The sequence below is a fragment of the Delphinapterus leucas genome, chromosome 15 (assembly GCF_059928025.1).
Source record: "Delphinapterus leucas isolate spDelLeu-1000000601 "Yukka" chromosome 15, BTC_Dleu_Yukka2, whole genome shotgun sequence".
Taxonomy (NCBI): Eukaryota; Metazoa; Chordata; class Mammalia; order Artiodactyla; family Monodontidae; genus Delphinapterus; species Delphinapterus leucas.
Genome location: NC_143143.1, coordinates 35,194,461 through 35,760,584, shown reverse-complemented (window position 1 = coordinate 35,760,584; position 566,124 = coordinate 35,194,461). Strand labels below are relative to the sequence as shown.

The 566,124-nt window shown below is 46.7% G+C and overlaps 21 protein-coding genes, 1 long non-coding RNA gene, 12 other non-coding genes and 5 pseudogenes across 82 annotated transcripts in view; 23 read left to right on the top strand and 16 right to left on the bottom strand.

Moving 5' to 3' along the window:
• The window catches only part of ZNF205 (zinc finger protein 205), an 11,174-nt gene extending 1,534 nt beyond the window's left edge, over positions 1-9,640 (top strand). For 2 of the 5 annotated variants that reach the window (XM_089896263.1, XM_089896262.1), the window contains 6 exons: positions 2,720-2,858; positions 5,405-5,618; positions 5,882-5,973; positions 6,329-6,449; positions 8,013-8,114; positions 8,375-9,640. In XM_089896263.1, coding sequence (XP_089752389.1) covers positions 2,802-2,858; positions 5,405-5,618; positions 5,882-5,973; positions 6,329-6,449; positions 8,013-8,114; positions 8,375-9,441 — 1,653 coding nt within the window. In that variant the 5' untranslated portion in view covers positions 2,720-2,801 and the 3' untranslated portion in view covers positions 9,442-9,640. The other 3 variants (XM_022594667.3, XM_089896265.1, XM_089896264.1) reach the window with 3 other exon arrangements.
• Positions 9,641-12,675: 3,035 nt separating this feature from the next.
• Positions 12,676-19,761, top strand: ZNF213 (zinc finger protein 213). Of its 4 annotated transcripts, none has more exons than XM_089896278.1 (6): positions 12,676-13,718; positions 15,184-15,683; positions 15,995-16,053; positions 16,440-16,563; positions 17,025-17,148; positions 18,203-19,761. In XM_089896278.1, the coding sequence occupies exons 2-6, from the start codon at positions 15,285-15,287 to the stop codon at positions 18,844-18,846; spliced, it is 1,350 nt and encodes a 449-aa protein (XP_089752404.1). In that variant the 5' UTR covers positions 12,676-13,718; positions 15,184-15,284; the 3' UTR covers positions 18,847-19,761. The 4 variants fall into 4 exon arrangements, with proteins under 4 accessions (XP_089752404.1, XP_089752401.1, XP_089752403.1 ...); XM_089896275.1 differs by lacking the exon at positions 15,995-16,053 and adding an exon at positions 16,756-16,823 and having other exon boundaries at positions 18,203-19,757; XM_089896277.1 differs by lacking the exon at positions 15,995-16,053 and adding an exon at positions 16,756-16,823 and having other exon boundaries at positions 14,217-15,683; positions 18,203-19,757.
• Positions 19,762-21,029: 1,268 nt separating this feature from the next.
• On the top strand, positions 21,030-29,824 carry LOC149747424 (uncharacterized; annotated as a pseudogene). The gene is made up of 11 exons (XR_016387836.1): positions 21,030-21,116; positions 21,191-21,613; positions 21,652-21,661; positions 21,738-21,811; positions 22,735-22,840; positions 23,058-23,226; positions 23,953-24,174; positions 24,517-24,639; positions 25,032-25,104; positions 25,646-25,751; positions 26,327-29,824. The product of XR_016387836.1 is annotated as an uncharacterized LOC149747424 (transcript).
• On the top strand, positions 27,225-27,297 carry TRNAR-CCG (transfer RNA arginine (anticodon CCG)). Its single transcript has one exon. It is a non-coding gene; the product is annotated as a tRNA-Arg (tRNA).
• Positions 29,392-29,852, bottom strand: LOC111185238 (mediator of RNA polymerase II transcription subunit 10 pseudogene; annotated as a pseudogene).
• A 338-nt stretch (positions 29,853-30,190) lies between these two features.
• TRNAR-CCU (transfer RNA arginine (anticodon CCU)) lies at positions 30,191-30,263 on the top strand. Its single transcript has one exon. It is a non-coding gene; the product is annotated as a tRNA-Arg (tRNA).
• A 7,124-nt stretch (positions 30,264-37,387) lies between these two features.
• On the bottom strand, positions 37,388-37,460 carry TRNAK-CUU (transfer RNA lysine (anticodon CUU)). The gene has a single exon. It is a non-coding gene; the product is annotated as a tRNA-Lys (tRNA).
• A 3,687-nt stretch (positions 37,461-41,147) lies between these two features.
• Positions 41,148-41,219, top strand: TRNAP-AGG (transfer RNA proline (anticodon AGG)). The gene has a single exon. It is a non-coding gene; the product is annotated as a tRNA-Pro (tRNA).
• A 4,730-nt stretch (positions 41,220-45,949) lies between these two features.
• Positions 45,950-46,021, bottom strand: TRNAP-AGG (transfer RNA proline (anticodon AGG)). Its single transcript has one exon. It is a non-coding gene; the product is annotated as a tRNA-Pro (tRNA).
• A 2,193-nt stretch (positions 46,022-48,214) lies between these two features.
• Positions 48,215-48,287, top strand: TRNAK-CUU (transfer RNA lysine (anticodon CUU)). The gene has a single exon. It is a non-coding gene; the product is annotated as a tRNA-Lys (tRNA).
• A 1,148-nt stretch (positions 48,288-49,435) lies between these two features.
• On the top strand, positions 49,436-49,508 carry TRNAP-CGG (transfer RNA proline (anticodon CGG)). Its single transcript has one exon. It is a non-coding gene; the product is annotated as a tRNA-Pro (tRNA).
• A 3,529-nt stretch (positions 49,509-53,037) lies between these two features.
• On the bottom strand, positions 53,038-53,110 carry TRNAR-CCU (transfer RNA arginine (anticodon CCU)). Its single transcript has one exon. It is a non-coding gene; the product is annotated as a tRNA-Arg (tRNA).
• Positions 53,111-57,251: 4,141 nt separating this feature from the next.
• Positions 57,252-57,324, top strand: TRNAK-CUU (transfer RNA lysine (anticodon CUU)). Its single transcript has one exon. It is a non-coding gene; the product is annotated as a tRNA-Lys (tRNA).
• An 877-nt stretch (positions 57,325-58,201) lies between these two features.
• Positions 58,202-58,273, top strand: TRNAP-UGG (transfer RNA proline (anticodon UGG)). The gene has a single exon. It is a non-coding gene; the product is annotated as a tRNA-Pro (tRNA).
• A 5,105-nt stretch (positions 58,274-63,378) lies between these two features.
• On the top strand, positions 63,379-63,451 carry TRNAK-CUU (transfer RNA lysine (anticodon CUU)). Its single transcript has one exon. It is a non-coding gene; the product is annotated as a tRNA-Lys (tRNA).
• A 3,631-nt stretch (positions 63,452-67,082) lies between these two features.
• On the top strand, positions 67,083-67,155 carry TRNAR-CCU (transfer RNA arginine (anticodon CCU)). The gene has a single exon. It is a non-coding gene; the product is annotated as a tRNA-Arg (tRNA).
• Positions 67,156-74,863: 7,708 nt separating this feature from the next.
• Positions 74,864-75,876, top strand: OR1F1 (olfactory receptor family 1 subfamily F member 1). Its single transcript, XM_022594697.2, is given in 3 exon segments — positions 74,864-75,171; positions 75,173-75,806; positions 75,809-75,876. Coding segments are annotated over 3 exon segments (930 nt in total). The 5' UTR covers positions 74,864-74,943.
• Positions 75,877-95,130: 19,254 nt separating this feature from the next.
• Positions 95,131-100,468, top strand: LOC149747423 (olfactory receptor 1F1-like; annotated as a pseudogene).
• Positions 100,469-106,364: 5,896 nt separating this feature from the next.
• ZNF200 (zinc finger protein 200) lies at positions 106,365-121,121 on the bottom strand. 2 transcript variants are annotated; one of them, XM_022594682.3, is made up of 5 exons: positions 120,953-121,121; positions 119,940-120,347; positions 119,218-119,309; positions 118,796-118,919; positions 106,365-110,145 (listed from the first exon to the last, which is right to left on the bottom strand). In XM_022594682.3, the coding sequence occupies exons 2-5, from the start codon at positions 120,184-120,186 to the stop codon at positions 109,391-109,393; spliced, it is 1,218 nt and encodes a 405-aa protein (XP_022450390.1). In that variant the 5' UTR covers positions 120,187-120,347; positions 120,953-121,121; the 3' UTR covers positions 106,365-109,390. The 2 variants fall into 2 exon arrangements, with proteins under 2 accessions (XP_022450390.1, XP_022450391.1); XM_022594683.3 differs by having other exon boundaries at positions 119,940-120,266.
• LOC115803756 (uncharacterized) lies at positions 121,032-146,453 on the top strand. Of its 2 annotated transcripts, XR_016387837.1 has the most exons (4): positions 121,032-121,391; positions 137,581-138,633; positions 139,699-140,875; positions 144,085-146,453. It is a non-coding gene; the product is annotated as an uncharacterized LOC115803756 (long non-coding RNA). The 2 variants fall into 2 exon arrangements; XR_004024528.2 differs by having other exon boundaries at positions 121,084-121,391; positions 139,699-146,453.
• LOC149747422 (pyrin pseudogene) lies at positions 130,611-131,254 on the bottom strand (annotated as a pseudogene).
• On the bottom strand, positions 131,243-144,308 carry MEFV (MEFV innate immunity regulator, pyrin). 2 transcript variants are annotated; one of them, XM_022594659.3, is made up of 9 exons: positions 143,610-143,934; positions 140,492-141,310; positions 138,147-138,526; positions 137,626-137,721; positions 134,324-134,554; positions 133,885-133,907; positions 131,905-132,020; positions 131,696-131,728; positions 131,243-131,340 (listed from the first exon to the last, which is right to left on the bottom strand). In XM_022594659.3, exons 1-9 carry the CDS (start codon positions 143,884-143,886, stop codon positions 131,309-131,311), a joined length of 2,007 nt encoding a protein of 668 aa, XP_022450367.2. In that variant the 5' UTR covers positions 143,887-143,934; the 3' UTR covers positions 131,243-131,308. The 2 variants fall into 2 exon arrangements, with proteins under 2 accessions (XP_022450367.2, XP_022450365.1); XM_022594657.3 differs by lacking the exon at positions 131,243-131,340 and having other exon boundaries at positions 131,433-131,728; positions 143,610-144,308.
• Positions 146,454-165,556: 19,103 nt separating the features above from the next.
• ZNF263 (zinc finger protein 263) lies at positions 165,557-176,359 on the top strand. Of its 4 annotated transcripts, XM_089896259.1 has the most exons (7): positions 165,557-165,666; positions 165,970-166,332; positions 167,205-167,385; positions 167,834-167,907; positions 168,172-168,298; positions 169,841-169,957; positions 170,472-176,359. In XM_089896259.1, the coding sequence occupies exons 2-7, from the start codon at positions 166,165-166,167 to the stop codon at positions 171,638-171,640; spliced, it is 1,836 nt and encodes a 611-aa protein (XP_089752385.1). In that variant the 5' UTR covers positions 165,557-165,666; positions 165,970-166,164; the 3' UTR covers positions 171,641-176,359. The 4 variants fall into 4 exon arrangements, with proteins under 4 accessions (XP_089752385.1, XP_022450373.1, XP_022450371.1 ...); XM_022594665.3 differs by lacking the exon at positions 165,557-165,666 and having other exon boundaries at positions 165,674-166,332; positions 167,873-167,907; XM_022594663.3 differs by lacking the exon at positions 165,557-165,666 and having other exon boundaries at positions 165,674-166,332.
• A 1,693-nt stretch (positions 176,360-178,052) lies between these two features.
• On the bottom strand, positions 178,053-185,432 carry TIGD7 (tigger transposable element derived 7). The gene has a single exon (XM_022594675.3). The coding sequence runs from the start codon at positions 180,767-180,769 to the stop codon at positions 179,123-179,125; it is 1,647 nt and encodes a 548-aa protein (XP_022450383.1). The 5' UTR covers positions 180,770-185,432; the 3' UTR covers positions 178,053-179,122.
• On the top strand, positions 185,420-218,186 carry LOC111185225 (zinc finger protein 75D-like). Of its 5 annotated transcripts, none has more exons than XM_089896256.1 (10): positions 185,420-186,648; positions 186,805-186,889; positions 187,319-187,837; positions 189,366-189,561; positions 190,246-190,403; positions 190,681-190,807; positions 192,283-192,374; positions 192,663-192,789; positions 194,498-194,608; positions 194,791-218,186. In XM_089896256.1, the coding sequence occupies exons 2-10, from the start codon at positions 186,827-186,829 to the stop codon at positions 195,468-195,470; spliced, it is 2,073 nt and encodes a 690-aa protein (XP_089752382.1). In that variant the 5' UTR covers positions 185,420-186,648; positions 186,805-186,826; the 3' UTR covers positions 195,471-218,186. The 5 variants fall into 5 exon arrangements, with proteins under 5 accessions (XP_089752382.1, XP_089752383.1, XP_089752381.1 ...); XM_089896255.1 differs by having other exon boundaries at positions 185,421-186,648; positions 194,788-218,186; XM_022594661.3 differs by having other exon boundaries at positions 185,421-186,648; positions 192,223-192,374; positions 194,788-218,186.
• Positions 189,684-189,837, bottom strand: LOC149747421 (U2 spliceosomal RNA; annotated as a pseudogene).
• LOC111185235 (zinc finger protein 75D) lies at positions 217,999-256,416 on the top strand. Of its 9 annotated transcripts, none has more exons than XM_022594692.3 (7): positions 217,999-218,186; positions 220,307-220,404; positions 221,991-222,186; positions 223,258-223,349; positions 223,635-223,761; positions 226,779-226,889; positions 227,067-228,739. In XM_022594692.3, exons 2-7 carry the CDS (start codon positions 220,384-220,386, stop codon positions 227,663-227,665), a joined length of 1,146 nt encoding a protein of 381 aa, XP_022450400.1. In that variant the 5' UTR covers positions 217,999-218,186; positions 220,307-220,383; the 3' UTR covers positions 227,666-228,739. The 9 variants fall into 9 exon arrangements, with proteins under 9 accessions (XP_022450400.1, XP_089752407.1, XP_089752408.1 ...); XM_022594693.2 differs by lacking the exon at positions 217,999-218,186 and adding an exon at positions 218,248-218,436; XM_022594686.2 differs by lacking the exon at positions 217,999-218,186 and adding an exon at positions 218,248-218,436 and having other exon boundaries at positions 220,276-220,404.
• Positions 256,417-259,653: 3,237 nt separating this feature from the next.
• Positions 259,654-293,471, top strand: OR2C1 (olfactory receptor family 2 subfamily C member 1). The gene is given in 3 exon segments (XM_089896283.1): positions 259,654-277,813; positions 280,207-280,525; positions 282,606-293,471. A coding segment is annotated over 1 exon segment (1,122 nt). The 5' UTR covers positions 259,654-264,871; the 3' UTR covers positions 265,994-277,813; positions 280,207-280,525; positions 282,606-293,471.
• Positions 270,382-297,933, bottom strand: ZSCAN32 (zinc finger and SCAN domain containing 32). Its single transcript, XM_022594699.3, is given in 11 exon segments — positions 270,382-285,573; positions 285,575-286,310; positions 287,412-287,566; positions 287,568-287,847; positions 290,574-290,673; positions 291,459-291,485; positions 291,487-291,546; positions 291,865-291,959; positions 294,750-294,915; positions 296,234-296,784; positions 297,391-297,933. Coding segments are annotated over 10 exon segments (2,103 nt in total). The 5' UTR covers positions 296,597-296,784; positions 297,391-297,933; the 3' UTR covers positions 270,382-285,452.
• Positions 293,761-341,206, top strand: ZNF174 (zinc finger protein 174). Of its 5 annotated transcripts, XR_016387832.1 has the most exons (5): positions 293,761-293,842; positions 295,442-298,895; positions 299,889-300,111; positions 302,954-325,809; positions 331,105-331,324. XR_016387832.1 is itself a non-coding variant. In XM_022594677.3 (3 exons), the coding sequence occupies exons 1-3, from the start codon at positions 298,488-298,490 to the stop codon at positions 303,553-303,555; spliced, it is 1,233 nt and encodes a 410-aa protein (XP_022450385.1). In that variant the 5' UTR covers positions 297,529-298,487; the 3' UTR covers positions 303,556-331,098. The 5 variants fall into 5 exon arrangements, 1 of the variants encoding a protein (XP_022450385.1); XR_016387834.1 differs by lacking the exons at positions 293,761-293,842; positions 331,105-331,324 and adding an exon at positions 335,062-341,206 and having other exon boundaries at positions 297,529-298,895; XR_016387833.1 differs by lacking the exons at positions 293,761-293,842; positions 331,105-331,324 and adding an exon at positions 331,952-341,206 and having other exon boundaries at positions 297,529-298,895.
• On the bottom strand, positions 319,644-326,081 carry ZNF597 (zinc finger protein 597). The gene is given in 5 exon segments (XM_089896279.1): positions 319,644-321,753; positions 321,756-322,031; positions 324,034-324,160; positions 325,041-325,123; positions 325,571-326,081. Coding segments are annotated over 5 exon segments (1,311 nt in total). The 5' UTR covers positions 325,578-326,081; the 3' UTR covers positions 319,644-320,935.
• A 141-nt stretch (positions 341,207-341,347) lies between the features above and the next one.
• Positions 341,348-365,485, top strand: NAA60 (N-alpha-acetyltransferase 60, NatF catalytic subunit). Of its 3 annotated transcripts, XM_022594702.2 has the most exons (7): positions 341,357-341,452; positions 357,648-357,828; positions 359,726-359,855; positions 360,934-361,030; positions 362,287-362,521; positions 363,676-364,029; positions 364,849-365,485. In XM_022594702.2, exons 2-6 carry the CDS (start codon positions 357,719-357,721, stop codon positions 363,830-363,832), a joined length of 729 nt encoding a protein of 242 aa, XP_022450410.1. In that variant the 5' UTR covers positions 341,357-341,452; positions 357,648-357,718; the 3' UTR covers positions 363,833-364,029; positions 364,849-365,485. The 3 variants fall into 3 exon arrangements, with proteins under 3 accessions (XP_089752411.1, XP_022450410.1, XP_089752410.1); XM_089896285.1 differs by lacking the exon at positions 364,849-365,485 and having other exon boundaries at positions 341,348-341,452; positions 357,713-357,828; positions 362,287-362,828; positions 363,739-363,818; XM_089896284.1 differs by lacking the exon at positions 364,849-365,485 and having other exon boundaries at positions 362,287-362,828; positions 363,739-363,818.
• Positions 365,486-365,609: 124 nt separating this feature from the next.
• IFT38 (intraflagellar transport 38) lies at positions 365,610-430,246 on the top strand. 8 transcript variants are annotated; one of them, XM_089896269.1, is made up of 16 exons: positions 365,610-365,826; positions 367,552-367,707; positions 370,108-379,514; positions 381,870-381,981; positions 382,886-382,970; positions 385,162-385,341; positions 387,981-388,076; positions 390,254-390,337; positions 394,053-394,186; positions 401,347-401,488; positions 403,553-403,625; positions 404,497-404,574; positions 414,670-414,777; positions 417,244-417,299; positions 417,605-417,661; positions 420,654-430,246. In XM_089896269.1, the coding sequence occupies exons 3-16, from the start codon at positions 379,493-379,495 to the stop codon at positions 420,798-420,800; spliced, it is 1,374 nt and encodes a 457-aa protein (XP_089752395.1). In that variant the 5' UTR covers positions 365,610-365,826; positions 367,552-367,707; positions 370,108-379,492; the 3' UTR covers positions 420,801-430,246. The 8 variants fall into 8 exon arrangements, with proteins under 8 accessions (XP_089752395.1, XP_089752393.1, XP_089752392.1 ...); XM_089896267.1 differs by having other exon boundaries at positions 366,229-367,707; XM_089896266.1 differs by having other exon boundaries at positions 365,610-367,707.
• LOC111184983 (uncharacterized protein C16orf90 homolog) lies at positions 368,124-368,535 on the bottom strand. The gene is given in 3 exon segments (XM_089895404.1): positions 368,124-368,193; positions 368,195-368,343; positions 368,500-368,535. Coding segments are annotated over 3 exon segments (255 nt in total).
• LOC149747420 (uncharacterized protein C16orf90 homolog) lies at positions 368,672-369,496 on the bottom strand. Its single transcript, XM_089895403.1, has 2 exons — positions 369,451-369,496; positions 368,672-369,084 (listed from the first exon to the last, which is right to left on the bottom strand). Exons 1-2 carry the CDS (start codon positions 369,494-369,496, stop codon positions 368,672-368,674), a joined length of 459 nt encoding a protein of 152 aa, XP_089751529.1.
• Positions 420,705-463,316, bottom strand: NLRC3 (NLR family CARD domain containing 3). Of its 7 annotated transcripts, none has more exons than XM_022594718.2 (20): positions 462,994-463,310; positions 446,270-446,362; positions 445,404-445,465; positions 444,946-445,147; positions 443,093-444,845; positions 441,979-442,065; positions 438,623-438,706; positions 438,088-438,171; positions 436,625-436,708; positions 435,187-435,270; positions 434,456-434,539; positions 433,757-433,840; positions 433,144-433,227; positions 432,425-432,508; positions 431,849-431,932; positions 429,475-429,558; positions 428,974-429,057; positions 428,247-428,330; positions 427,770-427,853; positions 420,705-427,452 (listed from the first exon to the last, which is right to left on the bottom strand). In XM_022594718.2, the coding sequence occupies exons 4-20, from the start codon at positions 445,121-445,123 to the stop codon at positions 427,362-427,364; spliced, it is 3,201 nt and encodes a 1,066-aa protein (XP_022450426.2). In that variant the 5' UTR covers positions 445,124-445,147; positions 445,404-445,465; positions 446,270-446,362; positions 462,994-463,310; the 3' UTR covers positions 420,705-427,361. The 7 variants fall into 7 exon arrangements, 5 of the variants coding, with proteins under 5 accessions (XP_022450426.2, XP_022450430.2, XP_022450433.2 ...); XM_022594722.2 differs by having other exon boundaries at positions 443,093-444,842; positions 462,994-463,308; XM_022594725.2 differs by lacking the exon at positions 427,770-427,853 and having other exon boundaries at positions 462,994-463,312.
• A 3,152-nt stretch (positions 463,317-466,468) lies between these two features.
• Positions 466,469-488,277, bottom strand: SLX4 (SLX4 structure-specific endonuclease subunit). The gene is made up of 15 exons (XM_089896250.1): positions 486,125-488,277; positions 485,515-485,908; positions 483,635-483,856; positions 481,619-481,808; positions 479,955-480,167; positions 477,743-477,951; positions 477,313-477,635; positions 476,551-476,791; positions 476,057-476,145; positions 475,032-475,178; positions 474,192-474,361; positions 470,976-473,239; positions 468,866-468,968; positions 467,895-468,311; positions 466,469-467,606 (listed from the first exon to the last, which is right to left on the bottom strand). Exons 2-15 carry the CDS (start codon positions 485,855-485,857, stop codon positions 467,210-467,212), a joined length of 5,328 nt encoding a protein of 1,775 aa, XP_089752376.1. The 5' UTR covers positions 485,858-485,908; positions 486,125-488,277; the 3' UTR covers positions 466,469-467,209.
• A 117-nt stretch (positions 488,278-488,394) lies between these two features.
• DNASE1 (deoxyribonuclease 1) lies at positions 488,395-519,301 on the top strand. Of its 4 annotated transcripts, none has more exons than XM_022594736.3 (12): positions 488,395-488,499; positions 503,349-503,783; positions 505,996-506,148; positions 513,132-513,218; positions 513,680-513,827; positions 514,196-514,284; positions 514,457-514,540; positions 514,839-514,954; positions 515,156-515,268; positions 515,355-515,509; positions 515,945-516,041; positions 516,262-519,301. In XM_022594736.3, exons 5-12 carry the CDS (start codon positions 513,681-513,683, stop codon positions 516,313-516,315), a joined length of 855 nt encoding a protein of 284 aa, XP_022450444.2. In that variant the 5' UTR covers positions 488,395-488,499; positions 503,349-503,783; positions 505,996-506,148; positions 513,132-513,218; position 513,680; the 3' UTR covers positions 516,316-519,301. The 4 variants fall into 4 exon arrangements, with proteins under 4 accessions (XP_022450444.2, XP_022450443.2, XP_022450445.2 ...); XM_022594735.3 differs by having other exon boundaries at positions 488,402-488,619; XM_022594737.3 differs by lacking the exon at positions 488,395-488,499 and having other exon boundaries at positions 499,753-503,783; positions 513,135-513,218.
• Positions 516,554-562,379, bottom strand: TRAP1 (TNF receptor associated protein 1). The gene is made up of 19 exons (XM_022594734.3): positions 562,204-562,379; positions 561,161-561,706; positions 539,726-539,890; positions 538,745-538,827; positions 537,338-537,478; positions 532,999-533,070; positions 532,595-532,755; positions 531,675-531,784; positions 531,041-531,114; positions 530,081-530,236; positions 528,804-528,924; positions 528,284-528,353; positions 524,883-525,030; positions 522,518-522,703; positions 521,915-522,053; positions 521,425-521,510; positions 519,988-520,133; positions 516,942-517,014; positions 516,554-516,797 (listed from the first exon to the last, which is right to left on the bottom strand). Exons 2-19 carry the CDS (start codon positions 561,546-561,548, stop codon positions 516,696-516,698), a joined length of 2,421 nt encoding a protein of 806 aa, XP_022450442.1. The 5' UTR covers positions 561,549-561,706; positions 562,204-562,379; the 3' UTR covers positions 516,554-516,695.
• Between the last annotated feature and the right edge of the window lie 3,745 nt (positions 562,380-566,124).

Below are 566,124 nucleotides of genomic sequence, written 5' to 3'. Positions count from 1 at the left end.
TGTAGCCCCTTTTGTCTGGTAGAGAAACGTTTGCCCACGAATCAGGACACACCCATTCTTTCTGGACTTGGTGCACTCCTGGGACTGCCATGTGTGAGATGGTCCACCTCAGGTTGAGTTCCTTTACTCTGGACACTGGCTTAACACAGTCTGGCTCCCAGACTGCGCATTTCATCTTTTCCAGGGCCCCCTGTGGCTTTTTCTCATTTTATAATTCTCTCTGTTTTAAAAACAGTATTGACTTTTGATACAATTTTGTTCATCTCTCTTTACTTTGAGGATTAAAACACCTGGAAATACTGACCAGAGCCAAACCCTGGGGGTAATTTTTCTTTCATCAAAATGATAGTAGAATCAATAGGAATTCTAGGACTCCTAAAACAAGTTGAACTCCAAAAGCAGAGTTGCAAACTCAAAATGCTGCAAGGGCCAAGTGGAGAACCAAAGGTAGCACCCTGAGATCAGGCCCGGAATGGGAGGAATATGGGTCCAGGGTTGTTCTGGTTGTTCTGGTTTCTCAAGAAAATCAATTTTATGGGAACTCTCCTCACTTTTATTTTTTTATAAATTTATTTACTTATGGTTGCGTTGGGTCTTTGTTGCTGCGCGCAGACTTTCCCTAGTTGTGATGAGTGGGGGCTACCCTTCATTGTGGTGCTCTGACTTCTCACTGCAGTGGCTTCTCTTTGTTGTGGAGCACAGACTGTAGGTGGGCGGGCTTCAGTAGTTGTGGTACACTGGCTCAGTAGTTGTGGCTCATGGGCTGTAAAGCGCAGGCTCAGTAGTTGTGGCGCACGGGCTTAGTTGCTCCGCGGCATGTGGGATCTTCCTGGGCCAGGGCTCTGAACCCATGTCCCCTGCATTGGCAGGCGAATTCTTAACCACTGCGCCACCAGGGAAGTCCTGGAACCCTCCTAATTTTTTAAGCGTTGGGAACTAAGTTTAAAAAAAATTGAACCCTTGTGAGTGCACACAGCACACCGATGGGGTGGTACAAGGGCCAGTGGTGCCTGTCTTCCTGAGTGAAGTGGATGCATCTCAGAGGACTCTGATGGGCCGAAGGCAGGGGGCCTGGGAACGTTTCCAGCAGGAATCTTCCTGGAATCTGACTACAGGGCTGGCCCTCACCCCTTTCCTGACACTCATCTCCTGTGCCCTGTTAAGGAGAAATGGGTGCCTTGCCCCAGGGAGTGAAGCACAGTCTCTGTTCTCCCGTTTTGGGAGCCTTAGTTCTCAGAGTCTGAAGGGAAGACAGAAGCTGAGAGGTGGACTATGAAGCCACCAGGGATGTCTGAGGGTTTGGGACCCCATGCATGGCTGGGTCAGACCCCTTTGTCACCTCTATCCCTAGCCTTGAGAGGGAGCTGGTCGGGGGCGGGGGGAGGGCAGCGCCTGGAAAAATCAGATTGATGCCACATCTTTCCAAAGTGTGAGACGTAGGTATAGGGGTGGGTACTGAGGAGTTCCCAGGTCTCTTCGTTTCCTAAGTTTGCTCTTAGGGAGAGAGAACTCCATGCCAGTCTTGGCGGGAACCCAGAGGAGCTGCTGACTGGTCTGGGAGCCTTAAATGAAATCCAGGGACGTCTCCACGGAGACACCCATAAGACTTTCAGAAGCTCTGTGTACTGAAAAGGACCACCATGTCCCTCCACTCGGCAAAGTGTCCTTCGTCCTGTAACGACAGCTGCAATTTGAAACGTCAAATATCAAAATCCTTACACAAAATATATTTTCCCACTTTGGCGCTCCTGCTTGGCTGGTGTCACGAGTACGTGCCAGGTAAAGCGATCGTGAGCCGGCAACGCGGATCTGGGAGTCACCTCCCGGCCGAGAGCCGGTGCAGCCGGCCTCGGGACCCCAGACCCGGAACCCTCCAAGCTGGGAACGCTGTAGGGCTGCAGCTGCGTGGGGAACGGGATCTGGGAGGGACTTCCTGTTGTCCCTAATCCCAGTCTCCACCCGGCTCCCCGCGCCCGGTGTAGGCTGCGGAGACTCCCTTCCCCGGGGGAGGGGGCTCCGCCGCCCGAGGTGACCCCTCCGCCTCCACCTCGGTGAGAGGGGGGCTGGGAGGGCGCCTGGATCCCGAGACCCGCGCGGGTGGCCAGCTGGCAGGAGGGGACGGGGTCAAAGGTGGAAGGCTACGGGCTGGCAGGGAGAGGAGGCCTGGACCCGGGTTCGGAAAGAGGAAGGACATCATCTGTGCGGGACCGTGAGCAGGATGGACACCCGGCCCGGGCGGGTGGTTGCAGCCGCAGGGAGGGCTGCTGAGAGCGGGCAGCTCAATTTCTGGATCCCAGGCGGGACCGAGTCAGGTCGAGCGCAGGGTGTGTGTGTGTGTGTCCTGTACCCGGGAGACGGCGGGGCCTGTATTCCTCCGCGGAGCTGGCTGTGGTGGGCGGGGCCCCACTCAGCACCTGTTTCGCAGGATCTCTGCAGACCTTTCGGCTCCTGATGACAGGAGATTCAGATTTCAAGTCAACCCGGTTTTCCTTAACCCAGCTGCTGTGAGATTCTTGCTTCAACGATAAACGGGATAATACAAAATAGCATTCTGTCAAAGAGAGGGACCAAAAAACAGCATAGAGAGTGAGACCGTTGGAGGGCGTCTCGGAGGTTTTATTTCTGATTGGGACCAGGGATGGATCTGGTCCGGCGAGGGAATTTGGGGGGCTTCAGGGATGTCCAGGAGACACTGGCTGATTTCCTTCTGCTCCTCTAGGCTCCTGGCCAGAAGCTGGAGGGGACTTGGCCAACAAGACCAAGAAACAACTCGGCTGAGCTTTGTAGCTCTGAGACAGAAAATGTCTGCGGATGGTGGAGGCATCCGTGCTACCCAGGACAAGGAGAGAGCCCAAGAGGTATGGATGGGGTGCTGGGTGAGGGAGGCATGCACTGGAAGGAACTGGAGTGGAAGGGGATTTTCAAGGCAGGGCATTTGGACCAATGGAGGAGTTAGACTCACCGTGGGAGCAGGGCTGGTAGATGCGGTGGGGGGATGTTGAAGAGAAGGTGGTATGATGGGAAATACCTTCCACCTGGGAATCGACTTCTATGGGACTGCTTTGCTTTGCCTCGTGAATTCGGTAGTCAGCAGACCAAAGGCTACACGAGATAGTAAGGGGGCTACACAGGGGTCCTGTGGGTGGGGTTTGCTCTCTGAACAGTGCTCAGAGCATATGGGCAAGCCTCAGTCTACCCTCTACTCCCCTCTGCCTGGGCCCGCACCTCCTCTCTCTCTGGGTCTGAGCACATAGCCCTTCCTGTACCTGTTGCCTGTGTGTGCGTAGTTACGACTTGCGGGGAGACCAGGGTTACCAAGCTTGGGACTGGGGGAACATGAGTCAGCTGCAGCGGGATGTGCGACCTTGGGCAGGTCCCTTGGCCTCTGGGAACCAGGTGTGTCATCTATAAAATGCGGATCATGTGCCTGCCATTCCCACCTGTCTTGCCAGGTGATTGGGAGGCTCAGAGAAGATAATAGGCATGAGAGGCCTCTGTGAGCAGCTCATCAGCCCGTAGGTGCTCATTATTGTAACATATAAAACAACACCACCCACAGCAACTAGAACCTAGGTCAGAGAAACCTGGAAATCCTCAGCTACGGTTTCCAGTGGCTGTAAGTTCAAGTACAAATCAAGTGTCAGTTCTGTTTTCATACCATAGAAGCACAAAGAATTTTTACTGCAGTTCAGTTTCCCTTCCATAATGCCTTTGTAACTCCCAGTGGGCCTCATATGTCCACAACATTCTGTGCTGATGTTGGATTCTGTCAGCTCACACAGTAGAGTAATAATAATAATTACCAGCACTGCTCTTTGTTTATCCAGAACTTTGTGGAGTGGAGAGCTGTTTCTCACGTGTTATCTGTGTGGAGGCAGAGCAGCTGAGTCTCGGAGGCCGCCTGGCCTGTGTGGCTCCCAGGAACTTTGACTCCTGGCCTGAGAGTCTTATATACTGAGGTGGGTGGGGAGGTGGAGAGATAGGCTTGAGTTCCCAGCAGAAGGCTGGCCGGTGCCCAGTGCTATGGGTGGTGATGATGAGGCCTCACCAGGGCCTCCCAGTGCAAGGGAAGTGACTTTCCCAGTGCTCTGCTCTGCTCAGGACTGAAAGGCTGGTAAGCGGTGGTTCTGGATTCCAGCCCCGGTAGCCTGACTCAAAAGCTTGCTCCTCACCTCCCAGAGGGCTGGGGCAGAGGCTGCTATGAAGAGGGGAGGGAGGATCCTGGCAGTCCCATTGTGGGGGACAGTGCTAAAGGGGGTGAGCCTGAGAGGAGTTTCCCTTCCATCAGACTTAGGTGGGTGCAAGGCCTCAGCACAGTTAGAGGTATGCTTGGACTTATTTTTTCCAAATCAGAAACTGCCAACAGCTCTGACTAATTGAGTTAGGACTGAAATGGCCCAAGGCCACATGTCTTCCTGTCACTTTCAAGAAGTTATGGCCCTGGGGGTGACTTGTGAGTCTGATACAGTGAGTTCAAGTCCTGGCCGAGTCACTCCAAGCTGTGTGTGACCTTGGGCCATTGTCTGATCTCAGAGCCTGGAGGTGTGAGTTTTCTGTGTCTGCTGTAACAAAGGACCACAAACTGGTGGCTTAAAACAACCGGCATTTATTCTCTCACACTTTGGAGGCCAGAACCCCAAAATCAAGGGGTCAGCAGGGCCCCCTCCCAAGGCTCTAGGGGAGGATCCTTCCTGTCTCTCAGCTTTTGGTGGCTCCAGGCGTCCCTTGGTTTGTGACAGCATCACTCCAACCTCTGCTTCCATCTTCACATGGCTTCTCCTCTGTTTCTGTGTCCTCTCCTCTTTTTTTTTGGCTGCCGCATGGCTTGTGGGATCCTAGTTCCCTGACCAGGCCCTCGGCAGTGAAAGCGGGAGTCCTAGCCACTGGACTGCCAGGGAAGCCCCTGTGCCCTCTCCTCTTCTACGGACACCAGTCATTGGATTCAGGGCCCAACCTGAATCCAGGATTATTTCATCTCAAGATCCATAACTACATCTGCAAAGACCTTTTTTCCAAATAAGGTCACATTCTGAGGTTCCAAGTGGACATGAATTTTGAGGGTACACTATTCAACCCAGCCAACTACATTCGGTTTCCTCATATATTAAAAGAATAACAATCCACACTCCTGTGGGAGGTGGGAGGCTCAAATTGGGCAGAGGCATCTGCCCTGTGGGCACCCAGCAGGGCCTCGATGAGCCTCCCCTCCTTCCCTCACTGTCCTGCCTCACAGGGGTGAACCACGGATATGCAGGTCTCAGGGACGGAGACGGAAGCAGGGCCAGCCTTGCATCTGGGTGTGCGTTCTGCCACCCTTGGTGTCTGCTTCTGCAGGTCCCCGAGTGTGGAGTTCTGCTGTGTTTCCCATTCTCTGTCCCAGTGCTGATGGGGCTGTTATTTCTAGACTCCACGTCATGGGCATTCTTGTCAAGAAATGCTTTCCGAGTCGGAGGGGACAGTGCCGTTGGGAGCCGCTCAGGAGTCACCCCACATCAAGATGGAGCCGGAAGAGCCGCACCCTGAGGGGGCATCACAGGAGGCCAGAGCTCAAGGAGTACGGGGCTGGGTGCCCCTAAGCCAGGGCTCTAAGGAGAAAGCACATTTCCTGCCTGGCGGAGGTGAGGAGGGGGATGTGGAGAGAGGCACTTTCCCAGGTGGACGCTCAGCCCGGGTGGGGAGACCCTGATGTCTGCCCCACCTGCCCCTTGGAGGCCGCCCCCGCTCACCCTCAGAGCCCACTGACCCTCTTCTTGGATCAGGTCGGGGGTGGAGTTGGAGGCACTGTGGGTCTCCCTGGTGGGCCTGGCATGAGCTCACTGCAGGGAGTAGGAGGGCCAAGCGGGATGAGGTGGCCGCGCTGAGGACCTCTTTCCTCTCTCAGCCCTCCCCTCCCCCCAGATCCCTGTGCTCTCTCACGAGGGGAGGACCAGAGACCGGCGGATGGCCGCGGCGCTCCTCACTGCCTGGTCCCAGGTGAGTGTCCCCATCCACAGCTGGAGCTGAAGGACGTGGAGGGACAGCGTCTCTGAATCATCCTCTGGATCTGAGCGCTGGACCTGCGGGTGGGGACTGGAGATCCTGAGCTTTGGCAGTGGTGCTGAAAAGAAGGATCCTTGTTTTTGTCTCTTGTCTTCTGCTGTACACAAGCGCTTTGTTCTTGCCCCCAAAAGCCTTCCTTGGGCAACTGTCCTGCTTCATCACACCCGAGGGCCAGCCTCACTTGAGTCAGCAGGATGGGAGTCGGGGTCTTGCCCTTGTCCTGGCACCACGATGCCCCTCCACCACATCCTGGCGTGTCCTGGAGAGTGGGCATTTCATGTTGTTTCAGATGCCAGTGACCTTTGAGGATGTGGCTGTGTACCTCTCCCGGGAGGAGTGGGGGCGGCTGGACCACACACAGCAGAGCTTCTACAGGGATATCCTGCAGAAGAGGAATGGGCTGTCCTTGGGTAAGGGCTCACTCGTGCTGGGGTGCTGCTTCCTGAGGCCCTGGGAAGTCAGCGGTGGGGCCTATCTGCCATCACCTCCTCCTCCCTTTCCAGGGCTTGAACCCCCTCTTGTGGTTCATCCAGACCTCATTGTACTATAGAAGCTTCCTAGTGATGGATGTGTTCTGGTCGGTGCTGATATGGTAGCCATGAGCCATATGTGGCTATTGACCCCTAGAAATGCAGCTAGGGCAACTGAGTTTTTTGTTTTATCTCATTTTAATCAGCTCAGATTTGAATTGAAATAACCACATGTGGCTAGCGGCTGCTGTGCTGGACAGTGCCGACCTAGAGACTGTGCTTCTCTCCAGTTCTTCCCTAGCTTATTCCAGTAGTTCCCCCACTTCCAAGCCCAGCTTCAGAGGTATCTGACCAGAAAGCCTGGCTCTGGGCTGGGCTGCTAGCCCAGGGGATGGGGAACAGTGCCAGCTAATCCCTCCAGGCCTTTGACTCTGAGCTGTCACATCCACCCCAGGGCCGTGTCCTCTTCTCAGAGGGGCCTTGGCTCCCTTGGTTTTTCTCATGGTAAGCAGTAAAGTCCCAGGGCTTTGATTCCTCAGTTTCAGGCTCTAGTTTTCATGGCAGACTTTTATGAGGGCTTATGGAAAAATCAGCATTCATTCATTCATTGTCATTCATTCGGTCATTCAGTCTGTTTGTCTGTCAGTGCACATCTGTTGCACACCTGCTAGTCCAGGTGGAGCCAGGGTCTTGGTGATTCCACCCTCTGACTTTGATGGCGGGCCAAGACCCCTGTTGTCCCTGGTGGACCCCGGGGTCACAGCAGCTGCTGTGCTCACACCTTTAATTATCTCTGGTTTGCTCACCACCCATTGTTAGCACTCTCTGGGGCCCAGGCCAGCAGGTCCAGGCAAGTCTTGGGAGATCAGAGGGAACCAGCATCCACTCCACAGCCCCATGGCAGGCCTCACAAATGCCCTAAACCACCCAGTTGGTCCAAACATTCTTTCCCCACCATGGGGCTTGGATCAGGGCATGGAGGCCAGGGCCCCTCTGCTCTCTTCCTGACTTGACCAGAATTCCCAGGCCCTCACCCTGGGGTACTTGGCAAATGGGCCTTTGGTCCTTGACTTCTGGGTGGTCAGTGTCCCTGGCCCTCTTATCGCAGGCCCTCCCACTTGGCCTCTCTTTGCCCACTGCCCCTCCCCCAGGAGCCCTTTTTGCCTGTGATCCTGGGAAGGTGCAGGTGCAGGATAGGAAGACTGCATCTGGTTTCTGACATTGCTGGACTCACTGCTGGGGACAGTGTGACATAGAGGTGGCCAGCAGCTGACCTGGCCCAGCCCTGAGAAGAGTGTGCCTGGAGGTTGCCCCGGAGTGTGCATCCTGAGAGGGCATGGCCATCTGCCCCCAGTGACTGTTGAGCTCACTTGGTTTTGCCCTGTGCAGAGCTGCATCCCCTCTTCTTTTGCTCCATCATCTCTCCGGGGAGGTGGGGGTTGGTTTCTCCTTGCTGTGCAGCCCGAAAGGCCCTGACTGAGCACAGCATCTCTTCCCAAGCAGGGTTTCCCTTCAGCAGGCCTTTCTGGGCCTCTCAAGTGCAGGGCAAGGGCGAGGCCTCGGGATCCTGCCAGCAGATGGGAGATGAGGAGGAGGAGAAGAGAGGTGCGTGCAGAGGTGACAGGTGGGCGGGGCAGCAGGGTCGTGGCTGTCACTCCCAGGTGCCCCATGTCAGTGCGGGCTGTTTTCTGTGGGGTGCAGACACACAGCCCCTCCTGGGGCAGGGCCGCCAGCCCTCCCTCCTGTGTGGAGGGTGGCTCTTGCTTCCAGGGTTCCCAGCAGGTCCTTGCCCTAATTTCTAGCTCCACAATTCCCCCGGGGCCCTCATGAAAGCCTCTGCCTTGCTGGAATCCCTCTTTATCCAGGAGCCGTGGAGGTGGGCAAGGAGGAGCTAGCCCCATCCCTGGGAGCCCTTGGGGATATGAAGTCCTTCAAAAGCAGGGTGGGGAGAGCCCAGGGGGACGCCCCACGGTGTGGGCAGCGAGCAGCCGGCGGCCAGAGCTCAGGGCCAGCCAAGGACGATGTGCAGCCGGGTCCCGCGGTGGAGGCACAGTCGGAACCAGCCCCGCCTGACATCGGCATCCCGAAAGCCCAGGAGGGCCGCTTCCCAGAGCAACCCAGAGAGGGGGAGACGACCGCCCCTGAGAGCAGCGAGGAGGGCCTGGCCCCTGACGGCGACGCCGGCAAGAAGACCTACAAGTGCGAGCAGTGCGGCAAGGCCTTCAGCTGGCACTCGCACTTGGTGACGCACCGGCGCACGCACACGGGCGAGAAGCCCTACGCGTGCACGGACTGCGGCAAGCGCTTCGGCCGCAGCTCACACCTCATCCAGCACCAGATCATCCACACCGGAGAGAAGCCCTACACCTGCCCGTCCTGCTGGAAAAGCTTTAGCCACCACTCGACGCTGATCCAGCACCAGCGCATCCACACGGGTGAGAAGCCCTACGTGTGCGACCGCTGCGCCAAGCGCTTCACCCGCCGCTCGGACTTGGTCACCCACCAGGGCACCCACACGGGCGCCAAGCCGCACAAATGCCCCATCTGCGGCAAGTGCTTCACGCAGAGCTCAGCCCTGGTCACCCACCAGCGCACCCACACCGGGGTCAAACCCTACCCGTGCCCTGAGTGCGGCAAGTGCTTCAGCCAGCGCTCCAACCTCATCGCCCACAACCGCACGCACACCGGCGAGAAGCCCTACCACTGCCTCGACTGTGGCAAGAGCTTCAGCCACAGCTCGCACCTCACTGCCCACCAGCGCACCCACCGTGGTGTCCGGCCCTACTCCTGCCCCCTGTGCGGCAAGAGCTTCAGCCGGCGCTCCAATCTGCACCGGCACGAGAAGATCCACACGGCGGGGCCCAAGGCCCTGGCCATGCTGATGCTGGGGGCAGCCGGGGCTCTGGCGGCACCCCCTCCAGCCCCCACCTAGGAGGCTGAGAGACAGGGGCTGGCCTGGAGACAGGGAAGGAGGGGGATTGTAGCGGGGGCAGCTGCTGCGGGGGTGTGACCTGGGAGGCCCAGGAAGGGAGTTGGGGAGGTGCTGGCATGGGGATGGGGCGCGGCAACACGGGAGGAGCTCGGGTGAGGAGGAGGCATGCTCACTGCAAATTAAAGGCCTTGGAATTCGAGCGACGGCCTATAGCTCTGTCTCGGGCCCTGGAGGCTGACCCCAGACTTGGCGGGGGGAAGTGGGGCCTCCGGAGTCAACCCAGTGTCTCCTCACTCAGCCATCCCTATGTCATCCCTCTGGGGGCTTGGGCACCTTCCTCCCCAGCCTTCATCTGGCTTGGACCCATTCCAGAGCCTATAGCAAAGGCTTCTGAGCACAGAGGTTTCCAAACCTGAAGTCAGCTGGCCACTTCTGAAATTGTGGACCTGGTGAGGTGGTCTGCTGCTGTGGCCACTTGTCCCAGGCATTGCCCACTGGGCTCTGGACCCTCCCTGGGCTCTTCTCTTTGGGAGCCGGGAGGAGGGCCGAGCCAGCATGGGAATTCATGCTCAGTGTCTCCTGCCTTCCCTGTCTCCTGTCTCAGGCACTGGGGCCTGCATTTTGTGACTGGACGTTTTCACCTGCGTCCCTGAGGACCCAGCTGTAATCCAGTGAGGATTTCTCACTTACCAGGGACCCTGCCCCTCCTGGTCCTTTCTGAGGCTGCTGCCAGCTTCCTCTCCTATTTCTCACCTCCTTGGTCTCTCTGCACATGTCCTTTATAATTTGCCCTATCCGCCCCTGCCTGGCTGTTTTACTCTTGGCCTTCTGGTTTTTTAGCTCTGAAGCTTCCCATTCTCTACGTTTTTTTTTCTCCCGCTGGGGAGGGGTGGGCTCAGCTTGCTTATTGTCCTAGGTTTGCAGCTCAGCTCTCACAATTACATTCAGTCTGACACCAAATGACCTTGAGGACGTCTGCATCAGGGAGGCTGTTGGGACCCCACCTGTCTCTGCAGATCACAGGGCCAGCAGGGCAGTCACAGCCCCGGTTAGCTCCCAGCCAATAAGGGATGAAATGTCTTGAACAGGACAGCAGACTGAGAATGGTACTAATAGCTGCCAGTGGCAGCTGCCCTGTCAGGCGTGGGGCCAAGCACCATATATACGTTTCCTCAACGCTCTACAAGTCTGAGCAGTGGGTTTCATCTCGGTTTTATAGAAGAGGAAACGGGCCAAGAAGTCCAATAATTTGTCCAAAGTCATTGAACCAGAGAGCTGGAAGCTGGGGCTCAGGTCCAGGGTTTTTATTTGTTTGTTTATTTATTTACTTGGTTGCACCGGGTCTTAGTTGTGGCTCACTGGCTCCTTAGTTGCAGCACATGGTTTCCTTAGTTGCGGCTGCAGGGCTTCTCAGTTGTGGCTCACTGGCTCCTTAGTTGTGGCATGTGAACTCCCAGTTGCAGCATGCATGTGGGATCTAGTTCCCTGACCAGGGATCGATCCTGGGGCCCCTGCATTGGGAGCACGGAGTCCTATCCACTGTGCCACCAGGGAAGTCCCAAGATATTTAGGGAGTTCTAGACAATGCTATAAGACTAAGAAAATAATGAGTATAAATTCTGGAAATGAATATAAATTTTCTGGAAAGACAATTTTCCCTTTTTACATCATAGAAAAATAAAAAACTATCAGAAGGAAAGTACAATAAGGTGGTCAATTTCAATATAACTATATACAAATTATCATCCATCAGCAATGCCCAATAGAATATATGGTAGGTGTGCTAGTTATTAATTTATTGTCCCTCAAACCCCCAATACACCCTTTTGTCCTGCTTTGTGGTAATGGAGCCGGATCCCATGGACGTTTCTCTTTTGCAAGCCAACTTGTTGTTAATCTTTGTCAGTACAGGGTGAAGAACAATGTAAGGGCACACTGGAAAAAGGGACTTTCAAGTTCCTTCTTCCTTGTGTAGTTTTCCACTGGGGCCAGTAAGGGGAGGAGAGGGAGCCCAGTAGCATCCACTTCAGCGGTCTTCTTAGAACAGCCTGGGCTCATCCCTTCCAGCAAGTAGTTCAAGAAAATGCAGGAAGGTGTACGTAGTAAACATCTACAAATGGAAAAATTGAAACAATCTAAATATCCAAGAGTAGGGGACTTTAAATGGAATATGGAACTTCCATGATTTGGAATACTATGCACCTTGCACAACAGATGGATTTTGATAGACTTTTTTTTTTTTGTAATATTTTGTCTCCACAAGGCATTACTGTTATCTGAGATGAATTTTTTAAAATTTATTTATTTTTGGCTGCATTGGATCTTCGTTGCTGTGCGCGGGGTTCCTCTAGCTGTGTCGAGCACAGGCTGCTCTTCGTTGCGGTGCGGAGGCTTCTCACTGAGGTGGCTTCTCGTTGCGGAGCATGGGCTGTAGGTGCGCGGGCTTCAGTAGTTGTGGCCCGCGGGGTCAGTAGTTGTGGCTCGCGGGCTCTAGAGCGCAGGCTCAGTAGTTGTGGGGCAACGGCTTAGTTGCTTCGCAGCATGTGGGATCTTCCCGGACCAGGGCTCGAACCCGTGTTCCCTGCATTGGCAGGCGGATTCTTAACCACTGCACCACCAGGGAAGTCCTCTTTGATAGACTTGAGCCAACAAAAATTCATTAAATAGAATTATTCCAGATTTACCTTAGAAATAATCATAGATGTAGAACTTAAGACTGAAATATTAATAGTGCTTATTTCTGGATGGCCTTATTAGGGATATTTTTAACTTTCAGTTATTTTAACCATCAGTTTTTCAACAAATACTGTGCCAGGCACAGTATTTAAATTCTGGAAGTAGGGCAGTGAAAACAGTCTGATATCATGAAAATTATAGTCGAGTAGTGGGGGGCAAATATACAAATATGTCAGGTAGTGATAAAAGTTAGGAAGAAAAATAAGGCAGGGCAGAGGCATGGCAGCGGGGGCCAGGTGCTGTTTACATAGGGTTAGGGAAAAACCACTTTGAGGGAGTGCCATGTGAGCCGAGTGAGGAAGTTAGCTTTGTGGATATGGATGCCTTTAAAATTTTCCGTACTTTATTTTCTTTCCTACACTAAGGATGCAATACTTGCATAATCAAACAACAACCACCACAAGAAAGGATTTTCTATTTCAGAAAAAGATCTGGAGCCTCATATCTCCAAGGGGAGTAAGAAGAGGGTGGCAGCAGGTCCAAATGCATAGAGCTTCCCCGACGCGGCCCGCCTGCTTTAGATTCTCCCCAGCCTGGAGAGCCCCGCTGTCCTTCAGTCAAATCTGCTGGTCGGGGTCAGCGTCCCCGACGGCCGCATCCTGCTGAGAGACCCTAGCCGACCCTCGGGAACAGAGGATCGGCGCAGGAGGTTCCCGGCCCCTCACTGGACTGCATTTCCCAGCAAGCTCCGCGCCCTGCTAGAAGCGGCTAAAGACTATTTGGGTGGGTGCGGGACCCTAAAAGCTATAAACGAGTCTCCTAAGGCTGAGTTCCGGCTCCTGGACCACGGCCCCCTCAGCTCTCGACCCACTGTGTAGCGGAAAGAGCAGGGGACGGAAGGAAGAGTCCACGCCCGAGCATCCCTTGCGGCGGAACAGGCGATCCACTCGTAGCTGGGCCCAGAGACATCTCTGCCCAGCAGGCCAGCCTTGGCTTTTCCTTTTCACCCTTCACGGGTCAGAGGAACACAGAAAACTGAAAGACAAGGCGAGAGGGAGAAAGCGCGAATCTAGGGGCAGACCTCAGCCTGGGGGCATGGGTGTTGACCACATGACGTCACTGCCTTCTGATTGGCCATCCCTGGAAATTCTCACCGTTCATTGGTCATCCGTCAGGGAGAAGGCCGGTATAGTAGGCGACCGCCCTCCTGGGGAGAGTAGTTGGGAGTGCTTGTCTCAGCGCATGCGCCATGTTGTTTCCCGGCGAGCCCCGCGCGAATTTCCGGCGCCGAAACCTGGAGGCGGAAACTGGGAACGCCTGGGCGACTGTGGGCGGTGTGAGTCCTGGGGGGCGGGACAGGCGACGCGGCCCGCCTGGCTCCGAGGTCGAGCGCAGGGCTCCGGGAGGCCGGGGCCGGCGCCCCGAGGCAGAGGCCGAAGGGGGCGCGCACCTCAGGGAGGTGCAGGGGAGAAGCCTGGGGCGCCGCACCCGCTGCCCGCCCCTCCGCCTCTCATCTCCGCTCAGGCAAGGCTGCTGGGACCGAGCGCGGAGCTCTGGCCGGGTCCGCGTTCCCGACTGCCGAGTCCTACTGAGCGACCCTGGTGAGTCCCTGGCTCTGTCCGAGCGGAGCCTTCTCCTCGGTCACTGGAGGATGAGCATGGAGAGCTTACCTTTCAGAATACACTAAATAAAGTGCTTAGTGTGTAGTAGTAAAGAATTGGAAACAACCTGAATGCCTCACTCGGGTGGGTATTCATTAAGAAACGAGTATATCCATACCACGGAATCCCCTATAGCGGCTGAGGCAGCATTGTTGGGTAGAAAAGCAAATGACAAAATAGTATTGCGGTAAGACCTGATTTATGTAAAAACACGCACAAAGCACTTTTCTCCCGGTTTCTATGGATATATTTCCAGTAAATGAACAGGGCAAGATTTGGGAGGTCATATGTCAGACTGTTAATGGAGGTGCAGCTGCAGTGTGGAAGGAAGAGTTTCTCTTTTATGTATTACTGTATTGTTTAACCCCCTCCCCCTTTTATTACAATGGTTTGTATCACTTTTTTTGTTGAAACAAAAAGCAATTAAAAATATTCCAGGGCTTCCCTGGTGGCGCAGTGGTTGAGAGTCCGCCTGCCGATGCAGGCGACACGGGTTCGTGCCCCGGTCCGGGAAGATCCCACACGGCGTGGAGCGGCTGGGCCCGTGAGCCATGGCCGCTGAGCCTGCGCGTCCGGAGCCTGTGCTCCGCAACGGGAGAGGCCACAACAGTGAGAGGCCCGTGTACCAAAAAAATATATATATATTTCAAAATACAGACCTTTCAGGACTGTTGTGAAGAGAAGCAGTAACGTATAACTATGTCTCACGTTCATGTGTATCTGGATAAATGGCTCAGGATGGTGTCTGTGGGCCCTTTGCTGATACACTAGGGGCCAAAATTTGAGAAAAATACAAAATTTGAGAAAAATACATATATTGTATATTAAATAACGCCGCCAGCGCAATCTGGTACAACACTCAGTAATCAAAACATTAGTTTAAAAAAAACAGTTTTTTTGGCTGCACTGCACGGCTTGCGAGGTCTTAGTTCCCCACCCAGGGATCGAACCCGGGGTCCCTAGCAGTAAAAGCGCAGAGTCCTAACCACTGGACCTCCAGGAATTCCCAGTTAAAAAGAATTTTTTTTAATTGAAGAATAATATACAGAAATATACATCAGAAGTACAACTTGATAGATTTTTACAAACTGAACAAATACATTAATATTTCTCCCATAGAACCTATGAACATTTACATTAAATGAGATAAATTGAGGTTATAAATATGCTCATCTCATGTCAGTAGACCAGGTGGTGAAAACCTGGGAGTTTTGGATTTTGGAGCTGAGGATAAGGAGCCGTGGATCTGTATTGGTAGGAGAGAGTCATGTGAGCAAGGCTTTATAGGAGAGCCTAAAATAGCCTTCAAGGCCGGGAAGAACAGGAGCTGGAGTCCCTGGATGTCCCTCAAGGCTGGTGATTGCTCATGTACCGCCCCCCTCCTGCTATTCTGCTCTTTCCCCAGGAGTGCCTGTCCAGATGCCAACCCAGCTGCCACTGGGGATCCCTCTGGGAGATTGAAGGCCCAGGTTGAGGCTGACCAGCCCTGAGCCTTAGGCCAGGGGAATGGCAGCCCCCCCAGAGCCTCAGGACCAGGCCCCTGGGGAGGGAGAAGGGCTTCTGATCGTGAAGGTAGAAGATTCCTCCTGGGAGCAGGACGCTGCCCAGCAAGAGGACAGCAGGGATTCAGAGGTGTGCCGCCAGCGCTTTCGGCAGTTCTGCTACGGGGATGCGGGTGGGCCCCACGAGGCCTTCAGCCAGCTCTGGGAGCTCTGCTGCCGCTGGCTGCGGCCCGAGCTGCGCACCAAGGAGCAGATCCTGGAGCTGCTGGTGCTGGAGCAGTTCCTGAGCGTGCTGCCCGTGGGCGTCCAGGGCTGGGTATGCGAACGATGCCCAGGGAGTGGCGAGGAAGCTGTTGCCTTGGTGGAGGACCTGCAGAAGCAGCCAGTGAAAGCTTGGCCACAGGTGAGGGGCCCCTCCCGCATCCAGGGGCACCTGGATAGCACCTGGACTGAGGAGAGGTGGCCATCTCTATAGAGATGAGTCCTCCAGGGGGTGGGGCGGGGGTTGGGGGTGGGAGAGGACATGGAGAGCCAGAGGGAGCGTCCACAGGAGCTTGTCATAATGTGTGGCCTTTCTGAAAGACACTGTCCAAGTGAATCTGGTTTCTTTTTGGTGGCTTTGGAGGGTAGCAGCAGGACCAAAGTGGGCATGCTCCAGGAAGGCAGGTTTTAGCTCCACAGGTTCTGCAAACGTTTATTTGTGTTCTGCTCTAGGCCAGGCCCTGGGGATACAGTGATGTGCATAGTGAGAGCACCAAAGGGGGTGTGAGAAGGTAGAGCTGTCCCTGTGAACCCTGCTGTCTTGTGGGGTGTTGGGTCCTTGACACTGGAAGCGTCTGGGGAGATGCTAATGTGTGGCGGGGGTGTGGGGTTCTGCCCTTGACAGGAAGGTCTCCCCCCACTGCCCCTTGCTAAGTGGCTCTTTGATTCTGGCCTTTGGGGGCTGGTTCTTGCCTCACGCTTGGTTGGGGAGTGTCCCTGGGCACATAGCACTGCCTGGTGTCACATTCTCATCTGGTCTTTCCTGGGGCCCTGTGTTGACCTTCTTCCCCACACCCAGCCTCCTGAGGGATGTGTCCTGTGTCTCCTTCCCAGGGATTAAACTCTGTCTCCCCCATCTGGTCTTGGTGCTGATGAGCATGTTGTGGTTCCTGCACAGGATGTGCCCTCAGAGGGGGCGGAACCTGAGGCTGCAGTCCAGGGATCTCAGGCCCAGGGGCCTCCCCGGAAGGCAGGGACACAAAGCCGGCCACCTGTACCTTGGGAGCAGCACAGCCATGGTGGTGAGTAAACTTGAAGGTGGCAGAGTGGCTGGACAGGGGCCTGGGTCTTTCCTGGACGTTGCCCTAAAGGGAGCAAGAAGGGTATTTCTGTTCTGAGAAGGCAAGGTGTGTACGTGTGTGTGTGAAGGAGAGTTGCGAGATCTCACTCCCGGCCTGGGCTGGCCTCTTTGAGGCTCCATTCTTTCCCTGCAGCCCAGCTTCCGGCTCTTCTTAAAGAGGGGAGCACCAGAGAGACAACAGATACCTGCTTTGCCTCTGGGGTGAGTTACCAGTTCCTTTGTCCCCTCTGATGCTGATGAGTCCCTGTAATGGGTCTTGCCTTCTCACCAAGGCCTCTTCCATCCATCCTTTTCTGGCCTGGACCTGTCCTGTTTCCCATCCCCCTTCATGTCTCTGCCCATGACTGCCTGGGGAGTCCTGAGCAGGGCAGCCCTGAGCTGGGTTTTCTCACCTCATTCCAGGGACCTGTGACATTTGGAGACATTCCCTTCTATTTCTCCCGGGAAGAATGGGGGTCCCTGGACCCTGCTCAGAGAGATCTCTTCTGGGACATAAAAAGGGAGAACTCCCAGAACGTTGCCCTGGGTAAGCAGTGGGCACAGCAAGGGGCCTAGGGGTCCTTGACTTTTGAGCTGGAGGCTCTCGCCTCCTTGGAGTCCCAGCAGCAACGGGTGGGCCCAGTCAGGCCCCACCCCTGCACACCCTGCTGGAATCCTCAGTCTTCCTCCCAAGTCCTGGCTTAGCTGGCTCCAAAGAGGGCTTTCCCTGCGTCTCTTTAAGAGCCCCCGGAGGTTTCGTTTGTGCTGGTGTTCACTTTTCTCTGCCTGTGATGGCATGGGCAACATGCCAGGACTGTGCTGAGCACGGGTACAGGCATTTTCTCATGGGATCCTCACAACCCACCGCATGAAAGCGTGTGCACGTTTATAGACGAGGGACCTGAGACTCAGAGAGGTTGAAGGACACTGAAGGGACGGAGCTGGGACTTCTTGCAAACGTGGTTGTGAGGCCCCCTCAGCCTGCCCAGTGAAGAGGTGCGGAGAGACACCTGCTCACTAGAGGCCGCGCTGCTGGGTTTCTCTCCAGGTCAGGGCCTTCCTAAGCACTGTTTGGGGATCATCTCATTTAATCTGTGCAAGCCAGTGGGACCAGCTAAGATCCCTCCTGATCCACTTCCGTTTGTTCTTGAGCTGAGAGGACAAGAGCTCGTGTAGCGAGAGGAACCATGTTAGCTGAGCCCTGTGGTTCCTTGGTTGCTGATAACAAATGGTGAGGGTTGGGATCATTTATAGATGACCTCAATCTACGCAGTTTTGGCATTTGAATAGGCAGGGCTTGGGGTGGGACGTTGGATCGCAGTGTGGGAAGGGGGCGTAGATTGGTTAGGCCTGTAGTTAGTAAGTGCCTCTGCTGGAGACACCCAGCAAGCCCCTTGCCGCTCACTCTGAACGGTTTCTCTGTCGTCGTTTTCTCGTGTCCCCATTCCATGGAGGAGGAAGCTGAGGCTGGAGTTTGCCGGAGCCCAGGGCTGTCTGAACCTGAGCCCCAGGCGCTGGCCGGGAGCCTCGTTTCTGCCTCCCCTCAACTCTGTCCCTGGAACCGCATGGCACTGAAGAGGCCGCCTCCTCCCCGCTTGCAGGTTTGGGACTCACGAGCCACAGCGAGAGATCCCGGCTGGAGGAGGTGGTGACGGCGCTCCCGGGCCAGGCTGCTGGCGATGTGACCGTGTCCTGGAGGCTGGAGGAGGCTGAGACCCGGCCGGGGGTGCCCCGGGGGCGGGCAGTGGGGGCGCGGCGGGGGCGGCCACCCACGCGCCGGCGGCAGTTCCGGGACCTGGCGGCCGAGAAGCCGCACAGCTGCAGCCAGTGTGGCAAGCGCTTCCGCTGGGGCTCCGACCTGGCGCGCCACCAGCGCACGCACACGGGCGAGAAGCCGCACAAGTGCCAGGAGTGCGACAAGAGCTTCCGCAGCTCCTCGGACCTGGTGCGCCACCAGGGCGTGCACACGGGCCAGAAGCCCTTCTCCTGCTCCGAGTGTGGCAAGAGCTTCAGCCGCAGTGCCTACCTGGCCGACCACCAGCGCATCCACACGGGCGAGAAGCCTTTCGGCTGCAGTGACTGCGGCAAGAGCTTCTCACTGCGCTCCTACCTGCTGGACCACCGGCGCGTGCACACGGGTGAGCGGCCCTTCGGCTGCGGCGAGTGCGACAAGAGCTTCAAGCAGCGCGCCCACCTCATCGCCCACCAGAGCCTGCACGCCAAGATGGCCCAGCCTGTGGGGTGAGGGTCGGAAGGGCAGCCCAGGCAGGGTCCCCACCCGGCCCAGTCCACCATCTCCGCTGCCGGCAGGACTGCAGGGTCCCCCATGTGCAGAACCCATCAGCCCTGCCCGCCTGGGGACCTGGCCAACGCCCACCAGGCATGGAATCCCTTGTGACCTCGTGGCCATGCCCCTAACTGCTCTGGGGTTTTTCTTGCCCCCTGGTTTCCTGGAGCCCCGGCACATTCCAGGCTGGTGGCATGAGCACAGGGGAGAAGCTGGGGCACAGGGACGTATGAGGACTCGAGCAGGCCTGGGGTCTCCATCCCAGAACCCCCTAAGCCTTGCTTGGCCCCGTCGCTCTCTGTTCCCGGCCTTCTTGGCTGGGTCTATGAGCTGGGCCTCCTGTCCTGCCATCCTGTGCCTTCCCACGGGGGTGAAGGCTAAGCCTTAGGGTACTGCTGGGCTCTGGGAGGGTCAGTCAGCCCACACCCATGAGGACCTGGGTCCTGGGTGCAGCCACAGGGGCTTTCTGGCCTCCACCATTTCCGGACCTTGACCGCTCTGTGCTGTCCCAGCAGCATGCAAGCTGCCTGCCTCTGCCCTCAGCCAGCTCGCCCCCAGCTGAGTTCCCAAGAGTCACCCTCTACCTGTCTGGGGAGGGTGGTGTTGGCTCCAGGGACAGAGGCCAACTGTGCAGACCAAGAACAGGGCCAGCGGAGGCCCGCTGCCCCCGCTGCTCCCCAGTCTCCTGGAGTTTCGGGGTTTATGGTACTTAACACTAGCACTCCATCAGCACCTTGTCACTAACTCCTGAGGCGCTGTATTCCCTGCAGAAGGGCATTCACAGGGACAGACCACAGGCCCTCCCAAGGAGCTGGCCCAGCTGGCCTCAAAGGGCAGCAGAAAGGTTGAATAAACATGAAAACTTTCTCCAGGCTATTCTTGTTCTTTAGGTGGCTGCTGGGGGTTGGGGGGGACCTGGAATTCGTACCCCTGGGCCTCCTGGCCTGGTGGTCCTAGTGGCACGTGATGCTGGATGGTCATCAGGTGGAGCCACATTCTTGGCTTCCAGGTCACCTGGGCCCCAAGGGCTGCCATGAGCCTTGGGTCCTTCATCCTGTCAGCTAGTGCCTGTCCTAGTCTGAGGACAGCTCAGGATGGGACAGCTGGTGGCACCCCTCCCTACTCAGCAGGAGAGTGAGGGAGCTGACTGGGAGTGGGGTCTTTACGAGGCCACTCCTTCTCTCCCTTTGATGAAATGAGGAACCAGGCTCAGAGTCCGTGACTGGTCAGGGTGGTGGCTCATGCTGCCCGTAGAGGATCTGGAGCAATAAGCTGGACCCTGTGCTCAAATCCCTTAGGGAGAGAGTGCTGCTGAGTCAAAATGGGCCATGCCCCATCCCCACCCAGCCCTTCACATCTGACCTCCCCCCCGCTCCCGCCATCCCCAGGCTGGGCCCTGTGGAGCTGGTAGGCACGTGCTGAGAGCACCTTCTACCCCACCGAGTCCTTTCTGATTCACCAGGTGGTGGCTTCAGGGGCCACCTGAGAGGCGGTGGGGGCGGGCTGAGACAAGATGTTTTGTCCCGCAGTGTGTGTGTGCCAGCCTCTCTGCGCCCCCATTTAACCCGGGCTTCATCCTGAGGTCACTGGACAGACCCCATTTCCCAGATAAAGCCGCCGGGGTCTCACTGGACAGCTGAGTCCAGCCCGGGGTTTCTACCTCTGGGATGATGCCCTTCACTGCTCCCCATGCCCTCAGGCTGGCAGTTGCTGTGTGTGTGTGTGCGCACGTGCACGTGTGTGGGTGCTCTGAATGAGTGAGTAGGGGTGATGGGTGGCGGGAGCAGTGCACAAATTTTTTTGGTGCTGGTGGCTGTCTCAGAAGGGAGACACTGGGGTGTAACGAGATCAGATAGCAGGTGGGCCAGGAGCTAAGAATAGGATTGGACACAGGCTCCTGGTGCAGGTGGGGGCGTGTTAGTGCCAGCCAGGAAGCAGCCCGCTGGAGCCAGGGAACAGAGCAGGGCCTGGGGTCGTAGGGCCCAGAACGCAGGGTTCCAGGGCAGGGGACAGGGTCCAGCTCAGCTCATAAACAGAGCTGATAGGATGGGACTCAGGGAGAGGCCAAGGGTTGGGACCAAGAGCATTGGCACTGGGCCCGGGAGGTGAACTCTGTGCTCGGAGGAAACCCCCACATAGCCCCATGGCTTTCCTGGTGTCTGGGACCCTGCAGGTGGCCTCGCAGATGGCAGATGCTCGGGACAGCCTGGGAAGAAAGGTAGTCGGAGGCACGCCCTGACCCAGCCCAGCTGGCTCCCAGCTGAGCCCTACCCTGGCCCGACTCTGGCCTTGCCTCCCCAAGGTAAGTACAGTGGGCAGGATCCAAGGGTGACCCTGACACTCAGCAGTCCTGAGGTGTCAGCCTCTACACTCGCTGTCCTGGAGGGTGTGTTCCGGACGCTGGGCTTTGAGAGCTGCAAGAGGTGGGAGGCCTTGGTCCAGGTGAGCCCTCGCCTGCCTCTTCCCACCTCTGCCCCCAGTCCCACCTGGGGCCTCCCTGGACTCAGGCCCAGCACTCGCTCTTGCCCTAGGGTTTCCGTGGGGAACTGGTTAGGTTCCGGGAGCAGCTGGATGCCCACGGGGGCCCTGTGGGCTGTGATCTACTGGCCTTGGTGGCCCCCAGTGAGCAGCTGAGGCAGCCCCAGCAGCTGTCCAGGAGCTGAGCCGCTGTGAGGCTGGTGGGGCTGCCCCAAGTCTTCCTGCTGCTCTCCACTTCCCCCCGGGGGTGAGTGGGCTGGCCAGGGACCCCCAGTTGCGGGGCAGGGCAAAGCGGGTCTGGGGGGTGGGCAGGAGGGCTGAGACCCTCCCTCCAGGCCTATGTGCTGCTTCCCCACCCAGCTACCCCCAAGCCTGGAGCCTTCCTCACTGGCCTGGGCGAGCTCTGTGGCCGTCGTCTTCACTGGTCGCTGCAGCTGCTGACCAGGTGAAGGCCCAGAAGGGGCGTCCAGGAGGGGGGCTGTGGCTCTGCTGTGTTGTCCTGAACCCATTGCCTCCACCCATTCATTCCACAACATAAGGCCGTGTTGCCTGCAATGGGTGTCAGCTTCAAAGCCTCGCCTCCCACCCCCACCCACGCCCGTCCTCACAACCCACTCAGGGTCCCCCACACGTTGCAGTATCTTCTCAGCTCCGTGCCTTTGCCCAGGCTGCTCCCTCTGCTTGGCATCCCTCCCTCTCGACCTAGCCTCACACAGACCCTTCCAGGCGTCAACCATGCCCCTTACAATCCCTGGGTTGACACTTGTATTCCCATCCACCCCTGTTCACACTTACCTGGCAGTGACTGTCTCGTCAGACTGTGGGTCCCTGGGGTCCAGGGTTGGGGATGATTCAGGTCTGGTCCCGAGGCCCAAAGGTCTCAGTGGGCAGTTGGGTTGTCACTGGAGGTGAGAATGGGCCCCAGCTCTGCTCCACAGTTCTCCCCGGCCTCCCCAGGCGGTGCCCACCCTGCGAGCCTTCCCAGACAGGCCCTGACCCGCTCTGGGAGCGCCCCATCTCTGTGCACGCTGATCCCTGGACCCCAGGGAACAGCATGGCTAATGGTGCAGCCAGTGTCTACCTGAGGCCATCCATGTCCTGGGAATCCTGTGATTCAGCCTGAACTAGGACCCCCCTCGGGCCCTCCCTTTCTTTTGTCTGTCTCCTCCTCCCTCCATTCTGGCAGGGTTAGTGTCTGGCAGGGTTAGGGTCTGGTTAGGGTCTCTAACACGCCCCCACCTGCACCAAACTAGTCCTTACCAAAGAAACTGTGGTAGCCAGGAGCCTGGCCAAGCTGTTCCGTGGAGCCAGGGTCCTGCTCCCCCATAACTGCACCCGCACGGAGCGGCTGCCTGAGGCGTCCTCCAGCCCTAACCCCCACCAGGTCTTCTGCTGGACAGCTGAAGAGTCCTCAGGGGCTACCTACTGCCCGGTATTTGGGAGCTCCTTGGGGACGTGGAGCTCTGGGGGCCCGAGATGAGCAGGACAGGGCTGGGGTCCAACCATGTGGCAGCAGTTTCTTTTTTTTTTTTTTTTTTGACATTTATCTTGGTTTATTTTATTTTTTAATACATGTTTGCTTTTCTGTGGCAACAGTTTCGACTGGGAGAGAGGCTCGGGAGACCTGAGGCAGGGAGGCGAGGAGCTGGGAGGTCCTCAGACCACTTTGAATCCACCTTAATCCTGTCTGTAGCCAAAACCCAGCCCCAGCGCTCAGTGTGACCTGTCTGGGGCCAGGGCCGCCCTCTTCCTGGCCGTGACCCAGGACCGGCCTGGGGCCCAGCACGATGTGAAGGCACTGGGGACCTGTGCCAGGCCCTGGGCTTCGAGACCACCCTGAAGACAGACCCTACAGCCCAGGTGAGGGGAAGCCCAGAACTTGTGGTGGTGCTCTGAGGAAGGCACCCCCCACCAGGACCCTGGGTACTCTCTCCTTAGCCTCTTACCAATCGTGGGCAGGAAGTGCACCCCCAAGTTTAGCCTCCATCCTCCCTGCTGCACGCATCCAGAACCCACTTCCCTGACTCTGGAAGCACAGTCTCCAGGGACCCTGAAGCCCCCCACACTGGCCATTTCTCCTCTCCCCTGCTCAAGGCCCTGGCTGGACCCTCAGGCTTTTCCTGGGAGGGTCTCAGGTTCCTTCCCAGACACCTGTCAGCTCACTGCCCTCCCCTCACAGCTCTTAACTTTTTGGTGCAGCTTCTCCAGGGGGACCAGAGAACCAGCTGCAGGAGGCTGGACCCACGTCACCTCCAATGAGGCCATGCAACCAGAAGGTTAGGAAAAGAACTTGTGGGACTTCCCTCGTGGTCCAGTGGTTAAGAATCTGCCTGCTAATACCGGTGGCACAGGTTTGATACCTGGTCGGGGAACTACGATCCCACATGCCACATGGCACCGCCAGAAAATTTTTTTTTAATTTTTTAAAAAAGAAAGAAAGTAAAAGGACTTGCTCCCCGGGCCTGAGGCTGGAAGGAGGTGGGAGGTAGTGTGGTAAGGGGTTAGAGAAACCACCCAGAGAGAGGGCCACCAGATGCTAGGGAGGCCGTGACTGTGGCCCAGGCCTGATCTCATCCCCACCCCCAGACTTTCCAGGAGGAGATGGTCCATTTCTGGGAGTGGCTGGATGCCTGCAGGGGCCCTGTGAGCTGTGCCCTTGTGGCCCTGATGGCCCACGGGGGGGCCTCAGGGGCAGCTACTGGGGGCTGATAGGTAAGAGGTGCAGCCAGAGGCGCTGGTGCAGGAGCTGAGCTGCTGTAGGGCCCTGTGGGGCTGCCCCAAGATCTTCCTGCTTCAGGCTTGCCGTGGGGTGAGCAGGGCCTGGAGCCCGCCCTGGAGGCTTGGCCGGGTCCTTCCCTCCAGCCAGCCTCCTGCAGCCCTGGCTCTCCTCACCCAGCCCTCAGCCTCCCAGGACTTGCTGTCCACCTCCTCCAAGAAGCCTGAGTGAGCCCTGCCCTTTCCCCACCCCCTCTCCCAACCTCTCCTAGGGGTCATGTCCATGAACTTGAGCACTTCACCCTCAGCACCTGTCATTCGGTGCTCTGAATGTTTCCAGCCTGGCAGCCTGCCCAGGAGCTCTGGGGGCTAGAGCCCTGGAAGCACCCCCAGGTATCTCCTGAGTGAAAGGACCTGACTGTTCCCTCCTTCCCCAGGGCACAGGGACGCACACTGGTGTGGGACGCACACTCTCCCCTGGTTGTGGCTCTGGCTGCAGGCACCACCAGCCACCCCCTCCCCCGGCCGATGTCCTCCACATCTATGCTGATGTGCAAGGTGGGTCTACCTACCTCAGGGAGCCTGGGCTTGGGCGGGGCTGGTGGGGGGAGCTGTCTGGAGAGCACTTCCAGGGCTCTGAGCTGGGATCCTGCTGCCACCTCCTTCCTCTCTTCGTCAAGAAGATGGGAAGGAAAACCTTAAATGGCAAAGGCCTTTGAAAATGGAGAGTTTCTTCCCCTACTTGAGCCTGAAACAAGTGAAGGTGAAATAGCTTTTCCGAGGTCACACAGCTGGTAAGAAGCAGCAGGGCTGAGATTTGAAACTTGATCTGGCTTTCCTGCTCTGCACTCTTTCTACTGCCCTGTGTGCCCTTGAGCAAGACTGGAGGAGACCCTTGGGGCTGGTGGAGTCCCAGGACGCTGGGTAAAAGGCATTGGTCCCTCTTGCAGGCAGCTTCTCCGGGGGCCCCACTCCAGGGAGCCCTAACCAAGCAGACATCTTGATGGTCTACGCAGCCACTGAAGGTAAGGGGATGGGTCTCCACAAAGCCCATTACACAGGGCCTAGCCTCCTGGCCAGAGATCTGAAGTGGCTTTAGGGGCATCTGGCGCTTGGCTGTTGGGGTGCAGGGGTACCAGCCTCGTCGCAGTTAAGCCGTCTTCCTTCCATGTATATTATTTATGATAATAGTAACGATGGTGAGCACATATTGAAGGCTGGCTCTGCTAAGCACTGTACCTACATCCTTTCCTCTAGGCTGTAAGTTCCATGAGGGCAGGACAGTTCTGTCTGCCTCAGGGCCCTGGCCAGTGCCTGGCACGTAGTAGGTTCACAGTAAATGTTTCTTCGATATTGAATCCATTGTATATTCACTACACAAACATTGAGCAACAACTTGATCCGGAAGCGAGAAGTTCCTGCTCCCCTGCCCCATTCTCTTGCCTGACTGCTGGGGTCCTGTGTGCTTGCCCCCACCTCCACCAACAATAGGCCCCTGGGGAGGCAATAGGAAGGCAGCTGGCAGGGGCCTGAGTCTGACACTCTGGCCCTGGTGCCCTGGCCTGGGCTGTGTAGCCTTTCGGGATGAGAAGGGCTCAGACTTTATCCAGATGCTGGTGGAGGTCCTCAGAGCTGACCCCAGGGAAGACCTCCTGGAGCTGATGACTGAGGTGAGTTGGGGGTGGGGGGTCTCCTGGGGAGAGGAGCTGGATTCATCCTTCTTCTCAGCCCTGGTGTTCTGGTCACCTCCTATTCACCCCATTGCAGAGGGAGGGATACCCCGCCCTCAATAGTATGAGACGGTTGAACACACAACACCCGGCCCTGGACAGTGAGACGGACAGCAGTTATTAACCACATATACTCACAGCTGGGGGAGGAGGACACCTCAGGCCATTCTGGCCACTCAGTGTTTCCCTGGGAAGTACAGGGAACCAGCAGGGGTTGTAGATGCAGACTTTGTAGTAACGGGGTGGGGTACTAGTTTGAATAATTTCACAGGCTGGCAGGGAACTGGGGTGGAGTGTGGCTGATCTGGCTGGTGGGGGAACTAGCGGGATGGGGGGGCCTTCCCTGCTGGGTCGGGGGGTACAGCTGACAAGAGCAGGGGAAACCAACGGGGCCTGTGAGACCCAAAGATGTGAAGGCAACACTTGAAACTTTAGGCCTTACAATACACTGGATGCCAGGCTGGGCGCTGGGGGACCTGGCAGTCCTGGGCACAGGCTGGGTGTGGTCGGCACAGGTCAGTTGGCAGGTGTGCAAGCTAGACGTGCTGGGTCCCTACTGTGATGAGCACCGCAAGGCCTGTCTGGAGATCCGCAGCTCGTTGAGGTGCTGGCTCTGCCTGCAGGCCTGACTGAGCCCGCGGCTACCAAGGGGATGCTGACTGTGGGTGGCCACACACCAACGCCATCCCTGACCCCATCCGCTCCTCGGTTTCCTCATCTAAAAGCGGCGCGATAGCACGGGAGGCTCAGCCGCCATGGAATAAACATGATGATCGCTGTACACGTGAATAGCGCCTGCACGCAGGGAGCTGTGACACTAAGTGAGATAATGTATGCAGAGTGCCTGGCACTTCAGAGGCTGGGCCCACCGGGTGAGGAGGGGGAGCAGGGGAGGCGCCAGGGCAGCCTCCGGCTCTAAGAAACCCAACATGGGCTAGGCTGAGCTGGATGTCCTGGGAAAGGGCAGCGCGGGGTCCACACCATCCTCCCAGCACGCGCACCCCACCTGCACACCACGCTGGGGCCACGGACAGGGCCTCTGCCTATACAGCAGTCAGAGTCCATTCTGGGGCCATAAGACTGGAACAGAGCATGGCAGGTTTAGCAGTGCTGTGATAGGGGAAGCAAAGGGGCTGGGGGAGCAGAGGGCAACTCCTGACCCACTGCGGGCCGGGGTCACGTGGGAGAAGAGATCAGGAGCCTCTCGGGACAGGAGGGGCTTGGGCAGCCTCACCCAGGCTCGAACCCTCACTTGGGCTGTGCTCAGTAGCGCTCAGTCGCACAGCTTGGAGCCCCGCTCACACCGAGCCCGAGGGGCGGGGCTCCTTGCCAGTGTGAGCATGCGTATTACGGCATATTGAACAGGCGCCTGAGAAAGCTTTATGAGAAAAGCTGCAATAGAAATAACGGCAAGGCCGCGTGGCCTAATGGATAAGGCGTCTGATTCCGGATCAGAAGATTGAGGGTTCGAGTCCCTTCGTGGTCGTTGCAGAGATTGCTTTTTCTACTCCGGGTAAAAAACAAACAAACAAACACTTTTCCCTCTCTCCAGACTGCTCCCTACGCGGGCCTAGGATCCTCGGGCCATGTCCGCCCCTCGGACGTAGCGCTGCACCTGCAGCTGCGTAGCTCGGGACACCTGGGAGGCCCCGAGGGCGCTGGGAGGACCTATAGTGCTCAGATCCAGACGAAATGCTGACTCTGAAGCCCACCGGCCGTGAGTGCCGGGAGCCCACACGGGACTGGCTGCATGAATATAGTTCAGACGACGAGAACTGCGACAGATGAGTGGTTGAATTTTTGCACGGGTAGGTCACCCCCAAGGGGTCAGTGGACAGGGGCATTTAAAAATATAATAGATTATTGTGATGAAGTTTTGGAAATAGATAGTAATGATGCTTGCACAATATTGTAAATGTAACTGATGCCAGTAAATTGTACAGTTAAAAATGGTTAAAATGGCAAATTTAACCTTAAGCGTATATTTTACCACAATAAAAAATGTGAAAAGAAATTAATAGATTATTTCGATTTCTTGCAGTGAGAGTATACCCTTAAATGATTAGTGTGAATGTTTTTTTAAAAATTTAAATGTAAAGAATATGCCCAGGATTCAGTCATCATTTTACCTGGAAAAAACGACTCTACGTGCGGAACCGAGTTCTTACCAAGGGATTCTGGCTAAGCGGAATGAGCAAAGCGATGGGACCTCCTCCCACCAGGGAAAACACTGGGGGAATGGCAGCTGAGCGTGTACCCCTACAGTGGGCGCAGGTGACCTTGGGGTCATGAGGAGTGTCACCATCTCCTTTATCGTTTTTGTGATGTCTCAGTGGTTTACTAAGGGCTTATAAATAAAAAGAGAAACTTCATTAAGATAAACATTTTTATTATTTTCCCTACTTTTATTGAGATATAATTGACATACAGCACTGTATAAGTTTAAGGTGTACAGCATAATGATTTGACTTACATACATCATGAAATGCTTATCACAGGTTTAGTGACCATTCATCAACCTGTGATGAGAACTCATAGGATTTTCTGTCTTAACTCTTAGGATTAACTCTTCTTATAACGTACAGCAATGTTAATTCTCTTTATCACGTTGAATACTACGCCTCTAGTACTTACTTATAACTGGAAGTTTGTACCTTTTGACTACCTTCATCTAATTCCCCCCACGCCTCCCTCCACCCCGCCTCTGGTAGCCACAGTAAGACAAATACTTTAGAGATGGCAAAGAATACCCATCTTCTGGTGGGAAAGTAAACGCTGGGTCCTCTGATACTAGTTTCACTCTCTACCAACTGAGCTGGCCGGGCAGATACAGAGCCATTACGGAGCATCCTTAGGACAAAGACCTAAGGCCATTGGGCTCTGCTAAAAACTGCACAGACTTGGAACCAGGAAACACTTTTGGTCTAAGGGGCAACGTAGGGAGGAGGATGAAGATAGCGACCGACACTTTTCCCAAGCTCCTGGCTGTTGCCTCTCTCCCTTCCGCTCCCACATTTTGCATAACGAACGCCTTCTTTTTTTTTTTTAAGTACTTAAAGACTTTATTTTATTAGACTAACTGAAATCTATGGAAACACAGTTCCATTGAACACATTCTTTATGCACTATACTTAAAAATATAAAATACAAAACGCATTTAAAGTACTTATATTAAACCAAGTTTTCCTTTTGTTTTTTTGTTTAGCTTTCTTTGACACTATAAAAGAAAGAAAAAAAAGAACAGAAAGTATATTAAAAGAAAACTATTAGGTATAATTTTTTTAAACTTTTACTTTACCTATCATATTTAATATTTCCAAGACTATTTGGCCATGGAGAATCATACACATCGCACTCAAAGTTGTGTGATCACCAGTCCCCTGAGAGCTAGAGGACCAAACAGAGCACGTCAGGGAGAGGGGGCAGCTGGTGGCACAGCCCCGCACGCCCTCCAGGCCCTGCCGTCCCCAGAGGCCAACGACGAGGACAAGGTGGCGGGAGGATGGGCCCAGGAAACAGCATTGGTGCCGCTCAGTCAAGGCTGCCTGAAGGTCATGGCCACTCGTGCAGGGCTAGGAGGATCTTCAGACAGACGGAGGAGGGAGTTAGGAAGGAGGATGGTCTTCCCCCCAGATGCTCCAGTACTTAGCCATGTCCTCAGGAAATACTTTAGAAAGTTCTTGAATCAACAGGCTTTTAAATTTCTTCATTGTGTCAATCTTGCCTTTAACTTGTTCATTTTTAGCCAGAGCCCTCTCCAGGCACTCTTTGGTATAGAGTTGGGGATTTCGACCTTGATCTATGTATTCAAAAACTTCTAAAGGGACAGTAATATCATGAAGTTGCTGTCTGCACTTATCGATATCCTGTAAGCCAGTAACAATAAAATTCAGCTTCTGGTTGAGCCCGGCCTGGCTGCTGGGCTGGAAGTCGCTGACGATGATGCCGAGCTGCCGGATGTTCTCCACGAACTTCTCCAGGTGCTCCTCCAGGTGGTCGAACTTCTCGGCCATGGCCCGGCCGTCCGCACCGCCGCGGGCGCGCTCCTGCCCCCTCGAACGCCTTCTTGATGTTAATTATCCCAGGACTCGGATTCTCCTAAAAAGATGGGGAAAGGGCTCCTCCGGGACTTGATCCGCAGACTTCCTATATCCTAAGCGAGGATCGTACCTCAGCTCCATCCGCGTGTGTGCGATCTCTCCCGAGCCCCAGGATGCTCGGGAACCGGCGGGATCTAAGAGGATGCACCCGCCGAATACGGACCTCAAGGGGACCAAGGACCCGCCGAGCTGGAGCCGGCAGGCTGTGCGTAATGTGCAGGAACCGCGGGGAGGTGACAGAAAGACTGGTTTAGGACTGTTGTAAAACGTTTCTCATCAGCCCCGGTGGCCTAATGGATAAGGCATTGGCCTCCTAAGCCAGGGATTGTGGGTTCGAGTCCCACCCGGGGTACAGGAGGTAGTATTTTAAACTTTCTGCCAGAGGAAAAATGAAATGAAGCTAGCTGTCTACTTACCCTAGTGGGAAATTAAGGGGCCCTGGGGTTTAGCTAGATGCCACCCTATAGCGAAGTTGGACAAGGTTTACTTTTCTGATAAAGATGTGCGTGTTTTCAGATTTTGCCCATAATAAAGTTTTCTCTCTTTTTAATCCATGCCTTCATCCTCAAGGTAAAAATCTCCCAAACTGCAGGACATGGTGGAGTAAAATCAGAAGCCTCCTTTACCACATGCCCAAAGAGGAGGTGGCCGCTGAGGCTTTGTCATATATACACATAGTTCTCTTTTATTTTTAAAAACCATGGATGGGACTCTTCTGTTCCTCAAGCTCTGGCCTTACTTCTGCTTTCCCGAGCACCTGAGGTCCCATCATCCCTACTCAAACCAGGGACCTCGTCTCAATGCGGCATCTCCCACCATCATATGTGGCCTGCAGAGAACAGCGACCACAGAGCTATCCAAGGCTGCGGGTGCTTCCCTCACCAACGTTTCTCAATGCCTTGTTGAAGGGAATGTCCCTGGGGCCCTCTCAGTGGGGTGGTGGGTGTGCTTTTCGTGTATGATAGACCCGTTCCAGTATTTCTGTCTCACAGAGTCTTTGGATTCCTTTCTCTACATGATGCCAGGAACATTCTTGAATCTTAATCTCCTTAAACATAGGCCACCATTGAGTTCCATGCTTAGCCAACCAACTAAGAAAACTGGCAGAGCCACATTCAGCTGCACAAGATAACACATTAGATACAGCTTGCTGGGAAGTGCACCCAGAGAAATAATGTCACCAGTTGCAAAAATCCCATCCTCCTTATTCTAACATCCTTGGGTCCATTCCCACACACATTCCCGAGTTCTCTGCTGGCATAAATGAAAAAATTTGCAATTCTTTTGGCATATGAATGATTTCCTCCCAGGCCAGCCTTTGTCCTTCTCCTACAGCATGCTGATCTGATTGTAGTTATAGGGCAACCAGTGTTAGGGGGTAACAAGGCTGGCTGGTGTGGGCTTTGAGGAGAACCGTCATCCCCTGTCTCACCTGCCATGCTCCAGGTGAGATTATTATAGGATATTCAAACACAGGAAGGCTACTCTTCTCAGGTATCAGAGGACAGGCTGCTTTCACTGGCAAGGGAGGCTCCAAATGACTCAGGGGTTCAAGATTCTCAACTAGGTCTGAGCCTACCTAGATGTCCCCAGGCTTCGGCTCCACTCCTTCATAATCAATGCCGTTTCTTCCACATGGAAGATCTCCCAAGTCTATGAACTCAACTTACATTGTCATTCCACAACATACTTCATTCGATTATGTGTTTGATTTTCAGCAATGTCAGCCCTGCAGCTATACGATTATTTTATGGCTGCCAGAAAACGTCCCTGGATCTCTGAACATGACTTAGGCTGAAAATTTAAAGGCCTGATCTTGTCATTTTCTTTCTTTAAGCAAACGGATGCACCCAGGAGAATCCTTTCCATGCCACAGTCCTTGTAGTCACCTTTACTGCCATAAGAGTCAAGTGCAGCAGCCAAGTGGTCTCCCAGGGCACTTGCTTCAGTCGGCACTTCATCATAATCAACCAGGTGATAGGCGGCTTGATAACGATGCCCTTGCATGCCACGAGTCACCAGTATCCCATTTCCCATTGGCAAGGAGCTCAAGCCCAAATTCATTACCAAACCAGGGTCCACGCAGCAGTCAAAAAACCCATCCGTTGGCGGGTGGGGGTAATGGGGAGAGGTTGGTACAAGGATACAAGCTTTTAATTATAAGACGAATAAGTTGTGGGGATCTAATATACAGTATGGTGATTATAGTTAATAATACCGTATTGTTAACTTCAAATTGCTAAGAGTAGATCTTAAGTATTCTCAACACGCACACGCACACACAGAAGGTAACTTTGTGAAGTGATGGATGTGTTAATTAGCTTGATTGTGGTAATCATTTCACGAGGTATAGATATATCAAATCCTCACGTTATACACCTTCAATATATATCATTTTTATTTGTCAATTATACCTCAATAAAGCTGGGGGAGGGTAAGAAAACCTATTTGTTACTGTAAGACTAATGAAAACTGGTAACTATGTAAAAAGCATTGTTAAGGAGGCAGTTGAGAAGGCAGAAGGGAACCGTGAGAAAGCAGCTACCACCCATGGGGCTGGAGGACCACGGGAAGAGGTTGGGATTATTAAAAGTTAGAAGCTTGGAGAGAAATTGTGGAGCTTAAAAACCAATCTCTGGGGCTTCCCTGGTGGCTCAGTGGTTGAGAGTCCGCCTGCCGTTGCAGGGGGCACAGGTTCGAGCCCCGGTCCGGGAAGATCCTACATGCCGCGGAGCGGCTGGGCCCGTGAGCCATGGCCGCTGAGCCTGCGCGTCCGGAGCCTGTGCTCTGCAACAGGAGAGGCCACAACGGTGAGAGGCCCGCGTAACGCAAAAATAAAAACAAAAACAAAAACACACCAATCTCTGGAAAAGAGGAGCAGCTCAGCTGAGCTCAGAGGAGGGTCCCCTGGGACTGGCGTCCCCAGACGCCTGAGGAGGGGGCCTCCGTCAGCTTGCGCAGGTGTCTCTCATGAGCCATGATGAGGGTGGTTCTGTGAGTGCTGAGAAAACAAGCTGGATTCAGCTGCCATTTCTGGAAATAACTACTATTGCAGGAATAAAAAAGTGAGGCTGGGTGGGGTGGGTGGCAGTAGGAACGGGAAGCAAACAGGAAGTAGAGTCCCTTCTTCCTCCGCCAGCCTTTCAGCCTCTCGAGTGCCTTCTATCGGCAAAATATGACACAGATCCTCTGGCAAAGCGCAGTACAGTCAGTCCCCCACATACGAACCTTCAAGCTGCGTACTTTCAAAGATGCGAATGTGTGTTCGCATGTCTAATCACGTAAGTTAGTTCACGTGTCTGGCGTATATTGTCACATGCGTGCATCCTATACAAGTGGTTGTGCTTTTGTGTACTTTACTGTACAGTACTGTATAGAGGACAGTAGCACAGTGTCTTTATTTCAAGCCCAGGATGTCCGGAAGCAAGCATAAAAACAGCAGTGATGTAGCTGGTACTACTGTACTTTTCAAGGTACTGTACTGTAAGATTAAAAATGTTTTCATTTTGTGTTTTTTATGTACTATTTGTGCGAAAAGTATTATAAACCTATTACAGTACAGTACTACATAGCCGATTGTATTAGTTGGGTACCTAGGCTAACTTTGTTGGACTTAGGAACAAATTGGACTTACGAACGTGCTCTCGGAATGGAACTCGTTCGTATGTAGAGGACCTACTGTGTCACTAAGTGGGGTCTACAGGGTGAGTTTGAAGCTGAGGGATAAAAGTTTAAGTACTGGCCCATGGGTCTATCCTGCTTCCCCCGCTTCCTTACAGATGCCTCCTCAGAGTGTTCCCTTCATGGACTGACTACACAAAAATCCCTGGAAACTTGTCCTAAAATAGTTGGAAACAGACTCTAAGAATGAGAATGTTACCGAACCAAACTTGGGTCTGCTCAGCTTTGTGCAATAAAGCCAATCTGCTGACACCGGGTGGTGGTGAAGGAAAGTGCAGCGTTTATTGCAGGCATCGCGCAAGGAGCCCAGTAAGCTAGCGTTCGAAAGGCCTGAACTCCCCAGATGGCTGTCAGGGAAAGGTTTTTAAAGACAAGGTGAGGGATGGGGGTTGTGGAGGTGTGTGATCAGCTCATGGACATTCTTCTGATTGGTTGGTGGTGAGGTAATTGGGAGTCAACATCATCAACCTTCTGGTTCCAACCGGTCTGGGGTCTACATACGTGCTTTTGGGCAATCTACAGTTAACTTCTACCACCTGGTGAGGGTTTCAGGCTCTGCAAAACAGCTCAGAATATTATCTACAGCCCTTGAGGAGGAGCTAAATGTGCCTGACTTTGTTTAATGGCTAAACCACTGTCTTGCTTGACTGTTTTCCTTTCTTTCTGCATTTTCTCACTTCTCTGATTAAATTTATTCTTTGGAACTTGGGGAAGGCCTAGAAGGCTAATGTTTTCTACAGATGAGGGCAGGCGGAGGACATGGGGGGATCTGTCCCTGGAAGGCCCCATAGGGTCCTGCTCGGTTACAAGATTCCAAGGTTGAATCACCTTCTGGCTGCCTGGCACCAAGGAGAACATCACTGGTGGTAGGTAGACTTCTGAGAGACCCGGGTATGCTGGAGCCATGCAATTATTAAGCCTTTTGTCCCCGTTGAACTGGGATGGCTGTATGGGAGGGAGCTCACCCCATGTCTCTGGCATTTTGGAGATACAGTGGAAATGTGATCATTGTAAGCATTGTGGAATTATGTGTTGACGCATTGAAACAAAAATGTTTCAATGTCTTTAATGCATTGAAACCCGAGAATGACAGCCTCCTGTGGACTAATCACCAATTCAAAGCAGTGTGAACATCAGAGGCTGCTCTGGCAGCATTGAAAGCAACCTACATCTTCTACAGCTGAAGGGCCGATAAAGCTGAAGGCCAGGCTCAGGAGCAGGCCTTGAGGCAGACTTGAATTCTCAGTCTCAGCAAATTTCCTGGACCAATGTCAGGGTGCTGATAGGGAAGAAATGGGACCCTCAAACTTGCAATGGGATATCTGAATAGCTGCATTGAGAACCTTGAACGCTCGGGGCCATCAAACTTGGAATGGATATATCTGGGTAGCTGCATTGACAGCCTTGAACTCTCGGGGCCTGCTGTGGGGGCCCAGGCCTCCACCCCCTTGCCTGGAGACTAGGAGGAACCTCAAATGAGGCAGGTATTTTACAAAACATTTGGTCACTTCAGACCTGCTCCAACTTCCCCTCCAGGCCACCATACCAAATACTAGGGTCACATCCCAGCATGACTCAACTGGGAAAGTACTGGGACTGCTTCTGTAGGATCTGGATGATGTGTCAGCGGTGACCTGGAGAGTCTGCCCAGAGTGGATCCTGATGGTCCTGGATCTGGGTGAGGAGAATAAAAAGCTGGAAAAAGGAGAGATTATCATATGGGACACTCTTTCACGACACAGAACTTAACGCCTGGCATGGTCCCTCAAACTGGTTGTGATACTCAGCTGGCATGGCACTTGGAAGGATGGAAAAAGCAATGGCCTACATTAAATGAAGTAGAATTGCCAGAAATGCCATGGCAAACTGTGAAAGAAGGAATCAGAAGGGACAGAGATACTGGCTCGCCAGCATGGCTCTACAGCATGCTGCAATGGAACAGACTATGGATCTTGGCAGTGCCTGCAGGAAATGCTATTCACGGAGGCAATAAGACTTGCATGCTTGAGGAGACGCACCAGCATCTCTGAGAAGCTTGGGAGGTACTGTTTTCTGGTCTGGTGCCTACTGGGACACATCCAAAGTAGAAGGTAAGCTTTTGTACCTTGTCTCTCCTATTATTAAGAAGGAAGCTCAGCACTTTTAAAAAAATTGAAGTATAGTTGATTTACAATGTTGTGTTAGTTTCTGCTGTACAGCAAAGCAATTCAGTTATACATATATATATTCTTTTAAAAATTCTTTTCCATTATGGTTTATCACAGACTATTGAATATAGTTCCCTGTGCTACACAGTAGGACCTTGTTGTTTATCCAGTCTATATATAATAGTTTGCGTTGGCTAACCTCTAACTCCCAATCGATCTCTTCCCTACCCTCCTCCCCCTTGGCAACCACAAGTCTGGAAGGAAGCCCAGCACTTTGACAGGACCCTGTGATGGGTAATTTTGTGTGTGAATTTGGCCAGGCTATGGTGCCCAGATGTTTGGTCAAACACCAGTCTAGATGTTGCTGTGAAGGTATTTTTTAGATGTGACTAACATTTAAATCAGTAGAGTTGAGTAAATCAAATTATCTTCCCATAATGTGGGTGGGCTTCTCCCAATCAATTGAAGGTCTTAAGAGAGAAGACTAAGATTACCCCCAAGAGGACAGAATTTTGCCTTGGACTGCCTTCTGACTCCAGTCTGCAACATGGACTCTTGATGGAATTCCCACCCCGCACATTTCACTTTGGGATCCCCACAATCATGTGAGCCAATTTTTACAATCAATCACAATCTCTCCCTCACTTTCCCCTTCCTCTCGCTCTCTTTCTCTCTCTCTCTGAGTTCTCCAGAAAAATAGACTACAACAGAACTCTGATGAATATAGTCTCTCTCTCTTTTGGACGAGTAGGGTGCCCCAATCCAGGCACCAAGAGGGACACAACCTGGCAGGCACCTCCCCACTGCCAAGCCCTCTCCTGCCCCCCGTTGGCCCCCACCTTGGAAACCTGGATACCCAGACGACCCGACATCATGAGAGCCTCAGGGCCGGTGTTGCTAACCCTTCTGGTTCCCCTACCCCACCCCAAGAAAGGAACTCACATTTCCCTCACTGCTGCCTCTCAAGGAGTGGGACACCCAACCTCTACTTGGAGTAGCCCACGATTTCCAACTTTCTTTCTACTTTCGAAAGGGGAGAGGGGCTGGGACAGGAATAACGGCCAGATGAGGGGCTCCCTTCCCTGCTGTATCTCTGTCTCAGGAGGGAGGAAAACTGAAGCAAATGCACGTGGGGACACACAGGGTTGGGGGAGGCGAGGGTCCTGGGTGGGGAACACCCCCGGATGGAGCATCACGTAGGTCCCTGCTTAGGGCCAGAGTTAGCTGAAAATCCATTTCCAAGTCTCCTGTTGTAGCTCTCGTTCCGGGTGTAGAACTGAGACTGAATGGGTTCAAGTCCTACTTTGGGCGATAATTCTTGGCCTGATAAGCGCTTGCCCCGATTGCGGGAATTTCAAGAAAGTTCTTAGAAAAGGAACCTCTCAGAGGGGCTCCTGACCCACTCTGTGTGCTGTATCTGGAACTGTGGAGTAAGTTTCAACTTTTAAATTCCAAAACGTATATAATAAAATATTAATGAGACAAAAGCAAGTTGCTCCGGTGAGATTCGAGGTTGGTGGCCACATGCCGGCCTCCCTGGACCAGCAACAGATCCTCCTTTGGAAGAGGCTTAGTTTATATGGATCTGGCCACTTCTGTAATATCATCTCTGCTTACCTGTGAAGCCAAGCCCTGAGGGCAAAAGTCATGTCTAACGTGGGGCTCGCACCCACAACCCTGAGATTAAGAGTCTCATGCTGTACCGATTGAGCTAGCCAGGCAAGGTTAGAAAAGGATGCTCCTCACAAACTAGTTGTATTTCTTCAGAACTTTACTGTCCTAAAAATGGTAGGGACAAACCCTGGATCCTGTGCACACTGCATCTCGGGCACTGGAGTGCTGAATTCTCGGGTCCTTTCAGCAGAGGACAAGAGCCCCAACAAGTTCCTGTCTGCTGTCCGGCCGTGGGTCTGTGTAGTCCCAGCAGCTCCAGGGAGCTGGAAAGTCGGGGGCAAGGGCACGTGGTTGGGTATCACTAGAGACTAGTAAGGATCGCGGTGTGATCCTCACTTAGGTTGTGGGAGGTGTCGGGTTCCAATAAGGGATGATTTCTCATCATCAAACTCTCAGCCCTCTTTTCGACGAGTAGCCTGAAGCAAACCAGGAAGGCTCCATGGCCTCGCCTCGGGGACAAGCCAGGGAGGCCTTCCTTTCCAGGTGGATGCTGGACTCCTTGCTAGCGGGGCAGCGCCGTTCAGGAAGAAGCGCGCACCAACGCCAGTTCTGACCCCTACATCAGGGTTCCAGAACTGTGAGGGTTTTCTGGGGCCAAGCTCAGGCCAAGAGGGACCCCGAGATGCTCGAGGCTCACCCGGACTGGCCGGTTGGGAGGTGGCAGAGTCTCATTCTCGAGGTCTTGGATTTGTGTCCCATATTGGGTGAAATTTCTGGCCTGGGAGATTTTCACACTCACCCGGGCCACAGGGACTCCCTCCTCCTCCTGGTCGCCCGTCCCCTCCTCTAGCTGTTGGAGACTGGGTGGCCCTCGTGGCCTGGGGGAGTCTGGCTCTGCGGCTCTAGGGCCCTAGTGTGCGGGAGCCCCCTCTCCGTGAGGTTCCGGCAGCGCTGCAACTCTTCTTCTTCTTCTGGAATCGAAACCGAAACCTCCTCCGGCGCAAGTTCCTGCGGGGCCCGGCCGCCAGAACTCTGCCCAGGATCGGGGGGCGGAGCCGCGGTCTCAGGCTTCCAAAGACAGACGTCAGGAGCGATTCAGGCGCCGGCTGGTTGGTCTGGGGGTATGATTCTCGTTTTGGCGTGCGAGAAGTCGCGGGTTCAAATTCTGGTTGAGCCCCACTTTCTTTTTTTCAGACATCCCCAGTTTTCGGGCTGAAGACTCCGGAGCTCTACGGAGTCCTAAGCGAGAAGATCTTGGTCCCCGCCTTTCGCGATCCGATCGGGCTGCGCCCAGTTCCGTGCTGCCAAGTGGCCATCGCTCCGCTTGGGGCGGGTGTTTCCAGACCGGAGGCTTCGTCCTCGGGGCTCCGGGACTGGCCTGGAGGCCTGGCGCTGGGGGAAGGAGCCCTAACGGGGCGGGGGCAAACACTTCTGTCTCCGCTGGCTGGAGACCAGGTCTGTGTGCCAGACGGTCCCTGGAACTGGAGAACGATGTAACTTGGTCTGGGCATGTATTTTTGCTTTGGGTCATAAATTCAAATTCCGGACAAGCCCACGTTTCAACGTCTTTTTCCTACTTGAGGGGCTGCCAAAGGGCCTTCCACGACCAAGGGAAGGAAGGAAACCGCATCGGAGACTGAGCATGGGGACCGCGAAGGACCTGGGGTCTCCACAGGTGTCCAGAGGGCGGTGCTCTAGACACGGGGTCTCTTCTCCAAGTTGGAAGAACGGCAATGTTTACATAGGTTTTTATTATTATTCTCTGAGGCCAACAGATCCAGCCATTGAGAAGATGGCTTGTTACAGTTTCCAAGAGGAGGGGGCACGCCTCCACGTTGGGGGAGGGGGGCACAGGGGAAGCACCAGAGTCAGTCAGGAGGCGGAAGGAATGAGAAGAAAATGTGGGCAAAAGAGGCTTTATTGTGGTTTCACGAAAGGTGAAACAGGTGAGGCAGGGAAAACAGGTTTAAATGGGTTAGTTTGAATAATTTCACTGGGCTCTGGGGCATAGGTGCTGTCCCTAGTTTTCTGTTTCCCAGCCTTGAGGTGATTCTGGCAGATGGGTTGTGGCCCAGAGTGTAAGAGTCTGATAAAACAGGTATTTGTGGACTCTGGATTGGTTGGTTTGTATCTGAAATGCCTGCTGGCAGAGGAATTGTTTACTATCTCCTAGAATTGGCCAACCTTGGGAGGGGCATTCCCTCCAGAATCAGCAAGGCTCCAGACATCAAAGAATCAGAATACAGAAAAGAAAAGACAAGTGTGACACGGGCAGGGACTGAGGCTTTGGTTGAAATTTCAGGTCCCCCAATCTGGGAAGAGCTTCCTGATCCCAGGCCCAGGGGATTATGGCACAGAGCCCCTGCCAGGTGAGCTGCCGAAGAGCCAGATCTTCCCAGAACATGCAGAGGGGGCAGGGGGCTGGTGGGCCTCTTCTCTGACCTAAACGCTTGGGTTTCTCCAGTTAAGCCCAGGGTCGTGCATGCTGGGTGCCCCTTTCATGCCTCCTGACTCTCAAGTCCCCGAGCAAGTGGGTTTCCTGCACAGAACCCCGGGCCCCACTTGGATGTCCAGGGAGGCCTCTCCCACCCCTGAGGCCTGGTGGGGGTCAACCGGGGTAACCAGGCTCCCTGGCCAGCACTTTCTTCTCCTATAGCCAGAGCCTTTTAAGACTTCCCTTTTCTTGAGGGGAAAGCACTACTGCCTCCACCAGCAGGTTATTTCCTCTGCAAAGTCCTCTTCTGTGTCAGTGGTGTCCCTCCCTCAGGCCTGCCTTAACCCCCTTTGGCTCCCGGCGTCTGCTCCCCTTTACCCATGCCCTCAGTCTAGGGCCTGCCTCCAGTTGGGCATTTGTCCAGTGAACAGGAATTGCGAACTGCAGAGGAAGGTCCCTGTGGACGAGTTCTTACCCTCACTTTGGCTTCAAATCCCCGAGGAGCCCAGTTTGCTTTTTCTGGTCATTTTATGGCAGAAATGGAATCCCTGGCAGAGCTGGTGTGGGGTCAGGGCCTGTGAGGATGGATCATGTGGCAGACCCAGGGGGTGGCGGACCCAGATCCCAGTTGGACTTGAGTGGCCAGATCGGGCCTGGACACTGAAGTCTGGTGTCTGGGTGTGCTCAGCGGACATGGAGGGGCCGTGACCCAGGTCACAGCAGTGGCAACGGCAATGGCAACGCGGGGCGGGGAGTGTCCCCTGAGGGCTCCCTGAGTTTCCTCAACTTCCTCCTTTATCCTTTTGCTCCCTACCTAAACCCCCTCTCCGGGGCACCTTCCCAGCTGCTGTCTGCACTGGGACGCGAGTCTGGGGCTCCGGGAGGCAGTTCTCTGATCTGGACGGGGTGTGAGACTCGGGACCCCGCGGCGGGTCTATCCAGTGAGTGGCGTGGGGGTGGGGGGGGGTGGTCCCGGGGGCGTCCGGGGAGCCCACCACACCAGGGGCGGGGGGCCAAACCCGGCTCTCAGCTTCACTCCGCTGCCCAGCCCTTAGCCCGGTGACGGAAGAGGGACCTGGGGACGTTCTCCTGAGCTGATCGTCTCAGTTTTCCACAGGCGGAGAGGAGAGCAGAGGAGCGGGACCCTCCAAAACCCGCATCGGGACTTGCCGACTTGGGAGTCTCAGAGTGTGGCAATGCTGAACCTTCCCATCCCCCTCCTGTCCATGGAATCAAATCCTTCCCTGACATTCGTGGGGAAAAGGGAAACGATCCATGGATGAGAAAACTGAGACAGTCCAGACCAGTGAGGACAGAGCCACGTTGAACTCAAGAGGAGAACAAATGATCCTCAGGAGGTGGCTCGTTGGTCTAGTGGTATGATTCTCGCTTAGGGTGTGAGAGGTCCCGGGTTCAAGTCCCGGACGAGCCCCTCTTTTAAAGAGTAGTTGGGGGCTTCCCTGGTGGCACAGTGGTTGAGAGCCTGCCTGCCGATGCAGGGGACACGGGTTCGTGCCCCGGTGCGGGAAGATCCCACATGCCACGGAGCGGCTAGGCCCGTGAGCCATGGCTGTTGAGCCTGCGCGTCCGGAGCCTGTGCTCCGCAACGGGAGAGGCCACAACGGTGAGAGGCCCACATACCGCAAAAAAAAAAGAGTAGTTGGGATGTGGGACACACCGCTGTCGCATTCACCAGATATGGACATGCCCACCCTGGTTTTCACCCTCGTCCTTCCTCACAGTGGTCTGGGCTCCTCTGCCCTGTAGGGTCACTCCTGTTTGAGAGACGATTGTGACTTGGAATCCAGTACACCCCTCACTCCCAAAGGAATATCCTAGTATAAGTTAAGCTTTTTACACCATGCTGTCTTGCAGATGCACAGATAATAGTAGCAGCTCGCTCCGTCGACTAAATAAACCAAAGAAGAAACTGGTGGGTGGCTTTTGTCTGGTAGCCAGGTTCAAATCTTTGATGGACCCATTTCTAAGGTTCCTTTGGTTAAAGAAGTTGAGGAATCAAGTGGGTTCGCGGACCCACCGGAAGGAGGAGACTCCAGGCCTGTGAGAGCTTGGGCGGGGTGACTCATTGCAAACTGACAGGCTGCAGATGTGGCAGCGTCTGGACCCTGTTCGTCGGACTAGCCTTTGGTGCATTTTGTACCTAAACCGAATGCCAGGAATTGCTTAGAGATTCTGTCAAAAGAATGCCCAACGTGGGGCTCAAACCAAGGACCCTGAGATTAAGTGTCTCACGCTTTACCAACGAAGCTAGCCGAGCACCCATGCTTGGTAGACTGCGGCCATGTTTGGAAAGTTGACTGGCTGTGGATAACCCAAAATGACTGGGCTGGGTAGGCCCCGGGGTCAGCGGGGACGTGGAGCACCATCGGGCGACCTGCGTGTTGAGAATGCCCGGAATTCGCCGTGTCCCCAGCCGGAGAGCAGCTGGGGGTGGGGAGGGGTAAGGCTTCACACTGACCGACGGACGGAAGGACAGACAGCGGCTCTGCTGCCCCCGGGAGCCCTGAGGCACGGATAGAACTCGGGGCGGGCCAGCCCGAGATGATCCCGCGATGCGCGGACACGCGGCCCGAAATGGGGCAATGATAAGGGACCCACCACTATATATACGCAAACAAGCCCGTGAACACAAAATAATTGTTAGACTTAACTGGATTCCACTTGTTCGCATAACTCCATCTATACTTCCTTTGAATTATCTAAAAGAAATTTATTTTTATTTAAAAATTTATTTTGCCCCAACATTTCTTGGTCCGTCCTTTGGACGATCTTGAGTTGCTGGAACCAGCGACCTGGTGGTGGATTGCTGGAGGGGAATGGAGACCCCGTGGAGCCTGCCGCAACACCTACCCTGCTCACGCCCTCTGCTTTAGGATCCAGCCTCCCAGGATTCAGGGTCAGAAATGAGATGTCACTGGAGGGAGCAAGCGGATCCTTGCATGCCAGGAGTGAGACCCGGGAAGGTCGGGGCTGGGGCAACCCCGCCCCAGCCCCCTCCCAGCTTGGCTCTCCAGAACAGAAAGGAACTTCAGATACATGATGGACTGGGAGTGGGACCTAGGGGTTGTCTGCTCCTTCCCTACCCCAAATTCTGGAGACAGGGCACCTCGGAGAATCTGCTGAGGACTCAATGAGATTTCAGATTCCACCAACCTCGATGTGCGGACCTGGCCTGAATCCTGAATCTAACCAGCCAAATGCGGAGTGGAGGTTAGGAGGCAGCGGGAACCTGCATGCGTACTGAGCACGAGAGAACACTGCAGCATCACCGTTAATGTTGTTGGATGTGCACATGGCATTGCGAGTATTTTAGAACAAAGGACTTTATTTGTAGAGATATTTGGTGAAAAAAAAGGCAAAAAGCTTTTACGGGTGAAGCAATGCTATATGTGCTTTAAAATACGTCAGAAAAAAAGTAGAGGGAGATAGATTTCAAAAATACACGGGAATGGGCCGTGTCTCGCGCGCGCCGCCGTCATGGGAGCGGGCGGCGGGAGCGCGGAGCGGCCGGCGGTCCCTGCTCCTAAGGCGCGGGGCTGCGGCCTCGGGACCTGCCCGCCGCCTACTCCCCGACGGTGGGGACCTTGAGGCCGCGCCCCCAGGCGCCGGGAAGAGCTCAGTCAGGTTGGCCGCTGTCTTACGGGCGGTTCCAGATGAGACCGCGTCCGCCGCCTTCCCGTCGGGGGGTCCCGCCCTCTTGGCCTCGTAGCCCCGCAGGCCTGTCCCCAAGTACCGTCACGGTGGGGTCAGACCTCAACCTAGGGGTTTGGGGCGGACACCAGCGTTCGGCCCGTAACAAGATGGGAGCCACATTTCCCAGAAATTCCTCTGGAAGTTCGAGTTTGCCGAGGAGAAATCCGGAGGCAGCCAGAAGTGTGGCCTTGAATTTCAAGGCTGCTCTCCAGGGAGCCTTCATGAAGCACCTGCTTCCCTGCTGCAGACGAGAGACAGGCGAGGGTTCTCCAGGGCTGGGGATGGCAGTGGACCACCGCGAGCTCCAGACCATCCACCTCGGTGCTTGGGCTGAGGTCGTGGCAACAGTTTCCCTGACTTTCCTCCCCCACCCCATTCGGTGCAAGCCCCTGATTTCCCGTGACCCCAGACACCTATGGTCGCTTTACGTTTTCCTGATGGACCGTTGCTTGACTTGGTTGTGGGTTCTGGAAGGGCGGTAGATTCTATTTTTCCCAGTTATTGGCTTTCTTCCTTGATGTTGAACTTGGCCATGTGACTTCAAAGGCATCTGTAAAGTAATCAGAGCTGACTTTCAGGAAGAAACTTTAAAAGCTGTTGTGAGGGTCACCCCTCCCCTTCCTGCCCACAGTGTGAGAACAGCATGTGCACAATTAGGGCTACTTTTTCACCCTGGACCCTGGAATGAACACACAGCCACAGCCAAGCTACAGCCACTGCAGCTGATAGGTAGCACCAGCATGAAATAAACAGTTGTGATACTGAGAAAAACAACAACAACATGGGAGTGGAGGAGGCTGTGGTGTTTGGGGGCAGGGGGTTATGTAATTCTGCTCGATTTTGTTGTTTTTTGAGAACTCTAACAATAAGGATTATTTTAAAAACTTTATTCTTTCATCAAAGAATGGAGAGGTGTGAGTACACCCTCTCCTAAAGTTTATTTTTTTTAAAAGCCCACTGGAAATTTTCAGCTACTATTTCTTCTAAAACTATTTAGCCCCATTTTTCTCCTCTCTTGGGTCTTCAGTGACTCCAATATTATATACTTTGTTAAAGCCCTACAGATCCTTGAGGCTCTGTTATTTGGTTTATTTTATTTTTTAAGTTTATTTTCTCAGTTCTTCAGATTGGGCAACTTCTATTGTTCTGTCTTCAAGTTTACTGATTCTTCTGTCTTGTTCATTCTGCTGTTGCCCATCAATTAAGCTTTTTGTTTTGGTTATTGTATTTTTCAGTTCTAAGTTTTCCATTTGGCTCTTCTTTATATCTTCCATTTATTTGAGACTTTCACCTTTTAAATTTGTTTCAAGTAGCTTGTAATTGCTACTTGAAGCATTTTTACCACAGCTGCTTCACCCACCTTTACCCTCCTTGGCAGATGGTTCCAACATTTGAGTCGGTGTCTCTTGTCATTTCTCCTTCAAGTTGAAATTGTCCTGGTTCTTAGTTTGACCAGTGATTTTCAATAGCATCTTGGACATTTTCGGTATTACGTTATGAGATTCTAGATCTCATTTAAATCTTCTGGTTTGCAGCCTTCTCTGACTAGATGCCCCTCTGGTAGGGAAAGAGGGGGCTGCCCTGTTGCTGTCTGGTGCGGGCAATTCACACAGGGTGGGACCTCCTCACTGCTGGGCTGGAGTAGGTGTTCGTGGTCTCCATTAGGCCTCGGCTGATGCCCCCTGTCTGGGGGGAGGAGGGGCGCCTCTTACTGCTCCCCATGTGGACAAAGAGAAGGTTGGGGCAACATGGATGTCCATCATTAGAGGCTGGATTAATGCAGCGCGAGGGTGCTGTTACTAGGCTCTGGGCCACCGGCTGAGGTGGCTCTGAGGTTTCTGTTCAGATCCCAGGAAGGGAAAGGGGAAGTGAGAAGAAACTGCGGCCTAAGTTAAGGGGTCCCCTTCGTGAGGTGCACGCTCAGGGCAGTCCTACCCAGCCTCCCAACTCTCCCGTTTCGCCTCGTGGGAGTGGGGGGGGGCGGTCTCTGGAGGCTCCCCGATCCTCCACTGGTCATTAACAACAGAAGCAGTGCAGCCCGGCGGCCAGAGCCTAGCTCACCTGGAACACAGTTGGGGGCTTTCCCGGACCGGGGCCCGAGTGGAAGTTCCCCAATTCCCAGCCCAGCAGCGTCGGCTCGGCGCTCCCTCTGGCGGCCAGAGGGGAAAACCACCTGGGAGTGTTGAGCCTCAGAGGAATGGGCGGAGGGCGAGGTGTCCCAAGCTGAGGCTGTGGCCTCCGGCTGTGCGTGGAGATCTCTCTCCTTACCTCCCACTCCCTAAACTAATATGGAGCCCAAATTCAGGACTCAGATTCAGGGCTTCTGGCCCTTCCGATCAGGCTGGCGGGCTGGATGTGGGCGGTGGAGGTCGATGGGCCCTTAGAGCCATATTTTGTTCCCGCAGGAGTCCCTGGGCTGGGTACCCTGGGATAAAAAGAAAAGAGAATGGGCTCGTCCGGGATTTGAACCCGAGACCTCTCGCACCCTAAGCGAGAATCATACCCCTAGACCAACGAGCCACAGTAGAACTGAACTTCTGACTGCCTATTCCAGCTTATCTTCACACCATTTCCCTGTGCAGCCTCAGGTCCCCGTTTTCCCCATTCCGAGCGGCCCCCGTATTGAGCTCGGATAAGTTCAGCTCTCAGCCCTCAAGAAGAGGATAGCGCAGTGTCGCCGCCCCTGTGAGCACCAGGTCTCGGAGGCTGACGCTCTGCGGGTCCGGGACTCCCTTGTGCCTCTCCTAGTCCTGGGCTCAGCTGGCGTCTCCACGCCCAGAAGACTGATGCCTCCACGGCAGGGAAATTTGAGGGTCCTTTCTTCTCTCTACAGCCCAAGGCTCGGGACAGAGCTAGAGTCATGGTGCCTGGATTCCTCCGTCCTGACGAGCCCACGTGCGACGCAGCTGTCTTTCTCCTCCACTGGAAGCGAATTGGGATTCAGAGAAATGTGCGTCTCGTGAGGCTTAGGGACCAGGCGCACCGGTCACCCCAGAGGACCAGTTAGTGTGGCCGGGGCCTTTCCCGGGGCCCTCCCGTAGGAGCCTCCATTCCTGAGCTGGTGACCTTGTCCACAGCCCCCACCTCTCCCAGCCCCGGAGGATCTGTCCTCTCGAGAGCTCTGCAGAGGGTCCCCAGCCCGCTCTTCCCTGTGCATCCCAGCGCCAGCACTAAAATGTTCAGAGGAGCTCATGCCTAGATCCCGATGGGCTTTCTCACACCTGAGATACTACCCTCGCGTGTCCCTCTTGCTCCTGCGACCTCGGTGACCCTGCTCTCCACCGAGCATTCTGGCTCCATTCTGCATTCATCCCACAAACCCCCTGCGCCGGATCCTTAGCCAGGCCCCGCGCTGAGAACTCTGCAGGGACAAGATTTGTGGGGACCAGCCCCACCCGGAGAGGCCGTGATCTTTGAGCACGGAGAGGCACACACCTGGAAGGGAGGGGTCGCGGGCTGGGGCAGGGAGGCTGGTTCAAGTCCTGACACAGGGGCAGAGTGAGGAGGGGGAGATGGGGGAAGGGCAGAGTGGGTGAGGTTGACTGGAGTGCACGTTGGAAGAGGGGCTGCTGCAGGGTCGGAGGGTGGAAGGAGGGGAACCACACAGCCTTGTTGTGGGGGGAAGGCCCATGGCCAAATGGGGTCTCGCAGGCCTTTTAAGCCAGAGATTGTGAGCCCCAGCTCCACCCGGAGCAGGGACTGCGTGTTGGGTCTTGGAGAAGGTTTCTGTTGCCCGGGTTTGGGGCAAATGGAGCTCCAGCTTTGGACATCGGCATAACTTAGCTCCTCCTACAGATCCCCAAGGCTGGGATGAGGGTGTTCTGGTTACTTTGCTAAGGCTGGGCTGTCATCCTTGGCACTGTGGGGGGCTGGGAGGGGGTAAGAGGCTCCTCATTCAGTCTAGCTCTTCTGACTTTTCAGTAGCGGCAGCTTTTCTAGAGTCTGAGACTTTGTGGGGAAGTAGTGGGAGGTCAGGAACAGAATCCCACGCAGGATCGGTTTTCCTAGCTGAGCAGGAATGGTAAACGATGTGCCCCTGCCCCAGGGACCTTCTGGACAGATGAACCATTGTGGGTGGGACCCAGGAGAGGTTCGGATTTTTCCATTATATTCCCAAGACATTGGTGGTCTTGGGCATGCTGTGGCTTCGTGGAGTCACAGAGGTGAGGACTCTACAACGGGGCAAACAGAACTGGCCAACGAACCCTCCCCTCTGGGACTTCGTGGGCCTCTCTGTGGCCCTGCACATAGATCCGCAGAGGAGTGGGAGGGGGCTGATTCTTTGGGTCATTTTAAAAGAATTGGAGCCATAAATAGGCAGGGGCTCAGTACTGAGTTAGGGTCTGGGTTTATGCAAGCAGAGGGAGTGTCAACCCAGGCTCCCCTGATCCTCGAGAGAGGCTGTTCCTTGCCCCCATCCTCACCCCCCACGGACCACCCTGAATGACCCCGACCCAGGGCTGTGGCTAATGGCCCCACGCCAAAAATTCCACTTTAACACCAGGTGAAAGATTCCCTGTCCGCTGACAGCTGGCTGAGAATGGGGGGCAGGGTGGGGGCGTGGTGCCGGGTTTGGATGTCCAGAGTCCCAGTCAAGGACTGTGTCCAGCCTCCAGAAGGTCGACTCCGGGGGCGGCTGCACCTTTGCCATTTTTTGCAGGACCTGCCTTTGGGACTCTGAGAAGCTGGGCGTCAAGGATCGTTCTTGTCTTCGCCCGGCTAGCTCAGTCGGTAGAGCATGAGACTCTTAATCTTAGGGTTGTGGGTTCGAGCCCCACGCTGAGCCCAGCTTTTGCCAAGCTGGAGTGAGGGAGTTCAGATTCTCTCCTGTAAAGCAAGCATTCACGGAATCCTAGCCAGACCAATCACAAGACCCTTGGACAAATTCCAGGACCTCGACACACCATTGCCTGAGCTAGGGTTACAGACCATCGTGGAGCTCCGGAGAAGGCATGGGACCTTTGCTTGGTAAAGGAAGGATAGACAGGGTGAAGTGGGTGAAGACACCTGTGTGGTCTTTTTTTTTTTAATGATTGTTTGACCTCTTGGAGGGGTCTGCTGGCTAGGAAGAGACTGCCAACCCCAGGGTCAGCTAATTCTAGAGAAAGTAAACAGTTTGCAAACCAACCAATTTCCAGTCCACACCCTGACCCAACTCCTTATCTAACTTTCACACACCAGGCCAATATTTCCCCTTCCCCAAATCACCCAGGGCCAGATATTAGACCCCTAGGGACAGCCCCTACACCCTAAACCCCACTGAATTATTCAAACGAGCCAGCCACTGTTTACCACACTCTGCCTTACTTTTCCCGCGGAAAGGATTTGCCCGAACCGCAGGAGGCTCCCAAGGTGGTCGTCGTCCACCCTGCGGCGCTTTGGGGATCAACAGGGAGAGCCAGAATCCTCTATCATCGGAGCTCTCTTCTCCCCGCCGCAGGCTGGCAGCCCTGGAGCCCGGCGCAAAAAGCGGAACCTTCCCCTCCTTCCCCCCTGTTCCTCCTCCCCTAGAGATTCCAGGGCAGGGGCCCCACCGTAGGACCAGGGCTTACTTGATGCCGGTCCCCTGCCTCCTGCCTGCTCCCCAGCCACAATCCACAGCCCCACGGCTGTCAGCCTGAGGCTCGGGTTCCCCTGGAGAGTAAGGTGCTCTCCGGGTCACCCAAGCCTCCCGTCCCCGCCCTTCCCCCACCCCCACATTTCTGCTCTTCACTCCCCTGGGGCAAGAATCTATCCCCTGTTGTGGTCCAGGAATCGATCTCCTCGGCCCTGTCCGGGCTTAGCGGACCCCTCTTTCTGCCCCTGCCGGTCTGGGTTTCCTGGGTCTCCCCGCTGTGATTCCAGTGCTCCTCCCAGTCCACTTCGGGATAAACCCTAGTCGCGGGGCGATGGGAATAGTTGTGAAGGAAGCACTGGAGGATGATTCTCTAGGGAGGCTCGTTGGTCTAGGGGTATGATTCTCGCTTCGGGTGCGAGAGGTCCCGGGTTCAAATCCCGGACGAGCTCAAGTTGTGTGTTCCGGTTTTTCACTGTTTTAAAGCTCGGGGATGAGAGACCGAGCCTAGAGACTCATCCGACCATGCGTATTGCGCTCTGCTCCAGGCCCACCCCTGCTGACCCGGGCCCCCGCGCCCCCGCGTCCCTCCCCTCCTCTCCAGCCCGGGGAACCTAACCGCAGAGGTCCAGGCAGCCCTTGAACTCCCCAGTCCCCAAAAGCAGCTTCGTTGTGTTCTTCGATCAGGGCAGCTATTCCCCGGCTGGACACTGGTTTCCTCCGGCTGGTCCGACTGAGATTGCTGCTTTAAGTGTAATAATACGCATTGGCTTTTGAAGGCTTTGTTCAAAAAACGTAAGAAGTCTGAGTATGTGTTGAAATGATACTTTGGATATATTGGGTTGATTAAAATACATTACACTTAATTTTACCTTTTTACTTATATTTTTTAAATCTGTGGGAATTCCCTGGCAGTCCAGTGGTTAGGACTCCGCGCTCTCAATGCCGGAGCCCCTGGTTCGATCCCTGATCCGAGAATTAAGATCCTGCAAGCTGTGTGGTGAGGCCAAAGAAATAAAATTAAATTAAATTTAAAGAATTAAAAAAAGATCTGCTGGTGGTTGGGAGTCCGCCTGTGGATGCAGGGGACACGGGTTCATGCCCCGGTCCGGGAGGATCCCACGTGCCGCGGAGCGGCTGGGCCCGTGGGCCGTGGCCGCTAAGCCTGCGCGTCCGGAGCCTGTGCTCCGCAACGGGAGAGACCGCAACGGTGAGAGGCCCGCGTACTGCAAAAAAAAAAAAAAAAAAAGATCTGCTGCTAGATGAGTTTAAATGACAGATGTGGCTCGTTTTTGTGGCCTTCAACAATGGACTGCGCTGGGCTAGAGACATGACTTTTGTTGTTGGGGACAGAGGTCCCAGGTCCAAACGCTGACCGAACCCGTAGTTGTAAAAATATTCCCTTCTGTTTTAGACCCTGTAGCGGGGGGAGGGGGGGTCGCATTCCTCCCAACCCAGGCTCTGGACTCAAGACGTTTAGCCCTGTAGGCCGTAATTTCACCATCTGTTAAAGGGGGACAGTTTTGGTTCAGAGCAATTTATTTAAAAGACCGTCCTTTCCCCCACTGCTTTGTAGTGCAAACTTTCACAAATCAAGAATCTGAGTACGTGTGATTCTAATACTGCGCTGCTTTGTTCCATGATCTGTTTACCCTTGTGACCAAAATAACTTCGGTTCATAATAAATCTTGGTATTCAGGAGTGTAAATCTCCGAAATTTGTTTTTCAAATTTGTTTTTGTTATTGTTGGTCATTTGCACTTTCATATAAGTGTTAGAATCAGCTTGTCAATTTATACAAAAATAGTGATTGGGATTTTGATTGGTCTAACATTGATTCTGTAGGTCAGTTGGGGGTGATTTGATATCATTACAATAATGTCTTTCAACTCATGAACATGATGTATCTCTTCATTTATCAAGGTCTTCTTTAATTGATCATAATAGTGTTTTATATTTTTCTGAAATAGGTCTGGCGCATCTTTCATTAGAATTTTTGCTAGGTATTTGATTTTGTGGATGCTATTGTAAATTATATCACTTTGAATATAATTTTCTATGTTTTGCAGTTACATAAAAATACATTTTTGTATATTAATCTTAGATTCAGTTACATTGTGAAACTCATTATTTTTTTATTATTTTTAATCTGTAGGATTTTCTACCTATTCAGGCATGTTCTTTGTGAATCAAGGCAGTATTGTTTAATTATTTCCAATCCTTACTTATACCTTTTAACTACTTTTCTTGCCTGATTGCACTAAGACCTCTAATAAGATGTTAAATTGAAATGTGATAGGAGGCATTCTTGTTTTGTTCCAGAATTCATAGTGAGAAGCTTTCAAAATTCTTCCATTAAATATGTTTGCCATCTTTTAGTTTAATAGTTATTATTTGTCAGTTATTATTGCTATGTAACACTCTCAAATGTAGTGGCATAAAGCAATATTTTATTATGCTCATTGATTCTGTGGGTCAGGAATTCAACAGGGAAGAGCAGGTATAACTTGTGTCTGTTAAATTTGGGGCCTGGCTGCAAAGACTTGAAGTCTAGAAACATCTGGAGGCTCCTTTAACAACACAGCTGTCATATGAACTGAGATGAATCAAAGACTGAGCTCAGCTGGTGCTATGGAATGGAACATCTGCACATGACCTCTCCATGTGGCTTGGGCTTTCTCACAGCATGGAAGATTCAGGCTAATTGAATTTCTTACCTGGCAACATGGAACCCCATGTATGTGTTCTACTGAACAAGATGGAAGTTGCATCCCCCTTCATGATTCAACCCTGGAGGTTCTACAGTGTAACTTCTGCCATACATTATTGTATGAAGAAGTCACAGCCCACTGAGGCTCAGGGAGAAGAGACACAGATGCCACTTCTCAGTGGAAAGAGTGTCAAATAATTTTGTGGTCATTAAAAAAAATTTTATTCAGACTCACAGATATAGAGTACAAATTAGTGGTTACCGGTGGGGAGAGGGCAGGGGGGAGGGGTATCACAAGTGCAAGGAGTTAGTAGGTAGAAACTATTATGTACAAAATAAGCCACAAGGCTATATTGTACATCACAGGGAATATAGCCAATTTTTATAGTAACTATGAATGGAGTATAACCTTTAAAATTTTTTTTAAATTTATTTTTGGGTCTTTTTTGGGTCTTAGGCTTTCTCTAGTTGCAGCTAGTGGGGGGCTACTCTTTGTTGTGGTGCGCAGGCTTCTCATTGCGGTGGCTTCTCTTGTTGTGGAGCATGGGCTCTAGGTGTGCTGGCTCAGTAGTTGCGGCTCGTGGGCTCTACAGCGCAGGCTCAGTAGTTGTGGCCCACGGGCTTAGTTGCTCTGCGGCATTAAAATTGTGAATCACTATATTGTACACCTGTAACTTATATAATATTGTACATCAATTATACTTCAATTTTTTAAAGTTTTGATACATAATAAATTGTATACATTTAAAGTGCACAATTTTATATGTTTTGACATTTGTGTACACCCAAACCATCACCACAGTCAAGATAATGAACATATTCGTCATCCTCAAAAGTTTTCTCATAGCTCCTCGCTCTCTCTCCTACCCCTCAACATCAGTTTGCTGAGAGTTTTTTTAAAATCAGGAATGGAGGTTGGAGTTATCAAATGCCTTTACTGCATGTATTGAGGTGATCATATGGTCGTTTCTTAGTCTATAAGATGTACATTGATTTTTAAATGTAAACATTCTAGATAGATAGTTTAAAAATACATATCAGAACTTTAAAGGTATTGCACCTCTGTGAGATGCCCCTCACCCCCCAGCTAGCCTCAGTGGGTTCAGCCCCAGGTGGCCCCAGCTCCCTTCTTTCCTCACCTTCAAGGGTGTAAAGAAACACCCGTCCCCTAACCTCGGGGGTCCTAGAAGTTGCAGCTCTCAGAGACGTGGCTGACAACAGTTTTTGCCAACAGAAGCCACCCCAGCATAGCAATGCCAAAATTGTGAGTGAGTACCCCGGGTGGGACTCGAACCCACAATCCCTGGCTTAGGAGGCCAGTGCCTTCTCCATTAGGCCACCGGGGCGCACTACCTGGTAGCTGGCTTCCCGTCCAGGACCCGCCCCCTTCCACTCTTCCGGCGGCCGATGTCTGTTCCAGCATTTTGCTGTGCTGGTTGCTTTATTTAGGGCCCATCTTGGACGCCCCCGGGCCCGGTCCCGTTGGGTCCTGGGGCCTCCCCAGCTCATCGGCCGCTCAAGTCCCCGCCGCGCCTGGTGGGGATGGAGGAGGGAGCCGGGCCGTTGGTGGAAGCCGCCCTGCGTGTGCATCTCCGGGACTGGACCCCGGACCCCAGAACACCGAGCCTAACTTCACCCTCCCTTTGGAGGTATCGGGACCGAAACTTCCCCCAGGTTCCCTCCCCCGGAGCGGAGAATCCCGCCTCTGCCCCAGATGGGGGAGTCAGGGTGACCGAGTACCGGGAGCCCGCATCTTCGTTCTGGCTTTTTGGTTTAAGGGTATGGTGCTAGCCTTGGGGGAGTTTTCAGACCCTGTCTGTTTCAGGTGGGGCAAACCGGGAAGGCTCCGAAGCCCCCTCCAGGAGGAGGAGCTCCACCAGGTCTCCCCTTTTTAGTGCCCAGCACAGGGGAGGCGGTTGCTTCGGACTTTTCCAGCTGGAGTAAGTGTCCCTCACCCTCCGCTCGTCTCACCTGGAGGCGAGGCGAGGGGGGACCGCGGGACCCTGTTGGGAAGGACACTGGGACTTGTGGACAAGGACCGAGGTGGGGGTGCGGGGAGAGCTCGGAACCTCTGCACTCATCCTCGGACCGGCGTGGCACCTTGTCCCACGACGACGCCCTTGAGGCTCGGACCCAGGACCTGGCCCCGGGATCATGCTCAGGAAGAGAGAGGAGGTTGCAGCTCCTCGGATTCCGGGCATACAGACTGTGGACTCAGCGACCTCAGACCTCAAACCACCCCACCGAAGCACGCGACAAAGGGGACCCGGTTTGTCTGCGGCGGAGGCTCCGGTGAGTGGGCCACTGTCCAGGGATGGGACCCCGACATTCCTCTGCGGCGCTGGAACTTGGGCCACGAGTGGGAGTCTGAGTTCCAGGATTTGGCGCCTGTACTCGCCTGCGGGACTTAAAGGATGGGAAGAAAAAGGGTAGGAGTAGCCAGTCACCTGGGCCCCACCTGCACTTGCACTGCCCTCTACTGCTCTACTTGCATCTGCTCCTCTACTGACTGGGGTCTCCCTGCCTCACTCATACCCTTAAGTTGGCTTTGTGTGGGTCGATAGGACCCCCTACATCTTCACATTAAAGGAGGCTCACATTCTACTCCTCTCTATGGGTGGGTGGTAGGGTTGTCTTACCGCAGGGAATGCTCTGAGTGAGGGTGTTGGAGGGGAAAGCATCCAAACCTGGTGATCGGGAGGAAAAGAGGCCAGGTCGACGGGGACACCCACCCAGGAGGCAGGGTCCTAACATCCCATTGCCCTTTGACTGAGGACCTGTGGTCACACTCCTGCTCCTAGCAGAGGAACAGGCTTGGATTTCAAACCACCCTCAGCCTCCTCCACTGCTGCCTCTGTCTCTGCAAGCAAAGGGCCTCAGAGCAGCCCTGACCCCAGAGCCCAAGGAACTCAACCAGTCTGCTCCTCCCGACCACCCTGGGCCAGAGCCTGAAGCCTGGTAGGGACCCACACCTGTATCCTGGTCTCTGGAGGCTCCCAAGGCATGGGAATTAGGTGGAAGGAGCTGAGGATCCTCCCTGGTCTACCTGCCTCCAGGGCACCAGGCTCTGCCTTCCTCTTAAAACACCCCCTTACCCCCCTAATGCTGCTGCCACTGTGGATGCAGGGTGGGTTGCTGAACTGAGGCTCTTATCTCAGGGATGTGGTCTGTACCACACCTTGGACCTGCCTTTTACGGCTCTGGACTTTTGGGTTTAACTGAGGCCTGCACCCAGATACTCTTGGGCTCCCAGCATGAGTAAATATTACTATCTCATTGTGGAGACCAGAACAACCTGGAATCCACAAAATAATATCACCCATAGGACACCCCAAGATGTGGCCTCCTGGCCTTTTCCAGACATGCTCTGTTCAGACCCACAGGAGAGAGCTGGGCCCCCCTGGGGAGCCCTGTGCAACTCCCTGGCCCCTGCACGGGTGGACAGAGGAGGCTGGGAGCCCAGGTGACAGAAAGGATAGTATAGGAATAAGGAATAGACATGTTTAAAATTAAACCTGACCCCAGCATCAGGGGCCAGATTCTCTCTTATTTTAGGGGACAATTTCTACCCTCCCCTCTCAAATGCAGGCAGCCCCACACCTGCTGCACCCACCTTCCCTGCCCCAGCCCTGAGATGCTTCTCTCCAGGGATTCCTCCCAGCATCCAGGAGACCCTGTTGCCATTCACAGTCCTACCGTCACTGGTTCTGTGGGCAAGTTGGTACTCAGTGTATCCCCAGCCTCAGCTCAAGGCCTGGCTCAGCCAATGGTTGTCAGAAGAATGGACAATACAGTCCCCACCTAACAGGGAGCAACACCACTTCCAGGGAAGGAAGAGAGGCAGGGGAAGTAACTGACCTTGATGGATTTCTAGGGGTATATGTCTAGCTTTAGGAGTGAGAAGCCCTGGATTCAAATCCTGGACAAGCCCTTCCCTTGCACTCAGGACACTTTTGTGGTGTGGATGGAATGGTGGGCCCTGATTCTAGGTGCCTTACGTTATGATGGAGAGCAAAAGGGTTGAGACAGGAGAAAGTGAAGAGAGGGGTTTCTGGAGCCGGAGCCCTGCCCTCTCCCCTCGTTGTCCAGGTCTCACTTTGGGATACTGTGGGCTGACCCATGTCCCTGACCCATGCATCCATACTTCCGTGCACAGACTCCATCCCTGAACCTCAGTTTCAGGAGAATTCTGTGCTTCCTGGAGAGATCCTGAACTGGGAAATCTCCACGGCCAAGTGGCTTGTGGTCTGGGGTCTTGCGCCTCCCCATAAGTGTGGAAGGTCAAGGACACAAATCCTGGGCAGTTCTTTTAGGGTTGAGGGAGGGTTGCAGGACCAGGCTCCTCTATTCCTCATCTGGACTTCACAGATCTGGACCCACCAAGCCTGGGCTCTCAAGGGCCTCAGTTTACCCATCTGTAAAGTGGGGATAGTAACAGCTCATGTCTCAAAGATTTGGTTGGGATCTTAAGTTACTTAATGTTTTGGTAAAGCATTTAGAACAGTGCCTCAAGACTCCTGCCTGAGTTTCCGGCCTGTCTGCCCACCCCAGGCCACCCCAGGCCACCCCAGCCACCTCCCTGAGCAGGGCAACTCTGGGCTGGTGGAAGCCCAGGTTTTCTCCCTGAGGCCCCTCCCAGTTCCCGGGGCCCCTCTTGCCTCCCCACCTCACACTCCTCCCCACCCCTTTGGGCAGGAACCTGAACAGTCTTGTCCTAGATTGGCAACCCCTAGCTCTGGATCCTAAGGGCTTGCTCCCATCAGGTGATCCAGCTGGACTCAGAGTCAGGGTCCAGCAAAATATTTCAAGGGCAGGAGGAATCCACGGGTCATGCCTGCTTTCCATCGCTCTGAGGAAGAGGCTGGGTTCCCACATCCCTGGCGCCACCTCAAGCTGGCGCACCCACCTCCCCTGGCCTCAGGATGGTGCGGGGACCCTGGCCTCAACAGGTGGGCCTCAGGTGGTGTCAAGGCCCAGAGAAAGACCGGATTCAACTAGGCGACCGGCACCATCCAGGATCTCAGACTAACTTTTGGGGTTGGGGTTGAGGGCAATGCATGCAGCTGAAAACGTCCATGATCTGGAACAGACCCTGACATCTTCCTGAGCCAAGACGCGACTTTAACCTAGATATTCAGCAGCAGCATCTATGTGGGCCCCTTGTCATTTTCGGGCCGCGGGGCCGCGAGTCCCGGGATCAGCTCGGGCGTGTCAGCCCTGAGTTTTGTCCACGCCGCAGGGCTTCCGGCGGCTGCTGAGCCGCTGGCCGTTCGTCTGTCCGTTGGTCAGTGAGGCGCCTCACCCCCAACCCGGCACAGCTGCTCCTGGCCTGTAGACGCCGAGGATTCCAGGCAGTCTAGACCCACAGAATGCCCTGAGGGGACTCCATGTCCCCGCTGACCCCGGGACCTGCCCCATCCAGTCATTTGGGAATGGTCCACAGCCAGTCAAGTTTGAAAACTTGGCCGTAGTCAACTGGCCACAGTTGCCCGGCTAGCTCAGTTGGTAGAGCATGAGACTCTTAATCTCAGGGTCGTGGGTTCGAGCCCCACGTTGGGCGGGCTTTTTGGCACCTATTGTGGATTCCGGTCCCACGTGGATTGGTTTTCTGCTCCCAGCTGTCCACTCCCGACTAAAATGTGCCCTGTTGGAGGCACAGTGAGCTGAAACACACAAATTCCTGCTCACCGGAGGAATCCGGGCTGGGTCCTGCCCTCGGAGTTGTCTGCTCCTTTGTAGAGGGTGGGGCCTCTCATGGCAGCTTCTAGACTCTCAGAACAAGGCAAGAACCAACGCTCTTTAAGGCCGACAAGGGTTTTCCTCCTCGGGGAAAACTGTCCCCAAGTAAAATACAAGAAAGTGTGAAAACCTGGGCTCCTCCAGGAATTTGACCCTCTTGTACCTAATCGAGAATCATACCCCTGGACCAATGAACCATTCCACCTAACCTCCTCCTCCTCTCGCTCAGAGACACTGCTCTGTTGAGGGAGAATTTGATCCAGGTGTCTATCAGGTAGGTGTCGATCAAGTAGAGGAATATAGGGCTGTTCAGTAGTTCCAGTGTCTGTTTTGCCTCCCTCCCTGACGAGGCCCAGGAGTAGATACCCGCGATTGGTCCCGTGTGGGGCCGCTTGCGGGCGAGCTGTTCACCCTGGAACAGGGCTGCGAGTCTCCTGCCTCCATGTGTAATAGGAAAGCCGTGGTTTTAGGGGCCTCCCGAGAACGGAGAGCCGCAGCTGCGCGGTCTTCCTCTGGCTCCCGCCGCACTTGGAGCAGATAATCTAACCCTCGATCTGAAATCTGACAGCGGCTGCGAACCCGCGAACCCACAGAGTCGGCTTCACAGGTGCGCAAGCTAACAACTGAGCTATCGGGGCGAGCTTCACATAAGTCACCTGTAGAAGGGCTGAGAGAGAAAAGAAGAAGGCTGCCGTGGTGGCTCGTTGGTCTAGGGGTATGATTCTCGCTTTGGGTGCGAGAGGTCCCGGGTTCAAATCCCGGACGAGCCCTACTCGTTTCCCGAGTTCAAATTCTAGCAGCGCCCTCTCTTTTTCTTTTTCCTTTCAGCGTTTTCAGCGGAGGACGGAAGATCGACCAGTGGAGGCGTCAGGGAGATGCAGACGGCTTCCTCTGAGAGTGGGATCGGCGCGCAAAGGAGATGACTCCGGCAAACAGCGAAGGAAAGTGCATTATTGGTTGCTCTAGGGGTACACGTCTTATGGCTCGGGATGGTCGCTGCTCGAGTCGCAGGTGAGCCCTACTCTTACTTAAAGTTGCGTTTTAGTGGTGGGGAGAGGGAGGGAGAGAGAGAGAGACAGACTCCCGGGCTTCCATGGGCAGAACTTCAGTGTTGGGTCCTGCGCTCGGCCCCGGGGCTTCCCAGATGAGAGAGCGAAGAAATGGCGCCACAGATCCAGAGGGGTGGGGAAATGGTTGAACATCTGGGAAGGACATATCGACTGCACAGCGTGCCCCAGAGCCCGACCCCCGACTCCTGGACTCGGCTCTCGCTGTTCTGAGGGCAGCGTCCTCTTGCTGCCCAACAGGACCGGAGGAACCTCCTCCTCCTCCCCTTTGGTGAGCTGGGAGGGGCATCGGGACCCGCCCAGGTGTGGGGTCTGGTTGGTGAGCTAACCCGCCTCCCTCTAGGGGGCCGTGCCCCCCCCCCCCCCCCCCACCAGGCCATCCTAGGACATCCGAGGCCAGGACCGTAGCTGGCCGGCTGATTCAGTCGGTAGAACAAAGCGACTCTCAAAGTCAGCCTCTCAGGTTGGAGGCTCCACGTGCTCGCTTTCTTGGTTTTGATCTCACCGTGGCGGGAGCTGGGAGCGGAGCCGGGAGAAGCGGGAGCAGCGAGGGGAGGCAGAGGCGGTGGTGGCCGTTTCCTCCGTGCACTCCGCAGGGGTTTGGTGAGCAATTACTGGGTGCCAATACTTGGGGGTTCGACTTTTTCCAAAGCGAGCGTCCCGGCGATCGCGGCCCAAGGACCCTTCGCGCGCCCCCGCCGGCTCTTGAGCAGTCCGCCTGCCCCGCGCGGCCAGGAGCTCCTCTCCGGCTTTGGCCTCGCGGGTCCCCAGCGCGCTCGCGGCTGAGAGGAGGCCAGCAAAGGGACCGAAGAGCGGCGCGGGGACTTAAGGCCTGCCACCCTTCCTGGCCGGGGGCTCTTTGTCGTCCGAGCACGGAGGAGAGGCGGCGGGGACCACCGCACTGGGGAGAGGGCAAGGTCTGCTGCCTACTTTGTCGGCACAGGGAGCGCTGGGTTTTCTCCCTGCTCATGGGTCCTGGAACTCTACACTTCCCGGTGGGTCTGAAATTGGAATCTCTTCTTCGAGCCACTTCATTGGCCTTGTCGGTCCCACCCCCGGGGTGTCACAGCGTCATAGGGGAGAGCCAAAGAATGCAGGTTGAGTGGCTCGTTGGTCTAGGGGTATGGTTCTTGCTTAGGGTGCGACAGATTCTGCGTTCAAGTTCTGCACGAGCCCTACTTTTTCCCCAGTTGTGTGTCTCAGCCCCACTCAATGCCACCCACTGTGGTTTAGAAAATTACATTGAGGACCAGTAGCCAAAGCGTCTCCACGAGTCTCGCAACAAGCTACTTTTGTCAGTCCAGGTTCGAGGCACCGAAGACTGGAGAGGTCTTTTCTTCCTCTGTGCATCAGGAGCCCCGTCTTCACCAGCTGGAGGCCTCTGAAACGTCAAGCCTGGGCCCACACTGCCCGGTCAGGAGGCCAAGGCATTAGCCTGGGGAGAAGTGATGGGTTGCTGGCGATTGCAGCCGGCATCCCGAGCCTGCTCCCACCCCAAACCCAGTTGTTCTACCTGGCGTGGCCTGCTGCATCTCTCCTCCTTCCCTGCCTGAGGTCAGGAGGAGTACCGTGGCCCTGGACCCCAGCGCCCGCCAGGAGCCGTGTCTCCTCTGCCCTGTTCTGCAGCTCAGGGGGCTGCCTTCGCGAGGCGCAAGAGGTGGACACCAGGAGCCCAGACACCAAGCACCAGGACCTGCTATCACGGGAAAGTTCAAAATCTAAGCATCTGAAGAACAATAGTGGGTGTGTTGTTGGTCTAAGGCTATTATCCCACGTGGTTACACCCCCACCCCTTGTCCTGCCAGCTCAGTAACGTCAAGCAATGGATTCAGGACAACACACACCTTACCACTATCAGAGAATATCTCAGACCTGTGAGTAAGCCTAACAAAACATGTTCGAGAACTCTACAGGGGTGGACGTCTGTTGTGCAGAACCCTGAGGTGGGGATGGCTCCAGGCTCCAAATTCCTACAAAACAGTTGCTCAGTGGGAAGGCACCTTTCCTCAAAGTACCCGGGAGTGAGAGGAAATCGGGAGGGAGGTTAACTCCTCCAGCCTTTCCCACTTCCCCGGGCACAGTGGCCCAGGAAAAGTCCCCCCCGCCCCACCGTGGGGTCTCAAGTGCTTGCTGGCCGACGCCTTCAGCTTGTGCTGGAAAGAAGAGTGCCATGGGGTGCCAAGAGAATTTGCCTCTCATAGAACCTTAAGGATGGTTACGCTGGAGAGGAGGAAGCAGAGAAATGGGTGGCAGAGGGTCTTCCTTTTTGTTTGGGATGGTGAGGTTTTGTGCCTTGAACCAAGGATCATGAATAATCCAATGCTGGGAACTTGAGGACCAACTGGGGTGAGGGGAAATCAAGTAGAAAATTTAGTTTAAAGTGACCCATGACTGGTAAGTAGTAAACAATTTTCTGTAGAGAAATACACTTTTATTCTAGATCTCACAGGATTCCCCACACAAGGAAAATGGGCTACTCACAATGAAAAATAGCAAGGAAACGAGGCACCATGAGCAACAACCAATGAACAATAGACAATGGAAATAAAACTGGAAAGATTTCAGATGCTAAGATTATCAGACACAGACTATAACGCAACTATCTCTACCATGTATAAAGACATGAAAGACAATAATGAAAATATATTTGAGAACAGGAGCTCTGTAAAATGCTTTAGAAGAATGAAACAGGACTAAATTTTTCTAAAAATAAAAGTATGCAAAAAATGAAACAAAACTCAATAGATGTATTAACAGTTGGTTTAAAAAGATGAGAGAAATGGTAAACTAAAAATAGGTCAAAATAATACAAAAAACCCCTAAAATATCCCATATGTTTACAAATTAAGCAATACACTTCTAAATATTCCATAGGTTAAGGAAGAAATTACAATGGGATTTAGAAAATACTTAGAAATAAATGATGATAAAAATACTACATACCAAAAAAAAAAAAAAATACTACATACCAAAACCTTTAAGACATGGATAATGCAGTAGTTAGAGGGAAATTGATAGCCTTAGATGTGTGTAATAGAGAAGACAGGTTGAAAGCTAATGACAAGAAGTTAGAAAAAGTGCAGCAAAAATAAACTCAGATAAATTAGAACAAGGGAAGAAATGATGAAGAGATGAACGTAATGAAGTTGAAAACAGGCGTACAATAGAGATTAATGACAAATCTTGGAAGGCAGGTCTTGGAAAAAGCTAATGTTATTGATAAAACTCTGCAAAAACTGGTTAAGAAATAATGACAGAAGACACACATAACCTATATCAAGGAATGACTTTACACTTATTGCATAATTTAAGAAGATAATAAAAGCATATTCTAAACAACTTTGTAAAAATTTAGAAAGAAATATATAATTTTTTGAAATATAAAACATGCCTTAATGGAATCAAACTGGAATAAAAAGGTAAATGATCTTAAAACTAATAAAGTGAATCAATAGTCAAGTATTACCCTCCAACGAAAATTCTTGACCCAGATGGCATCAGTGGAGCACGCTAACAAACATTCAAGAAATAAAATTTTAGTCCCACACAAAATGTTGCATAGAAGAGGGAACCTCTGAACACATTTTATGAGGCTAGTGCTATTCTGATAACAAACTAACCATGGACAGCATGAAAAAGACATTTAAAAGCACATAATCTTGCTCATGAAAATAAATATAAAATCTTAAAATATTAGCCAACCAAATCTTACGAGATGTAAAAAGAATAATATGTCACAGCCAAGCTGAATTTATCCTAGGGAATGCAAGGTTGATTTGACATGAGAAAATTGGGAAATGTATTCAATAAATTCAGGGGAAAGTATCTGATACAATCCAACTTTCATTCATGATTTTTAAAATTCTTAGTAAATTAGCCAAAGAAGGAAATACCCATAACTTCTCAAATTATCTACAAAATACTGCAGCAAATTTCATATTTGTGGTGAAACCTTGAAAACATTCTCTTTGAGGTTAGAAATGCAACAAGGATGCTGACACTCTCTACTTCTATTGAACATTTTATTGGAGACAGTGGGTCACCACACATGTGGGGCTTCCCTGGTGGCGCAGTGGTTAAGAATCAGCCTGCCAATGCAAGGGACATAGGTGTGAACCCTGGTCCGGGAAGATCCCACATGCCGCGGAGCAACTAAGCCTATGCGCCACAACTACTGAGCCCGCGTGCCACAACTACTGAAGCCTGCGTGCCTAGAGCCTGTGCTCCGCAACAAAAGAAGCCACCGCAGTAAGAAGCCACGCACCGCAACGAAGAGTAGCCCCCGCTCTCCGCAACTAGAGAAAGCCCGTGCGTAGTAACGAATACCCAACGCAGCAAAAATAAACAAAAAACCTCCTAAACATGTAACTACCATATGACCCAGCAATTTGGGTATTTATCTCAGAAAAATGAAGACTATGTTCACACAAAAACCTGTACACGAGTGTTTATAGCTGTTGTACTTGTAACAGCCAAAAAAACTGGAAATAATCCAGAGGTCCCTCAAGGGGTCAATCGTTAAACTAACTGTGGTACATCTCGCCCTAGGTTTTCACCCTTGGCGCTGCTCCCTCCGTCCCCCTACGCCCAGCTGCTTCTCCCTACACCCGACGTCAGGTGGGCCGGTGGGCATAGGGGCCAAACCGGGTTCCCTAGCTACTGGGTGGTGAGGGAAGTCCTGGACTAGAAGCACCCTTGTTGCATGACCCGCCCCTGGTGCCCTCGTCTAAGTCATTAACTATTCTAGGTCCCATCACCCTCGCGTTACTCCCCATCAACATGTACAACGATAGCACCAGTTCTCGGGTGCCCGGCTAGCTCAGTCGGTAGAGCATGAGACTCTTAATCTCAGGGTCGTGGGTTCGAGCCCCACGTTGGGCGAGCTCTTTTTCTAGTTTGGACCTTTTGTTTGGAGTCCTGAGAAACTCAGCAGGTAGCGACTAGTAACCAGGATACCACACCTGGGGGAGTGGCTTTTCCAAGCAAGGCGTTCCTGTGACCTGCCGTCAAAAGGCACTCAACGCAGGGCAGAAATAGCCACAGATGTAGAGAACAAACGTATGGACACCAAGGGGGGAAAGTGGCCAGGGGTAGGATGAATTGGGAGATTGGGATTGACATATATACACTAATATGTATAAAATAGATAACTAATAAGAACCTGCTGTATAAAAAATAAATAAAATAAAATTTAAATGATTAAAAACTAATTTAAAAAAGGCACTCAATGCTGCCCTGCCGGACCCGGAGTTCCTTGCTGGCTTTTACCCCAGTGCGGCCACAAGCGCGCTCCCGGCTGCAAGGAGTGTTTGCTAAGTGACCTAAGGGCCGGGAGGGGACGCACGGATCGCTGGCCCTTCTGGGCCTGTGGGCTCATTGTTGTCTGAGCGCTGGATCCACCAGATTTGGGTCGGGGGGTAGGGTGCAGGGGCCGCTCCCCTCTTTGTGGGCGTGGGGAGCTCTGGGGTCCTTGCCTCGCTCACTGGTCTTTGAGCTCAACACTTCCCGGCAGATCTGAAATTGGAACCTCCTCCCCACACCAATTCACTGGCTTCCCTGTTCCACATCTGGGACGCCAAGAAGTCTTAGAAGAGAGCTAAAGGGTGTGTTTTGTGTGGCTCGTTGGTCTAGAGGTACGATTCTCGCCTCGGGTGTGAAAGGTCCTGTGTTCAAATCCCGGATGTGCTCACTTCTTTTTACACAAAAACAGTTCCTCTGCAGAGATTTGGGAACTACCTGAGGCCCCAAACCTTGGGCGTCGAACCCAACACTGCAAGAGAGAATTAGAGAAAATATTTCAAAGCCTCAATGTGTCTCCAGGTGCTTTTAAAATTTTAGTAGGCGTCTTGGCGGGGGTCCAGTGGTGCAGACATCCCGGTTCAGGGCGCTGTACCTGGGGCTTCGATTAGGTTAAGGCCGGTAGGGGAGAAAATCCGTGAGAGGCAACAGTCTCCCAAAGTCACATAGCTTTCAGGGTTCAAGTCCAGCAATTACTCCAGTGAGACTCAAACATCCCTGCTAAGTGTCCAGTAACGTATCCGCTGTGACTACCCAGCTGGGAGGATGGATGAGGCACTTAGAGACGGCGCCCCAGGCCTTCCTCCCCTTTCTTTATTCTCTTTTCTTCCTCCTCCTCTTCTCTCTATTTCCTTGTTACCCCTCACCTGGGCGCTCCCAGGTCTGCCCTGGTCCTGCTGTCCCAGATCGGGAAAGGGTTCCTGGAGCCCGAGCGGGGTAGTCCTGGGGTCCACGCCATCAGGACAGGTATCCTGTGCCCCGCTCTGGACGTCAGGCTGTGATAGTCCCCTTTTTTGGCGGCTGGGGGTCCCGGTGGTGTTTGACTTTGACCCTTAAGGAATTCCAATCCCAGAGAGCTGCTTTCCGTAAAGGGCGAAGGTTCCCCACTTTTGGTGCAACCGTGGGCCGGGGTCACCCCTCAGGCCAAATCTCCTCTTTCTTCCAGAGTCTACCGCAGAACTCCAAGGCTGACTCTTGAATTAGATTTCCTGGGTGGGGAGGGCGGGGTGGGGGCGGAACTGGACTTCCCTGGTAGCGCAGTGGTTAAGAATCCGCCTGCCAATTCAGTGCACACGGGTTCGATCCCTGGTCCGGGAAGATCCCACATGCCGGGGAGCAACTAAGCTGTGTGCCACAACTACTGAAGCCCGCGCGCCTAGAGCCCGTGCTCCGCAACAAGAGAAGCCACCGCAATGAGAAGCCCGCAAAGAAGAGTAGCCCCTGCCCGAGGCAACTAGAGTAAGCCCGTGCGCAGCAACGAAGACCCAACGCGACCAAAAATAAATAAAATAAAAACATTTTTTTAAACTTTAATTTATTGGTTAAAAAATTATTAACAGCTTGAAGGAAATTACAAAGAAAAATACTCCAGCAGAGAGTTGAGGTTTCCAGTAACACGAATGTGCGGGGTTTTGGGGACCAATCCTCTCGCTAAAAACAACTGAAAATGTTGGATATTAAAAACAAACAAACTTCAAAGCAGTGAAGAGCTTGTTTTGGGGAAAGTAAAGAAATTCCGGGCCCAGTTTAAATGGATGTGGAAAACCATAGGGATGCTGGAGTCTCAAAGCTGCGGTCGAACCAAGGACACTTGCCAATACCGGCAAACGCGACCGCTTCTAGACCAAGGCAGATTCCTCCTTGAATCTGTCACCCTCAAAGATGAGTATGTACAGAAACACACCCGTCCCGTCCCAACGGGCCGCCAACTGCTTCTGGAAAGCATGTTGCCTGGGGTCTGCTCCTCCTCCCGCCTTCTGCTAGAGTGCAATCGATTTAAGAGGAGAGCCTGTGCCGAGACCTCGCCCACCCAGAAGACGAAGCACACCCCCGGAGTAAGGGGGCCGCGTCTACAGCGTCCTAGCTCCTCTCAGTGAAGGCCGCGTTCCTCCAAATTGGTTCCTGTGCAGTCTTGGGGGTGGCGGCTCCAGCAGCCCTCCCGCCGCTTCATCCGGGTCTGTGCCAGACTGCCAGGACCAGCCGGACAAAGGAGATTAGAAGACTGAATCAAAGTGTGTTCTCTGATTCTGTCCTGGATTTTTTTTTTTTTTTAAGCCATAAAGGATGTTATTGGAGGAAATTCGAAAATGGACTGTGCGTTAGACAATCTTGTTGCTCCAATGATAAAAGATACATTTGGGGTGGGGAGGTGGCGAGAGGAGTCTCTGAGGTACCGGGAGCTCTCCTGGGAGGAGGGCTTTTGCATTTGGATAAATTACAAGCCTTAGTGAATAAAGAAGGGTGGGTTGCGAGGAAAATTGCAGGGGTGTGTCCAGATACCCGGGACTTCGGCTTTGTATAACTCCATGGGGAGGAGTTTGTTCTGGCTCTGGGCCTGGAAGAGCGACGTCCGGTGTGGAACATTCCGCGCGCCCCCAGTCTCCTGTACGTAGGCCAAGCCCTGAGTAACAGCGCCCTGCGCAGGAGGCTGCGGAAGAGGCTCTGACTTCCGCCTGCGGGTGAGCCTCGGAGGGTGTGGAGGGGTCTCCTCCCCTTGCACACGGTGTTGGTCCCGCACCATCTTCCTCCAGCCCTGAGCTCTCCCGGGTCTTCTGTCCAGCCGGGGCCCGGGAGGACCGAACATTTATCACACACACTGCAGTCGGTGGTCCGGCCCAACACACCACTGATCCAGCCAGGGTCCCTCACTGCTCGCTGAATCTGTCATCCGGAGGAGAATCCAGGGCGTTCCGGAGCTTGGGACTCCTTCTGGAGGAACCCGACAAGCCAGACTTGGCGGTGCCAGCGCTGGAGGAGCCACAAAAAGGCAGGAGAGCGCGGCGGGCGGCGAGTGCGCGGTCTGCACAGGAGCTCCGCCAGGATCGGCAGTTTCTGTTTTGTTCACGACTGCGCTCCTGGAGACTTGGATAGAGGTTGGGACGTTGCAGGGATTCAGCCAAATTTTGAGTACTCAAGCCAATTCCTGGAGCATTTTCTAGCCAGTGCTGACGAATTATTCCTTCTTCTCATATTCTCAGGAAATCTTTTAGCAGCCACCCCAGTGGCCTAATGGATAAGGCACTGGCTTCCTAAGCCAGGGGCTGTGGGTTCGAGTCCCACCTGGGGTAGTATGAGGAAGCACTCTATCTTTAGGTGGAGGGGCGAGTTTTGGGTTACAGACACAGAGGAAAATGGGTCTTTATAAAATTCGAAGATACGCCACTGACCATAAGGGAATGTGAGTTAAATTTACAGATGTTGGGCTTCCCTGGTGGCGCAGTGGTTGAGAGTCCGCCTGCCGATGCAGGGGACACGGGTTCGTGCCCCGGTCTGGGAGGATCCCACGTGCCGCGGAACGGCTGGGCCCGTGGGCCATGGCCGCTGAGCCTGCGCGTCCGGGGCCTGTGCTCCGCGGCGGGAGAGGCCACAACAGTGAGAGGCCCGTGTACCGCCAAAAAAAAAAAAAAATTTACAGATGTTTACTTCGAAAAGAAGGGAAGGAGAAAGACTGTGTACCCATACATCTTAATGGAAAAAATGTGTGGTTTCACCCTGTGTTTTGGAAAGCAGTCTGGTATACACACCTCTTTGATCCTCTAATTCCACTTCTGTAACAGACAAAACTACCGACGTAGGAAGTTTTATTGCAGCAGTTTGGTAAACAATAAATAAAAGGCAGAGGGGAATGACCATGGAATATATTTTGCTTCATTAATAGTGTTCAACCTCAGAAAAGAACGTTCAGTCTATCCCGGTTGACTTGGAAGATCCCGCTATGAAAACCGTATATGAGCCAGTTCTTGTAAAACAAACGGTAACTCCCAAACTGCAGTTGTCCCTACATGACTGCCCAAGAAAGAATCGGGTGTGGAAGGGCCGAGGAGGGAAGGGGAGGAAAAAAAGAAGAGAGACTAGCAAAATGCAAAAATATGCCGGTCAAAAGGTAAACAGAATATGTGGAGAGCAGACGTTGCACCTTTGATATGTGAATGTAAGAATTGAATGGGCGCTTATGGAAGAGTTGGAAGTAACGTGGGCCAAAGATAACGTTGACTTTATCTAGGTTAGGACTGTGGGTGATTTTCTGCCTGGATCTCTGTTATTTCAGTATAGCTACTTTTGTGACTTTTTATAGTTCCTCCGGGGTGAGAAAGGGCCCTGTGTCCTCGGAAACATCATGCTTCTTTTCTTTACTTTTCTTTTCTTTTCCTTCCTTCCTTCTTTCCTTCCTTCGTTTCTTCGTTCCATCCTTCGTTCCTTCCTTAATATCTAAAGAGGGCAGGGCAAGTATCCGTAGAAGGGAGACAGAATCGCCCCTAAAAAGACACCTACCGCAGTTCATATTTGTCTGCTCCGTTAAACTGCAGGCGTCGAGCCTGGTGAGGAAGGAAACAAAAATGAAAAGCAGCAACTTCATCTGATCCAGAATCCGGCCCCCTTTCTTCCTCTTTGTTAAAAATCCAATTTGTTAACTGCTGTACCCTTAGTGCCTGGTATACATTAGGCGCTCAATAAACACTTGAGTGAATGGATGACTCTATTAGGCGAGTGGTCTCTGGTATGTTGGGGCGCCTTTGGGCGGGAAGACGGGAAGATGAACGGTCCCAGCTGGAAGGAGCAGCCCGGCCCGGTGGGTTTCATCGACTCCAGGCCCGCGGAGTCCCGGCTCCACCCGCTGACCAGGAGACCTGGGTAAATCCCACTGGGCTGCCGTGAGCTTCTCCTCCCACAGGAGGTGTCAATGGTGTTCCTGCTTCATCCTCAGGGTCATGCCAAGTAGTATGTACATACTCCTCTCTGAAAATATGCATTGCCCTGGTGTATCCGGGTAGCTCAGTTGGTAGAGCATGAGATGAGACTCTTAATCTAAGGGTCGTGGGTTTGAGCTCTACGTTGGGCGTGTGCCTTTTTTCCTTTGCACCGTAGGCGGCAGAGAAGGGTGACAAAGCCAGGATTCCCCTTAAATACATGCCCAGTAGGTGTCTTTGAATGAAAGGTTTTAAGTTTAGCAAGACTTAGAAAGATGATATCTATAATACTATATCAATAAAAAGAAGGACAACCAAGAAAACAACAATAACAGAAAAAAGAATACAAAAGGACAACCAGATAGAATGTGCCTCCTGAGGGGATCCTAGAGGCAGCAAATGTCACATTTGTAATTTAAAAATTTCTAGTAGCCCCATTAAATTTTTAAAATGAAATTAATTTTAATAATACATTTTATTTTAACCAGTTTATTATTTCCCATGTAATAATATACAAATTATCAATGAGGTGTATTATAGTCTCAACCTTAGTACTTTTGAAATCTTGATTCAGATGGTTCTCTTTGGTGGGGGGCTGTCTGTGCACTGCAGGGTGTTTAGCAGCATCCTTGGCCTCTATCTGCTAGATGTCAGTAGCCTCCCCATAGTTGTGACAACCAAAAATGTCTCCATACACCGTCCAAAGTCCTCTGGGAGGTAAATTTGTTTCTGGTTGTGAGCCACTTGTCTAGAGAATTGAGGGCATAAATATTGGTGCAAACAGTTCACATGTGGGATCGACAGGAGGGCTGGCTTGGCACAGGGCCAGGCATCAGGGCCAACTGGAAGCTCATCCTGAGATGGCCAACCCAGAAGGCAGCCTGGTGGGGTCAGGAAATAGGCTACGTACAGTGGACTGCACAAATAAGTTAATATATTGAGATTAATGTGAGCCATATTTCTCACTGGTGGAGCTGGAAAGAGAGAGGGCTTCAATAAATCCTATGGTGTTGTGTGGAATTGGAGGTATTAGTGATGTTATTTGATAACTTTGTAAATGCTGTGTTGCTGGTAAAGATGGTTGGTGGTAGTGACTTTATAAAAGCAGTTCTTATATTGGTATATTTTCCTGCCTGCAATTAGTATTTCCTAGTTGTATAATTTTTCTATATTTCTTAACTGGCATTATTCTGTAAAGAAGAGATTTTCTCCATGAACACATGATGAACTTCAGATCATTTTAAAAAGACAGAGTAAATGCTAAATTCATTCCCTTAATTGTTAATTTTTCACCTTCAGTTATGGCAAATTACCTTTTAAATTCTCTCTTTTAAAGATAGTATTAATATTGACTCACAGATTGTAATATATTTAATATTTTATAATTACTTACAATTATAATTATTATTTTTTTGTTTTGTTTTGTTTTGTTTTTGGCCATGCCACGCAGCTTGTGGGATCTTATTTCCCCAACCAGGGATTGAACCTGCGCCCTTGGCAGTGAAAGCACGGAGTCCTAATCACTGGACCACCAGGGAATTCCCTATTATTCTCTTTGATGCTCACATTATTCCAAATTTAGCCAGTGGGAGAGCCCTTTCAAGCTAGCATCTTTGTTCCTTTTTAAAAATCTGTTTATTCACAAATCTTTAATTTGAAAAATTTCAAGCCTGAAGAAAAGTTGAAAGAATAGTACTTTAAACACCGTATATGGATATGGTGATACATATGAAAGTCATTTGCATGTTCACATTGGACTTTGAGCATTTCCTTATTTTCTGGCACACACATAATGTCCTAGACTCACTTTGGTATTTTTCTGCCCAGATCTGGAATCAGCCCTTTCTCTAAGGAATCCAATTTCCTTTTAGTAGGGAATGGCATTTGGAAACCAAGATCTGGGTGCTAGGTGTGCTCAATGATACTGGGTTGTCATTAATTACAGTTTTTGTTTTTGTTTAGTTCACATTAACTTTTCTTTTTTTTTTTGCGGTACGCGTGCCTCTCACGAGTTCACATTAACTTTTAAAATAGCTTACTAATTTATTCTTGTGTCTTAAGTGTTCCTTCTCCAATCCTTTGCTCAACTCAGGTCAGTTGATGGATTGACTCTGGTGGATCATGGTAACTCGATTTTTTAAAAATTAATTAATTTATTTATTTTTGGCTGCATCGGGTCTTCATTGCTGCGCGCAGGCTTTCTCTAGTTGAGGTGAGCGGGGGCTACTCTTCGTTGCGGTGCGCGGGCTGCTCATTGCGGTGGCTTCTCTTGTTGCGGAGCACGGGCTGTAGGCTCGCGGGCTTCAGTAGTTGTGGTTTGCGGGCTCTAGAGCACAGGCTCAGTAGTTGTGGTGCATGAGCTTAGTGGATCCGCCGCATGTGGGATTTTCCCGGACCAGGGCTCGAACCCAAGTCCCCTGCATTGGCAGGCAGATTCTTAACCACTGCGCCACCAGGGAAGTCCGATAACTCGAATTTTTTAGTTCCAGGGCATTCCTTCCCATTTCCATTTTTTTGGATCTGTTTGGGAAACTCCTCCCATCCTCCACTTAGTCTTCGTGATAAATGTCCATCACTGAATTCCCACATGGAATGGACTGGGGTTATGACCCAGGATAACCAGAATACCCCACTTTCCCATCAGGATTGTTGGTTCCGATTTGGGTATATGATCCAAAAAGGGATGATCACAGTCTTGCCTTACAGCAGTGCCAATAAGCAGTGGTAGAGAGAAGTTCTATGTGCCCTGTGATTGCTAGTCTGAGAGGATGTGAGTTCAGAGATACTGGTGGCTGCCTTCTTGCCACATGGAGAGTCAGTCTGTAGAATGAAGTCGAACAGAAGCAAACAGAGTAGAGAGATAGAGAAATACTGGTCCGGATGTCATTACTTGGGTCCCTGAATCTAGCCCTGCCTGAAACACACAGGCTTTGCATGAAGAACTTTGGACTTTGCAATTACATCAACCAGTAGATTCTATTTCTCCTTAAGCTGATATGAGTTGGTTTTCTATCACTTGCAAACAATGGCTTTACTAATCCAGTCACTATTCTCCCCTTCCTCCCCAGATCTTTGATAATTTTGTGTGTGGAGCGGTTGGCCTATTTTTGGAGATGGAATGGAGAGAACTTGATCTCATAGCACATGTCTGATGGAGACATGAAGTCTCATTACAGCCCTGAGATTCTTATTTTGAGTTACTGGGAGGAGGTTAAAGATATTTATTAAGATGCTATAGTCAGCATGGGGAATATATTGTTTATAAATAACCCAAAGTGGAAGAATTAGCTAGAGGAACACTCTGGTTTCCAGAGGAGATATTTTTTAGGAATTCAATTGCCACTTCTGACCCAGGTGTATGGTTTTTATGAGTAACTCTTTAATATTATCAACTCAGGAAAGTAAACTTTGCAACGCATAAGATCAAGACCTTTATGGGCACCTTAAAGCCAGATCTTGCCTTCAGAACAACTAGAGTGATACATAATGGACTCAGGAATTCTCGGTTCCTCATTGGCACCCATGTTCTACCAGCTTATAACTGAACTCAGCAATGGTTCCTATTTCTACCTCATTTACCCCCAAATTAAAATATAGTATAAAAGACTTGTCAACTGGTCCTTTATAAAAATGACTATTGAGGGCTTCCCTGGTGGCGCAGTGGTTGAGAGTCCGCCTGCCGATGCAGGGGACACGGGTTCGTGCCCCGGTGCGAGAGAATCCCACGTGCCGCGGAGCGGCTGGGCCCGTTAGCCGTGGCCGCTGAGCCTGCGCATCCAGAGTCTGTGTTCCGCAACAGGAGAGGCCACAACAGTGAGAGGCCCACGTACCGAAAAAAAAAAAAAGACTATTGACATATGAAGATAAACATGTGACACTATTTCCAAATTATATTTATGCAGAATACAGATGATTGAGCAGAGAGCAAAGGATATAAATATCACTTAATACCTTTTTAAAGAAAATATTTATTCATTTAGGCTGTGTCGGGTCTTAGTTGCAGCACATGGGATCTTCCTTGCAGCATGCGGGATGTTTTAGTTATGGCATATGAACTTTTAGTTGTGGCATGCATGCAGGATCTAGTTCCCCAACCAGGGATGGAACCCAGGCCCCCTACATTGGGAGCGCAGAGTCTTACCCACTGGACCACCAGGACAGTCCCTCACCTTTAACCTCCACCTAGTGGACATGGTCCTAGCCCAGTGCATTGATGAGGATAGGGGTCATGAGGTATTTAACATAAATTACATATTTAATTTGCACAACTCTACAAGGTGATTATTATTTCTCCTCTCTACAGATGGTGAAGTTTTGTAATTCTGTGAAGATTGATAGCTTTCTCAAGGTCATACCACTGATAATGTGGGTCTGGAATTCAGCACAGATCTGTGTGAATCCAAAATTTAACCCCTATCCAGCTTCATGTGTATTTCCCAACAAGATTGGGTGGGGGATAAAATATAGAATTGTGAGTCCTCTCTAGCAGAAGGGTTGTGGCTAATGATTACCCCCAAGATTGCATCATTTCCAATGTTGCCAAGTCCTGAAGCAGCAATTATGTAACTCTGAAGACAGATCTTTATTATCAATACTGGATCCAAAAAAAGCCCACAGAGGAGAAGGGACAATTACTCTCTGCTTTCTCTAATGAGGCTCTCAGGGAATATAGCCTTAGTGCCCATTGAGGCTCCTGTAAAGAGCTGGCCCTACGATACCCCAAGCATCCTTCCAGCACCGAGGGCTGAGTCTGTGCACCCCAGCCCCTTGTTCATGCAGACTTAGCCTGAAAAACCCAAAGACAAGTCCCTCTCCCTCAGACAAATAATCTCTGGCCAGGTCTAGAAAAGTGAAACAAACCTGGGAATTCTGGGGACCATGAAAGACTGCCATTCTTCTTGGGTAAGAGACGGATCAGTGAGACTCATCAATAAACCCTTGTTAAGGGGTAAATCCTTAAGGGGGCACTCCCCACTACATATTCCTTTTTTTTTTTAACTTTTAATTTTATATTGGAGTATTGTACGGTCCGAAAGGATACATGCACCCCAGCGTTCATTGTAGCACTGTTTACAATAGCCAAGACATGGAAGCAACTACATCTTCCGTTTAAGTGGCACTATAGAAACAGTTCTGAGATCATCAGCAGTTCCTCGAAATTGCCCAGGCATGACCAGTGTGTGTTATCGGTTTATGAGGCCCTGAAGTGTGGGGAAAACAAATTGGCAGGTTTCTGCCCATACTTCTGGGTCACTTCCATTTTAATTTTACAAGTTAGTCTTAAGGAGCTCAGTGGACATAGCCAAGAAGGGCTGGCTCAGAGCTCTGTAAAGTGCTCTGAAAATGTGAGCGCAGGAATCAGCAGCAGCAATTCTATCATTACCCACCTGGGAGCAGTTTTTTTTTTTTTTGCAGTATGTGGGCCTCTCACCGCTGTGGCCTCTCCTGCTGTGGAGCAACAGGCTCCGGACGCGCAGGCCCAGCAGCCATGGCCCACGGGCGCAGCCGCTCCGCGGCATACGGGATCCTCCCAGACCGAGGCACGAACCTGCGTTCCCTGCATCGGCAGGCGGACTCTCAACCACTGCGCCACCAGGGAAGCTCCTGGGAGCAGTTTTTGTTTGATCACTGACATCATCCTCAGAGCAGACATGTTAGGAATGTGTAACAGCTACAGATTAGAGATAAGGGAAATAAAAAATATTCTCAAAGGCAACACCACTGATGATATCAATGGCATCAGTACCCTGTATTAGGGTATATGCTTAGTACGTCAGTCTCTATGGTAACCATTTACACATGTGTTCTCCAGTACTCATAAATATTAAAGTCTCTATTAATATTCCTTTATCTATAGTGTTTTTGATACTTACTTAAAAAAATACATGGTTATGGTAGAAAGTTTAGACATATAAAGGATTTATGGACAAAACCACTGTCACATTCTCTCAGTGTCCTTCTGGAGGTACTGCACATGCATAAGGAAACTGGCCTCATTTTTCTAATAAAGGAGGCACAAAACACACAGGAAGCAAAGTGCTAATGCCTCACCTCTGTCACATGGCCTTTCTCCTTGCAATCTTCTTAATTGCCCCATCTTGACCATCATTTTCCAGGCTTTTGAATTTTTCCTGCTTTGTCTGCCTCTGGACCCAGGCTCCCAGCCCCATGAGAGAGACAAACCAGTCGAGTGTCTCTGAGTTCCTCCTCCTGGGGCTCTCCAGGCAGCTCCAGCAGTAGCAGCTCCTCTTCCTGCTGAGCATGTACCTGGCCACGGTCCTGGGAAACCTGCTCATCCTCCTGGCCATCAGCCTGGATTCCCACCTGCACATCCCCATGTACTTCTTCCTCTGCAGCCTGTCCTTCGTGGATGTCTGCTTCTCCTCCACCTCTGTCCCCCAAGATGATGGCCAACCACATACTCAGGAGTCAGACCATCTCCTTCTCTGGGTGTCTCACACAGATGTATTTTGTTTTCATGTTCGTGGACATGAACAATTTCTTCCTGGCCGTGATGGCCTATGACAGCTTTGTTGCTGTATGCCACCCCTTACACTACTCAGCAAACATGACCCACCAACTCTGTGCCCTGCTGGTCACTGGGTCATGGGTCATTGCCAACTTGAATGTCCTGTTGCATACCCTGCTGATGGCTCAACTCTCATTCTGCGCGGACAATGCCATCCCCCCCTTCTTCTGTTATGTGACCCCCCTCCTGAAACTCTCCTGCTCTGACACACACCTCAATGAGGTGATGATTCTGACTGAGGGTGCCCTGATCATGAGCACCCCATTTGTTTGCATCCTGGTATCATATATCCATATCACCTGTGCTGTCCTGAGAGTCCAGTCCACAAAGGGAAGACGGAAAGCCTTCTCCACCTGTTGCTCCCACCTGGCTGTCGTTTCCTTCTTCTATGGCACCATCATTGCTGTTTATTTTAACCCTTTATCCTCCCACCCATCTGAGAAGGACACCACAGCTACTGTGATGTACACGGTGGTGACCCCCATGCTGAACCCTTTCGTCTATGCCTGAGGAACAGGGACTTGAAAAGGGCTCTTGGAAGAGTGGTTGGCAGAAAAACATTTTCTGTCTGAGGAGAGAATCAAAACTGAGTCTCATCCAAAGCAAATTTATTTTTTATCAGTTGAGTATCAGCTGAGCTGTTTTGTCAAAGACAGTCTGAAAACAAACATATCTATATTGTGCTAGAAGACAGTCACTATTTGTGGACCTAATTCACCTGTAACCTTGTTGCATCTACCAAGTAACGAGACATCTTTTTAATGACTAACTTTTGAATTATTTTACACCCACATCCAGTTTTTCCTTTTTAAGTGGTATGTTTAGAAAGATACATGCTCCACATATTTTTGAATATTAGAATCACCTGCAAGCTATGATCCACTGATGTCCAGGTCTCAGCCCTGACCAAATAGATAAGAATCTCTGGAGGTGGGGCCCCAACACTGAGATTTTTTAAATCTCATGATTCTACTGTGCAGTCAGGATGGAGAATCACTGGTCTATTTCATCTTATGTGTTTTCTGTCACGGTCAGTCATAAAGATTGGGTCACAAAAACGCTCACAAGGTTAGTTTTGAGACTCAGATAAAAGAACAACCAAGTAAAATATGAGGACTAAAGTGGATAGTGATATTTCAGGTGAGACTCAGAGGCCCAGGTGGACTTGTGGCTCAGAGCATCAGAGGTGAAGCAGCACAGAATGGGGGAAACCCTCTGTGAGCATCCTGATCGGTTGTCCGATCTTAGGGGGCGGTGTCAGCCGGGCAAGTTTTGATACCAAGAATACAAATCAACATTTGCTATTCCTTCTGTGGGAACCAATTCTTCCTGCTTTCTTCTCTGGTTAGCAACCCCTTCCCATACATTCAAGAGCCAAGTCAAGTGCCACCTCCTCCTCCATGAGGCCTCCTGATTCTCTCTTCTGGTTCTCAAACTCTATTTTTTCTTTGGTTTATTCTTCCCCTCCACAAGGGTTTTCCACATATTATGAGATCCTCCATACCCAAATTCACATGCTATCCACCTTGTACCCCAGTGTCTGGCACTGCTCTTAGATCAAAGGCAATACTCAAATCTAGCTGAAAGAAAAAAATGGATGAATGAATATTGCCTTAACTTCTAATTTGGACATTCTTGCTTGAGAAGAGGTTTTTAAAACTTTCTCATTAAAAAAAATCACTTTTGTTATTTGACAGGTAATACCTAATTATGGAACATAAAAATCGTAAAGAAGAAAATTAAAACAACCTGTAAATTTGCTGCTCCAAGATAACCACGGTAATACACAAGTTTTAGAAAGGTTGGCTGCAATTTTTCCAAATAACTTTGTGTTCCGATTTTCCACCTCCTTCTTCCCATGTCAATAAAGGTCTTAGACATGTGATTTTAATGGCTGCATAATATTTTATCCATTCATGGGTGCAGTATAATTTACCCATTCCTTGACTCTGGACGATTTCAAGTGTTTCTGTACTATAAATAATGCTGCTGCACACTTCCTGGTGTATAAATCTTTGTGTTCCTTACTGTCATAGGTAGCCTACATGACCTATTTCCCCAGCTTGGAGTAAAAATTAAGGTCATCATTCCTTTATTTCTTCCTTGTTTTTGTCCCACCCCACCTGTTAATACTAGCAGGGGGGTCCAGTGTCACTCTCTTGGTGTCAAAGCATCCCAGAAGCTCATTCAAAGAGTCAGTCCTTCTCGCTTTCCACTGCCAGGTGTAGAGAGAGAACCAGAAGTTGGATCCGCCCACTGGCATGATTGTGTGAGTTGCTAGCACCCAGTGTAGCTCCCAAACCTTGGTCTTGTTTGATCTCTTGAGGCCTGTTTTGCTGCAAAATTGATGCTCGTGGCTCACATCCTTTTCGGACCTGCCTATGGTCTCAGGTCGCAGCTATCGGAGCTCAAGTTTACTTTATCCTCCATTAAATTCTGACTCTGCCCCATGGTGGCTACACGCACCAGGACTTGTAGCTCCACTGTGTCAAACCAGCTCTGCCCATGAACACTCAGCTCAGATTTACCCTCCTACCTTTGAGATTCCTGCTGCATCCTTGAGATATTTTTTATATGGAGTGGACTTCAGGTTTCTTCTATATCATAGCTATATCTGTGAAATAGAACTGAAATAAGTATATATGAAGATTATAATATTTGGATACTTAATGTTTCTTTGATTGATCTGTAAGGTAATGAACATTTCAACTATGTTCTTTCTGTATATTAATAGCTTTTACTTAAAAAAATTTATTTATTTTATTTATTTATTTTTGGCCGTGTTGGGCCTTTGTTGCTGTGTGCAGGCTTTCTCTAGTTGCGGCGAGCAGGGGCTACTCTTCGCTGCGGTGCGTGGGCTTCTCATTGCGGTGGCTTCTTTTGTTGTGGAGCACCGGCTCTAGGCGCGTGGGCTTCAGTAGTTGTGGCACGTGGGCTCTAGAGCATAGGCTCAGTAGTTGTGGCAAACGGGCTTAGTTGCTCCGCGGCATGTAGGATCTTCCTGAACCCGGTTCCCGGCATTGGCAGGTGGATTCTTAACCATTGAGCCACCAGAGAAGCCTAGTTTTACCTTTCGATTTGATTTTGGGTTATGGAGGGAATAGAGGTTCATGAATGCTACACGTTCATTATGGATTGTATCTTTTAGTAACTGAAAGATCTTCATCCTCTTTAATCCTTTCTTCATCTTAAAGCATACTTTAGTTAATATTAATATCACATCTCTACTTCCTTTCAGCTTGTGTTGACTGATTCTCTCAGACTCTCTAAAATAGTTGACTTGGGACTTCCTTGGTGGTGCAGTGGTTAAGAATCTACCTGCTAATTCAGGGGACATGGGTGCGAGACCTGGTCCGGGAAGATCCCACTTGCCAGAGAACAACTAAGCTCATGTGCCACAACTACTGAGCCCACAAGCCACAACTACTGAAGCCTGTGCACCTAGAGCCCGTGCTCCACAACAAGAAAAGCCACCACAGTGAGAAGCCCGAGCACCCCAAAGAAGAGTAGCCCCCGCTTGCCACAAGTAGAGAAAGCCTGCGCACAGCAACGAAGACCCAATGCAGCCAAAAATAAATAAAATTTAAAAATAAATAAAATAGTTGACTTGATGAAGGGTTCTTTTCCTACTGTCAGTATCTTTTTTTTAAAGCTGCCAATACATGAGATAAAAAGAGAGTATAATTCTGTACCTAGAAAGAATAGTCAACAATGAATGCCTCCATCTCCCATACACTGTTAAAAACAAATGAAACTTTATGAGTAGAGAATTAATACATGCTTTGTAAGACACAGTTCTCCATGTGTCTCTTGCTTTTCTGCATATCCTATGAGCATAGACATTCACTTTTTTGTTCTAGACCACTTTTCCAAGGATGTCTATATAATGAACAGCATTGGAAGATAGAATGGTGTGTCTTTCCAGAGCAAAGGGAAGATTTTTCACTGTCCGGTATAATAAATATAATGTATCCTTCTGGGGCAAAGTTCAGGCAGGCTTATTCTCAATGATAAAAGATTTGATTTCCTAAGCTTAGTCTCCTGTAACACATCCCTTGTGTATGCAGGTGATGCTTGGCCTTATTCACATCATCCTGTGAGAATCAGGGCTTAGGGAACTGTTGTAAATGCTGGTACTCTGGCTCCTGCTACTGCTGTGAGTAATACAAGCATACCCTATTTTATTGTGCTTCACAGTTATTACACGTTTTTACAGATTGAAAGTTAGTGGCAACCCTGTGTCAAACAAATCCCTTGGTGCCATCTTCCCAACAGCATTTGCTCACTTTGTGTCTTGTTTTGGTAATTCTTGCAATATTTCAAACTTTTTCATTATTATTATATTTTTAAAGTGACCTGTGATCAGTAATCTTTAATGTTACTATTGCAAAAATATTATGACTCTCTGAAGGCTCAGATAAGGTTAGCAGTTATTAGCAAAAATGTATTTTTAAAGTAAGGTACGCAATTTTTTTTTTTGATTCTTCCAATCCAAGAACATGGTATATCTCTCCATCTCTTGGTATCATCTTTAATTTCTTTCATCAGTGTCTTATAGTTTTCTGCATACAGGACTGTTGTCTCCCTAGGTGGGTTTTTTCCTAGGCATTTTATTCTTTTTGTTGCAGTGGTAAATGGCAGTGTTTCCTTAATTTCTCTTTCAGATTTTTCATCATTTGTGTATAGGAATGCAAGAGATTTCTGTGCATTAATTTTGTATCCTGCAACTTTACCAAATTCATTGATTAGCTCTACTAGTTTTCTGGTGGCATATTTAGGATTCTCTATGTATAGTATCATGTCATCTGGAAACAGTGACAGTTTTACTTCTTCTTTTCCAATTTGTATTCCTGGGCTTCCCTGGTGGCGCAGTGGGTGGGAGTCCGCCTGCCGATGCAGGGGACAAGGGTTCATGCCCCGGTCCGGGAAGATCCCACATGCCGCAGAGCGGCTGGGCCCGTGAGCCATGGCTGCTGAGCCTGCACGTCCAGAGCCTGTGCTCTGCAACGAGAGAGGCCACAACAGTGAGAGGCTCACATACCGCAAAAAAAAAAAAAAAAAAAATTTGTATTCCTTTTATTTCTTTTTCTTCTCTGATTGCCGTGGCTAGGACTTCCAAAACTATGTTGAATAATAGTGGTGAGAGTGGACATCCTTGTCTTGTTCCTGATCTTAGAGGAAATGCTTTCAGTTTTTCACCATTGAGAATGATATTTGCTGTGGGTTTGTCATATATGGCCTTTATTATGTTGAGGTAGGTTCCCTCTATGCCCACTTTCTGGAGAGTTTTTATCATAAATGGGTGTTGAATTTTGTCAAAAGCTTTTTCTGCATCTATTGAGGTGATCATATGGTTTTTATTCTTCAGTTTGTTAATATGGTGTATCACATTGATTGATTTGCATATATTGAAGAATCCTTGCATCCCTGGAATAAATCCTACTTGATCATGGTGTATGATCTTTTAAATGTGTTGTTACATTCTGTTTGCTAGTATTTTGTTGAGGATTTTTGCATCTATATTCATCAGTGATATTGGTCTGTAATTTTCTTTTTTTTGTAGTATCTTTGTCTGGTTTTGGTATCAGGGTGATGGTGGCCTCATAGAATGAGTTTGGGAGTGTTCCTTACTCTGCAATTTTTTGGAGGAGTTGAGAAGGATGGGTGTTAGCTCTTCTCTAAATGTTTGATAGAATTTACCTGTGAAGCCATCTGGTCCTGGACTTTTGTGTGTTGGAAGATTTTAAATCACAGTTTCAATTTCATTACTTGTGATTGGTCTGTTCATATTTTCTATTTCTTCCTGGTTCAGTCTTGGAAGATTACACCTTTCTAAGAATTTGTTCATTTCTTCCAGGTTGTCTATTTTATTGGCACAGAGTTGCTTGTAGTAGTCTCTTAGGATGCTTTGTATTTCTGTGGTGTCTGTTGTAACTTCTCCTTTTTCATATCTAATTTTATTGATTTGAGTCCTCTCCCTCTTTTGCTTTCTTTTTTTTTAATAAATTTATTTTATTTTATTTATTTATTTTTGGCCGCGTTGGGTCTTCATTGCTGCGTGCGGGCTTTCTCTAGCTGCGGCGAGCAGGGGCTACTCTTCGTTGAGGTGCGCGGGCTTCTCATTGCGGTGGCTTCTCTTGTGGCGGAGCACAGGCTCCAGGCACGCGGGCATCAGTAGCCGTGGCACCTGGGCTCAGTAGTTGTGGCTCGTGGGCTCCAGAGCACAGGCTCAGTAGTTGTGGTGCACGGGCTTAGCCGCTCTGCGGCATGTGGGATCTTCCCCGCCCAGGACTCGAACCCGTGTCCCCTGCATCAGCAGGTGGACTCCCAACCACTGCACCACCAGGGAAGTCCCTCCCTCTTTTTCTTGATGAGTCTGGCTAATGGGTTATCAATTTTGTTTATCCTCTCAAAGAACCAGCTTTTAGTTTTATTGATCTTTGCTATTGCTTCCTTTGTTTCTATTTCATTTATTTCTGCTCTGATCTTTATGATTTCTTTCCTTCTGCTAACTTTGGGTTTTGTTGTTGGGTTTTGTTTGTTCTCCTTTCTCTAGTTCCTTTAGGTGTAAGGTTAGATTGTTTATTTGAGATTTTTCTTGTTTCTCGAGGTAGGCTTGTATAGCTATAAACTTCCCTCTTAGAACTGCTTTTGCTGCATCCTATAGGTTTTTTTTTTTTCATCCCATAGGTTTTGATCGTCGTGTTTTCATTGTCATTTGTCTCTAGGTATTTTTTGATTTCCTCTTTGATTTCTTCAGTGATCTCTTGGTTATTTAATAATGTATTGTTCAGCCTCCATGTGTTTGTGTTTTTTACGGTTTTTTCCCTGTAATTGATTTCTAATCTCATAGCATTGTTGTCAGAAAAGATGCTTGATATGATTTCAATTTTCTTAAGTTTACTGAGGCTTGATTTGTGACTCAAGATGTGATCTATCCTGGAGAATGTTCTGTGCGCACTTGAGAAGAAAGTGTAATCTGCTGTTTTTGGATGGAATGTCCTATAAATATCAATTAAATCTATCTGGTCTATTGTGTCATTTAAAGCTTCTTTTCCATATTTATTTTCATTTTGGATGATCTGTCCATTGGTGTAAGTGAGGTGTTAAAGTCCCCCACTATTATTGTGTTACTGTCGATTTCCTCTTTTATAGCTGTTAGTAGTTCCCTTATGTATTGAGGTGCTCCTATGTTGGGTGCATATATATTTATAATTGTTTTATCTTCTTGGATTGATCCCTTGATCATTATGTAGTGTCCTTCCTTGTCTCTTGTAACATTCTTTATTTTAAAGTCTATTTTATCAGATATGAGTATTGCTACTCCAGCTTTCTTTTGATTTCCATTTGCATAGAATATCTTTTTCCATCCCCTCACTTTCAGTCTGTATGTGTCCCTAGGTCTGGAGTGGGTCTCTTGTAGACAGCATATATATGGGTCTTGGTTTTGTATCCATTCATCAAGCCTGTGTCTTTTGGTTGGAGAATTTAATCCATTTACGTTTAAGGTAATTATCGATATGTATGTTCCTATGACCATTTTCTTAATTGTTTTGGTTTGTTTTTGTAGGTCCTTTTCTTCTCTTGTGTTTCCCACTTAGAGAAGTTTCTTTAGCATTTGTTGTAGAGCTGGTTTGGTGGTGCTGAATTCCCTTAGCTTTTGCTTGTCTGTAAAGCTTTTGATTCCTCCATCGAATCTGAATGAGATACTTGCTGGGTAGAGTAATCTTGGTTGTAGGTTCTTCCCTTTCATCACTTTAAGTATATCATGCCATTCCCTTTTGGCTTGTAGAGTTTCTGCTGAGAAATCAGCTGTTAACCTTATGGGAGTTCCATTGTATGTTACTTGTCATTTTTCCCTTGCTGCTTTCAATAATTTTTCTGTGTCTTTAATTTTTGCTAGTTTGATTACTATGTGTCTCGGCATGTTTCTCCTTGGGTTTATCCTGCCTGGGACTCTCTGTGCTTCCTGGATTTGGGTGGCTATTTCCTTTCCCATGTTAGGGAAGTTTTCGACTATAATCTCTTCAAATATTTTCTCAGGTCCTCTCTCTCTATCTTCTCCTTCTGGGACCCCTATAATGCGAATGTTGCTGCGTTTAATGTTGTCCCAGAGGTCTCTTAGGCTGTCTTCATTTCTTTTCATTCTTTTTTCTATATTCTGTTCCGCAGCAGTGAATTCCACCATTCTGTCTTCCAGGTCACTTATCCGTTCTTCTGCCTCAGTTATTCTGCTACTGATTCCTTCTAGGGTAGTTTTCATTTCAGTTATTGTATTGTTCATCTCTGTTTGTTTGTTCTTTAATTCTTCTAGATCTTTGTTAAACATTTCTTGCATCTTCTCGATCTTTGCCTTCATTCTTTTTCTGAGGTCCTGGATCACCTTCACTATCATTATTCTGAGTTCTTTTTCTGGAAGGTTGCCTATCTCCACTTCATTTAGTTGTTTGTTTGGTTGGTTTTTTTGTTTGTTTGTTTGCGGTATGCGGGCCTCTCACTGTTGTGGCCTCTCCCATTGCAGAGCACCGGCTCCGGATGCGCAGGCTCAGTGGCCATGGCTCATGGGCCCAGCCACTCCACGGCATGTGGGATCTTCCCGGACCGGGGCATGAACCCGTGACCCCTGCATCGGCAGGCGGACTCTCAACCAATGCGCCACCAGGGAAGCCCCATTTAGTTGTTTTTCTGGGGTTTTATCTTGTTCCTTCATGTTGTACATAGCCGTCTGCCTTTTTATCTTGTCTATCTTTCTGTGAATGTGGTTTTTGTTCCACAGGCTGCAGGATTGTAGTTCTTCTTGCTTCTGCTCGGTACGTACATTTTTTTAAAGGCATAATACTAGTGCACACAGTAGACTACAGTACAGTGTAAACATAACTTTTATATGCACTGGAAACCAAAATATTCGTGTGACATGCTTTATTTTGATATTTGCCTTATTTTGGTGGTCTGGAACTGAACCGCAATATCTCTGAGTTATGCCTTAAAGTTCTTTGTCTTTGACCTAACAGTCTTATGTCTTCTGCTACCATCCATGAACCTGGAAGACTAGACTAGTTAATAGGGTAAAATCTCAGACCCCTCACAGTTCTCAACAATGCCTATCAAAGAAACTTTTGGAAAAAGCAGAGAGTTATTACGAAGAAAGAAAACTATCTAAAAACCCTGCCTTCTGAATATTTTTCTATCTCACTTTTTCATTTAACATTTTAATTATAATGATATTCTAACAATAAGTACAACTAAGCCATGTTGGCTGACCAAAACACATATGCTTAACTACCAGGCTGGATTGCATTTACTGTATTATAAAATTATACTTTGAAAACATCACGTAGTGTTTTCTTTAAAAAATAATTTTACAAAATATAATTGATGTCATCTACTTCTTTGCTCAATTTATCTGTCTCTTTGGCATTGTTTACCACTAGGTTTGTATGGTAGAATGAATGATGAAACTCAGTCTTTCACTTGCCTATAATACCATTATATATCCATGCCCTCTACATGGCCTTATGGCAGATGGAGTGCCCTTCCCTGACCCTTGACTTGGGTTTTGGCCAATGGGGTGTCAGTGCAGGTGACCTAAGGAGAGGCTTCAAATGGACTTGGGGTTGGGTTTGCCCACCCGCAGTCCACTGCTCCATCAAGAGACCATGCTCTGGGTCGCTGCTGTCCCTCCAGCCTGAGACCCAGGAGGACACAAGAAGAGAGGACGTGAGCCTGGCCCACAGCCTGTTGTCAAGCCCAGATGGCCCACAGTCTGAAGCTGAATTTGACCTTGAGACCAGTGAATAGGAGGTTATTGGTTTTCTATTCCATTGAGGTTGGGGAGTTTTGTCACATACTATTACTATGATAATACATTACTGATATGGTTTTTTTTTTTTTTTTGAAATTTAGCTCTTGGCTTCTGAGACACCACTTCCTTCTTGTACACTGATTGTTTCCTGATTTCTACCTTTACAGATCACATTTGCTGGCCTCTATTTCTGTCACCTCACTATATGTTATTACCCTCATGGGTTTTATTCTTGGATTTTTTTTTCCTTCTCGTGTTACTCCCTTTCTGTGGACAATCACATTCACTCTCATGGCCTCAGATAAACTTATGTGCTGATGACTACTGAACCATGTGAAGCTGGACCCTTGCCTGAGTCACAGGTCCAAAACATCTGACTCTTGGGTCCCTCCACCCAGATGTCCTATCATACAGTATGTGACCTTTTGTGTCTGTCTTCTTTTACTTAGCATAATGATTTTGAGGTTCAAACGGGTTGTAATATGTATCATGACTTCATTCCTTTTTATGGCTGAATAATATCCCATTGTATAAGTGAAATTTATTTATTTATTTATGCAATTAAAATTTTTAAAATTTTATATTGGAGTATAGTTGATCAACAATTATGTATTAGTTGCAGGTGTACAGAAAAGTGATTCCGTTATACCCATACAAGTATCCATTCTTTTCAAATTCTTTTCCCATTTAAGTTATTACAGGATATTTAGCCAAGTTCCCTGTGCTATACTGTAGGTCCTTGTTGGTTATCTATTTAAAATATAGTAATGTGTACCTGTCAATCCCAAACTCCCAATCTATTCCTCCACCCAGCTACAATTTACTTATCCATTCATCCTTTGATGGACTCAATATTTTTTTTAAGTTTTTTTTTAATTTTTAAAATTTTCTGCTCAAATTAGCCATATTGGTTTTTATTATTTGTGACTAAGAACCCTGAGTGAAATATTCTGGAATGTAACCAGTCATCAGGTAAAGACTCGAACCCAGAATTAGAAAACCATGAGGGTTTTCTCCAACTAATATCTTCTCCTCTCTCTGTGTTTGTTCCTTCAGCACTTCTCTGCTCCTCAGTCCATAGGATAGCAATGGGCAGGCAGAAGAGGGTTGGATTTACACATTCCAGCCAAGCCACATAGTGATATGGACTGGCTCTCCCTCAGCCTATTTCCAAATACCCTGGTCTAACCAGCTATGATGAAGAGAGGGATGTGGTATAAATATGATTGCTGGGGCCCCACGGTCACTACTATGTGAATTAGGGGTTCCATTCAGAAAAAAGGTAAACAATGTAAGCTGGACAGACAGCCCAAAAGGTATCTGCCTTGGGGCTTGGAGTTTGTAAATCACAGTATGCTGCGTTCTCCTGGAGACAACTTCCCTTAGAATCAGGTTGTCCTTTAACCCAGGTGTGATCATGAATTAATCTCAGCTCTGTAATGGGTTCTCAATATTCCCATCTGCACAATGGAGACGATTAGGCATCACTTATCTTCTCTGGATATAACCAGACATAAGAAAGCAAGAATTACACAGGAAACTCAAGAATAGCCCCAGGTCTGAACGCAGGAAGTGAGGAGAGCTAGGATTTAATAACTGAATTTCTCCATCTATGGGCACAGGCCCAGATCAGCCAGGTCCCAGGTTTGAGGTCCCAAGGAATTTTGTCTGGGATTTATCTCCATAGCGCTGGCTTCATGTGTAATATCTTCAAGTTTTGACCCAAGAGTTACATCTAAACCTTAAACAATATTCTTTATCGTCATTGTTTGGTACAAAGGGACCAAGAAGTAGGCAAGACAATTATCCTTTTCTCTAATGAGCCTCTCAGGGAATCTGGTCCCAGTGGTTGTGAAGTACTTGTAAACACAAGAGATTGGAGTGAGGCATGCATTTACAAGCATCACCTGGATTGCTGACACTAAGCAACCGTAAATGATCCCAGGTGTTGCTGCAGCTACAGAAGGTAGGAAAGGTTCTCCCTCAGAACCTCCAGAAGAAATCAACTCTGCCAACACCTTGATTTTGGACTTCTAGCCTCCCAAACTGTGAGATAAATTTCTGTTGTTTATAGCCATCTAGTTTGTGGTACTTTGTAGCATTTAAAATTTTTTATTTATTTATTTTTGGCTGCGTTGGGTCTTTGTTGCCGTACACGGGCTTTCTCTAGTTGCAGCGAGTGGGGACTACTCTTCGTTGCAGTGAACAGGCTTCTCCTTGCGGTGGCTTCTCTTTGTTGCGGAGCACGGGCTCTAGGCATGCAGGCTTCAGTAGTTGTGGCTTGCAGGCTCCAGAGTGCAGGCTCAGTAGTTGTGGCGCATGGGCTTAGTTGCTCCCCGGCATGTGGCATCTTCCTGGACCCGGCCTCGAACCCATGTCCCCTACACTGGCAGGCAGATTCTTAACCACAGCACCACCAGGGAAGCCCCTAGTTTGTGCTACTTTGTTATGGCAGCCCTTGGAAATTAAATGTCATCCCAGTAGAATTGCTTGTATTTTCCTGTACAATCTTCTCCTGCAGTTGTTTGCATTCATTCTTGGGTCTTCCATCCTTGCAATAAGAAATGGGTCATTATTCACGTTTGTACACTCAGTGTTGGGCGCTGGATCTGGTTCATGTGAAGTGCGTAATGTTTCATGAAGAATGAGTAAATAGCAGAAATCAATACCCTGAAGAAATTATTTTGTTTTTTGTTTCTCTCCTCATGCCCCCTACCCGGACTAGGCTGTATCTCCATGACTGCAGGAACCCAGTTTTTTCAACAGTACCTGGGATGTAGTGGTTGCTCAACAATTATTATTTGCCTGAGTAAATGATTATATGACTGAATCAGTATGGGGAGAAGAGGAGAAAGTTTCCTGAAGGGGTTGATGGGCTTGTCTCAGCTCTCTGCCACCTTTCAAGCCATATTGAAGCCTATGTGCATGTTTTAATGTATTTTATTTTATTTTTAATAAATTCACTCATTCATTCACTTCCATCTCTGGCTGCGTTGGGTCTTCGCCGCTGCGCGCAGGCCATCTCCAGCTGCCACGAGCGGGGGCCACTCCTCGCCACGGTGCACGGGCCTACCACTAGTTTTGCTGTTGCACCCCAAATTGCAAAAGTTACAGCCATGGAACTTCCCTGGTGGCTCCGTGGTTAAGAATCCGCCTGTCTGGGAAGATCCCACATGCTGTGCAGCCCATGCACAGCTACTGAGCTTGCACTCTAGAGCCCACGAGCCACAACTACTGAGCCCACGTGCCATAACTACTGAAGCCCGCACGCCTAGAGCCCTTGCTCTGTGACAAGCCACCACAGTGAGAAGCCCGCACAACCGCAATGAAGAGCAGCCCCCGCTCGTTGCAACTAGAGGAAGCCTGCACCCATCAACAAAGACCCAACGCAGCCAAAAATAGATGAATAAATAAGTTTATATACATACATATTAGAAATGAATATGCCATTTATAAAAAATATGCTACAGTGTGTAATGAGTGCTTAGTTAAGATGGACGGGCATTACACTTGTATAATAAGTTATTTTGAGAGAGAACCATAACAGATAACATTTATTACAGTATATTGTTATAATTGTTCTATTTTATTATTGTTAATCTCTTATTATGCCTAATTAATAAATTAAACTTTATCATAGGTATGTATGTGTATGAAAAAATAGTATACATAGGGCTCAGTAGATCCATAGTTTCAGGTAGCCACTGGGGGTCTTGGACCCTACCCCCACCAAGGATAAATGGGGGAACTACTGTAATAAAATCGGTTTCACTGTTTTAACTAATGTCTGGCTGGTGTGTATATTTGACACTAGTTTTAGTGGAATCAAACATCAGTAATATATATATATTTTTAAACAAGTTTCTTTCCTTTTTTTAAAATTTAATTAACTAATTAATTAATTTTTGGCTGTGTTGGGTCTTCGTTCCTGTGCGAGGGCTTTCTCTAGTTGCGGCGAGCGGGGGCCACGCTTCATCGCGGTGCGCGGGCCTCTCACTGTCCCGGCCTCTCTTGTTGCGGAGCACAAGCTCCAGACGCGTGGCTCACGGGCCTAGTTGCTCCGCGGCATGTGGGACCTTCCCAGACCAGGGCTCAGAACCCGTGTCCCCTGCATTGGCAGGCAGATTCTCAACCACTGTGCCACCAGGGAAGCCCAAACATCAGTAATATTTTTAAAATCTACTTCTTTGCCCAACTCGGTCTCAACAGAGAGAACTACCATTTTTGACAATTTCTCTCAATCAACCGAAGCTCTTTAAACACTATTAAATTAACTTCCATCTTACTGATCTTGTCTTTAAATTTTTGATATTTTGTTCAAAGATTTCTTGCACTAATTTTGCTTTTAAAATCACTGCATTGAAATATGATTTATCTTGAATATTAAGCTTTTGGGGACCCCTGGAGCTTTGCACCTCCATTTCCAGCCCCTCAGTGTCAGGAGTCTTCCGCACGTAAGAGGACTTCCCTATTCTGGCCCCTCACGCGCAGGCGCAGCGCGGGAGGCGCAGACTCAGCGGACCTCTATCCCCGAAGCGCTGCTTACGCCCTCAACCGACCGGGACCAATCAGAGGCTGCGTTTTATGGCTCTCCTTGCCCCGCCCCTTGCAGACCTTTCTTTAATTATCCAATAATAGCGGACCAGCGCCCCTACCCCCGCACCCCACGTGCTCCTGCCCAATTAGAAAGGAGCGGGCGGGGCCTCAGCTCTGCACAGTCTCTTTGGGAAAGTGCAACTGTCTTTCACCGGAAGTACTGTGGACTGGGATCTCCAGTAAGGAGCGGGTGTTCTGCGTTGCAGTAAGTGGCTCTGACTCTTTACCCCGAAATGGTATAAGGAGAAACTCAGGGGTTGGTGCCCGCCAAACCTGGGCAACTGGCGGGTCCCACGAGCCTTCCACACTTCACCTGATCCCGGTCCTTTTGGTCTCTGCCCTTTCTGTCTGCCCTTCCCGGTTAGGATGGGTCACGAGGTGTTCAAGATTCTTGTCTCTTGCTTCCACAGGCTGGGACTGTCGGAAGTCAAGGTGTGACTTCCAATCCGGAAATCCTTTCAAAAAGCGAGGTTGGCTGGGAAGCCAGTATCGCAAAAACCGGTGTACCCATCTTAGATTAAGGGCTCCTTTTACTCCAGTGCTGAGCCCTTGCTACTACTCAGTGTGATCCGAGGACCAGGCATCATTGCCTGGCTGATTGTTAGAAATGCGTAATCTCAGGCTCCATTCCAGACTTCCTGAGTCAGAATCTTCACTTTAACAACATTGCAGGTGATTTCTGTGCACGTTAATGTTGAGAATCGTTGTTTTAAGCTTCCCAAGATTTCTAGTCTAGGAGGCAATGTTGATGTATGTAATTGGCTGGTTCTGCAGACGTAAAGGAGATGTTAAGATTTGAGCCTTGTGAGTCACACTCGGGATATTTATGACATCCCAGGCATCACCTACTACTTAATCAAGATAATACAGGTAGAAAACCTATGGTGAGCATGGGTATCTTGGAATGTGCAGAAGTATTCAGGAAAGGAAAACCAACCGATGTACACAGGAAGTGCTTAATCAACCTGAGGTTGAAAGACTAATAGGACAGACACAAGAGGGAAGAGATATGGGAACATATGTATATGTATAGCTGATTCACTTTGTTATAAAGCAGAACCTAACACACCATTGTAAAGCAATTATACTGCAATAAAGATGTTAAAAAAAAGACTAATAGGATGTGTGTTAGGGATGAATGGATCTATTCATCAACTTGGCATCCCACCAACATCGTTTCTAACCAAGGAACTCACTTTATAATAAAAGGAATGTGGTAGACAGTTGTCAAGATGGTCCCCAGCGATCCTAGTCTTGTGTAATCCCTTCACACCCTGAATTGGGCTGACTTTGTGTCTTAATCCATTCGGGCTTCTGTAGCAAAATACCATGGACTGGGGGCTTCCCTGGTGGCACAGTGGTTAAGAATCTGCCTGCCAATGCAAGGGACATGGGTTTGAGCCCTGGCCTGGGAAGACCCCACATGCCGCGGAGCAACTAAGCCCATGTGCCACAACTACTGAGCCTGATCTCTAGGGCCTGCAAGACACAACTACTGAGCCCACATGCCACAACTACTGAAGCCTGCACGCCTAGAGCCCGTGCTCCGCAACAAGAGAAGCCATGACAATGAGAAGCCCGCGCACCGCAACGAAGAGTAGGCCCCACTCAGCGCAACTAGAGAAAATCCCTGCACAGCAACGAAGACCCAGCACAGCCAAAACCATGGACTAGGTAGCTTATACATAACAGAAATTTATTTTTCACAGTTCTGGAGGCTGGAAAGTCCAAAATCAAGATGCTGTCACATTTGTTGTCTTGTGAGAGCCCACTTCCTGGTTCATAGATAGCGGTTCCATCTCACATGGTGGAAGGGACAAGGGAGCTTTCTCAGGCCTCTTTTATAAGGGTACTAATCCTGTTGGTGAGGGCTCTCCCCTCATGACCTAATCACTTCCCAAAGGCTTCAACTCCTAATACTATCACCCTGGGGGTTGGGATTTCAACATATGAATTTTGTGGGGACACATTCAATCCGTAGCACTGTGTGAACTATAGGATGTTGTGGAAATGTTGCTGTTTAACTTCTGGAGCTCCCTCATAAAAGATATTGTGGCTTGTATCTTGCTGTCTTGAATCACTTGCTCAGGGGGAAACCAGCTACTCTGTTACAAGGACCTATCAAGTTAGCTTCATGGAGAAGTCCACGAGAGGAACTGAGGCTTCCTGCCAATAGCAATGTGAAGGAGCCATCTTGGACACTCATCCTCCACCCACGGTCAAGCTTTCAGATGACTGAGCCCCTGCAGATAACTTAACTGCAATCTCATGAGAAGCCCTGATCCAGAACCATTCAGCTAAACCATTACCAGATTCCCGACCCATAGGAACTGTGTGAGATAAATGTTTACTGTTTTAAGTTGCAAAGTTTTGGTGTAACTTGTTACTTGACAATAGATAACTAATACAAGGGATAAGGCTGGTGTCCATAGGATTCTTTGGCATTTACTTTCTTTTTTTTAAGGGACTTTGGGGGGAAATTTTAAAAATATATTCATTTGGCTGCACAGGGTCTTAATTGTGGCAGGCAGGGTCTTCGTTGTGGTGTGCGGGATCTTTAGTTGGGGCGTGCTGGATCTTTAGTTGCAGCATGTGGGATATAGTTCCCTGACCAGGGATCAAACCTGGGGCCCCTGCATTGGGAGCACGGAGTCTTAACTGCTGGACCACCAGGAAAGTCCGAGCATTTACTTTTACACCATCACCAGAAGCAGTTGACCTTATGGAACAGAGAAATGGTCTTTTAAAGACTCGATTTTGGTACCTCAATTTTTGAGGTTACCCTGTAAGGTTAGGGTGCTGTTTTACAGGATACAGTATAAGTTTCGTACCAGTGGACAATATATGCTGAACTTTCTCCCAACCAGGAATTTATGGGGCAAGGAAACAAGAGGTAAAAGTGGGCACCTCTTTTTGTAATACCTAATGATCTACTTGCAAAATTTTGCTTTTTATCCCAGCAACACTGGGCTCTGAAGAGACTTCTTGCTGGCCAATTTGGGCTCCTTTTGCTACTTGGATAAACTGACCAAAAGGAGATTCTAATATTGTTATGACTTTGACTATCAGTAGAAAATAGTTTTTCTGCTACACAGTGGTAGCAGAGAGGATAATGGATGGAAAGATCTCCTTGAGAGGATTCTGGAATTGCCATGTCCAGTGATGGCAGTTAATGAAAGACTAGGACAATCTTATATGGGCAAGATCATAAGGATGTCCGATCTCTCCTACATGAGAATTAAAGTCACTATTCAGATTTTTAAAACCTTGCGTAGCTGAGATGCTGGCTAAGGATAAAGGGAACATGAATTAGATTGTAGTTAAGGAACATTATTAATATCAATTAATTGTTCATGACTACCTGTGGAAATGAAGATTACATTATCAGTCATATTTTCCTCCTTCCTTTGTTACCTATATATTTATGTATTTTAGCTACCTAGCTTTCTTCTTTTCTCTCCCTCCCTCCCTCTGTTTTTCATATACATAGGATATGTAGTTATTGGTTAGCTTTCAGGTTTGATTCCGAAGTTATAGAATGTCAGGATGGAATCATGATTGGATCAGGAAAGATCTTGGTTTGGGACCTGGATACAATAACTGATGGGATTTTGAGTTGTTCCCCTGTTGTGAGAAGGATAGTTGTATTATGTTAGACCAGAGAATTGCTATTCTACTGAAGGGTAAGTTGGTAAGAGGGTTGTGTGTTAATGCTATACAACTGGAGGGGTGGATTCTAGTGGGCATTTATCTTGTTTTTTGGCTTCCCAACTTCTGTGACCCCTTCCAAAGTTCAGGTAATACCCTACTTCATCATTCTTGTTGGGAAGAAAAGCCTACTTCTTCCTGTATCACAGGAAACCCTGAATAACTTATCTCACAGCCCCTGTAGCAGCTAAGCTGTGGGCATGTGCCTACCCATTAGCTATCCTGACTCAGCCTTTGACACAAAGAAAGGGAGACACGGAGGAAATTTTTCTAGCAGTGGCAGCCATTGCAGCAAAATGGATCCCTGGGTAACAGTGCTACTGGTGGCACCCTATGTCCAGTGGCTAGCTGTGTCAGAGCCATGAACTGTAAGATTTATGCTTGGAGGCAGCAGGAACATGCTAATCAAACCTGTGCTGTGGTATGATTTGGGCACCGAGTGACCTCCTGAGCCTGCTTCTCCAGTTGCTCTGTGGTTTTGAAGTATGAGCTGTCATTTTCAAGAAATCCTTTTCTGCTTAATCAGCATGACTTTGGTTTTATTATTTTCGTCTAAGAACTACCACAATGTAACCAATCATCAGAAAAGGACTTGAACCCTGAACTGGGCCACCACTAGTACTCTTTCCATCTCATCATTATTTCTCTCTGTGTGTGTGCATTTTTGGCCTTTCTGCATAGACTTTTGCTTCTCCATCTATGGGGCAGTCAGGAGAGAGTTGCAAGCTTCTGGATTTCCACATCCAGGCCAAGTCATACTGAGAATGACCCGCAGGTCCGCACCCTCAGTGCCAGGTTCCCAAATCCAATCGTGAATCCTCACTGGGCAGGAGGTGGTGTACTATAAATTGGGCTGCTGGAGCTCATACCCCTGTGACTCTGTGGATTGGGGACCATCCTCAGAAAAGGGTGATCCATTGTGAGCTGCGAAGACATCTCCAAAGAAGTCTACTCTGGGAGCCTGGAGTTTCTCAATCCTGGTATGCTGTGCTCTCTGATACATCTCTCCCACGAGGCTAATCCTTTATATCAAATGCTTTACAGGATTAAGCACAACTCTGTACTTCCACCCCCACCCAACCCCAGCATCCCCGTCTGCAAAATGCATCACTAGCTCTAATCAGTAAATGACTGGATAGATATTAGGGGTTGACTCAGATAACACTGCAATAACCCCAGTTTCTGAGCTAAGAAAATGAGAAGAAAAATCTTTTAATAACTGAACTTTCAAATACATAAACATAAGCCCAGATCAGCAAGGTGTTGAATTTGGAAATCTCAGGGAGTTTTCTCTGGGACTTCTTTCCACCCAGATTGCTTTATCTCCAAGTTCTGACCCAGGAGTTAGATCATATGCTTTGTCATTCATCATAGTTGGGCTCATGGGGACCAGGAAATAGGTGGGACAATTACTTTCTGCTTGTCTCTAATAAGGCTCTCAGGGAATCTGGTCCCAGTGGCCATGGAGGCTACTGTAAATATCCATCTCTGATACCCCCAAACATCCTGCATGGAGAGCTAAGGCCATGAATCTCCACTCCTCATTTGCTTAGGACCTACCTATATTTCCAAGACTTTCCAAACCTTATAATAAAGAGGAGCACTGGCCAGTTCCTCAAAGGTGAAGAACACTTGATAGCAACAGCACGAACTTCTCCCAGGTAAGATTTGTAACAGTGGGGATGTCAATATTTCTTTACTTATGGGTGAAGTTCTTTTTTTAAAAAAAATTATTTATTTTAGGCTGCGTTGGGTCTTATTTTTTCGCGCGGGCTTTCTCTAGTTGCGGCGAACAGGGGCTACTCTTCATGTGGTGCTTGGGCTTATCATTGCAGTGGCTTCCCTTGGTGCGGAGCACGGGCTCTAGGCACGCGGGCTTCAGTAGTTGTGGCTCACGGGCTGTAGAGCGCAGGCTCAGTAGTTGTGGTGCATGGGCTTAGCTGCTCTAAGGCATGTAGGATCTTTCCGGACCAGGGCTCGAACCCGTGTCCCCTGCATTGGCAGGTGGATTCTTAACCACTGTGCCACTAGGGAAGTCCCCGGTGAAGTTCTCTGAAGAACCTCCTTTGTTAAATCTTCCAGATCCAGGGAGTAGTAGTAAAAGTCCTGAATCCCTCATCTGTTGCTTGTGATAAACCCAGTACCAATGAGCTGTTTCTCTTCTCTCTACGATCTACTAAGTGGGCAAAAGCCTGGGAATGTTCATAGAGATGCACATAATGTCAGGGAAGGACTGTGTATGTGCCTGTGTGTTGTTTTTATGTTGTATTTCATATAATTAAAAAAATTAGTCCAGTGGAACCAGCATCATCTAGGACTGGAGGTCGGAAGTTGAGGGTTTAGGGAGTAGGGGCAGATTCTGACTGAGCAACTCTAATGTAGGTTTTATTAACATGACCATGGCTGGAGCTTGGGTTATAGCACCCAAACCCTTTGCTTCTAGGTTTCTGACTTCTGCTTCTCTTCTCTGCCTCTGAGTCCAGCCCCATGGGAGAGACAAACCAGTCAAGTAACTCTGAGTTCCTCCTCCTGGGGCTCTCCAGGCAGCCCTAGCAGCAGCAGCTCCTTTTCGTGCTCTTCCTGAGCATGTACCTGGCCACAGTCTTGGGAAACCTGCTCATCCTCTTGGCTATCAGCACAGACTCCCACTTGCACATCCCCATGTCCTTCTTCCTCTGCAACCTGTCCTTCATAGATATCTGCTTCTCCTCCACCACTGTCCCCAAGATGCTGGCCAACCACGTACTCAGGAAGCAGACCATCCCCTTCTCTAGGTGTCTCACACAGATGTATTTTGTTTTCATGTTCATGGACATGGACAATTTCCTCTTGGCTGTGATGGCCTATGACCACTTTGTTGCTGTATGCCACCCCTTACACTACTAAGCAAAGATGACCCGCCAGCTCTGTGCCCCGCTGGTTACTGGATCGTGGGTCATTGCCAACCTGGATATGCTGTTGCATACCCTGCTGATGGCTTGACTCTCATTCTGTGCAGACAATGCCATCCCCCACTTCTTCTGTGATGTGACCACACTCCTGAAACTCTCCTGCTCTGATACACACCTCAGTGAGGTGATGATTCTAATTGAAGCACGGCCAGTAATGAGCACCCCATTTGTTTGCATCCTGGTATCATATATCCTTATCAACTGTGCTGTTCTGAGAGTCCAGTCCACAAAGGGAAGATGGAAAGCCTTCTCCACCTGTGGCTCCCACCTGGCTATGGTTTTCCTCTTCTATGGCACCATGATATTTCTGTATTTCAACCCTTTATCCTCCCACTCAGCTGAATAGACATAGCAGCTGCTGTGATGCGATGTCCCTATGGTGACTCCCATGCTGAACCCCTTCATCTACAGCCTGAGAAACCAGGACATAAAAGAGGCTCTTGGAAAAGTGGTTGCTATTAATTTTTTCTACTCAGTAGTGAAATAGACTAAGAAAATCATGGAGGGAACTAATTTATAAGAAAATCATGTTTTTGTTTTTTTGATTATGCAAAAGTTAACGTTTGTCTTTTGTAAGAGAATCATCTACTATCTGTCTTGGGAGTACAAAACTTGATACAGCCTCTTCAGGTTAAAGATGGAAAGAGAGATCCTTGTACCAAATAACTTGACTATTCCAACCGTCAGTGCCCTCCAGCCAAAACCCATTAGGAGCATACCTCTTGTTGAATAAGTTGCGTTTATTACTCATGTAACAAGGGAGTTACACATACCATGGGGGGAATAGTGAGGTATCTTAGTAGGAAGGTGCTCAAAAGGACTTATTAGAAGACTTGGGATTGTATGAGGTGATTTTGGTAAGAATGGGTCTTTGCTCTGGATTCAAAGATGTCACAAAGTGAGGATAATTTTGGTTCACTATCTTAATATATTTTATCTAGAAGGAGGGAAAACTAGACTGAGGCCAAAGCTGTGATTGGCAAAGAAGTAGAAGTCACTCATATCCACCAGCACAGGGGGAGTTCGGTCATTTTTGTGGCTTGGACAGTGTTCATGTTTTAGTGTTCACATGCTTACAGAGTGGTCTTGTTTTGTCTTACTTTGTAACAGTCACAGAATGGCCTTGTGTGACACTGATATTCTGTGCAACTCTCTGTGTTCATCAAAAAAGCACCAAGCAAAGTAGCAGGATACAAAATTAATGCACAGAAATCTCTTGCATTTCTGTACACCAATGATGAAAAATATGAAAGAGAAATTAAGGAAACACTCCCATTTACCATTGCAACAAAAAGAATAAAATACCTAGGAATAAACCTACCTAAGGAGACAAAAGACCTCTATGCAGAAAACTATAAGACACTGATGAAAGAAATTAAAGATGATACAAACAGATGGAGAGATATACCATGTTCTTGGATTGGAAGAATCGACACTGTGAAAATGACTATACTACCCAAAGCAATCTACAGGTTCAGTGCAATCCCTATCAAACTACCAATGGCATTTTTCACAGAACTAGAACAAAAAATTTCACAATTTGTATGTAAACACAAAAGACCCCGAATAGCCAAAGCCATCTTGAGAAAGAAAAACAGAGCTGGAAGAATCAGGCTCCCTGACTTCAGACTATACTACAAAGCTACAGTAATCAAGACAGTATTGTACTGGCACAAAAACAGAAATATAGGTCAATGGAACATGATAGAAAGCCCAGAGATAAACCCATGCACCTATGGTCACCTTATTTTTGATAAAGGAGGCAAGAATATACAATGGAGAAAAGAAAGCCTCTTCAATAAGTGGTGCTGGGAACACTGGACAGCTACATGTAAAAGAATGAAACTAGAACACTCCCTAACACCATACACAAAAATAAACTCAAAATGGATTAAAGACCTAACTGTAAGACCAGACACTATAAAACTCTTAGAGGAAAACATAGGCAGAACATTCTATGACATAAATCACAGCAAGATCCTTTTTGACCCACCTCCTAGAGAAATGGAAATAAAAACCAAAAAATGGGACCTAATGAAACTTAAAAGCTTTTGCACAGAAGAGGAAAACATAAACAAGACGAAAAGACACCCCTCAGAATGGGAGAAAATATTTGCAAATGAAGCAACTGACAAAGGATTAATCTCCAAAATTTATAAGCAGCTCATGCAGCTCAATATCAAAAGAACAAACAACCCAATCCAAAAATGGGCAGAAGACCTAAATAGACATTTCTCCAAAGAAGATATACAGATTGCCAACAAACACATTAAAGGATGCTCAACATCCCTAATCATTAGAGAAATGCAAATCAAAACTACAATGAGGTATCACCTCACTCCAGTCAGAATGGCCCTCATCAAAAAATCTACAAACAGTAAATGCTGGAGAGAGTGTGGAGAAAAGGGAACCCTCTTTCACTGTTGGTGGGAATGTAAATTGATACAGCCACTGTGGAGAACAGTATGGAGGTTCCTTAAAACACTAAAAATAGAACTGCCATATGACCCAGCAATCCCACTACTGGGCATATACTCAGAGAAAACCATAATTCAAAAAGAGTCATGTACCACAATGTTCATTGCAGCTCTATTTACAATAGCCAGGACATGGAAGCAACCTAAGTGTCCATCAACAGATGAATGGATAAAGAAGATTTGGCACATATATACAATGGAATATTACTCAGCCATACAAATTGAGTTATTTGTAGTGAGGTGGATGGACCTAGAGTCTGTCATACCGAGTGAAGTAAGTCAGAAAGAGAAAAACAAATACCGTATGCTAACACATATATATGGAATCTAAAGAAAAAAAAAGAAAGGTTCTGAAGAACCTAGGGACAGGACAGGAATAAAGACGCAGACGTAGGGAATGGACTTGAGGACACGGGGAGGGGGAAGGGTAAGCTGGGACGAAGTGAAAGAGTGGCATGGACATATATACACTACCAAATATAAAATAGCTAGTGGGAAGCAGCTGCATAGCACAGGGAGATCAGCTCAGTGCTTTGTGACCACCTAGAGGGGTGGAATAGGGAGGATGGAAGGGAGACACAAGAGGGAAGGGATATGGGGATATATGTATACATATAGCTGATTCACTTTGTTATACAGCAGACACTAAAACAACATTGTTAAGTAATTATACTCCAATAAAGATGTTAAAAAAAAAAGAAAAAGAAATCACCAAGGGACTTCCCTGGCAGCCCAGTGGTTAAGACTCTGTGCTTCCAGTGCAGGGGGCATGGGTTCAATCCCTGGTCAGGGAACTAAGATCCCACGTGCTGCATGGCACAGCAAAAAAAAATAGAAAGAAAGAAAGAAAGTACCAAGACCTAGCTGTGAGTGCTAGGCTGGTTCCTGGATATCAGGGCTGATTTCTCTTTCTCACAACAGAGACACAGAGATATAGGCACTTGTGATGAGAGGGTCGGACTGGTGTTGGGGCAGGAAGGAGAGGGTTCATTTAAGGGCTCCAGGAAGCCCTAATTCTGCCACACATTCAAGCTAGTTATTTTTTTTTGGAATTTTATTTTATTTATTTATTTTTATACAGCAGGTTCTTATTAGTTATCTGGTTTGCGTAGGCTCAGCGGCCATGGCTCACGGGCCCAGCCACTCCGTGTCATGTGGGATCTTCCCGGACCGGGGCACAAACCCGTGTGCCCTGCATCGGCAGGCGGGCTCTCAACCACTGCGCCACCAGGGGAGCCCTAGTTATCTGTTTTTTACATATTAGTGTATATATGTCAGTCCCAATCTCCCAATTCATCCCACCACCGCCGTCACCACCCCTATCAAGCTAGTTATTTTTTACCTTTGTATCTGAGCTTTATGTATCACGCAACATTATGACAGGAACATGAGTAAGTTAAACAAGGAAAAAATATCCTCCAAAATTCTCAATGCCCAGTCGTGTTAATCAACTGCATTTTTTCCACCTTCTGTTCCATTTATGTCAATGCACTGTGATATTTTACACAGATACTTATTTATATCCTGATTTTCCACTTACAGTTTGTAATAAAACCTTTCTAAATTGCTGGATAGTCTCCACAATTTTATTTTCCAGCCCCTAGTATTTCCTTCAAGTTGTTCTAGCAAAATGTACTCACTAGTAATCCTGTTCTTGAATTAAAACATAAGGGAAATTTACTACTATTTGAAAGTATGACTTTAAATTTATTTTGAAAATGATTGCAGAGAATAAAATATTGACAAATAGATGAAACTGGTTAAAACATCAGTGAGCAGAATGCTCTGGATTTTGAGGAACAAAGACGAAAACAGGGCAGTTCCCCTTAATTTCAGAGAGATAGGTAAGATGATATCTTGTATGAAAATGGACAAAATTCAGAATCAGAGGCCATTTCTGAGTTTCATATGATTTTCTTTTTTATGTTTGCCATAATTGTGTATTGATATTTTTGTCTAAAGGAATAAATGGTAGCATTTTCAATTTTTAGTCTATATTTCCAAGAATTCTTTATAATAAGATGGACAGTACCTGTTCCTTGAAAGTTTGAAAGACACCTCCAGGCTTTGTTTTATGTATTAGATACATGTTATTAGATACATGTGTGTTTATAAATTTTATATAATCTTGTTTTATCCTTTTATCATTATAAGATATCCATCTTTATCTATAGTAACATTTTTTGTTTTAAAGTCTATTTTGTCTGATATTAGTATAGCTACTCCAGCTCTCCTGTGGTTTCTGTTTGCATGACACATCTCTTTCCATCCTTTTACTTTCAATCTAATGTGTCTTTGAATCTAAAGTGTGTACCCTGTAGACAACATATACTTTGATCATGTTTTTTAATCCAGTGTGATGATCTCTGACTTTTGGTTGGATTGTTTAACCCATTCACCTTTAATATTAATGTCTGCCATTTAACTTTGTTTTCTATGTGTCTTGTGTCTTTTTTGTGTCTTTAATGCTCTCTTTTGCATTTATTGTATATTTTCTAATGTAGCATTTTAACCCCAGTAATTTTTTTTTCACTATATTTTTTGGATTTTTTTAGTGGTTGCTCTAGGTTTTACCATATAAATTTTAACTTATCAACATCAGCTTCAGATTTATACTAACTTAATTCGCGTGATATAAAGAAATGCTTCTCGGGACTTCCCTGGTGGTCCAGCGGTTAAAACTCCATGCTCCCAGTGCAGGGGGCCTGGGTTCGATTTCTGGTCGGGGAACTAGATCCCTCATGCTGCCACTAAAATATCCCGCATGCTGCAGCGAAGATCCCACGTGCTGCAACTAAGACCCAGCACAGCCAAATAAAAAAATAATAAGTAAATATTTAAAAAATAAATAAAGAAAAGCTTCTCCTATATAGCCCTATTCCGTTTCCCCATTTTAAGCATTATTTGTGTATTATCAGTTCACATATTATATCAATGTTATAAACTCAACAATACATTCTTAAATTATTACGTTACCATCTGTGGTCATTTCCTTAGCCCATTACAGCTCTACTCACACCCAACTCCTTTGTGCTGTTATTGGCAAATATATTACACATATGTTACATTTCTTTGTGCTATAGACCCAACAATACACTACCTACATATTATTTTATCCAGTTGCTTTCAAAATCACTTAAGAGAGTAAAGGAGAAAAAAAACACACTTATCTTTTATAATTACCTACTTTTATCAGCACTCTTTGTTTGTGTGGATTTTAATTGCCATCTGGGGTCACTTGCTTTCAGCCTGAAGGAATTCCTTTAGTATTTTTTGTAGAGCAGTTCTGCTTTGTTTTTGAAAGCTTTGCTCGATATAGGATCTTTGATTTACATTTTCCTTCCTGGGCATTTTTCACTTAAAAAAAATTTTTTTTTGACTGCGTTGGGTCTTTGTTGCTGTGCGCGGGCTTTCTCTAGTTGCAGTGAGTGGGGGCTACTCTTCCTTGTGAGGCACAGACTTCTCATTGCGGTGGCTTCTCGTTGCGGAGCACGGGCTCTAGGCGCGCAGGCTTCAGTAGTTGTGGCGCACGGGCTCAGTAGTTGTGGTGCACGCGCTTAGTTGCTCCACGGCATGTGGGATCTCCCGGACCAGGGCTTGAACCCGTGTCCCCTGCATTGGCTGGGGGATTCTTAACCACTGAGCCAGGGAAGCCTTAAATCGTTTATTGTTATTTGTGAGATTTCTTTAAATGTTGACTTCATAGCAAATTGTTGAACCATATTTTTTGAGCATGTCAGACACCCTTTCACAAATACTACAACTAGCTTTCCCTAGTTTATACTTTTCAGTTTTGCTTATTTTTGGATATATTTTAATTTCATATAATTATAACCAGAAAGTGCTGCATTTTCTTCCAGTTCTCTTAGGCTTTTCTTCCCCATTCTTTCATTACTTAAATATTTAGCTATATTTTCTTCTAATGGTTTTTGGTTTTTGCAGTTTAAATCGATAAACTGTATTTATGGTTCTAATTTCATTTCTTCATATATTTACGAAATTGCTCCAGTTACTTTTTAATAACCTTTCCATACTTCACTGTTTGTAACACCACTTTTATCATTTGTAAAATGCTGATCATTGTATCTAATATGCATTGGGAACTTAATATGTGCTAGCCAGTTGGCCGAGACTTTTCTCTTCATATCTATTTTAATATTGCAGCCATGGGGTATCATTATCATCCCCATTCAAGGACATCCCTGGGTTTAAGGAGATTAAGTGACTGTCTCAAGGTCCCACAGTTAGGACATGGTGGAATCAGGTTTCTGACATATCCAGCTCCATGACCAAGTCCATCCTCTGAATGCCTCTGTAAATTCATATAGAGATGAATAGATGTAGATATATAAATATAGGTATAGAGAGATATAGATATATTTTTAGATTCTCTGTTCTGATACACTGATATGAGCTTTTATTATTGGGCTAATACCATGCTATTTTAGCTTGAGGCTTTTTAAAAAGTTTGTAATACTTCACAATATCTGGTAGATTATTCTTGCAAAATTATGCCAAGATGCAGGTATAGAAATGTTTATTATTGTAAAACTAAATAGACGTAACACTTGGAAATACCCCAAGTGTCCATCTAAAGGGGAGCAATTCAGTAAATTATGATCCATCCTTATAATGGAATCCAGTACAGCCACTCAAAGACTGTAGTAGATTTGGAAGTTCTGATGTGCAAAGAATTCCCAAGATATAACTTAAGGAGTGTTTTACAAACTCATCTCTTTTGTGTAGATGAAAATAAAGGATTATATTGGCATAAACATTTTAGGAGAGATACCCCAAAACTCTTCATCAGTTCCACCTTTTCATGTTAATACATACGGACTTAACCTTGTTTTTAAAGGAAATGTATACCATTTATTTTTCAAAATAATTGAAATAATTTGAAATATTTTTCAAAATATTTTATCAAAATAATAAAGAACCTCCCCACCAGTCTATTTAGTTGACATATTATTTTATTTAAATAGCTGTGATTGATGAACATTTAGGTTGTCCAGTGTTTTTTAGTTTAGTTTTGTTTTTTTAATTTATTTTTGGCTGCTTTGTGTCTTCGGTGCTGCACACGGGCTTTCTCTAGTTGCAGTGAGCGGGGGCTACTCTTCGTTGCAGTACGCGGGCTTCTCATTGCAGTGGCTTCTCTTGTTGTGGCGCATGGGCTCTAGGTGCGTGGGCTTCAGTAGTCGTGGCATGCGGACTCAGTAGTTGGGGCGCACGGACTTAGTTGCTTTGTGTCATGTGGGATCTTCCAGGACCAGGGCTCGAACCCATGTCCCCTGCATTGGCAGGTGGATTCTTAACCACTGTGCCACCAGAGAAGCCCCTTGTCCAGTGTTTTATCATTACAAATGTGCTGTGTAAGACATCCTTGTGACTGTACCTTTGCTTACATTTGCGAGAATATCCTATCTGACCACACTATCTTCATTTCTGAGTTGTTTATATTTATCCTTTTTACTAGAATGTAATCTCCATGAGGACAAGGATTTTAATCTTTTCTATTATTGTTTGGCAAATATTTAGTCCCCACTCACTTCCCCTTGGGGTAACATATACTTTCCTATTCTGTTGACTTTGAACTTGGCTGTGTGACTTTCCTTAGCAAAATGTGAGTGGTCAAAACATGAGACCTTAAATCTGCTTGTGCAGCTTGGTTTGGCTCTTGCGCTGCCATGATTACCACAAGAAGGACTTCACCAGGTAGCTGCTGCCCCTTTAGTCCAGGTTCCAGAACGTGACACGAGAATCAGACCTCAATCCAACCTGAAGTCTAGGGTGAAGCAGAGCCACCTCAACCAACCTGTAGACCCAGGAGTGAGAAAAACAAATGCTTACTATAATCAACTGAGTTTTGGGATATCTTCCCTAAGTACCACTGCAGCAATAACTGACTAATTCAGTACAGAGATGTGGAGAGTATCATAACAAAAGCCTAAAATATGTGGCATTGGTCTTAGGATCAAAGAAATTGTTTCTTTGGCCACAACGTGCATCTTGTGGGCTCTTATTTCCCTAATCAGGCATTGAACCTGGGTCCTCAGCAGTGAAATCGCGGAGTCCTAACCACTGGACCTCCAGAGAAGTCCTTATTTCCTTGTCCTATTGCATTTGCTAGAACTTCCAGTAGGTGTTGAATAGGAGTGGTGAGAGGGGATATCCTTGTTCCTGATCTTTGTTTCTTATTCCTGATCTTAGTGGGAAGGCGTCTAGTTTCTGACCATTAATTATGATGTTGGCTGTAAGTTTTTATACATGTTCTTTATCAAGTTGAGGAAGTTTCCATTTTTAGTTTGCTGAGGGTTTTTATCACAAAGGGGTGTTGGATTTTGTCAAATGCTTTTTCTACAGCTGATCTGATTATATGATTTTTCTTCTTTTTTTTTTTTTAACGTTCATTGCTTTGAAATGTTGAACCAGACTTGCATACCTGGAATAAATTTCATTTGATCATCATAGATAATTCTTTTTATACACTATTGGATTCAAGTTGATAATATTTTGTTGAGAATTTTGGTGTGAATATCCGTGAGAGATATTAGCTGTAGTTTTCCTTTCTTGTAATGGCTTTGTCTGGTTTTGGTATTTGGGTAATGCTGGACTCACAGAATGAGTTAGGAAGTGTTCCTTTTGCTTGTATTTTCTGGAAGAGATGGTAGAAAATTGGCATAATTTCTTCCTTAAACATTTTATAGCATTCATAATGAAACCATCTGTGCCCAGTGCTGTTTTGGAAGGTTATTATTCAGTTTCTTTAATATGGGCCTATTCTGATTATTTTTTCTTGAGTGAGTTTTGGTAGATTGTGTCCTTCAAGGAATTGGTCCATTTCCTCTAGGTTATCAAATTTATAGGCATAGAGTTATTCATAATATTCCTTTATTATCATTTTCTTGCCCACAGGATTCATAGTGATGGCCCCCTTTTTTCATTTCTGATAATAGTAATTTGTGCCTTCTCTCTTCTTTTGTTAGTTAGCCTGGCTAGGGGTTTATCAATTGTATTGATCTTTTCAAAGAACCAGCTTTTGATTTTGTTGATTTTTCTCTGTTGATCTTGTTGATTTTCTCTATTGATTTCCTACTTTTAATTTCTTTGATTTCTTTTCTAATTTTTATTTTATCTTTTCTTCTGTTTGGATTTAATTTCCTCTTTTGTAGATCATAAGGTAGAAACTTAGATGATTGATTTTAGATATTTATTCTTTTCTAATATATGTATCCAATGCTATAAATTTCCCTCTAAGCATTGCTTTCACTGCATCCCAAAATTTTCATAAGTTTTATTTCCATTTTCATTTAGTTTAAAATATTTTAAATTTTTTCTTGAGACTTCTTCTTTGACCCATTTGTTACTTAGATGTGTGCTGTTAAATCTCCAAATATTTTGGGATTTTTCAGCCAACTTTGTTATTAACTTCTAGTTTAGTTTAATCTCATTGTGATCTGAGAACATATTTTGTGATTTCTATTCTTTTAAATTTGCTGAGGCGTGTTCCATGGCCCAGATGTGGTCTATCTTGGTGATGCTTCATGTGAGTTTGAAAAGAATGTGTATTCTGCTGCTGTTGGGTGAAATATTCTATAAATGTTTAGTGAAGTGTTGGAATTGGAGGTGAAGCTGGAGTGGGCTCGAGAGAGTGGAGAGGATGAGACTCACCCTGATGACTAAGGTTAATGAAAAGCATTATTTTTATTAGCTTTATAATATGCCACCCTATTTATCCAACCATTTAGGTCATTTCTAATTTTTTCAGCATTATGATGTTGTGATACCTCCCCTTGTACATAGAAGATGAATTGCTGGGTCAAGGAGTAATAGTTTTAACATTCTTGTCACAGTAAATGGATGCTGCTATCATCCCTCTTCTGCCAAGCCAAACATTTACACACACACACACACACACACACACAAAACCTGCTCATTTAATGCACCTAAAATGGTATCTTGTTCTTTCAATATATAATTCTTAGATTACTATTAAGGCCAAACGTTCTTTCATATATTTCTTTTAGCCACTCATGTTTATCTGAAGATTATCTGTTCATGTCTTATTACTGGAACATCCCTTCGCTGCTCCCTTCCTCCCCCATCTCATCCTTCTGGTCTCAGTTTAAATGTCACTTCCCCAGAAGTCCTCCCTAGAAAACCCACCGGTATCACTCCTAGCAGCCTTTCCTTCCTAGCACTTGTGTGTAGCTGCATACCTGTTTTTGAGATTTACTGTATTTCTGCCCCCACCGGCACCCCACACCCTGGGAAACTCCATGGGTTTGTTGCTCCCCATTACAACCCAGGGCCTGGTGCCAAGGCTTTAGAGGATGTGTGCTTTAGATTTATAGCTGCTGTAGGAATAGGATCTTTGGTCCTTCATATTTTCTAACTGGACTTTACTGCTCTACTGGAAAACCATTCGTTGTTGTGTTTACTTTTTCTCATTAGCTGTTGTCAGGCTCCTTGTCAAGCACTTACTTGTTGTCTAACAGCTTCTCGGGGTGCCCTCCCAGGGACCTTGACCTTGCACACTTTACTGGCGGGGCACGGAAGGCACTTGCTGGGTGTAGGGAGGGGGTTTGGGTCACGGGAGCATCACCAACCCAAACATCTTGGGGACCTTGTGGCCTGACTGTTGGGCAGGGAACAGGACCATCTTGCCCCCGGGACCTCACCCTCTCCTGTCACTGCCCGGCAGCCATTTAAGTTTTCTGGGTGCATAGGTGGGTCCCTCTGCACAATAACTGGGTGGACCCTGGCCAGACTTGCAAAGGAATAAGAGAATAATGCTGGCAGCCAGTTTTGTCCCTTATTTTAAAGGATACAGTAGGCTTGAAAGACAACATTGATAAAGACTGTTTTAGTGTGGCTTTAAATGTTGGGGTTTCTTTTTCTATCTTTAATTAGGACTCAGGACTGAATTGTATCATAAAATATCCTTTTAGCATGCTCTGTACAACAACAAAGCTTAAGAACCACATATTTTAAAAGAGCAATAGGCATAAAGGAAGAAACAAAACTACTATTTGTAGATGGTATAATTTTTAACCACAAATTTTAACAGAACTGAGAAATTACAAAATTATTGAACATTACATTCAGAGAAGTGGCTAGTTTTGCAAATATATAATTAAAAATAACTTTCCTATGTAAGAGCAATAACCAACTAGAAAAATATAATGAAGAAAACTATTTACAGTAACAACATTGTGTAGAACTTACATGAAGAAAATTAGAAAAACTTAGGAATACTCTAATCAATGGAAAGATATGTTTCTGGATAGGAAACAAAATTTGTAAAGGTAATTTTCCCCCAATAGTACTGATATATAGGATTTTAACCTATTCCAATCAAAATACAATGTAAAACCTTAGGAAATCTAAGAATAGCAAGACTGATCAAGAATCCTTAAAATGACGCACCACAGGATCGGTCCCGTGAAGGCACCGCTGGCCCTGCCTCTGGCAGACAAGTCAGGAGTCTGGGTATCAGGAGGCCAAAGAGAACCAATATCCACTACAATGAGGACACTGGAACCCTGTCTCCTGAGGGGTAATGTGAGCTAGCTATTGAAGACATAATTTCTAAAAGTAAAACACTTTGCTTGTGAGGTAGTGACCACCCATTGCCAAAGGTCTGATGGGAAATACGCATATGGCAAGTTTACTGACCAGCCATGGATCCAAGCCAACGTCCTCCTCCTCCTCTTGCGGTTTCCTTCCTAGCAGGTTTTCTTCTAGACTCAACAGAGGGGCAAGATTCTAAAGAGCTTTTCCAGGAGCGGGGCTGGGTGGCCAGGCCTGAGCGACCCAAACTTCTTTTGGCAAGGGAAAGGCATGAGAGAGCCGTGTGAGCAATTAATTGCGGAACAAAATACAGTGAGAAAAGCAGACACTTTTAAATAATGCTGTGAAAAGGATTTCTGTAAAACAGTCACTTTTCACCACAAACTGCAAATGTTATTGAAATTCGTCATTAGATCGCATACAAATGACAGAGTAAGTCCTTGACATTCACTTGCTGTATTTTCCTAAATTCCAAAGTAAACAACCCCTTTCAACTCTCAGGCTTTAAGGGTATCCTTAGAGGGTTATATGAGTTGCTAGTAGAAGCTGTTGACTTAACAAATCAGTAGTTTGGTTCTTTTAGGGGAACACAGTTCCAGATAAGGACCTTTACATTATTTCTCAAGTGTGAATTCCTATGTGGGGGAAAAGCTGGATATACTTTCAGGACACTCATCACTCTTCACCTTGAAGGTAAGCAGCCCCCAGACTCATATTTCAAAGCATTTTTCAGGGAAGGGGTCTGTGACCTGTACATTGTTATACAAGTTCACAAAAGCTCTAGTCCAAAAAGCCTGGTTGCTAACTGAGGTATAGCCCTTGAGGATGTTTTTGTTTTTTTTTTCTTCCCCCCTGTGAATTTTCTAAAAACTTGAGGTTTCAGCAAACATGGGTATTTATCCAATTTTGGCTATAATGAGGTTTTCTTATCCGTATCTTTTCAGATAGCCTGGGAATTCAGAATTCCTTAAGGAATATTTCAGGTTGAGGCAGGACCATCAGACCTTTCCCGATCCCACTTCTGTTTTCGGGTCTTACATGCTGAATGGGTTTTTTCATGCCGGGTACAGTTTGACAGCCGACCAAACCTCCTCCCACACTTTGTACAACCATATGGCCTCTCAGCCTCGTGACTCTGCAGATGAATCACAAATTCTTTGTTTCCTGGGAAGGTTTTCCCACATTCTGGACACTTAAATATCTTCTCCCTTATATGGATTCCTTCATGGCGACTCCGATGAGAATTCTGACGAAAGTTTTTCCCACACTGAGAACATGAATAAGGTTTCTCTCCTGTATGGATTCGCTCATGTTTATTAAGGTTTGTTTTATGATTGAAGCTTTTCCCACAGTGACTACAGTCATAGGGTTTTTCTCCAGTGTGAGTCCTCTGGTGGGAAATAAGGTAAGAACTTTCATTAAACTGTTTCCCACACAGTGGACAAGTATACCATCTTCTTGTTCTCCGATTTCTGGTAAGTGCGATAACACTGATATCCACATATTTTGAGAGTTCCTCTAGTGGAGTATCATTTTCGATGGTAACTAAAAGATTTCTCATTTTCCTTTCCTTTGGAATGCATGTATTTAGTCCTTCCTCTTTCTGGCAATCTGGAGGTTGCTCAGAGACCACGGAGCAATCAATTTCATCACAATCTGAAGACTTTTCTCTCTGATCTTCATTCTCTACAGGTTCTTTCTGAAGATCTTCACCCTCAGGATTACTGCCACTGACTGTTGAAACAGAGAGAGAATTTAATAACTTTTGAGGGCTATGATACCAGGCAGGAAAAAACAAGTCAGATTTCTCATGAAACAATAACCTTGAAAGTCAGAAATCTGAGGACTGGCTGATAATTGCCATCAACACTTTTCTACCCTTAATGAGGGTGGGATACATGACTGATAAATCTTTCCATACCCCATAATGCAAGCACACAGTCCTCTTTTTACTTTTCTTTAAAAATTGGAATGAGTGGGACTACATTAAAATATTTCATTTGTTTGTTTTCTGAATAAGCACCAACTACTCATTCAACAAGTTCATACTGACCTTATATTCTGTGTAGAGCACTGAGCTAATAAGGACCAGGGGATGAAGGACATAAATACTAAAGGGTACTACTTGTAATCTTTAGGAGGCTAGTAAGTGAATGGTAAGATGAGTTACTTGCAGGTTTTCACTACATTAAATATTAAAATATTATAGTATTAGGTAATATTATAATATCCAATATAGTGAAAAACTGGAAAAGTTCAAATGACCACAACTAAAGAAGATACAGCATATTCACACAATGGATTATTATTTGGACACTAAAGGATTACTACAATTGATAAAATGAAACTATGTTAGAAGTCAATAGTTGTCATTTTGGGGGAGGAAGGAGAGCAGTGACTGAGCAGGGGGCACAGAGGGATTTCTGGGCTGTTAGGAATAGTCAATTTTGGGTGTGGTTAGATAAATGTGTACATTTTGTGAAAATCTGAGCTGTACACTTAGGATCTGTAGACTTTTCTGCATTTGCATTTCCCAAAAAAAGTCTGTGTAAAATAACAAATTATAAAGATTAGGCAACAAAGTGGAAAAAAAAAAAAAGTATGCTCTGAACAGGTGACGTGACAAGGGATTTGTCTAACTCCAGGCAACTTACTGAGATTAAAGTAAAGGATTAAATCAACCACTTAGATAATGTGACTGAACATGAAGCTAGAATATGAATCTCTGCTGGATTTAGCAGTTTCACACCAATAGAATTTTTTCTTTTAAATTATTTCTTTTAATGATTCCCTTAGGATAATGAAAATGCTGGGTCAAAGCACATGCCAATTTTTATCACAGCTCTTGGTATGAACTGTTATACTACTTTCCAAACAAGCTGTACAAATTTCAATACAATCATCAACATGTGGTTATCAATTTTACCTAATCTTGCTGGCAGTAGATATAATTTTCAAATATTTAATAGGTATACAATGGTTTCTCGTTGTAGCTTTACTTTGCACTTTGATTACTGCAAACTACTAATTTATCTATTGGGCTGAGACTTTCATAAATTTAAATAAATTTTATATATTACAAATCTTAATCTCTTTATCAATCACTGCTGATATATTAATGGAAGTCTCCCTCTATAATAACTCCACAACTTAAAACCAGAAAAAAAAATTAGTCTTAAAATCTCGTAAATTTCTATTGTTTCCTGGCCATTTTTATTTTAAAAAGGTATTTTTTAAATTAATTAATTTATTTGGGTGCATTGGGTCTTCGTTGCTGTGCACGGGCTTTCTCTTTTTGTGGCGAGCGGGGGCTACTCTTTGTTGCGGTGCACAGGCTTCTCATGGTGGTGGCTTCTCTTTGTTGTGGAGCACGGGCTCTAGGCGCACAGGCTTAGGAGCTCTGTGGCATGTGAGATATCTTCCTGGACCAGGGATTGAACCTGTGTCCCCTGCATTACCAGGTGGATTCTTAACCACTGTGCACCCAGGGAAGTCCTCTAGCCATTCTTTTATGCCTTATTATTACAGTTAACTCTAATACATTTGGAGTTTAGTGTCACACTGTTTGTTGTTTGTAGCATGTCTAATATTGGTAAAACCAGTCAGAACATCCACTTCTACCTTTTCACAAATTTGACTGAGTGTATTTACAGTATAAATAAATTTGGAGGGCACTGCTATCTTTATTTTACATGATTTTAGTTTTCCAGTTTAGACCTGTTTCTCTCCAATATTTAAGAATCTTTTCTATTTACCAATAAAACATTTCTCTAGTTTACTCCTATCTTACAGTCATTCTGAATGACAGCTCTCATTATTTTGTGTTTATTTAAGAATGCTATTTATTGGGCTTCCCTGGTGGCACAGTGGTTAAGAATCCACCTGCCAGTGCAGGGGACATGGGTTCAAGCCCTGGTCCGGGAAGATCCCACATGCCACGGAGCAACTAAGCCCGTGTGCCACAACTACTGAGGCTGCGCTCTAGAGCCCACAAGCCACAACTACTGAGCCCACGTGCCACCAGACTAGAGCCTGTGCTCCGCAACAAGAGAAGCCACTGCAATGAGAAGCCCGTGCACCGCAAGGAAGAGTAGCCCCCTCTCACCACGACTAGAGAAAGCCCACGCACAGCAATGAAGACCCAACACAGCCAAAAATAAATTAAAAAAAAAAGAATGTTATTTATTGATTGTTAAATACTTATTCCTATCAACCTACTTTAAAACTATTAAATATAATAATGTTTTAGTTGATCCTTTTAGATTTTCTAAGTACAAATCATATTTTGGTTCCCTCTCTTTCCAATATTCATTCTTCTCAACCCCTTTTTCTTATCTTCTTGCTTTAGAAAATTAGTTAATGATATTAATAGTGATAGCAGGTTTATTCTCAGTTTTCAGGAATTACCATCAGCATTTTATAAATGATTATAAACATTAGGTTATATTAAAGAGCTAAATATCTGTTTTCAGAACAATTAGTTGAAACTCATAAGATTTTTCTTATTTTTCTGAAAGGGTCAATGAAAATACAGTTGACTTCAACAACACAGGTTTGAACTGCGAAAGTCCACTTATACGCAGAATGTTTTCAACAATAAGTACTACAGTACTGTGCAATCCAAGGTTGGGTGAATCTGCAGATGCAGAACCATGGATATAGGGGAACAGCGGGTATGGAGGGCTGACTATCAATTATGCATTGATTTTTGACTGCTGGGGGGGTCAGCACCCCTTATCCCTGTGTTGTTCATGGGAAACTGTATTTTACCTTCCTTTACTGTACTAACTTTAAAAATAAAATAATTTTAGTAGCTAATATATTTATATGGCTCAAAAAATCAAAACATGAAAAAGTATACACAGAGAGCATTACTCTCATCCCTCTCCATCCATTCTATTCATTCCCCAGACAGGTAGCAGTTTTTATTAATTTCTTTTTGTTTTCCCATTGTTTCTTTAGGCAATACATTTTCTTTTTCTCCCCATTTCTTACATAAAAGGTAGTACACTATGTATATTTCTGCTACTTGCCTTACTTCAGTCACTATATTCCAGTGCACAGAGATTATCATGGTATGATGTGTGGAAACATACCGTATTCAACCAGCCCCCTGCAGAAACACTTGGATTGTTTTCAACTTTGTTTTTACAAACAATACCACAATGAATAAACCCTGTTTGTACATTATTTTGAATGTGTGCTATTGCTATTATCTGTAATTCAGATTCCCTGAAGTGGGTCTGCTAGATCAAAAGGTAAATGCATCTGTAATATGGGTAATTACAGATTCTCATAAACAGGAACTGTACCATTCTGCATGCCCACCAGCAATATACCCATCTCCCAACAACCTCACCACCAATGTGTTAAGTTTCTGATTTCTATAAATCTGATAGATTTTTTTTAAAAAAGGTAACTCAGTAAAGGTTTTATTTGCATTTCTAATTATGAGAAGGGCTGGACATCTTTCATGTATTTTATTTTTAAAATTTCTTTTATTGATTAATTAATTTATTTTTGGCTGCGTTGGGTCTTCATTGCTGCTTGTGGGCTTTCTCTAGTTGCAATGGGCAGGAGCTACTCTTTGTTGCCATGTGCAGGTTTCTCGTTGCAGTGGCTTCTCTTGTTGCAGAGCATGGGCTCTAGGCGCATGGGCTTCAGTAGTTGTGGCTTGCAGGCTCTAGAACACAGGCTCAGTAGTTGTGGCGCATGGGCTTCGTTGCTCCGCAGCATGTGGGCTCTTCCTGGACCAGGGCTCGAACCCATGTTCCCTGCATTGGCAGGCGGTTTCTTAACCACTGTGCCACCAGGGAAGCCCTCTTTCATGTATTTTAGAGTAATTTGTATTTCTGAGAAAATCTGTTGATCTTTCTGTTCCCAATTTCTAGAAATTCTTAATAATTCTTAACAAATTCCCAATTTCTAGAAATTCTTAATAAATTCTTAATAAATTAGGCTTTTGTCTGATATAAGGTGCAAATATTTACCTCCAATTTACTGCATTTTATTTGCTCAGATATTTTTTATTTTGTCATACAGAAGTTAAAAATTTTTTTTTTTTTTGCGGTGCGCGGGCCTCTCACTGTTGTGGCCTCTCCCGTTGCGGAGCACAGGCTCCAGATGCGCAGGGTCAGCGGCCATGGCTCACGGGCCTAGCTGCTCCGCAGCATGTGGGATCTCCCCAGACCAGGGCACGAACCCGTGTCCCCTGCATCGGCAGGCGGACTCTCAACCACTGTGCCACCAGGGAAGCCCTTAAAATTTTTATGTATTTACTTTATTGATCTTTTCTTTCAAGACTTCTGGATTTTTGAGTCTTAATTAGAAAAGCCTTCCTAGGCCACAGTTATAAAGGAATTCACCCTTTGATCCACTGGGAGTTTTTCTTGGTGTGCAAAGTAAGGTATGATTCACCAAATGGCTACTAAGTTGTCACAACACCTTTTATCAAAAAGTCCCTCTTTACCTTGCTGATTGGAGATTCCAATTTTATCACAAACTAAGTCCTCATGTGTATTTGAACCTATTTCTGCACTTTTTTTTTACTTAATTAATTTTGTTATTAATTAGTTTATTTTTGGCTACGTTGGGTCTTTGATGCTGCGCGTGGGGCTTTCTCGCTGCGCGTGGGGCTTTCTCTAGTTGCAGAGAGCGGGGGCTACTCTTCGTTGCAGTCCGCGGCCTCTTCATTGCAGTGGCTTCTCTTGTTGCAGAGCACGGGCTCTAGGCGCACGGGCTTCAGTAGTTGTGGTGCATGGGCTTAGTTGCTCTGCAGCATGTGGGATCTTCCCCGACCAGGGATCGAACCCATGTTCCCTGCACTGGCAGGCGGATTCTTAACCACTGCGCCACCAGGGAGGTCCCTGGACTTCTTATTCCATCCCATTGGTCTATCTAGTCACATGCCAATACTATATACTGTTTTCATGACAGGCTTTAGAGGCTGCTTTAATACCTGATACGGCTAGAACCCTCCTGCGCCACTGCTCTTCTTTTCAGTTTTCTCTGTTACTTGTAGTTATTTTTCCATTTGAATTTGAGATCGGACTGCCTAGTTCCAGGGGAAAAAATCCTATTGGTTTTGTTAAAGGGATTACATTGAATTCATAAATCAATTTGGGGAGAACTGACCTTTTTTTATGTTAAAATCTTCCCCACCAAGAACATGATACTTCTTTCCATTCATTCAAATCTACTTCTGTGTCCTTTAGAAGTGCTTTAAAGTTTTCCTCACAATTTTTGCGCACTTCTTAAGTTTATTCCTAGGTGTTTAATCTTTTTTGTTCCTACTGTATACCTTCTAAATGACTGTGTTTACATTAATGATTTCGGTATAATAATTTTACATCTCATTGCCTTACTAAATGCTTATTATTTGGAATAAGCTTTCAGACATTCTCTAGGATTTTCCAGCTACACAATTATATTATATGTAAATAGGTGTAGTTTTATCTTTCTCTTAAGTTCTTATAATACGGCTATTTTCCTTCTCATTTAACTGCACTCGGTAATACCTGAAACAAAATATTAGACAGTAGTAGTGGCAGTGGGCTTCACTGTTGTATTCCTAATTCTAGTGGGAATGCCCCCAGTGTTTCCCATTAAAGATGATGCTGGCTGAAAGGATATGTAGCCCATTAAGGAAGTATCCATTAGTCACTAGTTTGTTAAGTGTTCTTATGAAGAAGAGGTTTGTATTTTGTCAAGTATCTTTTCAATAACTATGAAAATGATCATAGGCTATTTCTTTTTATTTTCAGATGGACAGACTTATAACAAATAGACTTTCTATGACTAAATCATTTTTGTATTCCTGGAATAAATCTTACTTGGTCATTGCAATTTTCATCAGATTGTGATATCTTTGTTACACTAATGTCATAAAAAGAACCTGGAAGTTTTCCTTCTTCTTCTATACTCTGAAAGTTCTCACAGAATTTGAAGTGTCAAATTTTTAAAGATTTACAAGAATTTTCTGTGAAACTAAGGCTGGTCCTTTTTCTTGTGTGTGGGACTAGTTTTCTGACAATTTCAGTTTCCTCTATGGAAATTGGTTTATCTATTTGTGTGTAAATCATTCTACTTATTAGTTCCTCTATTTTTTCTATTTTTAACTTATTGATTTCTAAGTTTGTATTTATTAATATTTTGTTCCTGTTTTCCCTTACCTTGTTTTCCTAACTGTAAATCAGAGGCTTAATTAATTTCTGTAAACCAGTATACATTTTTTTCATCCCTGCATATTCTTATGAGTACCACTTTAGATTATACCATAGATTCTGATACAGTGTTATGCAGAAAAATTATGCAATTTAAATTTGTATTACTCCTTTGACCCGAAGTTACTTAATAGTTTTAAACTTTACTGGTAGAAAGAAATTGTTTTCTCTGATTTCATTATTAATTTCTAGTTGTATTGCATTGTGATAGATCCTAATGTATAATTTCTACTCTTTGGACTCTATTGTGTTTTTGTTGCATAGTATGTAGTCAATTTGTATCAATCTTGGAAAGGTATATTCTCTTACCACAGTAGAGGGCAGATACAACCATAAGAACTATCTCACTGAGAATTTAAGTGCTCTATCTTTTTGGTTGTTTTCATGTGGTTTACTTGGACTGAAACACAAATTCTGTCTTCCTCTGTCAAGGGCCTTCCTTTTGATTCCTGTCCCCACGAGGTTCATTCCCTTACACTTTTCCCTTTGCAAACCGACCAAATGTTACTATTTCAACTATCAGCTATATGCTGATGACTCCCAAATCTCTACATCCTTACATCTGAGCTCCAATCCCCAATGTCCAAGTGCCCAGAGGATAACCTCATTTTATTTCCTGCCATGGACTGAATCTCATTTAAAATCAAATCCGTGTTCTTCCAAACTCTGCTCCTGGGTCCAAATCCTGCCTTGACTTATCAAAGCTCTTTACAGCTGTAACTTAGAAGCTCTTAGAGGGTAGAAATGGAGCATTATATATATTTTTAACCTCCTGAATATCAACTCCAAAACCCAACCCTGCCTGAGGGGAAAACAGCATTTATTAAATGTGGTGAATGACTCTGAGCTTAAATCATCAGCTTCAGAGTATGGATAAGGGAGAAGAAAGGAGAGGGTGAGGATTAGGTCTCAGGTCCTCAACGTGCAGGGCCAAAGTGTTCCTGGAGTTGGCAACATGCCCAACAGTCAGTCACCCAAAATAAATGCTAGCTTTGCCTAAGACTCAGGAAAAACTCAGTGTAATAAATCTGATCTGTTTATACAGTGTCCTAAAATAAAATATTACATATAATAATCTATGGGAAATTAACCAGGCCTATTATGTACCACCACCCCAACCATACAGGATAAGACAACTACAGAATTGAGTAATCATTATGTATTTCTGTCACCCTAGGCAACTCACAAAACCTCAGCCTCAGAACCAGTCTTGAAGGCAAGGTAAAAAGTATTAGGCACTCAGCAAAATGATTTTTGAGGGACCCTGGGTAGCAGTATATTTCTAGGGAAAAACTGAAGCATCTCTAAGCAGCTTACAGAGAAGCTGCTGCCAGATGAGTTCCTATGTAGCACCTGTTAGCCACTACTGGGAAATGAGTACAAATGAAGAAGGCTTCATTCACCAACCATATAGGAAATTCACTGATGAAACTAAGAGAAATGCAGCAAGGAGGCAGTACTGTACTGGGCCAAGACTGTGCTCTGGTGTTAGATTCCCTGAGTCCAAATCCCTGCTCTACTACCTACTGCTGTGTGACCTTTAGCAAATTTCTTAACTTTTCTCTGCTTCAGTTCCATCATCTATGAAATAGTAATGATTCCTATACACCACAGTACTATCATAAGAATTACATGAGATAATAAATGCATGCAAAGTAGTCAGAAGTGTCTAGCACATATTGGCACACAAGTGCTTAATAAGTGCCAGATGTTATTTCCATCAAAAGTGGGATATATTTTCTCTTTCACTAGTAGGCTTCACAGCTATTGAACATCAAGAAAAAAAAAAAGACTTAAAAAAATTAGTCATATGTCCAATAAATACACTGATGTAAAATATATCTGTGGGGAGAATACCACTGGGTGCAGAGATTCAGAAACAGTATACTCGCATTTTCTATCTGTTTAGATATTTGATGTGAGTATATCAACCTCAAGTCTTGCTTACCAAGAGAAGTCCCCTCCTTACTGCCCCCAAGATACAGGGAAAATGGCCACTCACAGCTGGAGAAGGCTCTGCCACATGGAATAAATCAAAAATTAAATGTGCATAAACATGTACTTAGCTGGTGTGCACAATGTCTCAAAAAAGTCTGAGATGAAATAGAACATGCTTTTCCCATAGCCTTCAATCTGAACACACAAGGGACTTGATTTCTTACCCAGTAACATCATCTCCCCAATGCTGTTGTCTTGAATCTCTGAGGTGGGCTGCTGAACAGTATCCAAGCTTACACATTCTTCTTGGGAGTGAAATACATTCAAATCCTCAAAGACCACCAGCTCCTGAAAGAGCAACAGGCCCCCTTCCTCTTAGTAACAGAGGTTCCTTGACAGCCCTGCTGTTAAGAAAGACCAAGATCAGGGAAGGGATGGCAAAAGGGATCTAAAAGTCCCATGCAGACAGGAAAGCCTGGCTCAGAGAGGAGCCAGAGGGAAAAAAAAAAGATGACTGTCCAAGGAGGCAGTAAAGAAAGAGCCCCATCTCCCTGCTGACTCCCAAGAGTGGGTTTATATATACGGGAGGGCTGCAAGAGTAGAGAAGGTGATGCACTCAAACAGTGAACAGGAAAACTGAACCCACCTCAGACTCAGCTTTCAAACACAGAGACACTGTCTCCTGTTTCTGCTGGATTCCTTCTCTGGGTAGAAGCTTCACTAAGGGATGAGGTTGCACTGGGGAAAGAGGAAGCTGTAGTTAATAGAAAAGTCAGTGACTCTAATATGGAGACTCTACCCACACCTTGAAGCCAGGCTGTCCTCATTCCTTTGGTAGGTAACTCAAGGCTTTTTCTGTTCCTATGAGCCCAGTCAGAGATCAATCCACAAACCACAGGGTCTTGAACCTATATGGAGTCTCTTCACTATGAAAAGGATATTCCCCTAAGCACCTTTTAAAATTCCCATTACTACTAAGGGGAAGGATGGGGAAAGGTAAAGTCTGAAGATGCCCACAGCAAGCACAAAAGTTAACAAAATTCCACATAAGCGGAAGTCAATTCAATAATTCATCCACATTCCTTTATCCTAAAAAGATACTCCCCCTCCCCCAATGTCTGGGTAAAACTGACACTACAGAAAAGATACACACTGTTTATTCTGTGGCTTTACACACACTTAGCAAACCATTCAAGCTCCAGCTTGAGAAAAAAAATACTCACTCTCCCTGGCACGTTGACTTATTGGAATCAACTCTTTTTTTCCAAAACCCACCAACCTAACTTGAATTCATTACTAACAAGGAAGTCTAGCTCAGCCCCCAGTACCATCCCCTTCTCTTCTAGTAAAACAGTATGTGCTTCTTACCTCTGTTCTGAAGATTTGAGCTCACATCCTTCACAATAACCAAGGTCTCCTTGACTTTCTGACTGGGCTGGACTAGGCTTGGCTTGGGCAAGAAGGTGAGGAAATGCTCCAGAACCAGCTGGTGAATGGTCTTGGGCCCACTAGTAGCATCTCGGAGTAGATCTTGGCCCAGCTTGGAGTTAGGAGGAACTCTCAGTATAAAGGACCTCTTTGGCTTTAGGGGTATAGGAACCACTTTTGCAGCCATCGTGCCTTGAAATCACACACACACTTGTTTCTGCAGAGCTTCAAGAGTCACCTCTTACTGGAGGAAACCTGTCAGTCACGCTGCAGATGAGAGAAACCATGAGTCAGGCTGGAGATGCCTGCACTCCAGTATGTGTCTTGCAAAGTGAGGCCACATGAGATCTAAATCAAAAAGGAAAGATAAACTACGGTAGGGAACTCACAACCGTAAGGAAGAACCCTGACCCGATACTCTTAGCAAGGCCTGAAAGGAACATCCTGAGAATGAAACCATAAGATGTTCAAACCTCAAGGGCCATCCTCATGAGAAAATGAAGTGCAAACTCCACTTGGAAGAAAGGTTTAACTCATGCTGGTAGAAGAAGCAATGGGCCAGAAGACAGGAAATCCGGGGTCCAATACCGAGGGCATCTGTTTACAAGTCAACTTGGCCACCGAATCTGGCCTCACTGCGTCCCTTGGACCGCAAGTCCCTCGGATGCCCTTCCGGGGGTTGCTGATGGTTCAAGGAGCAAACGCAAGGCTGCATGAGGTGTGTACGTGGCCTGCTGACCGACAGGGGACATCCCAGTAGGGCCCACCAGGCCAGGCCCGCTCTGCAGCCTCTCCCAGTGGCCAAGGGGCACCTTCACCGCAAAGCCCAGCTGGTGGCATTGCCTGGGGTGCGCTCCCGGCTACCTATCCGGCCAGGCTCCCCTAGCAACAGACTCTGTTCCGCTCCCCAGAGGCCGCCTCAGCCTGGTTCCCGCCCTCCCGGAGTCCCTCACCTCTTGGGGTTCTGCCGCCCCTGGGCGCTCACTGGGGACAGCCCAGAGACCCAGACTCGGGGAGAGACCGGGAAACTAGGCTCGAGAAGGCAAGCCCACCCCTCGCCCTTCGGAATGTCCTCACAGGCTGCCGGCGACTATTGGCGTGCGCCGCCGTCACTTGGGGAGGACGGCAGGGACGCGGTGCCTTCTGGGAGGCTGGGCGCCTAGGCAGCAGTGACGTCACGCCCGGTGCCCCGTTTCCGGTGCGGAAGCCTGGTCTCCTCGCTTGGAGCGAGAGGTCTGCGCTTGGGAAGGCGAGGCTCGAGGCCGGCCGGCGGAGCTCTCAGGGACGCAGGGAGGTCAGGTTGGCAGCAGCCACTCTCTCTGCGGCTGTACCTGGGAGATGGAAAGCAGAAGGCTGGCTCAAACCCTCCAAGACAGGTTGGCACCACTCCAGGTACGGACGGTTTAGCTGCAAGGGCTGCTGGGAAATGTAGTTCGGTGCTAAACAGCCAATGGGAGATCGCCAGGCGCCGCGGTTGGGGCGGAGCAGGGCCGGGGCTCGACCGGAAGCGGGCCGTCTGATGGACCGGAAGCTCTGTGAGAGGCAGACGCAGTTTCCGCCCCAGCCCCTTGGGTCTATCAAAAAATTGCGGTGGCGGCGAGGTGGTGGTAGCTTGTGGTTTTTGTCGGTTCTAGGGTCCTGTTACAGCCGTCCCTTTCGGCAGGGGCGGCCCTTCGGTCAGAGCCGGGCGAAGCTCCCCTCCCCTATTGGCCAACTTCTACACAGAGGTCTGGAACGGCCATCTTATTTTCTCAGGAATTCTAGCTGTCCATCTCCGTTACCGTCCTCAATTCGTCTTTTCTTTCTGCATTGTTCCCATACTCGGTTCATTTTCCAGTGAGGCAGTGATCAGGAATTGGGGCCACACAAGAGCAGGGATTGCCTTATTCTATGTAAACGCCAGCCTCAGGCAGGATGACTAAAGTGAAAATATGAGTTCTGTTTATTAACGGTAACTATAGGTGACTCACTCAGCTGTGATCTAAAACATGTTATAAAGAGAGTAGTGTCAAAACCGTGTGGCAGGGGCTTCCCTGGTGGCGCAGTGGTTAAGAGTCCACCTACTAATGCAGGGGACACGGATTTGAGCCCTGGTCCGGGAAGATCCCACATGCGGCGGAGCACCTAAGCCTGTGTGCCACAGCTACTGAGCCTGCGTTCTAGAGCCCCTGAGCCACAGCTACTGAAGTCCTCGTGCCTAGAGCCCGTGATCCTCAACAAGAGAAGACAGCGCAATGAGAAGCCCACACACCGCAATGAAGCATAGCCCCTGCTCAGCACAGCTAGAGAAAGCTCTCACGAAGCAACGAAGACCCAACACAGCAATCAATCAATCAATAAAATAAAAAAGAAAGAAAGAAAAAACTGTGTGGCAACAAAACTTAAAAAACAAAACGAATACCTGTCTTTCCAGACATCAAAATTATGGGGGAAAAAAACCTTCTTTAATCAAAGCAGTGTAGTTTGAACTACACGTGAATAAATAGAACAGTATAGCCAAAATTGATCTGAATATATGTCGACCTGTATGCAAGGATAGCATTTAACTTGGTGCTAGCAGAAATGATTCTTCTGGGAAAAAAGGCTCTTGTCTTTACACTACATACAAAAAGATGGAATTTAATAGCCAATGAAAGAACGCTTAAGAGAAGGTTAAGTTTAATATTGAGGCAAAATAGGAAACTGAGGTGCCTTAAAGTAAAATATAAGCTTGTGTGACTGTATTTAAAAAAAAAAACTTTAGAAAACAATATTAATAAAATCAAGCAGTAGGCTGGGACATAATTGTAGAAGATAAACCAGATGAAGACTAAGGCATTCCCAGCATACAAAGAGCTCCTGCTAACTGACCAAAGACTAAGGCAAAAGCTATGAAGTCATTCCAAAGAGGAGGAAAACTAAATGATCATTAACATTTGAAAAGATGCTTAATGGGAATTCCCTGGTGTTTCAGTCGTTAGGAGTCTGTGCTTCCACTGCAGTGGGCATGGGTTCCACCCCTGGTTGGGGAACTAAGATCCTGCATGCCCCTTCATGCAGTGTGGCAGAAAGAAAAAGGGAGGAAGGGAAGGAAGGAAAGAAAAGAAAGAATGAAAAGATGCTTAGCCACTTTGGAAACAGTTTGGCAGTCTTTCAAAATGTTAACATAGAATTACTTACTATAGGATCCAGCAATTCCATTCCTAGGTATAAACCCAAGAGAAGTGAAAACTTGTACCTGAAGAGCAGCATTATTCATAATGGCTGAAAAGTAGAAACAACCTGTCTATTGAACAGATTAACAAGATATAGTATATCCATATAATGGGTTATTAGCAGTAAAAAAGGAACAAAGCAGTGATACATGCTGCAACATGGATGAACTTTGAAACATTGTGCTAAGCCAGAGAACACGGTGACACAAGGCTTTGTGTAATTCTTATGTGAAATGTCCAGAATAGGCAAATCCATAGAGATAAAAAGGTTAGTGGTAGCCAGGGGCCGGGGGCAGAGAGGAATAGCAAGTGAATGCTAAGCAGTGCAGGGTTTGTTTTGGGGGTGATAAAAATGTTCTGGAATTAGTGGTGATGTTTGTACACATTGTGGATATACTAAAAACCACTTAGTTGTGTATTTAAAAGGGTGAATTTTATGCTATGAGAATTATATCTCAATTAAAAAAGACCGCCAGACAGGGAAAATTACATCCTACAAATACAAATGTTTAGTATGTAAAATATTTATGAAGAAGTACTACAGACAGCTAAGTTCAAAATCTAGAGTCCACATGGCAAGTAGTTAAAGGACTTGTACCATTTTTATAGACTTGATGGAAGCAATTTTCACATGTTGAAGTATAGGGAAGTCATTCTGGCTTATATGTGATTTGGCTTGACCTTTATACTAACTAGAACAGGCCTGTCTTATGGCCTGTCAAACATACATTATACATCTGCTTTAACCTTTTTTTTTTTTTTGCGGTACGCGGGCCTCTCACTGTTGTGGCCTCTCCCGTTGCGGAGCACAGGCTCCAGACGCGCAGGCTCAGCGGCCATGGCTCACGGGCCCAGCCGCTCTGCGGCATGTGGGATCTTCCCGGACCGGGGCACGAACCCGTATCCCCTGCATCGGCAGGCGGACTCTCAACCGCTGAGCCACCAGGGAAGCCCTGCTTTAACCATTTGAAAAAAGAAAAAGGAATACAGTTACCAGATTGTTTAGAATTCCACTTTGAAGATAGGGATAAGTGCCCCCCCTTCCCCGCCCCCACGATGCCAGTGCTGGTACTCCTTTGAAGATGAAGTTCTCTTCCCAGACACCAAGGTCATGCTAACTAGCTGTGTGCATGCTAATCTGTCCCTTTTGAAACCTTGAAGGAATGTACCTCTGTCATGTTTGATGTTTCTTCTTTGTTCTGACAAGATATAAAACTGTGGTTCAGGTATCCAAAATACAGCCAGATGGGACTTGTCTGGTGGTCCAGTGGGTAAGACTCCATCCTCCTAGTGCAAGGGGCCTGGGTTTGATCCCTGTTTGGGGAACTAAATCCTGCATGCATGCTGCAACTGAGAAGCGTGCATGCTGCAAGTAAAGATCCAGCGCAGCCAAAATAAATTAAAAAATAAATATTAAAAGAAAAATAGAGCCGGGTGGTGATTGAGATGTAGTTTCAGACATGTGCCTGCATCATTGAGACCCTGAATTTTCTGAACTGTATCAAACTCAAGGATACCACAAGCCATTTTCAAAACAGTATCTGCTAATAGCTGCCAGCTGCAACCTAATGGTCCAACGTTTCCCCTTGTAACTTTGCAACTATTTTGGACCCCAACCAGTCCATACTTAAAAAGCACTCTTACTTCTTGCCAGCTTCAATTGTAGTTCCTTTTTTTAATTTTTTTAATTTTTGGCTGCATTGGGTCTTTTGCTGCACGCGGGCTTTCTCTAGTTTTGGCGAGCGGGGCTACTCTTCGTTGCAGTGCGCGGGCTTCTCATTGCGGTGGCTTCTCTTGTAGAGCATGGGCTCTAGGCACGCGGGCTTCAGTAGTTGTGGTACACGGGCTGTAGAGCACAGGCTCAGTAGTTGTGGTGCACGGGCTTAGTTGCTCCACGGCATGTGGGATCTTCCCGGAGCAGGGCTCAAACCTGTGTCCCCTGCATTGGCAGGCAGATTCTTAACCACTGCGCCACCAGGGAAGTCCTCAATTGTAGTTCTTGACAAACAACATATGTAGCTTTGCAGTTTTTGCCTATACGAGCCTCCCCTATTTTGTAGTCTGATGGAACACAATTAAGGTGCTTCTTAAATCTGTATCTTCCAGGCTGTAGTCCTCAGTTTGGCTTGAATAAAACTCTTTTCTATTACTATTATAATTGTTTATCAAATATGTGTGTTTGGGCTTCCCTGGTGGCGCAGTGGTTGAGAGTCCGCCTGCCGACACAGGGGACGCGGGTTCGTGCCCCGGTCTGGGAAGATCCCACATGCTGCGGAGCGGCTGGGCCCGTGAGCCACAGCTGCTAAGCCTGCGCGTCCGGAGCCTGTGCTCCGCAACAGGAGAGGCCACGGCAATGAGAGGCCCGTGTACCACAAAGAAAAAAAAAAATGTGTGTTGACAGAATGAAGCAAAAAAGTAGAAATACACATGGAAAAATTCATAGCCTCATTAGCAGGTAATGAAATAAATTAAAACAGGTAAGACCTCATTACATCTCTATTATATCAGCAAAAATTTTAAACGACAAACATTGCTTTGGGCGTGAAACATTCTTTCCAAAATATTGTATGGCCAACTACTGCAAGTGTTATCAAATAGCTTACATTCTGGAACAATTTTAGGAATAACAGGAGAAAATATATGTGTATGGGGAGGAGGTGGCAAAAAATGTACGCCAAAAAAAAATATATATATATATATATATACACCAAGCTGTTTATGGAACAATAGCAAGGGAGAATTGGCAACAACAAATCGCCAACCATAGGGAACGGCTAAACAAATAGGGAACATGAGCTGTGCCAGCACGTGGATTATGCATGTAGAACAAAGCTCCATGAAGAAAGCGAAGCGTGTGTTTTGTGCTCTGGTCACAACTATGGAGAACCTAAGTCCAATCTAGGCTTAGTGTGAATATGGGAAGAGAAGTTGGGGTAGGAGGAGTTTGGGGTTCAATCTTCATTTGATCCTCCTTTTTTCTTTCCTTTTTTTTTTGGCCATGCCATGTGGCATGCTGGATCTTAGTTCCCCAACCAGGGATCAAACTCATGCCCCCTGCAGTGGAAGCATGGAGCCCTAGCCACTGGACAGCCAGGGAATTCCCAATTCTCCTTTTCTCTTACATCCCTCTCTATGTCTCTTTATTTTGTGTGTGTGTGTGTGTGATAAGTTTTTTAAATTGAAGTATAGTTGATTTACACTGTTGTGCTAATTTCTGCTGTACAGCAATGTGACTCAGTTATACACATATATATTCTTTTTTTAAATGTTCTTTTCCATTATGGTTTATCCCAGGAGATTGGATATAGTTCCCTGTGCTATACAGTAGGACCTTGTTGTTTATCCATTCTAAATGTAATAGTTTGCATCTACTAACCCCAAACTTCTAGTCCATCCCTCTCCCTCCCCCCTCTCTTTATGTCTCTTTAAATGGAGGATGATAGAGGGACATCTGTGAACTAGAACACCTAATATTCCACAGGCCCACAGATTTGCAGATACAGCTCAGTACAGAATAATGTGACACTTGGGATGTGTGTCAAATGTTTTTCCGTGACAGCAGCCCCATCTTTTTCTTGGTCTCCTGTAGGGAAGTGGGATCTCACAGTAATCAACTGAGTGACAACAAATGCAGTTACAACTGCATTTTCCAATGGACTTATTTATGGGGCCCAGCCAATAATTCTAAGAACCACAGTTCATTAATACAGGTACAAAAGTGTATTATAACAATCCAGTTTGCTTGTTTTTTCCTAAGGCTTCCTAAGTCCTCAAGACAGGGAGGATATCCCATAAATCAACTTGATTTAAACTTCCTCTCTGTCTCCCTTTGCTTCATCTCTCATTCTTTCTCTAATCTTCCTCTCCCCACTGTCTTATCTCCTTTGGACTATTCATAGAACAGATATTTAGTCTGGCCATAAAATTATGTGTTAAGGATATTTTTCCAAGTGATTTGTCTTAGCCATTTAGTATAATATCCCTGAAGTTCTAACAAGGCAGCTCCTCAAAGACTAGCTCACTAGCTAGGTAGTAGCTCTATCAATAGAAACTTCATAGGTGAATTGTATAAAATCCTCAAAACCCTAAAGTGTCTTGTTTCTGTTCCTTTGGGAGGTGAGGATAATCAGAGCAGTTTTTGGAGATGCAGGCAGGTTGACTCTGATTATAGCCTGCCAACAGGAAAATGTTGAAAGACCGGAATTGGATTAACCCAGTGCACTAACCCCCAGTTCCAGAAAAACAGGAGAAACCTGGAGAAAAACTAGGAGCATATAGGAACTTCCCTGGTGGCGCAGTGGTTAAGAATCTGCCTACCAATGCAGGGGACACGGGTTCCAGCCCTGGTCCGGGAAGACTCCACATACCATGAAGCAACTAAGCCCGTGCGCCACAACTACTGAGCGTGCACTCTAGAGCCCACGAGCCAGAACTACGAGCCTGCATGCCACAACTACTGAAGCCCGTGTGCCTAGAGCCCATGCTCCGCAGCAAGAGAAGCCACCGCAATAAGAAGCCTGTGCACCACAACAAACAGTAGCCCCCACTTGCCACAACTAGAGAAAGCCTGTGTGCAGCAACGAAGACCCAATGCAGCCATAAATAAATAAGTGTATTTAAAAAAAAGTTAAAAAAAAAAAACTAGGAGCATATAGTGGTGTCATCCTTCTTCCCTCTAAGCAAACAGAATATTACTGGGCAGTATCCATAATGTGAGTGCACAGAAGGTCACTTTTAAATGCACACACCGGACAGTGTAACATCAAACAGATGAACATTCTACGAAAATTCACAATTCTTCCATCAATTTAATATTCCAGGAAGACAGAATGGATAACTTCTATCGCCTGGGCATTTAACAGTAATGCAATATATGATCAAAACAAATTCTAGTGCTTTAGAGTTCCAGCCTTTGCTGAAATGATTAGTCCTTTAGATCTATAGAAAAAATATACTACAGAAAATACCATCTTATATACCAGACTCTTTGTAACAAAAGGCTTTGTTAGTACCCGCAGGCTTAATCATTGACTCTGTTAAAAATGATTTCTTTTTTAAAGTGTTTTCTTTTTAATTAATTTATTTTTGTCTGTGTAGGGTCTTCGTTGCTGCGTGCGGGCTTTTCTCTAGTTGTGGTGAGTAGGGGCTCCTCTTCTTTGCGGTGCACGGGCTTCTCATTGCGGTGGCTTCTCTTGTTGCGGAGCACGGGCTCTAGGCGCATGGGCTTCAGTAGTTGTGGCTTGCGGGCTCTAGAGCACAGTCTCAGTAGTTGTGGCACACAGGCTTAGTTGCTCCACGGCATGTGGGATCTTCCCGGACCAGGGCTTTAACCTGTGTCCCCTGCATTGGCAGGCGGGTTTTCAACCACTGCGCCACCAGGGAAGCCCTAAAAATTTCTGCTTCTAAGTGATTTTTCATCTTGAGACTTCAAAAGACATTTTTAACAATAAATGAAATAGAAATGCTCAACTAAAGGAAGTCATATTTGTAGCACTTAACTAATGGTCTCATACTGCTTCCTCTTTTCTGAGTATAATTGGTAATTTTCTTACTTAGCCAGACTCAACTGTCTTATAGCTTTCTGATTTCCACTGCAACCTTGGAGAATACAACCAAAACTATAGATCTTATTAATAGTAGTTTAGACACCCACTAGAGAAAACAATACAAGCAAAGTCGTCTTAATCTCACCCTATAAAAGCCCTCCTACCCCTGGCAGAGTCTCAAAATGGTTCATCCCGTCTCCTCGGTGGATGCTAAAATCTTTCACTGTTGCCCTGTAGGCCGACATTCTCTTCCTGCATCCCTGTACCCTAAACTCTGATGCTCTGTGGTGGCTCCAGCATGATATGGACTGACATTGGCATGGTTTTGGTCTATGTAATGACTTACTGAAGGCGTTCATGTGATTTTTTTCAAGGTCTTTTTCTGTCCATAAACGATTTTGTTTCCCTTACCACCTACTTTAATCTAGCTGAGAAGTCTTGATAGTTTAATGGGTTTTGTTACAAATTCACAGAATAATTGCTCAGTTTCCTGAAGTGATAAAGGTATAGTTGTTTTTACTCACTCTTCCAGCTCTCAGGCAAATAGAAACTGCAGACATATATAGGGTTTGGTCAAAGATCAAAGCGTAGTGGCTCAAAATTATTCTTTCCTACTTATAATCAGCAAGTCATTCTAGGCAGAATTCCTCTCTATTCCATAGCTTTATGGTGATGATTAACTAAAATAAAAACATGGAACTAAGCACATAGTAAATGTATAATAAATATTATTATCATATATTATACTCTTATTATAGTCTACTTGTTAATAAGAATAAGAACATTGGATTTCAATCATGACTTGAACTCTACTTCCTGTGAATGATAACAAGCCACTTAACCTCTATTTGGCCGCCCTGAAACACTTTACTAGCTCTCCCTGACAGCACAATGAGGTCCAAATTCCTATGCATAGTGCATAAGGCTCTTGACAATATGAGTCTTGAGTTTCCATTCTCATACCACACTGACATACCATCAAAAACCCATCAAGCACTTTAAATTGTAAATCTCATGCTGCTTCATATTGTGGCACTTCATATGCCATTCTTCACTTAAAATGCCTTTTCACCACTCCTTTTCAAAATAATTCTTAGTCATTAAGACTCACTTAAAGTACTCTGAAATTCTCTCAGAATCCTCTATTCAGTTACTACTTGTAATATGCTCACATATTGTTCCAATATATATTTATATTTTAGTACCTATGTTGCTCTGGGCTTATACATTTACTATTCAGATCCTTACTACAGTTAAGGTTTTCACTAAAAGGCAGAAGTTTTATCTTGCTCTCTCTGTAATCTCAGCAACTGATGCTGCTTTTAGCCCAAAATCAGTCCCCAAACACTGGTAGAAAAAGAAGTAAATGAACAAAATGCATTAATTCCAGGCCTCAGAACTCTCATTTGTAAAATTAAAAAGTTATGGTTAATGATCATCTATGTAAGCTCTATGATGTTATTATTCATAAATAATTTTATTTATAAAAAACAAAAGGGAGGATAGAATGAGGGAACACATCCTTGCCATGGAGTCCTGAGGGAAAACGAGGGTGGGCTCTCTGTCTCAGAAGCATCTTAGGGTGCTAATTCATACAAGGATTTATTAAGCAACAGCTGTGTGCTTCCTTCTCTGAAATCAATGGCATGTCATCAATACATGTGTTCTCTTTACCCTTGGTTTACCAATATTTGTTTACCCAGCTTACTTCTGCTTCTGTTCCATAAGCTCCTTGAGCACAGGGCCTATTCTCTTATTGATTATATTCCCCACAGCAGCTGGAACCTAGTAGGTGTTCAATAATGACTGTTGAATGTATGGATTCAAGATACAGGGCAGGAGCCTGAAGAAAGATGCAAAGTGTTGGATATTCAGTGAGGCCCCTGGCCACCCACTGGACGGATATTCAGAGGATCCATGTTCTCTCCATCATGTGTCCTGGGGCTGAAGATAGGTTGAAGGGGCCCAGAGGAAAAGAAGCCAATGGATGTTGAGATGTGGGATTTGGCTGTCACAGTGTAAAAGGAAATGTCCCCAGTCTTGTAGTTCAGGAAGATGCCCACATGCCTGGGGGGCTCCCTCATCCGGGTGGAGGGAAAGTTGGACGCCTGGCACTCATTTTACTTCATCATCATTTCTACCCAATAACTATTCTCTGGTGAGAGAGCCATATTCTCCTTGCTGCTCGTGGCTGCCTTGCAGACACCCAGGACCCACCCTGTCTTGTCTCCCACCTTCACTTCTCAGTAATGGCAGCTAGAGAGCAAACTGAGAGAGCCCAGGGCAATGATTCAGCTATAGAATCTTTCTGGACTAGCAGGTAGACGGTCCCACTTTTTTTCCAAGTCTCACACTCTTCAAGTCATCAGAGAAGATGAAAGATGAGGTTGGGGTGGGCAGCTTCTGCTTCCAGAATCACATTAACTGCAGAGAGAATTAGAATTCCTAGCTTGAGGTCCATGGGCAACATCCCCACAGGGTTCTCCCCACATCCAAGAAACGTGGACAGGGTCATTCTGGAATGCACCGGGGGACAGCACAGGGACCCAGCAGGCCAAGTCTACTTGCCTCAGGGTGCCTGACCACCAGTCACTTCTGGAACTACAGAGAAAAGGAGATGGGAAAAATCCTGAGCATTTTCATTCAGAGGGCTAAATCTACCCGGGTCCCCACAACAAGGAAAGACAGTGACTCCCTCTCCCTGCTCAGGACTCGGCTTCCTCTGCTTGGATATAACCCCATTCCTCTCTGGTACCCAGGCCTGCCTTGGATACTCTGTACTCTGGTGAGTTGACAGTCAGTGACCCTGGCACAGAGCCTGTGAGCACTTGTCATGACTTTGCTCCCACCTTTGTTACAGGTGTTTTCTCTTTTCTAAATAATTCCCAGAAATCAACAGCACAAGGGAAAATGGCCGTAATCCCTGGCCAACACATACTACCACCACCGGACTCACCGTTGAACATTTCCATCTCTGAACGCAGGGTTTCTAAAAGGAGAAGGAGTTTGAGTTAGGTTCCCAGATAGGGACAGGTGTGGGAGGGGCTGAAGGCAGAGTCAGAAAGGCTGTGGGGGGTGGAGAAGGGACACCAGGGGGCCCCAGGCTACGTGGCTCTCAGGGAGGAGGTGAGCAGGCGCCTCCCATCTTCCCACAAGCCCACCTACCCAAGAAGTGCCTCATGCGCTTCTCCACAAACTCTGATTTCTGGTAGAGCAGGTGGATCTTTTCTTTCACCTCTGGAGGGGTGGCCCACAGCTCAGGGACAGTCACCTTCTTGGCCCTAGAGACAAAAGATTGTTGGCCAAAGAGAACTGGAGTGTGGGGGTAGCCCAGGGTCTCATGAGCTGGAAGGGAGGTGCAGCCTCCACAGGGCACACCCAGTCCAGCCTTGGCTTCTCAAAGAAGGTTCTCCCTGGGCTTCAAGTTCTAAACACTGGTCCTCAACTCTGGCCATGGATTGGCATCACCTGGGGGAGTTTTAAAAACCACTGGTATCAAAATCACAGTGAGTTTTGATAATGGCCATAAAGTGGTACTGATGTTGAAATGCTCAGCCCAGAATTACTTATGTCAAATTAATTACACTTCCCTGAGTCTTTTTCTTTCTATTGAAATAAAAATGATATTAAGTGAGAAAAATAAACACAATGAGATACCACTTCACAGCCATTAGGATGGCTACTATTTAAAAAAAATAAAAAATAACAAGTGTTAGCAAGGATATGGAGAAATTGGAACCCTTGAGCATTGCTGGTGGGAATGTAAAATGGTGCAGACACCACGGGAGATAGTACTCTAGTTCCTCAAAAACCTAAACATAGAATTACTGTATGATACAGCAATTCCACTTCTGGGGATATACCCAAAAGAAGTGAAAGCAGGACTCAAACAAATATAGGTATGCCGATATTCATAGCAGCATCATTCACAGTAGCCAAAAGGTAGAAGCAACCTAGTATCCACTGATGGATGAATAGATAAACAAAATGTATATACACATGATGGAATATTATTCAGCCTTAAAAAGGAATGGAATTCTGGCACATTCTACAACATGAATGAACCTTGAAGACATTATGCTCAGTGAGGTAGGTCAGACACAAAAACACAAATATTGTATGATTCCACTTATATGATGTAGTTAGAGTAGTCAGATTCATATAGACAGAGAGTAGAATGGTCGTTGCCAAGGGTTGGGGGAGGGGAGATTGGGGAGTTGTTTAATGGTATGGAGTTTCCATTTGGGAAGATGAGAAAATTCTGGGGATGGATCATGGTGATGGTTGCACAACAATGCAAATGTACTTAAAGCCACTGAACTGTACTTTTTTTTTTTTTTCTTTTTTGTGGTATGTGGGCCTCTCACTGTTGTGGCCTCTTCCGTTGCGGAGCACAGGCTCTGGACGCGCAGGCTCAGCGGCCATGGCTCACGGGCCTAGCCGCTCTGCGGCATGTGGGATCTTCCTGTTCCGGGGCACGAACCCGTGTCCCCTGCATCGGCAGGCGGACTCTCAACCACTGTGCCACCAGGGAAGCCCTGAACTGTACATTTTTAAATGGTAAATTTTGTTATGTATATTTTACCACCAAAAAAATACTTTAAAAAATTGATGCCTGGGTTGTGCTCCTGAAGATCCAGGTTTAATTTGTCTGCGGGGACCTGGATGTCAGGATTTTGTAAAGCTCCCCCAGGCGATTGGAAGGTCCAGCCTCTTCCCCTCCCCTCCCCTCCCCTCCCCTCCCCTCCCCTCCTCTTCCCTCCCTTCCGCTGCTTGCTGGGCTTAGCAGATCCACTCCTGGAAAGTGCTTCCCTCACTGTGGCCACAAGCAGTCCTGCAGGAACAGTTTTCATAAGGCGAATTGCATGGGACACAGTCTGTTAGGGGGGGTTTCTTACGAAGCCACCACCACACAACAGGCCATGTTCATTTGGTCCAGTCTTTGACCCCATGCTCCCCCTCCTGATTGTGCTCCCATTCTTGCTACACAAGTCCAGAAAGGCCTTCACCTTCGGAAGCTGCAGGAGATGGGAGGACCCAGGGAGGAGCCACAGGCCCCGGGTTGGGATCATCTCCCTCCTAGGTCTGCCTCCCCAAATGCTTCCTGCAGTACACCCAAGGGATCATCAGGGGACCTCTTGGTACCTGTGCAGGGTGACTCTGACGTCCTAGGAGAGAAAAGAGGGAAGTTCTCTATTACCATTCTCATAGGGGCTGTGCTGACTACTTGGCCTCTCCTCCTGGGCTCCCAGCCCCACAGTGTCAGCAAAAATGGGGCACCTCTCCCCAGTTCTAATTCTAATCTGCTGAGGTGGCACCCTGGCTGGGGCCTCCACATAACTGTACCCAAACTCTGCTGGTCTCTTCTGGGAGATGTCACAGGATCCCCTAGATACTGGGCCATCCTGGGCTCCTGAGAATTCATTGAAGGGGCCTGGGCATTGTGGGTCACCAAGACCAAGTCCCGCCCCTGGCCCTAAGGGCCTTACCCACTGGCTTGGGCAGAGCTGATGGCAGTGCTGGGAGCCCATGTCACCCTACTGCACACAGTGGATGGGGGAAGGCCAGGCCCAGCCACACTTACCTTCATAAGCTCCCATTCTGGCTGGCACTGCTTGGCCTCCAGCTCCCCAATCAGCTTGTCGAGAAGGGCGATGTCCCCTGTCACCCGGGTGCCATATGTCTCCCTGACTTGGCCAATGGTCTGGCCCAGCTCCTCCAGACAGGCCACAAAGAGCTGCTCTTGCTGCTCTAAAAACTGGCATAACTGCTCCAACTGGTACTGGATTCTCTGCTTCTGGGTTTCAGCTTGTTTCTGGGGAACAGAAGTCAGGGAGGTGTAGGGGCGTATGTGGTGAGGTAGACGTGTGTGCCCAGGGAACCCGCAGAAGCCCACCTCCTGGAGGTGGGTAAGAGCAGGCTTCCTCAGCCTCTTGGAGGCCTGAATTCCAGAGTAGGAGGCAAAATGGGCTGGAACCTTCCAGAAAAGGTTGGCTTTTGGAAAATGCCCTAAAACCTGGTAAAATGGATTGAATTGTGTCCCCTTCAAAATGTATGTGTTATAAGTCCTAACCCCAGTACCTGAGAATATGATCTTATTTGGAAATAGGGTCATTGAGGATGCAATTAGTTAAGATGAGGTCGTGCTGGAGTGGGGTGGGCCACTGGAGTGGGGAAATTTGGACACAGATACACACACATGGAGAATGCCATGTAAAGAGACACAGGGGGAAGGAGACACCTAAAAGCTAAGGAGAGAGGCCTTGGAGTAGCCTTCCCTCGCGGCCCTCAGAAGGAAGCATTTCTGCCAACACCTTGCCTCCAGAACTGTGGGAGGCACACATTTCTGTGGTTTATGCTGCCCAGTTTATGGTACTTTGCAAGGGCAGCCCCAGAACACTAAGATAACTGGTGTCACCTTCTTCCTTCCTTGAAAAGCAGCGTGAGGATTGCATATGTCTGGAGCCATAAACAGACAAGGTCAGGACCACAAAGTCTCCAGGAGGGAGAGTTCTCTCCACTCCCCGACAGTCTCAGACTGCCCTGAAAGGGGTCAGTCAGTCCATCTATTTGAATGCAAGTGAACTTGACTTCCAATATTCTTGCACACTGGCCAACCATGACCTCTTCTGCCGTCCTCTTTCTCATCATCACTAAAAAGCTTCTGTGGACATGTGAAGTGGCTCTAGGGCATCTTTCCTTCCTCCAAGGAGGGAGAGGGCCCTTCAGATCTACTAGGACTGGACAGAAGAAATCTCATTTTTGGCTCAAAAGGACAGGATTAAGTCTTTAGTTCTTTTGAACCAAAAAAGTTTCTTCACCTTTTGTCGTTGTTATTTTTAATATGGGCACATTCATTTATTAGCTAAACTGATACACACAATTAACAAAAAATACTAGTGGACAGAACTCTCGTGTAAATTCCAGAGAGCCCAGGGCCTCACAGGATGCTTCGTGGATGTTTGCCCGGCTCCTGTTCCTCCGCCCACCATAGTCCCTTAGTTGACACACCAGAGTGGTTCTGATGTTGCTTGGTATTTTCTTGTAATTAAGGAATAAGACTATAACTCGATGTGTGTGGAATCTCACTCCTTCCTCTGTGACATCAGCAACCCTGCTGAATCACGTCCTGGGTTTCGGGTGCAGGAGAGTGTTCTCTCAGTCTTTATAATGGAGCACTGCAGACATGCACCTGTGCATCTGGTCTGCACAAGTCACACTTTCTCCAACACTTTCTAAGTCTAGACAATCAACAAAACAATCAGCCAAGGCTGGGCTGTGGTATTTGCCATTTCTGTGGTGTTGATATTCCCACCGTGGCCAGTTTCAAGTTTCCAATGTGATGTTCCTAAACATAGAGTCTGGAACACTTCTTGTTGTTGTTGACGGCAGTAACGTGGACTTTTTTTTTTAAGAGGACAGGTCAGTTGTCTCATTCAATGGCCTATATTCTAAAATTCTATAATTTTTCTCATGATTAAATTCAGGAGAAACATTTGGGGCAAGAATACAGTAGACCTAATGCCATGCTCTTTCTAGCATACCCCACTGGGAGGCAAAGACTGTCCAGTTTGCCATCATCATTATAATCATACTAGGATTGATGCTTGGTTAAGGAAGCATCTACCAGATATCGCTACTGTAAGTATATATTATTTCCTTTATAATTCCTAAGTAATTTGGGGAGTGGTACTTTGAGAGTGTGTAAATATCCTGTTCTCTAACGATTTTCTCTAAAAATTTTAGTATCTGTTGCTGATCCCTGTTGGTGTCAATTGTATAGTGGAAATTTTCTAATTCAATTATTCTTCTATACTTGTTTTATCTGGGTTTCTGCTGTAAAGAAGAGCTTTCCCAACTCCTTCCCTATGATTAAAAAAATTTCTTTTAATTATTGTAAAAAGGAGGAGGAGAAGGCGAAGACCTGAAAACAGCATCTCCTTTCCACAGAGCCCGTGTCACTGTATCTTAAGGGAAGGCTGAACCCTCTTGTCTCCCTGGGTTTCCCTGATCAGCCCAGGCTCCTGCCTCACCCTCCTTGGGGGGGCACCCCTGACCTCTGCTCCATCCACAAGTTCCAAGCCACCTGGGATTATAGGAAAGGGTTTTCATTTTACTACAACTCAAGAGCTTCCCAAAAGTCAGACACCTGGATCAATGCCACCCTCCTCCCATTCTGCCCTTTGTTATCTTTGCCTGTTTCCCACTGCAGTGTGGTGGGTCCCTGAAGAAGTTTGGAACTCAGAGTGGGAGACAGGATCCAACCAACAGAAATGCACCAGATAAATCAAGCCTCTGGGGGTAGTCTCCTTCACATGCAGGGAAAACAGGAGCAACCTAACGCATCCGAGTCTGGAAACAGCTTAACAGGAAGGCCACTAAGTTGTACTTACTGAGATCTGTGACGTTTCTTTAAAACCACAGTTTTAAAGAAAATGTCTACTTTAAGCATTTGAATTTTAAAAATCAACATGGTTTTTGTATCAAAAAAAAAAGTACAATAGACCACAACAACAATTATAAAAACAATACAGAGGAGTATTTAAAGTTGAATAGTCTCTCCTCCCCTTTCCTCAATCCCATTCCTCAGCTACAGCCACTGGCATTCCTTTCTCTAAACCATTTTGTGGTGAGTCTAAGAAAGCATGACAGGGTCCTGGGAGATGCCACTTCTTGCTGGAGGTGGTTTCCCTCCCCAGGGACAAGCTCATCCTTTGACACCTGTTATTCCCTGCCCCCCAAGAGCAGGTGATTCTAACTATGTGATCGGCTCTGCTTCCCTGTGAACCAATACAGGACATCAGGGACCCCTGCTCACTCTCGGTTCCCTCCCTCCTGCAGGGGTGAATCCAGGCAAAGACTGGCCACAGACCACCCAAGCCTTACCAGGAAGTTTGCTGTCTTCTTATCCCGCTGAGATCTCTGCTCCTCTCCAGATTTTCTCAACTCCTTCAGATGCTCCAGCTGCTTCTGAATTTGTTTCTGGAAAAAAAGAGCACTTGTCAAAGCTTGAACTTGGCTCCTGCCATCTTGGTGCCAACTCTAGATGGGAAAACTTGCTTCAGGGAATAAAGCTGAAGGTGAGGAAGCCAAGAGCACAGGGAGAGGTACCCAGGAAAGAGGAAGAATGAATCCATCACACCAAAGGAAGCAGAGCCAAGAGGCAGTGAGAAAGATTTCTAATGACCTCTTGTGAGCACCTGGGTTCAGCCATACCTAAAGCTAGATTCCCATAGCTACATGAACCAATAAATCCCTCTTTGCTGGCTTACTTTGTATTGTGTTTGCCATTTACAGCCCAAAGATGCTGGCTAATGCACCAACTCCCAGGGTTTTGGGGGAAATGAAGCAAGCCCCGATGTGTTCAAGTGCCCATCAGAGAAGGACCCCAATGCAGGAAGCCCTACCTTGTATTCCAGGGCGGCCTCCTCGATGGGGCGAACCCGGTGGCCTCGGTGCTCCTGACTCAGCCTGCAGATGAGGCAGATGGGTTCCCCGTGGTCCTCGCAGAAGAGCAGCTGGACCTGCTTCATGTGACGCTCACACTGTGGCAGGGACTTGGGGCTCAGGCTGGCCATCTGCAGGCCCTCCTGGCACTCGAGGCTTCCATGGCTCTTCCCCGGGAGCAAGTCCTGGCACCGAGGGCAGCTGGATGAGTAGCCACGTGAGACCTCAGGATCCCTAGAAGCAACGGAGCAGCTGCAGGAAACATGCACGCAGCTGCCACCAACCGGGTCTCCTTCCTGGGCACAGCAAAGGCGACACACAGCCTTGTCCTGCAGTCTCCCTGGGGACATAGCAGTGGAAAAATCTCATGAGTGACAAACCCAAGATGTTACCAAGGAATGCTGCAAATCACAGCGAGAGTCCGTTCCTGGGATACGTACATTCTCGGTTAGACTGAGGCCCCTCCCTAGCTTGTCCTCCCCCGACTTCCCTCCAGTGAAGTAGCAAAGGAGCCACTAGGACTGAAGGCTAAGGGATAGATTTCATACCAGTCCTGAGGATTGGAATTCTTGGGCATTTATCCTAAAGAAAGGCCTTTTGCTACAAATTCTATGCCTTCCTCCTGCACGCACACTGATAACAGGTGATATAAAGACAGTAAGACATTCCCACTGGTGTTTGCCACTTAACCACCACCTAGACTGCTCATAACTTGAGTAGAGCTCCCAAGGGATGGTGACTCGCTCATGGCCAGACCCCCAGCCCCTAGCAGAATCCCTGGCATGTGGTGAGCATTTGGGATGTGCGTGTTGAATGAAGGAATGAATGGGCCACTGCTCACATCCAGATTCAGGAAGCATGAAGTGAAAGTAAAGAAGGGGACTTTACAGGCTGAAGGGTATAGCCCACTATGATGACCTACAGCTATGACCAGCTCTGCCCCAAGACCATAGCACAGCTTCATAAAGCAGAAATGACAGGAGATACAGGAGGAATAGAAACGCACTCAAGCCACGAGTCCCCTCCTGCCTCCTCCTCTTGCAGGGTCCCAGGAATTCATATCACATCTGCAAGTGAGACTGCGAGCTCCCCAGTGACCATTTTCCCCTCCTTCCCTTGTGATAGTATTGATTGCTGTCCATATGGCTGCTCCCCGCCACCACCCAAAAAAAACTACATTTCTTAGCCTCCCTTGCAGTTAGATGTGGTCATGTGACTCCAGACACACCTCACTTCATTGCACTTCACTTTATTGCCCTTAACAGACTCTTTCATTTTTAAGAAAATGAAGGTTTGTGGCAACGCTGTGTTGCCAGATGATGGTGAACATTCTTTAGCAATAAAGTTTTTTTTTTGCAATAAAGTGTATTTAAATTAAGGTAGGTACATTTTTCTTTTTAGACATAGTGCTATTGCACACTTAATATAGATGATAGTATAGTATAAACATATGCACCAGGAAACCAGAAAATTCATGTGACTTGCTTTACTGCAATATTCTCTTTATTGCAGTGGTCTGGAACCAAACCCACGACGTGCCTGTACATTCTGGCTAAGAGGAAGTAAATGGAGGCATCACGAGCAGCATCTAGAAACTTCCGAAAACCTTCCCTAAGTGATACTATTCTCCTTTGTCCCTCCATCCTGCTGCCTGGAATGAGGATGCCACCATCTGAGAACACAACCTTGAGAGCAAACTCCATAGAGCAGAAAAGCAGCAGGAGCTTGGTTTCCTGACCACGGTGTACCACATTTGTCCTGGACCACCTGTGTGTCATTTATGTGAAAGAGGAACAAACGTCTATCTTGTTTCAGTTATGTTATTTTGGCATTTCTGTCATTCACAACCCATCACCATCCTAATTTCCGCCTCTTTAGTAAAAGAGACCTAGGACTTTAGCCAACAGTTCCCTCCCTGCCCAGACAGAGGCAAATAGCAGAATCGCAGCCCCATGACATACTGCCATGAGGTATTGTGAGAAGGTGATATTTGTACCCAGTCTTTCTCAGATGTTCAACCTGGGGTCCATGAAGCCCTTGGGAATTCTAAAGAAGGACTTCTTTAGAGTGTCTAAGAACTAACTAACTGAAATGTATGCAACATTTTTATGAAAATGTGCAGATATGCATTTTTCAGGATTCAGAGCCTACATCAGATTCTCAAAGTGTGGAGGACCTCAAGGGGGACCCAGAGGTCCAGTGAAATGAATACAGTGGGGATAAAAGCAGGTTTGCAGGGGGAAACCTGCAAAGGTCATCATTCCTAAGGATGCCAGGTCTTCTGGATTCTGAGGTCCTTTCTTACCTGAAGATGGAGGGACTTCTGGATTTGAAGGATCATGGAGCACACCACCTACCACCTCCTCCAAGGCCTTAGAGGTCTTTGGAGCCTCAGTTCCACTCTTCTCTGCAGGTACTGTGGACTCTGGATGCTCCCAGATCTTCTTTCCAGCTAACGATACACTGCAAAGTGTATTCCTGAGTGCTACCCCCTCCAGAGTCATGGCGTGTTCTGGATTCCTGGATCCTTTCTCTGCAGCCACAGTAGCCCCTGTGTTCAGAGTGGCTGCTGAGCCTGGATTCTCACTTCTCATTTTCTCTTGAAGCAGAAGAGCTTCTGGGTTGAGAGGTTCTGTCTCTCCTGAAGAAATGGTAAATTCAAGACTTTTGGGTCGCTTCTTTCCTGAAGGTAAATATGCTTCAGATATCTTAAATTCTCTCCTTCCCAGGGACCCAGCAAACGACCCACTGGAGAGTCCTTGGAGCCTTCCTGCAGAGCTGGCGTTCCTGCGCAGCCTGACCCCCTCATTGCTCCCCTTCTCCCCCTGTGGCTTGCTGGGAAAGGGGCTTCTCTTGGAAGACAGAGTTGTGTTCCTGGCCCCTGGCTTGCCCTGCACATCCGGGCGCTCAGAGCCTTTCTGATCTCTCTGTTTGCCCAGAGGCTTCTTCTGGAGCCCCCTTCCAGCCTCGGGCTGGATGGATGGTGGGCAGCCAGCCCCATCACCACTTTGTCGCTGCTTGTCACCTTCCAGGCCATCTGGTATCTTCAGACTCTTGGGCTTAATCTCCCCAGAGGAACCAGACATTGCTGAACTGTCTGTGTCACTTTCTTTTACCTGACACCCTGAAAAGACAATGAGATGGAAAGGCATGAAAATGTCCAGTGCTCAGGTTCAAGGTTTGGGGGAAGGGAGAGAAGACAGAATCCCTTTGGAAATTAGAGAAGCTCAGGACATTCTAGACAACAGCAGTCAATTACCATTAAATAAGAACATACTAATTATCTGCTATCTTATTTCTGAAATAGTGCTTTTCAAACTTTTTAGGCAGGAGAACTTGTTTCCAATATAAAGTCTTACATAGAATTCTTAATATATAAGTGAAAACCCTAATTTATGGGTATACATTTGTGTGCGATTTACAGATCTACAAAACTCACTTATCAGTCAATAAAGATCAGCACAAAAAATTGAAATCGGGGTCATGAAGGACAGTGAAAACTTCAGAAACTAATTTATTTTGGGTTTTTTTTCCCCCTTTGGTTTCATGAAGTGAAGAAAATCCTAACTCACACAGATAAGTATAAATGGTAATTTTTTTTTTTTTTTTTTTTTGCGGTACGCGGGCCTCTCACTGTTGTGGCCTCTACCGTTGAGAAGCACAGGCTCCAGACGCGCAGGCTCAACGGCCATGGCTCACGGTCCCAGCCGCTCCGCAGCATATGGGATCTTCCCGGACCAGGGCACGAACCTGTGTCCCCTGCATCGGCAGGCAGACTCTCAACCACTGCGCCACCAGGGAAGCCCAATGGTAATTTTTTTTAAAAGACAGCTTGCCTGGAAATTTCAGAACAATGTTTAATTAAACAGAAATGACAGGAAGGGCTGAATTCCAGGGTCTCCATAAAAAGGAGTTCAAGCATGAACTGTCACACTGATGGCCTCCAATATTTTAAAATTTGGTTAATCACTCATTTTAATATAAATTTGTTAGTTTTGTAAGTTAGTTAATAAAATTTGAATCAAGTATTTGCTAACATTCTAAAGAATCCCTGAAATGTCTTCCTGGGATACAATTTGAAAACCACTACTTTAATAAAGAAATGAAAATAACCTATAATTAGCACCTTAATTTTTGGTTTGAAAAGCCCTTATTAAAATTAAAGTTGCTTAAAACACTTTGCTATTGGCTTTCTAGGAAAAATATGTTATGAAAACTGGTTCAAGAACTGGTAAGAAACCCTGAAGAGATGAATAACCAGATTTTAAAATACAAAAAATTAATTTTAAAATTCTACTCATCAAATTACACCAGACTCAGATTACAGTTTAGCTTTATCACTCTTTCAAAGAGCAGAGAATTTTTATGTTATGTAAACTCTTCTACCTCATAGAAGCACATGGAAAGCATTCCTAATGTGTTCTTAAAGTCTAGAAATAGAAGAAAATTTCAAACATCGAAAAATAGTTTTTTAAACTGATCACAGATTAGCCCCTCCACCCCAAATGTCCAAAAAAAAGTCTTTAAAAGCAGAAATCAAATAGGCCACAGTCTTTGATCACAATGTAATAAAATCAGAAAGTTACGGCAAAAGAGTAGCAGAAGAAGGATAAGGAAGGAAAAAAGGAAAGAAAGATAAGATAAAAGGAAGGAAGAGGGGCTTCCCTGGTGGTGCAGTGGTTGAGAGTCCGCCTGCCAATGCAGGGGACATGGGTTCGTGCCCCGGTCTGGGAGGATCCCAGATGCCACGGAGCGGCTGGGCCCGTGAGCCATGGCCGCTGAGCCTGCGCGTCCGGAGCCTGTGCTCTGCAACGGGAGAGGCCACAACAGTGAGAGGCCTGTGTACCGCAAAAAAAAATAAAGAAGGAAGAAAGGAAAAGGGGGAGAGAGAAGGAAGGAGAGAAAGAAAGACAAAGAGGAAAGGAAGGAAGGAAAAGAAAAGGAAGGAGAAAGTCCTTTTAGAATTTTAAAATATCTTTGTAACGTGTTAGAGAAGAACTCAAAACTGAAATGAAGTGGATAACAGTGAGATTACCCATCAACCCTCTTGACAGGAGTGGTTAGTTTCTTGCTCACCCAAAGATACTCATCTGTAGGTAAGTGTTAATGACAAATGAAGTGAGGAATTCTCTACCAACAGACATCCAGCTCCTGCCTTTCCTGATTCTGCCCCATAGTCAGAACCTCATGCTTCTGGGTTTTTTAAAAAAAGCCATTGAGAGCCTTAGCTTTACTCCAGCTTCCAAGACCAGAGAGGGGGAAAGGACTTGCTTGGCTAAAGTCACCAGGGTTGTTGCAGACCTCGGACTCCTAACCCCCAAGTCAGGACGCACTGGCCGAACTGGTCCCTCTTGTACCTTCCACCCCACTCTGCAAACAGCCAGCAGTCGCAGTGGGGGAGGAGGGCGCATGGGGCCGCTTACCTGAGCCGATTGCACTGTTGAGATCCTCTGCCAGAAGGTGCTGGTTGATGGCCCTCAGGACCTGCAGGGTCAGCCGCACGGCGTCCTCCTCCCCATAGTGGGTGACCAGCAGAGTGGCCAGCTTCACTGGCTTGGCTGTCTGGAGTTGGCCCCGGGGAATCCGGGAGTGCTCCTTCTCCAGGCTGGTGTTCTGCAGCTTGAACTTGAACTTCTCAAAGTCATAGGGCACCAGCTCTTCCAGGGAGTACAGCAGATGGTCACTACGGGTCTTGGCCATGGCGTTGACCAGGAGAGGCTGGAGGCAACTGTCTGGCTTCTGAGGGGAGAAGCAGCTGTCTGTCCTGGAGCCCAGAGGGAGACTAAGAAGCAGCTTGTGAAATAACGGAAAAGGCACAGGAAATGCTCTGTGTTTTGGTGGGAACTGAGAGTAAGGCTGTGAGTATGTCATTGTTGGTTTGTGTTCTCTTTCTTACAGATTCAGAGGCTTTTCCAGCTGGGAGGACTCAATGCCTTGTCAGACACCTGGTCGTCAGCACCCAGCTCTCACTGACTTGGGCTGGACTGCATAGTGGTGGATGAGTCTTTGAGGAAGGGTCTGGGATTGGATTCCAGATTCTGGATCTTTGGGCAGGCAGTCAGATGCTTCCCTCTCCCCTCCCAGGATACGGGGGTGGGAGTGGGTGGAACAGAGCCCCTGGTCCCATGCTGGAGAGAACCATGATGAGGGTCAGCCCCTCTGGCCAACTGCTCTCCTCCAGACTCTTGGGGTTTTATTGACCCTCTGGAGCCAATGACAGGGGGATGGGGAGCAGCAAATACAGCCCTGCAAGCTCTGCCCCTCCCTGCCCAAGAAGGCAGGTGAGGCCAGAGGGGCACCACCAGGAGACAAGCCCTGGGGTTGCCCCTGTTGATGTAGTTCCAGTTGTCTGGTTCTTCCAGCAACACGAAGGCCTCGAAACACGACGCCTGGGACCACCATCCTGATTTATTTGTCCCAGTGCTAACTCTGCCGTGGCTTCCTGGGAGCAGACTCCGGAGGGAGGGTGTCATGCATGCACGTGTACTGAACACATGTTCTGGACCAGGATGCTGGAGAAACAAGGGTGAAAAAGGCATAGTCGTTCTTAGGGCTTGCAGCCCAGTATGGGGCCCCAGCAGTGGCTCCAAAGCTAATGGAGTTTGTATGGGGGGAGCTGACTGCTTCCTCCGTTAACGGCTGTGTCTTTCTGCTACATTGATTTTTATCCTCAACTTTTTGGTTCAAAAAATTTCAGGGCTTCCCTGGTGGCACAGTGGTTGGGAGTCCGCCTGCCGAGGCAGGGGACGTGGGTTCGTGCCCCGGTCCGGGAGGATCCCACATACTGCGGAGCAGCTGGGCCCGTGAGCCATGGCCACTGGGCCTGCGTGTCCGGAGCCTGTGCCCTGCAGTGGGAGGGGCCGCGACAGTGAGAGGCCCGCGTACCGAAAAAAAAAAAATTTCAAATTCACAGAAAATTTGAGAGCATAGTACAATGAACACTTATATACCCTTTACCTAGGTTCAGCAACCATTTACATTTCATGTTTGGTGATTCTCTCTCTCTCACACATGCACACACTTTTTTGTTTTTTTGAAGCATTTCGTAATAAATTGAAAACATATCAGATATCACTTCAAATACCCTAGCTATCCTAAATACTAAGAATGAGGATACAAGGATATTATTTTATTATTTATTTATTTAAATTTTATTTATTTATTTTTGGCTGCCCCCACTCAGCTTGTCAGATCTTAATTTCCCGACCAGGAATTGAACCCAGGCCCTCTGCAGTGAAAGCGCCGAGTCCTAACCACTGGACCGCCAGGGAATTCCCAAGGATATTATTTTAAATAATCACAGTAGTATTATCACACTCAGGAAATTTAATGTTGTTACAATACTACAAGCTTTCCATAATCAAATTCCTCAATTGTCCTGATAATATCTTTGATAGCTTTTTTTTTGTCCCAATCCAGGATCCAATCAGAGATCCTGCATTGCCTTTAGTTGCCATATCTCTGTAGTCTCCTTTTATCTAGAACACTTTCACATTCCCCTCACCTTTTAAAATTCTTTCAAGACATTAATGTTTTTGAGGGCTTCCCTGGTGGCGTAGTGGTTAAGAATCCTCCTGCCAATGCAGGGGACACGGGTTCGAGCCCTGGCCCGGGAAAATCCCACATGCTGTGGAGCAACTAAGCCCGTGCGCCACAACTACTGAAGCCCGGGCGCCTAGAGCCCCGTACTCCGCAGCAAGGGAAGCCCACGCACCTCGACGAAGAGTAGCCCCCTGCTCGCTGCAACTAGAGAAAGCATGCGTGCAGCAACAAAGACACAACGCAGCCAAAAATAAATAAATAAATATAAAAAATAAAGTGGGGACAGTGGGTGAGGTCTCAGACCTGGAGGCTTGCTTCGTCAAGCCCTCTTATTAAAAAAAAAAAAAATTAATGTTTTTGAACAGTCCATTCCAAGCACAGTGTCTCTCAATGTAGATTCGTGTGATTGTCTCCTCATTAGACTGAGGGTCCATCCACGCCTCCTTGAGATCTCTCCATTGTAAAAGGCCATTTTTTTCTTTGTAATTAATATGGAACCTCGGTGTGTGGAAAGGTCTCGCTCCCTCACAATCTTTCACCCCATGGTGTTAGCCTTCATTGATGATCCTTTCCTAAATCAGTTGCTAGAGTGGTGGTTGCAAAATGGTGGTATTTCTATCACTTAGTTGGCATCATTTGCACATCCTGGATTAAACTTTGTGTGTTTCTCATGAAATGTTTGGCTTACTGATGTTTTGTTGGTAATACAATTACCCTTCAACGATGCTTACTCTGTGCTTTTTTTTTTTTTAAACTCTGTGCTTTATATCCATTATTCCCTAAAATCTCTGCAGTATCCCTTCAGTGCAGGATTCATCATCTCCATTTACAGCCGGGATTAGTGGCTTAGATACTTGCCCAGAGCCAGGGTTCAAACTCACTCTATTAACCACTTTGCAGTATTGTCTCCCTGCATGATGGTACATTGTTATTTTACTATTCACCACTAACTGTAGATGTCACCTTTTCAGCGACCAACGAGGCTCAAAATGGGCCATGCTGACCATTCCCACAGGTCAGTGACAGCATTCTGTTGCCTGGCTGAACAAACAGCCCCTCTGTATGACCAACCTGGGATCACGGCTTCCGATTGGTCCATGGGCTTTATATCTTACAGAGTATTAAGTGTTTGGGGTTTAACAGCTGACAGCATCCAGTTTTCTGGATCGTGGTGAGAAAATAATACCCAAACCCAACAACTTCCCTAAAAAATGAATGAACCCAAATGCACTTTTATGGTGCAAATGTCAGATGTGTGAAATTCTCAGGTTGGGCCAGAAGGGTTTTAACTGGGGTTTCTCTGGGACCAGGACCTGTACAAGATTCCGGAAGGCAGTCTCCCACTGCTGAGACAGAAATGATGAAATCGTGCAATGCCACAAAGCATCCTTCGTGTTCCTGGGATCTCTGACACCATCTTGTCTAGCCAGGAAACTCCTCTAAGCTAAGACTAAGGCAGCTACGACAGAATCGGGTAGGAAGTGGGGCTTTCCAGTCTACAGCAGGATATTTTGCAATTTCAGTGACACTTTTTGCAACAGGGGCAATTCTGAAGCAGGGACTTCTTGAAAGGCAGTGTTTTGTTGCCAATGAAGCCTTTCTAGGTCAAGAGAGGTTCACAGAGCTTCCATTTTTTGAGGTTCCAGTGATTTAAAGTGAAGAAATGTGAAAATAGGATTATAGTCCTTGGGATGCATTTTAAATGTTTGATTTAACAAGTAAAATGGATTGTTGATGAACTCTTCTTTCTTGTACCTCTGTGACTATACCTCTGTAACCTTCAAAGCAGCTTTCAGTCCTGTACCTCTGTGCCTTTATTTGGGGACATGACAAATCTAAAACCAGTGCAACTGCTGCAAAGGGTCCAACTTTTGCTCTCCTCCTAAGTGATGCACAGCTCAGACACCCGGATATTTTCTCCATTCCTGGTCATCAGGGGTATCACTTTCTACCACATTCATTTTTTTTTATCATTTTGGGATTTTAAAATCAATATGTATTTTATAATAAAAAAGATAGTTTTTAAAAAGTATTTTATAATTAGCTTAGCTTCAAAGCTGATTTCAGTCCTGTCCCCGCAACCACGATAAAGGAGGTTTACTGTATTTGAATATAATACATATCTCTAAGAGAATGGAAAGACCTGTTGAGAAGATCGTGGAAGAGTTCCTGTGTTAACCTGGAACTGAAAATAATGGATCCCATGGTGACCCAAACTCTCCCTCACCCACCAGTATATTGAATTTTAAGGGAGAAATCTGAGACTTTGAGAGGCTAACCATTCAAGTTCAAAGTGAATTTCCAGGCAATGAACTCCCTCTGAGAAACAAACTGTAACTGTGGTCTCTGAGGGTGAACCAAATTCAGGGACAACCTCCGACCTCCTGAGCAGAATGGGAAAGCAGGGAGAGGAAGCCAACTTCCCAAAGTAGGTTGCGGTAGGTGGCTTTGACCTGTCCCAGGTGATGCAGTAGTGGTGTCAGAATAGGTCTCCAATCGGCTTACCAAATGAGAGCTTTGTTTGCACTATGGTAACCTTAAGCAAGAGCGTTTATAAGTTATAAAGTGCAGTACACATTCTGATTGTTAAATCTAGATGGAGAGTAAGCGGGTGTTCATTTTACTCTTTAAATTTTCCTATGTATTTAAACTTTTTTTTTTTTTTTTTTTTTTTTGGCCTGTCCACATGGCATGCGGGATCTGGGATCTTAGTTTCCACGACCAGGGATGGAACCTGTACCCCCTGCAGTGGAAGTGGGGTCTTAACCATGGACCACCAGGTAAGTCCCAACATCTTACAATTTAAAAAATTGAAAAAAAAATTTTTTGTTCTACCAGTGTTTATATGGACCCTATTAGGAGGCTCGCCTTGAGCATACAGTCCCTGACAGCCAAAGGCAACTGCTTTCCCTTCCCCGCACCCTTTGAGGTTCGGTTTACATAATCCTGCCCCCACTCCCAACTCCCACCTCCCACCCCTGGCAGAGCTGACCCCTCTTGCCTGGTGCTCCGGTCACTCCTGTTCACCACCTTGCATTGAAACTGTTTATGAGTTTGGAAGCTGCCCGGAGTGGTGAGGAGATATGGGAATCCAAGATCTAGGACCTGTGTGCCCTGGGCAAATTACTCGACCGCTCTCAATTTGTTTTCCTGTCTGTCAAACGGGTCGTTTCTGGAATTCAATGAGATGATTGCAAGCGCGCCTGGCACCGTGGGAGAAGTGCCAGCTTCATTCTTTGGTGTCCAGCGCCTGGCACGTCGTGGGCGGTGTCTACAGAGGTGGACAGGAGATCCCTGCCCCGCACTGCCATCACCTCCAGGACCCCTTCTGCCCAAACCCCGCGCTTGGGGCAGGAGAGGTTTGTCTGCGGGAAGAACGGCCCCAGGATAAAGGGGAAGTGTCTGCGCAGGGCAATGACAGGCGGGCAGGCGCTGGGGTGGAGACCCGCCCGGCACACCATCCCTGCCGGGACCCCGTGGGGCCTGCCGGAGGGAGGGAAAAGTCCGAGATGCGCGACTCACCCCGGGGTCTGTACCCGCGGCGCCAGCGTTTGTGCGATGACTCTCTGAACTACGTCTCCCAGGAGGCTCCGGGAGTATGAAGAGCCAATCGGAGGGGTGGTGGGCGGGCCCTCCGGCACCTACGTCTACTAGGGGGCGCTGGGCTGAGCCGCCGTTGATAAGATTGGCAACCGCAATGGCCTATAGCTGCTTCCCGCCCGAGCGGCCGCACTCCAGGCGCTGAGAAGGAGCGGCCGAAGCTGCTGGTATCCCGGACACAGCGGTGGGAAGTGGAGTCAGCGCGGCACGTGAAGACCCCAGCTCGCGGTATTCGGCGCCACGGGGCTGCACTGGGGCCGTAGATCCCCAGTCTTCCGCCCCTGACAAGCCTATAGATCATTCATGTTTTACGGCGAATATTTACCGAGTGCCTACTGTGGACCTCTTACTGTGCCAGCAGCGGCGAGGGTGGTCACGGCAGGCAGTATCCCTGCCACAAGGCGCTTATCTCCTGGGGAGGAGAGAGGTGGGTAAACGGTAACTTCCAGTCCTGGTAAGAGCTGTGAAATGGATCATTGAACCCAACACCAGCACTGCCGTCTTCTCGGTTTTCAAACGCTACCCCTAGGAACCCTAGAGTGCAGGTTCTTAAACTACTCTGTATCATGATTCTTTTTGAAAAATCTAGTGATATGTTTATGGACCATAAGGGTAGTGTTTTTTGTTTTAGGGGCTTTTGTTTGTTTTTTGGCAGCGCCACGCGTCTTGCGGTATCTTAGTTCCCCTACTAGGGACTGAGCCCAGCCCGGCAGTGAAAGCCCAGAGTTGCCAACCACTGGACCGCCAGGGAATTCCCTTTTGTTTGTTTTTCTTGTGTGTGTGTCCAGAAAAAAGCACATGCATCTACAGTTCTACAGTTTCGTATATCATTTCAGGGGGTTCATGGACTTTCTGAAGTCCACCTGGAGAAATCTAGCAGGGGTCTTTCGCCAGACACTCCTCCCCCCAACCCCCCGCCCACGTCAGCTAGAGCAGCCCCTGCTTTTTATTTTATTTTTAAATTTATGTATTTATTTATTTTTGTCTGCCTTCAGTCTTCGTTGCTGCACACGGGCTTTCTCTAGTTGCATGGAGCGGGGTCTACTCTTCGTTGCGGTGCACGCACTTCTCATTGCAGTGGCTTCTCTTTGTTGCGGAGCATGGGCTCTAGGCGCACGGGCTGCAGTAGTGGCACGCAGGCTCAGTAGTTGTTGCACACGGGCTTAGTTGCTCCGTGGCATGTAGGATCTTCCCAGACCAGGGGTGGAACACGTGTGCCCTGGCATTGGCAGGCAGGTTCTTAACCACTGTGCCACTAGGGAAGTCCAGCCCCTGCTTTTTAACTGTTTTACATATTTCACCCTCAAGAAAGATTTCCTTTGATCTAAAGCTACTGCAAGAGAAAAAGAAAAAGAAGGAATACCCAAATAGATGGTCTAGCTATAATTCTAGTTCCAACATTCTGTTTGTTTAAGTCCTTCCCATCAAGACTGCTTTCTAGTCTCAGGTAAACATAACCAGACTGAATTCACCAGCATGGTGGTGTGAAGGGCACCTTCTCATTCAGATCTTTGTCATTCTTCTGGAACATTCCCCTGCCTACCACACTTACCAATTAGTTTGAAACTGTAAACAATTTTTTTTCTGTTTTGGCTGCCTGGCTTGCGGGATCTTAGTTCCCCCACCAGGGATTGAACCTGGGCTGGGTAGTGAAAGCGACGTGCCCTAACCACTGGACTGACAGGGAATTACCAGAAACTGTAAATAATTTAAATGGCTATCACCTGGGGACTGGCTTAGTAAGTTTTGGTGAATCCATCCTGTGTGCTGCGCTGCATCCGTTGAAAACAGTGCAGTGGATTTCCATGTGTTAATGTGCAAAGATGGTCAATATATATTATTAAATGAGAAGAGCACGTTTACCGTACACTGTGATAGTATAATCCCATGTTTGTAAATAATGGGAAAAATATTTTTTAAATTTAAATATCTGAAGATAGACTCAAGGAATAATGTGGCAACCTCTATAGAGTAGAATTGGAGGTGGGGGTTGTGCTTTTTACTCTATGTCCTCTATACATTTGTGTGGTTTTCAATGAGTAAACATTTTATGACACATGAAACATAGTCTGTGAATTTATTTTCAGTGTAAAATAATAAGGGAAAACAGAAAGTATACCAAGCTCAGTCTTAGAGGAAGACTTTCATGCTTTGCTCATTATTTTTATAATAAAAACTTTCCAAAAATCTCATTAACAGGAATATTTTTCACTGGAATGAAGAGGATTAGGGGGAGAGTGGGAGGGAGGGAGACGCAAGAGGGAAGACATATGGGAACATATGTATATGTATAACTGATTCACTTTGTTATAAAGCAGAAACTAACACACCATTGTAAAGCAATTATACCCCAATAAAGATGTTAAAAAAAAAAAAAAAGAGGATTAGGAATGGTTTTTAAAAAGCAGTCTGTGTTGGGGCTTCCCTGGTGGCGCAGTGGTTGAGAGTCCGCCTGCCGATGCAGGGGACATGGGTTCCTGCCCCGGTGCAGGAAAGATCCCACATGCTGCAGAGCGGCTGGGCCGGTGAGCCATGGCCACTGAGCCTGCATGTCCGGAGCCTGTGCTCCGCAACGGGAGAGGCCACAACAGTGAGAGGCCTGCGTACCGCAAAGAAAAACCCCAAAAAACAAAAAAAACAGCAGTCTGTGTCCATAGAGAAACAAATATGTGAAGTCTTCAAGTAATATGTGAGGTTTGCCAATACTGAAGGAAACACAGAACAGACCTAATTCCAAAGTAAACAGACATACATACAACACTGCAGGCATCAAATTAATGCAGACACAGAGTCTTTAACAAGAGCATAAGGGCTCATGCCTTAACTCCCCTGAAGATATAGAGCAGAAGCTTACATTTTAAAAATATGGTTGAAATAAGCTAAAATGACTGAAAGGATATTTGCTCAGCAAAGCCTTAGTATCTGGACAAGTTCCTTCACGCACAGATTAGTATCAAAACTCAGGTGGCATTTCACCTGCTGTCCTATAGAGGGTGCCCTCGCACATGGTCTCTGGGGCTGCAGCTGGAAGCACAGTAGACACCACCCCATTCCCATCCCTACCCACAGTACAAGCCTCCACCAAAGCCAGCAGCTGGAAACAATTCTTAATGCTGCAGGAAGTAGGAGAAAATGACTATGTGAGTCAAAGCTAAAATTGGACATCAAAGACCACAGAAAAATAACTTCCAAGACTGATGTGATGGTGGAGGTGGGTGGGGGTATCAAAATACCAAAAGTCATGCCTTTGGAACTGCAATGAATGATAACATATATTGAGCACTTTATATATACCAAGTATCATGTGAGTGCTTTATATGCCTTCATAGCACAGGCTCTGGTGTCAGACTGCTTGAGTGAGAATAATGTCCCTACAGTTAAGCAGCTGTGTGACACTAGACAAGTCCTGTACCTACTTACTTAATTCAGCCTTGACAAAGAAGGAAATTGTGTTACATGCTACAGCATGGATAAATCTTGAAAACATTGTGCTAAGTGAAATAAGCCAAAAACAAAGAGACACATATTTCATGATTTCACCTATGTGAGGTACCTAGAATAGTCAAACTCATAGAGACAGAAAATAGAATAGTGATTACCAGGGGCTGGGAGCAGAGGGTAATGGGGGGTTATTAATAGGTAGAGTTTCAGTTTGGGATGATGAAAAAGTTCTGGAGATGGATGGTGGTTATGGTTATACAACAATGTGAATGCATGTAATGCCACTGAATTGTACCCTTAACAATAGTTAAAATGGTAAAATTTATGTTATGTATATTTTACCACCCCCCCAAAAAAGAACTTGAAAAATGCACATACCCTTTGCTTCAGTTATTCCATTTCGAGGATTCTATTCTAAAGAAATTATTGAATGTACACAAAAGTTGCATTATAAGATGTTCATTGCAAAATTGTTCATTAAAGCAAGAATTGGAAACAACCTGAATGTCCATCAACAGAAGAAATAGTAATTATGTTACACCCATACTGTGCCATACTGTGCAGCTGTTAAGAGTAAGAAAGGCCTATTGATCTAGATTCAGAGATTTCAGAGGCACACTGTGAAGTTAAAAAAGTCTGGGAAAATATTATATATGTAGCATGATAAATACATCTAATGAATACATATACATATGTAAACGCATCAGAAGGAGACCGGTAGGATGTACAACCGTTACCTATAAAAAAGGGAGCAGAAGTGAAGCGAGGGGGTGATGGAAAAATTTCCTCATTTTCTTTGTATCTATCTCTATTCTTTGATTCTTGTACCATGACCATTCATGTATTACTGTTGTTCTGGTTATCTTTTGCTGCATAACACCAAAACTTAGTGTAAAAACAATCTTTTTATTATTATAGCTCATGATTTTGTGGTTGGGATTTTGATCAGGGCACAGCAGGGACAACTTATGTCTGCCCCATGACCGGAGCTTCAGCTAGGGTGACTCAGATGTCTGGGGATCACTGGAATGGCTGTAATTGACTGGGGTTGTGTGTCTGAGGCATCAGTACTGGCTGTCTGCAGGTGATTCTTGGGTTCTTCTCCCTGTTGTGTCTGCTGGGACTGGAATATTGAAAATGGCTTCTTCACTCCTGTGTCTGGTGCCTGGGCTAGGATGGCTGGAACAGCTGGAGATGACTAGGCATCTCTCTCCATGCCTCCATAGCTTGGGCTTCCTTGAAGCATGACAGTCTTAAGGTAACCAGACTTTCTAGATGGTGGCTGGTGTTCCCAGAGCTAGCATTCCAAGAGGCCCCAGATGGCAGCTTCAAGACTTCTTATGAAGTCCCAGAAAGTTACTTCCAGTTCATTCTATTGCCTAAGCAAGTCACTACAGCCAGCCTAGATTCGGGGGAAGAGGATTTGACACCCCCTGTCAATAGGAGAAGTAATCATGAAGTTGAAGCCATTTTTTAACTTACTACACTTAGACTCTTAACAGGAAATTCAACCTGACCCATGATTTATAGTAACCTTCATTGAAACAGAGCACACCCACCTCTCACATGTCTTTCATCGGTCATTACAAATGTAGAGCCTCTTTGGAAATCCTCTGCCAGTCCTATTGCTTCCTTCCAAGTTTCCTATTAATTCTTCAAATTAATGTTGAGATCAGTGGTTCTCAATTTTGGCTGCACATTAAATCATCTGGGGAGCTGTAAAGAATCCTGATGTCCAGATGCCAAATACATCAGAATCTCTAGGGGGTGGTACCCAGGTGCTATAGTCTGAATGTTTATGTCTCTTCAAAATTCATATGCTGAAATCCTAATGCTTGATGTGATGGTATTAAGAGGTGGGACCGGGACTTCCCTGGTGGTGCAGTGGTTGAGAGTCCGCCTGCCGATGCTGGGGACGTGGGTTCGTGCCCCGGTCCGGGAAGATCCCACATGCCGCGGAGCGGCTGGTCCCATGAGCCATGGCCGCTGAGCCTGCGCGTCCGGAGCCTGTGCTCCGCAACGAGAGAGGCCACAACAGTGAGAGGCCCATACCGCCAAAAAAAAAAAGAAAGAGGTGGGGCCTTTGGGAGTTGCTGAGGTCATGGGGGTGGAGCCCTCATTAATGAGATTAATCCTCTTATAAAAGAGACCCCACAGAGCTCCCTACCCCTTTCACCATTTGAGGACACAGAGGTTGGCAGTCTGCAACCTGGAAGAGGACACTCCCTTGACCATACCGGCATCCTGATCTTGGACTGCCAGCTTCCAGAATGGTGGGAAATTTCTGTTGTTTCTAAGCTACCAAGGATTGGAAGCTCTAATAGACTTAAGACACACCAGGCATCAGAGAGTTTTTTTAAAGCTTCCCAGGTGATTCCAATGTGCACATGACTGGGAAGCACTGGTCTAGGTTATAACTATTCCAGTACCAGTAGTTTCCAGAAGCAGTGCCTTAGCACGTCAGCCAGTGATCATTGTTGGCAAAGCAGTGGATCGGCTGTGTGGACCTGGTCATGGAATTGCAGGAAGCCTTGAGAAGCCTTGACCGGTGGTAAAAGGCTGGGTCCTCCCTTTCCAGGGATGACTCCTGTTCCCCATGGAGCCCCGCTTTGACTTTACAATTAAGGAGGTGGCATCTTTCACCCCCTTGCTACAGCCAGCTGCAAGGATGAAACAACTTGTGAGCAGGTTCTGCCTGTGCTTGTCTGATTTTTACCGTGTAAGCCCTTTGCTCATGGGCCTTGTTGAACAAAATGGCTCTAAGGACAGAAAACAGCACTTTGGGGAATAACATAAATCCTACAAGCTGCCTGTTTACTTCCCAGGGAAGCTCTACCGCATTGGAGTTGCCTGATACACTGCCAGGGATTTTGGCAAACCCTGAGTTTCTGGGAGAAGAACACAAGTAGAGCCTTTGGGAGGAAGACTCAGGTTAGTGGCTTATTTTTTTGCCAGCAAGTTCTTGAAAAAAAAAATACAAAGGTTCAAGGCATACTCCCAGCATCTCAGAGCATACAGAACCGACAGGAAGACCTGTCAGGGCCAAGGCCCCAGGTCCCTCCCTGCCCCTTGTGTTCTCCTGCACCTTCGCCTTAGCAGAACCTACAACTTTCTTCCTCTCCTTTCTGGCAGAGAGTTTTTCTTGAGGCTGGAGTGCAAGCCCTGCTTCAAACCAACAGCGAGATTGCCTGGGATAACCTTGCTAGTCATGCCATTATGCCTCTTTCCTTGGAGGTGGATATATTTTTAATGAACTAGTTCAAATACACAGAACATAAATACCTATGTAACCACACTCATAATTAATGTTATGATGTCTATTTGCTTGACTTTGTTATTTCTATTTTATAAGAAACAACGCATCTCTGGGCCATCTACTTGTATTGCTGGCAGGGTAGTCAGATGTCTTTCATGGCCTTCTAGAGCGAGTTCTCCTAGCCAACAAGATGGAAGCTGCAAGGCCTTTTACCACCTTGCCTTGGTCATTGTTGGGGGCTCTCTAGCATTTGGAGGACCCTGAGAGGAACATCTTAGAGGAGGGTGAACTGTATTTCTGGGGAGTTAAGGCAATGGAAGTATGCCCCACACCAGACCAACGTGAGGGTCGCTAGTTCTTTGCTGCTGCCCTTCACTCTCCCTCCCCCTTAGGAGGAGCCCCAGTTAATATAAAATGCAAAATAGGGATGGATAGGCCTCTACTGGGGCCACTTGGTATGGTCTCACCTTTATGAAAGGCCTCAAGTTTTAATTTATTTTTTCTTGGCCTCACAGCATGTGGGATTTTAGTTCCCCTACCAGGGATCAAACCTCCACCCTTTGCACTGGAAACGTGGAGTTTTAACCACTGGACCTCCAGGGAAGTCCCAGGGCCTCAAGTTTTAGATTTTTGAAGTTATCTCCAGTAGAACACCCGAGTCGTATTCTTGTGTTGAGTGTTAAAGATGCTAAATGCAAATATGTAAAATATATCACAATTTTAATAATATTTTAATTTTTTAGGAGCCTTAAAAATGTGGGGATAGGCTTTGCTAAACCTCTGGGAGGTCTTGACAACTGGAAAAGACAGGACAGAGGCTAACCTATATCATTCTGGGGAGAATTTCCCTCATTCCAGTTGTTAAAATGCCCAGATTTAGGGGCTGAATAAACTGATTATAAGTGCTAAGGAGAGGCCAATAGCTGAGCTTCCCTTCCCACCCCGTTCTACATCTTTACAGGAGACTTGAGAGGAAGCTGGGAGCCAAGCCTGGAGGCTTAAGTCTGAGCTTTGGGTGTTTCTGAGATTATTCTGCCCAGATCACTAGGCTAGAAATGTCAGAGGATTTCACAGTGGGTACTCATTTCAGAATTAAAGATCATGGGGGACTTCCCTGATGGTCCAGTGGCTAAGGCTCTGTGCTCCCAGTGCAGGGGGCCTGGGTTCAATCCCTGGCCAGGGAACTAGATCCTGCATGCTGCAACTAAGACCCAGCACAGCCAAATAAGTAAATAAATATTTTTTAAAAAAAGAATTAAAGATCATGAAGTTTCCTGGAGGGCCCATAGGATGGTTTTTTGGGAATGTGAAAATGACTAGGTAAGCAGGGCTAAGTGTACTGTATCTCACTCCCTACCATACTGTGAGCCCCTTGGAGGTGGATTCACCAGTCTATTCCTTGACTTCCTTGATTTTAGCCTACACAATATCCTCAATACACTATGAAAGAATTACTGCAGATTCTGGAAAGTCACAATTGAAAAAAAAATCTTAAAGTGGCCCCTGCAGGATTTCTCTAATTTCAAGAGACAAAAAAACATGGCATCCTCAGGAGAGGACTGTCTCAGCTAGAGAAAGGGATGAGCCTCTCCTAGGTCCTTTAGTATCCTATTTTTACTGCCAGCTTTAATAGTTAGGCAGTGATTAACAATTTCTATATAAAATCCATACAGGGAGTTCCCTAGTGGTCCAGTGGTTAGGACTCTGTGCTTTCACTGCTGAGAGCCTGGGTTTGATCCCAGGTCAGGGAACTAAGATCCCACAAACCACATGGCCCATCCAAAAAAAAAAAAGATCCATACAGTAGTTTTTTGTTTGTTGTTTGTTTTTAAAACCTCTTAGCAAGGGAATAGGAAGCCAAAAAACAAAACAAAACAAAAAAACAGAAGGCAGAATTGGGAAGCAACTTAAACTCCTCCATCTCACTTCCCCTTCACACAGCACCAAAGATGCTTCCAAAGATATAAAAATACTTGAGAGGTCCAAGACTATTCTAGATTTTGTCCTATAGATAGAACACTTGTTTTCTAGGGCTTTGGGGGATAATTAACACACTTTATTAAATATAAGTCCACAGGAAAACCGAAATGAACTTTTCAAAGAAGAGATAGAATGAATCTCATTTTCTAATCAATGCGGTAAAAAAAATTTTTTTTAGAGGAGAACTTTCTTGACCAGCTTGACCAGTTGACCAACTCTTGGCTTAAAGAGGAAATAATAAAAACTGCAATGATGGGAATTCCCTGGCAGTCCAGTGGTTGGGGAACTAAGATCCCATGAACTGCATGGGGAAAGAAAGAAAGGAAGGAGGGAGGGAGGGAGGGAGGGAAGGAAGGAAGGAAGGAAGGAAGGAAATATGAAAACTGTAGTGACAAACTATTTTGAAATCATCAATAAGGAGAATATTTTATATAGAAATCATGGGATGTACCTAAAGCTGCACTTAGAGGAAAACTCATAACCTTAAACACTTTTACCATTAACTCTTTTTTTTTTTTTTTTTTGCTGTACGTGGGCCTCTCACTGCTGTGGCCTCTCCCGTTACAGAGCGCAGGCTCCGGACGCACAGGCCCAGCGGCCATGGCTCACGGGCCCAGCCGCTCCGCGGCACATGGGATCCTCCCAGACTGGGGCACGAACCCACGTCCCCAGCATCGGCAGGCGGACTCTCAACCACTGCGCCACCAGGGAAGCCCCCACTTTTACCATTAAACAACAAAGACTAGAAATAAAATACATTGATATTTATTGAAAGTTTATTTTGTATAGAGCCTGCATTTAAATATATTTCATTAACCTTTATAGTACTTATGAGGTGGGCACTGTTTTTTGCCCTTATCTTTTCAAAATGCTCAAAAGTTATAAGGCATATCCATGCAATGTTCCATGTTCTTAATTTCCAAGAGCTATTTTACATCTCTTAATTCAAAGCTACAAACATTTATTAATTAAAGCTTTATTAATTAAAGCTCAGGGTACTGAGTTTTATTAATTAATTAAAGCTCAGGGTAGTGAGCTTTATTATTTAAAGCTTTATTATTTATTAATCAAAGCTACAAACATTTATTAATTAAAGCTTTATTAATTAAAGCTCAGGGTACTTTAAGGGATAAAGAAATGAATTACCGCTGTTCTCGATCTTGTAAAACTCTAGTCATCTGTGTGATGTTGATGTATGTATATTGGAAGGGCAGGGGAGGACACAGGTCATAGTATGATTGCAGTTAATCCTCCCAGTTAAGAAGAACTGTGTTAAGTGCTAAAAATGATCTCTAAACAAAGCACTGAGGGAGCCCAAAAGAAATGTAATTCTGACTTGGAGAGGGGGCAGGAGTCAACTGCAGTACTTGTTGCCACAATTCAGGGCCTGCGCCATGAAGGTTTTTGCAGCCTTGTTGAGGAATCTGTGCTTTATTATCAGGGCAGTGAGGCACCATTGGAGGTTCTGTCTGTGTGGGTGGATGTTTGTGTAAAGACTTTTATTTATTTATTTATATTTTGGCTGCGTTGGGTCTTCGTTGCTGCGCGTGGGCTTTCTCTAGTTGCAGCGAACGGGGGCTACTCTTCGTTGTGGTGCGCGGGCTTCTCATTGCGGTGGCTTCTCTTGTTGCAGAACACAGGATCTAGGCCCTCGGGCTTCAGTAGTTGTGGCTCGCAGGCTCTAGAGCACAGGCTCGGTAGTTGTGGCGCACGGGCTTAGTTGCTCCGCGGCATGTGGGATCTTCCCGGACCAGGGATCGAACCTGTGTCCCCTGCATTGGCAGGCAGATTCATATCCACTGCGCCACCAGGGAGGCCCGTGGACTTTACTTTTATTGCTGCAATTCTGTTTTATTTTGTTTTTTCCCTTCAGAATTGTTTCTCAGATGTGGAACTGATTGATAAAAGAGGAGAACTATTTTAAGATTCTTAAAACACACTGTCAAATTGCTTTTCATAAAGTATAGTGCATTCATGGGGTCTCTCTCCTATGTGGAGACGTCGGTATCTATAAAGGTCTGAATGAAGAAAGCTTCTCTCCCAGCCAGGGCATTTGTGAGGCTCCTCTCCTGAATGAGTCCTCTGGTGCTCAGTAGGTCTAATGTCGAGAGGTTCTTCCACGTTGGAGCTCTTAGGGTTCTCTCTCTATATAGCGGTTATGATGATCTATAAGCTTTGCTAAGTCTGAGGATTTAGCACTGACTTTCCTTTGGATTAACGTTAACCAAACTAACTTGCTAATATTTTTCGGTAATGTTAATATTTAAACATTTTCCTCTGACTTTCTAAATGTTTTTAGTCTTTTTTTTTTTTTTTGTAAAATAGAACCATGGGAAGCATCCCCCTCTAAAGTAACAATGAAGGGATGCAGAGTTCACAGTTTTTTTTTCTGCTTTGAAGAAGCTTCTTCATTTTCTCTTCTGATCTCAAAATCTGAGAGAAGAAACAGAAGTTGAACATGTCACACTATTCCACGGAGAAAGAGTGGGGGAAAGAGTTGTGCTAAACCAGTCATGGGATGATAGAAACTCTTAAGTAGATCCCAAAGCTTTTTGCTCCAATTAAGAAATTTTCTTTCCTTGAAAACTCAACTATCTTGAAGTCAAATCATTGTTTCATTTCTTTGGAAGGATTTCTTTGAAATCCTGCAATTCCTTCACCCGTGACTATTCTCTGTGCTCCACAGGGAAGCTCAGGCCAGCTTTGGTACTGGATATCTTGGCCGTGACAGGAGGCATGTTAGTTTGGGTCACCACTGGTTTTTCTGAATTCAGACTGATTTCTGGGGCAGACAGCCTCTCTATATCTAGTTCTGTTTTCAGTTAGGATTATTTCACCTGGAACTTCTGTCAGGCAGTTTTTCCACATTAGGACAAAACTAAAATGAGGAGAAAGCTCCTTTTGTGGTTAATTAAGGCCATCATCTTCCAGTCTATGGAAGAGCAGTGAATTCTGTGTTAAAGTCAATAAACTAAATTAGCTTTATATTATCTTTTGAATATTTTGATAATAGAATTATCTAAGTTAGGACTAAAATGTAAGTAATTTTCCTAAAATTCTGACTCTTTTAAGGCTGAGAAACATTCTCTTATTGAGTCCCAAGAAAAGAGAGAGAGGTAAAAGTGGGAGTTTTGGAACTATGTCCTGGATTATTTTCAGTTAAGAGATTTTCAAATAAAAATTGGTATCTGAACTGGGTTGGTTGGTGACCAGCAAAAAATGTCTTTATATGTTTCAGCTGAAGTCTAGAAGTGGATTATCTTGAAATTAACCAAAACAACTATCTAACAGTGTTTCTGGCAATCTAAGGACAACTAGTAAAATTTTCTCCAGCTCAATTTCCTGCCATGTCCTACCATTCCTTTTCTCACTGAGAGCAGTTATGGTTTGTACCCTTTTTCTGTGTCCCTTACTCTCCTTCCTCACATCTAACAAACTTTACTGGTCTGAAGTATATTGTGAGTTGATAAATACTGATTTAAGATCCAAATAGAGGAAAATGTTTAAATATTAACGTTACCGAACAACATTAGCAAGTTAGTTTAACGTTAATCTGAAGGATAATTTAAATTCCAGAACATTTTATCAAAATGCCTTATATTTTCATGGAGAAAGGGCAATATATTTCAGATCAATTAAAAAAAAATGTCTTTTGGGACTTCCCTTGTAGTCCAGTGGATAAGACTCCACGCTCCCAGTGCAGGGGGCCAGGGTTCGATCCCTGGTCAGGGAACTAGATCCTACAAGCATGCCACAGCTAAAGATCCCACATGCCATAACTAAGGCCCAGCGCAGCCAAGATAAATAAATAAATAATAAATTTTTAAAAATAAACGGTTCATTCCTTTAAAAAATTGTTTAAAAAAGAAAATGTGTTTCAAGTGAAATGCCACTTAAAGTCACTATTTTGTTTATGTTTGGATTTCAAAGCTAACTGTGGATCAAAGAGTAATGTGTTACAGGTAAAAGCAAACCTGAAGCCATAGATCACAGGAAAACTGTAGTCAAGTAAAGTGGGAAGAAACCAAAACTGGGGAGAGTGGCAAATAGCAAAGGCTTAGGGTGGCAGAAACCTGGAGGCCAAGATATCCTAAGATGAGAGTCAGGAAAAGCATTTCAGAATGACAGGAGCTGCTTATTTGCTCCTACGCCAAAGAGCACAGATGTGAAATTCTTAACGCTGCAGATTTCATCAAATGTCATTTTGAAAACCAGGCACAGACAGCTACACCCCGCCCCTTGAGTGCAAGGGAATCTATAAGACTCAGGTAAGGACTGAAAGTAGCTCTAGAGACAGAATTTAGTACCCATGAGAACTAAGACCAGGAGTAGTAGGGTTTTTTTAATCTGAAATTCAAAATTGTTTTCTCTTCTACATAATAGGGAGCCACCAATAGCTAAGGACAAGAAAATACAGTTGACTTGTACAACATGGGTTTGAACTGCGTGAGTCCACTTACACATGGAAATTTTTCAATAAATACATATTACAGTACTACACAACCCAATGGTGGTTGAATCCGTGGATGCAGAACGACAGATATGGAAGGCCAACTGTAAAGTTACAGATGAATTTTCCAATGTGCAGAGGGTTAGCGCCCCAAACCCCCACTGCATTGTTCAAGGGTCAACTGTATAAGAAAGTGAAATCAACAGTGGTTACTAGAGGGCATACTTACTTCCCTTAACTTACATTTCACCCAGTCTTAAAGTAGTGGGTTTAATCTTTTTCATCATTTAGAGAACTTAATGAAAGCCATGGATCCACTTCCTAGAAAATACATGTACACGTGCAGTTTTGTGTACAATATCAAAAGGTTTTAAAAATCTCCAGATCCACCCATGTGACCCTCTAGAACTGTGTTGATCGTAGCCACTACCTGGTGGGTCTTAGCAACACTAGCTGCATTTTAAGTGCTCAGTAGCCACCATCACAGGAAGTTCTATTGTACTTAGAACTGCTGCTCTAGAATTTCTAGACCCTAGGTTAAGAACTCCTGCCCCAAATGAACCCCTATAGTTCTGCTGGCCTGTAACACCACTCCCAGTCAAATTGGTATTTGACTATAAAATACCATCTGTAAAAGTTATTTTCTCTGCCTGAATATAGATAGGCCTCAAAGAAATGGAGGAATACTATCAGTAATTCTGAATAACTCTGAAAGTCTATCTAGCTTTAAGTACCTGTTAATAACCTAAAATCAAAAGGAACTTAAGATAGCAAATTGGTTTATCCTTCATTCTTACCATCTCAAGGTATGTGTAGTTTTGCAAATATTCCCATGCTCCACATCCTGCAATAATAATCCGAGTGGCTTTTCTGTGAGTTAGGGTAAGCCTTCAGGAATTTGCTGTGCATTAGTAACAGCTAATATTGAGTTCATACTAAATGCCAGGTATGATTCTAAGCATCCTACATATGTTAGACCGGTTAATCCTCACCCAGTGTTATAAGGTGGGTATAGTATTATCCCCTCAAAACAGGTGAAGGAACTGCGGTTTGAGGCTTAGTGAGATTGAATAAATTATCTGCGATGACATAGTAAATGCCAGAGAGGTGGTTATTAGGTTAGAATCTATTTTCTCCTGAAATATGAAGATCTAAAACATAAAAAAAATGGTCTTACAGGACTCTGAGGTCACGTGTCTCAACAAGGCTTTCTGAAATGGACCTGCACCAGCCTGTGCGCTGTGAGGCCTCTCGGTCTGAATTTGCCACAACAGCTGGTGGACCTTTTCTCTGGAGGGTGTCAACTACAAATTAGCATTTTCCATTGGCACTAGCCATCTACCTCTACAAAGATTAAATCGTGCTGCTGCAGCTGCTGACTTTCAACACCCCTTGAAAGGAGTTCAGGGTGGAGAGCTGAAATGAGGCACTCTGTGCTCTGGGAAAAACTGGCAGAACAGGTCTTCAGATAGTTAGATATTTTCAGGAGCCAATTTTAATGAGCCCAATTCTTGTATCTCCTCATATCTAGAAAAGCACTAAAATCCTTCATGGTGACATCTGCTCCTCGTGACTGGCAGTAACCTACACAAGACTAGCAGAAACCTTCTGTAAAAACTATGTGCTTGATTGCATGTACTCCCCCTTCACCAAAATCATTTATATACTGACCTTCCCCCCGCCTCTTTGGAGCAGTTTCTCAGAGCTATCTGGTACGCTGTCTCCTGGGCTGCAGTCCTCATTTTGACCCAAATAAAACTTAACTCACAACTCTCACGTTGTGCATTTCTTTTTTGAAGTAGACAAGTGGAACAAGAAAAAAAATACAGTACTCAGGACTCTCTCCACCCCGTCATTGAAAGTTGACCCTCTCCGTCCCCACATCACCCTTTACCATCATGGCTTTAGCGACAGACTAAAGTGTGATCCTGGGCAAGTGACTTAACTGACAGTCTGTAACATGGGGATGATAATAATAGCGTCTCGTTCCTACAGTTTTGTGTGCTGTGAGGATCCAGTTGCATGTAAGCAGGCGCTCAATAAACGATTACTGTTTGTCATGATTCAACCCCACGACCCTTTTATCTCTTGAGACCACGGGCCTGACCGTCGCTGGCGGCAGTGGAGGAGGTGGGCCGACCTGGGCCGTGTCTCACAGCTGGGAAGCCCTCCCCTCACCAGCACAAAGCCTCGACTGCGCCGGCCAGGGAATCGACCCTCCGGGTTTCCTTCCACTTGCCCCTCACGATGAAATTTCATGACGGATCAAGGAGGGAGATGAACAAGGATCTCGCCCCCTCAGGGCTGGACAATAAAAGGCACGCCCCCGGCAAGTTTAAAATCGGAAGCCGGTGGTGCGGGCTGGGTCCGCAGCGGCCCTGGGGGACGTCCAGCCGCCTGCAGCCGGACCCTGAGCGGACATGAGAGCGCCACGGGCCACAAGCCCACTCTCCCCACTGACGGCCTCCGCACCCGGCCCCGCAGCGCCAGCACCTCAAGGACGCAGGCGCGGGCCGCGCTGCCTACGGCATCTCTCCGCAGGCACTGCGGCGGCGCTGACCCGGCCGGGGCCCACTCTTCTCCGCCTCTTCCAGGCGCCGAGCAGGCGGCCGAGTGGATCCTGGGTCAAATGCCTCGGAGGCTGCCCGGGCGGGTGGACCCTCTCCTGAAGCTCCGCCCAACTGCAGCGGGTGGGGACCACCTTGAAATCCGTTTTGACCCGGACAGCGATTCTCAAATTTGTCTGTGGGGAAAGAATTTTTCCACTTGTCTGTGGAGGAGCTTGTTAACAATTCAGATTTTCGGGCCCCACCCCGACACTCAGAGGCACAGGATCTCGCGTGACTCGGAGATCTGAACTTCAGTAAGCTTTCCGAGGGATTCTGACCCTGGTAGTCCGCCGGTCACACCCGATTTGGGCTTAATTTCCACTAACAAACCTACAGACTCCGGCTCCCAGAGGTTTCTGAGATCCCGGAGCTCGCCCGATGGCCCCGCCTCTCGTCCCCAATTGGCCCTTCGCTCGTCCCGCCCCTGAAGGCAAATCTTTTCTTCTGGTTGCTCAGCGGTGAGTGTGTGGCGAGACCTGACCCAATGGGCGCTAGAGTTCTCGGAACGTGACCGGGAAGTTGGTCCGGAGCAGGCGCCGTTGGTTGTTGACGCCTAACGCGCTCTGAGACTTCCGGCGTGGGAGCCGAGCTTCGAGTCCTGCGTGAGTCCGCTGCAAGGGGGAAAGCGCGGTGCTTAGGTCCTGCCCTGGGGCGGTCCTGGCGGGGACGGGCCAGGGGGTGGTGCGGCGGCGCCCGCAAACTACTGACGCCGAGGCGCCGGAGCCGGCTGCGCCAGCCCTGGAGCCGGGCTCCTCGGCCGGGATTTGGGGCTTCGGGGCCCCCGGCTCTTGTGGACGCCCGCCATCCTTGCGCGGGGCCGGGGGCGCCTTCCTAACTGGGCGCAGCTGGTTTCGGGGCCAAGGCGGTGTGGGGACCTGAAGATGGCGTCGGGTCCGGGCTTCCAGGACCGGGAAGGGCTCCTGATAGTGAAACTGGAGGAGGACTGCGCCTGGAGCCAGGAGGTGCCCCCGACAGACCCAGGACCCAGCCCGGAGGCCTCCCATCAGCGCTTCAGACGGTTCCGCTTCCAAGAGGCCGCTGGGCCCCGGGAAGCCCTCAGTCGGCTCCAGGAGCTTTGCCATGGGTGGCTGCGGCCTGAGATGCGTACCAAGGAGCAGATCCTGGAGGTCTTGGTGCTGGAGCAGTTTCTGACCATCCTGCCCCAGGAGATCCAGAGCAGGGTGCAGGAGCTGCATCCGGAGAGCGGCGAGGAAGCGGTGACTCTGGTGGAGGATATGCAGAAAGAGCTTGGGAGACTGAGGCAACAGGTGAGAGAAAGAGCTGTTTTATTTGCGGTTTGTTTGGCCCTGAGGACTGGGACATCGCGTTGGCCCAGTTACCCCTACGAATTTACTTGGTTGCCCTGAGTAGACCTTAGGTGGGCAAGAAGCCTTTTTGTAGTTTAGCGAGGAACTTTCATTCTCCAGATTTTTCCCAAGTGGACAGAGCGAGCAGTGAAGAGTGCCCTGTTTCCACATGGAGGCAGTGTCTCTGCATTAGTGTGAGCCCAGGAGTTAGCTCGCTAGGTTCAAATGCTCACTCTGCTTCGTACTAGCTTTGGGACTTTGGGCAAGTTACTTAATTTCTTTGAGCCTCAGACTTGGTAAAATAAGAATGGTAAAAGATCTCTCTAGGGTGGCTTTGAGCATTAGAGCAGGATGTAGTTTTGATCACACTACTGGTTTACAGTTAGTGCTTAATAGCTGTTAGCTATTGTTATATTACAGTCAGCAGTCTAATTTCTACAAAGCTGGGTGGCAGTTAATAGTGGACTTAAAAAACTGGCACTGAATCTCTGAGGCCACTTGCCCCAGGGCCACCCAAGTTTAACTTACCCAGTAGTCAGGAACGGACGCATCTTGAAAAGGTGGGGGAAAGCGAGAGGGAGTGAGGTGTGTCAGAAGAGCTGTGTGGGGAAGGTGTGCACTGGAAGTGAACTCCCCCCAGCCCTCACACACATTTTCTCAGGTGTACACGGGGTCAGAAAAGTTTTGTTTTAGTGTAAACCATTCTTCTCTCTTGGTGGGTCCAAAGGGATTGCCAGTGGTTCTCCGTTGAAGGCTTGCCCTCAGAATTCTGTACTAATTTCCCTTCCTCTCGGGCCCTGTTATGATGGTGAGTGATGTGGGTTGGTTCCCAGGTGACAAACCATGGGCGGGGAACAGAAGTGCTTTTGGAGGAGCCTTTGCCTCTGGAAACAGCACGAGAGTCACCGAGCTTCAAGCTGGAGCCATTGGAGACTGAGAGAAGCCCTGGCCGCAGGCTGCAGGAGCTGCTAGGCCCCAGCCCCAAAAGGGATCCCCAGACTGTAAAGGAGAGGGGTGAGGAACAGTTCTCTGGGCAAGTGGGAGGGAGGAGGGGCTTTGGGGTTGCCCCTGACACCAGCAGAATGCAGCATGGCTGCCCAGGAGGGGGCATTTCTGACCTGAGGGTTTGCAGATGTGGCGTGAAAGACCTAGAAGTGGTTTGGATTCCTCTTGGGGTGGGTGGAGGGAGGGAGAATCTCTTAGTAAGCCCTTTTGTATGCAGAACGGAGACATTTAGAGCTCAGTGAATGATTGAGGGCTTTAATGCTTGGGCCAGCAGGGAAGACTGCTGGTACTCTGTTGTTTTGAATATCGCTTTATTATTCCTCGGTTGCCTTCTTTTGTTCAGTGTTCATCCTCAGAGCAGAGACTGGGTGTTGGGGAATGGATACTGTGTTGTGACAATCCTTGGGTTGCCAAGAATTAGGAATGCCGTTCTCATCATAATTTCTGTCACCTTCAGCATTATCTGCTCCCTGGCTTTCTCTCTTTCCTCCCGAAGGAAACATGGAAGACAAGGAGCTGACTGGGCCCCAGGTGATGTGGAAGTTCCCATTGTCTCCCCGAAGTTGCTCTTGTGGGGGTGGGGTCCTTTTGCCACTTGGAGAGGATCCTTTCTACCTCACCACATGCATCTCTCCCACCTTCTTTATTTGTCCTCCACACCTCACTTGTAGGCCTCCCCCTTCTTCCCCATGAAATGTGTCCTCAGCACACCTGGGTTTTGCCCCTTTAACCCATGACTCTGCTTGAATTGTTCTTGGTGCTTCAGGGCCTAAAGGTGATCTTGTGCTGTTTCAGTTGCCTGAGAGCTTAGAGGACGTGGCTATGTACATCTCCCAGGAGGAGTGGGGGCATCAGCATCCTAGTAAGAGGGCCCTCTCCCAGGACACGGTGCAGGAGAGTTATGAGAATGTGGACTCACTGGGTAAGGACTTCTTTTCCAGGGATGAAGGCTGAGCCATTTCTGACCAGGGTCCTGTCCCTTAGGTGCTCACCTCCTGGGTATAAGTTCTGAGTTTAGCCAGACGACCTGCCTTTGTCTAAAGTCCCTTGGACTAAGATCACTTAAATATTTGCCAGGTGCCACAGTTGGCACACTTAAGGGCCCCAGCTGCCAGGGCTGAGGGCGGGGAGTCTGAGCCATAATGAACTTCCTAAGGCAGAACAAGTCAGATCCAATGGTGCCCACCCCATCCCCACTTCCCACCCCTCACACACAGATCACAGGATGCTGTAGGGCTCTAAGTTCTTGATGCCTTGCAAGTTCAAAATGCTTACTTTTCTGACCTCACTTATGTTTTCTATGCTCCATTAGTATTTCTGGGCTCTTCCCCAGAGGCACAAATTTCAGGGGCACTGGCATCAACATTCCAGCTCAGTGGCTGTCCCAGTCCTTAAGAATTCAGGAAGGGGGAAGGCTTTGTGGAAATTTGGAAATGATATATATCTAAAACAGGGTCTAAGTAAGTTAGATATAAATTAAGATGCATCTACGTGTTGAACTATTATGCAGAGATTAAAAATGAGGTCTGTGAAATATGACCAAAAACTGATAGTTGGATTTAGGTGGAGAGTGTGTGGGTATTGTATAATTCCTTCATTTTTTCTGCATGTATGAAAATTCTCATAATAAAAAGTTGGGGGGAGTCTTAAAAAACAACATAAAACAGGATTGTGTATGTTACCATTATGGCTATATTGATGCACACCCGGTAGAAGAGTCACACTGCACTTTGTTTTCATACATGAGGTTTTCGTAAAGAGAAGCACAGCTATCATCTCACTTGCACTAATTTTGCAAGGGGGTCACTGCTGGGTTTGGTTGCCTTCACGGGGGCCTTCTCCAGGTTTTCTGTCACTGTGCTGTGGCTTGGTGCCCTAAGTTGAGCACAGCTGTTTCAGTGAGTGCTAAATAGGAAGAGTTCAGATCACAAGTTCTTGAAACTAAACTTTTTAAAGTCCGTGTTTGCTGGAGTTGGAGTGAGCGTAGCACAGGGTAGCACTTTTGGGTTTTAATCTCAGGGTCCTCTCAGAGTCCCAGGTCCTTTTCTGATTGTCCATCATATTACATTTTCTCCTTCTGGAGTTGCCCAGTCAAACTTAGTTCTATTTTATATGTATCCATAAGAGTCAAGGCTCTTTCACAGTATTAAACTGATTCCTCAAGGAACTGACCACCCTGACCATGTTTGTTTGTTTGATTGTTGTTTTAATTACAAAAGTTTTACATTCTCATTGCAAAAAATCCCAAGTACTACAAAAGTGTAAAAAGAAAAAGCCACAGTTTCCTTCCTCTAATTTCTTTCTCTAGGGGTAACCGGTGGGAAGAGTTTAGTGTATGTTCCAAGTAATTGCTGTCAGATTTCTGTATCCATTCACTGAAGGCAGGGAACAAGACTATCTTTGTTTGCCCTGCCTGGTAGAGGAAAATGGTGACATAGAAATCCTTTTCTTTCATTGTGAACAGAGTCTCAGGTTCCCAGTCAGGAGGCCCTGAGCACCCAGGTGGAACAAGAAGGAAAGCCCTGGGATCCCAGTGTCCAGACTTGCAAGGAAGGCCTGAGCCCCAGGAGCCCAGCTCCCGGTAAGAAACGCAGTTGAGCAGCCTGCGCAGCTAGCCTCCCGCTGTTGGGAATGAGGCATTTGAGGGTCTTGGTGTAAGGCTAGCCCATCACCACTGCCAGGGAGGTACATTCTTCCAGTGTCTCCACTGCCCACTTCCATCCCAGTGATGGCAGGCGAGGTACCCAGGGTGCAAAGTGTAAGGAGGCATTCACTCCTGGGCTCATTTGCCCACCCTAGTCCCAGTCCTGCTCCATCTCACCCATTCCCAAAGGGCAGAAGCCAGAGGCTCAGTTGGAGAGGGAGTTCGGGGCCCCTACAAGGGAATTCAAGACTGGTTTGAGCTCTGATTCCTGAGTGATGGCCCCACCCCTTATGTGGATCCCTGTCTACCGTGCTTTACCTATATGGGGAAGATGGGAAACTGAGGTAGAGCCAGCCCTTCTGGACTTCTGACCTACAGGCAGTAGCACACATGGGATTTCCTTTTCTCTGGTGTAGAAATAACATGGGTTTGGTTTCTCTCGATCTTCCAGGGGAAGAGAAATTTGACAATCTGGAAGAAAGTGCTCAGTCCGTTTGCCCTGAGAGCATCCACCCTCGGGCGCTGCTGCCTGGCCAGGCCGGAGGGGAGGTACCCTGGAGTCCTGAGCAGGGAAGGCCTCGTGACAGGGCAGAAGAGCATTGGGAGCCTCCCCCAGAGGTTCGGATGGAGCAGTCCTTAGTGGGGGCCACAAGTTGCAGAGAACTGGGGCGGCCAAAGGAACTGCAGCCAAAGAAGCTCCATTTATGTCCCTTGTGTGGCAAAAATTTCTCTAACAACTCGAACCTGATTAGGCACCAGAGGATACATGCAGCAGAAAGACTGTGTATGGGTGTGGGGTGCGCTGAAATCTTTGGCGGGAATCCACACTTTTTGTCACTACACAGAGCACACTTGGGAGAGGAGGCCCATAAGTGCCTCGAGTGTGGAAAAAGCTTCAGTCAGAATACCCACCTGACTCGGCATCGGCGTACCCACACAGGTGAGAAGCCCTATCAATGTAACGAGTGTGGAAAGAGCTTCTCTTGCAACTCCAACCTCCACAGGCACCAGAGAACGCACACAGGTGAAAAGCCCTACAAGTGCCCTGAGTGCGGGGAGATCTTTGCTCACAGTTCCAACCTCCTTAGGCACCAGAGAATTCACACAGGAGAGAGACCTTATAAGTGTTCCGAGTGTGGGAAAAGTTTCTCTCGCAGTTCTCACCTTGTCATTCACGAAAGAACTCACGAGAAAGAGAGGCTGTACCCCTTCTCTGAGTGTGGGGAAGCAGTGAGTGACAGCACCCTCTTTCTTGCCAATCATGGGACCCACAAGGCAGAGAAGAAACTCTTTCAGTGTTTAACTTGTGGGAAAAGCTTCCAGCAGGGCATGCACCTCACCAGACACCAGAGAACACACACAGGAGAGAAACCATATAAATGTACCCTCTGTGGGGAAAACTTCTCTCATAGATCCAACTTAATCAGACACCAGAGAATTCACACGGGAGAGAAACCCTATACCTGTCATGAGTGTGGAGACAGTTTCTCTCACAGCTCCAATCGGATTCGTCATCTGAGAACCCATACAGGAGAGAGACCCTATAAATGTTCCGAATGTGGAGAAAGCTTTTCTCGGAGTTCACGCCTTATGAGTCATCAGAGAACTCACACTGGATAGAAACAATGGGATTTCTTTTGGGCCCAGATAAGGTGGCATATTCAGAGGGGCCTCTTGTTAAGAGCTGGTATTCCTTTCCCAGCATGATCTGCATCTTTAACGTAATTACTCCAAAGAGGAACCAGGGGAGGGTCGTTGTGAGGGAGGTGCAGAGGCAGCAAAGGATTAGCGTAAAACTGAAAAGGAATTCTGTTGGAACTAGTGAGGATGGCAAGTCTTTGAAGTGACCCTCTCAGGGTGGAATCCCCTCTGAAGTTCTTCCAGTCTCAGGGCACACCTACCCCCTCAGCATATATAGCCAACTTGAGACTTGGGTGCCTTACTGTGTCCAGTGTGTATCCCAACAACTTTGGGAATCCACAGACTTCCTGGTATTGCTTCCTCACTTGGGACATTCATCAGGAGCTTTTGGGTTCCTGAGGCCCTTGAGACCAAAGAAGAGGGGCCAGGTCTCCTGGGAGACCAGGTGGAGGCACCGAAAGACTGGTGGTGAGTTGCAGCTCTTCTGAAGGCCTGGCTGAGAAGCCACAAGCAATCCCGGGCAGCCACCACAGTGCCCTCAGTGGCCTGACAGTAGGGCTCATTGGCAGGTCATGCATGTGATTGTCACCTCAAACAAAAAGGAACTAGAGACCTACGGGAAATAGTAAGATGGAATTTGCAGGTCAGCCCAGGAATTGGCAGAGGAAACCGGGGTCTTAATTAGCTTACCCTTTGCAGAGATCAAGTCCTCAGAGGGTTCCATGAAAGATGGGTTCCCTGGGAGACTTTGAAAACGTGGATCCTGGGGAAATTAGGAATCATGCCTTTCCCTGTTGAAAATATGTTTGGATGGTAATAAATATCTTCAGGAAACATGAGTGTGTGACTCATCATTGAGGGCCTTTGACTTGGCCTGCAGTGTTGATCGGTCTTCCACCTGCTTTGGGTAGAGAACCTGGCTTTCTCTTTGTGGTCTTACTTGGTTGCTAAGGAGGGTTTTGACAAAGGTGACAACAGACAGGCTGAGGGAGGGAGCATGTGGCCCTGGCTGGCTCCAGGCTGGGACTGCTATGTGGTAACAAAGGGTCAAGTCCAGTGGCTGCTTGGAGTGATGTCAGAAGGGTGTTCTAGAAGGGTTTTTTTTCCTTCTTTGGTGTACAGCTGTGAACATTGTCTTTTTTTAATTTTTAAAAAAATTATTTTTTTTGGCTGCGTTGGATTTTCGTGGCTGTGCACGGGCTTTCTCTAGTTGAGGCGAGCGGGGACTGCTCTTCATTGCAGTGCGCTGGCTTCTCACTGCAGTGGCTTCTCTTGTTGCAGAGCATGGGCTCTAGGCGCGCAGGCTTCAGTAGCTGTGGCACGCAGGCTCTAGAGCGCAGCCTCTGGTTGTGGCACATGGGCTTAGTTGCTCCGCGGCATGTGGGATCTTCCTGGACCAGGACTCGAACCCGTGTCCCCTGCGTTGGCAGCCGATTTCTTAACCACTGAGCCACCAGGGAAGCCCTGAACATTCTTTTGATTGTTTAGAATGTTTACTTTCTTGCAAAGTAGGTAAAGGAAGATCTGGCTCATCAAAGACAAGTTATTTTGGTCAAGCAAATGGTTCCCAGGAAAAGATGGTTTTGATATAACTGCGTTATTGCCCATTAGTGGAGGGAGATATAGGAGAGGGCAAAATTATTAGGGGACAGCATTACATTTCAGAATGGGGGAATCAGGAATAGGAATTCTAGGAGTGTGTTTCTATGGAAAAGAGGTAGAATACCAGGGAGAATTCTAGGAGTAGGAAATTCTGATGCTAGGAAAACATCTCAGGATTTGGCCCTGGAGGAAAATATCTAACTAGCTGTTCTTTGGGAGAAAAAGATGAAACATTCCACTGGCAACAGGCTATTAAATATAGCACCTTTAAGTAAAGGAAATAACCCTGCATGCCCCCCACCCTTGCTTATATCTGTTTCTCATTTCTGTACCATTCTCTTACCCTCAAAAGGGCAGTGGTAGTGCGGGTCTTGGGGGTCAGGGAAGGGAGATGAGGATTTGAAAGAGATTAATGTGGAATGGACAGTGGTAGGAGCAGGACAGGGCTGCTGTGGCTGCCAATACCATGAAGTGGGTGGTGGTGTAAAGTTGACGTTAGTAAGCACTCTGGTTAAGATGGCAACTTATGTGGATTGTAAACCTCATGAGAATAGAAAGCACCCCTCCCCTTCATATCCTTATCCCTCATCCCCCATAATACTATCCATACAGATCTTAGGATGTGGTCTAACTGGCATTGCTCCTACTTGGAGTACTACAGTTTGAGCCAGAGCAAGAGGACCCCCAGGTGTTCACTCCTGGCACTAAGAAGGCTTTCCAATCGTAGACTTCACCCAGTCCCCAGTCTAACTCCCCTTCTAACAAACTTAACATGCAGAGCTCTTCTCGGCCTTGTTTTCATGAGGTGATGTCACAAAATATTGCATGTAAAACACTTAGCACAGAGCCTGGCACATAGAAAATACTCATCTATTTGTGCCACCTGGGGGTAGATAAAACTGGCAAATTGCCTTTTTTTTTTTTTTTGCGGTACGCGGGCCTCTCACTGTTGTGGCCTCTCCCGTTGCAGAGCACAGGCTCCCAATGCGCAGGCTCAGCAGCCATAGCTCACGGCCCCAGCTGCTCCGCAGCATGTGGGATCTTCCTGGACCGGGGCACGAACCCGTGTCCCCTGCATCGGCAGGCGGACTCTCAAGCACTGCGCCACCAGGGAAGCCCGCCTTTTTTTTTTTTTAGTTTTTTGTTTGTTTGTTTTATACTGCAGGTTCTTACTAGTTATCAATTTTATACACATCAGCGTATACATGTCAATCCCAATTGCCCAATTCAGCACACCACCATGCCTTTCTTCTTAAGTACCTGGTAGTAAGAGCAATGTAAGACCACACTGGGGAATTTCCTGGTGGTCCAGTGGTTAGGACTTGGCGCTTTCACTGGCAAGTTGGCCTGGGTTCAGTCCTTGGTTGGGGAACTAAGATCCTACAAGCCATGTGGCACAGCCAAAAAAAAAAAAAGACCACGCTGGCAGGAATTCTGGGGAGCAGTCTACTATTGAGTCAGGATTGATGACTTCATCGTTATAGTCATATTTCAGAAAGCGGGTCAGAGGCCCTTACTAAAGGGTCCCACGAAGGCACTGCAAGGGAGGGCCTAGTATATATACTTTTACACTACACACATATGTTTTACATTATTATTTTTACCCCACTAGTCCTCTTGAAAAAGAAACCAGAACAGATTCCAACAGGCTTTTTCGTCAAAGGGAGACTAATGCTGGGGGCAATAAAGACCCCTGCCCCTTCAGTCCAAATGGGTACAAAGGAGAACTGGGAGATGTGGACTGACCCTGAGCAATAGCCACACACCCTTGTAGCAAAGGTAGCACATGAGACCAGCAGAAAGGCTCCTGGGTGGAGAATCAGTACCACATGTAAGCAGAAGCCTGGCAGAGGCAGACTAAAAGCAGCAGGCCTGACATCAATGGGGACAAAGCCCCTTAACGCCAGAGACCAGAGGAAGTGTTAAAACAGTACCAAGTTGTTTAGTTTTTTCCGGGGAAAGCTATCAGAAATAACTTTTAAGAATTTTTACTGCAGTAATGAAAGAACTTAACAGGTCTCAATAACGCAGTTAGGAGGCAGAAGTAATGGTCTAGGTGAATTCAACAATGACAAAATGGTTAATGAAAAATGGCACAGCCCCCGCCCCATTTCTGACAAACCTTCCAGTTAATGTCCTCAATTCATCACTGAGACACCCTGAATGTCCCAGAAGCTTCTGTTAAGAAATCAAAACTGGTGACTCACCAGGATCCAAAGCTGCTTCAGGGAGATAGTGAGATTTCTTCAGGCAGAAAGGATGGGAAAAGAAAATACTAAGAAGTTTCTGAAATCCTAGGGTGTGTTTTGGACATAACGAGGAATTGTGTTTGCCTCTCCATCCCCACTTTCCCTCTAGGCAGGAAAACGTTCTAAATCCTGGGTGTGGTTCCCCACTCAGAGGGTGAAGCTGCTCTTGAGGGGATTTCTCGTCCTCTTGGCAGGGGGTCCAGGTTAAGTTTGGGAATCCTGCCCCAGCCACTGGTACAAGAGCGAGGTGCCTGGGTTTCTCCGAGCAGCTTTCATCTTCAGGAATGATTTCCAGAACCCAAAACTTCAGTCCTTTCTCAGGCTTGGGCAAAGCCAACGAGTCTGCGCGTCCCTCAGCTTAGCTTCCGGCGGCATCTGGGACAGGGCGCTGCGCCCCTAGAACCGCCCGCGTGCCCCACCGGCTGGTCCCATGGAGGACGGCTCCCAAGCCGGCCCGGGAGGAGCAACGGCTAGGGGTTGGTGGCGCTCGGCAGCCGCCTCGCCCCGGCCGCACGCACCCGCAGCGTCTCCCTTCAAGGCCGCCCTCCGCCCGCAGTCCCGGGGAACCTACGCTCCCACCGCACCCGGGGGCCCGCGGGCACGCGCTCCACGGCTGCGCCGGGGCGCGCCCCCTCCTCAGGCCCCGCCTCCGCGCAGGCCCCGCCCCTCCCCGGCGAGACCTGGTCTTGCGCCGCCTGCGGGCTACGACTCCGGCGGTTGGGCAGGGCGGCGCGGCGAAGGGTTTCCCTCTCCTCCCACCCAGGAGGTTACGAGCGGTTACCAGCGGCGCGACAATACTCCCCGAAACTTCCCTGGTTGCAGGTGCGCGCGCTAACCCGGGGCCGACAGCGGGGCCGGGCGTCTGGGCCCGCCCTAGTGTTCCCTCAGGCGGCGAGCACAGAGCTGGGCGGGGGTGGGCAAGTGGGAAGTGGCGTCTCACGGTCGGGGAAGGGCGGGCCTAGAAGCCCACGAAAGCTCTTAAGCACGCGAGGCACCTCTTCAATTTTGTGTTAGCTCTGTCTGGCTACAGGGCGGGGAACGGATGGGAGAAGACGAGAAAGAGCGGGAGACTAAGGAGACAGGTGCAGAGAGTGATGCCGCCTGGACCAGGAAACGAGCAGTGAGGAGGGAGAAGTGGACACGAGGTGAGACCTTCAGGACGTAGAGCCGACAGGACTTTACGTGGGTGCAGCCCGAAGTCTAAAATCTTAGGATGACCTCCAATGGCACTGAAAATCTGCCCCTTATTTGTCTTTGCTCCTCTTCTCTGCTAGCGGGCCGTACAGCACCCATCCATGGATCTTGCCGCTTCCGAGGGGAGATGCACTCTCACACCGAACAGCCTGTGCAGACGCTCCCCTTTGCCCGGACTGCTCTTCTCCCTCTTTCCCCCCACACTGTAAAGGCCAGCTCAGAAGTCACACTTGCCCGGCTCAGATATGTCCCCTACCACCCAAGCACTCGCAAAGCCCTCTCTGTACTCAGCTCTCACACATCCAACGCTGGTTTGTTCCTCTTCCTTTTCTTTGTAATTCTAAACGCCCAACACCACACTCTGTGCCTAGCAACGTGAAATGTGCAAAATCAATGAATACTTTTTTTTTTTTTTTGCTGTGCCACGAAGCTTGCGGAGTATCAGTTCCCCAACCAGGGATTGAACCCCGGACCGGCAGTGAAAACCTGGAATCCTAACCACTGGGCCACCAGGGAACTCCCTCGATGAATACTTTTGAAAAGGGTGTGACTGCCAGTCATTTATTCTGGGACTTTATGACCATTGGGGGAAAAACAGATGTTTAATGCATTGAAGTAGAGTGCTGTCCAGTATGATCATATGACATTCCCCCTCAACTTCTTCCACAATCCATTCTACGCTAGGCTTGCTCCACAAATGCTTTTTTTTTTTTAAACATCTTTATTGGAGTGTAATTGCTTCCCAATGGTGCTAATTTCTGCTTTATAACAAAGTGAATCAGCTATACATACACATATATCCCCATATTTCCTCCCTTTTATGTCTCCCTCACACCCTCCCTATCCCACCCCTCTAGGTGGTCACAAAGCACGAGCTGATCTCCCTGTGCTATGCAGCTGCTTCCCACTAGCTATCTATTTTACATTTGGTAGTGTATGTATGTCAGTTACTCTCTCACTTCATCCCAGCTTACCCTTCCCACTCCCTGTGTCCTCAAGTCCATCCTCTAAGTCTGTGTCTCTATTCCTGTCCTGCCCCTAGGTTCTTCAGAACCTTTTTTTTTTTTTTTTAGATTCCTTATATATGTGTTAGCATACGGTATTTGTTTTTCTCTTTCTGACTTAACTTCACTCTGTATGACAGCCTCTAGGTCCATCCACCTCACTACAAATAACTCAATTTGTATGGCTGAGTAATATTCCATTGTATATATGTGCCACATCTTCTTTTTTTTTTTTTTTTTTTTTTTTTGCGGTACGCGGGCCTCTCACTGTTGTGGCCTCTCCCGTTGTGGAGCACAGTCTCCGGACGCGCAGGCTCAGCAGCCATGGCTCACGGGCCCAGCCGCTCCGCGGCATGTGGGGTCTTCCCGCACCGGGGCACGAACCCGTGTCCCCTGCATCAGCAGGCGGACTCAACCACTGTGCCACCAGGGAAGTCCCCACATCTTCTTTATCCATTCATCTGTTGATGGACACTTAGGTTGCTTCCATTTCCTGGCTATTGTAAATAGAGCTGCAATGAACATTGTGGTACATGACTCTTTGAATTATGGTTTTCTCAGGGTATATGCCCAGTAGTGGGATTGCTGGGTCGTATGGTAGTTCTATTTTTAGTTTTTTAAGGAACCTTCATACTGTTCTCCATAGTGGCCGTATCAATTTACATTCCCACCAACAGTGCAAAAGGGTTGCCTTTTCTCCACACCTCTCCAGCATTTATTGTTTGTAGATTTTTTGATGATGGCCATTCTGACCAGTGTGAGGTGATACCTCATTGTAGTTCACAAATGCTAATTTTATAAGTAACAAAAATGCTAAGACAATAAGATATAAAATTGTATTTACAATGTAACTTACCTATTTTTTAAAATACATGAAATATACCAAAGTGTTAAGGGAGCCTATCATCAGTTGAGAGAATTTGGGTGCTTTTTATCTTTCTTATAAATCTTTTTTATAATCAGCATATGTCACTTCCACAATAAGAAGAAAACAAACACTAAACAGGTGGTAACTCATTTACAAGAGCAGAGTATGTCATACCATTAAATTGAAAACCAAGTCTGTCCTTATCTTCTTAAATAACTAGTCAGCATATATATAGCTTCTTTGTTATATGCTGTGAATACATTTAGACTTTAATGCTTTCCCCACATCCATTTCACCTTAGATAATCTGGGACAATAGTTCCTCATTATTCAAGTCCTTGTCTAAAATAGAAAAAAATATAGATTAATGAACATATTTATACATCAAAAGCCCCAAATTTATTACCTTCAAATCGTGTATTTTATAAACAGTATAAATGGGCATTGCTGTGCAAAGTGAGGTCAGTTGATAAAAACAATGACAGTTCACAACAAGTCTAATTCATGTATCATTACATAACTGCAGAAATCTTTAAACACAATATCTACTTACTACAACCAGAAGTTGAAGGCATATTGAAGGAATCCTTAATATTATGAGGCCTACATTTCAAAAAGCTACCAATTCTAGAATGGATTCTACTCTGGAACTGCTTCTTGATTATTTCTTGTTGCATCTCTTTCAGTGTAAAATGGAACCTTTGAAACTCAGGTGTTGCATCAACAAAGTCAAGAAGGTAGTCCAAACTCTTTCTTACAGCAGATAACTTAAATTCAGCAGTCTGCTCCTCAGCTCTCGCTTTTTGAACAACTTCCTTTATAATTCCACCTTTTGTTTTCGGGGAGCTGCCCTTTTCTTCATCCCCATTTAACCACACCCTATCGTTATCCAGCTTGGTTTCCAACTCCCCATATTTCTCAAGAATTTCTCTATAATCTCCATCTTCTAAGCCTTGAAGATCATATTCAGGTTCCTTTTTGTAAAGAAGATTTTCCCATGCATTTGCTATGGTTATTTGTTTTACTTCATCCCAACTCTTTGCCCAGTTAAAAATTGCACTTTTTATGTTGTAGATTTTAATCTTGGAAACTCCTTTTTCTCCTTTATCTTGCTCATCATCACTTTCTTCAAAAATTACAAGACTCTCCTCAAGTTGCTTCCACCTGTAAAGTCGTTTGCAGCTCAAGATCACACCCTGATTCATTGGTTGAATCAAGGTTGAAGTGTCATGGGGAAAGAACATGCATTTTATTCGACCATCCTCACTGGTTAGTGATTCAGTGGAATGGTGAACTGGAGAATTGTCCAGAAGTAACAAGGCCCTGACATCCTCCTCATGGAATCTTAGAACATTAACTTGAAAGTGCTTGACCTCAGGAACAAAGTTTTGAAAAAACCATTCTGAAAATGATTCTCTGGTGAACCAAACATCTTTACTAGGTTTGTATATCACAGGTAATGTACATGTGTCCTCTTTTACACTTCTGGGCAGCTTTGATTTTCCAATAATAATTGACTTTAACTTATGAGTACCATCCGCATTTGCACATAAAAGAGCAGACAATTGTTCTTTGTTTATTTTCCTCCCTGGCAGGCAGATATCTTTTCTGCTTGCCTGAGTATTTTCTGGCATTGACTTCCAAAAGAGGTCAGTCTCATCCCCACTGTACAGCTGAGCAAGACACAGTTTCTCCTCTTTAATAAGCATGGACAGTTTTTGTCGAAACGGCTCAACATTTTCTGAAGCTGAACGTAGGACTTGTTCCCCACATACTTTTCGGTTCCCAATTGCATGCCTATTTCGAAATCTAAAAAGCCAACCAGTGCTAGCTTTGAAGTCTGTTCGCCCAAAACACTGTGCAAATCTCTCGGCAGCAGCCTGAAGCTCCACACCTCTCACAGGGATACCAGCTGAGCGTTTCTGTTGGTACCACATGTAGACTGCATCATCCACGTCACCGTATTTGGCTCCTGTTGTTCTCTTTCTCTTCTCAGCCCCTACTAATGGCATGTCCTGCTTCAGTACAAAGTCCAAAATCAATTTCTTGTTCTTTTTAATGTCATAAAATGTTGATTTACTGATTCCAAATTCATCCATTACACTTTTAAGAGATCGTCCTGCTTCAATCCTACTTAGAACCTTCATTTTCTCCTCCAAATTCAGTGTTGTATATTTCCCTCTCTTATTCATACTGAATTTGGTTTCAGGCAATCAACAGGGGTAAAAAGGAAAAAGCATTACTGAATTGGAAAAAAAAATTAAAAACGAAACAACTCCTCATTCCCCCAACTAGCACAACGCCCCCCAGAAGGCATAGGAATTTATACTGAAGGGTAATGGGCTAAAAAGGATAAGGGCTCATGATTGAAATGCTAGTCTAGAGGTAAAGTCTGAACTCAGAAAGTTGCCACTGCAAGGTCCGGTCTAGTTGTTGCTCCTGCAAGACATGGATGGTCAGTCTTCAGAACCCCCCTTCTGAATGCTCTTTCTTCTCTCCCTTGACAGATGCAGCAGCACCAGTCAGGAATAACAGGAATACCTGCATACTCTCCCTAACTGATTACAGGAAAAGACACAAAAGGAAGAGAGGAGGTGAGATGTGCTCACAAGAGGGACAGACTCAGGTAAGATAAATCTCAATAAAAAGTGGTGCTTCACAAAGGAGTGTGAAAGCCTTAAAGGCAAGGACAGAATAATATTGTGTAACAAAGATGCAGTGTGGCTTCTCCTCTTCCAAGACAAGCTGATTTTACCTCACTGCCAGAAAGGAAAATGGTGCTCATATTGCTCTGCATGTAGTGTTCGCTGGGCAGCAGTCCATCCACCTGGATAAATACTCCAAGCTACCCTGACAGTGGGATGTCTAGAGAGTTAGAATTCAGGAACAGTTGTATCTTTCAGTGAAGAAGAAAGTTAGTAGGTTCTGTTGTCCATATGAATGAAATCCAACTTTTACTGCATTCAATACAGCATTCTCAAAGACTAAGCTTTAACTTCAGTGTTTCTTATGTTTACCAAGGTAATCTGTAAGTATATAAATAATGTATTTGTTACTGGCACTTTTCCACTCTCAGATCTTCTTCCTTGTGTACATCTGGTGTATTCTCAAGTGTTATTTTCCACTGAATTGTTCCATATTTGGGATATAATCAAGTTTCAGAATCATGGCAATTCTTAGAGATGAGTCCAAAAGTTTTATAAAAATTTTACAGTAGTTAAAAAAGTATTAAAAAGATCTGTCCTTGTGATTCTTTTCCTAAATTTACACTTAGTCTTAAGTAACATACTTTTTATATTTGAGACTTTACCTGATTTCTCTTCATTATAGATTTTTCTTAATTTGACCTAAGACTCAATTTTTCCATTGCTTGAAGAAATTTTAAAGGTTTCTCTATTGGTGATTCTGATCACTTGTTTCCCATAAGTCCTTCTGTTGGCAAACTCTTCTATAGCTCTGCACCCTTTCAAGTCCTCCTGGTGCCACCCAGTGCCATTCCATGTCTGTAGAAATGTCCTACTCTAGATTAATTTCATGGTTCTTATTCCAGATACACAACCTCATGGGAAGTAACAAAAACTGCCACTTTTATCCATTCCAGGTGCTATGAAGAAAGAAAAGTATGTCAGAGAAATGAGAAAAATGGTATTTCAGTTTATTTTTCCTCTCCTTTAGGGCAGAGCCTGAGTGACTTTCATTCATTTCTCAACTACACAGAATTCTCAAAAGCCTCTCACCTAGAAACCCAGAAGGGTCCAGACCATTAGTTTTCCTCTAACATTTGTTGCAAAAAATGTCAACTGCTTTACAGAGTACTAAGAGGATCATGAAAGTACGATAGTTAATAGGGTATGGAGCCAATGACAGGCTAGGATCAAGCAACCTTCTAAAAGAGGCAGCTCTAACTAAGGCAATTACTATTATAAATGGAAAAAGGAAAAAGAAAGTGTTTATTAGCCAGTAGCAACACCATTAAAGCAGCCAGTCACCCAGCAAAACCATTCAGCCCACTATGGCACTTGTGTGGTATCTCAAAATAAACTGCATGTGTTTGCTTTCATTGCTTTCCAGCTGGACATTCATTATTTCTCAAACTGTGCCCAGGCAGGGAAAGGTGAAATCAAAAGGAAAGACTTGGGGGACTTTTGTGGGCTCCACAGCAAGGGTAAGGAACTATGGCACCAAACTTTAAATGATGACAATCATCAGTGACCCTCATTCACAATTCGCCATTTTGTGCCTTGTTTCCTCTTCTTCCTTTCATAGGGTCTCTTTTCCCACTTTCTTCTCCCCTTGTTCACTAACCAGCTCCCTACCTATGTTATGAATCAGGCCTGCCAATTCAGGGGCACCGCTGGCAGAACTCCATTTATTCAGTTCAAGTTCCAATTATATGCTCAGCCTTGGTCCAGATGATGAGGATCTCAATGCTAAGAGCTTTACTGCCCACTGGTTCTGACTGGAAGCAGTAGTTACTTTTTTTTTTTTTTATCACATATAATTCTTTATTCCTGCATAGTCTAATTTTATTTTATTTTTATTTATTTTTAACATCTTTATTGGAGTATAATTGCTTTACAATGGTGTTTCTGCTTTATAACAAAGTGAATCAGCTATACATATACATATATCCCCATATTTCCTCCCTCTTGTGTCTCTCTCCCACCCTCCCTATCCCACCCCTCTAGGTGATCACAGAGCACCAAGCTGATCTCCCTTCTCCCTGAGCTATGCGCTGCTTCCCAGTAGCTATCTATTTTACATTTTGTAGTTTATATAAGTCCATGCCACTCTCTCACTTCATCCTAGCTTACCCTTCCCCCTCCCCGTGTCCTCAAGTCCATTCTCTACGTCTTTATTACTGTCCTGCCCGTAGGTTCTTCAAAACCACTGCTTTTTTTTTTTTAGATTCCATATATATGTGTTAGCATACAGTATTTATTTTTCTCTTTCTGACTTACTTCACTCTGTATGACAGACTCTAGGTCCATCCACCTCACTACAAATAAATCAATTTCGTTCCTTTTTATGGCTGAGTAATATTCCATCATATACATGTGCCACATCTTCTTTATCCATTCATCTGTCGATGGACACTTAGGTTGTGGAAGCAGTAGTTACTTTTGAAGAAACTAAGTCCCAACCTGAGATTCTAAGAAAATGAACCTGCTTTGAAATATATTCAAGCAACTTAGGCAGATGCTTTTTTTTTTTTTTTTTTGTCTGCGCTGCGCAGCTTGTGGGATCTTAGTTCCCTGGCGGACAGAACCAGTGCCCCCTGAAGTGGAAGCACAGAGCCCTAATCACTGGACCGCCAGGGAATTCCCGTCAGATGCTTATTATTATCACCTCTGCTTAATCCTTTTCTCCCCCTCAAAAAGGATCAAGATCTATGCCTCAGAGGAGTGTAACACCAGTCTACCTAAAAGCAAAAATAGCATAATGACCTTGTAATGGTCTTGCATTTTTGTTCCCACCTTAAACTCAGCTCCAGATGAACTGCCCTGGAAAGAAGCTCCCTCAAAAACCCTCAAATGATGCTCTTTATTTACTTTATTAAATGCAATCTCTTCACTTCTATTCCAAGCGCTCCACAGTAGATCCACAAGAACTTATTTTCTAACTCTCTTTCTCTAAAGGTACCCGAATTACATTTAGTAAAAAAAAATACTACAGATTTTCTCACATGCTCATCTCTGAAGCTTTCAAGGCTTTGCTCTTACCTTACCCTCTGCCTGGAATGTGGCCCCACTCCCTGCTGTGGGCAAATCCCTCAAGGATTTTTATAATTTTCCCCAACCCCCAAATCGACTTTCATTTCCTTGTAATTCCCACGGCGTTCAGCTTATGTCTTACCCTTTCCTACCTTGTGTTGCTGATATTTGTGAAATTGCCTCAGTCCTTTTGCCAGATCCCTTGAATCAAAGGCTCTGTCCTATCGACTCTATAACACTGGCTACACATAGTAGACTTAATAAATAATCCCTTGACTAGTATAGGCTGACACTATGAAAACACTGACAACTGGAAATACTGGAAGCCAACAACCGAAATACTCAGATTCTTATAAATATGATTCAGTAAATATTTATAGAATGCCTACCTTACCCAGGCAACTCTACCAGACACTATAGGACAAGATGAAAAGAAGGTTCCCATGCTCCAGGGAGCACGCTGTGGTGGAAAAAGCAGAAGACAGGACAAAGGGGACCTAAATTCCACTGGAGGACCTGCCACTGGTGAATTATGTGACCTCGATCAAGTCACTCCTTATCTCTCAATTCTCTGTCAAGGAGATCTATAAAAGGAACCTATTTCACAAGTAAAAACCTACCTCACAAGAAAAAACAGAATCGTGTGTGCACGCACGGCCCAGAAATGAGTACACACCCCTCAGGGGCCGTCGATCCTGACCGGGACAAAACGGCCTCGTACTGTAGGAGGCTGCGACAGGGCCCTGGCCGGCAGCTCGGGCACGGCCGGCTGAGCCGCGGTAAGGTCGGGGGCCCAGCGCACGGAAGGGAACGGTGACCCTCAGGGCGGGGCCTGGGTCACCAGGCTCCGCCGGCAGCCCGAACACGACACAGGAACGACCTGGACGCACGCGCCCCACAGAGCTGGGACGCGAGACGGCGACACAAGGGCGCCAAGCCGAGCGCAGGGCCCTCTAGGCTGGGCGGGCCTGGGGACTCGGTGGCCTTAACTCTTTCTTGCCGCCAGGGCTGAACCCGGGAGGAGGCCGGTCACCCAGGTCGGCCTGGAGCAGCAGCGCTCACGGACCCAGCCGGGGCTGAGCGGCTCCTCCCCGGAAGTGCGTCACTTCTGCCTCCGGTTGGAGCGCGGGTAGCTAGTAGCGCAGGGAGGATTTTAGGTCGGGTAGGGGGGAACCAGGTGGGTCTAAATAGTGCGCGGCCTGCGCTCCCAAACCCCGGGGCCTCGGGGGCCCGCCCCTGAGTGGCGCGTGGCGTGGAACTGTCTTCCTTAGAGCGGTGGCCGGGCCGGCGGCAACTTGTGGTAGAGCCCCGGGAAGAGGGAGCGGCCTTCACGAAGCCAAGCCGTCCGAGGTAACCTAGAAGCGGCTTCCGCTTCGGCGCCGGCCCCGGAGCCTCCGAGAGACTGCGGCCGCTGCTTGGGGCCGCTGCACAGCGGCCGGTGGTGTTTCCGAGACGGGCAACAGGACTGTCTGGGGCGAGGCCCGCCGTCAGGCTCGTGAGGCCGCTTTCTCCAACGTTTGTGCGGGTGGCGCCCAGGGCCGCGCGGCGGGAGCCCGCTCGGACACTGCCCGCAGGTACAGTGCTCGCGGGCGCGCCCGGGCGGTCGTGTTCACTTTCCCGCCTCCGCCGGCGTTTCCTTTACTGGCTGATGTTACTGCGGGAGAAACGGGCGGTCCAGCCTCAGTCAGATCAGCTTCCTCTGATGCAAAAGCCTGGGAAGTGTCCCCAGCACCTCAGAGCCGTCGGGAGCCGGCCGTTTGTGAACACCGTGGCTTCCTGGGCAGAATTTCGGTGCCCTTTCTGCTGGATCACCTCAGGGAAAGTGAGCCTCACGAGGCTGTCCTCAGCCTCGCTTAGAGGTGTAAATGAGCCCTGGAGAAATGTAGCAGCTGAATGTAATCATGACCAACTAACATGCTGTCCTTTTTCTTCCAATTGACATTTGGATAAACATTTTGTGAACAAGGATCAGCTGTAATTTTTCCTAGGTCAAGTAACGAGAAATTAAAAATACAGGTATAGGACTTACCTCGTGGCGCAGTGGTTGGGAATCAGCCTGCCAATGCAGGGGACACAGTTCTAGCCCTCGTTCAGGAGGATCCCACGTGCGGCGGAGCAGCTAAGCCCGTGGGCCACAAATGCTGAGCCTGCGCTCTGGGGACCGCGAGCCACAACTGCTGAACCCGCGAGCCACAGCTACTGAAGCCGGAGCGCCTAGAGCCTATGCTCCTCAATGGGGCGTGGCCCCAGTCGTTGCAACTAGAGAAAGCCCATGCGCAGCAGCGAAGACCCAACACAGCCATACATACATACATACATAAATAAGTGAATTTGGAAAGGAAAGGAAAAATACACAGGTATACATCTTCTGCATGGTGCTCTTTATATGTCTTGCAAAGAAATGCCAAGACAAATGTAGAGCAACTAGTTATTTAATTGGGGGTTGCTTTTGAGAAGAATAAGGCTCCATTTTTCTGATTTACTTTTCTTCTACTCTGGTCTCATTGTTTCAGCTCTCCTGCCAGTTTTCATACAATGGAAAGGAGCACCTCAAATGTTCCAGGAAGTGAAGGCTTCCATCTTCCCAAAAGGACAAAGGTCATAGAAGTTGTACCCTCTTACTGAAGACAGACTAGGACGATATGTTGAAGTTTAAGAGAAACTCAGAATATTCTCCTGATCTTTCCTTTACACGGAGAGGATGGCATAGGAAGTGCATCAATTAAATCTTTGGATAATCCCCGAACCCCTTGGAGCCAGTGGGTACTAGTTTTTTCACCCACCAACTATTCCTGATTTTTTTTTTTTTAAGGCAAAGTGGTTTATTGGCATTTGTCTTTAATAAGCTGTGCTGTATTCAGCTGAATAATAGAAAGAAAATGAGAGAAACAAGGGCCTGGCAGTTGATTTGGGTTTTTTTGGCAGTTGATTTTTAAAGTTCATGTTTCTCTCATAATAAGTAACAAGTAGTAAAGTTCATGTGACTTTCTTACTGACATGCACTTTTTTCTGCCCTCAATGCCTTAGGAAGAAGATCCTTTTATTGATTTTGTTCCAGACCAGACTGGGCCTCAGTTTTCAGAGGTAGTGCTGGAGGTGTGTCCAATACAGGAGCAGAATTGTTCCTCGAGAAGAATGATGACCATAGATCTGAAGGTGGCTGAGTACTTGAACCCTCAGATCAGGACTCTGTGGGAGACCAAGGGACCTGTGACAGAGAGCTCCAGTCGGCATAAGAAATATGCCCCCCAAACGGACAGTCCCAGTCCTGAGAGGTCTCACCAGCACTTCCGGAGCTTCCTCTATCATGAAGCAGCTGGACCCCGGGAGGCTGTTGACCAGCTTCTGGAATTATGCCGTCAGTGGTTGAGGCCAGAGATTCATTCAAAAGAGCAGATCTTGGAACTTGTGGTGCTAGAGCAGTTCCTGTCCATTCTGCCCAGGGACACCCAGACCTGCATAAAGAAGCACCATCTACAGAGCATTGAGGAGGCTGTGGTCCTGGTAGAACACTTGCAGAGGGAATCTGGTCAAAAGAGGAATGGGGTGAGAAGAAAGATTCCTGTTGTATACAGTGAAATAGGGTGATGGTGGATGTATTGGGGCAATTAATTGAGAAATAAAGTGAAATAGGTAACTTCTGTTGTCCCTTTAGGACATGTAAAGCAGAATGTAAAAGCACAGATCCACAGCCATAGTCAGTGCATATGATTCAGAGATCCTGAGAGAGGCTTCCCTGGCCTTAGGGAGAGAGTTGCTTTTTGCCCTCTTTGGAGCCAGGGTGTGTTGAGGGTAATGAGCCTAGTCTGGCTTGGCGAAGGAGATGGGCCTCAAGTTCTTAGAAACAAACAAAAGGCAATAAGGAGTTGGAGAGGAAGGGACAGATCCAGAAAAGGAGGAATTCCTAGAGACCAAAGAAGAGTGAAGATAGGAAAGAAGGAGAAACCAAACAACTAGAGGAAGACTGCCCAGGAAGAGAAAAAGTAGAAAGAAAACAGGGAAAGAGATTTGGAAATCCCAACAGAGTAGCTGAGAGAAGAAAGAGCGTGAGGGATAGTGTCCTCTGTACCATAGACAAGGGCCTCCACTGCCTTCCCTCAGTGGTTGTTCCTTGGCTGTGCTGTGAGCGGGGATCCAGGGCATGCCCTTGGGCAGGTGGCAGCATACCAGCTAGCTTCACAGGCCTACTGAGAATACCGGGAGGGCACACGTTTTGTGTCAAAATTACTTGAGGATAGGTTGGAGCCCTGACCCTCTTTTGTTTTTTAATTTACTTTTGGCAGCATCGGGTCTTCGTTGCTGTGTGTGGGCTTTCTCTAGTTGTGGTGAGCGGGAGGTACTCTTCGTTGCGGTGCGCGGGCTTCTCATTGCGGTGGCGTCTCTTGTTGCGGAGCACGGGCTTTAGGTGCGCGGGCTTCAGTAGTTGTGGCTCTTGGGCTCTAGAGCCCAGGCTCAGTAGTTGTGGCGCACAGGCTTTGTTGCTGTCTGGCATGTGGGATCTTCCTGGACCAGGGCTCAAATCCATGTCCCCTGCATTGGCAGGCGGATTCTTAACCACTGCGCCATCAGGGAAGCTCAGAGCCCTGGTTCTTTCCTCCCACATTTTTCTCCGTTTCATCCCAATCCTCTGTGAGACTCTTCCCTGGTGGCCATGTGGAAAATCTGGTTGACAGACAACTTTTAAATTCAATTCCTTTATCTTTTGAGAGAGAAGACAGAAAACCACTAAGGCAAGAATCTAAGTTGGGAGAGAAAGTCTGTCAAGGCAGCATGAGAACAGGTGGCCTGGGCAGCCCTGTTAGTGGTCTGAGCTGAGCTGGATGCAGAGGGTGGGGGCTGCTGTCTTGGAGGGCTGGCAGTAACCACACCTTTTTTCCTCTTCTGCCAATATTCTTATATTTTGTGTATAGTTCTTGTGGAAAACTGGTGGTCTCGTATCTCTTTTAAGTCTTTGTGACATTTCCTTTAGTGTCTCCTTCTTCCCACAGTTTGCACTCTGCTTTTTCCTCCCTCTCCCACCAACTCCCAAACGAAAAGTAAGTTCCATGGTAACAAGGATGGGCATTATTTCTAGGTTGCAGAGCATGAGCTGGGAAAGGACGCAGTGCTCTTGGGAGAAACAGCAGAGGCCCCAGGCTTCAAGCGGAAGCCAGCAGAGGCCCAGCAAGTGGGCATGTCCCAGGATGAAGAATTTTGGGATACACACCAGAGTCTACAAGAGCTGCTGATCAGGAATACCCACAAAGAAATTGAGCCCGTATGTGAGAGGGGTAAGGAGCTTCATGTTACTTTCCTTCTCTTGGGAGCTGCGATAGTAATTTAAGCCAGAACACGTGAGCACTTTCTGGTTGCCCTGCCCTGTGGATCTACTAATGCAGCCACGTTAGCAATTAGAATGCCCCCCAGGTTATGGTAGAGCAGACCAGGTGTGGTTGAAGGTGGGGGTTGGCCTAAGATACAGAAATCTCCAAACCACAGAACCCTGTTAATAACACTGGGAACTCAGTTTTTTACACTTGATCTTAGCCAAAAGGCCGAGAAGCGATTGGAACTCAGTTTTTTAGAAAAGTGGAGAGGGTTGGGCCCACCTTGTCCTCATAAAATACAGAAGGAATTGGAATGAGAAATCTGTTGTCAGTGGCGGAATGTGAAGAAAATTGTGTACCAGGAAAGAAATGATAAATGATTAAAATCTCCTACTGTATACTGGAGTCCCTGAGTATGTCATTTTCAAATATGTTCAAGCTTTGTCTAACTCTGAACAATTTGTGTCATGAGAGGAAAATAAAAAGGGTTTTTCCTTTTGTTAATTTTGCTTATGAAAACTGGCGAATCTGTTTAGAGGCTGGTAGATACTTGGTTCTCATTAACAAGGAGAAGGCCATTTCTGGGCACCATACACTTGTAAAGGTGTCTCATCAATACTGAAAAACTCAAGGTCTTCTGTATTTTAGAAATGAGCCTAGGATATTCAGAAACAGAAGCGAGAGAGATTTCCTGTGGCTCTCCTTCACCCACAGCGGTGTCTGCTCACCGGATCCTAGCCTTTCCTGAGCAGACAAACAGCAAAGACTGGACAGTGGCACCTGAGCTCATCTTGTCTGAGTCCCAGGTGAGCTGTGCTTTCCAGCTTCTTAGGGCTGCCTTTCCCTGCTGCCCTTGACCCGCGCTCCCCAGCAGGTGTTCAGAGCTGTTAGTCCAGATGTTCCCCACGATTTTGGGCACTTGTTAGTTGATCCCTTGCCTCCTTCCTTTCTGCCTTCTCACTTTTTAAAAATCAAATGCTGTTAGTTCCTTTTGTGACTGGCTTACCATGCAGTTGATGGCTCAGAAGGTTGGGCTGCTTTTGAAGTGGCAGGTACTGAGCTAAAGCCCATTTTCTTCTCTAGAGCTTGTTGACATTTGAAGAAGTGGCCATGTATTTTTCCCAAGAAGAATGGGAGTTACTGGATCCTACTCAGAAGGCCCTCTACAATGATGTAATGCAAGAAAACTATAAGACTGTCATCTCTCTAGGTAAAGATTCTTCCCTTCCCTTTGCATAGGAGTGGAGTAATCTGTCCTGTTGTTGGCGTACTGAGAATGCACCCCTGTGAGAGAGTCTCTGTTCTAGTAGCTGACTGGTTCTCAACTAGATGGTGTGGGCAGGGAAAAGGTATATCCAGAACACCAGGGAGCTTTCTCCCAGTGCACATGATCATTCCTTATCCTAAATCTTGATCCTTCCTGCCTTCTTTCCCTCCAGATTGCTCTTCTCTTAACTTTCCCATCTCCACAAAGGACACCACGATTCACCCAATATTTTAACCCAGAAAACTTGGTCATCCTTTACACCGATCTTATCAAACCCCAGTAGTATTACTGCGTCACTAGTCCCCTTGGCTCCACCTTCACCGTGTAGCCTGAGTCCAACCAAGTCTCAGCCTGCTGTGCTTTAGCATCTTGGTGTAAGCCAGTGGCATCTCTAACAAGGTCCACCTCAGTACTTTCTATCTGGCACCCCCCGCCACCATTCCTCCCCTCCTGCAGGCTGTTTTCCACACAGCACAGCCAGAATCTTTTAAAAACTGGATCATATCAGGACACTTCTCTGCATCAAAACCTTACTGTGACTTTTCACACATTCAGAATGAATCCAAACTCCTTGTAGAGGCACCCAGGACCCCCCAAATTCTGGCCCCTCCTCACCTTCCTGCCCTCATCTCCTGCCATTCCTGCCCTGCTCAGTCCTCTTTAGCCACACTGGTCTTCTTTTTTTTTTAATATATAAATTTATTTATTTGTTCGTTTTTGGCTGTGTTGGGTCTTCATTGCTGCATGCGGGCTTTCTCTAGTTGCTGCGAGTGGGGACTACTCTTCACTGCAGTGCGTGGGCTTCTCATTGCTGTGGCTTCTCGTTGCAGAGCCCAGGCTCTAGGCCCGCGGGCTTCAGTAGTTCTGGTGCATGGGCTCAGTAGTTGTGGCTCGCGGGCTCTAGAGCACAGGCTCAGTAGTTGTGGCGCGTGGGCTTAGTTGCTCCATGGCATGTCGGATCTTCCTGTAACAGGGCTCAAACCCATCTCCCCTGCATTGGCAGGCAGATTCTTAACCACTGCGCTACCAGGGAAACCCTTCTTGCTGTTTCTTGAACTCACCAAGCTCATTTCTTCCTTTGCATTTCCTTTACTTGGCACACTGGACTCAGTACTACATTTTCCAACACCTCTAATTTTTGTCCAACTCAGGAGAATTCATGTCATGTAAGGAAAAAAACAAGACTTCCTTTTATTGACTTCACTCATGAAAACTGAAGAGAGTCAACTGGGAAACCCATCTTAGGGGCTAGTAGATGCTTGATTCTTGTTTAAAATGAGATAGCCACTTCTAGGTACCACATAACACTTGTAAAGTGTTCCATTTCTACTGAAAGATCAGGATCTTCTATATTTCAGAACTGAGCCTAGGATGTTCAAAGACAGAAGGGAGAGAAATTCACTCTCACTCTTCTACAGCGGTGCCTGCTCACCAGATCCTAGCCTTTCCTGAGCAGACAAATGCCAAAGACTGGACAGTGGCACCTGAGCTCGTCTTGCCTGAGTCCCAGGTGAGCTGTGCTTTCCAGCTTCTTAGGGCTACCTCTCCCTGCTGCCCTTGACCCACACTGCCCAGCAGGTGCACAGAGGTGTTAACCCACATGATCCCCCTCAGGAACTGGGCACCTCCCAGGCTATTTGCTGATCCCTTGCCTACTTCCTTTCTGCCTTCCCACTTAAAAAAAATTCATGTGCTGTTAGTTCCTTTAGTGACTGGCTTACCATGCAGTTGATGGCTCAGAAGGTTGGGCTACTTCTGTAGTGGCAAGTCCTGAGCTAAAGCCCATTCTCTTCTTTAGAGATTGTTGACATTTGAAGAAGTGGCCATGTATTTTTCCAAGGAAGAATGGGAGTTACTGGATCCCACTCAGAAGGCCCTCTACAATGATGTAATGCAAGAAAACTATGAGACTGTCATCTCTCTAGGTAAAGATTCTCCCCTTCCGTTAACATAGGAGTGGACTAATCTATCCTGTTGTTGGCGTACTGAGAATGCACCCCTGTGAGAGAGTCTCTGTTCTAGTAGCTGACTGGTTCTCAACTAGATGGTGTAGGCAGGGAAAAGATCACCAGGGAGCTTTTTCCAAGTACACATTCCTTACACTATTTGGAATTCTTGATCTCCTCTTCCCTTCAAACTTGCCCTTATATCTTGCCCTTATCATCTCGCCCTTATCATCTCCGTAAAAGGAATACCCACTCATCCACTTGCTCAGAGCAAGAAACATCCAGTCATCCTTTACCTTGATCTTGCCATAATACCCCACTAAGTCTAATACATCACTCTTGGCTCCACCTTCACAGTGTAGCCTGAATCTGATCATGTCTCAGCTTATTGCGTTAGCATCCTGGTCTCAGCCAGCAACATCTCTATCAAGGTCCACCTCAATACTTTCTAACTGGCACCCACTGCCACCACTCCTGCCCTCTCAGTCTGTTTTCTACATGGCAGCCAGAGTCTTTTAAAAACCTGATCAGATCATGACATTTTCTGCTTCAAAACCTTGCAATAACTTCTCGTAAGGTTCAGAATAAATCCAAATTCCTTACCAAGGCTCTCAGGACCCTCCAAAATCTGGCCCCTCCTCACCAGCCTGCTGTCATGTCCTACTACTCGTGCCCTTGCTCTGGCCTCTTTGTTCATACTGCTCATCTTGCTGTTTCATGGACTTGATGTGCTCATTTCTTTCCCCTTCCCTCTGCCTGGCCCACGTTTCTGCCACATGGTAAAATTCTCATTTTAGGGTTCTGCTCAGATATCACTTTCTAAAAGAGGCTTTTCATACAGCCTTATCTAAAATATCTTCACAAGCAGAATCTTAAATGTTCTCTCACCCTGCTTTAGTTTTCTTCAAAACATTTATCACTCCCTGACACTTTATTTGCTTGTTTATTAATGTTAGATTGTCTCACTCTGCACTAGAAGATAAGCTCTGTGAGATCAGGGGGCTTGGCTTATTCACCACTGTATCCTTAGCACATAGAGGGTGTCTGGTGCACCATAGCCACTCAGCACATATGTATTGAATGACTGAGTGATGAATACTTTCCATACTTGGCAATATGATTTAGAGAAAGTCCACTAAGTAATTCTGGTCTGTTTCCTCCACCTGGATGTGAACCAGTGAGCTATGGGAATGTAGAAATCTTTCCTGATCCAGTGTCTAGTACCTGAGATCTAAATTGAAAGTTGCTATAGTATAACAGGAATCACTTGTGTTTATGATACCCAGCCCACTGACCTTCACATTGACTCCCCTAGACCTGGCCTTACCCAGTATGAGTCTTCCTAAAGACTTAATAGGACCAGGTATATTTCCTACAGCCTCTGCAGTTTGGTCCTACCTTAGTAGAATATGGGGTATTCTTAGTAGCAGAAGATGGGGATCATGCACCGGATTCCCATGCCCTATATCCTTTTCATTGGTCCAGCTTAGGTTTATTTCTCACTCTCTACTTTGTATATCCACCCACAAATGAAGTATGTTATGAACCTGATACCAGATATGAGTCTATCCATTTAACCATTTGGTGTTGCAAACTGTTAAAGTATCCTTTGCTCTTCCTGATATAGTCTGGAATTAGTGGACTATTGTTGTTACCAATCCTTGACCTCAGTTTTTCCATTTCACAGCATTATTTGTGCTCCCCAAACCTAAAGTGATCTCCTGTCTAGAGCAGGGGGAAGAGCCGTGGGTTCAAAGATCCCTGGAGTTCAAGGACAATTCTGGAGAGTTGCCTACAGGTAAGTACACCATGGGAAGAAAGGAAATGTGCCTTAATAGGAACTTTTACAAGGGCTTAACATTTTACACTTCTGCTTATCTGTTTTTTTTAAAAATTAGTGTTCATCCAGTTTTTCTCTTCATTACTGTGGCTTTCTTGCTCTGTCATATAGTTAGCTGTTTCTTATGTTTATTCCAGCAGGGCTAAAGCTCAAAAATGACACTGAAAATCTTCAGCCTCTATGTCTTTCTGACTTAGAAATACAAGTACCAGTAGATATAGCATCAAAAAAGGCCAGATTGAAAGTCCCCCAGAAAACAATGGGCAAAGAAAATCATGGTGATATGCATAGGGTGGGGAAATGGCACCGAGATTTTCCAGTGAAGAAAAAAAAGAAACTTTCAACCTGGAAACAAGAGCTGCTGAAACTTATGGATCTTCACAAAAAAGAACGTGCAGGAGAGAAGCCTTTTAAATGCCAGGAATGTGGGAAAAGCTTCAGAGTTAGCTCTGACCTTATTAAGCACCAAAGAATTCACACTGAAGAGAAACCATATAAATGTCAGCAGTGTGATAAGAGGTTTAGGTGGAGTTCAGATCTTAATAAGCACTTAACAACACACCAAGGAATAAAACCATATAAATGCTCGTGGTGTGGGAAAAGCTTCAGTCAAAATACAAATCTCCACACACACCAAAGAACTCACACTGGAGAGAAGCCCTTTACATGTCATGAATGTGGAAAAAAATTCAGTCAAAATTCCCACCTTATTAAACACCGGAGAACTCACACAGGTGAGCAGCCTTATACCTGTAGCACATGCAGGAGAAACTTCAGCAGACGCTCAAGCCTTCTTAGACACCAGAAACTCCACCAGTAAAGGGAAGCTTGTTCAGTGTCCTCAGTCTGAAGAAATCCACCAAGTGGAGCTGGACCTTAAAGTTATGAAAAGTACAAAATTATGAAGCATGAAGAATTTTTCATCAGTGGAATTTTTCATCAGGAAACTTTGGGAAATAAACATGTTTCACAGAAGGAATCAAGGTTGAGTCTGCAGGGAATGTGTTAGTTGTACTACTTGCTGTTTTTACTAAAACTTTCAGGGATTTCCTTAGCAGGAGAGGTGTTCTAAGAACATTCAGAGTAAAGGGAAAAGCTGTTTTGGGACTGTATTTGGCAGAATAGCAAATTCAGCTTCAAATAGTGGATGCAGCCATGAATTCTTCTGTGGTCACAGAGGTGAATATTGTTGGTTTGCATTGATTTCCTCAGCCACTCTTAAACATGCATGTTAGAAACATTTGTAGCATGGTCTTCCAAAACAGAAAGCAATAATATGATGTTTAATTGCATACCATTGTCTTCCAGGTTTACCAATTTCAGTAATCTCATGGGCAGAAATGAATTCTAATGTAAAATTTTTGAAGAACCAAATTGGATTTTCTTAACTGTCCCATCATCGGGTACTGTTCACAAATTTGGACATTGTTTGAGTTCCTTTTTTAACTTTTTAGCAAATTCAGCTCTGGAATACTATTAGTACAGTTTTTACTGTGATGAAATCATATTTACTTCACCAATAGGGAATCTGCCCAGGTGAACTAATCACTATTGTATGCCTCTCTGGTGGTGGATGGAAAAGGGAGAACACCTCTAAGAAGGAGATAATATGGAAACGGGTTGGAATCTTTAGCCATGTAAAGAAGAATTTTCTCGAGTAAAAGAAACTAGACTGTTTACTTATGTCACAATATCAATAGGATAAAACAGCCATAAAAATGAGCACTTTTCCAAGGTCTAAATGGAAATTAATGGCAATTCAGGATCACCTTCTCAGGTTTTTATCTGTTTGCATTTTAACTTGGCTTTTGTATGTCATTAAGAACAAGGAGGGCTTCCCTGGTGGCGCAGTGGATGAGAGTCCGCCTGCCGATGCAGGGGGACACGGGTTCGTGCTCCGGTCCGGGAAGATCTCACATGCCGCAGAGCGGCTGGGCCCGTGAGCCATGGCCGCTGAGCCTGCGTGTCCGGAGCCTGTGCTCCACAACGGGAGAGGCCACAACAGTGAGAGGCCCGCATACCACAAAAAAAAAAAAAGAACAAGGAGAGGGTTATATTTGTCTGGGAACTGGAGTGTTTACTGCACCAGGATCCTATGGGCCACAGGGCATGTTACTCTGGGAATCCAGTGAACAGGAGACCAGTTCCCAAAAGCAAAGATTTGGGAGAGGATGCTGAGTGGTAGGCAAGGACGGACAAATACACATGTGTGTTGGTTGACTTACACTGTAACTGTTAAACAGGAAGGGTCATCCTTCTGTTTTCTCCATCGTATCATGTAACAGCCTTAGTGTACACATTTGATAGATTGCAGAAAATCTCTGTAGGCTGTGGATTTTCTTGTAGCTCCACCTTTTATCTACAACAGTGATGCAGATGTGTTCCTGATAGAGCATCTAGGTGTAATCAGGAAAGGAGTTAAACAAGGAAATAAGAGATCCAGAGGCTTGTTGAGACCCCATAGCTAGTGGGTCTGTTGGCTGTCACTTAGCTGCATCAGTCAGGCCTGAGGGCAGGATTAGCAGGACTGATCTGTATGTTGTCCCTGCCCAGCCAGCCTGGATGACATTGTATTGTGTCTATTTCTATTTCTAGCTTGTAAAACATTCCTGTTTCTTGATTGGTTACTGAAACACTCTTAAATCTCCAGTTTCCATATGAAATAGAGATAACACTCAACTCAGGGTTTTTCTGGAGATTAGAGGGGTTGATGAAGGAAAAGCACCTATCGGCCTGGGAAATAGCAGGGTCTCAGTCAGTGTGCGTGTCCTTCCCTTTCCCCTGGTCCCCAGTGGTATGTTGGGTGGACTGACTACATTAAAGGAGCAGATGCATTTGTGGCTGTTGCAGCTCATTCCAGGAGCTGAGCACTCGTGGTGGTGGTTTGCTCGGTTGATTTGGTCCTTGGCTTCAGTGCTTTATGGTGTAAGTCACCTGAGGTTTTGGTCTGCCGCTTTCAGCAGGATTTCATTTTCTTCTCTAAGATAACTGTACCAGTATACCAGTGTGCTTATTTTTTAAGCTCGCCCAGCTCTGCAGCTCTGGTCTGCATAGATCTTACCCAACAGTCTCAGCCTTACACCCCTGGGACTCTGTTTCTTCTCCCAAGTTATACATATGGATTTCTTGCTGACATTACATTCATTCATTCAATTTAATGAGGGCCTATTATGTACCCAGGTAGTCTTCTAAACTAAGGATATAGTAGTGGACAAGGAGACAAAATGCATATCCTCATGGAGCTTGTATCCTAGTGAACAGTAAGAAGGGAGTGGTTAGACTTTTTTCTCCTTGCAGTTACACAGGATCCTGAGATAGTTTTGAGCAGTAGGTTGTCTGCAGAACTCTCACTTCTCAGCTTAAGCATTTATTTTTTGGTGCAGGACTCTCTAATGCTGTCTTTTCCTGCCTCAGTCATATAAGCACATACAGAGAGAGGGGTCACAAGTCAGAACAGTCTGGAATGCCGAGCCCCCCGCATTGTGGAGGGATATCTGTTCCAGAGAGTCTCCCAGACCTATAATGGACTCTGTAGGAATAAGAAGTAAACTTTTGTTGCGTTAAATCACTGGGATGTTGGTGCTGTGCTTCTCTGCAGCATAACGTGGCCTGTCTTGTTGGAAATGCTAGAACAGATCCAGCACTTGCTGGATGACATATGTAACCCAGCAGATGTTGACAGTCTTCTTGAAATAGGAGAGATGTGAACCTTAGGATGAAACTAACACCATAGAAGGCAGAGCAGAGTGATAAATACTCAGGTTTTAGAGACACCACTGAGCGGTAGGATCAAGAATCACCTGACACCTAGAATTGCCCAGGACTTTTTAGCGACATAAATCTATATGTTTCCTCTTATTGTTTAAACCAGAGTGATTGGGGTTTCTGTTCATTGTAACAGAAATCATTCTAATACATGGAACAATAACTGATTTAAGATAATATATGTAGGAGAGAAACAATGTTCTTATATATGCCTATTTAAAAGCTTTCATTATGGGGCTTCCCTGGTTGCGCAGTGGTTAAGAATCCACCTGCCAACACAGGGCACACGGGTTCAAGCCCTGGTTGGGGAAAATGCAACATGCCGCGGAGCATCTAAGCCTGAGCGCCACAACTACTGAAGCCAGCGTGCCTAGAGCCCATGCTCCACAACAAGAGAAGCTACCGCAATGACAAGCTTGCGCACCACAACAAAGAGTTGCCCCCACTCGCCGCAACTAGAGAAAGCCTGCGAGCAACAATGCAGCCAAAAATTAATGAATTAATTAGTTAAAAAAAAACTCATTACAAAAATTATCAACATATTTAAAATAAAGTAAAATGACAAGCCCCTATATAGGCTTTAACAATTTTGCTAACTTGTCATTTATCCCCTCCAGTTTTTTTTATGCATCTATTGAATTGATCATATGGTTTTTATTCATCAATTTGATAATATGGTGTATCACATTGATTGATTTGCATATATTGAAGAATCCTTGCATCCCTGGGATAAATCCCACTTGATCATGGTGTATGATCCTTTCAATGTGTTGTTGGATTCTGTTTGCTAGTATTTTGTTGAGGATTTTTGCACCTATATTCATCAGTGATATTGGTCTGTAATTTTCTTTTTTTTGTAGTATTTTTGTCTGGTTTTGGTATCAGGGTGATGGTGACCTCATAGAATGAGTTTGGGAGTGTTCCTCTGCAATTTTTTGGAGGAGTTGAGAAGGATGGGTGTTAGCTCTTCTCTAAATGTTTGATAGAATTCACCTGTGAAGCCCTCTGGTCCTGGACTTTTGTGTGTTGGAAGATTTTAAATAACAGTTTCAATTTCATTACTTGTGATTGGTCTGTTCATATTTTCTATTTCTTCCTGGTTCGGTCAAGGAAGGTTATACCTTTCTAAGAATTTGTCCATTTTTTCCAGGTTGTCCATTTTATTGGCATAGAGTTGCTTGTAGTAGTCTCTTAGGATGTTTTGTATTTCTGTGTCTGTTGTAACTTCTTTTTCATTTCTAATTTTATTGATTTGAGTCCTCTCCCTCTTTTTCTTGATGAGTCTGGCTAATGGTTTATCAAGTTTGTTTATCTTCTCAAAGAACCAGCTTTTAGTTTTATTGATCTTTGCTATTGTTTTCTTTGTTTCTATTTCATTTATTTCTGCTCTGATCTTTATGATTTCTTTCCTTCTGCTAACTTTGGGTTTTGTTTGTTCTTCTTTCTCTAGTTCCTTTAGGTGTAAGTTTAGATTGTTTATTTGAGATTTTTCTTGTTTCTTGAAGTAGGCTTGTATAGCTATAAACTTCCCACTTAGAACTGCTTATGCTGCATCCCATAGGTTTTGGATCGTCGTGTTTTCACCGTCATTTGTCTCTAGGTATTTTTCGATTTCCTCTTTGATTTCTTCAGTGATCTCTTGGTTGTTAAGTAACACATTGTTTAGCCTCCATGTGTGTGTTTGTGTTTTTTACGTTTTTTTCCCTGTAATTGATTTCTAATCTCATAGCATAGTGGTCAGAAAAGATGGCTTGATATGATTTCAATTTTCTTAAATTTACTGAGGCTTGATTTGTGACCCAAGATGTGATCTATCCTGGAGAATGTTCCATGCGCATTTGAGAAGAAAGTGTAATCTGCTGTTTTTGGATGGAATGTCCTATAAATATCAATTAAATCTATCTGGTCTATTGTGTCATTTAAAGCTTCTTTTCCATATTTATTTTCATTTTGGATGATCTGTCCATTGGTGTAAGTGAGGTGTTAAAGTCCCCCACTATTATTGTGTTACTGTCGATTTCCTCTTTTATAGCTGTTAGTAGTTGCCTTATGTATTGAGGTGCTCCTATGTTGGGTGCATATATATTTATAATTGTTTTATCTTCTTCTTGGATTGATGTCTTGATCATTATGTCGTGTCCTTCCTTGTCTCTTGTAACATTCTTTATTTTAAAGTCTATTTTATCGGATATGAGTATTGCTACTCCAGCTTTCTTTTGATTTCCATTTGCATGGAATATCTTTTTCCATCCCCTCACTTTCAGTCTGTATGTGCCCCTAGGTCTGAAGTGGGTCGCTTGTAGACAGCATATATATGGGTCTTGATTTTGTATCCATTCAGCAAGCCTGTGTCTTTTGGTTGGAGCATTTAATCCATACATGTTTAAGGTAATTATCAATATGTATGTTACTATGACCATTTTCTTAATTGTTTTGTTTTTGTAAGTCCTTTTCTTTTGTGTTTCCCACTTAGAAAAGTTCCTTTAACATTTGTTATAGCGCTGGTTTAGTAGTGCTGAATTCTCTTAGCTTTTGCTTGTCTCTAAAGGTTTTGATTTCTCCATCGAATCTGAATGAGATCCTTGCCAGGTAGAGTAACCTTGGTTGTAGGTTTTTCCCTTTCATCACTTTAAGTGTATCATGCTACTGCCTTCTGGCTTGTAGAGTTTCTGCTGAGAAATCAGCTGTTAACCTTATGGGAGTTCCCTTGTATGTTGTCATTTTTCCCTTGCTGCTTTCAATAATTTTTCTGTGTCTTTAATTTTTGCCAGTTTGATTACTATGTGTCTCAGCGTGTTTACCCTTGGATTTATCCTGTATGGGACTCTCTGTGCTTCCTGGACTTGGGTGGCTATTTCCTTTCCCATGTTAGGGAGGTTTTCGACTATAGTCTCTTCATATATTTTCTCAGGTCCTTTCTCTCTCTCTTCTCCTTCTGGGACTCCTATAATGTGAGTGCTTCTGCGTTTAATGTTGTCCCAGAGGTCTCTTAGGCTGTCTTCATTTCTTTTCATTCTTTTTTCTTTATTCTGTTCTGCAGCAGTGAATTCCACCATTCTGTCTTCCAGGTCACTTATCCGTTCTTCTGCCTCAGTTATTCTGCTGTTGATTCCTTCTAGTGTAGTTTTCATTTCAGTTATTGTATTGTTCATCTCTGTTTGTTTGTTCTTTAATTCTTCTAGGTCTTTGTTAAACATTTCTTGCATCGTCTCGATCTTTGCCTCCATTCTTTTTCCGAGGTCCTGGATCATCTTCACTATCATTATTCTGAATTCTTTTTCTGGAATGTTGCCTATCTCCACTTCATTTAGTTGTTTTTCTGGGGTTTTATCTTGTTCCTTCATCTGGTACACAGCCCTCTGCCTTTTCATCTTGTCTATCTTTCTGAATGTGGTTTTTGTTCCACAGGCTGCAGGATTGTAGTTCTTCTTGCTTCTGCTGTCTGCCCTCTGGTGGATGAGTCTATCTAAGAGGCTTGCATAAGTTTCCTGATGGGAGGGACTCCAGTTTTTTGTTTTTTATTTTGCTTGGAGAGAGTGAGTTGGTTGTTTTGGAATATTTAAAGCCAATCTCAGACATTATGACATTTCATGCATAAATAGTTTCATTATAAGAGATAAACAATTCTTGACAGTCTCTGCCCTAAACCATATTTGAGAACGAATTCTCAAAGAAGAATTCTCCCTCTTGTGGAGGCCTTCTCTCCACAAGAGGCAAGCTTAATAGAGAACGTGGAAGCTTCCTTTCCCTCCCTCAGAGGGCAACCAGAACTTGACCAACAACTTCTCAAGGTGACTTTGTAAGAGGACCCTTTTGGTCTCCCCACTGGGGTATTCATTTATGAGAACAACAGGCAACCCAAATACTTCATAATGAGGGTGGTCCAGAAGGAATACTAGATGCCTGTAATGATCAGACCAACTTATTAGTAAGCTGAAACTACATGATCAACTGCTAACTTCTAACAAGCATCAGAGTGATTCATGCATTAAGAGTTCAGTGACAGTAGTTAATTGTTGGTTTTCTGGAAGCCACTGAAGAACAAAATAATAATAGTAAGTACTCTCTAACATGTTCATATAGGACGTTTCCCCAGGAGCTCAAAGTGCCCTCATTTACCTACTTTCATTGGTTTTCATCTTTATTTTTCTTGAAATAATGTGTAAATGAATACTAAAAAATTAGAATTTATTGTAATTCACTTCCCTCTAAGCATTCCTGCTTGATCATATTTTTTTCTTAGTATTACCCATCACATTTAACTAACTGCTAAGATGAAAAATGAAGAGGAAATTTAATACTCCTTTTCTATTTCCTTCCTCATTTGGCGCCATACTTCCTCTTCATGAGGAATTTTCTCTTCTTTTTTTTGGTTGGTGTCCACCCCTTACCTTGATCCTCTTCTGGTGTTTTTCTAAGGTAATTATTTTGTGCTTCAATACCCAGTGCTCTAATAGTCTAGAAGTGTGGTATAACCTGCTTTGAAAGATCCCTTTATGGCCAATTTAACTTACCATACTTTTATCATTTATAAATATCGACTTAATCAACAAAGTGTATTTGCAACCAGTATTCTTGGTGCCATAAACTAGTGTTTATCACCTGCAGTTCCCAAATTGACACATTAACCTGCTGCCAAAAACTGGTTCCGTCTTTATCTCTACCTGTGGATATTTGCTTCCTAAAACTTTCGGAGAGATATGCACTGGGAATGTTCATTTATTCATTCAACATTGGGCAAATGTTTATTGGGCGCTTTCTATGTGCCAGGCATTGTTTTACGTGCTGAGATTTTCACTTAGCCTTTTTGCTTCTAAAGAATGCTGGGGTGAGGAGGAGGAACCTTCCCTCATGGTCCAATGGTTAGCATGCCACGCTTCCACTGAAGGAGGGCACAGGGTTCCATCCCTGGTCGGGCATTCCTGCAAACTGTGCAACACATCCAAACATAAATAAATAAATAAAGCTGGACTGAGGATGAAGTGGGCATTCTCTAGGCTTCTGTACATCATTTAAACAATTTGTATATTTTTGTTATTTGTTTAGCGGCTTGGCTTTCCATGGTCAGTTTCCCACTCCATCTTATCTTTTTTTTATATATATAAATTTATTTTATTTTATTTTATCTTAATTTTGGCTGCACTGGGTCTTCGTTGCTGCACACAGGCTTCCTCTGGTGCGGTGAGCGGGGGCTACTCTTCGCTGCTGTGCACGGGCTTCTCATTGGGGTGGCTTCTCTTATTGCGGAGCACAGGCTCTAGGCACGCGGGCTTCAGTAGTTGTGGCATGTGGGCTCAGTAGTTGTGGTTTGCAGGCTCTGTAGCGCAGGCTCAGTAGTTGTGGTGCACGGGCTTAGGTGCTCTGCAGCATGTGGGATCTTCCCAGACCAGAGTTTGAACCAGTGTCCTCTGAATTGGCAGGCGGATTCTTAATCACTGCATCCCCAGGTAAGTCCTAGATACATTCTCAGTAAGATATTGAGACAAAGCAAACTCCTATGAAAATTTAGGCACTTTAGTATGTAAGCAATTATATCCTATTTGCCAAAAGAGTTTTGTTTGTTTGTTGTTTTGGCTGTGTCACATGACATGTGGGATCTTAGTTCCCTGAACAGGGATCAAACCTGTGCCTCCTGCAGTGTACGCATGGAGTCAACCACTGGACCACCATGGAAGTTCCAAAAGGGTTTTTTTTTTTTTTTTTTTTTTTTTGGCTGCCTTGGGTATTCGTTGCTGTGCGTGGGCTTTCTCTAGGTGCAGTGAGCGAGGGGCTACTCTTCATTGCAGTGTACAGGTTTCTCATTGTGATGGCTTCTCTTGTTGCAGAGCATGGGCTCTAGGTGCATGGACTTCAGTAGTTGCAGCACGTGGGCTCTAGAGCTCAGGCTCAGTAGTTTTGAAACACGGGGTTAGTTGTTCCACAGCATGTGGGATCTTCCTGGACCAGGGCTCGACCCCATGTCCTCTGCATTGGCAGGCAGTTTCTTAACCACTGCGCCACCAGGGAAGACCCAGCGTTTTTTTTTTTAAGCCTGTTTTCAAATTTTTATAACCATCAACCCCCAAACAATCAGCAACTTCATTTCAGCATTACTTGGGGACTTCCCTGGTGGCGCAGTGGTTAAGAATCCACCTGCCAATGCAGGGGACATGGGTTGGATCCGTGGTCTGGGAAGATCCCACATGCCATGGATCAACTAAGCCCATGTGCCACGACTACTGAGCCTGTGCTATAGAGCCCGCAAGCCACAACTACTGAGCCCACATGCCACAGCTACTGAAACCCGCGTGCCTATAGCCCGTGCTCTGCAACAAGAGAAGCCTCTGCAATGATAAGCCTGTGAGCTGCAACGAAGAGTAGCCCCTGTGAGCTGCAACTAGCAATAGCCCATGCACAACGAAGACCCAACACAGCCAAAAATTAAAAAAAAAAAACTATTAAAAAGAATTTTTAAAAAAGAAGTATTACTTAACACTACATGAAAGAAACTCAATAGTAGAGAATTTAATATTGAAGGATTTGAATAGACATTTCTCCCAATAAGATATACAAATGGCCAGTCAGCACATAAAAAGGCAATCAACATCATTAGCCATCACAGAAATTCAAATCAAAACCACATTGAGGGAAATGCTCCAAGCAAAAGACACAAGCTCGCTGCATGGATACAAAAACAAGACCCATATATATGCTATCTACAAGAGACCCACTTTAGACCTAGGGACACATACAGACTGAAAGTGAGGGGATGGAAAAAGATATTCCATGCAAATGGAAATCAAAAGAAAGGTGGAGTCACAATACTGATATCAGGTAAAATAAACTTTAAAATAAAGAATGTTACGAGAGACAAGGAAGGACACTACATAATGATCAAGGGATCAATCCAAGAAGATATAAAAATTATATATGCACCCAACATAGGAGCACCTCAATACATAAGGCAAATGCTTACAGCTATAAAAGAGGAAACCTACAGTAACACAATAATAGTGGAGCACTTTAACACCTCATATACACCAATGGACAGATCATCCAGCCAGAAAATTAATAAGGAAACAAGCTTTAAATGACACAATAGACCAGATAGATTTAATTGATATTTATAGGTCATTCCATCCGAAAACAGCAATTACAGTTTCTTAAGTACACACAGAACATTTTCCAGGATAGATCACATCTTGGGTCACAAATCAAGCCTCAGTAAATTTAAGAAAATTGAAATCATATCAAGCAACTTTTCTAACCACAATGCTATGAGATTAGAAATCAATTACAGGGGAAAAAACATAAAACACAAACACGTGGAGGCTAAACAATATGTTACTAAATAACCAAGAGATCACTGAAGAAATGAAAGAGGAAATAAAAAAATACCTAGAGACAAATGACAATGAAAACACAACGATCCCAAACCTATGGGATGCAGCAAAAGCAGTTCTAAGAGGGAAGTTTATAGCAATACAATCTCCTACTTCAAGAAACAAGAAGAATCTCAAACAGTCTAACCGTACACCTAAAGAAACTAGAGCAAGAAAAACAAACAAAACCCAAAGTTAGTAGAAGGAAAGAAAGATCAGAGCAGAAATAAATGAAATAGAAACAAAGAAAACAATAGCAAAGATCAATAAAACTAAAAGCTGGTTCCCTGGTGGTCCAGTGGTTAGGATTCTGTGCTCTCACTGCCGAGGGCCTGGGTTTGATCCCTGGTTGGGAAACTAAGATCCTACAAGCCACCAAGAAAACAAAACAAAAAATCAACCAAACAAAGCACATTGAGATACCATTTATCTCCCCTAGCATGGCTATAATAAAAAAGATAATAACACGTGTTATCAAGGATGTGGAGAAATTAGAACCATCATACACTGCTGATGGGAATTTAAATTGTTCAGTCACTGTAGAATACACTCTGTCAGTAACTGCAAAATTTAAACATTACCATTTGTCCCAACAATTCCACTGCTAAGTATATACCCAAGAGAATAGAAATCTTGTGTCCACAAAAAACCTTACATATGAATGTACATAGCAGCCTTATTCACAATAGCCCCAAAGTAGAAAGAACCCAGATGTCCATCAACTGTTACATGGATGAATAAAAAGTGGTATATCCATACAATGGAATATTATTAGCTATAACAAATGAAATTCTGATATACGCTACAACATGGATGAATGTTGAAACATGCTAAGTGAAAGGAGTTAGACATAAAAGTCACATGTTGTATGAAATATCTAGAACAGACAAATCTATAGAGACAAAGTGGATTAGTGTTTTCCAGGGACTGGAAGCGTCAGCGGGTGGAGGTTGACTGTTAAAGATACAGGGTTTCTTTTGGGGTGATGAAAATGTTCTGGAATTATATACTGATGATGATATGTAAATATACTAATAAACCACTGAATTAAACACTTTAAAAAGGTGAGTTTTATTATATGTGTCTTATATTGTAATTTAAAAATTGGCAGGGACTTAAGCAGGTATTTTATCGTGGTTTTTTGTTTTGTTTGTTTTTTTGTTGTTTTCTATTGTGGTTTTGATTTGCATTTCCCCAATTACAAGTAGGCTTCCAGGGACTTCCATGGTGACACAGTCGTTAAGAACCCGCCAATGCAGGGGACACGGGTTCCATCCTTGGTCGGGGAAGATCCCACATGCCGCAGAGCAACGAAGCCTGTGCACCGCAACTACTGAGCCTGTGCTCTAGAGCCTGCGAGCCACAACTACTGAGCGCACGTGACACAACTACCAAAGCCTACGCGCCTAGAACCCATGCTCCACAAAAATAGAAGCCACCGCAATGAGAAGCCCGTGCACGGGAACGAAGAGTAACCCCTGCTTGCTGCAACTAGAGAAAGCCCGCGGGCGGCAACGAAGACTCAGTGCAGCCAAAAATAAAATATAAATAAATAATAAAATTAAGAAAAAAAACAAGTAGGCTTGCAGGTAACCAATAGTAGCAGGTGGGACAGGGAAGAAGACTGTGGACAAGAAAAAATGAAAGATTACGTAAAAGATTTGAGAAGGAGTAAACTAATTTAGGAAGACTTTTGTGGAGGCAGGGGTTAGGTGGCAGAGTGGAGAACCAGTAATACAGGAAAAGAAAGAAAATGTATAAAGATAGGAAAGGCTCGAGAAAAACTTAGTATTGGGGTTCCAGCTCTGGGTAAGTTGTAGTAAGCATGCTTCACCTTTTCTCTCACATAGAAAACAAGTCTAAAACCTGGGTAGAATGAATGGAGCAGCTATTTGAGAATTTCAAAGCGTCAATAGCAGCAGGTGATTTGGAGAACAACAGTAGAATTCAAAGTACCACTGAACTGATGCTGAGTTTATATAGGATTTTTAAAAAATTAATTTTTGTCTGCATTGGGCCTTTGTTGCTGCACGCGGGCTTTTCTCTAGTTGCGGCGAACGGGGGCTACTCTTTGTTGTAGTGTGTGGGCTTCTCATTGCAGTGGCTTCTCCTGTTGCGGAGTACAGGCTCTAGGCGCACAGGCTTCAGTAGTTCTGGTACACGGGCTTAGTAGTTGTGGCTCGCATAATGGTGAGTTTACAAGTTATATTCTCTGATATTCCTTTACCTCAACTTAGCACAACTAGAAACCTGGAAGTGAGCACTGTAGCGAAGATGGAGACAAAGTACAGCATTTATTTATGACAAAAATTCTAAGAAAACTAGGAGTAGAATGGAACTTCTTCAACCGGTAAAAGAGCACCTGTTCTTTTAAGTTAATTTATTTATTTTTATTTTGGTTGCACTGTGTGGCTTGTGGGATCTCAGTTCCCTGACCAGGGATTGAACCCAGGCCACGGCAGTGAAAGCACCAAATCCTAATCACTAGTTCACCAGGGAACTCCGAAAGAGTATCTATATTTTAAAAACCTATAGTCCATATCACATTTAATTGCAAAGACTGAATGCTTTCCCTCTGAGATAAGGAACAAAACAAGAATACCCACTTCTGCCACTCCTGTTTAGCATTGTACTGTAAGGCTTGGCTAGTCCAATAATGAAAGAAAAGGAAATACAAAACATCCAGATTTGAAAGGAAAAACAAAACTGTCTACTCAGATGACATGATTTTTATTGTGGAAAATCCTAAGATGCTACCAAAATTTCTAGAATAAGTAAATTTAGTAAGATCACAGGATACAAAGTAAGCAAATAAAACAAATTCCATTTCTATACACTGGAAACAATATAATTTACAATAGCTTCAAAAAATGAAATATTTAGTTATAAATCTAACAAAACATGTACAGGATATGTATGCTGAGAACTATAAACCACTGGTGAAATAAGTCCTAAGTAAATGGGAAGACATACCATGTTCATAGTTTGGAAAGACTCAACATAGTAAAGATATCAATTCCCCAGACTGATCAATAGATTTAATGCAATGTGGAAAGATAAACGAATTCGAAGAGCCTAAATAGTTTTGAAAAATTAGAAAAAAATTTGAAGGAATCACAACACTTGATTATAAGACTTTCTCTAAAGCTACATTAATCAAAAGAGTGTGGTCTTGGGGACTTCCCTGGTGTTCTAGTGGCTAAGACTCCACGCTCCCAATGCAGGGGGCCTGGGTTCGATCCCTGGTCAGGAAACTATATCCTGCATGCCTCAGTGAGGATCACATGGCAACGAAAGTCCTGTGTGCCACAACTAAGACCCTGTGCAGCCAAATAAATAAATATTTTTTTTTAAAAAAAGAGTGTGGTCTTGATAAAAGGATAGACCCACAGATCAATGGCATAGAATAAAAAGTCCAGAAGTAGACCACATAAATACAGCAAGTTAATTTTCATATGCAATTTTTTTTTTTTTTTGGCTGCACTGCCCTGCTTGCAGGATCGTAGTTCCCCAAGCATGCATTGAACCTGGGCCCCGGCAGTGAAAGCACAGAGTCCTAACCATTGGACCACCAGGGAATTCCCATCATATGCAATTTATAAACAATTGCATAAAATAAAATTAACCATTTTAAAGTGAACAATTGATAACAGTACATTCACAATGTTGTACACGTCTATCTAGTTCCAAAATATTTTCATCACACCCCTCCCGAAAAACCCCATATCCATTAGGCAGTTACTCCCCATTTCCATTTCCCCACAGTGCCTGGAAAATTACAAACCTGCTTTTTGCCCCTCTGGATTTATCTATTCTGAATATTTAATATAAATGGTATCATACATTTATTACTGGGCCTGAATTTCTTTCACTAGCATAATGCTTTTGAAGTTCATTCACATTATAGCATGTATCAATCAGCACTTCATTCCTTTTTTGGCTGAATAATATTCAATAGTATTGATTTATTACAATTTGTTTATCCATTCATCTGTTGATAGACATCTAAGTTGTTTGTAGTTTTTGGGTATTGTGATATTTCCTCTGTAAACATACATGTACAAGTATTTTCTGGGGTACCTGTTTCCAGCTCTATTGTGTTTATACCCAGAAGTGGAACTGTAGGGTCATGTGGTAATCCTATGTTTAATTTTTGAGGAACAGTCAAACCTTTCTATAGTTGCTGAACTGTTTTACATTCCCACCAGCCTTGTACAGGGTATCCAATAACTCTACATCCTTGACAACACTTGCTATTTTCTGTTTTATTATTATTATTTTTGCCATCTAAATGAGTGTGAAGTGGTATTTTATTGTGGTTTTGATTAGCATTTTCCCAGTGACTAATGATGTTGAGCATCTTTTCAGATTCTTCTTGGCCATTTCTCTTCTTTAGAGACATGCCTATTCAAGTCTTTTGGCCATTTCAAAATTGGGTTGTTTGTCTTTTTGATTTTGAGTTGTAGGAATTCTTTATATATTCTGGATATTAAACCCTTATCCTATGTATGATTTGTAAGTATTCTCCACCCTTTTACACATTTTCTTTTCACTTTTCTGATAATGTCCTTTGATACACAAAATATTTACATTTTGGTGATATCCAATTTATCTATTTTTTTCTTTTGTTGATTTTTGCTTTTGGTGTCATATATAAAAAGCCATTATCGGACTTCCCTGGTGGTGCAGTGGTTAAGAATCTGTCTGCCAATGCCAGGGACATGCGTTCAAGCCCCAGTCTGGGAAGATCCCACATGCCACGGAGCAACTAAGCCCGTGCGCCACAACTACTTAGCCTGTGCTCTAGAGCCCGCAAGCCACAACTGCTGAGCCCACGTGCCACAACTACTGAAGCCCACGTTCCTAGAGCCTGTGCTCCGCAACAAGAGAAGCCACTACAAGGAGAAGCCCGTGCACCGCAACGAAGAGTGGCCCCCACTCACCACAACTAGAGAAAGCCTGCGCACAGCAGTGAAGACCCAACACAGCCAAAATTAAAATAATAAATTTTTAAAAAGCCATTATCAAATCCAATTTCATTAAGATTTTCTCATATATTTTCTTTGGAAATTTTATAGTTTTAGCTCTTATATTTAGGTCCTGGATCCATTTTCATGATATATTTTTTGGCCTTGCCACACAGCATGTGGGATCTTAGTTCCCCAAACAGGGATCGAACCCGTGCCCCGTGCAGTGGAAGCACAGAGCCTTTACCCACTGAACCTCCAAAGAAGTCCCTCATGAATTTTTGTGTTTGGTGTGAGGTAGGGGTCCAACTTGTTTCTTTTGCATATGGCTATCCACTTGTGCCAGCACCATTTGTTGAGACTATTCTTTCCTGCTTGGAATGTTCTTGTAGCCCATATTGAAAATTGTTTGGCCATAGATATATTGGTTTAGTTTTGGAGTTTTAATTCTATTCTGTTTGTCTGTATATCTGTCCTTATGTCAGTGCCACATTATTTTTATTACTATAGATTTGTATTACTTTTTGAAATTGGGTAGTGTTTCTCCTCAAACTTTGTTCTCTTTTTCAAGACAGTTTTGGTTAATCAACGTCCCTTGCAATCCCATATTAATTTATATTGTAAAAGATTATTGAAATTTTGATATGGATTGCATTGAATCTGTAAATCACTTTGGGAGAATTGCAATATTAACAATGTTAAGTCTTCCAATCCTTGAACACGAGGTGTCTTTCCTTTTATATATGTCTTCTTTAATTTATTTTAACAACGTTTTATAGTTTTCAACGTACAAATCTTTCATTCCCTTGGTTAAATTTGTACCCAGGTACTTTATTCTTTTGGATGCTGTTGTAAATGGAATATTTTTCTTTATTTCTCTTTCATATTATTCATTGCTGCTGTACAGAAACACAACTGATTTTCTATATTGATCTTGTCCTGCAACTTACTGAATTTGTTTATTATCTTTTGAGCTTTTATATGAATTGTTTTTTGTTTTGTTTTGTTTTTTTGCCCCACAGCGCAGCATGCAGGATCTTAGTTCCCCCACCAGGGATCACACCCCGACCCTTGACAGTGAGAGTGTGGAGACCTAACCAGTGCATTGCCAGGGAAGTGCCTGGGGTTTTCTATATGTAGGATCATGTCATCTCTGAATAGAGGAAGATTTATTTCTTCCTTTCCTATTTGAAGGCCTTTTATTCTTTTTCTTGTCTACGTACTCTCTATAGAGCCTCCAGTATCAGTGATAACACTGAGCAGTTTTCTCTAAGCACTGGCACATACATTGTCTATCTTGAGCCTTACATTGTTCCTGCCAGCTATTATATTTATTTTATAGATGATGTAACGAAGTACTAGAGAGATCCACTGGCTACCACAGCTGACTATCTGCAGAGTACACCAGAGTGCTCAAGTCTCTAGGGTCCTAGTGTTATGACCATTCTAAGGTATATGACCGTTCTTGCTGCCTCCCTTTTTAGAGGGCAGGTTAACTGGATGGCTACATTGACAGGAAAGAGAGAGAGGAACATAGCAGAGTCTGATTGTGGGAAGAAGCAAAGGAAGAGCAGTGCTTCGTTGACAGTGCTTCGACAGCAGAGTAGCACTGCTGTCGTTGTCACATCTACAAACAGGGTATGAGCCCAGATGGTGCTGGTGCAAAGACCCTTCGAAAAAAGAGAAGCTGAAGCGCCTGTCAAGCAGAACAGCAGTAACCAGTAGGAGGCATCAACAAACGCCCAGATCTAAGACCCCCTGCTCTCGAGCCACTTCAGTGGTCCAGGTTATGACGCAAGGAGGATCCCGTCTTCTCATTGGGGAACACTGCTGTCGATTAGCGGAGGGCGGAACCATGGCGGGGAGGGTTGTCCTGTAGCTCACCGCCTCCGTGTCCGGCGGCGCTGTTTTCCGGCTTAGCCCTTGCGCATGCGTCAGGCCTTCTGGAAGTCCCGGCTCGTCCCGCGGCAGCTTCCGGCCGCACGCGCTGGAAAAGACAGCCTGGCGGGTGAGTGGTGTGTTTGAGGTAGGGTTTTCCCGGGGGGCGGACCCTAACTCCGCGGCCCCCCCCTCTTCTCTGAGGTTCTTGTCTTGTCCTGGGTCCCGTGACGGGAAGTCTCTCAGTGGCTGCGAGCCGGGACCTCCTTCTTTTGTTTGGACAGGCGTAGGGGCGATGTACCTGGTGTTCGGGGCCTGTCGCCCTTCACCCTGTCCGCTCAGTGTCCCCGTGAAGTGTGCTTTCAAAGGCCTTGAGCCTCTTACCTTTGTGTTTTACGCGAATAAAACACTGGTTCACGGAGAGCTTATCGCGTCCTTGTGAGCCCTTGTGCTGGGCGGTGGGGACACGAAGACAGCTCAGACATGCTCCTTGCGCTCATAGAGAGCTCCTAAACTGTGGAGTAGATAAACCCGCAGAAACAAGTTCTGGTGTTAGTTGGGGTAATGTAACTGAGCAAGGGCTGTGTGCCTGCGGCGCAGAAAGCCAAACGCCGATAGCAGGTGTTTGCAGTGTAACGGGCGGCGAGGCGCGCGAGGCCTTAGAGGCCCCGCTCCACCAATGGTCAGCGCCGCAGTGGTCCCCGCGGTGGCAGTCTCCCTAGGTCGCAGTCCCCGGGATGTGGCCAACGTTTGCGCTCTCGCCCCCTTCCGGAGCATTCGTGGCGCCAGGCCTGGCAGAGTGGTGCCAGAGGAGGGGGACTTAAGGGGAAGGCTGCGGCAGAGTCAGGTGCGTGCACACGTTGCAGCTTCTGGCTTTGGGCGAGTCTGGGGTGTTTCTGGCCGGGCAGGAGCACTGACAGGTAGACCTGCAGGCCGGGGAGATGGCGACGCTCTGACTGTGAATTAGGGTGACCCTCCACTGGCATGAAAGGCCACTTGAAGATGCTGTAGCTGGAACCTGTGACCTGACCCACATGGACATTAAGAACAAAGGATTGACACCAAGAAGTTGACAACTAACCACGCCCTTCCCTCACCTTTCTTGTTAAAGGGCTCTGCTGAAAGCCTTTGAGGAGTTGGAGGTTTCTCAAGGCATGAATCACCCGTCTCCTTGCATGACCCTGCAGTAAACCTTCCTTTGCTCCAAACTCCGACATTTTTGAATTGTTTGGCCTCACTAACACTTAACAAATCCCATAAGCAAAGCTAAATCATTACCCCTCATTTTACTTGTTCAAGGTCCCAAGGATCAACTTTTGCTCTCTTAAGTCTAGGCCCTGGCTAAGAGGAGAGGGTCCCTGTGCGGGCCAGTTACCCTGCTGGGGAGCATTCATCCAGCACCCAGCCTGTGTCCTCCCGCCAATGCCCAGGCCCAGCTGAAGAGGCAGATCTCAGCTGGTGGCGCCCTCCAGGCCAGGTCCCCAGACCCTACCCAGCCATCATCACTGAGGGAGCAAGGCACCCAGGACCTAGCTGGCCCTCAGGCTCCTCAGGCCCTGCAAAGAGGGGTCAGGTCCTGTGGACTGCAACCCAGGGAGAGTGCCACCACTGGGACTACCATGATGCTGACCATTAGTATAGCAAGGCCACTAACAGCCTTGCACTAATGGCTGTGCTCCCGCCCCGCCCCACCCCTATTACAAACTGAGGTCAGAGGGTACAAGAAAGGTAATAAAAATTTTGGGTAGAGTGATTAATCATAAACTCAATAGGGAAACTCAGTTTTAGGGGGACTCATTTTCAGTAAGAGAAGGCACTCTGAGAGAGAGTTAAAGACAGGACTGAGGACTTCAAAGTGTTAGGAGCTTCCAAGAAGGTGATAGTGGTGGTGTTACCAGTCCTCATTCTCTGGGTTTCTTGCCTTCTCTGACGGTGCACTCCTTGAAATTTTTTCCTTATTTCCGCATGTCTAATTTCTAAACAAAGTTGCCCTTTCTCCCTTGATTGGAAGGAGTGCAAACTGGTACCGCTAGTGTTCAGTTTCTATGGAAAGGATGAATCAGGCCTTGGGAAAAGGCACTAAGGCTGGAAGGTACAGATTCTGTTCCAGTATGTGGGACCAGTTCACCTGTGCTGGTTTGTAGACTGTGTATAGGAGAGTGTGCAACGAGGCTGGAGGGGTAGGTTGGGCCTTGAATGCTAGGGAGAGCCTTGCGAGTTAGGAGATCTTGGCTTATTTCAGTGGCATTAGGAAGTCTTAAAGGCTTTTGAGCAATTAGATTATTAGAAAGTCAAGAAGTCCAGATCTGCTCTGTACAAAGACCAGGTGAACAGATGGGAGACTCATCTACCAGTCTGGCCTAATGATATGTGCCTAGACCAGGTGTTCTCAATCGGGGCCGATTGCCGCCCAAATACATTTGACAAAGTCTGGAGTCAGTCTTGTCGGGACTGGTGGGTGCTCCTGACATCTAGTGGGTGGAGGCCAGGGGTACAGCTAAACATCCTACAGTGTATAGGATACCCACCCATGCACACAGACAACAAAGACCTGTCCGGCCCCAAATGTCAATAGTTCTGAAGTTCAGAAATCCCACTCTAGAACTACAGGAGTGGAAACGAAGGGGAGACAGATCTCAGAGACATCTAAGCTAGAGACCAGTCTTCGTCTCCTTTCATACTGTTTATAATGCTTAAGTACTGGACACCCAGGCAATTAATGAGGTCTGAAGACCCCAGTCTTCCTTGTCTTTTTTCACCCATTCATTTGCCAAATATTTACTTTAGGACCAGACACTTCTCAAGGAGCTGTGTTTCAACAATAAAACAAATTACCTGCTCTCCAAGAACCTTACATTTTTGTGGGGATGACAGACATTAAACAAATTAATATATGTTAAGTAGTGAGATATGCTTGAAATTCCTGTAAGATGGAGCTTCTCTTACACCACCCCAGACCATTTACTCTGCACCTTCTAAGTGGGAAGCACTGGGCCAGATGCTATACAAATAGCATTTCTAATCTTTTTCTCTTTGCTGCATGGTAGGTATTGTTATGCTCAGATGAGAAAAAGAGGCTAAGAGAGGTTGAATATTTTGCCTCACATCAGTTAGTGTGGAGTTCAGCTGGGACTGGAAACTGGATCCACCTGATGGTCGAAGTCTGTGCAATTTCCATTAGGTAACAGGTAACAACTTCCATTTCCTGTCTCATATACCAGGTTGATTATCCCCACATTGTAGGGATTGAATTTTGGGCCAAAGATCAGCCTCAGTTCGATTTGAATTCCCCTTTATTGCTCACATTCTCTCAGGTGGCTGATAGCAGATTCTGACCTCTCAGAGAGGCTGGCAACTTGGAGATCTCCCACCAGCTCTTCAGACTCTCCCATTATCAGCAACTGCTGAGCCTCACTCACAAGCTTTCAGCCAGCTCTGGGAGCTCTGCTCATGATCATTGCAGCCCAAGCTGCATTCAAGTATAGGATCCTGGAGCTGAAGCAATTCCTGATCATTCTGCACAGGGAGATCCAAGCCTGGGTGAGGGCGCATCATCCAGGAAACATTGAGAAGGCAGTGACCTTGGTGCAGCATTTAGAGTGAGAACCCAGGAGACGAAGGCAATGATGGGAAGGGGAGTATGGAAAGAGAATGGAAATCAGATTGGAGAGGGCCTGGGTAAGGGGACAGGCAGTTGAAACAAGGTGGAGAAACTTGATTTAATTACTGCTTCTTAAGTACATGTTTGTTTTTCTCATTGGTGTCCATGGCAACTTTTAAGAAAACATTTTCTTTCCCCACTGAAGGAAGGAGGGTGGGTAGAGAGTTTTCAGTAGGTCTTGTCTGCCAAGAATAAAGGAAGGGAGGTATTTTTCCCTGTAGAACACAAGATTTCTCCTCTGCATGTTGTAAGTACCTGAGCCAGTTCTGTAAACAAGAATTTTCTGTTTTTTTAATTGAAGTTGATTTACAATGTTGTGCCCATCTGTGCTGCACAGCAAAGTGACTCAGTTATACACATATATACATTCTTTTTTTTAAATATTCTTTTCCATTATGGTTTATCATAGGATATTGAATATAGTTCCCTGTGCTATACAGTAGGACCTTGTTACTTATTCATGTTATATATAATAGTTTATATCTGCTAATTCCAAACTCCCAGTCCTTCCCTCCCCCACCCTGCTTCCCCTTGGCACCCACAAGCCTGTACTCTATGTCTGTGAGTCTGTTTCTGTTTTGTAGATAAGTTAATTTATGCCATATTTTAGATTCTACATATAAGTGATATTATATGGTATTTATCTTTGTTTGACTTCACTTAGTATGATAATGTCTGGTTGTATCCATGTTATTTCATTCTTTTTTATGGTTGAGTAGTATTCCATTGTATATATATAGCACATCTTTATCCATTCATCTGTTGATGGACATTTAGGTTGTTTACATGTGTTGGCTATTGTGAATAGTGCTGCTATGAACAGAGGAGTGCATGTATCTTTTTGAATTATAGTTTTGTCCAGGTATATGTGCAGGAGTGGGATTGCTGGACCATATAGTAATTCTATTTTTAGTTTTCTGAGGAACCTCCACACTGTTTTCCATAGTGGCCGCACCAACTTACATTCCCACCAACAGTGTAGGAGGGTTCTTTTTTCTCCACACCCTCTCCAGTATTTGTTATTTGTAGACTTTTTAATGATGCCCATTCTGACGGTGTGAGGTAGTTTTGATTTGCATTTCTCTAATTTCTCTAATTAGTGAGAATCTTTTGGTTGTTGACACGCCTGTTGTAAGACAGAGGGATTGCCGTGCTCAGCCAGCTGTAGGAACTTTGGTTGCATGTGAGTGTCTGGGTCACACCTATCACAAGCCAGATTAGTTAGACGAAACTGCCTTTGTGAAAATTATAAACGGTACCTCATTTAAAATGGAATCAGAGCTCAAAGGGGTTGATCTCACGCCCAACCACTAGACATCAATTGCATTAGCAACAGGTTACAACTTTACTACCCACCAGGAGGAAGATTTTCTCCTGACCTAGCAACAGGTGAGCCAATGAGAGACTGTCAAAATTCAGCCAGTGACAAGCCACTACACTCCCATTTTCCTCCAGTGGATTCTTGGGTTACAACAGTCGCTCCGAACTCCTCAGGTCTCCTGTGTAGAAGAACCATGTTCTCCAGACTTGCTTATGGTTGCCAGGGTTTGCATATTCCAAATAGCAACTCTTTATTGTCCCCAAATTAACTCATTTTGCTGATAAAATAACTGGCTATTTTATTGTTTTAAGTCAACACCAGGTACCGGAGGAGGCTGTGTGAAGCGGCGGGAGGACAGCTCGGGCACTGGCAGGGGCGGGGACGTCACGCGGTGGGACTCCGGGTTACCGGTCGCCACCCACCCACAACGACGAAGGAAGTAATGGCCGCGAGAGGACAGCCACCGTGCAGGGTCCTCAGGCTCCGCGGGCCTCAGACTCCGTGACATCAATTCTGCCCGCCTGGTAAACGCCAGTTCGTGGCGGTGAGAACACATTGACCTGCGAGGAGCCTCTCCCCGGAAGTACGTCACTTCCCCTTCCGGTTGGAGAGAGTGAGGGGTGGGGGTGGGTTAGTCCGCGGCGCAGGAACTGCTCCGGGCGGGCCGTCCGGGCCAGGCGAACCTAAGTGGTTCCGGGCCTGAGCCTCGGAACCCACCTCTGAGTGGCGCGGGGCGGGGAGCTGTCCTCCTTAGAGCGGTAGCCGGACCGGCGGCGACTTGCGATAGAGCCCCGGGAGGAGGGAGCGGCCTCCACGAAGCCAAGCCATCCGAGGTAACCTAGAAGCGGCTTCCGCTTCGGCGCAGGCTCCGGAGTCCCCGAGAGACGCCGGCCGCTGCAAGGCGGCCGAGGGTATTTCCGAGCCGGGCGGCTGGACTGTCTGGGGCGAGGCCCGCCGTCAGGCTCGTGAGGCCGCTCTCTCCAACGTTTGTGCGGGTGGCGCCCGGGGCCGCGCTGCGGGAGCCCATTCGGACACTGCCCGCAGGCACAGTGCTCGCGGGCTCGCCCGGGCGGTAGTGTCCACTTTCCCGCCTCCGCCGGCGTTTCCTTTACCGGTTGATGTTACTGCGGGAGAAACGGGTGGTCCAGCCTCAGAGAGATCAGCTTCCTCTGATGTGAAAGCCTGGGAAGTGTCCCTGCTCCTCAGAGCCAGGTGGGCATCGGGAGCCGGCCGTTTGTGAACACCGTGGCTTCCTGGGCAGAATTTCGGTGCCCTTTCTGCTGGATCACCTCAGGGAAAGTGAGGCTCACGAGGCACTCCTCCTCAGCCTCGCTTAGAGGTGTAAATGAGCCCTGGAGAAATGTAGCAGCTGAATGTAATCATCACCAACTAACATGCTGTCCTTTTTCCCAACTGACATTTGGATACACATTTTGTGAACAAGGATCAGCTGTAATTTTTCCTAAGTCAAGTAATAAAAATTAAAAATTCAGGCATAAATCTTCTGCATGGTGCTCTTTATATATCTTACAAAGAAATGCCAAGATGAATGTAGAGCAACTAGTTACTTAATTGGGGGATGCTTTTGAGAAGAATAAGGCTCCATTTTTCTGAATTACTGTTCTTCCACTCTGGTCTCATTGTTCCAGCTCTTCTGCCAGTTTTCTTACAATGCAAAGGAGCACCTCAAATGGTCCAGGAAGTGAAGTCTTTCATCTTCCCAAAAGAGCAAAGGTCATAGAAGTTGTATCCTCTTACTGAAGACAGACTAGGACGCTATGTTGAAATTTAAGAGAAACTCAGAATATTCTCCTGATCTTTCCTTTACACGGAGAGGATGGCATAGGAAGTGCGTCAATTAAATCTTTGGATAATCCCCAAACTCCTTGGAGCCAGTGGGTACTAGTTTTTTCACCCACCAACCTCTCCTGATTTAATTAATTGATTTATTTTTTAAAATTATTTATTTATTTATTGGCTGTGTTGGGTCTTCGTTTCTGTGCGAGGGCTTTCTCTAGTTGGGGTGAGCGGGGGCCATTCTTCATCGTGGTGTGCGGGCCCCTCACTGTCGTGGCCTCTCTTTGATTTTTTTTTTGCGGTATGCGGGCCTCTCACTGTGGTGGCCTCTCCCGTTGCGGAGCACAGGCTCCGGACGCACAGGCTCAGCGGCCATGGCTCATGGGCCCAGCTGCTCCGCGGCATGTGGGATCTTCCCGGACTGGGACACGAACCCGTGTCCCCTGCATCGGCAGGCGGACTCTCAACCACTGTACCACCAGGGAAGTCCTGCCGTGGCCTCTCTTGTTGCGGAGCACAGGCTCCAGACACGCAGGCTCAGTAATTGTGGCTCACAGGCCAAATTGCTCTGCGGCATGTGGGATCTTCCCAGACCAGGGCTCGAACCCGTGTCCCCTGCATTGGCAGGCAGATTCTCAACCACTGCGCCACCAGGGAAGCCCTATTTTTTTTTTTAAGGCAAAGTAATTTATTTACATTTGTCTTCAATAAGTCGTGCTGTATTCCGTTGAATAATAGAAAGAAAAGGAGAGAAACAAGGGCTTGGCAGTTGATTTTTAAAGTTCATTTTTCTCTTATAATACGTAACAAGTAGTAAAGTTCTTGTGACTTTTTTATTGACATGCACTCTTTTTTTTCTCACTTTAATGCCTTAGAAAGAAGAACCTTCTATTGGTTTTGTTCCAGATCAGACTGGGCCTCAGTTGTCAAAGATGGTGCTGGTGGTGTGTCCAACACAGGAGCCAAATTGTTCCTAGATCAGAATGATGACAGTAGATCTGAAGGTGGGTAAGTACTTGAACCCTCAGATCAGGACTCTGTGGGAGACCAAGGGACCTGTGACAGAGAGCTCCAGTCAGCATAAGAAATATGCCCCCCAAACGGACAGTCTCAGTCCCAAGAGGCCTCACCAGCACTTCTAGAGCTTCCTCTGTTATGATGCAGCTGGACCCAGGGAGGCTGTTGACCAGCTTCAGAAATTAAGCCCATGTGGCTGAGGCCAGAGATTCAGTCAGAAGTGCAGATCTTGGAACTTGTGGTCCTAGAGTAGTTCCTGACCATTCTGCCCAGGGACACCCAGACTTGCGTAAAGAAGCACCATCTACAGAGCATTGAGGAGGCTGTGGTCCTGGTAGAACACTTGCAGAGTGAATCTGGTCAAATGAGGAATGGGGTGAGAGGAAAGATTCTTCATGTGTGCAGTAAAACAGGGTGAAGGTGGATGTATTGGGGGCAGTTAATTGGGAAATAAGATGAATTAAGTCTCAGTTCTGTTGTTCCTTTAGGACATGTAAAGCAGGACGTGAAAGCACAGACCCATAGCCATAGTCAGTCCACAGGTTTCAGAGATCCTGGCAGACTTCCCTGGCCTTAGGGAGAGTTGCTTTTTGCCCTCTTTGGAGCCAGGGTGTGTTGAGGGTAATGAGCCTAGTCTGGCTTGGAGAAGGAGATGAGCCTCAAGTTCTTAGAAACAAACAAAAGGCAATAAGGAGTTGGAGAGGAAGGGACAGATCCCAAAAAGCAGTAATTCTCAGAGACCAAAGGAGAGTGAAGATAGGAAGGAGAAGGAGAAACCAAACAACTAGAGGAAGACTGCCCAGGAAGAGAAAAAGTAGAAAGAAAACAGGGAAAGAAAGATTTGGAAATCCCAACAGAGTAGCTGAGAGAAGAAAGAGCATGAGGGATAGTGTCCTCTGTACCGTAGACAAGGGCCTCCACTGCCTTCCCTCAGTGGTTGTTCCTTGGCTGTGCTGTGAGCGGGGATCTAGGGCATGCCCTTGGGCAGGTGGCAGCATACCAGCTAGCTTCAAAGGCCTACTGAGAATACCGGGAGGGCACACGTTTTCTGTCAAAATCATTTGGGGATAGGTTGGAGCCTTGACTCTTTCCTCCCACTTTTTTGTCCATTTCATCCCAATCCTCTGTGAGACTCTTCCCTGGCCATGTGGAAAATCTGGTTGACAGGACAACTTTTAAATTCAATTCCTTAATCTTTTGAGAGAGTTAGAGGACAGGAAGCCACTAAGGCAAGAATCTAAGTTGGGAGAGAAAGTCTGTCAAGGCAGCATGAGAACAGGTGGCCTGTGTAGCCCTGTTAGTGGTCTGAGCTGGGCTGGATGCAGAGGGTGGGGGCTGCTGTCTTGGAGGGCTGACAGTAACCACACCTTTTTTCCTCTTCTGCCAATTTTCCTATATTTTGTGTTTAGTTCTTGTGGAAAATTGGTGGTCCCGTATCTCTCTTAAGTCTTTGTGACATTTCCTTTAGTGTCTCCTTCTTCCCACAGTTTGCACTCTGCTTTTTCCTCCCTCTCCCACCAACTCCCAAACGAAAAGTAAGTTCCATGGTAACAAGGATGGGCATTATTTCTAGGTTGCAGACCATGAGCTGGGAAAGGAGGCAGTGCCCTTGGGAGAGACAGCAGAGGCCCGAGGCTTCAAGCTGAAGCCAGCAGAGGCCCAGCAAGTGGGCATGTCCCAGGATGAAGAATTTTGGAATACACACCAGAGTCTACAAGAGCTGCTGATCAGGAATACCCACAAAGAAACTGAGCCTGTATGTGAGAGGGGTAAGGAGCTTCACGTTACTTGCCTTCTCCTGGGAGCTGGGATAGTAATTTGTTAAGCCAGAATGTTGTTACTATTTTCTTGCTTGCCGTGTGGATCTTCTAATGTAGCCACGTTAGCAATTAGGATGCCCCCCAGATTATGGTAGAGCAGACCAGGTGTGGTTGAAGGTTGGGGTTGGCCTAAGATTCAGAAATCTCCAAACCACAGAACCCTGGTAATAACATCAGGAATTCTGTTTTTAGAAAAGCAGAGAGGGTCAGTCTCACCTCATGCTGAAAATATGGAAGGAATTGGGATCAGAATGGATGGTTAGTGGCAGAATGTGAACACTATTTGTACCAGAAAAAAAGTAATAAATGATAAAAAAAAAAAAGAAAAAAACTACATCTCTTACTGTACACTGGATTCCCTGAGTATTTTGTTTTCAATTTATGTCACGAGAGGGTAATAAAAATTTTTTTCGTTTCATTAATTTGCTCATGAAAACTAGGGAACCTGTTTTAGAGGCTGGTAGTTCCATGGTTTTCATTTATAATGAGAGAGGCATTTCTGAACAGCACACACACTTTTTTTTTTAATAAATAAACTTATGTGTTTATTTATTTTTGGCTGTGTTGGGTCTTCGTTGCTGCACGTGGGCTTTCTCTAGTGCGGTGAGCGAGGTGGTGCATGGGCTTCTCATTGAGGTGGCTTCTCATTGTGGTGGCTTCCTTGTGGTGCGCGGGCTTCTCACTGTGGTGGCTTTTCTTGTTGCAGAGCATGGGCTCTAGGTGCGCGGGCTTCAGTAGTTGTGGTTCTTGGGCTCTAGGGCACAGGCTCAGTATCTGGGGTGCACGGGCTTAGTTGCTCCATGGCATGTAGGATCTTCCTGGACCAGGGCTCGAACCCATGTCCCCTGCATTGGCAGGAGGATTCTTAACCACTGCGCCACCAGGGAAGTCCAGCACACGTACTTGTAAAGGTATCTCATCAATACTAAAAAAATCGGGGTCTTCTGTATTTTAGAAAAGAGCCTACCACGTTCAGAAACAGAAGCGAGAGAAATTACCTCTGCTCTCTTTCACCCACAGCGGTGCCTGCTCACCGGATCCTAGCCTTTCCTGAACAGACAAACACCAAAGACTGGCCAGTGGCACCTGAGCTCATCTTGCCTGAGTCCCAGGTGAGCTATGCTTTCCAGCTTCTTAGGGCTGCCTCTCCCTGCTGCCCTTGACCTACACTGCCCAGCACGTGCTTAGAGGCGTGTTAACCCAGATGATCCTGCTGGGGAACTGGACACCTCCCAGACTGTTTGCTGATCCCTTGCCTCTTCCATTTCTGCCTCCTCACTTTAAAAAGTATCATGTGCTGTTCCTTTAGTTCCTGGCCTAACATACAAATTATGGGTCAGATGGTTGGGCTGCTTTTGAAGTGGCAAATACTTAGCTAAAGCGTATTCTCTTTTCAGAGCTTGTTGACATTTGAAGAAGTGGCCATATATTTTTCCCAGGAAGAATGGGAGTTACTGGATCCTACTCAGAAGGCCCTCTACAATGATGTAATGCAAGAAAACTATGAGACTGTCATCTCTCTAGGTAAAGATTCTCCCCTTCCCTTCATTGAATCTTTTTTTTTTTTAATTTTTTAAATTTATCTTTTTGGCTGTGTTGGGTCTTCATTGCTGCACGCGGGCTTTCTCTAGTTGCAGCGAGCAGGGACTACTCTTTGTTGTGGTGCATGGGCTTCTTATTGCAGTGGCTTCTCGTTGCAGAGCACAGGCTCTAGGCGCGTGGGCTTCAGCAGTTGTGGCTTGTGGGCTCTAGAGTGCAGGCTTAGTAGTTGTGGCACATGGGCTTAGTTGCTCCGCGGCATGTGGGATCTTCCCGGACCAGGGCTCAAACTTGTGTCCCCTGCACTGGCAGGCAGATTCTTAACCACTGCGCCACCAGGGAAGTCCTGAATCTTTCTTTAAAAAAAATTATTTATTTGGCTGCGTCAGACCTTAGTTGTGGCATGCGAGATCTTCGATGTGGCATGCAGGATGTTTTGTTGCGGCACGTGGGCTTCTCTCTAGTTGTGGCACACAGGCTCTAGAGTGCGCGGGCTCTGTAGTTGTGGCGTGGGCTTCATTGCCCCACGGCATGTGGGATTTTAGTTCCCTGACCAGGGGTTGAACCCCCGTCTGCTGCATTGGAAGGTGGATTCTTGACCACTAAACCACCAGGGAAGTTCTTTGCCCTTCCCTTTGCATAGGAGTTGAGTAATCTGTCATATTCTTGGCTTTCTCTGTGAGAGAGTCTCTTTTCCAGTTGCTTTTTTTTTTTTTTTTTAATATACACAGATATATTTACCAGTTGCTTTTTGATTCTCAGATAGTGGTTCAGCAGGGAAACGGTGTAACCAGTTTACCTGGGAGCTTTTGCCAAGTTCACATGCTCATTCCTTATCCAGAATTTTTGTTCCCTTCCCTCCAAATTTGCTTTGCTCTTCTCTTTCCTGTCTCCCTAAAGGACACTACCATTCACCCAGTATTTCAGGCCAGAAAACCTATGGATCATTCTTTACTGTGATCTTGCCATCCTACCCCACTACTAGGTCATCGCTAATCAGCTTGGCTCCACCCTCACGGTGTAGCTTGAATCAGATCATGTCTCAGCCTCTTGTGCTATTAGCATCCTCATCTCAGCCACAAGGTTCACCTCAATACTTTCTAACTGCCACCACTCCTGCCCTCCCACAATCAGTTTTCCACACATCAGCTAGAGTCTTTTAAAAACCTAATCATGGGGGGCTTCCCTGGTGGCGCAGTGGTTAAGAATCCACCTGCCAATGCAGGGGACACGAGTTTGAGCCCTGCTCCAGGAAGTTGCCACATGCTGCAGAGCAACTAAGCCCGTGCGCCACAACTACTGAGCCTGCGTACCACAACTACTGAAGCACACTCGTCTAGAGCCTGTGCTCTGCAACAAGGGAAGACATAACAATGCGAAGCCCACACACTGCAACAAAGAGTAGCCCCCACTTGCTCACCGCAACTAGAGAAAGCCTGCGTACAGCAACGAATACCCAACACAGCCAAAAATAAATAAATAAAATAAAGTTATTTAAAAAAAAAAACACCCCTAATCACGGGGAATTCCCTGGTGGTCCAGTGGTTAGGACTCTGCACTTTCAGTGTGAAGGGTGTGGGTTCAATCCCTGGTTGGGGAAGTAAGATCCTGGAAGCTGCAGGGTGTGGCCAAAAAAACCAAACCTAATCAGATGATGACATTTTCTGCTTAAAAACCTTACAGTAACTTCTCATCACATTCAATATAAGAACCAAATTCCTTACCAAGGCTTCCTCCACGATCTGGCCCCTCCTCATCTCCCTGCTGTCGTCTCCTGCCACTTGTGCCCTTGCTCTGGCCTCTTTATTCACACTGCTCATCTTGCTGTTTCATGGGCTTGGTGTGCTCATTTCTTTCTCCTTCCCTGTGCCTGGCACGCTTTTCTGCCATATGACAAAACTCAGTTTAGGGTTCTGCTCAAAATATCACTTTTTTTCCTTTTTTTTTAATATATATTTATGTGGCTGTGCAGGGTCTTAGTTTTGGCACTCTGGATCTTTAGTTGCAGCATGCGGGATTTTTAGTTGCAGCATGCGAACTCTTAGTTGCAGCATCTTAGCTCCCCAACCACGGATCGAACCCGGACCCACTGCATTGGGAGCATGGGTCTTAACCACTGGACCACCAAGGAAGTCCTTCAAATATCACTAAGAGAGGCTTTTCACATAGCCTTATTTAAAATACCTTCACAGAAGCAGAATCTTAAGTGTTCTCTCACCCTGCTTTAGTTTTCTTCAAAACGTTTATCACTTCCTGATATTTTATTTGCATGTTTATTGACGTTAGACTGTCTCATTCTGCACTAGAAGATAAGCTCTCTGAGATCAAGGGGCTTGGCTTATTCACCACTGTATCCCTAGCACATACAGGGTGCCTGGTGCACCATAGCCACTCAGCACATATGTATTGAATGATTGAGTGATGAATGCTTTCCATACTTGGCAATATGATTTAAAGAAAGTCCACTAAGTAATTCTGGTCTGTTTCCTCCACCTGGATGTGAACCAGTGAGCTATAGGAGTAGTAGAAATCTTTCCTGGTCCAGTGTCTGGTACCTGAGAACTCAATTGAAACTTGCTATAATATAACAGGAATCACTTGTATTTATGATACCCAGCCCACTGACCTTCACATTGACTCCCCTAGACCTGGCCTTATCCAGTATGAGTCTTCCTAAAGAGGTAATAGGACCAGCCTGTATTTCCTGTAGCCTCTGGAGTTTGGTTACAGCTTAGTTGAATATGGAGTATTGGTTTCAGAAGATGGGGAACACGCAATGAATTCGCATACCCTTTTCATAGATCTAGCTTAGATTTATTTCCCAGTCTTTACATACCCACTCACAAATGCAGTATAGTGTAAACTTAATATTGGATATGAGACACTCCATTTAACCATTCAGGATAAGAAACTGTTAAAGTATCTTTTGCACTTCCTGAAGTGTCTGGAATTAGTGAACCATTGTTAGTTCCAGTCACTGACTTCAGTTTTTTATTTCACAGCATTATTTGTGCTCCCCAAAACTAAAGTGATCTGCTGCTTAGAGCAAGGGGAAGAGCCATGGGTTCAAAGATCCCCAATATTCAAAGACAGTCCCGGAGAGCTGTTTTCAGGTAAATATACCATGGGAAGAGGAGAAATGTGCCTTGGTAGGAACCTTTACAAGGGCTTAACATTTTAAGATTCTACTTCCCTATTTTTTTAAATCAGTGAATATTGCGTTTTTTTCTATTCCCATGGTTTTCTTGCTCTGACATACAGTTGCCTGATTCTTATGTTTATTCCAACAGAGATAAAGATGAAAAATGACACTGAAAATCATCAACCTATATGTTTTTCTGACTTAGAAATACAAGCACCAGGAGACATAGTATCAAAAAAAGCCAGTGTGAATGTTCATCAGAAAACAATGGGCAAAGAAAATCATGGTGATATGCATAGGGTGGGGAAATGGCACCAAGATTTTCCAGTGAAGGAAGGAATTAAATTTTCAAACTGGTGGGAAGAAGAGCTGCTGAAACTTATCGAGCTTCACGAGAAAGAACGTGCAGGAGAGAAGCCTTTTAAATGTCAGGAATGTGGGAAAAGCTTCAGAGTTAGTTCTGACCTTATTAAGCACCAAAGAATTCACACTGAAGAGAAACCATATAAATGTGAACAGTGTGATAAGAGGTTTAGATGGAGGTCAGATCTCAATAAGCACTTAACAACACACCAAGGAGTAAAGCCATATAAATGCTCATGGTGTGGGAAAAGCTTCAGTCAAAATTCACATCTCCACACACACCAAAGAACTCACACTGGAGAGAAGCCCTTTACATGTCATCAATGTGGAAAAAAATTCAGTCAAAATTCCCACCTTATTAAACACCGGAGAACCCACCTGTAGCACATGCAGGAGAATCTTCAATAAGTGCTCAAGACTTTGACACCAGTGAAGGAAAGCTTGTTCAGTGTCCTCAGCCTACAGACATATACCAAGCGGCACTTGACCCTAAAGTTTATGAAAAAATGCAAAATTAAGAAGCATGAAGAATTTTTCACCAGTGGAAAATTTGGAGATGTAAACACCACGTTTCACAGAAAGAAATCAGGGTTGACTGTGGAGGGGAAACGTTAATCGTTGTACTACTTACTGTTTTTACTTAGAACTTTTACTGAATTCCTTAGCAAAAATAGTGTTCTAAGAATATTCTGAGTAAAGGAAAAAGCTGCTTTGGGATTGTACCTGGCAAAATAGCAAGATCAGCTTCAAAATAGCAGATGCAGTCATGAATCATCAGTCTTCTGTGGTCACAGAATGACCTCCCCAGCCACTCTTAAGCACATATGATAGAAACATTTGTAGCATGGTCTTCCAAAACAGAAAGCAGTAATATACATGTTTCATTGCATACCATTGTCTTCCAGTTAGCAGACTTACGAATTTCAGTAGTCTCATGAGGTAGAAATGAATTCTAATATAAAGTTTTCCAAGAACCAAATTGGATTTTCTTACTCTGTTTTGTCATTGGACAGTGTTCACAAAGTTGACCTGGTTCTGAGTTTCTTCTTGAACATTTTAGCAACTATATCTCTTTAGTCCTGTTAGCACAGTTTTTACTGTGATGAAATCATTTACTTCACTGTTAGAGAATCTGCCAGGTGAACTAATAATGCACTATCATTGCCTCTCATTTGTGGTGTTGGAAAAAAGAATATCTAATGAGATCATGTGGACATGGGTTGGAATTTTTAGCCATTTGGTATGTTTTAGATGAAAAGAAGAATTTTCTGCAATTAACTGGACTCCTTACCTCACAATGCCGATAGGATAAAACAGCCATAAACATGAGCACTTTTCTGAAGCTCATGGAAATTAATGGGAATTCAGGATCAACTTCTTAGGTTTTTGTCTGTTTGTATTTTAACTTGGCTTTTGTTTGTTACTAAGAACAACAAGAAAGTTATGTTTGTCTGGGAACTGGAGTGTATGCAGTAGGGAGGATCCTGTGGGTCACTGGGAATGGTGCTCTGGGAATTCACTGAGCAGGAGACCAAGTTCCCAAAAGGAAAGGTTTGGGAACTGATGTTGAGTGGCAGGCAAGGCTAGGTGAACCTGCATCTGCCTTGGTTGACTTACACTGTAAACTGTTAAACAGGCAGGGTCTTCCAGTTTCTGTTTTCTCCAGCATAGCATAGAATGCCAAAAATCTCCATCACCTACAGCAGTGATTCAGATGTGTTCCTGTTAGAGCTTTCAGGTAGTATTAGGAAAGAGGTTAAATGATCTCTTACAAATCTCTTATAAAAAGGGAAGTTAGGTTCAAAGAGATCCAGAGGTTCAAAGAGATCCAGAGGCTTGTTAAGACCCCATAGCTAGTGGGTCTGTTGGCTGTCACTTAGCTGCATCAGTCAGGCCTGAGGGCAGGATTAGCAGGACTGATCTGTATGTTGTCCCTGCCCAGCCAGCCTGGATGACATTGTATTGTATCTATTTCTATTTCTAGCTTGTAAAACATTCCTGTTTCTTGATTGGTTACTGAAACACTCTTAAATCTCCAGTTTCCATATGAAATAGAGATAACACTCAACTCAGGGTTTTTCTGGGGATTAGAGGGGTTGATGAAGGAAAAGCACCTATCGGCCTGGGAAATAGCAGGGTCTCAGTCAGTGTGCGTGTCCTTCCCTTTCCCCTGGTCCCCAGTGGTATGTTGGGTGGACTGACTACATTAAAGGAGCAGATGCATTTGTGGCTGTTGCAGCTCATTCCAGGAGCTGAGCACTCGTGGTGGTGGTTTGCTCGGTTGATTTGGTCCTTGGCTTCAGTGCTCTATGGTGTAAGTCACCTGAGGTTTTTCTGCCGCTGTCAACAGGATTTCATTTTCTTCTCTTAAGATAACTGTACCAGTATACCAGTGTGCTTATTTCTTAAGCTTGGCCAGCTCTGCAGCTCTGGTCTGCATAGATCTTACCCAACAGTCTCAGCCTTACACCCCTGGGACTCTTGTTTTTTCTCCCAAGATATACATGTGGATTTCTTGCTGACACTGCATTCATTCATTCAATTTGATGAGGGCCTATTATGTACCCAGGTAGTCTTTTAAACTAAGAATATAGTAGTGGACAAGGAGACAAAATGCATATCCTCATGGAGCTTGTATCCTAGTGAACAGTAAGAAGGGAGTGGTTAGACTTTTTTCTCCTTGCAGTTAGTATCCTGAGATAGTTTTGAGCAATGGGTGTGAGCAAAAGTTTCCCTTCTCGGCTGTAGCATTTGTTTGTTGCTGCAGGACTCTCTAGTGGTGTCTTTTCCTGCCTCAGTCATATAAGCACATAGAGAGGAGTCACAAGATCAGAACAGTCTGGAATGCCGAGCCCCCCACATTGGGGAGGGGTATCTGTTCTGGAGAGTCCCCCAGACCTATAATGGACTGTAGGAATGAGAAATAAACTTTTGTTAAGTCATTGGGATGTTGGTGCTATGTGTTTCTGCAGCATAACCTGGCCTGTCAGTAAGACCGTCTTCTGCTAGAGCTCAGGAAACTTCTTTGTCATTCCACCTGGTCTTTGGTCCTTGGAAGAGATCTAGTTTCCTCTAGATGCTCCACTGAGCTGGTGTAACACTGATGGGAACACTTAGGAGCTTATAAGACTATAGGTGATGGGAAAGACAGACTGCTTGCTTGCTTAGCAGGGGCAAATCCTGTAGAGGTCAGTTGTTGAAGTGGATGAGGCAACCATCTGTCCCTCTCTCTGGCCTTATTCCATTTCGTTGTCTTTGTCCGCCCTCTGTTCCACTGCTCCACAGCCCTACATGCACAGGAAGGGCTTCTGTTGATCAGTGGGCTAGGGAGAGGTTAGGGGTTTCTTTCCATTCTAAGTGTAGTAGACTTCAAGGAATGGTTTGGTAAATAGCTCTGTTGTACCTTCTTTGAATTGTGCCTTAGAAAATGGGACGGAGATCACCAAGTTTTCCCAGATTGTTGTAAAGAGGAAGGTGGCTTCTTTTCCTGGACTGAAAGGTAACAGTTGGGAAGAAGCTTGGACAGGAAAACACGAGCAGGGCACTCCAGCTGGGGAATGAGAAACTTCCAGTGGGGAAGTTCTAACTTAGCCACTAATCAGCACAGTGTTTTACTACTGCGTATGTTTTGGAATTTGGGTTGGATGTATTCAGGTTGGAAGAAGGCATTTCTATACCTCATCACAGCGATGAGAGCCGATTAGTAAAACAACAAGGTAAAACTAAAACTGTGAGGCTTCATTTAAAAAATCAGACACAATCCTAGGTTCAGCCTCAAACAGTGTTAAAGTTCTCACTAATATGACCTGCAAAATCAGATGATTTCTAGGACAAACCAGAAGGTGCTTCGTTTTTATGTGTCCATTTAACAGCCTTATAGTGGCTCCAAGGTTGGTTCTGAGAATTGGATCACTGACCTAGCCTCGTCCCCAAATCCTCGACCCCTTCTCTGCATGGGTCCCAGTGGACACGGTCCTGTGACCGTTGTATACCCAGAGTTCTCGCCATTAAGCTGACTGTAACCTCAAGCTCATCTTGAGAATCTCAACTATCTTTTAACTGGAGGGGAAGTACAGGAGGAGAGCTTGGATAAAACAAACTGCTAGGGTTTCGATCAGCTTTTGAAACAGAACTGTTTAATTGTGCTGGAGATTTTTAGAGGAAGAATGCTAAGCAGCCTTTTCTATCCAGCTGGACAGTTGGGATAATAAAAAGCTTTGAACACCATAAAGGATTTTCCAGACATTCGTTGAACCACTCCACAGACAAGTGTTTATCGAGCATCTTGTGCATTTCCTGGCTCGTTCCCACTCATGTGTAATGGATCAAGGCTGCCCATTACTTTTCTCTCAGGAGCTTTCCCTCTAGTGCTTACAGTGGATTATTTGCTGAAGGCCTCCTCATGTTCTTTCTGTGGGTTATCTCCTGTACAGTCTCTGAAGTGCCCTGAGTAGGAAGTGCTGAAGCTTTACCCACATTCTGTTTCTAGGGTTCTTTTCAAACAAGTACAGAAGCAATTTGTTGCTGAATCTATTCCACACTTGTCACTTTTATAGTTTCTTCCTTGTGTGGGTTCAATGGAGAGCAAGGCTGGAGCACTGTTTAAAGCATCTACCGAACCCAATATATGTGTAGGGTTTCTTTGTGTATGAATTCTCCAGTGGACAAGGGTACTGGGCTGTACTGAAGTTCTTTCCGCAGTCAAGAGTCTATAAGGCTTTCCTTCTGTATAAATCATCCATATCTGATAATGCCTGCACTTCACTCAAAGCAGTTCTCCCATCTGGCTCTTGTGAGAGGAATTATGCAAGCAAGCTCTTGTCTTTCACTCAGTTTCAGATTTAGGAAAACTATCAGAATCGCTTTTCATTTCCATCACAGTAGGATTATGAATCTTGAATTGCACAGAGCTAAGCACTAATACAAAAATAAGGTTTATAGTATTTGACTACCCTGAACCTTCAAGGAAAAACTTGGTAAGAAATCTTTCTGTTGAATGTTTTTAACCAATGAATATAATATTTCCAGCATTATGATTTTCACACTAAGCATTTGTCCATGACTTGTACAAACAGAACAGTTTAAAAGCATGTGAAAAAATGAAAAAGTGGAGGATCTTTAATGTTCACAAAGAGAAGAGATATTTTAAGCTTCAGAACAATCTTTTTTAAAATGTTAGTAGCTTAAGGAACAATAGTTTCTCACACAGAGGAGTTATGGAAATGTGTTTTAATGTTTCCTTCTTCCTGTAACTTCCTGTTGAGTAAGCATTACCCAGCATCAAAACTATTCATCATGCTTAAAGGAGGAGCTCATATTTCCAGTCTTACTCTTCTTTAAGAGGTGCTTCTACAGTATTCTCCTCTTGGATCTCTCCACAGCTCCCACAGTTTGAAATCCAAGCTTGCACAAGGGCTCTGTCTTCCCTTGACCTTCACTCTTATACCAGTCAGTCATGTCTGCACTTAACCATTCTGAGTATTGTGTTTATTCCCTTCATAGGAAGTATCACAAGGCAGAGTTACTTGGTTTGGTTGCTTTTGTCTGTCTTAACCCATTAGAATATAAGCATCAGGAGGGCAGGGGTTTTGTCTGTCTTGTGTAGACTTCAGTGTTGGGCACAAAACTGACATAAATACAAGGATGAAAATACAGTTGATTCTTCAACAACGCGCAGGGTAGGTTAGTTGCGCCAACTACACAGTTGAAAATCCATGTGTAACTTTACAGTTGGCCCTCTGCATCTGTGGTTCTGCATCTGCAGCTTCAACCAACCATGGATCATGTGCTGCAGTACCTATTTATTGAAAAAAGTCCACATGTAAGTGGAGCCTTGCAGTTCAAACCCATGTTTTTCAAGGGTCCACTTATATCAAACAGAAAAAAACTGCCACAGCCACCTGAACATTAGCTTTGGTTACTCAGAGCACCCCCTGGCCCAGTGTTCTCCTTTCTTCAGGTATTGAGTGCTTGACAAATGTGTGATGGTCATGAGTCCTGGTCTTGTTCTTTATCAGGAGAGATGGAAGAGAAGAGCATGCAGGCCCTCTGAAGGAACGCACAAAGGATTCCTATGTTGGGGACGTTGGAATGTGTGAGGCTATCATTCTATCTGAATGAATGCTCTAGCTTGGAGCTCAGGGAACTTCACCCTGGAATAAGAAGACTGGATTCCATGTGCACCCCAAGGAAAGCACCTCCACTCGGGTTGCCTGTCCTCTCAGCACCCACCCCCACCATGTCTGCTCTCCAACACTTGCCATTAGTAAGGGCCTGAATACCCACACAGAACTAGGGGTCTTGCAGGCACTCAGCACATCTCTTCCCAAGGACTGTCTCAACACCGAGGTGTATAGAAGGACCTGGAAGGGGCTTTGGAAATCTGTTCTGTCAGTGGGTACCAAAGGTAGGTAGAGAACAATGTGAGATATGCAGAGCTATTCCATGAAAAAAGTATTATGCACCCAAGTAAATCTGGGGACAGTGGGTTAAAGTCAATGTTTTGTTATAGGAGGACTTCTCAGTGCTTATGTTTAAATGTACAATGCAGGGCTTCCCTAGTGGCACAGTGGTTAAGAATCCGCCTGCCAATGCAGGGGACACGTGTTTGAGCCCTGGTCCAAGAAGATCCCACATGCCACCGAGCAACTAAGCCTGTGTGCGACAACTACTGAGCCTGCACTCTAGAGCCCTCGTACTACAACTCCTGAGCCCGCATACCTAGAGCCCGTGCTCCACAGCAGGAGAAGCCACCGCAATGAGAAGCCCGTGCACCGCAAGGAAGAGTAACCCCCGCTCGACACAACTAAAGAAAGCCCAGGCGCAGCAACGAAGACCTAACGCAGCCATAGATAGATAGATAGATAGATAAATTTATTTTAAAAAATTAAATGTACAGTGTAAACTCCGGGTCAAAGGAGAGGAGTATAAGCATGCAGTGATTGCCAGCCTTTTTTGATCGTGGTGGTGGTGGTGGGTGTGTGACATTCACACCTAACATCCATCTCTCAGATAGTTTTGTGGAATACCAGTTTGGGAAACGCTGACCTAGTTAATCCTTTCACCATTATGGAAACTTGAGAGAGTATGTGAATTAGTGGAACAAAATTAGATCCCATGCCACCTGACTAGCAATTAAATGCCCCTTCCTCTACACCACACAGCCTCTTGGGTAGGGGGACAGGCATCACCATTAAACATTAGGAAGGTGAAGCTTCAGGTCCCATGGTTAGATATTGCGGGCAGAGTAGAACTAGTACCCGTGCATTCTCTTTCTAGGAGGGAACTTGGAGACTTCTCTCTTGCAAGGGCCCCAGCCAAAGAATTTGTTTCTCGTAGGTCAATGCAAGCAATTGTGTTTGGCATCTTCTGTATCTAGTAGAAGATCCAAACGTTTTAGCAACAACATTCTCAATTGCTTCTAGCGTCTGCTATGCAACCAGTGTTTTACACGCAAGGGTTTGGAAAATGGCACTTCACTTTTACAAAGCTGACAACCCAGTATAAGATCTTTCAACTTCAAAGCTCATCTACTCCCCAGGAGGGGTGAAGGACAAGGACCATCAGTCCCACTTGAGACATCAGGTATATAAGACAAATTTCAGGAAGTGGTTGCCTTAAGATGTGTTGCAGAAGATGCAGGGAGAGAATTGAGATTTCCTGGTTCCCAGTTTAGATACCACAAGAGTTCTAGGAAGAAAGTAAATTTTTGTCCATGCATGTTGTGGAGCAGGATTTAGGAGTCAGGGCTCCTGACTGATTCCTTATTACACATTCTTCTCCTTAGGTTGTCTGAGACAGCCTGCTAGGGCTCCATTCCACCACCATCCTGACCACTCACATCAGCCCTCACTGTCTTAGAAGGAGGAAAAGGAGAGACCAGGGCACGGACATCTCAGGAAGTATCATCACTCTCAACTAAATCATGATCGCTCACCTGTCTCCACAAGTGACAGGAATCCCTTCTTAAGTATGGTCTCTTTTTCTCAGAAAGAACCCTGTTTTCTCTTTGGCTAGTCCCTTGGAGTTAACCTGGGTGCTATGACCTCCCAAATTACTTCTTGTCCTGTACACCATCTGGGACCTGGAAACAGTCTGTCCTCTAACCATTTGCAGGCACAAAGTGGTCTGGGATTTGCAGAAGAATAACAGGAGAAGCTGTGCCATTTTGCATTCCCATCAGTAGTGAATAAGAGTTTCTGTTTTCCCATATTCTTACGAGTATTTGTAGTTCTCAGTGTTTTTGGATTTTCACCATTCTGATAGTTGTATAGTGGTGTCTCATTGCTTTAATTTACAATTCCCTAATGACATGATATGGAGCATCTTTTCATGTTTTATTACCATCTGTGTACATTGTTTAGTGAAGTGTCTGTTCATATCTTCTGCCCCTTTCTTAATCAAGTTGATCATTTTCTTATTGTTGAATTTTAAGAGTTCTTTGCATAAGTTATATAAAGTTCCTTTATCAGATAAGTATTTTGCAAATGTTTTCTCCCAGTCTGTGGCTTGTCTTATTCTTTTGACAGTGTCTTTGCAGAGCAAAAGTTTTTAATTTTAATGAAGTCCAACTTATCAATCATTTCTTTCCTGGAGCATGCCTTTAGTGTTGTATCTACTGTATAAAGTCATCACCAAACCCAAAGTCATGTAGGTTTTCTCCTATGTTTTATCTTCTGGAGTTTTATTATTTTGGTTTACATTTAGATCTAGAATCCATTTTGAATTATTTTTGTGAGGGGTGTAAAATCTGCATCTAGATTCTTCTCTTTTTTTTTTGCATGTGTATGTCCAGTTGTTCTAGGACCATTTGTTAAAAAGACTGTCTTTCCTCCATTTTATTGCCTTTGCCCTTTTGTCAACAGTCAGCTGTCCATATTTATGTTGGTCTATTTCTGGGCTCTCTATTCTGTTCCATTGATCTATTTGTCTATTCCTTCACCTACACCACACTGTCTTGATTATTGTAGCTTTACAGTAAGTCAGTGTCAAGTAATGTCAGTCCTCTAATTTTTTCTTCTCCTTCAATATCATGGTGGCTATTCTGGGTCTTGTGCCTCTCCATATATATTTAAAGATCAATTTGTCAATATCCAGAAAATAACTCGCTGGGATTTTTTAAAAAATAAATTTATTTTATTTATTTATTTTTGGCTGCATTGGGTCTTCGTTGCTGTGCGCAGGCTTTCTCTAGTTGCAACGAGCAGGGGCTACTCTTCGTTGCAGTGCGCGGGCTTCTCATTGCAGTGACTTCTCTTGTTGCGGAGCATGGGCTGTAGGGCGTGCAGGCTTCAGTAGTTGTGGCTCCTGGGCTCTAGAGCGCAGGCTCAGTAGTTGTGGCACACGGGCTTAGTTGCTCCGCGGCATGTGGGGTCTTCCTAGACCAGTGCTCGAACCCGTGTTCCCTGCATTGGCAGGCGGATTCTTAACCACTGTGCCACCAGGGAAGCCCTTGCTGGGATTTTATTGGGATTCCATTGAATCTGTAGATCAAGTTGGGAAGAATTACCATCTTGACAGTATTGATTTTTATTCTTTAGCCTGTTGATGTGATGGATTACATTAATTTTGTATAAGTTCTTTTTTTTAATTTTTATTTTATTTTTTTGCGCGGTACGTGGGCCTCTCACTGTTGTGGCCTCTTCCGTTGCGCAGCACAGGCTCCGGACGCGCAGGCTCAGTGGCCATGGCTCACGGGCCCAGCCACTCTGCGGCATGTGGGATCTTCCCGGACCGGGGCACGAACCCGTGTCCCCTGCATCGGCAGGCGGACTCTCAACCACTGCGCCACCAGGGAAGCCCTAAGCTCTTAATTAATTACTTTTGGCTTCGTTGGGTCTTCGTTGCTGTGTGCAGGCTTTCTCTAGTTGCGGCTAGCAGGGGCTACTCTTTGTTGCGGTGCGCGTGCTTCTCTTGTTGTAGAGCACAGGCTGTAGGCGCGCGAGCTTTAGTAGTTGTGGCTAGCGGGCTCTAGAGTTCAGGCTCAGTAGTTGTGGCGCACGGGCTCAGTTGCTCTGCGGCATGTGGGATCTTCCCGGACCAGGGTTTGAACCCTCATCCCCTGCACTGGCAGGCGGATTCCTAACCACTGACCCACCAGGGAAGTCCTGACATTAATTAATTTTTGAATATTGAACCAGTCTTGCATTCCTGGAATAAATCCCACTTGTATAACTCTCGTTATATATTGTTGAATTTGATTTGTTAATATTTTCTTGAGTTTGGAATCTATGTTCATGAGAGATATTAGTAATGTCTTTATTTTGGTTTTTGGTATTAGGGTAATGTTTGCTTCATAGAATTCCTCACCACTATTCCCATCCACCCCAGACACTTCGTGTTCTTTCATTAAGGTAACCTTTCATCTTTACGGACTGTCCAGGTCCCTGATCTCTGATTATAGCTTCACAACTATCCGTGTTACAGTTTTAGAAGCTATCATTCAATGTCCTCTATTTTATTACACTGGAAGTTTTACAGGTGGGGCGTGTAGTAGACATTTGTTGGTTGCCTCTTAGCATGCGTTTTTCCTTTCCTCCTTCCTAACAACCCTGATTCAATTTGGAGACCTGTGAGGTTTCTGACCCCGGTTTCTAGGAGTGAGTAGAGAATAATAATGTAATGAACCCTATGTAGGCATCAACAATTATCAACATTTTACCTATTTTGTTTCATTTAACCTCTCCAGTTTTTATTTTGTTTCTTTTGGAGTATTTTAAAGCATATCTCAGACGTTATGGCATTTCATGCATAAATAGTTCCATTTAAAAGAGAAATACATCTTGACAATCATACCCTAATCGGTCTTTGAGAATTACCACTCAACAGAAGCCTTCTCTCCCACAAGAGGCAAGCTTAATTAAGAATGTGGGAGCTGCCTTTCCCTCCCTCAAAGGGCAACCAGAACTTGACCAACAACTTCTCAAGATGACTTTGTAAGAGGATCCTCTTGATCTCCCCACCCCCCCGCCAGGGGGTATTCATTTATAACAGCAGGCAACCGGAATGCTTCATAATGAGGGTGCTCCAAGAAATGAAATTGAGTTATTTGTAGTGAGGTGGATGGACCTAGAGACTGTCATGTCATACAGAGTGAAGTAAGTCAGAAAGAGAAAAACAAATACCGTATGCTAACACATGTATGTGGAATCTTAAAAAAAAAAAAAAAAAAGGTTCTGAAGAACCTAGGGGCAGGACAGGAATAAAGACGCAGACATAGAGAATAGACTTGAGGACACAGGGAGGGGGAAGGGTAAGCTGGGACGAAGTGAGAGAGTGGCATGGACATATATACACTACCAAATGTAAAATGGATAGCTAGTGGGAAGCAGCCGTGTAGCACAGGGAGATCAGCTCGGTGCTTTGTGTCCACCTAGAGGGGTGGGATAGGGAGGGTGGGAGGGAGATGCAAGAGGGAGGAGATATGGGGATATATGTATATCTGATTCACTTTGTTTTACAGCAGAAACTAACACACCATTGTAAAGCAATTATACTCCAATAAAGATGTTAAAAAAATAATAATGAGGGTGCTCCAAAAGGAATACTAGATGCCTGTAATGATCACCAGAGCAACTTATTAGTAAGTTGAAACTGCATGATGGACTGCGAACTTTTAACACGCCCCAGAGTGATTCGCTCATTAAGAGTTCAGTGGCAACAGTTAATTGTTGGTTTCCTGGAAGCCACTAAAGAACAAAATAATAATAGTAATTACTCTCTAACATGTTCATGTAAGACATTTCCCCTGGAGCTCAAAGTGGCCCTCATTTACCTACTTTGTTTTTCTCTCTTTTTTTTTTAATTGAAATTATGTGTAAATGAATACTAAAAACATTAGAATTTGTTATAATTCCCTCTAATCATATGCCTAATCCTGAGCCATCTTCTAACCATTCCTACTTGATGGTATTTCTTTCTTTTTCTTTTAAACAAGTTTATTTTATTTATTTTTATATTTTATTTATTTTTATTATTTCATTTATTTATTTTTGCCTGCGTTGGGTCTTCGTTGCTGCACGCAGGCTTTCTCTAGTTGCAGCGAGCGGGGACTACTCTTCATTGCAGTGCGCGGACTTCTCATTGCGGTGGCTTCTCTTGCTGCCGAGCACGGGTTCTAGGCACGCGGGCTTCAGTAGTTAGTTGTGGCACACAGGCTCGGTAGTTGTGGCTCGCAGGCTGTAGAGCACAGGCTCAGTAGTTGTGGCGCAGGGGCTTAGTTACTCCACGACATGTGGGATCTTCCCGGAGCAGGGCTCGAACCCATGTACCCTGCATTGGCAGGCGGGTTCTTAACCACTGTGACACCAGGGAATTCCTGGTATTTCTTTTTATTAGCATTTACCTGTAGCATTTTGGTAATTGCTAAGATGAAAAATGATGTGGATTTTAATACTCCTTTTCTATTTCCTTCCCCATTTGGCACCATACTTCCTCTTCATGAGGAGTTTTCTTTCCTTTTCCTTGGTTAGTGTCCACTCCTTCCCTTGATTCTCTTTCTGGAGTTATTGTAAAGTAGTTACTCTGTACTTCAACACCCAGTGCTCTGATAGTCAAGAAGTGTGGTGCAAAATGCTTTGAAAGATCATTTTACGGCCAATACTTGCTGTAATTTAACATTTATAAAAATCAACTTAACAAACCAAGTGTTACTTGTAACCAGTATTCTTGGTGCCATAAACTAGTGTTCATCACCTGCAGTTCCCAAATTGACACATTAACCTGCTGCCAAAAACTAGTTCTATTTCTGCCTGCGGATGTTTGCTCCCTAAAACTTTTGGAGCGATATGCACTGTGAATGTTCATGTATTCATTCAACATTGGGCAAATGTTTATTGGGCACTTTCTACATGCCAGGCATTGTTTTAGGTGCTGGGATTTTATGTTCACAAGCATTTTTGGTTTTGTGTTTTTGCTTCTAAAGAATGCTAGGTTGGGGATAAAGTGGGCATTTTCTAGGTTTCTTTACATGGTTTAAACAATTTGTATAATATTTGTATCATTCATTTGTTTGGCAGATTGGCTTTCCATGGTCAGTTTCCCACTCTTCCTTATCTTCAAGACCAACTGCAGCTTCCCTAAAATAGAATAGGAAAAACACAACTCTACTGTCTTACATACCTTAATATTAATTTAAAAAATAGATGTGTTTGAATTGACTTAGGCTCTCTACTTTTTTGAGAGTGGACTTTAGCATTCACATTTGGAGAGTATCTTTGAGATATATATATATATTTTTTTTAATTTAATTTTATTTATTTATTTATTTTTTGCGGTATGCGGACCTCTCACTGTTGTGGCCTCTCCCGTTGTGGAGCACAGGCTCCGGACGCGCAAGCCCAGCGGCCATGGCTCACGGGCCCAGCCGCTCCGTGGCAGGTGGGATCTTCCCGGACCGGGGCATGAACCCGTGTCCCCTGCATTGGCAGGCGGACTCTCAACCACTGTGCCACCAGGGAAGCCTCTATTTTTGATATTTTTATTTTAAGTTTTAAAATTCTTATGAATGACATGATTAGAGCACTAAAGGCTGAGACAAGAAGTCTAGATACCTTCAGACACAAAGAAAACACCTACGAAAATTTAGGCACTTTAGTATATAAGCAATTCTACTTGCTAAAAGGGTTGTTTGTTTTTGTTTTTTGTTTTTTTGGTCTATGTCTCAACTTTTCACAACCATCAACCCCCAAGTGGTCAGAAACTTCACCTCAAGCAGCATTATTTAACACTACATGAAAGAAACTCAGTAGTAGAGAATTTAATATTGAAAAGGGCAAAGGATTTGAATAGACGTTTCTCACAATAAGATATACAAATGGCCAGTCAGTACATAAAAAGGCACTCAACATCATTAGCCATCATGGAAATGGAAATCAAAACCACAATGAGATACTATCCACTAGCATGTGGATAATAGATAAGAACGGGTTATTGAGGATGTGGAAAAATTAGAACCCTCATACACTGCTGGTGGGAATTTAAATTGTTCAGCCACTGTAGAAAACACTTTGGCACTAACTTCAAAAGTTAAACATCGAATTACCATTTGTTCCAGCAATTCCACTGCTACATATAGACCCAAGAGAATAGAAAACTTGTGTCCACAGAAAACTTATATATGAATGTACATAGCAGCATTATTCACAATAGCCCCAAACTAGAAACAACCCAAACGTCCATCAACTAATAAATGGATAAATAAAATGTGGCATATCCATACAATGGAATGTTGTTTAGCAATAAAAGGAAAGGAAATTCTGATATATGCTACAACATAGATGAACATTGAAAACATTCTAAGTGAAAGGAGTCAGACACAAAAGGTCACATGTTGTATGAAATATCCAGAACAGACAAATCTATAGAGACAGAAAGTGGATTAGTGATTTCCAGGGACTGGAAGCTGCAGCGGGTGGAGGTTGACTGCTAAAGATACAGGGTTTCTTTTGGGGTGATGAAAATGTTCTGGAATTAAATAGTGATAATGAAATGTAAGTATGGTAATAAAACTACTGAATTAAATATTTCAAAGTGGTGAATTTTATGATATGTGTCTTATATCTGAATTTTAAAAACCTGACTAAGAAGGGACTAAAGCAGAGGGTGACAAGTTGGCTTCCAGGTAACTAATAGTAGCAGGTGGGACAGGGAAGAAGATTGTGGACAAGAAAAAAGATTAAGTAAAGCCTTTGAAAAGAAGTAAACTAATTTGGGAAGACCTCGGTGGAGGCAGGGATTAGGTATCAGAGTGGAGAACCAGTAATACAGGAAAAGAAAGAAAATGTATAGATGTTGGAAAGGCACAAGGAAAACTAAGTATTGGGGTTCCAGCTCTGGATAAGATGAAGTAAGCATGCTTCACCTTTTCTCTCACATAGAAAACAACTCTAAAACCTGGATAGAATGTATGGAGCAGCTATTCGAGAACGTCAAAGCATTAATAGCAGTTGGTGATTTGGAGAAGAACACCAGAGTTCAAAGTACCACTGAACTGATGGTGAGTTTACAATTTATGTTCTCTGATATCCCTTTACCTCAGCTCAGCACAACTAGAAACCTAGAAGTGAGCACTGTGGTGAAGATGGAGGCAAAATACAACATTTACTTATGACAAAAACTCCCAGGAAACTAGGAATAGAATGGAACTTCTTCAACCTGTAAAAGAGCATCTATTAAAAAAGCTGTATAGGGCTTCCCTGGTGGCGCAGTGGTTGAGAGTCCGCCTGCCGATGCAGGGGACACGGGTTCGTGCCCTGGTCCGGGAAGATCCCACATGCCACGGAGCGGCTAGGCCCATGAGCCATGGCCGCTGAGCCTGCGCGTCCAGAGCCTGTGCACCGCAACAGGAGAAGCCACAACAGTGACAGGCCCGCATACTGAAAAAAAAAAAAAAAAAAAAAAGCTCTATAGCTCATATCATACTTAGTTATCAAAGACTGAATGCTTTCCCTCTGAGATCTCTGAGATAAGCAACAAGACAAGAATACCCAGTCCTGCCACTTGTGTTTAGCGTTGTACTGGAAGGTTTGACCAGTGCAATAACGAAAGAAAGGGAAATAAAAAACATCCAGATTGAAAAGGAAAAACAAAACTGTTCCTGTTCACTGATGACATGATTGTCAATGTAGAAAATTCTAAGACCCTGCCAAAATCTCTAAAATAAGTAAATTTAGTAAGATCACAAGATGCAAGGTCAATAAACAAAACAAATTCTATTTCTGTACATTGGAAACAATGTACTTTACAATAGCTTCAAGAAAAGAAATAGTTATAAATCTAACAAATCATGTAGAGGTTGTGTGTGCTGAGAACTATAAATCACTGGTGAAATAAGTCAAAGATGTCCTAAATAAATGGAAAGACATACCATGTTCATAAATTGGAAAGACTCAAAGTAGTAAAAATGTCAATTCTCCCCTGATTGATCAATAGTTTTAATGCAATGTGGAAAGATAAAAGAACTAGAATAGCCTAAACAGTTTTGAAAAATAAGAAAAAAATTGAAGATATCACATTACTTGATTATAAGACTTTCTCTAAAGCTATGTTAATCAAAAGAGTGTGATATTGGTAGAGGGGTAGACACACAGATCAATGGCATAGAATAAAGAGTCCAGAAATAGACCCACATAAATATGGCAGGTTGATTTTAAATAGGCAAATATTTAATGAGGTTACAATCACGTAAAACAGAATTAACCATTTTAAAGTGAACAATTGAGTGGCATTTAGTATATTCATAATTTTGTGCAACTACTACTTCTCTCTAGTTCCAAAATATTTTCATCACGCCCAAAGAAAGCCCCATATCCACTAGGCAGTTACTCCTCATTCTTGTTTTCCTATAGTGCCTGGCAAATCACAAACCTGCTTTTTGTCCCTCTGGATTGATCTAATCTGAATATTTAATATAAATGGAATCTTACAGTATGTGACATGTTGGGCCTGACTTTCTTTCACTAGTGTAACGCTTTTTAAGTTGACCCACATTGCAGCATGTTTCAATCAGTACTTCATTCCTTTTTTGGCTGAATAATATTCAGTATTATTGATTCATTACAATTTGTTTATACATTCATCTGTTGATGGACATTTAAGTTGTTTCTACTTTTTGGCTATTGTGATAGCCCTGTTGCATACATGCAAGTACAAGTATTTGTTTTTGTACCTGTTTTCAGCTCTGTTGGCATACAGTATACCCAGAAGTGGTACTGTGGGGTCATATGGTAGTTTTATGTTTAATTTTTGAGGAACAGACTTACCTATCGGGCCTGAAATATTTTATAGGCATACCTCATTTTAGTGCACTTTTATTGCCCTTCACAGATAATGTATTTTTACAAATTGAATGTTTGTGGCAACCCTGCATCAGCAAGTCTAGCAGCACCATTATTCTAACAGCATTTTCTCACTTTTTGTCCCTGTGTCACATTTTGATAATTCTCACAATATTTCAAACTTTTCCTTATTATATTTGTTATGGTGATCTGTGATCAGTGATTTTTGATGTTACTATTGTAACAGTTTTGGCATTATGTAGACATAATGCTATTGCATACTTAATAAATTGCAGTATAGTGTAACTATAACTTTTATATGCTCTGGGAAAACAAAATTAAAAAATTGTCACTTTATTGTGACATTTGCTTTTTTTGTTTTTCGGCTGCACTGTGCGCCTTGTGGGATCTTAGTTCCCTGACCAGGAATTGAACCCAGACCCTCAGCAATGAGACCACAGAGTCTTAACCACTGGACTGCCAGGGAATTCCCACAGTGTTTGCTTTGTTGCAGTGGTCTGGAACTGAACCCTCAGTACCTCCAAAGTATGCCTGTGCATTCTCACCAGACGTGTTCAGGGGTTCCTTTTTTCTACCTTCTTGCTAACACTAGCTATTTTTCTATTTGTATTATTATTATAGCCATCTAAATGAGTATAAAGTGGTATTTAATTATGTTTTTGGTCTGCATTTCCCCAATAACTAATGATGTTGAGCATCTTTTCATGTGCTTGTTGACCATTTATCTTCTTTAGAGAAATGTCTCTTTGAGTCCTTTGGCCATTTTACAGTTTGTTTGTTTATTTATTTATTTATGGCTGTGTTGGGTCTTTGTTGCTGCGCGCGGGCTTTCTCTAGTTGTGGCAAGCAGGGGCTACTCTTCCTTGCGGTGCACAGGCTTCTCATTGCGGTGGCTTCTCTTGTTGCAGAGCACGGGCTTTAGGCACGCGGGCTTCAGTAGTTGTGGCACATGGGCTTAGTAGTTGTGGCTTGCAGTCTCCAGAGCGCAGGCCCAGTAGTTGTGATGCATGGGCTTAGTTGCTCTGCGGCATGTGGGATCTTCCTGGACCAGGGCTCAAACCCATGTCCCCTGCACTGGCAGATGGATTCTTAACCACTGCACCACCAGGGAAGCCCCAAAACCTTACTTTTAATAATACATAGAACAGCTAGACAGAAGATCAAAAAAACAAACTGAGTTCTTCAACAACATTATAAACCAGCTAGATATAACAGTTATATATAGAACACCCTGCCCAACAACAGTACACATTCTTCTCAAGTGCACATGGACATTATCCAGGATAGACCATATAGTAGGCAATGAAATAAGGCTTAATAAATTTTAAAAGATTCAAATCATATAAGGTATCTTCTCTGACTGCATGGAATAAAACTAGAAATAACAAAAAGAAAACTGGCAAATTCACAAATATGAGAAATTAATTAACATACTCTTAAATGACCGTAGGTCAAAGAAGACATCATAAGGGAAATTATGAAATATTTTGAGATGAATGAAGACAAAAATACAACATACCGAAACTTAAGGGATGCAGCAATAGTAATACTCAAAGGGAAATTTATGGCTGTAAATACCTATATTAAAAAAGAATAAATATCTCAAAGCAATAACTTTCTGTTTTAAGGGAAGAGCAAACTAAATGCAACAGCAGCCAAAGGAAGGAAATAATTAAGATTAGAATGGAATAGGGAATAGAAATAGAGAAGTGAAATGGAATGAAGTAGAGAATAGAAAAACAATAGAGAATCAAACACACCAAAACTGGTTCTTTGAAAAGATTAAAAATATTGACAAAACTTAACTGAACTGACCAAGAGAGAAAGAGAGAAATCACAAATTACTAAAATCAGAAGTGAAAGTGAGGACATTCCTACTGCTTTTATAGAAATGAAAAGGATTATAAGAGAATACTATGAACAACTGTACACCAACAAATTAGTAACCTAGATGAAATGGAAAAATTCTTAGAAACACAAAACTGTAAAAACTGGCTCAAGAAGAAACAGAAATGTAAATAGACCTATAACATGTAAAAAGAATTAGCCAGTAGTCAAAGACCTCCTAAGAAACAAAAGACCAGGACCCAATGACTTCACTGGTAAATTCTACCAAACAGTTAAAGAAAAATTAACACCAAACCTTCTCAGACTATTCCAAAAATAGAAGAGGAAGAACTGCTTCTGAACTCATTCTATGAGGTCAGCACTCCTGTGATAACAAAGCCAGACAAAGACATCACAAGACTACAGATTAATATGCCATGTGAATGTAGATGTAAAAATCCTCAACAAAATACCAGAAAACTGAATTCAGCAGCTTATTAAAATGATTATACATCATGACCAGTGGTATTTATTCCAGGAAAAAAATAGTGGTTCAGTATATGAAAATCAGTCAATGTAATATAGCACATTAGTGGAATAAAGGACCAAAATCAAATGATCATCTCAATTGATGCAGAAAAAACTTTGACAAAATCTTACATCCTTTCTGATTAAAAAAACTCTCATCAGGCTAGGAGTAGAAAGGTACTTCCTCAACATGGTAAGGGGCATTTATTAAAAAACCCACAGCTAACATCGTGGAAGACTTAATGACTTAATGGTGGAAGACTTAATGACTTAATGATGGAAGACTGAAAGCATTCCCCCTAAGATCAAGAATAAGATGAGAGGATGCTCACTTTGATCACTTCAATTCAACATTTTACTGGAAGTTCTAGACAGAGCAATTAGGCAATAAAAATAAATAAAAGACATGCAAATTGGAAAGGAAGATGAAGAAATATCTCTATTCACAGATGAGATGATCTTATATATAGAAAATCGTAACGAATCAACAAATACCCAAGTATTAGAGTTGATAAATTCACCCAAGTTGCACAGTTCAATATCAAGACATAAAAATCATCTGTGGTTCTATATATTAGCAAGGAACAATTTGAAAAGGAAATTTAAGAAAACAATTTCATTTATAATATTATCAAAAAGAATAAAATATTTAGGAATGAATTTGACCAAGAAGATACAATACTTGTATACAAACAAGTATAAAACATTGCTGAAAGAAATTAAAGAAGACCAAAATGAATAGAAAGACATCCCATGTTCATGGATTGGAAGAGTTTATATTGTTAAGATGGCCATACTTTCCAAAGGGATCTACAGATTCAATGCAATCCCTGTCAAAGTTCCAAATGTGTCCTTTACAGAAATTGAAAAGCTAATACTAAAATTAATATGGAATTGCAAACCCTGAATAGCCAAAACAATATTGAAAAAGAAGAACAAAGTTGGGGAGCTCACATTTCCCAGTTTCAAAAATTCCTACAAAGATATAGTAATCAAAACACAGAGATAGGACTTCCTTGGTGGTCCAGTGAGAAGGAATCCGCATTCCCAATGCAGGAGACCCCGGGTTTGATCCCTGGTCAGGGAACTAGATCCCACATGCATGCCACAACTATGAGTTTGCATGCTAAAACCACGAGTTCGCATGCCCCAACTAAAAGGATCCTGCATGCCTCAGCTAAACATGCCGAAGTGAGGATCCCACGTGCCGCAGCTAGGACTCAGTACAGCCTAAAATAAATAAATAAATAAATAAATAAATAAATAAATAAATAAATAAATAAATAAATAAATAAATGTTTTAAAGCCCCACAGAGATAGATATATAGATCAGCTGAATAGAACTGAGAGTCCAGGAATAAACCCATACATCTATGGTCAATTGATTTTTGACAAGAATGGTAAGACCATTCGATGTGGAAAGAATAGTATTGTCAACAAATGGTACTGAGAAGAATGGGTATGGACATGCAAATAATCAAATTGCAGCCTTACCTCACACTATATACAAAAATTAACTCAACATGAATAAAAGATCTAAATGTAAGAGCTAAAAATATACCTCTTAAAAGAAAACATATGGGTAAATCTTCATGACCTTGGATTTGGCAGTGGATTCTTAGATATGACACCAGAAACAAAAGCAAAAAAGAAAATATAGATAAACTGGACTCATCAAAATAAACAACTGTTGTATTTCAAAGGGCACTATTAAAAAAGTGAAAAGACAATTCAATTGCACATGAAATGATGCTCAACATCACTAGTCATTGGGGAAATATAAATCAAAACCCTAAAGAGAAATACATCTAACCCCCTAGAATTGCTATAATGTTTTTTTAAAAGGGACAACAATAATTGGTAAAGATGTAGAAAAATTGGAACCCTCTACGTTGCTGGTGAGAATATAAAATGATACGGCCTCTGTGGAAAACAGTTTGACAATTCCTCAAAAAGTTAAACATAGAATTACGATATGAACCAATAATTCCACTCCTACGTATATCCTTGAAAGAATTGAAAACATGCTTTCAAACAAAAACTTGCAAGTGAATGTTCATAGGAACACTGTTCACAATAGCCAAAAGGTTTAAACCACCCAAGTGTTCATCAACTGATGAATGGAGGAACAAAATGTAGTATATCCATATAATGGGATATTATCAATTCATAAAAATGAATTTAGTACAATGGGGATGAAGCTTGAAAACATTATGCAAAGTAAAGGAAGTCAGGCCCAAAAGGTCACATATGATTCCATATATATGAAATATCTGGAATAGGAAAATCCACAGAGACAGAAAGGAGGTTAATGGTTGTCAGAGGATGGAGCAAGGGAGAATGGGGAGTAACTACTAAATGGGTAGAGGGTTTTCTTTGGGGATGATGAAAATATTTTGGAAGCAGACAAAGGTAATGATTGAACAACCTTGTGAATATACTATAAACCACAGGATTGAACATTTTAAATGGTTAAAATTATGAATTTTGTTATGTGAATTTTATCTCAATAAAAATTTAAAAGGCACTCAAAACTTTCCCTAATTGATTTTTCTAATTGTAAAGAAATACATTCTTATTGTATTTAGCCAAACAATACAGAAGTCTATTTCAAAAGAAGTTAATCATTCTTCTTGGGGCAGGGACTATTGCTTGGCTGCTCAATACCTCTTCTCCATTTCTTTCTTACTAATATAACACTTGTATTATGGGGGCTGCCTGACATGATGTGATGTGATGTGATATAATAATTGTGACCAGCTAAAAACTACATTTTCCAGCCTCCTATGCAATTAGGTGTAGTTATATAACTGAATCCTCATCCATGAGATGTACGGGGAAGATATTTGGTGGGACTTCTAGGATAGCTTCCCAAACTAGGCGCAAACATCTCCTTCCACCTTCCGTGCACGAATGTGGACATGTGGCTAGAGCACCTACCACCATCTTAGACCACAGGTGGCCTTGAGGATAGACGCCACTGTTAAGAATGGTGGAACAGGGGGAATTCCCTGGTAGTCCAGCGGGTAAGACTCCGTGCTCCTAATGCAGGGGGCCTGGGTTCGATCCCTGATTGGGGAACTAGGTCCCGCATGCATGCCGCAACTGAGAAGTCCACATGCCGCAATTAAAAGATCCCGCATGCTGCAACAAAGATCCCGGTGCTGCAACTAAGACCTGGCGCAGCCGAAAATAAATAATAAATAACTAAATAATAAAAAAATTGAAAAATAATAAGGTAACTTTCTTTTCTTTCTTTTTTTTTTTTTTTTTTCGGTACGTGGACTTCTCACTGTTGTGGCCTCTCCCGCTGCGGAGCACAGGCTCCGGACACGCAGGCTCAGTGGCCATGGCTCACGGGCCCAGCCGCTCTGTGGCATGTGGGATCTTCCTGGACCGGGGCACGAACCCACCTCCCCTGCATCGGCAGGCGGACTCTCAACCTCTGTGCCACCAGGGAAGTTCAAGGCAACTTTCTTAAAAAAAAAAAAAAAGAATGGTGGAACAGGGACTTCCCTGGCAGTCCAGTGGTTAAGACTTCGTCTTCCAATGCAGGGGATGCAGGTTCGATCCCTGGTCAGGGAGCTAAGGTCCCACATGCCTTGTGGCCAAAAAGCCAAAACATAAAGCATAATAAATTCAATGAAGACTTACAAAAAGGTCCACATAGGGCTCCCCTGGTGGCGCAGTGGTTAAGAATCTGCCTGCCAATGCAGGGGACACGGGTTTGAGCCCTGGTCCAGGAAGATCCCACATGCCGAGCGGCAATTGAGCCCATGTGCCACAACTACTGAGTCTGCACTCTAGAGCCTGCGAGCCACAGCTACTGAGCCCGCATGCCACAACTACTGAGGCCCACGCGCCTAGAGCCCGTGCTCTGCAACTAGAGAAGCCACGACAATGAGAAGCCCGCGCACTGCAACGAAGAGTAGCCCCCGCTCGCTGCAACTAGAGAAAGCTCGGGCACAGCAACGAAGACCCAACACAGCCAAAAATAAATAAATTAATTAATTTTTAAAAACTGGTACACATCAAAAAAAAATCTTAAAAAAAAAAAGAATGGTGGAACAAAAAGGCACAAGGAACCTGAATTGGTGATTGTTGAGCTGCTGCCATGCTAGATCTTGATTGTCGATTTCTTATTTATTTATTTATTTATCTATTTGGCTGTGTCAGGTCTTAGTTGCGGCATGCAGGATCTTTGTTGCTGCGCAAGGGCTTCTCTCTAGTTTTTGTGTGCAGGCTGTAGAGTGCTCGGGCTTATCCCTCGGCCTGTGGGATCTTAGTTTCCCGACCAGGGATTGAACCTATGTTCCCTGCATTGGGAGGTGGATTCTTAACCACTGGACCACCAGGGAAGTCCCTGATTGTCTATTTCTGAACTTGCTTTTTGTGAAGGAAAAATAAACCGCCTATTTTCTTATAAAATAATTAATTTGGATCACTACCTCATACCGTATACAATAATGAACTCCAGAGAATTAAAAACTTACATATGAAAGATAAAACTATATGAAGAAATTGAAATGAAATATATTTGTAAATTTGGGATTGGGAAGAAGTTCTTAAAAATCTTAAACGCACAAATCAATTTTAAGGCAGATAATGTATTAATTGGGTTATATAAAAATTTAGGATTTCTGTTCAGAGGTTAGCATAGACTAAACTAGGGGGAAATATTTACAGTGTATATACCTGGCAAAATTTATCTAGAGTATTCTAGGATCTACTGCAAATCAGGAAACCGCAGAAAAACTAAAATAAGAATGGGCAGAGGATATGAAAAGGCAGTTTATAGAAGGAGAAATAAGAATAGCCAACACATTTATTAAAAAATGTCCAATCTCGGGCTTCCCTGGTGGCGCAGTGGTTAAGAATCCACCTGCCAATGCAGAAGATATGGGTTCAAGCCCTGGTCTGGGAAGATCCTACATGCCGCGGAGCAACTAAGCCCATGCAGCACAACTACTGAGCCTGAGCTCTAGAGCGCACAAGCCACAACTACTGAGCCTGCTTGCCACAACTAGTGAAGCCCATGTGCCTAGAGCCCATGCCCCACAACAAGAGAAGCCATCGAAATGAGAAGCCCACGCACTGCAATGAAGAGTAGCCCCTGCTCGCTGCAACTACAGAAAAGACCACACACAGCAACGAAGACCCAATGCAGCCAAAAATAAATAAATAAATTTTAAAAATGTCCAATCTCACTAGTAATCACTTTAAATTAAAATCAAATTAATCTGAGATACCATTTTATACCCATCAGATTAGCGTAAATTAGAAAATTTGATTGTAGTAGGTATTAACTAGGTTGGGGCGGGGGGCGCGGGATCAGAACCCTTCATTTATAGCTGTTGGGAGTGGTATACTGCTACAACCCTCTGAAAGAGTCTGGTAGTGCTTATGTATATATATCCCTGTTCCTCAGCATTCTCAATCATGTGTGTGTGTTTGTGTACACATATGTGCATACAATAGAGACTCATGCAGGTCCATAAAGGGACCTGTACACAAATGTTCACTGCAGCATTGTCTGTGGTTGTGGGAAATTAAGACAAGCTATACATTCATCCCTAGTGGAATGTACAAATAAAAGATGATAGATGCATATTCAGCATTGAAAATACTAAACTAAATATACACATAACAACATGGATATATCTTTTAAAATATAAGTAATAACACTGTGGGAAAAAAGGAGTTAAAGGGCTTCCCTGGTGGTGCAGTGGTTGAGAGTCTGCCTGCCGATGCAGGGGACACGGGTTCGTGCCCTGGTCCGGGAGGATCCCACATGCCGCGGAGTGGCTGGGCCCGTGAGCCATGGCCTCTGAGCCTGCGCGTCCGTAGCCTGTGCTCCGCAGCGGGAGACGCCACAATAGTGAGAGGCCCGCGTACCGCAAAAAAAAGAAACGAAAATAAATAAGCAACAAGCATATATTGTACAGCGTGGGAAATACAGCCAATATTTTATAATAACTTTAAATGGAGTATAATCTATAAAAAATACTGAATCACTATATTGTACACCTGAAACTAACATAATATCAGCTATATGTAAATCAACTGTACTTCAAAATTATATGTAAATCAACTATACTTCAAAAAAATACTAACCTCCTCTACATAGAATGGTCTGTTTATGCCTCGTGAGAAAACGAACACTGTTTAACACTAAGCAAGTCATTTTATTCTCACTTTATTCTTGGTTTACTTGTCTACCAAGTGGGGATAAGGCCACCTGCCATAGAAAGCATTTTAACAACTAAGCTAGATCCTGTGAAAGTACCTTGGAAAGGATAAAATTATATAATTAGTAATTATTTAAGGAATGCAGTTATTCTTATTGCTCTTTCAATTAGTAATCTGTGTTTGGAGATGGAGTTCAGGTGAAAGAACCAGTCGGTTCTTCGGGGACAGCCTTTTTCCTGTGTTCCAGCCATGCTAGTGCTTTGTGCTAATTGCCTGTGGGGGACAGAGATCCCCTCTTGGGCCCTGCAGAATGAGCCAGAGCGAGCCTGGCTTCCAGGTGGCAGAGCCAGCACTCCTCAGAGAGCCAGGACCAACCCCAAGCCTGCGCTCTTAGCTCGAGGGCATGGGAGCAGCCACAGAGCACAGCCACCATCCTAATTCCACACTCTCTCTCCTACTTGATCCACCAAGCACCAGTGACAGTGTGACAGATTCAGGTGGAATCTTGAAGCCAAAGGTATGTTTCCATAGAAAATCTGTAGACATTTATTAGTGGAGAATCCAGGGTATGGGAAAGAGAGGCAAAGAGGAAAAAAGAGAAGGAAAGAGCAGTCATGGGGATCAGAGAAGAGAGAGCGTGTGAAACAGCCTTTTACAGGGGCTGATTTTGGCTTCTTCCTGCCTGGGAAAAGTTGGAGGTGATATGGTATTAGGGCCCCAAGCATATTTGTGACCTTCTCTATCAGCTAAGAGAAGAGATAGGAAGGAAAAATATTTAAGCTGCACAGGGGAATTGTAAAACTACAAATTAAGAACTTTTATTGAATAAAAGTCATCTCTAGAATGTCTAGGAGAGAAGCTGGAAAATTTTTATCCTGACCCCCCCCCGTAAAAAAAGGCCCTTTTGTGTGCACATTCAAGTCCTAGGAACAGAATCCTCCAACAGAAAAGGGTCATAGCAGACTTAGGGAGAGCCCAGTGCCCTTGGTCAGGCAAATCTCTAAACACGAAGTCTCTAATTCCCTTTTCTCTTGCCAAAGAATTTGCCAATATTTTATCATGCCAACATCTCAGAATGTATAATCACAATTTCTCTTGCTTTTAATTTAAGCCTGTTTTTGCTTTTTCTAGGTAAGGAGAGCACCTGCTCTGCAAGCAGGAATCTTTGAAATCCCACCATATAGCAAAGACATTCTTTAATCACTTCTTAAATGAGCTAACATCTTGGCCATTTTCCGTAGAACCTATTTCCTCCTTCTCCCTCTTCTCTGAAAATCTGCACATGCTCCTTGTCTTTTTAAAAATATCTGACAGGAGACTTCCTGGCTGTCCAGTGGTTAAGATTTTGCCTCCCAGTGCAGGGGGTGCGGGTTCGATCCCTGGTCGGGGAGCTAAGATCCTACATGCCTCGGGGCCAAAAAACATAAAACAGAAGGAATATTGTAACAGATTCAATAAAGACTTTTAAAATGGTCCACAACAGCAACAAAAAAAATCTTAAAAAAAATGTAAGACCCTCCAATAAGGAATTTCCTAGGCAAGACAGGGCAGAAAGCTTCCTGGACCTAAAGTAGAGCACACCCCTCTCCGGTTTTCCCTTACAAGACCCGCTGCAAACTGCCCTCAGCTTGCACAGAAATGTACCCTCGATGGAACACCATGCTTATCCAGCCTTTTCCAGTCTGAGTTTTTGGTGGTAAATTTTTATATGTATTTGATGTACTACCATGCATTTAGCCTTCTTTTAATTTTATACAATCCTATGCTCATTAGGATTACCCCCTTAGCCAGCCTGATAGTCCATGCATCCAGCATTCTTTTTCCAACAGTAGCATCAGAAATCAATTTAAGGGAGCTTGGTTGGATTCCCTGACGCAAACATCAAATGTAGAGGCCCCTTCAGACTTCATAGATTCCCTTCATTTCCCTTTATGAATCTTAAATTTTAATATATTTTTTCAACTGTGCTGCTCTTAGGAGTAATAATTCCCATAGATTTACTATGAACTATGTCATTTTTTCTTTTATTGATCCTATGTTTATCTCTTTTAAGATTCAAACTCCCACATCTCTAATTCTTTTTTTTTTTTTTACATCTTTATTGGAGTATAATTGCTATACAATGGTGTGTTAGTTTCGGCTTTATAACAAAGTGAATCAGTTATACATATACATATGTTCCCATATCTCTTCCCTCTTGCGTCTCCCTCCCTTCCACCCTCTCTATCCCACCCCTCTAGGTGGTCACAAAGCACCGAGCTGATCTCCCTGTGCTATGCGGCTGCTTCCCACTAGCTATCTATTTTACGTTTGGTAGTGTATATGTCCATGCCACTCTCTCGCTTCGTCACAGCTTACCCTTCTCCCTCCCATATCCTCAAGTCCATTCTCTAGTAGGTCTTTGTCTTTTTTTTTTTTTTTTTTTTTTTTTTGCAGTACGCGAGCCTCTCACTGTTGTGGCCTCTCCCGTTGCGGAGCACAGGCTCCGGACGCGCAGGCTCAGCGGCCATGGCTCACAAGCCCAGCCGCTCCGCGGCATGTGGGATCCTCCTGGACTGGGGCACGAACCCACGTCCCCTGCATTGGCAGGCGGACTCTCAACCACTGCGCCACCAGGGAAGCCCAGGCCTGTGTCTTCATTCCTGTCTTACGCCTAGGTTCTTCATGACATTTTTTTTTTCTTAGATTCCATATATATATATGTTAGCATACTGTATTTGTCTTTCTCTTTCTGACTTACTTCACTCTGTATGACAGACTCTAAGGCCATCCACCTCCATACTAATAGCTCAATTTCGTTTCTTTTTATGGCTGAGTAATATTCCATTGTATATATGTGCCACATCTTCTTTATCCATTCATCCGATGATGGACACTTAGGTTGTTTCCATCTCCTGGCTGTTGTAAATAGAGCTGCAGTGAGCATTGTGGTACATGACTCTTTTTGAATTATGGTCTTCTCAGGGTATATGCCCAGTAGTGGGATTGCTGGGTCATATGGTAGTTCTATTTGTAGTTTTTTAAGGAACCTCCATACTGTTCTCCATAGTGGCTGTACCAATTCACATTCCCACCAGCAGTGCAAGAGTGTTCCCTTTTCTCCACACCCTCCCCAGCATTTATTGTTTCTAGATTTTTTGATGATGGCCTTTCTGACTGGTATGAGATGATATCTCACTGTAGTTTTGATTTGCATTTCTCTAATGATTAATGATGTTGAGCATTCTTTCATGTGTTTGTTGGCAGTCTGTATATCTTCTTTGGAGAAATGTCTATTTAGGTCTTCTGCCCATTTTTGGATTGGGCTGTTTGTTTTTTTGTTATTGAGCTGCATGAGCTGCTTGTAAATTTTGGAGATTAATCCTTTGTCAGTTGCTTCATTTGCAAATATTTTCTCCCATTCTGAGGGTTGTCTTTTGGTCTTGTTTATGGTTTCCTTTGCTGTGCAAAAGCTTTGAAGTTCATTAGGTCCCATTTGTTTATTTTTGGTTTTATTTCCATTTCTCTAGGAGGTGGGTCAAAAAGGATCTTGCTGTGATTTATGTCATAGAGTGTTCTGCCTTTGTTTTCCTCTAAGAGTTTGATAGTTTCTGGCCTTACATTTAGGTCTTTAATCCATTTTGAGCTTATTTTTGTGTATGGTGTTAGGGAGTGATCTAATCTCATACTTTTACATGTACCTGTCCAGTTTTCCCAGCACCACTTATTGAAGAGGCTGTCCTATCTCCACTGTACATTCCTGCCTCCTTTATCAAAGATAAGGTGACCATAGGTGCGTGGGTTTATCTCTGGGCTTTCTATCCTGTTCCATTGATCTATATTTCTGTTTTTGTGCCAGTACCATACTGTCTTGATTACTGTAGCTTTGTAGTATAGTCTGAAGTCAGGGAGCATGATTCCTCCAGCTCCGTTTTTCTTTCTCAAGATTGCTTTGGCTATTCGGGGTCTTTTGTGTTTCCATACAAATTGTGAAATTTTTTGTTCTAGTTCTGTGATAAAATGCCAGTGGTAGTTTGATAGGGATTGCATTGAATCTGTAGATTGCTTTGGGTAGTAGAGTCATTTTCACAATGTTGATTCTTCCAATCCAAGAACATGGTATATCTCTCCATCTATTTGTATCATCTTTAATTTCTTTCATCAGTGTCTTATAATTTTCTGCATACAGGTCTTTTGTCTCCTTAGGTAAGTTTATTCCTAGATATTTTATTCTTTTTGTTGCAATGGTAAATGGGAGTGTTTTCTTGATTTCACTTTCATATTTTTCATCATTAGTGTATAGGAATGCCAGAGATTTCTGTGCATTAATTTTGTATCCCACTACTTTACCAAATTCATTGATTAGCTCTAGTAGTTTCCTGGTAGCATCTTTAGGATTCTCTATGTATAGTATCATGTCATCTGCAAACAGTGACAGCTTTACTTCTTTTCTGATTTGAATTCCTTTTATTTCCTTTTCTTCTCTGATTGCTGTGGCTAAAACTTCCAAAACTATGTTGAATAAGAGTGGTGAGAGTGGGCAACCTTGTCTTGTTCATGACCTTAGTGGAAATGCTTTCAGTTTTTCACCATTGAGGATGATGTTGGCTGTGGGTTTGTCATATATGGCCTTTATTATGTTGAGCAAATTTCCCTCTATGCCTACTTTTCTGCAGGGTTTTTATCATAAATGAGTGTTGAATTTTGTCAAAAGCTTTCTCTGCATCTATTGAGATGATCATATGGTTTTTCTCCTTCAATTTGTTAATATGGTGTATCACGTTGATTGATTTGCATATATTGAAGAATCCTTGCATTCCTGGAATAAACCCCACTTGATCATGGTGTATGATCCTTTTAATGTGCTGTTGGATTCTGTTTGCTAGTATTTTGTTGAGGATTTTTACATCTATGTTCATCAGTGATATTGGCCTGTAGCTTTCTTTCTTTGTGACATCCTTGTCTGGCTTTGGTATCAGGGTGATGGTGGCCTCATAGAATGAGTTTGGAAGTGTTCCTCCCTCTGCTATATTTTGGAAGAGTTTGAGAAGGATAGGTGTTAGCTCTTCTCTAAATGTTTGATAGAATTCTCCTGTGAAGCCATCTGCTCCCGGGCTTTTGTTTGTTGGAAGATTTTAAATCACAGTTTCAATTTTAGTGCTTGTGATTTGTCTGTTCATATTTTCTATTTCTTCCTGATTCAGTCTTGGCAGGTTGTGCATTTCTAAGAATTTGTCCATTTCTTCCAGGTTCTCCATTTTATTGGCATAGAGTTGCTTGTAGTAATCTCTCATGATCTTTTGTATTTCTGCAGTGTCAGTTGTTACTTCTCCTTTTTCATTTCTAATTCTATTGATTTGAGTCTTCTCCCTTTTTTTCTTGATGAGTCTGGCTAATGGTTTATCAATTTTATTTATCTTCTCAAAGAACCAGCTTTTAGTTTTATTGATCTTTGCTATCGTTTCCTTCATTTCTTTTTCATTTATTTCTGATCTGATTTTTATTATTTCTTTCCTTCTGCTAACTTTGAGGTTTTTTTGTTCTTCTTTCTCTAATTGCTTTAGGTGCAGGGTTAGGTTGTTTATTCGAGATGTTCCCTGTTTCTTAAGGTAGGATTGTATTGCTATAAACTTCCCTCTTAGAACTGCTTTTGGTGCATCCCATAGGTTTTGGGTCGTCGTGTCTCCATTGTCATTTGTTTCTAGGTATTTTTTGATTTCCTCTTTGATGTCTTTAGTGATCACTTTGTTATTAAGTAGTGTATTGTTTAGCCTCCATGTGTTTGTATTTTTTACAGATCTTTTCCTGTAATTGATATCTAGTCTCATAGCGTTGTGGTCGGAAAAGATACTTGATACAATTTCAATTTTCTTAAATTTACCAAGGCTTGATTTGTGACCCAAGATATGATCTATCCTGGAGAATGTTCCATGAGCACTTGAGAAAAATGTGTATTCTGTTGTTTTTGGATGGAATGTCCTATAAATATCAGTTAAGTCCATCTTGTTTAATGTATCATTTAAAGTTTGTGTTTCCTTATTTATTTTCATTTTGGATGATCTGTCCATGGGTGAAAGTGGGGTGTTAAAGTCCCCTATTATGAATGTGTTACTGTTGATTTCCCCTTTTATGGCTGTTAGTATTTGCCTTATGTATTGAGGTGCTCCTATGTTGGGTGCATAAATATTTACAATTGTTATATCTTCTTCTTGGATCGATCCCTTGATCATTATGTAGTGTCCTTCTTTGTCTCTTCTAATAGTGTTTATTTTAAAGTCTATTTTGTCTGATATGAGAATTGCTACTCCAGCTTTCTTTTGGTTTCCATTTGCATGGAATATCTTTTTCCATCCCCTTACTGTCAATCTGTATGTGTCTCTAGGTCTGAAGTGGGTCTCTTGTAGACAGCATATATATGGGTTTTGTTTTTGTATCCATTCAGCCAGTCTGTGTCTTTTGGTGGGAGCATTTAATCCATTTACATTTAAGGTAATTATCAATATGTATGTTCCTATTCCCATTTTCTTAATTGTTTTGGATTTTTTATTGTAGGTCTTTTCCTTCTCTTGTGTTTCTTGCCTAGAGAAGTTCCTTTAGCATTTGTTGTAAAGCTGGTTTGGTGGTGCTGAACTCTCTCAGCTTTTGCTTGTCTGTAAAGGTTTTAATTTCTCCATCAAATCTGAATGAGATCCTTGCTGGGTAGAGTAATGTTGATTGTAGGTTTTTCTCCTTCATCACTTTAAATATGTCCTGCCGTCCCTTCTGGCTTGCAGAGTTTCTGCTGAAATATCAGCTGTTAACCTTATGGGGATTCCCTTGTGTGTTATTTGTTGTTTTTCCCTTGCTGCTTTTAATATGTTTTCTTTGTATTTAATTTTTGACAGTTTGATTAATATGTGTCTTGCTGTGTTTCTCCTTGGATTTATCCTGTATGGACTCTCTGTGCTTTTGGGACTTGATTAACTTTTTCCTTTCCCATATTAGGGAAGTTTTCAACTATAATCTCTTCAAATATTTTCTCAGTCCCTTTCTTTTTCTCTTCTTCTTCTGGAACCCCTATAATTCGAATGTTGGTGTGTTTAATGTTGTCTCAGAGGTCTCTGAGACTGTCCTCAGTTCTTTTCATTCTTTTTTCTTTATTCTGCTCTGCAGTAGTTATTTCCACTATTTTATCTTCCAGGTCACTTATCCATTCTTCTGCCTCAGTTATTCTATTGATCCCATCTAGAGTTTTTTGTGTGTTTTTTTGCGGTACGCGGGCCTCTCACTGTTGTGGCCTCTCCCGTTGCGGAGCACAGGCTCCGGACGTGCAGGCCCAGTGGCCATGGCTCACGGGCCTAGCCGCTCCGCGGCATGTGGGATCTTCCCGGACCGGGGCACGAACCCATGTCCCCTGCATCGGCAGGCGGACTCTCAATCACTGCGCCACCAGGGAAGCCCAAGAAAAAAATTCTTTAAAAAGAAAAAAAAATGGACAGGCAGAACGCTAGGACAAATGATAAAAGCAAAGCTATACAGACAAAATCACACACAGAAGCATACACATACACACTCACAAAGAGAAAAAGGGGGGAAAATATATATATATATCGCTGCTCCCAAAGTCCACCTCCTCAATTTCGGATGATTCGTTGTCTATTCAGGTATTCCACAGATGCAGGGTACATCAAGGTGATTGTGGAGATTTAATCCGCTGCTCCTGAGGCTGCTGGGAGAGATTTCCCTTTCTCTTCTTTGTTTGCACAGCCCCCAGGGCTCAGCTTTGGATTTGGCCCTGCCTCTGCGTGTAGGTCTCTGGAGGGTGTCTGTTCTTCGCTCAGACAGGACGAGGTTAAAGGAGCAGCTGACTCTGGGGCTCTGGCTCACTCAGGCCGAGGGGGGAGGGAGGGGTGCGGATGCGGGGCGAGCCTGCGGCGGCAGAGGCCGGTGTGATGTTGCACCAGCCCGAGGCTCGCCGTGCGTTCTCCCGTTCTCCCGGGGAAGTTGTCCCTGGATCCCGGGACCCTGGCAGTGGCGGGCTGCACAGGCTCCCCGGAAGGGAGGTGTGGAGAGTGACCTGTGCTCGCACACAGGCTTCTTGGTGGCGGCAGCAGCAGCCTTAGCGTCTCATGCCCGTCTCTGGGGTCCGCGCTGTTAGCCGCGGCTCGCGCCCGTCTCTGGAGCTCCTTTAAGCAGCGCTCTTAATCCCCTCTTCTCGCGTACCAGGAAACAAAGAGGGAAGAAAAAGTCTCTTGCCTCTTCTGCAGGTCCAGACCTTTTCCCGGACTCCCTTCCGGCTAGCCGTGGCGCACTAACCCCTTCAGGCTGTGTTCACGCTGCCAGTCCTCTCCCTGCGCTCTGACCGAGGCCTGAGCCTCAGCCCCCAGCCCCGCCCACCCCGGCGGGTGAGCAAACAAGCCTCTCGGGCTGGTGAGCGCTGGTCAGCACCGATCCTCTGTGCGGGAATCTCCCCGTTTTGCCCTCCGCACCCCTGTTGCTGTGCTCTCCTCCGCGGCTCCGATGCTTCCCCCCTCCGCCCCCCGCAGTCTCCGCCCGCGAAGGGGCTTCCTAGTGTGTGGAACCCTTTCCTCCTTCACAGCTCCCTTCCACTGGTGCAGGTCCCGTCCCTTTTCTTTTGTCTCTGTTTATTCTTTTTTCTTTTGCCCTACCCAGGTACGTGGGGAGTTTCTTGCCTTTTGGGAGGTCTGAGGTCTTCTGCCAGCGTTCAGTAGGTGTTCTGTAGGAGTTGTTCCACATGTAGATGTATTTCTGGTGTATCTGTGGGGAGGAAGGTGATCTCCACGTATTACTCTTCCACCGTCTTCCCGATTCCCACATCTCTAATTCTTGAATCCTAAGATTCGGGGGTAGAACTCCTGTTCACCCCATCAAATACCTGAAATCCACCTTAGACTTCAACCTTCTAGACAAATTTTGTTCTGTTATGTGGCTCTTGCCTGCCATGCTGCCACAATGTTTACACTGAAAACCTTATCTCCAGTTCTGACCAAGTCATCATGAAAAGGTTAACTTAGACCTTAGATGCAAGATAGGCACAAACTGAGCTCTCAGGAATATCACTGTCAACTGTCTCCCACATAAATGAAATATTTTAAAATAAAACATATATAAAAACTTCTCTGCCAGGGTCAGGAATTCAGGATTAGGTTTATTTATTTGTTTTTTTTTTATGATTCCCTTTCCTTTTATTACTCAGGCTAATATTAAAGCAAGGCTTGAATTCTGAGAACTTGCACCCACATACGGGGAGTGCTGACAGCTCAGGAGCAGTTTCCATGACAGGAGAAAGCCAACTCCAAATTCTGTATTTGCTGTGGCTAATCCACGAGTGGCCAATTGAGAATTGTGGTAAAATTTAGGGGAGGAATGGACAGAAATCTGGGCGAAGGTGGGTTATTACCACACCCAGGATTATCTTTAAGAAGCAAGTCTTGGCTGCTCTTCTCAATATCCTGAAAGTTCAAAACAAATTTACGGACAGGCCAAGATGGGAACCATCTATGTATACATGAGTGATTCCTAAAAATCTTTCTGTAGCCAAACAAACTCCATCTGGGTGCTCCTAAATTGCACCATACATGGCGCATCCTCTGAGTTCAGTATTGTCCTTTCTAGGCTCCTCTTAAAATGCAAATAGTGCCGGATCAATTTAACATTCCAGATTACAAGAGAGCTAGGAACCAAGTGGAGAGACCTTTTAAGGGTGGAAAACACCCTGAAGAGCAGTCAAGTTGCTGAATTCAAACTTGAAGTTACATTCATGTTTGCTTGGGAGTTTCTGAGTGCCTGGGGTCAACAGCCTCCCACTATATACCCTTTCCTTTTTCTGTGCTGACTGGTATGCATAGAGTGGGGACCGAAAGAGTCCCCAGCTGAGCAGACACAAAGCATCAGCCACCCAGAGACCAGACAACTTATGGAAGAAGATGGGCCATGTCTGTCTGTGTTTCTTTCCCCTAGGGGTACAAGAGGACAGGCACTTCTAGGAGGAGGTAGTGAGATGGATACCAGGAAGAACAGAAATATGAGCTACCAGATTGGTAGGTACCTCAGTTCCGCAGCTCCCTTAAGTCCTAATTGAAAAGAATAAGCAGTCACCTCTTCTTCTTTTTAAATTAATTTATTTATTTTTGGCTGCATTGGGGCTTTATCTAGTTGTGGCGAGCGGGGGCTACTCTTCCATTGTGGCGCGGGCTTCTCATTGCGGTGGCTTCTCTTGTTGCGGAGCACGGGCTCCAGGCGCACAGGCTTCACTAGCTGTGGCTCGCGGGCTCTAGAGTGCAGGCTCAGTAGTTGTGGCGCATGGCCTTCGTTGCTCCGCAGCATGTGGGGTCTTCCCAGACCAGGGCTCGAACCTGTGTTCCCAGCATTGGCAGGTGGATTCTTAACCACTGTGCCACTAGGGAAGCCCTAAGTAGTCACCTCTTCTCAAGGTATTCGATAGAGGTATGAAGGAGGGTTGAAAAGTGCTCTGAAATCTTTATCATCCCTGACTCAAAAGAAGGACTACCTTGTTGACCTAAAGAAACAGACAATTAGAAGAGATTTCCTGCCTGACATCTGGGTGGGATATAGCATTAGGATCTCCAGTATATTTGCTACTTATTGATGAAAAGGACAGTTCTCAGGGTCTTCAGCCAAGAGGTGTAGCCAAGTGGTTCCTGTCTAGAGCACCAGAACCAGATAAGCACACATGCACACTTCCCTTGAGTAGAAACTTCCATCAAGCCTGCTCTTTGGGCGTGGCAGCCAGGGTTCCTGTGGGACATGTCATGATCCAGAGGAAGAGCAGAGCATTTACTCCCAGTCTTCAGCTTCCAGATGAGGACAGCTGACCCAAGACTATTTTTGTTTTCTTCTCAGATCCTTTTATTTATTTATTTATTTATTTTAAAATTCTGACTTCCTTGCAGTTAGGAAGTCAGAATTTCTTTTTTAAAATAATTAATTAATTAGTTAATTAAGAGCTGTGTTGGGTCTTCATTTCTGTGCGAGGGCTTTCTCTAGTTGTGGCAAGCGGGGGCCACTCTTCATCGCGGTGCGCGGGCCTCTCACTATTGCGGCCTCTCTTGCTGCGGAGCACAGGCTCCAGACGCGCAGGCTCAGTAGTTGTGGCTCACGGGCCTAGTTGCTCCGCGGCATGTGGGATCTTCCCAGACCAGGGCTCGAACCCGCGTCCCCTGCATTAGCAGGCAGATTCTCAACCACTGCGCCACCAGGGAAGCCCAGATCCTTTTATTTATTAGCCAAAGAAGGGGGGTGGGCTTTGGTTCGTGATCTTCAGTAAAGCCTAGGTCTTGCCCAATGAAGGGAGATGGTAATTGGCCCATTATTAACAAGAGGTAATTTTTGTTTATGAGATGTTAAGAATTACTCCATGGTTTAGAGGTGGGCATAGTGGTCATATACCTCAAACTTTCGGGGATCCCCTCTGAAATCTTCTATTTTCCTTTTCTAATTATGGGTATCCTGTAACTGATTTAACTCCTTTTGGGGTAGACCCTGTTTCTATCTTTAGCCTGTTCCACCTACATGTACTTGGGCTTACATGAAGTTTTGTTCTGTTCTACATTTACCTCTTTTTAACTCACGTGTTTGTATCTTCTGTATTTGGTGAATATGTCTATATTCATGCTTCCCATTCTTTTCATGATTGTATAGACTCATCACCTTCTCCCTCAAACTTCATCTTTCAGGACCAGGAGTTTTCACTTGGGAGGGGAGGGATATAGAAGAGAAGGGAAGAAATTTATCAGAAACATTTGGGGAATTCTTCCAAATACAGCAGGTCTGCTCACCCCTCCCCTGAGTATACCAAAACCTTGGCTGGGGAAATTAGCATTTTTTGAGAATTTCCACATTTAGTTCCAATGGTCAACTCCCTCTACCCTTTTGAACTGAAGGAGTTCACACTCCTTCATCATGGACAAAGATGATGGATGGACAGGGTGCAAAGATGAATTTCTTGGGTCATCACTGTGTTGAACTGAAGACCCTGATCTTTTTGTTCTTCATGAAGCACTTCCTTCATTTTGTGATAGCTCATGTTGATATTCAGATGGAATAAAGTTTCCATTCATTGTGGGACTGATAGTGTTTGGGGATTGCAATGAAACCTTGCAATCATAAAATTTAAACTGGTACTTAACTACAAAGGTCGGCGACATCAGACCTGCACTGATGCAGATCCACCTAATCCAGTAGCTTCTTCACTTGCTTTACTCCTGGTTGTCCCTGGACAGATTCCTCAAGTGACTGAAGGCAACGAGAGATGGAAAGGGCCAACAGCAGCTCCTTGGAGAGCTTTATTCTGATGGGTGTATCTGACCATCCCCAGCTGGAGATAATCTTTTTTGTAGTCATCCTCTTCTCCTACTTGCTGACCCTTGTTGGGAACTCAACCATGATCCTGCTTTCCAGCCTGGATGCCCGGCTCCACACACCCATGTACTTCTTCCTCAGTAACCTCTCCTCCCTGGATCTTGCTTTTACTACTAGCTCAGTCCCCCAAGTGCTGATCATCTTGTGGGGATCAGACAAGACCATCAGCTATGGTGGCTGTGTGACCCAACTCAATGTTTTCCTCTGGCTAGGGGCTACTGAGTGCATCCTGCTCTTGGTGATGGCATTTGACTACTATGTCGCGGTGTGCTGGCCCCTGCACTACACCACCATCATGAACCCCCGGCTCTGCTGGCTGCTGGCTGCCATTACCTGGTTGGGTGGCTTGGGCAACTCTGTGGTCCAGTCAACCTTCACTCTGCAGCTCCCTTTGTGAGGGCACCAGAGGGTGGACAGCTTCCTGTGTGAGGTGCCCGCCATGATCAAACTAGCCTGTGGAGACACAAGTCTCAATGAGGCTGTGCTCAATGGTGTCTGCACCTTCTTCACCACTGTCCCATTAAGCATCATCCTGACCTCCTACTGCTACATAGCTCAGGCAGTGCTGAAGATCCACTCGGCCAAGGGACAGAGAAAGACCTTTAACACGTGCCCCTCTTATCTGGTGGTGGTACTCCTCTTTTATGGCTCAGCTATCTATGGGTATCTGCTTCCAGCTAAGACCAGCAACCAGGACAAATTCATTTCCCTCTTCTACTCTGTGGTCACACTCATGGTGAACCCTCTCATTTACACTCTGAGGAACAAGGAGGTGAAGGGGGCGCTGAGGAGGCTGCTGGGGAAGTCAGCTGAAGGAAGGGAAAACTATCATTTACCACCTCTTCATCTCTACAAGTTTTTTCTCATTCTCTCTGGCCAGGTGAACATGAGGAGTACTGACCGCAGTACAAGCATGTTCTTGACAGCACTAAGCTGTTGGTACATGGTTAATGTTATTTCTTTTTTTTTGAGGTTAAAGGGATTTTTTTTTAACATCTTTATTGGGGTATAATTGCTTTACAATGGTGTGTTAGTTTCTGCTTTATAACAAAGAAAATCAGTTATACATGTACATATTTCCCATATCTCTTCCCTCTTGCGTCTCCCTCCCTCCCACCCTCCCTATCCCACCCCTCCAAGTGGTCACAAAGCACCGAGCTGATCTCCCTGTGCTATGCGGCTGCTTCCCACTAGCTATCTACCTTACGTTTGGTAGTGTATATATGTCCATGCCTCTCTCTCGCTTTGTCACAGCTCACCCTTCCCCCTCCCCATATCCTCAAGTCCGTTCTCTAGTAGGTTTGTGTCTTTATTTATTTTATTTATTTATTTTTTTGCGGTACGCGGGCCTCTCACCGCTGCGGCCTCTCCCGTTGCGGAGCACAGGCTCCGGACGTGCAGGCTCAGCGGCCATGGTCCACTGGCCCAGCTGCTCCGCGGCACATGGGACCCTCCCGGATCGGGGCACGAACCCGTGCCCCCCGCATCGGCAGGCGGACTCTCAACCACTGCGCCACCAGGGAAGCCCGTTAATGTTATTTCTAATGTTCTACACTTCTTTACCAAATATCCTACTGTGGACCACAGATAACAGGGCAGATGTGTCATCAATGACTCAGAGGTTGTTGACTTAGTACAGACTTAGTTCACTGTCACTGCTGTCCACATTTTATTACGTGTAATAAATATTACATATGTATTATTGTATTTCTAGAGAATTCTGTACTTTTCTAAAGAAAGCACCTCCACTTGGCAGTATCTTATATAATTCCATAAAATCAAGCCAGGTTTTATTAGCCCCAGTTGAAAACCCAAGAATTCATCTTTGCACCCTATCCATCCATCATCTTTGTCCATCTCTCTTTGTCTTTTCTTAATGTTTCAGTCTATCTACCCACACTTCCCAGTCATATGCCCCTCTGTCATCTTGTTTAACCTCTATTTTATGTGTACATTCCATTTTCCCTTTTGCCTTATCCAATGTTGAATGAGAAATGGTAGGAAGGAGATTGGTTCAAGATGACGGAGTAGAAGGACGTGCTCTCACTCCCTCTTGTGAGAGCACTGGAATCACAATCATCAACAGGAAGACACTGGAACTCACCAAAAAAGATACCCCACATCCAAAGACAAAGGAGAAGCCACAATGAGACAGAAGGAGGGGCACAATCACAATAAAATCAAATCCCATAACTGCTGGGTGGTTGACTCACAAACTGGAGAACACTTATACCACAGAAGTCCACTGGAGTGAAGGTTCTGAGCCCCACGTCAGGCTTCCAACCTGGGGGTCCGGCAACAGGAGAAGGAATTCCCAGAGGATCAGACTTTGAAGGCGAGCGAGATTTGACTGTAGGATTTTGACAGGACTGGGAGAAACAGAGACTCCACTCTTGGAGGGCACACACAAAGTAGTGTGCACATCGAGTCCCAGGGGAAGGAGCAGTGACCCCCCATAGGAGACTGAACTAGACCTATTTGCTAGTGTTGGAGGGTCTCCTGCAGAGGCAGAGGGTGGCTGTGTCTCACCATGTGGACAAGGACACTGGCAGCAGAAGTTCTGGGAAGTACTCCTTGGTGTGAGCCCTCCCAGAGTCCGACATTAGCCCCACCAAAGAGCCCAGGTAGGCTCCAGGGTTGGGTCACCTCAGGCCAAACAACCAACAGGGAGGGAACCCAGCCCCACCCATCAGCAGACAAGCGGATTAAAGTTTTACTGAGCTCTGCCACCAGAGCAACAGCCAGTTCTACCCACCACCAGTCACTCCCATCAGGAAAGTTCCACAAGACTCTTAGATAACCTAATCCACCAGAGGGCAGACAGCAGAAGCAAGAAGAACTACAATCCTGCAGCCTGTGGAACAAAAACCACACTCAGAAAGATAGACAAGATGAAAAGGCAGAGGGCTATGTACCAGATGAAGGAACAAGATAAAACCCCAGAAAAACAACTAAATGAAGTGGAGATAGGTAACCTTCCAAAAAAGAATTCAGAATAATGATAGTGAAGATGATCCAGGACCTCCAAAAAGAATGGAGGCAAAGATCGAGAAGATGTAAGAGATGTTTAAAAAAGACCTAGAAGAATTAAAGAACAAACAAACAGAGATGAACAATACAAAAACTGAAATGAAAACTACACTAGAAGGAATCAATAGCAGAATAACTGAGGTAGAAGAACAGATAAGTGACCTGGAAGACAGAAAGGAGGAATTCACCTCTGCGGAACAGAATAAAGAAAAAAGAAATAAAGACAGCCTAAGAGACCTCTGGGACAACATTAAACGCAACAACACTCGCATTATAGGGGCCTCAGAATGAGAAGAGAGAGAGAAAGGACCTGAGAAAATATTTGAAGAGATTATAGTCGAAAACTTCCCTAACATGGGAAAGGAAATAGCCACCCAAGTCCAGGAAGCGCAGAGAGTCCCATAAAGGATAAACCCAAGGAAACACACTGAGACATATAGTAATCAAATTGGCAAAAATTAAAGACACAGAAAAATTATTGAAAGCAGCAAGGGAAAAATGACAAATAATATACAAGGGAACTCCCATAAGGTTAAGAGCTGATTTCTCAGCAGAAACTGTACAAGCCAGAAAGGAGTGGCATGACATATTTAAAGTGATGAAAGGGAAGGACCTACAACCAAGATTACTCTACCCGGCAAGGATCTCATTCAGATTCAATGGAGAAATCAAAAGCTTTACAGACAACCAAAAGCTAAGAGAATTCAGCACCACCAAACCAGCTCTACAACAAATACTAAAGGAACTTCTCTAAGTGGGAAACACAAGAGAAGAAAAGGGCCTACAAAAACAAACCCAAAACAATTAAGAAAGTGGTAATAGGAACATACATATCAATAATTACCTTAAACGTGAATGGATTAAATCCTCCAACCAAAAGACACAGGCTTGCTGAATGGATACAAAAACAAGACCCATATATATGCTGTCTACAAGAGGCCCACTTCAGACCTAGGGACACATACAGACTGAAAGTGAGGGGATGGAAAAAGATATTCCATGCAAATGGAAATCAAAAGAAAGCTGGAGTAGCAATACTCATATCAGATAAAATAGACTTTAAAATACACAATGTTACAAGAGACAAGGAAGGACACTACATAATGATCAAGACATCAATCCAAGAAGAAGATATAACAATTATAAATATATATGCACCCAACATAGGAGCACCTCAATACATAAGGCATCTGCTAACAGCTATAAAACAAGAAATCGACAGGAACACAATAATAGTGGGGGACTTTAACACCTCACTTACACCAATGGACAGATCATCCAAACAGAAAATTAATAAGGAAACCCAAGCTTTAAATGACACAATAGACCAGATAGATTTAATTGATATCTATAGGACATTCCATCCAAAAACAGCAGATTACACTTTCTTTTCAAATGCGCACAGAACATTCTCCAGGATAGATCACATCTTGGGTCACAAATCAAGCCTCAGTAAATTTAAGAAAATTGAAATCATATTAAGTATCTTTTCTGACCATAATGCTATGAGATTAGAAATCAATTACAGGGAAAAAAAGTAAAAAACACAAACACATGGAGGCTAAACAATATTTTACAAAATAACCAAGAGATCACTGAAGAAATCAAAGAGGAAATCAAAAAATACCTAGAGACAAATGACAATGAAAACATGACGATCCAAAACCTATGGGATGCAGCAAAAGCAATTCTAAGAGGGAAGTTTATAGCAATACAATCCTACCTCAACAAACAACAAACATCTCAAATAAATCTAACCTTATACCTAAAGGAACTAGAGAAAGAAGAACAAAATAACCCCAAAGTTAGTAGAAGGAAAGAAATCATAAAGATCAGAGCAGGTATAAATGAAAAAGAAACAAAGAAAACAATAGCAAAGGTCAATAAAACTAAAAGCTGGTTCTTTGAGAAGATAAACAAACTTGATAAACCATTAGCCAGACTCATCAAGAAAAAAAGGGAGAAGACTCAAATCATTAAAATTAGAAATGAAAAAGGACAAGTTACAACAGACACCGCAGAAATACAAAGCATCGTAAGAGACTACTACAAGGAACTCTATGCCAATAAAGTGGACAGCCTGGAAGAAATGGACAAATTCTTAGAAAGGTATAACCTTCCAAGACTGAACCAGGAAGAAATAGAAAATATGAACAGACCAATCACAAGTAATGAAATTGAAACTGTGATTAAAAATCTTCCAACACACAAAAGTCCAGGACCAGATGGCCTCACAGGTGAATTCTATCAAACATTTAGAGAAGAGCTAACACCCATCCTTCTCAAACTCTTCTAAAAAATTGCAGAGGAAGGAACACCCCCAAACTCATTCTATGAGACCACCATCACCCTGATACCAAAACCAGACAAAGATACTACAAAAAGAGAAAATTACAGACCAATATCACTCATGAATATAGATGCAAAAATCCTCAATAAAATACTAGCAAACAGAATCCAACAACACATTAAAAGGATCATACACCATGATCAAGTGGGATTTATCCCAGAGATGCAAGGATTCTTCAATATACACAAATCAATCAATGTGATACACCATATTAACAAATTGAAGAAGAAAAACCATATGATCATCTCAATAGATGCAGAAAAAGCTTTTGACAAAATTCAACACCCATTTATTATAAAAACTCACCAGAAAGTGGGCATAGAGGGAACCTACCTCAACATAAAAAGGGCATATATGACAAACCCACAGCAAACATCATTCTCAATGGTTAAAAATGAAAGCATTTCCACTAAGATCAGGAACAAGACAAGGATGTCCACTCTCACCACTATTATTCAGTATAGTTTTGGAAGTCCTAGCCACAGCAATTAGAGAAGAAAAAGAAATAAAAGGAATACAAATTGGAAAAGAAGAAGTAAAACTGTCACTGTTTCCAGATGACATGATACTATACATAGAAAATCGTAAAAACGCCACCAGAAAACTACTAGAGCTAATCAATGAATATGGTAAAAGTGCAGAATACAAAATTAATGCACAGAAATCTCTTGCATTCCTATACACTAATGATGAAAAATCTGAAAGAGAAATTAAGGAAACACTCCCATTTACCACTGCAACAAAAAGAATAAAATACCTAGGTGTAAACCTACCTAGGGAGACGAAAGACCTGTATGCAGAAAACTATAAGACACTGATGAAAGAAATTAAATATGATACCAACAGATGGAGAGATATACCATGATCTTGGATTGGAAGAATCAATATTGTGAAAATGACTATATTAACCAAAGCAATCTACAGATTCAATGCAATCCCTATCAAATTACCAATGGTATTTTTTACAGAACAAGAAAAAAAAATCTTAAAATTTGTTTGGAGACACAAAAGACCCTGAATAGCCAATGCAGTCTTGAGGGAAAAAATCGGAGTTGGAGGAATCATGCTCCCAGACTTCAGACTATACTACAAAGCTACAGTAATCAAGACAATATGGTACTGGCACAAAAACAGAAATATAGATCAATGGAACAGCATAGAAAGCCCAGAGATAAACCCATGCACATATGGTCAACTAATCTATGACAAAGGAGGCAAGGATATACAATGGAGAAAAGACAGTCTCTTCAATAAGTGATGCTGGGAGAACTGGACAGCTACATGTAAAAGAATGAAATTAGAACACTCCCTAACACCATACACAAAAATAAACTCAAAATGGATTAGAGACCTAAATGTAAGAACGGACACTATAAAACTCTTAGAGGAAAACATAGGAAGAACACTCTTTGACATAAATCACGGCAAGATCTTTTTTGATCAACCTCCTAGAGTGATGGAAATAAAAACAAAAATAAACAAATGGGACCTAATGAAACTTAAAAGTTTTTGCACAGCAAAGGAAACTACAAACAAGATGAAAAGACAACCCTCAGAATGGGAGAAAATATTTGCAAATGAATCAACAGACAAAGGATTAATCTCCAAAATATGTAAACAGCTCATGCAGCTCAACATTAAAAAGCAAACAACTCAGTCCAAAAATGGGCAGAAGACCTAAATAGACATTTCTCCAAAGAAGACACACAGATGGCCAAGAAGCACATGAAAAGCTGCTCAACATCACTAATTATTAGAGAAATGCAAATCAAAACTACTATGAGGTATCACCTCACACCAGTTAGAATGGGCATCATCAGGAAATCTGCAAACAACAAATGCTGGAGAGCGTGTGGAGAAAAGGGAACCTTCTTGCACTGTTGGTGGGAATGTAAATCGATACAGCCACTATGGAGAACAGTGTGGAGGTTCCTTAAAAAACTAAAAATAGAGTTACCATATGACCCAGCAATCCCACCACTGGGTATATACCCAGAGAAAACCATAATTCAAAAAGACACATGCACCCAATATTCACTGCAGCACTATTTACAATAGCCAGGTCATGGAAGCAACCTAAATGCCCATCGACAGATGAATGGATAAAGAAGATGTGGTACATATATACAATGGAATATTAGCCATAAAAGAATGAAATCAGATCATTTGTAGAGATGTGGATAGATCCTGAGACTGTCATACAGAGTGAAATAAGTCAGAAAGAGAAAACAAATATCGTATATTAACGCACATATGTGGAACCTAGAGAAATGGTTCAGATGAACTGGTTTGCAGGGCAGAAATTGAGACACAGATGCAGAGAACAAACATATGGACACCAAGGGGGGAAAGTGGCGTTGGGCGGGGTGTCGTGGTGGTGTGATGAATTGGGAGATTGTGATTGACATGTATACACTAATATGTACCAAATGGATAACTAATAAGAACCTACTGTATAAAAAGCAAACAAAATTAAATTAAAAAAGGAAATGGTAAGAAGACCATTTTTCTTTTCTTTTCTTTTTGGCCGTGCCCTCCAGCTTGTGGGATCTTAGTTTCTCGACCAGGGATCGAACCAGTGCCCCCTGCAGTGGAAGCCTGGAGTCCTAACCACTGAATTGCTGGGGAATTCCCAAGACCATTTTTCTTTCAATTAAATAGTTTTATTTAAATTATTTTCTCACTGGGACTTCCCTGGCTGTCCAGTGGTTGAGACTCCACGCTTCCACTGCAGAGGGTGCAGGTTTGATCCCTGGTCGGGGAACTAAGATCCCGCATGCCACATAGCCAAAAAATTAATTAATTAATTAATTAAATCATTTTCTCACCAAAGTCCCAGCCATCAGATTTGCTACCAGTATTTGGATATGCTGGTATGGTCAGTGGATTATGGAATGCTCTGAGATTCCTTAAGCAAGTTTAAGAGCCCAGGAAAGATCATCCATTTGTAAAGCATCTCCTCTGCCTCATGATCTAGTCTTTCACCCCTAAAGTTTCTAAAATTCAGCAATCAGTCCAGCACACCATGACTTACCAAAGAACTCAGGTATTGGAATTAGAATGCCAGTACGTGATTCTTCACATCACTAGAATTGCCAAGGGAATCCACACCTGCCACTGCAGTTCATATGTTCTTTCCCCAGGGAGAGAAGCTGGGTTGATATGAGAAAGTTACCTGGCAACTACATTACCAGAGAAAAGATGATCAATGATTTTAGGGCTACTTTCTAAAGAGTCTTGTGTCCTTCACAGCACCTAAACACATGCCTAATACATAGTAGATGCTCAATAAATACTTAGTGAGTTGAATTAATTAACAAGCCCCATGAATCTCCCTTTTTCACACTAGGAACTAAAAATGTCAAATGAACCATTTTCATATTTGCCACTTTGGGGTCATCCTGTCACTTGGACAATGCTGAACAAACAATGACGTTTCCCCTCTTTCCACATTTGCATAATGCCTCCCCAAAGACGTCTAGTTATATTGTCCCAGACTGAATTTGTTTTTCTAGTTGTAGATCAGAACCATGACCTATTGTCTCAGTTCCCTACCCAGTAATACTGAAGTATGTCTCCAGGACTAGCCACCTAGCAGCATAATCTTGGTGAGCTCATCAAAGTCCAGAGTCGTGCAGGCTCAAAAGTTTTATTGATCAGCACACTCAGATTAGATGAAGTTCTCAGGAGGTAGAATCACAATGACTAAACTCCTAAGTTGATATACACACCAGAATGCCAGTTGATTAATTTATGAGAATTGTATTTTCCAAGGAGATATCCCCTAGCTAATTCGTTTAAATTGCAAAATTACTTGGGGGAAAATAGGAAGAAAATAGACAGGCGTTCTTCAGACACTTCAGAGTTTTGCAGAGTCTCCCTATGGAAAGTACAGGACGTTTTGAATCTAACTTGCATTTAGGGGCATAGTAAGACACAGAGAATTACAGGGAGGAGAAAAAGCTTGGGACATGAATGCATCATGGGGATCACATACGCCATCATCAAAGTGTACACATATTCATCTTCCATTCTCAGTGGTGTGCTTGAAACAAAGTCAAAAATTGGGAAAAAAGCCATTAAATGTGAGGAAAGCTCCTTGTTATTAAGGACTTTGACGTTCCATTTCTAGGGTTTCAGAAGAAAAAATATGTTTTGTGTCTTATTCAGTTGGATATTCAAAAAAATGCAAAACAAAAGATATACAAAGAACTATAGAAGGTTCACCAGCCTTAGTAAAATATAAATGTAGAGAATTTGAATATGCTAGTGTGGTCATTGGATTTAAATGAATTTAAGAGCCCATCTCTTAGAGCCTTTCACAGAGTCTGTCCAAGTCCCACCTTGCCCTGTATCCTAGCAAAGTGAGTGCAATGACTAAATTTTGAACCTGTCAATGAAGGGTGTCAGTCCTTTTTCCGTCTTCACAGCCTTCAGGTTCAATTACATGGCTGTGGTTAGGAGATGTTGGAATAAAGGAGATGGTGAGAAATAAGAATTGGAAAGTACCTTTGGCTTGGTGAGCTTATGCTCTAGTATGTGAATTCTAAATTACAGGCTAATTTGGACACTCCATTAACGATTGGGTGGAAAAATCCAGTTTATTTGACTATATAGATGGGTTGAGCACATCAACTTTACTGAGTACTTATCCTGGGCTATGCTATGTAACAATCTAAACCCTTTATAGGATCAACTCCTTTAACCCTCACGACAACCTACACCATCCCCATTTTAAGATGAGGACATTGGAGCACAAGAGGAAATGTGCTCCCAGTACACAGTGGTAGGTCTGGGAATCAAACCCAAGTACTCTTGACTCTAAAGCTTGTGCCTTTTCCAAATTTTTTTCTTTTTGTAATAATCACAAACTTACAGAAATGTTGGAAGCATGATATAAAGGACTTTCTCTCCCTGGATCATTTGAGAGTAAGTTGACAGCATGATACTCTGTCTTCCCCAAATATTTTACTGTGTATCTCTAACAAACAAGGACGTTCTCCTACAGGACCACCATGTAGCCATCAAAATTACTAAATGAACATCAATACATTATATTATTTAATCCTGAGACCCCATTCAGCTTTTGCCAGTTGTCCCAACAATGCATTTCATAGCAAAAGGATTCTGTTCAAAATTACACGTTGCATGTAGTTGTCATGTCTCCTTAGTCTCTGTCAGTCTGAAATTGTTCCTCTGTCTTTTCTTGACTTTCGTGACCCTGACATTTTAAAAGATCATCCAGTTATTTAGTAGAACATAGCTCAATTTCAGTTTTTTCCTCATAGTTAGATTCAGGTCATCTTTGTCAGGAATTCCACACATGTGATGTTGCATTCTTCTCATCGTATGCTGTCAGGTGGTGCTATGGACTGAATTTGTACCCCACCTGAAAATTCATATATTGAAACCCTAAACCCCAATGTAATTAATTGTATTTGAACATGGAGCCTTTAGGAGGTAATTAGGGTTAAGTGGTATCATAAGGGTGTGCCCCTCATCTGATGGGATTGGTGACCTTACAAAGAGAAGAAGGAGAGGGAGATCTTTCTCTCTCCACACACAGTCAAAGGAAAGGCCAACTGTAGACAAACCAGCCTTCTGCAAGCCAGGAACGAGCCCTCACCAGAAACTGAATCCTGCCAGAACCTTAATCTTGGGTTTCCAGGCTCCATAATTGTGAGAAAATTAATTCCTATTGTTTAAGTCACTCAATCTATGGTATTTAGTTATGGCAGCCTAAACAGACTAAGACAGGTGGTGTAAATTTCAATGTCTTCAGACTAAGACAGGTGTTGTAAATTTCAATGTCTCCCATTACTAGTGATGCTACTTGGATCACTAAATGAAGGTGGTGTCTGCTAGGCTTTTCCATTATTTCCTGTTTTGTAATTAATAAGCATTTTACAGGGAAATACTTTGAAACTACTTAAATATCCTGATACTAATGAAACTCAATTTAATCTTTTATTTATTTACATCTTACAGAATCAATGTTTCCTATTCTATGGTTTATAACTTCTTAATATCATTATATTTTTGTCCCTTGTTTCATCACTGGGAGTCCATTCAAACTGGCTTTTGTGTTTTTTGACTTGTCCCCATATTCCTTGAGCATTTCCTTGCTTTCCGCCACATCAAGATGTCCCAGGCTTATGTTTTGTTAACCCTCTCTAGCACTCTGTTTCATCATCTGAAATGTGGATATAGTAAATGGCAGGAACAATGTAAGGATCAAAGTAGATAGTGCATGTGCAAGTGCTTAGAGAAAACCGCTCAGTGTTGTACTTAATCAAAGATGGTATACTTACCCTAAGGAGGTTTATCAGTCTATATCACATCCCAGCTCCCTCCATTTATATCCTGATGGAGTACTACTCTCACTGTGCAGCCAGATTGTTTATAAATGATGGATGGATGAAGTGGGGCCAGAATAAAGGCAGAGAGAAGCCTCCACTTTTCTTTCCCACACACTCTTATCCCAACCCATGAGCTCCCTCTTCAGAATATATTCAGAATATCCCAATCCAGAATCACACACACACACACACACACACACACACACACACACACACGAAAATTAGGAAAGTATTTGAATGTCCATCAAAAGGGAAATGATTGAAGATTGAACACATAATGGTGAATGCCAAACACAGGAGTTTAAAAAAAAAAAAGAGGAGGTTGATATATTGAAACAGAAAAACTTGTAAGATATACTAAGTAGACAAAATTACAGATTAAGATCCAGCAAGACATACACACTAATGACAGTTATTTCCTCTGGAGAGGGAGTGTAACTTGGGAGTTAAGGGATGAGAGGCTTCATTTTTAAATGAGAATGTTTTGCGATACTTGTGGAATATGAAAAAATTAAAACAGAGGGAAGAAAAGCATTGGGTTAGAAGCGAGTTCTAGTCCTACTTCTGTGATTAGACAGTCACTTAAACTGTCGCAGTTTTCTCGTCTGGAGGACGGTAATAGTACTGGCTTCATAGGATTGGTGTGAGGATAAGTTACTGTGTACATGTATAAAACTGTGCCAAACATATAGTAAGCGTTACGTATTTTTGATACTGTCATTGTCTCATCTGTAAGTAGGATACGAGTCCGGGTAGGCCTGGTACAAAGACCCTTCCAAGTAAGAGAAGCGGAACCTCCTGTCGAGCAGAACAGCAGCAGTAACCAATAGGAGGGATTAACAAACGTCCAGATCCAGGGCCCCGGGTTTTCGAACAGCGTTATTGGTCCAGGTTATGACGCAAACGAGGAACCTGTCTCCTCATTGGGGAAGACTGCTGTCGATTAGCGGGGGGGCGGGACCATCTGGGGAGGGTTGTGCGTATCCGGCGGCGCTGTTTTCCGTCTTAGCCCTTGCGCATTCGTCAGGCTTTCTGGAAGTCCCGGCCTGCCTCGCGGCAGTTTCAGGCCGCGCGCTCTGGGAAATTTGACCAGGTGGGTGAGTCGCGCGTTTGAGGCTTTTCGCGGCGGGGCGGGCTGGAGCTCCGCGGCTCCGCCCTCTCCCCTGAGGCTCTCATGCTGTCCTGGGTCTTGTGACGGGAAGGCTCTCAGTGGCCGTGACCCGGTGCCGCCTCCCTCTGTTTGGAGAGGCTGGGAACATGGTAGGCTGGTGTACGGGACCTGTCGCTCTTTGGAGGCTCCTGTCCGCTTTCTTTCCCTGTGAAGTGTGCTTTGAAAGGCGCAGAGCCTTTTACCCTTGTGCTTTACGTGAATAAAACACTGGTTCACCGAGGCCCTATCGCGTCCTTGTGCGCCCTTGTGTTGGGCAGTGAGGACATGAACGCAGCTCAGACATGCTCCTTGCACTCAGAGAGCGCCCAAACTGTGGAGTAGATAAACTTGCAGAAACAAGTTCTGGTGTTAGGTGGAGTAAGAGAAGGTTCCCCGAGAAAGAGTTACAGACAGGGCCGAGGAGTTCAGAGCGTCAAGGAAGCGTCAAGAAGGTGGTGATGGTGCTGTTACCAATCCTCTATCAGTGGGTTTTTTGTCTTCTTTGATGGACTCCACTCATGAGAACATAAAATTTACCGTATTTCTAATTTCTAGGCTTAGGTGCCCTTCCTCCCTAGCTTGGGAGGAATGGAGATTGGCAGCCCCTGGTGTTCAGTTTCTCTGGAAAGAATGAAATTAGGTCTTGGGAAAAGGTTAGAGGGCAAAGACACTATGGAAAGCAGAGAGCCTGTTCCACGATGTGGGACCAGTTCACCTGTGCTGGATTGTAGACCATGTGTAGGAGAGTGCGCAGTGAGACTGGAGCAGTAGGTTAGATCTAGAATCCAGGGAGAGCCTTTGCAAGTTAGGAGATCTTGACTTATTTCAGTGGTATTAGGAAGTCTTGAAGGCTTTTGAGCAGAGCAGTTTACACAATTGAATTAGATTTGTAGAAAGTCAAGAGATCCAGATCTGCTCTGTAGGAAGATCAGGTAGATAGATGGAAGACTCTTGTACCAGCCTGGCCTAATGATGTGTCCCTGACCAGGGGTTCTCAGCCAGGGAAGATTTTGACCCCCCAAAGATATTTGGCAAAATCTGGAGTAGTCTTGTCATGACTGACAGGTGCTCCTGACATCTAGTGGGTGGAGACAAGGAGTGCAGCTAAACATCCTACAATGCATAGGACACCCCCCCAACCCCCCACCCCGACCCCCACAGACAACAAAGACCTGTCTGGCCCCAAATGTCAATACTGTCGTGCTGAAGTTCAAGGGAATCCCCTGGAGGTCCAGCAGTTAGGACTCCACACTTCCACTGCAGGGGGCTGGGGTTCGATTCCTGGTCGGTGAACTAAGATCCTGCGTGCCGCGCAGCGTAGCCAAAAAACAAAAACCTGAGCTTTAAAACAACAACAAAAAATAGTGCTGAAGTTCCGAAATGCAACCTTATAGCGATAGAAGTGGAAACGAAGGGGAGACAGATTTCAGAGACGTCTCAGCCAGAGACCAGTCTTCGCCTCCTTTCATATTCTTTACAATGCTTAAGTACTTTAAGCAGTCAATCAGGTCTAAAGACCCAGACTTCCTTGTCTTTTTTCACCCTTTCATTCCTTTGCAAAATATTTATTTTGCATGAGACACTATTCAAGGTGCTGTGATTCAGCAATGAACAAAACAAATTACCTGCTCTCCAAGAACCTTACATTCTTGTAGGGATGACAGACATGAAACCAATAAATATATATCAAGTAGTGAGATATGCTATAAAGAAGTTCCTGTAAGATAGAGCTTCTGTTATTATCACCACAGACCATTTACTCTGCATCTTGTAAGTGCCAAGCACTGGCCAGATGCTTTACAAATAGCATTTCTAATCTTTTTCTGTATGCTGCAGGATTGGTATAGTTATGCTCAGATGAGAAAAAGAAGCTTAGAGAAGTTGAGTATTTTGCCCCACATCAGTTAATGAGGAGTTGAGCTGGCACTGGAAACTGGATCCACCTGACAAAGTCTGTGAGATTTCCATTAGGACACTGTCTGACTTGAATGGGAGCGCAGTGGTTGAGAGTCCGCCTGCCGATGCAGGGGACGCGGATTCGTGCCCAGTCCGGGAAGATCCCACGTGCCGCGGAGCGGCTGGTCCCATGAGCCATGGCCACTGAGCCTGCGCGTCCGGAGCCTGTGCTCCGCAGCTGGAGAGGCCACAACAGTGAGAGGCCCGTGTACTGCAAAAAAAAAAAACTATACCTTCTCACCCAAACTTAGCAAAGTGAAGTAGAAATGAAGTTCTTATTGGAGAGGCCTAGCTGGAAGTGATTCTCCACATTGTAGGAACTGCATTTGAGAACACATGAGCCTCAGTTGAATTTGTCTTCATTACTCACGTTCTCTCAGGTGGCTGATGGCAGGTTCTGACATCTCAGAGAGGTTGGCAACTTGGAGGTCTCCCACCAGCTCTTCAGACTCTCACGATATTGGCAACTGCTGGGCCTCACTCACAAGCTTTCAGCCAGCTCTGGGAGCTGTGCTTATGATGGCTGCAGCCCAAACTACATCAACGAGAAGATCCTGGAGCTGAAGCAATTCCCTACACGTCTTCCTTTCTGCATAGGAAGATCCAAGCCTGGATGAGGGTGCATCATCCAGGAAGCGTTGAGAAGGCAGTGACCTTGGTGCAGCTTTTAGAGTGAGAACCCAGGAGACGAAGGCAGTGGTGAGAAGGGGAGTAAGGAAAGAGAAATGGGATCAGGTTGGAGAGGGCCTGGGTTAGGGGACAAGCAGTTGGAACAAGGTGGAAAAACTTGATTTAGCTGTTGCTTCTCAAGCACTTGTTTGTTTTCCTTATTGGTGTCCATGCCAGCTTTTAAGAGAACAGATTTTCTTTCCCCTTTGAAGGAAGGAGGGTGGGTGGAGAGAGAGTTTGGATCCTCATCAATCACCGAGCTTTCAGTAGGTCTCAGCTGCCAAGAATAAAGGAAGGGAAGTATTTGTCCCTGTAGAACTCAGGCTTTCTCCTCTGCAGGTTATAATGACCTGAGCCAGCTCTGTAAACGAGAGTCTTCTGGTTCTTGACATGCCTGTTGAAGACAGAGGGATTGTAACGCTCAGCTAGCTGTGGGAACTTTGGTTACGTCCTCAGGGTCTGGGTCACACCTCTCACAAAACAGATAAACAGAACCGGATTTCTGGTCAGGAGAGGGCCAGACTGGGACCTGCTGAGGACTGATAGTAGTGCTGCAAGATATAACAGCGCTGTGGGGCCCTGGGCAGGGGCTGCCCCAGACCTCCCAGCACTGCCCTGAGCACACAGGACTCGGAAGCACTCTCTGCTGTTCTGCTCAGCCACACACATCATATTCCGCAATCAAGTTTCTAACTCTGGCTTTGCAGGAATCTCCGTTCCTATACTTTTCCTCCCTGGGCCCATATGATGATCTTTGGCGGGGGAGGTAGGGTGTCCATTGATGGGGTTTATTTCCAGGTGATGGTGTTTGTGCTCCAAGAAGAGCCAGCAACCGGGGTTATGGCGGGGAGGGGGGCAGTTACCAGGCTTCTATTGGAGACCATGAAGCCCATCCTCAGGGGCTTTCCCAAGAAAAGAGGCAGAGCTATGCTCAGACCACTCAGACCCTGGGGCCTTAAAGAACAACCCACCTATTTGAAGAACAGAGTCTCAGGCTGGAAAGGGGAGAGGCAGGAAGAATCCAGGAATGAGAGGTTGTCCGTGCCTGTGCCATCCATCAGAGACGTAACCTTATCGTTCGGTCATGACCACAGTTGGGAGCAGGAAGCTAGTGATTTGGGACGCAGTTGTGGTTTTGAGGCAGCTCAGTTCCATATACAGGCTTTGTCGTTCCCTCTGGTTCTCCCTTCAGAAAACTTCATTCCATGACAGCTCTTAGAAGGGTCATGTATGAATCAGGTCTAGGGGCTTACATGGTGACCTGCTGCCATACAAGGCAGAGGGCCGGATCTTAGTTTAGACCTGTAAGACTCTGCCACTATCAGGTGGCAGGGTCTTGACTCTCTGCCCAGCCACACGTACCGTGCCTCGACGGAAGGGGTACCTTTTTACCATCCTGTATAACAAGTGAGATCTCTGATGGGTCTCCTTTTCTGTCTTTTTAATGGGTCTCTTTTTGCTTTTTCTCACTTTTGGCTGTAAAAGTTTCTTGGGAACCATGTCTAATCTATACTGTGTAATAACTAGCTCTTAATCTTGTGCCAGGCACAACACCATGCCCGGGAGGTAGTTGCTGGTAATGGGTGTGACATGAAACCTCAACTGTACCTTCCTCCTCCCCAGGAGGCTGGGCCTACGGCCCCTGCCACAACAAGGCTGCCCTCGTGGCATGAACATGTAGTATAAGGTCTGTGTTTGGAGGTTTCACAGAAATTGTTAGCCAGAAAGAGTGTTGAGAGTGACAGTGAAAAATTAAAGGTTTTGAAATTGATCTGACCCAGGTTCAAAATCCAGCTCTTTCACTTTAATCACTATGCAAGTCACTTTAAACCTATGATAGCAGGTGTGCATTGGGGCTACCAGGAAACCCAGACTTTACTTGCAAATCTCAGTAAATCCCCAATTTATCAAAAACTCCAGAAGTGCCACTAGAATGGCCAAGTGTACAGGGAATGCCTGAGCAGCTTCAGGACCACAGCTTTCTCCAGATGCCAGAACAGAGTGGCCCAAGTTCAAAATCCTTCAGGCTAACTTCCATATCACAGGGAGTAGCCAGGTTAATTGCTAGTGTCCTGTGACCTGCACTCAGTCCTTCTTTGTCTCTATCCAGAAGCTGAGCCGAGGACGAGCAGCAGGACTGCGAGGAGGCTGGAGCTGATGATGGTGAAAGCGAGGATTCGCCTGTGATGGTGTCAGCGATGACATGGGCACAGTCTCACCCAGGACCCCAGGAGTCCTGGCTGTTCCCAAACTGACCGGTAAGGCAGTCCCTCACAGGAGAGGCAGACAAGAGGTGGCAAGAGGAAAGGAAGTTGGGTAGGAGGCCTGAGGGGCCCAGCTCTGGCTTTGGCTGTGACCACCCATCAGCCACCTTAGGCTGAGGAACCACAGCAGATGTGTGAAAAGGGAATGGTGTGCAGGCTTCGCGCTACTTCTCTGGGTTGTGAGAATATTTATTTGATCCTGTCTGTGGCAAGTGGTTAGCGGTCCTTGGAAAAAAGGCATGCTGTCAATTGAAAAATTGTATCAATGAGTTAAAATGTTTCAGTGAGGAAGGGATGTACAGACACTATATGGAGAGCCCCAGTATTAAACGTACAGGGGAAAACTGGCTTTTCAATGGATATCTGAAGGGCTGAAGCAAACCAGGAGTATAAGTTACACGTCAGAGGAAATGGATAGACTTGGGGGTGTTGCCTTTTGTACAACCTACTTCAAATTTATTCTCAAGTGGTTGGTGCAGTGATCATGCTGATTTGTCAGTGGGACGTAGACACTAAGGTAACAGAGGTGGTAACTGTAGGAAGCAGTGACCACACAGGGAGTAGGGGGAAAGGTTGGGTTTATCAGAACTCAGAAGCAGGTTGGGTTATCAGAACTCGGAACTTAGAAGAGTGGCCCTGCGAGCTGGAACTCAGATCTTGGGGCTTGGGGGCTGGGTGTGCTGCCTGACTTGTGCTGTATTTCTGAGGGGTCCAGTAAGGCTGGTTCTGGAAGGAAGATACAGTGTGTTTCGTTCACTGCTTTGTATTTGGCTTCTGTGTAATACCTGGTACTTTATAGGCAATCAAATGTTTCCTGAATGAATGAATAACTGGATGTATTCTCCAGTTCTTACTGTCTGCTCCAGACCCTCCCAAGAGGCTGACAGGCAAGGGCTGCGTGCTCTAGTACTCTGTGTTCTTTCTCCTGCCCAGCAGACTACAGGATAAAGCAGTTTGGACGGTGGAGACAATCTAAGAATGCAAGGAGTTGTTCAACAGTTGCATCCCAGTTTCCCTGGTTACCGCAGACCCAGGAGTGGGAGGAACCTGCCTGTGAGGCCTGGGTACCTGTGCTTCCTTAGCGATTCCATTGACTTTCACTGGCTTTCCTCACTTATCAAAGCCAGCTTCTTTGAGCTGGTGTACAAAGCCCTTCAGTAGTTGATCCACCCCGGGCTGTCCCCTCTTCCCCACCATGATCTCCAATGAAGTCAGGCTGTCCCCCAATGGGTCACATTCAAGCCCATCTCTTTGCCTTTGCCTGAGCTTTCCTAAGGTATCATTTTTTTCCCACTCTCTGTAGAGCAGAGGTAAGTATGTGACTCTGGGAACTGACCTGCATAGCTTGTCCACTGGGCCATGTTCAAGGACCGTGTATGCAGAGAACTGTGGGATGGGCCAAGCGAGACTCAAGCTGAGGAAACACTGAAGTATATTTTTCTGTCCTGCCTTTGCTTCTCTTTTTCTAAATTAAAAAAAAATTTTTTTGGGCTTTGAGGTAGAGTATACACTCTCCTTTGCTCATCTGTAATTCCTCAAGAAGGCTTAAAGCAGAGACCATGACACTTGCTTTTCAACAAAGCTTAGGCAAGGTACTGACAACTTGCATGCACAGGCCAAGAACCATGGACAACTTACCCATCTTTCACATTTTATCATAGAGATTTCACAAAAGCTTAAACATCCATGCCTTGTTCTGGATCAGTAAGCTTTAATTTTGGCTCTTCATGCTCCTCACACCCAGCCTTCTTTTCACCTGTAGTCAGAGCTGCCTGCAGCCCCTGTGTTTTCCTTACTCCCCAACCCAACTGTATTCCTTCTCTCCCCATTTTCTGCCCCTTATTCCTTCTCTGCATGTCCTACTGTCCCGAAGCAGTTTCTACCCTTGGATCCTCTTGAGGACCGTGCAGGCTTCTGCATGAGAATAAAGTTTCTAATGGAGAAAATTTCAACCAAAGGCCAAAGAAGTAGAGGGAGAAACACCTTTATTGTCAACAGAAGTGGTAATGGTTATAAGCTTGTAGAAAGTGTTAACTATAAGAGACAATAAACCAGGAACTGGGGTGGAGGTGATGGTAAAATGAGGAATCTTACAAAGATTAACCTAGATGTTACCCTTGCTCTGAGATTACGTCACCAAGGGAAACATATTTAATATTGCCCAGTGGCTTAACCTCTCCTTCCTTTCCTTTGTTCTTTCTTTGGTGGTGGCTGGATTACAGAGTAGTGATCTGCTCTGAAGTTAGCAGTAGTACCTAACACTAGGTGTCAGAGGTCAGTTGTTGGTTTAGAATACATCCAGGCTGTTAACTTATAGATGTGCTTCCCATGAGGGTGGAGAATTTCTTCTCTGACATGGCCCAGAAACAGTGCTCAGGCCACTAGCCCCCCCATTCTCTGTTGGGAACAGTCATACCCAGGTTTCCTGGCAGGACTTATGGATCCTGTAGCCTTGTCCCCTTCAAACAGAATTGAAATCGACAATGAGACAGGACCCAGGAGTCCCAGGCAGAGCCAGAAAGAGTTCAGCATTCTTCCCCTGATTCCTATTCCTGGACATGGTTCTTAAGATCCGGTTGTCAATAAACCTGTAGTTAAGCTGGGGATTGCCCAGTAGAATTCTCGACAAGCAGAAGGAAGCGCCAGAAACACGTGTTGACATAAGGAATTGATCCGTCGGGTTTCTTCCACACTCATAGCACATGCCTTCCTTCCTGGGATATGGGAACCTCTTCTGTGTGCACCCCCTGATGGTGGATGAGGGAAGGGTTCTTAGTGAAGATTTTCTCACACTGAGAGCACTGGTAAGGCTTTTCCCGTATGGGTTTTCTGGTGGGCACTCAAGTGGGAGCCATTGTTGAAGCTTTTCCCACACTGCCCACACTTGTGTGGGCTCTCCCCAGTGTGGACTCGCCGGTGAGCGCTGAACTGGGAGCTGTTGTTGAATCTCTTTGCACAGACAGTGCACTGATAAGGCTTCTCCCCCGTGTGGGTCCTCTGGTGGACAATGAGGCTGGAGCTCTGGTTGAAGCTTTTCCCACATTCCCCACACTGGTAGGGTCTCTCCCCTGTGTGAGTTCTTAGGTGGGCAGTGAGGTTGGAGCGCTCGCTGAAGCCTTTCCCACACTCACTGCACTTGTGAGGCTTCTCTCCCGTGTGGATTCTCTGGTGTCGAACAAGATAAGAACTTCGGCTAAAGCTTTTCCCACATTCGTGACATTTAGAAGGTTTTTCCACTTTGGGGACTGGCTGGTGGTGAGAGGTAGAACTCTGAGAGCAGTTTCTCCCACACAGGAAATGTGTACAGGCCTTTTCCCCAGTACGAAGTCTCTGGTGACTCATTCTCTTCTGGGATGGGGGTTTCTCCTCACTCTCCCCTGGAGAACATCTTCGTTGCCTTCTTGACACTGGAGCACCCGCCCAGCCTCTTTTTAGCTCAGAATGCCAGAAGACTTCACTGGACTTTCTCTGAAAAGGCTTGCTAATTTCTGCTTCCTCTGTATCATCCCATTTCCAATTCTCTTTTGTAATCCCGCTCTTGATCTCAATACCTGCAAGAAGAGAAATACATCAGACTGTCGGGACTTCCCTGGTGGCGCAGTGGTTAGGAATCCGCCTGCCAATGCAGGGGACACGGGTTCGAGCCCTGGTCCAGTAAGATCCCACATGCCACGGAACAACTAAGCCTTTGTGCCACAACTACTGAGCCTGCACTCTAGAGCCCACGAGCCACAACTACTGAGCCCGCGTGCCACAACTGCTGAAGCCAACGCACCTAGAGCCTGTGGTCTGCAACAAGAGAAGTACCGCAATGAGAAGCCCGTGCACCACAATGAAGAGTAGCCCCCACTCACCACTAGAGAAAGCCTGTGTGCAGCAACAAAGACCCAACGCAGCCATAAATAAATAAATAAATAAATAAATAAATAATTAAAAAAATACATCAGACTGTGGAGCAGGAAACAATGGAATGAGGAAAGAATTACAACTAAACTACCTTTAAGAAGAAAAACTAATTGGAATTCTCATGTGATTCAGGCTTCTGCTAATTAAAAACCTAAGTTTTATTTTCCAATTGTAATATCTTTAAGCTCCAAATTCTATGATCACAGGTAAATATACCCAAAACTCCATCCACCCACTTTGCTCCTATTGCACCTCTTTTTGGATGTTCTGACACAATGAGTCAAGGAGTCAAGCTGTTTGTCATCTGTCTCAGTTCTTGAATGGCCTGGCTTCTGGGAAGAGTAACAAAAGGGCACCCCGGGTTTAACCATCTCAAACAGGAAGAAGGCAAGTTGCTGGGCATCTGGGAAGCCCAGGCTTAGATTTGAAAGGAGGGTCAGTGCTGGAGAAGGAGAGAGAGTCTGGGCTGGAGACCTGACTGGCCATCTATGGAAGCAAAGTAAGTGCAAATCCATGGGGAAGAATGACACGGACCCTGTGAAAGAGGCCAGCAAAGCAAAATCGGGGCTCTGAAGTGCAAAGGAAATAATCCTTAACCATGAAAACCAAGACTCTCTGGCCTATGTCAGGTCTACATCAAGATGATGACAAGGCCAGGAGCAGAATGGCTCTCTGGTGATGCCAGGCTAACGGCCCTAAGTGGACTTTCCCATGCTTTGACCGAGAGTCAAAGCCAAGAGTCTTACCACGTCTGTTTGGGAACAGGTCTGGCAGGCCAACCCTCCTAACCGCCTGGCCAGGATCCCTGAAATCCTCTTCCTCCCAGTCTTCACCATCCACGGTGGTACCTTCTCCAGCCTATGTGGGCCCCCCATTCTGCTGACTCAGCTCTCTAGCCTCAACTTCCCTCTTGGCCAGGATCAGTACTGCTTGCCATAGTAGGTGCAGAGGCCCAGGGGCTGGAAAGGGCATCAGTTTCCTCGTAAAAGATACAAGGCTCAGGCACATAGCCTCTCCTCATGTTGCGGGAACTCAACTGCAGGCTTTTGCACTTGGTGCGATGCTGCTCTGGGGTCTGCAGAAAGCTTTGCTCCTGGAGTTGTTCCACCAAGGCCCTGGAGATCTGGCTGTTCTGCTGATGGGTCTGGAGTTTTTCATAAAACTGAGAATGGCCAGGAGTGTCTTGGTCTCTTCATAGCCCCAGTGCACACTTGCTGCCAGGAGACAACTCAGTGACCAGAGCAGGGCAGGCTGATACCGCAGTGCAGGGTTTTAGCAGCCCAGGAAGCCACATCCTAGTCTCTCAAATTATGCCATGCTGGCTACTGTTGTTCCTGGGGAGATCTCACTGTGCGCTTGTTCCTAAAGCAACAACTTCCAGTGAAATCCTCTCCAGCTGAGGAGGGGTTGTAGAGTCTTTACCAAAGCTTCTGCTTTTATTTCTCTTTATCCTGAATCCCACTAATTTCCCCTGAGAGATGATTCACGATAAGCCTCGTGCTTGTCTGTCTCCAGGGTGGTGGGAACCTCTGAGGGTGAGTGGCCATATAAGAGGACCTGGTGAACAGGTAAGACTTGGATGGAAGCAAAGATTCACAAGAGGGAAGATAGGATACTTCTGCTAAGCCCCACCTCTGATGTCTGAGTCCCTCCTGATCTGGCTCCTATACATCTGTTTATATCTCTTGTCATCCCTGTGTATGCAAGAAACTGAATTACTGCAGGTAGTGTCCCAAGGTGAGAATAAGTAGTAAAGGTCTGGGAAGAGCAGTTCAGGAAGGCTGGTTACTCAAGAACACTCAGCACAGGCCCCACAGGGGCTGCCCATCTGGGCCGGTGGCTGAGGGCTCATTTGTCTAGAGCCGTCCCAGCAAATGCATTCTGACCACATCTGGTCATGATGCTCTGAAGGGCACGCAGCCTCTTCTCATCACCCTCTAGTCCACTCTTCTCTGAGCCACTGTCTTCTTGTGCCTGGATTACTGCAGTGGCCGCCTACCTGGTCTTGACTCTCCTCTGGACCTCCTACAGTCTCTCTCAATCCAGCTGTCAGAGTGGGCCCCTCCTCTTCATTCAACTCAACTAACCTCTGTGAGTGCCAGCAGGCCAGTTTCTGAGAAATGCAACTGTCATATGACATGGACCCTGCCTTCAAGAAGACCACAGTCCTCCAAAGGTCTCCGTAAGAAAACGGAGACACAAACACGTGTTTAAATAGAGTTAAGTGTCAAATAAATTGAAATTCTCAACATGATCCTTTTAAAACTATTACTCCTCTGCTCAGAATCCTGCAAGGCTACCCCATTTCACACAGAAAAAGCCAGAGTCCTTACTAAGTCCTCTATGTAGGGCCTGAGGCCCTAGGTTAGTGCTTCTCAAAGTATCTGTGAAGAACCAGGTTTTTTTGTTTTTCAAAATACATTGAATATGCAGTTAGATGGTGCAGCAATGTCAGATTGCTATAAAAGTTTCTAAACGCTCGCTCTCAATTTCACTCTCAGTAGTGCTGCCCCACGTGATCTGGTTCTGACCTTGTTTATTACTCTCATCCCCTCTCAATCTGCACCAGGCACACTGGCCTCCTTGCCCAGGCTCCTCCGGCTCAGAGCCTTTGCACTGGTGATCCCCTCCGACTGTTACAGTCTCCCCAGAGAGTCACACAGTTCACCCATTCTCCTTCACATCTCTAATGTCATTTTCTCGGTGAGAACTACCCTGACAACCCAAATTAAAAATGCAACCCACCCTCTGTCCCCACATGCTCCATCACTCTTATCCTGCCCCATTGCCCTGCAGCTACAATGGAACCTGATTCCCAGACTAAGATGACAGCTCTCTGAATCCACACAGCGGCTCCAGCTAGGACATCACCCACCTTCCACAGAGAACACAGTGCTCCTTCTCCAGGCTAACATTAGCTTCGTTCTTTTATGTTCAGTTAACAAAATCTAGATATAACATTTACTCACACAATTTACTTCTTAGGTCACAGAAACAGCCCAGGCTTTGGCTTTACAATTTACAACTCAAAAGAAAATCCCCTGGGTTACCAAGACAACATAATGGTTTAGGTACTGCTTTTCCCTGTGTGTAACCTGCAGGTGGCCGAGTGAATGGCTTTATGTTGGGTGTCCACTAGAGCCTTCATCCCAGCATTTCCCCAGCAGTGAGGGAACAGGAACAGTCCTCAACTTACAGCTGGAAGACAAGGCACAAAGTGGGGGCATGGTTTGCTTATAGGTGACAGTACCAGGACATGTGTGCTGAGAGGCCCTCACCCAGGTGGCTCTGGAGCTGGCTGTAGGTGTGGGGACTCCAGTTTCCTGGACTGGCTGCTTCCTGTCAAATTTGTAGCTGTCTCAGGGCTTCCCTGGTGGCGCAGTGGTTGAGAGTCTGCCTGCCGATGCTGGGGACACGGGTTCGTGCCCCGGTCCGGGAAGATCCCACATGCCACGGAGCGGCTGGGCCCATGAGCCATGGCCGCTGAGCCTGCGCGTCCAGAGCCTGTGCTCCGCAACGGAAGAGGCCACAACAGTGCGAGGCCCGCATACCGCAAAAAAAAAAAAAAAAAATTTGTAGCTGTCTGAGCCCCCCCACTGTGTCCTCGAGCCTCGCCTCTTTGCGCTTCCATGGCCCTTGGCTTGGCCCTTTGGCCTCAACAGCCCTGTCTGCCAAGCTCCTGGGAGAACTGGAGGAGCCCTGTGAGGCCGGCAGAGCTTCCTTCTCCTCCTGAAAGGCACAGGGTGCCTGGCTGCAGCCTCCCCTCCTTCGACAGTCACTGGCCCAGAGGCTTCTGAACTGGTTCATGCTGCTCCAGAGTCTGGTGGAAACCTCGTTCACACAAGAACTCAGCGACTTCCCCACAGAGCTGGCTGCTCTGCTGGTGCTCCTGCAGTTTCTCATAAAACCGAGGCTGCTGAGAACAGACAGGAGAGTCCTGGTGTCCTCGGCCGCCCAGGGTGGGCCAGGCTCTGTCCCATTTGCTGAGTCTGGCTCTTGTGCTTCACCCTTGATTTCTTCTTCCCTGTTTGCTGGTGTCTCATGGGCTTTCACTCTAGTCTCCCTTGTGGAAGTCTTAGGCCTTTTCCTTGCCCTGCAGCCCTGCATATCTGGGGTCCCTGCGTGTTCTCTGATCCAGCCCAGGATGTCCTTCCGACCATGAATGAGCAACCCTGCATGTGGAGATGCAGGGAGGAGACATCAAGGCTGCAGAGCATCTGTCTCTGAATCTGATGGTCGGGGAGGCTGCTTTGAGGAGGAGCAGCCCAGATGGGGCAAAACTGATTTGAAAAAAGGCAAGAGATCGGTCCAGAGACTCTGAAAAAGGGCTCTTGTTGCCTCCTGAAGGGCCTGGGCATAGAAGGAGACTATCACGGTTGGATTCTCTTGTCTTTCAGTCTCCTCTGCTCCCCAGGACCTATCACAGCTGTGTGTGTGAGCACAAGTTCACTCATCTCTCCTCTGTTCCCAGCACAGCCTGTGCCTCCCTAGCTGCTGTCTGTCTTCCCTCTCCACTCATCCTCTGCCTCCCACACGCTCTGTCCCCACTGCCCCTGTCATAAGCCCGTGCTTTCCCTTCCTTCTATCACTCTGTCCCTCTCTGTGTCTTCCTTTCTCTGTGTCTCTTGTCGCCTCTCAGTATGTTCCTGTTCTTTCTTTCCCCCCACCCAACAAGCTCCCCACTGCCTCTCTGTCTCCTTTCCTCTTGGGTTCTCTTGGTCTCTCTGTCTCCAGACAACTGAACACATTCACTCTGGACCTAGAGGGAAACGTGGATCCTTACCCAGCCAGGCCCTGTAGAGGGCCCTCTGTTTGGGGCCCAGGTGTTATCTGCCCTTCCTGACAGAGGGATATGGCTCTGTCCTCACATGTGGCTCGTCCCTGTAACAACACAGGGGTCTGCTGCTACCGATAAAATAGCACCGCTCTAGCTTGGGGTGGGGCAGAGACAGGACCACGGGTATCAGATCAGGGGCAAAGCTAGGCAGGGAAAGGTCAGGCCTCCAAGAGAAGGATCGGGATGGGTAAAAAGCCATATGATGATGTCAGTGGACAGAACAAGGAAACAACCCAAGAGAAACTCAATGGACCACGTAAAAATCTTTCCAGCATCTCTAGAAAATAAGGGACTTTAGGCTGAGAGTGAGCGCAAGATGAAAAGGGAACTTAAAGAGACAAAAGGTATCCACCGTAGCTCACCTGGGCCCCAGCTATGTGGAGCACAGCACCTGTCTCCTGGTCTCCAAGACCCCTCCTCTGAGGAAGGTTCCCGGGAGCCTGCAGAGTAAGCCAGGCTAGGGGAGAAAACAGCCACTGTTAGAGGGCGGTCTCCACGTAACAGCCACAGAGCAGAGGTTGTGAGTGGGGTCCCCAGGCCAGCAGCCTCAGCAGTACCTGGGAGCTCATCAGAGATGCATATTCCTGGGCCCCACTGGTATATAATGAATCAGCAACTGTGGGGGTGAGGCCTGGGAATCTGTTTAACGCCCTCAGGTGAGTCTGATGCATAGTCAAGTTTCAGGACCACTGCCACAGACAATGGCCTGTGTGTTAAGAAGTTCCTTTCATCAGATCTCTCCTGACATAATAGCTTTAAAAAAATTTTTCATTCTAAAGAAATATGTGCATAGTATATATATATTTTTTAATTTATTTATATTATGTATTTATTTTTGGTTGCGTTGGGTGTTCGCTGCTGTGCGCGGGCTTTCTCTAGTTGCAGCGAGCGGGGGTCGCTCCTCGCTGCTGTGCCTGGGCCTCTCAGTGCAGTGGCCTCTCCTGCTGCGGAGCACGGGCTCCAGGCATGCGGGTTCAGTAGTTGTGGCTCACGGGCTCTAGAGCACAGGCTCAGTAGTTGTGACGCACGGGCTCAGTGGCTCCGCGGCACGTGGGATCCTCCCGGACCAGGGCTCGAACCCGTGTCCCCCGCATTGGCAGGCGAACTCTTAACCACCACGCCACCAGGGAAGCCCCATAGTATATTTTTTAAAAATTTTAATAGAATACTTGGGAGCTAGGGGAGGGAATGTCTCATTGCCCAACCACTCAGAGATGACTATAATGCTTTTTTTTTTTTTTTAATTTATTTATCTAGTTTTTGGCTGTGCTGGGTCTTCGTTGCTATGCGCAGGCTTTTCTCTAGTTGCGGCGAGTGGGGGCTACTCTTTGTTGTGGTATGTGGGCTTCTCACTGCAGTGGCTTCTCTTGTTGTAGAGAACAGGCTCTAGGCGCATAGGCTTCAGTAGTTGTGGCACATGGGCTCAGTAGTTGTGGCACACAGGCTTAGTTGCTCTGCGGCATGTGGGATCTTCCTGGACCAGGGCTCAAACCGGTGTCCCTTGCATTGGCAGGCAGATTCCTAACCACTGTGCCACCAGGGAAATCCCCTATAGTGCTCTTAAAAATACCATGGGAATTCGATTCTTTTTTTTTTTCAGACCAAGATAATACATTCTTTTCCAGATCTCCATCTTCAAGAATAGTACAAAGAAAATGGTACATTTTGATGACTTATTAGTGGAACTTGACCCCTGGGGAGGTTTCACCACTTGGGAGCAGCCCGCAGGTACGGTGAGCTGAGGTTGCAGAACGTGGAACACAGTGAGTCCTGCCCCCTTTACTCAGACCCCAAAGTCTCAGAAATCACACACCAAAGAGCACAGATGTTCCCAAGGATTAAAAGTAAATAAATTCTAAATGGCAAAGTTTTCTAACATATTGATAGTGTATTTACTTCACTTAAAAAATACAAAAGCAGGGACTTCCCTGGTGGCGCAGTGGTTGAGAATCTGCCTGCTAATGCAGGGGACACGGGTTCGAGCCCTGGTCTGGGAGGATCCCACATGCCGTGGAGTAACTAGGCCCATGAGCCACAACTACTGAGCCTGCGCGTTTGGAGCCTGTGCTCTGCAACAAGAGAGGCCGCGATAGTGAGAGGCCCCCACACCGCAATGAAGAGTGGCCCCCGCTTGCCACAACTAGAGAAAGCCCTCACACAGAAACGAAGACCCAACACAGCAAAAATAAATAAATTAATTAATAAACTCCTACCCCCCCCCCAAAAAAATACAAAAGCAAATAAACTCTTAAGACTGTTTCTCATTTCATCAACAGAAGCTTGCCTTTTTAAACAGCATGAAGACACAGTGCTTTTCTTTAGGATCTGAGTTAAATAAAGGTAAGGTGGCTTTAAAATAATTACTTAGAAACCTGTAAGGGCAGCTTTGAATTACACAGAAAAGGCAGCAGTGGCCTTTACATAGTCTAGAAATGTATGCAGCCAAAGTGCTTCACAGAAAGAGACTTATAAAGATAGAGCCTTGGTCTGTCTGCGCAATGGAATATTACTCAGCCCCCAAAACAAACCAAGTAGTGATACTTCGTAGGCTGGAAACGTGATAAATGAGAGAGGCTAGAAACAAAAGGTCATATATTGTAGGATTCTATTTCTATGAAATGTTCAGAACAGGCAAATACAAAGAGAGAGAATGAGGAGCAACTGCTTAATGGGCATGGCGTTTATTTTGGGGAGGATGAAACTTTTGGAATGAGACAGAGGTGGTGATAGTACAACATTGTGACTGTACTAGATGCAACTGAATGGTTCACTTGAGATGGCTAATTTTACATTAGGTGATGAATTTGAGATCAATTAAATTTAATTAAATTTTTAATTAACCTTTTTCTAAAAAATTAGGACAATTTTTTAAAAAAGCACTGGAAGAAAGGAAAAAGTAATAGGAGAAATGTATTTTGGAAGAGATTAAGCTGGATGGAAGGGGGTTGTATTCAAGTTCATGAAGAACTGCTCTGTAGAAGGTGAGGTAATTATGCTCACCTTTAGTAACACCTGATTCAGAAGCAATAGAATTAACTTGTGATAAGAGAGAATTAAGCTAACACATAAAGGATCTCCACCCACATTTTAAGTGCTAGTACCATCAATTATAATTTGAAAACTTGATTTTTGGATGTATCTCAAAGGCATGTAATCTGGAACCCAGGGGCCAACTTGAGCTCAGACCTGTATTTCCAAGAGATGACTGTCCCTCACACCTTGGGGGAGGGCAGAGGCTTCTGCTTACCTTCTGACTGTCCCCACGGTCTCTGGGGTGAGCTCCGTGACCCCTTCACAGTCCATTCTTCTGGAAGAACCCCCTGTTTCAGGTGGGATCTCAGTGATTCTCTGGCTGCTCCCAAAGAGGCCGTCTCCTCGATGGGCATTTTCAAGTCCTTCCCAGATTCCGGGACCTGAGAACAGACCCCATCATCTGTCACTACAAATTCCTGTCTAAAGTGACAGAGGAGAGATACTGAGAGGTAGCTGGGTTATCACCTCCCTTACTGCTTCTCACCTCCACTTCCTGCTCTCCCCTTCACCCCCCTGATGGGTTTCAAATAGCCATTTTAACCCTTACATTCCTATACTGTTTTCATTCACATTAAGAGTGTGATCCTGAAATGGTGGTGGACAATAAGGGAGAGATGGTCCACACAGAAATGGCAAGGGGAACCGGGACCAGGATGACTGTTAGCACAGAGGGATTCCCGCTCTGCTTAGGTCCCCTCTCCAAACTCTTAACTTCGTACATGTGCTCCACTGCCCTTCTCCATCCATCCTGGTTATTATTAACAGTCTCCAAACCATGGATATTAAATTAACTTCCCCCATTTCTAATGCATCACCACCATACTGCTCCCCCCTCCAAATTATGTCAAAACCTTTCAATCCTATGAAATTTCACCGACACCCCGTTCACCACTCTTCCTCCTACAGCTGGTGTGCACATCCGCCTCCTCGCTGGGAAACGCAAGCACATCCTGATCCAGCCATGCAGACTCGGGCGCCAGCAGGCTGCTTCCTGCTCTGGCCACAGTCACGTTCAGGCTGGCACTCCTCTGACCCACACTCCTCCGTTATTCGTTGCCTCTCCCAGATTTCTGACCTGGATTTCAGCCGCCTTCTTCCCACAGAATCTCCCACAACTGAAGCCCTCATGTTTCTTTTCCTTCTCCTGTGCCTTTCACACCCTCCTTCTCCCAAAATATACAAAACATTACACTGAGTGGATCTCAGACCGAGTCCTTACCTCTACAAGTAGGTATTTTGTGAAACTCATCACTGTCCCAAACTGACCACTTAATTCAGGCAGCAAGGACCGGCTCTAATATGACTTTGTTTAGTGTACAACACATGACACACTCCTTCAAGGAACCTTCTAGCAAGAGAGATTAGATTTAAATTCAACAACATCTCTAATTTTCCTGACCTGCTGAGTGAAGGATTGTTGTCCTTTTCCTCGCCTTGTTTTGGAGAGTGTTATCTCACTTTTAATTAGTGACTCCAAGGTTTCAGTGAATATATGAATGTCTAAGTTATTTCAGCAAATGAGAAATTCTTCCCATAGACCAAGGACATAGGACCAAGGCAGGATAGCTAATACTTTCTGGGCAGCAGACAGCTTCTGGCATTTCTCAGCTAAGCGCCTCTCCAGTAACTGGATTCTTGAGCTCCTCACACCAACTTCTTCATGACTAAAACCACAAGGTTCTGACTGACTTTTCTCACCTGCTGCCCAGGTGCTCTCTGTACATCCTCAACCAGAGCCACAGCTTCATCACCATTTTCTGGACACTGCTCCCTCACCCAGTTCTGGATCTTTTCTGGCAAGATGGTCAGAAACTGCTCCAAAACCAGCAGCTCCAGGATTTGCTCTTTTGAGTGTGTCTTAGGCCTCAGCCACTGACAACAGAGTTCCCAGAGTTTGCTAAAAGCTTCATGTGGACCAGCTACCTCCTGGTAGCAGAACTGCCGGAAGCGCTGGCGGGAAGCTTCATGGTCAGGGCCGTTGTTGTGCAGGGCTGATTTCTGTCCCTGTGTGGAGTCCTTGCTTGGGGACGGGTGTGCCTGGGAACTCCTTATTGCAGCCATGGTTTGCTTCAACGAACTGGCTTACTGGTTGCCACTTCCATCCTGCAGATCAGATTCCATCTCTTTTCTTATCACTGGGAAGCGGGTCTCCTGGATACCAGTGAAAAGTGTGTCTTTTTGGAATCAGAGACATGAGCATTTCATAGACATGCAGACTCAGACGCACACTTGAAAAAGGCTCAGTGAGGCTGAAAAGAATCAAAAAAGATAGCATGAAACCATCCCATATTCCTCCACTCTAGTTCTTATGTTTTGTTTTTTTTTAATGCAGTACGCGGGCCTCTCACTGTTGTGGCCTCTCCCGTTGCGGAGCACAGGCTCCGGACGCGCAGGCTCAGCGGCCATGGCTCACGGGCCCAGCCGCTCCGCGGCATGTGGGATCTTCCCGGAACAGGGCACGAACCCGTGTTCCCTGCATCGGCAGGCGGACTCTCAACCACTGCGCCACCAGGGAAGCCCAGGCTGATTTCCTTTTCATTCGGCAAGGATTCCCTGAGTACTCCAGTGCACTCGATGCTAGGGTTAGGTCCTGCGGCTGAAATGGACTAGGAAACAAGTCCGCGGGCTCCCGCTCCGGTCTCCCGGGGGTGAGACGGGCAGGGCCACAGGCCGGAGAGAGTCCGCGCTGGGGCACAGGGATCGGGACAGCCCAGGCCAGCTCGGGTGGGCCGGGGCGAGGGGCCGCGTCACAGGAGGGTGACCGCCGAGCGTGCGAGGGGCGCCCTGACCTGGCCCAACTGCCTCAGACAACTGCCAGCAGCAAGCCCCCGGCCGCCAAGAAGCGGAGCACTCACCTGACGCACTCACTCGCGACTCCCCAAACTCGCTCGGCTCCCGGGCCGGAAGTCAGCACCGCGAGCCCCCGCGCGGATCCGCCCACTGCGCTTGCTCGCGAGTCTTGCCAGCGGACTACAACTCCCGGAGTGCACTGCGACGGCGGGGCGCCGTTCTCGCCAGCATCGACAGACCCAGCAGCCGATAGATGAGAGAGGACGCCCCCGAGGAGCCAATCCCTCTGCAGAGAAGGCACGCTCTCCCGTGGCACAGTTTCGCGGCAGCCTGTGGGAGTGTCCGCGGCGAGCGGCTTCTGCCCCGCCCTCAGCCTTGGCTCCTGGGTTCTGGGTCTCCGGTCCCCAGAGAGGTGAGTCGGCTGCAGGTGGGCGTGTGGAGCGGGGCTGTCGGCGGTGCTGCCGTCGCAGGCGCCACCCCCGGCTCGCACCCGGCCACGTAGTTGAGCCGCGCGCCAGAGTGCTGCAGCTTCGCCAAGCCCCGGGCCAGCTGGGGCGCGGAGTCGGAGCCGGGCGCCCTCGGAGGCCGGAGCGGCTGGGCCTCGGAGCCTCGGGGGTGAGCAGCCGCTGCGCCTCCGTGTACCTTGCTCGCTAGCAGGAGGTTTCCGCTAACTCACAACCCCCAGCGTGCGCCGTGGCCTGCCTGGGCTCGCCCTGTAGCGCCCGGCGAGATGCTGGAAGTCGGCCTGTGGAGGATGCGGGGGAGCTGGTGCAGGCTACCTGGATGACAGCCTGAACTTTTCCCAGGGATTCCTGCCAGCCCATTAGGTCACGTTGCGCATTTTCCTCTGAGACCTCTTGTGCTTGCCGCTGAAATAAAAGCGGTATTTCCCCCAGTTTCCTTTTAGGACATTATGACTTTTCTCCTTTGCAAGACAGTTCAAGAAACTGGCAGAAAAACAAACTCTTCCCACTCTCAGGGACTGTGTTGTCTTCAGGAGTTTGGGGTCAAGTTCAGCGAATGAGGAGGCTCTGTTTGCATCCTTTCCTCTCCAGTATTCTCAGAGGAGCTTCGTTTCTAGCATCTTTCTAGCATTCAGGGCCATGATCCCGAAGGCTTGAGCTGTTTACAAGGAGAGAGAAGCTGTCTCCTGAGCCCCAAAATGGCGGCTAAGATGGAGATAACTTTGAGCTCGCAGTCCCACATTCAGGCTTCCTCCAAGCAAGAGAGACATATAATAGCAAAACTAGAAGAAAAACGGGAGCCCGCTCTGCAAAAAGACTGGCCCGATCCTGAGCTCTCCCGCCAGAGTTTTAGACGGTTTTGTTATCAAGAGGTGTCTGGACCCCAAGAGGCGCTCTCCCGTCTCCGGCAGCTCTGCCGTCAGTGGCTGCAGCCTGAGGTGCACACCAAGGAGCAGATTTTGGAGCTGCTGGTGCTGGAGCAGTTTCTGAACATCCTGCCTCCGGAGATCCAGGCTCGGGCCAGGCATCAATGTCCAATGAGCAGCAAGGAGATTGTGACCCTGGTGGAAGATTTTTACAGAGCAGCCAAGGGACCAAAGCAGTGGGTAAGGAGGGTACTTTCTGTGGTCTCCAGGATTTCTTTTTCATCTTTCTTTTTCATCTGGTTAGTGTTTGGTTCCTGGACCCCTCCCTAGATAGAGTCCAGAATTTCAAACGTTGCTTCTGGCCTCTGTTTGGAACCCTCCTCCCCCCACCCTCCTAGGGAGATGTAACAGGTTTTCAGAAAACCCAGCCACAGGCATTCCAGTGAGAAAGTAGAGGATCAAGTAAGGCTCTTGAAACTTTGCTGACAGATCTCCCCTTACGCTTTCTTTTTGAAGTTTTTCTACAGTCAGGATTCATAGCAGGCAGGGTCATTCTACTGGATAGGAATTTGATTTGGGAGGAACTTTATTAGACCTTGTCTGAAGTGTCTTGCATATTGCCTTTGGATCAGGAAACTCCAGCTCAATTGGCTAGTATTCCTTCCAAATCCCACCCCCAAGTCAGACCGCAGTAGGAGCCTAGGGAGGAAGCAAACAATCATGTGCTTTGGTGAACAGAAGCAGTTAGGGAACAGGGGTAGGGCAATCCTCTTACTACTGAGATCTCCTTACCAGGAGAGCCTTGGGCAAAACAATTTATTGGTAAGGGTGGTTTTTAGTGGCCCCCACCCTACTGCTTCCTGATCCTACGGGGCCTGTTTCCTCCAGAAGCAGGGAGGCAAGTGAGCATAGGGTAGGAACCTGCTGGGTGGGTGTCATGGCTGACCCTGATATATTTGTGCCTGCTCTCTGATGACTTTGACTCCAGGCCTTGAGAAAGCCCCAAGCTTTAAGGACAGGAAGTATCGGCTGATTTGAAGCAGCCTCCTTTTGGTCATTCTGCACGTCCTTCCCTTTGCTTCCTTTGAGAGTTTCAGCATTCTCTCTCAAGGTTGACCCCCAGGCCATTATCAGAAATTTCCAGGGAAAAACAGTCATTACAGAGCAGTGAGAGGTCAAGCTGCCCTCAGACAGCCCTTGAGTTGTGCTCTAATGCATGGGGCTTGTTCCTAGGTGGCTGTTTGTATGGAGGGTCAGAAGGTGCTCTTGGAGAAAACTGGATCCCAGCTTGGAGAACAGGAACTGCCAGACTTTCAACTGCAAACTCCTAGCAGATATCCCAGGGAGAGCTCTCTGGAGGAGACGTCCCAGGCAGGATCTCAGGATCAGCGGAGCCCCCGTCATTGGGAAAAATCCCTGCTCCTCCAGGACCCAACCCCCAAATTGGCTGAGACAGGTAAACACTCGGTGCCTCTTCTCTCTCTCTCTCGTCATCCCCTTATCTCCATCAAAGCATTTCATGGTTCTAAAAAGCCATAGACCAGGTATTGGGCTTTTTTTTCAATATTGTATGTGATAGTAGATCTTTATTCTCCAACGAATTTCACGAATTAGAATGGTAGTGTTACTAAAGTGTGCTTTTATCATTTTCTGTTCATGACTATTTGAGAATCCAGTGCACAGGATTATTCTAGTGCCTACTTTTCTGTCCCTTTCAGAGCTACTTATAGTGAAGACAAATCCAAATATGACCACTGATGAACTTCCATTCAAGCTGTGGCTGAGTTTCGTCACTTAAAATGGTCCCATGTTTAGAAGGAACCTAAACAAGATTCTGCTAATTAGAGAAAAAAAACCCTCTCCGTTTTATGTTTTGCCTCTTTCTCCTCCTGTGACATTGTCCGTGTCCATTTCCTTATCTGTCTCTGGTACAATGCCAGTATAATTGCAGGCCCTGCTCCACACAGTCCTGTGGTCTCTCTGACTGAATGAAAGTGACACTTTGGCCAGTCTTGGTGATGTGAATACAGGATATGGTCAACAGGTTAGAGAAGAAGGTTACAAGAAAGCTAGATTCCTTAAGATTTGCTACATTCAGCGAAACACTTTGATTTCATTATTCTCAAAACTCATGAATGGAGAAGACCTAGGGCATCCAGCAGGAAAGCACTGTGGCCCTGGCTGAGGTCCCGCCTCATAACCTACGGCCTTCATGGTCCTAAAGAAAGTGGACCACACGTATTCCCTTCTGCCTCAGCAGAGGCAGCTGGGTGTGCATGCTGTCTCCATTTCCTTTTATTTGATTCCAGAGAGGGTGGAGTCTCATGCTCAAGGTTCATCCATGTTGTAGCATGTGTCAGTACTTCATTCCTTTTTAATGGCTGAATAATATTGCACTCTGTGGACATTTCGTCTGTTTATCAGTTGATGGACACTTGGGTTGTTTCCACCTGTTGGCTATTATGAATAGTGCTGCTGTTAACAGTTGTGTACAAGTTTTCGTGTGGATGTCTGTTTTCATTTCTTTTGGGTGTACACCCAGAAGTGGAAATGCTGGGTCCTATGGCAACTCACTGTTTAACCTTTTGAGGTTGGACTTTTCCAAAGTGGCTGCGCCATTTTACATCCAGCAGTCTATGAGTATTCCAATTTCTCTACATCCCTGTTGACACTTGTTATTTTTTGTCCTTTTTATTGCATCCATCCTATTAGGCATGAAGTGGTATCTCATGGAGCTTTTGAGTTATTTCCCTAATGACTGATGATGTTGAGCATCTTTTCATGTGCCTATTGGCCAATTGTGTATCTTCTTTGTAGAAATGTCTATTCAGATCCTTTGCTCATTTTTTAAAAATTTATTTATTTATTTTTGGCTGCGTTGGGTCTTCATTGCTGTGCATGGGCTTTCTCTAGTTGCAGTGAGCGGGGGTACTCTTTGTTGTAGTGTCCGGGCTTCTCATTGCTGTGGCTTCTCTTGTTGCGGAGCACGGGCTCTAGGCATGCAGGCTTCAGTAGTTGTGGCTTGCGGGCTTAGTTGCTCCGCAGCATGTGGGATCTTCCTGGACCAGGGCTCAAACCCGTGTCGCCTGCATTGGCAGGTGGATTCTTAACCACTGTGCCACCAGGGAAGTCCCCTTTGCTCATTTTTAACTGGGTTGGTCTTTTTATTGTTGTAAGAGTTCTTTGCATAATCTGGATACTAGACCCTTATGTATAATTTGCAAATATTTTCTCCCATTATGTGGGTTATCTTTTCACTTCCTTGATAGTATCCTTTGAAGCACAAATGTTTTGGATGTTGAGGAGGTCCAGTTTATCTTTTTGTTTGCTTGTGCTTTTGGTAACGTACCGAATGTGCTATTGCCTAATCCACCATCACAAAGGTTTACACCTTTGTTCTGTTCAAAGAGAGATAGGTTTAGCTCTTACATTTAGGTCTTTGATCCGTTTTGAGTTAATTTTTGTATGTGTTGTGAGTCGGGGTCCAACTTCATTCTTTTGTATGTAGAAATCCAGTTGTTCAGCACCACTTGTTGAAAAGATTATTCTTTACTCCATTGAATTATCATGACAACCTTGTTGAAGAGCAGTTGACCATAATTGTGTGGGCTGCTTTTTAAATCTGAATTTAAATTAAAGTTAAATAAAATTAAAAATTCAGTTTCTCAGTCACACAAGCCACATTTCAAGTACTCAGTAGCCACGTGTGGCTAGTGGCTGCCATACTGAATAGATCTTCCACATGGCAGGAATCCTGTTGGATAATAGCACTGTTGTGGAGTTTCTGTAATGAGGGTGAATGTCTGGCCCATATCCCAATTTCCAATCACATATGCTGTCTATCAACTTCATAATGGAAGAAAATACCACACTTACTGGATTTACCATTATTTGAAGAGAGTGGTGGTCAGTGTCCATGTAAGTGAGGGTATATTTGCAATGTTGAAATTTCTGATGGGTTTACTTTTCCCTATTTCTCCTTTCTTAAACCTTTCCCCAAAGGTAGGAAGGAGGGAGGGGTTGGAGAACTTGTTTCCTAACTTTAGTATACATCAGAATCACCCCAGCTTCCCCCTGTTAACTGCAGACTTCCAGGTTCCATCCCTCAGAGATTCTAACTCAGCAGCCTTGGGGGAGCAGGGGCAGCCTGCTTGGTGGATAGCTGCCCCAGATGAGTCTAATGCAAGTTGCCAAGTGGAGAACAGCACTTTGAGAAACTTTGCCGTGTATCTCATAGCTCTTTTGCTTGGGTTCTTTCTTCGAAGCCCAGAAATGAAACATATTCTTTATAATTATAGAGGCCTCCAGAATGAAAAGTGACAACAAGGAAAATCCACAGCAGGAGGGGGCTAAAGGAGCAAAGCCAGGCACCTTGTCAGTGGGCAGGCCCAAAGGGAATGGTCTGCAGAGCCCCGAACCCAGAGGGGCGACTGTGAGTGAGCCCCGGTTGTCACGGAGGCAGGTCAGCCCCCCACACGCTCAAAAGCCATTTGCTCACTACCAGAGACATTGCAGGGAACTGGAATACATCAGCGGCCCCCTGAAGAGCCACCCACTGAGAGAGCTGAAGAAAAGCAAGGGAAGCAAAAGAAACCTGAGCAGCCGTTTGCAACGTCTTGGTCACCAGCCGACCCGCTCAGCGAAGAAACCATACAAATGTGATGACTGTGGGAAAAGCTTCACGTGGAATTCAGAGCTGAAAAGACACAAGCGAGTCCACACAGGGGAGAGGCCCTACACATGTGGAGAGTGTGGGAACTGCTTCGGGCGGCAGTCCACCCTGAAGCTGCACCAGAGGATCCACACCGGAGAGAAGCCCTACCAGTGCGGCCAGTGTGGGAAAAGCTTTCGCCAGAGCTCAAACCTTCACCAGCATCACAGACTCCACCATGGGGACTGAAAGCAGGGCTGGGTCCTCTCTGTTCGGAAGAAGGTACTTGCATTTCTCCTCCCCCTCGCTTGCATGTAAATCACAAAGACGATCTGCGTGACTTACAAGGGAGAAAACGAGATCCCTGAGGAGTGATGGTGCCCGTCGGGCTGGTGAGGCATCGGTCGGGAAGAGGCTGACAGGGGACTTGATCGTGCATGGGGTCGTGTACGATGATGGGGGAAGAGATGGAAGGTCTAGGCATTGGGTCAGAGAGCACCGGGGTGTCTGTTGGAGAGCGGGGAGTCACTACTGAGGGAGAATCAGGATGATCCTGCAGATGTGCCCCACACCTTGATGTTAAATCTCCTCCTGCTGCTTTATTTATCCTCTAAATCTGTTCAAGGATAAATCCTATATATAGTTATACATTTGCTGTCATACCAGACAATCTTTATCATTGCACACACTCCTTTAATAAAGATGAGTGATCTGCAAGAATTTCAAGACAGAAGTTCATTGGAATGTAAATCCCCTAATATTCTTCCTGTCATTCCTGGCTGTTCATAACAAAGGAAGCATGAAGTGGGAGTATGGACACGTTTGTGTGAGGCAGGGGTCTCCAAGTATTAGTGCTTTTACCAAATAATTACACATACACACACACTAAAGGTTCTTTTTATATCAAAGCACCTTTGATTTGGTAAAAGAAAAATCACAGCTGCTGCAACCCCCCACCCATAGTGATAAGGAAAAGCTACAAGAAGCAAGACTGCTAAGACAGCAAAGGAAATCCTTCCTACTTTCCTTTCTCACTTAGGCCAGTAGCTTTAAGAATAGCAAAATGCTTGGGGTGATGAAAATATACTAAAACTGAATTATTTCAGAGCAAGTACCCAAAATCATTGAAACATTCATTAATTTTATGATATGTAAGTTATACCTCAAAGAAGTTTCTAAAAATGACAAAATGTATTTATGTAAAATGTTAAAGTCCTAGAACTAGGCCTGAGAGATCATCTAATCCCACCCCTCATTCTCTCAAAATGGAAGTTATAACCCAATCAGTATACAATTCTTAGTCACACTGGGCAAGCCAGTGGATCTCCCAGTTTAGAGAAGACTTTTGGTAGGTGGGTGCAGTATGTCAAGCAGGAAACAGGTGCAGGTAGCGTTCTTCCTAAAGCATCAGTAACCTCAGGTCACTGCTAGCCACCTCAGGGCTGTGGTTGTGCTATTGTGTGTCCCCCCCCCAAGGATCTCAGGTTCCTCTGACCACAGAGGGACAGGTGCTCACATGGGCAGCCCTGTCCCCCAGGTCTTTGCACACACTGTTCCCTTTGCCCTTAGGACCCGCCGCCCCCACTCCCTCTCGCATCTCACAAGAGTTGCCAGCTCTGCAAAGCCTCCTCTGACAAGTTCTAGGCAGAGGTAGACTTCACCAGTGGCGCTCAACCTGGTAGCAGTTTCGCCCCCTAGAGGATATTTGGGAACGTCTGAAAACACCGTTGGTTGTTATGACTTGGGGGAAGGGAGCATAGCTCCTGGCCTCTGGTAGGTACAGACCAAGGACGTAGCTAAACATCCTGCAGTGCACAGGATGGCCCCAAAACAGTTATCTGTTCCAAATGTCAGTAGTACCAAGGTTGGGGAACTGTGCTATATATGTTAAAAGCTCTTTAAGGACAGAACCTCGATTTTCCATCACTTTAGCTTTAGAACTTAGCCCACACCCAGCCAGGAGAAATAGGTGTTCAGTAATTGAAGAGTTGAGGGCCCCTGCTTCACCCTGGGGCCCATTCCTGCCTGAATCAGAGATCCCGGTAGCAATCTTTGAATGCAGTGGACAAAACCTCTCATCTTTTGGGCAGAGAGAGATTTAATGGGAGCCCAGTGGCCTGCTTCCTAGTATTTGGTGGCCCTTCAGAATCTAATCCAAGGTCCCTTTCCCAACAATTATGTTAGATGTTAGAAGAGTTTATCTTTATTGTTAGGCCTGCCTGTTATCTCACTCCTGTCCCCTGCCTCTCACTGGTCAGAGCCTCCTGATTCCTTATTCTGTTACCACCTTTTTTTCTCCAGGCCAGTTTCACTGTTGTTTCTTAGTAACTTCCCTAATTATATTTACATCTGTATTAGTTTCCTCTTGGTGCTGTAACAGATGACCACAAACTTAGTGGCTTAAAACAACACAAATGTCTTCTCTTATAGTTCCTGAGGTCAGAAGTCCGAAATCAGCTTCACTGAGTAGAAGTCAAGGTGTCAGGTGGGCTGGTTCCTTTGGAGGCTCTGAGGGGTGAATCTGTTCCCTCGCCTTTTTCAGCTTCTAGTGGCTGCTGGCATTCCTTGGCCTGTGGCCCCTCCCTCCATCTTCAAAGTGCGCCCCTCCCTCCATCTTCAAAATGCATCCGTCCAGTCTCTGTCATCACGTCACCTTCTCTTCTGACTCTGATCCTCCAGCCTCCCTCTTAGGAGGACCTTTATGATTATATTGGGTCCACCCAGATAATCTGAGGTATCTCCCCATCTCTAGATCCTTAACACACCTGCAAAATCCCTTTTGCCATGTAAGGGAACATTCACAGGTTCCAGGGATTAGGATGTGGACCTCTTTGGCGGGGACTGTGATTCAGCCGACCACATCCATCTAGTGAATCAATTCGGTTAGTCAAAGACGATCTCTCCTAAAAGCAAAGGAACATAGATTTCCACTTTCCTTAGATTTGGGACAGGAAATCTCTCTTAAGATAAGAGCTTTGTTTACTTGGTATGTTTTGAAGAACCCGTGTATGTGTGTTTTCTGTCTTCTGATTATGAAATTAATAATTGCTGAATCTTAATGTCTTTGGGTACCTGTTCAACTGTGGACCTTGAATAAATGTGACAAAATCACCACTCTGAATATCACTCACTCCCAAAAGGTTTTCAAGCCTGTGATGCTGCTGCCTCCCCCAGCCCAGTTTTCCTTTGACAGGTAAGGCTCAGCTCCAGGTGAGGAGTGCCCGTGAGGGTCTGAAGTCCTGGTAGAAGGCCCCTGGGCACTCAGCCACATTTGCTGGTCTGTACTCACTTCTTCAAATGTGGGAGTTCCCATGTGTGGTTCCACCAGAGAGTCTCAGCACAAAACATTGACATGCTGACTTACAATCGACTACCCCATACGAGAAAATAACCTCTCTCCTTTTGTGTGCAGCCTTACCCATGGAGCGGTCTGTTAAGTGTCACCATGTTTTCTGAGTTTGCCCTGTACTCACCCGTGTGGGGGTGGGATGATTCCTACCTTGGTTATTTGGTCCCCGGCTTACCCCAGGAGACAGGGAGAGGGGAAGATTCCATGCATATGTGAGGGATATGGACCTCACAGATTTCTCTGAAAAGCATTTTCCATCTACAGCAGATAAGGACTTGTAAAACCCATCCCATAATACTGTTATCGCTCCCAACAAAATTAACAACTCCCAAATACCATCTGATAGATAGAGTTGAAATTTCCCCCAGATATTTCTAAAACCAAAATGCTATTTTTTACAACTTTATTGAGATATAGTTCACATATAAAATGTATCCATTTAAAGTGTACAGTTTAATAATTAAAGTAGATTCACAGTGTTATACCACCATCACCATAATCTAATTTTAGAACATTTTCAGCAGCCTAAAAAGAAACCTTTGGGACTTCTCTGGCAGTCCAGTGGTTAGGACTCCAGGCTTCCACTGCAGGAGGCACGGGTTCGATCCCTGGTCAGGGAACTAAGATCCCACAAGCTGTACAGTGTAGCCAAAAAAAAAAAAAAAAAGAAAAGAAAGAAACTCTGTCTCATTAGCAGTCACTCCTCACTCCCCATCCCTGGGGCCCCTTGAGCCCCCTTCCTCCTTTCACTCAGCACAATGTCTTCAAGGTTCCTCCATGTGGTAGCACATGTCAGTACTTTATGCTTTTAGTGGCCGAATAATATTTCAGTCTGTGAACAGACCATGTTTTGTGTATCCATTCATCAGTTGATGGACATTTGGGTTGTTTCCACTGATTGGCTATTATGAATAGTGCTGCTATGAACATTCATGTACAAGTTTTCGTGTGAACATATGTTTTCATTTTTCTTGGTTGTATACCTAGGAGTGGAATTGCTGTGTCCTATGGTAACTCTATGTTTAAGAATTTGAGGAACCGCCAGACTGTTTTCCACAGGGTCTGCACCATTTTCCATTCCCACCAGCAGTGTATGAGGGTTCTAATTTCTCCACATCCTTGTCAACACTTGCTATTATCTGTCTTTCTGATCGTAGCCACGCTAGTGGATATGAAGTGGTGTCTCATTGTGATTTTGATTTGCACTTCCCTGTTGGCTAATGATGTTGGCATCTTTCCATGTGTTTACTGGCCATTTGTGTATCTTCTTTGGAGAAACAGCTATTCAAAACCTCTACCCTTTTAAAACTGGGGGTTTTGTCTTTTTATTGTTGAGTTGAAGAGTTCTTTATATATTCTGGATTCAAATCCTTATCAGATAAATGACTTGCAGATATTTTCTCCCATTCTGTTGTAATGTAACTTTTGCACAATTGCAATAACTCTCTTTAAAGCACTGTCTGTCACCTGCCAAAATACAAAACTGACTAATACGGTGACAGTCCTGAATTGCCAGTGAAACAGACGTGTGAGGCAAAATGTCACTCCTGCCTCTAGAAATTCGTCTGGACCAGATAAGGGCAGAGCCAACTAGGGTAGCCCCAGGAACCTACCTTGGTCTACCTACCTGACCTGACTTAGTCAAGTCTGAGGCAGCTCCATAAACAAACCAGAGTGGACTTGGTACCAGGCTAAGACCAAGGATGGTTTTGCTCACAGCTCTGTTGTCCCCCAGCCCCCTGACCTGGATGTGTCACTTAAATTCTTCAAGCCTGTCTCCTCCGCTGGAAATGGGAAGACCCACTCTGCTTACCTCACATGATTGGTGAAGTGAACACATGTGTGTGAAAGTATTTTCTGTAAAGTGTTACATAAAAAGAAAATGAATTATGTGTCAAGTAAAACAGCATCTTGAAATCTCCTTCTGTCAGCTTTTCAGATCCAAATACTTGTGCCTGGAATGAGCAGAGAGGCCACAGGCGTTCGAGGGTGGAGAGGTCCTATTTTCCTGGATTTGGCACTTGCTCACACTGGGGTCGCGGTAGAGAATGTCCTGGAAGGGGAGAAGAATTTCTCCAAAAGTCTGTTTATGAAAAGTTGATGTCCTAGAGGGAGGCACCCCAAAGCAGAGGCACCCGCCCTTTCTTCAATGCCCCTTCATGCTGCTCCTTACTTTTCTTTTTAACATTGACGTTTTAAAAGTTTTTTTATCGTGGTGAAATATACATAACATAAACTTTACCATTCTAACCATTTTTATTGTACGATTCAGTGGCATCACGTACATTCACAATGCTGTGCAGCCATCACCATGATCCATCTCTAGAACTTTTCCATCTTCCCAAACTTAAACTCTGTCCCCATTAAACACTAACTCCCCGTTCCCCCTCTTCTTGCACCTGGCATCCCGCATTCTACTTTCTGTCTCTGCGAAGTTGCCTACTCCACATACCTCGTATAAGTGGAATCATACAGTATTTGTCATTCTGTGACTGGATTATTTCACTTAGCACAATGTTCCTGAGGTTCATTAGAATTTCTTTTCTTTTTATGGCTTAATAGTACACCGTTGTATGGATAGATCACATTTTATTTATTTATTGAAAATCTATCTATCTATTTGTTTATTTATTTTGGCTGTGCCACGTGGCTTGTGGGATCTTAGTTCCCAGACAAGGGATCAAACCTGGGTCCCAGCAGTGAAAGTACTAATTCCTAACCACTAGACTCTCAGGGAATTCCCATGGATAGACTGCATTTTAACCATTTATCTGTCAGTGGACACTGGGGTCGTTTCCACCTTCTGGCCATTATGAATAATGTGCTCCTTACTTTTTGCAAATACATATTTTCAAAAACCCCAATGAAAAATTTGCCAGAAGGCCCCGAGTCTTGTGAGAGTGGCACCGCACATTAGTGTTCCTGGAGCAGCTGCAAGCAGGAATCGGGGCAGAGGTCCAGGGAAGGGCTTGTCCTAGGAGCTGGAGCAGAGGGTTAGGGGCCAGGAGGGAGACAAAGGTGGCAGAGGGAGGCCATCCCGGATGGGAGCAGCTTTAAGGAGGGTGGAACAGCCAAAGATGAAGGTTACAAGTTAGGGCTCACCTGGGTCCCCCTGGGAGATGTGGGGCCATGGATGTGTCCGAGTGTCAGGAGGGGACACCTGCACCGAGGTCTTGGGAGGACAAGAGCAGTGTTTTCAGCAGTGAAAGGGAAGGCCAGAGTCGCAAAATTCTGCAAGTGGCACAGTCTTAGGAAGTGACGCTGCAGAGAGATAGATGGTTCATGTGGAATGGGGGTGTGCAGGCTAAAGACAGTGTCCAGAGGAAGAGTTTTAAGGCATTTATTTTACCTTTTGGAAAACTTTAATAAAGGAGCGTTGGGACATAGTTCAGCATAGCCAAGTGTTTTAGTCTGTTTGGGCTGCTGTAACAAAATCCCACAGGCTGGGTGGCTTACAAACAATACATATTTATTTCTCACAGTTCTGGAGGCTGGAAGTCTGAGATCAAGGCACCAGCACGGTCAGGTTGAATTCTAGTGAGAGCCCTCTTCTTGGTTCATAGATGGGCTGTCTTCTTGCTGTGTCCTTACATGGTGGAAAAGCTGAGGGAACTCTTTGGGGTCTCTTTTATAAGGGCACTAATCCCATTCGTGAGGGCTCCATCCTCATGACCTACCTCCTAATACCATCACACTGGGGGTTAGGATTTTAACATAGGAATTAGGGGGGTGCACAGACGTTCAGACCATAGCACCTGGTGTGCATGAACTTTGGCTTTGGACAGACCTAGCTTCAGTCCTGGCTCTAGTTCCCCTTTCAAACCTGTTTCTTTAACTTTATAAGGTTTAAATGAGAGGATCCGAGTTATTTGCCTCCATTGTGGTGAATGCCCCAGCACTCTAAGGCAAAGGCTCCATGGGCATAAATACTTCGCCCCTCAAGAGGTCTGGTCCCCGTTCTGGGTGGCTCTCATGGGTCTGGTCCAGCCACCACTGGAAGTGTGGACCAGTGGGCAAGGCTGCCCCTGGCAAAGCTGGCCCACAGCAAAACTGGGAGGTGATCAACTGCCCCACACTCCTCTTTACAAACCTCTTCAAAATCACAGCCTATTGCTGGAGGAAAAAGCAAGATTGTCCACACTGCCTGTTATATAGATCCTCCTACCACACCCTGATAAGCTGTCATCCAGGCTCTTGTTAGAAATTCTTGTAGACAGGGGAACTCGCCACTTCACAAGCTGCAACATTTCATTTGGGAGCATCCTAGTTGTTTTAAGTTCTAGGAAGCTGGACTTCCGGCCATGCAGACTTTTTGCCCCTGGAGCCCTGGTTGTTTCTGTGAATACCTTGGATGGGCCGGTGCAGGGATGAGGGGGATCATGTTATAGCCTCTAGAACGCCCCAAATGAAGGCTTCATAAACACCAATCCATCTGAACTCCTTTGAATGCAGGGAAGAAGCCCACCAGTGAGGTATGTTTTCAGAGCACATCAGGGACCCAGACACCTCCAGAGCGCATGTCCCTGTATGTCCACTTCTGAGGCATATGCTGCACTGAGCAGGATGATTTCCTGGAAAACAGGCTCTGTTCTGGAAGAGGATGGTAAGAGTCCTCTCTGATCAAGGATTTTGAGAATCGGAGGTCAAGGATCACACCAGAAGTCAGATACATGCCCTCAGGAGGGAGAAACTGGAGCTAAGGAGAAAGTTCTGATGGAGAAGTTTGCTTCTAAAGAGTAAGGGGTGGGCGGAGGAGCTGAGCGGGAAGCATGCCTCCCCACCAGAGACATGCATCAGCTCCTCTTTTCATCTGGATTTCCTGCTCAGTCCATAGCTTTTCCCCAAACCCCAGTGAAAACTCTCCCACGCTCAGTTATTAGAAACTATGAGACACTCTTTTCCCTTTGCAACAGGTGGGTTCTATGGAAGGAAATCGTGCCTAAACCAGGACACATATCTTTTCAGTATTTTTAAATATCTTTGGGAACTGCATTCCTATATTAACATGCAGTTTATTAGATTTTTATTTTGGTTGCACACTATTGAGAAACTTCTAACGCACACAGATAAGGTTGAAAAATGCTAATGGATCTAACAGTTCATCTTACAAGATATCTTTGCATGGAAAAGGCAAAAGCAGCTTTACTATCAGGTCTGCCCCAAAATAAGTCATGCTGGTAGCATAAATTATTTCATGTCTCTGATGTGTTATTTTGTATATTACATTTAAATATTTTATTGCAGCTTTAAAATACATTTCAACTTTTTTTTTACTTCAAAGGTAATTTTTTTTTTTTTTTTTTGCGGTACGTGGGCCTCTCACTGTTGTGGCCTCTCCCGCTGCAGAGCACAGGCTCCGGATGCGCAGGCCCAGCGGCCATGGCTCACGGGCCCAGTCGCTCTGCGGCATGTGGGATCCTCCCGGACTGGGGCACGAACCCGCGTCCTCTGCATCGGCAGGCGGACTCCCAACCACTGCACCACCAGGGAAGCCCGCCAAAGGTAATTTTTTAAATTGAGATATAATTCATATACCATAAAATTCATCCTTTTAAAGTACAAAGTTCAGTTTTTTTTATTATAGTCACAAAGTTGTACAACCAGACCCATGTCTTTTTGAGAGAGACAGAAGTTACTTCTTCACAAGGAGTTAGCTGATCACACACGTGCCGCTGCACTTGAACCTGACCAGGAGACAGCCTGAGATGGTGGGAAAAGGCCTGGGATGGGGAAAAGGCACTGAAGAGCCAGGTTCCATTTTCAGTGCTGCAGGCAGCCAATTACTGAGCTCTACGATGCCTGCACCTCAGTTTCCTTATCAGTAAAGTGAGGTTTTAGACAAAATACTCTCTAGTTTTCTTTTCAGCTCTACTCCGAGCTGCCCATGAAACCTTGAAAGTTTGGGTCTTTTCTTTGGCCAAAATAAAGGTGACCTTCAGCTCAATGGTGTGGACTCTTGTTGGAGGCCTTGGAAACAGGATCCCTGGGGGAAGAGGAAGCAGGGGTGTAACATATGCTCAGGGTATCCCCCTGTCTACTCTTTCCCAAGGAGAGGAGCTTATCACCCATCCTGTGTTCACTCTCTGAGTCTCCTCTGGCCCTTCTCACCCAGCATCCTGGTTCCTGGGCTCTCTCTGCAAATCCCCCATCAGGTTGCTGTCTCTTGTCACCCTCTGGGTGTGACACTGAACCCAGTGTGGATCCCTCAGACAGGATGGGCCGGAGAGCTCCAGTTCCAGCAGCTCCAGGATCTGCTCCTTGGTGGGCATCTCTTGCTTTAACCACTGATGGCACACTCTCCAGAGGTGGCTAAGAGCCTCTCTGGCGCAGCCACCCTTCCTGGCAGAGGGGCCTAATGCATTGACAGCAGTGTTTCAGGACCAGAATGGTGGGCTTGCAGGTTCGATTCCCACCCTCAGGTGGTATCTTTTATCAGGGGGCTCTCCAGTTCTGGGGGATGGGGAGTTGCAGGGCACCCAACTTTGCAAGCATCTTATGGCTCAGGGGATAGCTTCATACCAGCTGGGACTGAACTGAATCTGGGAATGTCACACCCTGTCTCTCTGTGGGGTGTGGTTGGGCATCTGGGTTCTCCAATTTCTGTTTTTCCCTGGAAACAGACAGTACCAGGTGAGTAGGAAAAGCTTACTATGTGTGGGGTCAGGTGACACATTACCTGAGGCCCTTGTTATGTTCTCTGTTTGGACCCTGTGCCCTTTCCAGAAGCCTCCAACCAATGAAGTCCAGTCGGTGTTTAGCTCTCAGCTCTTCTTTCTGGCCAGGTGCGACCCCTTTCACAGCATAACATACCTCTTCTTGATCACACTGAACACAGCTGCACTGTCACCCTCACTTGTGATGAACACGTCTCCCTAGAAAGTTTAGGAAAACTGTAAACTCATGAGAGGCAAGCAATCTCTCCACAAAGCTACCAACCATCAAGTCACCCAAACCGGAAACTTCCAATCATCTTTGATTCCCTGCTTTCTCACCCCACCAAAGAGTCACCTTTTCCTCCTCAATCTGTCTCGAAGCCCCGCCATCTTCCTCATTCCCGTGACCCCTAGTGAGGGCCCTCATCTCTCACTCGCTTTATTGCAACAGCCTCCTGAGTGTCTGTTGTCTCCAAGCTTGTCCCAGTCTGCAGCGTCTGGCTATGGTCATCCCCACAACGTCAAAACCCTGTCCCTGCCTTGCTGTCAACCCGGGGCAGTGCTGTTGGGTAAGGGTGGAGACAGAAGTCAGCTTTGAGAGAGATTTTTGAGGTAGAATCCACAGGACTTGATGATTGAAAGTTTGAGGAGTAGAGGAGGGAGTGTGTGTTAGTAGCATGAGCAGTTGTGTGGATGTGGCGCCACATACTGGAGGCAGACAGATGAAGGACTTAAGGCATGGGACTTCCCTGGTGGCACAGTGGTTAAGAATCCACCTGCCAATGCAGGGGACGTGGGTTTGAGTCCTGGTCCGGGAAGATCCCACATGCCGCAGAGCAGCTAAGCCTGTGAGCCACAACTACTGAGCCTGTGCTCTAGAGCCTGCGAGCCACAACTACTGAGCCCGCATGCCACAACTAATGAAGTACGCGTGCCTAGAGCCCGTGCTCCGCTACAAAAGAAACCACCACAATGAGAAGCCCGCGCACTGCAACAAAAAGTAGCCCCTACTGGGGCTTCCCTGGTGGCGCAGTGGTTGAGAGTCCGCCTGCCGATGGAGGGGACGCGGGTTCGTGCCCCGGTCCGGGAGGATCCCACATGCCGCGGAGCGGCTGGGCCCGTGAGCCGTGGCCGCTGAGTCTGCGCGTCCAGATCCTGTGCTCTGCAACGGGAGAGGCCACAACAGTGAGAGGCCCGCGTACAGCAAAAAAAAAAAAAAAAAAAAAAAGTAGCCCCTACTCACTTCAACTAGAGAAAGCCCGCGCACAGCAAGACCCAACACAGCCAAAAATAAATTTTTTTTTTAAAAAAAGGACTAAAGGCATGAGTTCGGTTTTGGGCATGTGTTTGTTTTTTGTTTGCTTGTTTGTTTGAATTTTTTTGGAGTATAGTTGATTTACAACATTTTGTTAGTTTCAGCGAAGTGATTCAGTTATACATACACATTTTTCATTCTTTTTTAGATTATTTTCTCATATAGGTTATCACAGAATACTGAATAGAGTTCCCTGTGCTATACACACAGGTCCTTGTCAGTTATCTATCTTATATATAGGAGTGTGTGTATGTTAATCCCAAGCTCCTGATTTATCCCTACCCTCTCCCCACGTTTCCCCTTTGGTAACCGTAAGTTTGTTTTTGATACCTGTGAGTCTGTTTCTGTTTTGTAAATAAGTTCAATTGTATCATTTTTTAAAATTAGAGTCCACATATGAGTGATATCATATATTTGTCTTTCTCTGTCTTACTTCACTTAATATGATAATCTCTAGATCCATCCATGTTGCTGCAAATGGCATTATTTTGTTCTTTTTTATGGCTGAGTAATATTCCATTGGGCATGTGTTTTCATGCCTCAGAGACACCAAAGGAAGATCTCTTGGGGCTTCCCTGGTGGTGCAGTGGTTGAGAGTCCGCCTGCCGATGCAGGGGACACGGGTTCGTGCCCCGGTCCGGGAAGATCCCACATGCCGCGGAGCAGCTGGGCCCGTGAGCCATGGCCGCTGAGCCTGCGCGTCCAGAGCCTGTGCTCCGCAACGGGAGAGACCACAACAGTGAGAGGCCCGCGTACCGCAAAAAAAAAAAAAATCTCTCTTTTACACTTGAATACAGGCATCTAGAGTGCAGGAGAGAAGAAAAATTGGGGCTAGACATAAAGTGAGGTACTTGTAGTCATGGAAGTGGCTAAGCTCGCTTGGGAGTTGGGGCGGGAAAGGGGGAGTGGGGACTATGGATTCAGGTGATCCCAAGATACACTCTGATCAAAAGCATGTTAGAATTTGGCTGTGGAAATCAGGTGAGGAGACTGGCGCTGGTTCCAGAGAGAAGTGTCGACTTTTAAAACAACACACAACTTAAAAGTTGTCAAGTTTATTCATTGTCTTACTGAGGACTACAACTAGGGAGACAGCCTCTCAGATAGCTCTGAGAAACTGTTCTGAAGAAATTAGGAGGGGGATATATGTGATTTTGACGAAGAGGTATGCAGCACGCCCCTAGGTAGAAGGTTACTGCTATTCACAAGGAACAGATATCTCAGTAATGCTTTTAGTGCTTTTCCAAGTATGGGACGATGCAAGAATCTGGGTTCATAAAATTTTCTCCTTAAAATATCTCACTCTCTGAAGGCCTGCTCTGCCAGTTTTCCCTGAGCACAGAGTGCCTCATTGCTGACCTTCGCCCTGAATTCCTTTCGGGTCGTGTTGAAGGTCAGTGACTGCAATGGCTAACGACTCAAGCCTTGCAGAACTGGACAGGCAGCGACACTCTTTAGTTGGCAGAAGACACTCTACCCAGGACAAGTGAGAAGCTCAAAGCGTCCCTTTCAAGTTAAGAGACAAACAGGGCAAGCCCATAGCTTCGCGTTGCCAAAGTAGGGTTAGGGCCCAGGAGGTAGCGCCGGGCTCCTTTTCCCGTCACCAGTGCGAGATTCGGGATGGCCCACCCACGTAACCTTCCCGCTGGTGCGGAGAGAGAGACCAGAGGAGCCGCTCCGCAGACGCTCTCACCCGCTCCGCTCGGGTTCTGCAAAGGCCGCCTCTCGTTGGGTGGTGGAGGTGGGCCGGGAGCCTGGCCGAGCAACACGGCCGCTACAGGGACGCGCAGCTCTGCCGCCGGAATAGGGCGACGGAAGTAGGCGTAGGACTTTCGATTCCCAGCCTTGTGGGCCGCTCTAGCGCGTCTCGTCTCGTTGGTGTCTCCGCCGGCCTGCGCTGCTGGTGGCCGAGCGCCGCAAGGTCTCCCAGGCCTCGCAAAGCCTTCTGGGAGCCTTACTCCACGAGTCCTCAGCTCCAACCCCCGCTCCAGACGGCGGCCCACGCAGGGCTTTGGTGGTCTGCGTGGCCGGAGGTATAGCCGTCGTGGAGCAAAGACTGGAAGGGAAGATGACGTCTAATGCCGTCTCCCGGGAGCTGTGCTGGAGTTTTCTTCTGACTTCCGGCGAGCAAAAGATTTTACCTCCATTATTAAACGGCCGAAGTCACTCATTAACCCCTTCCAAGCCACAATCCGGCCACACAATGTCACATCTCATTGGTATCTCAAACTAGTAAAGTGTAAAAAAAAATTTTAAAGTTCATTGTCATCATCATAAAAAAACATTTATTAGATGCCAAATTGCACATCAGACAGTAATCACTGCCCAGTGAGAGCTTGAACTCTAGAGCTAAGACTGATGAGAATAGACCAAAAACTGTAAAATCCAAACATTAAACAAACAGCACAAGTGCCTCCAACAAACATATTACTTCTAAGGTATCCAAAGGAACTAGAGATTGCAGCATATTCTCAGGTTTATATAACTGTATATTTACATCATATCCCCACACTCCCTAGATTGTTAATACAAGGAAGGCTGTCAAAAAATAAGACAAAACACCTGTAGTCAGACAGGCCGTGAAAAGATGGATAATGGTCATCCTGATATCAGATCAATAGCTCTATCTACAAAACTAAAACAGATGAATATAAACACTTCTAATGAAGATTATTTGGTTACTTTTTAAACAGATGTCCAAGCAAAAACACTTTCCAACGGAAATCCTATAGGCTTAACAAGTTTCATGAACTTTCAAATAGACTCTTTATTCAGATAAACTATAACCTGCTTAGTACACATATGCAGTAAATTGGCAGATTACTTTGAGCAAAATCTGCAGTATCAGATTGTATGACATGCTGCAGTCATCAGAACAATGCCACTTAATTATATGGAATCACAGGAGTCAAAGACTCAGAACAGCATTTGCTGTGAAATGTCACTTGTTTTTAGTTTTAACTCCCTGAATTACTGGGTTAGTCATTTTCTATGTTTAATGCAGAGATGTGAATAGACTATTACCTACTGCAACAACGCTGTAAACAAAACTATTTTGAGTTCAACTCCTTCAAGAATAACAATTAAATTCCACAGTTTCTTTAATTACAAAATGTAAACTGTTAACATCTGCATGCTATTGGAATAATGCTGTTTCATCAATGATGTATGTTAGAGAACCTGATAGTCCAGCAATCACATTAAGGACTTTAATACACATTTTCATCACTGCATCAACAACAAAACCAAAGAAATTTGTTCAACAATTGAATTCTTCAGTACAAAGTTTTCACTCTGCCTGTGTCAACATCCATGCTGCAAAATGTTGTGAACCAACTGTTCCTAGCAATAAACTCCTGCATTTAGTTTTTCATCCCTATATTAACTTTCATCCAAGTATTCATTGAAAGTAACATGGTAGGCTAATGATGTCTCTGAATTAATGACCATCTGTGGAATCTGTCAGTTAACACTGTAAATAGAAGGTGAAAAATCCATCTGCATAAAACCAGCATGGGTCTCACTGATGAATACTGACCGCTTCCTTCAACTTCTTGGGCTCAGAGCAGCTCGAATTACATCCAGCAAATGGATTTAGGTGCAAGTGCACAATAAAGCAACAACTGAAAAGATGCCTCTTTCACAGTAGCTGACACTCAGGGATTTTTTTTTTCCTCCGCATAACGATCATTAACAATATTACACCAAAAAGGCATTTTAATTATACTCATGTATATATTGATGTCTTTGTAAAAGATATTTTTCTAATCTCTTATGGAGGTTTGGCATAATCTTCCAAAATCTAGAAAATAAAAATGTAAAAACTGAAGTTAATTGTGAAGAAAACCTCATCTGGAAAGGTAACTTCCCATGCTGAGTGCAGAACGTCATTTATGGTATGAATTTTCACCTTCCCCTGTACTTTCTTAGGAGCAAAGGAAAGGATGACAGCTTCCATGTTTCAGGTCAGCGCCACTCTGTCCAAATGCCTTCTAAAATAGTCTTCTCTACTTCTTTCTGCAGCAACTATGCTACTAGGGACCTCTTTCCCAATTTCATCCCCGACCCTGCAACTCTTCAGTTAACTGAAATATGGGAGCCCCTACTATGTGCCAATGGTACACTGTGCCAGCTGCTCCCACGGAAGGCAGAAGCAGGAAAGCAGGGAGGCAGTACTTTATGATATTTAGCAAAGGTCTTTATATCCCAGAGCTGGCTGATAAGAAACCTAACTGGAGACCATCTTTCTACACAATTCTAAACACCTCAGACAGAGAGACTTGCTGAAGAACCTATAGGAGACCTCGCTTTTTTATTTGAGACCCCAAAGGCCCAGCAGACTGGTGTCCTGTATCCTAAGAGTGGAGACATCGGAAACAATGAGCCAAGTGTGACCTTGACATACAGAGCACAGGGTCTCAACTGTGGATCTGCAAACAAGAAGCAAAAGAAGAAGGAGGAAAAGGGGGAAAGGAGTGGGTGAGCTGGGTTAGGGCTATCGGTTTCCCTTTTCCTCACCAACAGAATCTTCCTGCCTCTAATCACTGTTAAGAACTTACAGCAGTAGCCAGCACCTTTTTGTACATTCAGTTCTCAATCTGCTGTTTAGTAGAAAGACCCTACCTTCCAGGTACTACTTTCCTCCAATTAGGCCTAAAGAGGTCTATTATTACTCCTGAGATTTCCCAGTGATAATCCCATTTTAGTAAATGCCATACTTTTATACCATTTATATAGAATAAGACCATTCTCACATCCCAATCAAAAACCCCTTTAAATGCTGCTTTGCTGATAGGTATACAATTTTGCTTTAAAGAGAAATTCCCCATGAATGTAACATTTACAAGATCCCCTGGTTCTTTAACATTAATAACCATTCCATTTAACAATATTTTGCTCCAGTATTTACATGTAACAGCAGTATCTAAAGACCTATATATTTTCAAGTATTTTGATTAAGCTCTAACAATTTTCTATATGTATCTTTCTTTGGATATGAGGAAGAAAAACTTTTTTCTTAAACCAAACTCAACTAAAACCTAAACTAAACTAAAACTATACTCTGTAGAGTTTGCAATCTGATTATAGGGATGGAGTTTGAACCTCAAGTCCTGAACAGTCTTTCAGTTGCTTTGTAACCATATACGTAAGTCAGGCTTGGGATGAAGCACTAAGGGAGTGAAGCACGTGCACAGGGTAGCCTCCATGATAACCATCCTCACCCACTGATCTCAGTCCCCCAGCTGCCTGCAGTTTTAACATGTGGTGCAAATGCCAACATATAACGCAGTGTCGCTGAACACATGGCCTCTGACAGCAGAGACCAGAGGTTAAATGCTGGCTTCAGCACGTTGCTACTTTTGTGTCTTGGGCAATGTACTGATTGTACCCTCCATGGGCTCTACTTACTCATCTACGAAACGACGATAGTCCTTTTCTGTCAGATTTATTCTGAAGATTAAATTAAATAATATACCTGAAGTATTGAGCATGCACACTAAACAAGGGTTACTGTTATTCATAGCAAGGCAGGTAATGTGCTTAGGTAGAGACTTGGAGATAAATCCTCTTAGAGAGAAGCAAGTACCTTTCCATTGCTCAAGTCCAGGCACCAGAAAGGGCTGTAGTCAGATTGCTAAAATTCCTTCCAAACACTTGAATCACAAAGGCCAGTGGCATCAGATCTGAGAATGGATACTAACTTCACGGATAATAACAGCCACCTCGACACTAACTAGTCCAACCCATTTGGGAACACTTCACATGGAGGGAAAAAAGCTTCCAAACCCCTCCAGAAATTCATATGTAAAACAATAATCTCATACAAACATTACATTCTGATTGTTACAGCAAAAAAAAAAAAAAAAGTATAAAATATATATAAAGGTACTTACTTTCCTAGATCCTAGATCTGCAGAACTAGCAAACAATAAATAAATTTGCCTTCTAAAACTTAAAAATCATGTAAACAAAATTAAAAGAACTCTAGCAATAACCTTCATTTTAGTGAAAACTGAATTTTTTTTTATAAGTTCTGTATCTTTCTCCGGCTCATACAAATGGAATCTGGATAGTAACTGAGCTGAGTTAGAATTCTGGCTTTGTTCAGTAGCTGTGACACTGACTATACTTCCTCGATTATAAAACAGAAATCATGGTGCCTAAATCAAGGTTGTGGTGAAAATTAAATTCTATATTACATGGAATGTGTGTAAAATGCTTAGCACAGTACCTGGCACATAAAGGGTAATTGTGCCCCAGTTTTCAGTATAAATACTGAGAAGCACAAGCATTAATGAAAACTTGCTATATTTACGTGGTGTTTTGCGCATGGGTTTGCTGATGGACAATGAGATGTGTTTTCAACCTGAAACTTTTCCCACACATGGTACATTTAAAAGGTTCTCCTGTGTGGTTCTTCTGGTGGCATGCAAGCTCTGAGTCCAAAATAAAACATTCTGCACAGGGTTTGCATTTATGGGGCTTTTCCCCTCTGTGAATGCTTTGATGGGAGATAAGCTCAGAGATACGAAGAAAGGTCAGTGAACACTCAGGACGCTTTAAGGGTTCGAATTTTGAGAACGAAAGCAAATTTTCCCCACAGTCGCTGCAGTGTTCAGGGTTGTCCTTGTGGCCCCACTCGGGGAGGGCCAAGTGCGAGGGCTGCCCAAAGCATTTCCTGCTCGGACTGCATGGCTGCTGGCTGGCTGACCTGTGCCTTTTCTCAGGCAAAGCCAGATTTGTTTTCTGACCAAAATATTTACCACAGGCTTTTTTGGCAGTGTGGGTTTTCTGATGCTGTGCCAATCCTGGGAGCCACATGAAACCTCTTCCACATATGCCACAGGTGTAGGGTTTCTCCTTTTCATGGATATTCATGTGCCGAGACAGATGTGAGTGCTGGCGGAAGCTGCCGCCGCACTCGGCACACTTAAACGGTTTCTCGCCAGTGTGGATTCGCTGGTGTGTTCTCAAGTTGGCTCTGTGATTGAAAATCTTCCCCCAGTCACCACATTTATACTTTTTCTCTCCTGAATGCGTTTTCTGATGCAAAACAAGGTATGAGCTATCACTGAAGCTTTGGTCACATTCAGGACACTTGTATGAATTTTTGGCTTCTTCCCAGGAAATTCAAGAATTTCAGAAAGTGCTCTGGTTCCTAAACACTGAGATAGTTCTATCAAAGGGGTGTGGTTTTCAGTGGTAACTAAAAGGCTTATGAAACTTTTCTTGCAAGCAGGAGTTCTACCTGACATTTTCCTTTCAAGGTTTCCAACTCCATGCTCAGAGGATTTTTCTGGGTAATAGACAAGGGGCACAGCAATGGAGTATTTTTCTAGGGCAAGCTCTTCAAGTCCCATAGATTCTAGCCTTAGCTTCTGATTAATCTCAATCTTGCCTTCTCCTCCTGTTGATAAAAACAAAACAAAGCAAAACATAAACACCCTCAAGTAGTACTGGGGAAAGAACAAACTAGTTACACAGAGGACCAGGAAGCTGTAGGATGGCTGACAAAACTCAGGCCTGCCCCAAAGCATTAGTTTTTAATATTTTCCCAAATATTCTTTTTTTTTTTTTTTGCAGTACGCGGGCCTCTCACTGTTGTGGCCTCTCCCGTTGCGGAGCACAGGCTCTGGATGCGCAGGCTCAGCAGCCACGGCTCACGGGCCCAGCCGCTCCGTGGCATGTGGGATCTTCCCGAACCGGGGCACGAACCCATATCCCCTGCATCGGCAGGCGGACTCTCAACCACTGCGCCACCAGGGAAGCCCCCAAATAGTCTTAATTTATAAAGCCAATATATTAATCCAAAAGGGATCTTTCCTTCCAAAGCAACAGCCCTATGACTGCCCCAGCTCACTGCCTGGAAAGGGTTTCTGGGCTGCAGGGCAGTGTGTGGAAATCCAGTCTTCAGTGGTTTTGCTGTTTCGAGGAGACCGAGTTCAGGAATGCCAAGGCTGCTAGAATTTGACAGCAAAATACCAGAGAAGAGGCAGATGCCCAGGCAGAGACCTCTGGGCATCTAGATGGGGTCCCCTTAAGACTCTGGCTGCATATTAATCTGTAAATACATCTAAGGAAACTACCCCAGGTCAGGGAAAGAACCATCAGAAAGGAATAGAAAGAGCAATCTCCAGAATTCACATAATAGTTCATGCTCCCACCAGCCAAAATGGAAAGACTCCCTACCACACAGAGCATCAGGCAGTATGCTTAGAAAGACACTGCCTTAGCAGCAGGCCACATCAGCCCTAGATTAAAGACTGCTCTGAACACACCCTAACAAAGCAAAAAGCAAGCCTTGAAAGGATAATATTGATCCCAAGTAACTTACTGATAAATTAGCACCTTACCCCAAAGTCCAAAAATTGTTTTGAAAATACAGCAACAGCCAGCATACAACAACATAAAACTCACAATGTCCAACATCCAATCAAAAATTACAAGGCATGTAAAGAAGCAGAAAAATATGACCCATAACTAGGAGCAAAATCAATCAACAAAAGTAGACCCAGAAATGACACAGATGATAACTAGTAGAAAGAATGTTTAAAGAGCTATTATAAATATGCTTCACATGTTCAAGAAGGTAGAGGAAAACAACACGATGAAGACAGAAGTAGATAATATAAAATGTGAGTTCTGGGAAAGTTCAAACAGTCAACCCTAGTCAAGGATCCTTGACTAGGATAAAATGACTAATGTTTCTACATTATAGTTCCTCTTAGATGAGAAACGCATACCATCCGCTTAAGATTAAAGCAATTTCCAAATTTAAAAAATTTTTAATTTTTTTTAAAATAAATTTATTTTTGGCTGCGTTGGGTCTTTGCTGCTGCGCACAGGCTTTCTCTAGTTGCAAGAGCGAGGGCTGCTTTTCATTGTGGTGCGCGGGCTTCTCATTGTTGTGGCTTCCCTTCGTTGCGGAGCACGGGCTCTAGGCATGCAGGCTTTAGTAGTTGTGGCTCGTGGGCTCTAGAGCACAAGCTCAGTAGTTGTGGCACACAGGCTTAGTTGCTCTGTGGCATGTGGAATATTCCCAGACCAGGGCTCGAACCCATGTCCCCTGCTTTGGCAGGTGGATTCTTAACCACTGCATCATCAGGGAAATCCCTAAATTTTTTTTGCCCTGCTGCATGGCTTGCATGGGATCTTAGTTCCCTGTCCGGGGCTCCTGGCAGTGAAAGCACCGAGCCCTAACCACTGGACCGTCAGGGACTGGCCAGTTTTTGCCTTTTAAGAATCAACTCACCCTTTGAAAATTGCACTCTCATGCAAGTTCTTGTCATGTCCACATAAATCACTCAGGGATAGGTCCCACTCCCCCATACCAACATGTGGATAAGATATGCAATCCTAATCCTAGAAATGACCAAAGTTCAAAAATGCAGGAAAAACAACTATGTTACCCATCAAGGCCATATCCTCCAAACACCCCTGTGGCATGTCTCTGCTGCGGAACCTCTGGGCAGGGTGCTGACTCACACACTCCTCTTGAGAAAAATATACAGCCAGGTCCTCAAACAGCACTGGCCCCTGAAACAACACGAGAGCCCATCTCAGGACAAGAAGCTGGAAAGCTACCCCCTTACTCAGTCTGGGAAGGCTGAGAAGAGCTAGAAACATCAGAGGCAAGGGAGAAAAGGGCTTGGTGTAAAAGGTCCCTGAGTGCTGCCGAGGGGGTATGAATGGGTTCTGAGGTCTGGAGGTGGGGATTAGGAAGGAGAGAGTAAAAATGCACCACTGGAGATAGTGGTATAAGGACCAAAATGGTAAACTGGGAGAAGTTCTAGAAGAGCCTATTAGAAGAGAAAAGATGAGGGAACAACTCTCAGGGAACCATTAAGGAAACCATTACGTAGGGATGCTCTAAGGGAAAGGAGAAAACTGAGCAGCCCGGGAAGAATCATGACAGGACAGGAGGTCCAGTGTTCTCCCAACATCCTTCTCTTTGCTGGTCCCTCTCCTTCTTGGTCACACTCATGGCTAAGCTCACTGCAGCATCATATTCAGGCCTATTCCTCCTTCCCTAAGTTTACCAAACGTATAAATCAATAGAGCTCTGGTGTGATTAAGAATCACCTGGGGTTTCTGTTTGTTTCTGTTTATTCAACAGGTGTGGAATGAAGCTTAGAAATCTTTAAGTTTGAGCAGCATTCCAGAAAGACACTTTGAGGTACCCTGTAATAGCCTTCTCCAATGGGCCCTGCTCCCAATTGGTGGTTCTAAAAGGAAGGCTCTGATAAGCCATTTCTCCTATATGCCTGGTAGGAACAAAGACAGCTTGGTGAAAGGGCTCTCTGGGGATCAGGACCCCTCGCATCATGGGCATGCCTCACCCTCCTCCAAAAGAGGCCAGGCAGAGGCCAGAAAGGAGCGACCGGAACTTGGACCGAGAGAAGGGACCCGGTCTCACCTGGGCCCCGGTTGTAGAGAGTGTGGATGCCATCTTGAGGAGTGGTAGTGTTTTCAAGTCGCCACAGGGACTTCGGAACAGATCTTGGAAGGGAGAAAATAGTACTTGGAGGGGCCAATTCGGCTGCCAAGCTCCTCCACGCACCCCCTCGCATCCCCACACCCTTTAAGACCTGAGCCTATGACTCCTCTCCCCGGCCCAGCCTCGTAAAGGCCGACTCCCGAGCCGGCCGGGCCCCACTTACGGCTCCGAGCCTAAAGATCTCAGGAAGCCTCCCGCTAACCAGGCTACAGCAACAGAAAGCGACGCCCAGCCGAGACTCGAGACCGAGAGACGCCGCCACCGTTAGGCTCCCACGCTCCCATGCTCCCCTACGCTGGACCTGCCGGGAAAGCCGCCGGATGCGGCCGGCCCCCATGTTTTTACGCAGCTCTGCCTCTGATTGGCTAGCGTGACCTAGGAGGGGGCAGGTCCTTTTAAGTGTTGACCAATCGGGCGCCTTAATGGAGAACCTCCCTCCCCCGGCTCACCCGGCATTCTGGGAGATGTAGTTTTCCCTCAGTTTTTCCAAGCATTTCCGGTTCCGCTGTCTGGGTCTCCCCCGTGAGCTTCGTGGCCACAGACCTGGTGAAGTGGAGCGTTAGGGAGACCACGGAGGGACGTAATGTTTCAGGGAAGAAGGAAAGCAAGTAGACGGAGAGAATCCGGAACCTGAAGAGTGGGTTCGGCCAGCAGTACCCTGTGGGTCCGAAACTTTGGTCCGGCCGAGGTGAGATGCCTGAGTGGCCAGGAATGCGGGCCCTAGTCGTAGCCTGAGTAGTCCGCTGTGTCTTGGGCGGACTGCGGGGCCATGGAATGTAAAGGGGTGTCTTCTGGGTGGACAAAGTTCAGGTCGGCGCAGGCCGGTTGCTCGTCTCCAACGCAGTGTATTCTAGGGGCATTGTGACCGGCGACTGCAGCCCAACCTAGCCATATCAGGCTTGGAGCCACAGCGGACTTCAAGCGGTAGTAGAGCCATCGGATTGCTTCGCGGGACGTTGTAGGCCTCTTAATACCTCCCATTCGACCTGCCCCATTGCCACATATTTTCCACTTTACTGGCATTGGGTGCCGTGGTGTAGGGATTTGGAATTAGAAAATTGAGCTGCTTCCGCAGCTTTGCCACTAATTGCTTGTGTCATTTTGGCCTATATACAACTTTGCTTTCCTCAGCTGCAAAGAGCTCAGAAGCCTCTCCTCAGAGGGTAGTTTCAAAGAAATTGTCAGTTTACAAAGGTGTCTGAAAAAACAAGGGTGATATTTACCTTAATAGACAATTCTGAATACGTCTCAATATATTTTCTTATTCTTGTGCCAGGCATGTTCCTGTACCTAAAAGGTCACTCAAGGAGTGGTTGCATATTAACTGAAACAATATTATCAGAGTTGACAAAATAAGTAACGGGATTTGGTGGAATATCAGATAGGATAGTTTCAGCTGCAAGTAACAGAAAACCCAACAAAATGTTCAAAGGTAGGGCAGTTATAGGTTGATTAATTCAATGGCGTAATGACACCATCATGGTCCCAATACTTCCATATTTCTCCTCTGCCATCCTTAGCATGTTGGGGAAGATGGCAATGGAATCCACGTAATACATGCAGGCAAGCATTGTGTCATGTACCAAACCTAAACGAATCATTATCAAGGGTAAAAAGACTAGCTACTGTATTGGTTTTCACCCATCATGGTTCACCTCCAGGGGACCCAGTCTCTCCTGACCATCTGCCTGCACAAAATCAGGGCTCTGTTGGAAAATAAAAAGAAGGACGAAGAATAGACAGGTTAACTAACAGTATCTGCCACAAGTGACATCTTGACAGGTAGAGCTAGGCCTTGTGGGGATGGGTCACAAAAGAGGTATCTGGGGGTCCCAGGAGGAAGGAAAAAGGTGCTGAAAGGACAGGTGGAAGAATGATAAAGACAAACTTTCCTACAGGCTAGACCAACCCAAAGTGTAAATGTTGAAGAAGAGCTAATGGCCTGGTACATGTTCACCATGTAATCACAGTGCTGTTCAAGTAGTCCTCTTTCCCCTCTTCCTTTGTACTTAATTTTATGGTATTCTTATGTCAGAGATATCTCATTTGGGGCTCAGATCCTCCTGATTTTGATCTGTGGCCCTTTCACCAAGAACAAGTGGCTCTAACGGCCCTTTACTTTGAATCCTGTTCTCATTATTACAAAGAGATAAACCCAGTTTCCAATGACTAGAAGTTAAGCCTGTGGTATTAACTCACTAGGTAACCGGAGAGTTATCTTTGAAACAGGAGAGGAAACAAAATCTTCCCTAGGCCTTCTGACTACCAAAACTAAACAAGTAGATCCAGAAAGAAGAAGCTTCGGGCTTCCCTGGTGGCACAGTGGTTGAGAATCTGCCTGCTAATGCAGGGGACACAGGTTCGAGCCCTGGTCTGGGAGGATCCCACATGCCGCGGAGCAACTAGGCCCGTGAGCCACAACTACTGAGCCTGCGTCTCTGGAGCCTGTGTTCTGCAACAAGAGAGGCCGCGATAGTGAGAGACCCGCGCAACGCGATGAAGAGTGGCCCCCGCTTGCCACAACTAGAGAAAGCCCTCGCACAGAAAGGAAGACCCAACACAGCAAAAATAAATAAATAAATTACTAAACTCCTACCCCCAACATCTAAAAAAAAAAAAGAAGAAGAAGCTTGAAAGCTTGATCTTGCTTAAAGGAAAGAGATGAGATACAAAGTCTATGATAGATCAAGATTGAAAGAATAAGACTGAATTATATACCTAACTTGATTTTTTATTTATTTATTTTTCTAACTTGATTTTTTAAAAATCAGAGGTGCTTGACCATATATCCATTAGAAGTTCAAGTGACAGATTTTAATCATCCAAACTTAAAAATTCTTCTGCCACAACCCTTTGACAAGATTCTTCATTTCAGCCCCTAACATACCAATAATAATAATAATCTGTGTGTATTAAAATTCTTTCCATAGCCAAATATCTGCTTTCTCTCTGAAGATCACATCATCTTTTTTAAAATTAAAAGTAACTTTTTATTATTACAAAACAGTATATGTACATTTTAGAAAGTTAGAAAATACAGATAAAAAAATAGAAGATAAATGCACCACATTCTTATCACCCAGACATTATCACTATTTATTGTTAAGTATATATTTTTTCCTTGGTAATTTTAAACATGACTTCCAGAATGAATTACTCACTACGTTTGGTGTTATTTTGGCCATGCTGCGCAACTTGCGGGATCTTGGTTCCCAGACCAGGGGTCAGACCTGGTCCGCAGCAGTGAAAGTGCTGAGTCCTAACCACTGGGCCGCCAGGGAATTCCCAGGTTTGGTGTTTTTAACGTTCCCAGATGGTACTGCTTTTTAGGGTTTATTACTTAAAAATAAGTATGTCTGTTGTTCTTATAGCAGGAGTCCCCAACCCCCAGGCCGTGGACTGGTACCGGTCTGTGGCCTGTTAGGAACTGGGCCTCACAGCAGGAGGTGAGCAGGGTGCGAGCGAGCGAAGCTTCATCTGCCGCTCCACATTGCTCCCCATCGCTGGCATTATCGCCTGAACCATCCCCCAACACCGCCCCCCCAACCGCTGTTCATGGAAAAATTGTCTTCCATGAAACCGGTGTCTGAGCCCAGAAAGGTTGGGGACCACTGCTTAGAGCCTTTAGTGTATCCTTCATGAGATTTTACTACCAATGGGAAGTTGACAAGGTCTTCTTACAGTGCACCAAAGGAGTCTAGACAAGCAAGAATAATCTTTTTTCCCAACTTCAGCAAGAGGCTTTTCTCATAAGTATCCAAAATGCCTGACTGAGCAGTTAGAAAGCTGAGTTCACTAGTTTGTCTCTAATTGGGGAATGATGGCTGTAGGTCATGCCTGCAGGTTTTACTTTCACCAAGAATAAGAGGCTCTCATGATTTGAAGCTAGGATCACCTCTAGCTGGGCAGGAGTTCCTTCATCAGAAAGAAGTCAGGGCTCTAAAATGTACCCCCAGTACGTTAATCCCATTACCAGAAAGTGGCTTTGCTCCATATCAACTCTAGCAGGATTCTTTTTCAGTCACTGAGGCCAGAGACGCTTCCAAAGAAAGGTTCTAGATCTACTGATACTGATTAATTCTTGCAAATAGAAGCTGCAACCAGAGATTCCTGGAGGGTAATGAGATCTACAGAGAATGCAGGTTAAACACAGTGAGGACGGAGAAGAAACCATGGGTTGGATAGTACGTTAGAGGACTATGTGCTCAGATAATTCATTTTCCCCAAAAAGGCCTATCAGATTGAGAATTCTGAGATCAGACTTGTCTGAGACACTTGGCCTGGGAGTTACAGAGATGGCGTGGCCAGGAGCAAAGTGATGGCCTACCTCTTTCTCCCCTGCAGCATAAGAATGGCTGTACCTGGAGGGACGGGGGACTGAGCCAGCCGGAGTGCAGAGAAGAGTTCCAGGGAGTGAGTCAAAGCCTGCTGTGTCCTACGCAAAAACTAAAAGAATACAGCAACACTAAACCTGCCCTAAAAGAAATAATTGAAAAGTCTTCCTTAAATAGAAAAGAGGCAAGGATCTATAGGAATGGGAAAATCACAATAGGAAAGGCAAATGTATAAAAGGACTGAAGATCACTTAAACAATCCAGTACATAGATTTAAAAAACAATCAAAAAAGTTTTGTAAAAGTGATTGTAACTACAATTAACAGCAAAAGGATAAACAAGATGTAAAAGCCTGCTCTGCCTTGCTGTGGATGATGCCCTCATAGTCAGAGGGAACCTACTGAAATGAAACCCATCTTGCTACTCAACATTTAAAAAATTATTAATACTGAATGATAGAGGGGGTTTAGTGAGACAAAAGCTTTTACTTTGCTGGTTGGTGGGTAAGCAAGTATACTCTTGTAAAGTAATTTGCCCCTATTGTATGCATTGTGCGGTTGAAAACTATTCATACCATTTGACTCTGTAAATTTAATTCTAAAAACATGTTTTAACTGGGCATCTGATTTCATTATACTAAGAAATTCAAAATAACATTGGCTTAAACAAATAGAAATATATTTTTCCCCCACATACAATCCAAGCTGGTCTGATAACTATGCTCTGGAAAGTTGCTGGGGACCCAGGCTTCTTCTGCTTTGTGCTCCACTATCTTAGAGTGCTTCGTATCCTAAGCATGACTCTCACCCAGTATGGCTCAGTACCACACCTGCATTGCAGCCAACAGGAAGGAGAAAGGGAGAGCATGTCCCTTTCTTTTCAGGGTGGAACTTGGGAGGTTGCACCTATCACTTCTGTTCACATTCCATTAGCTAGATCATAGTCACGTGGTCACATAACCACACCTAGCTCAAGGGAGGCTAGGAAGCATAGTATCACTCTGGTAGCCCACACCCAGCTAAAAAGCACAAGTTCTATTACAATGAGACAGAAGGAGGAGGTAGACACTGGGGACAGCTGGCAATAATTGCCATGTTATCCTAAGGAAATATGTTGAATATGGAAAAAGATGAATGGAAATGGATGGGAAAACATGAAGTTCATTGCAGAATTATTTACAGTAGAGAAAAATTGGAGAAAAATGACCTAATTTCTAAGTATTTTTCCTCTCAGGAGGAAAGATTGCAGCCAATTAAGATTATATATATAAGGAGTTTTTGATAACGTGGGGAAATGCTTCCAATGTTTTTTTTTCTTTATAAATTTATTTATTTATTTATTTATTTATTTATTTATCTTTGGCTGCTTTGGTTATTCGTTGCTGAGCACGGCTTTCTCTAGTTGTGGCGAGTGGGAGCTACTCTTCGTTGTGGTGCGTGGGCTTCTCATTGTGGTGGCTTCTCTTGTTGCAGACCACGGGCTCTAGGTGCACAGGCTTCAGTAGTTGTGGCTCGTGGGCTCTAGAGCACAGGCTCAGTAGTTGTGGCACACAGGCTTAGTTGCTCCGTGGCATGTGGGATCTTCCCAGACCAGGGCTCGAACCTGTGTACCCTGCATTGGCAGACAGATTCTTTTTTTTTTTTTTGCAGTACGCGGGCCTCTCAGTGCTGTGGCCTCTCCCGTTAAGGAGCACAGGCTCCGAACGCGCAGGCTCAGCAGCCATGGCTCACGGGCCCAGCTGCTCCGCAGCATGTGGGATCTCCCTGGACCGGGGCACGAACCCGTGTCTCCTGCATCGGCAGGCGGACTCTCAACCACTGCGCCACCAGGGAAGCCCGGCAGACGGATTCTTAACGACTGCACTACCAGGGAAGACCCCAATATAAGTTTTTAAATGGGATACCAAGTTGTACATAAAGTGCCATCATAATTATTGAAAATAGACTGAAAAGAGCAGTAAGGAAACAGTAATGTTGAGTGATTATCTTTGGATGATGAGCAAAGGGTAATTTTTTCTTTTTTATACTTTTTTCTATATTTTTCTTATTTGTTACAGTGAGTATGTATTTCTTCCATAATTAGCAGATTATTTAAGTCAGGGCTCTGGAGTGAGATTGCCTGGGTTGAAATTGCTCCTAACAGTTTAACAGCTATAACATCTTGGGTTAATTATTTAACCTCTCTATGCCTTAGTTTCCATATCTGCAAAATAGGAGTAATGATTGTAACTGCCTCAGGTGATAATTGGGAAGATTAAATGAAAATAGGTTGCATAACACTTGCCATAAAAGAACTGCTCAAAAAGTATAAGCTTTATAATTGAAAAGGTTTCTAAATAAAACTGTTGTGTATTGGCACTTTAGCAATCAGATACATCAATGTAATCCACAGATAGCTTCCTGTAATGAGGCGTTTCCCAAGAACTTGAAAGAGGGGAATAAGGCTGAATTTTGAGAATTAAACAGGGAAAATGAAGATAAAATCATGTTTCTGCAGAAATAAGAAGTAACCTTGGGACGTCCCTGGTGGTCCAGTGGTTAAGACTCTGCGATCCCAATGCAGGGGGCCCCAGTTCGATCCCTGGTCGGAGAATTAAGATACCACATCCTGCAACTAAGCCTGCGTGCCGCAACTACAGAAACCCGTGCGCTGCAACTAGAGAAGCCTGTATGCTGCAACGAAGAGCCTGTGCAGCCAAAATAAAATAAATAAATAAATAAAAAATAACCTTAAGGAAAGCCTGGGAAGTTAAGGCGTGATTTATGGATCTGAAAAGTAGTGTGTTTACAGAGCGGCCTAGTCTGAATGGAGCCAAGAGAAAGAAGAGTCAGCAAGAGTCTGGCAGCCCTCCTGGCACTGCTCAGACACAAGGAACATGGACTTGTGGGGCAAGCATTCCTGACCTTTGAGAAAGGCCTGAGTAAAAGATCTCCCTTAAGGCTCTCTTTTCTTTCCTCTTTGTACGCTGCTCACCAAGAACTTTCTGGTTAGCAGTCTAGTTTCCCAGGAACACTAAGAGAGGAGGAGGTGTCTGGAGCAGGGTTAAGAGCATTCCAGTGACTCTTGACTATAAACAAGTAAACCAGAATTTGGTTTAAGCCTCAGTCTTTTGTGAGCCTGACTGGTAAGCCCAGTCTCAGGGTACGCTGACAATAAAAATGGAGAATCAGACCTTCCCAATATACTGGCCTGACCCTCTGAGTCCAGGCTAAGTGGCCACCTCTGTCTTGGTTTTAATTGCAGCAATCAGTATCATTGTTGGTGATTCAGCTTATACACTTGCATCATTTTACACCCAAAGGGAATTTTTTTGGAAGCAAAATTTTTATTTTGCCTTGTAAAACTATTTTATTTTTTATTTTTATTTTTTGAAATTAGTTTGTATTGGGGTATAGTTGGTTTACAATGTTGTGTTAGATTCTGCTGTACAGCAAAATGAATCAGTTATACATATATCTGCTCTTTTTTAGATTCTGTTCCTAATATAGGTCATTACAGAGTACTGAGTAGACTTCCCTGTGCTATACAGTAGGTTCTTATTAGTTATCTATTTTATATATAGTAGTGTATATATGTCAAACCCAATCTCCCAATTTATCCCTCCCCCCGGAAGCAAAATATTTGGTTACTATTTGTACTGGCTTTGATTCATGCAAATTTTTTCATTGTTTGTTTTACAATACGAATGTGTTATAGCCTTTGCTTCTTTACGCTTAAGTATATCTAGAGAGTTTTTTTTTATATTTGCCCATGTAAATCTACTTTGTGTATTTTTTTTCTTTTCCATTATGGTTTATTACAGACTATTGCATATATTTTCCTCTGGTATACAGTATAGGACCTTGTTGTTTATTTTATATATAGTAGTTTATATCTGCTAATCCCAAACTCCTAATTTATCCCTCCCCGACCCCTTTCCCCTTGGGTAATATATGCCCAGTAGTGGGATTGCTGGATCATATGGCAACTCTATTTTTAGTTTTTTAGTTTCTTGTTTTTTGGTACACGGGCCTCTCACTGCTGTGGCCTCCCCCGCTGCGGAACACAGGCTCCGGATGCGCAGGCTCAGCGGCCATGGCTCACGGGCCTAGCTGCTGCGCGGCACGTGGGATCCTCCCGGACCGGGGCACGAACCCGCGTCCCTTGCATCGGCAGGCGGACTCCCAACCACTGCGTCACCAGGGAAGCCCTATTTTTAGTTTTTTAAGGAACCTCTGTACTGTTTTCCATAGTGGCTGCACCAATTTACCTTCCCACCAACAGTGTAGGAGGGTTCCCTTTTCTCCACACACTCTCCAGCATTTGTTATTTGTAGAGTTTTTAATGATGACCATTCTGATTGGTGTGAGGTGGTACCTCACTGTAGTTTTGATCTGCATTTCTCTCTCTCTCTCTCTCTCTCTCTCTTTCTTTTTTTCGGCCGTGCTGCCCTTGTGGGATCTTAGTTCCCTGACCAGGGATTGAACCTGGGCCTCGGCAGTGAAAGCGCCAAGTCCTAACTACTGGACTGCCAGGGAATTCCCTTGCATTTCTCTAGTAATTAGTGATGTTGAGCATCTTTTCATGTGCCTATTGGCCATCTGTATGTCTTCATTGGAGAAATGTCTATTTAGGTTTTCTGCGCATTTTTTGATTGGGTTTTTGTTGTTGTTGTTATTGAGTTTGTATATTTGTATATTTTTTAAATTAAGCCCTTGTCAGTCACATCATTTGCAGATATTTTCTCCCAGTTCGTAGATTGTCTTCTCATTTTGTTTGTGGATTCCATTTCTTCGCAAACGCTTGTAAATTTGATTAGATTCCATTTGTTTATTTTTGCTTTTATTACTACTGCCTTGGGAGACTGACCTAAGAAAACATTGCTATGATTTATGTCAGAGAATGTTTTGCCTATGTTCTCTTCTAGGAGTTTTATGGTGTCATGTCTTATATTTAAGTCTTTACACCATTTTGAGTTTATATTCATGTATGGTGTGAGGGAGTGTTCTAACTTCATTGATTTACATGCGACTGTCCAGCTTTCCCAACACCACTTGCTTAAGAGACTGTCTTTTCTCCATTGTATATTCTTGCCTCCTTTGTTGAAGATTAATTGACTGTAGGTGTGTGGGTTTATTTCTGGGCTCTCTATTCTGTTCCATTGCTCCGTATGTCTGTTTTTGTGCCAATACCACGCTGTTTTGATTACTGTAGCTTTGTATTGTCTGAGGTCTGGGAGGGTTATGCCTCCAGCTTTGTTCTTTTCCCTCAGGATCCATTTGGCAATTCTGGGTCTTTTATGGTTCCATATAAATTTTAAGATTATTTTTTCTAGTTCTGTGAAAGATATCATGGGTAATTTGATAGGGATCGCATTAAATCTGTAGATTGCTTTGGGTAACGTGGCCATTTTAACAATATTAATTCTTCTAATCCAAGAGCATGGGATATCTTTACACTTCTTTGAATAATCTTCAATTTCCTTTATCAGTGTTTTATACTTCTCAGCATATAAGTCTTTCACCTCCTTGGTCAGGTTTGTTCCTAAGTATTTTATTTTTTTATGCAGTTTCAAAAGGGTTTTTTTGGTTTTTTTTTACTTTCCCTTTTTGATATTTCATTTTTAGTGTAAAGAAATGCAACAGATTTCTTATGATCCATGTAAATATTAATGAACCCATCAGAACCATGAGTCAGAACAATCCACTGCACCTCCAGCCTGTCTCCTGGAACCTTTCTCCTCTCCTGGGAGTGCTCCCAGGGAGGTCCAGAGTCCTCTCAGGCAAAGCAGATGCTAGTCAACAAGCTGACTGTCTACAGGGCTTGCCATGAAGTGGCTTGTTCATGATCTGTTCCTGGGATCCTGGAAAAATGTTTTTGGTGTCTTCCTGGAAAGGCTGATTTTGGTAAGTCACCTGTCCCCCTGGGTGTCAGGAAGGTTGTGATCCAAGAGAACACATCACGTCTTTAAATGAAGAACCAATTTGTTTGTTTCTTGACTTTCATCCTTCATGGTGCCCCTGGGGAGAGAAGTTTCATTCTGCATGCTATAAAGGCCTTGGGTGGGTGTTTCATTGTAAAATGGGACAACAATACTGACTTTTCAGAGTGATTGGGAGAGTAAATGAGGACACTGAGGAAGGACTGTAGGACTGTAACACAGTGTGTAGCACATAGCAGACACTTAGAAACTACATGTTCACTCAGATTACATTCAAAAAGTTCCATTATTCTGTGTAAGTGCTTCTGTTGAAACCCTCATCAAACCGTCTTGTAATCACACATCTTCTCAAAGGCAGAGAACACATCTTAGTCACTACTGGTACCCACAGCTCCCAGCATAGTGCATGGCTATCCTTAATTGAAGGAAGAAGGGAGGACAAGCATCCAGTACCCAAGCTCGGCCCTCATCTCACTCACACTTGCTTTTTATTTATGAAAATATCATATTGTCCGTGTAAATAAGATCTCTGAGAGCATGCAGAGACGCTGGTAACAGTGGAGAACTCTGTTACTCAGAGTCAGAGGGAAGGAAACTTACTTTTCACCGTATATCCTTTCGTTCTGCTTTTAAAATTTTACCATGGGCATGCATACTTCTTTCTTTTTTAAAAAATTTATTTATTTATTTATTTATTTTTTGGCTGCATTGGTTCTTCATTGCTGTGCGCAGGCTTTCTCTAGTTGTGGTGAGCAGGGGCTACTCTTCTTTGTGGTGTGCGGGCTTTGCATTGTGGTGGCTTCTCTTGTTGTGGAGCACGGGCTCTAGGTGCGCAGGCTTCAGTAGTTGTGGCACGTAGGCTCAGTAGTTGTGGCACACGGGTTCAGTTGCTCCGTGGCATGTGGGATCTTCCCGGCCCAGGGCTTGAACCCGTGTCCCCTGCGTTGGCAGGCGGATTCCCAACCACTGTGCCACCAGGGAAGTCCAGGGCATGCATACTTCTAAAAAAATGTTTATGTCATAAAATCCCCCCAAGTTAAACCAAAACCCAAATATGTTGGATACATCTGTAAAAATCATATAAAGATGAAATGTAAATGGTTAATAAAAATAGAAAAAAGTGATCAAACTTACTAAGAAGTACACATTAAAATAATGAGATATTTTTCCCCCTTGTAGAGTGCAGAGAGGTAAGGAGGGATGATATCCCATGTTGGTGAGGATGTATGAGACAGGAGGCAATGTGGCATTTGTTTTCAAATGAAAATGAAATGTTTTCAAATTGAAATCAATTAAAAATAACCAGCATTCGGGACTTCCTTCGTGGTGCAGTGGATAAGACTGTGCCCTCCCAATGCAGGCCTGGGTTCGATCCCTGGTCAGGGAACTAGATCCCACATGCATGCCACAACTAAGAGTTCACATGCTGCAACTAAGGAGCTGGCAAGCCACAACTAAGGAGCGGTGGAGCCACAACTAAGGAGCCTTCCTACCTCAACTAAGGAGTCCATGTGCTACAACTAAGGAGCCCACGTGCTACAACTAAGGAGCTGGCAAGCCGCAACTAAGGAGCCCTGGAGCTGCAACTAAGGAGCCCGCCTGCCTCAACTAAGACCCGGTGCAACCAAATAAATAAATATTTTTAAAAAAGAATATATATTATATATATATTTAAAAAATCAACTTTCTAGGAATTTTCGCTGAGGAAATAATCTGAAATATGTGCAGGTTTCTGTCCAAGGTTTTTAGTGGCAATACTGCTTACAACCTGAATGTCCGGGTGTTGGGAGGGAAACCTTATCCCCAGCCCCTGCTCTCCCCACCTCCCCAACCGCAGTCCATCTATGATAGAGCAGAAAGTAGGGCCCTGGGTGGCTGGGATCACCTAGGGTTGGCAGAAGACAGCAGTACCCGACCTTATTCCTCTATGCACCAGAGAGAGATGAAAATTAATATGCTTAATCTCGCCTTAATTTCTGGAGAGATCTTGGCCTTGGAAGTTTGTGGAACGGCAGAGAAAGTTAATTCCTATTTGTTACAGTGAGCATGTACTACTTCCATAATTAGAGTAGTTCAGCCGGGGCTCTGGAACGGCAGAGCCTGCCCATGGAGATGGTAGCTTGCGGCTCTCCCTGACCCAGCAGAGCCTGATTACCTCCCTATCACCGAAGCTGGGAAAGGGCTCTGCAGCTGAGGAGGCAGGAATTGAGGGTTTCCCTTCAAGAGCTCCACAGAGAACCACTCTTCTTGGCAGCTTGGAGCGTGGCTCGAATGCAGAAGTAGAGACTGATGACGCCTCCCACTGGTAGTGCCTGTAGATATCTCTGTGCTTGACCCATGGCCAGAGGGTAAAAACAGTCATGAGTAGGCAAGAGAAAAATAACAGTACACTTGAAGAGACTTGGCAGCCAGAGGGAGAAGGAGCTGGCAGGACCCTCAGAATAGGCAGCTCTTGAGGAAATAGAACTTATGAAAGAGACAGATGGCAGCTCTACCCAAATACGATGACTGGAGGAGATTGGATTATAGCAAAACTTTCTGGAACTGAAAAGCATGTTTTGTTTTTAAATTTACATTCAGTAGGGACTTCCCTGGCAGTCCAGTGGTTAAGAATCCACGTTTCCACTGCAGGGGGCACAGGTTCGAACCCTGGTTGGGGAACTAAGATCCCGAATGCCGCATGGTGTGGTGTGGCCTAATTAATTAATTAACATTCAGTAGGTAAATTGAAGGAGAGGATGGTCATCATAAAGCCAGTGGTCTTTTAGCTCAAGTGGAAGAAATATCTCAAAACACACCAAAAATAGAGAAAAACCAGGAAGCAAAGAGTTGGAGGAGCAATCAGTATTGAGCTCAGTGCTGATTAGACCTTTCCTGAACCAATTCCTGTGGTCAGGAGATGCCCCTTCCCACTTGCTGGGTTATCTGAGCCAGTCGCTGAGCCAAGGGAGAATGGGTTGAACTTAACGGGTTAGACCAAAGTAGGGACCATTTTGGGGTGGAGTCAATACCACCCACACAATGGGATAGAGTGGAATTTTTTTAAAAAGGACAACTACCTGGAATATCCCTTGTAGTAACACATGGTACCTGACTGAAACCATTGTCCTGAGGATAAATGAGATCCTGTGTAAGTTGCTTACACAGTGCCCAGCACATAGTAAACCCTGGGGGAATAGTTATTATTTTCTCATTTTTTTAGAAAGTGCTTTTAAAGTTTGAATGGATGTAGATGCCCTTCTCAGTTTTGACAATTCATCTTATTAGTGCTCTATGTAGAACCCTGGAAACAACAGAATGGTAACTCTGCTACACTTACAGAGTGCTTCATGCAAATTCTGATTCAGTCTTGTGAGGCTTGAGGTTCTGCATTTTAAACAAGCTCCCTGGTGATGCTCATGCTGCTGGACCACAAGACCACACTTTGAGTAACAAGGACCTGGGAAGGGTTTTGCCTTTCCTGTGTGATTGAAGGGGCCTACCACTGCCCCCATGTTCCATGGATGGGAACATGACGGAAGGTGAGAGAAAGGATGATGAAAACAAGCAATTTTCTTTTTGTAAAACCTCATCCTTTTAATTTAAAATTTTCAAACCTTCTGAGTATTTGAAAGAATAATGCAGTACACACCTATGTACCTTTCACCTAGCTTCACCAATTATTAATATTTAAGCAATTTCCTCTTAAGGGCATGCTTAAGAACTTAAGTTGTCCACATCACTTCCACTCTTGTTCATCGGTAAAAACTTTGGCATATAGCCTCACATTGCTGCAAGGGAGGGTAAGAAGTATAAGCTCAGCTTGACAGCTATTACCTGCTATAGGGGGTGCTGTTCTATTACTACAAGAGGATATGAGAGAGCAGTTGCTTTTTAAAAAGAAGGAAGATGGGACTTCCCTGGTGGTCCAGTGGTAAAGGATCTGTCTTCCAATGCAGGGAATGCAGGTTCAATCCCTGATCGGGGAACTAAGATCCCACATGCTGCAGGGCAACTAAGCCTGCGCCACAACTACTGAGCTTGCAGGCCTCAACGAGAGAGCTCATGTGCCGAAAACTACAGAGCCCACATGCTCTGAAGCCCACACGCCACAACTAGAGAGAGGGAGAGAAGAAAAAAAAACCCGCATGCCATAACTCTAGAGAAGCCCGCCTGCCACAGTGAAGAGCCTGCGTGCCCGCAATGAAAGATCCCACATGCCGCAACTGAGACGCGACACAACCAAAAATAAGAAGAGGGAGGAGGAGGAAGACAGTGGATACTAGGGGACAATTAGCCACCTCTGACACACTGACTCGCTGGATCTCCCAACCAGTTCTCTTCAAAGTGGATTCTGGAAAGACTGAAGCTAAATTTGCAGCCCATCTCTACGAAGTATGTAGGACTTCAAAGTATGCATTTTATACCCGCCTCACTGTTGATTGTTCTATCTTCATTTATATTAAAGCTTTTTTTTCAAGTTTGATTATAATAGTGACACACTAAATATAATTGTATAGAGTGCTTGAAATGCTCTGAGTGGACCCAAACACGTTTACCACAGCATCTTTGCTTACAATAGCATGTTTGCAGGACTTAAAACTGTAACTACCGAGTTGTAAATGATATTGTTTTCATTTGCCTGTGATTTTTCAGCCTTTAAAAAAATAGGAACTTACAGAAACTGTTACAGAAAGGAAATACAAGTTGCTTTACACAAATCAAGATTCCATCAGTCACTAACATCATATTATGTAGACAGTAGAATATCCTGGTTGTTTTACATCCCCTTGTTCCACTACTCTTGATCTATTTATACCAATTGCCTTTAAAACTTCTAATCTCTTTAGGTATATTTTCTTTGTCAAAATGTTAAAGAATATGCATTCAACATTTATGAGATAGTGTGATTTTATTTTATTATTTTAAAAATATATATATATTTATTATTTATTTGTTTTGACTGCGCCGGCTCTTCGTTGGCGGACTTCTTAGTTGCCACATGCATGGGGGGATCTAGTTTTCTGACCGGAGATCAAATCCAGGCCCCCTGCATTGGGAGCCCTGAGTCTTACCCACTGGACCACCAGGGAAGTCCTGATAGTGTGATTTTAGACTGTTATAATCTGTGATAACGTTTATTCATTTGGATGTGAATTAAATCATTTTAGGGTTGATAATTTTAGCCTTCCGATTCCATCCTTTGCCCGTTACCACTGTAAGTTATTTGAAGGCAAAGAATAAATCTCTCCTTTAAAGTTAACATCAGAGTTTGCTCAACACGAGTCCCTTAGCAACAAATTTTGAGTTAGGTTTTGTGATGTAGTACCTCCTCTAACTTGAGGGCAACTGACCCCCTCCAGCCCATTTACACAGCGACAGCCTTAACTGCCTGTCTGCGGAAGCTGGACTCTGGCTGCCGGCCGACGTCCGGCGCTGGGCGCGGTGGCGCTGCTCTCCAGCCGCTGTCGGTCCTCCGATCACGCTTCCCTGGCTTGACAACCCTCCAGCCGCTGGAGATGGAAAAGCTCAAACCCTAAACCCAAACGAGGGGAGTTTTGGCCGGGAACTGGAGGGCTGTGAGCCTCCGCGTCTGCGCGGGGACGCTCAGCTGTGCCCGAAAAACCCGAGCCGGCCGGCTACCAACCGGACCGCGCCCCCGGTGTCCGCACCCGCCAGGCTCGGGCAGTTCAAAGTTCGGCCGGGTCCGGAGGGATCTCGGACCCTCCGCTGGCTCTCAGAGCCTCGCCAGCCGCTAGCAGACGCGCCCCCTGGAGGCGCGCCCCCAGCCCCACCGCCAGCATCCCAGCCTCTACTGTGCGGCTTCGCGCCAGGCCTGCCAGCTCCTAAGATGGCGGCGGCGGCGTCGAGAGGTGGCGCCCCACGTGGGCTCCGGTGGCCAATGGGCTTTGGGCCTGCGCCGCCGGCCCGGAGCGGGAGGCGGAAGTGCTTCGGGCAGCAGCCTCCTTCCAGGCTGCGGCCCCTGCCGGTTACATAACTCGTTGCGGGCTGCGCGCGGCCCCACTTCCTGGCTCCCTGAGAACCGAGGATGCGCTGAGCCCCACAACGCCGTCCGCTGCCGCCGGCTCCCTCCCGAGGTGAGGTATCCCGGGCTCTGGCCTGCAGTGGGGCGCCGGACCCGGCCGGGGGCGGGGGTCGTGAGAGGCAGGGAGCGCAGCTGGGGGGACGGCCGGGGTGCAGGGGGACCGAGGCGGCCCTGGCGGGGCGCGGAACTGCCAGTCCGTTCAAGGGAGGCCGGGGGCGCGGCCCACGCCAGTCGGAGCCCAGATCTTTCCGCGGTGTTTCGGGACGGCCTCAGAGCTCACGCTTCCTGGGGTGAGGAGGGAGCCGCGACCCCAGACTCCAGGGGTGCCGAGAGGCGCGATTCCGACCCTTTTGCCTGGGACGCCACCGTGCGAGGCCCCAGGACGAGTTGGTGGGGAAATTTGGAACCGCAGGGCAGCCTGCCCCTTACTACACCCTAGGTCTCACGGGAGGTGCAGGGCCTGTCCTCTTCACAGTTCAGCGATTCGCCGCTGCCTCGCCCGGCCCTACCTCTGCTTTAGTACTTGTTGCACGGATTGTAGTTATTTGCCGACTTGTTTGCCCTCCCGTGAACTCCTGAAAGCCTGGGACTCTTTCTTGGTCGTCTCCACATCTTACTCCTTCAGCTGTACATTTTGGTTAAGATAACTGATTCCTTACGTTTTTGGTAGTTTACAGACTGGCCATGCAGACCCCTGCACCACCTCTGACCTCTTCTGCCCTATCGGGCACTTCCCAAGGAATAGAGGGAATCTATAGCTTCTGTGGTTTGTGCCCCGGGAAGATTTTCAGGGAGGCTGAGCGCCTTCCCTAGATCACTAACAGCAAAGATCTGTGTGCCCAGCGGGTGACGGAGCCCAGGGCCTGGAGATGAGGAAAGGAGTTACTCTGCAATAACCACGGACACTGCCTGCTTCATTGGTCTGTTTTCATTCTGCCAAATCCTTGAGCCATGCCATTTTCTTACTAATTTGTCCTGAAGGAAAAGGATAGCAGCCCCACAGGGTAGTTCCCTGTGGTACCTGGAGTGGTTGTTAATCAGAGTCAGAACTGGAGAGAACATTGCTGGTTGCAGATATTTACCGGAGCATGGAAGGCAGAAAACTTCCAGTTAATGCTTAACTGACAACCGGGAAAGTCACTGTGACTCCAGGTCATCTATAGAAATACCACATTCCGTGTAGTACTTTGTGATGTGCAGATAAGTCATAGAAGTTCTTTGGCCAGTAGTACTGGATTGCGAGGTGGGGAGAAGGGGAGTCTTGAACAACATTGAATTAAAAGGGGCTGGAGCAAAACAAATACTCTCTTACAAGAATCCCTGAATTGAGTTAAGTTCAGTTAGAGAAGAAGGGATTCCAGACCAGAAGAAACTCAAGGGTGGCTGAAGTATAAACGTCAGTCATTTAACAAATGGACAAAGTCAGTCATGGCTGTGCACATAGGTCTTCATCTCCCTTGTTCCAGGATTTTGTACGTCACAATTAAAGTGCAGACTGGCCCTTTGAGAAAGCAGTGTGCGTGAGCTGCTTCTCCTTTGGGCCACAGTTTGCTGGAGTTCCATCTCACTGGGCTTGCAGACATGCTGGGTTTCTATAAAGATGGTTAAAACCTGTAAGTAACAAAGTCAAGGCATGGTGTCGTGTTCACAAGCCAGAATAAAAAATACAGACACTTTTTTAAAAGGTCTGTGTGTGTCTTATTTTTAGCCTCTCCCGTTGTAACTTACAGTGACTTTATCACCATGTTTATTTTAACCGCACCCACTCTCAGACTTCAGATGTGACTTGTTGAGGTTGCTTGGCAGCTTGGCCTCTGCCTGGGATGGAAGAAAATTCCTGGATGTTAGGAGATTGGAGAGGTAAAAGACACCCAGTAGAACTAAGAAGGTTGGTGCTGTCACTGCTCACCAGGTGCTCCGCCCCACAGACTGTCCCAGCCTCAGTGGACCTGCTAGCAGCAGTTTGTCTTCTGGCAGCCCGAGGTGTGTTTAGACCAGGTGGACACAGCATCCTTACCTGGCAGCAGCCACAGGGAACACAGTGTAGAGAAGAATCCTCAGAGCTCTGAGTGCGGGGCAGTGCATATCTTTGCTCTGCTAAAATGGCCCAGAGGTCTCCTTGTTGGTGACAGCTCTCCTACCTGAGTAGAAGGCTGGCTGCTTGTCAGGCCATGTCTTCTCTTAAATGGTGGCTCCTGCATCTCTACATCTTACTGCCAACACCTCCTTCCCTGACAACTCTTTCTGGAAGGAATCCACAAAGTCCTCATGGCTTTTCCACCTCAGTTCTTCGTTTTCAGAAAGCTAGATTGGGATATAGACTCTGTGTCGAAGCTGGTCCTGCTTCTGTCCATGTGCAGTGCTTTCAAGTAAAATGCTGATTTGTGAAATGATGCTGGAACTCCTGGGTCTCATTCTGGCTAAGTCCAAATGTTGAATTTCATTCAATGAATATTTCTAAGTGTCTTTGATAACTCCAGGAGCAGGCCTCCTTCCCTAAATATCATTCTTTTTAGGGTGACCTCTGATAGAGGCTGGCTGACAGGCTAGGTCAGGGTTATCTGAAGCCCAGATATCTTACACTGCTGATTAAAGAGAGGCCTATGTGTTTGAAAACCCAGTGAGCACATACATAGTAGGGTTGACGTTCCACTCTGAACCTGAAGGTGTTTGCTCAGTGCTTGTGGAGTGATGGGAAGGGGATCTGAGCAGGGAGCCAGGGCTTTCTGCAGGAAGTAGTTTGGGGTCTTCATCAACAGTGGAACCAGTGCTCCATTGAGTGCCCCACTGCAGGGGCTGGCAGACACGTGACAGTCACCTCGAGGTGCCCACAACACTGAGCCTGGATGGTCAGGTGGAGGGGGAGTAACCACACATGAGGGCCAGTCCCTAGTCCCTTCCTGTGGGCATCTCAGACTCCCCATCTCCTCACCTGAGGCCCACTTCCTGCTCAGGCAGGGCCTACATGGCAGGGAGGGGTCCGACACTCTGAATATTGATGGCGAGAACCACCTGTGAGTGTGACAACGTAGAGACTTTAAAATGTCTCTTCAAATTCATAGACTCTTAGTGCCAACGTTTAAGCCCCATACCCTTGGAACAGCACGGCATTTGTTCACTGGTACCAGAAGTAAACATTCTAAACGTTCTAATAAGATGCACAATTGTAAAGAAGCAAAGAGGAGCTGATTGTGGAAAGGGACACAGAACAAATGTTTGTTCCCTTTGCTTCCACAGGAAGACCAAGGAAAAGTATTTTGTCATCTTTAACAGACTACATTCAAAAAAATTCTTCCCAGTTCTATTTCTTGTTGTTACTAGAAAGCAAATTGTGTTCCTCTTTTTTGTTTCCTGCATTCCTGAAATAGGGCAGCAAAGTATTTGGGCAGCAAAGTAATGAAATTTGAGCCCATCTTAAAAATAACTGAGAAGAAAGCAATTTCATTTGATAAAATAGTCTTTGGGTAATTGTCCCTTAGCTACTGAAAATGATTTTTATCTGGAAAATGTTAATACAACAATATTTCCATGGTTTCTGTAGCATTCAGTAGCTGTTTGCTACTTTTTAAAAAAATTTTTTATTTTTAGAAGATGACTCCTGACTAGTTGTAAGCTATTCAGAAGGTCTTGCTGGTCAGATATTTGCTGCTCTTTCTACTCTTACTGTCAAATTACAGTATTGCTTCTCCTCTGGCCTCCCATTTTTTACTTTTTTGTTGAAATATACACACTGCTTGACCAGCGGTCATGGCATGAGCGTACCAGTGCAACCACCACCTCAGAAGACCCCTTGGGCCTCTTACCAGGCAAGCCCTCTCCTATTTAAAAAGTTTATTTTCTTGTAGGAAACACAAGAAACTATTAACCGTCATTTTATTGGGACTGGGGTGAGGAGGGGATTTCAAGTTTTTGCTTCACTTTGTGTATGGATTCCTATTTTACCATGAACATGTGTTCATAGTAAAACATAGTTTTAAACAGCATTTAACAAAAGGAGAATGTTCTGTTTAAACCTTTCTTTTTTAAATGGCTGTCCTGAAACCTATGAATAGTTTTAAAAATTGATTTTTGTATGGCCACTAAATTTTCTTTTTAATAGTTGCACAGGAACTCTTTAAAATATTTTCACAAGTCTATTCGGCATCCTTATCCACAACTACCTCCTCTTTGCTTCATTACAAATGTGGGTCTGTGTTTAGAATGTTTATTTCTGGCATCAGTGCATAAATGCCATGCTGTTCCAAGGGTATGTGGCTTAAATGTTGGCACTAAGAGGGTCTATTTGGGGGCAAAATGGGTAACCATTCTACTTATACTTTGAAGAGACATTGTAAAATTCCCAAGTTGTTACTAATTAAAACAGATTATTTTAATATAAAAGATGTGTTCATAATTTTCACATACCACCTGGAAGTCTTGTTTTTTTCTGTTAATAAAAACAACCCAAGCTCATTGTTTTTTTAAAAAAAAGCTCAAATGATACAGAAGCGAGTGATGTGGACACCAACGTCTGCCTTAATTCCAGAGGCAAATGCTGACAGGAGGTTGAATTACTTTTAAAAATAATTTTTGTTATAAAAGTTAACCTCGTGATCAAGTGTTAATTTATACCGAATTTGACCCACTTTCACATTTAATATCTTTTGGCTTCTGAAGGATCTTAAATGCAAACCCAGAGAAGTAGAGATTAAAATCAAACATCAAACAAAAAAACCCAGCAGAGTGAGATGGGAAAGTGCAGAAAGGCCAGTGGTGGGGCTGGTTTGCTGAAGGGGCAGCGGTGAGGAGCAGGCAGGGTTTCTGAAGCCCGATGCCCCCTTTGCTGTGCTTTTCTCCTTCAAACTGAGCAGCCAGCGGTCCATTTCACCCACTGCCCCAGACAGTGCTGAGGGCACCTGCAGCCGCCTGAGTTTTCTGTGGAAGAACTCACTCACTCTCAGTTGGGTTAGAGCCCTCAAGAGGGTCCAGTCTTGGGTGTCAGTCAAGGACGTGTATTTAATTTTTGGCTGCACCCTGTGGCATGTGGAACTTCTGTGACCAGGGATCGAACCCGTGCCCCCTGAAGTGGAAGTGCAGAGTTTTAACCTGTGGACCGCCAGGGAAGTCCAAGAATGTGTATTTAATACATACATTTTACTACTATTAAATGCATACACTTACCACCATCAGCCCCAACCTAATATTTACAGGTGGTTTTTTTGTTGTTTGTTTTGTTTTTAAATCCAACTGGTTGACCCACTCCCTCGATCTGAACTGGGAATCAGCATTCTTGGCAGCCCTGTCCCAGCTTGGCCAAGATCCCCAATTGAAAAGCCACAGGGCAGCGGCACCTCATGCCCAGCCGTCCTGGTGGCCTGTCCAGCCCAGGCCTGGCTGTCTCCGCTTCGTGCTCTGACCGAGTCCATGGGTGTGAACGTGCGGTGGGCAGCAGAGGTGCACCTGCACTTCGTTTCCGTTCCAGGAATAGGAGACGTGCCCGAAGCTTTCAGGAGAGGGGACCTCAGGGTTTGCTCTTGGCTCCACATCTCTGGCCCCCAGTTCAGTGGCCCTTTTTCTCCCAGGTCACATTCTTGTCTCTGTTTTCCCTCTTTGTCCTTGTCTGTCCCCAAACCCAGGCTGTAGTTCCCCAATTCTGACCAAGTGGGGCCACAAAAGACAAACAGTCCTTTGGCCGCCCGTCGACTGCTGGGATGCTGGTCCTTAGAACAACCACAGGATTCAGCCTCTGGAAGGAGTGGGGGGGGGTGTCGCAGGTGGCATACGTGCACAGTGGTCCGAGGACATGCCCTCCGCATCTGGTCATTTTACCATGGACATGAGGTTAAAAAGCAAAATGATGAAATAAAATTTAAAACAAAATAAGATCTGTCTCATCTTGGGATATGGTGTAAAGTTAAAGGGCAGAGCTCTGAAATGCAGGATGCCCTGAGCTGCGTAGTGCCCTTATCTCTGCCTTCTCATCCTCGAGAATCTGGTGATGGCCCAAGTTTCAACTGCGGGTCCCCAAGTTTGCCGGCCCCTGGCAGAGAACTTGGCACCTGGCTGTCGTGACCACCTTTTGCAGAGGGCTTACATCTCACTGCCTGGCAGGCGTTTTGCACGCTTCCTATGAGGACTTCCATCCCCGCTTTATAGCCCTACCTGCGGCTCATAGCCCGCACATGGCAGGTGGCAGGACAGTGAATTTGAACCCAGATCTGGTGGCCTCAAAGCTTTGCTTAGGCCTGGACTCTGCTGCCTCCTGCTTCACAGGCCCTCTGAGAAATATTGTGAATCAATGATCCTCTTGTTTGTTTGTGTCCCACGCACATGGGACGTTTCGGGCCTCAATATTTTGCCTCCCAGAACTCTTTGATTTGAGGAGGCAGAACAAATAAGAAAAACATGATCTTTTTTTTTTTTGGCTGTGTTAGGCCTTCGTTGCTGCGCGGGCTTTCTCTAGTTGCAGCGAGCCAGGACTACTCTTCATTGAGGTGCGCAGGCTTCTCATTGCAGTGGCTTCTCTTGTCACGGAGCATGGGCTCTAGGCATGTGGGCTTCAGTAGTTGTGGCACGTGGGCTCAGAAGTTGTGGCTCGCGGTCTCTAGAGTGCAGGCTCAGTAGTTGTGGTGCACGGGCTTAGTTGCTCCACGGCATGTGGGGTCTTCCCGGACCAGGGCTCGAACCCGTGTCCCCTGCATTGGCAGGTGGATTCTTAACCACTGTGCCACCAGGGAAGCCCAAGAAAAACATCTTGACTGAGGCAAGGGGATGGATTCCCCACCTTTCCTGTGACTGAGGGAGGAGAGCATCCCTTCCCACAGTTGTGTTAACCCCTCCCAGCCCAGCCTGGTGGACAGCACTTTTCCTGTTCACTGATGTGCAGTTTGCCTCAGAATTCCTCAAGCAAAAGAAGGGGTTTCTGAGAGTATTTAGGTAATAGTGCAGAAAAACACACACCTTCCTTCTCCCCTCAGTAGCTCCCCCAATAATCAGAGATGTCCAGTGATGCTCTTTGCTGTGACCCCAGTGCCTAGAGCAGGCCCTGGGTTTTTAGTACAATTTTGGTAAACAAATGACTGAATGGATTCTCAGTGTGGAATGCGCGGGAGGTGATAGAAGCTTTGGCCCAAAAGAAAGCCAAAATGGGCTGTCCCCGGGACTGCTCCTGGACCACCTGTTGTCTTATTTTTAAATCGGGAAGTGTGCAGATGCACACAGTTGGTGACCCCAAAGGACACGTGGAACGTCACCGCCAGCCCGGTGGGTCACCTTTTGCCCCCTCTCAGTGTCGTCTGACCCCCCCCAGCCACATTCTCATTTCTGTCGCCATCCATTCCTTTAGCCAGTTTTAGAATTTCACACAAATGGAATCCTCCACTGTTATCAGTTCATGTTTGAAGGGATGTGTCTTAAATTGTGTGTGAGGAATACGTGGGCTCCCCTCTGGGCACGATGAGGTGGGTTGTATGAGGGAGGCTCTTTGGAACTGGAGTGCTGGGTGTTTGTTTCTTTTCGCCTGTAAATTATTCATGTTCCTCCTACTCTGAGGCTTTGGAAGGAGCCCAGGCTGCTTTGGAGACGGCTTGCTCCACCACGGGCGGCTGCTCATTTGAACAGACAAGCTGTGCTGAGCGCTCAGTTTCCCTCGCTTGACGCTCTGAGCCCTTCAGCCCATTTTACTGATGCACAGGGCGGTGCCCTGTGTCCATCACTGGCTTATAGTTCCTTTTCTGCGTCATCCATCCTGAAGGCAAGAGCTTGGAGTCCATGGCTGTTGGATTTTTCAAGCTGATAGGCCTGGTGCCTGCAGAATTTCACACTCCCGAGAGGGCCCAGCGGTCTTTCATTCTTGTGCCATGGAGGAGTGTGTGCTAATCTTCCCTGTGCTTCGCTTGAGAAGACACCTGGAGTGCTGGGGACAGACCAGGGCAGTGCTTTGTCACAGGGTGCAGGGAGCTGAGGGCTCAGGAAGGGGATTGACGGAGATGTGAGCTGTAGTGAGTTTAGGGAGGTGACTCCTGAGGGAGGCTGCTGGGTTGCAGCGGGGGAGACTGTCAGTGCGTTGTCACCATGTGCTGGAGCAGAGGCCAGGCCTGAGGGGATCTGGGGCAGGAGTAAAGCAAGAAGTGGCAGCAAATGTGGCAGTGCGGGCAGTTCCATTGAAGGGAGAGAAGGTGGTGGGAGGCTTGTCCAGGAGAGGGTGCGCGGTGTGCACTGGAGGGTATTTGTGCAAAAGAGAAGATTGAAAATGTTGGAGAAGGCGGTGCTTGGGCCAGGGAGGAAGGAGATGTGGAGCTGGGCCAGGGACTGGGGTGTCCCTTAGTGGCCACCTCATTTATCTTCCCAGCGACGGATAGGAGAGCTGAAGCATGCAACAGGACAGAGATGTCCCAGTGGACAGCAGAGCTGGGATTGACCCTGGGCATGGTGACTTCAGCATCCCTGCAGGGTCTGGGAGCATGTGGAGGGCACAGAGTCCAGAGCACAAGTGGAGGGTGGCCTAGCCTCAGCAAGGAGAAAGGACCATTTTGAACCAACAGGAGTAAAAGAAAAGAAGGAAGGGGGCTTCCCTGGTGGCACAGTGGTTGGGGGTCTGCCTGCCAATGCAGGGGACACGGTTTCGAGCACTGGTCTGGGAGGATCCCATATGCCGCAGAGCGACTGGGCCCGTGTGCCACAATTACTGAAGCCCGCGCGCCTGGAGCCCCTGCTCTGCAGCGGGGGAGGCCACCACCGCAGTGAGAAGCTTGCGTGCCGCACCGAAGATCCAACGCAGCCAAAAATGAATAAATAAAATAAATTTAATTTTTAAAAGAAAAGAAAAGAGGGAAGGGAAGGGGCAATGTGGTCATGGCTGGCCTGACCACTGGCAGTCTGCTGAGGTCAAGGTGGAGTCCAGGGCACTTCTCAAGCCATTAAGATGATGGGAGCAGTTTTTAAAAGTTAAGTATGGCCTGTTTGGGACTGAGAAGCAGTGCCTTTGAAGGAGGGAGAGGCCCTGTGGACCTGGGGCATCAGGACACAGTCTGTAGAGGGGAGTGGTCTCCAGGAAACAGGGTTGTGTATGGCTTTCTTCACTGGTTGGGAGTGGAATGCACCGTGGGGATCTTGCTGGTACCAGGAAACCCCTCCAAAAACTGGAACAATCCCATTCCAAGCTCCTAGGTTCTGAATCCCAGCACTTGGCAATGGGAGGGGGATGGAAGATGCTCCTGGGATGTTGGCTTTCACTCTGTCCGTCTGGCTGAGCACTCGGAGGCGCTCGGGAAGTGTGGTCGGGGAGGGGATGCCTAGGTGATCAGGCACCGCCTCCCCCCCAGCCACCACGTGGACTTCAGTACAGGGACCCAAGAGGTCATTTCAGCTCAAAAGGAAGTTGAGGCTTGCAGACAGCCCACAAGGACAAGGTTTGGGGAAGGAGAAAGGATGGACCGAGAGGTGAGCTGGTGGGTCCTTCATTGTCTTGGAGAATCCGGTTTCTGTCCCTCCTGGAATTGTTCCACCCACTGACCCCTAAAGGCCAAGGACAGGATGAAGACCCAGGGTACCTGGGGAGAACTCTCCCTGCAGGCCTGAACTATGCCTTCTCCCGTACAGCATGTCCCTGCTTTCATAGTATCGGTGTGTCTGTGTCTTTGTAGAGAAGCGTACCGAAAGGTGGCCTGTGCGGCTTTGGTGCCCGTCCACCAGCACCCCAGGCCTTAAGACATAGGGCTGACTCGGGGGCTGTGCTCTGGCTTCACCCACCGGCCTCTGTTCTCTAGTGAGTCTTCAGAATCCTTGTCTCTTAAGCCCTTAGGGTGGCCCATAGTGATAGGAGATTAGTTCCGGGCAGACAGGTGGGGTCCCCACAGGTGTCAGATGTCAGTCCCCAGCCTCTCCTGTAGCGGTGGACCAGCCACACCAGCCTCCCACCTGCACCACCGCCACCGCCTTGACCTCGCCCTCCCTGGCACCATTCCTTTCTCTCTGGCACACAGGCGCCAGATTCTCCATTCCCCAAGCCTTCCTGCCCCCTTCTCCACTCCTGTTGGTTAGGCTGGGACAGATTAACACTATGACATGCTGCATTTTCCCTTAGTTAAATGTGACGTGTTTCTATTTTTAAATCAAGGCATCTAAAGAACTGGCCTTTGAAAACACGGAAGTACTTTTAATAGGGATGCAAGAATCCACAAATAGCTGTGTGTCTTAGAGCCCAGTGTTTTTCTTGAAAGTTGAACAGGGAACAAATCCTGCCCCTTTGGTCAAGAGCATTATCCTAAGGGTACTAGGGGGAAAATGTATAAATCCCAGGACATAAGAGATGGTCATTTATTATGAGTCTTTCTCTTTGCTATCAAGCCTCAATTTTTTAAATGTTTTAAAATCAACTTTATTGAAGTTTAATAGACATATGACAAAATGTACCCAATGAGTTTAACGTGTGTATATATGTGTGTGTGTACATATGTGTTTGTGTGTGTAACCACCACCATCAAGATACAAAACATTTCCGTCCCCTCAGGAAGTGCCCACTCAGCCTCCTTGCAATCAGCCCCCTGCCGCAGGTACCAGAGGTCAAGGCCTTGCTTCCTGTGGCTCCGGGTGTCCTGTGTCTGCCTGTGACCACCCAGATCCAGGCTCTGCAGCTGGTTTTGTTGGTTGCCTGCACTTGTCCTGCCAGCTCCGGAGGAGAGACTGGTGAGAGTGAGCCGACGTATCCCGTCCTGTAGCTCCTTTCTGCGGGAGCTCAGAGCACATTTGCTGTTGGTTGAGAGAAGAGTGGGACACAGCCAGTGAGACACCTGGAGCTCTGCCAGGGGTGGTGAGGGTGGGCAGGCGTGTCACCCTGTTTCTCAGGCTGGCTTCAGCCCATCAAACCCCAGACAAACCACCTGGAGCCGGTTTTCCAAGAAGAGGACGATGTGGAGTTTCCTGGTGCAGGTCAGGTATTGGAGCCGAAAGTTGATTTGAAATTCATCCGGTGATTTGTGCTTTGTGTTGACTTCCCAGACTTCTCAGGGGCAAATCTGAGCCTGATCTTTCCTTTCTCAAAATCACCTAAGCAGCTTACCCCGTGAAAACCCGTAGACAACACAGATGCACTTGGTTGAGCCTTGATAACTTTCTTTGGTCACTTCTTACACACTCCAAGCCAAAGACAGATTTTTTTTCTTTGAATATGAAATATTAAAATTGGCCCACATCTGGAGTAAGCTACCAGATCGGCCCTGGTGGGCTGGCGGCTCTTCCTCATCTCTGTGAGTCTGTGCCTCCCTCCAGCCTCTCTGACCTTCAGCCATATCTTCCTCAGAGCACCCCCATCCCCAACCCTGGCGGGCCTGTCTCAGAGGCAGGGGCTGGGGGAGGTGGGGTGTGGACCAGCCCCACTGCAGGAGCCCCTCTCTGGTACCAGCTTGAGCCCCTGCAGTTTGACTTGCAGGCTGGAAAGTTTCTGATTCTTTCTGGAATCTACTGTGACTTCCTTCAGAAAGAATAGTTTTTATCCATTTCACCAAAGAAACGTTTACTCTCAAGATTGGGGCTGGTTTTTGTTTTCTTTTTTTTTTTTTCTTCTCCGTATGCGGGCCCCTCTCACTGTTGTGGCCTCTCCCGTTTCGGAGCACACGCGCTGGACACACAGGCTCAGCAGCCATGGCTCACGGGCCCAGCCGCTCCACGGCATATGGGATCCTCCCGGACCGGGGCACGAACCCGTGTCCCCTGCATCGGCAGGCGGACTCTCAACCACTGTGCCGCCAGGGAAGCCCTTGTTTTCTTTTTAACAGCTATATTGAGGTACAGTCCACCTACCATGAATTCACCCAAAGTGTACCATTCAGTGTTTTCAGTGTATTCACAGAGCTGTGCAGCCATCACCATGTTCAGTGTCAGGACATTTTCACCACTCCCAGAAGAAACCTACACCCTTAGCCATCACCCTCCAAGCCTCTCAACCCCACTCCCCACCGTAGGCAACCACTAATCTGCCTTCTGTCCCTATGGATTTGCCTGTTTTGGACACTTCATGGAAATGGAATCGTAAGGTGCAGTATGTGGCCCGTTATGTCCAGCCTCTCTCACTCAGCATCATGTTTGCCGTGTTCATTCACATCGTAGCACGTGTCAGTGCTAAATATTCACCGCATGGATGCACACATTGTATTGGTTCAGGAATCCATTGACGAACATTTGGGTTGCTTCCACGTTGGGGCTGTTTTTTGGTGAGCTCACAGTGGGCTCTAGCTTACACTCCTTTGCTCAATTTAGAGCAGGGGTTGTGCCCTCACTGGAGTGTTGAGCAGAACGTGTATAGGGCATCCTGTTTGGCCACTCAGATTAGGCAGGTGGTGATGTATTGGGGCTTGTCCTCCAGGATTTTCCCTAAAGGCAGTTGCCACAGGGAGAGGGGGACGCCTGTCTCAGGAGCCTTCTCTGGAAAGACTGCACTGAGGGCCAGGCCTCGGCCTCAGATGGTGCGGGGTTGTCGACCGTCCCAAAGGCTCGAGGTTTTGACTGGGGTTTCCTGCGTTTCCCCACTCTTGGCCGCGAGGGAAGGAGAAGGGATGCCAGCTGGCCCCGTGGTTAAGACTTAGCCCCTCCGGCAGCTTCTAAAGCGGCGCCCTTATCCCCGGGTGTCTACACCTTCCTCTTTAAAACCACGGTGGAGTTTGGGGGTTGTTTAACTTGGGTCCCGGACGGTATTCCTGCCCCCAGAAATCTCCGAACCAGGCACCCAACCCTCCAGGGCTCCCGCGTGTGGCCGGTGGGCAGCTGCGGCCGGCACGGAGTGCGCTGTGCTGTTCCCAGCGAGGGGTGTGCAGAGGTGGGGTGGCCACTGCAAGGTGGCCTCGTGCAGGATGGCAGAGGTACCTCCATCAGTCACCTGGGGAAGCTGCCGTCCATGCCGGAAACTCAGCCTGTGGAGAAGTCTGGCAGGTTGGTGGTTAATTTTAATTAGGAACATTTTCACACATCCATCTGGTGTACCCGTCATCCAGTTCAATGGTTGTGAACATTTTGCCACTTTCGCTCCAGCTAAATTCAGCTCCAGAACATTCTGAATTTCACCCCTATATGTCCAGCGTGCATCTCTTCAGGAATATGGACATTTCCTACACAGCCACACGGCTGTTTTCATGCCAACAAGATTAGCAGCACCTCCGTGGGTGCTTTTAGAGGTTTTTTGTGGACTCTCTCCCTTTGTGGGGGAAAGAGGGTCACGCGTGCAGTGGGTTGTTTAGAAACCTCGCAGGAAGCAGTGCTTTGCTGTGGCAGCTGTGATGTGTTGGGCCTCGTTCTGCTCCTGGAACTGTACAGTCTGGGATGACCGTGAAGCCACGTCCTGGCTGTGACTACCAGGATGTATTCTGGACAGAGCTGACTCATAAAACTCAAGAGTTGCCATTTTTGGTCGACAGTCCATTTCCCAAGAGGTGGCCGGCCTGAGGTCCCTGAGGTCACATTCACCAGAGCGTCCTGGGCACCATTGGTGGTGGGGGGTGCTGCTGAGCAGTGGACCAGCCAAGCTGTTCATGAGAGATGGAGCTGGACAGCATCTTGGTTTCTGAAAGTGTGTCCCAACAACAAGAAAAACATAGGCAATGTGGGAAGGTCAGATTTGCCAAGTCTGGGAGGATTTTTTTGTTGTTTGGTTGGTGTTTTGGTTTTGTTTTGTGTTTGGAGCCGAGAACTCAGCCCAGAAGCTGTGGCTGCCCTTTCTCCAGAAGCCTCTCACGTTAATGTCTGTGATGGCCTGGTCCCTGGTCCTGTCATCTGAAAACAAGGACGTGGGCGGCTGTCTCTGCCCTGCCTGAGTGGGCTCTCAGAGGTCCCCTCTGAGTGACGAGTCTTCTCAAGAAGGGTGCCTGTTGGGATCCACCAGGCCTCAGGCAGGAGCTCACCTGCTTCTTGTCCTGATGAGCTTCCCTGCACGCTGCCAGGGGGTCACAGGAGGGGCCCCACCTGGCAGACCCCACGTGGGCAGTGTGTGCAGCGCACAGGTGCTGGCTGGAAACATGGAGGAGGAAGAGAGAGCAGGTCCCCTCTCATCTCGGCTCTCAAGCCGTGCTGTGCAGAGGGACCTGTCAAGGTGGCATGGACCTTACCCTGCAGGGTCTGGCGAGAGCTGGAAAGACAGAACCCGATGTGGGCGCAGAGCCATGGAGCTCCTGTAGTACCTCCTCTGCCTCCCCGCCCACCCCATGTCTGCTTCAAGGTCACCAAGGTCACCATGTTTCCAGCCCTGTGGACCTGACCTTTAAAGCCCCTGCCCCAGCTAGTCCGTGTCAGACTGGCTGGTGCCATGAAGGGGAAGGGGGACGGCGGCACACCTGTCATTGCCCAGCCTACCCTTGGCCATCCCTCAAAGGAACCCTTCTTGCTGGACAGAGCCTACTGGGGTCATGTCCAAGTCTGAGACTGAGCAGCTGCCCCACTGGCCCTGTGGTCAAGCCTCAGGGTGGATTCGGCCCCTGGCAGGTGGCAGGTTAGGACATGGCCTTCCCGGGGACCCTCATAGAAATGCCTGTGTTTCATGGGAACCAATCAGGAGCAGGGTCAGGACAGCAGGAGGGCACTGCACTTGGGCTCCCTTTGACCTTTGGTCATTGCCTGGACTCTCACGGTGCCCATTCATAGCACTGTGGTTTCTAGATTCAGTTTAGGTAACTTCAGGCTACCCCTTGCCCCAACCCCGATGTTTATTATGAAAAATTTCAAATATGTAGAAAAATTGAATCTGTGAACAGTAAGTTCCTATTTTATATCAACCTGCCACTGAGGTCCAACCGCTAATAGCGGTTTGTCATACTTGCATTCTAAGCAGTTGAAAAATGTTTGAACTGTTTAGTTTTAGACCTCATGATACCTCACTCCAAAGTATTTCAGCAATGCATCTCCTAAGACTTTCTGCATAAGCACTGTACCCTCCACATCTAAGTCAGTTAATTACAGTTTCATGATAATTTCATCATAAATTCATCATCTACTGTCCAGCCAATATTTAAGTTTCTCCAAAATGTTGTTTGACTTTTTATATTTCCCAGGAAGAGTTTACACATCACATTTGGTTGTAGGTCTCCTTGTCTTTTTTAGTCTATTTTTTTTAATGACATTGACTTTTTTTATTAATAAATTTATTTATTTATTTTTTGGCTGCGTTGGGTCTTCATTGCTGGGTGCGGGCTTTCTCTAGTTGCAGCGAGCAGGGGGCTACTATTCGTTGTGGTGCGTGGGCTCTAGAGCGCAGGCCCTAGAGTGCAGGCTCCGTAGTTGTGGCGCACGGGTTTAGTTGCTCCGCGGCATGTGGGATCTTCCCGGACCAGGGATCGAACCTGTGTACCCTGTATTGTCAGGCAGATTTCTTAACCAGTACACCACCAGGGAGGTCCCTAAATGGCATTGACTTTTTGAAGAGACCAGGCCAGTTGTCTTGTAGAATTCTACCCGTTCCGTGTGTGTCAGATGTCATGGTGCCCGGGTGCCAAGTGTTACCTGCAGTTGTGAAGTTAGGCCCTGGAGGTTTGATTGGCTTCAGGCCCAGCATTGTAGGTAGGGCTTTGTGTATTTCACAGGAGGCACTGGGAGGCTGGCCTCCATCCCTGGGGGACGTGGGACTGCAGGATCTCAGGGGTGTGAGGTTAGGCTTTTCCTTGGCGATCGCTGAGTCCTGGGGGTGCAGGTGCTTTGTCAGAGTCCACCCGTGGCCTTCCTGCCTGGACTGAATGTAGCTTCCTGATTTAATCGTTGCAACTCGTGGCCCCTGTCTTGAACTTTTGACATGTCTTGAAGTCCTTCTGTGCGCACATAGAGGAGGAGAAATGGCCCACCCAGCAAGTGCCACTCTAAATCCAGCAGTCTCTGGGGCTGCTGAGCCCTGGGTCGTTTGTTGGCAGCCACTGGCCCAGGCTGGGAGGAGTTGGGGCTGGCAGGGCTGTGTGTCTCCCCAGTGGAAAAACAGCAGGTGTGAGGGAGACGTGAGAACCTCTGGGCAGAAGTAGGGCTGGTGTGGGCGCTCAGCGGGCAGCTCAGAGGGGCCAAGAGAAGAGAGAACACAGACCAGAGTTGGGCTGCCCTCTGTGGGGCTCAGGAGTATCCCATGTGAGCAGCGAGGGGACCCTGGGTCCCCATCCTCCCAGGCCTTCCCGATCCTTGGTTTCCTGCCCTGCAGGGACGGTGGGGGTGGGGGTGTGCCTGTGATGCCTAGTGCATGGAGTGTTGTGAGGGGAGGAACACTCCATCAGGGGGACGGTGCGAGCTTTCCCACCTTGCTTGCCTCACAGGTTATATGAGGAGGAGGAGGCGGCAGCGTGGGTGCGGCTGCCTCCTGACACCTCCCTCCCTGCAGGTGTGAATGACAGAGGTGGTGCCATCCAGCTCCCTCAGCGAGGTCAGCCTGCGTCTCCTCTGCCACGATGACATAGACACCGTGAAGCACCTGTGCGGCGACTGGTTCCCCATCGAGTAAGTTGAGCAGTGTCCCCAGCTGTGGCTTGGGGGATAGGGAATGGCGGGGGGGATGTGCGCAGAGCTGCGGGTGCCAAAGCTGAAAGGCTTGCTGTGAAGGCGCCGTGGTGGCCCAGAGTGACCTCGCCTGTCGGGGCCCCGGGCCCCGCTCCCTGACTACCACCAGGCTCTTTGCACCTCATTGTGTTCCTAGGGATCCCCGAAAGGGCTTGACTGAGAATCTTTAGTTACCAAGATGTTCCATGCAGTGCTACTTACAATATTCAGAAAATTGAGAAGCTACTTAAGTATCTTAACAGAAAGGAATTGGTTACATACATCGGGGTATGTGTATGCAAAAGTATAATGTTATTCTGCCGGGGGAAAAAAAACCTGTCCTAGAGGTATATATGTTGACTAGGAGAGTTTTTTTATGAGATATTAAGTGGAAAAAGCAGACTAGAAAGCAGTATGTACCACAATCCCCCTTTTGTTTAAAAACACATACAAGATAAAAGCTTAGGAGGATATGTACCTCGTAGCAAATGTGTTCGGTAGTTCACGTGGGTGGATGATTAACATCTACAAGTTTGTCTGGTTTTGCTAGTCTGTACTTCCTACATTTTTCTGTAATATGCACATAGAGCTTGTAGTGAGAAAAATAGTGCAGACTTTTAAAAATTAAAAATAAACAAGATCCTGCCAATCATGACATTTCCGTGAGCCTTAGCCTCAGACGTGTTTAACCTGCTGCCGGCAGGAAGGGAGGGATTCCCTTACGTCCCTGATGGGAATGTGAATTGTCACCTTCTGGGGCCACAGGCTAGCGGCGGCTTCATAGGTTAGAAAATAAATGTCATCCCAGCAGTCCCACCGCTGGAAAGTAATCCAGTAATTCCGAGGTTGGACCCCGCTGAGGGTGACCTGGGGCAGGTAGAGCCTCACCAGCCAGAGCCTCTGTGCCTCTGAGGAGCCCGACCTGCTTGCCTCTCCTTGCAGCTTCCTGGGCCTGAGGCCTCAGGTTCCAAAGATGAGGGAGAGAATTTCAGTCCCATCAGACCATGTGGTGGCAGCTCCCCTCCTGGCTGCCGCGCCACCCAGCACTGCTGCGGTCAGAAGGCGGGAGTGTGATGAGGACCAGGAGAGGAGCCTGGGTGATGCTCAGGTTCTATGGAACCTTCCAGTGGGCGGGCAGTGGCCTCTACAGTGCAGACCTGAGTAGAGCACCTCTCTGTGTCGCCAGGAGGGTCTGAGACCCTCCTCCAGCTCTTGGTCTCATGAAAGGCATCCTGGGCTAACCCGCTGTGTCCGTTAGGAAACAAACCCAGACACCCTCCCGACCGAGCCTCCTTGGCTGTGGCTGAGTCTGCCTTTTCATCACTGCATCACTGTTCTTTTCCCTGCTCCCCTCGGACGGCACTTGGTGAGCAGCCCCAGTGACCCTGGATACACCTTGCCCTTGAGGCCCAGTCCCTGAAACTCAAATGCCACTCTGCAGCAAACCTGGCTCTCCCCACACCACTTCCCCCAGTCTTGAAAAAGTCTCACAGAATTCTTGGAAATCACCCAGGTGTCCACGGGCTGCGGGGGTCATCAATCTTAACTCATCCACCTGCCCCCCCCAGGCACTGCTCTCGAGGGGACAGTATCATCAGAGGTTTTCCCCCTCTTGTCTCTGTGTCTTGTAAGATTGTTTTCCTATCAAATTTCCAGTCCTGTCTGGACAGATAACCGCTTTCAGAAGATGATACTCTGAGAGTGATACACTTCGGTGGAGACTGAGCGATGGGCAGACCCCTCGTCAACCCTGAGTGGTGGACAGAGCAGCCTAGGGTCCCCTGTGGCTCAACTCTCTGAAGCACGATGGGGGTTGGACTTGACCTGGCCAGTTCATCTGAGTTTGTCTCCTCTTCAGGTACCCAGACTCATGGTATCGTGATATCACCTCCAACAAGAAGTTCTTTTCCCTCGCCGCAACCTACAGGGGCGCCATCGTGGGAATGATCGTAGCTGAAATAAAAAGTAGGACCAAGATACACAAGGAGGTGAGTGTATGCGGCAATGACTTGGCAGTCCGTGCCTCTGGACAGGACTGTGGGGCCTTGTGACACAGTCACGCTGCCTGCTCTGGTCCTTTCTCTTGGGAGCCCAGACGGCGTGTGAGATTCGTACCTGGTTGGTTTCTTTCTGTGTGTTTGTGACACAGTCGTATATGCATTAAGTAACACGACCACAGGCTTCACAATGACAGCCGTTTTGAAGTAGGGAGGCAGGTAAAAGGTACACTGGCCTTTCTGCAGGCTTCGAGTCACGAGAGCAGGAAGGATGCTTACCTCCCTGAGACCGATGACAAGCCCACCTGTGTCCAGGCTAACTGTGGTGTGGAGGGTGGGGCGGGGAGTGGGGAGCTGACCCACTCCCAGCACGTGGGAGCCACTCAGTGAGCAGTGGACGGGACACAAAGGCCAAGTCGCCAAGTGTCCTTTTCAGTGGGGTAGAGAAAACCATACACATGGCAGATCCTTCTAGTTCTTTGTGAGGTAGAAGAACATAAGAACCGTGTGCTGGTTGGATTCATGACACTCCTGGTCCAAAATTGCATCTCCGGAACCAAGAGACCCACGTGGGGCGGTGTGTCACTTGGCCTGGCCTTGGCAGCGGAGGGTGGTGGAGGGCACCACTGTCCACCCTGCCCCCCGCCTCCCCCTTTACTGCGAGACCACCTGGGGATGTGTAGGATCCCTAGTTAAAACATTCACACTCTCTTGGGCTGTCTTGTCTCTTGGCGGGTGGACTGTCACGTGCTGAGGGCCCGCTGAGCGGTTCCTTCTTCCCGCCATGACTTCACTCATCTGGCATCCCTGACCCTCCTTGTCTGGTCTACCACCCACCCCAAGAGAAGCGATTTTTTTGTGTGCTCTTATATCTGCAGTTTCTCGCAGAAGGGCCCACACCCTCTTGTTTCCATGGGGGTGGAGGTGACCCTCTATTGTCTTCTGTTCTGTCCCCTCTGCCCCAGTGTCCCCCCAGGTGTCATGGCTGGGAAGTTGGCAAGTGAGCTGTGTCCTACAGTGGGACCGGAGCCTCCACTGCTGACACGACTGTTTCTGACTTTCTCTTTAGGATGGAGATATTCTAGCCTCCAGCTTCTCTGTTGACACGCAGGTTGCGTACATCCTAAGCCTGGGAGTAGTGAAGGAATTCAGAAAGCACGGCATAGGTAAGAGTGGCAGAGCTCATAAACCACCACCACCAACTCGCCCCCCCCGCCCCGTTCTGACGATTGTCTCTCATAAATACCCCTCAGTCTCTTCTTCCATCCCTGTCCCTCTGTCTGGGGCCAGACCTTCATCCTTCTCCCCTTCCAACAAGACCCATGACCCCACCCACTCCCTTGGCTTTCAGCCTGTCCTCTTTCCATACAACACCAGGTCTTTCTGCCGTGGCCTCTTTCCCAAATCTGACAAGATCAGATTAATAACCGCTCCCGAATGTCCTCATTTGGGAATGGGCACCCCTTATCGTGCCTCTTACCACACACACAGCTTATGTCTGATCCCAAGATGTATATATTTTTTTAATAACTTTATTGGAGTACGATTGCTTTACAATGTTGTGTTAATTTCTATCGTACAACAAAGTGAATCAGCTGTAAGTATACATATATCCCCATATCCCCTCCTTCTTGAGCCTCCCTCCCACCCTCCCTATCCCACCCCTCTAGGTGGTCACAAAGCATCGAGCTGATCTCCCTGTGCCATGCAGCTGCTTCCCACTAGCCACCCATTTTACATTTGGTAGTGTATATATGTCAGTGCTACTCTCTCACTTCGTCCCAGCTTCCCCTTCCCCCTCCCCGTGTCCTCAAGTCCATTCTCTACGTCTGTGTCTTTATTCCTGCCCTGCCACTAGGTTCATCAGTACCATTTTTCTAGATTCCATATATGTGCTTTAGCATATACAGTATTCGTTTTTCTCTTTCTGACTTACTTCACTCTGTGTGACAGAGACCCAAGGTATTCTTGATTAAGAGTAGAAAACATAATTGAAAAATAGTGCTAGCCACCATTTATCGGGTGCCCGCCACACCTGGGGTGCCGGGCTGCCCGCATGACTCCAAATTCCCATCCCACTCAGCCACACAGCCAGTGAGTGGCAGAGTCTTCATTTGTGTCCGTTCCACATTTTCCTGGGCTCAGGTTTACACTTCATTGTCTAAAAAGATCAGTGAGTCTCTGTTGTGGGTTCAGCCCCTGGGAGGGAACTAGCAGGCTGGCATCCGCGGTTCCGGATGCCTGAGGGCCTCAGGTGACAAGCCCCATCGAGCCATGAGATGTTAGGGACTTCTATAGTGTTGGTTATGGGAGGTCGGTCTTTGGTCCAAAAGCAGAGAGATCTGTAGAGACCTCTGCAAAGATGACTTCCTTGTCTGCCTCATGCTTCCTTCCCACTTGCCCTGCGCCTCTTCCTCCGCAGGTTCCCTATTACTTGAGAGTTTAAAAGATCACATATCAACCACCGCCCAGGACCACTGCAAAGCCATCTACCTGCACGTCCTCACTACCAACAATACGGCTATAAACTTCTACGAAAACAGAGACTTCAAGCAGCATCACTATCTCCCCTATTACTATTCCATCCGAGGGGTCCTCAAAGATGGCTTCACTTATGTCCTCTACATCAACGGTGGCCACCCTCCCTGGACCATCCTATATCCTTTCTCTTTCGGGGGTGAGGTATTGTGGCTTCCTAGCAGGGCCCGTGCGCCAGCTGGAGCTGTGGTTGCCTTCACATGGCATCCACAAGGCCAAGCTCATGGGACCAGATACTGTTGTGGGCAGGTCTGGCTGGCACATCTTGGGAAATGACAGCCTGGGTGTGGACGTTGGGAAAGCAGGCCAGCTCTGGCACTCGGCGCTCACTGGACGTTAGACTGGTGTGAGGGGAGGGTGTTCAGCCTCCTGGCCTAAGATCCATCCATCTATCAAGTATCGAATGAGAGCCTCCTGTTCCCCCAGGTGCGTGGGGGATACAACAGTGAACGAAACAGCCAGAAGCCCCGGCTCTCATGGGGCTGTGTGCTGGTGGGGGAGAAGCCAAGCAAGTGAGGTGAAACGAACTGTTTGCTGGTTTTTGTTTGTTTGTTTGTTTTGTTTGTTTTGGTTTTTTTTTTGTTTCTTTGCTGTTTTTGAACACTTGGGTTCAAACCTTCTTTGCTGGGTGCGTGACCCAGAGGTGTGTCCCTGCCCTGCTCCCTCCTCTTTAACTCTCTCTGGCCCTTGACATGTTCGGTGGAGGCCAGGAGACTTCCTGATAGTCATAGGGTGTGAACCCCAAAGTACTGTGTGTATGTGAGAGAGAGAAGTTAAATTAATGAGTCCAGGATTTATCCATTTCACAGGGAAATAAACAAGAAAGACAAGGACGGCCCAAAAGCCTGCAGGCCTAGCTCCTGTGAAGATGGGTCTCTGTGGGTGTCCACGGGGTCAGGACTGCTGACCCCTCCTCATCACAGGGACAGGGCCCTGCCAGTCTGAGGACTGAGCGTAGGGGAGAACTAGGAACACTTGCTCTTCCAGACCCCTCCCCCAGCACCCAGTCCTGTCCAGCCTTAGTCTGGGTGTCCAGGTGCCTGGGGCCTCACCCAGAAGGTCCCTTGTACCCAGGCTCTGCCCCGCATTATTTTGTGCAGCAGAGCCCCCTCCATCTGATGAGGCTTTCCGGCCCTGCAGAGGCTGAGCAGGCTCTTGGCCTCCTGCAAGAGTGGCGTGCTGTCTGCATGCGGCCCCCATGGTCACCGTGCTGACAGTGCCGCCCTGGGGCAGTTGGGCAGGCGAGTCGGAATCTTCCTTAACAGAGCTGCACGGACTACATCCAGCACCTGGGCTCTGCGCTAGCAAACCTGAGCCCCTGTTCCATCCCGCACAGGATCTACCGCCAGGCCCACAGCCTGCTCTGCAGCTTCCTGCCATGGTCAAGCATCTCCACCAAGGGCGGCATCGAGTACAGCCGGACCATGTGACGCCAGCCGGGCAGTCTCTGCCAGGCCCCACCCCTCGGCACCCTGTGGAAACCACCTTCCCAGCCATCTGACTTCTGCTGTCCTCTGCAGAGGAGCCGGTGGGCACCTGCTGGGCCCGTCAGCGTGCCCCACCTGCAGGCCCGGTGCTACGTGGGCTCGGGAGAAGAGAGTCAAGGGGCGTGCCCGGTCTCCCCCAGGTACACCAGAGCGGGGGTGCAGAAAGGGGAGCAGAGCCCAGTGGGCTGATGGTTGGGGAAATGGAGGCGGTGCTTTCAGCAGTGAAAACAGGAGGCCCTGGATGGGCATCTGCTGCTCAGGGTGCTGGGAAGCATGGCCAGGGGCCGAGATAGTTCCCGAACGTCTCTCAGAAACTTCAGGAGGGAAAGCAGAGCTCTTGACCTGGCCAGAGCTTGGCCTGAACTACCTGAACTACTGAACTACTTTTTAAAAAATAATGCATTCACATGGTTCAAAAATTGAAAAGTTACCAAAAGATCACGCCCCTTCTACTCCTGTCCCCAGACACTCAGCTTCCCCTTCCCAGGGGTTATCAGTGCCGCTGTGTCCCTGGTGGTGCTTCACTGTAGATGGCAGCTTTAACAGCAGCGGCCTTGCCCTGTGGTGGGCACCTAGATGAGAGCTCTGCTTAGACACGGCCGCTTCTGAGCACCGTGGGGAGCTGGTCTCCCAGACCTCAGGGAATGGCGTCATGGGGACTCCAAGGTCTACCCCTTGTGCATGGACACGGCCCAGAGCGGATTGTGATGTGGGCCAAGCCCAGGCGGCAGGGCTCCGTGGCCTCCTGGGCTGGCACCCCCGTCGGTACTGTGGTTTGTGCTGGGACCGAGGAGAGCCAGTGGTCACTGGAAGGGACTCTGGACCTGGAGGAGGGCTCACACTTCAGGAGCGCCAGGGACCCAGCTTTGGGCTCCTAGGCCGGGCCCCTGGGGAGGGGAGGGAAGCAGAGCGTTTCTGCTGAAGCCTTCACCCCTGCTCCCCTCTTGTGTATCCCACAGGCTCCTCCAGCCCTCCTTCCCAATCTGGAAACCTTCACTTCTGCTGAGCCCTGGCCGGGCCCCCGCACGTGCTCTAGCCCCACGGGCACCTAGGGGTGGCAGCGTTCACTGTGGTCTGTTTCTTCTGCTGCCCTGGGAGCAAGGGCATGGGAAAGGGCTTCCTTCCCCACGCCCCTCACCGGCCTCTTCCCCTCCGCTGTGTGATCCTTCCAGCTCCTTCCTGCAAAGTCGGAATAAACTTCTGGGAGGGAGGAACCCAAGTGTTACGGACAGACTTGACCCTAAAGACACAGGAGCCTCTGAACAATGAGGGGTCAAAATAACGGGAAGGCCAGCCCCTGGTCCAGAACCAGCACCCAGAAGCCCGGAGGGGTGGGGAGCAGCTCCGGTCTCTCCACCCAGGGCTGACCCTTGCTGGGCACAGCTGGGGAGGCTTCTCACCCACACACTGAGCTCTGTGGCTTCGCTCCCCACATGTGTGGGCGGATAACGAGACAGGTGCCCACATTCCCCACTAGGAGGCTGAGTCCTCCCACAGCCTCTTCCCATGGGCTGCTTCATTCTGTCCCGAGCGATTGGAACCACCTGTCAGATGGTGGATGTGCCATTCAGCTGAGCTGCTGCAGGGAGCTGGGCTGAGGACAGGCACCACTGAGGGCCTGGGTGTCCTCTCCCCACAGCCCCCCAGCCCCATGAGCAGCAGCTCTGAGGCCTGGCCAGGTGCAGACAGGACAAAGCTGAGCACCGCAATGACCAAGTGAGACCCGGCCTTTGGGGCTGGGGACAGTACGTGCCTTGTGGTCCCTCCACCTCTGGGGCAGAGACAGTGCCTGGAAGTGTGCGCGTGGACGGCACGTGCTCCTGGCACCCCTTCTGCCAGGGCCCCTAGAGCTGCTTGCTGCCTGGCCTGCCCCTCCGGAGCAGAGGGGATGGCGCAGAGTCTCACGCCGGACGAGAGCAGGAGACGGGAAACCCCAGGTGGGGGCTCCGTGACCGTGTCCTTCCCTCCCTCGGAACTTCCTGGCCCGGGGCTCCTGCGGCCTCACTGGTGGATCCTGGGCAGGAAGGGCACTCCATCTCCCCCCACTCCCCACCTCCATGCTGACATTGGTTTCATGCTGAGGCCCAGCTGGGTGTCCTCTCTAATCTGAATCAACGATGATCATGTGATTTTTATTTCTGCCCCTCAGGATAAGGGAAGAGTCTTCCAGAAGGTTCTACTTTGTACATTCGTAATTGAGCTCAGAGGCTTTGCCCTGCCCCTCCCTCCCCCACCTCCTTATCACTGCAGTGTCCAGCCCAGTGTTGAACAGATTATAGTGTTTTGTCTTACTACAAACAAATAAATAGACTTTAATTGGTCACATCCTGTCTTTGCAGGCCCTGCGCCTGTGGACCCGCCCCGTGGCTGAGGGCGGCCCAGGAGCTGCTTGTCCCCTGGCAAGTCCCAAGGACGGCTTCCAGCTCAAAGGGCGATTGTTTTTTATGATCATAATTGTACCTTGCCCTGCCAAGGAATACAGCCCTGGAAGAGGTTCTAGAGCTGGTGAAAGTGCAGTGGTCAGGCAGGGGCCCTGCCCAGGGCACCCCACTGCAGGAGCCTTAGGCAGGGGGCGGGGGGGGGCAGCAGGTCCCAGCCCCTGGCTGGGCCAAGAGGGGGACCAGGTCCTTCTACCAACTTCTTGGAGCCTCTGGCCACCCTGGGGGCAGGAGGTCGTGCCTGTCACCCTCTTAGACAAATGACTGGTTGAGGGGCTGGGAGTAGCTCAAGAGCCACACAGCTGTGAACGTGGGCTTGAGACCCCAGCCCAGGTGTGGACCCCTCCAAAGCGTGGGTGCGCTGCTCCCTGAGGGCTGGGCCTCCCCCTGATGGCCCTCCCTATGGGACAGGGCCTGAGGCTGGTGGCCCGGACTAGGAGCTGCCACCACCCAGGGCCGCATGCACACGTACAACAACCTGAAAAGCACCCAGGGACCAAGGTTTCCAGAATCTGCTGTACCAGGGTACAGGGGAAGGGCAGGGGCCTGAGGGAGCTTTCCCCATGTCTGGAAGGAGCCCAGCTGTACTGGTGTCCAGAATGTCCTTGACACTATCATGTGTGGTCTGACAGAAGCCTGTGAGAGGGGTAGGTCAGCCCTTGCCTGACCCAGGCTGCCAGGACAGGAAATCAGCCAAATGGTGAGGGTCACTGAGGCAAACCCAGGTTCTCCCATCTGTCCCCACAGGCTGAGGCCCAGTGATGTAGAGCAGGGGGTCTCATCCCAAGAGATTCTGCCCCCCAGGGGACCTCAGACTCTCCAGAGATGTTTTTCGTTGCCACACTGGGCGGAGGGCACTACTGGAATCTAGTGAGTGGAGGCCAGGGCACTGCTAAACATCCTGCAACTCACAGAACAGCCCCCGAAACAAAGAATGGCATAGCCCCAAATGTCAACAGGGCTGAGGTTAAGACCTCCTGATACAGAGGAGCCCATGCCTGGTTGCCTGGAGTCTAGCCCAGCTGGGAGAAGGGCTGTGCCCATTCTGCCTGGAGGGTCAGGGCAGCCAGGGGTCCCCAGGGAGGGTGAACTCAACCAAGGCCTCAATGAGGGGCGGCATGGGGTCAGGGCCAATGTCTCTGCCCAGGTTGGGAACTTGCTCTCCTCCCGACACCCTGCCTAAACTTGGCCTAACTTTCTCTGTCCTCTGCCCTCTCCACCCAGAACACCAAGCCCTGCTCTTAGGCCTGCTGAGACCCTGCCCACCCAGGAAGCCTGCCCAGAGTCCCGCCCAGAGGAGGACGGCTCCCTCCTCAACTAAGGGTGGGAGCACCTCGGATTCCCCCAGGATCGACATGGAACTCTGCTCTCAGAACACAGGTGCCGAGGGACCATTTCTGTGGCTGAATTGGCCTGATGACAGACAGACCCAGGGGCAGAAGGTGCAGGCCTTGGCTTTTATTGAGATTAGACCGGTAGGCTCCCTGGCCTCTTGGGAGCCCAACTCTCCACTCCGCCCAGCCTCCCAGGTACAAGTGGCAGACTTGAGTTGGAGCAGGCTGCAAGGGTACGCCCAGGCTTCTTTCTGTCCCTCCAGCAGGACCTCCTCATCCTTCCACCCTCGAGTTTTCCCAAGGCTGGCCTAGGCTCTGGTGCTGGGCAGCTGCCCAGGCATCTCGGTGTGGGGATGCTACTGGTGGGGGCTGAGCCCTTCCGCCTGGACCTGTGTCCTCCTCCTGGGCCATCCTTTCCCCTCCTGTCCTGAGCTGGGAGAACCAGCCCTGGCACTTGGATCCCTATGGCCTCTCTAGAGCCCCAGAGTGAGTTCTCTTGCTCAAGGGACATGTGGATTCCTCTGAGGCCCACCCAGGATCTCTTAGGCCTGAGCCCCAAGCCTTCAGGGGCACCGGGCTGGGAGGGGGCACCCTTGGCTGGGTCCATGCTAGAACTGGAAGCTGAGGAAAGCGGGGGTAGAGGAGTCACTTGGAGGGACCTGGGGGAGGCTGCCAGCCCATCCTATGACCCCCGTGAACCTGGCATCCTTCAAAACCGGAGGGGAGGGGGCAGTTCTCCTTAAAACCTGGGAGGGGAGGAGGAAGAGGGAAACACGTTTCAAACTGAAAGGACCCTTCTCTAACACGAACCCCTCATTTTACAAATGGGGAAACAGACCTGGCCAGCGGGGGAGAGCAGTCCAAGGTCTCTCATCAAATGTAGAGCTGGGACAGGTACCCAGGAGGATTGGGAGTGGAGAGGGGCCACCTGGGTCCATCTGAGTGCCCAGCCCAACCCTGCCCGGGGTCTTCCCCTCCTGTCCTCAGCCCTGCATCACCTGGACAGGTGCTCACCTGTATTTCCCAGGCTGTCGAGCTTCCAGAAGGGCTGAGTGGTGACTGTTACCTGGTCCCAGAGCCCCCTGTGGTAAGTCCAGGGGCAAGACTGTGCCCTCGGGTTGTGGGAGGCAGCCCCCGGCCATGAGCTGGCTCAGCCAATGGCTTTCACACTGGCCGGCAGAATGCATGTGGCTTGGCAGGTAGAGAGCCAGGCCCCGGAGGTGGTGCAAGTTCTTGGGCTTGCTTCCCTGGGCACTGGGGCACTGCTGCTGCTGGGCCCCCAGCCCCCCCACATATATATTGGGTGGCATGTTGGGGTGACTGGTGCGTCCTCGGGCCCAGCTCACTGCATCTGTGGAGGGGAGAGCAGGAGATTGGTGGCTGGTGGGCCACAGCAGCCGTGAGGGGACAGTGTAGTCACATGCTTATGTGATGGGCTCCACCCCTGGCCTGCGGAGCCTCAGCTTACCTGTCTGTCAGATGGGCTCCGCCCCCTGTCTCCCACCTCCCTCACCCAACAAAGCACTCCTTCTCCCTCCCAACCAACAGGGAGGGCTGAGAAGCCTGAGTCTTGGCATCAAGATCTCTTTCAGGACTGCAGGCTCTTTCTGCCACCCCTTTTTGCCCCCTACCCTAGAGAGAGCATTCTGGTGCCCAGGGTCACATGGCCTGGACTGGTGGCCATTCCCCTCTCCCAAGCTTGCATGTCCCTGAGGCCACCCTGGTGGCTTTGGGCCCAGGTCAGGACAGGAGGGCATCTCTCCTGCCACTCCTCCCCACAGCCTGGCACCTTCTCTTATGTGCAGCTGAGAGAACGCACAGACCAAGGCTTCCATGGAGGGCCAGCCAGGTTGGGGAGGGGCAGCCGGGTCTCCTGTGCAGCAGGGCTGTGCTCTCCCCTGCCTAGGGGATGGATCTGCAGGTCTCCCTTGGCAACCAGCTCTGTGATGTCACAGGGAAGACTTCCAGGTTTCCCAGATCCCTGAGTTTGGGAGAGGATGATGCTCAAGGGCAGGGGCAGGGTGGGAGGAGGACAAGGGAAGGGGGAAGAACCTTAGGGGAGGTCCCTGGTCCCTCTGGCTTGGGACAGGCCTGCCAAACATTCAGCTCTTGCAGGCTGAGGAGTCACTCCCAGGGGTGACTGCTTGGGATATCAGTTTCCTAATCCATGGATGGAAAATGAAGGTTTAGGGATGCAGACTTGGTGAGATCTGGGTCAGTGCTTTGAGCATGCTGAGAAGGTGGTATTGGGTGACTGGATAGGTCCCTTAATTTTTCCGTCCATTTTCCCATAAGTAGATGATGGGGTACTGTGGGATCACACCAAGTGTAAGGAAGGATTTGGAGGAACTGGAACTCATATGTTGCTGGGGGAATGTAAAATGGTACCACCAATTTGGGAAACAGTTTCTTAAAAAGTTAAACCTTCAATTCTCTCTATTCACAGATGACATGATCTTATACAGAGAAAAAAATTAATTCACACTAAAAAAAACTATTTGAGCTAATAAAACTGTCGGAGCTAATAAGATTCAGCAAAGTCTCAGGATACAAGATCAACACGCAAAATTAACTGTATTTCTATACAGTAGCAAAGAGCAAAAAAAATAAAACAGGAATAAAATTAACCATGGAGGTACAAGACAACACTGAAAACTAGAAAACATTGCTGGGAAAAAAAAACTTAAATAAATGGAAAAAGATCCTGTTCATGGTTTGAAGACTTAATATTGTTAAGACAACAGTCCTTCCCAAAGTGATCTATAGATTCAATGCAATTCTTATCAAAATCTCAATGGCCTTGTAGGCAGAAACTGATCCTAAAATTCATGTGGAATTACAAGGGAGCCCAAAAGCCAAAAACAATCTTAAAAAGTTTGAGACTCAAGATTTCTGATTTCAAAACTTATTGCATACAATGCTACAGTAACCATAACTGTGGAACTGGTATAAGGCTAGACATCCAGACTAATGGAATAGAATAGAGAGCCCAGAATAATTTCATACATCTCTGGACAATTTATTTTCAACAGATCGCCAAGACTATTCCATAGGGAAAATAATAGTCTCTTCAACAAATGGTGCTGGGACAACTAGATGTTCAAAAGATACAAATGAAGAATGAAGCTGGACCCCTACCTCACACCATATACAAAAATTAACTCAAAGAAAACTCTGAAGAAATCCTCATCACCATGGATTTGGTAATGGATTCTTAGATATGACAACAAAAGCACAAGCAACAAAAGAAAAAATAGGTAAATTGGACTTCATAAAAGTTGAAAACTTTTGTGTTGCAAAAGACAGTGTCAAGAAGTGAAAAGACAGCCTACAGAATGAGGGAAAACATTTGCAAATCATATATCTGATTAGAGTGTAGTATCTAGAACACATAAAGAGCTCTTACAAGTCAACAACAAAAAGACAAACAACCCAATTTAAAAATGGGTGAAGAACTTGAATAGATATTTCCCCAGAGAAGATACACAAAGAGTCAACAAGCACATGAAAACGTGTTCAACGTATTTAGTCATTAGAGAAATGCAAATTTAACCCACAGTGAGGGACTTCCCTGGTGGCGCAGTGGTTAAGAATCTGCCTGCCAATGCAGGGGACACAGGTTCGAGCCCTCGTCCAGGAGGATCCCGCATGCCGTGGAGCAACTAGGGCTGTGCGCCACAACTACTGAGCCTGCACTCTGGAGCCCGCGAACCACAACTGCTGAGCCCAAGTGCCACAACTACTGAGGCCCACCCGCCTAGAGCCTGTGCTGCGTGACAAAGATAAGCCACTGTAATGAGGGGCCCATGCACTACAACAAAGAGCAGCCCCCACTCGCCACAACTAGAGAAAGCCTGTGTGTAGCAACGAAGACCCAATGCAGCCAAAAATAAATAAATATTTTTAAAAATTATAAAAAGTAAACCACAGTGAGACACTACTTCTCACACATGAGGCTGGCTATAATTTAAAAAACCAACCAACCAACCAAACAACCCCCCAGAAGATAAGTGTTAATGAGGATGTAGAGAAATTGAAACCTGCTTATACTGCTGGTGGGAATGGAAAACGGTGCAGCCACTAGGGAGAACAGCTTGGCAGTTCCTCAACAAGTTAAACATAGAACTACCATATGACCTAGCAATTTCACTCCTAGGTATATACCCAAAAGAGTTGAAAACAGGGCTTCCCTGGTGGCGCAGTGGTTGAGAGTCTGCCTGCCGATGCAGGGTACGCGGGTTCGTGCCCCAGTCCAGGAAGATCCCACATGCCGTGGAGCGGCTAGGCCCGTGAGCCATGGCCGCTGAGCCTGCGCGTCTGGAGCCTGTGGTCCGCAACGGGAGAGGCCACAACAGTGAGAGGCCCGCGTACCGCAAAAAAAAAAAAAAAAAAAAAAAAAAAGAGTTGAAAACAGGTATTTAAATAAATACTTGTACACAAATATTTATAACAGCATTATTTATAGTAACCAAAGAGTAGAAACAACCCAGAAGTCCATCAGCTAATGGATGGATAAACAAATTGTAGTCTGTCCATACAGGGAAATATTATTCAGCTGTAAAAATAATGAAGTACTGATACACAGGGCAACATGGATGAACCTCAGAAACATAATGCTCAGTGGTAGAAGCCAGATGCAGAATGCCACATATTTTATGATTCTGTTTATACGAAATATGCAGAATGAATAAATCCAAAGTGACAGAAAGCAGGTTAGTGATTACCAGGGGTTATGGGGAAGGAGAAATGGGGAGAGACTGCTTAGTTGGTGTGACATTTCTTTTGGGGGTGATTAAAATATTTTGGAACTAAATAGAGATGGTGGTTGAACATTCCAAATGTATTTAATGCTACCGAATTGTACACTTATAAGGGCAAAGTTTATGTTATGTATATTTTATCACAATAAAAATAAGTAAATGACCAGCACCACTTAAAACTATCAAGGTCATCAAAAACAAGGAAAGTTTGAGAAACTGTCACAGTCTAGAGAAACCTAAGAAGACATGATGACTAAATGTAATGCTGTGTCCTGAATCAAATCATGGAACAGGAAAAGGACAGTAGCTTAGAAATGAGGAAATCTGAACTTTAGTTAATAATAATGTATCAGTATTGGTTCATCAGGCAAATGCACCATACTAATGTAAGATGTTAACAATGGCGGGGGTGAGGGAGAGATGGAATATACAGGAACTCTGTACTATCTTTGAAACTCCTTTGAAAGTCTAAAACTGTTCTAAAATCAAAAGTCCATTGAAGGGCTTCCCTGGTGGCACAGTGGTTAAGAATCTGCCTGCCAGTGCAGGGGACACGGGTTCGAGCCCTGGTCTGGGAAGATCCCACATGCTGCGGAGCTGCTAAGCCTGTGTGCCACAACTACTGAGCCTGCACCCTAGAGCCCGCAAGCCACAACTACTGAAGCCCACGCGCCTACGGCCTGTCCTCTGCAACAAGAGAAGCCACTGCAATGAGAAGCCCGCGCACCACAACAAAGAGTAGCCCCTACTCGCCGCAACTAGAGAAAACCCGCATGCTGCAATGAAGACCCAACGCAGCCAAAAATAAATAAAATTAATTTATTTTTAAAAAAAATTATCGAAGGGCTTCCCTGGTGGCGCAGTGGTTGAGAGTCCGCCTGCCGATGCAGGGGACACGGGTTCGTGCCCTGGTCCAGGAGGATCCCACATGCCGCGGAGCGGCTGGGCCCGTGAGCCATGGCCGCTGAGCCTGCGCGTCCGGAGCCTGTGCTCCGCAATGGGAGAGGCCACAACAGCGAGAGCCCCGCGTACAGCAAAAAAAAAAAAAAAAAATTATTGAAAAAGAAAAAAAGTTAAACATTCACTTGCCTTATGACTCTATGTAATTCATAGGTATTTATTCAAGGGAAAAGAAAGCATATGTGTCTTTATAAGGATTTCTACATGAATGTTCATACCAGCTTTATTTGTACTAGCCCCAAACTGGAAATGCCCAGAACAGGTGATGTGTAAATAAACTGTGGTGTATCCATACAATGGATCTACAACTCAGCAGTAAAAAGGGACGAATTACCGATACAGGCTACAACCTGGATGAGTCTCAAAATAATTATGCCAAGTAAAAGATGCCAGACAAAAAGGAGAATATGTTGTGTGATCCCATTTATATAAAACCCGAGAAATACACCTGTGTACAGTGACAGAAAGCAGAGGAATGGTTGCCTGGGGTAGAGGGAGTGGCAGGAGGTAGACATTACAAAGGGGTGGGACACAGGAAAACAGGTGGCAGATGTGTTCTCGTCTTGATTGTGGGGATGGTTTCTTGCGTGTATACACCTGTCAAAGCTTATTAAATTGCACACTTTAAATATGTGCATTTTATCTTATGTTAAAAAGCTGTTAAAAAATGTAAAAACTGAGGGAGGAGGCTCGGTGCTCCCTCCATGCCCTGCCAGCTACAGTGGTTGTCAAGTGCTGTCTGCCCATCACAGCCTCCACTGTGTGTGTCAGGCATCACAACCTCCACTGTGACATTGAAGAATCTAAGTCCCCCAGAGGTTGAGTAACTTCCCAAGGTCACAAAGCTGACTGCTTTAGAGACTGCACTAGGTGTCCTGTGCACACCAGTTTGCCCTAACTTACACAAGATCTGGTGGACTTCAGGCAGCCTGTTGTGTCAGCTCTGAACTGGGCATCACAGCCAGCACAGAGCATGGGAGGAGGGCAGGGGACGTGGCCTTTCCTGAAAGACCTTTCACTTCACTGGGGTGAGGCATTGTACTCCGACTCACTCATTCAGTCTCAACATGTATGTTCTGAGAGCCTGTGTAGTGCCAGATACTATTGTAGACTTGGGGAGAGAGTTGAGTAGGACAGAGAAGGTCTCTGTTTCCACGGTGCATACATGTCCAGATCAGAGACACAGAAGAGAAGCAAGCGAGATGTTTCCAGGTCATACTACGAAGAAAATAAAAGAAGGTGATATGACAGGGAGGGGCTGGGAAGGGTCTGCTTTGGTGCAGATGGTCCAAGAGGCCTCTTCACAAAGATCTGAAGAACTTGGGAAGAGCACTCCGGACAGAGCGAACTACTTGTGCAAAGACCAGAAAGCAGGAAGAAGGTGGGCGTGTTCAACAGGAAGCCAGGGAGGGGAGATGGAGGGAAGGGAGCAGAGGAGGCGCAGCTCAGAGGGCTGAGTTTTCTTTGAACAGCGATGGGAAGCCATTGGATAGTTTTGTTTTTTTTTTAAAGCTTTTTTGTTTTTAGTCATGCTTAGTGATATAATATTTTATTTTATTCTATTCTATTCGCCATGCCACACGTCTTGTGGGATCTTAGTTCCCCGACTAGGGATAGAACCTGGGCCCCAGGTTCGACAGGGCAGTGAAAGCGCCCAGTCCTAACCACTGGACCCCCAGGGAATTCCCAAGAGATACAATTTTAGATGTGGTAAAATTAACCCTTTTTAGTGCACAGATCTATGAGTTTTGACAAACAGCTACTGTCATGTAATTACCACCACAATCAAGATATAGAACGGTTTCATCACCCCCCAAATTATTTTGCACCCAACTCTTCCTGGCAATCACTGATTTATGTCTCTATATTTTCATCTCATTCAGATTGTCACATAAATGGAATCGTACAGTATGAAGCCTTTTTTTAAAATAAATTTATTTATCATTTTTGGCTGCGTTGGGCCTTCGTTACTGCGTGCAGGCTTTCTCTAGTTGGGGCGAGTGGGGGCTACTCTTCGTTGCGGTGTGCGGGCTTCTCATTGCGGTGGCTTCTCATTGTGGTGGCTTCTCTTCTTGCGGCGCATGGGCTCTGGGCGCGCGGGCTTCAGTAGTTGTGGCTTGCGGGCTCTAGAGCGCAGGCTCAGTAGCTGTGGCGCACGGGCTTAAGTGCTCCGCGGCATGTGGAATCTTCCCGGACCAGGGCTAGAACCCATGTCCCCTGCATTGGCAGGCGGATTCTTAACCAGTGCACCACCAGGGAAGCCCTTTTTAAATATCTTTATTGGAGTGTAATTGCTTTACAATGTTGTGTTGGTTTCTGCTGTACAGCAAAGTGAATGTATACATATATCGCCATATCCCCTCCCTCTTGAGCCTCCCTCCCACCCTCCCTATCCCACTCCTCTAGGTCGTCACAAAGCATCGAGCTGATCTCTCTGTGGCATGCAGCAGCTTCCCACTAGCCATCCGTTTTACATTTGGTAGTGTGTATATGTCAGTGCTACTCTCTCACTTTGTTCTAGCTTCCCCTCCTCCCACTGTGTCCTCAAGTCCTTGTACAAAGCCTTTTGAGTCTGGCTTCTTCCAGTTAGCATAAGACATTGGAGATTCATCATTGTCCTTGCGTATTTTAGCTCTTTGCTTTTTTAAAATTGCTGAGTGGTAATCCATTGTGTGAAGGTACCACAATGTGTTTATCCATTGATAAGTTGAGGGGCACTTGAGTGGTTTCCAGTTTGGGGCAATTATAAAGCTGCTCTCAACATTTATGTATAAGTTTTGTGTGAACATAAGTTTTTATTTCTCTTGGGCAGATACCTGGGAGAGAGACTGCTGAGCTGTACGTTGTGTATGTTTAACTTTATTAAGAAACTACCAACTGTTTTTTCAAAGTGGATGTACCGTTTCATATTCTCACCAATAGTGTATGAAAGCCCAATTTGCTCCACATCCTTTCAAGTCCTTGGCACTGTCAGGGTTTTTGTGGTTTTTTGTTGTTTTAGCTATTCTAATAATTGTGTAGTGATATCTTGTGGTTTAATATGCATTTCTCTAATGACTAATAATCTTGAGCATCTTTTCCTTTGCTTACTATTTGTAATGAAATAAAATTCATATTTTAAGGCAAGACAAGAAGATTTAAACATAAATTTTTTTCTGCCCATTTGGGCCTCCTCTCTCCCCTGTAGTGTGCATTGTGTATCTGCATTATGCATTAACCAGACCTCCCCAGCAGCAGAAATACCTGCTCAACCATAAAGCTCAATTTTTCTTCTTCTGATGCCAGTTATATAACTCCTTAGAAAACATTCCTTTCTCAATCTTGTCAGGGGTCATGATGCAGATATCTTTGGTGAACTTTGTGTGCAATGCCAGTATAACATTTCCCTTAAAGATAGCGATTGGTGCAGAACACACTGGGTCAGATGATCTGGGGAGATACTGGGCCACACCTAATGGAAGTTCTTAGCTTAAATACCTACTTAGGACCTTATTAATGTTACTTGTATTCTGTCTATTTTGCAAGATTATAGTTTCTTGTATTACTGAATATGTGACTGAGCCTCTGATGAAAATGACTAGGCTACTTGAAACAATTGATCAAATATACAGTTCTATAACACTGAAGATTTTTTTCTTTTTTTGGCCACACCGCGTGGCTTGCAGGATCTTAGTTCCCTAACCAGGGACTGAATCCAGGCCCTTGGCAGTGAAAGCTCAGAGTCCCAACCACCGGACCACTAGGGAAGTTCCAAGATTGATGATATTAATAGTGTAACTCTAGATACGGGAAGAAGCAGTAAGAGAGAAGCATTTCCTGGACCATAAAAGACTAGAAAGACAGGCAAGGTGGTCCAGAGGCTTTTGGCTACTGTTAACAGTCCAATGATAGCACATTGCGTGGCCTATCAATGAAATCCTTGCTTGACCTGGGTATGAGCATTCCTAGAGCCGTGGGACAAACTGGTCATGAAATGCTTCCTAACCCTTGGTAGAAATTAAGATGGAAAAGGAGGAGATTGTAAAACAAAGAATGTTGCTCACCATCCAATTCTACAAGAATTGAGTCATTAGTCACTACAGTCACTGATTTACAACACACCCTGAAAGAAATTAAGACCAATATCAGGATGAGGCATTTTGTGCTCTGGGAAAACTGGCAGAACTAGCTCTCAGATATTGTCGGGAGAAAATTTTATGAACTCAGTTTCTTGCATCTTCCCATACTTAGAAAAGCACTACAACCATTAACTAAGATATCTGCTCCTCGTGAATAGCAGTAACCTTCTACCAAGATGTATGCTTGACTGTACCTACCCGTTAGTCAAAATCACTACATACTAGCCTCCCCCTTTCCTCTTTGGAACATCCTCAGAGCTTTCTGAAAGACTGTCTCCCTGATTATAATCCTCAGGCTGGCCCGAATAAACTATGCATTTCTTAGATTGACTATTGATTAAATTTTTTTGTTGACATTTGCTATATCTTCCCTTGTGAAGTATCTGTTTTAAGTTTTTTGTCTACTTTCTTGTCTTTAATTTTTTTGAAACAATTTTTGACTGGGCCGTGTGGCATGCAGGATCTTAGTTCCTGAACCAGGGATGGAACCCATACTGCCTGCAGTGGAAGCCTGGAGTCTTAACCACTGGACCACCAGGGAAGTTCCTTTTTCTACTTTCTAATTGGATGGTTTTTTTTTACTGAGTTTTGAGCGTTTGTTATGTATTTTGGATAGAAGGCTTTTTATCAGATGTGTTTTGTGAATTTATTTTTCTAGACTCTGGATTATCTTTTCATGTTCTTAGTGTATTGAAGAGCAGTTTTAAATTTTGATGAGGTGCAATTTATCAAAAAACATTTTTTAAGAGGATGATACTTTTGGTATATCTAAGAACTCTTGTTTAACCCAGTCAGAAAGTTTTCCCCATAAGTTTTCTTCTGGAAAAGTTATATTCGGTTGGCCAAAAAGTTCATTCCGGTTTTTATGTGCGATATTAACGAACTTTTTGGCCAACCCAATAGTTTTTAGGTTTTACTCTTAGGCAAGGGTGGAGGTTCATTTACTTGCATTTCCAACTGTTCCAAAACCATTTGCTGAAAGATTATTCTTTCTCCACTAAAGGGCTTTACCATCTTTGTTCTAATGACCATGTATATGTGGGTCTATTTCGGGACTCTCTTTGAGGTCCCGTGCCTTTATGTGTCTGTTACTTCGCCAAAACCAATGCAGGGGCGGAGGGCGTCCCGCGGGTGTAGTCCCTCGTCTTCGCCTACCCTTCTGGGCTCAGCTTACTTCGCCTCCCCAGCCCTTGCTGTCACCTATCCCCAACCGTGGCAGCCCAGTAGAGAAGACTCCCAAGTTAGATCACAGCTCATCTGGCCACATGTTGGGCGCGGTCCTCACCCCGGAGCCGCCCCCTCCCTCCACCAGGAGCAACGACAGCTCCAGCGGCCAGAGTTCACGGTTGCCAGGACAACCGCCGGCGCGCGAAGACCCGGGCCAGTTTCCGGCCTGTTGTGAAGAGTGAGACGGCTGCGCACGCGCAGATGGCTGTCGGGCCTGCTCTCGCCGCCCCGCGGTCAGCCCCTGCCTGCGACTCGCAATCTGTGGCCTCAACTGCTTCACGCTGCAGGCGCTTCTTGCGGGTTTCGGACGCGGGCGCGGCCAGCCATTTTACACATGCCAGAGAGAAGTGTGCTGGGCACAGGACCCAGGCTGGAGACCCGGCTTCGTGATATTATGTACATTCTTTCTAGAGGAGTTTAGGAGGAAATGAGAAGTAGTACGTACGGTGCCTCGCACAGCGTCAGGCACTTAGTAGGTCCTTAGGACGTGTCAGCCAGTGCCAAACGTCTGCAAACTGTGTAAAGTGGGCCCGGCCGCCAGGCGGGGCGGGACCCCACGCCCCCTCCCTCAGCGTCGCGGGACGCCCCCTGCCGGCTGCCCTTTCTCTGGTGCGCATGGAGCATGCGCACACAGCCCGGCCGTTTCGCCTCCAGTCCTGTTTGGCCCCGGCTGCGCGCCGTAGAGGGCTCCGTGCATTGCCATAGAAACCCATGAGCGCTGAGGGGCAAGCGGTGGAGACTCGGGGATCCTGAGGACCGGGGCGCCATGTCTTTCCGGGACCTCCGCAGTAAGGCAACCCTGACCCCTGTGACTTGTGGTCCTCCCGAGACTCGGGGCTCCGGCCCGCCGGGTTCCCTGTCTGAGCCCCGCTGAGGCTCTCGCGCTGGAGCCCCCTCCCGGGCCTCTGCGGCTCGGGGGCGCCCCTGTCCCGCCGCCCCCCAGGCTGAGCGCCCCAGCCCTGTCTCATAGCCCTTTCTGCGATGATGGGAGGTTGTGTATGTGTATGCGGCTAGTGCGGCTGAGGAACCGAAGCTTTAATTTTATTTAACTTTAATTGACTTATGGGTTTGTTCGCTACTGTATTGGAAAACGCAGAGACCGTTTTTGAGTTGGGTTAGCTTAGAGCTGCGGGAAACGAACAACAACCGAGGAGGGGACTGGTGAATAATAATTGAGGTTTCCGTTGTTTAGAGTTTTTATGATCTGCCAGGTAGTTACTGTCTTATGTGTGTGTCTATCGTTTCATTCACTCCTCTGAACAACTGTGCACCTGTGTTTAGAGATGAGGAACTGGGCAGAGAGAGGTCAGGTCAGGGGACACAGGTGGTAAGAGCTGGCGCTGAAGTGTGAAATCAGGTTGTCTAACCTCCAAAGCTTGCATCTTTTCTAAAGGGGCTGGTGAGGAGAAGGGAATCCAAGTGCCTTTGCTAGGAGGGTGGGGTAGTGGAAGAATGGGGAAAAGAGAATTAGTTACTACTACTTTGGGGGACACCTGTTACACACCAAACATTTTACATTCAATATCTTATTTTAGTCCTCACTGTAACAGTAAGGTGGTTCGTATAAGTTTCTGGATGAAATACTTTGAGGCAGAGAGGTAAAGTAGTTTGCTTTAGGTCACACAGCTAGAACTGGGTGGAAACGAGGATCAAAAGGTAGGACTGTGAAGGAATCTCTTGCCTTTTATACGCTTTCATTTTCTGAATCTGAAGCAGTTCAGCCAACTGGCTCCACCTGCATAGGTGTAGCAGGTGATTGCCGATTTGGTGTGATCTGAGGGGCCTCTTTAAGGCCAATTTTCTAACAATTGCTGGTGCCTGAAATTTCCCCATTAAAGATTACACCTTTCAGTTGTGAATTGCTCTCTTTTCTATAATGGAAATACATAGGAAGAGGCATCACATTTTATTGATGCCTATTAGCACTATTGTGTGAATCTGTGCCCTCTGGGAGTTGGAGGTTCTTGGTGACCTTATGTTGTAGAGACAAGTTTCTCCTTCCTCATAGTTGAGGGAGGCCAGCCTTCTGCTAGGGGACGTTGAATGGAGTTGTGTTGGTTAAAGTGTACAAGAAGGGGATTTCTGAGCATTTTGACCTTAAATGAATGCTGTACATTATGCAATTCATGGTAAGATTCTTATTCACATTGTCTCCATTTTAACAGTAATACTGTAGAATTAACAGAACTGCACTGCTACTTAGCGGCAAGAAGTGTTTAGGGCTTACTGTGTGATGGGAAGGCTGCTGCTTTATTTTCCATTGCTCTATTTAAATATCCCCCAAAACAGCAACAGAGGCCCTCTGCTTCTCTTTCCTCTGCTTATACCTTCTCTTCTGTTGTCTTGTGAAATCCAGACTAATCTCCAAGGCCCAAGTAGCTTATTTGTGAATGTCATTGGGACATCTTGAATATCCACCTTCAAGAAGAGTGAAGACAGACATTATTTAGCCAGAAGCACACTGAATACAGGTCTTAGCACATCGTGGGAACTAAAAAGATGTTTTATTTCCAAGTCTTGCTTAAAGCTTAGTGATTGCAGCATCTGGTATCAACACGTATTAGTATTACTGTTTCTTTGTCTCATAATACATCTAAATATTGCTCAATAGTTCAATCATTTTCTTGAAGATTTCTCTAAATACAATGCAACTAATGTTTAAATTTTGTGTTATTAAGGTCCTATATGCTCAGTGGGAAGAAAAAAGTCAACTCAGAAATAACACAAAAAACACAGAAATAACACACAAAACTTCACCCTACCACCATCACACCCCCCCAAAAAAAAACCCACGGTTAACATTTAAACCGTGACCAGGTAATTCTCATTTTGAGTGGTAAAGAGAAAGATATCCAAGAGATAAATGAGGTATCCAAGAGAGAAATTAAATTCACAGCCAATCCCTAAACCCCATTTCAATGTACAGTTTCCTCTTCTCCCATTGAATTTAAATACATGTTTTTCAGGAAGCAGATTAGGTATTTTAACTTTTATCTCTTTTTTTCTTTCCCTCTTAGAGAGTTGATAAATAGTCCATAAAAGTGTCAGTAGGTTGGGAGTAAGAAGAGGAAGCAAAGTGTCTGCATTCATAAGTCGTTGCTGTTTGACGAGGAACTGACTACATTGTGTTTTACCTTGGACAGACTTTACAGAGATGATGAGAGCCTTGGGATACCCTCGACATATTTCTATGGAAAATTTCCGCACACCAAATTTTGGACTTGTATCTGAAGTGCTTCTCTGGCTTGTGAAAAGGTTAGAACTGCACTTTACTGAGGTCTTAAGAATGTATATGAGATGTTGTTCATTAGCTACCTAGAAACAGGATGCTTTTGTGTAGCAAAAGGAAAAGTTCAATAAAATTTGACAGACTTGGTTGTAACCTGTTAAAAATCAGTTGAGTTTGAAGAATGCTGTGGGAGAAGGGAGTGTACCAGGCAGCGGTAAAAGGAGAATGTTTCTCAGTAGGAAGCCGACACAGGGGTGCTGGTCCGCATTCTTCTTCATCCCCTCACCTTCATCAGGGAGTGACAGGACCTCCTCACACATTCTGCTGAGTACCTGGCTTGGAAATAATTTAGATTTCATTTTGTGTGAAAAATCTAATATGATTCAGTGTTGGCAAACTTTTTTACTAAGGAGGTAGTCAATATTTCAGGCATTGCAAGCTACATAAGATCTCTGTCATGTATTCTTCCTTATTTTTTTTATAACCTTTGAAAAATGTAAAAACCCTTTTTAGTTTGCGGGCTGTTCAGGAAGAGGCCAAGGGCTGCCATCTGTTGACCCCAGTGTGTCATCAGTTACTCGAAGAAAGGAACTCCACTGGGTCAAGGGCAGGCAGCCAGAGTAATAGTTCTGATTATTTTAATGGAACTTTACAGTCTGAGATAGATTTAATTTTGTAAGCTGAGACCCGAATTTGATTTTTGAAATTTGTTAAACCTATTTTTAGGTGAAGATTTGTTCTCTTGAATGTTTCGTATTTTGTGTTGCTTCTGAAGCCTTTCTTACTCTTACTGCCTTAGCTGGGGACTCAGAGAGCTTCCTGTTACAGATCCACTGTCCTCTCAGTTGCTTTACCTTCTCTTTTGTGAACTTTATACTTAATTACCTTGTGTCTTCTCTCTCTCTCTCTCTCTCCCTCTCTCTGCAATAGGTATGAACCTCAGACTGACATCCCTTCTGATGTTGAGACTGAACAAGACCGAGTTTTCTTCATTAAGGCAATTGCCCAGTTCATGGTTGGTTCACAGTTTTTTGATGGAGTTGTAAAATTAAATACATTAGAAGGAGATGAAGCCTAGTTAGAGCTGCTTTCAGATTTCTTTTTTAAAAGTATTTTCTCCTTCTCTTTTTTAAAAAATTAATTAATTACTTTTATTTTTGGCTGCGTTGGGTCTTTGTTGCTGCGCAGGCTTTCTCTAGTTGTGGCGAGCGGGGGCTACTGTTTGTTGCAGTGCGCAGGCTTCTCATCGCTGTAGCTTCTCTTGTTGCGGAACACAGGCTCTAGGCGTGCAGGCTTCAGTAGTTGTGGCACACGGGCTCAGTAGTTGTGGCTTGTGGGCTCTAGGGTGCAGGCTCAGTAGTTGTGGTACACGGGCTTAGTTGCTCCGTGGCATGTGGGATCTTCCTGGACCAGGGATCAAACCCATGTCCCCTGCATTGGCGGGCGGATTCTTAACCACTGGGTCACCAGGGAAGTTCCAGATTTCTAAACACACTCCATTACCAGATTTCTGTGGAGCCATTTTACCAACAAAGTTTTCTGGGTTTTTTGTTTTTAATTTATTATTTGTTAAGAAATTTAGAGTCCCATGCCCCAGCGGCCATTGGTCCCTACAGTCAGGCTGTGTTAGCTGGCAGGACCATTTACGTTTCAGGACAGCTAGGCATGGACCCTGCAAATGGACAGCTTGTCCCAGGAGGGGTGGCAGAAGAGTCTAAACAGGTTCTTACAAACATGGGTGAAATTCTGAAAGCAGTAGGCTGTGAGTTCACGAATGTGATAAAAACACCTGTTTTGCTGGCTGACATACTGTCAATGACATCTACAGGCAATATTTCCAGAGTAGTTTTCCTGTGAGAGCTGCTTACCAGGTTGCTGCTTTGCCCAAAGGAGGCCGTGTTGAAATTGAAGCAGTAGCTGTTCCAGGACATCTTGTGACAGCATCACTTTAAGTGGGCCCAGGGTTATTTAGTCTGGAATTTAAAAAATGTTTTAAAATTAACATCTTAATTTTTACAATCTTTGTTGCAAAGTGTAAGGTTGACTGAAATATCTGAAGTTATTATGGAAATACCATATAATAAGGGGAATTGAACATAAATTGAAGATTAATGATGAATCTAGTTATTGACATTACAGATTACGCTTACATAACACTCGTATTACTGGACGTGGGAAAAGATACATGCATAGTTACTCAGATAAATAAAAGTAAAGGGAAGTAACATACAGGAAAGATGAGTTACTATTCCTGAGAAATAATAAAGAGCACACCTAATTAAACCCGATTAGTTTAATGATGTGAAATATTTATTTTTCATGTCAGATATATGATCCTGCTTTTACTTGAGTAAAATTAAAGTATTTAAGTATTCAAACCTAGTAGAGCTAAAGGAGAAGAAACTGGACCAAAATTTTATATAGATAATATTTTTCTAATGGAAATTAAATAGCATGCAGATTTTAAAAAAGAATTTTATTTACTTATTTTTGAATAGGTAATATATTTTATGGTTCAAAAATTTTTTTAAATCATGAAACAATATAGAGTAAAATGACTTTCTGTTCTGTTTGCCATCAGCCCAGTTCCATTCCCAGTGATCACTATTCTTAATATCTTTCAGAGTTTCTTTAGGCATAATTAAGCAAATAGACTGTATATTCCTTTTCCTTCCTCTTACACAAATGGTGGCATACTGCACACCACCGTTTAGAATCTTGTCTTCATATAACAGTACATTTTGGAGAACTTTTCAAGTACACATAGAGTTTCTTTATCCTCTCTTACACCTGAATAGTATTGCTTGCAAGTTTATACTGTAACTTATGTAATTTATACAGGTAGGCATTTAGGTTGTTGGTAACTTTTGTTCTTAGAAGCAATGCTGTAACAAATAACCTATACACATCATTTTGTTTGTGAATATGTATATCCCTAGCATAAGTTCTTAGGATTGGAATTGCTGGGCCAAAGGACATATGCATTTGTAATTAATTTTGTTGTCATTTACCAAATTGCTCTCCATCAAGATTGTATCAGTCAACATACCCACTTGCGATATATGAGTAACTTGAAAGTTTGATTCTTAAAATGATTTGGTTATATCCCTATTGTTGGCAGTGACATTTTCAAATGACCTACATGGAATTTGGTTTAGATTTTACGTGGAATGGGTCTTAAACTTTTTTTTTTAATCTGAAAATAGGCCACTAAGGCACATATAAAACTCAATACTAAGAAGCTTTATCAAGCAGACGGGTATGCAGTGAAAGAACTATTGAAGATCACCTCTGTCCTTTATAATGCTATGAAGACCAAAGGTATGGAGGACTCTAAAATAGGAGAGGAAGATATCAGCAAATTCAAGTTTGACCTTAGCTCAAAGGTAAGGACAATGCAAGGCTTGTAGTGAGGGATGGAATGTTTATTTCTCAAACACTGGAATGGGCTATATCAATACAGCATCACTTCTTTCCTTACTCCTTGACTGAGGGCCATTTGTTAGTTTTGTGCTCATCAGCATTTGGATCAAAGCAGAAGGGACAATAAATTCAACTTTTTATTGAAAGCCTGCTGCTATCTGCCAGGCACTCTTCAAGCACTGGGGATACAGGCGTGAACAACGAGGACAGGAATCCTCTGTTCCCGCGGCTCAGTTGGGGGAGCCAGACTGTAAACCGCAAAGCAGAAGGAGTAACAGGTCAGATGGGCTGCATGTGTGGAGGATAGTAAAGCAGGGAAGGGGCTGGGGTGCCGGGGGAGGTGTCTTAAATAGAGGGCTAGGACAGCCTCAGGGATTGGGTGACGGTTTCAGCAGAGATCTGAAGGAGGGAAGGAGCAAACCATTCAGTGGAAAGGTGTGCTGTGTGTGTTTGAGGAAACACAAGGGGGCCATGTGATGAGAGCTGGGAGGGGAGGCAGCCTCAGGCCTGTGGTCCCTGGAAAGCCACTGTCAAGACTTTGACTCTGAGGTGGAAAATCGTTGAGTTTTGAACAAAGAAGTACATAATTTGAAACTTCATATTAAAAGGATCACTCTGAAAAAAAAAAAAAAAAAAGGATCACTCTGGCTGCTGGATTGAGTCGGACTGAAGGGGGAAAAAAGGTGGAAGCCCAGAGACCTGTTAGAAAGCAGGAGGTGACAGCGCCTTTGAGCAGAGTGGCCGTCAGGTGCTCAGCTGAGCTTGGGGAGAGAGTGAGCTGCCAGGCGTCGGAGGACTCGATTAAAGCAACAAGCCAAACATGAAAGCTGTGTCTTTAATCACTAACTGCAGTGGTATAAGCAAGGGACTAAAGCCAGAGAAGTGTCAACTCCCTGTTTCATAAGACTGCTTTGGAAGTTTTAATGCCCCCTGAGGTGTGGGAGAAGGTGTTTGCCCCACCTTCCCCAATAAGAAAGCCTCAGCAGAGGCACTGAAGAGGACCTGGACCCAAGGCCTCAGATAAAGAGACCTAGGAATGCAGGTCTTTATGAGAACATGACTGGCCAGAGGGCCTGGTTCCTTGACTGCAACTCTTCAGAGACTGCAGGGCACTGGTGTTCGAGCACAGCTTTCCCCAGGAGGCCTGCCAGGTAAAGCCTCCAGGATTGCCTGTGGTCAGGCCTGAAAAACCACACACAGGAGCCAGATCCTCACTGGGAGGAAGTGGTCAGAGGTTAGAGCATATTTTGAACGTAGGTCTTATGGATTGGGTGTAGGTTGGAAGAAAGCAGACAGCACAAGGAAGGTCCTGAAGCAGCTCTGTCTGGTAGCGCTTCCGTGCTGGTGGATGTGTTCTGTGTCTCTGCCATGCGACACGGTAGTCGCTAGGCACGTGTTGCCAGCATAACCAAGGAACTGAGTTTTAAGTTTTATTAAATTTTGAATGGTTTAACATTGAAAATGGCCACATGGGACTAGTGGGCACGATATTAGATATCATGGCTCTAAAGTTTTGGGTGTGAGTTCCTGCAAGGACAAAGTTGCCGTCTACTGAAGTGGAGAAGAGTTTGGAAGGAGCAGGTCTGGCAGGAAAGATGAGTTTGGTTTGGGACATGTTATGTTTGCGATGTCCACGAGGTGTCCAAGTGGAGATGTCAAACCTCAGCTCATGGCTTTAATCTTGGTATCAGAGCTGAGAGCTTGCGGGGAGTGTGTGTGGAAGGGAGGTCCAGGGTTGGGGGTGGTGTGCGGCTGGCCTCTGCTGAACTTCAGTGCTGAGAAGTGGGGCGGATGAGAGGACTCCCAGAGAGGAAGCTGGGAACTCGCTGCTGGTGAGGAAGCAGCTATTCGAGAGGAGTCCTGAGGACTGAGGAAATGGGAAGGAAGTCGCCAGCTGTGAACCAAGAGTGAGAGTTGTCAGTGGTTTGAAAATGAAAGAGGGTGGGAATTCGTTGTTTTGGGGAGAGGGAGAGGGAGCTGAGCTGGGAAATGTTTGGGCTCTTTGGAAGTTTAGTGTATTCATGGAAGAGGGTGTGACGTGTAGATCCTAAGGAAGAAGCTGTGCCCAGGGCCAGATCATCATCATCTTCACAGCAGTGCCTTGTGGGAGCTTGTAAGGCCTTCATGCCGGTGAGCTCATTTGAGCTCACAGCAGCCCGGTGAAGTGCAGCCTGAAGGCAGAGAATGAGGGGACAGGGAGGGTTAAACATAGGGCATCAGGGTTCTGTGGTAGGCATGTGTCCCTCAGGTTGCCCCTCCTTTGCTCACCCCACCACTGCCAGGGTCCCTTATTATAGGAAGCGTGTCAACGTTCGCAACCCCCACACCTCCTTGTTGCAGAGTACATTTGACCTGACATTTGGGTTTTTCAGGTGGCCTGGTATTGGTCTAATTTGTACTTAGATCAGTGTTTCCTAAACTGATGTTTTGGGAACTCTCTTCTCCAGGATGTAAATATGTGTCTTGTGGAAAATGTGTTCTATAGTCAAGTAAGTCAAGTATCCTGACTGGAGGTGGGAACCTATATGAACAGATTGATTCTTTCTGAATGCCTAATAAAAACCTGTCACTGAAGTTTCTGTTTTTGATATTTTCCTTCCAGATTGCAGATTTGAAAGCAGCCAGGCAGCTTGCTTCTGAAATCACTTCCAAGGGAGCATCTCTGTATGACTTGCTGGGCAAGGAGGTGGAGTTGAGGGTAAGCAGTGTTCAGATAACTCAGTTACCTCCTTAGCTAAGCAGATTTCCAAGGTTTCTTTTCAAATTCTGTTTTTCCCTGTTCTTTTGATTTCATTAAACGGTACCTGATTAAATGAGCTACTGTGTGGGAAAGTAATATACGTATGGTGTTTGCTGCTGTTTGTGCTTCTGGGGGGCTCTGGTCTGTTTCTAATACCTTTGACATCTAGTTCAGGAATGGCAAATATGTGCCTGTTGCTGAAACTTTCCTCCTTGTGCCCGTGGCAGACTTTATTGATCATGATGCTTTCCCCCGGTACACTCAGCCTTGGCATTCTTCCCAACAAAATGCTCTTCTGAGCCTGTGGTTCCCAAATCTTGTTGCCCAGTGGAATCACCTGGGGATCTTTACAAACTACTGATGTCTGGCTTCCATGCTGACGTCATTGGTATGAAATGTGACTTGGGCACTGGGAGTTTTAAGTCTCCTGGGTGGTTCTAACGTACAGCAGAGTTTGGGAACCAGTCATTAATCTAGGTAGTCACTACCAATCATTTGAAGTTGATGTTACAGTTGAAACTTATTTGCAGTCCTTATTCTAGCCCATGCCAGTCAAGGAGGATGCTCTGTCCACTGTGTTTAAGGAGCTGTTGAAGAGTGGGTTCGTAAAACACCCTTGGAGCTCCTATAGAGCTTTTTAAATCACCCAGCATCCAGGTCATCCCCCATACCAGTGGATCAAAATGTTTGGGGGTGAGAGCCAGATTTTTAAAGATCTCCAGGTGATTCCAGTGAGCAGCAGAGTTTTGGACCTACTGGTTGGAGAAGAAATGGAGTGCTGTTTAATTCTTACCTGGGAGGATTTATGGCATTTGAAGCATACATGCTCATATCTAATGTTTTTGAATTAAATGCACTTAGTTCATTCCATTCCCATCAGGTGTATCATCCGTGACTGCTCTCTCACTGCCTTGCCTGTGTTCTGGCATTGCTGCTACAGTGTAATGGCATTTTTCACTTCTGCCCTAGGAACAGACTGGAAGCGGGGGACTTGGTGCTAGCTCACCATCCCTGCTCTTGATATATTGCCACCTGGTGAAGTGTAGTTGGCAGAACAAACCTGACATAATGTCTGACAGCTAATTTAGATAAGCAGTGAGGCAGCTCCCGGCTTTCCATGTTTTCTGTTTATAGTGCAATAGTGCACATATCTACACGTGTTCCTCACAGTCCCAGAGACAGGAGCTGGTCACTTGCTATTTGCCAGCAGAGCCCTGGCTTCATTGTGAGGCTCAGCAGGATTCTCCTGGGGGCTCTTTTAGTACTGTCCTGTAATGAATTGATGGAGCAATCAGAGGCCGAACTGTTGCCATGGAAGCCAGGAGACCCTGAATGTAGGACTTCTCAAATTCTGTGTACAGTCATGGTCTGAGGAAGATCCCCTATCCAATATATGTTTTTCATACACTCAACAAAATAATTCATTGAGGACCAACACCAACCACAGGCAAGGAAGGCACTGTGCTCTGTGTCCTTGAGTAAGTCACGGTCCCTGCCCTCAGTAGTTTTCTACTGTGGGGGAGGTAATGTACACTGTGGAATAAAGGAAGCACAAGACAGGATTTGATAAAGTGCTCCAGGAACCCCATAACTGCATCTGCAATGAAGTCCCATGTTTCGGAAATTTCCAATACTGATATGATAGGCACAGATGCCTCCCTTGATGGTTAGTGGTTAGTGCTAGGGGCAGGACCGAGCTGATTCTTCTCGTTAGTTACAGTTGTCAGTAATGGGCAACTTAGAGGGACGTGATCACAAAGAAGATTGTACAGGCTGGCAGTGGGTTCAGACGGCAAGTTGAGCTGCACTTGGTTTGGGGTCACCTGAATGGAATGCAAGTAAAAGAAGCAAATTTTGGAGAAAAGATTCTGGATGGTGAGTTCAGGTTCCTATGGTGTTAGGGTACAGGGGGCCTGTGGCTGGAGAAGGGGACCTTGAGCACTGGAGAGAGGCCAGGCTGGCCGGAGGATTACAGAAGACACTTGGAGGAGGTGATGGCGGGAGTGCTTTTGCATCAGAGACCCACACAGTAATGAAGCTTTTGAGAACCAGTCCATAAGCCATATCTAGACAGGGGAATTGGTCTTGAGAATTCGTCTTCTGAAAAAATAATTTCGCTTCATTGTTTCCAATAGGAACTGAGAACAGAAGCAATTGCCAGACCTCTGGAAATAAATGAGACTGAAAAAGTGATGAGAATTGCAATAAAAGATATTTTGGTAAGATACTTTGCTTTTATTTAATGTTTTTATGCCTGGGACTGGAAAATAGTTCCTGGCTCTACAGGACAGAACAAGCCAGGCCTCATAACAAAGAAGGGACAGGTTAGTGGGGAGGTGAAAAATTTAGAGCACATTCTAGAATAGTTGGTGACTTACTGTTATTTTTCCCCTCATTACAAATATGAACCATTTCTCCTGTTGCTAAAGTTTTGCTAGTTTTATTAATTTAATAATTCGCTTAAATTCTGCAGTAATTTTAGTAAATACTTTATGGACTCTTCATACTTGATTTAACCAGTTCCTCACTGCTGGGCGTTTAAATGATTTCCAGATTTTCTTAACTTTAAACAGCACTGTATAAATAGAACGATCATCATCCTTTACTACTTACCCATGATCAGTTGTTATTTGCTTATCTCACCTATATCACTCATTTGGAAAGCAGAAAGTGAGGGGGACTCAGACTACTTGGGTTTGAATCCCTCTGTGTGATTTTAGGCAAGTTACTTAACTTCTTTGTGCCTCACTTTCCGCATCTATAAAATGGGAGGAATGGCAATGCCCACCACACAGGGTCCTTGTGAGCATTCATTATGACAGTGCGTGGCACATAGTAGGTATTCAGTCGTTATTAGAGATTCATTTTATTCAGTAGACACAGACAGGGGGGCCTTACGTAAATTAAGAATAGTTATAAAACAAGAATTTGCTGTGAGTTGTACAAAACTCTTAAGATTGGTTTTTATAGTACTCTTATCATAAAACAGTAATACTCCCTGCGCAGCCCAGCACAGAGAGTCAGAGCCTCAGCAGGGTGAGATGTGCAGGGTAGCCAAGATGGGAGATGGTTACATACAGGCAGGTTGATCAAATAAGTAAATATATTAAAGATAATGGAAGCCAAGGTTCTCACTGTTGGAGAATGGAGTTACAGATATGAAAAGGGAGAAAATTAGATTGAACCCTGAAATAGGAGATGTTGGTTAAATGCATGCATTTCAATATGTAGATAGATATAGGAATAAATTTTGTTGTGTGTATGTACGTGTAGCATATTTATGTACATACACATGCACACCCACATACACATTCATACACTCCTTAGCTCTGAGCATACCTAGCACCCAGATCTTGGCTTCTAAATGCCATTCTCCACTAAAATGAAGCAGGGCTCTTCAGGAGAGATGGCTGATTCCAAAGCTAGGATAAGAAAGTACAAGATCTTCTTATGCCAGAAAGCAAGGAAGTGCTCAAAGAGTGTCAGAAGGACACAGAAACCAGCTTCCCCTGGCCACACCAGGGACAGGATAAGCATCAAAATGAATGAATTATAGTAATGGATTATAGACCATTGAATGAAATGGGAGATCTTGAGTTCTCACTGATAAATGAATACATTGAAAACTGATGAAGAGCAGGTTTTTCACATAGTTTCAAAGTAGCTCCCTACAAAATACTTATTAATTACAGAGAGGAAAAGAGTAATGTCATAGGAGAAGCCTGACAGAGACCCTCTTAATCCAGTGATCAAAGGAATATCACCAGTGATGGAGCAAACCAGAATTATGCCCACCTGATGGGATGCAGGGTTCAGTGATATCTGTGCTATTCCTGCTAGGGGTGTGTATAATCAGACAAAGGCAAATTGAGGGGCATTCTGTAAATTCCCTGGCCCCTACTCTTCAACAGTGAAAAGTTCATGTTCCTGTCATGAACATCCAGGAGAGGTTGAGGAGCCATTCCAGACTGAAGGAGGCTAAGGAGACCTGATGACTGAATGCCAGCGGTCACTCCCATCTGCTGTTAAGAACTTCATGGGGACAGTGGGTCTGAGGGTTGGGTGGGGGTGGTGCGTCAAGAGTTCATTTCCTATCTTGATGATTGTGTTGTGGTTATTTAGGAGAAAGGCCTTATTTGCAGGAAATACACATTAAAATATTTAGAAGTGATGGAGCATCAGGTCAGCAGCTCATTCTCACCTAGGTTAGGAAAAAATGTTTTGTATTATACTTCAGCTGTTTGTAAGTTCCTGATTGTTTCTAAATTAAAAAAAAAAACTAATGATAATACTTGTGTGCTTGTCAGTGTTCTGGCTGAATCAGGTTAGCATGGCATGAATGTGCCTTTAGCACTAAGTCAGTATTAAAAATGGAACAACCAAATGAGGGCACAGTTCATTTCTTGGTGAACACCTCTTAAGATATCTTTTCGTTGCTGGAAAATATACATGATATTTGATAATTCTAAAAACAAAAGCGAAACAACAACATGGATACTTAAAAAGGGTTATGAAATATAGGCCATTTATTTCAGAAAGCTAGAGAAAATTTTTTGTGTTTGTTACATTTGTCTTTTTTGAGGAACAGAACCTTTTTAAAAATCTTTATTTTTGAGGTCAGATAGATTCACTAGGTTTTAATCTGACTTTGATTCAGAGAAATAGTTGCCATCAACCTGAGTTGTCTGTTCAGAAAGGAGACCCACCTTGTCTTCCTCTGAGAGTGAACTCACATCTCTGCTGTGGTTTTTAAAGTACTTGCAGCAAATCAGTGGTTAGTGATATGATTAATCTTCATGAAAGCATCTTCGAAATGGTTAGTGTACTTAGACAAAAAAAATTAAGCCATAAAGTGTTGATAAAAGTGACTGCTTCCAAATATGCACTGTCTCTGAGATTCGTGGAGCGTGTCTGGGCTCCTTAGCTGATTTCTTTGTGGACCGCATAGTGTTTCAGAGGCCTGCAGGTAAACAGTCAGTAAACCTTCATGGGGCTACACACTTGTAAAGTCCTGGAGGGGAGGACCCCACCTTGGCCATCTGGAACTTAACAGCAGAGTTGGATAGTCCCAGCCTGGGGGCGCGGGGAGCAGTTCTACACTTGGCTGGTTGAGTTGCAGATGTCATTCCTAGGGCAGCAGATTGCAGCTCTGAGCCACAGGCCTTGACCTGGCCCGCTTCCCAGACAACACGAGTGTGAAGACAGTGCATTTACTCAGACTAGCCCTGCCTCAGATGAACTTGCTCTTATGGGAGGATGGGGAGGCCTGTGGTTTTCGCCAGAGATCTCTCTTTCCCTTCACGCTGCCCTCTTGCTCAGGGGCCTGTGCCACACTGCTGCCCAGGCTCCCTTCCCAAGGCTGGGTCACACCGGAGCCACCCAGGGAGCCACTTTCTGCTAATGGAGTGGTTTCTCTGTTTAGTTCAGTCTGCGGTTCAGCTGCCTGGGAAGGGGAGAGGAACCTTCTCTCAGTCCCAGCAGGCAGCGCATTAGAGCTGGGACCAGGCGGCATTTCTTTTTGTTCCCTTCTAAGTAAAGCTAAGATAGAGCTTGTGTGTGCATGTATTCTATAAGTCAGTTATTTGTAGCTGGGGGGTAGCCTGAACTATGTAAATGAAGGCAAACCAACCCTTCAGAGTGAGGTGTAACCATCTAAACAAGTGAGGTGGCAGGAGGTTTTGGGTCCCTCTTTGGAAACACCTTCTCATGGAAAAAAAAAGTAGATGATTCTTTCTAGGCCTATGTGATGTTCCTCCTGGAAATAGTTGGTTAAACGAGTGATGGCTTGGGGGAGGGTTTGCTCTGTTTGCTTCCCCTTGATTCTGTTTAGTGAGGTGTTGCTGGGCTTGAGAGGTTGAGAAGTCCTGCTCTTCCAAGAGTCAGGTCGTGGTCCTTATTGGCACATTTGTCTCCTTCATTTCCTGTTAAATGTAGGTGCAGGTTCAGGAGACGAAAGACCTGCTCAATAATGTAGCCTCTGATGAAGCTAACCTAGAAGCCAAAATTGACAAGAGGAAATTAGAGCTGGAAAGAAATCGGAAGCGACTCCAGACTCTGCAGAGTGTCAGGTAGATATGAACACCTGAAGAGTGAGTAGGACGCTGTCTCTGCAAGTTAAAGCAGACTGAGGGAATATATCGTCAGTGGTATTAACCTTTCAAGCAGTGGGAAAAGCCCGGCATAAAGATGTCTCTGCTGCAGAATGTATGTGTGTTTTTAACAGGCACACTGCTAAACTCATCCTCTTTACTGCTTTCAATATGTCTGGAAAACTGCTTAGTTGTTGAACCTCCCTTCTAGCTTTTATAGCTTCTTGGAACGCAAGGCAAAGTAAGTAAATCCAGATGGCGAAAGTTATACAAGGCCTGGCTCCTCAGACCTGTGACTTGCCATAAATTAGGTGGAAACAGAAACATACTCCCATTTCTTGGTTTGAGTAGATTTTACAGTTTATAATTCCTCACTGGTAATTCATCCTTCCTCTGACTTTCCCTTTCAAGTGTGTGCCTCACATTTTCTTGGAGCCCACACTTGCCCCCACAGCACCTCTTTCTTGTGCCTTCCCTTTTTCTCTCACTTTGTACCCTCCTTCCTTTGCTTTGTTTCTGTGTTGCCCTTCCTCCCTTTTCATTCTCCTGTTATTTTTCTCTCTTTACTCCTTCCTTTCTCCAGCTGCTGTATTCGCTCTGAATGTGTCTTGCTTTTTGGGGACACGTGCCTGGCCCACACTCTGGCTCCTGTCCTGAGATCTGCAGGAAGGCAGCACCTGGGGGCAGCAGACAGTAACCGAGGGAGCATCAAGGCTTCCTCTTTGCCAAGGGCAAGCCCACACCCCTTCTGCCTCTGGATCAGGGCCACCAGATAGATTTATCTCATTAAAAACTTCTGCCTTTCAAGCATAAATTCATTTTTGTTAAGCCTCAGATCTTTTGTTTTTTTAATTTATTTTTATTTTTTTTAATACAGCAGGTTTGATTAGTCATCAGTTTTATACACATCAGTGTATACATGTCAATCCCAATCGCCCAATTCATCACACCACCATCCCCACCCCCCCGCGGCTTTAACCCCTTGGTGTCCATACGTTTGTCCTCTACATCTGTGTCTCAACTTCTGCCCTGCAAACCGGTTCATCTGTACCATTTTTCTAGATTCCACGTACATGCGTTAATATACGATATTTGTTTTTCTCTTTCTGACTTACTTCACTCTGTATGACAGTCTCTAGATCCATCCACATCTCAACAAATGACTGAATTATGTTCCTTTTTATGGCTGAATTCCATTGTATATATGTACCACAACTTCTTTATCCATTCATCTCTTGATGGGCATTTAGGTTGCTTCCATGACCTGGCTATTGTAAATAGTGCTGCAATGAACATTGGGGTGCATTTGTCTTTTTGAATTATGGTTTCTCTGGGAATATGCCCAGTAGTGGGAGTGCTGGATCATATGGTAATTCTATTTTTAGTTTTTTAAGGAACCTCCATACTGTTCTACATAGTGGCTGTATCAATTTACATTCCCACCAACAGTGCAAGAGGGTTCCCTTTTCTCCACACCCTCTCCAGCATTTCTTTGTAGATTTTCTGTTGATGCCCATTATAACTGGTGTGAGGTGATACCTCATTGTAGTTTTGATTTGCATTTCTCGTATAATTAGTGATGTTGAGCAGCTTTTCATGTGCCTATTGGCCATCTGTATGTCTTCTTTGGAGAAATGTCTATTTAGGTCTTCTGCCCATTTTTGGATTGTGTTATTTGTTTCTTTAATATTGAGCTGCATGAACTGTTTATATATTTTGGAGATTAATCCTTTGTCCGTTGATTCATTTGCAAATATTTTGTCCCATTCTGAGGGTTGTCTTTTCATCTTGCTTGTAGTTTCCTTTCCTGTGCAAAAGCTTTTAAGTTTCATTAGGTCCCATTTGTTTATTTTTGTTTTTATTTCCATCACTCTAGGAGGTGGATCAAAAAAGATCTTGTCGTGATTTATGTCAAAGAGTGTTCTTCCTATGTTTTCCTCTAAGAGTTTTATAGTCTCCGGTCTTACATTTAGGTCTCTAATCCTTTTTGAGTTTATTTTTGTGTATGGTGTTAGGGAGTGTTCTAATTTCATTCTTTTACATGTAGCTGTCCAGTTTTCCCAGCACCACTTATTGAAGAGACTGTCTTTTCTCCATTGTATATCCTTGCCTCCTTTGTCATAGATTAGTTGACCATAGGTGTGTGGGTTTATCTCTGGGCTTTCTGTCCAGTTCCATTGATCTATATTTCTGTTTTTGTGCCAGTACCATATTGTCTTGATTACTGTAGCTTTGTAGTATAGTCTAAAGTCAGGGCGTCTGATTCCTCCAGCTCCGTTTTTTCCCCTCAAGACTGCCTTGGCTATTCGGGGTCTATTGTGTCTCCATTACAAATTTTAAGGTATTTTGTTCTAGTTCTGTAAAAAATGCCATTGGTAATTTGATAGGGATTGCATTGAATCTGTAGATTGCTTTGGGTAGTATAGTCATTTTCACAATATTGATTCTTCCAATCCAAGAACATGGTATATCTCTCCATCTGTTGGTATCATCTTTCATCAGTGTCTTACAGTTTTCTGCATACAGGTGTTTTGTCTCCCTAGGTAGGTTTATTCCTAGGTATTTTATTCTTTTTGTTGCAGTGGTAAATAGGAGTGTTTCCTTAATTTCTCTTTCAGATTTTTCATCATTAGTGTATAGGAATGCAAAAGATTTCTGTGTATTAATTTTGTATCCTGCAACTTTACCAAATTCATTGATTAGCTCCAGTAGTTTTCTGGTAGCATCTTTAGGATTCTCTATGTATAGTATCATGTCATCTGGAAACAGTGACAGTTTTACTTCCTCTTTTCCAATTTGTATTCCTTTTATTTCTTTTTCTTCTCTGATTGCTGTGGCTAGGACTTCCAAAACTATGTTGAATAATAGTGGTGAGAGTGGACATCCTTGTCTTCTTGTTCCTGATCTTAGAGGAAATGCTTTCAGTTTTTCACTATTGAAATGATGTTTGCTGTGGGTTTGTTGTATATGGCCTTTATTATGTTGAGGTAGGTTCCCTCTATGCCCACTTTCTGGAGAGTTTTTATCATAAATGGGTGTTGAATTTTGTCAAAAGCTTTTTCTGCATCTATTGAGATGATCATATGGTTTTTCTTCTTCAGTTTGTTAATGTGTATCGCATTGATTGATTTGCATATATTGAAGAATCCTTGCATCCCTGAGATAAATCCCACTTGATCGCGGGGTATGATCCTTTTAATGTGTTGTTGGATTCTGTTTGCTAGTATTTTGTTGAGGATTTTTGCATCTATATTCATGAGTGATACTGGTCTGTAATTTTCTCTTTTTGTAGTATCTTTGTCTGGTTTTGGTATCAGGGTGATGGTTGCCTCAGAGAATGAGTTTGGAAGTGTTCCTTTCTCTGCAATTTTTTGGAAGAGTTTGAGAAAGATGGGTGTTAGCTCTTCTCTAAATGTTTGATAGAATTCACCTGTGAAGCCCTCTGGTCCTGGACTTTTGTTTGTTGGAAGATTTTTAATCACAGGTTCAATTTCGTTACTTGTGATTGGTCTGTTCATATTTTCTATTTCTTCCTGGTTCAGTCTTGGAAGGTTATACCTTTCTAAGAATTTGTCCATTTCTTCCAGGTTGTCCATTTTATTGGCGTGGAGTTGCTTGTAGTAGTCTCTTAGGATGCTTTGTATTTCTGTGGTGTCTGTTGTAACTTCTCCTTTTTCATATCTAATTTTATTGATTTGAGTCCTCTCCCTGTTTTTCTTGATGAGTCTGGCTAATGGTTTATCAATTTTGTTTATCTTCTCAAAGGACCAGCTTTTAGTTTTATTGATCTTTGCTATTGTTTTCTTTGTTTCTTTTTCATTTATACCTGCTCTGATCTTTATGATTTCTTTCCTTCTGCTAACTTTGGGTTTTGTTTGTTCTTCTTTCTCTAGTTCCTTTAGGTGTAAGGTTAGATTGTTTATTTGAGATGTTTGCTGTTTCTTGAGGTAAGGTTGTATAGCTATAAACTTCCCTCTTCGAACTGCTTATGCTGCATCCCATAGGTTTTGAATTGTCGTGTTTTCATTGTCCTTTGTCTCTAGGTATTTTTCGATTTCCTCTTTGATTTCTTCCGTGATCTCTTGGTTATTTAGTAACGTATTGTTTAGCCTCCATGTGTTTGTGTTTTTTACGTTTTCTTCCCTGTAGTTCATTTCTTTTTTTTTTTTTTTCACAGCTGTTCTAAGGTTTTTTTTTTTTTTAATTTATTAATTAATTTATTTTTGGCTATGTTGGGTCTGCGTTTCTGTGCGAGGGCTTTCTCTAGTTGCGGCAAGCGGGGGCCACTCTTCATCGTGGTGTGTGGGCCTCTCACTATCGCGGCCTCTCTTGTTGTGGAGCACACGCTCCAGATGTGCAGTCTCAGTAGTTGTGGCTCATGGGCCCAGTTGCTCCACGGCATGTGGGATCTTCCCAGACCAGGGCTCGAACCCGTGTCCCCTGCATTGGCAGGCAGGCTCAACCACTGCGCCACCAGGGAAGCCCCCTGTAATTCATTTCTAATCTCAGAGCGTTGTGGTCAGAAAAGATTCTTGATATTATTTCAATTTTCTTAAATTTACTGAGGCTTGATCTGTGACCCAAGATGTGATCTATCCTGGATAATGTTCCGTGCACACTTGAGAAGAAAGTGTAATCTGCTGTTTTTGTATGGAATGTCCTATAAATATCAATTAAATCTGTTTGGTCTATTGTGTCATTTAAAGCTTCTGTTTCCTTATGTATTTTCATTTTGGATGATCTGTCCATTGGTGTGAAGTGTTAAAGTCCCCCACTATAATTGTGGTACTGTCAATTTCGTGTTTTATAGCTGTTAGCAGTTGCCTTATGTATTGAGGTGCTCCTATGTTGGGTGCATATATATTTATAATTGTTATATCTTCTTCTTGGATTGATCCCTTGATCATTATGTAGTGTCCTTCCTAGTCTCTTGTAACATTCTTTATTTTAAAGTTTATTTTATCTGATATGAGTATTGCTACTCCAGCTTTCTTTTGATTTCCATTTGCATAGAATATCTTTTTCATCCCCTCACTTTCAATGTGTATGTGTCCCTAGGTCTGAAGTGGGTCTCTTGTAGACAGCTTATATGTGGGTCTTGTTTTTGTATCCATTCAGCAAGCCTGTGTCTTTTGGTTGGAGCATTTAATCCATTCACGTTTAAGGTAATTATTGATATGTATGTTCCTATGGCCATTTTCTTAATTCTTTTGCGTTTGTTTTTGTAGGTCCTTTTCTTCTCTTGTGTTTCCCACTTAGAGAAGTTTCTTTAGCGTTTGTTGTAGAGCTGGTTTGGTGGTGCTGAATTCTCTTAGCTTTTGGTTGTCTGTAAAGTTTTTGATTTCTCCATCGAATCTGAATGAGATCCTTGCCAGATAGAGTAATCTTGGTTGTAGCTTCTTCCCTTTCATCACTTTAAATATGTCATGCCACTCCTTTCTGGCTTGTAGAGTTTCTGCTGAGAAATCAGCTGTTAACCTTATGGGAGTTTTCTTGTATGTTATTTGTCTTTTTTCCCTTGCTGCTTTCAATAATTTTTCTTTGTCTTTAATTTTTGCCAATTTGATTACTGTGTGTCTCAGCGTGTTTCTCCTTAGGTTTGTCCTGTTTGGGACTCGCTGTGCTTCCTGGACTTGGGTGGCTATTTCCTTTCCCATGTTAGGGAAGTTTTCGACTGTAATCTCTTTAAATATTTCCTCTGGTCCTTTCTCTCTCTCTTCTCCTTCTGGGACCCCTGTAATGCAAATGTTGTTGTGTTTAATGTTGTCCCAGAGGTCTCTTAGGCTGTCTTCATTTCTTTTCATTCTTTTTTCTTTATTCTGTTTCATGGCAGTGAATTCCACCATTCTGTGTTCCAGGTCACTTATCCGTTCTTCTGCCTCAGTTGTTCTGCTATTGATTCCTTCTAGTCTAGTTTTCATTTCAGTTATTGTATTGTTCATCTCTGTTTGTTCTTTAATTCTTCTAGGTCTTTGACAAACATTTCTTGCCTCTTCCGATCTTTGCCTCCATTCTTTTTCCGAGGTCCTGGATCATCTTCACTATCATTCTGAATTATTTTTCTGGAAGGTTGCCTATCTCCACTTCATTTAGTTGTTTTTCTGGGGTTTTGTCTTGTTCCTTCATCTGGTACATAGCCCTCTGCCTTTTCATCTTGCCTATCTTTCTGTGAATGTGATTTTTGTTCCACAAGCCTCAGATCTTTTTAATAGAAAAATTTCTCTGTTTTCCTCTAGTCCAAAAGATTATAAATTATTTTCTAGTTTGTCTGTTTATGTTTTTATTTTTAAAATTTTGGGGGCTGTGCCGTGTGGCATGCGGGATCTTAGTTCCCTGACCCGGGATCAAACCCGTGCCCCCTGCATTGGGAGCTCGGAGTCTTAACCACTGGACTGCCTAGGAAGTCCCTATCTGTTTATATTTTTAAAAGAACAAAGTTTTCCCTTTAAGATCTATAATAAGAGAAAAAAATTCAAACCAATTGAAACAGGTTTTTATGCTGTGGTTTTATTTTTAAGTTTTATATTGTTTAAAAACTTAGCTTTAATTTGTAGCAACCTATATTTCTCTTTTTAGGGGACTGATTACATTTTGGAACATTCAGACAGAATATTATGCCCAGCTAAGATAATGCATGTATTTAATTTACTGATTTTTAGAGATGTGTATGATGTATGATTATTCTTTAACTCTGTATTGAAATATATGCCATATTGAGTGAGGAAAAAAGACCTCAGAGCTTCATTTGAGATAATATACTTAATGTTTGTTAAAAAGAAATACATTTCTGTATGTATCTATGCATAGAAAAGTCTGGAAGGATGTATGTCAAATATTAAGTGCTAATACCTAGTGATGGGATTATGAGTAATTTTAATTTTATTCTTAATACTTTCAGGATTATTTCTAGTTTTTACAAAGAGCATGTCTTAATTTTTGATTAAAAGTATCTTCATTTTGTGGGGAGGGAAGAGAAAAGGGGAAATTAGCTTTAGTTACAAGAATGAAGAACCTTCTCTAATTAAAGGCTTTCCAAAGAAAACCAGGACGGAATCTGGAGCTCTGAATACCAATTTCAAACTACTGTATTTTTGTATATTGATTAATCTTTCAGTTTTTATTTCATTTTTTTTTTCTAGGCCAGCCTTTATGGATGAATATGAGAAGACTGAGGATGAATTGCAAAAGCAGTATGACATTTATCTAGAGAAATTTCGAAATCTGGCTTATCTGGAACAGCAACTCGAGGATCATCACAGGATGGAGCAAGAGAGGTTTGAGGTGAGTGCTTAGTCCTTCTGTATGACTGTTTGTTCTGGTGTGTTACTTTGTACTTGTTGACATGCCAGTTTGTAAATATCACTGTGAAAAAAATATCAGGTGAATGTTTTTTCTTCCTGACCAGACTAAGGATTGCTCATGTGATTCTTCTGTTTTTCTGGTTGTGTAGCCTGGGCTCCGAGGTTGTCAAATCTTTGGTAGTAGGTTATCACCAGAGTTTGGTCAGTTAGGACTACAGACAGGGCGGGGACATGACCTGTGCAGTTGGCTACAGCTGCAAGCTTAGAAGGACCTGGGCTTGCTTTAATCCTCTGCTGTCACCGTTTTGAAATTCTTAGTAATTTTTAACTGCATTTTATTTTGCACTGAGTCCCACAAATTATGTAACATGTCTTGTGTACAGATCTTGCTTGGTCAGTTCACTTAAAGATTTTCAAGCTCTGGTTTATTGAATCACCCAGAGTAGCTTTTCAGAAACTACTTTATAAAGAAGAATTGTAGCTTATTGATTATTGTGGGAAATATGTATGACCTATAAACTGACCAGCTGTCTTTCAGGTTCCTTTCATCCCAATGTGTAAGGCCATTTAGGAAAGAGTATTTCAGATCCCAGCATCAGTTGATAAGTATGGAATCAGAGCAAAGGAAGTTGGACAAAGTTGCTGTCATTTTGAATTGCCCTTATCCCCTAGGGATGTTTCTGCTTAACCCTAAAATAGGCATTTGGAATCTATTTTCACAGTGAAACTGGTCTCCAGTCTCCCTTTCTCATGCTGTCCTTGACAGCTTTTGGTATAAAGGTTATCCTAGCCTTATTACAAACCTGGACATTTGAAGTAGGTGATGCTACTTTGTTGCCAAGAGGGCTGGCTGTAACTGACACCTTCAGGTGGACATGTTTATCTGGACGAGGAACCTGTTGCCACTCTTGCTGTAAGGCAGAGGCAGGTCATGGAGGAATGGAGGGTCCAGGACAGGCACGTTTTGAGGGCAATGAAAAGACCCTGGAGTTCTGGACATTCTAAACATTGGGTGTCTGGGAAAGAGCAGTAAAGAGACAGTGAAAATAAGCTGATCATTTTGTACTATTGTCTGGGCCACCCCTGGGCTCAGAGAACGTACCAAAGAACGTGCCTCAGGATGCGAGTGGGTGGCCCAGGTTACTTCTGAGGGGCGCCTTCCTGCCCACCCTCCCTTCAGCAAGTACCTACCCTCTTTTTCTTCTGTGCTCAACAGCTACTCCCCATGCTTCTAATACCTGGTCCCTCAAAATATCTCATGCATGAAACAGTGCTTCCTTTTTAACATTTAGAACAACAGCACATTTTTAAAAGCCAATTTCCTCTCCCATTCTCTCTTTTTCTAACTTTTTTTTTTCGGCCGCACCGCATGGCATGCGGGATCTTAGTTCCCCAATCAGGGATGGGACCCGCGCCCTCTGAAGTGGAAGTGCGGAGTCTTAACCACTGAACCACCACAAGGAAGTCCCTCCCATTCTCTTTTTTGACAATAATCAGGGCCACATTTTGTAACCTAACTCAAGTATTAGCTTTTTTTTATACCCTAGGAATTAAAACTAGTATTTCTTTCTTTCTTTTCCTATCTGATCACTCCTACCATTTAGCCCCTTTCAGGGTTAGAATTGTGCAGGGCAGGAAAATGATAAAATTCGTGCTTTATTTTAAGAGCAAGAGGCCCCGTAGTTGATGCATCTGTTCCTGTGTCCACATCCCACACAGGCACACGTGACGGGCATCTTGTTGTGTTGTCAGTTTTCTTCAGAGGCAGTGAGGTGTAGTGGGAGGAGCCTGGCTTTGGGGATCAGTGAGGCCCATTTTGGGCCAGTGGTGTCACTTCTGGGAGCCCCCCTTTTCATCGGGCTGCCAGAGTGATGACGGAGAGGGGGTGTTGAGTTTCTCACGCAGCGTTAGTTCTCTTCCCCTTCCTGTAGTTTAGTCTTTTTTGCTTCTATATCACAAATTTAACAGTACTTACATGGTAAAGAATAATAAAACAGTCCAGAAAGTGTCATTTCTTCTGGATCTTGTTTTTCCTGCTCCATAGGAAGCTGAAAACACTCTCCGTCTGATGCAGAACAAGCTAAAGGAGGAAGAAAAGCGACTGCTCAAGAGCAGAAGTAAGCCCACACTTTTTAAATGGACGTGCTTACTCTGGACTAGAGTTTTTAGCCTCGGAAAACTTACACACATATTTTATTTATTTTCAAAAGGCAATTTTCTCACAACTTTTATATCAGGTACCATTTTAATTCACTTAGGAGCTCAAGAGAATGTTTTAAATTACATAGCATTTAAAGTACATTTGGTTTTCGTGCCAACTGAAATACTGTTTTCCCCTGTTTAAATGATACAATTAGTTTGAGTTGCATATAATTATACAAGAAAATTTGCTCTTAGAGGTCTTGTAGGGTTCCTTATTTTAGGGCAAACTGAGGGAAAGCAAGTATTGTGATGCAGTACAAGTGTATACTTACTTGAAGGTAGTCCCCCCACTTCACACACACCTGTCATATGTCCCCCAGTAATCCAAAGTCGTTCATCTAGGCTCTCACCTGTAGAGAAATGGGAGTTACCTACTTGTGAGACCTAGATTCTGGGAAGAAATGTTCCCCATGACTGGGTAGCACACTTCATCCATGAACTTCACCAAGGTGTCAAGTCAGCCTTGGGAGCAGTAGCAGCACATGATCTTCATGCGGAATTGATGGCTTTGTCTCACAGAGTTACTTCTCTTGCTTGTTCCTCTTTTCTTGTGATGGTTTTTTCTCTCATGCTTGCGGGAAGTGTGCCTGTCCCAGCAGGTGTGCTCTCTCTCTGTGTTTTCCCTTTGTATCTCTTGCCTGTCATACTTGTTCTATGCCTCTCTCTCCTGAATGTCAGGAAACTCTGGAAGAAGAGTAGGGACTGCTGTGAAATTCTCTAGGGGCAAGTTTAGAAAATTCCAAGGGCCTCTCTAGCAAAAGCAGCCCCTCACCTTTATGGTTCCAGGTCAGCCAGGAGTGCCTGAAGCAGCCCTAAATGATAAGCCTGCATGGAGTTTATCCTCTTCCGAGAGGCCCAGCACAGGTAAGAGCCCGGTTGGTTGGCTGCATCCTGCTCTGCCCTGGACCAGCACATTAAGACCTTTCTCAGTGATCTTGCTTTATTCTTCTGAACTCATACTTTAATTTTGTGATCCATAGGTTTGGGATCTCATGAAGGACAGAGATTCTCATGAGTATGTGTGATTTAGTTTTTTTGGAAAAATAAGTTCCAGTTTAAACCAACTTAATGAAGGAAAGCTCTTAATTTAGTAATTTTTGAGCAAAGAAGTTAGGAAAATATTTACAAAGGACCATTCTCAGTTCTGTTTATCCTAAGCTTCTTAAGATGCCCTGTGCTTCTTTGCTTTTCTGCACATGTGGGAACATTGCCCAGAGTATTGGGATATAAAGGAGGAGAGATATAAAGGAAGACCTTCTGAACTTTTCTCCCATCTGTGAAAGACTCCTCTGAACAGAAAAATCTAATAGTACATAGATGTGAATCAGGGCAAGAATTAGCAAAATCCAAAAGCTGGAAGAGAGCATCTTGTTCAGGCCACTCTGCAGGTAGCTGATTCAACCCAGCAAAGCATTATCGAGTATCTGTTCTGGGTGCTAAGGACATACCAGTGGACAGCAGACAGGGATCCTTGCCTTAAACGATTTGATGTGCTAACGACATGCTGGGGGACAAACAATAAGCAAGCTGTTTGTGGAAGGTGAAAAATGCCATGGGGGAAAACTAGGAGCAGGTAAGGGGCAAAGGGAAGGTGTAATAGAATTGCAGTTTTAAAGAGGAGTCAGGGTAGGCCTCACCGGGAGATGCTGTTTAAACAAAGGCTAAATCAGTAGAGCTGGGGAGAAGGGAGCTATCAGATGGGTAAAGTCCCAGCCTTTCTGTGAGAAACTCAGTGAATTTTGCTGAGTGAGGAAAAGTATGAACACATGGGGCTGGAGCTGAGGCAGATGAGATGAGCTGGAAGGTGGGCCGTGTGCTTGAGGGGTTCACACTTGATGGAGACTGTCTTCTCTGTTAAGCAGGAGGTAAAGTCATCTCAGATTTCGCTTTGGGATTTGGAGTAAGAGGTTTGAGGAAGAGAAAGTTTGAGTAATTAGAGATGGGAGAGTGCCATAGGCCCCAGAGATTAAAAAGGCAAAGTGCTCTGTTGGGATGCCCTGTAATAAAAGTCAAGAGCAACTCTTCATCTTCCCACCATCCTTTTAAACCTCGTTGCTGGGGGTAAATTTATAACTGTATCCTCGGTAGGATTCAAGCACTGTAGCATTAGGAACTTAAAGAATCCTCTGAATTTATAAAATGACCCAGGAATTTCTAGAAAGCAACTGAGTAACCTTGCTGTGGTTCCATTTTTGTGGTGTAGTGGAGAGAAGATGTTCATGCATGTCATGCACATTTACCATGTGCCTACTGTGTGACGGGTGTTGTGCCAGTGCACAGTGATGGCAAAGGCGCTCAGGGATCTCCATGTCTAGAACTGCACCATCGGTACCTGGCCATGAGCTGGTGTTCTTGGAGCACTTGAAACGTGGCTAGTCCAAATCGAGATATGCTGTTTGTGGAGAATATACACCAGATTTTGAAGACTTACTATAAAAGTAGAGTAAAATTACTCATTAATACTTTTCTAAATGGGTTACTTTTTTTTGAATTTTATTTTATTTTTATACAGCAGGTTCTTATTAGCTATCCATTTTATACATATTAGTGTACATATGTCAATCCCAGTATCCCAGTTCATCACACCACCACCCCTCCCACCCGCCACGTTCCCCCCTTGGTGTCCATACGTTCTCTACATCTGTGTCTCAATTTCTGCCCTGCAAACTGGTTCATCTGCACCACTTTTCTAGGTTCCATATATATTCACTCTGTATGACAGTCTCTAGATCCATCCACGTCTCTACAAATGACTCAATTTCGTTCCTTTTCATGGCTGAGTAATATTCCATCGTATATATGTATCACATCTTCTTTAACCATTCGTCTGTCTATGGGCATTTAGGTTGCTTCTATGTCCTGGCTATTGTAAATAGTGCTGCAATGAACATTGGGATGCATGTGTCCTTTTGAATTATGGTTTTCTCTGGGTATATGCCCAGTAGTGGGAATGCTGGGTCATATGCTAATTCCATTTTTAGTTTTTTAAGGAACCCCTCCATACTGTTCTCCATAGTGGCTGTATCAATTTACATTCCCACCAACAGTGCAAGAGGGTTCCCTTTTCTCCACACCCCTTCCAGCATTTGTTGTTTGTAGATTTTCTGATGATGCCCAATCTAACTGGTGTGAGGTGATACCTCATTGTAGTTTTGATTTGCATTTCTCTAATAATTAGTGATGTTGAGCAGCTTTTCACATGCTTCTTGGCCATCTGTATGTCTTCTTTGGAGAAATGTCTATTTAGGCCTTCTGCCCATTTTTGGATTGGGTTGTTTGTTTTTTTAATACTGAGCTGCATGAACTGTTTATATATTTTGGAGATTAATCCTTTGTCCGTTGATTCATTTGCAAATATTTTGTCCCATTCTGAGGGTTGTCTTTTCATCTTGCTTGTAGTTTCCTTTCCTGTGCAAAAGCTTTTAAGTTTCATTAGGTCCCATTTGTTTATTTTTGTTTTTACTTCCATTACTCTAGGAGGTGGATCAAAAAAGATCTTGCCGTGATTTATGTCAAAGAGTGTTCTTCCTATGTTTTCCTCTAAGAGTTTTATAGTCTCCGGTCTTACATTTAGGTCTCTAATCCTTTTTGGGTTTATTTTTGTGTATGGTGTTAGGGAGTGTTCTAATTTCATTCTTTTACATGTAGCTGTCCAGTTTTCCCAGCACCACTTATTGAAGAGACTGTCTTTTCTCCATTGTATTTCCTTGCCTCCTTTGTCATAGATTAGTTGACCATAGGTGTGTGGGTTTATCTCTGGGCTTTCTGTCCAGTTCCATTGATCTATATTTCTGTTTTTGTGCCAGTACCATATTGTCTTGATTACTGTAGCTTTGTAGTATAGTCTGTAGTCAGGGAGTCTGATTCCTCCAGCTCCGTTTTTTCCCCTCAAGACTGCCTTGGCTATTCGGGGTCTATTGTGTCTCCATTACAAATTTTAAGGTATTTTGTTCTAGTTCTGTAAAAAATGCCATTGGTAATTTGATAGGGATTGCATTGAATCTGTAGATTGCTTTGGGTAGTATAGTCATTTTCACAATATTGATTCTTCCAATCCAAGAACATGGTATATCTCTCCATCTGTTGGTATCATCTTTCATCAGTGTCTTACAGTTTTCTGCATACAGGTGTTTCGTCTCCCTAGGTAGGTTTATTCCTAGATATTTTATTCTTCTTGTTGCAGTGGTAAATGGGAGTGTTTCCTTAATTTCTCTTTCAGATTTTTCATCATTAATGTATAGGAATGCAAAAGATTTCTGTGTATTAATTTTGTATCCTGCAACTTTACCAAATTCATTGATTAGCTCCAGTAGTTTTCTGGTAGCATCTTTAGGATTCTCTATGTATAGTATCATGTCATCTGGAAACAGTGACAGTTTTACTTTCTCTTTTCCAATTTGTATTCCTTTTATTTCTTTTTCTTCTCTGATTGCCGTGGCTAGGACTTCCAAAACTATGTTGAATAATAGTGGTGAGAGTGGACATCCTTGTCTTCTTGTTCCTGATCTTAGAGGAAATGCTTTCAGTTTTCACTATTGAAATGATGTTTGCTGTGGGTTTGTTGTATATGGCCTTTATTATGTTGAGGTAGGTTCCCTCTATGCCCACTTTCTGGAGAGTTTTTATCATAAATGGGTGTTGAATTTTGTCAAAAGCTTTTTCTGCATCTATTGAGATGATCATATGGTTTTTCTTCTTCAGTTTGTTAATGTGGTGTATCGCATTGATTGATTTGCATATATTGAAGAATCCTTGCATCCCTGAGATAAATCCCACTTGACCACAGTGTATGATCCTTTTAATGTGTTGTTGGATTCTGTTTGCTAGTATTTTGTTGAGGATTTTTGCATCTATATTCATGAGTGATATTGGTCTGTAATTTTCTTTTTTTGTAGTATCTTTGTCTGGTTTTGGTATCAGGGTGATGGTGGCCTCATAGAATGAGTTTGGGAGTGTTTCTTCCTCTGCAGTTTTTTGGAAGAGTTTGAGAAAGATGGGTGTTAGCTCTTCTCTAAATGTTTGATAGAATTCGCCTGTGAAGCCATCTGGTCCAGGGCTTTTGTTTGTTGGAAGATTTTTAATCACAGGTTCAATTTCGTTACTTGTGATTGGTCTGTTCATATTTTCTATTTCTTCCTGGTTCAGTCTTGGAAGGTTATACCTTTCTAAGAATTTGTCCATTTCTTCCAGGTTGTCCATTTTATTGGCGTGGAGTTGCTTGTAGTAGTCTCTTAGGATGCTTTGTATTTCTGCGGTGTCGTAACTTCTCCTTTTTCATATCTAATTTTATTGATTTGAGTCCTCTCCCTCTTTTTCTTGATGAGTCTGGCTAATGGTTTATCAACTTTGTTTATCTTCTCAAAGAACCAGCTTTTAGTTTTATTGATCTTTGCTATTGTTTTCTTTGTTTCTTTTTCATTTATACCTGCTCTGATCTTTATGATTTCTTTCCTTCTACTAACTTTGGGTTTTGTTTGTTCTTCTTTCTCTAGTTCCTTTAGGTGTAAGGTTAGATTGTTTATTTGAGATGTTTGCTGTTTCTTGAGGTAGGATTGTATTGCTATAAACTTCCCTCTCAGAACTGCTTTTGCTGCATACCATAGGTTTTGGATTGTCGTGTTTTCCTTGTCATTTGTCTCTAGGTATTTTTCAATTTCCTCTTTGATTTCTTCCGTGATCTCTTGGTTATTTAGTAACGTATTGTTTAACCTCCATGTGTTGTGTTCTTTACTTTTTTTCCCTGTGATTCATTTCTAATCTCATAACGTTGTGGTGAGAAAAGATGCTTGATATTATTTCAATTTTCTTAAATTTTCTGAGGCTTGGTTTGTGACCCAAGATATGATCTATCCTGGAGAATGTTCTGTGCACCCTTGAGAAGAAGGTGTAATCTGCTGCTTTTGGATGGAATGTCCTATAAATATCAATTAAATCTATCTGATCTATTGTGTCATTTAAGGCTTGTGTTTCCTTATTAATTTTCTGTCTGGATGATCTGTCCATTGGTGTAAGTGAGATGTTAAAGTCCCCCACTATTATTGTGTTACTCTCAGTTTCGTCTTTTATAGCTGTTAGCAGTTGCCTTATGTATTGAGGTGCTCCTATGTTATGTGCATATATATTTATAATTGTTATATCTTCTTCTTGGATTGATCCCTTGATCATTACGTAGTATCCTTCCTTGTCTCTTGTAACATTCTTTATGTTAAAGTTTATTTTACCTGATATGAGTATTGCTACCCCAGCTTTCTTTTGATATCCATTTGCATGGAATATCTTTTTCCATCCCCTCACTTTCAATCTGTATGTGTCCCTAGGTCTGAAGTGGGTCTTTTGTAGACAGCATATATTTGGGTCTTTTTTTGGTATCCTTTCAGCGAGCTTGTGTCTTTTGGTTGGAGCATTTAATCCATTCACTTTTAAGGTAATATTGATATGTATGTTCCTATGACCATTTTCTTAATTGCTTTGGGTTTGTTTTTGTAGGTCCTTTTCTTCTCTTGTGTTTCCCACTTAGAGAAGTTTCTTTAGCGTTTGTTGTAGAGCTGGTTTGGTGGTGCTGAATTCTCTTAGCTTTTGGTTGTCTGTAAAGCTTTTGATTTCTCCATCGAATCTGAATGAGATCCTTGCCGGGTAGAGTAATCTTGGTTGTAGTTTCTTCCCTTTCATCACTTTAAATATGTCATGCCACTCCTTTCTGGCTTGTAGAGTTTCTGCTGAGAAATCAGCTGTTAACGTTATGGGAGTTCCCCTGTATGTTATTTGTCGTTTTTTCCTCGCTGGTTTCAATAATTTTTCTGTGTCTTTAATTTTTGCCAGTTTGATTACTGTGTGTCTCAGCGTGTTTCTCCTTGGGTTTAAACTGTATGGGAATCTCTTCGCTTCCTAGACTTGGGTGGCTATTTCCTTTCCCATGTTAGGGAAGTTTTCGACTGTAATCTCTTTAAATATTTTCTCTGGTCCTTTCTCTCTCTCTTCTCCTTCTGGGACCCCTGTAATGTGAATATTGTTGCATTTAATATTGTCGCAGAGGTCTCTTAGGCTGTCTTCATTTCAATCTTTTTTCTTTATTCTGTTCCGCAGCAGTGAGTTCCACCATTCTGTCTTCAGGTCACTTATCCGTTCTTCTGCCTCAGTTATTCTGCTATTGATTCCTTCTAGTGTAGTTTTCATTTCAATTATTGTATTTTTCATCTCTGTTTGTTTGTTCTTTATTTCTTCTAGGTCTTTGTTAAACATTTCTTGCATCTTCTCAGTCTTTGCCTCCCTTCTGTTTCCACGGTCCTGGATCATACTGTTATTATTCTGAATTCTTTTTCTGGAAGGTTGCCTATCTCTACTTCATTTAGTTGTTTTTCTGGGGTTTTGTCTTGTTCCTTCATCTGGTACATAGCCCTCTGCCTTTTCATCTTGTCTATATTTCTGTGAATGTGGTTTTTGTTCCACAGGCTGCAGGGCTGTAGTTCTTCTTGCTTCTGCTGTCTGCCCTCTGGTGGATGAGGCTATCTCAGAGGCTTGTGCAAGTTTCCTGATGGGAGAGACTGGTGGTGGGTAGAGCTGGCTGTTGCTCTGGTAGGCAGAGCTCAGTAAAACTTTAATCCACTTGTGTGCTGATGGGTGGGGCTGGGTTCCCTCCCTGTTGGTTGTTTGGCCTGAGGTGACCCAACCCTGGAGCCTACCTGGGCTCTTTGGTGGGGCTAATGTCGGACTCTGGGAGGGCTCACACCAAGGAGTACTTCCCAGAACTTCTGCTGCCAGTGTCCTTGTCCTCACGGAGAGACACAGCCACCCCCCGCCTCTGCAGGAGACCCTCCAACACTAGCAGGTAGGTCTGGTTCAGTCTCCTATGGGGTCACTGCTCCTTTCCCTGGGTCCCGATGTGCACACTACTTTGTGTGTGCCCTCCAAGAGTGGAGTCTCTGTTTCCCCCAGTCCTGTCGAAGTCCTGCAATGAAATCTCGCTTGCCTTCAAAGTCTGATTCTCTGGGAATTCCTCCTCCCGTTGCTGTACTCACAGGTTGGGAAGCCTGACGTGGGGCTCAGAACCTTCACTCCAGTGGGTGGACTTCTGTGGTATCCGTGTTCTCCAGTTTGTGAGTCAACCACCCAGCAATTATGGGATTTGATTTTATTTTGTATATTTATTTTTGGCTCCATTGGGTGTTCGTTGCTGCGCACGGGGTCTCTCTAGTTGCGGTGAGCGGGGAGCTACTCTTCATTGTGGTGCGTGGGTTTCTCATTGCAGTGGCCTCTCTTGTCGCGGAGCACAGGCTCTAGGTGCACGGGCTCAGCATTTGTGGCTCGCGGGCTCTACAGCACAGGCTCAGTAGTTGTGGCGCACGGGCTTAGTTGCTCCGCAGCATGTGGAATCTTCCCGCACCAGGGCTTGAACCCGTGTCCCCTGCCTTGGCAGGTGGGTTCCTAACCACTGTGCCGCCAGGGAAGCCCCTGATTTTATTTTGATTGCATCCCTCCTACCATCTCACTGTGGCTTTTCCTTTGTCTTTGGATGTGGGGTATCTTTTTTGGTGAGTTCCTGTGTCTTCCTGTCGATGATTGTTCAGCAGTTAGTTGTGATTCCAGTGCTCTTGCAGGAGGGAGTGAGAGCACATCCTTCTACTCTGCCAACTTGAACCAGTCTCCTATTGGTTACTTATTAAATGACATTTTAGATATATTGGGTTAAATAAAACATTATTAAAATTAATTCACCTGTTTTTGCTTTAATGTAGTTAGTAGAAAATTTTAAATTGCATCTGGGGCTGGCATATTTCTATTGGACAGTGTTGATCTAAAAGGAGAAACTTACAAAGTTTAAGTTTAAGTGTGTATGAAGTATATTTCATTGTGTTTTTTTTTTTTTTTTTTTGCGGTTCGCGGGCCTCTCCCGTTGCGGAGCACAGGCTCCGGACGCGCAGGCCCAGCGGCCATGGCCCATGGGCCCAGCCGTTCCGCGGCATGTGGGATCCTCCCGGACTGGGGCACGAACCCGTGTCCCCTGCATTGACAGGCGGACTCTCAACCACTGCACCACCAGGGAAGCCCTTCATTGTGGTTTTGATTTGAATTTCTCTGATAGCCGATGAAATGGAGCATCTTTTCATCTGCTTATTGGCTGTCTGTATATCTTCTTTGGAGAGATCTATTCAAGCCCTTTGCAGATTTTTAAATTGGGTTTTCCTTTTATTGTTGACTTATATATTCTAGATACTAGACCGTTGTATATGATTTCTGATTTGCAAATATTTTCTGTCGTTCTCTGGACTGTCTTTTCACTTTCTTGATGCTGTCCTTTGCTGTACAAAGTTTTAATGAAGTACAGTTTATCAATTTTTTTCTTTGTTGCTTGTGCTTTTAGTGTCATATTTAAGAAACTGCTGAATTCAAGGTCACCAAGGTTTACCCCTCTGTTTTCCTTCTAGGAGTTTTATAGTTTTAACTCTTACATTTAAGTCTCTGACCCATTTTGAGTTAATTCTTGTATATTAACTCATTGTTTTGTGTGTGGCTGTCCATTTGTCCCAGCACTACTTTTTGGAAAGTCTATTATTTTCCTGTTGAATCATCCCGGCACCCTAGTTGGCCATCCTCATTTTAACGTGTCACTGACAACTCGGTGATTTCGGTGTCAGCGTGTATTAACTTTAGTTTACATGCTTGGTCCTCAGTCTATTGCTGTGACTTGTCAGAAGAAATCGTACTGAGCCCAAGGTACCTGTATTAATGTTGGTTTAAAATTCATGATATCATTTGCTTTATATTGCATGGGGTGAGGATTTAATGTCATAATTTTCCTGGAGGAAGTAAAAAGTGAACTAATCTGAAGAGTGATTTCACTTTGTGGTCATTAATTTGTGTTAATATCTAGTTAATATCTAATCACATTCTCTGTAACAGCTTTTATAAGGTGGTAGCTGTCAGCTCGATTGTACTGAAGTCCTTACAGGATGCCCTTATTGACACTTTCTCCAGCTCCCAGCTTTGCCCCTTCGTGCTGTAGAGCACAGCTCTTCTCTCCAGGGCTAAAGGAAGCAGGAAACTTTCCCTCAGTGCCCAGCTAGATGCAGCTGCCATTTCATTACTCTCTTACAGCAGGAGTTACGCAAAGCATTTTTGTAGATGAACAATTACTCTACTTCCAAACTGTCTTAAGAGTCAGTGATGAGAACAGCAACTGCATTCTTCCAGTTCCATCCTTCTAAAACCTCTGTCACTCTCTGGGCACAGAGCAGTTGGGCTGGGCAGTGAAAGTTTTTTCTCCCCACTGTGGAAACTCTCCTTTTGTAGGTTTACATTAGGAAATGTTCAACCTGCACAAGACTCCAGAGGAGTATTTAAGAAATTAATGTAAAAGCCTGTTGCACTGAGAATGACCTTTCTTTACCTTTATAATGAGTTTTCTCCAGTAAGGAATATCACGAGCACCAATTTTCGTTGCCAGTCACCAGGTAGCTATCTTTCCCAGGCAGCCCAAACAGGCCCTTCCTGGCCCATCTCCCTCTTGCCTCCAGGCTTGTTCTGGTGCAGTTGCTGACCATTTGAGTGGGCTCCACTTCCCTCGTGTTATCTTCAAGGAGCTTGAGTTCTGGTAACATGGCCTAAGACTGAACAGAGAATGATTTTTTTCCCCCAACTAGCGAAGAACTCCCAGCTACCTTGACAGCTGGCTAGTCAAATTTTTAGTTTTACATACTGGAATAATGTTTCTAACTGATATAACTGACCCACTTTTTTCTTGCTTTGGAAAATTGTTTATAAAAAAAACTAGCCTATGGTTGTTTGCATTAACTCTTCACTAAGTATCTACAGGCAACTCCCAAGAGCCTTGTAAAATCAAATGCATCAAAAGAAAGGCTCAGAAGCACAGATGGCTTTTGACAAGAGCCTTACTGGACAGAAGCTGTTTTAGAGGCAATGACGGAGCTGCCCGTTTGTTTTGCCTACTTGTGTCGCTGCCAGGTAATGATGACTCCGACATTGACATCCAGGAGGACGATGAATCCGACAGTGAACTAGAAGAGAGACGGCTGTCCAAGCCACGGACAGCCATGGAGGCGCTCTTGCAAGGTACCACAGTGGCTCTTGCTTGCCCTCCGCCCCATGCCCTGTCACAGGAAATGGCGGCCGGGATTGGGTCAGGGCTGCTTGGTTTCGAGGCCCGTAAGCACACTGCCCTGTTGTTTATCAGGATTTGGCTCTTAAACTGGTCAGTGGTCATCTTTGCTGCTAATACTCTTACCTTTGGCCCCAAGAATAACCAGTCTTATTTATGGTTTGGTACTTCTCACAGAGGCCACATAACACACTGCCTCTGCTGATCAGCTGAATTCTGCCCGTTTTGGGTCCAAACTGCTCTCAGTGCAGTTACATCCCTTATGGTCAGAGAATTAATGCACAAATAAGGGACTTACATGAGCGTCTGTGCTGTTAAAAAAAAGTTCTTCTGGGAATTCCCTGGCGGTCCAGTAGTTAGGACTGTGTGCTCCCACTGCAGGGGGCACAGGTTTGATCCCTGGCCAAGGAACTAAGATCCCTCATGCTGTGAGGTGTGGCCAAAAAAAGGTTCTTTTAGTTTCTACCTTCTTACTGCAAAAGATTCAAGCAATAACATATGTGGAGCAAATGTGGGTGCTCCCCTGGGGTCTTCCTCATGTCCCACACCCTCACCTACAGGGGTCATGGCCAGTGGCTTGGGGTGTGTCCTTCCAAATTACCTTTCCACACATTTACAAGTGTGCGCTCGTGAGTGCGCGCACACACACACACTCAGATGTGGACACAAAGATCACCCGAAACATTTTTTAACCTAAATGGGACCAGATTGTGTGTGGTTCTGTACTTGCTTTTTAAAATTATTATTAAATATACTGGAACCTTTTCCATGTCAGTAAAATATAAATCTGCTTCATTCTTTCTGACAGCTGCATAGTATTCCATCCTGTGGCTGTACCCATAATTTATTTGGGCATTCCATATTGATATATATTTAAGTATTTCCACTCTTTCCTTTGTATGTACATCTTTCCGCATATGTGCTAGTGTTTTTTTAGGTTGCATCATTAAAAATGGAATTCTTAGGTCAAAGGTTATATAAATTGTTATTTTGATAGATACTAAATTGCCCTGTATTTGCCTATAAAGCATTTCTACTACCTGTTAATTTTTGGAACAAAATTGCATTTTTATGTATATAATACTTTTAAGTCGTAAATCATCTTTATTGTTTTATATTAACTTCTATATTAACTGCTTTCTCTTATAGGCTCAGCTATTTTTATTTATTACATTTCATTTTTTTATAGGATAATTAGATGCTCTGATTCCTTTCTCTTCCTTTTATTTTTTAAGAGCTTCATGATATAAATAGAGGTTAGAGGTTATGACTCCCATTCTGCAGATGGGGGCCAAGGCTCTAAAAAGGTATGGAATTGGCTAATAGAACATAGTAAGGGCACTGGTTTCCTAAATTCTCCTGCTGACCACTCAGCCTGCAGAAGTAAAATCACAGGGTTCGTTTCCAAAAACTACAAATAAGTTCTTCAAACAACACAAGAGTTGCATTTTATCTGACCAAGGGAGCGTGTCCATAAACAGCTCTTGATGGCCATCTCCAGGCCTGCCCTGAATGAGCTCCTCTGAGCTGCCTTCGCTGCCTTTCTTCTGAGGCCTGGCCCTGGCGTCACCGGTGGCCGTTTTTCAGCCTTCGGGTATGTGCAGCTCTCTGCCTTCACCCAGCAAGGATGGCTCTTGAGTTTTTGCAGAAGTCTCATCTAGAAAACATTGACTTCCAGAGGAAGAGGGGAGAATCACTTAGATAATGATGGTGTTTTGAAGGATAAATTAATGTGATACTTAAATTTTTTTTGCTGTTTGGAGCTCAGACATAGATCCAAGTACAAGTGACACTGGCCCATAAAAGGAGAATATATTTCTTTTTTCAACAGAGAGCACATCTATTCTATTGCATGTATACTAATAATGGGATTCAGTGATTTTTACCTAAAATATTTACAGGATGCATATTTATTTTTCTGATTTATGATTTGTGCTTATATTTTAATGCCCTTTTCCTCTTTTTCAAAGTGGAAATGCAGAAAATCTATTACTATCACAGTTCTGATTAGCTGGATGCTACTTAAGTCAGTTTTTTGTTTTTATTTTTTTTTAAGTATTTATTTACTTATTTTATGTATTTGGCTGTGCCGGGTCTTAGTTGCAGCACGTGGGATCATCGTTGCCTCGTATGGGATCTTTATTTGTGGCATGCAGGATCTTTAGTTTTGGCATGCATGTGGGATCTAGTTCCCTGACCAGGGATTGAACCCAGGCCCCCTGCACTGGGAGCGTGGAACCTTAACCACTGGACCACCAGGAAAGTACCTACTTAAGTCCGTTTTTTTTTTTCTTAAGTCAGTTTTTTAATGTGATTCTTCTTTTTCCCAGTTTTCTAAAGGAAAGCAAATCTTGAAGGCCGTTTCCTGTCCTGTATCCTACAAGGTTTTCATACTCTCTTCATGCTTTTGTTCTCCTCAGGACGACCCAGCAAACGCGTCGTGGGCACAATGCAAGGTGGAGACTCGGATGACGATGTGAGTCCCGACCAGCTCCCTGAGCTGTCCTGGTCTTGGCCGTCTTGGGCCAGCCTCGTAGGCTAGTTTGGCCGAGAAGCTAAGTGTATCTGACCAGCTAAGTGTATCTAAGCTAAGTGTATCTGACCACGAGGTGCTGCTTCTCAGCCCGGCCCTTTGCTGGGTTTGTGGCAGAGTTCGACCTCCCAAGGAGCTAGACTCTCTTCTTTGCTAGTTGTTGGCTCATTTCTTTTCTTTTCAAATGAACGTGCTTGCCCTACTTTTTTTTTTCTTCTCATTGTTCTTTCCATTCTCGCTTTCCAAAGATGGAAGCAGCACCAGCTCTCTTAGGTAAATGCAAGACTTCCAGCTCCAAGAAACAGGTTGGTTTTCTTTTTCACCTCCATTTGTGTGTGTGTGAGCCAGTTACGGTCAGCAGAGAGCCTTCCCCAAGAGTGATGCCTTGTGTCTGGGGCAAGAAGCCACTCACATGGGTTCCACAGTGAGTGGTGAAGTTACCTAGAGGTCCCTGTGTTAATGAGGAGGCGGGGTGAACACTGAGCCAAGAGACAAGGAAGGTTATCAGGCCCCTGAACTGTAACCTAGAAGAGAAGGGATTCTGCTGAGGGCTGGGATCAAGACCAGGCTTTTCTTCAGCTCCATTCTGGGGAGGGAACCTGAAAGGCAGGCTCTCTCGAGACCAGGGCCCGGAGTGTGACATCAGGTTGCTGATGCCTTGAGCACTGTTGAGTGGATAACTGACTGGGAAACCAATGGAATGGGGAACCAAGGCATCCTTGCTGGGGTCCAGTTATTGGGGCCGCACTGTCCATCGATCTGGGCGTGCCTTCTTTGTTGAGTCCCTGGCAGGGCTGTGAGGCCCAAGAGGCAAAGGTGACTGGACTGATGGAGATCACAGACTTCCCATCAGGCTGAATGCCATGTGTGTTTGGAGCACGGCCCTAGTGCATGCACATAGCGTGGGCTGATATTCTTGTACAAACAGTTCCATTTATTAGGTACCAATGGTGAATACTTTTAGAGAAATTCACAGGAGGGGAGAGGTCACTCAGATTTGCTGGGCAAGATGCACAGAGAAGATAGGGCCTTGAATTCATAGAAGACAGTCTGTAGAGAAGCAGAGAGACTACCTCCAAAATTTTTTTAACAAAGTAGGGGATGGATGGCTAAATAGCTTCTATCCATCCATTTTACCCATCTGAGACAGAATTAGGGAAAGTCTGGTGTGGAAACTCATGACACTGGCCTCTTATGATTTGCTTGATCATTTGTATAGCTTTCTACTTTTCTGAGTAAATGCCTTATTTGTAGCTTAAAACGTCCTCTGTGCCTGTTGCCCCTTATTTATCTCAAGGAGGCTGTTTCCACACATCCCCCTGGGCATAGGGGCTTGTCCTTCACCTGTTCACTCATTCACTTGCCAGGTCCTTGTTGAGTGCCTGTTACGTACCAGGCACTGTTAGGGGTTAGGGGAATACAGCAGTGAACAGAACAAAGCCCCTGCCTTCTTGAGGCTTACATTCCAACGGTCATCAAGCAGATACATCAGGGGTCATGGTGATAAGAAAAATAAAGCAGGTTCAGGGGACAGAGTGACAGGGATGAGGGAGGAGGTCGATGTCTTCTGATTGGTCAGGGAAGGTCTCTGATTAGGTGACATTGGGCAGGGGGCTGAGTGGCAGGAGGAAGGTGATGCTGCGGTAGGGCAGTGAGGCCTAGGAAACGTGGCTCCTGAATTCGAGGGCCGGAGGCGGCAGCGTGGCTGGGAGTGAGTGAACTGGGGCAGGAGCAGCGGGAGAGGCAGCAGGAGCAGCAGGAGAGGCAGCAGGGGCCACGCACAGCTTTGCAGGATGTGACGAGGGCTTGCGCTCTCTGAGTGCAGCGGGGAGGTGCTGGAGACCCAGGAGAGCTGACCTGAGTTTCAGAGGAACCAGGTGGGGGGCATTTGCAGGGGTCTAGTTCAGAGTGAGGGTGACGGTAGCAGCAGACTGGTGAGAAGTGGTCAGGTTCTGGATGTTTCTAAGGTGAGAACCATTAGGTTTTGTTAATTGGACATGAGGTGTTAGAGAAAGAGAGAAATGCCCTGGTTGTGGCTTAATTGGCTGAAAGCATAGTTTTCATTTCCTGAGGGGGGCAGACCTGAGGAAGGGACTTGAGAGCAGATCAAGAGTCTGGTTTTGGACATTCTCAGTGTGAGCTGCTTGCTAGATGTCCACATGCTGGTGTTGAGGACTTCAAGGGTCAGGTCTGAGCTGGAGATTGAATTTGGGGGAGACACCCAAAGACCACCATGAGGATAGATGTGATTGCTTGGGGAGAGAGAGTAGAAAGGGAAGAGAGGAGGCCCAAGGCCGACCCTGTATTGCAGAGGTCAGGGCGAGGAAGCAGGTCAGGCAAGCTCTACGGAGAAGACAAGGAAGTGAGGTGGGGCGAGCACCTGAGAGGAGGGGGCCTGGAGCACAGGAAGGGGGTTCCGGGGGAGGAGGAGCAGTCCTGTGTCAGATGCAGCCATGGGTCAAACAGGAGGACGGAGAATTACCCATAGGATCTGAGTCCATTGAACGTTTCAGTCTTGGGGGACTTGAGTGGGGGGGTGAGAGCCTGGCTAGTGGGTGCTTAGAGGGCAGCGAGAGGGGAGCCAGCAGGGATAGCGTGAGTGCAAGCTCGTTCTGGGGGTTTGCTGTGAGGCCACAGGAGAACAGGGCAGAGTAGCTGCAGAGGAAGGTGGGGTTACATTTTAGGGTTTTTTATTTTGTGTTTTTAAGAAGAAGGAGATTTCAGCATGTATGTGTGCAGGTGGGAATGGTCTATATAGAGTGACTGACCATCCTGGTTTACTGGGGATACAGGACTTGCAGTATGAAAAAGCTGGTTGAGTTGGTCACCCTGATCTAGATGATGAAAGAGAGAATGTCTTTTATTTTGCTCCTTACACCCATTTCCTGAGTGGCTTTCCATCCAAAAGCCGAAATAAGCAACTCCCACCAAGCCCCTGCCCTTCTTGCTGTCCACAGGTGGGTCTCTGGGCCTCCAGTGAGCTTCCATGCACATCCAGTGGTGCTCCTGAGACAGCGGCGGGAAAGCCACCTTGCAGCTCCAGCCTTGGCTTGCCCGTTGGTGTTTGAGGGTTACTGGTTGGAAGACACATTTATATGTGTATTTCAGCCGGCAATATATAGACACTGGCCCCGTTCTTATGCCCCCACAGCCTGACTGCTACTCTGGCAAGCTCTTCCTTCATGTGGGTGTTGCTGGTTATTGAGCAACTAGTAAAAAAGCAAGGTAGGGTCTCTGCTGACATGATGTCAGTAGCAGGATGGGACTCTCAGCTGTATTTACTGTCTTTTCCTGTAGGAAGACTCAGAGGACAGTGAGATTGACATGGAGGATGATGAAGATGATGACGATTTGGAGGACGAGAGCATTGCTCTCTCACCAGCTAAGCCCAGTCAAAGAGTCCGGAAACCTGAGCCCCTGGATGAGAGTGACAATGACTTCTGACCTTCTTGCCAAGGGACCCAGGCAGACTAAAACCCTCAGATTTGTAGGTAAAGGGGAAATTAAAGGGTCAGAAGGAAATAGGCATTTTGTTGGATAAGCCAGCAGGACTCATTGTTAATGAAGCAAAACCTGTTTCCGCTTTAGCCTCCTGTGTGTTACTCTACACACTCCAAAGCTTAAACAAGAACCAGAGGAAACCCCAAAGATGATTTTTTTTCCCTTATCTATCTCCTAAAACTTGGGAAATGCATGTGTTCTTAGTGATTCACATCCACAGGACAAAACCTTGAGAAATAACAGCCAACGCTGTGTAAGTCTTGCCCGTTATTTTTGTCATACTCTTCCTCTAAAAGTCAGCCGGACCTTCGAGTCCAGACCTGGGGCTAGAACTGGGCACAGGACTCATTTCAGGAGTTGTGGGGGAGTGTCTGACTATTCATCGCATACAGTTCAGAATGTTTATTTTAGATCAGCTTTTGATTCTAGCCTTTATTTTCTTTCTTCTGCATGCTCACGATACCAAGCTTTAAATGTATTTTACTAAAATTGTCTGAAGGAAAGTCAGCTGACTCAGACGAAAACTAGCTTTCCTTGAAAATCAGGCAACAGATCGATGTTCCAGATCATACATACTCCATTTTCTCTCAGAAGGCTGACATTCCTCCTTAGGAAGGAGCAAATTAAGGAAAAAGTTTTGGTACGGATTCATGTTTCTGACCTAAAAAAATAAACCAGAATTGAATTTGATAGAATAGCACTAGAATTTCCTTTCTGTGAAAGGAGAAGTGACAGATAGGTGGAGTTTGGTTTTGTCTTGTTAATATGGAAAGCACAGAGGAGTTTTCATTGATTTCACTTATAAAGTCAGACGACTTGTGAAGTTCTCTCTTAATAAATTTATTTAATACCATATTTTTATATTATTGTTTTATTTGAAAGTATAATTATTTATTTGTACCATAACATATAAATACTTATTTAAGAAGAGTTCATGGGTTATTATATTACATGTGAATTTCAGGAGACTATGTGACAGTTATTTCTATGTTTGCTTTTTTCTCTGTCTTTCCCGCAATTTTACATAAGAGATTACCCCCTTTTTATAAAAAAACATTCAGCATTCAGTTAATTCACCAGTAATTTGAGATGTGCCATCTTTGAAACGATAAGCTAACGGGGAAGAGGTGTATCGGGAGCCACATTACCTCCTCAGGTGCCGTGGCTTTTAAGGCACAAGAGAGTCATTGCATCTCCTTGGATGACATAGCTTTGGTTTACCTGAGTCTGACCTGACTTTTATTTTAAAAAACAAAAATTGTATCTCTGTTTCCCTTATGTGATGCTTTCTTTTAATGGGCGTTAACATGGGAGCCCAACCCAAACCACAGATAACACGTCCACAGGTGGAGGCAAGAGCTGCAGCGGCTAGTCATTGTCTCACCTGCTTCTTGTCATCCCTCATCCCTTGATTAACTGACTTTGTGCAGAGTCTTGCGTGGTCTGATGTTTCCTTACTTGAGCAGCATCTTTCAACAGAGGAGCTTCAAGTATGGATCGTAATTATTAATGTACTTCTGTTGCTCTGACAGATCCGGGAGTCAGATGTGTGCAGGGGCCTTACGATTTGGTGTCATTTGGTTTTGGTCAAGCAGCAGAGCAGACTCAGGCCCCAGAGAAGATTGTGTGATTAGGTCAATGAAAAACTAGCTTTTAGATCATTGCTGACAGCTTTTTTTGTTCTTTTGCTGTGTAATCAAAGGACCTCTTAAAATGCTTTAAAATACATGTATTGGCAGAAAATGTAAAGGAACTTTTTAAGTCCTCAGTTTTTATTGGTGGGGATAACCATCGAGGATGTCCATTGGGAATTCTGAAGGACTGTTTCCCTTTTATCTGGGGCAGGAAGAAGAAATACAAGATCTCTTTCACTAGTATTTTAAACTGTAACATCAGTGTCAAATGTCTGAAAGGAAGGTGTGTCCCTTTAGGTTAGCAGCATACTGCGTAAATATCACAACTGTTAGATTGGCCCAGGGGACTCGTGTGTGCTAGAACACAGGACTGGCTGAATTGGAAGTGAACTAAAAGCTTCTGCCTCCTACCCAGAACAGAAGTCCTTTCTATAAGGATGCGACTGGAGCAGGAAGACAAAGGGCTCAAGAAGTAATGTCATTAGGGGAAAATGGAACTGACAGGATAACCAATATGTCTGTAGGAAACAGTATTCAGATTTTACTTTTCTATTAGATCGTTTGGAAAAATTAAGCAGTAGTGACATAGAAAGTTTAAAATGATGCAACTTTTAATTCTAGAAAGAACAATAAATTGTATAGGAAGAAAATGGCTCAACAGTGATCATCAGTACTAATAAAATCATAAAATAAACACTAAATAATGATTTACCCAAGAATCATGCTGTAACTGTATTGGAAGGATGGAGAAACAAAGTGGGGACATACGGTGATATACGTACAAGTGCCATTTCCCATAATAGAAAGTTAATAGATAATCTCTAAAATGATAAAACAAGAACTAGTGTATGTATGACATTTAGCTTTGGGGTGGAGAGGTATTCAGGAAGGGGAGGAACAGGACAGGAGATTGTTCTTTCCCATTATAAGCCTAGTACTCTGACTTTTTAAACTGTGTATTACTACACGTTTTGTCCTGATGAAAATGAATTTTTTAAAAAGATAAATGTACAGGCAGGAAAGGGGTGAGGGCTGGAGATTCAGGTTTGAGAATCATTTGTGTATAAGATTCCTCAGGGGAGAACACGTGGGATGAGAAGAGAGCTAAGGGTGGAAGCCTGTGTCTAAGGGGAGAGTCCACGAGGAGCCAGGAGAGACTGGGAAAGTATTTTCTAGATTTTCTAAAGTGAATGTATTTTTCCTTTAATAATCAGGAGAAATATGTTTAGTTTTTCAAAGAGTGGTAATGAGAAGGTGGAAGGATTGGAAGATGGTAATGTTATGGAATCCAGGGCAGGGGAGAATTTCCCAAGAAGGGAGAGGTGAACAATGTGAGGTCCTTGCTGTAAGTGAGCTTGAGTCAGAGAAGTCACTGAAATGGACAGTTAGGAAATCTCTGGTGACCTCAACAAGGAAAAGCAAGATAGCAGGTGAGGGTTGAAGAGAGGTTGGGATTTGAAGTGAGTATTGATGACTATTTGGAAGGTGGGTGGTCATAAGTGAAACTGGAAGGCAGAGCCAGGGAAGAGTGGGATCAAAGAACATTTTGGAGGGGCAGAGGGCCTTTTTTTTTTTTTTTTAAGAGGAACATGAACATGGCTTTTTAACTGAAGGGAACTAGCCTGTGGAATGAGAGGGGTTGAGTCTGTGGGAGAGAGAGAGGGAGGAAGTGACTGTGTGTGTAATGATGAAGCAAAGTTTGCATTAGGAGCCATTCTGCTTAAATATGTGTTGTATATTGAAAACATACACACCAGATAACCATTTGGGTTGGTGCTGCTATTTGGGGTAAGAAGGCTAAGGCTGATTTCATGGTCTTTTACACCTGGATTTCTATAGTGTCTATTGTAGATACGGCCCAAAACAGTTCTCTTGACTTGGGCATCAGGTAGAGTACCCAGAATACTGAGACATTGCCTTAGAAGTTGAGTCAAAGTAGCCCTAGACTAAAGGATGGCTGATCCTGACTAGCAAACCTTCAAAGCAAGTTTTGAAAGGATCCAACTGTTTCTAGGTAATTGTGTCCCAGAATAAAGCTCAAGAATATTTTAAGGAATATGAAAATAGTCAATACCCAACCCAGCAAGATAAAATTTTCAATGTCTGGGATCAAATCAAAAATTACCAGGTATAATAAGAAAAGTTAAGAAATGACGCAAAAATGACAGTTGATAGAATTAGTAGAAAGGGACATTCAGACAGTTATAACTGTATTCCATATATTCAGACGGTAGAGGAAAGCATGAGCAGGTTGTGAGATACGGAAGATGGAAAGAAAGTCTCACACAGTACTGCTAGAGATTTAAAAAAATGAGAGGACTGTGCAAGCTGAGATTAAGATCAGATTAGACACTGCAGAAGAAAACATTACTGATCCTGAAGACACAGGGCATGTTTGTCCAAAATGGAATACAAAAAAGACCCCCAAAATCCCATTGTGCTGATTATCAATTTATTGCCTCAGCTCCAAATTCACCTTTTGGCCTGCTCTGTGATAGTGGAGCTATTGGTTGTAAATATCTCTCCTTTGCTAGCCAGCAAGATGTTAAGCCTCGTCAGTAGGGTGCTAGAGAGACTTTGAAGGAGAGAAGAGGGACCTTTACTTCCAATTCCCAGTGTGGCTGCTTTCGAAGTTCCTGGAGAGCACGCTTTTTTCTCCACTGCTTTGGCCCCTGAGTTTTCTCCAGTGCTAGGTTCCTGCAAAGGCACAGCTGTCTCTAGCATTTGGCTACTGCAACTACTGTCTGTCACATTCTCAACTTAGCCAGAAACAGTGCAAACCAGAAGACAGTATAGCAACATCTTGAAAGTGCTGAAAGAAAAAACTGTCACCCTGGAATTCTATACCCAGCAAAAATATCTTTCAAAACCAGTAATCCAGTAAAGACTATAACTAGACCTATGTTCAAATGTCCCCAACTTCCAAATAATGTTCTTTATAGCTGATTTTTTCCCTCTAGTCTAGGATCCAGTCAAAGATCTTAAGTTGTTATGACTCTTCAGTAATATCCTTTCGTTTAAAATAGTCCCCAGCCTTTTGTATTTTTCATGATGTTGACGTTTTTTAAGAGGTCAGGCTAGTTTTTCCTTTTTTTTCCCCAGAATGCCCCTCCATTTGGATTTTGTCTGACTGTTCATTCATGATTAGATTCAAGTAGACATTTTTGGCAAGAATAAAATACATCAGTGATGTGTCCTTTTTTATAAATTTATTTATTTTTGGCTGTGTTGGGTCTTCATTGCTGCGTGCAGGCTTTCTCTAGTTATGGCGAGCAGGGGCTACTCTTTGTTGCGGTGCACGGGCTTCTCATTGCAGTGGCTTCTCTTGTTGCGGAGCACAGGCTCTAGGCATGTGGGCTTCAGTAGTTGTGGCACATGGGCTCAGTAGTTGTGGCTCGCGGGCTCTAGAGCTCAGGCTCGGTAGTTGTGGCACACGGGCTTAGTTGCTCCGCGGCATGTGGGATCTTCCCCGGCCAGGGGAAGGGACACAGGGGAACCTGTGTCCCTTGCATTGGCAGGCAGATTCTTAACCACTGTGCCACCAGGGAAGTCCCAAAATGTCTCCATTTTTAAGGAACCTTTGTAAATACCCCTCTGTGGGGTGATACTTTGAGACTGTGTGATTTTCTTCCCTAATAGGCTTTCATCCATGGTTTTATCATCCAATGATGATTCTTGCCCAAATACTCTTTTTTTTGTTGTTGTTTTTTGCAGTACACGGGCCTCTCACCGTTGTGGCTTCTCCCGTTGCGGAGCACAGGCTCTGGACGCGCAGGCTCAGCGGCCATGGCTCACGGGCCTAGCCACTCCACGGCATGTGGGATCTTCCCGGACCGGGGCACGAACCCCTGTCCCCTGCATCGGCAGGTGGACTCTCAACCACTGCGCCACCAGGGAAGCCCCCAAATACTCATTTTTAAAGGAACATTTGGAACATAGTTCCTATTCAAATTTAAAAGTGATAATTACTTTATAATTTTCATAAGCATTTTCCTTGGTTATTTAGTTGATGAGAGCTGTGATGTCCGTTTGGAATATTTTTCCTTTCAACACGGACAGATGTCTGAGGGAATTTATGCCACATGGTAGCTCGCCTTTGTTGCCCTTACAGGGAAGCTGTAGCCACAGTAGTGCTTTGGGAAGCCTAATATATATTATGGCATTGACATTTAATGTGCCATTGATAACCACTATGCCAAATTCCAAATGACATATAGCAGACAAAATCAGAGATTTCGTAATGGATAAAAGATGGCAAAAACCTTGGAGAACTTTTTTTGTCTGTCTCCAGAATCCTATAATTGAAGCCTTCATTTCTCTTTAAAATTTTTTCATAATTTTTCCATGTGACTCTAAGGATCATACTCCTAAATCCTGTTTTTCGTCTTGAGAAAAGAAAGAGAGGTCCCCTCTGTCACGGATGCCAAATTGATACTCTTCATGGGCTTGAAGATGGCAACTCATTTCAGAGTGAGGGGGATGATTTTAGCCAGGTCAGTGGAAAAGGGCAGTAATGATAAGAAAAAGTAGGGGCACATGAAGACCTCAGGATATAAATGGCTCCAACTGGCTTCTTACTTGCTGAGTTCTGAGGCCTGTCCCTGATCCCCTCGGAGGAAGACCCTCCTTTCCTTGTGCTGTAGCACAGTGTTCATCGCTCCCCTGCCTGGACTGACCCTGGACCAGGAGAGGTGCTTGTGTCCTCCTTTGGCAGCACCACTCCTGCCTCCTTGTAGAAGACCAGCTCTCCTGCAGGTCAGCATCATTCCCAGAACACAGGAAGGCACCTTGGAAAGTGGTCTTTTTGTTGGAAAGCTTCCAGCTGTGTCTCTGCTGTTCTTCTGCCTGGTCCACCAAGAACTTCTTTTGCTCACATTTCAACAGTGCACGAGGAGGCATTTGTCTTGATAGCCTCTGAGATCATCCTGGCACCAGATTCTCCAATGTGATTTCCCTGGAGACTAGAAGAGAAGGATTAGGACAGGGCTTGAGAAATTGACTGAAGGGCTGGAGGCCTGAAGATTCTCATTAGTAAAGCACAGATGGTCACTACATAAAATGCAGAACCCAGTGTGAAACCTTTGTGCTTCCAGGATTCCTCCTGTGGACAAGGCTGAGCATGGCTCCCTCTTATACTGAGTTCCCTTGCAGAGCTGCTAAGGGGCCTGGGAGTCAGCTGGCTCCGAGACTCAGGCGGAAGGCAGGGTCTGCCCTGGGAGCAGTTCTAAGGGTGAGCAAGGATGGCAGGAACGGGCAGATGCTGCCGAGCCCCACTCACTTGATGTGCCGTAGCCCATGGTTTCCAGACAGTGCGGTGGCAACACATATCGCCCCGTCCATTCCCAAGGAATTCTCTTGGAGACTAGGCAGAGAAAAGGTGGAGACACCACAGTGAGCCATTCAGGACAGAAGAACACTCCCCAGGAAGCAGCACTGCACTATCTTGGGACAAGTCTGAGACTGATTTATCCACAGGCGCCATAGCAACAGCAAAGTGGCATTTAACCCTGAGACCTGTGTCTGCAGGCCGCCAGGTTGTCTCGTCCAGGTGCCATGGCGGACATAAGACCAAAAATGCAGAAGTGAACAAACCCATCCACAATATGGACTATAGTAATCAGAATAGTGTCAGCTATTTGTACTCGGAAGGAAGCAGCTACAGAGGAAATCAAGCGCGTCTTATGCCACGGGGGCGGTTCCAGAAGAGAAGAAGTCTGCTGTTTTAAGGCGCATGTAGGTCTATACAACCACTCACTTGAGTCTTCGGAGACTTGAGTTGACCCTCAGAGCATTCGCCAGGGCTTTGGCTCCGGCCACCCCAATGGCATTTCCTCTTAAGCTGTTGGGAAAGATGGGAACCCTAAGGCACAGTGACAGCTGAGAGGTGAACACGGTACCTCTTCAGGTGAGCATGAGTTACTTAGTAACCACAGGCGGGTGGCGGTACAGTAAGTTTGCTCCTTCCTCACTCCTGGGCACAGAACAGAAATTGGCTCTGGGGAGCAGGACGCAGGGAGTGGTGAGGCCAACCCAACCTGGTGGTTTGTTGGAACTCTTATCCTCCGTTTTCATTCCAAAGAAAGAGCTGGGCCCAGACCGGAGCAGCAACCCTCCATCCAGAGGTGCCCGTGTGCTCGGAGCCACAGAACTGCAGGAGCAGGGATGACCCAGACATCCTGAGAGCCCCACAGAGGTTGGGGCCCCAGGTTTGATCTTCTCACAGACCGGGTCAGTGGCCACTGGCCACCCTGGGCCTGGGGACATGTTCAGCCTGGGCAAGGCCAAGGAGAGGACCAACAAGTGACTCCCAGGAAAAGGGGTGACATGGGGTTGGGGAAGCTGAGGCCTGCCCAATCTACGTGAAGATATTTAAATGATTTGGGAGTTTCCGTGTACATTTCCCCCTTCCATATCTGTTCATTTCGAGTCAACATCTTGGTTTCTTTGGGCAAGAGGCTGTAGCCAGAGACTGGAATACTTACTCAAGAATCTCCAAGGTTCTGTTCACAGCCAGGGCCTCCCCGAGTGCCTGGGCCCCAGGGGCAGCAATGGAGGCCACCTGGAGACTGTAAAAGGAGATGCAGTCAACACAGGCAGCCTCTCTGGCCCTCACACCCACCCGGGTCCAACTGCATCCATACTCGCCCTTCATTTCCACTACCTCTTGACTTAGGGCTGAAAGTGGTGAAATAGCACTGAAAGTTGTTGGCCCTGGTCTGTCCAAAGAACGCTGCATCTCCTGTCTGCACTGATGCTAGACAGAGATCTGGATGCTATGGATATAGGAAGTAGAGGTGGTCTCCCGGAGAGTTTGGGGGGTAATACTCCCTGCACCCCTAGTTCTTTCTAGATGTCCGGTGACCCAGTTGCTAATATTAGGAAAATCAAACCCACCTTCCTTGACTAGGAAACAAAAATGACGGTTAATGTGAAAGGATGGTTAAGGGCCAGCTTCCTGGGCTGCTGTGCATATCAGGACTTACTAGAGAGCAGTGAGGGCTGTGTTCGCCTTTAGCGCACTGGCCACTGCAGAAGCACCTTCGTCCCCGATGGCGTTTTCCTGTAAACTGAACATAGAGCCTGAACTCTGGGTGCACGGAACAGGGGCCAACGCTGTGGCAGGACATGCTGAGCATGGACCTTCTAGATTTAAATCAGACCACACACACCATAGCAGACCATCTTCCCAGGGTCACCCTGGGGATCACTGTACCTCCTGTGTGGCCACTGCAGCCCCGTGGCCACCTAATGCATGTGCTCAGGGGTCTGGGGTCTGCATGAGTCTGGACCGTCAGAGCCAAACCAGAAAAGGGACACGTGGACATACTGTCAATAAGAGCTTGGTGTGCTTTGCAAAGCCATCCAGAAAATCAAAGCGCTCAATCCTCGGGCCATTCTTGCTGGTCAGTGTTTTACATCTTTTTTCCCCCCTTTCCTTCCACATTGGAGGAAAGTGGCAGGCCCTGGAGCAATAAATGATTAAGAGTTTAGTTCAAGTGGACGTTGGTATGTTTGAGGGAGCAATTTGCAGTGATAATTTTAACAGACATTTGAGTATATTGGGTGCCAGCAAGCCCAGTTCCAGCTTCTTGGAACTCAGGTGGGGAGACAGATGAGAGTTACCAACTGCAGGGTGCTGGGAGGGCCCTGTGGAGTGTCCTTCCCCAGTGTGGTCACAGAGGCTGCCCAGCAGAAATAGGTCTAAACCAAACCTGCAGGTGAGAGAGGGGGGAGGGCCTGGCACATCTAAGGAAACCAAAGAAATCGAGTTGAGTTGTTGGAGTGTGTAATGAGGCTGAGGGGGTGCAAAGGAAGCAGATCTTTAGGGGCCTTGGAAGCCACGCTAAGGGTTGGACTTCACTCTGCAGGCACCAGGCAGCCATTTAAACATCTTATCTAGGATGGGAACAGATTTACGTTTGGGAAAGATCTTTGGCCAGCAGTATGAGGATGGACGGATGTGGAGGCTGTGGCAGTGATGCAGGTGAGTGCTGCTGGCGGCCTGGACAGCGGCCGTGAGGGTAGAGGGTGGGTGGGTGGAACATTGGGGGAAGAATTGACAGGATTTGGAGGTGGGGTGCAGGTGGGAAATGAGAAGGCGATGTTTCTAGCTTGCACAGTTGGTTGCTGGATCCCCTCACAAGGTGAGGAGCCAAGAAGCAGACTTGTGGGGGAGATAAGTCAGTGGGAAGTGGAGTGGGCAGTGGACACGTGGGTCTGGAGCTCAGGAGAGAGGTCTGAGCTGTAGATGTGGGGGCCACCAGGACTTTGAAGGGAATTGGAGCCCTGGGTTAGGAGGAGCTTCTAGAAAGAGACATCATTCAAGGGAAGATGACCCAGGACAGAACCTTGAGGAGTACCGTATTTAGAGTCAAACGGAACGACCAGCCAGACAAGGAATATCTTGGAAGTTGAGGGAGAAGTATTCGGCATGAAAAGCAGATGAGGCTCAAAGGTTAAACATGGAGTGACCATCTGACCCAGCAGTTCTGCTCCCAGGTGTACACACAAGAGAATTAAAAGCATGTGTCCACACGGAAACTTCTGTATGAATGCTCACGGCAGCATTATTCATAATAGCCAAAAAGTGGAAACAACCCAAGTGTCCATCAGTGGGTGAGTGGATAAACATGTCTATCCATGCAGTGGAATATTATTTACTCATAAAAAGGAATGAAGTACTGATACATGCTGCAATGCAGATGAACCTTGAAAACATACTAAATGAAAGACGTGAGTCACGAAAGACTTCATTTACATGAAATGTCCAAAACAGGTAAATCCATAGAGACAGATTAGGGAACTGGGGGACTTGGTTGGGGGCAGGGGAATGGGGAGTGACTGCTAATGAGTATGAAGTTTCTTTTGGGGTGATTGAAAGGTCCTAAAATGGATTGCAGTGATATTGCACGACTCTGTGAATATACTAGAAACCAGCGACGTGTACACCTTAAATGGGTGTATTATATCTCAACAAAGCTGTTTTGTTTTTTGGGTTTTTTTGCAGTATGCGGGCCTCACTGTTGCGGCCCCTCCCGCTGTGGAGCACAGGCTCCAGACACGCAGGCTCAGCGGCCATGGCTCACGGGCCCAGCCGCTCCGTGGCATGTGGGATCCTCCCAGACCGGGGGCACAAACCCATGTCCCCTGCATCGGCAGGCAGACTCTCAACCACTGCACCACCAGGGAAGCCCTCAACAAAGCTGCTTTTTTTAAAATAGCAGATGAGATGGAAACCTGCCCGCTAGCCTTAGAGCAGAGGAGGCTGTGTGCTGAGGGTGTGAGCCCTGCACCTGGTGGGCACCGAGGTTGCAGATTTTCCTGCCCCCTCTCCCCCCCTGCGGAGGCCCCACTTACTCAAGGCTGGTCAGGCTCGTGTTGAGCTGTAGTGCTTGTCCCAGGGCCTTGGCGGCACCGGCCTGGATAAAGTTCCACTGCAGGCTGGGCAGACACACACACGTGATTGCGTGGCCCAGGGCAGAGCCCAGGAGGTCCTAGGGGCTCCAGAAAGAAGGGGCTTCTCCTGGGAGAGTGACCACAGGGAATGGGGACCCTGAAGGACGAGGTCCTGACCAAGGTGGGCAGAATGCCTGCAGCCCCCCTCAGGCTAGTCCCAAGGGGCCTACGTGCACTCTGGTTAGTGGAGGGCACAGGGACAGGCTCAAATAGACTCCAGGTGGCCCTGCATGAAGCATGTGACAGAAGCACAGCGTGGGCACACACCTCCCACCATTGACCTCTCTCTGTGGAACGGCCCCAGGGAGCAGAGCAGGGGGCAGGGCACAGCCTAAAGGCCCTGAGGCCATGTTGCTGGCGGGGGTGGGGCCAGGGCCCTAAGCCGGACTTGGCCTTCTGCCTCCCCTGGTTTGAGTGGTCCTGCAGCTCTGTGAGCGGACAAATGGACAGGGCAGGGAGGGTGCGTCGAAGACTCACTGAAGGGATGTGAGGGCACAGTTTTCTCTCACTGCCACTGCGATGGCCTGGGCGCCCTGGTCGTGGAGCAGGTTGGCTGTTAGGCTGGGAGGAGGGGAACAGGGGCAAGTGAGTGGAAGCTGGCAGTGCAGCCCCCGTTCTTGCTCACTGGGGGATCCAGACCTCTGCCGTGTTGTCCCCGACCCCCCCACCCCAGGACTTCATCGTGTCTCCTGGGATTGCCTGGCTCACGCTCTTGGGGTACTTGAATGTACCAGGTGCTGTGCCCAGCATGTGTCCTGGACCATTGAACTGCATCCTGGCAAGCCCATGGGGGGTGGGGGGCAGGGGGCAGGGGGCAGGCTCTGCTCAGTGAGCTTCCACGACAGGTCACCTGCCAGGAGGTGGCAGAGCCGCCTGGGGACTCACTCATTCCTGATCCCTGTTCTGGGAGCCCCTCCTACTTGCTCATATATTGTTGCCAGGGAGTGGGGGTCGGGGGGTCAGGGCAGGGAGAGTGTTGCCACTCACTTCATCCTCCTGTAATTTACGACATAGAGCGGGGGACTTGTGTCAGGGTTGCCACTGGGCAGCAGGTCTCCTAGTCCCCCCACCAACCAGGTCCTTCTCGCACAATGGCGGGGGCGCCAAGGGTCTGCCATCGACTCCCAGCTCTGGGTGAGTGAGGCCCTAGGTGGCATAAAGAGCCTTAGGAAGCACAGCCTGCCCCCCTCACATACTCCAGGCTCTTCAGGGTGCTGTTGGTGCGGAGAGCGCGAGCCAGATCCTGGGCTCCCTCCGGGCTGATGGAGTTTTCTCGCAGGCTGAGGAAAGAGAGGACCGTGAACTGGTGACTGACAGGGGAGGCCTGCCAGGTGCTCAGGCTGTGAGAAGCTGAGAGCCCCAGGTGGAACGTGGGCCAAGGTGGGAAAAGCCAGCTCTAGGAAGTCCCCCTCCGACGGCTCACCATCCAGATGTACCCACACCCCCCCAGGACTGTCAGCAGTAGGACAGACAGTCCAGGAGAAAGAGGATAAGATGACAGGACCTCAGAGGTGTGAAGGGAGGGGAAGGCCAGCATGCTTGGGGGCCTACAGGCTTGCCCGTAGGAAGGGAGCTGCAGATACGGCCAGCTGAGGGCCAGAGCTGCCCCTGCCTCCCTAGTGAGCAGGGGGAGCGCAGGCTGCCAGGCTCCAGAACCAAGCTGCCCAACCATAGATCCTCCCCGTCACAGGCCCCTGGGGGTGGGGGTGTGGGCTTCTCAGCACCAGCCTTTCCTTCCACGCCCCAAAGTCCCTTCAGACACCCTGGCCAAAGGGACGCCCTCAGATGGAGAGGGAGGCAGGGACTTACTTGAGGCTGAGGAGCATCTGGTTGGTACAGAGGGCTTCCATCAGCGCTGCCACTCCCAGGTCACTGATGGAATTGCTTTGCAGGCTGCAGACAGAGGACAGGGCGCACTTTGACGTGGCTGTCTCAGGATGTGGAGAGAGTCCAGCCTGGGGCTGCAGGCACTGAGTTCAGCAGGGAGTTGGGGGAGCCCTGTGCTGCCCCCACGGCCCTTCTCATCCCATTCCCCGCATTCCGGCTCCTGCTAGGTCAGGGCAGGTGGGTCTAGCACAACCAGTGCCGAAGTTTACACGCTGCCTTGATTTGAGTGGCTCCACAAGGCTTCTGGGGGGGGGACATGTGTCTGCAGCCCCCAGAGAAAGTGGTGCAGCTGAGTGTCCCCATTACGGGGATAGCACTGAACTCCCCACTCCCCACCAAGGCCCTTGGAGCCAGCCCCCTCTGCAGCCACCTGTGCCAGCTTCTAAAGTACACTCAGTGCTTGTCACTGAAAATTCCAGAACCAGCGCTGACCCTGACTGTCCACTGGGGTGGGCTGGAGGGAGACACTAAGATCACGGTATGCCCAGGGTTGGTGGTTGATTGGGTTCTGACAGGGAACTGGTCCTGACTGACAGCCCTCCTCCAGGACCCACCCACCTGCTGGATGGGGAACCCAGGTGGGGAGTCACCCTCTGCCCACAGCCACCCCTGGAGACTCACTCCAGGCTCTTCAGGCCCTGGTTCACCTTCAGGGTCTCCGCCAGGGCCTTGGCACCTCCATCGCCAATGCTGTTACTGGAGAACCTGCAAGAGATGGGACATGGGTGGAGCAGCCTGGTAGGGCGAAGCTGGGGGATCAGAGTCCAGGAAGCCCTCCAGGGAAGGGCTGTCTCTGTTGTCTCAAGGGTGCCCAGGGCACAGTTTCTTCTGCCTGAGGCTGTTTGGTGGGTAGCAAAGAGATCAAGGTAGCAAAGTCTTTCTTGACTCCTTGACAGGGTTGGCAGGGCCAACTCTTTAGTGAGGGGTATTTGTGATAACTTTATGTGAAGGTGGCTGGGATGGTGTTTTCTTCTACCAGCTGGGAAGGCAGTAAATGTGAGTCTGAGACAGTTGGGGCTCACTCATTCCTGGGAATCTGGATCTCCATTCTCCTGGTCCAGGGCTTTGGAGTCCAAAGCCAGCTATCTTGTGCCCACACATTGATTCACCCATGCACTCACCCACTCACTCACTCATCCATTCATCCATCCATGCACTCACCCGCCCACTCACTCATCCATTCATCCATCCATGCACTCACCCGCCCACTCACTCATCCGTTCATCCATTCATGCACTCACCCGCCCACTCATCTGCCCACTCATCCAACCCCTTGTTCACAAATATTTGTGATGGGCTGGGCATTGTGCCAGGCATGGAGGATACCAGTTTGGCCCTTCTGCATTTCTCACATGAGCTCCTTCAGACTCCTGTTCTGCTTCAGGGCATCTGCCATCTGCTGGGTTCCCACTGGCCCGATGCTGTTCTTCTGCAGGCTGTAGGAGAGGGGTCCTTCAACAAAGCTGGTCACAGCCATTCCCAGGCTAAGGACAGTCTGGTTCAAGGTGAGAGGTCAGAGACTACTCAAGTGCCATCTCTGTTTACCGCAGCATGGGGGGAGGGGTCTCCAGGAAAGGTCTGTGGATTGTTGCCAAAGTGTTGCTAATAGACTGATGTGAAGAGTTGAGGCAAGAACCGTTGGGTCTTCCCTTCAGGGGCCAGAAAGCAGTGACCAGCGGACACTGTTAATATCCAGCAACCTCCAAACTGGAGATTTCCATGTAGAAGTCCCACTGGCCCCTCACCTGACCAGCCTTCTCAACGCTCAGCAGTCTGCCTCCATCCAGACCAGCCAGCAGCCTGCCCTGCAACCCTACAGTCCTCCCAAGGGCAGACCCTCCCTTAGGCGCCTCGTCTTCAAAAGCTTCTTCCTTTTATACTAAATGTGGAGGAGGGAGATGTTACAGGAGAACCCCTGTGCTCATCCTAGAAGGACAGGCAGGGCAGGACCTCTTCTGTGTGAGGCTAAATACACTCTAAACAAAATGGAATTTTCCCTGGTTACAAAGGGAAAAAACCCCTCCCCTCCCCTCCCCTCCCTTAGAGTATTTCCTTGAGAAAACTTGGGATTGTAAATCCTTTCCCTGTCCCTTTGAGAGTGTGTAAATCTTCTTAAGAGCTAGAAGTAAACCTCTTGGCAAGTTTATAGCCTCGGAATATCTTTTGTAAGGGCCTTGGAGCCATCTCTTTGAACTGTGCACATCAAGTAAGAGAGCACCTGCTCCAAGCTGTAAGTACCTGCTGGTCCTAAAGATGTGAGAAGTTTTCTTTTCCTTGGGATAAAGGCAGCTAGCAAACACAGATGGCTACCCCCAAATAACAGGCAAATTTAGTATAAGGTAAGTGTGACAAATGGTTCTGTCCAGTCATCTTATTTGAGGGCAAGTTGTGGTTTTTCTTGAAGACACTTATGTAATGGGTTGTATCTGCTCGACTGTAGGAAAGGGTGAGATTCTTTTCTGTCTTTGCCATCCCATTGGTGGACTGCCTTTGATGCTCATTGCAGGCTAGCTGAATGCTTATTCCAGTAATTAAGCTGTTTCATACTTTTCTACATTTGTGGAGAGGATTTTCTGGGTTGGTAGGAGGCTTTATTTTTAATTATTTCCCCCACACCTGTTCTCTGGAAAAGCAGTGGACATCAGGTTTTCCAGGGGCCATCCAGATGGATCAGAAAGCCTCAGGGCTTTGTCCCATCCATCCCTCCATGCAGAAAACAGACAGGCCCTTGGAGGAGAAGGGAGAAGAGAGAAGAGAAAACGTTCTCTGCCAGCCAGCATGCCCACTCACTGCAGCACGGAGAGGGTCCGGTTGGCAGCCAAGGCCTCAGCCATGGACCTGGCACCGTCATCCCTGATCCTGTTGCTCTGGAGGCTGTGGAAGCAAAGAGGTGCATCACTGATGGAGCATAGGAGGGTGCCTGGCATGCCCTCACCCCCACTACCCAGGAAGTGGGAAAACAACTGGCCCTTCCCACTGCTGCTTTGGCCTTAGGTTTTCCTCTGGGTCTCTAAGTACTTGCCTGCTGACTGGGGACAAGGTGCCCATGGTATGTGGATCCCAATGACAAGGTCATTGATAGTCCCAATTACAGCTAAAAGCCCCCGCACCCAGGTGTTGATGAGGATGTGGAGAAATTGGAACCCTCATCCGCTGCTGGTGGGAATGTCAAATGGTATGGCCTTTGAGGAAAGCAGTCTGACAGTTACTCAAAAGGTTAAATATGGGGTTACCGTGTGACCCAGCAAATTCCACTCCTACGTATATCTACCCAAAAGGATTGAAAAAAAGTCCTCAAATACTTGTACAGAGATGTGTACAGCACAATAGCCACAAGGTGGAAACAACCCAAGTGTCCATCAGCTGATGAATGGATAAACAAATTGTGGTCTGTTCATGTAATGGAATATTATTCAGCCATGAAATGGAATGAAATACTGGCGCATGCTACAACGTGGATGAACCTTGAAAACATTATACTAAGTGAAAGAAGAAAGACACAAAAAGTCTTATTTTTTGATTCCATTTATATGAAATATCCAGAATAGGTAAACATACAGAAAGCAGATTGGTGGTTGCCAGGGGCTGAGGGGAGGGGAGAATGGGAAGTGATTGCTAATGGGTATAGTGTCTCCCTTTAGGGTGATGCAAATATTTTGGAACTAGATAGAGGTGTTGGTTGCACAACTGTGAATACACTAAATGCCATTGAATTGTACACTTTAAAATGATGAATTTTATGTGAATTTCGCTTCAATAAAAATAAATATATAAATGAACAAGACAAAACAAAATGACAGGACACACTCCGGTAAGGATGGATACAACCACTGGCCCTTAAAAGGAGCCCAGCAAACCACACCACACCATAGGAACCATCTGGAAGATGGGATTTCAGTGTTTTGGAAAACACCGCAGGGGATCATTCTGATGCCATGGCCTTGGGGATTTCCTACTCAATGTAAGACAAGAGCTTTCCCTTATAGATTATTTTGTCCTTCAAACCTCCATATACCTCCACCCCTCTTCTCCTCCATCCCCTGTTCAGGCCATAAACACAGGCATAATGACTAGGGAGGAGCTGAACTTAGAAACTTGCTTAGGATACAAGATCCCCTGGCATCCACTGGGTGGGAGCCAGTATCTCATGGTCGCGGTTTTGAATTACCTCCCACTCCATGGGTGGCACCTGATGAGAGGGTTCTCTGGGCCACCTCCTGGGGGCAGAGAGACAGGGAGCGGGTGACACGTACCACAGAGAGGCCAGAGTGCGGTTGATCTTCAGAGCATCTGCCAGTGCCTTGGCCCCTTGAGGTCCAATGGAGTTACTGCGGAGGCTGGCAGAGGAAGAGAGAGGAAGAACCATTCTCTTTTAGCCAATTCCCAGGGAGGGAAGGAGGAACAGAAGTTACATGGACCTTTAAATCCATGCTCCTCGAAAGGAATGCATCAGGGTTTAGGATTTCACGCTCTGTAGAACTGGGGCAGAGATCCTTATTTAGGCAATCGAGGAAGGAGTTCCCCAAGATGGCCCCATGTGATGGGGAGAAGAAAGCAGGATCTGATGGACTAGTGGGCTTGGGCCAAGTGTGAAGAGGAGATGGTAACACCAGGTTCAAGGCCAAAATTCTGGCGCTTCACTGGGTGAGTCCCAGCAGCTGAGCAGGAGTCAAGACTTTGCTTGCTCAGCTGTCCTTCCAACCCATCCTGGGAAGAGTGTGGTCTAGGGGACTTCACAAGATGGCTCAACACTCTCTCCCTGTCCCAGGGGTGAAGGGTCCTACTTACTCCAGAGTGGTCAAACTTCTGTTGACAAGGAGGGATCTGGCCAGAGCTTTTGCCCCTTTGTTACTGATCTGGTTCTCAGCCAAGCTGCCCAAAGAGAGGGAGAGGAGTGGTTAATGAAGGTCTGTAAATCTTGCCACCTATCCTGCAATGTGAGGCCTGGAATCCAAACCCGTCAGCCACCATAACATCATCAGGGCCTGGACTCAGGTGGAGATCAGGTAAGCCAGGCCCAGGAAAGCCTCTGAGATGGGCAAGGTAGGGCCAGAGTGGGTGGACAGACCCTCACACCAGCAGAGGGTCCCAGTGGGAAGTATGACCAGAATCCAGCACAACAGCTTCTACCCCAACAGCGCAGCAGAGGGTACGGGCAATTACTGAAGACTACCATGGGATTCCCAGCCAGGGGTGTGCTGGAAAACCAGCTGTCAGGAAGAAACAAAATACAAAAATCATGATTTGTTGGGTTGGCTAATTTCCATGGTGTAAATACTCCCATCATGGCCAATTTCAAGCACTCTCAGCTTGTAAAAATTCCAAAAATGTAACAATCAGCTCTCATGAACTTGTGGCTGAAGTCGGTTCCAGCACACCCCTGACCCCAGCCCTTTCTCTAATCCAAGAAAGGAAAATGGTAGAGTTATTATAAAATTAACTTTGAAGTAATAAAATGTATGTCTGTATCTGCCTTGAAAGGGCATTCCAGGGAATTCCCCAGTGGTCCAGTGGTTAAGACTCTGTGCTTTCATTGACAAGGGCATGGGTTTGATCCCTGGTCAAGGAACTAAGATCCCACAAGACACGTGGTGTGGCCAAAAAAAGGCATTCCAGGAACACGATGGGGATCCACTTAATGTTCCTTCATACACCCAGTTTCAGAAATGGTATCTGTTGAGGTTCTTTACAGTTTCTTAGGCATTTTAAAATGTGAGACAGCCCCATGGGATGCAATTGCTTTTCAAGCTATGTTTCAACGGACCCTAAGTTTCTTCAGAAAAGCTTCAGGAGGCTGAGGGGAAACCAAGTGCCTAGGCTCTGCCTCCCACTTCTTTGAATCCCAGCAGCCCCCCTTTTGTTTGCCTGTCTAATTGGGATTCTGCCTCATATGCCACTTTTTTATTTATTTGACGGCGTTGGGTCTTCGTTGCTGCGCATGGGCTTTCTCTAGTTGAAGCGAGTGGGGGCTACTCTTCGTTGCAGTGCACGGGTTTCTCATTGCAGTGGCTTCTCATTGTGGAGCTCGGGCTCTAGGCACGCAGGCTTCAGTAGTTGTGGCATGTGGGCTCAGTAGTTGTGGCTTGTGGGCTCTAGAGGGCAGGCCCAGTAGTTGTGGTGCCCGGACTTAGCTTCTCCGCAGCATGTGAGATCTTCCTAGACCAGGGCTTGAACCCGTGTCCCCTGCATTGGCAGGAGGATTCTTAACCACTGTGCCACCAGGGAAGTCCCTCATATGCCACTTTTAAAAAGCGTTCTATCACTTAAAAAAAGTTTGAAGACTGTTCATCCAGACCACCACCTTCCATATAACTGTTCTCAGCTTCTAGAGAGCCTCTGTCCCCATCCCCTACCCCCAGGACTTTTGTAACATTTTATAAACAATATTTCATGAAGGATACCTTGGATGTTTCAAACAGGGTTGTGGCACTGAGGACCAACTATAGAGAGGTGAAGGAGAGAGTGTGGCCAGAGAAGGAGTTTTTGGCTTTGTTCAGAAAAATCTCTCAGTACTGTCTAGATTCCTTTAAGCAAAACACTGAAAGTTGGCTATTTTGCTGAAGGTTCTCATGAAGGAAACTATATTCATAATGAGAAATTGTCATTATTTTGTTTCTTTCAAAGAGATTGCATTTAAATTTCTGGCTAAAAAGAGGATCCTGCTAGTTAACAGCTGGCTCTTACACGGTGCTTCCTCTGTGCCTGTCCTGTCCTGAGCACTTTCCGTGAATTAACTCATGTAGCCTCGTGGCAACCCTAAGAGGCAGTGTGCAGTAAAGGGTTAACCTTGGCCCCTGCTCCTGAGAGGTGACCTCTAAGCCCTTGGAATGTCCTGCCTGGTAGGAATGTCTCTGTTTACCTGGGGGCCTTGGGCCTTGATGGATAGTCTATCTCACAATGGGATTTATGGTCATGCAGTGTCAGCTTGACCTCTGGAGGGGCTGGAGACTAAGGTCAGCATGCGGTGGGCAGGTGTGTCTTCACGACCAACCCCCAGTAATAACCCTGGACACCAAGGCTTGGGTGAGCTTCCCTGGTTGGAATGCTCTGTGTGTGTTGTCACACATGGTCTCTGGGAGTAGGAAGCGCTCTCTGTTCAGCTCCGCTGGGAGAGAGCGGCTGGAAGCTTGGCCTGGTCTCTGGGACCCTGCCCCAAGGGCTGTTCCCTTTGCAGATTTTAATCTGTATCCTTTCAGTGTAATGAACCGTAATTGTGGGTATAGTTGGTTTTCTGAGTTCTGTGAGTTCACTGAACCTGAGAGTAGTCATGGGGACCCCCGAACCCATACCGTTTACCCTTCTTAGGCACAGAGGTGTCTGTTCAAGGTCACATGGAGCTCACCACTACTCTAACCACTATCCTCAAAGACTTACTTTTGCTCTGGACTCATTCTATATTCTTGTCTCCTCAGAAAAAGATTATTTCAAAAGCTGGAGGCTTGTGTGAGGATGAAAAATTACTCTCTGGGTCCTGTTCTCTAAACTCACCTCCCTAGTTCTCCTAAAGCCACCCTCAGGTCATCACATCGATTCAACTACAAATCAGGGTGTTAACTCACACTTGGATGTTATTGGGTTGGCCAAAAAGTTTGTTCGGGTTCTCATAAGATGATGTAGAAAAACACAAACGAATTTTTTGGCCAACCCAATGTAGGAGTGATTTCATTAGCACATAGATCAGTTCTGCAATCAGCATATAAACTCTCATCTAATTATGTCATTAAAGATGCAATGTTTAAATTTTAAATTGTTTTAATTGATATTAATTTAAAAATTTGTGTGTTATTTAAAGATGCAATCCTGTGCTCAAAATACCATTTGAGGGCAAACTTTGTGAGGCATTTAGAGTAAATCCGACTTGGCGGTATGTCCACACAGACAGCATCTGGAGAAATGGTTCTGTATCCACGATAGTATCTGACCCATACCGTATCCTTTCCCTCTTCTTACAGATGAGGTACCTGAGCCTCTGGAACTTTCTGCAATGAGCAGAAACAAGCAGCCTGCATCCTGAGCCACACGCCTCAATGACACTTCACTTTGAAAGCACCCCTGGCCATTTGAGCAGAGAGGAGGATGTGAAAAGAGCCCCGGACACCTAGACAGGTGGGCAGCCTGGGCAGGGTCTCCTGGGTCGGCGTTACCTGATCCTCTGAATGCGACAGTCCTTCCCACTCAGCACACTGCCCAGCAGTTCCATCATGGGGTCCTGGAACTGGTTGGTGTCCAGCCTGGTCAGGAGGAACAGCAATAATGAACAGTCCCACCGCCCATGGGCAGGTGGGATGAGGCCCCTGGCAGAGGGCTGGCATCAGGCAGCGGAGGGGGCGCTACACAGACACCCAGGCTGGGATCCTTTCCCTCCCCCTGCTCTCCATCCCAGTGCAGCCCCCACTGTGAGGTTCAGAGATCCGTGCCAGCACACCCACATGCTCAGAGTTTTCCTACAAGAGTGACTTGGGAGGCTCAGTGGTGTAAACCCTGGGCTTCCTACCCACAGGGATGTCTTCCCAGCAGCCCCGCAGTCTGTATGCGTGTGCAGGACACCAGTTGCTAGCTCTCCTCCTTCTGAGGATGTAGAAGCTACTCTGAGGTCCTGAATGACCCTTGTCCTAAGCCTTCCCTTCCCCCCACCAGGGTCCAGAGAATGGACAGAGGGTGATGGGCTGAGAGTGGAGTGAATGGGTATGGCCTGTCAGCATTGGGATGGTTTACAGGGTGTTGTAGGTTGAATTGTATACCCCTATAAGATATGTTGGTGTCATAACCCCCCCAGTGCCTCAAGAATGTGACCTTATTTGGAAATAGGGTCATTGCAGGGTAATGAGTTAAGATGAGGTGGGGTGGGGTGGTCTGTAACCCAGTGTGACTGGTGTCCTCACAAGAGAGGAGAGCTCTACATGAAGACAGACACGGAGAAGGTGGCCGTGTGACCTCGGAGGGCAGAGACTGTGGTGATGCGTCTACAAGCCAAGTATTGCCAGCAAACACTGAAGGCTGGAGAGACCAAGAATGACCCAAGGATCCTCCCCTACAGGTTTCAGAGGGAACACAGCCCTGCTGACACCTTGATCTTAGACTCTAGCCTCCAGAACTGGGAGAAAATAACATGTCATTTTAAGCCACCCAGGCTGTGGTCCTTTGTTACAGCAGCCCTAGGACATGGACACAGAGGGGCGTGGTGGAGGGGAGGAGCCCTCCAGGTCCCCGCTCTCTCCTCTGCCCACACGCCCCACACAGCCCCACCCTGGCGCCCACCTCAGACTTCGGCAGTAGAGCAGCTGGGGCAGCAGGCTCTGGAGGACCCCCTGGCTGAGGTACAGGGGCAGGTTGGCCTCCTGGGTGCAGACATCGGACACCTGCAGGAGGTAGGCCAGGGCAGCACGGTGTTGGGGGCTGGTCAGCCCGGCCAGGCCCCCGCTTGCCATGGCCTCTTCCACGCTGTGGGCCAGCTCCGTGTGCTGCAGCTCGCGCAGGCAGTGCAGGACGTTGATGGCCCGGGCGCAGACCACCGTGTTGGGGCGCAGGCAGCCCTTCAGGAGCTCGGCCACCTGGGCCCGGTAGCCCTGGTGCTCGCCCTGGGTCAGCAGGGAGCCGGCCAGCAGCACGTTGACCCTCGGAGACAAGAGGCCTGAGAGGAAGCGCAGGAAGACGTCGAGCCGCCCATCCTCGGCCTGCATGGCCCTCTGGGCCGCACTCCTGAAGTGCGTGAGGAAGCCAAGCTGGGGCCAGGACATGCCACCCTCGGTGAAGAGGTCGAAGATGGCCCTCTTGGACGCGCTGTAGTAGTAGGCAGCTGCCACAAACTCCTGCAGGGACAGGTGGGTGAAGTAGTAGGCTGCTGAGGAGGCCAGGGTCTCCTCCCGCTGCAGGAAGCAGCTGCACGGGGCGGTCTGCAGCAGAGCAAGGTCCACGCCGAACACCTTGAGGTCTGGCTCGTAGAACACGTACTTCTTCCTGACCAGCCCATGGAAGGCCAGCCGGCCCAGTGTCCCCACCATCTTGCGGCAGCCGTGGGCCAGCTGCTCAATGCGGGGGCTCACCTTGCCCTTCTCCTGCCCCTCCCTGCTGAGGGCCATTCTGAAGTACCATGAGTAGAGTTCACACAGGGTCCTTGGAGGCCACAGCTCTGCATCCTGGAGCCCTGGCCTGTTGCGGTGCAGGTGGCCCAGCACCGACCCCACCAGCTGGCAGAAGGCTGGGACGGCGCACATCAGATACAGGGGCCTGTCAGCCTGCATCTGGCTCAGGACCCAACCCGAGAGGACCTGGTCCTCAGGGAACATCTGCCCTAGACACATCTTGATCTCCTCCTCGTTGAAGCCCCGGATCTCGGTCATCCGGTCCACCAGGCCCCCCGGGATCTGGCCAGCCGCGCTGGGGCGGGAGGTGACCCAGACAGAAACACCTGGGAAGAGGTTGCCCCGGATGATGTTGGTGATCAGATGGTCCACTTGGATCTCCTTCTTGGGGTCTCTGCAGGCCATGGTGTTGGAGAAGTCCAGGGGCGTCTTACACTCATCCAGGCCGTCCAGGACGAGGAGGACTTTGGTTAGGGTTGCTGATGCCAGGCCAGTCTCCCCCGCGTGTGGGAAGACAGAGCGGACAAGTCTGTCTGCAGACAGCTTCTCATGGGTGTTGAGATCCCGGAAGGTCAAAGGCAGCACCAGTGAGAAGTCCTTGCCCATCTGCCCCCGGGCCCAGAGGTAGACAAAGTTCCTCACCAGGGTGGTCTTGCCCACGCCAGCCACCCCAATGGTGATGGAGATGCGGGGCGGGATGGACACCCGCGACAGAGGCAGGAAAAGCCTGTCCAGGGCGATGGTCCTGTCGGAGCACCAGCCCCCACGTGTGGCCTCCACCTGCGTGAAGTCGTGTTCCCTCAGCTGCAGGTCCATCAGGTCCTCCACCAGCAGGAGGCTGGTCAACCTGGAGGAGGGGCTTCCCAGCTCAGGGCTGCCTCCCATCCTGTTCAGAAGGGCCTCTCGGTGCCTCTGTATCCTCAAATCTGCTGGACAGAAGCCAGAGGGGAGGGATGGGGAGGGTGGGGGAGGGTGGGGGAGGGGTGGGGGAGGGGAAGAGGGCCCAGGGATCCCTATCTGTCTGCTTACCATTGCCATGGGGCCTCAGCAGGGACTCTGGTGTCCTGTCAGGGGGCTGCAGGGTCTGGGAGCCCTGACTGCCCTTCCCAGCCAGCAGGTCCACTAGGGCTTTCACCTGCTCGGCTGGGGAGCCAGCACCGTGGCCCTGGCCAGCCTCCCTGCCCGTGTGCACCTCTTGCTTCCTCATGGACTCTGGGATTGCTGCCAGGAGCTGTGGAGAGAGGGCCTAAATCTGCTTTCTTCTGTCTCCCCATCAGTGGCCTGGGGACAGGTTAAGCAAGCCTCAAGGGATGGGCGGATGGGGACCCACCCTTTCTCCTGCCCTGAACTACGGGTGGCTCTTGATCTGGCCTCCGGGACAGGGTTGGAAGGACTGTTTGTTGCTGGATGGTGACAGTAGTCCCTGCTGCCAGGAGCATTGCTCAGGTGCAGGGGCCCTGGGCTCGAATCTGAGCTCTGTCACTTACTGGCTCTGCAACACTGGACAGGCCACCTGAGTGCTCTGTGCTGTGGTATCCTCATTTGTAACCTGGAAATGGGGATGAGATTGTGAACAGTTCCACTCATGAGAGGGGAAGGATGAAAGAGACCAATCTGGAAAAGCTGCGTGTGGTATGATTCCAATCCTATGGCTTCCTGGAAAAGGCAAAGCTATGGAGACAATAAAAGGATCAGTGTTCGGCTGGGGTTTGGGGCGAGGAGGGAGGATGAACTGGCAGAGCACAGAGGATTTTTAGGGCACTGAAACTACTCTGTATGATACTGCAGTGGTAGATTCATGTCATTGTACATTTGTCCAAACCCATAGAATGTATGGCACCACGAGTGACTCTAATGTCAGCTCTGGACTCTGGGTGATAGTGACGTGTCAGTGTAAGTCAACCGATTGTAACCAATGTGCCCCTCTGGTTGGGGAAGTGTGCGTGTAGGTGTGCTGGGGGTAGAGGGAAATCTCTATATTTCCCACTTGATTTTTCTGTGAACCTAAAACTGCTCTAAAAACTAACGTCTATTAACTTAAGAAGAAGAAAAAAAAGAAAGAAAGGAGGAGCCAAAAGGGAAGAGAGAGCTGGTTCAGCTACTCAGCTACTTTTCTTTTGTGTTCCTGGGGCCTCTGGGAAGCGCAGAGGCTCCTGACCCTCAGGCAGCACTGTTTTCTGCTGGGAACAGTGATGCCGAGGCGCTGAGAGGCAGAGCCCCACCTGCTCACGTTCCTTTCCCTCCCTGGGGACTGGAGTGGATCCTGTTGCCAAGGCTGGCCGCCCCCATGTGTCCCTCCGTCAGCTAAGGTGGACACTTGAGGACCCTGAGCCCGCCCCCAGCCGCTCCTCACCTGCAGCAGGCAGGATGTCCAGCCCTAGGCAGCCCCTCCAGCAGGGCCCCAGGAACTCAGGGGGCGGGGGTCAGCCATCCTTTGTCCACGGGTCTAGGAGAAAACAGGACATGGGGCTGGGCAGAGGTCATGCCTGCTGCTTCAGATGGCAGCAGCTTATTGAAACAGATCGACCCGCACCCCCCAGCCCTAAAGCTCTCTGGGTCCCAATGTGATTCATTTACGAGGGGGCCACTGAATACAGCCCCCAGGATCCAACACACTCGCTGACCTTGGATTCGAATTGGGCTTCCCAGGCATTTTAACTTGAGATGAACCTTTCTACGTGGAAAATGCTAAAAGAAGCTTGGCAACAAGTAAAATAGCATTTTCTAACCATTCAGTTCACGGTGATATTGAAGAGTTAGTGCAATGAATTTGAGGTAGGTGGTGCCCAACCGAGCTGACTAAACTATTCTGGGAACTTCAGAAATAGGCCAGGGTGAGGCCATGCTCCTTACACTTTTTCAGGACCCTTCTGGCTGTTTTATTTTATTTTTCTAAATGTCAAAACCAAGGGGGAAAAAAACTGGATGGGGTGTTGGCTTAAGTCATATTAATGTGCACAGATTAATGGAGGCATTATTGAGGTTTTTCTTTAGATCCTTTGCTAAAACTATATTTTTCCTTATCTAGATCTTGCCAATCTCTTCTTTGTGTCTAAGTATTTTTAAATAGTTCTTGATGTTATTATGAATTTTGTTGGTGTCAAAGAAGGCAATTTTTGTGTATTTTATCTTGTATCCCACCAACATGTTAAGTAGTCACAGTAGTTCTCATTTTTCAGTTAACTGTCTTCAGGCTTTTGAATTACTGCAATGCGAATAATTTCATCTCTTATTTTGAACAATTTCTCTGCATGGTCCAGCCCCACCGCTGCCCCCAGCAATGTGGAAGGACAGTGGTTGTAACAGCCATCGTTTTCTTACTCCTGACTCTCCCAGGAGTGGTTCTAGCCCAAACCATTAGACCTGATGTTTGTGACCGGTTTCTAATTAGTTGTCTTCTCCTCTTGGAAAAGATTCCTTCAATTCCTCCTTTCTTATTGCCATTCAAGTAACATTATATAACCCTTGTTGAAGGCTTACTGTGTTTCAGACATTCTGTTAAGCACTGTACTTACATCATTTCATTTACGCCTTGTAACAACTCTCATTACCATTCCTTCTCGCATTTTATAGATGAGGACACTGAGGCTCAGAGAGTTTAAATGACTTTCTCAAGGATACACGAGTGGGAAGCAGTTGTGTTGGAATAGAAACCAAGGCTTCACTGACAGCAGTACTTGTGCTGTATAATCTACCTGCCTCTTAAGGTATGTTGACACATTTTATAAAAGTTTTAGGCATGTCTGTTAAATGAGCAAATAACTTTTTAGCAATAGCGATATAATCGCATGATTTACTTCCAGTCATTCATCCAGCTAGCAGATATTTATAGGGGCTGCTGTGTGTTCCAGGCACTGGTGATGTAAAGGTGAACAATTAGACAAAGTCCTTACCTTGTGAGTGTGGTGGGGGTGGAGGATAATGATAGTAAAGGAGAAAACAAGTGAATAAGCAAGGCAGTTCTGATGGTGATTAGTGCCTGAATAAAATAAACCATGTGAGTGATGGAGAGGGTCAGGGTCCAGGGGGAGGGGTCCTTTAGTCTCAGTGTCCAGGGAAGGACTCTGTGAGAAAGCTACATATGAGCAGAGATCTGAAAGGTGAGAAGGAGAGAGTCATGCAGAGAGCCAGGGGAACAGCAAGTGTAAATACCCTGCGTGTTAGAGCAGGAGGAAAAGGCCAGAGTTGCTGGAATGCAGTGAATGAGCACGTGGGCTCACAAAGAGGGTTGGGAGGCCACCTCAGAGGGGCTTGAGACCTGGTCACTCCCTTAAGGAGTTTGGATGCGTTTGAGTGTGGTGCGAAGCCACTGGAGGGAGCAACGGGACTGATGTATATCAGATCTTTATTTTATTTTATTCTGTTTTTATTAATTAATTTATTTTGGCTGCGCCGAGTCTTAGTTGTGGCATGTGGGCTTCTTAGTTGAGGCATGCATGCAGGATCTAGTTCCCCAGCCAGAGATCGAACCCAGGCCCCGTGCATTGGGAGCGTGGAGTCCTACCCACTGGACCGCCAGGGAAGTCCCTCAGATCTCTCCTTTAAACCATGAACTACACTGGCACTTCCCTGGCAGTCCAGTGGTTAAGACTCTGTGCTTCCACTGCAAGGAGCACGGGCCTGATCCCTGGTCAGGGAATTTTATGCTGTGTGGCACAGCCAAAAACAAAACAAAACCAAAACTGTGAGCTATGCTAATAGATTTTCTAACATCAAACCAAACTTGCATTCTTGAATATAATCTTCCATTAGTATTAAGCTATGTATAACGGGGTGGGATAGCACAAAAATAGAAACATAAGTCAATAGAACATAATAAAGGGTCCAGGAACAAATATATATTTATATTATTACATATGAAGGAATTTGGTAATATGACAAAAATAACATTTCAAGTCAGTGGTATTGGCCAGCCTATGAAAAAAAATTTTTTTGAACTTTACTTCACATTAAGTGCAAAATTTAACTTCAGTTTGGATTAAATACAAAACCATAAAAGCACAATAAGAAAATACGAGAGAATATTTTAAAATATTCTTTCGGTAAGGGAGGCTTTCTTTTAAGCAAGACATAAAATCCAGGAGTCATAAAGGGGAAGACTAACAGATTTGCCTTAATTGAATATTTCTCAATAATAATAGATGCCACAAATAAAATTGGAGGAAAACCTCAAGCCAAGAGTCAACATTTGCAAATATATGAAAGAACATTAATATCTTTAATGTATAAGGAACTCTTAAAATCAATAAGAAAGAAATAGAAATGAATAGAAATAGAAATGAATAGAAATAGAAATAGAACGATGGACACAGACAGGTAATTGTGGACCCAGACAGAAATAGAAAAAAGGACATAGATAATTCATAGAAGTATAAGTGACCATGATATTGAAAAGATGCTCAATCCTACTAATGATCAAGAAAAAACAAAACAAGGAGCTATCATAATGACATAACAGGCTGCATTGGTGAGAACGTGGGATTAATAGGAATCTTAGTGCATAGCTGGTGGGAGGGTAAATTAGTATGGTTCTGGATCATAATGTATCATTATCTATTGTTATTAAATATCTTTGATCCAGAAGTTCCACTTCTGGGAATTTATGCTAAAGAAATAATTGGGCAAGTGCACAGAGATGTGACTATAAGGATGATCCTGAAACATTGTTTACAACAACAAGAAATTGAAGGGGAAAAAAACTAAATTTCTATCCAAAGAGAATTGGTAAAATTATTTTGGCGCAGTTAAACAGTGGAAACCTGTGTGGCCATAAAAAATAATAAGGTCAAACTGGAAATGTCCACAGTGTACTTTTTTGTCTCTTAATGTTATAAAGGTTTTTTTAAAAAATTCATTTATTTATTATTTATTTATTTTTGGCTGTGTTGGGTCTTTGTTGCTGTGCATGGGCTTTCTCTAGTAGTGGCGAGCAAGGGCTACTCTTCGTTGCGGTGCATGGGCTTCTCTTGTTGTGGAGCACGGGCTCTAGGCGTGCGGGCTTCAGTAGTTGTGGCGCACGGGCTCAGTAGTTGTGGCGCACGGTCTTAGTTACTCCGCAGCATGTGGGATCTTCCTGGACCAGGGCTCGAACCTGTGTCTCCTGCATTGGCAGGCGGATTCTTAAGCACTGCGCCACCAGGGAAGCCCTGGTATAAAGGTTTTAGTCACTTTTCTGAGGTATAATTTTTTTTTAAATGAGAATCCTATATATATATATTTTTTAAATTATTTATTTATTTTATCATTTATTTGGTTGCACCAGGTCTTAGTTGCGGCCGGCAGGTTCCTTAGTTGTGGCATGCGAACTTTTAGTTGCGGCATGCATGTGAGATCTAGTTCCCTGACCAGGGATTGAACCCAGGCTCCCTGCATTGGGAGCATGGAGTCTTAACCACTGTGCCACCAGGGAAGTCCTGAATTATAATTTATATAAAATAAAATGCACGCATTTCAAATAGAGTTATATGAGTTCTGACAAATGTATACACCTCTGTAACATCTACCACAATCAAGTCACTGAACATTTCTTTCTCCCAAAAAGTGATCCCTCATGCCCCTTTGCTGTCTACCGCAACCACACCCCTCTGGCCCTGAGCCATCCATCTGCTTTTTTCACTATAGTTTTACCTTTTCTAGAATTTCAATGTTTTTTTTTCCACTTTTTAAAAATTGTGGTAAAATTCATATAACATAATTACTATCTTAACCATTTTTAAGTGTACAGGTCAGTGGTATTAAATGTATTCACACTGTTGTGCAACCATCACCATGATCATCCCCTTAACTCTCTTTATCTTGTAAAACTGAAACTCTATACCCATTAAACAACAACTCCCTATGCTCCCCTCCTCCCTAGCCCCGGGCAACCACCCCTGTACTTTCTGTCTTTATGATTTTGATGACTCTAAGTACCTCATATAAGTAGAATCATACAATATTGGTCTTTTTGCATCTGGCCTCTTTCACTGAGCATAATGTTTTCCGGGTTCATCCATGTTGCAACATGTATCAGAATTTTGTTCCCTTTTATGGTTGAATAATATTCCATTGTATGTAGGTACCATATTTTGCTTATCCATTCACCTGTCAGTGAGTACGTGGGCTGCTTTTATGTTTTAGCTTCAGTAAATAATGCTGCTACAAACATGGGTGTACAAAGGTGAACTCTTTAAGACCCCGCTTGCAATTCTTTAGGGTTTATACCCAGAAGTGGAATTGCTGGACCATATGGTAACTCTATTTTTAATTTTTTGAGGAGCTGCCACACTGTTTTCCAAAGCAGCTTTAACATCTTACTTTCCCACCAACACTGAGTGCACAGGGTTCCAATTTCTCCACATTCTCACCAGTACTTGTTGTTTTCTGGTTTTTTGATAGCAGCCATCCTAATGGGTGTGGGGTGGTATTTCATTGTAGTCTTGATTTGTGTTTCCCCAATGATTAGTAATGTTGAGCATCTTTTCGTGTGCTTATCGGCCATTTATACGTCTTCTTTGGAGAAATATCTATTCAAATCCTTTGCCCATTTTTCAATCAGGTTGTTTGGGTTTTTTGTTGTTGTTGAGTTTTAGGAGTTCTCTATATATTCTGGATATTAAATCCTTATCAGATACATGATTTGCGAATATTTTCTTCCATCCTGTTTTTTGTACTCTGTGTCTTTCGATGTACAAAATTGTTTAATTTTCATGAAGTCCAATTTGTCTAATTTTTCTTTTGTTACCTGTGCTTTTGGTGTCATATCCAAGAAATAATTGACAAATCCAATGTTGTGAAGCTTTGTCCTCTGTTTTCTTCTAAGAGTTTTATTGGTTTAGGTCTTACATTTATCCATTGTGAGTTAATTTTTGTGTATGGTATTAGGTAAGGATCCAACTTTATTCTGTTGTATGTGGATATCCAGTTTTCATAGCACCATTTGTTGAAAAGACTGTCCTTTTCTCATTGAATGGTCATGGCACCCTTGTCAAAAATCATTTTACCACATACATGAGGGTTTATTTCTGGGCTCTCTATTCTATTCCATTGGTTTACATGTCTGTCTTTATGCTAATACCATACTCTTTTGATTACTGCCACTTTGTGGTAAATTTTGAAATTAAGAAATGTGGGTCCTCGGGGCTTCCCTGGTGGTGCAGTGGTTGAGAATCTGCCTGCCGATGCAGGGGACACAGGTTCGTGCCCCGGTCCAGGAAGATCCCACATGCCGCGGAGCAGCTAGGCCCGTGAGCCATGGCTGCTGAGCCTGCATGTCCGGAGCCTGTGCTCCACAACGGGAGAGGCCACAACAGTGAGAGGCCTGCGTACGGCAAAAAAAAAAAAAAAAAAAAAAAGAAGTGTGGGTCCTCTAGTTTTGTTCTTTTTTTTTTAATACGGCAGCTTCTTATTTAGTTTTGTTCTTTTTCAAGATTGTTTTGGCTATTTGAGGTGCCTTGAAATTCCATGTGAATTTTAAGTTGGGTTTTTATATTTCTGCAAAAAAAAAATGTCATTGAGATTTTGATAGGGATTGCACTGAGTCTGTAGCTAGCTTTCAGCAGTATTGACATTTTAACATTAAGTCTTCAAGTTCATGAACATGGGATGTGTTTCCATTAATTTATGTCTTCTTTAATTCAGCAGTGTTTTGTAGCTTTCATTGTACAGGTCTTTTACCTCCTTGGTTAAGTTAATTCCTAAGCATTTTATTCTTTTTGATGTTATTGTGAATGGAATCGTTTTTGTGATGTCCTTTTCAGGTTGTTCATTGTTCATGTATAGAAATGAAGGTGAATTTTGTGTGTTGACTTTGTATCCTGCTACTTTGATGAATTCACTTATTAGTTCTAACAATTGTTTTGTGGAACCTTTAGGATTTTCTGCATAAAAAATCATATCTGCAAACAGATGATTTTACTTCTTCCTTTCCAATTTGGATGACTTTTCTGTGTGGCCTTTTATGGCCACATAATTTTCTACTGTATAACTTGGCCATAATAATTCTACCAATCTTCTTTGGATAGAAACTTCGTTTTTTCCCCTTCAGTTTCTTTTTCTTACCTAATTGCTCTGGCTAGAACTTCCAGTACTATATTGAATAGAAGTGGTGAAAGCAGGCATCCTTACCTTGTTCCCAATATTAGAGGAATCACTATCAGTCTTTCATCATTGAGTATGATGTTTGCTGCAGGTTTTTATTATGTGGAGATAGATTCCTTCTATTCCTAGCTTACTGAGTGTTTTTTTTTTTTTTTTTTTTTTTTTGTGGTACACGGGCCTCTCGCTGTTGTGGCCCCTCCCGTTGTGGACCACAGGCCCCGGATGCGCAGGCTCAGCGGCCATGGCTCACGGGCCCAGCCGCTCCGCGGCATGTGGGATCTTCCCGGACCAGGGCACGAACCCGTGTCCCCTGCATCGGCAGGCGGACTCTCAACCACTGCGCCACCAGAGAAGCCCACTGAGTGTTTTTATAATGAAGGGATGTTCAATTTTGTCAAATGCTTTTTCTGTGTCAGTTGAGATGTTCATGTGGGTTTTTTCCTTCCTTTTGTTTATGTGGCATATTACATTGGTTGATTTTCCTATGTCGAACCATCCTTGTATTCCGTGAATAAATTCCATTTGGTTTTTGTTGAAGATTTTTGCATCAGTGCTCATAAAGGATATCTATATTTTTCTTTTCTTATAGTGTCTTTGTTTGGCTCTGGTATCAGGGTAATGCTGGCCTCATAGAATGGGTTGGGAAATGTTCTCTCCTTTTCAACTTTTCAGAAAATTTTGAGAAGGATTGGTATTACTTCTTTAAATGTTTGGTAGAATTCACTAGTGAATATATATATATATTTTTTTGGCTGCACCACATGACATGTGGAATCTTAGGTCCTTGACCAGGGATCGAACCCATGCTCCCTGCATTGGAAGCACAGAGTCTTAATCACTGGACTGCCAGAGAAGTCCCTCTTTTCTAGTTTTAGTAATTTAAGTCGTCTCTCTTTTTCCTTAGTCCATCTAGCAAAAGATTTGTCAATTTTATTAATCTTTTTGAAGAACCAGATTTTGGTGTCATGGATTTTTCTCTATCATTTTTCTATTTTATTTTTATTATTTCCTTCCTTATGCTAGTTTTGGGTTTAGTTTGTTCTTTTTTTCTAGTTTCTTAAGTTGTAAAGTTAGGTTGTTGATTTGAGATCTTTCCCATTTTTTAATATAAATACTTATAGCTATCAGTTTCCTCCCTTAGCACCACTTTCACTGTGTCGCATAAGTTTGGCATGTTGTGTTTTCATTTTTATTCATCTCTGAGTATTTTTAAATATTCCTTGTGAATTCTTCCTTAATACATTAGTGATTTAAAAGTGTGTTGTTTGGGCTTCCCTGGTGGCACAGTGGTTGGGAGTCCGCCTGCCAATGCAGGGGACCTGGGTTTGGGCCCTGGTCTGGGAGGATCCCACGTGCCACGGAACGACTGGACCTGTGTGCCACAGCTGCTAAGCCTATGCTCTGGGGCCTGTGAGCCATAGCTGCTGAGCCCACGCGCTGCAATTATTGAAGCCCGAGTGCCTGGAGCCTGTGTTCTGTGACAGGAGAGGCCACCGCGGTGAGAGGCCCGTGCACTTCAGCGAAGTGTGGCCCCCGCTTGCCGGAACTGGAGGGAGCCCGCGCTCTGCAGCAAGGACCCAACGCAGCCAAAAATAAATAAAAATAAAATAAATTTTAAAAAAATAGTGTGTTGTTTAATTTCTGCAATTTCATGCATTTTCCAGTTTTTCTTCTGTTATTTATTTCTAACTTCATCCCACTGTGGTTAGAGAAGATACTTTGTATAATATCTATATTTTAAAATCTCTAAAGACTTAACTTGTAGCCTAACATATGGTCAGCTCTGTTAAAATCCCATGTGCATTTGAAAAGAATATTCTCTTGTTGGGTAGTGTATTCTGTATGTGTCTGTTAGATCTAATTATGTTAAGACTTCTATTTCATTATTTGTCTTCTGTCTGGTTGTTCTATGCATTATTGTGAGTGGGTTATTAAAGTATCCAACTATTATTGTGGAACTATTTCTCCCTTCAGTCCTGTCAGTTTTTGCTTCATATGTTTTAATGGTCTTTCATTAGGTATATAATGTTTATAATTGTTATATCTTCTTGCTGTTTCAAATCTTTTATTAATATAAAATGTCCTTCTTTGTCTCTTGTAACCTTTTTTGATTTAAAGCCTTTTTTGTCTGATATCAGTATAGCTTCCCCTGCTCTCTTTTGGTTACTATTGTCATGGAATGTAGTTTTTAGGTTTTTTGGGTGGGGCCATGCTGCACGGCTTGTGGGATCTCAGTTCCCCAACTAGGGATTGAACCTGAGCCACAGCAGTGAAAGCCCGGAATCCCAACCGCTAGGCAACCAGGGAACTCCCCATGGAATATCTTTTTTTGTCCTTTCATTTTCAACCTATTTGTGTCTTTGGATCTAAAGTTAGTCTCTCATAGACATCCTGTAGTTGGATCACATGGTTTTCTCCATTCTGCCAGTCTCTGTCTTTTGATTAGAGAGTTTAACCCATTTACGTTTAAAGTAATTGCTGATAAGAAGGGCCTTACTTCTGTCATTGTGCTATTTGTTTTTATTCTGCCTTATTACTTTCCCCCCTCATTTCTTGCATTACCGTCTTCTTTTGTATTTAGTTGATTTTTTTGTACTGAAATGTTAAAATTCCTTTTTCATTTCCTTTTGTGTATATATTTTAGTTATTTTCTTTGTGGTTACCATGGGTTACATTTAATATCCTAAAGTTATAATACTCTAATTTAAATTTATACCGGCTTAACTTCAATAACAAACAAAAACTTTGCTCCTTTACAGCTCTGTCCCCACCCCTTTTGGTTGTTGATGTCACAGTATTACACCTTTATACATTGTGTGCCCCCCAAACATAAACTAATAATTTAAAAAAATTCTTTAGTCTCTTATATTATGTAGAAAACAAAATTTGAAGTTACAAACCAAAGATATAGTAATATTAGCTTGTACACTAATAATTGGTTTTTTTCTTTAAATATAATAGTATCTTAAATCATGTAGAAAACAAAAAGTGCAGTTATAAACCATTGTTACTAGCGTTTATAATTGCCCATGTGTTGACTTTTGTTGAGATCTTTATTTCTCCATATGACTTTGAGTTACTACTGTCTAGTGCTCAGGACTCCCCTGAGCATTTCTTGCAGGGAAGGTCATGGTCATGAACTCCCTCAGCTTTTGTTTATCCTGGAATGTCTTAATTTCTCCCTTAATTTTTTAAAAATAAATTTATTAATTTTATTATTTTATTTTATTTATTGTTTCTGACTGCATTGGGTCTTCGTTGCTGTGCGTGGGCTTTTCTCTTGTTGCGGCGAGTGGGGGCTACTCTTCTTTGTGGTTTGCAGGCTTCTCATTGTGGTGGCTTCTCTTGTTGAGGAGCATGAGCTCTAGGTGCACGGGCTTCAGTAGTTGTGGCATGTGGGCTCAGTAGTTGTGGCTCGTGGGCTCTAGAGCGCAGGCTCAGTAGTTGTGGCTCACGGGCCTAGCTGCTTCGCGGCATGTGGGATCTTCCTGGACCAGGGATCAAACCCATGTCCCCTGCACTGGCAGGTGGATTCTCAACCACTGTGCTACCAGGGAAGCCCCTCCCTTAATTTTGAAGGACAGTTTTGCTGGATATAAGACTCTTGGTTGATAGGTTTTTTTCTTTGAGCAATTTGAATATGTCAGCCTACTCTTTTCTGGCCTCCAGAGTTTCTGATGAGAAGTCTGTTGATAATCTTATTGAGGATCCCTTGTGTGTGATGATTTTCTTCCTCTCTTGCTGATTTCAAGATTGTCTTTGTCTTTTGAAGGTTTGATTATAATGTGTCTTGGTGTGGGTCTTTTTGAACTAATCTTACTTGGAATTTGTTGAGCTTCCTGTATGGTTTACAATGTATTAAAAAAATTTTTTTTAATTAATTAATTTTATTTATTTTTGGCTGCATTGCGTCTTCGTTGCTGTGAGTGGGCTTTCTCTAGTTGCGGTGAGCGGGGGCTACTCTTCGTTGCAATGCACAGGCTTCTTATTGCGGTGGCTTCTCTTGTTGCAGAGCGCGGGCTCTAGGCATGCAGGCTTCAGTAGTTGTGGCACGTGGGCTCAGTAGTTGCAGCATGCAGGCTCAGTAGTTGTGTCTCGCGGGCTCTAGAGCGCAGGCTCAGTAGTTGTGGTGCATGGGCTTAGTTGCTCTGCAGCATGTGGGATCTTCCCAGACCAGGGCTCGAACCCGTGTCCCCTGCATTGGCAGGTGGATTCTTAACCACTACGCCACCAGGGAAGCCCTACAATGTATTTTTATGTGGGGAAAAAACTCAATGTGCAGAGGAGAATTATGATGGGATACCTTTATGTTTTAAAAAGAAAATAGGATACTGTTTTTGTCTGGCTAGAGATTAGCTGGAAATATTTGACAGTGGGATTAAGGAATTATTTCTTATTTTGTGAATTTTGATTGCTTAGATTTTGCTAACTAATGTGTATTGCTTCCCCTCGTTTAAATAGATTGCTTATAGAATTATAAAAGTAAAACATTAAAATCATTTAAATAATACAAAAGTAAGTAAAGTATATACCTCACTTCCACTCCCCAGGGGTGACCTCTTCTAGTTGATGGTTTTGTTTTTTTTTTAAGTAGGTGCTAGTGCAATAGGGCAAATAAAAGAAATAAAAGACATCAAGATTGGAAAAGGAAAGAATAAAACTGTCACTGTTCACAGTTGACATGACTGTATACTTTGAAAATCCAAAAGAATCTACAATAGAACTATTAGAACTAATACATGAACTTAACAAGGTTTCTGGACACAAGATCAATACACAAAAAGATCAGTTATATTTCTACGTACTAGCAACACTCAAGTCAAAAGTAAAAATTTTAAATACCATTTAAAAACTCAAATATATAAGAATAAATCTAGGGACTTCCCTGGTGGTCCAGTGGCTAAGACTCCACGCTCCCAATGCAGGGGGCCTGGGTTTGATCCCTGGCCAGGGAACTAGATCCCACGTGCTGCAACTAAGAGTTCACATGCCACAAATAAAGATCCCACGTGCTGCAACAAAGATCCTGCGTGCTGCACCTACGACCCAGCATAGCCAAATAAATAAATAAATATTAAAAAAAGAATAAATCTAGCAAAAAAATTTGCATGACCTCCACATTGAAAACTATGAAACAACACTAAGAGAAATTAAAGAAGACCTAAAGTAGGGATTTGCCATATTCATGGATTGAAAGACTCAGTATTATTAAGATGATCTATAGATTGACATACCAATCAAAATCCCAGCAGGCTTTTTGGAGGGGAGTGGGGAGGGTGGAAATTGGTAAGCTGATTCTAAAACATAAACAAAAAACCCTGAAATAGACAAAATAATCTTGAAGAAGAAGAACAAAGCCTGAGGACTTACACTACACAATATCAAGACTTAGTATAGAGCTATAGGTATTGGTACAAGGGCAGACAAATAGACCAGTGCACTAGAATAGAGGGTCCAGAAACAGACCCACACATATATGGGCACCTGATTTATAACAAGGCCTCCACTGCAATTCAGTGGGCATTAAATTGTGCTGGCTAATGGGATATTCATATGGGAAAAGTGAACCCTGACCTCTACCTCACACCGTACACAAAACATTAATTCAAGCTGGATCATAGATCTATCTAAATGTGAATGCTAACACAGTCAAGCCTTAGAAAAAATACAGGATAAAATATCTTTTTAGGGCTTCCCTGGTGGCACAGTGATTGAGAGTCCGCCTGCTGATGCAGGGGACATGGGTTCGTGCCCCAGTCCGGGAAGATCCCACATGCCACAGAGTGGCTGGGCCCATGAGCCATGGCCGCTGGGCCTGTGCGTCCAGAGCCTGTGCTCCGCAACACGAGAGGCCACAACAGTGAGAGGCCCACATACCGCAAAAAAAAAATATATATATATATCTTTTTGAACTTGGTCTACATAAAGATTAAACAGAACACAAAAAGCACTAACCATGAAAGAAAAGAACAATATATTGAGATTCATTAAAATTAGGAATATCTGTTCATTAGAAGACAGCATTAAAAGGTGAAAAAGCAAACCATTGACTAGGAGACAACATCCCCAGCACATTAATCAATCAGTAAGAAACAGACACCTGATGATAAACTGAGCCAAAACTTGAAAGAATGTCACTGCAGAGAATATCATTAGTAATCAGAAAATGAAAATTAAGATCACTCTGGAAAAATGTTTGGTAATGATAAGACTAAATATGCATATTTCTGTGACCCAGTAATTTCCCTCCTGGGTATATACCCAACAGAAACGAGTGTTTATGTCCACCAAAACCCAGATCAGAATATTTATAGCAGCTTTATTCATAAACTCCAGAAGAGTGGAAACAACCAATGTCCATCAACAAAAGATTGAGATTCTTTTTGGAATGTTCATACAATCAAATCCTACATTATAAAGAAACAGAATAAGCTACTGATATCCTCAACACTATGGCTGACTCTCGCAGACATTGTGAGTGAAAGAAGTCTGATGCAAAAGAGACACACTCTTGTGATTCCATTTGTAGGAAGTTTAAAGTCAGGCCAAACCAATCTGAAAAGATAGAAGTCAAAGTAGTAGTTACACTTGGAGGCGGTTCTGACTGGATGGGGCATGAGGGAGCCTTCTAGGGTGCTGTAAACTTCTATCTACTAATCTGGATGGTGTACACACAGGCGTACACATATATAAAAATCCGTTGAGCTCACTTTACTGTCTACGTTATACCTCAATTTAGAGAACGTTATGCTAGCAGCTATCTAAAAGTTCAAATGTATGTAAACCAAAATGAAGCACTGTTACTGCAGCCTCTTAGTGCATGAGCTGGGACACTCAGGCCTCTGTCCTGCTCTCAGGGTGATTTCAGGGTGTGGCCCAGGGCTGGACACAGCCTCCTGCATTGGATGTCCAGGTACACCCACCAAGTAACAGACTATGCTTTGGTGGGGGTGGGGTGGTGGCCAGGAGTACGCAGGACCATGTTGAAGAAGGGCCAGGCTCAGTGCCTCTCAGCTCTGGCAGGACATTGTCTGGAGCACTAAATATTTTTTTAATTTAAAATTTTTATTGTGGTAAAGTATACCTAACATAAAATTTACTATTTTAACTATTTTTTAAGCATTCAATTCAGTGACATTAAGTACATTTATAATGTTGTGCAACCATCACCACCATCCACCTCTAGAACTTTTTCATCCTCCCAAATGGAAACTCTGTACTTATTAAGCACTGACTCCCCAGCCCCTGGTAACCACTTTCTGTTTATATGAATCTGACAACTCTAGGTACCTCATGTAAGTGGGATCACACAGTATTTGTCCCTTTGCATCTGGCTTCTTTGAGCATAATGTTTTCCAGGCTCATCCAAGTTGTAACAGGTACTAGAATTTCATTCCTTTTTAAGGCTAAATCATATTCCAGTTTATGGATGGACCACATTTTGTTTATTCATCCATTCGTCAATAGATATTGTACTTAGGTTGTTTCCACCTTTTGGCTCTTGTGAATAATGCTGCTGTGAACGTGGGAGTACAAATAGCAGTTCAAGGCCCTGCTTTCAACTCTTTTGGGTGTATACCCAGAAGTGGAATTGCTGGATTTTATGGTCATTCTATGGAGCGCTATTTTAAAAAAGCCACTGCTTAGCCCAACTGTGCAGAGATTTCACTGGTCTGGGGTAGAGCCCCTACATGGATGCATTTTAAAGCTACCCAGGTGATTCTAATGAGCAGCCAGAGTTGAGAACCACTGGGCCAGAGGGAGGCTAGGAAAGTGACAAAGAAGCGACTGCAGAAGGCGAGAGTGAGCAGGAGGAAGAGGCCGGCCTGCGTGTGCCTGGGAAGGTGGGAGGGCGAGCTCCTTGCCTCTGGGTCCCAGCAGCCACTCAGCAGTGGGGCCAACATTCCCTCCTGATCGGACACCCATCTTTCTTGCCCCACTGACCTCGCCTAGGGTTGCCAGATTTAGCAAATTAAGATACAGGACAGCCAGTGAAATTTGAATTTCAGACAAACAACAAATAATTCTTTTAGTATATCTTATGTACTACTTGGGACATACTTATACTTAAAAAAAACAAAACTCATTCTTTATCTGAGATTAAATATTAACAGGGTGTTCTGTTATCTGGCACCCCTACTCAAGCCCCACTCAGATAAGAGCCCCCCCCAGCCTGGCCTTCACCTTTGGACACCTTGTCCCAACAAGAACAGAAGAGGAGACCCCAGCAGTTGGCCCAGGAGCCACACCATTCCCATGACCTCCCAGGGCCAGCAGCGGCTGAGGGTGGCTACCTGGCCACCTGTGTGGACAGCCCTGCTTACAGCCCCAGATGCCACCCTCACAGGGTGGAACCTACCACAGACTTCTGAGCAGGGTGACATCCGGTGGCCACACATGCCACCAGGGACAGCCAGGTAGACCCTGCCCAGTGTAGACAGTCTTTGGTGAGCAGCAGGAGGCCTGAGAGCCCAGCTTAAAGTGAAGAAGACTGAGGGCGGGTGGGCCTTAGATCGCCTTGGGGGCTTTTAGGGCCAGAGGGCGGTCAGTCTGCAGAGGGTCTGTGCTGTAGCGGGCAGGGCAAGGCCAGACACAGGGCCGGGGTTCCACGGCCACCTCCCTGGAGTAGGGCTTCCCTGCTCCCATGCATCCTCCAGTGCTTCATCTATGGGGCAGGACACAGCTAAGGGCCTGCGTGCCCTTGTGCTGGAATCACTCAGACCCTGTCCCTCAGGCTCCACAGCTGGGCTTCTGTCTCATCTCTGAGGCCCAGGCCCCGATTTCCTCATTGTCTCTGCCAACGAGGCCCGGCTTGTCCTATACTTTCCTTCCAGGGGCCCCAGTCCCGTCTGCCAGGCCTGTGTGAGAGCAGCCGGCCTCTGCTCTGCCCACCTGCACTTGGTGACTGTGGGGCCTGCAGTGCTGCCCTCCCTCCTGGGCTGCCCGTGTCCCAGGCCACAGCTTCTCGGATGTTCCTGTCTCCTGACTCCCGCCCCTGCCCCCCAGGGCCCGAGACTTCAGTTCTCAGCCCTCTTAGGTGGCCCCCCTGACCATGACCGCTGACCACCTGAGACCAAACAGCCTTTCCCAGAGGCAGGAAGCAGTGCCTCACCGCGAGACACAGCTCTCCTAACTTCACTGCCCTGGAACCCTCTTGGGGACCGGGACAGGCTCAACCCTGGGGATCCTGGCACCCCTGGGACAGAGGAGGAGGTGCCCAGCCTGCACCCCCACCTGGGAGCCAGCTGCAGGTTTCCCTGTAATGGCCAAGGGTGAGCCCTAGGGCTCAGGGAAAGCATGTGCGTCCTTTGAGGGGACGGAAAAACCCTGGGACCCAGGAGCCTGGCCACAGGGGAGGGCCCTATGACCAATAGCCACCCTGGACCAGCTCTATGGCGCCTCTTCTGAGAAAGCCTCTGTGATTACCGTCCCTCTCAGAATGATGAACCTCACTTCCATCCGAGGGTGCAGCTGGGAGAGGACCCTGGGGACTGCTCACCCAACATGAGGGTGACATTTATGGAGCAGGCACTGGGTGATAGACCCAACCCCACCTGCACCACCTCCCTTGGTCCTCAGGACCCTGGGCAGGTCTGGTATTGTCCCCTCCATCTTAAGGGAGGAAAGGGGATGCTAGGATGGTGCCCAGGTCTGCTGATTCCAAGTTTAACCACTGGGCTGCACTGCTCAACCTCACCTCTGCCTGCCTGCCGCACTTTCCAGCTACTTCCTGCTCCTCCCTGTCCCATCATTGGTACCTGGGGTGCTGGGCTTTGTTGCCTTGGCCCATTGTGGGCTGTCCTTAGGCACCTGTTTGCTTATTTCACACCGTTATCTAGTCCTTCCCAGCAGCTCCTGGCACCCATGGGGACACCTTCCTGGAGTTGCCCCAGCCACCACTCCACAGAGTGGCTCAGGCCTTCGAAGTCATGGTCCTTTCTGCCAGCTGTCTCCTCTTTCTCCCCCATCCTGCACTGAGACAGTCTGGACTCGACTTACCTCCCGGGCCTCATTGCTCCAGGGATGCCAATGCTGGGGGGCCGAGGGTGTCCATCCCAGTGCTCCTGGGCTCAGCCCTGCTCCAGTGGACAGAGGCAGCTGGGTGGGTGTGAGGATGTCCCGGGAATCTCTGTGGCTGGTCAGCTGGTCCCCGAGCCGTCAGGATCTGTCCAGGGCAGGAGTGAAGCCCTGTCTGGAGGGATCAGGAGGTGATTACCGTGCAGGGCAGCAGGGCCGCGGCCTGCCAGCTCCCGCACTCCCCCGAGCCCACCGGCTGTCACGGCAGCCGGGGCTCCTCACCTCTTCCTGTGCCGGGCTCCACCTCAACCCTCCTTCCTGTCTGATTTCAAAAGCTAACAGCCTTACAGACAAATCAGTGAGCTGTAGCTGCCTCGGGCCAGCTCTCTGGCTTTGTCACCACCCTGTAAGTCAGAGGCAAGGGTGATGCCAGGGTCTTGTTTCAAGGACTGAGTGCCCCTGCAGACCTGATGCTCAGGGGAAAGTGGTCCAACCAAGGCCACAAAGGAAAACAGACTCACCATCAGCAGACCTTTGCTTTTTGGGGGGCGGTAGGGAAACCAGGCAAGCGTGGGGGCATTCAGTGCTTCCTCAAGGCCACACAGCAGGCAGCTGACCTCGCTGGGGCTGGAACTGCGTCCTGCCACTCTAGGCTGGCATGCTCTGATATGGTGTGTGGCCCTCCTCACCCCTTCTTCTAACCGCCCTTGCTTTCCTTCTCTCTAGCACCCAACAGGCACCTTTGCCCCAGCTGTACTCCACAGTGTCTTCCCGACTCAAGGGCCCCCAAGGCAGGTCAGCTGCACCTGAAACAGCAGAATGTGGCAGTTCACTCAGGCCCCTGGAGGTAGACCTCAGCACGTGCGCTGCATTGATGGGGAAGGACACAGCCCAGAGTGAACAACATGAGAAAAGTTACAATAGAGGAAAAATACAGGACAGACTCTGGTGACAGGGAGCAAACCACCTCATGTGAAGCCGCTGAGAGGAGCAGATGACGAGGTGGGAGCAAAGTGATGGGGCCTCAGATTTTCTCAGCGAGCAGGTGGGAGCCAGCAATGGTTGTAGAGCAGGAGAGTAGTAGGTTCAAGTGCATGTAGCAGCTTGTGTGTGAGGGGAGTTGGGAGGGGGCGGGGCATGTGCTTGTATTAGCCTGTCCTCAAGAGCCGCGTGGGTGATGGAGGGGAGAGTACCAAGGCGGCAGATCAGAAGTGCTTCATAGAATGCCATGCTCCCATTCCCCCCTCACTCCCTCTGTCCCTTCCATCAGCGCTCGCCAGGTGCTGGGGGGATACACGGTGGCTACCCTGGAGAAGCCTGCTGAGGCTTCAGGCAGGTAGAGTGCAGACTGGCGGCTGCAGCCCTGGCCAGAGGTGCAGCGAAGGCATTTGAGAACAGGCCGCCCACAGGATGTTGGAAACCACAAGGGCCAGGTGGGTATCTGTCACACGACAGAGGCCAGGAGGCCCCTCTGCTCCTCCCTCCACGGCTCAGGGTCGATGGATCCTGAGCACAAAATGAAACAGCATCCTCTGTGGGGAATCTCAGGGCACCCCTGAGTCAGCACTGCCCCCCACCTTTCCTCCCCACCTAGAAGGGATGTCCCATGGCTGGGTAGGGCTGGGCCCCAGGCTCCCTCTGCTGGCTCCTCTAAGAAGTTCGGGGCCTTCTCCTGACTCTCCTGGGGGTTTTCATACGTTTGGGGTGAGGTCTCCTGTGCTCGTTCTCACTCTGGGGCTTTCTGTCCACCCAGAGTTGTGGTCAGCTGGGCAGGCCCTTCCCAGCTCAGCGAAAACCTGAGGCTTCCTGCCTGCATGGGCCTCTCTGGGGTTGTGCAGGCTGCAAGGCCCCCTTGCTGGGGCCCTGCTCAAGCTGGGCTGTGGCTGTCCTTTGATTGCCTTAAGTGACCATGTCCAGGCCGAGGCCAAGCCACAGGAAGCGGGACCGGCCCAGGAGGTCACATCACAGTGAAGCGCGGGTGTCTCCTCGTTTTCGCTGATGGGTGAATGTTCCGCTGCCCTGGAGCTCAGCGCATGTTCTTCCTATTCTGAGTCCCTGTGGTGACTGGCAGAGCTTCTGCACAGGAACGCCTGTGCCTGCTGCCCGCCACGAGGCCATGGCCGCTGGCTCCTCCAGGCTCCCTGTGGGTGCTGGGAGAGGGCAGCTCATCGTCGGCTCCTTTTCAACCAGTTAGCTGGGCCTAGTTCTCTAGTTCCTGAGTCAGGCTTAAACCCTGTGTACAGGTCATGCCTTCCCGGTGCCGCCTTCTCTGGCTGTGGTGGTTTCTTTTCTTAGTGGCTGGTTTAAACCTCTTTCCTTGCTTTTGCACTGGCCGAGCCATGGCCAGGCCAACTGCTGACCCCTGCTGGCCTCCGGGGACACGCTGCACAGACCCGACGGGCCAAGGTCTTCAGTCCCCAGGCCCACCTTCCCTCCCTTTACCTGCTGGTGGCTTTTTATCAACTTTAACCCCTCCCCCAAAACCTCCTTTTCCACCTGGAGTTGGTAGCGTTCTCCGAGTCAGGACACTGTCCGAGGAGTGAGGCTCCCAGGCCTCCCCCCAGGGAGTGCATCCGAAGCTGCATGGTCTCCCCTGCGAGCCAGTGAGCAGGGTAAGGACCCTGGGTCGGCTCCCTCCTTCCTAACTCCACTTCGTTTCCCTGACACAGCCCATACTCGGGAGGGGGCATCAAGCCCTTCATACAAGAAATGCATGGTAGCTTCTAGAACAGGCCAGGCTCCATCTTCAGTCTGATCAAAGCGGTGTGATCTGAGCCGAGGCTTCCCTCTAGCCGTCTGCCCTTGGGCAGCAGACACGGGGAAGGCTGGGTCCCCTCCGCCTGGTCACAAATCAGGAAACACAGTATGTGTTCAAGAAGCCCCATTTCGCCTCCCTGAATGCTGCACGCCGCTGAGGCCCAGTTCACAAACCCCCTCTTCCAGGAAGCTGTCCCTTTGGGCCATCTGAGCACTGACCCTCGCAGCTGGCACAGAGGAGAGGCCAGTCTGTCTCCTCCACTAGATGACCGGAAGTGCCGGCCTGTTCCCTTTTCTCCACAGGGCCCAGCACACAGGCCAGAGCAGGCTTCATAAACTCATCCTGTTAAATTGCAGATTCTGACTCAGTGGGTATGGGCGGCCCAAGCCTGCATGTAACAAACCCCGGGCAATGCTGCTGGGCCTCGGCCTCTCCTGGATCATCGAGGGTGGGAGCTCAGCGCCTGCTGAGGGCTCTTAACTGTAGGCGTGCGGGGTTTGGGGTGGGGGCACAAATGTGTAGATGAATGAGTACCTAAGAACCAGAGGAATGAGCAGCAGCAGGCCTCAGCTCCGCCTTGAGATGGAGAACAGGCACAGGCCTTCGGCAGACACGGGTGTGGGGGCAGCAGGGGCACTGTGGGTCCCCTCCCCACGGCCCGTTTCCCTCGTTATTTTCTAGAGTACAGTATCCAGAAGGTTTCTATAAAGCCTTTTTGTTTTTATTGCACATCATATAAAACGAACTGCACTGTATTTAAAACAGACAAGACGTTCACAAGGACACAGAGACCCAAACTTTTCTTCTTTTCCAGCCCTCACCTGCACTCCACAGGCGGCTACAACACATACTGGTGGAACCAGTTAACAAAGAACATGCTTATTTGGGGGGCTTCAGAGCTGTACTGGGCCTTCTGTACTGTCCAATTCAAAGACTGCTGGTGACAATGACAGGTGTCTGGGCAGGACAGCTGGGCCAGCAGAGCACCTGGGGCCTGGCAGTTCAGGGCCTGTGGACAGCTGGTCTGCTGGTGGAGGCTGGGATTACAGCCCAAGTGCTGAGAAGGAAGACATGGGCAGGGGCAGCCTGGACCCAGACATCCACCTCAGGACACGGACACCTGTGACTAGTGGGCAAAGAGAGCGGAAAACGCAGCTGAATCAGGCCTTGCCCTGGCCAGCTGGCAGTGGCCCACCCCCTCCTGAAACACATGGGGCCCAAGGGGGTTAAAGGGAGACAAACTGTGGGCACCAATGGAGGGAGGGGCCAGGGCCCCTAAATCCAGCAGATGACACACTCTAAAGGCCACTCTAGGATATGAGGTCAAGAGGAAGCCGATCTGGGTTGGTGCTGCCGTTATTCACAGGGGGAGCGGTATGGTCAGAAAGCTCAGAAACACTGTGGGGGCCTGGCTGGCTGGCTGACGGGGGCTGCAGACCCTCACAGGCTGCTGATGGCCTGGGGTTGGGGGTGGGGGACAGGCCCGCGGGTTCTGACCCCCGTCTTCTTGCTCATGGGCTGCCGTCTCTTCCTCTCAGGCTTCGCCTTGCGGGCGGCAGCTGTGGTGAAGGTGATGCACTGGGTGTCCAGGAAGTCCAGCAGCTTCCCCGTGGCCACGTGGATGCCTTGATGCTTCAGCTCGGCCTGTAGCTCTGCCAGCTCCAAGGGCTGGTACAGCAGGACCTTGCGGTAGAGGGCTGGCTTGGAGCAGATGTAATGCCTCACGGCCTCCTCTGTGGCCGCTACCCGGATGGCCGCCTGTGAAGCACTGACACCCTCCTCGTCCTCCTCATCTTCTCCTGCAGACTCCAAGGCCGCTCCAAAGTCACAGGAAGAACTGAAAAGAACCAGACAATAACACCTAGCAACACCCCTTCTTTCCGGCCTCCACCCCGAGACCAGGAGCCTCTTTGAGGGAAGGAGTGTGTTTCTTTGTCCCCTGCGGAGCCCGGCACATGGACGACCCCCGGGGCAGTAGGAAGCCCCAGGCTGCTGTGTCCCTGGCACTCTAGCTGCCGGCCTGAGCGGGATCGCACCCTCAGCCAGAATCTAATGCTGAGGGCAGCTGTGCTAGGCTGGCCCTGCTTGTGAGAGAGGATGTGGCCCTGTCCTTCCATCTGGTTACCTTTGTGAGCTGCAGGAGCTGTCACTGCTGTCTACAGAGGTGGCCATGGATTCCTGGGAGGCCGGTAGCTGGGTGTCACCATCAGGGCCTGGAGGGCCCTCCTTGGCTGGTGACGTGCTCAGGGCAGGGACCCTTCCACCAGGCTGTGTCTTTTGATGTTGGGGGCCCTTGGTCTTAGCAGGTCCCTTGGACCTTTGGGGAAGGGAGCCAGAAGTGGCCTCCAGCTGGGTGCGGCCAGCTGCCCTTGAAGCCTTAGAGGTCTTGGTGGTGTAAGTCTGGCTGCAAGGAGCCTCCAAGGGCACCTGTGAGGACTGGCTCTCTTCCTCAGAGTCTGACTCCAGTATCTGGTGAGTGTACTGGAATATCTCCTTCAGTTTCAGGACCATTTGGCGTTTGGGCAGAGGGCGGACCCCAAACCTGAATGGGAAAACAGATGAACGTCAGCAAAGAGCAAACAGGTATTAACTAATTAAACTAGTGGCTTTATGTAACTGAATCTTAAATGCCTGACTTAAGAGCATTCAGAGGTCGGTATCTATCCTGCATACCCACTGAGCTGACTCAGGAATATTCCAGAAAGGCCATTCCCCCTGAGTTCTGAGTGATGGTGGTAGCAGTGACCTCCCCAGTGTCCAAGGCAAACAGCAGAATTCATTGGAATGTGAGTTTTGATGTTCTTTTAAAAAATCAGCTCTCCCTCCTCAGACTGTTAAGGCAAGGGTACCATTCCCATCCACATGGCACATGGAGACCTGCCACCTGATGGGTGACCTGGAGGAGTGTCATTTCTTGGCCCTAAGTCACCTGGGGAACAGTATGTGGAGAGCTGGGAGTCACGCACGGCCCCGCACCAGCCAGAGGCTCCTGCCACCAGAGCCCAGGGTGCCGTTCTGCTCCCCACTTCACTAAGCCTGGACATAGGTGCAGGAGGGAGGGTCTGCTCAGAGCAAGCTTTCCAGAACAACACCAACCTGTCCAGTTCTTTCTTCAGCACCGGGGTCTCCATGATGGAATACCTTGGCATTGGGGTTATGGGCACTTCGGGGGGCAAGTTCTTCTTCCGGTTAGCACCTTCTGGGTAGAACAAAAGAAACATACGTTTCAGCACGAGGGCCCTGGATTTGCCTCTTCTGACCCTGATAGTGTCACTTAGAAAAATGCTGCCCTCGCTCCAGGACAGCAGTGATGTCCACCCTTCACTGTTTGACTCTGGAGTCACATCTTCCCATTGGAAAGCATCACACAGCACGCGGTGAGGGCCACGGGCTTATGTGGTGCTGATGCTGTGAAGGGCTCGAAAGCAGGTAGGCAGTTGCCAGGGGCTGGGGTGAAGGGGCAGTGGGGCGACTGCTAATGGGATGGGATTTATTTTGGGGTGATGAAAACATCCTGGAATTAGACAGTGGTAGAATACTGTACTTAAAAGCCATTGAATAGCACATTTGAAAGGGTGAATTTTATGATATGTGAATAACATCTCAATAATGCTGTTATTAAAAAAAATCAGTATTTTAAAGACAACTTAGGGACAACTTAAGTACATCTGGACTTTGGTTCTTATCCTGTTTATGAGCATGGAGTCCTTTGAGGTGCCAATGAAAACAACAGGATCTGTCTTGTGAAAAATGCACAAGATTCTTTATATCATTTCAGAGAGTTTGTGACCCTCATGAATCTCCCCTCAGATTCTGACTAAGGTCCCCTGGCCTCAGGTCTCCTGCAGCGGTTCTCACACACCACCTGGGAACTTGTTAGAAATGCAAAATCTTGGTTACACAGCAGACCTCCTGAAGCAGCAGCTCTGGGGTAGAGACCGGCCACGTGTGTTTTAAGAAGCTCTGCAGGCCATTCTGACGCCCACTCAAGGCTGAAAGCACTGGTTAGTGATGCCCAGCTGGTCTAAGATTTTAGGGGGACATGAAATGGCAGGACACAGGCAGATGCTCTGCCCATAGGCTCTGCTTCCTTGTCACCAGTCACGGCTCAGTGTCGCCTGGTCCCTTCCCAGACTCTCCCTGGATCAGTCCAGCTGGAGGGGATAGCGGTGGGGCAGCAGCACCTCAAGGGGCCGACACCAACACCGGGGGCCTTGATTTTCCCCTGTGACTGAAATGAGCTGGGAAGTGGGGTCCCTCCACCAGTGGGGCCGATAAGGCTCACAGCAGACCTCCCACACTCACCCCATCTGGTCTTTTAATTGAGATGAAATTCACATAACAAAATTTTAAAGTGAACAGTAGCACTTAGCATTCAGTGTTGTGCAACCACCACATCTTTCTAGTTCTAAAACATTTCATCCCCCAAAGAAAGTTCCATGCTCGTCACTCCCTGTTCTCCTCCCCCCAAGCCCCTGGTGATCACTCATCTACTTTCTGTCTCTATGGCTTTGCCCATCTGAATGTTTCATATAAAAGGAATCATATAATACGTGGTGGCCTTTTGTGTCTGGCTTCTTTCACTGAGCAGCATGTTTTCAAGGTTCATTCTGCTGTATCTGTGTCAGTGCTTTATTCCTTCATATGGCTGAATAATATTCCACTGTATGTATGTGTGGACCACATTTCTTTATCCACTTATCAGCTGATGGACATTTGGGTTGTTTCCACCTTTTGGCTGTTGTGAATATTGCTGCTGTGAACATTTGTGTACAGGAGTCCTGACCTCAAATCCTTTGAATGTATATGTAGGAGTGGAATTGCCTGGTGGTAATGGCAATTCTGTGTTTGACTACTTGAGGAACCACACGTTTGCTCTTAAGGTGCACCTGAGGTGCCTATCACAGCCTCTCGGGAGGTGCTGGTTCACTATTCTGGAGCGGAGCCACAGACAGGGATCTTGAACAAGTACCCAGGCGAGCCACAGGATCCAGGCAGGTTTAGGAAGCCCTGACTTACTGGCTAAGGAGTATATGTTTGACAGCAGGCCGATCCTCCCCAACCGTGGAGTGGGGTCAGGCAGGCAAGGGGAGGGCTGGCCACGGGTCAGCAGGCCCTTTAGCATCACTGCCCCGCGCTGTCGTTACGACCCTCCACGCCCCTTAGTGTAAAACAGTGTAAAAGACTACACCCTCCCACTACTCACTTGGCGTCTGTAACTCTTGCAGTTTCTGGGCTCCATCCGCGCTCGGTGTCTGGGGCAGAGGAAGAGCCTCTGGGGGCTTCTGTTCTTCTCCATCCCAATCCTCCCACAGAGCTGAGTTCAGAAAGCTCAGCCTGCTGCTCCCAGGGGACCCGGCCCCAGGGGATTTCTCTTGAGCCTTCCTCTGGCCAGTGCAGCTTCCTCGGATGGGGGTGGTGCCCAGCAGTGCTGGGGAGCGGCAGTCACCGCTGTCCGGGGCCCCCTCCACCCTACTGCCAGGGCTACTGGTGCTCAGGGGGCCGGTCCACTCGAGGTTCAGGTGGTCGATCGGAATTGGTGAGAGGGGCTCCACGTGCCAACACCAATTGTCGCCTGGAATCAGGGGGTCACTATCCGGCAGGGGGATGTTGCTCGCCTTCCGGGAGGCCACCTCCTGCTCCTCCTCACTGTCCTCAACCTCCACCACTTCACTCGCAGTGGCCTGAACCCCTGGGCTCGGTGCAGGCGGCGGGTGCCTCTGGAACTGCCCAGTGAGGTCAGCGAGGCCTCCTGAGCTGGGACGGGGAGCCAGAGGAGAAAAGTACTGGTGGCATCTGGGGTGGGGACTGGACGGGCTTCTGCAGACCTGCCCTCTGCTGTCAGGGCTTCCGGGAGCGACAGGGCCCAGGAGTGAGGATGATGTCTGAGGCACGATGACCGAAAACTTACTCATGGCTTCCGGTTCATCCCTGTTCTCTAACAGGGCCCTGGGCTTGGGCTGAGCCAGTGGGTCTGCTGAAGGCCTGGACCTGAGGCCTGTGATTTGGGTCTGCGATGAACAGTCGCGGCTTCTGCTAGCCAGTGGGGTGGCAGGCACCAGCCACGAGGTATCTGTCGTGCTGTCCTCGTCGCCACTGATCTTGGGGTCGCAGAACAGTTGGGGGGTCCCTCTGCCCCCGACAGAGCCCCGGTTCCCCAGCGGTCCCTCCACCTCCTGCTGTAGCGTGGGCTCTCTTCCTGGTGGGCTTTGGGAAGGTTCCTGCTCTGCATCGAGGTCGATGATGGAAAACAGCTCAGAGGACTTGGTGCTAACTTCAAGAACTTTCCTTTCTTCCGAGGGACCATTCAAACCTGACTTTATTTTGATTTGTTCCAGCTCCAGCTCTTCATCTGAATCCAATAAAAGGATAACCTCATCTTCTCTGTTCACGCTGGAAGGAGAGTTCTGAGACCTGGCACTCAAGCAGCCAGGTTCTGACTGGGTTAGATCCATGGGTGGTGACTTTTCTGGGGAGATCAGGACCCCTTTACCTCTGTGTTCCAACACGGAACTACATTCCTTGTCTTTCTGGCCTGGATCTTTATGTGACATGGGAAGGCTTCTGGCCCTCTTTGGCTTCAGTGATGAGTTCTGGGAGGCCACCCTGGAAGCTGTGCCCTGCAACTGGGGTGTTGGCAGGGACAGGTCACTGGTGTGACGAGAACGAAGATGTGGCCGGCAGGGACTCCTGCCTTGATGGGGCTGTGATGGGAAGAAGGGTGAGTGTGAGGGAGGTGCCTGCTGGCGAGCAGGGGGATGGGAACTCTCTATCTCCCTTTCCCATACGGTGCAGTTTCCTTCCTTGCGATCACTTGTCATCTGGGAGGGTTCAGGGTATCCGGCTTGAGGCGATGAAAAGGACTGTTCATCAACATCAACTGAGCACAAAAAGGTGCTTTCCTGCTTCTCTGCCTGACCCCGGGCAGGGCTGGAAGAGTAGGGAAGAGCCAGTGCTTCCTCTGGGGACTCTGCGTTCTCCTCCCGGTCCAAACCCTGGTCCCCGGGGGACAGGCGTGTGGACTGTCTCATGTTTTTCCATTTGTCTGGGGCCTCATCTCTTCCTTGCCCAGATGATTGCATCTGCTCTGCATTTTCTGACTGTTCTTTATTGTGAACGCTTGTGAGGATTCCCCCAGAAACTGGACCGTCCTCCCTGAGCTGGTCAGCTTCTTCCTCCATCGCTGGAGCTTTCTCCCACTGGAGCAGCTTTCGCTGAGTAGCTGCAAATTCATAAATTTCTTCCATCTCTGCCTCATTCACCTTTTCTCTGTCTTCTTCTTGGCCCTCGGATTTCAGCAGAGCCTCTGCTTCCTCCTCCTCACCCCGCCACACCGACCGCAAGAGTTCTTGGAAAGTCTCCACTCTGCTTTCACAATCCTCGTCTTCCTGCTCCTTCTGCTGTCCACCCTCTGCATCCATCAGGACGGGCACCTGTTCGCACAGGTGAACAAGCTCAGTCACGCCAAACCTGCAATGGGAAAGCCATACGTCACCCCACCCTGCGCAGAGGCGGCAGCTGGGTGTCCAGGTGCGGGAGGCTTGGGGCAGGAGCCCTCACGGGGAGGACGGCCATGACTCACCCTGGCCTTTCCCCTGCTCCCCTACGGAGACGGTTCCCGTGCTCATGCCCAGCTATGCCCCAGGCTGCTCAGTTCTAGAAACAGAGCCTTCAAGGAGGGCCACTAACCCTGCTGTGCAGGCCCAAGTGCAGGCTGAGGGGAGATGGCAGGGATGGGTGGTGCTGTGACCGGGAGAGCACCCAAAGCGCTGTGACTGATGCAAACCGGGACACCCAAACCTGTCACGGGTCAGCCAGGCCTAGGGCCACACCAGCCTGCCGCCTGCTTGACGGCTCTGTGGTCTAATTGGTACCTTTGAAACTCCAGAGGCTGAGCCCATCCTTCCCAATAATGCACCTGAGAAATGAACAAGGTTTCATCCCAGAGGCCCTCGAGGCTTATCAGGAAGTAAAACACCTATTTTTGCTGAGCTACCTGCCACCTCTCCTGACATACTGGTGTGGACAAACCAGGTAGGTGCAAACTCATGGGAGTTAGATCAAGCATCCCACTCACTTCCATTTTCTGGGACTTGGGAAAGGACAGCTGTTGTTCAGCTTTGGTGGCAGAACCACCAAGGAGTGGCAGTGTTTGGGGGCTGAGGTTGGGACCACCCTCTCATCACGCCCAGGAATCGAAAGCCACGGGGCCCTCCTCAGCCGGCACTTGGCTCTCCTGCAAGTGTTCATTCTGGCCAGACTTCCAGTCAATACACCCTGTTCAAGGTCACCACCGGGTATAAACGGGGGATTAAAAGGTACAGGAAGGACTCAGCCCTGACCTTCCCACGGGCCACCAACCAGATAATCCTTGTCAGTTAATGTCAAAAGCTGTGAAGTAAATGGGAAGAACAATCCGGACCTGTGGGCCAGAGAGCTCAGGTCAGGGGCCAGGTGGGGAGTAAGGGCAGTGTCCGCAGCATAGAGGTAACGCAGGAACACCCGGGCGGCCTCAGCGCTGACGTCACTCAGCAGAACGCGCTGGGTCCTCATGTCACCATCTTCTATTGCAAAGAAGCCTTCACTGTTTACCTGAGGGAGAAACGCATGCAGAGGAGTTACCGATCGGACAGTTGTGACTTGGGGCGAAACAGACCTCAGGGAGGTTCTGGGAGCCTCTGAGCTTGTCCCAGGACAGGTATTGCTCCATTTAGTTGGCCAGGAATTCTGCAGGTTAGGCCACAAAACTTGTCTGTTTCCAAAATCAAGTCAGTGATAGATGCTCAAGAACCCAGTCAGTCCCCTCTTGACAGGCATATCAAAGGCACTAGAACTTTCTGATGAGACTGACAGCAGTTTCTGGGATTCCTGCAATGCGATGTTCAAGTCAAATGCACAATGGCACAGAAATGTCGCAGTATATCGAGCTTAACAAGGTTGATTATAACACTTTACAATTATGCAAATAGAGGAAAAGGAAACAATTCTGGGGAGAAAAGGATTTTTATTCAACAGAACAAGAAATCTGATGTTTCCCAAAGCTCATCTCCTCATAGAGCTTCCTGACCTCAAACCTGTCTTCTCCATGGAAGCATAACCTTGATGGCAACAGAGGAAGAACATTCCAGGGCAGTGGGAGGAGAGCCGGGGTTGGGGGAGGAAAGGGGGCAGGAAGACAGAGGGAGAGGCAGGGCACAGAGGGAAGAAGAGGAGAGGAGGGGGGAGGGAAGGGGGTGGGGAGGCAGCCTGACCGCACACTTACGTGCTGCATGAGAAGTGGGCATCGGGCATAGAGCACAAACTTGTGGGCATAAAGCACCTCCCCACCGTCCATCTGAAACTGGATGTCGCTGAGGTGTGGGTTGTTGACCATGGCACCGAAGTCGGCCACCAGCAAACTGCGGGCGAGCTGAAATGACAGGGGGAGAGCGGCCACTGCTGCCTGTCGCCCACCTAACTGTGCACACCCAACTGACGGGGTGCAGGTGGCCAGTCAGGGCCTCGTGCTGCTCCCTACAAGGTCCAATGTTGGGCTCCACCTTTAAGTTACCTTTAGGCCCTCAGGGACACAGAACAGCAAAACCCAGTCCTTTCTAAAAATCTCCATCACACCCAATTCCCTGGCCTAAATGGGAGCCCCAGCCCATGGAGAGGTGTGCTTGACGGCAGCATCAGCACCTGCTGAGGGCTCCATGGGCCAGGCGGCGTGCGGCCCCACAGGAAGCTACCAGCCTAGCCTGCCGTGACAGATGGGACCTGAGCCCAAGCAGTTACGGGGCCGGCCGAGGAGCTCCGTGTCCCTCTCTGACACGTGCCACGTCTCTAGGGAGACCTTGGTGAGAAGTGCTTGGCTGATACCAATGCACTCACGGGATGACACCCACCCTAAGGAAAACCCAGCTTCTAACCCAATTCGTCACCAACACAGAACACAAACTATTAGCTGGAGGCCTCCAGGACTCACACATGAGGGCACAGCAAGTTCTGAACGAGTGAATGGAACTTTGAGAGATGGATGCACAGAGCCGTTGGCTGAAGTGAGGCACCCTCCACAGGCCCCAGGACAGAGCAGGCTCCCAGGGCCGGGCTACTGAGGTGCCCCAGGGTTCAGCAACAAAAGGGACAACTGCCTCATGGCAAAGCCCCGCTCAGTTCAAAGCCCGTCAAGGGGATCAGTGGACTCGAGCAGGGGCCTAGAGGCTGGCAGTGAGCTGGCAGCACTGAACACACAACAAGCCCTTCGGCCAAGACCGTGGATGGAGCCGGGACAGGGCCAGACATTCTTACCGAAGCCTGGCTGCTCCTCTCCAGGCACTTCTCCTTGTCTGGCAGGACAAACCCAGTCAGTGGAAGGCTGCTGGGCGACAAGTCCATTCCTGAGAGGAGGATTCGCAGGTTAAAAGAACAGCACCTCCTGGCAACATCAACCACCAGGGAAAGAGCATCACCTGGGCTGACCCAAGGACGTCTTCATGGAAAGCGAACTGCCCACAGGCCACCTGCACCACCACCCCCTCCCAACAGAGAGGGACTCGGGAGAGAAAGAGCTGAAATCAGCCCTCATGACCACTCGTTCTGGCAAAAGGCTCTGTCCTTGGTCAAAGTTGAAGGAAGACTGTGACAAACTCACCTAAATCACATTTACCTTTGAGGAAAAATGAAAGCACCTAGTGAGACTACATTCTCCCTGTCACATGGGGATGAGCCTGGCAACATCGGATCTGAGCAGCTCTCACTGCCCTGGTCCCAGGGAGAACAGGCCCCAGTGGCCAGTGTCTCACCTGTGGCGCCTCCTGAGCCGGCCGGGCCCCCACTGCAGGGCCACGGGCTGGCGCTCAGCCCCTCTCCTGCCAAGTCCAGGAGGTCCTGCAGGGCCTGATGCTCCCTCTGGCTGGCGGAGGGCGCTGGGCTCAGGGGGCTATGGCCCACAGGGCGGGTGCCATGGACGGCAAGGGGTGTTTGCACGCCAGGCTCTGGCTTCTCAGGCAGCTCCAGTGGCAGCGTGGGCTCCTGTGTGAGGCCCTGAAAGAAGTGGGAGAGCCAGAGTGAGCGTGCGGCCACCACAGCAGGCTCCCCAAGGGTGTGAGCCCCAGCCCAGAGCGACCCTGGGAAGCTTGTCACCATTGCCACCTGTCAGCAGGCTCGTCTGTCACGGCAGAGGCCATGCCTGTGGCCTCCACATCTGCAGAAGGGTTCCCAGGGCCCTCGCCCTCCTAGTATCGTTTGAATTGCTTCAAGCGGGTGAGTACCAATTCCAGACACCTGCATAGGCCAGTCTGGTTCCTGCCCCCCATCACAAGCAGGTCATACGCGGTCCGGGAGAAGGCCCTGGGACTCTGCATTTTAAACTCTCCAGGAACATAACACACTTGGGAGCCAGTGGTCTCCCTGTTCCTACCAGGGGAACCATCTGGTTGCTGCAAAGAAAACACGCTAGACCACACACGATGCTCCTTGGCTTCCCCCCCCTCCCATCTTCCTCCAACTTTCTGCTGCCACCCTCTCTGCTGAGCCCACCCGTGCCAGCTCGGAAGGGAGCACACCTCGGCGGGCCGCTGGGGCACCAGGGGAGGGACCAGGCTGGCCGTGTAGAAGGATTCCAGAGCCCAGGCCCCGGTCAGGGCGCTGCCCTCCCACAGAAAGTTCTGCTTTCCTACAGGTGGTCGAAGACCCCGCCTGCTCTTTTCCAGCTCTTCCTTAAAAATTCTGCTCGCAGGAAGCGGTGGCGTGCCAGACAGCTCCAGCTCCTCTGCCAAGAGCTGGGCCACGCGATCCTCCATCTGTCTCCCTGTGGTCTCCACGTCCTGGACTAACAACTGCGGGGGCGTAACGGGGGCTTTCTTCTTGCGACTCTTCTTCTCTAGAGCTAAACAGAAGCAACACGGAGTCATCCTCCCCCCGAGGCCTCCAGCTGCTCCTTTAGCGGCTGCCGTGCAGCGAGGCTCCCCCGGCACCACCCTTGACCACACGTACCTGCTCCCGGTCTCGTCCTCTCAGAAAAAGCGTTTCCCAGCCTGAGTGCCGCCGGCACAGCCTTCTGCTCCATCTCGGACCGGGACAGAGCCATGGCCACCAGCAGGTCCTCGGACGGTGCCTCGGGCTTGGCGACCTTCCGCCTCTTCTGCGGCTCCTTCTTGGCAGTGGCTCCCTTCCGCTTCAGACCTCCAGCGTGATCCCTGAGGCTTAAAAGGCAGCCACACCAAAAGGTTAGTGAGGCTAGAGATGCGAGCACTTCCTGTTCTGAGGTGGTCCCCACTGGACCTGAGAAGGCTCACCCTTTCTCCTTGGCAGGGGGCGCGAGAGAAAAGGGATAAATGTGCAGACAGAAGCATCAACGGCTTCTGTACTCAGTCACTGCGCTCACTCTGTGCCTCACGTGAGCTCGCCTGACCCTGGGCCATGAGCTCAGCACAGTCCAGACACGGGAGGGTCTGGGTCCTTCCAGGCGATGCTGCCCAGCAGGGTTCTTGGCAGACACACAAAGCCGACAGCAGCACCCGCATACCCCAGACGTGGCCAAACCCTTCTGGTGGAGTCAGCTACCCGGATTCCACCCACTTCTGCCCATCCATACCTCAGATGCCCTGAGGCGGACCCGGCCACATTGGCCGTGAAAAGATTCCTTCCCTCCTGCAGGTTAGGCCACCAATGTGGTCAGCTGACTCAGAGATCAACGTGCAACATGTCATTTGGGTTGGAGGATATTTAAAGGACTTTCTGGCTGGAGAGAACCTACACTGCCTGGTGAATTCCAACAGTCTGGGCGAGAGGTGGGAGGTAAAGGTGAGACAGATGTAGATTGCAGACCCAGGACCACCTTCCCTGCACCTCAGGGCAGTGTGCGGGAAGCACCTCTGGTTTGGGTAAAAGCTCGTGCTCTCCACCGGGCCAGGGATGGCTCCGGAATCTCAGGTATCACCTCAGAGATCTCAGCGAGCCCTAATTCAGTTCCAAACTCCTGGGAACCCTGCACAATAACCACAGCCTCCAAGAGGGGAAGAAGCCACCCTAACCTACAGGCCCTGCTGGCAGCTGCTGCAGACTGTACCTCGGCCCAGCGGGCAGGGCCTGGGCTGAGGTGAAAGCACGCGAGGGGTGCAGGAGCAAGTGGGGTGCTCTCACCAGCATGTGTGCCCTGGCTGGGGAGCTCTGACTGCCCCAGAGTCAAAACACTCTGGGCTTGGCCGTATGGCAGGCAAGGCTCTTCGTTTGCTGTGGTTTTCTACCTTCTTCCAGAAGGACCCACACACATCTTGTCTCACTTCTTGGAGGTATTTAAAAAGCAGATATATTTTATCTGAGTAGGCAGCTTCAGTCTAGTCCTGCCAAAAGGCAAGCAATAGCTTAGATGACATCTATTCTAAGGACTTAAGGCTTCTGAATCTGTGATGCTAGTGTTGATGTGCTAAAATATGGACAGGCTTGCAGCTAAGAATCGACCACCCAGTCTCAGCACTGGCCCCCTTCAGAGGCCCGTCACCTGCGTGCAAGGCAATGGCTGGAACAAACAGAGCCACTGCCCTCAGCCTTCCCTTTGCCCTCAGGAGCTGCCGAGAGAAAGAAGTCCCGAACCTACAGAAGTCCAGGGCCCGTGCTACTCTGTTCCCTGTAACACTGGGACCTACCCAGGCATCCACAGCGGCAGAGGCGATGTGGAGGGAAGCAACCCTCTGCCACTTGTTTGCCTGTGGTTTGCATGCCAAGCACTTGTTTCTGGGTATCAGCAAGGCCTCCTATTCAAACACTTAAGCATTTAATTCATGCAAAAAAATAGGCCTATGGTTCTGTCTCATCAACTTGTTGAGCTATGCTGAGTAGTCTTACATTAATAGTATGAAAATCGGACTACACTGAGCTGGAAGCCATGCTGTACCCCACACGAAATGGATGAGGTGAAGAGAATTATCGAATTCTTAGCTGCTCAGGATGGTGGGGATGGGAAAATCTCAGGAAGGCCCTCGTGGAAACCAGTCCAATCCAACTGGTCCATTTCAAAGCCTCCGACGATAGAGATCTGTCCCCTCCTCAGTCCCTGTGGAGACTATGCCCAATTTCCTCCCAAAATATTTAATCTCCAGAATCAGAGAAGGCTCTGTTGTCCTCCAACACTACAAAAGGCCTTTTTTCTTTTTTTTTTTAAACAAATCAGAGTACTTTGATTTTTCTTCCTTTTCATCTGACTCACCTTGATGCCAGTGTGCCAGAGACCCCCTCGGGCTGAGCTGTCTGCAGCCGCACGGCCTGGAGCAGGAGCTGCGGGCCAACCTCCATCTTCACCGCACACTGTTTCAAGTGACTGATTCTGCTCTTTGGGGTGAGAAATGGCTTGCCGCAAATTGGGCATTCAGGGATCTGAGGCACAGAAGGTCTCAGTGCCTTTTCAGCCTCGTCCAAGCACCTGGAGGAAGACAGCAAAGGTAGAAGAACCACCCTCCCTGGTAATATGATCGTAGATAGGGATTCATGTCAGCGTGGACGTGCTGTGGGACAAAGCCTGCTCCCCCTGAGCTGATCCCTCCACAAAGCCTACAGTCAGCCTCCAGACATTGAATTCAGGTTTCTGTTAGCAAAGGTGTCTGAAGAAAGCAAGGATACACTAAACATAGAGTCATGGGAGTAACCATATGGCACAGTGATTCTACTCCTAAGTATATGCCCCAAAGAGCTGAAAGCAGATACTCAAGGGACTTCCCTGGTGGTCCCAATGCAGGGGGCCTGGGTTCCATCCCTGGCTGGGGAACTAAGATCCCACATGCCGCAACTAGGCCCGCGTGCTGCAACTAGAGAAGCCCAAGTGCCACAACGAAGAGCCCACACACCCAAAATAAATAAATACATTAAAAAAAACAACAACAGATACTTAAGCAAATACATGGAAAGCATGTTCACAGCAGCTCTATTCATAAAACCCAAAAGGCGGAGACAAATGTCCACCAACGGATGAATGAATAAATGAGATGTGGTCCATCCATACAGTGGAATATTATCTAACCTTAAAAAGGAGAAAAGCACTGACACAGCTACAACATGGATGACCCTTGCCAACACTCTGCTGAGCGAAGGAAGCCAGACACAAAAGGCCATATATTGTGTGAGTCCACTTATGTCCTGAACGGGCAAATCCACAGAGACATAAGGCAGATCAGTGGTTGCCAGGGGCTGAAGAAAAGAGGGAAATGGGGGTGCCTGCTTAATGGGTCTGGGGTTTCTTTTGGGGGTGACGAGATATTATAAAATTGACTGTGGGGACTTCCCTGGTGGCACAGTGGTTAAGAATCCGCCTGCCAATGCAGGGGACACGGGTTCGAGCCCTGGTCTGGGAAGATCCCACATGCCGCGGAGCAACTAAGCCCGTGTGCCGCAACTACTGAGCCTGTGCTCTAGAGCCCGCGAGCCACAACTACTGAGCCCATGTGCCACAACTACTGAAGCCCGCATGTCCAGAGCTCATGCTCTGCAACAAGAGAAGCCACCGCAATGAGAAGCCCGTGCACCACAACAAAGAGTAGCCCCTGCTCACTGCAACTGGAGAAAGCCCATGCACAGCAACAATGACCCAACGCAGCCAAAAATAAATAAATAAATAAATTTACAGGAAAAAAAAATTGTGGTGATGGCTGCACAACTCTGTCAATATATTAAGTAAACATGATTTTATTGTTCACTTTAAATGGGTGAATTGTATGGTATACGAATTATATCTCAATAAAGCTGTTTAAAAAGAAAAGCAAGGACAGATTGATACTGAGGTACTATCTCAAGATTCCCACCATGGCCACAGGAGCCCCGGAGCTGGTCACACCCACGGGAGAGGTGACCGCAGACAGGTGACGGCCGAGCTGCTCCTACCGGTTCACGTGCTGCTCCCTCCGTGTCACGGTCATAGCCGAGAGGTTCTTTTGACAGATCTGGCAAAAGAACAACCCCTTCTCCTCCAGGCTGTCGTTGTGTGCGGATGCCCGTTCTAGCCCAAACTCATGCTGGAGGGCCAAGGCCACTGCAGCGTCGCTCTCTGTGGCAGGGAGCCTGGGCCCAGACCCTGTGGAGGCACAAGGACCCATGAGGACCAGCTTATCCTCAGATGTCGAGGAGCACGGACACTGGGCGTATCGTGAGGAATCCAGACCTGGCACCACTTGGCTCATGCATGGCCCCATCCAGGGAGACTGGACACCTAGTGGGTCCCTGAGAAGGGTACTCGTTAAACTTTAACAGGTACAGGGACCCCCAGAAGGCTGGTTAAAATGCAGGTCCGGAGGCTGGCACTCTGGGGGCCCAGGTGGAGCCTGAGATTCTGCATTTCTGACAACTCCAAGGCGAGGCTGATGCTGCTGGTCCAGGACCATTCTCTGAGCATCAAGGTACTAAAGAACTTGCCTTTCTTTTCCCATCTCTGCTAAAGTCAGCAACCCTGGGCATTCCAGGTTTATAAGGCTTCTATTCCAAAAAATCTAAGTTTTCTCTTCAAAGCTCAACCTTTCCTACTACTCTGACTTTTTCTTGCCCATCCTAGAAGAACCAGGTCAGAGTGAAATGCCATTCTCGGTTTTTCTCTGCATCAGACCAGAGGATGGACTGACTCTAATCTTGAGATGGCTCTCAAGGTGGTCATGCCCACTGCTGTGGCCCTCTGTCACATCTGACGTTGCTGGAGCAGACCCTCGGCACTCATGAGGGATATGCCCTGAGAACAAAGCCAGAAAAGTTTTGGTCCTATGTTTTTTTTAAACAAAGAAATGGTTTATCTCTCCTGAGTATTCCTGGGTATGATGTGATGATTTATGGAAACAACTGAGTCGCATGTACGGCAGGTGCTGGGCTTACGCACTGGCTGAGTGACTCCTCTGCACCCCTCGGTGCCACGTAGACCAAGGACCAACGCCACAGCAGATGTCACATCGCTATGTCACCTGCATGGACCTTTGGGGTAGCCTGAGAATCCTCAGTAATCCTGAGGTGAAATCTGCAGGTACAGTACCAGGAGACTATGTATTCACTAGCCATAAGTCTGTCAATACAGTTTCTTTCTATTTCTTTTCCTTTTGTATATTTTCACCAGGGATGAAAACTCCTATTGTTTAGGGGATAAAGTGTAGTACCACCTGACATTACAAGCCTCAAGAGGTGGTGTAACATGCAGTGCACGGCACTTCCCTGCAGGAAAAGGTTAAATGACAGCAGGAGGAAACAAGCAAATCCAGAAAGGGGGGAATTTTCAAAGACAATTGTCCTGGACTTTTCAAGAAGTTAGTATTGTGAAAAAACAAGGACAAGACAAGGGGACTGGTCTACAGTCTAGACCAGAGAGACTACTGAGCCACAGCCACACGTGTGTGACAAATCCTCATTCAGAAAGGGAAGGAGTCCAGCTACAGAAGCTATCCTTGGGACAACCAGGGAAATCTGAATGTGAACTGATACCAGGCAGTGTTATGGAATCACTTGTGTTTATGGTATTGTGATTATATAGGAGAATCTAGGAGTGAAGCATCATGATGTCTATAACTTGCTTTCATATGGTACAGAAGAAACGTATATTTATAGAGACATAAAAAAATGTATGGCAAAATGTTGACAATTGTTAAATATAGGTTGAGGGCATAGGGACTTCATTTTAATATATTTTTCTGACTTTTATGAATGGGAAAATTTTGTAATAAAAAGTCAAAATTAAAAAAAGAAGAAGTGGTACCTTGTCAAAGAAGCTAAGTGAGAAATGACCCAAGGGACCCTCTGTTCTCTGGCGAGACAGAGTGGCAAAGGTAGAGCGCCACCCCCAGCAGAGACGCAATGAACACGGGCTCCTTCCTGACTCCCTTCCCCGAAAGTCAACCCTGTTGGGAAGACAGAGGACTCCCATCATACCGTTCCCTGCCATCATCTCTTGAGGGCCCTTTGGGACGTTTTCTTCAAGTGCAGCCTCTAGGGAGCACCCTTCTGAACCATGTTTCAAACGCTCGGGGTCTGCTCTCTTGAACTGCTGCATTCGCTGTAGCACCAGCTCTGCCGCCCGGGGTTTGGAGGGACTGGGCACCATCGCAGTCAGACAGGAAGGAGGGGGCTGGGAGCGGCTGTCAGGAGCGGCCTCTGGCAAGGAGGAAAACATTCATATGCGTCAGTTCTAGCCGGAGGAACCAAAGACTCTTCCAAAGTTTCAAATACCTCAAGTTTCAAAGGGGTGCTTTACTGACTAGTTTAGGTTTAAGTCTTTTTTTTTTTCCGGTATGCGGGCCTCTCACTGTTGTGGCCTCTCCCGTTGCAGAGCACAGGCTCCGGACACGCAGGCTCAGTGGCCATGGCTCACGGGCCCAGCCGCTAGACCGAGGCACGAACCCGTGTCCCCTGCATTGGCAGGCGGACTCTCAACCACTGGGCCACCAGGGAAGCCCTAGGTTTAACTCTTAAGTGTGAATAGTACTGATTGTTTTTTGGTAACCTCACTGTTTGTGGTAATATAAATACGCCTGTCATAAATATCTATGACAGGAGGGGGCATGGGGAGTAACTGCTATTGAACATGGGGTTTATTTCTGAGGTGGTGAACATGTTCTAAAATTAAGTAGGGGGGATGGCTGCACAACTCTGTGAATATACTAAAATCACTGAGCCATACACTTTAAAAGGGTAAATTTTATAGAATGTGAATTGTATCCCTATAAAGCTGTTATTAAAGAAATATTAATGACAAACACATATCTTTCTAGGTCAGAAGTTTTCCTTTAACTTGGTGTCTGTAGATGACCTCCGGGGGGGATCCACGAAGCCCCTGAAGTTATATGTCAATTTTGCAGGTGTGTTCGGGGGTGCAGTGTTCTGGGGGAAATCAAGCATAGCTTTCACTAGACTCTCAAAGGGAGCATGAAGGACCAGTAATGTTTCAGCAACATTAACGAAGCCTTACAACAGTTTCTTTACCACCACTGCACTGGGAGGTCATGCTGACCACATATTATTTAAGATCAGGAAGTGAAGGTGAGAAGAATTTAGAAACAGAACTCAGGAGCCCAAAGATCTTGTACTGTATTATATATGCAAGGCTGGTTTTCAGTTCTGCATGAAGAATGTATGCTAAGCATATGGTTTAGTACACCAAGGGCAGCAGGATAAGAAAGCTGCTTTAAACGAACAAACCAAAAAAAAAAAAAAAGAAGAAGAAGAAAAAGCAAAGAATAAAAGGTGTTTGGAGGAGAAAGGAAGGACAAGAATATTCTCCTGGGACTCAAACCCACACGGCACCCTCGTTCTACCTTTCAGCAGCCTAACCAAATTGGCTGGCCCACTGCAACTTAACCACTTTGGAATGAACTCAAGAAAGTGAGAGAAAAAAAAAAAAAAGGAAGTGAGAGAAGCAGCATTATATTCATGTTCATGTAACTCATGTCAACTGCGTGATGTAAACATTAATAGGAAACTGAAAGAGAAGAGGGTCCCAAATATATCATGTAGAAAATTCACACGGGTTATATTTTTTATGACTATTGTTTAAAACAGGAGTTGGCAAACTACGGTCCTCGGGCTGGCTGCCTGTTTTTGTTAAGTGAAGTTTTGCTGGAACACAGCCCATTCTATTACATACTGTCATAGGGAGTTGAGTAGTTTGCGACAGAGACTGTACAGCCTGCAAAGCCAAAAAAATTTACTAGCTGGCCCTTTTCAGAAAGTTTTCCGACCCCTGGTTTAAAATAGTACAAATCACCTCTGGTTTCCTCTCTGGAAAAGTTTTGGCAGCTGTTTCAGCTGGTTACCTGTCTGGGTGCTCCATGCACTGTCCTGGAGCACAGCAGAAGCATGCACGCCTCCCCCATTTTCAGGGGGAGCCGGTTCACTCTCTGGCCACTTGGGTGCCCCTTGCTTTTGAGTCCGCAGGACCTGGCTGCCAGAGCGAGTTTTCCTCTCAGCGGGGCCTTGAAGGGTTTTGCTCTTGGAAGCAGGTGGTTTGGTCCTTTTCAGTTTGCTTCTTATCTGGATGCTGTTTGAGGCCTTTTGTGTCTTCCTTTCCCCCGACACTTCCTTGGGGCCATTCTTTTTCACCCTTTGGAAAAAGCTGGCACAGAGTTCCTTAAAGTCATCGTCTGACTCATCCATCATCTGACGGGTTTGAAGGCTTTCAGGCTGGTATTCGGAGGAGTGAGGGTCAATCTGGGGGCATGTGGACAGATGAGAAAGTGAACCCGAGTGTGAGCCTAGCCAGGCCTCGTTCGCGCTCGCAGCTTCATTATGGCTTCTCTCTACTTCTCACTGAGGTACCTGAAGAGTCTGCACAATTGAGCAGGAAGTACTGCTCCCCCTGCCATAATGATTTAAAATGTCTTTCTTCAAATTGAACCTGTGTTAAACAGCACGTTTAAAGCTTACCTTTATTAAAGTTCACAGCTGAGAGCTTCTGTTGTCCAGTAGATGCCTCTGAGAGAGAGTACATGTGACCTTGGTGCTCAGGTGATTCTCCAAGATCTCCACGGTGATAAAGCACATTTGATTCATTTAATTTTTCACTCGTGGAAAACCAAAAGCATCTAAGTGTAACTAGACAGATATTGTCATTTTATGCCATTTCTTCCAGGAAGGTACGAGAGCATGTGGGGTATGAGAAAAGTCTCCAGAGGAACAATACCCCTGTCAAATAATCAGCTATAGCCTGGTTAGCACAAACTAACTGTCCTACAGGCTACCACAACACAACAGGGGAGAGGGATCTAAAAACCTGTCAAAGCATGTTCTTCCACAGGCAGAAAAATGTGTACATCTTGGAAGAATATAGTTTTATTGAAGCCTAGGGAATAAATCCCATGAAGAGCAGTCACCACAGAAACAAGATGGCCCCGGAATCCAGAAAAACTATCTCTTAGGCCTGTGCTGGTCCAAGGCCTCCAGCTCTCAGAGGCTCTATCAGCAAGCAATGTAATGAGAGAGAAAAAGAGAGAATATGCACTTGAACGCTCACAAAGAAACAAAAGATAGGAACATAGCAGGCTCTCTTTCACTGATAAAACCAATTTTTCCAAATCAGAAATAGGTCACTTTTCATCCATTCTCGCACCCCAGCAACTCTTCTAACTCAGGTGACTAGAATGCTCCTCATATGCAAAGGTTGGGCCTTATGGGCATGATTATTTATATTGGTGCAGTTTAGTGGAGTTCAGAAATCAAAACTGAATAACCCAGTGGTAGAAAGTTCATTTCAAATACCATAATGAAATCTCCACTGTCCAAGTAATCCAATTAATCACCTAGTTTTCCAAAGCTGGGCAGACACACATACCTAAAATCTACTTTGCATGGCTGGCTCATTCTCATCTTACATCTCCTTAGAGAAGCTTGCTCTCCGTCTTTTATCTAAGGGAACCCTCTCCGCTTCCATTATTTTCTATCATTACACACTATTTTCACAATGGTACTTATCACAAGTTATAATCACATGTAATAGATTTATTGAATGCTTACTGTATGCAGGCAGTGGTCCCAAGTGCTTTACAAGTCTAACTCGTTTAATACTTACAACTTTACTGGGTACAATCTATTGATGCCCTTTCTTTACAGCAAGGAACCAGGCACAAGAATGAGGAACTGACTCAAGTTGACACAGCTTTTCAAGTGGCAGGGCTGGGATCAAATCCAGGCAGTGTGGTTCCAGGGCATCAGTTCTTATATTTTTATTCATTTACTTGTTATCTGTCCCCTACTAAGCTCAAAACTTCAGGAGGGCACACACTCATCTCTATTTTGTATTCTCTTTGGCTGACAAGGTGCATGACTTGTAATAAGTGCTCGATAGTTATCTGTTGAATTAATTAACTGCAAATAGTTTGGTACAATAGGGAGCGAAGAGGAAAGTGGTGAGAGAGAAGACTGCAGGGAGAATCCGTGTCCGAGCGCCTGGGACGTTAGGCCAAGCAAACCGTTGGATGTCGGAGCTAGAACAAACTCCACCCTCCACACTGCCCTGAGTCGCCACATCTCTGCCGATACTACTTTAAAACGGTGCATCTCCTATAGGTGCTCAATCAGTATCTGCTGAAGGAAGTAATGGATCCTACGAGACGGCAATTTTCCAGAGGTCTGGGGACTGTGCCTACTCAGCTTTGTACCTACCGCGGCCGGGCTCACCGCAGACGCTGAAAAAAAGAATGGGCAGGTGCGGAGCTGACCCCCCGCCTCGCCCAACACACGGGTTGTCACCTGGGGAAGGGCTGCCAAGGACTCTGGCAGCTATAAAGACAGACGGCGAATTCCGATCGCTAGTCAGACCCCCGGGCTATGCCCCGTAGGTATCCGGACCCCCCCCAACCCCTCTTCCGTTCAGACAGCCCTGGGCTCCTCCACCCAAGCCCGGGTCCTGCCTCTAACCGCGGCTGGCGGCGAGCGAGAAAGCCTCTTCGCCCTCAGAAGAGCGAGAAAGGCCCGAGGTGGCTGTACCGCCTCTCCCGGGTGCAGACTCCCGGCCCCAAAGCCCGGCTCCTCCTACCTCCGGCACCACCGCAGCACCTTCTCAACGGAGACCAATGCGCCTGCGCATGCGCCACTTGGCGCCCCGGCGGCGAATTGCGTCTGCGCAGGCGCAGAGCGATCCACAAGGCTCGCTTCCCATACTCCTCCGGGGCCGGGGTGAGCGGCAGAGAGCCTGCCCACATCGCGCGGGGCGGGACTAGGCGGAGCGCGGCGCCCGGGGGCCATGTGGCTGCGTTTCTAGACGGCGTTTGGCAAAGTCTACTAAGTGTTGAGGAAGAGTTGGGGTGAGTTTAGGGCTCCGCCGCAGTTTTAAGTTGAAATTTGGGTGCACCACAGTTCACACAGGAAATGTATGCGGATTCATTGGCGGCCCCTCAGAGCGTACCTGCCTGAAGAGCCGACGGGTAAACGGAGGCGCCAGAGCTGGGGGCAGGGGGTGGCGGGTGAGGGAAGATCTTCCTTCCCGAGACGCTTGCGAGCAGGTTGAGGCCTGGAGGGCGGGTCGCCCAATGTGGGCCGGGGCCTAGGCGATACCCACCCTCTCCAGGCTGCCAGGTGCAGGCTGTCCGGGCGTGAGGGGAACGTGAAGCCGGAGAGGTTCGCCGCGGGCTGAAGTCTGAGAGACTTTATAAATCTACTAAAGGTTCTAACTTTAACCTGGGGTCATTGGGAGCCGGTAAAGATTTTGTTTGTAAAGGAGGTTCTAGTTGCAATGTAAAAATTGATCTGGAGAGGCAAGCCCGGAGGCCAGGAGGCCCATTAGGAAGCTGCTGTAATGGAGGCGAGAAATGAGCGCGGCCTGAATTAGGAGTTGGAGTGGGGGAAGGGAGAGATATTAAGACGTTTGAATTGCCGTTACCTAATTAGTTGTTAACATTTGTAGGTTTTTAGAAAAAAAAAAGTTATAGGTTTCTGGCCCGAGCATCTGAGTAGAACGTGGTCCTAGTTACTGAAATAATGAACATAGGAGAAAGAGTAGTTTTGGAAGGGAGCTAATACATTTAGCTTTTTTTCCTTAAGATATAATTTACATATTTTAAAATTCACTCTCTTAAAGTGTTGGTTATTAGTATATTCACAAGGTTTTGCAACCATCATCACAATCTAATTCCAGAACATTTTATAACCCCAAATAGAAATCTCTGTACCCCTGAGCAGTTACTCCTCATTCCCCCTTACTCCCTCTGGCAACCACCAATCTACTTTCTGTTTCTATGGATTTGCCTATTCTGTATATTTTATATAAATGGTATCGTGTAAGGTCGGATCTTAACAAACGGCACCGCGAAACAGAGGAAAGCTTCAAGTGAGCTTTATTAGGGAGCGCTCTGGGGCGAGGTTCACTGGTCCGAGAGAAAGGGGCCAGAGAAGTCGCGCCCAGTCCTGGGCGTGGGAGATTTTTATTGGGGTGTAAGGGAAGGGTGGTTTGCGGGTGGGGGGTTGCTATACAGGGTAATTCCTTATTTGGTGAGAATACAGCAGGGCCAGGTGTTGGTTGGTCTGTTGTGGGGCGTAAGCCCATTTTCCCTTCCCGTCAGCCCCATTGTTTTCTGGGCGGAAAGTTAAGAGTCTCTTGTTGATTCCCAGAACAGGTGAGGTCGTTATGTCGCAATGCCTCTCCTTCCTCATACTGGTCGATGTTTTCTCTTACCCCCCGGGCCTCCTTTCACCCGGGCCAACGGACCTTACAGTATTGTACAATATGTCTCCTTCTGTCTGGCTTTTACTTAATGTAATGTTTTTATGTAATGTAATGTTTTTGAATGTCATCCATGTAGCATGAATCAATTCTTCAGTTCTATTAATGATAGGGTAATATTCCCCTTTATGGATATACAACATTTTATTTATCCATTTATCAGTTGATGGACATTTGGACTGTTTCCGCGTTTTGGCTATCACAGCTAATGGTCATGTGAACATTCGTGTATGAGTGTTTGTGTTTTTGTTCTCTTGGGTATATACCTAAGACTGATTGCTGGGTCATACAGCATTTAGTTCTGAGTGTTGAGTTTCAAATGCTAATAGGACTTCGAAGAACTTTCTGTGTATGAAGGTGCTAGGAGGTGTTACTTGCTCTCTGGTTTTGGAAACCTAAGTTAGTTTGTAATATGGTTTCCAACTGGATTAGCTAAGTAGACAGTACAAGAGTGGTAGCGGTGGAGTGTCTCATCTGTACCAGTGGGATATTAATTTATAAGAAGTGACTGGGTGAGAACACGGAGAAGCCAGTGCCATTGAAAGAAAAATGTATTACATTTCCAGAGAGAAGAGGGCATGCCATGCCACACAGGGAAGGTTTTGGTCAGGAGGCAGAAGCAGGAATGAGGGGAAAGCCTAGGTTGGAGTCTTATTCACTGAAAAAGGCAAGGCAGGGCAAGGTAAACAGTTTAGGACTAGCTAGTTTGAGTAATTAGGGTGGGCTTTGGGCTACAGGGATGGTCCCTAGTTGCCTGGTACCTGGCCTGGGATGATTCAGGGCAGGGGCAATATTGACTTCATCTGTGGGAGATAAAGGAATTGATGAGTGCGCATGTGAGAGGCTGCTCCCAAGTAAATTGATTACTATCTTTGGGAATTAGCTAGTCCTGGGAAGGTTAGTCTTTCCCCACCAGCGAGATTTTTAAGATGTCAAAACATCATACAGTACAGTACAAAAAATTGATTAATGCATGGGGACATGGCTGGGATGATGTGAAGGACAGTTGTGAAGGTGATGCATATTTTTCTCTAATTTAGGATTTAAATCTCTTAGAAGCCTGGGGAAGAAAACTGCTCCCTTTCTCCCCTCTGTCACCTGCTCAATCTGGCCATTTTAAGCAAAATGAGTTATTGAAGTGTAGTTTAGAGAGGGGAGTGTTCCTTAAACCTTAGCTTCTCAACTGATTTACCTGTGGAATATTTTAAACTGGAATACTTGGACACCACCCTTAGACCTGCTAAATAAATCTTGGGTAGTGTTCCCAGCCTGTGTCTTTTGAAAGTTTTTTCACAGATGATTCTGATGGTCTGTAAGTTAGAGACTGATGGTCACTACATTTAGCCAATACCTACTGAGCAAATCCTATAGGCTAAATATAAAAGAGATGCCAAAAGCTGAGTGAGGGCTGATTGGAATTTAGAGTTAGACATGATTCCTCCCTTCAAGGAACAAAGTTCTGGGGCAGCTTTCTCTTTGACCCAAGGTGAACCATGGGAGCCCCCTTGACCTGGACCCAATTGTGACTTAGCTCCAGCAGAAGCTCTGAGGTTCACACTCTTCCACTGGAATTACAGGAGTCACCCAGTGTGACTAAGCTGAGGGACAATATCCAAAAACAATGTTATCGAGTCCATGTTATTTCAGTGGGAATACTGCATGTTTGCTCCCCGCCAGCATTTGTGGCAGAACTTCCCTGCCAAAACACTAAAGCCAGGGACATGAAGGAACATTTAATATATTAAAAGGTCGGAATTGTCCTTATGTTTGATAAACTTTACATAGTTTTTCAGAAAGAGAATAGATGCAGAAGTGTGTGGAAAAATTTAGACACAATGTAAAGAGTGTTATTCCAAGTGGAGGCTCTATTTTTCAAGCCCATAGAAGCCCATAGGAGTAGATTTGGGGTCCAGGGGAAACAGGCAAAGGTTGAATATGCTATGATTATCACTTCATTACCCTCCTGGAATATTTTCTTTTTGGAAACTTCTGGCATCTTCCACAGAGTTAATGTTTTAAACAGTTCTGTGGAAGAAGTGAAAGGCCCTTTTCCCAGGTCTGTGGTTTGGTTATAAATTACAAAACCAAAACCTGCCCAGCTGCCTCTTATTTATCTTGGCAGGGGCTGGGGAGAGGGCAGATTGAACAAGGGAAGAGGTGTCTATATTCTCAGTTCTTTGGTCATATAAACTTTTATTTACTGTTGTATAATCCTGTTTCCTACACTGCCAAAATTGTTGAAATCCAGAGGGGAAATGACTGTTTCACATGTCAAAGTGTACAAAAGTCATTCTAGGTTATGCTGCATTTCTGTCTACCACTGCTGCCATTGTGGGATATATACTTCTGTTAATTTTGCTAGGTGAGTTTGAGGGGAGATTGCACGCAGACGTACTGACCTCAACTGCAGAACAGCATTCTCCTTAATAAAGTTGATAATTCCACTCATAATTTTGATGTTAAAATTAAGTCATCTTCCACTTAATATTGTTAAGATAGCAGTACTCCCCCCAAGCAATCTACAGATCAGTGTAATACCTGCCAAAATCCCAATAGCCTTTTTTGCAGAAATGGAAAAACTTGAAGTTCATATGAAATTGCAGGGGGTCCTAAATAGCCAATCTTGAAAAAGAACAAAGTTGGAGGATGCACACTTCTGATTTCAAAACTTACTTACAGAGCTACAGTAATCTAGACTGTGCTACTGGCATAAGAATAGACATTCAAATCAGTGGAATAGAATTAAGTGCCCAGAAATAAACCCATACATTCATGGGCAATTGATTTTTCACAAGAATGCCAAGACCATTGGATGGGGAGACAGTAATTTCTTGAACGAATGATGCTGGGACAACAGAATATACACATGCAAAAGAATGAAGTTGGATTCTTACCTCATACCATACATATAGAAAAATTAACTCAAAATGGATCAAAGACCTAAATGTAAGAGTAAAACCATAAAACTCATAGAAGAAAACAGGTAAATTGTCATGACCTTGGATTTGACAATGGTTTCTAGATAGAGCACCAAAAGCACAAGCAAGCAAGAAAAGAATTCAGTAGATAAACTGGACTTCATCAAAATTTAAAGCTTTGGTGCATCAAAGAGGACTGTCAAGAGAGGGGAAAGAAAACCCACAGAATGGGAGGAAACATTTTAAAATCATATATCTTGTAAGGGTCTGTTATCCACAGTATACAAAGAGCTCTTACCACTTAACGACAGAAAGGAAAAACCCAATTAGAAAATGGGCAAAGGAACTTCCCTGGTGGTGCAGTGGTTAAGAATCTGCCTACCGATGCAGGGGACACGGGTTCGATCCCTGGCCCAGGAAGATCCCACATGCCGTGGAGCAACTAAGCCCATGCACCACAACTACTGAGCCTGTGCTCTAGAGCCCGTGAGCCCTAGAACCTGTGCGCCACAACTGCCAAAGCCCGCACGCCTAGAGCCTGTGCTCTGCAACAAGAGAAGCCACCTCAATGAGAAGCCCACCCACCACAACAAAGAGTAGCCCCCGCTCACAGCAACTGGAGAAAGCCCGTGTGCAGCAGTGAAGACCCAACATAGCCAAAAAATAAAATTTTAAAAAATGATAATCTTAAAAAAAAAAAAAAGAAAATGGGCAAAGAACTTGAAAAGACATTTCTCCAAAGAAGATATATAAATGGCTAACAAGCACATAAAAAGATGCTTAACATCATTAGTCATTAGAGAAATACAAATCAAAACCACCATGAGATACCATCTCTCACCCATTAGGACAACCATTAAAAAAGAAGCCAAAACCCCCAAAACAGAAAATAAGTGTTGGTGAGGATGTGGAGAAATTGGAACCCTCATACATTCCTAGAGGTGCAAAATGGTGCAGCTGCTGTGGAAACCAGTTTGGTGGTTCCTTAACAGGATAAACATAGAATTACCATGTGACCCAGTAATTCTCTTCCTAGGTATTTGCTCAGAAGAGTTGAAAAAAAGGTGTTCAGGACAGAGTGGTGACTTCCAGCCTCCTCACATGTGGAACTAGAAACCAGAAGTCCTGTTGCTGGTAGATAAGAAAGCAACTGACCCTTGTATATTAATCTTTTTAAAAATAAATTTATTTATTTATTTATTTTTGGCTGCGTTGGGTCTTTGTTGCTGCATGCGGGCTTTCTCTAGTTGTGGCAAGTGGGAGCTACTCTGTTGCGGTGCACAGGCATCTCATTGCAGTGGCTTCTCTTGTTGTGGAGCACAGGCTCTAGGCGTGCAGGCTTCAGTAGTTGTGGCTTGTGGGCTCTAGAGTGCAGGCTCAATAGTTGTGGCGCATGGGTTCCAGAGTGCAGGCTCAGTAGTTACTCCGCGGCATGTGGGATCTTCCCGGATCAGGGCTTGAACCTGTGTCCCCTGCATTGGCAGGTGGATTCTTAACCACTGTGCCACCAGGGAAGCCCCTTGTGTATAAATCTTGTATTGTCCAACTTTGACATAGTCATTTATTAGTCCTAGGAGGTTTTTTTTTAATTGATTTGTTGGGATTTTCTACATAGAGAATCATGTCATCTATGTACAAAGACTATTTTATTTCTTCCCTCTCAATCTGTATAACTGTTATCTCTTTTTCTTGTCGTATTACCTAGGACTTCCAGTAATGGGAGTGATAAAAATAAGGCATTCTTAGTAAGAAAGCATTCTGATCTTAGTAAGAAAGCATCTGATTTCTCAGTGTTAAGTATGCTGTTAGCTGAATGGTGTTTCATCGTGATAAAATCTATGTAACATAAAATTTACAATTTTAACTATTTTTAAGTATACAACTCAGTGGCATTAAATGCTTTCACACTGTTGTACAACCATCACCACTATCCACACACTATCCATCTCGAGAACTTTTTCATCATTCCATTCTTTTGGGTACCTAGAAGTGAAGTTGCTAGATCATGGTAATTCTATGTGTAATTTTTTGAGGAATCTCATACTGTTTTCCGCTGTGGCTGCACCATTTTGCATCCCTATCAGCAGTGCACAAGGATTCCAATTTCTCCATATACTCATAAAAACTTGTAATTTTTTTTTAATGATAGCCATTCTAATGGGTGGATAGTGATAGTTCATCACGGCTTTGATTTGCATTTCCCTGCTAATTAATGATAATGAGCATTTTTCATGTGCTTATTGGCCATTTGCATATCTTCTTTGGAGAAATGTCTATTCAAGTCCTTTATCCATTTTTTTTTCTTTGCCCATTTTTAAATTTGGTTGTTTGGTTTTTGTTGTTTAGTTGTAGGAGTTCTCTATATATTCTCAATACCAGACTGTAATAAGATAAATGATTTCCAGATATTTTCTCCCACTTCATGGTTGTCTTTTCACTTTCCTGATAGTGTCCTTTGATGCACAAAAGTTTTTAATTTAACAAAGTCCAGTTTACCTATATTTTCTTTTGTTGGTGATTTTGGTGTAATATCCAAGAAATCACTGCCAAATCCAATGTTGTGCAGTTTTACCCTATGTTTGCTTCTAAGAGTTTTATAGTTTTAGCTCTTACATTTAGGCCTTTGTCCATTTTGAGTTATTTTTTGTTATAAAATGAGGCATGGGGCTAAGTTCGTTCTTTTGCATGTGGACATCCAGTTTTCCCAGTACCATTTGTTGAAAACACTGTTCTTTCCCTGTTGAATAGTCTTGGCACTGTTGTTGAAAATCACTTGACCTTATGCAAGTGTTTATTTTGGGGCTCTTTATTATATTGATTTATATGTCATTATGCTAGTATCACACTGTTTTGATTACTGTAGCTTTGTACTAAGTTTCGAAATCAGGAAGTTAGACACACCTTCAACTTTGTCCTACTTTTTCAAGGTAGTTTTGGACATTTGGGGGTCCCTTGAGATTCCATATGAATTTTTAAGACAGGTTTTTCTATTTCTGTGAAAAAAAAAGTCATTGAGGTTTTGATAGGGATTGCTTAAATAGGTAGATAACTTCAGGTAGTACTAACATCTTATTAACAATATTAAGGACTTCCCTGGTGGTGCAGTGGTTAAGAATCTGCCTGCCAATGCAGGGGACACGGGTTCGAGCCCTGGTCCGGGAAGATCCCACATGCCACAGAGCAACTAATCCCGTGTGCCACAACTACTGAGCCTGTGCTCTAGAGCCCACAAGCCACAACTACTGAGCCCGTGCACCTACAGCCTGTGCTCCACAAGAGAAGCCACCACAATGAGAAGCCCGCGCACTACAACAAAGGGTAGCCCCTGCTCGCCGCAACTAGAGGAAGCCCGTGCACAGCAATGAAGACCCAATGCAGCCAAAATAAATAAATAAATTTATTATTTTTTTTAAATTAAGTCTTCCAGTCCGTGAATATGAGATGTCTTTCCATGTATTTATATCTTTTTTAAATTCTTTTCAGCAATGATTTGTATCTTTCAGTTTATAAGTCTTTTACCTCCTTGATTAAGTTTATTCCCAAGTATTTTTTAAAATTTATTTATTTTATTTACTTGTTTTTGGCTGCGTTGGGTCTTCGTTGCTGTGTGTGGGCTTTCTCTAGTTATGGAGAGTGGGGGCTACTCTTAGTTGGGGTACGTGGGCTTCTCATTGTGGTGGCTTCTCTTGTTGCAGAACACAGGCTCTAGGTGCGTGGGCTTCAGTAGTTGTGGCACGTGAGCTCAGTAGTTGTGGCTTGTGGGCTCTAGAGCACGGGCTCAGTAGTTGTGGCGCACGGGCTCAGTTGCTCCGCGGCATGTGGAATCTTCCTGGACCAGGGACCGAACCCATATCTCCTGCCTCGGCAGGCAGATTCTTAACCACTGTGCCATCAGGGAAGTCCCCATATTCCCAAGTATTTTAAATCTTTTTGATGCTATTGTAAACGGGATTGTTTTCTTAATTTCATTTTAGGATTGTTCATTGTTAGTGTATAGAAGTGCAACTGGTCTCTGTTGTTTTGTTTTTCTCTATTACCACTGTATTCTTTATTTCCTTCCTCCAGCTAGCTTTGGGTTTAGTTTGCTTTTCTCATTTCCTTAAGGTGTAAAGTTAGTCTATTGCTTTGATATCTTTCTTTTTTTTTTTTTAATGAACTTATTTATTTTTGGCTGCGTTGGGTTTTCGTTGCTGTGCACGGGCTTTCTCTAGTTGTGGCGAGCAAGGGACACTCTGTTGCAGTGCACGGGATTCTCATTGCAGTGGCTTCTCTTGTTGCAGAGCACGGGCTCTAGGCGCATGGGCTTCAGTAGCTGCGGCATGTGGGCCCTAGAGTGCGTGGGGCTTCAGTAGTTGCAAGCATGGGCTCAGCAGTTGCAGTGCACAGTCTCTAGCATGCTCGGGCTTCAGTAGTTGTGGTTCACAGGCTGTAGAGCGCAGGCTCAGTAGTTGTGGTGCATGGGCTTAGTTGCTCCTTGGCATGTGGGATCTTCCCAGACCAGGGATCGAACCCGTGTCCCCTTCATTGGCAGGCGGATTCTTAACCACTGCACCACTAGGGAAGTCCATCTGTTCACTTTCCTTCATTCTTTTTTCTTTCTGATCCTCAGACTCAATAATTTCATGTGTCTTCAAGTTCTCTGATTCTTACGTCAGCCTGCTCAAATCTGCTGTTGAACCTCTATGAATTTTCTCATTCATTTATTATATTTTTCAGCTCCAGAATTTTGTTTGATTCTTCCTTATAATTTCTCTCTTTGTAGATATTCTCATTTTGTTCATAATATCATTTTCCAGATTTGCTTTCCCTCTTTGTGTTTTCCTTTAGCTCTTTGAGCATATTTAAGACAGCTGTTAGAAAGTCTTTATCTGGTAAATCTGATGTTTGTGCTTCCTCAGGGATAGTTTTTGCCAGTTTATATTGTTCTTTGGATGAACCATGTTATCCTATTTCTTTGTTTGCCTTTTATTGTTTTTGTTGAAAATTAGGTATTTGAAAAAAACAACGACCTTTCCCTGTCCTTGCAGACTGGCTCTGTTGTGCCTGGGCACTCCTTCACTGATTGACTGGACTTGCTTTGAGCATAGGGATCAGCCCAGGTGAAAGCTTAAGGTCATCTCTGAGGGTTTGTTTTGCCTGGGTCTGTGTGTGGCTTTTTTCATTTCCTCTTTATACACAGCTGTTTTTGAATGTCTTATCTTCCCAAGAGTCTCATCTCCAGCTTCTGTTTGTGGCCTTAGGTTATCTATTATATATCTTCACTCATAAGCTCTTGCTCAAGGCATCTCAGAGTCTGAAATCCTTGTAGCCTTCATGATTAGTGCCTGTTGATTTTCTCTGCCTGAGATTCAAGTTAGGTGGACAGAGATCAGTCCTTCAGACAGTCCCAGGACTGGTTAGATCATTGCAAATAAGGTCAGCTCTGCTCCCTCTGATTTGAGGGAGGGAACTGGGAACTGGTCTGCTGCCTCCTCTAGACCAAGACACTGCCATGCCAAGGTGGGTAGGCATTGATTGCACATTCATTTGGCTGCTATAGACGTTTGACTGTTTTCCAGATCTCCTGTAAAGTTAGTTCAGCCAATTTTGGATTGTTTTTTGTTGTCTCTGATGTCACTCCTTACGTGTACGTTTTTTGTTTTTGTTTGTTTTTGCAGTGCGCAGGCTGCTCACCATTGTGGCCTCTCCCGCTGCAGAGCACAGGCTCCAGACGCGCAGGCTCAGCGGCCATGGCTCACGGGCCCAGCCGCTCCGCGGGATGTGGGATCTTCCCAGACCGGGCCACGATCCCGTGTCCTCTGCATTGGCAGGCGGACTCTCAACCACTGCACCACCAGGGAAGCCCCTGTTTTTGTTTTTTTAATATTTATTCATTTATTTGGCTGCTCCGGGTCTTCGTTGTGGCATGCAGGATCTTTAGTTGCGGCATGCAAACTCTTAGTTGTGGCATGTGGGATCTAGTTCCCTGACCAGGGATCGAACCCGGGCCCCCTGCATTGGGAGCACGGAGTCTTAGCCCCTGGACCACCAGGGAAGTTCCAACCTGTAGGTTTTTTTGTGCATAATCTTTATCATATTAAGGAAGTTCCTCTCTATTCTTAGTTTGCTGAGTTTTTATGGTTTTTTAAAAAGTATTGAATTTTGTGAAATGCTTTTTTTTAATGTGTGTTGTTATTATCATGTGATTTTTCTTCTTTGACCTGTCAGTGTGAGAATTTATCTTACTTGATTATTGAATGTTGAGCGAGCCTTTCATACCTGGAGTAAATTCCACTTGGTCATGATATGTAATTCTTTTTATACAGTGTTTGGATTTTATTTTATTTTACTTTTTAAAATTTATTTTTGGCTGCGTTGGGTCTTTGTTGCTGCGCGTGGTCTTTTCTCTAGTTGTGGCGAGCGGGGGCTATTCTTCATTGCGGTGTGCAGGCTTCTCATTGAGGTGGCTTCTCTTGTTGCGGAGCACAGGCTCTAGGTGCATGGGCTTCGGTAGTTGTGGCACGCAGGCTCTAGAGCGCAAGCTCAGTAGTTGTGGTGCATGGGCTTAGTTGCTCCGCGGCATGTGGGATCGTCCCTGACCAGGGATTGAACACATGTCCCCTGCATTGGCAGGTGGATTTTTAACCACTGCGCCACCAGGGAAGTCCCTGGATTTTAATTGTTTATATTTTGTTGAACGTTTTTGTATCTATGTTCATGAGAGAGATTAATTTGTACTTTCTTTTCTTGTAATGTGTTTTGGTATTAGAGTGATGCTGATGTCACAGAATAAGTTAGCAAGTATTCCCTCTGCTTCTACCTTCTGAAAGAGACGAAAATTGGTATAATTTCTTGTTAAATATTTGGTAGAATTTACCAGTGAACCCATCTGGGACTGATGCTTTCTGTTTTGGAAGGTTATTTGTTCATTTCTTCGGTAGATCTAGGCCTACTCAGATTGTCTCTTTCTGTTTGTGTGAGTTTTGGCAGATTGTGCTTTCAAGGATTGGTTCATTTCCTGTTAAGTCAGTGGTCCCCAACCTTTTTGGCACCAGGGACCAGTTTCGTGGAAGACAGTTTTTCCACGGATGGGGTGGGGAGGGAGGGTTGGTTCAGGTGGTAATACAAGCGATGGGAAGCAATGGGGAGCGATGGGGAGCGGCAGATGAAGCTTCGCTTGCTCGCTAGCCCACCCGCCTGCCTGCCCACCTGCCCGCCCGCCGCTCACCTCCTACTGTGCAGCCCGGTTCCTAACAGGCCGCAGACCGGTACCGGTCCGTGGCCTGGGGGTTGGGGACCCCTGCTCTAAGTTATTACATTTGTGGGCATAGAGTTGTTCATAGTATTCCTTTATTATCTTTTTAATGCCCATGGGATCTGCAGTCATGTCCCCTTTTCATTTTGGATATTAGTAATAATGTGTCCTCTCTCTTTTTTTTCTTAGCTCAGCTAGTGGTTTACTGATGATCTTTTCAAAGAACTATCTTTTTGGTTTCTTGATTTTCTCTATTTCTTGTTTTCAACTTCATTGATTTCTCCTCTAATTTTCATTATTTCTTTTCTTCTGCTTACTTTGGAACTAATATGCTCTTCTTTTTTTAGTTTCCTGAAGTGGATGCTTAGATTATTGAGTTCAGATATTTTTTCTTTTCTAATACATGCATTCAATGCCATTAATTTCCTTCTAAGCACTGTTTTCGCTGCATCTCACAAATTTTGATAAGTTGTATTTTCATTTTCATTTAGTTCAAAACATTTCTTAATTTCTCCTTTGATCTGTGTGTTATTTGGGAATGTGTTATGTAATCTCCAGGTGTTTGGGGATTTTCCAGCTCCTTTTCTGTTACTGATTTCTTATTTAATTCTGTTGTGGACTGAGAGCATACATTGTATGATGTCTGTTCTTTTAAATGTGTTAACATATGTTTTATGGCCCAGAATGTTGTCTACTTGGTGAATATTCCATGTGAACTTGAGAAGAATGAATATTCTTCTGCATGAAGTAGTCTATAGATATCTATTATATCCAGTTGATTGATGGTTTTGTTGAGTTCAGCTATGTCCTTTTCTGCCTTTTGGATGTGTCCATTTCTGTCATAGGGGTGTTGAAATCTGCAGCTATAATAGTGGATTCATCTGTCTCTTTTTGCAGTTCTATCAGTTTTTCCTTCATGTATTTTGAAGCTCTGTTATTAGGTACATACATATTAAGGATTATTATGTCTTCTTGAAGAGTTGGCCCATTTATTATTATGTAATGCCCCTCTTTTTTAAAAAATAAATTTATTTATTTATTTTTGGCTGTGTTAGGTCTTCTTCGTTGCTGTGTGCAGGCTTTCTCTAGTTGCGGCGAGCAGGGGCTACTCTTCGTTGTGGTGCACGGGCTTCTCACTGCAGTGGCTTCTCCTGTTGCGGAGCACAGGCTCTAGGCACGTGGGCTTCAGTAGTTGTGGCACATGGGCTTAGTTGCTCCACGGCATGTGGCATCTTCCCGGACCCGGGCTCGAACCTGTATTCCCTCCATTGGTAGGCGGATTTTTAACCACTGCACCACCATGGAAGTCCTGAGTTGTGTGATCTTTTTCAGTGTTGATCTGATGTTCATCCCATACTGTGTGTTTTTGCATTTCAGATATTTATACCATCTCTAGAAGTTCCATTTAGGTCTTTTTAAAGCTTCTATTTCTCATTATGCTCATGTTTCCCTCTACTTTCCTGAATTTATGAAGCATGTTTATAATATCTGTTTTATTGTCCTTGTCTGATAATTCCTTTATATCTGTCACTTCTAGGTCAGTTGCTATTGATTGCTTTTTCTTATGGTCATAAGTCATATTTTCTCCTTTTTCACATGCCTGGTATAGCAGTTGTCAATCCACCCTTCATCGCCGGCTTGTGATGCTGGAACATTCCTCCCTTGCCAGCTAGCCTGATACTAACCTTTGTCAGTGGAGGGCGCTGGAGGAGAAAGGGCCTGTCATTCTGGTTCTTTGTGCTTTGCTCATTCCTGTTTTGTGACATTAGCTCACCCCCGGTGAATTTCTGTGGCACCTTCTCAGGCAGCTTCCTAGCTGCAAATTCAGCAGCACTGGCCTGGGTGCCAGCGATGAGGCTCTTTATATATTTCGAAGGGGGTAGGCACTTGCATGGAACCCAGGCAAGTTCCATGGGTACCCCAGCTGGCCTCCTGGCAGCTCTCTAGTGAGTTCATCAGCACCTCCACCCTGGTGACTTCCTAGCACTCTCTGCAGACAGCTTCCCAGCTAATTCTGTTGGCACCCTCTCAGGTGGCTTTCAGTTCCCAGCCTTGGCCTGGGACAGCCCAGTAAACTTCACCATCCAGTGAGCTGTGATCTCGCAGCTCTGAGTCGTTCTCTTGTATACTTCCCTTCACCCTAGGGTATTCTGTAGGGTTCTCTTTTGGTTCCTTTTAGTTAATTCCCTATAAATAGTTAATTCTTTATAATAAACTTCCCTTGTTTAAAATACCATGTGGTATCTGTCCCCTGGCTGTACCCTGATCGATAGACCTGGCAATTTCCTTATTGGCTACTAGACATTGTAAATTTATGTTGTTGGTTGCTGGGTTTTGTTGTATTCCTTCAAGTAGTATTAATCTTGGTATGGCACCCAGTTAAGTTCCTTGGCATCAGTTGATCCTTTAGAGGATTGTTCCCGAGCTGAGTTAGGGTAGTCCAGAGCTGCCTTTGGTCTACAGCTAATTTAGCCTCATTACTAGGAGTGATGCCCTTCTGAGGATTCTACCCAATACCCTGTGAATGAGGAAGTCTTTCCATGGTGGCTTGTGGGAACACAGTTTATTCCTTCCTGTGTGAGCTCTGGGGATTGTTCTGTCTGCTCCTTTCCAGGGGTTCTTGCCCCAGCCTCCTCACATAGTTTTTCTTACACAGGTACAGATTTGTCCTTAGCTGAAGACACGAGGGAATCCTCTTTGGATCCTGGAGCTCTGCTTTCTGTACAGCCCCCTGCTCCCCAACATTTTGCTGTACACATTCTAGCCACCTGGGCCTCCCTGACCTCCTCAGTGTCTCGTGCACTCAGGAGACAGCCAGGTCTGAGTTTCCCTTCCCTGCACTGTAGCCTAGAAACTGCCTCACCTATGGCTGGTCAGTCATAGGGCCCAGAGTTCCCTGGCGGTCCAGTGGTTAGGACTTGGCGCTTTCATTGCTGTGGACCCAGGTTCAGTCCTGGTCGGGGAACTAAGATCCCACAAGCCGCACGGTGCAACACCGCCCCCCTCCCCCCTGCCACAAACACACAAAAATCATAGGGCCTAGTGTGTTGGTGTCCCTTCTCCCTGGGATCACTGTCCTGTACTTATCCAGTGACTGAAAACCATCACATCATCTCTTGTCCAGCTTTCTTGTTGTTTAGGGCCCCTGTTACTCCATCTTGAATGAGTGAATAAACACACAAACAAATGAAACAGCCTGATGAAATTTCAGGACAAGTTGGTACCCTGTAGCTAAGTTGACTGACGTTATTAACGCTCCCTTTTTTCTTCTTTTTAAACCAGTCACGTGTGAATGGGAGCAGCAAGATGGCACAGGCTGTGAGGGAGTGACATGGTGGCAGTCTGGAGTTGGCTCCCCAGCAAATTTGCATTTTACCAGCTTTCTGCACTGTGTCATTTGTGGGCTGAGGCACCTGCGAAGATCACTGCCTCCTCACAGGAGCTCAAGTGAGGAAACAGCCAATCACCAATGCATTTGCATAGGCCTCCTCTATGGCCTGCTACAACTTCAGCAGTCTTTGGACGATGGGGAGCCAGACCGACAAGGCACCTGCCTCAGGCCACTCTGGCCGAGGACCAGGTGGGAGGGCGCTGGACTGGGCTCATTCCTGGCATCCTGAGGTCATTGCTGCTTCTGCCTGAGGCCCTGTCCCTTGACTGGCGGCTGTGCTTTTATGCAGGCCCTGGGGAAGAGAGTCTGGAAAGCCAGCCTCACAGGTAAGTGGACGTGTTTTCTAAGCTGGTATAGAAGTGGGGTGAGATCCAGTGCCATTCCCCAGAGCCCAACGATTCCTGAGGAGGCAGAGGTCTCTGCGGCTGCCTTTCCTGTTCTCCTGGGGGCACATTCTCTTCTAGTAGCTGGGAATCTACGTGCCTCAGGCCCCCTCACTGGGGCAGTGTCTGGACCTTTGGGTAGAGAAGTGGGGGCAGGGCCCTATGTCTGCCCACATTTGGCAGGCCCTTTGGGGAGCCCTCACTCTGGTGGGGGGCCTGGGCAGGACAAGCGCAGCACCCTTCCCTCACAGCAGGCCCGATGAGGTGACTGCCCTGGAGGCTGGGTAGGGGGAAGCTGAGGTGCGGGGGAAGAATGGTTCAGTGGGAGCCTTTCTCCTCTCATGACTGAGCCCCCCCACAGGCTCTCACTGCACGTGTCCCCACCCCCAAGAGAAACTGAGTTATAGGAACATTACAGCTCACAGCTTCCCATGGTAGTGGGGGGCAGGGAGAAGTACCCAGGGGAGCTCAGGGACTGTGGTCTTCTCCTCACTGGTGGGGCCACATTGCTCAATGTCTTATACTCTGAGGTCCAGAGATGCTTAGATAATGGAGGGTGAGCAGAGGCTGATGACTAGTAGGCACGGTGACCAGGGGAGGTGGGGAAGACATGGTACCAGCCTTCCCTAGCTGCTCATCCAGGAAGGAGTAGGCAGAGTTGGAAAGACACACTGCACTTGGGACTCAGGTCTGAGGGTCTGTGGTGAGAGCTGTGGTGGCTACTGCATCGTGGGGCTGTACCATACACGGGCATCGACCCCTGGGGCCATAGGTCCTTGTGAGAGTCCTGCTGGGCTCCGGCTCAGGCATGGGCAGCCCCCTCCTCTCCATGGAGATGGACCCGTACCACCTCCTTCCTCTCTAGAGTCAATCCTCAGCCTTTGCCTGGGACTTCCATGACAGGGCAGAGTTGTTCTGAGCTCTCTGCTATCTGGCTGCGCTTTACCTGAGTATCGTTCTGACAGCCACTTACCCCACGGGAAGCCTCCTTCCCCTCTGCTCCCCTCCTGTTAGGAGCTGTAACTTTGGTACTCCCTTATCACTCTTGGTTACGTGTCTCCATCCCACCAGGATTTGGGATGTGGAGGCTGAGGAGCCTGGGCCAGTGGCAGAAGCCTGTTCCTTTACTTAGTCATCAGGGAGGACCAAGTCAGGCTCCTCTTGTGTGAGATGCTCACACTTAAATGGGCACAACCAGAGCAGCTGAAAAGGTTGGAGCATCTAAAGACATTGTTCTGCCAAGAAAGTCCCTGCCTGACATTCATCTTTTCATTCAGCAAGTAGTTGGTGAGCACCTGCTATGGGTCAGGCCTTGTTTAGGTGCTGCTACATAAGCCCCAGCTCTTGTGGGACTTATGTCCAGTGGGATGAGACTGACCATACATTGTATGTTAGATGTGATTGTTGGGCAAGAAAAAATAAGCAGGGTAAAGGAGATAGAACAGTGGGACAAAACCTGCTACTAAGTAGGATGCTATGGTAGGGTGACATCTGGGCAGAGGCTCAAGTCAAGGGAGGGACAAACCATGTAGCCATCTGGAGGCAGAGTGCTCAGGTAGAGCAGTGCAAAGGCCCTGAGGCAGGATCCCCTTTGGGAAACATTGTTGAAACTGTCAATGTGAAATAAACTATAGTGTCTATAGATAAGCCACGTGGCTGGTTCTGGGCAGGAAGCACAGCAGGTACTTACAGTTCTCAGAAACCAGCATTGCCCATCTGGCTAAGGGTGCAGAGTCCCCAGAAAGGAAACAGGCCTGGAGCTGGCAGTCTGCAGGCCCCAAGGCTTCTTCTCTAGGAGTGAGGTAGTAAACCTGAGCTGAGGACAGATGCTCCATTCTCTGAGGAGCTGTAGAACAAGTTTATGGAATATAGAATTGCTATGTCCTGGCACTATGCCATCTTCACTTTTAGTAGTGGGCTGATGAGAACAAATGCTGTGGATTTCAGACAGGATATGGAGATCTTCAGTCCTAGAGACTCTTGGTCGGGCAGGAAGGGATGGTCTGTTTCCCTTCTGGCTGCCTCTTATCGGGTGGAATACCTCTGCACAGGACATTTATAGCTCAGAGATGTCCACACGGCCTGCTAGTTGGACCAGCTTGCCTAGTTATCAACCATATCCTGTCCAGCGCTCTGCTTCAATGACTCATTCCAGGTAATGAAAACAGACTGCTTCTGGCAATGGAGTAGCTTATGGCAGACCAGTGCCTGACGAGGACTCAAGGAACTGACCATAATTCAGAAAGCATCTGCTTGTAGGACTGGAGCACTACCCCAGCACCCGCAACTCAGAGGGGAGCTTGAAGAGGTGAGTCCTATTTCCTGCACTGGCTTCTCCCTTTGGGGCTGGGCAGGAGCAGCTGCTCAGAGGCAGAGAAGCCAGAGGAGCTCCGCATAACCTTGCGGGACTGGGGAGACAGCTGGGGGTTTGGGCCTGCTGAGGCAGTGGGACCTGAGGGCCAAGATCCCTGAGAGGAAGGAGGCCAGAGAAGCAGAAAGTGGCTAAAAAAGCACAGCTGGGGCTTCCCTGGTGGCGCAGTGGTTGAGAGTCTGCCTGCCGATGCAGGGGACACGGGTTCGTGCCCCGGTCTGGGAAGATCCCACATGCCGCGGAGCGGCTGGGCCCGTGAGCCATGGCCGCTGAGCCTGCGCGCCCGGAGCCTGTGCTCCGCAACAGGAGAGGCCACAACAGTGAGAGGCCCGCATACCGCAAAAAAAAAAAAAAAGCACAGCTGGCTTTTTGGCAGTTTCATGATGCTAGGGAAGAGTTCAGAGCCTGCCAAGGAGGAATGGCCCTAAGAAATACCAGGCTCTCAGCTTGGACCATTGGGGACCACAGGTAGATTGGACTTTACAAGGACTGTGGAATGAGTTTAGCGTTAGCTGAGCCCTGGAGTGGCTTGAGGTGGCCTTCCCCTCTGCTGCCCACCCTGGAGGGAGACACCATCCTGATCCTCAACCATCTGTCACACACAGTGCCTGACACTCTGTCAAGTTACTAGGTACACTGAGAAACAGGATGGGGGGAGTGGGGGGGAAGAGTGACAGACCCACAGGAGATAAGATATTGGAGTTAGCAGACATGGACTTTAAAATAACTGACTAACATATTGAAATAGGTGAGGTGGAGAGTTTCACAGAGAATTAGAATTCATAAAAGATTAAATGAAAATTCAAAGTGCAATAACTGAAATTTAAAATTCAGTAGGTGGATTTAAAAGTAGATGAGAGACAGCTGAAGAAAGGACTAGTGAACTGGAAGATAGATCAATAGAAAATATCTCTGCAAACCCCACCATGACCAGCTCGCACTATCCTGTGAGCTTCCTTGTCCTGGGCCCTCTGAGCCCTTCTGTAAACCCGTTGGGCAGTGGCGGGGGGCCTGCTGAGGAGGCTCTTTGTGCTTGGGAGAGACTGAGGGGGCTTGGGAATTTGGGGATCGCTCTCCATTGCAGCCTTGTTGGAAACATTACCAGCACATTGGCAGTCTAGTCATTGAGCTCCATGACTCTAGTGAAATCTTTAAGGGTCTCAGGCAACAGGAACTTTGTGCTCATGGGCTCAGGCTAAAGGTATGCTAATCTCTCCAACATAAACCTTAGAAAATGCCTTTGGTGGGACAGGGAACCAAGGGAGGCTTGTCTGTGATTTGCAAGGGGCGTGCACATTGCTGCTCAGGCTCGTGGACCATGGAACCCGAGTGCTGCCTGTTCCACTGACATGGGGCACTGGCGTAACTGGGGGTGAGGGAGCAGGGTCGGGGCTGTGCTGAGCTTGACCTTGAAACTGTTGTGGATTGTAGCAGTTCACACGCATGTTCTGAGAAATTTTCCATCCTGGGTTAATGACTTCCTTATAATGAACAGAAATAAATTCAAGAGGGATGGTGAGCTAAGGTGGGGTCATGGGCCAAGGCCAGTGGCTGGGCTGAGAGAGATGACTGCTGACCTGCACAGGCTGTCTAACATGGATTAAAGCAATGTCACAGCAAAGACATTGGCCTTTTATCTCAAGTAAAAGATGGAAGCCCCTTTGTCCTCTAAAATGCTCTGTCTTGGGGCCAGCGAAAACCGCTTTTGAGGGGAGAGGAGGAATCCAGGTCAAATCTGGGTGAGGGAGGACACAAGAGCCACTGGCTCCTGGGAGCTTCTGGTCAGCCCAGACCAAGTGTCCAGAAGCAACTTGGACACCCTGCAGTGTCTCCTGTGCTTCAGGAGAGGAAACCATGTTGGGTTCTCTCTGGAAGGTCCATGAGGAAGGGACGTTCTCTCACATGGGAGGTTGCGGGACAGGAGGTGAGGAACAGGTGAGCACAGAGCCTTCTACCTTCCAGGCATTGTTTTAGGCCTGGTCAGTTTCATGGACAAGATAGACAAGGTCCCTGCTCCTGTGCAGATTGTGTTCTAGTCCAGAGGCCGCCTTCAACCGGTGTAAGCAAGTAAGAGCAAACACTAAAACAAGGAAAACAAGTGATAAGGGTCATGGAAAAGATGACATTGGGACCACGCTGGTGGCAGGGTTGGGTTGGGGAGAGGGCAGCCTCCCTGAAGAGGTGATGGTGAGCTGAACTGGAATGACAGGGTGGGTAGCTCTGCGTGCAGAGCGGCACCCTGAGCTGGCATTGCACAAGTCCTGGTAGGCCCTGGCTTTCCTCATAAGGACAATGAGAAACCGATGATAGATTTTTTAAAAAAATTATTTGTTTGTTTGTTTGGCTGCATTGGGTCTTAGCTGTGGCACACAGGAACTTCATTGCGGCATGTGGGATCTAGCTCCCTGACCAGGGATCGAACCCAGGCCCCTTGCATTGAGAGCATGGAGTCTTAGCCACTGGACCACCAGGGAAGTCCCCCGATGACAGATTTTAAGCAGGAGAAAAAGGTGATCTGATTGCACATTTACAAGATGTGCTGCATGCTGTGTGTTTACTGGGATTGTGGCGAGAGTTTCTGGGAGCAGGGAGACCAATGGGCGGATTTGCTTGTGTTCAGCAAAGGACAGGTGTCGCAGCTGCAAAGCCAGAGGGGACTGTAGACTCAGGATGCATTTGGGGTGGGGCTGAGAGAAAACAGGGACCCAAATGAGCCTCAGGTATCTGAGCATCTGGGTGGAGGCAGGGCCGTAGTGGGAGGGGGGCATACCCACTGTGTATGTCAGATCTAGAAGTTCCCAAACTCGCAGTTCAGAGCACTTCTAGTTAAGGTTCAGTAATTATTTTAAGGGACTTATAGGCCAAAAGAAGTACCTAACAGTTCCATTTTTAAATACATAAGTCCAAACAAGTTAAGTATTGACATCCTAGCAACTTACAGTAGATATTTGGAAAATAATGTAAACTTAAAATTTTTTTCATTTCATTTTTAAGTAACTGTAATTATTTATGGGTGGAACGTGTGCCTATCGGCTCTTCTTGAATCTTGGAATCAGATTGGACACTGCCACCCTTGTTGCTTTTTCCACATTGATTCTTACACAGTAATTGCTTTTTCAATAACTGCCAGAAACCTAGCTTTGCAGACATGAAATAGTGGAAAGGAGTGTAGCAAGATATGATGTTGAAACCATGAAGTGTTCAGAGATGTTTAGTATCACCATTTTCCTCAAAAGTAAAAGGCATCCTGCTGTGCCTGCAAGTTCACTGTGGGCTGGGGGTTCTTCAGTGCATTGTTTAGAAACTGCAGCTCTGTGCCCTTCCCTTTTCCCTCTGGGTCTGTGGACGTCCTCTCTCCTGGGCCACATGTTGGTGTGCAAGTCCCCCACCACCACCCCCAGCAATTCTTTGGGATGGCTCACTGGGTCTTGTGGCACTCACTGTTGCCCTCACAGCCCAACAGCCTGCACATGGCAAATGTCCCTTTGAAGCTATCGTGTTCCCAGCTTCAGTGCTTAGAGGATTTTCTCTTTATCCTTTGATTTTATTTTTTATAAATTTATTTATTTATTTATGGCTGAGTTGGGTCTTTGTTGCTGTGCGCGGGCTTTCTCTAGTTGCAGCTAATGGAGGATACTCTTTGTTGTGGTGTGCGGACTTCTCATTGTGGTGGCTTCTCTTGTTGCGGAGCATGGGCTCTAGGCGTGTGAGCTTCAGTAGTTGTGGCTCGCGGGCCCTAGAGCACAGGCTCAGTAGTTGTGGTGTACAGGCTTAGTTGCTCCGTGGCATGTGGAATCTTCCTGAACCAGGGCTCAAACCCGTGTCGCCTGCATTGGCAGGCGGATTCTTAACCACTGCACCACCCGGGAAGCCCTATTCTTTGATTTAAAACGCCTCAGAACTCAAGACCTGACCCCGACTTAATTACTTCAGTGTGATGCGTCATTTCCCCTTCCTGTATCTGAACAGGTTTAGTTTAACTAAAGAGTGTGGCAGACTCTCGGGGTTGATGTAAAAATAGCTCACCCTGATCAGAGAAGGTGGTCTGCTGTCTGCACCCATTTCCCTGCTAATGTGACGTTGAAAAATGCCAGCAACACTGGGCTTCCTCCCTTCCCTGGCACCCATTCTGTCTCCACTGTGGAGCCTGGCGCGGGAGGAGTGTACCCCTGACTCTGCCATTGGTGTTGGGTTTGGCCCTGTCACTTGCTAAGACCAAAAGAATATGGGCAGAAGTGGCATCATGCAGATTTTGAGCCTAGGCTTCTGGAGGCATCATGTATTTCTGTTCACCTCTCTGGAAGTTTCCACCTTCCACCATGTTGGAAGAGCATATATGCTAGCTGCAGCCCCTTCAGCCCAGTGCCTACCCCCCCCAGCCCAGAGGGAGGCCCAGGGAGCAGAGCCCTCCCAGCTAACCTACAGACCTGTGAGCATGAGGAAAAAAATGCATACTGCCATACATATTGAATCCTGGAGTTGCTTGTTACACAGCAACAGCTGACTGATACAAATGGAAAAGAGGTCCATGAGGGAAAGTTAAAAGGGTGATGGAAATATAACAGCTGAGAAGGTTACTAGTCTTAGGGATAAGATGAATTTTTAAGATGTGAAATGATTCTTCTGTAGAATAATGTTATGTCTGCTGATCCTTAAGACAAACCTAAGAGGAAAGCAGTGACAGTTTTATCCCCATTTTATAGATGAAGATATTGAGGTTCAAAGTGGTTGAAGGTGCAGTGGGTGAGCCTGGTCTGGGCCCCAAATCCCTGACTCCTGGGCCAGGCTCTTCCCGGCTGTGCTGCCTGCCTCTCTTGTGGGCCTGACTTAGAGCAGCCAATATGGCAGCAGAGCTTGGCACTTTGTGCAAATGAGGCCACCGTTGGGACCTTTCTTCTGACAGGTTGGGGAGGGAGGGCACCTCCCAGAGAAGGGGCAGCATTTGGTTGAGAGGGGGACAGGGGTGCCAACAAACAGGTGCCTGTGTCCCACATGCTGAAAACTGGGGGGTCTGGGTGTCTTCTGTGTGAGCCATGGCTCTGCTGCCTACTGGTTTGCTCTCATGCTCCCCTCAAAAGGTCTGGCAACTGTGTATCCAGGAAAGATACCTATGGAAGAAAAGTGTCAAGGCACCTACACTGAATACATTGATGGTCTTGCCTGGTGGTTGGGGTCTGGATTTTGACACACTTGAAGCCTCGGGGATTTTAAACAGGAGAGTCAGCAATCAAACCTTTGCAAAAGGCTGCAGTGGGGCTTCTGGCAGCTTGAGGGCCAGGCCACGTGACCCCATGTTGTAGATGCCATATCAGGGTACACACGAGCTGACTGGCATTCCTACTGACTGCTGGAGCTGTCCGTCAGCATGTTCTCATTACTTCAGGGGGTTCTGGTCTTGTTGAAGTTGGTTTACTTTCTGAGTTGTTTTTAATCCCTCTGTGTCCTCCTACTTCATGACCAGCTGACCACATCCATGGCACTTTGATTTTGACCTTGGCTCCTGCTGACTTTTCCCCTCAGGCCCCTACTGCTCCCTGACCCCCAGGCCCCCGTAGCCCTACACTCCCCTTTATACTGCAAGACCCTTCCTTTCCAGGGAGGGACCCAGCCTTCACAGTTGCAGGGCTGTCCTTGGAGACCACAACCTCCAACCCCGAAATGGGGCAGAGCCCCCATGGATAGGGTGATGGGCTGAATAATACCCCCCAAAATATCTCCATGTCTTAATCCCTGCAAACTATTAACTTCACACGGCAAAAAAGGATCTCAAGATGGGGAGACAGGCCTGGATTATCCGGGAGGACCCTAAACTCAATAACCTGTATCTTTGAGGGGGGGAGAACCGACACAGAAGAGAAGGCAATATAATGATGGAGGCAGAGACTGAAGTGATGCAGCCATAAGCCAAGGAACACCAGGAGCCTCCAGAAGCTGAAGAGGCAGGAAGGGTCTCCCCCAGCGCCTCCAGAGCGTGTGCAGCCCTGCCACACCTTGTTTCAGCTCAGTGAAATGGATTTTGGACTCTGGGCTCTAAGATTATTAGATAATAAGTTTCTGTAGTTTCAAGCCACCAAGTTTGTGCTGACTTGTTACAGCAGCCACAGGTAATGAACACAAATGGGAAAGCCAAGGATTCCAAATGAAATGACTGGACCCATGGCCTGGCATGGACCCTCAGCTGCTGCCTGACAGTGTCCTTATGACTCAGCCACTCCTGTCACCTGTGTGTGAAATGCACAGGCTCTCCACAAGAAGGTTTCCTGCTGCCTTGCTGGCAAGTGAGGTGGACTCTGCGGCCCCTGCCCCTGCCCCTCCCTGGTGCCCGCAACCCTGCAGCCCCCGATGCTGCATCTCATGTGCGCCCTGTTGAGAGCCCCAACTCCTGGCCAGGGTGCTTGCAGCCGTCACAACTGAAGGATTAGGAAGCAGGGGTTGGAGCTGGTGAGAGATGGGGTCCTGGGAGAGCAGCCACCGTGGGCTCCATTTGCAACATGGAATGTCTGGCTTTGGCTGCTAGCTCCAAGGTCACCTCAAGGCCTGCAGCCAGGAGTAGCCAGGGCCCTGCCCTCCAGTGCATCTGCTCCCCACCCCTGGGAGAGCAACTTGGGCAAAGGACACAGAGCCTTTGGCTGTTTTTTTTTTTTTTTTGACTTTTTAAAACCAAGGGCAAACATCAGGTGCTCTTTACAGCAGCAAAGACCTGTACCTTTTGAAATAAACACATGCCAGCTACCCACCTGCTGGGAAAGCCCCACAGGCAGCGCTATTGTTCTGTGTCCTCCAGGTGATGCCCTGGGAAAGGTCACAGCTGCCTAAACCTTTAAAACCCCAGGTGGGACGAACATTCCCTGTGTGAGGATTTGGAGCTGCAGCAGCTCACAGTTGTGTTTCTTAACACTTTGTGAATTTTTTTCTTAAAGCAGTGAAAGGAGAAAATTGCTACCGAAGAGTATCAATTCTTGATTCTTGGCGGAATTCCTGTTGTCTTTGTGAAAGTCAAGTTTCAGGTGAGTGTGCCTGGTGCCCCAAGGGCTGTGTGACCCGTGGCCTGTGAAAGGTGGGTACCAGGCCCATAAGCCCCGTGGAGTCCCTCTTGGTGACCGTGGCCACCCTGGGAAGAGCCCTGGCCAATCCCAGAGGGGAGGGCGGCTGGAGCAGGGAGGGCGGTGAGCTGGTGCCCCACCCACAGTGTCAGGGGCTTCCTAGGCTGGCGACCCTCACAGGGGCTCATCTGCTGGCAGGTGAGGAGTGAGAAGATCCAGCGCCTGTTACTTGGCACTTGGTGTCTGGCTCTCTGTATGCTGGTGAGAGGGCTCAGAGGCTCACCCTGGCCTGCTTGGCATAGCCCACAAAGACAGGGTTTTACTCAGCCTTGGGCTCTACCAGCTCTGCGCAGCTGGACTCAGGGAGGCCAGAGTGCTGAGTCTGCCACCCTCAGGCCCACATGTGAACATTCCTCCTGATCCAGAATGAGGGGTGCCAGGCTGATGGGGGTGCTGCTCACCCTGGCTGGCCTGCTGCAGCAGGCCCTGTCCCTGAGAATAGCAGCCTTCAACATCCGGACTTTTGGGGAGACCAAGATGTCCAATGCTACCCTCTCCAACTACATTGTGCAGGTAAATCCAGGCTGGCCTGTCCTCAGGGTGGTGGAAGGGGACGGCCCTCTAACAGGCCCTGGGAACCCTGGGCCAGTGGTCAGTCCTGAGGGTGATCGGCAGTGGTGGTGATCGGGGGAGGGGATTGAAAGCCTCTGGTCTCAGCCCACCTGTCTGTCAAGGGGACAGGTCCTTGTCACTGCTGTGCCGTCCACCACGGCTGGAGGTGGTGGGATGTCTGGCACGTCCCAGGCAAGTCCCAGGCCAAGCCGTGACAGGAAGGTGTCTGGGAGGAGCAGGTCGGCCCTGTGACTCACAGCAGGCAGGCTCGGATGCCTCAGTCTCCACCCAGCCTGCCCCGCTTAGCAGTACTGTGGCCTTGTCCCCAGATCCTGAGTCGCTATGATATCGCCCTCGTCCAGGAGGTCAGAGACAACCAACTGATGGCCGTAGGGAGGCTGCTGGACAAACTCAACCAGTGGGTGACAGTGCGGTCCCGGGAGGCGTGGATGGGAGAGGGTGTGCCACTTCAGCCAGGCCCCAGAGATAGGGATGTGGGCAGGAGCCCTGCTATAGATGTATATAGGTGGCAGGAGGGTCCCCACGGACTGCCCCCCACCCCGACCGGGACATTTGTTTCCTCAATCCAGGGATGACCCAAACACCTATCACTTTGTGGTCAGTGAGCCGCTGGGACGCAACAGCTATAAGGAGCGCTACCTCTTCCTGTTCAGGTAGATTGGGTCACCTCCTCAGAGGGTGCTGACAGGAGGCTGGGGTGTGGTCTAGAGAGCCTGTGAGCCCCTCCCCTCCGGGTGTGGGGGCGAGAACTGGGGCCATAGAGCAGGGCCCTGAGCTGGCCTCACAGCCTGTGCAGAGGCAGGGGGACATGGCAGGAGCTCCGGGCCAGTGGGTCTGTGCGGTGCTAAGGCCGGGCCCCCTGCCCACCTGGACGTGGCAGAAAGTGACTTTACCAAGACAAGCTGGCACCCTGGCCCAAGGCTAACTGCCCTCTGGCCTGGCCTTCTGCAGACCCGACCAGGTTTCCGTGCTGGACAGCTACCAGTACGACGATGGCTGTGAGCCCTGTGGGAATGACAGCTTCAGCCGAGAGCCAGCTGTGGTCAAGTTCTCCTCCCCCTTCACACGTGAGTGCCCCGCCCAGCCCTTCCCAAGACACCTGGAAAGCTGTCTCGTGCTGCAGCCCACACCCTTTGTGCTTTGATCTTACATTGGAATTACTTAGGAAAACGTCCACCCTCAAAGACTGGCTCATGTGTCCTCCACCACAGCCCGACTCCTGGCTGAGCCCAGCCCACACCGGCTCAGTATGACTCCTGTTTCCACAGAGATCAAGGAGTTTGCCATTGTTCCCCTGCATGCGGCCCCATCGGATGCGGTGGCTGAGATCGACTCTCTCTATGATGTCTACCTGGATGTCTGGCAGAAGTGGGACTTGGAGGTGAGGCAACCCCCATCCCCACCCGCAGCCTTGGGCTCTGGGGCCCCCCTTCTGCCCCAGGCCAACCAGTGTGTGTCTCCTGGTAGGACATCATGTTGATGGGTGATTTCAATGCTGGCTGCAGCTACGTGACCCCCTCGCAGTGGTCATCCATCCGCCTGCGCAGGAGCCCCCCCTTCCAGTGGCTGATTCCTGACACTGCCGACACCACCGTTACATCCACGCACTGTGCCTACGACAGGTGAGCAGGGCCCGGGCCCACTCTGAGCCCCCAGGCAGGGATGAGGGAGCCTCCATGACCAGCTTCAGAAATGGTTCCCAAGCCCTGTGACATGCACCCTCCTGAGCTTCACTCAGTCCACTTAGGAAATGGAATGAAAGGAGCAGCATTTCTTAGTTTGGGGGTGAAGCCCATTTAGGGATAACACTCACTGGGGGATATGTAGGTTGGTCAGTGGTGTGCAGTTTGGGGCCCAGGTTGCTCAGTGTTGGGGTGACAGTGAGCCAGGACCCGACTGGCCCCATGGGAACATTTGAGAGCAGTTGGGGAACAGTGGAACTGTGTGACATTTACCATACCAAGAGGAGCTGGGGGGACATGCTGGGATCCAAGGTGTAAGTGCACAGAGCTAGACAGTGGGCTGAAGGGGACCTTCTCTTGTGTCTGATGCTGCAGGATCGTGGTTGCAGGACCTCTGCTCCAAGATGCTGTGGTTCCCAACTCAGCTGCTCCCTTTGACTTCCAAGCTGCATACAGATTGAGTGACCAGATCGTAAGTGTCCTGGTCACGTAGCTCTAATAGGGGCCTGGGACACAGGAACATAGACCTGGACCCACTGCTTTTTTCATTGACTTGAAAGAGCCACTTGTCTGTGGCCCTGGGTGCCTCTTGGTCTCCTTTTCCCAGGCCCAAATCCCGACTGGCCTCAGGAGCCTGAGTGCAGAGTACTAGATGTCTGGGTGTCCCTGTGCTCATGGCTGTCTCCCCACAGGCCCTAGCCATCAGCGACCATTACCCGGTGGAGGTGATGCTGAAGAGAGCCTGACGTGAGTGGGGCCTGGCCAGCGACCTCCGCTCTGCAGCCTGTCGCCAAGAACTGAGACGACACAGCCAAAGGCTGGGGACAGAGTTTAGGAAACCAGTACCTGGTCCTGAGTGCCCCTGCTCTTCCCCACCACCGTGGCAACTGGAATTAGAGGAAGGTGGGCTTTTCCTCACTGTACCCGCTTCCATTGTAAGCTTGGAGGTTGTGTCACCAGAGCACCCCACCTTCTCAGTCTGGACAGAAACTCTAAGAATACATTTAAGTGAATAAAGCTCAAAAGCAGGTGTTCTCATCGGCAGCACCCGGTCCTTCCTGTGTCATCGTCCCCATCCACCCACCTCCCCCAACCTGGGCAGGAGGACCTGGGGCTTTCACCGCTGTCAGTGTCGGTCCAGGGCCTTGATCAGCAGGTGGTTCAGGCGGCTGACCATGGGTCGGGGGTCATCGACGAGCCCCGCTGTGATCATGGCATTCTCGTAGATCTGAAAGGCAAGGCAGCACCTCGTTGTTAGTGGGAGGGTGAGCGAGGCCTGATCCCAACCCAGGGACCTCAAAGAGAAGAAGGAAGAGGGAGCCTGACAGCCCCATGCCTCAGTTTACTCTTCGCATTTCTCCAGCAAACTCACCTGATCCACCAGCAGCTGGGCCAGGTCAGGCTCGCTATCTCTCAGCTGACTGAGCTTCTTGATGAGTGTGTGCCTGAACACAGAAACCACCAGAAGTTATTAGCTCAGGGCTGGGGGTGCACACACAGCCTGACAGCCTCTAACTTTGTGCTCCAGTGACTTTTCTGAAATGTTGGGGTTATCAGGACATGCAAAAAAGGGTAATAGGTCCAGTATAAAAAATAAAGCCCATAATGATCAATTATAGATTATATACCCAGAAAACCCAGCAAAAATTTTGATACTAAAATTGATATAAAGGAAACACTACTAAGGTAAAGAAAGATGAGTTTAATATATGAAAAGACATGTTATAGTTCTTGGATAAGTGGACCATAAATAGAAGTGAAACTTTCCTTAAATTAATCCATGTTTAATAGGATTCCTTTAATCTAAAAAATCTAGTATAAAATTTATAAAGTAAACATGGAAGAGCAGTTAGAGGAGGAAGTCCCAGTTAAAACATAAAGCTCCAGTAATTAAACAGTTCTGGAAAATGAAAAGGTAACAGCTCAGTGCAACAAAGTGGACAATGTATAAATGGCCCAATTCATATAGGAATTTCGTTAGTACCTCATAAAGACAGGATAACTGGGCCGCACCCAGGAAACAAGTTGGATTCCGACGTGATTAATTTCCAGAGGGATCAAAGATTAAATGTAAAAATTAAAAGCAAAGAAGTATAATACTAGAAGAAAACAGGGAAGAAGTATTTTATAATCTCGGAAGGGGAAAGCCTTTTTAAACAAAATACAAACCCAGAAGTCAGAAGAAAAGAATAACTGACTACAAAAAAACATTTTCTGCACAGGAAAAAATACAATGGGAAACATACATCAAAATTATAAGGTATAATTTAAGAGAATGGCAAAAATTGATGTTTGATAAAACTGAAGGCACTGGGGAAAGGTTCAGAGGACAGCAGGAGTGTCTTTGGTCCCTGTCTGAGACGAGATGATTCCCTCCCCTCACAGGGCTGTTCAGAGTAGCAAACGCTTTACACAGCAAGGTGAGCACACTGCACAGCAAGTGTACCAGAGGAGGCCCCACACAGTGTCTCCGAAGATACGTGAGGAAACTGGGGATGGGGGGGGCGGGGAGTTCACCATGAACTCCCTTAGTTCTTTAGAATTCTCAACCGAAAGAACATACCAACAAATTTTAAAGCAAATCTGTAAAATAAGTCTTTTGGCAACAGAAACGAGCACTCTGCACAGCTATCTTACAAAACTGCTTCTGTGTCAGAACTAGTTAAGGCAACGGGGTGTCCAGTCAGCGTCCATCTCTATTGGGGACTCACAGCTGGGAACTGTGCACCCATTACACAGGCCTGCACCCATTATGCCAACCTGCCAACCAGGACAGCTCCTTTGAGAGGCGTCCAACGCTCTTTGTGGCCAGCCATGAGCCAATTTAGATCTTTTCACCCAGTAATTGTGTTGCTAGTAATTTGGCTCAGAAACTGGAAAAGGCACTTCCCCCTACTCCCCAGTAGTTTTAAGTAAATTAATGGTTCTAAAGCAACATGGAAAAATATTTATAGGTGATGAATAAAAAAATTAGGCATGTACTATATAAAAAAACCAAAACCCACAATAAGACGAAAGTCCAAAAGAAAATATACCAAATAGGGTACAGTGACTGTGGTGGGGGTGAGACTATGGACTTTTCTAGCGTTTTTGATAACTTGTTTATGTAACTTCATGTAAAAAACTACTGCTGTATACAGTCAATTTCCAAAAAAGAAACTGTCTCCATATACAACAGTTAGAAAATGAAATTTCAAAATATCCAATAAAGACACATCAAATAACTAAAAAATGTACAAGAACTCTAAGGAAAACATAAGTTTCCAAGAGATACTCATCTGAGAAGGCAGCACAGTTAACAGTGTGGGCAACAGGGTGTTCACATGGAATAAGATGAAACTAGAACCCCCCTTAGCCCCCAATCCCAGACAGGCCAGTTAGAGATGGGCTCAACCAACATGAAAGGGCAGAACTATACAGCTTTTAGAAGGACATGCAGGAGAAGAAACTCATGTCTGGAATAGATGCTTTTTGGGGTCCTAAGAAATCTCTAACAAATGTATATACATTTGATTACATTAAAATTAAGAAATTCTCTTTAAAAGGTGAAAAGACAGTGAGAAAAGATATTTGCAACTGTTAAAGTATATATAAAGAACTACCAATCAATTTTTTTTTTAAAGCCCAACAGAAAAAAGAACAGTAGCCTTCTAATTTGCAGGGACCTGGGTTCCCATGCTCTGCCCTCTGGAAGCAGTGGGCCTTACTCAGCCCAGCTGAGGATAAGGTGCTTTCACGCCTGGGCACACATCCCGGAGAAACACATGTGCAGCACCAGACGGGGGACAAGAATGTTCAGAGCAATGTGTTCCCAACAGCCTCCAAATGGAAACTACCCAAATGTCTATCAAAATAGAATAAATAATTGTGCTGAGTAGATTCATACCCTGTGATTCAGCTGTGAACAAGAACAAACTATAGTCACCCCCCACAGATGAATGCATCTGATCACACGCCGAGAGAAGAAAGGAAGGCTTCAAAGGGAACCTGTGCACAGGGGTCCGTTCACGTGAAGTTCAGAAACAGGCAGAACTGAGCTTGTGTGTAATGACGCACAAGTAGCCGAAAAACCATAAAGCACAGTGAGGAAGTGACTGACACAGAAATCAGGACTGTGGTTCTCCCTGGAGAGCGGGACAGAATTCAAGTGGGAGGAAAATAGGAGTGTCTGGGTGTCGGCAAGATTCAGTTTTGTTAAACGTCACATAGGTATAGTTTAATACAGTTCAATTACACGAGTGTTTATAAACATTTATCAAACTGTCCAAAAGCTTTATGCACTTTCTATGTGTTATAAATAAAAGAACACACACTCACATACAATTTTAAAAGATTACCTGGCAGGTCAGAAATGAGCATGCCCATCCCCTGGGCATCAAGGGCCCTGGGCCCAAGAGGCCTGGAGCCGGCAGCCTTACCTGGGGTTGATCTCCAGCGTGGGCTGCAGCAGCTGAGCACGCTCCTCCTGGGTCTTGGCCAGCTGCTGCATGCGCAGGAAGTGCCGGGCGGCCCCCATCTCCAGCACTGTGATCATAGCAGGGTGGATGTCCAGCCGAAGAGTCACCTGCAAGCAAGGCCGGGGGTGACGGGCCCTGGCAGGGTCTTGACCAGGTATAAAGCTTCCCCAAATGACAAGACAGGAGAACGCAGGTCTCCAGGGACATACCCTCAACCAGCAGTGCTCCTCCCTCCCTCTCAATCGCCTGCTAACGAATCATACCCTGCTTGGGAACTCCCTCCTCTTCTACACTCCAAAGCTACCAATTTCTAACCTATCAGTTACCATCCAAGGTCCATCTTGCCTGGTGTTATCTGCACTTCTCTGCTTCACAGGGTCCACTTCCAGGTCCTACAGCAACTGTCTGAAGACCCGCCAGGACTGGCCACCCCATTTCCCCTGGCCTAGCCTCTTCCTCAATCTTGTGTCCATCTTTACTGCAGACGGTGCTCTCACCCACCCACTCCCTGTGGCTCCCTCTGGCCTTTATTTCATCAAATACACCTTTTCTCACCGAGCCCCATAGGCTTCAGGCCTCCTGACTTACGCCAGAGACCCTGCTGGGCCCATGGCTGCCCCCTTCCCGGCAGCACAGTAAGGATCCAGCTCCACGACTTCCTGACCTGCGGAAGCGCTCTACCTGTTTCCTTCATAGGATACGGACGAGAATTCTACCTACCTCCTAGGCCACCTTAAATGAGTCACCGCTGTAAAGCATGGACATATGTGTGTTACATAGAGAAACCCCAGCCACACGCCTTGCTCCCTGCCAGGAAGCCCTCGCCTCCCTCAGAGACCCACTGCTACCTCCCATGGAGCCCCCAGGTCTGCCCTCCTCTGCTCTCCACCTTCCCTACCCTGCACACCTGCCTGTCCCTTTGGGGCCACTCCTGAACATGTCCCTCAGCCAGTGACACCTGTTCCCTGGTGACTGTCTTTTCTCTTGCAGCTCAGAGCTGGATCAGTGGGTTCCTAGCTCATTAAAGCCTACCCAGAACCCCCACTGAGAACCCAAGCTGGACCGTACGCCCTTGTGTCCTCAGCCGCTGCAGCTCCTCTAGGCCTGGACGAGGACGGCCCTGGGGAGGCCAACTGGGGACACCTCTTCTCTGCTTCTGCCTGCCCACCAGGCCCTCAGCAGCTCACCTTCCACTTTCTTCATTCCAACTGCTCTACAAAGTGGAGGCGAAGCCAAGCTTGCCCGCCCGACCTCAGCAACTCCCCGGGCACATGTGGCTACGTGCTCACGAGCGCACACATGCAGGAGCGGCAGCAACCAGAGCAAGCAGGCTGGCCAGCTGTGCAGTCACCAAGGGCCATGGTGGCTGAGTGGTGGCCCGTCTTTGGGAGGCCTCACCTTCACGTTGGTGACACGGGACCCTAGCGCGTTTCTCATCCAGGCCATCAGGTCCTCTGTCTCCTTCTCTGACAGACGGTCGCCAGCTACAGGAGAGCAGAAGGGTGAGCTTGGAGGCCGTCTCCACAACTCCCTCCCCATAGGCTCCCATTGGCAGGCTCCCTCCACCCTGCCAGCCACTGGCACAACGACAGAAGCTACCAGAACACTCTTCATCTAAAATTAAGCAGATAAATTTGGACCCCAGAAAGGATACTTTTGATTGCCTGAGGCCCATATAATTTTGTTAGGGCTTTAAAATGTCTGATTCTCTTAAGCTTTATCAATCTTAGGAAGGCAAGCTGTGAAAAGAAAACCCCATATAGACCCACTGTTGCAGAACGAAGAGGCCGTGTAGCAAACAGTGCCAGCTCCTCGGGCCTGCCTGGCCTCATCGGCACCCCAGGCCACCATCCACACCTGTGCCCAGAGAGAAGGGAAGCAAGCCGACCTGGGGAGCCGTCCTCAAACTTCTCCTCCTTGTAGTGGTCAACAACGATGTCTGTTTCCACAGACATCAGCTTCTTCTTGTCAAACTCACGAAGGTGGAGCAAGGTCAGCTCATCAAACTGCTCGTAGCAGAAGAGAACCTGTGAGGACCCAAAATGGCTTCCATCAGGCCTGGGGAACCCTCTGCCCGTGACAGGAGAGGGACACGGAGCAGGGGCTGGGGCTGCGGGCTGGGCCCAGCATCTGAGGGCCATGCAGGGGGTGCTGGGGTTCCTGGGCCTTGTGGACGCAGTGGTTTACAGACGGCTGTCAGGGAGGCTCTGGCTATATCTTAGAAGCAGTGATGCTATTTATAGAGAAATCCCTGTGTCACCTCCTAGAAAGACCCAAACTAGTAGGCAGGCTTCAGCCCGGCCTCTGTGACCCTAGATGCTGACTCTCACTGCTCCGCTCTCCCGAATCGTGGGCACATTCAGCCATTCCCCAGTGAGCATGGGGACCCTCCTTCAGTGCTCAGACCCCCTCGCCCTCTGACCTGGCCCCAAGGGAAGGACAAGTGCAGGGAGGCCCGGTAGGGGCCAAACCTGCCCCTTGGCTCACCCACCTCTGTGTTTTTCCACTTCATGGCCTCATAGTAGGGCGAGTGCTCCGCCAGGTGGCGGTTGGGGGCGCACAGGTAGTAGATACTGCGGGTGCCGGCCTGCATGCGGCTGGCGTAGTCTGGGAGGCTGGTCAGCTGCCCAGCAGGCAGTGCCGACGACTCGTACCGCAGCAGCTTTGCGATATCCTCCTGTAGACAGACAGAGGCCAGGTCACTGCTCATTCCAGGTCCTGGCTCTGAAAGCCTCCCGACAGCGGGGCACAGACTTCGGGAGCCTTCAGCTAAGGGAGGAAAGGCTCTGGCTGGCCTCACACCCGCCTGGTGACCGTGTCCTGCAGCCAAGGCAGCTCCTTTGGGAGCCTGGCCCAGGGACGGCGCCCTGGGCTGGCTCGGGCCCTGGGGAGCTCTGAGGGACTCCAGTGCTGTCCATTGGGCCCCATGTCAGAAGTTCAGGGGACCTCGGAGAGCACGTTCCACCACAGGTGGCCCAGGGCCTTGCTGAGAGGGCCTTTCCAGGTGAGCTGCAAAAACGGTCCCAGGAGTGGCTAGGCCCTGTCCGTGGCAGAGCCCACTCTGGACCCAGCATCCTCCCTCTGTCTCGAGTCACAGACCCTGGCTCTCGCCAAGCAGGGGACACGGGTGTGAAGTACACACTTCCCAGCCCTCCTCACAGACAGGGGACGAGTCCTGGCCCAGGGGGTACAAGCCTAAGTGGGGTGTGTGACTCGGAGAACAGGCCCTGAAAGGAGGGGCTTGTCCATCTGCTCCTGTCGGCTGAGATGCTGGTGGCATCTAGACTCCATGAGGGAGTCGCCTGTAAGGACAGAAGCAGCAACAGGCTGGGGTCCAGCTCCCTGACGCACCAGCCTGGACGTGACCTGACAGTAAACTGCCTTGTCTGTGCCACGACTCATCTCCAACAACCCACAGTGCCCAGAGGGGAGGTCCAGATGAGAGAGTGATGTGGTGGGGATGAAAGGGGGACGAACAGGCAAAACCAGGGATCTGGGAGCCCACCCGGCGAGCCAGGCTCTAGGTTCATAGGTTAAGCTCATGCTCTTGTGCATGTTACAGATCCTCATTAATTGAGTAAGGGGCTTTCCCTGGTGATGCAGTGTTTAAGAATCCGCCTGCCAATGCAGGGGACACAGGTTTGAGCCCTGGTCCGGGAAGATCCCACGTGCCGCGGAGCAACTAAGCCCGTGCACCACAACTACTGAGCCTACTTTCTACAGCCCGCGTGCCACAACTACTGAAGCCCGTGTGCCTAGAGCCCGTGACCTGCAACGAGGAGCCACCACAACGAGAAGCCGGTGCACCACAACGAAGAGTAGCTCCCGCTTGCCACAACTAGAGAAAAGTCCGCGTGCAGCAACGAAGACCCAAATCAGCCAATAAATAAATAAATAACTTTATTTATTTATTTAAAAAAACCCTGAGTCAGTCAGTGTTTATAAAGCACTCAGAAAAGCCTCTGGCACCACCTGGGTCCCGCTACCTACAAACACAGAGAGGAATGAGTGGAGAGTCCGAGCAGGCAGCATTTGGAGCCACTGGAGTCCTTGTGCCAACAACCAGGGTTAGGAGGGCCCAGGGTGATGAGGGCCTGGGGGGAGCAGGCTGGTAGCCGCAGCGCCCAGGCCCCATCCCACCCTCCCTCATGGCCTGCAGAACAAACCCTGGGACCCCAGATGGTTGGTCACCCTCCTTCCCTGCTGCTGTCCTGGAGCAAAAGATGAAACCCCGGCGCTAAGAGTGACTAATGGGGACATGTGTCTTTTGGGAGTGATGGAAGTGTTCCAGAACCAGATGGTGGTGGACGTACAACCTGTGAAGGTACTAAATGAACTGTTCACTTTAAGAGAGTGAATTTTATTGTATGGGAACTGTATCACAACTTAAAAGTGGCCAATAAATGTTTATGGAACAATCTCATCATTTTTAAGTAACTGCGCAATTAACCCAGTGGCACAGTGTTGATGGATTTCTACCGATCACATGATGAACTGCCCTGACTACACACACCTCACCTGCCCTCCCCACCCCGTGAACCAGGCACCTCTCCTGTCCTGACCTCTGTGACCTCCCCAAGCCCCCCAGGCCCTTGGGGGAAGAGACACTAAATGCCCACTCCCCTCAAATGAGGGCACTGGAGGAGCTGGACATGTGCTCAAGTGCACGCCGGGCCTGCTGGGACCACCTGCGGAGTCCAGAGGCCAAAGGCTGCACTTTCTGACCCCTGGGAGTGGTGACTGGGGTGCCTGGCTATGCCATCATCACGTCCTGGGAAGCTCAGGTTTCTGATCTCCAGCAGCTTCCTCCACAGCCCAAGGCAGCCCAGAGAAAGGCCCAGAAACCCAGACCCTACCTTGACCTCCTGCTCAGCCGTGGTCACGATGCCCTCCCTCATGAACAAGCCGTAATCTTCAAAAAACTTGGCATATTTCTCAGCATGTTTTTTACTCTGGTCAATGAAGAATTTTATCAGCCTCTGCTGTAGAACGCCCTGGAGTTTCCTATGAACAGAAAAGCATTTATCACAAAAGAACAACTTTCACGAAATACAAACAGCCAGAAGGATATGAAAAAACGTTCAATCCCACTAATAATCAGAGAAGTGAAGACAACATACCAGAAAGTTACCCTTGGCCAACACCAGTTAAGGAGACATGCGCCCCCCAGAGTCAGGGATGCTAGCTGACACCCCCCCCGCAACCTTGTGGAGAGTGACAAAGCTATGGTTCTGAGATTACACCTTCATGAGTCACCAAGATTTATGGACCAGGAATTTCACTGTAGCACATAAAATAGAAAACAATTATGGGACTTTGCTGGCGGCGCAGTGGTTAAGAATCCACCTGCCAATGCAGAGGATACGGGTCCGAGCCCTGGTCCGGGAAGATCCCACGTGCCCTGGAGCAACTAAGCCCGTGCGCCACAATTACCGAGCCTGTGCTCTAGAGCCCGCAAGCCACGACTACTGAGCCCACATGCCACAACTACTGAAGCCCGCGTGCCCAGAGCCTGGGCTCTGCAACAAGAGAAGCCACCGCAATAAGAAGCCCGCGCACCGCAACTAAGAGTAGCCCCCACTCACCACAACTAGAGAAAGCCCGCGCACAGCCAAAAATAAATAAATAAGCTCTGAAGCAAGTTTAATCACAGAAAAGAAAAAAAGAAAACAATTATGAACAAGCTCAGTGTTCAACTGCAGAGAACAGGTTGAAATGAATGATGGAAAGCTACACGGCCATTAAAGATCAACATCCTCTAATGATATGATCCTTAAAAACATGAGAAAGTGCCTGGGTTGAAAGAAAAACTAGAAAAATCCCAATATGGATAAATTACAGGGTACATATATAAGTATGCAAAGACTATACATACTACTTGCTGTGCATTATATTTTTCATAATTAGGATCAATGCTGTATAAACTTGGGTTTATACTGGATATACTATATGTGCACTACAGTTTTACAAAATTGGGATCTTGTGTATTAGGGTGTTTACCAGAGCACTACATAAAATCGTGAGCAACACTATTAGTGGTATTAGGGAGTATTTTTTTTAATTTCCTTAATATTCTGCCTTTCCTAAAGGTGAAATTACCATTTGTTTCCTTAATAACCCAGGGTAAGGGAACAATAATGTTTAACGTTCATTTAAGCTTATCCTCTTCCACTCCCATCCTGAATAACTCAGTCCTTCAGCCAAGGGGCAGCACCCGCATCTGTGGTGGGGCAGCCACAGCAGCCAGGATGAAACGAAGAGGGTGTCCATGCAGGGTGAGGGTTGGAGGAGCCTGGTGTGGAGTGTCAGAGCCCAAGGACCCCAGAAGAGGACATCCAGACTGGGGACAGTGAGCAGCTGGCAGAATGGCTGACAGACACCCCCTTAGCCCACCGTGTGGCATCAGAGCCCAAGCAGGTGAAGGAGCAGGGAGCTGGTGGGGCAGGGGGGCAGCAGCGATGGCAGACTGGTAACATGAAGGGGACTGGTCAGAGGTAAACACATTAGGGATAATCAGAGGCAGATTGCTCACTGTCAAGGGAAGCAAAGGCCAAGACCACGGCAGTGCTGGTTGGTATTGGGTGAACTCAATACAGAAGTGCTCAAAGCACAATGGGAATAGGTCAAAGGGCAAAGGAGTCAGCCTGAGTAGGTTCCTGCTAAATCAGGGACAGTTTGGGCATCAAAATAAACAATGACAGTAACAGATTATAGCCCTTGAATAAAACAGGAAATCAAGTCATGCAAATCAGTTATACAGATATTAAGAAAAGCACATGCATATTGTAAGAAATGAACACACAGCTGCCAAATACCACCCCATTACATAACATCATTACTAATTACAGAGGAAAAAAGAGTAACCACGTGAGCAGGCTGGCAGACACCCCCTTAATCAAGTGTCAACATGAACATCACCAGTAAGGGGACAACTCAAAGTCGTGCGCCACCTGACAGGATGCATCACTTTGCGCTACGCCTGCACCTAAGCATGAGGGAGCATCACGATCCGCGCAGAGGGCCGTTCTACGGAATCACTGGCCTGACATCTTCAGAAGCATCCAGGTCTTGAAAGTCGGGGAGACTGGAATTCGGCCAACCTCCAGGAGACTGGAGAAACATGACAACTAAAGGCTTGTGTAACTCTGGACTGGACCCTCCTACTCTAGAGGATGTGATGGGCACAAGTGTGCAACGTGGATTGGTCTGAGGATGAGACGTGGCAGCTGCACCATGTCAACTCCAACTGACGGCTGTGCTGGCTAGGAGGAGACTGTCCTTGTTCTCTGGAAACACACCCTGAGATAACTGGGGACGATGGGCATAGAGTGGACAACTTACTCTCCCAGCGTTCAGGGGAAAAATGTACTTTGCATCAAGTTTCTACTTTTTCTTTCAGTTTCTTTAAAAAATTTCATTTAAGTCTGACTCTGCTGGTCAAGATGAGTGCTCAGACTGACAACCTAGCCCTGGAAAACCACCAGCAGTGACCAAGTGGCCGGACACACCCCCGCCTGCAGCCTTGCGTCCTGCCAGCGTCTGGGTCAGCCCAGTCCCAGCTGCTGGGGGCAGAGCACATGCCTGAGATCAGAAAACGTGGGTTCAAATACAGGTTCACTCACTGTCGGGTGTGACCTCCCTGTAACTCAGTTTCCACAACTATGACATGGAGACCTAGTGGCTCCCACCTGCAAGGATGACACAGGCTGCACAGGAAGGGCTTGGTACAGTCTGGGTGAGAATAAATGCTCAGTAAATAGCAGCTACTGCTATGATCAGGATGGGGGAGGAGAAATTCGGCCACCCCAGCTCACGAGGATTCCAAGAGCGATGTCTCCAAAAGAAAGTTCAGTGCCCACCCCTTGTCTCCTTCACACCATTAGTGACCTTCCTGGACCGAGGTCAGACGTTCTCCTGGCTCTGGGACCGTCCTTTGCCTCGTCCACCCAGAAACAGCCCTGCATGGAACTTCCCCTGCCACGGCTGCCCCAGGATTGAGTGATAGGGATTGGCCAAGGGAGGGAACATCTGGAACTGGCAGCAATTCTCCTCAATGTCAGTCTCCAAACCCCTCTTACAAAAGCGTGAAGTAAAAGATGGGGCAAAGCACACGTGACCTGTTCATATTCTCCAGGCCCATAGCTCCCTTGGGCACCTTCAGCTCCACCCTCTGCTCTCAGCAGCTTCAAGCCCGCCTGGGCCTTCCGTGGCAAAGGCGAACCCGGTGAGGTGCCCACTGTGTCCTGCAGCTGCTCACCTGATCAGTGCGCTCTCCTGGAGGAGCTCCCGGCTGAGGTTCAGGGGGATGTCCTCGCTGTCCACCACACCTGTGAGACACAGGCCGAGTGTAGGTAAGAAGGGAGGACACTCGGGGGCTTCTCCTCCCAAAGTCCCTTGTCTTCCTAGAATTCAGGCAGAGCCCAGGTCACAACCATGGGGGTCGGAAGGAAAGCAAGCAAGGCCGGCGAGCCTTTGCCGGGACAGTTTCTACGATTTCAGCATCAGTTGGACCCTCTTTCAAAACTACCGCCTGGGTTTTCTGTTCAAAATCGTAACATATCATGGATAAATCAACCAAGACTAGTGTTTGAAGACAGGAAGCTCCCTGGGAGGCGCCACGCTGTGAGGACTCGGCTCACCAGCCGGCAGCTGTGGTGACTTGCCCTGACCCCGCACTCATCAAAGATGAGACCTTTCTGATGGTGTTGGCATCTGGAGCAGGCAGCCTGCTCCTGGGCCTCAGCCCACACGGCTGGGCACAGACACTGGCACCGAACCTCGAATGAAGCGCAGCCACGTGGGCAGGATGTTGGTGGCCTTGGTCTGGATGAGGACCTTGCGGCTGTACAGCGAGACACTGGAGCCCAGCTCCCGGCTCATGTCAAACATGGTTGGTTTCTGGAGGCAAGGAAAGGGCAGCGTCAGGTGGCAAAGGCAGAAATCCGCGGCAGCCCTGCCAGGAGGCAGAGCCTGCATGGTCACGGGGAACCCCTTCCTAAGGCTACCTGGGCTGGGAGATTTGAGGCAGATGTGCGGTGTCCTGCCTGTGTCTGTCCAAAAGCCCAGAGGGGCCCGGGGAGGCCCCTCCCACCATGGCTCCAGGTGGGGTGGGGGGGCCCTCTCTGGGCAGCTGCCGCCCTCCCCATAAAAACAATGACTTACATGTCCCTGCGAACAGAGCCAAACCTGCTAGGGATCAGGGGTCAGCAAACTAGAGCGCACAGGCCAAATCACCTGTTTGTATAGTTTAGAATGGCTTTTCCATTTTTAAATGGTTGAGGAAAAAGGCAAAAAAGGACATTTCATGATATGTGAAAAATACATGAAATCCAAATTCCCGTGTCTACAGTTTTTGGAACCCAGCCACACACGCCCATCTCAGCGTGGCCCGTGAGTCTCCGCCACAGGGGCAGAGTCCTTGGTGGTACGAGGCTGCAAAGCCCAAAGTGGCCGCTGTCTGCCAACCCTGCTCTAAACCAGCGCCTCCCACGCTGCCGTTTGCACACACATCATGTTGGGATCTTGTTAAGGTGGGAACTGACTTGGGGGGTCCTGGGCCCAAGGCTCTGCACTCCTAATGGGCCCAGGGGAGGCTGGGGCTGCTGGTCTGCAGAGCACACTCAGCGGGAGGGTAGAAGAGCTCTTTCCAAGATGGGTAACAGGCGTGGGGCTCTAGTCAGTTAAAGCCAGGAAAGCTGGGTTCAACCCAAGCCCAAACCTGCTTGGGCTGCAGGATTTGGTGGGGCCTTCACGGTGCTGCCCGAAGCCATGTGGAAGTAGGGAGAGTGCACTGCATGGGGACAGGACGCCCGCACCCGTCCACAAAGCCCAGGCCTTCCGGGCCAAACATCTCTCTGTTCAGCACCCCTCACTTCAACTTCTGTTCACCCGTCCAGACGTATAGGATTTTCTTTCATCCTAATGCTGCTAAGGCAATTTTTGTGATGTCTGTGCTGAGCTGTCACCGTTCAGGGGAAGTGCTGCTGGTGTGTAAACCCAGCGAGCAGTGGACAAACCCCTGGCAGCTCGCATGGCAGGCCTACACCCGGCTCACCGTTTCCGGCACGTAGAAGAGGCTGCGGATGTTGAGAGGTGCGTCCGTCTTGTAGTGCAGGGTGTAGCGGGGCTTGTCATGGGCCTGAGCGATGTAGCGGTAGAATTCCTCGTGCTGACCCTCGCCCACATCCTTGGGGTCCATCATCCAGATGGCCTGGAAATGGAATGAACAGGGACGTTATGTTTCAGACGCAACCTCCCAACAACGTGTGGAGCTGACCTGGTGGAGCTCGCGGGGCCCGGGTGCTGGCAAAGGAGCCCTCAGCTCCTGAGGGTCGGCCTCCCGGGCCCTCTGTCTCCAGCCCCACCCTCTCCAGCGCTGGACAGAGAGACACACACAAAAGGCTCTGGGAACAAGTGCCCTGTCCCCAGCACAGTGTCAGGAAGAGCAAAGCAGGAGGCAGGGTCTGGACGAGCCTGCACGACATCATGACACTAGCCACCAACAGGTGAGCAGCTCGAGTAACACGGTTGAGCCACGTGCTGGACAGTTACTGAGCCGTGAAAAGGAACAGAGCACTGATACACCCTACAACCAGCATAAGCCCTGAAAACACAGTAAGAAGCTGGACACAAAAGGCCACACAGTAGTCGACTCCATTTTTATGAAACGCCCAGAATAAGCCAATCCAGAAAGTGGACTGGTTGCCAGGGGCCAGGGGCAGGGAGTGGGAATGACTGCTGATGGACGTGGGGTCTGTTTCTGGGGGTGAAATGTTCTGGAACCGACCATGGTGACAACAGCATGACTGAATACACTCAGGAGCACGAAGTGTGTGCTGTGAAGGGTGACCCCCTGGTGCACATGGACCTGCCTGCACCCACAGATCTCGCCTCCCCCAGAACACCCAGTCTTGGGGCTCTGACAGCAACGCCCAGTCCCACCTCTGACCCGCCAGCCTGACGTGGAGCGGCTCATCTCCACAGCCACCTGAGCCTGCAGGCAGCCAGGCCTCACCTGCAGGGTATTAAGGCGCCTTCCGTTCATGTACAAGGGGAAGCTGACAAATTTGCTGTACTTTGTCACCACATCTGGAAGAGACAGAAAAAAGCAATGAACACGGGAAGCTTCTGTAGATGAAAGCTCTGGAAGGTGCTGCAGGGGTCACACAGCTCTGGGAGGCCTCGTCCCTGCCCTCCCCACACACAGGGAGCAGAACTCACTCCCAAACCGGATCTCGAGGCCCAGGCCACCATGATACATGATGCCTTCTTGGCGGCATAAGCAGGGTTTCACGGGCTAACGTGACCCCTTGAAGAGCACTGGGCACCTTCAGTAGCATCCAGTGAGACCTGGACAGAGAGGAGCGCCTCGCAGCTGCACCCGCTCTGGTTGTCTGGGAGCCTGGACTCAGGCTGGGTGGGCAGGCTGGTGACATCTTACAGCACAGGCAGGACGAGCACAGGACCCTGCGCCACCAGCAAGCGCACAGACAGTGCTGCTCGAAAGGAGGAAGGCAAACCTGACCCTGCCCCAACCCACGGCCAGCCCTGCGCCTGCGACCCCCGCCCCAAAATGTCCTAAAACGCAGTGGCAGGAGGTACTGCACTGACCCGCGCGCACGTCCCCAGAGGCCCAGGCTCCTGCTCACCTCGGACCCGAGCCTCGCTGGTGAACTCTCTGCTGTCTGCCCTGAGGTGGATGATGATCTTGGTCCCGGTTCTAACTCCTGAGGCTTCGGCGATTTCAAACACCCCAGAGCTAAGACACGCGGGAGAAGGAAGGCGAGTTCTGCCTGTCAGTGCTGAGAAGTCCCAGGTGGCAGGCAGGACTTGCATAGAAAGGAAGCTGGAGTGTGCCCCAGGCCATCACACCTCCGCCAGGGACAGTGGCCGCTGGGGCGCAGGGCTCCCCGCTCCTGAACACAACCTCTCAGTCTCACATTCCCCTGAAGTGGCCAGGTGAGCACCAGACTCCGGGAAGAGACCCCCATCCTGTGCTAACTCCAAGCGCTCCGGACCCCTGGCCAGATGCCTCCTCCCAAGAGCAGAAGCACACGAGGGGCACCTTGTCGATCCCTCGGCCCTGGTGACTGTGGGCCCCACTTTCACTTTTCCTGCGTGAAAGCAGGATTCAGAAATGAGGTTTGGGGGCTTGTGAGATAAACACTTAACCTTGGCTATGGTGGGTGCCATCCTCCACGAACAGTTGAGATGTTCCTGGACATCGCAGGCCCAGCACACGGTGGAGACGGCGGGAGGTGGGGCAGCCAGGGAGCCAAACCCTGACCCCCATGAGGAGTCAGGGACGTGCCCTCAGAACAAAGGCACCAGCCCCGGAGCACAGAGCGGGGACCCACCCAGCAAAAAAGAGTAACGGCTCCCTGAGTGTGGGGCTCAGGCCTCCCATGAAAAGCCCAGGATGGCGCACTGGCACTTTCCAAGGAGCCTGGCTTCCCAGACCAGGCTGCGAGCTCCAGCTGAGTCCCACTCTGCGTGGCAGGCGACACTTGCCTCGATGGCCCCAGGGCCTGGGGACACTCCGTGTGTGACGTGGGACCTGCTCACTTACCCGTCTGAAAGCCACTGGTACCCAGGGCTGCCTGCGTCCACCGAACGAGAATAGACCTCGACTCTGTCAGCCACCATGAAGGCCGAGTAGAAACCCACTCCAAACTGGCCGACGATCTTGCTGCTGGCCTCCGCCTGGCTCTGGAGTGCATCCAGAAAGGCCTGTGGGGTGAGACTGGTCAGAGGGAGGCGGCCCTGCCCCGGAGACCTGCCGACACAGTGAAATCCTGTGATAAAGAGTCCCCAATGCCAACAAGCTCGTGCCTGAGGACATTCCTCTGAAGCTGGTGTCCAGAGCGTCTGGGACCTACCCTCTCTGGCCAGAACTGCCCTTTGAGGGGAGACCCTTGAACCTGAGAGGGGGAACAGCTGCAGCACCTGATGAAAGGGCAGCGGGGGGCTTACCTTCGACCCCGACCTGGCAATGGTTCCCAGGTTGGACACCAGCTCCTCCTGTGTCATCCCGATGCCAGTGTCCTGAGGAGAGAGACAAGCTAAGCACCCAAGCGAATGCACCAGGGAGCCAGGATGGACGTGTGGGGACACCCAGCAGGAGCACATCAGTTACACTTGCCAGGTGGGCCCAGCAAAGTAAGAGCACTGTCACCAGAAAAGGCCAATTCCAGCCACGTCAGCCAGGCCTCACTGGAGAAAACCTCACTAGAGGATAGACACATAGATTAAAGGGACAAAACAGAGTCCAGGAAGAGCTGCACAGACAGTGTCACGTTATTTTTGACAAAGGTTCCAAGACAAATCACGGGGGAAAGGAAAAACAAATGGTGCAGAAACAACGGGACAGCCACAGGCGAAAAACAACTCTTAGCCCTTCCCTTACATAAAAACAAAATGATCACAGATCTAAGTGTAAGAGCCAAGGCTGTAAAACTTGTAGAAGAAAAGATAGGAGAAAATCTTTATCACTTTGGAATAGGCAGACTTTTTCGATAGGTCACTAAAAGCATGAAGCATAAAAGGAAAAAGTGATAAACTGGATTTCATTAAAAACTTCTGCTTTTCAAAAGCCACTACTAAGAAAATAAAAAGGCAAGCCACAGACTAGGGGAAAATATTTGCAAAAGTATATCTGATACAGGACTCGTATCTAGAATATACAAAGAACTCTTACAACGCAATAAAAAGACAAACAACCTGATTAAAAATGAGCAAAAATCTGAAAGACATTTCACAAGGAAGATATACGAATGGCAAACACATGAAAAGACACTCAACACCATTAATCATTAGGGAAATGAAAATTAAAACCACAATGAAATACACTGCTCACTCACCAGAATGGCTAAAATTAAAAAGACTGACAGTGACAAGTGCTAACAAGGATGTACAGCCAGTGGCATCCCAAATGCTGCCAGGAGTTACGCAGAATGGGACACCTGCTGTGGGAACATTTGGCAGTTTCTCATAAAGTTAAACAGACACTTTGCTTACAGCCCAGCAATCCTATTCCTAGGTATTTACCCAAGAGAAATGAAAATATATGCCCACTCGAAGACTTAAATGTTCACAGTGGCTTTATTCCTAACATCCCCAAGTGCTCACCAACTCGTGAATGGATACGTAAAACTGTGATGCCTCCACACAGCAGAGCACTTCTCAGTGACAGAAAGGAACAAACTACTGATACATGCAACAGCGTAGAAGAATCTCAAAAGCACTGTGACAAGTGAAAGAAGTCAGACTCAAAAGACTACCTCCTGTGTAATTCTGTTTATATGAAATTTCAGAAAACAGAAAACCATAGTGCCAGAAAGCAGATCAGTGGCTGACAAGGGCTGGGAAAGGCAGGGAATACTGGGGTGATGACATCAGTGGTGTGGGTGGTCCCATGACTGTGTATGTTGGTCCAAACACACTGTGCACTTGAACTTGGGGAACTTGATTATATGTAAAAATCATATCTCAATAAAGCTTCTCAAAACAACAGCAGCAGCAAGCAAGGCACACGCATGCACAGAGCAGAGCAAAGGAGTGAACAAGAGAGCACCAGACACCAGCAGCAATTCTGAGAAGCAAAACCAGGCCTGCTGGGAAGAGGCAGAGTCCATGGAGGCAGGCCCTCCACTCCGTAGGATACGTGCCCCACAACCCCCCCACCCCTGCCGCCCCATAATCCCAGCCAGCAGGTCCTAGAGCAGCTGTCTCGGGAACGTGGTGGCCCTCAGGCCCACTGCCTGATGAACCCCACTTCTGCCTTTCTAACTCTTTGACTTTAAACTGCTCAAAGGTTACAACAGCCGCCAAAACTATTGCTGTGTCTAAACTAAGACTGTTAATCCAAATACCGGGCTGTGATTAAAATATAGTACCACAGAATATTCAATAACATGGGGAAATATGCATCACAACAGTATAAGTATAGTTAAAAGTGTGGGGCTTCCCTGGTGGCGCAGTGGTTGAGAATCCACCTACTAATGCAGGGGACACGGGTTCAAGCCCTGGTCTGGGAAGATCCCACATGCCGCAGAGCAACTAAGCCCGTGTGCCACAGCTACTGAGCCTGTGCTCTAGAGCCCACAAGGCACAACTACTGAGCCCACATGCCACAACTACTGAGCCTGCACGCTGCAACTACTGAAGCCTGCGTGCCTAGAGCCCGTGCTCCGCAATGAGAGAAGCCACCACAATGAGAAGCCCGCGCATCACATCGAAGAGTAGCCCCTACTCGCCTCAACTAGAGAAAGCCTGTGTGCAGTGACGAAGATCCAACACAGCCAAAAATAAATAAATTTTTTAAAAAATGTGAAGAGTTACAGCTGACTCTTGAATAACACGGATCGGAACTATGCGGGTCCACCTATTCACAGATTTTTTTCCAATAGCAAGTACTACCTACAGTACCACACGACCCGCAGTTGGTTGAATCCGTGGATGTGGAACAGTGGGTACAGAGGAACTGCGTAGGGAGACCTGCAAATGTGGAGGAACTGGGTATACAGAGGACAGACTAGAAGTTATATGTGGATTTCTGACTGTGGGGAGGGTCTGTCCCCGCCTCCCCAGTGTTATTCAGGGTCACCTGTATATTAAAAAATAATATATCATTTAAAAATCTGTTTAGGGAATTCCCTGGCAGTCCAGTGGTTAGAACTCCGTGCTCTCACTGCCAAGGGCGTGGGTTCAATCCCTGGTCAGGGAACTAAGATCCTACAAGCCTCGTGGCGTGGCCAAAAAAATTTTTAAAAATCTGTTTAGGGCTTCCCTGGTGGCGCAGTGGTTGAGAGTCCGCCTGCTGATGCAGGGGATACGGGTTCATGCCCCGGTCCAGGAAGATCCCACATGCCGGAGCGGCTAGGCCCGTGAGCCATGGCCGCTGTGAGCCATGGCCGCTGAGCCTGCGTGTCTGGAGCCTGTGCTCCGCAACAGGAGAGGCCACAACAGGGAGAGGCCGCGTACCACAAAAAAAAAAAAAAAAAAAAAAAATCTGTTTAGATATGTAGACAAATGCATAGATCAAAACCCTAAATAGACACACACTAAAATGTCAACAGTATTTATCTTTGAATGATGGGGTGATTTTAAGTTTTCTCCTCTTCGAAAAGGGAACCCCTCTTACACTGTTGGTGGGAATGTAAACTGGTGCAGCCACTATGAAAAACAGTATGGAGGTCCCTCAGAAAACTAGAGTTGCCATGTGATCCATCAAACCCACTCCTGGGCACATACCCAGACAAAACTATAATTCGAAAAGATACATGCGCCCCTATGTTCACAGCAGCACTATTTACAATAGCCAAGACATGGAGACAACCTAAATGTCCGTTGACAGATGAATGGATAAAGATGTGGTGTATATATATATATATATATATATATATATATATATATAATATTACTCGGCCATAAAAAAATAATGAAATAAAGCCATCGGTAGCAACATGGATGGACCTAGAGATTACCATACTAAGTGAAGTTAAATCAGAAAGAGAAAGACAAATACTATATGATATCACTTACATGTGGAATGTAAAATACAACACAAATGAACCTATCTACAAAACAGAAACAGAATCACAGACACAGGGAACAGACCTGTGGTTGCGGGGCAGATTGTGGGGAGGGATGGATAGGAGTTTGGGATTAGCAGATGAAAACTATTATACATAGGATGGATAAACAACAAGGTCCTGCTGTAGAGCACAGGAGCGATATTTAATATCCTGTGATAAACCAGAATGGAAAAAAATATGAAAAAGAATATATAACAGTCACTTCATTGTATAGCAGAAATTAACACAACATTGTAAATCAACTATACTTCAATAAAATTTAACAATAAATAAACAAAACGTCTCCTCTTCTGCGTATCTGTATTTTCTAAATTTTCTATGTTGAATGAGTGGGGTTTTTGGGTTTTTTTTTGCAGTATGCGGGCCTCTCACTGCCGTGGCCTCTCCCGTTGCGGAGCACAGGTTCCGGACGCGCAGGCTCAGTGGCCATGGCTCACGGGCCTAGCCGCTCCGCGGCATGTGGGATCTTCCCGGACCGGGGCACGAACCCGTGTCCCCTGCATCGGCAGGTGGACTCTCAACCACTGCGCCACCAGGGAAGCCCTGAATGAGTGTTTTTATAGTAAATTAACAGTAACGGTGGTCAGCAGGTTACTAGGAGCCTACAGCCATGACGAAAAGGCAGCCTGTCCCCCATCCCAGCGGGTGGAGAGGCACTGGCGGTCGCCAGCATGGGAGGCAAGGTGGCGTGCCCCGCGTCGAGACACTTGAAGTACCTGGATCGTGATGGTGCCTTTCTCGGCATCAGTCTGCAAGTGAATCTCCATTTCCGGCAGCGTCTGGCCTTCAGACACCAGCTTATGACGCAGCTTTTCCAAGGCGTCGCTAGCATTGGAGATCAGCTCCCGTATGAACACCTACGGAAATGGAAAGAAGATGCCAACGCTGCAGGACCTATTTGGTTAGCAGCATCTGCAGCAACTGGTACAGGCTGGGGGAGAAATGCCACAGAACTGTTTAACCAGAAAGACGTCCTGCTTTCCTCAAAGGCAGTTTCTCCAGGGCAGCTCACAGAATGACTGAAGTTAGATCACATTGCCATGACCCAACTTTATGTCGACTCTGACTCTACTGCTCCTTCCTCAACATCAAACCTGGAGTTAGGTGTCAATCTGTTAAGTTAATTCCAAACAGGACGCTGTGAGACAACTTCTTTCTCAACTCTTGCCCAGGGATGTCAAAATATCCTCAAAACATATTTTTTCTACTCCACGAAGGACTCACTGACTTCATTTAATCTAATCACAAACCAGACCTACCATGTTCAGGAGGAAAAAGGGCCACAGACCCAACTACCAACCCGTGTTTATAAAGCCCTTTACCAGCGACAGACAAACCAGACCTACCATGTTCAGGAGAAAAAAGGGCCACAGACCCAACTACCAACCCGTGTTTGTAAAGCCCTTTACCAGCGACAGACCTTCCATTTACAGTCATGGGGAGAGGGAAGGAGGTGTGGCCTGACCCCAAGAGAACCGAAGCCGGATGTCACAGGGACACTTGAATATAGAATTTAACAGGACGAGACCTGGAAATATTCCCTGGAAAGTCCTTTCATTTTGGAAAGTTATGCTTTACCCTTCTCAAATTCTTTGCATTTTAGCAAAAATGAGCATGGAAACGATGGTTCACCATGGCCTGTCACCCTTGGGCTTCATCATTTTGAGCTTCATCTCCTCAAAAAGGTCCTTGGCAGCTCCTCCCTGCTCTACTCCACCCTGGGCCGGGGTCTTCCTCCTTCAGCCCCAACACCCCCACAGACCACAGGTGGCAATGCCAGGTGATGAGGGACGTGAACCCAGGGCCTCAGCACACATCAACAACACCACAGAGATGGACCTCAGCAGGACCCCACGGCAACACCTGAGGGACTTCTAAATTATCAGCAAAATTCATTAATTCCCAGGTTCAATCTGGCTCAAAGAATCACCTGCATATAGTTATCCATGAAACCCAACAGATTTTGGTAAAAATACTCTCACTGGTAGCCAAGATCAGGACCTGTCCAAATTTAATGCATTTTCACAGCTAATGTACTAGCTGGCACCTCCCCAGAATAGCATAGAAACAGTCTTGCCAAAAGAAACCTTGCGAGTGCCGGGAGTGATTAGCGGGTACCGCACCTCTTTTTCTGAGTACAAGGAACGGGCAACGATGTCCAGAAGCTTCTTTGTCTCAGCCTGGAACTCATGTTTGGAAACAGAACCTAGTAATGAATTGCAGACACAACCAATAAAGTTTAATGTCTTTTTTCGTGGAAGAATATGCTATGTAAAACATTCAAAAAAATCTTTAAGGTAAGGAGTTTTAAACATGTTTCAAAACAGCGAACAAAAAAGAAAGAAAGAAACCAAGTGTCTGGGCCTCAGGCAGGAGGTCTTGGGAGCGGAACAAACCAGTGGTTCCCTCTCCCCGCAGAAAGGGGCGTAGGGGCACAAGCCCTCACCTGCCTCCCTCCCCACAGCCCGCAGGCCTCAGGTCGGGCTACATCCAGGGGCTGTCGAGGCTGGCACTTTACCCAGTCCTGAGGCGAGCTGGCTCTAACAACCAGACCCTGGATTCTATTCCTGAATACAGTGGTTTCCAAATTGATCATTTAGAGAGCAAAATAACAAGAAAACCTCACTTCTCCTCTTAACCCAAACATCAAATATTCTGTTGTCGTCTCATTTGAAAGCCAGAAATGGACCCACTGCAGGACTGGCTCTGGAGATTGCCTTCCACACTTGCCAGGAATGAAGGACAAGCCGGACTGCAGTCCTTCACCGGCGGGGCCAACACTGAGTTTGCGTCCTGCTTCCATGATTATTAGCAGATGTGCCCTGAATCACCACTTTAAAGGGGCCCCGTGCGAACTCACGGGTGACCACCAGAGGGGGCAAGATACGCCAGAATGGAAGTCAGAAGTTCCCGAGAAGCCGGAAACGCAGGAGGCATTGTTTTGGGGAACCCTCCCTCCAACCAAGACCTTCCTTCGTCTGAAGCGAGTGGGTGGCTCTATCAATCATTGCTTCTGCCTCAAAAGCTTCCCCTCACGAGCCAGCAACGAGCCAACAACGAGCCAACAAAGACTTCCTGGACCCAAACACAGCCACATACAGTACCCTGCACGGTCTCCGAGCTGCTGATGATAGAGTGCAGGGGCTCCTCCTTCCGGTCCTCAGCAGCCTGGGAGCTGAACCGCCGTCCAACGTGGGAGCTTGAAGCCAGGTTTTGCCTGGGACTCCAGGACTGGGCTGGGGGCCTCCAAGGACACAGAACTGGTTTTCCTGAAAAGACAAATGTGAGAAAGAATGAGAGTTAATAAGACTTCAGAAACAGAAAATCCTAATTTGTTCACGTCTGGCAGATGCTAACGTGGAATTCTTTAAGGCAGGCTTTTGCTCAAAAGACCCAGTGTCACCCAGGAGAAATCAGAAGTGACAAATGCAGTGCAGCTAGCTGGTATTTTGGCAGGTAGTTCTGGTAACATATCCTCACACGTGGCAAATACCAAGAACATATGAGAACTTGGGGCAGAACTGCAGGAACGGGCAGGGGCCTTTTGACACCACTTCCCACTTACATCCCCCAGTGAGATCGTGCACAAACCCACCAAACCCACACACGCCTCAGTGCTCACAGCCCCTCCAGGAGCCGGAAATAACGACAGGCTGGCCAGTCTTCTTACGGTGTAACTAACATGGAAAAAGGGAGAAAAAATACCCCTAAGAGGGAGCCAAATTTTAAAATGTTGATGTTCTCAAACAGTCTCATCATCTTCTAAAGAACCTTTGCTGATTCTTTTCCTTTCCCTTTTTGTCCAAAACTGTCAAAGAGTTTTTTAAATTAGTGTATTTAAAAACTGCAAACCAGGGGATGATCTCCTCTACTTTGCAATCAGGAAGGGGATTCATAATGTCTCTTGAGTTGCTTTTCTGTAACTTCCTGCTCAGCACAGTGGACCAAGAAACCACTGCAAGGGAAGAAGGAAAACCCTTCCATTTGACACTGCTGTCCCCAGCCTGGTATGGTTGACAGACGCTACAGAAATACATGCAAAGGAATGTCCCTGGTGGCGCAGTGGTTAAGACTCTGCGCTCCCAATGCAGGGGGCCCAGGGTTTGATCCCTGCTCAGGGAACTAGATCCCACATGCATGCTGCAACTAAGAGTTCACATGCTACAACTAAGAGTTGACACGCTACAACTAAGGAGGCCGCCTGCCACAACTAAAACCTGGCGCAACCAAATAAATTTAAATAAATATTAAAAAAAAAAAAAAGAAACACGTGCAGATACCTCCACTCTAACCGGCAGGATGGAGCCAGTCCTCACCAGCAGCCCCTGAAGACACTCGCTGGGGACTGGCATTGTTCAGTAGGCACTTAAGGCCCGACCTTTTCAAGGATACAGGTCAGACATACAAGACACTCCATGTGAAAGTCTAGGCCATAACAAACTGCAGCTGCCTGTTATGTAACTACATACATGTGACAGTCAGAAAGGAATGATTTAGAATGTCCAGAAATAACTTGTAGGTTTAAAAATCAACATATTGACTTCCACATTCCTACAAGGTATAAAAATCTGCATTTTCTTTAAGCTTATTCTTGGATTTATAAATAACACGATGTTAGCCTTTACCTCTACGCAGAATACCTTTAAAACTACCCCATTTCAGAAAATATTCAATTTCCAAACAATCTAAATATTGATATTTAATTCTCTGGCCTAACTGTATTGTTCACCTTATCCATATAGCTTAAAAAAAAACCAAAAACAAAAAACCCACAACTGGAGTATTTCTTCTGGAATTAAATGGTATTTGGTTAGAGGGTTTAACAAACAGTCTGCACCAGGCCAGGTGGGGGTGCTGGGGTCCCTGTGATCCCAGCTGGTGCCCTGATGCAGGGCGAATGATGCCAGTGGACTATGGGCAACCCCAAGCTGCCTCCCCTCCCAGGGACAGCGCTCCTGGCCACATTTGGAGACATAAACAGGTTTCCCACAAAAGCTGGGAACCCTCTGCTTTAAAGTACAGTAGAACTTCAGGATGAAATCAGTGAGACTGGGATAAAGGAGAGATGTTTGAGGGATGCAAGACCCGGGCTGGGCCTCAGGACGGATTCTGGATTCTAGCCCTCCATTGAGCACTACTCTGGACGTGAAAGTGTTTGGGCCACCGGAAGTCAGAGTGGTGGGGGAGGTCCCCCAGAAGAAGAGGGGCAGAAAGCTCGGTAAGCACAGATTGGTGGTGTTCCTGACCATGCCTCCACATAAGCACGAAGATGCTGAAAGCATTTTAGAAATTCTTACATCTAATACTCCTCTTACTACATTTCATCGGCAACCACTCCCTATCACGCGGCCTCAGGAAAGGACACAGTGGGGAGGAGGGGATCATACTGAGTCTTCTTCCAACAGTGATATGCACGAAGCACTTATCCTTGTCCCCCCAGACCTCCCCCAGCTCTCCCGGTCCAAGGCCTTTGAGCAGGTTTTCCTGCCTACAGCACTGTTCCCTGCAGCCCATCCCTTAAATTTCAAAATGTTATTCTTCTGACACCAATTCCATCTTGTTATTTCTGATTTCTGAGGACTTATTCCTGAACGCAACCTCATCAATTCCAAATGCTTCAGGCTGGTCTTCCAGGCCCTCCACTAAGCAACACCCCAAACCTCCGGAACTCACCTCCTTCCTCCCCAGTCCAGCAGGCCTGCTGACACCCCATGCCCTAGAAGAAGGACTCCTGACCCGCTCCACTTGCATACATTTGTTGAACTGACCCCTATCCCCACTTCCTGTCCTGCCCTTCTGCTCATGGTCCTTTCCTCGCCATCTGCCTTTCAGTCCCATCAGGAAAGAACAGGTTGCATTTCCTCATGGTTAGCTGTAAACCATCCCTACCCCAAAGGAAACCAGAAATCACACAAAATAGAACAATTCAGAGGCTAAGGGCTCCTCTCATTTTCAGACTCCTTGAACTAACTGTTCTAAACCTGCTCTCATATGGGGGGAAGGGGCTACTGGATTATGGCTGGCACACTTTTTTATTTCCAGTCTTCTGTGTATAAATATTTTAATCAACAACACATCTTAGGGACTTCGCTGGCAGTCCAGCGGTTAAGACTCCGCACTCCCAGGGGCTTCTCTGATGGCGCAGTGGTTGAGAGTCTGCCTGCTGATGCAGGGGACGCGGGTTCGTGCCCCGGTCCACATGCCGTGGAGCGGCTGGGCCCATGAGCCATGGCCGCTGAGCCTGTGCGTCCGGAGCCTGTGCTCCACAACAGGAGAGGCCGCAACAGGAGAGGCCACAACAGTGAGAGGCCCGCATACTGCAAAAAAAAAAAAAAAAAAAAGACTCCGCACTCCCAATGCAGGGGGCCTGGGTTCGATCCCTGGTCAGGGAACTATATCCGTCATACTGCAACTAAAAAAGAACCTGCATGCCACAACTAAGACCCAGCACGGCCAAATAAATAAATAAATAAATATTTTTAAAAAAAAAAACATCTTAGAGATCACTCTGTTTTAGTACATATAAAGCTGCTTATTCTTTTTAGTAAGCAAATAATATTCCACTGTAATGGATAAGTATTTAACTAGCGCTCAACTGATGGATGTTTAAACTGTTTCCAGTCTTGTGCTGTTAAAAATAATGCTCCAAAGTGATAAAGAGTTATCTATTGATTGCATGCTTACCCTTCATGGAAGAAAGGAGATACAGGAAAATATCCATGTTTCCACTCTTTTGTGCAAAAGAAACAGGAAGGATAATTGGAAACTAATGAGATTGTGTATTCGTTTGCTAAGGCTGCCGTAACAAAGTACCACAGACAAGGTGGTTTACAACACAGAAACTTAATCTCTCACAGTTCTGGAGGCCAGAAGTGGAAAACCAAGGTGTTGGCAGGGCTGATTCCTTCTGAAGGCTCTGAGGGACAGTCTGTCCATGCCTCTCTCCTGGCTTTTGGTATTGCCAGCAGCCCTGGGCTTGGGGCTGCCTCACTCCACTCTCTGCCTCTGTCATCACATGGTCCTCTCTTCCCCATGTGTGTCTCCTCTGTGTCCAAATTTCGCTCTTCTTAAGGTCAGTTACACCGGATTTGGGGCTCACTCTAATCCAATATGACCTCATTTTATTATACCTGCAAAGACCCTACTTCCAAATAAGGTCACATTCACAGGTAAGGGCTTGAACGTATCTTTTGGGGGCACACAATTTAAGCCATAAGAAACTGGTTACAAGGGCTGTTAATTTCCTGGGACTGCTGTGGCAAAGCACCACAGGCTGGGCAGCTTAAACAACAGAAACTTATCATCTCACAGTTGTGAAGGCTAGAAGTGTAAAATCAAAGTGTTGGCAGGGCTGGTTCCTTCTGAGGCTGTGAAGGAGAATCTGTTCTATTACTCTCTCCCAGCTTTGGGAGCCCCAGGCATTCTTTGGCTTAGAGATGACCACCTTCTCCCTGTGACTTCACATCGTCTCCCCTCTGCTCGTGTCTGCCTCTGCATCCAGATTTCCCCTTTTTATAAGGACACAGTCATATCGGATTAGGGCCCACCCTAACGACCTCATCTTAACTTGATCTTCTGCAAAGCCCCTATTTCCAAATAAGATCGCATTCACAGGTCCTGAGGGTTAGAATTTCAGCATCTTTTGGGGGACACATGATTCGACCCATAACAGATGTGTGGGAACAGAATGGAGAAAGAAGGTTGGGAATGGCGTAGCAGAGCTGAGGGGAACGTGCATTTCTGAGTATCCCTTTTCCCTCTGACTCTTAGAACCATGGTAATGTTTCACATACCCAAAAAGTAAATAGTTAAGAGCAACCAGGGTGTGTGGAGAACAAAAAACTAAATACAAACAGTAACAAATGTGCACAACTATATTATGAATAACATAACTGCCCTGAAAGAACCTAAGTGACTTTAGAAAACAGCATTTGGGGAAAAAGAAAAAAACCAGTACTTTGCACAGGTGACCCTTGAACAACGGGGGTGTTGGGGCACAGAACCCTCCACCCCACCCCCCGTGAAGTTGAAAATCCAAGTATAACTCTGTAGTTGGCCCTCCAACACAAGCATATCCACATCCATGGATTCCAACCAACTGCAAATTGTGTAGTACTGCAGTACCTACTTAGTGAAAAAAATCTGCAAATAAGCGGACCCTCACAGTTCAGAGGTCAACTGTTCAAGGGTCAACTGTATATTGTAAAGCTGGGCTCAAAAAGGACAGCATACTATTACTGTAGCAGAAGCGGTAGCAATTCTCAAACTGCTCTGTGTATATACTAAGCTCAAGCAAGTGAGTACATTGTGACTCAAGTCAGGAGAAAGGGGTCAGGAAAGGGCAGGGGGAGGCCAGGGTGAACCCTGCTGTGCTGCAAATGGAGGCATCAGTGTCAGTGTAGAAATAAACACGAAGGTGCATATATGTGGGTGACAGTGCACACACACGCATACTTCCTGGCTGTGTCTGCGGACACCCAAGCAGCAGTGAGCACACCTGGCACCAGGGAGAGCACCCGTCTCGGACCTGCCACCCCAAAGTCCCACATCCCAGGAAATGCCTTCATCCTGGGCAAACTGGGGTGTGTGGTCACCCTCCCTGGCACCCAGGTCTTTGGTTTGTAAATACCATTCTCCAATAAAAGGAATCGAGACCACTGGAGAACACACCAGATGAGCCCAGAATACCTGTGGTGCTAGAAAGTGAAGGACTCACAGATGACGGGACGTGCTGAGAGGGCACAGGCTCTGAGCGGAAGGCGCTCCCGGTGACAAAATCTAGGACAACCTGAGCAACAAAATAATGACAGTGGGGGACTGTCAGCCGGTGAACAAAATAAATATAAGTCCACACCTACATAAATAATAAATAAATGGAGGAGAAAGGACCTCTTCCTTATAGAATTACAATTAGTAAATGTATAAGGAATGATGGAAATAGACAATCACCATCAGACAAGCACAGTAACAGCTGTGACAGGTACAGATTGTTGATTTGATGTTCACCAGAAACAGAACATCTTCAGAATCTCAAAGAATCCCCCCTCTTGGTTTCAAAGAGAGAAACAGTACTTTACGGTGAAGTAAGTGGCAGATAACCTTTAACTAAGCAACTGCAGTCACCATCATCAGGAATGAGACGTGTCCACATCCTGCAACTCCTGGTGGGGTGAGAGGGCACAGCCTGTTTTCTGTTGTGTTCTCACCAAAACCACATCTCGATCTAATCATAAGAAAACACCAGACGAACCCAAATGTATATACACAAAAGTGTCAAGATGCTGAAAGACAAACACAAACTGAAGAGACACAAGTACAGGATGGAGGATCCTGGTCCAGCAAAGGACATGGATGGGAAACCCAGCTAAAGTCAGGTAAGACCGGCATATTACCAAGTAGTACTGTGTCACTGTTATTTCAGTTTTCAATAATTATACCATGGCCACGAAAGATAGTAATATTAGGGGAAATTAAGGAAAGGGGAAGGGAAGACTGAGTACTACTTTTATAACATCTCTGTAAAGTAAAAAATATTTCAAAATAAAAAATAGGACTCTAAGGAATATTCCTATACATGTGTCATTTCATTTATGCACAAGTATACATTTGAGTACACATCGAGAAGTGGAATCATCAGGTCCAAGGTTATGTCCAATTTAAACTGTGGTCAATGCTGCCAACTCACCCTCCAGAAACTTATCAGTTTACATTCCCACCAGCAATATTATGAGAGTGTGCATCACCCCACACACTTGCTAAGATGGTAATGTTATAAAACTTTTGGATCTTAGCTTATCAGTTAGGTAAAAATTTTACTGTAGTTTTCATTTATATTTCTCTTATTATAAGCAAGATGGAGCATCTATCCACATTTTAAAATATTTTCTATTTCCTTTTATGTTAATGGACTGTTGATATCCTCTGATCATTTTCTACAGAATTTTTTCTTATTGATTTGTAAGAACTCTTTATATATTAAGGAAATTAGTCTTCTGTTTGTAAAGGACTTCCTTGCTCCAAGATTAAACACAATTTTCCCACGTCTTATTTTTCCTATTCCTTTTGCTTTTTTCCCCACTTAATACTCACAATACTTTTGAAAGGATTTAATATGTTGTTTATGATGGGAATAATATAAGTCCTCAGAGTTAGGAAAAGGGAAAAAATAAGCAATCCATATTTTCAACCACAATTTTAAGACTTTCCATTATATTCCAAGATTATATTAATCAACAGCTATCAAGAACAGATTTGATTTCAGGTTAACTGAACTTTCTACAGTAATTTTAAGAATAAACCAGGGCTTCCCTGGTGGCACAGTGGTTGAGAGTCCACCTGCCGATGCAGGGGACACGGGTTCGTGCCCCGGTCCGGGAAGATCCCACATGCTGCAGAGCGGCTGGGCCCGTGAGCCATGGCCGCTGAGCCTGCGCGTTCGGAGCCTGTGCTCCGCAACGGGAGAGGCCACAGCAGTGAGAGGCCCGTGTACCGAAAAAAAAAAAGAATAAACCAATAGTGCAGTAAGTCTGCCTGAACCAGATACAAACACACTATCTGCACAGTATCTGTCCTCACGTTCCCCCTACACCCTAAAGGAAAAACCACAAGCCTCACTGTCAAGCTATAATGCCTTAGTATTAATCTGTTTGGTGGTTTGGGGTCACAAAATGGGAAGCACCGATAGTTTGAATCTGACAACACACACACCTGCCAGTGCTCATGCTGCTTCCTCTACCTCCAACTTCTTTCCATTTGAACTGCTTCAGGATCCAGCATAAGGCCCGCTCTCCCACCAGGCCTTCCCACCCCCCACCACAGTACACAATAATCTCTCCCTACTATGAATTCAGAGCACTTGTTTTCCATGCTACTAAATTAAAACTGCTATTACAAGCCAGCTTGTGGCATTTCTTCTACTATTAACTTTTTCTTAATATATAACATCTCACCAAAGTAGGGCAGGAACAAGCTTATATTTCTTAGCATCAAATTCTCTGAAGGCAAGAACAAACATATTTCTCTGTATGCCAAAGCATCTGATGCAGAAGCAGCCTTTTTTTTTTTTTACAATCATGAAACTTTTTATCAGCATAAACATCACTATACTCAATCAGAAGCCCATTCAATCAGCCAACAGATGGCAGTAGTGATCCACAAGGCCATTTTAACTAGTAAGCATAAATTAAAAATGCAACTGCCAACATGGGCCTGCTAAGGAAGGCACATGAGTCAAAACACAATGGGTATGTTCTTTTTTTTTTTTTTTTTTTTTGCGGTATGCGGGCCTCTCACTGTTTGTGGCCTCTCCCATTGCGGAGCACAGGCTCCGGACGCGCAGGCTCAGTGGCCATGGCTCACGGGCCCAGCCGCTCCGCAGCATGTGGGATCTTCCGGGACCGGGGCACGAACCCGTGTCCCCTGCATCGGCTGGCGGACTCTCAACCACTGCGCCACCAGGGAAGACCGGTATGTTCTTTTGCTTTGTTTTCTTAAGGAAAAAAAAAAAATCTTTCTTATGTATCAGCCATAGTTCTTACTATGGTTTTGCTTCATAATGGCATCCTAAGTTATGTACCTTAAATACAGACACATTATTTTAAGCTATGAGAAATATGCTGATTGTTTCTCTGGAATTACATATTCCAAATGGACAATCTCCCATTTTCTCAAGTGTGATATGGATAACAGCAATTTCACTTTTCGTCTTTATTACACAAAGTGCCACTTCCTGTATGGCTGAGGTGTATCTACCAACCAAACCTGACAACAACCATGAACACAGGTACAACAACAAAGAGACTACCTGAAGGCTCTGGAGAATCAACAAAAGCAGGCAGATTCTGGAGAGAAGATATTTGGAAGAAGGGAACAGCACAGAATGAGGGTGGGTTCAATGAGGGGTGGCTAAAACTCTAAGAGAAAACACACACAATGTCTACTTTTCTGGCCTGAAGAACCAGAGGAGAGATTTGGAAAACCACAGAATATGAAAAGTGAAGGGAGGAAATCCCAGAAAGGCGAGTCAGAGATAGGGAGCCCCCAATTTGGGGAATAAATTCTTCTAAGTCTCTGGCTGACCTCCTGAACCATGCATATGTGGGGCAAACTGCAAGCAGCCCAGTTAAGGAAAAAAGTCAAGCTGCTGCCTAAGAGAAAGTGTTTGCAGCGGCGGGCCAACCAGGTCAATACCCACCTTTAAAACAACAACTACTCATCAGAGGAATATAACAAGAGTCCAGAGATTCCACAAGGCAACATCCACAATGTCCAGGATGCAATAAAAAGTTACTCAATATACAGAGAATCAGGAAAACGCAACCCCTGCTAAAGAGAAGTGTCAGTCAATGGAGACTGGTGCCAAGAAGATCCAGATGTTGGTATCAGAAGACAAGGGCTTTAAAACAGCCATTATAACAATACTATATGACATAAAGTAAAATATGCTCAAAATAAAAGATGAGAAATCTCAGAGACAAACTATAATAGAAGAGCCAAGTGGAAATCCTAGATACAGAAAATACCATGTCTGTACTGGGCATATACCCTCAGAAAACCATAATTCAAAAAGAGTCATGTACCACAATGTTCATTGCAGCTCTATTTACAATAGCCAGGACATGGAAGCAACCTAATGGATAAAGAAGATGTGGCACATATATACAATGGAATATTACTCAGCCATAAAAAGAAACAAAACTGAGTTATTTGTAGTGAGGTGGATGGACCTAGAGACTGTCATACAGAGTGAAGTAAGTCAGAAAGAGAAAAACAAATATTGTATGCTAACTCATATATATGGAATCTTAAAGAAAAAAAATGGTTCCAAAGAACCTACGGGCAGGACAGGAATAAAGACACAGACTTACAGAATGGACTTGAGTAAACAGGGAGGGGGAAGGGTAAGCTGGGATGAGTGAGAAAGTGGCATGGACGTTATACACTACCAAATATAAAATAGGTAGCTAGCAGGAAGCAGCCGCATAGCACAGGGAGAACAGCTAGGTGCTTTGTGTCCACCTAGAGGGGTGGGATAGGGAGAGTAGGAGGAAGATGCAAGAGGGAGGAGATATTGGGGTATATGTACACATATAGCTGATTCACTTTGCTATACAGCAGAAACTAACACACCACTGTAAAGCAATTATACTCCAATAAAGAAATTTAAAAAAAAACAACCATGTCTGAAACTTACAAATTAACTAGAAGGCTTAAAAACCAAATGGAGACAACAGAGGAGTCTATGGACTTCAAAATAAATTGACAGAAATTATTCAGTGTGAAACAGATTAAAAACAAATGAACAGGGCTTCCCTGGTGGCAAAGGCAGTGGTTGAGAGTCCGCCTGCCGATGCAGGGGACTCGGGTTCGTGCCCCAGTCCGGGAGGATCCCACATGCTGCGGAGCAGCTGGGCCCGTGAGCCATGGCCACTGAGCCTGTGCGTCCGGAGCCTGTGCTCTGCAATGGGAGAGGCCACAACAGTGAGAGGCCTGCGTACCGCAAAAAAAAAAAAAAAAAAAAAAAAAAGAACAGGGTCTCAGATATATGTGGGACAACAGAAATAAGTTTAACATACATGTAATTGGAGTCCCAGAAGGAGCGGAGAAAGAGAATAGGGCAGAAAAAACATTTGAAGAAATAATAACTGGAAAATTCCCCCAAAGCTGGTCAAAGACATATATTTACAGATTCAAAAGTTCGATGAACCACTAGCAAGATAATATCAAAGAAAAACACCTAGGCACATCATAATCTAACTGCTGAAAACCAAATAAAAAGAGAAAATCTTGGAAGCAACCAGAGAAAAACAACACATTACATGCGGGAACAATAGGTTGAATGACAGCTAACTTTTCATCAGAAATAATGGAGGCTGAAAGACAATGGTACTTAATGCTGTTTAAGTATTAACAGCAGACCTGCACTAAAAGAAATGCTACAGTTCTTCAGGCTGAAAGTAAATGATATGAAATGGAAACTTGGATCTTCAAAAAGGAATGCAGAACATCAGAAATGATAACCTATGTAAACACAAAAGAATTTTTCTCTAATTTCCTTAAAATATATACAGCAATTTAAACCAAAATTTAAAACATTATCTTGTGGGGTTTACAACATATGTACAGGCAATACATAAGACAAATGTAACATAAAGGATGGGGTGGAGGGAGTAAATGCACCTATATAGTTGCAAGGCTTTTACAGTTTATATGGTATATTACAATACTAATTCTAAACAGACTATGAAAAGTTAAGGATGAACATTACACTCTCCAGAGTAACCAATAAAAAATGATGCAAAGAGGTATAGCTAAAAAAGCATTAGTAAACTAAAATGGAATTCTAAAAAATATTTACTTGATCCAAAAGAATACAAGAAAGCTAGAAGACAGGAAGAAATGAGAGGGGACAAATAACATAACGGTAGAGATAAATCTGACTATATCAATAATTACATTTTAGGTCAATGGACTAAACACTTTGATTATAAAGGCAAAGACTGTCAGAATTGATAAAGCAAGACCTAATTATATGCTGTCTACAAAACAATCACTTTAAATATAAAAGCACAGATACACTGAAAGAAAATGAATGGAAAAAGATATGCCACGTAAAAAGTAAGCATAAAAAGGCTGGTAGGACCAGATTAGATCAGACAAAGTACACTGCAAAATAAAAAGTATTACCAGAGAGGACTTCCCTGGTGGCACAGTGGTTAAGAATCCGCCTGCTAATGCAGGGGACACGGGTTCCATCCCTGGCCCGGGAAGATCCCACATGCTGCAGAGCAACTAAGCCCATGTGCCACAACTATTGAGCCTGCACTCTAGAGCCCACAAGCCACAACTACTGAGCCCACGAGCCACAACTACTGAAGCCCGCGCGGCTACAGCCCGTGCTCTGAAACAAGAGGCCACTACATTGAGAAGCCCATGCACTGCAATGAAGAGTGGCCCCCGCTCACCGCAACTAGAGAAAGGCTGTGCGCCACAACAAAGAGCAAACGCAGCCAAAAATAAATAAATAATAGGGAAACATTATGAACAAATTTATGCCAAGAAATTTGACAACTTATATGAAATAGACAAATTCCTTGAAAAAATTATCCAAAGTGACAAATGAAACAGAAATTTTGAATTGCTTTATATGTAATAAAGAAATTGAATTTATTTGCAAAAGTATTTCTGTAAATAAAATTCCAGGCCCAGAATTTCTACTGAAGTCTATCAATCACATGAGGAAGAAGTAACATCAATCTTACACAGTTTCAGAAAATAGCAAAAGAAGGAATTATTTCCATTCAAGTTTTATGATGACAGCACAACCCTAACATCAAAAGCTGACAAAGACATCATGCACACACAATAAAAATACTACACCAATATCAATCATGGACACAGACATGGAGGTCCTTAATAAAATATTAGCAAGTAAAATCCATTAATATATAAAAATGATACTACATCACAACCAAGCAGGTTTATCTGAAGGATGTAAGGCTAGTTTAGCACTAGGCAGACCTTGGAGATACTGCAGGTTCAGTTCCAGACCACTACAATAAAGCGAGTACCACAATAATAAAGTCACACAAATTTTTTGGTTTCCCAGTGCATATAAAAGTTATATAATTAATCTAGATATTGCAGAACACTAAAGGTGACCCAGAAGTCCTTCAGAAGAGGAGTAGCTGAGTCCTTTGCCATTGTAAATCTGGGGAGGGAGAGTGATGGGTATTTAAGATGGAAGATAAGTTTGAGAATCGTTAAATAAAAAGTCAGGATGGAGAACAGAAATGATAATTAGATCCTTTTTAGAGGTAAAAAGATATATACTGGGCTTCCCTGGTGGCGCAGTGGTTGACAGTCCGCCTGCTGATGCAGGGGACACGGGTTAGTGCCCCGGTCCGGGAGGATCCCACGTGCCGTGGAGCAGCTGGGCCCGTGAGCCATGGCCGCTGAGCCTGTGCGTCTGGAGCCTGTGCTCCGCAACGGGAGAGGCCACTACAGTGAGAGGCCCGCATACCAAAAAAAAAAAAAAAAAAAAAAAAAAGTACTGAAAGAAATTATAAGAGATATTTTAAAAACAGCTTCGAGATATAATTCACCCAGTTAAAATGCACCATTCAATGGCTTTTAGTATATTTACAAAACCAACCTCATTATCTAATTGAGAATATTTTTAACACTCCAGAAAGAAACTCCATACCCATCAGTAGTCACTCCCCATTCCTCCTGCCCCCAGCTCCTGGTAGCCACTTTCTGTCTCTACAGATTTGCCTATTCTGGACATACTACACATGGTCTTTTGTCTATGGCTTCTTTCACTTAACGTAATGTTTTCAAGGTTCATCCACATTGTAGCACATAACATACCTCATTCATTGTTATGGCTGAATAACATCAATTATATGGATAGGCCACATGATGTTTATCCAATTATCAGTTGATGGACAATTGGGTTGTTTCTGCTTTTTGGCTAATATTACGAATAATGCTGCTATAAACATTGTTGTACAAGTTTCTGTGTTTTAAATTCTCTTGGGCATAAACCTAGGAGTGGAATTGCTGGGTCAAATGGTAAGTCTATGCCATTTGTCTATATCAAAGTCTGTACCATTTGAGGAACTGCCAGACTGTTTTCCAAAGTGCTGTACCATTTTATATTCCTGCCAGCAGTGGGTGAAGGTTTCTCCACATCATCACAGATGTTTGTTATTGCCTGTGTTTTTTTTATTATAGCCACCCCGGTGGGTGTGAAGTGCTATCTCATCATGGTTTTGATGTGCATTTCCCTACCTAACGTCTAATAACATTGATCACTTGAGATCTTTTCCCTTAATGACTTAAAAGGGAACTCTGCCCAAACAAGACACCATAGCCCAAGAACCATAAATTTATGGACCACATAAAAATTAAAGTCAATAAAGTAGACCCTTAAACAACAAAAAAAATTGTAACTATGAGATGTGATGGATGTTAACTAAACTTATTGTGGTGATCATTTTGCAATATATACAAATATTGAATCATTATGTTGCCCAGCTAAAACTATTATAATGTTATATGCCAATTATATCTCAATAAAAAATTAAAATTAAAAAAATTTAATGAATAAATAAAGACAATGAGGGACTTCCCTGGTGGTCCAGTGGTTAAGACTCCATGTTTCCACTGCAGGGGGCACAGGTTCAATCCCTGGTCGGGGAACTAAGATCCCGCATGTCACAGGGCACAGCCAAAAAAAACAAAACAAAAAGATCCCACATGTCACAGGGCACAGCCAAACAAAACAAAACAAAACAAAGAGGTAAAAAAAATAAAAATAAAAACAAGAGGACCTCCCTGGTGGCGCAGTGGTTAAGAATCCGCCTGCCAATGCAGGGAACATGGGTTCAATCCCTGGTCCGGGAAGATCCCACATGCCACGGAGCAACTAAGCCTGTGCGCCACTACTGAGCCTGCGCTCTAGAGCCCGCGAGTCACAGCTACTGAAGCCTGCACGCCTAGAGCCCGTGCTCCGCAACAAGAGAAGCCACCACAATGAGAAGCCTACACACCACAACGAAGAGCAGCCCTCACTTACTGCAACTAGAGAAAGCCCACGCGCAGCAATGAAGACCCAATGCAGCCAAAAATAAAATAAAATAAATTTATTTTTTTAAAAATAAAACAATGAGCAATAACCACACTTAAAAAAATGAAAGTCAATGGGCAAACACACTAGAGAAAAAAAAGTCTGAAACATGTGGCAGAAGGCTAGTTTCCTTAATACAGCAAGATCACTCACAGATGTACAAGAAAAAGACCAACAGTGCAAGAGGAAAATGGCACTTCACAAAAAAGAGAAACATCAATGGCTTTGAATCACAGAAAAAGATGCATTACCACATTCATAGCTAAAGAATTGCATTTTAAAACAAGATAGCATTTTCACTGTCAGACTGACAAACATTTATAAAATAGTTATGCTAGCACTGGTGAAGGTGTAAAAAACTGTTGGTGGCACTGCCTGTGATTTTAAAAAGAACGAAGCCTGCAAACAACCTAAAGGTCCCTCAGGAGAAGGTTAAGTGAAGGAAGGGGCACCACACTGTGGCTCCAGGGCTCTGGGTGTCTAGATACAGCATGTGCAAAGTGTGAGGGGCAGACTGCGCACAGCCCGTGACCGGGGTAGCCCTTCTTCATTCCCAAGGGGAGGACGGTGTGGACACCCGTCGCTGCAGAGGCTTTTTCTGGAGCCACTGGGCAGTGAGCTGAGACAGGGTAGAAGTTTTTTTCACTGTACCAGTCTGTTCGGGAAAACACCACTACCTTCTCACTAATAAAAATGTAGAAATAATTTTTCTCAGGAAACTCCTATGAAGTTAGCTTTAACTCTAACTCCCCATCTTATCACCAGCTGCCCACATCTCCCCATGAAGTCACATGTAGAGGAAAGCAGCGCAACTCTAACCCGACTCCACTCAAGAGCGTCCCCAGCGCGCCCCCACCTCCTTACTGTCCCTCCAATATGCCAGCCCATTCCTGCCTCAGGACCCTGGCACCTACCACTCCCTCTGCTTGAAATGTCCTGCCTTGGACACCTTCACCTCCTTCCCGGCTTTGCTTAAACGCCACCCTGCACGTGAGGCCTCCCCTGACCGCCCCACTTCTACTGCGATCCTCTTCCTGCTTTGGTTTCTTCACATGACATCCATACAGCATGTACTTGTCTGCATCAACTCCACTCCACATCAGAGCCACAGAGGGCCAGGACTCCTGTCCGTCTCATCCCACAGCAGGCACTGCAGATGTTCGTTTAAGGAACTGCTGCTGCCACACTATGGAGCTCCAGTGGCCTTGACCATCTCATGTCTTTATTTTTCCCACGATCACCCTAGAGTTGGAGCAGGCCCTTGATAAACACATGGTCATTTTCTCAGAAGGTACAGCCACAGGACACAGTGTTTCTCAGAATGCAGGTCAAGATTGTTGATTATGAAAGCAATTCAGTGAACTAAGCAATTCAGTGAGCTAAGTCAGAATTTTTTTTTTTTTTAATGAAATGGAAAGTAAAAGAATGCATAGCATGGGACTTCCCTGGTGGCGCAGTGGTTAAGACTCCGTGCTCCCACTGCAGAGGGCCAGGGTTCAATCCCTGGTCAAGGAACTAGATCCCACATGCATACTGCAACTAAGAGTTCACATGTCAAAACTAAGGAGCCCGTGAGCCGCAACTAAGAAGCCCACCTGCCGCAACTAAGACCTGGTGCAACCAAATAAATAAATATTTAAAAAAACAACCAACACATAGCATAATACATGTAAGTATTTACAAAACTCTTTCAGCTAAGTATGTACACATATTTGTACAGTATATGCATACTTGTATAGCAGGTCACAATGTGAATGCATTTCTTACCGGAGTACATGACAAAAAATGCTTGAAATTCACTCATCTAATATCAACCTAAACATTTCTAAGTTAAAGCTTCAGGTTCTATAAAAAGTAAAATTTTTAATAAGTTTACTTATAAAGTTTAAAATTCTGTAAAGGTACTTTCAGATCAGTGAAAAGGAGAATTAAGCCTCTCCCCAAAAGGGAAAATACAATACTGGAAAAACCGTCATCCTTTGGAATGTAGCCTCTAGCTTTCTTTCCAGAACACCTCCAACTATGTTACCATAGTATTATGCTTGTAAGCATGAAATTCTCTGCTTTTCAGTATAAGTCAACTCGGATGGTTTCATTATCTCTCAAATTTCACCAGATACCACAGGTTAGCTATTCGCATCTGAAATTTCTCCATTTTGTTTCTTAAGTTCTGTAATCATTTGAGGTAAGATTTAAGTATATCAATATTCTAGACAGAAAGTTCTTCACTTTCTATTTATATATCAAATAAAGATTTGGGGACTTCCCTGGTGGTCCAGTGGCTAAGACTCTGCACTCCCAATGCAGGGGGCCTGGGTTTGATCCCTGGTCAGGGAACTAGATCCCACATGCCACAACTAAAGAGTTCGCAGGCCACAACTAAAGATCCCACATGCCGCAAAGAAGACCAGGCTCAGCCAAATAAATAAATATTAAAAAAAAAAAAAGATCTGTATTCCCTCAAAATTTTCTACGTGCGTTCCTCTGGAATTCCTCAACATTTTCACTATTTCTTAAACCTTACTGTGTTTCACAGCCTGTTTTGGTTTTTTTTTTTAATTTATTTACTTTTGGCTGTTTGGTCTTTGTTGCTGCACAAGGGCTTTCTCTAGTTGTGGCGAGCGGGGGCTACTCTTCGTTGCGGTGCATGGGCTTCTCATTGCAGTGGCTTCTCTTGTTGCAGAGCAAGGGCTCTAGGCGCGTGGGTTTCAGTAGTTGCGGCTCGCGGGCTCAGTAGTTGTGGCTCACAGGCTCTAGAGCACAGGCTCAGCAGTTGTGGTACATGGGCTTAGCTGCTCCACAGCGTGTGGGATCTTCCCAGACCACGCCTCGAACCTGTGTGCCCTGCATTGGTAGGTGGATTCTTAATCAGTGTGCCACCTGGGAAGTGCCTTCACAGCCTGTTTTAATCGTTCTCTACTAAGCAATACTGACAGTCCATCAAGAAACATCAACTCCCTGAATACAGAGAAATACAGCAAAACCAAAAGGGAGGGGCATCTCTGAAGAGTCAAAATACAGGACACAAAATCCACATGCAGAGCTTCAGTTAAACAAGAATATTCTGTCCCCATCCAGAATTCTCCTCTCCTTTAAAAAAAGTTGCTAACAAGTTTTATGATCCAGTTTCCCAACCCTCAACTGAAAACAGAGAGGAGGAGGGAACCTGGCGTCAGAGGCCTGGTAAGTTAAAATGAGAGTAATAGAGGCTAAAAACACAGAAATACTCAGGATGTAGTTTCAGTTTGGGACATTTTATAGACAAAGGAGCCGTCACATCCTAGTGGTCCTGCAGAGGCCTGTGTATTACAACAGAAGACCATAAGTTAACATTCATAATGACCCTGAAAAAAATCAAAGAAAGGTTCTGTCATGTTTCATCTGATGATTAAGTCTTTTAGAAAGACTTCTAATCATAATGGTTGAAATGAAATGTTTTACTACTTTGCAAGTAAGTTTCATGGAAAATCCCTCCAGGCACTCCATTTCCTAAAAATGCTGGAATATCCGTATGTGTGAACTTCAGTGCTTTGCTCACTCCTCCTTCACAGCACACGTCGGTTCCCTCACTGTCCCAGTCCTGTAGGAAGACTTGTACCCTTCTATTTTGTTCTTAACGGTATTGCTATACAGATTTTTCTTCTAAAATATGGCATTCATTTTGCCTATCTCAAAATTAATTTCTAATATTCTAATCACATTTCTTGATTATACAGCTGCTAAATAACAGCCATTCTTTCAAAATTAGTCACATCCATGACTCAGCTACACCTGTATTCAATTTACCTATACTTTGGGCATCAAATAGCAGATGGAAATAATGCCCCCAAGTAGACATTGGTTCTCCAGGCTACAACTTTCATCATTTGTAATTCCTAGTGGCTTTAGCAGAAATAACCAGCCATTCCAGAAATATCCTGGAATCTACCTTTACTAAAAGCTACGGAACTATAGGTAAGTCTCTGTGTGGACGAAGCAAACAGCAGTTTCCTAGTAAAAAAAAGGCTAGTGTTCTGTATCAAGGCTGAGCAGAATGGTATTTAAGAAAAATTCTAGCTGCTGCAATGAAGGCACCAAGAACCCAAACCAAGAAAATCCTCTGGCAACTTAAAGTATCTCACTTGAGAGTGAAGTGGATACATTTTCATTGATCCTGAGTCAGTACTTTGGTTTGAGACAGACAAGCAAACACCACCACTGGCCTCTGTAATAGTCTCCTTTGTCCTGTTACAACCTGGTATTTGACATCTGGGAGTGAGAACTGTCATTTTCCTTCAGTGTTTACTCATCAGCCATTTTCCCTCCCTCCCTTGAAGCTGCATGCCAGAGGGGAGCAAAACACCTGGGGATCTTTCTTTTGTCTTAGTTCTGATCAATTACTCAGCCAGTAACTAATAAGGTCTTTACTAACCTATTACATTTGGGTTGATCTTTTGCAGACAGCACAGATAACTCAGGCCCCTCATCCTAACCAAGTGTCCCATTGCCTCCTGGACAGCTGGCCCCACATCCCTCCTCTGTCCACATGCTTCTCTGGCGCTAGCCCTAAGCCCCAGGACCATGGTTTACATAGACGGCACTGCCATTCAGGGTCTAAGCAGTTAACCATTGAAACCTTTGTCCTCATGTTAAATTAGCAACACCCACAGCTGCTTTACTGAGAGAGTGAAATCTGACCAGCAAGTGCTACTCCTTGCATCCCCCAAAACAGCCCAAGAACACCAGAAACTTGCCTGAATTCTTGTGAAGGTTGCAGCACAAGAGGTGGAAGGGCAGAAATCAAATAGTATGGGCCCCACAGTGAGAGCAGAGGGAGGAAGCAAAATAAATCAACAAAATAATAAGTACTAAATGGGTGTTTGCAGTTGACAGGGTTCAGGTGGGGCTCGTTTTGGAGGATGACACAAACCTGCAATGATTTAGCCCTACAACAGAGAAAGCTCACTCTTGTGAACTTTCTGGTGCTTGGAGCAGACTGCCCACCCCTTACAACTCCCCAAAGCAGAAAATTCCAGCAAAGGCTCCAGCTTATAGAGAACAGAAAAGTCATAAGATGTTAACTTAAGCACCAAACAGTCCTACTGTAGCTGCCTCATGCTCTCGTTCTTGCAATGCCAACCGTGAAAATAAGAATGGTACAAAGAATGAATTACAAACACACATGGTCAGAACATCTCAGAACATGGGAAAAGAATCTTAACCTGCAGAGAGCAGGGAAAAAAACAAGTTGGCTACAAAAAAACACAAGAATCAAACTGATATGACTGCTCACCTTTAACGAAGTTGCTGGAAGACAATATAGCAATATCAATCTTTGAAGGAAAATTATTTTGACCTGGAATGCAACACCCAGCCAAACTACTTTACAAGTATGAGGTCAAAATAAAAATCTTTTTAAACACGGTGGGGCTTAGAAAATTTACAACCCATTGACTTTTTCTGCAAAACAAACACAAGGGTATATATATACTCTGCTAAAACAGGAAATAAATCCCAAAAGGAAGGAAGATGTTGAATACAAGAAACGGTAATAAAACCTACAGTTGTCTTATCTGCTAATGCATGATATTTTTAAAAATCATTGTTTAAAAAGAGACTACACCAAAATTTAAAACTCAAGTAACAGAAAAAGCCATAAAAGACATGAAGAGGAAATTCACAGAAGATATACAAATGGCCATTAAACAAATGAAAACATTCTCACTGGTCTCATTCCCTGCTAATGAGAATATAAGTTGATAAAGCCTTTTTGTACAGCAATTTGGCAATATCAGCTAACATTTCAAATACGCACAGGCTCTGAACCATAAATTCTAAAACTCTAATTCTGTAATTCTAAAGAAATGCCACACATGGACACAAAGATTAAATACTCGCCCATTCTATACAGCACTGTAATGACCCCTCCCCCCCAAAAATCTGGAAATAACCTTTATTACGTCCGCTAATAGGGCAATGTTAAGTAAATGATGATACGTCGTAACACAGAATACTACTATGCGTCCATTGTAAAGCCGTAAACCCGTGCATACTGACAGGAAAACATATGTAAGCCATTCTGGAGCTTAAAAAAAGAAAATCTGTAGCACAATGTATATACGGTTTAGGCCTTTTTACGTAAAAATAGACGTGTGTATTTATATGTGTGTAACTAAGTGTACACAGCCTGGAAGCAACGCCAAGACGTTCACCCGTGGTTACTTCCGAGTGGGGAGTGAGAGCAGAGACTGCGGTCATTCTTTTTTTTTCAACACTGATTTGAGCACCTACCTACCAATTCCAGGCCCTAGGGATACGGCGGGCAACAACCCAGGGTCCACGGGCTGCACGAGAGCCCAGCGTGCCGGTTCTCTGGTTTGCTGCCGCGCGCCGGGCCGAGTGGGCACTCAGGTGTGTGTCGAATGAACGAGTGACCAAGTGGCTTATGCGTTATTCGTGTATAAATCAACTTGGGGGGGGGAGAATAAAAACACAACTAAGGGACTTAAGTAATCACCCTGGTGAAGCCCCTTCCCAGCGCACACGCGCCCTTCGATTTCAACTTCCCGAAAGTGCCTTCGGCTCCAGGAACGAGGAGCCCGCGACCCCTCCGCCTCAACCCGGCCCGAGGAGCTCGTTGGAGAGAAGCCTCTGCTGCAGTCACGCGGGCCCGGGCTCAACCCCGTCACCTCCGGGGATACCCGGCAGCCTGGCGCGGGGCCGAGCCAGGTGACACCAGAACGCACCGAGGGCTCAGCGTTCGCCGCTCGCGGCGCGTTGGACGCGTAAACCTCACAAAAATCTCCCAAGCCGAGCACGGAAGAGCCGTCACCGCGCCTCCCACGTAGAAAAGGGGCTCGGGACCCCGAAGGCTCCGCGCGTGCCCGTCCCCACTCGCTTTCCACCCGTCTTGCCCGGCCGCCCTCACCTCCCCGGGCGACCGCCAGCGCCGGGTCCCGCAGGCGGCAGCCCCACAGCAGCAGCGTCCGCAGCTCACGAGCCATGTGCGTCCTCCTGGGCGCCCACAGAAGCCAAGCGTGCCGGGGGCGAGGCCGGGGCGGGGCCTTCTTCGGGCGCGGCGTGGTGACGTCACAGCGCGCGCCCGGCTGCCCGGTCCGCTGCCTGCGCCGGCGGGTGGGCGGGGCCCTCTGTGGCTCGGGCTCGGGTGCGGTCCGGGCGCGGTCTGGCCGCGTGGGGGCAGCCGGACCTGGGGGCGGGACCTCCGTGACCTTGTGCCGCGTTGTCAAGGGCGACGGCCGTGTGCGCTGAGCCGCCGGGGCACTTGTCCGCCGCCAGCTGGCCCTCGGTTTGTGCATCCCAGAAATGGGACAGATGTTAACATCCACCTAGCAGCGTGTGAAAAGGCGGCGCCGGGGCAGAAGCAGTTAACATCTCCAGGGTCTTTATATAAGTCTCGGGCCAACGGTCCAGACCAATGGAAGTCAGTCTCTCCAAACCAAGACAAAACAAATAGCTGAAAAGAGTAAAAGGGAGAATTTCAGGCTTGACTTGTCTACACCAAAACTTGGGAGCCAACTCCCACCAGCAAGACTGGGCTTATTCATCATTCCAAATCTCTCGCCTTCCTGGAGGTAAGAGTCTGGTTGGAGATTCGGACTATCAACTTCCTTTCTCACAGAGTTCCAAACCACGTAAAATGCAGATTCTCCAGCACCGCCTGAAGTGAGGCTCAGGCAGCCCCCTAGATGATTATGAGGCACACTGAAGACTTGCTTGCCACGATCAAATAATTGCACACAAATGGGTTACTCGAGATTGTGACAGGATCTGCTAAGAACAGGAGCCAGGAGAGTGTCCCCCAGTGGGACCTGGACATAGCTGGGGCCACGGGAGGGGGTGTGACAGGGAACACTTGCAGGTCGAAAGTGGTATGGATGATCCCCAAGTTCCAGGCTTAAGTAATGTAAAAGAAGTGGGCAGATTTGGATGGAAGAGCAGGAGTTCTCTCACCTGGAAGACTCCATCAGCCTCCTGACTGGCTCCCCATTCTCTGCACAGCAGCTGATCATACACACTCCTCAGTCAGGGTCCTCCAGTGGTTTCCCTGCACATAATCAATTCCAAACCCCTTCTGCCTCGGCCTCCAAACCCTGCATAACCTTACCCCCACATCACTCCCTCCTTCACGATACTCCAGACACATGAGCTAGTCCCAGGTATAGTGTTTCCAGGATACCGCTGAACTGAGGGGTCTCAGCCTCACATTTCATGTGTTGTTCACTCCACTCAGGAAATCATCTCTTTTGTAAGAGCTGACACATTGGTCTATGGGGCAATAGATCTAGCTTGGGGAGCCCTCTTATTACAGGAAGAGGAAGTAGTATTTGGCAAAGGGAGGAGGGAAACCTAGGCTTCAGTGAAGGATGGCGGTGGGTGGGGGCTACTAGGACCCTTCTGTCCTCTCTCAGTCTGTGGCCTTCAGAGACATAACCTCAGCCACAGATCTTTGTGATATTGGGTCCCCTGGTAGCTCAAGGAACTGTGGCTTTTTAAAGTGCCCAGGGATCCAAGCGAATCTTGAGGGGGTCATGAGAAGATTTCAGGCCTATGCAGACAAGGAAAATGGAAGAAAGGAAAGAATGAATAGAGTACTTGAGTTGAATTAATCGAGACTGGCAGGGAGTTGCTTGGGGAGAGCAGAGAGAGAAACAGAGGAGGGGAAGGGAGGGGGAGACCCCCTGGATCTCCCAGCCACCACTGTGGCCACTATGAAGCTGCCCATTCCTTTTGCAGAAGTCACTGCCTTCCCCTGGGGGTAAGCTGACAGCCATGAAAAATGCCTGCTGCATTTTTCACAATAGCCAGAAGGTAGAAGCAACCCAAGTGTCCATTGATGGATGAATGGATAAACAAAACATGGTATATACATGCAATGGAATATTATTCAGACTCAGAAAGGAAGGAAATTCTGACACATGCTACAACGTGGATGAACCTTGAGGACATCGTGCTAAGTAAAATAAGCCAGTCACAAAAAGACAGTGTATGATTCCACTGACATCAGGTAGTTAGAGTAGTCAAATTCATAGAGACAGAAAGTAGCATGGTAGGTGCCAGGGGCTGAGGGAGGGGGACTGAGAAGTTAGTATTTAATGGGGACAGAGTTTCAGTTTTGCAAAATGAATAGAGTTCTGGAGAGGATGATGGTGATGGCTGCACAACAGTATGAACGTATTTGATACCCTTAAAAATGATTGAGGAACTTCCCTGGTGGCACAGTGGTAAAGAACCCACCTGCCAATGCAGGGGACACGGGTTAGATCCCTGGCCCGGGAAGATCCCACATGCCGCGGAGCAACTAAGCCTGTGTGCCACAACTACTGAGCCTGCGAGCCACAACTACTGAGCCTGCGCGCCTAGAGCCTGTGCTCCACAACAAGAGAAGCCACCACAATGAGAAGCCCGCGCACCGCAGTGAAGTACAGCTGCCGCTCGCCGCAACTAGAGAAAGCCAGAAAGCCCATGTACAGCAATGAAGACCTAACGCAGCCCCCTAAAAAGGAAAGATTGAAATTTTGTGTATATTTTACCACAATTAAAAAAAAATGCCTACTGCAAAGAAAAATCTAATTTGACTGCCTCCCTTTTTCTTCATTTCTTTGTTCAAAGCACCAACTTCTGGGCAAGCTTCTCCCTTCATCAGGCAACATCCTGGGAGTTCCCAGAGGAGGAAAGGCTCATGGCTGTCGGTTACTTCTTGGCCCGGAAAGGTCCCAGCGATGATGAAATTTTTTTCTCAATTTCATGTATCCTTTTATAAGGCAGATTCCTTTTTGAAGCTAGAATATGGGAGTGGGAGGTGAGGAGAGGAACTCCCAGACAGTCCTGCAGACCCCGGGTGTAGTCTGAAAGCTATTCTATAATTGTCTTAGTGTTCGGGCCTTAGGGGCAAGGATTTCCTCCAGCAGGCACAGACCTGTACAGCCCCGTCTGGGACAAGGGCAGCTGCAGCTTGGAGGCCTCTGACCGAAGCCTCAGAAACAGTACCTCTCCCTGGGTTTCTGAGGCATCAAAACGTTCAAATTCAGAGAAGCACTAATGGCCCGGTGGTACCTGCACAGGGCTTTGTGCATTCCTTAAAGTCCTTTTCATCATTTGCAGTACTTTCATGCCAACTCAGCATGGATTGGAACTCAGAAACCTAGTATTTTGCTGAATCGCTTGACAGCTATCTCAGTATGTTTGACAAAGGTCAATCCTCCCAACTTGAGAGACCCGTCCAAGGCAGCACGGCTCCATTTGACCCCCACGGGCACACATGCTGATGGTGGGATTCTGCCAGAAGCAAGACCTGTGGTCCTTCATGGAGGCAGGTGCAGCCACTTAGCAGGACCTGGCCTGGAACTCACTAGGACATTTCTAATTTCACTGGATGACTCTGAGGCTTTTTCTCCAAACGGCTCATTCTACTTTGCCAGTGGCCACTTTTAATTTTACCATCAAGGACACTGGGAATGTCACAGGCTGATTCCACAAACCCCCACAACTTTGAGGGGTGAATGAACCCGAGGTCTCCTTTTTCTTCCCCTACAGCATCAGCAGTCAGTCCAGCCCCCTCTATGGGGCTCCGTGGCCACCCACTAGGTGGGTGGCCCTTGGCAATCCCCTGTCCTATGGGGCCCTTCCACCGTGAACACTGCCTGTGCCCCTGCAGGAGGGGCCATCCTGGTGGGCTCCCAGTCTCCCTGTCCAGCGTGATGAACCTAAGACAGTTGAATCTGGACAACCACGAAGTATCTCTGGTGGGGTCTCCTCTGAGTGACTGGCTCTGGGGAAGGCAGCAACCTCCACTCTTGCATTTCTTCCTGGAAACTTCCACTGGGAGATACCACTGGGCGAACTAGCCCTGAGGGCATGTGTTCCAAGGTGCATTCTGTCCTGGCAAAGAGCTGAGATCACAATTTTTTCCTAGCTTGTGGATGACATCATTTTAGGAATAAAAAATGTCCACCAAACCTCAAGTCTACCGCGTCTATTGCTTACGAGAAAGACAAGTGAGAATGAGTTTGTCCGAGAGACTCCACAGGGTGAAAGGCAGCTCTGTTCTATGCATGCTGGCATGCACGTGCACGCGTGTGCCTGGGCCAAGCTGATGGCCCTGTACTTCCTAGAGCTGCCATTCTCATGCGACGCTTGGAGGAAACGGAGTGGCTGTGTGGGAGGCTTTGCCTGCTGGGAGGCCTCTTTCCCTGCTTGGCATGGCTTCCTGGTGGCTGCAGGGTTCCCTCCTTCAATGCCTGCTCTGTGCTGACAAGGCCCTGCCTCCCTGAAGGACTGGCCCTTTGCCTGGGCACCCTGGGCCTCTACTCCAGACAGAGCCCTGCCCAGATGGTGTCCTGAGCAACACCTGGTATCAGGCCCCACCCGGTAGGTGAGCAGCTTTTGCAAAATTCTCCTCGCAGAGACTGCATCTCCTCAGGTGTGAAGAGGGTTCCCTCAGTCAGGATTCTCTGGTCCAACGGGGGATCAGAGGACAGGTGGAGATGCAGACCATTGGCCATTTTCCCTGACTCCTAGGGCAGCCTCTCTTGGCGCAGGCACAGGGCGGAGGAGGTTGTTGTCCATCAGCATCACTGGGGCTCGTCTGAGTGGTGAGTGCTGTGCCTGCAGTTCAGGAAACAGGAGGGACAGACTGACCCTGGCACTCACTCCCCAGGAGCCAAAGAACAGGCCGCAGTGTGATCACATGGCCTGGAAACTGGCTGGGGGGCAAGGCGCCCCTCCTGCTTCTTTGTTTGCTTCACAATCCGCATTTTTTTACAAATGCACTTCACAGGATGCCTCCCTGCATCAGACAAAACGGTGGGGATGCCCTTTCCAGGTAACTCAGGGCTTTCAGCCCACTGGGGCTGCCCACAGCCTCGGTTCTGC

Coding starts and splice junctions, on each gene's coding strand:
- ZNF213 (XM_089896275.1), top strand. CDS start 15,285: ATGGCAGCCCCCCCAGAGCCTCAGGACCAGGCCCCTGGGGAGGGAGAA. Junction 15,684..16,439: donor CAGTGAAAGCTTGGCCACAG/GTGAGGGGCCCC, acceptor GTTCCTGCACAG/GATGTGCCCTCAGAGGGGGC. Junction 16,564..16,755: donor GGAGCAGCACAGCCATGGTG/GTGAGTAAACTT, acceptor CTTTCCCTGCAG/CCCAGCTTCCGGCTCTTCTT.
- ZNF200 (XM_022594682.3), bottom strand. CDS start 120,186: ATGGCTGCAAAAGTGGTTCCTATACCCCTAAAGCCAAAGAGGTCCTTT. Junction 118,920..119,217: donor GTTTGAAAGCTGAGTCTGAG/GTGGGTTCAGTT, acceptor TTGCTCTTTCAG/GAGCTGGTGGTCTTTGAGGA. Junction 110,146..118,795: donor TGGGGAGATGATGTTACTGG/GTAAGAAATCAA, acceptor CTGTTTCAACAG/TCAGTGGCAGTAATCCTGAG.
- MEFV (XM_022594657.3), bottom strand. CDS start 144,057: ATGACATACTCACAGCCTTACTCTCAGTTCCCACCAAAACACAGAGCA. Junction 137,722..138,146: donor AGGCCGCCCTGGAATACAAG/GTAGGGCTTCCT, acceptor CTTTTTTTCCAG/AAACAAATTCAGAAGCAGCT. Junction 133,908..134,323: donor CAGAATGGGAGCTTATGAAG/GTAAGTGTGGCT, acceptor TTTCTCTCCTAG/GACGTCAGAGTCACCCTGCA.
- ZNF263 (XM_022594663.3), top strand. CDS start 165,946: ATGGCGTCGGGTCCGGGCTTCCAGGACCGGGAAGGGCTCCTGATAGTG. Junction 166,333..167,204: donor TTGGGAGACTGAGGCAACAG/GTGAGAGAAAGA, acceptor GTTGGTTCCCAG/GTGACAAACCATGGGCGGGG. Junction 167,908..168,171: donor AGGAGCTGACTGGGCCCCAG/GTGATGTGGAAG, acceptor GTGCTGTTTCAG/TTGCCTGAGAGCTTAGAGGA.
- TIGD7 (XM_022594675.3), bottom strand. CDS start 180,769: ATGAATAAGAGAGGGAAATATACAACACTGAATTTGGAGGAGAAAATG.
- LOC111185225 (XM_022594661.3), top strand. CDS start 186,827: ATGGAAAGGAGCACCTCAAATGTTCCAGGAAGTGAAGGCTTCCATCTT. Junction 187,838..189,365: donor CTGGTCAAAAGAGGAATGGG/GTGAGAAGAAAG, acceptor CATTATTTCTAG/GTTGCAGAGCATGAGCTGGG. Junction 190,404..190,680: donor TCATCTTGTCTGAGTCCCAG/GTGAGCTGTGCT, acceptor TTTCTTCTCTAG/AGCTTGTTGACATTTGAAGA.
- LOC111185235 (XM_022594692.3), top strand. CDS start 220,384: ATGATGACAGTAGATCTGAAG. Junction 220,405..221,990: donor TGATGACAGTAGATCTGAAG/GTGGGTAAGTAC, acceptor CATTATTTCTAG/GTTGCAGACCATGAGCTGGG. Junction 226,890..227,066: donor TCCCGGAGAGCTGTTTTCAG/GTAAATATACCA, acceptor TTATTCCAACAG/AGATAAAGATGAAAAATGAC.
- ZNF174 (XM_022594677.3), top strand. CDS start 298,488: ATGGCGGCTAAGATGGAGATAACTTTGAGCTCGCAGTCCCACATTCAG. Junction 298,896..299,888: donor CCAAGGGACCAAAGCAGTGG/GTAAGGAGGGTA, acceptor GCTTGTTCCTAG/GTGGCTGTTTGTATGGAGGG. Junction 300,112..302,953: donor CCCCAAATTGGCTGAGACAG/GTAAACACTCGG, acceptor TTATAATTATAG/AGGCCTCCAGAATGAAAAGT.
- NAA60 (XM_022594702.2), top strand. CDS start 357,719: ATGACAGAGGTGGTGCCATCCAGCTCCCTCAGCGAGGTCAGCCTGCGT. Junction 357,829..359,725: donor GGCGACTGGTTCCCCATCGA/GTAAGTTGAGCA, acceptor TCTCCTCTTCAG/GTACCCAGACTCATGGTATC. Junction 361,031..362,286: donor ATTCAGAAAGCACGGCATAG/GTAAGAGTGGCA, acceptor CTTCCTCCGCAG/GTTCCCTATTACTTGAGAGT.
- LOC149747420 (XM_089895403.1), bottom strand. CDS start 369,496: ATGGAAGCCTTGGTCTGTGCGTTCTCTCAGCTGCACATAAGAGAAG. Junction 369,085..369,450: donor TCAGCTGCACATAAGAGAAG/GTGCCAGGCTGT, acceptor CCATCACATAAG/CATGTGACTACACTGTCCCC.
- IFT38 (XM_089896269.1), top strand. CDS start 379,493: ATGTCTTTCCGGGACCTCCGCA. Junction 417,300..417,604: donor GTGGAGACTCGGATGACGAT/GTGAGTCCCGAC, acceptor CGCTTTCCAAAG/ATGGAAGCAGCACCAGCTCT. Junction 417,662..420,653: donor CTTCCAGCTCCAAGAAACAG/GTTGGTTTTCTT, acceptor CTTTTCCTGTAG/GAAGACTCAGAGGACAGTGA.
- NLRC3 (XM_022594718.2), bottom strand. CDS start 445,123: ATGAGGAAGCAAGAGGTGCACACGGGCAGGGAGGCTGGCCAGGGCCAC. Junction 442,066..443,092: donor CTCTACTGCCGAAGTCTGAG/GTGGGCGCCAGG, acceptor CCTCCTGACCAG/GCTGGACACCAACCAGTTCC. Junction 433,228..433,756: donor CAGATGCTCCTCAGCCTCAA/GTAAGTCCCTGC, acceptor CTCTTTCCTCAG/CCTGCGAGAAAACTCCATCA.
- SLX4 (XM_089896250.1), bottom strand. CDS start 485,857: ATGATGGATGAGTCAGACGATGACTTTAAGGAACTCTGTGCCAGCTTT. Junction 468,969..470,975: donor GCAAGAGTTACAGACGCCAA/GTGAGTAGTGGG, acceptor TGTTCTACCCAG/AAGGTGCTAACCGGAAGAAG. Junction 468,312..468,865: donor CTGAAGAAAGAACTGGACAG/GTTGGTGTTGTT, acceptor TTTCCCATTCAG/GTTTGGGGTCCGCCCTCTGC.
- DNASE1 (XM_022594736.3), top strand. CDS start 513,681: ATGAGGGGTGCCAGGCTGATGGGGGTGCTGCTCACCCTGGCTGGCCTG. Junction 515,269..515,354: donor GGCAGAAGTGGGACTTGGAG/GTGAGGCAACCC, acceptor GTCTCCTGGTAG/GACATCATGTTGATGGGTGA. Junction 515,510..515,944: donor ACGCACTGTGCCTACGACAG/GTGAGCAGGGCC, acceptor CTGATGCTGCAG/GATCGTGGTTGCAGGACCTC.
- TRAP1 (XM_022594734.3), bottom strand. CDS start 561,548: ATGCACAAACCGAGGGCCAGCTGGCGGCGGACAAGTGCCCCGGCGGCT. Junction 531,115..531,674: donor CAGCGAGGCTCGGGTCCGAG/GTGAGCAGGAGC, acceptor TGTCTCTTCCAG/ATGTGGTGACAAAGTACAGC. Junction 528,354..528,803: donor GTGGCTGCGCTTCATTCGAG/GTTCGGTGCCAG, acceptor TGTGTCTCACAG/GTGTGGTGGACAGCGAGGAC.